The sequence below is a fragment of the Haemorhous mexicanus genome, chromosome 4, assembly GCF_027477595.1.
Source record: "Haemorhous mexicanus isolate bHaeMex1 chromosome 4, bHaeMex1.pri, whole genome shotgun sequence".
Classification (NCBI taxonomy): Eukaryota; Metazoa; Chordata; class Aves; order Passeriformes; family Fringillidae; genus Haemorhous; species Haemorhous mexicanus.
This window is the reverse complement of record NC_082344.1, coordinates 60,381,133-60,842,985: the sequence shown is the minus strand read 5'-3', so window position 1 is coordinate 60,842,985 and position 461,853 is coordinate 60,381,133. Positions and strand designations below refer to the sequence as shown.

At 36.7% G+C, this 461,853-nt stretch overlaps 2 protein-coding genes across 10 annotated transcripts; one reads left to right on the top strand and one right to left on the bottom strand.

The window, feature by feature from the left end:
* Positions 1–15,671: 15,671 nt before the first annotated feature.
* On the top strand, positions 15,672–27,058 carry PACRGL (parkin coregulated like). 4 transcript variants are annotated; one of them, XM_059845084.1, is made up of 9 exons: positions 15,825–15,965; positions 16,109–16,303; positions 18,076–18,206; positions 19,773–19,840; positions 20,920–21,010; positions 22,233–22,367; positions 24,077–24,184; positions 25,160–25,240; positions 26,610–27,058. In XM_059845084.1, the coding sequence occupies exons 3-9, from the start codon at positions 18,093–18,095 to the stop codon at positions 26,664–26,666; spliced, it is 654 nt and encodes a 217-aa protein (XP_059701067.1). In that variant the 5' UTR covers positions 15,825–15,965; positions 16,109–16,303; positions 18,076–18,092; the 3' UTR covers positions 26,667–27,058. The 4 variants fall into 4 exon arrangements, with proteins under 4 accessions (XP_059701070.1, XP_059701069.1, XP_059701067.1 ...); XM_059845083.1 differs by having other exon boundaries at positions 18,076–18,212; XM_059845087.1 differs by lacking the exon at positions 16,109–16,303 and having other exon boundaries at positions 15,672–15,965.
* Positions 27,059–29,498: 2,440 nt separating this feature from the next.
* On the bottom strand, positions 29,499–418,721 carry KCNIP4 (potassium voltage-gated channel interacting protein 4). Of its 6 annotated transcripts, none has more exons than XR_009486281.1 (10): positions 418,633–418,667; positions 74,665–74,766; positions 69,786–69,910; positions 50,117–50,186; positions 45,735–45,805; positions 38,577–38,684; positions 37,157–37,261; positions 36,523–36,585; positions 34,935–35,091; positions 29,499–29,663 (listed from the first exon to the last, which is right to left on the bottom strand). XR_009486281.1 is itself a non-coding variant. In XM_059845081.1 (9 exons), the coding sequence occupies exons 1-9, from the start codon at positions 315,678–315,680 to the stop codon at positions 29,616–29,618; spliced, it is 780 nt and encodes a 259-aa protein (XP_059701064.1). In that variant the 5' UTR covers positions 315,681–315,915; the 3' UTR covers positions 29,499–29,615. The 6 variants fall into 6 exon arrangements, 2 of the variants coding, with proteins under 2 accessions (XP_059701064.1, XP_059701065.1); XR_009486280.1 differs by lacking the exon at positions 418,633–418,667 and adding an exon at positions 315,593–315,917; XR_009486283.1 differs by lacking the exon at positions 74,665–74,766 and having other exon boundaries at positions 418,633–418,721.
* Between the last annotated feature and the right edge of the window lie 43,132 nt (positions 418,722–461,853).

Genomic DNA, 461,853 nt, shown 5'->3' with positions numbered 1-461,853 from the left:
CTTTTGGATCTTTGTGACTGTTCAAATCCCAAAAGGAAAGCACCCCACTGTATCCTGGATCCAGCAAGAAAAAGATACTGCAGTGGTAAATGTAAAATTAAGCTTCACAAATATCCTTCCCTTTTCTGGTAAATTTCCATTTAGACTTAAATGAGGGATTTATACAGAAGGAGATTGAGGAAAATATTTCCTCCTTAGTACCAAGAGCTGAATGCACTCATCTTTGTTCAGAAGACAAGAAGTACATCTATCAAAGAGCACTTTATCCATGCTATCCACAAACTTGTTCATTCACTTTTAATTCCGCTTAAAAGGAAGAAGACAAATATCAGCAGGGATCTGTTTAACTAAAGGAAGTGTGACATTCAGAAAAATCAATAGGGATTTGCAAAGAGAGCGTGGCTTAAACTTAGCAGTGAAAAGAATGTGAGTTACAGAAGCTCTAAGAGTTCCCATTTCCCACCTGCTTCTAAGTCTAATAAGTCTAAAATCAAGATATGTCTTCAGGGAATAAGGTGATATTTGTGGAGAATATCCTACATGACATGGATTCTTTCAAAAATGCTTCTTCACTGGGCCATATTTTTGTTCAGAAATCATGCTGGCTCTTGGTATTTCTACCTGTTACCACTGCACCTGTGCCAGGTGACACTCTTATCTGGGCCAGGCCATCTTTGCTTTCAGCATCAGCAGGCAGAAGTGAAACAAACCAGTCCCACAAGAAACAGCTGTGCAAAATATGCCTTAAGCAAAATCTGAATGAGCAGATGCTTTGCTCCTCTGGACCAGTGTGGGTAACACTGTCTCACTTAAGGGAAAAGCTCAAATGAAGAACTGATTGAAGTTGTTTTTGTATTCCAGTATTTGGCCAGAAGGAATGGTATATTTATCTTGACACACCTTCATTCCCATATAACTTGAAAATAAAAGTATAAACACTCACAAATCTTTAAAAACATAATACTGAAGGTATCTTTAATTCTTGATTAAAAAAAGTATTTTATGAATATAAACAAGATCACAGAAGTGTGGCCCTACACAAATCTAAACCCTCAATTCTTTCTGTTATCAAAATTTTACTCCTGAGCTAAGAGGATTTCAATCTGTATCATTTTACAATGCATTCAACATTTAAAATATCTTTTTTATTTAAAGGTATTCTAAGCAAGAGATCAGTGCTTATGTTACAATGGGTCATGTTTCCTATTATTATCAGTAGTGATCAGTTTCAAAGGACAGATGGACAGTTGAGGCTCAGTAACATTGCCATGAAACCTATCCACACCTTGTGTAAGGTCAATCATGCACAAACCCATTTAACCAACTTTTAAAATACACATGAATCCTTTAATTCATTCTAGATCAAAATGCTGTTTTTCATCCACTTGAGGCATGAAAATGTATATAATGGATTCAGAAAAATTCCACATAATTATCCTGGCTGGATGTGAAATTTCCTTCAATCTTTGATCTATAATGTAGTAATGTGTCAGCTCGACCAGAGTAGTTTTATGTGCAGGAAATAAGACAAGCTGAGTAGCTTCATGGTTAATTGATTAAAAGGTTCTAAAGAAGGTGCAAGATCAAAGAGCAACTTAATGGTTTTATGTTACTCTAGAGAACTGTTGGTCCACTTGTCTGACAAGACTGACCTTGGGAAATGAAGTAACAGGCAATTAAAAAAAATTGCAAAACTAAAACACAGATCATATTTATCTAGTTCAGCATCCTTATTTCTATTAGCAAGTATTAGGGGGAACACCCCAGTGCTCTTAAGACAGCTTCATTTTGTTAGCCATTTCTGCTGTGTGGTCTAATTATTGAGTACACAACAACAACAACAAAATGACACAAAATAAAACAAACTAAAAAACCAGAACAAACCCTCAGAAAGTCAGAATCATGGAATGCCATGACATTGATTAAAAGTCTATGAAGACAAACAAATATCAAACTACAGCTGAAGGACAACTCCATGTAGAGTCCTTGGTGTGTGGAATCACTGAGCTTCTAGGCACGGGGAGCTGATGACACCTCATAGCTTTCAAGATTGGCTCATCTTGAGAAGTACATTAGGGAATAGGAGCTGCTCTGAAGTAATATAATTGCTTAAAATAAAGGAGATTTTAAAAGAAATAAATAATGCATTGACTCTTACAGAAGAATTTAAGAGGGCCATTCTCTAGATGACACTTAAACCACTAGACTTTCTGGTTAGGCTGTCATCACTGGGCCATTCAAAACTCTCATGAGCACAGTTTGGTTTATGTCTCCTGAATACAAGTATTATAATTACATTGAGGTAAAAGAGAAATACTGAAAATATCAGGGAAATGATGGCAAGAACTGCACATAAAAAGATTTCCACCAGCACCATAACCAGAATCTGAATTTTTCTGAGTTCTGATACAGTGTGGTATTTTCTAGCCACAACCAGATAATATTTTGCTTTAATTGAACAATTAGGACAATCAGTTAAGACACCAACACTTATAAAACTGGAGTTAGGCTCAATCTGGCATTCTATTCTATTTCAGTCTGCAGTGCTTGGGCTTCTGGAAAACAGCAGTGCTTGCAAGACAGATGCAGCCTCCCTTTCATGCAGAGATGGCTTCATAAGTCAAATGCACAGTTACACTAAAAAAAAACCTCATCACATTGTTCTCTTCTTCTGTATTAATCTTGCTCTCCTCAAAACCAAGATACTCTTACATGTTTTCCCATGCATTTTTTAATATTTCTATGGATAATTTTGTCCCTCCCCAGCAAATTCTCACCTCAGTACGGCGAAGCAGGGCCCCATCCTCAAGCAGCACTACCACTGTTTCCATCTTAGCAAAACAAAGAGAACGTGTTCTCCAGGTATTTCTCTTTCCTTCAATATCATCAGGAGACATTGGCCATGTCGCTAGAGGTATCATAAGATGCCCACCACTAGGAGCAAAATTATGAAGTCATCATTGAATCTGAAAACAACTTCCCTTGAAGGAAAACTATTCTGTTAAGAGACACCTAGGAAAGTACTTGGATAATCTGAACTATTGGAAAGAGAGAGAGAGTCACAGGAAATGCCACGAGACACAGCATCTTGGGGAGACTGTTCTCATCTGTGGATTATAAATTAATTAACACATCTGACCAATGCGTTAATGACACCGTTCTATGCTCTGCCGTTCTATGCTCTGCTCTATGTTCTGTAAATGTCTTCCATTTACAGAACACGACTTTCAGGTCAAGGATGTAGAAGTTCCCTGTTGTTCTATTTACTTAAAACAAACAAACAAACCCCTACTACTGCTCCTGCTGGCCTGCTTCAGTTCACAGAGAAGAATATCCCACTTGAGCTGACCAGCTGACAGCTCTGCTAAATTCCTGATAAGCTGCTGGTCCTGGGTCACCACTGATGGGAACGTCAGAGCCGTGTAATGGGATTAGCTTTCCCACACCATTCCCAGAGAGCCCATTGTTGAAAGAGGAATAGTTTTATTGGTGGCAATAAGTCGAACACAAACCCTTGGCAAGTCAAAATAAGAAAAAATAAACAAACAAATGCAGTTTTGGCCGAATCAGGGATTTGCCCTATTTGAAATTTCTTTTTAAGCTGATGAAGAAGTTGGCTGATCTGGAATGGGCCACTACATTCACAATAGAGCTAAAGAGTAACACATTAAAGACTCTTGTTTTGATAAATGATCTTTCATTACCTAAAAGGGCTTTCTTTCTCAAAGATCCTAAATAAAAAATCCTAACCCAGAAACACATCCTTGGGATGAGAGGGAAAAATACTAGCTGCTAAACCTTCTGTGGAGGAGTCTTGAATTAGTCATTTTGTAGCTTTGCAAGTACAAAATGCAGGGGATTTTGGTGATTTAAGGACATAATAATTTTCAATGCACAAATTCCCTTTATTGGAGTATAAATGGTGCCTTGAGGGCACATAACAGCATTGAATTGGGCCTGGCAGAATCAGTTTTATTGTATTCTACTGTGCAGAAACAATTCTTTCAGTAAAATTGTCACATGGCATTTTTCAGCCTGCTCAAGTTCTGTCTTGTTATTGTAAATTACTTTGTATTTGAGAGGTATATCCAAACATCTGTACTTAATACTGTCTTGAACCTTTTATTTTATAATCTAAAACTCCTCTTTTTGTTTTGCTCCAGCCACTTTTGTGGCTCGTATTTCCAGCGTAAGCACTTTTCAGAACTCTTGTCTAAATCCCAATTTCATTTCCCAAAATGATTAACCATACTCCAAAGACACTTATGGGAAATGCTACTTCCTGATTTGTTTGTCTAAGTCTTCTGTGGACCTCACGTGTTTCCAGTGTCTTGTTACCAACAGATTGTAACTGAAGATTTGACTGTCACCTCTGCTTTTTTGGTGCTTCTATTTGTCACAGTGAAGCTGTTGCCACATTCATGGTTAAAATGCCTGTACATGTGCATTTGGACCTTACACCTCTTCAGCATGATGAACCTCCCACAGCTGTGTTAGTGATTATAGTATGGTAAAAACACATTTTGTTTATGCACCAACCAAGAACCTGGGTAAATAGGGCATCATGTGGAGTCTTAAAACTTCCCAAACTGAGAGGCTGGGTGAACATTGCTGGAGCAGAGGTATCACTGTAGGGATTAGCAAAAAGGTTATACTGTGAAGACATACCACTCAGCTGGAATTAATTTGGGAAAGCCTCATACAATATAGTGTGATTTTATGTCCGAAATACCTCAGGATCTTGCAAAAATAAGAATTTTCTCTTATTAAAATAACCATTGAACTTTCAGATTGCAGAGGATTTCTTGTACCTACAGCCCACACACCAGGAACTGAAGAAATGTGGTGCTGAGCTGCAGTTAATAAGCCCAGTCAGACCTTGATGAGAGCTAATGAACTCCTACAGCTTCTTGCTGACTATGTGGCACCATGCAGCTTTCTTGCCATCCTTTTTTTAATCATTTCAGGTCCAGGGGTGCAGTGTTGGGTAGCTGCTGGCATGAGTCCACAGGCCTTATTAACACCAGAGCTCCTGCTCAGGGCAGAGCAGGCACACAGTGCCTCTGGACCCATGTTGGCTCTAGAAGCACTATGACATTTGTAGCTGCTCTATACCCAATTTCACAGGCTCCCAAGCACAGCTGATGCTCAAAACCCATCTCCCAGGGTTTGCTCTACTAAGTGGTCAGGAAGCAGCTGTAAGACTGAAAAGGTCATAATTGTCTCATTCTTAAGATCACCAAAGGACTTTGCCCACTATGACAAACTGTATAAAGAAGCAACTGCTCATCTGTGACAACCAAAACACACCCCATTCTGAATATGTCTCAGTGAACTCCTGGATTTTTGGGCATTAAGTTGAGCTACATGACTGGAACTTGGGATGAAATAAAGGTGGTACTATTGTCTGATTAACTCAAAATAGGAGCAGGCAAACAAGCTGGGAGAGCACTGATAATGAACATAAAGAATCCACAAAGAAAGCCAACTCGGCAACTGTGCTAAAATCAGCTCTGATTGAGTCCAGCAGGGAGAGGACACGGCCCACTGACTCAAAATAAGAGGAAGATTGAGCATGGGACTAATTAGCATTGGAAACAAGGGAAACATTTAACCAGTAGAATAAGAGAACTGTGTACCCAATGAGAATTAATTCCTTTGTTTGCTAAAATTTATAGGTGGGGAGAAGTTTAGAGTGACCTCATCCCCACCACTAAGAACAGAAGACCAATGAGACGCTGTCTGGATCCACAGGTGGTGATATCTTACTACCTAATCCCCCTACTTTTTTCTATTTCCTTGTATCTCTCTCCACCTCATATTTACTTAACTAAAATCCATACCATTGACTTCAGCCTATGGTGCAGTCTGCACCTTAATTTGGGTAGAGGCATCTCTCTAATAATCATAATAATCAGATCTCAACAGCAGCACTCCAGAAAATTGTATTTGTACCTGTAAAACTGAAGGAACTAGTAATAGAAGCAGATTTTAAAAAGCACACACATCAAAACTAGAATATGTCGATATGTTTGGGTCTAACTGTCAGATTCAGATAAAGATATTTTTCTTAGCAAAAAAATATCTGGTGCTTGCTTGTCGAAGCAGTGGACTAATCTTTTTTTTTTCATTTTCCTTGTGACAAGGTCCAGGGTCTGAGAGTGCTAAGAAAATAAATATTACTGGCTGACATGTTGTTGTAAGTAAAAGACTAGTAAAACAACAAAAACTAAAGAGTAGGTTTAAATGGTCATTGCCTCTTCAATTTAAGTACAAACTATTAAATAAATTCCTAACTACTACTATCACTATCTAAAGCCAAAACATTGAAACAATTGAGTAAAAAATCACACTTTAGTGAAGAAGGTTGGTATAAAATATTATTATTTGTGTCAAAGAAATACTGTAAATTCTGAATTCTCTCATGCAGCACCCATTGCCCCTGATGGATAATTAGTATTCAGCAAAAACCACAGGGCATTAAAATATTCATTCAAACTAGAACGTACTTAACCAGAATAAACAAAACAAACCAACCAACCAACCAAAAAACCTCCAGTTGGTGACCTAATCTTCTCCCACAACTTTTCTCCACTGCTTGGGGAATGCCCATAATATCTGTCCTAACAGATACAGTCCTTTTGGGACTGTGCAAGGACACCAGTGTATTTACCCAATTTGTCCCTCACTGATTGCTTTGCTTTCCAAAATTATACCACCACTGTTTTCTCAAGTCATCTTTAGAACACTGTACTAGATTGCAAGATTGAATTCCACACTAGAAGTGCTCATGGGATCCTTTTAGAACTGCATTCATGGTATATATGCTAAATAAATAGATGGATGGACAGAAAGGAATAATACTGCATGACTGAGTCTCATTGCTCTCAAGAATATGTTATACCAATAAATTCAGTGGGGCACTGCACTTCCTAGATTGGGCTGGTAATGGACATGGTGACATTTCAGTTTTGTGGATGGAATTCTACACAACAAGTGGCTGATGGGAGCATTTGTGAGCCTAGGGCAGCAAACAGACTGAAATGGCCTGAAAACAGACTATAGTCCTGAAACTCGCACCTATTTTCAGAGTAGGAAAAGAAGTGAATAAATAAAGGAAATAGTAATGAAGGAGGATAACAGGAGTGGGGTCTTCCCACGGTGGGGTCTTCCATGTGGAGTAAAATTTCCATGCATAGTGTGAATCAGCTGACAGCTATAAACCAGTCTCTGGCCCACTGCAGACTGAAGTGCTTTGCATTACAGTTTAGAAAAACTGCCACAATTTAAACTAACAACAGTTTTACAGAATGTCTAGAAAAGTTAAAACCTAAATAAGTTTGGGGCTTTAGGAACAAAGAGATGGTATTCAGATTCTGAGAAGTGACATTGTATTTTTCTTTATCCGGTCAAAAAAAGCTAAAATATGTGGGATGACATAAACTTCTGCTGCTCATGATGCAACCTTGAAAAATCCTGAGCAGAAGAGCTATTTGACAAGAAATAAAATTAGTTCATAGCAAATACTCAACCATCATTAAAAAGGTGAGCTGCAAGACTCCTTGTCAGGCAGCTGTGAATACTAATAGTCTCCTGAGGTTCAGCAGGAGAACTCCCCATGACAGAAATCCATTGAAAACTTCTGAATATGCTGCAGTCATCCCTGGCTCAGGATGTTACTGAATGGCAAAAGGTTGAAAGCTGGGAGAATACCCCTGAGAAGTGTTATGTACAGCTTTCTCATATTGTGTAGTCTTCCCTGAACACCCTCTTCAGCTCTCTCACACTAAACACTCAAAGGACAGACAATATGATGCATTAATCTTTGATTTGCCCAGTGTTCCATTCAACAAAAGTTAGAATGTGCAATAGTTTTGAAATTATATTTTCTGTGAGACAGCAAGTTCACAGTATTTAAATACACAGCTCTTTTGTGAACAGAATTAACTTTCAGACTTGAAGCTGATAGGAGATGTACTGGCCATTGTCCATGCCTTGTCTCGTGGCAAATAACTGAGCTGGCAGGCTCTTGGGAAGTTTCCTTTTTTGCCTCCCATTAAGTGTATCTGTTAGTGTTTATTCTACAGAATCTACCAAGTTTCCAGGCTCTCACATTCTTAGCCTTTCTTACAGCACCACTACTCCTTTGAACCTACTCTTGAGATTAGTTTTATGCCCACAAGGGCATCAGCTTGAGATTCTCCAGTCAACCCACACAGGGGGCACTACCTATGCTGGCATCCAGCAACAGCAGGGCAGCCTGTGCTGAACAGTGCAGTGAGGTACTCATCCCCCACATTTTCCCTTCCCATCCTTTCCTTTCTCTTCCTCAAAAATACACCTGCTCATATTCTGCTGTTTCAAATACAGACTGCAGAAGTGTACTAAATTGAGCAGAAGCTTCTCTCCCTTTCCCCTTATCCCCTCCTCTCCCTTTTCCTCTAATTAATTATGTATTTTCTCTAGCCTCTAGTTTCTCTTACCCAGCCTCTTCTCATATCAAAATGTAGAACAATGGAAAACCAAAATAATGTCTGAATTACAGGAACTACAAACCATGAACAGATGAAGTTGAAAACATTGCTGTGCTCTGCTTGCATGCCACCTCCAATAACCTCATTTTTAGTTCTCTCTCCAACCTTCTACATTAACTGCATTCTTTCTCACTGCAACTCCAGTGTGCTGTCCCCACTGTCCCCTCTCCTCCCCCTACCTCTTAACTCCTTTTCTTTTTTTTCTTTTACAAAGATGTTTCAATTCATCCTCCTCCAAAATCCAGTGGCACAGCAAGAGACAGCAGGGCAGCCTTCTTCCCCCACTTGCTACTCCTGTGTGGGCAGGGCTAGAGGGGATGTTACTGAACCACTTTCTGAAAGGAGAAACTATGAAAACTGTTCACCACTACCTTCAATTCTTTCCTTATTATTCAGTCATGAGTGTTGCCACAGCTCCCCACCATCTCTACAGGCAGTACTTCTAGGCTGTCACTACTGACACACCGACCTGAATTGAGTCTTATGAACCTTAAGCCTGTCTTTCAAACCTCCTCTATGTCTTAAGCAAAGATGTTTTTCCTACCATGCCTGGACTTGTTATTTCAAGTGCCAGCTGTGCTTGCTGTGTGGGAGAGATGAAATGCTTTTGTGATGCAGTGCTCCCAAGCTGTGTGTGCCTCGGAGCCTGATGCCCTCTCTGCAGCTCACTGCTATGTCTGCTCCAGCAAAGGCAGCCTCATGGACTCTGGCAAAAGCTGAAAGGTCTGTAAATGTTGTGAAAGACCACATTGCACCTAGCCACAGTTTCTACAGAGATACATTTGCTAAGCCAGCACAGTTAGACCTCTTCCCCAGTAGGTTCTCTGCAGAGCAAGTAGTACCAAGTACATAGGTTTAGTCCTGCTGTTGGGAAAACAAACAAAAAAAAAAAAAAAAAAAAAGAAGAAAGTAAATAGAAGACAATTAAGGGTAGAAATACTCTTGTGATGTCTTGTAAAATTGCTGAGGACTTCTTTGTATTTATTATTATTTACATTATTCTGTCAAGGGCTATAAATTTCAGGAAACTTGCTAAACTTGCTCATAGCTAATACTTTATATACTGCTACTGATCTGTGCCCTAGAGTGGGATAAAACTGGTAAAAAAAAAAAATCCCTATCAAAGAACACATTTTCTCTGACAAGTGAACTATAAAATACATTTTCATTTAACAAACTCCTCTATTTTTCCATCTTTGATTTTGAACTAAAGGAAAACTATGATTTTTCCCTTGTTTGCACCTCTGAATGGAGGCTGCATAATGCAGAGCAGCCGCTATCTGAGAGATAGCACAGAACTGGGAAGGAAAGAGAGGGAATCATTGCCACCAAGTGGGAAAACACAACATTGCAGCGTGTGCCTCAACTGGTTTGGGGTTTTTTTCTCTATTCAACTCTGATGAGAAAAACATGTCAATCAGCCCTCACTGCATCACCCTGAAAATTAGGTGCAAGTTTTAAACTTTGCTTAATTATTTCCCTCAGCAGAATTTAAAGTATATTTATCCTGCCTTAGAAATTTAGTAGGAAGTGGTTTTTTTTCAAATAATTGTAGAAAGTAATCTAGTGACTACAGTTAAAGCTCATTCATGTCTATCTTGCATTTAAATAACATTATTCAATGAGAAAGTTTTTTATTTTTCTTAAAATCAAATTCCAAGCTCACAAAAATCAGCAGGAAGAGAATAATGGCATGCTCTCAGGGCAAAGAGAAAGGTCACACTACTAATCTCTTTTTTATTTGCATGGGGTGGCATGTATCATATCAGATAAAAGTACCTGCAATATAAAATAGTGGTGAACATTTCCCAATGCTTCCCAATGTTGTGATAAAGTAGTCATCTTTTAATACCCAGTCCATTTTTTGAAGGTAGATTCTGATTTATAATGAGAACCTGTTTTTTTCTAGATCTTTTATTTTTCTGTGATGTTGGTTACTAAGTAGTACCCAACTTCTGGATTACTGTGCTCACAGATAGATTCTTTCATTCTGTTCCTACTTACAAATACTTCCACAGTTTAGTGAAGAAAATAGTTAATAAAAATTTGTAGTCTGGGAAAATTTAGAATATCATTGCTATGCCCTAAAGCAATAGAGAATAATACTTGGATATATCATGATGTGTTTGTCAGGGTTGAGAGGCAGCAGAGTCTGGGTTCAAGTCTGTACAAATCAGGCAAAAGAAGACTTTCCAAAACCCAGTGACCCTTCTACCACCACTTTCAAAACCTTTTGTTAGCTTTGAAAACTTGGACAATTGTGAAATTCAGAGAAGAATTCAAAAATATATATCCAGCTCCCCCTCTTCTTTCCCCAGTTGTTTGTCAACCACTTTTCTCTGAAACGGCACCTTTTTCTAAATATTTTCCATGAGTTAGTGGTGGTCACCATCAGTTAATCTTTGGTACTTTTTTTGAGTCTTTTTCTTAGCTGTTTAACCATTGAAATGCTCTGATTAAGACTCCTGAGAAAAATTAGGAATGAAGATTCCAGTGAACAGCAGGGAGGCAGGAAATCAAGTATCATAAAACTCAAATTTAGAGACTCAAAGAAATGGAGGTTCCTAATTCTTTATTTTTTGACTATACTTGTGGGAATGGATCTCTCCTGTAGAAAAGCAAGGTACTTTTACAGAAGTAGCTGTGATTTTGCCAGCATCTGGGTGATGGAATGGAATAAACTGTCCTTCCTGAGCAATTGGCATCACCAGAAAAAGCAAATTCAAACTGCCATTATTGATGGTGATATGAAAAATAAGAAGATTCGCGAAAACCCAAATCCTGACATTTAATGATGTTTAATATAATTTTAATGCTAATTTCTTATTTTAATGTAGTACAGTTCACTGAAGAATGAGTATAATCGGTCTACTTTGGCTCCTGGTAGTACTATGAGGAGACAGGAACGTGGTTCTGTGTGGCCATGGGTAAAAGATGAATGCAAGTATAACTGAATAATTGCAGAGCAGCTTTAAACACTTCAACACATAAAGAAAAGTGGAACAATGATGAGTCAGCATCTTTATATCTATATGGACATAAATTTCTGTGACTCACTTAATGTTCATGGAAAAACCTGAGTTTCCTAATAATTTCAGATCAGCAGGATATCCTTGAGAGCAATCAAAAAACCTGGGGTGGAATTTTATTGCAGTTGTCCATGCAACTACTTGATTGTGCTCAGGCTTGCACCCTCATTCACAAATCATACCAAAGCAGCATGTCTGCACACTGTACTCTGTGATACCCACTAGGAATCTCATTAGGTTTGTAAACTTGGGGGTCATACCTGCATGAATTTTTGTTACTCTGAAACATCAAAACCTGACCTGTGGGTCAGTCTGTCTCTCGGAACCTTGCCTCTGAGTTTTATGCAGGACTGTGATCTGCTGATCCAACATCCTTACAGCATCTTAGCACTTAATAACAGGCAATCAAATAACTTCTGGTGTATTACAGAAAAAGAGTAAGCAATCCAGTAGAATCAATGGGCTGTTATCCAGAATTGCTCAGCTGAAGTGAGCTGTTTCACACCAATTTTCACTGAAGATAAAAGGGCAGATTCACAGGTCCATCAACTTGACAGGCACTGAACTAATCATCTGAGGCAATGCTTCTCAATGGAGGTGCCTGGAGCACTCAATCTTTGCAGACAAACCTGAAAACTACAATTAGGTGTCTACAGTCTGTTCTATAGCTCACATTTATTGCCAAACACTGTAAAGTAACTCCTCTTTTATAGAGGACTATTTATAAAGGGGCAGAGTGGTTAAGTCAGGATGAAGGCTTTGTGGAATGATATTTGAAGACTATCTAAGTAACACACTCCTAGAATTCACTTTAAACTTGCCCTTTTTGAGAGACCAGAGAGAATTTCTAAATTTTCTGGGGAAATGAAAGGAATTACCACATACATTGAGGAAACATGTTTTGTTCTTTCACTGCTCTTATTCGGTTGCAAGTTGTTGGCTCACAGCTGTGGTTAAAATTGCACTTGGTTTATTAACTTCTAAATCAATCTCAAATGAAAATATATGTTTGTGTGTTATAACATGAATATTTAGGACTATAGTAAGATGTAAAATGAGTCAATTTTAAGTCTGTTGTTAATCTCTTTCTTGTATTTAGAAAAATATAACAAACAAATCAGCATAAACCACTTATTGTTTAACAGAAAAGCTGCTACAAATAGAGAGGGAAACGTTGACAATGCACATTAATTAAATTATGACAAAAAATAAAGTATCAACTCCTTTTCTTCCACATTCAAAAGCCTGCACTTGTCAAGAAATAGTCTGCCCACAATTTCTCAACTGGCTCTGGCAACATGCCAAGTGTAAACCATGCCAAATGAATTAGCTTAACAAAGGTGTAAATATGCTCAGGCAAAAAGATCTAACACGTGACTGGTTTATGTGATGTTCTTTCAATTAGCCATATTCCAATAAGCTTCACTTTTAACTTCATAAGCCTCAGAATTCATTTGGCATTGGTGAATTCTCCTCCCCCTCAGTAATTAACTATTTAGCTGTGACTAATAAAAAAAAAAGTCAAATTGAATATTGGTTTTATCAGAAGTTATAGGTAATTAATTAATCAGTGGTTCTATTTAAACTGGTTGAGTATTATTATGAAAATTAAGTAATCACTGCTGAGTTAGCTTTCACTTTCATGTTCTATATGCTCAACTGAACACACTCACAAACATTAAAGTTTCTTTTCATTTTAAATACTCTTTGGTAATTATTCATATTTTTGTCTTTAGTTATTTTCAAGCACTTAGGAAGGTTTATGGCAGTTAAATTTAAAAAACCTTAAAATGCATAAAGAAGAAACTCATAAGAACTGGAGCTGTTGCTAAACAAATATACAGTAATAAATAGTGGGTCATTATACCCTGTTTAGCATTACAAACTGGTATCATCATGATGAAGAAAAATGCTAAAATTTGTCATGTTTTGTTGATCCATACTCTGATCATACAGTATTTTACCTCCCAAATTGTCCATACACCAAGTATGTTTAAAATGTCACAGACTATTTCCTATTACAACTATCAAAAACAGTAAGACGCAGTATGAAAAGCATTTCATTTTAAATAAATATGTTTTATTAAAAGTATTTTGACCCATATCCCCCATGTCTATAGTAAATGAGAAAATCCAAGGCCAGGTATAATAATGAAGAAGCTACTTAAGGAGCAGGGGATCTGCAAATGGATAGGACAAGTGTAATAAACACCATTTTAAGATCATACTGTAGGAATCAGAAGGGACTGAATGGGTGTTTAACCTTAGGACTTCTCTTTTCCTAACTCTTAAAATATCATGCCAGTTAGAAAAAAATGTATAAGGATACAGTTTCATCCTATTCTACCCCAGGAATTTAGGATCATTTTGGCATGTGTTTCTGCCACGTGGGAGGATCAAGGCCACCCAGAACACGAGCACTCAGGTGGCTGAGCCTTGCACACACCCAGCACCCCAAGAGCAGGACTCCCTGTGGTACCACACTCTGCAGGACGCTGACACTCTCTTATTTTGCATTTTTCAGGAAAATGATTGGACTCTGAAGTAGGCCCTGCTCTTGCACAGAGCCTGGAGTGTTCCCTGTCCTTTTCCAACCCGGTTGTTTCTGTGCTGCCGTGAGTTCAGTGGGAGCTGTGACTCCACAGAGCTGATCACTGGGGTTTTGCTTCGTGCTGCACAGCAGTTCAGACCTCCCACCGACTTAGGAACCGTACTACTACTTTCTTCCATAGCTGTGCTCTGGTCTGTACTCACAAAACAGCCATTACAGGTACATGGATAAAATGATACTAAAACACTGAACTAAAAATAAACCTTGATCAAAAAAAGTGGATTTTTTTTTCCTCATCCTGAAATGATCATGCTGGTTTGCCTTTTTTAGTGTGATTTTCAAAGATTTCCTGGTCTGCTTTACAATATTGGATTTCTTCTGAGATCATTTATCAGTCCATGAATTTTTTGGATAAAAAGACATCAATTTTTGTATTACCTTCAGTATTGTGGAACAGTAAAATAATTCTTTTAAAGTACTATAATGTCTCTTGAGTTTATTTAAAAATACTAAAAAAAAAAAAAAAATCTTCCCTTCTCCAATATTATTTATAGATATTTTCTTTCTGTATTTCCAGATAGTATCTTGCACTAATGCATTTCAATGACACTCAATTATGCCGCCCTGTTTTAACCCTGCAGATGTCCTCACTTTTGACTCACCATTATTGGCAGATAAAAAGTATTTATGTTGGATAAAAGCAATTATGAATACCTTCATTGCCCAAAATCTAACGCCAATGGCATTTTTCAAATATTCCACGACTACTTTTCATTACTGTCAATTTTTTTCCCTGTGGAAAATTATAAGAATAGTCTCACTTATGCACATTCAGTTCTGCAGAAGAAATGACAGAAGTGAGAAAGAATGTAAGGTGGAAAGCTTCCATCCCGACCAGTTTAAGCAAACCAAGGAAACATTTTCCTTGAAGATTTATTTTTGTGTGCATTAATGAACATACACATTTCTTGAAGAAAGCAAGAAAGCACTCTCGTGGTCAAGTGAAAAAGTAGCCTTTTACCCAAAAGCTTATTTACCACACTCAGATGTGATATCACATCTGAGCATCAAAAAGTGGCTGTATTTCCAGAGGAACTTTCAGTATTGTATCAGGGGATCATATACCTGGGAATGTATTTAAAAAATGGAAAAAGCCGACTGGCGGTGTCACCTGAAAATTCACCGTTCTTATGAAAACAAAACAAAACAAAACAAAACAAAACAACAACAAAAAACCCAAACAAAATCGATCTTTCAATCTCCTTGTCGCTCCGTCTGCAGCAAGCACGGAGCAAGTTTGGGCTGCCGGCGGCCCGTAGTTCCCCTGGCAACCGGCAGGAAGCGTCGGCGGCGCCGGGGGCCCGCGGGGACCGGGGACTGCGCTGCCCGGAGCCCGGCGTGCCCGGAGCCCGGCGTGCCCGGAGCCCGGCGTGCCCGGAGCCCGGCGTGCCCCGATCCGAGAGCCCGGCGTTCCCGGAGCCCAGAGCCCGGCGTTCCCGGAGCCCAGAGCCCGGCGTGCCCCCATCCGAGAGCCCGGCGTGCCCCCATCCGAGAGCCCGGCGTGCCCCGAGCCGAGAGCCCGGCGTGTCCCGAGCCCGGCGTGCCCGGAGCCGAGAGCCCGGCGTGCCCAGGCAGCGGGAGCCGGGGGCGGGACAGGGGCCCAGGGCGGCGGGGCGGCCCCTCGTGCTCCCGCGGGGTCCCTGGGTGTCCCACGGCGCTGGGGAGGGCCGGGCCGCGGGCTGCGTGGGAGCTCGCCGGAGCTTCTCTGCCTGAGCCTCTCGGCGGTGACGGCGCTCGAAGCCCCTCATGTGTTTCTGCCTCTGCACTGCGGGAGATTTGGCACTCGGCAGGGTAAGGGAGCAACCTCGCCTTTCAGATCCTGCTGACTTCCATTCTGCTTGCCTTAAGTGACTTCTAGATCCCGAGCTCCAGGCTGCGCTTTTCCTCCTTTGAAAGATGTTTCTTAAAAGTGCTTCTCCTCTTTCTGTTTAAAGTGTCGCTCCTTGATTTGAAATCTGTCATCTGCCAGTAGATGGGTCACTTCTATATCAAACCTCGCTTGTTTGATTCACGGCTGTGCTTCACCTGTCTGATCTCTCTACAAAACCGTGTGACCCTTCCAGCTCCTCACTGCGCGAGAGCATTCATCTCTGAGAAGTGAGACCTCCTCCTGAAAAGTACTTTTTCTGGTCAGTGCTATCTAATGTAGCCTAGCATGTATTTTCGTTGCTTGGAAAACAGAAAAAATTAAAAACATCTCAATTACTTCTAAATACTTTTCTGAGAAAAATATTTATATAGGTATTAGCAAGCTGACCGTATTATTTGTACATTTCAAAGTCTGACACGGATAGCACTATTTTGTTACACATGCTGTTACTGTCAAGGACTTATCTGGTGCTTTCATAGTGTGAAACAATTTTGATTTTTAATTTTCTGACAGATAAAAATCTGTCTTCTAACCCTAATGTGATTGGAATTTTATGATAATAAACAAACTTACAAAATCAGTAGATTTATTTCTATATTAATGTTTTCCATTTGACTTCCATTTTACAAACAGAATAGTTTGTAACAACATTTTACTGAATGTTGTTTCACAGCATTCAGTAAAATTGAGAATTCAAACTTCATTGAATTCTTTCCACAAGTCATAAAAACAGTGTATCTACACATGTGCTGGGACCTTATCACTTACCAGAAACAGAAGCAATCTTAAAGGTTTCATAATGATGACAAAGGTACCTTACTGGAAATCCTGCTCAGAGGGAAGAATTAGAATAGCCAAGCTAAACAAGGAGTGCACATGCAAGAGTCTAGTAGAGATTAAGGCAGGTGGCTGATAGAGCAGAGGGTGAGAGTAGCATGGCAGTTCTGTCTCCGATTCATCCTGATCTCAGTATTTGGCATTTAATCATATTTTTAACAAAAACAGGTGTTACCAAGGGTGATGGCTGGACAGCAAGCACACTGCTCATCCCTGAGGCAATGTTTGTTTCTGTGTGTGGCTTCCTATTTTTTTGTATCTCTATATGGTGCAATTACTTTTTCACAATAGAAATCTAATGTCTTATCTACTAAATTGTTTTTTTCCATACAGAATACACCACACCAAAAATTACTGAACATTATAATATTCAAACCCAGAGTTTTGACTATTTATATATTTATTAATATTTGAGATCTTGTAATCCCAGGAATAATTTATACTATTCATCATAATATCAGACTTGGTATGGTAAATGAGTAGAGAACTATTATTTTTATTAGAGACACTTGAACCCAATTACACATCACATTTGTAGTGATGTGTAGCTGGTGCATCGACTTACAAAAGATAAGTGTACTTAAATCAGTACTAAATGATGTAGACAAAGTTATTTTTGCAGTGTTTTTTAAAAAGTAGTTTCATTCTTCTTAGTGGAATTGGAATTCATTTTCTGTGTTCTTTTTTTTTTTTGTTTTTGCTGCCTTACATTTCTGTTCTCATTTCTTATTGATTGTGGTTTGGGTGTTGTGTCCTGAATGTACTTGCTTCATTCCTTCATCCTGGACCTTCCTCAAATTGTTGCTTTCTTCTGATGAAATTTGAAGATGGGATGAAATCAGAAGATGGGCTCTGGGCTTTTCTGCTGAGGCCTGTACTGCTGCTCATATTTTTGTAGGCTACCCTGAAAGCAGACTGTATCTAATTCACTTATGCTGCAGGTCTCAAAGAACACAAGTAAAGACGAGCAGGTTAGGAAATGTGTGCATTTGAAATATGGAGCTACAGGACTATTACAATTGTCCCATGCACTGTGTCCAATATGTAAGAATGAGCATCTATTTCCTAGTGCACTAATTCAGATTTACTTGGTTGGTTGTTCATGTCAGTCTTTGGGCCTGGGGATTCTAACCCTTCGTATTCTATCATATAGGAATGAAAATTATTTCATATTTTTAATTTTTTTTTTTGTAGGAAGCAATGTTCTAAGAATGTCATCAGGCATCCAAATAAAAACAAAGTCTGCAGCCCAGAAAAGCAAGACATGTTCTCCAGAATCACAGCCAAAGCCTAGTGCCAAGCTGAATCCTAAAACTATTGATCCAGTATGTGTAGGTGGTGGTGGTTTTGTTTGGTTAAAATCCATCCGAAGTTTGAAGAGTCCTCCTTACTTTATGAAATTACATGCAGGTCATGCTTTTTCTGGTCCTATTTTTTAAACTGAAATTAAACTTTTATTAAACTTTTTATTAATCATATATACCTTATCTTCTAAGCTCAAATGCCTGAAGGTATAACATTGTTTATTACATTACTATAAAAATGTATTTTGGTACAGTTGTGGCTTGCATGTTAACTGTTATTTTTTATGTACTATTGCCCTAAAAAGAGATTTGGAGCTAAACATTAAAAAGGGTTGGTTTTTTCTTACTTCTAAGCTTTGGCACCTGCTGCTTTAGAGAAACTTATTTCAGTTATGCAATAAAACCAAGAATCAGGTGGCATATTGAAGATATTCAAGGCCTCATAAAATCTGGCAAATTAATTACTGGTGAGCATTATTTGAAACTCACAGTTACTGTGACTATGTAATCCTTCAGGAAAAATTTGTGTTCTTGGGAGAGCAGTAATGAAAAGAGTTGTTTATTTCCTGGAAGTCCCGTGCCTGGAAAACTAGCACTGAATGCATGAATTATAGTTCACCACTGGGCCATATCATTTAGCAATTAGTAATGTCACAGGCTTTTTGGAAAGTGAATGAAATGCAGAGGTACTTTACTGATAAACAGAGGCTGAATACTTTAATGTGGGCATCTTTTTTACTTGAAATCTCTTTGCAGGTAGCCCAATGACCAAAATTAAGCCATGAACACAATTCTACTAATCTTAATGTAGGTTTAAACACTCAAAAGATAAAAGTTGAGATTTCACGGTATTTCCTTCTGAATGTTTTGTGATAAGGTGTATTATCTGGGAAGCAGCATTAAATGACCATGCTAATAAATAATATGATAGTTCATATGCATAAGAAGCACATATATTATAAAAACCAAATTTGTGCAGCTTTTCCTGGCTTGAAGGTCCTAGTTTCCTTCTCCAGTGTGTCCTTCCTAGATTCTCACCCACTATGAACCTTCCTGTGCATTTGCAATGCTCTCCCACCATCTTTCCCAATATTTGCTGTTTCTCCCACATCTTGCCACCATATACTTTTGTCTATACTCAGATCAAGATGGAATTGCAGTAAAACTGCCTTCTGCATGTTACCAATATAACAACAAGAGCTTCAGGGAAGTGGGAGCTCCTTGCTCTACCTAGGAAAGAACCTGTAAAATTTTAATATTACCATTTGCAAAAAAAAAAAAAAAAAAAAAAAAAAAAATTAAGTGATTCCATCAGGAGACCACTGATTGAACATTTTTATTCATTTTAACAATTCCCCAGACTGATAAGTCTTAAAAGCAGTTTTCAGATAAATTTATCACTTACATGTTTTCCATTCCATAGCTGTACTTCTTTTTTTGATTTGGTTTAGAATCATAGGATGAAGTCCATTTTTTGGTAAACTTCAGTTTTAACATATTCATAATATATGAATAAAACTTTACCATTTACCAGCTATAAAACTTTACCATTATGAATAAATAATGCTTTTTTTTCTGTTCTCACAGTTTCGTGCTTATTCTCAACCATCATCTGCATTTGCTGCTACATATGCTAGAGGTGGCATTCCCTGCAGGTGTGTTGGGTTTGGTTTTTATTTTTACTGAATATATTATGAAATACATCTCTTCATGTTTCATCTTTTAGTTAGGTTGTTTAATTCCATTCAGTTCTGGAAAAAATTCCAATATTTAACTCTTTACAGATCAGAAAGCAACTTCCCATGCCTGTGGAATTGTCTTCTTTTGGTTCTTTTTTTATGCTGTGTAAATATCAAAGCCACATTTTTAAAGAATAGTTAGGTATGTGCACATTTGGTTTCCTAAGCGTCTTTCACAAACTATATTTTCAGGTAATTTAATTTACTTATCCCTACTAACAAAGAAAATAAATTTAGTGCCATTTTAATAAGTAGACCTTGCACAGCCTTAGTAGTATGACAACATGTTATTGAATTTCCTATTCTGTAGTTTTCAGGCACATGAAATATTAACAAAACTACTCACAAGCAAGTTTAAGGTATTTTAAGTTACTTGGTTATATATTTGTCTAGACAATAAATGTTCTGGTGTCACATGGATGCAGAATTACAAAAATATAAGCCATCATTAATAGGATGTATATGTATATAATTGTATAAAATAATCATTAATATATAGCATTAATAAATTTATTTGTTTCCTAGTAAATAGTGAATTCCAGTATGATCTTCCTTCAGTTTCAACTGCTTTGCCTTACCCATTGCTATTTGAGGAAAATGTTTCTTCATATACTTCTCAAAATAAGTAACTTTGGAAAATGAGTATCTTCTGTGTTGGCATGAGAGGCTTCTATAATTTTTATAACTTCTATTCTCTGATTTCTATGTGATTAGGAGCAGAAATTTGAAAACTGCCATATTTTGGGAATGTAGTATAATTGCACTGTTAACTATTATACATATACAGAGGTTGGAATCCATGATCCCAGAGATCTTTACCAACTTAGTTGATTCTGTGGTCCTATAATTTCACTAAGGAGAGCATTATGTATTGAGATTGTGTATGTAATGTAGGAATACAACAAACTAACTGGTGATACAATTAAAGCAAATAGTGTTAGCAATAAATTATGTATTATATATGTTATTTTGTTAAAACTTTCTTCTTTATATAGGTTAGTGCATGGATCAGTAAAGCACAAACTGCAGTGGGAATGCCCTCCTGAAACTGTTCCCTTTGATCCTCTTCTTTTAACATTGGCAGAGGTAAACTCAATTTCTTGCAATGTTAAGCAAGTACCATTTCCTACCTGCAAATGTCATTTTCTAACAATCTAAGTTAGCTAGTTTAAGCTCCACTTCTAGAGAAATAGAACAAAACCCCACTTGTGAAAATATTGTATGAATGAAAATGGTCACGAACATTGCTATTTGTAGTTCTTTAGTTGGAGCTTTCTGGGAGAGCTAGGTAGAGCTGTTTACTCTTCAAGATGCTGATCAAATGCAAGACCACATCCCAGATGCCCAACTGTTGAATGAAATTTGTGGTTTTGCAGATTCTTTTGTAAACTAGATTGTTTTGCTTATTTTTGTGTATAACACCTACCTTATGAAGTAAGAATGCTCTCCTCAATAGATTGAATTAGTACAGTGGAAATAGGGTCCTGTAAATAAGTGGAGGAGAAGTACTATACATTATGTTGAGGCTTCTGTTTTCTCAGAACATCTGTGACATTTCTCACCCAATATGTTCCAGGTGTCTAAATGCTGAATCCAATGTTGCAGGTAGAATAAAGTGCATATACTGAGGTGGCTTACATTATTTTTTCTTTTTTCCTTTTTTTTCCCCCCTGTTTTTTCCTTTTTATTTTCTTTGTTTCTTTTTCCTTTTGTTTCTTCTTTTTTTTATTCTTTTTTTAAATACTAAACAAAAATGTCAATTCCTGAAGTAACATAACATTTCTTTTATGTTAAGAAAAAAGGCTTCAGACACATGGCTTTAAATCTTTGAGTTTTGCCAGTCAGACCTCCACTAGATGTGCATCTTTGTGCTATCTACAAATTTTTAGTGTTGCATAGAGAGATATGTGGTGTGGGGTGTCTTTCCTTCCATAATTCACCTTCTATTCTTTTTTCCTTTCAGGGTACAAAACCCATAGAGAGATATAGCCTGTTCTAGTTCATGTTGTCATTGAAAAAATACCTTGGGTTGTTAGATTAAAGGTAGTGAGGTACAAATATTGATTGAATTGGCAGTATTCATAATAGGAGTTTTAATATTCAATATTCTAAAAGAAAAATGAATTAGAATATTCTGTGAGCAGAGTTGTACCCAGTGGCTCCACATGGTGGAGTTAGTGTACTTTATGTTTTGAACTGATCTGACAAAATCTAAACATGGTCTTGCTGCTGTGTGGAACTTTTAAAACGTGTTTTTGTTTAAAAGAAGGCTCAGTATTAAGAAAACCATGTTTTATATTTGCAACAGGGATTAAGAGAGACAAAACATCCCTATACTTTTGTTTCCAAGGAGGGTTTTAAAGAATTACTTCTGGTTGAAGGTGCTGCTGAAAAAGTTATTCCCTTGTTGCCTCGTCTAGTTCCAGTCTTAAAGGCTGCATTGGTATGTCTTACTCTTCATGCAGAGATTTTAATGGGTTTTAATTTTTTTATCCTGCTGCTGGTGGGAACTACATGGGTAATATTACTCTAATAAATCTATTGCATGGGCTTTTGGTTTGGGGGGTAGGAATAATTTCTCTTTCTGTAGTTAACCTTGCCTTGGTTTATTAGCTATATGTCTGTAAATATAAATTAAGATGGAAAACTCATTGTATAACAATATGACAGTATCTATGGGAAAATTTTATGAAACTTTTCTCTTAAAGGTTTTAATATAAGCAGAAATAAATACATATATTTGTGGGCATTTTTTTATGTCCACACAATAGCACACAAAAAATAGAAATGATGTGAAGTAAAATGGATATTCAGGAATAAACACTCCTCTATTACATGTAACAATTCAAAACATGCTACAAAGGTAAAGCAGAATCACAAACTAAGAGACCCACAAGGATCATTGTGTCCAACTCCCAGCCCTGCACAGCGCCATCTCCAGAATATGTCAATGAGGAAAAAGGAAGAATACATTTATAGTGTTTGAGGTCATATTCTTAATTTTAAAAAAATGCTTTTAACTCTTTTACACCATCGGAAAATAAAGATAACCTTGGCTTTGAAGGTTATCTCTTTTGGATCTCTTTCATGTCTTTGAAAGCCCTTTTCTGGTTCATTAAGTAGCTGTCCCTTAATCTAGCTGTGTTTCAGTTCTGATTAACAGAGATGGCTTGAAGTTTGAAAATTAATTGTGATCTCAAATCAGAGATGTAACAGAAGTACGGAATTGTGTGTTATCACTATTTTTGGTTTAGCTTAAAGGCAAAATTACAATAATAATGCTTGTCTCTTCCTCCAATTAATATTACTCTTCTGATAATTGTTATTGTTGCACTGCTTTGGTATTATGCCTTGTTAAATCTTCTACTAGACAAGCAGTCCATGATTTCTAGTTAAAAAGAAAATTTTCAGGACCCAGATGCTGAAGAAGAAAAGTAGTTGTTTAAATCAACTTATAATTTAGCATGAGACCAAAATAAGTTGTTATGAGTCTATTTCTCTGCTAAAGGAAAAGCAGCATAATGAAACCATTAGAGAAGTCAGGTACAGAAGAAACTTCCCATGGGAGAAATAAAGAAGTAGATAAGAGCCTGATAACTGCTGGCAGGTCTAGTTGGCAGGGGACTAAGTTAATTGAAGCAGAAAGTCATTGGTTCCTCTGTTTCTCCAACAAAGGAAGTTATTGTTATGAATTACATAGAAATTACCCAGAATTCATTACATTTTTAACTAAAATGGTGTCTCTCAATTTCAACATACCAGCATTTGAAAGGTTATTTCTAATATGCTGTGAAATACTGAAATTATCAATGTAGCAAGCTTTTCTGCGTGCCACTTTTTTTTTTTCAACAGTAATAGATTATTAATTTTGTTGTCTCAGAAGAAATGCAAGAGTTTTGTGGAAATTTTATGGATGCTTTTGTTTTCCACTTTAAAAATATGCCTTGCCTTTAAATTTGGCCTCTAGAGACTAATATTAGTCATTGTACTTCTCTTTCTAAACTTGCATCATTATAGCAATTAGCAGTTGCACAGTAGTTTTAGTGTTTAAAACTACTCCTTACAATCATAATGCAGAGATTGCAGTTTAGAAAAACTTACTTTGTCTGAATCTTACTCTCAGGATTTTCTTTCTTTCTTCTCCTTCTGAAGGCCCATGCAGATGATGAAGTATTTGGAAGGGGATTGGATGCTTTAGTGCAATTGAGTGCTGTTGTTGGCCCATCTCTTAATGATCATCTTAAGCTTCTACTCACAAATGTAAGTTTTTAATGCTGTAATAAAAAGCATTTGTATTTTCATGGCATTCTTATTGAGATGTTACTATACTATCTGCACAGACACAGTGGAGGACTCAGCAGTTCCATGAAAAGCCTTATTTCAAACAGTCCCCAGTGTGAGTCCTTTGTTCTTTTAGAATATGGTGACTTACAAAGTTTTGGCAAGGTCCGAAAACTTTTGTTAATGTAAACTGGAGAATAATGGAAATCTTCTCTCTACAATTTATGAAAACATGCAGATGCTTTGTTTTGGAGGAAAATTTCTTGCAAAATGAGTTTGTAATTTTGAGTCTGAATATCTTAGCAAAACCATAAACATTTTAATACATTAACAGAAGCAAATATCCCCATTCCTTTCAGATGGGAATTCTGCACAAGGAAGTTGTCATTAAATAAGCTTTGAGTGGGATTATGAGAAGTGTTTCTATAACAACTTATTCTGGGGACATCCTTCCTCTGTCAGACAGCCTTTTCATGGTTTCTTTTAACCTGCTTGCAAAGTGCACTTTTACAGCAAAATAAAAAGACTTTTAGACAATCAGTACAGAAGAGAAATTACAGCAGGTTTTTTTGAAGTATTTCTTCTACCAGAAATCTTTTTCAATGCACATGATAAAAAAGTTAACTTTTCATGTGGACAGTTCTTTCAGAATTACTTTTTTTAAGGTGGATATTTCTTTCAAATTTGTTTGGTAAAAGAAAAAGAAATATTTTTGTGGGTTAACAGATCAGTTTTCTTTGAATTCAAGTTTCTCTTTAGTTAACTTTTTATTCCATTTGCTTTTATTGAGTTCCATACTTTGACATCAGTTACAAGTTATAAAGTAATATTTCTTTGTGGCTTTAATTTTGCAAAGATAAGATGGAATAAAGTAACAAAATAGGTTATTATTGCCTCTTTGCATATATTTTACTATATTGTGCAACAAACCTTTTTGTTTTACTTTTCCAATAGCTTTTAAAGAGATTAATGGACAAGAAGTATAGAGAAGAAGTTACTGTTGCTTTACAAAAGTTGGAGCACTGTGGTGGAAAGGTGAGTTGATCAGATATATTCAGTAATCAACACTTTTTAATAGAATTTTGTCAGAACAGTTTTCATCTCTGGTTTTGTTGCCATTTTCTTTCTTCAGTATGGCTGGGATACATGCTTGGTGTTCCATTTTCTGGGACTAAACATGTTTCTCAACAAGATTTACTCCTGCAAAAAGTTTCTTTTTGCTGTTATTGATGACACCTGTCTGTTCACACTAATAGTTTATTGTTTATGCTATTTCCTGAGGGAATATGACACTCACATTCCAGCCCACCCTGGTTAACCCAGAGTTTGGATCTGCAATGGCTATAAATCAAAAAGATGCTTTAAGTAATAGCAGAGGTTTCTTCTGTCGAACATTTTTTTGACAAATGTCATACTGTACATTGTGCACAAAGGAGAAAAGGAGAAAAAAATTTGGAGTACTGACTTAGATGTTCATCTAGAAGAGAAAATATTTGCTTTCTTGACCCTATGAATAGGTGTATGTGTTACATTTAATAGGTATTTGTAAAGAATAGGAATAACCTGAAGGCAGGGACCATACAGGCAGGCCTAGCAGTACTGAGCTTGTGTGCCTTAGCCAGTAGATGCCCGAATAATCAGTAGTTGCCTCTTCATTTTTGTGTGTGCACATGTTCATTTAAGAGCTGTAGCAGTGTTTGTATTACAGACTTGAAAAACATCATGAAAAATGAAGGAGGATGAGAGTTCATTATTTGTATGAAGTGAGACAAGAAAAAGAAAATTACAGCTTGTCCTAATGTTCTGAAAATTTAGGTCTAGATAATATAATTAACCCAGTGAGTCATTAACCTCTAATTCTTCTATCAGTCTCCTGATTTCTTGAAGTCTTACCTGATAGTGAGTAGGTCTTTCTGTATATCTTTTTAAAAGACTGTAATAAGATAAAGCAAAAAAAACTGGAAAAAAACTACTAAGTTTTGGTTACAAGCAATATTATATAATCCAACCAATTAATTTATCAAATTTATTTTCTAAATTAGTCTTAAAGCATATGATTCTTACTTTTGTTAGAAATCCCTTCCAGAACATCATTCTTCTACAAAAAAATCCTTATTATTTCATGTATATATTTGTGCTCCCTTTTAGGTGTGAGTTTTCATGTCCCTTATGTTGAATGTTTACTCCAGCATTAGAAATCACAATGGTGCATTTTCTCAATGCATTATTTTCAGCCCTTTTGACAGTAAATTTCTCAGCAAATACTAACTTTTTATCTTTCTACTGTTTGATAATAGCAAAGATAACTAAGTAAAAGTTGTGAACTATGCAATTTATAGAGACTATATAAGTACTGTCATATGTACTGCTAGTGCCCCTTATTTTGTTTTGTTTTTTTCAACAGGCAACTGTGGCAATCATCAAATCTAAAATTCCAACCTATTGTTCTATCTATTCTTGAACAAGGAAACTGTAGTGATTTATACTGCAAGGTGAAGTTTGAAAAGAAACTGTAAATACCACTGACACTTATTTGGGGTATGATATATTCTGTTAAAATAATAATTATTCCTCAGTATATTCCTAAGTATATATTCCTCAGGAGTCTTATCAGTTTGTGAATATGTAATTATGGAAGACTTTTCTTTGTATATTTGTATATGCATTTGGCTTACAATGACACTGATTAATGTGATATTATTTCAAGAGCAGAATAAATATTGATTCTTATTTAGTTTTTAATTACAATTTCATGTATTATATCTGCAGTGCTTTATATGTTTTGTATATTTGTGTGATGCAAAATAATTTTGTTGTAATTACTTAAATAAAATCTAACTTGGTGCTAAATCACATATGTATAGTTGCTTTTGAAATACATAACTTCTTTTGTGACACAGCACAGATGGACACATTTAGGTTCATCAGGACTAGGATAGACATAGAACTGTGAGCCTTCTCAGACTTCTTCAGAGTCAGCTCTTAAAGGCTGTGAAGCTGAACCCAGTAAACAGGCAGCCTGTGGTCCAAAGCTGAACTTACTCATTGCATTCTCAGCATTTTGTTTTGAGAGCCTGGAGAGGCTCTGGAGAATACAGTGTAGAGGCATCAGGTAGCTCCACAGAGCCACAGCTGAGGTTTTGCTCAGCTAATTAATTCCTGTTAACTATGAGCCTACTGAATGGGTGCTGGCTGGAGGAGGCAACTTTGAAAAACTTACACTGTGATCCCTTTGCATTGAGTTCAGTAACATTACAGATATAATTGGGATTTGCTTGTGAATTCAGGTCCAGACAAGTTAGTAAACTTCTGAACATGGAAGCTATGAAAAATATAAGTTAATGACAAAAAGAAAATTGTATAAGCCAGCTTACCTGGCTGTCAAGCTTTGGAGGGTACAGCATTTGTCCATTAATGTATTTAAATTTTAATGCAAAATAATTCCTAATTGGTTCTTATAATAAATGCTGTTCAGGGACATGTTGTATTTGTGTACACTGTCAGAGAGAGTTTACAAAAGTAACAAAATTTGCACCGAATGTTTTCCCCTGAGGAATATTCAATTCTGGCATTTTTAGTTTTTCGAAAGGATGCTTTTTTTCATAAGAAGATGCTGATGCATAGAGTATTAATAAAAGTCTGTCATGTGAAAGCAATTTCAGAGGTTTTTTTAAAATTACCACAGCCTGACTAAAATTCACTTCAGGACCGATCTCTGCCAAGATCAGAACTGTGCTAAGTCAAGAAAAACGTATTTGTGTTTTTTAAAAAAAGTATTTCTTCAATATGCATTTTTGCCAGCAGGTATTTAACAACTCAAAAAATTGATCATGGTCCTTTTTGTCTTCATGTTTACTTTATTTTATTTCTTTTTTTACAAAATGTGCACATTTAGTTTACACAAACACACTACAGGAGATTTCAGGTGTACATGTATTGTACTACTCTTATCCTACACTGGTGATAGCAGAGCAGCCTTCAACATGCCTCTAACATCCCATCTCTACACCAGAATAGATACCTGATTTTTATTTACAAAATAATTCTTGTAACTTTCTTTCTACTTCATTAATCCCCTTTCACACTTTCTGCAGCAATGTTACAATGAAGGTTGGCCTATCTCTGATAGCATTTCACCTATTTTGAAGTATTGGCGTAGACTCTGTGGACAATATATCTTAAAAATTACATGGATGGAGGGGCAGTGTTATATTTTATATGCATACTTTCCTAGAAGAATCTTTCTAGGTTCAGAATTAAGTAGCTTCAGTCTTAATGAAGAAATGATCTTAAAAACTGTAAAGCATTTTTCACATATGGATGATATATAGCTGAAGTTTTCATTGTTTTCCTGGTTCTGTCTCATAGTTAAAGGTACGACAAAAAGATGAAATAGATGTTAGCCTCTAGCAGTCATTATTAGTGGAGGTTACTATGTAGTGATGTTCATTCTCAGCACTAAAGTTTGATGGCAGTTTTTAAAATTTCATGCCTTTTTCTTCATTAAAGGCAGAAAGACACATACTTAGGAAAGCAGTGTTAGGATCCAGTTAAGGTTTCTTCATGAAGTATTGGAAGTCATAAGATCCTTAATTTTAAGTAAAGAACTTCTCATACACATCCAAGAAGAATTAAAAATACAGTATGTAGGATTTCTGATATTCATGTCATAATAAATTAAGTGCAGACTTAGGTGAGATTGAGAGAAGCTTACTCATATATTTTAGGGAATAAGAATACCCATAAGCAACTTGTTTGGTTTTTTGTTTGTTTGGTTTTTTGTTTTATAATAGTTGTTGCTCTCAAGTTACCTGTTTAGTTATGTTTGGGTTTTGGGTTTTTTTCTGAAGAGAAAAAAAAGTCAAAGTTGGAAGGCAATTACAGCAAGGTGTGCATCACACATTTATTATAGCATTTTAACTCAAAATATTATTCAAAAATAAGGACTACACTATAGAAATATGAGAAGAAAATAAATTGTAATGCCTCTGTATAAATTAGAAGCTAGAGATTTAAGATATACATTTTAATACCTGGAGCTTAGTCCAGTACAAATGAGTAGCAAAACTAAGAATATTTAATCTCTGTGTGATTGTATCTATTTTAACTAGGGGTTGGAATGATAATAAAGGTGCATAATGTCAGTTGTATTTTTTTAGAGTTTGTAGTACGAACCTGATTTTTCAGTACAGTCCTATTAATTAAATAGCCACTGTGGAAGTGCTAGATTGTATAATTTAGAAAGGGTTTTTTGTTGGGAAGGGTTTATAATAAAAAATTTACTTGCATAATACATTTCTCAGTGTAAAGCTGAGTAACTTTATTTATGATAAAGTGGGAAATCCATTTTTTTAGATAATGTTGCAGAATAGTTCATATTTGTCCATTAGTTGTAGACCTAATGTCTTCATTAAATCACATTTTCAAAGAGCTGCATGGATCGCATTATATTCTCATCCTGTAAAAAAAGACAACACATAACCAAAAATCACACACCATTCCAAACGTAGCTGGTGGATATCTATACTGAAATGTGGTAGAATATTTTAGTTAATGGCAACTTTTTTTTTCAGCTTGTCTGGAGAAATGGTTAGCAAAAAAAGATTGTTAATGGGTCCATGCTTAAGTAAGTTTTTCTGGATTTTAATGAAACCAAAACAACTCTGTCAAGAATACCATAGCATATTAAGAAAATTAGATCTGTAACATTTCTGAGGTTATCACTTTATATTCAGGATAACAGAATACACCTAGACAATAAATACTGATGGAATAGTTGTATCAAGTGTGAATCTGTACATGTAATTGTGCATAGTACACAGGATTCTTCTTGCAATCCTAAGGCTTCTGCTTCATAGTCAGGGATGACTAAGAAAAATAGACTGAAGTGTGCACAATTGCTGGGCCAAAATCAGTCAGTTTAACAAGTATCACCACAGCACTCTTCAGCTCTTTTATTCAGATTTTCTGTGTGTTCACATTGAAAGATGGTGACTGCTTCTAAGTGCTACTTCTGCTTTCTGATTGCTTTGCATTAGGTATTTTTTAATAAAATATTCATCTTTCCAGTTCAATATTATACCAACGCATCACTCTGTGCTCCAGATTTTAAGAGTAGGCAACTCTCATTCAGCAATTAGCAGAAAATATTTTTCTTTGTAAGCTTTACCTTTCAGTGTAGAAAAGAAAGAGTTACTTGCAGTAGCCCATATTTGTTGACATTTCTGGATCAAAAGTTGCTAGCACAAAACAATATATATACACACAATATAAGAGTTTATTACATGCCTTTTTAGCATTTGCTGGTCTCCACTGTAATGATCCCTCTCTTTAGTACTTTCTTCAGAGATGATATAGCCATCTTTAATTTTTTTGAATAAAAAGACTGAATTGTAGATTATTTTTGGATGTTTCAGAAAAATCTGCATCAAAAACCCACTTCTTAGAAAGGTTATCTCAATAGTATTCTCCACTACTGATAAGTATGTGAGATTTCTGTACATTAATCTTCCAGTAACACGTGTTCAGTATCAATTTCCAGTTAAATTAGTCACTGTTCAGTGTAGTGGGTGATTTGCTTTGTAGAAAATGACAAGTCTGATAATTAGCTTAATTTATGTTATGATACATGCACAGTGGGGTTTTTTATCTTTGATTCTGTATGCCATGTGAAGTGATGCTGCTGTAAGGAATGATCTGTGTGCTATTTTGTAAAATAAAATAACTTAGTGAAGCAATGATATGTAATTTCAAAAATACACTATATAGGCTAATGCTTGAAAATTTGGTATAGCAAAGCTACTATAACAAATTGCTGAAAGTTAAAATAAATGATCCTTTTCCTCACTGCATTGCTTTGAAACATCAATAAACTAGTGAATATCACTGATGTAAGATTAACAGTTTAACTTAACTCACTTGTCATATAATTAGTACAAATGTTTTTGTATATAAACTAGCATCTACACTCAGTAAATGTGCAAGCAAACAACGTGCTCTGAATCTGCGAATTGTTTTGACACTTCCTAACCATTTTACTGCATATGTATTATCATGAATGAACTGGTAGTTTTCTAAAATCAACTCCATATTTCTGAGGCTGGCTGTTTCTTTACAGAAGTCTTCCAATGCCACTCCCTTAGTCAGTCAAATTAGAAGAGTCTTCACAAGAAAATACAGGCTTGTCATAATATTTAGAACATGATAAGTTTTAGTAGCTTTTTTTGCCATCTTTAAAAAAAATACCAAAAAAACCCAGAAAACCCCAGATGCTTGCATTAGAATTCCTTGGCAAGTGTATCTTTTTTAATTTGCCTCTTTTTTCAGTACATTTTCTATACAAGTTTTCATATTAGACTTGTTAAACAGTTCCTAATTCAAGACAAAGGGATGTGTTAATGCAAATGAAGCATTGTCCATATGAAGCACAAACCTGGATGAATGAACTTTGGCAGACCTGACCTACCTTTAAGCCAGTTTTTCGTGAATTTGAAATGGTTTCTTTGCTGTTTTCAGGATAGCCCAAACCATCAACACTGTGTATGGAAAGGGTTACTCCAGCAGAAAATACCTGTGCCTTTTTGTCATTATCAGAAGGACCTATGTCACTGGCCCTGACAGTCACCCATGCACTGTGCATGCCTTAGTCCTTTGACTGCTCTTTGTGGTGCTGCTGTCAATATAAGGCAATGCCCAAGTCAGACCATTTCCCACCAGCACCAATCAGTGAAAGGAGGCAGGTAAGGAACTGGGAAGTGCTTAGCTCTTGAGGTACCCCCCTCCTGTTTCTCAAGACCTAGATCAGCTCTTTGGTAATTTATATGAAGCCAGACAAACAGCCACCACTTTCTGGGACACAGTCTGGCATATCTAGGACAATATAGTCCATTTCTCCTGCGGGAGCAGAGACTGCTGGAGGCTGGATGGCAGACTGACATTCAAATGCATGTTTGGGGTAGGGAGGGCAGGGAAATGAGGTCATACACATTCCCTGTCTAAGATGGAGGAGGATGAGGGGAAGCACCATTCTACTCAGATCCTCCTACCCAGTGTCCAGAGAAGACAGCGCTCAAAGCCTGAATGCTTTATACTTCCCTGCATAACTGTTTCAACACTTTTTGAATGGACAGGCCATTCTTTGCAATGGGACTGTGAATTAAGAGCCTTGAACCACCTGTATACCTCAGGCTGTACAGTGCCACTGCACTGATAGTTGTGCCAAACAAGAGCTCAGCACAACAGCACAAATTTTTAGAAAGGCACATATATGCAAAATTAGTGTTTAAGAACACACCAGAGTCTGTTGATGCTACAAAAAAAAAATATCTCAGGAACATACCCCAGGAACCTGAAGTAGAACCTCTGTTCAAAGATGTTTTGTTGTGTTCCTTCTTGCTTGTAAATTAAGCATGCTACATTTCCTTTATTTATTGCAAAACAGGAGTAAAAGGGATATACTTCTGCAAATCACTAAGTTGGCTTCCAACTCAAAGTAGAGGAATGCCAGTTCTCAGAGACTGGCAAATCTTGCCTGAGATAATCTTCAAAAAAGAGGCTCCTGCAGCCTTTTCCTGACAGAACACACTTCAGGTCTATTTAAATATTCAGACATTACCTTTTTTGATCTCATACCTATCAGAATGTTAACAAAAGGTTTTCCTGCAGGTCTGGTTTTAAAAGCAGCAGTCATGTTCCTTTGTAAAATACGTCACCCTGAAAAGAGTGAAGCCACATTAACTCCTGAACTGAGTTTCTTGAAGGACTTTGATTGAAACCCAGTCACTAGTGGGGTTCTGCAGGGCTCATGTTCAACCAATTCTCTTCATTAATGACCTAGATGAAGGACTCAAAGGAATACTAAGTAAATTTATGGGCAGCACTAAACTAGGAAGAACTCTCAATTCACTCAAGGTCTGGGAGGCCCTGCAGAGAGATCAGGAAAAAACAGAGAGGTGTGTGAATGACACCGTTTTAGGCTTTGCCTTTTTTTCTATGTTCTCTGTATTTTTCACATATATATTTGTAGCTCTGTAGTCTATTGTATTAGTCTAGTGACTAGTTTTCCCAGTACTTTTCTGTGGCCTTTCCCTAAGCAGAAAGACCTAACAAATTCCAGAGCTCCATGCTCTGAGGGATACAAGGCCCCTGTCCTATCGTGGTTCGTCCTGGGAACCAAGGCTGAGAACAACTTTGTGAGATCCATTCTCATGGATAAAGCACAGCCAGTGCTGAACGGGGCTCCAGAGAAGGAGCTTGATCTGGGGGGGAATTGCATCACCACTTTCCTCCTAATTGGTGACTTTTTACCAATTATGCTAATTTCCTAAAACCTATAAAAACTTCCTCACGCCTGGGGGAAAATTGGGCTTTGTGGACATCTTTCCATAACTGCTCTTGAAGGCCTTAAAATAAAGATCCCCTTTTATATTACCTCTTTACTAAAATTATCTTGAGTTTCATTTCCAGGTTGGGCAAAAGGTGACACAATCACCAACCATATGAAGTTTAACAAGGGCCAGTCCGGCACTGTGCACCTGGGATGGAGCAATCCTGCTTGTGTGTACAGACTGGGGAACATGCAGCTTGAGACCTGCACTGTGGAAAGGGACCTGGGCATGCTGCTCAATGGAAAGTTGGACAGGAGTCAGCAGTGCCCTGGCAGCCAGGAGGACCAGCTCTGTCTGGGGGCATCAGGCACAGCATGGTCAGCAGAGCAAGGGAGGGGATTGTCCTGCTCTGCTCTGGGCTGGAGCAGCTTCACCTTGAAAATTGCAGTTTTGGGTGCCAAAATATAAAAAAGACATAAAGCTATTAGAGAACATTCAAAGGAGCCCATGAGGATGGTGAAGGCTCTGGAGGAGAAGACCTATGAAGAGCAGGTCACTTGGTCTGTTCAGCTGTCAGAAAAGAAGATTGAGGAGAGACCTCATTGCAGTTACAACTTCCTCGTGAGGGGAAGAGGAGTGGGAGACACTGATCTCTGCTCTGGGGTGGCCACTGATGGCACCTGAGGGAATGGCCTGAAGTTTATCAGGGAAGTTTAGGTTGGATATAAGGAAAAGGTTCTTCACCCAGAGGGTGGCTGAGCACTGGAACAGGGTCCCCAGGGCAGTGGTCACAGCACCAAGCCTGACAGAGTTCCAGAAGCATTTGGAAAATGCTCTCAGGCACATGGTGTGATTCTTGGGATATCCTCCACAGGGCCAGGAATTGGACTTTATTCTGTTGGGTCTCTTCCAATTCAGTATGTTCTATGATTCTTTGAATCCTAACCCCAAACCTCATTTCTAAAACCAAATCTTGATATAAACATGAATTACACATTTTGAAGCACAGAAGTCTTAAAAGAAGAACAGTCTTATGTGGCAGAGAGAAAAAAAATTAGGTAGCAAGATACATTTTGTGTCAAAAAAACATAGCCACCATTGAAATTAAAAGCAAGGGAAGGCGAGATAAGTAGCATGTTGACAATTGTAGCATTCTGTAGCATTCATGTGTCTCCATCACGTCCCAGTTCAGAGAGCATCTCTCTCACGTGTGTTCTGAATATTTAGAACAGGTAAATAAATCTTCTAACAGACTTGAGAGACTGAATTGCACTGGATAAGGAGAACAGGCAATTCCTTACTAAAGGTATTAATTTTCTTTGTGAATGAATCATTCAGCCCATCACCATGATTGCTGTCATATGCAGATTAATGTGTCATTTAACTTCCAGAATGCTACAGACCTCAGCTGGGAAAAGAATCTCATCTCTGTTTCTGATGATCACACAGTGTTGGCAGAGGAAATGACTTTTGCTGGTATTGAACAGGACTGACAAGCTGGAACCACGGTCAGTGCCACAGAGCACTGCTGACAGATGAGACACTGCCCCGTACCCGTTGCTAAGGATACACAGAACAGCCACAGTTAGCAGAGCTCTTGGCTGGCTTTTTTCCCCCCAAAATCAGTGGATTAAAATCAAACAAAATATCACTTACTAGGTAGCTGCACTCAAAAAACAACTCCAATGAATAGCAACAGATGCATAGAAAAATAGACTGCTTCTAGAGCATCTTTGAGCATCTAGAGATTTCCCTATTCCAAATAGTTAAAAAACTAAAAAATGCACTAAAAGCATTTATCTTGATAGTCTTGTAATTGTCTGTCTCTTTATTACTCTATTCTTGATATAGAAGATAAGAATCAATAAGCAGGGGTTATATTGCTGGTCTCTATCAGCTTTGTATTAATCAGTCTGCTGGGCAAGGCATCAGTAGACCACTACTATGACTTCTTAAATTTGTCACAAACAAATAGTATCAGGCTTATTGGCCACATCAATTTACATAATGTAATCAGGCCTATCATATTCACTATGTCTAATGTGATGCTTTACTTTACACAACAACCTTGATCTTGGGGTGTCCCATGTAGAGCCAGGAACTGGACTTGATTGTCCTGGTGGGTGGCCTCCAACTGAGCATATTCTATAATTCTATGAACCTCTTATCACGCCAGAATATAATGATTCTTATTTTGTACTCTATCATGTTTCTTTTTCTTGCAATTTTAAACTGAAAAATTAACAGGATTTCCTTAAATTTATGAAAATTCAACTTATCTTTCTTCATATCTTCTACTGGTCTGAGAACAAGCTGGTTTCTGAAGAGCAAAGGAGTGAAAACAGTCTGTAACTCCTGCTTCAGAAGTTCTCCATCCTGGCTCTAGGGGCCAGGAGCTGCTGGAAGAATTTTTTTCTTGCTGACAAGAAATTGACAGCCACTTGGGTAGCATAAAGGCTTGTGGCTGATAATCACAATCAGTTCACACCTTTGCCTTGAGAAAACGTGTCTGGTGTTAACTCTTGTCATCCAACACTTTGCAAGCCCCTTGCACTCTTTTTATAAGGCTTCACTGCTTATAAGCACATCACAACTCACTGAGAAACTCACCCATGGACAGTAAATTTTCAGGCAATATTATGTTTGCCATGATTATATGCCAGTTGTGACAGAACTGTGTGGCCCAGCTGAATGTAAAGAAACTTTTTTCCACCAAATGTAAACAATACACTGTTAAAGAGGGAAAGGATATTGGCACAGCTGTCTAATAAGCACTGAGAGCTTGTGTAAACCAGCTCTTCTGCAGATTCAGGCCACAAATTTATTTACATTGTTCAGTGTTTCTGTGTAATGGTGTATGTAGATTCTCTACCTTGGGAAAATGCTGTCTTAGTATTAATATCACCCTCACTGACGCTCCAGAAATCTGTAAAGATGTATGATAGAAATAACCAACAGATACACATTCAGTACTTAACACGGAATACTTACTTTCTGGCAGCTCTCAATGAATTCATCTATGGTAACTACTCCATCTTTGTTCTTGTCCATTTTCTGTATTAAAAAATAAAGGAAAAAGAAAAAAAGTATGGGAGCTGGGTTTGTATGGCTAAGCTTTGATAGCAGGAAAGCTACAGGGTTGACTTCTGTGAAAAGCTGCCAGAAACTTCCCCCATGTGCAGCAGAGCTAATGCCAGCCAGCTCCAGGACCTGCTGCTGGCCAAGGCTGAGCAATCAGAAATTCAGGCCTTTGTTAGATTTTCTCTCCCCTGTTCATTTGAGGGGCAGAGTGAGAGAGAAGCTTTGGTGGATGCCTGGCATCCAGACAGGGTCAACCCCCCACAGTATGTTTCTCCTCCCGAATTCCTGTGTGAAACAAGTCCTTTTCATTGCTCATTTCATTTATATGTCAGCCTAAGAACAACCAGTCCAAAAGTCATAGTAAGTGGACTATGCTTAAAGAACTTTTGTTGAAAAAACAGGGTATGGTGAGTAGGTCTGGGAAACTTGAAATGGAACCACAGAGAATAGAAAGGATTACAGAATTGGAAGGATATGTTATAACAATGAAAATCTTTATCTGCTCACAGAGCAGTCTTTTCAGCTTCTATGTTATGTGACCTACCTGGAAAAATGTTTCCACATGTTGTCTCGGTGCGTCTTCTTTGAGAACAGGGTAGGTGCATTTCCCCATCATATCGTATATTGCTTTCATGATATCAAGCATTTCCTGAAGAGGAAAAAATTGTTTCTGCACTGTAATGTGATTTTTTCCCCACCAGCTCAGAAAAACTTGCACCATTTGGTGAATCCCCAGCTGAGCATCCCAGGGTGGGGAGTGCAAGGACCTGCTGACAGTGTGGGCACCCATCACCCCAAGGGGCTCCTGCACTGCCCCTTCCCTGGCCTCTTTTCCAGATGATTGTCTAGTTCTTGGACACAGCAGTGCTGCTCTTTGACTTCTGGAATGTCCACTGCTTTAACTCAGAACATAATTTTTTAGGATTTGCATTTTAGAATAAAATTTTGGAATTCGCCTAGGTATTTTTTGGGTTTCTTTTTTTATGACTGAACAGATTCAAGAAGAAACTACTTAATTCTTAGAAATTCTAGCATCTGATTTCAGCTTTCATAAATGTATGATTTTAATTTCAAATGATGTATTATATGTGCAAGTTCATGGATTGTGGGAAGAATCTCCCAATATCTGATGAATAAAAATAAAAGGGAAAATAAGTTCTGTAACAGCAAGTGAATGGCCAAAGCACATCACCTTCTTAGAACTTATTTTCCATAAAGAAAATAAAAACAGCCATGAACACACCTACACTTATGCAGAGTCCTCCTTTTATATCATAATCTTCGAATTCTGAGTGGCTTGTGAAAATTTTAATAATTATAAAAACAAGTCATCTGTAGTATGCTAAGAAATGATTCTATACATTATTCTTTTGTAATGAACCTGAAGTGTTTTCTAAAAGTGTAAAATTATGAGTGTAATTTATATATTTGCATAAACCCCACTTAAAAAAAACCCCTCCCTATATTTTGATGAAACACTCATTTAGTCCCACTTATTTTAAGTATGTGTTTGAATCCTTGCAGAATAAAAGATGTAGGAATCTTTCTTTATAAATCATTTCACGTAGTAAGAATTATTAGAAGTAGACTAATAAAATAAGTAACAATTATTGCCACATACTTAATTCATTTTTGTCCAAATATCCTATCAAGCTGTTCTAGGAACTGTATGGGCAAATACACAAGCATAAGTTGAAGCCAACTATTTCTGTTCCTCTTATGCTCAATAACATAATTTCTGAAGAATTCTGAACTTCTGCAAATTCTATAAAGATTTTTCCTTTTCAATGTTCATATAGGCTTTTAAAATGAGACAATTACTTTAATTTTTAGTGTGTCTAACTTCAAAATATCTGATAACTTGTTAACCCATTCAATTTGAGAATAATGAAACCATTATTCTCTGAACGCAAGACTTAGCTAACAACATTTACTTTCAGTGATTATTAAGAAGTAAATCTTACCTCTTTAGTTATATATCCATCCTTATTTATATCATACAAGTTGAAAGCCCAGTTCAGTTTCTCCTGTACTGTCCCTCTGAGTAAAATTGAGAGACCCATAACAAAATCCTAAATAGACAAAAGGTCTTGGTCAGTTTGGAAATGAGCAGTTTTCCTCAAAAACTCAGAAATCCAGAATAATGCATTCGTCAGAAGTTTGAAAAGATGTGTTGTTTCAAATTTCTTTGTTTCACTGTGAGTGCTAATGATTTCTGGATTAACAATCCAGGCACTATTTCCTGCACTCATAATTAATAAGTAAATTGAGTTATTTTCTATAAAGTAAATATAATTTTCTGTTAGTGGTTGTATCCTCTGAAAAGCCTATGTATCACATAAGCAGTTCCCGTTGAAGTGAATACCAGGAAAAAGCCATCCCCATGGTTTAATGGTCCAAGGAAAGCTTAAATGGTAGTTAGATTAATCTAAGCACAGGAGACCAATTTGGGGAGAACTATGTACTAAGGAACGTTAAATTCTTGTTAAATCTCTACCTTGTTAAAGTGGAATATGTAGTTCCCAGATCTCTTAGATCAATCTGTTGCAGCCAATATTTCAAACTTCAGGTACAACACTGCATACCCCAATTCTTATTAATTTTATTGGAAGTATGATAGGGAAAAATAAATATATTACATGTCCATGTGCCATTTTAATGCTTTTGTGACCCACCAATGCTCTATTGCTGCAAAGCTATTCCACAGAAATTAATCAGAAGGCTTTTGAGATTATTTATGTGTAGTATTTGGTTATAGATTTTTTTTTCATATTAAAAACTCTTTTGACAGCACAAACCTCATTTACATTTAGTCAGCATTGTCCAGATTGGAGAAAATATCAACTCCCATCACCTCTCTTCTGTATTTCTCAGCATGTTAATTTAATTTTGTAAACAACAGCTTTTTTTTTCCTTAACCATCTCCTCCAACTCTTTTCATTTGATAAGCACATGAACCCATAAATTTGTGAAACTGCCTTCATAATACATTGAGCAGAATATGGCAAGTGTGTACATTTAAATGTGCCTTTCTACATTGCTTGCAATGACATAGGGGAAGTGTTAGAGTAACATTAAAGTAGAGACAATAAAAGCCAAAATATTTCTTATTTGCACCAGCAAGGCTTTGCATTTTGTCTAATGCAGGAACAAGGACTACACTGAGGTTAGACATAAATTTAAAAGGCCTGGTGTAACACAAAGTCAAAAAAACATACCTGATACACTGAAGTGTACACAGGTATCATGGACTCAGGGGGTCTAGTAGGCACAGACAACTCTTCTGACAGCTTCAGTCTTTTTAGCAATTCAATTGGCATGCTCTGGGTTTTCTCAGTCTGTCAAAAATTTCTGTCTTATTGGTATATATGCCCTTTGGACTAAATGGGTACATGAATCTTGAAAGAATTTTGGTCATCTTGCCTACATCTCAATGACTAATTGAGGGTCACAGGGTTAAATCTCCAAACAGTTCTTTAACAATGTACTATTAAACATTAAATTGTTCAAGAATTTCAGAACAGATTTTATTACATTACAGCATTAGCAATTAACCTTTTTATTTTAGTACCTTTTTAAAAAGTAGCCTTTTCAATTTAGATGTCTCCAAATCTTTTCTGCACGGTTTTACATTCTTGATGTAGCTTGTCCTTAAGTCCTCTGTGAAGGTCCTCAGTTGCATTATTTTCTTAGATTATATGTAAGAATTGTGAATTTATTTTTATTGTGGCACAACAACATTTTAAAAATCTATTTTATCTAAAATAAATCCATTTTTGTTTTCTTGTTCAATTCTCTTTGTTCCTTTCTGTGATGTACCACCTGTGTTAGCTGGCTTCCTGGAATCATTTCTACCCCCATTTCCAAGGCTACCCTTCTAATGTTGGTTTAAAGAAAAAACCCTTGACTTTATATTGTTTTTCATGGGATTGGATGGTTAAAAAGCAGAGACAACTCAAAAACATTCCAGGTATGTGCTCTAAACATTGCAGCAGTGAGTCATCTCCTTCCATATTGCATGTTTTGGGATCACACATAGTTCAAGCACATTGCCTTTGTCTGAGTGGCGTGCAGGAGTAACCTCAGGAACAATAGACAGGATTTTTCATAATAAGAAGTTGTGATGAGCTGGATAAGGACCAGCTAGGATGGGATCTCTTTTCTACATACTTACTTTCAAGCAACTGAAGAACACAGTAATAGACTCATACAGAAATGGAGTATCTGATTCAGTGGATATAGGCCAAATCCACAGAGTATTTTGGGCTAGAGCCTTGAAAGGCAAAACGCTCTGCACGGTGGAAGGCAATGTGTGTGTCAGGAGCAGTGCAGCCATTCTGGCTGTTAAGCTAATAATCCAATGCAGGAAGCCACAGTAAAGCAGCAGTGCAGAGGGAAGCAGCTGAACTCAGGGAGCAGCTGCCCACCTTTATGCATGTAACCAGCAGCTCAGTAATGCACGAATCACACAAACCATTTAGCAAAGAGCATGAGCACAAGTCCCTATTACAGTACAAGAGCACCCAGATGCTGTTTCCCCTCCTGGTTTAGACATCTAATTTCCAGGGAGAGAGGAATTCTACTTGTAGAATCTGTTTATTTTTTAAGAAAATTTCACCATACTCAGATACATATATGCTGTGAGAATGCTGTCACTGCCCACTGAGAGGGACAGTCCTGCTCAGCTGAGCACCTAATGGGGAGAGGTGCATCTGATCCAGAGTGACAAAGGAGAAGTCTGAGCTGAGACAACTCTAGGTTGGGTCTTTCTTCAATCTGTGACCGTGAAGTTAGAAACACAAAAGTCTCTGCCTTGGTACTTGCCTTTACTCCTTTCCACAGCTTCCAGTTTGTAACTTGCCAGCTTCCTGCAGAGCATGCTAATGCCTGTTAAAACCTCCTTCTGTGCCTAATTTTGATTCTTCAAGAAAGGGGGATGTCTCACTGAAGGGGTGCAAAATGCAGCATCATTGCACCTGTACCAGAGCCTCTGTGTACTCAGAGCCTGCTGACATTTCTGTTCTGTACAACAGCTGTAGAGAATGTCTGGTTGTGATCTGGAATGAACTTGTATTTGTGGGGGTTTTTTCAGCAGTGATTAATTATCTCCTAGCAAGGTTGTTGATGACTTTCTGATTGCTTTATCTCTCAGCAAATCTTTGGGGATAATTAGTTCATTAATAAATTAATTAACAAGCTTATTAGTGTGCTGTCTCAAATCTATAGGAAAGCTTAAAATTATTCACCTGGTCCTGTGTTCCTTTATGTCTTTTTCAGAAGTAGGTAGGCAGGAACCTTAATCCATTTTTAAATTTAGATTTTAGGATTTTGAAAAGGAATCAAGTGATGGCACAGAAGTGGTGGAGGATTGGTGTATGTAAAACAAAGGTCTCAGAGAAGTAACTGCTCCTCAAAGGAAACTTATTTCTTTGTAGCTGCTTTAAATCAGATGGTGTTAAAATGCTTATGAGATCACCACTTTCTAAAAAAAAATGAGCTCATTTCCTACATGACATGGACAAACATTTTTGTGTTGAACCCACAAAGCAAGAATCATGCTTGTGAACCTCATGAAATTCAACAGGGCCAAGTTGAAAGTCCTGCACCTGGATCAGGGCAATCCCAAGCCGAAATAAAGGCTGGGCAGAAAATGGATTTAGAGCAGCCCTGAGGAAAAGGACTTGGGAATTTTGGTTGATGACAAACTCAACATGAACCAGCAATGTGTGCTTGCAGCCCAGAAAGCCAACCATGACCTGGGCTGCATCAAAATAAACGGACCAGAAGGTCAAGGAAGGTGATTCTGCCCCTCTTTGCCCTCATTAAACCCCACCTGGAATACTGCATCCAGCTCAGGGCCTGAATGACACAGACCTGCTGGAACAAGTCCAGAGGACCTCTGCTATGAAGACAGGCTGAGAGTTGGGCTTGTTCAGCCTGGAGAAGAGAAGGCTCCAGGGACACCTTAAAGCACCTCCCATTTCCTAAGGAGAGCCTACAGGAGAGCTGGGGAGGGACTCTGCACAGGGACGTGTAGGAACAGGACAAGGGGGAATGACTTTAAACTGACAGAGTAAGTTTAAATTAGCTATTAGGAAGCAACTCTTCACTGAGAGGATGGTGAGGCACTGGAACAGGTTTCCCAGAGAAACTGTGAATGCCCTATTCCTGGAAGGGTTTAAGATCATGCTGGATGGGGCTTCAAGCAACCTGATCTAGTGGGAGGTGTCCTTGCCCATGGCAGGGGGCTGGGAACGAGATGATCTTCAAGGTCCCTTCCAATCCAAGGCATTCTATGATTCTATGACTTAGTTAATCCCTGCCTTCATAATACTGCCTTGGACACCACTTTTATGATCAGTGAAATATGAAGTTGTGTTTGATCTTAAGAACTGTACTCCTCTATGGAAATGAGTTAGCATGCTTGCTAATTTATTAACCAATATAAGTTTGGTTTTGATTAAATATGACAGAAGTCTTTGAACATCTCCATTGTGTTTGGGCAGAGCATTGTGCTTTAAAGCACTGAGAATTTGTGGGATTATTGAATGACTTTCAGCAAGGTCACATTTAGAACAACCTCAATCTGCATCTACAACAAATGAAGGATACTGATTAGGATATTTGTATGTGGGTGCAATGAGCTTTACTTTGACAATGTGTCTAAAGTTAATTAGCCTCCATTTTTCTGACTGTGTAAATAGCTTTGAGGCCAGATCTTTATTTTGGCTCAATGACAATATACATGCAGCAAATGAAAACCTTGCTTTTATATCTGTCTCTGTCTAATGGAAAAAAGAACTTCACTAACAGGCCCAAAGAGGTCTCCAGTAGTTGGGTCACTGGGTCTTCAGAAACTCCGTCATATTAAAACAAAATTAGTTCACAAAACAAATGAAATGAACTAGTCTCAAAATCAATACAATCATGGGATAAGGAGAGATAGGTTCAAGCACCTAATTTTATAAATTTGGTTTTTATGCTACATAAATGCTTCACGTAGAGATTCTGGCTCATTACCAAAGAGCCAACAGATTTAGAGATGACAAAACTCTAAGGACTCTAAGGACACAGCAATCTCACCAAGAAATGTCAATTGAGGTGTGCATTTAAGCGGTGCTCAGATCCAACTTTTCATTGTTGATGGTTGAAAATTTGAGGAAAAAAGGGCAAAAAGCTAAAGCAAATTCTCTTTTTTACCTAAAACTCCAGTTCCTACGCTTCATGGGAAATTGAGAGTGCAACACATAAAAAAAAAAAGTCATTCTTATCAACAAAAGAATTTTGCTGCCATTTCAGATTTTGATAATCTTCTTTTATACAGAAGATAGCCAGAGTATTTTCATCATAGGTAATTATAGTAAATTGTATTTACTCCTACACTTTGATATAGAAAGTACTTTGGAAAGAATGATTATTTTTTCTCCAAACTTCTAAACTATTCCTCTACCTTTTGAGCTGTTTACTTTTGTTGTTTTTCTAATGGAAATTAGAAAACTAGAATAAAGACTGGAATAGAAAGAAAATGGCACAGCTGCACCTAGGATTAAAAGGTGCAGGACAAAAATGAGATGATTGTATTTTGCACATTTCACAATATCTTCTTCTACATTTTGCAGCTATTTTCATGTGATTAGGAAAAAAACCCATACATTTTTAACCTCAGGAGGATGCTTTTAGAATGGCCATCATGCAGTTTGAAAGTATTATGTTGCTACAAGGACACAGAAGCAAGAGTCTTTTGACAGCAGTAGAGTTATGCTGGACTCAAAATTAGTGCAGATAATATGAAAGTCTGGATCACTTGTGTCTGCCTCGATATTGAACAAAAGTTCAGGACCCCTGCTTCTATTTTCCTGATTTTTTTATTCCAAAGCCCTTTTTTCATGCAAAACCCAGAACTCTGAGATAATCAAAGTGCTCCAAATCCAGTGCATTTCTTACGACTTTCTGCCGGAAATACAAGTGTCAACAAATTGACCAGAAAAGGCATAAAAATTTCTTTCATTCCCATTCTTTTTCATGATAATTGCAGAAATAATTTTCAACTACTCATTCTAAAAATAATTTTTCTCAATGGGTCTGCTGTTGCTGTAACTGAAAGAGGGGAAGAATAAGTCAGATATACAAAAGAAATTCTTTACTGTGAGGGTGGTGAGGCACTGGCACAGGTGGCCCAGAGAAGTTGTGGATCCCCCATCCCTGGAAATGCTCAGGGCCAGGTTGGATGAGAAAGCTTGGTCTACTGGGTCCATGGCAAGGGGTTTAGAACTGGGTGATCTTTAAGATCCTTTACAATGCAAACAATTCTATGATTCTGTAATTAGATCAGAAGAATCCTTGCATATTACAAGAAGACATGTATGTACAGAAGGCATGAATTAATCCTCCATTCCTGCTCCTAGTGAGTGCATTTATCACAATCCAATCAAAAGTTATATGGAAATAACTTGTTCATTATAATCAAAACCAAAGAAAACATGACAAAACAAACATATCATTTTTCAAATGAATTGACTTTTTTTTTTTTAAATTCTACAGCTTAAAATATTATTTCCTTTGCAGTATTTTGTACACCCTGTTCTCATCTACAGTGTTGCAGTAAGGTCTCTTTTTTCCATATTATATAGTGTGGATGACATCAGCCTTACCAGGGAAAGGCAGAACTGGGAAAAAAAGATTGGGCAGCTAAATGGAGAAAGAATGAATTTTCAACTCTTGTGCTTTTAAAACATTTGCTTTAAAGCCTTTTTCTAGAACTTTCTGGAAACTAAGTATGAAAAATCCGATTTTGGCTGAGTCATCCCCATAACATTAGTTGTAGCTCAGAGATCTCCTCTTCAGAGGCAGACAGGGAGAACTATTTCAGGTAACTTGTGTATAAATTGGGTTACCTTTTAAATTGACAGATTTCTAAAAATATTATGTAGTAGCACAGTCTAGTTACCATTATGGAATATACAACTGCAAAGTAATGACTTTTTTTATTACATTGGAAAAACTTGAAACTTGAGTCACATCAGCTAAATTTTCCCTAATGTGAGCTAGCCACCAAAGTGGACTTCATTACAAGGAATAGCAAAGTATTCAATTTTATAGAAATAAGCAATGGCATCACTTACCTCAAAACTTACAGATCCGTTGTGATCAGTGTCAAATGCATTAAACAGAAAATGTGCATATGTTGTGGAATCTAAAATTTAAAGCAGAAAAAAGATTCACAGTAAGTACATCTTATTTACTAAAATTTAATTTAATTCTATTAAAACTATTTGATACCAAGATATATTTTGATACCAAAATTTCATAGCCAGAGTAGCTTTCCAGTGAAATTTAAATTTCCTTTTTGGCAGGAGAGGAGGACCTATAAGTGCAAAGAAACCAAAAAAAAAAAATTCTGTCTGGAATACCTCTATTCATTTTTATTCTTGTGTTTGCTAATCACTGATATCTGAGCAAATAGCAAAGATGACATACTATTGTTCTCTGGAACAGTCAATTTTAACAGGAACACTGACTGTGACAGGGATCACATGCCTACAATGAAGACTGTGTTCATTTTCTCCCTTTAAATGAGGGAAGCAGACACCACCCTCACTGCACACCATTGTGTGCTGGTTTTGCTCTGCACAGAGATCTGTTCCCCAGGTTGAAGCTGATCTTGTCAGAAAGCTGCTGCTGCTGCTGTTGTTGGGTCTGATGCCCACCCACAGGTGAGAGGAAAGCCTCTCCTGAGAAGCAGATTCTTAAAGCTGGCTTGCTGCTGAATTCCCATGATCGTGGCATTAGGGCTTGGAAAAATTGGCTGTGACTCACTAAATGGTCAGTAAGACTCTGAAAGATGACCTTAAACAAATCATCCCTTCACTATTTGCATACTTACTAAACCTCCTCCCCAGTGCATATTGACTCATTTCAGAAATGCAAGACAGCATGAATATAAATCTGTCAAGACTGTAACTTTTGTAAATATCCATCCTTTTATTTCCACTGAATGCCTTCCAAAAGGCACAACTTGCTCCAGGAGTAATATATTGTGGGGAAAGCACTTACCCAGAGACAGCCCTCTGGATGTGAGGTAGAAGCTGCTGGGGTTAAGGGAAGTCAGCTGTCCTCAGTGGTTTTCTTTCCCTCAAAATCATGCAAATTAATGAAGGACGAGGGTTTATTTACTTTTAATATTCATTTTTCCCTTTCTACCTCATATGTTTACAATAATTTTTGGCTAATTAACATTAACCTCACAAATTATTAATAAAGGGCAAAGTGTTATGAAATCAGCATCCCCTTTGCAGAACAAACTTCCTCTCATGGAAAAACCTGATCAATGCTGAAATACCATTTTCTGATTTATTGGCATTTACCCACTTTACCTTTTATATCAATCCTGCAAAACTTTATTTTTCACAGCCCAAAATACTGTTTTGTATTAAACTGAGCAAAAGTCTGGTGACACTCAGCTGAAATGCCACCTTGACTCCAAGGAACCAGATATACCAAAACTGAAAGCTTTGTGCTTCACAGATTCACACCTGAAGAAAATTCTCTGGTCTTACTTCCATATGTTTCTTTTGTATGATGTGAGATAATCATAACAAGAAAAAACTGCGATCTTTAAAACCTGTCTGTTAACACATTTTCAGAGAATTAAATCCCCACCACCACTATTTGAGAGAGTCATTCATTCTTCCATGTGCCCAGTAACCACTGTAATTACTTAGGCACAGCTTGGCAGACACATTCACACTTCAGCTGAAAAATGTAAATTTGCTGACTACAGTTTATATTTAGCATTTTAATAGTCATATTTTCTATAATCTACTGAGACTTCTGTTGTGCAACAGAATATACTGTGTAAATCATCTTCAGGGAAAAAAATGTGTTTTAGAGGTATAATTACTGTAAAAGGAATTTTAAATACCTTCCTATTCTCTTGACACCTATTTCTTAAAAACATCTGAAATATTCCTGGTTATTTTCTGTATATGTACAGAAAACAGAAAGGGATTGTAATTTTGTTGCCCATGCATGATACAATATACTACCTTTTTTTGTATGATGGTATATGAAAAAAAAATCCTAGCTGAAAAATATTTTTTCTGGTAACCCCTCTGAAAAAAAAATAAATCAAAAACCTTTTTCAGAGTTACTTGCTCAAGCAATTCTGGTCTGAAATTTTGCCTTCAAAACCACAGCAGGATGAGGCATGCCAGTATTTTAATTAGAGCTACTTAGTCTAATTTCCCCTTCCCCTCTAAATCTTGAATATTATTCATTTTAGACAAAATCTTAACTTTTAAATGAAATACAATTTCTTTCCAAGGATCTGATATCATAACTAGTAGGTTAATTTGCTATTTTAACAGGTTGAGATAGGAACAGCTCTTAAATTAGAATTCCCTTGAAAAACACCATCAAAGCATTTTAAACATCAGAGGCAAAACCCAGTAATCATTACACATGGAAGAGTAGGACTTATCAAACTGCAAGCATGATCTAATTTGTTCAGAAGTGATAAAAGAGGGTAATAATTATTCAGTGTGTGGATTCTTATCCATGATCCAGTAGGGCTGAAAAAAATCCCAACTTTCATTTCAGGTGATCCACTGCAAAAATGCAGGGGGTATATTCATTCACCTGTATGGCAGTGAATCTAAAAAGAATTTCCTGGAGTGCCCTTTCTGGCATGGAAACCTTTTTACAAAGCTACTTTTGCCTTTTAAAACACATTGCTTTTGCTGCAATCCAGTGTCATTTTCTTTCCTTTGTTACTCTTGTGGCACCTTGCCTGATTTGTAATTCTCCTGTACCTGTCCTGTCCTGGACAGTCTTGGAAGTTGCTTGAGGAAGTGACTTGCTGGATAATATTGAAAAATTTCTTTGGTTGCCCTGAAGCTTAAAATCCTTTAGACATAATTTTGTTTGTTCAGATATGAATTATGTATTGAATATATGAATTGCCATAATGATACATCATGTTGTACCTGGTTTTTCATCACACAGACAACTGGAACACAGACCTACTTGTTTTAATTTGGGGAAAACTTTCAAGATTCTTCTTTCCTTTTTAATACTGGTATATACATAAAATCATTATTTTAAGAACAACTGAAATTTAAAGGCCTCAGCTGGACACATTATTTTGACAAGGCCTTAAAGATTTAAGAACTCAGTCTGGTTTCTTAACTAGACATCCCAGTGCAGTTTTCACCTCCTCCTCCAAAGGATGCCACTTCCCTAACGGCCAGAGGAGGATCAGCATTAACACCAGGAAAAGGGGAAGAAATAAGACATTTTGTATATATCCATTTTAAGTACATGAATAATTTTTCTTCTCTGCAACAACTAGATCTGGACTAATAAAGATTAGTCTTTTAAGAGTACATTTACTCTCACAATATCTTTTGACTTCACTTTTAGAACAGGTGTGCTTTCTCTTTGCCCGTAAAAAATTCCGGGTGTAACAACAGGAAATATGATAGATTGTTTCTATTAAGTGTAGTAAAGGTGTACTAAATCACAGAGAATTGTGATTTAGTAAAGGGCAACTATAAAATATAATGTTTCAAACTGTAATTGTTAGCTTGGTCTAAAAGTTTACAAAGAGAAACAATCAGTAGGCAGGTCAACCCTTCTAGCCTTTTGTTCATTTCTATTGAGTGTGCCTACTTCCTAATGATTTCAGAGATGGCAAGCTGCACTGAATACTGCTCTTTACCTTCTAGGTCTTTATTCAAAATAAAACCCATGGGAAGATATTTTGTTCCTTCCAATTAATATAGGGTTTTAAATAAAAAATGAAAAGAAGGAGTTCTGAACAGTCCCAGAGAAATACACAAATCTCAAGAGCTCTGGGAGAAGCAAGAGGTGGGACTGAAGGGTTGTAGGAGAATATGAAGAGGGGTAACTGAATAGCAAATGCAATAGGAAGAAAAGAGAGGAAAAAAATTCAAATTGAAAGAAATCTGAGGTTCAAGGAAAAAAACAACAAACTGTTAAACATTTTTGTGTTACCTTCATTACACACAAGATAATGGAAATAAAAAATAACAAAACTCATGGAAATCAGTTAATTGAAATCAAGGTTATCATTTAAGAAAAGAAATCCCATAGATTTAAAGGGGGGGGGGGGGGTTCTGCTGTTGATTAGAGGGCATCTGCAGTGCCTCCTACAATTCCTTCTACTTTGGAAGGGTTTTTTTGAGTAAAAGAGAATGGGCAAGAATTTCTAGAAAGCTTAAGAAAAATAACCTACTCAGAGAAACTTGCTTTAATGGTACCCATCACAGGTAGTAACTACATAACAGAAGACTGACTTCATGTAGATACCATTGCATTTTATTCAGAAATACAGATTTACAAATGTGTCCAGCTATCAAGGAAGTACCCCTTGAGTTCAGACAGAGCTTGAGGGAACATTTTGTTAATTTGAACAAGAGGCTCTTGTCAGACTTAGGAACTAGCAGACATACTGCAGTACTAATTGTGTCTGCCAAGTACTTACCTCCCTGTGGAAAGAACTGAGAGTAAATCTCTTTGAAGGTTTCTTCATTGACAACACCACTGGGGCATTCCTGGAAAAAAGGAAATGACAAGAAATGAAGACCATCCAATCTGGTCCACTCAGCACATGTGTTCAGGAGACCATCCACAGCATGTGTGTGACTGACACATTAAAATGTGTGACTTTGCACTTTCATCCAATTATTAATGCACGTTATCACACTGAAGTATCTTCCTAAAGAATTCCCATGAGACAAAAACTCCTTCTATGCCATGGATCTCAATTTCATTTGAGATCTAAGTGACACACGTGGGCAGCAGCCACGGTGCTGCTGTGAGTGGAGCTGTTGTTGGAGCTGTTGTGTCACCTGTGGGCTGTGAGCAGTCACTCCCTCAGCTGCAATCAGCATTTGCATGGATGGAAATCAAGCAGGAATGTAAACACGTTGGTATAACTGATAGAACGTGCAGTCACATTCTACTGGAAGAGTTCTATTCCATGAATTCAAAAGACCCTGCCACTGAAGGTCTTGTTCAAGCCTTGCAGATCCTTTTGCCTCTTTACACCTTTCTCATAAATTGAAATATGTAACACAGAATATGTAGGAAGTTTCTGAATAGAGTGACTATAAAGAAAATAAAAGGAAGTGAAGGAGAAGAATAAAGAGGGCTAAATCAATGATTTATGCAAGGAGGTGGGTAAAGCAGAAGGAATACTGTAATTGTTTACTGTGACAAGCATAAATATCCAAGACCAGTGAGCTGATTTCTAGTCCTGATTTTGCCAGACTGAGCAGAAGACTTGGGCAATGTACTTAATTCTTTTTAAGCCTTAACTCCTTCTTTAATGCAAAAAGGGGGTAAAAAGCCAGGTATGCTCTTTAAAAGAAAAGGACTTTTAGAAACAAAGGAAAAAAATTAAGTTTTAAGGTTCATACATTTATTTTTGACCATTAGCATGCTATGTGGACTGAGGACTCAAACATATGGGCTCCTAGTCCTAAACTCAGGAAAATTAATAGCTGGAAATGGAGATCAAGAGTAGTGTAACATCTTTTACCAGTGTAATAACAACTTTTCCTGTGAGAAAAAATATTACAATTAGATCAAATAAAAACCACTGAGATATTCATAATTCTGTAACCTTCTGTTAAGAAACAAATAGCGTAATCTCTAACTGAGAGAAAAATGCATGGTCTGAGAAATGCATGTCAGGTCTAGGATTATCATGCTTTTATGTCAATTATCCTTAGCTAAATCAGCTTTTCATCATAACTAAGCACATGCAAACATACAGCAAGAAAGAATTGTGTTTAATCAAAAAAACAGAAACAAACATCAGTGTCAGAGATACACATACAGAATTATTTGTCCCTGCTGATGCAGGCACTGATGTCCCTGATGCAGGCAGAGCTAGAGCTCAGGTTTAAATAAGATTAAATAAGTACTGACTGCTGAGCCACACTGCCTTTGGAACCAAAGCCTTTGGGGAATGGGAGGGAGAGTGAAATGAACCTCCACCCTTCATCAGGTAAGGCAATCCATAATCGAGGAGGCATCTCCCTGTCTGTCATGTCTTTGGGTATGAGGGCACTCTAACACCTCTCTCTCTTAGCAGCTATCCAAAAAGACTGTAGTCAGCTAGGCCACTGTCTTTATGGTTTCTAGCAGGTTTACAAGTAACAAGCAATAGGACAAGAGGAAATGGCCTCAAGATCCCCCGGGGGAAGTTCAGATTGGATATAAGGGAAAATTTCTTCACTGAAAGGGTTATCAAGCATTGGAACAGGCTGCACAGGGAAGTGCTTGAGTCACCATCCCTGAAGATATTTAAAAGCACGTAGGTGTGGCACTTGGGGACATGGTTGAGTTGTGGGTTGGGCAGTGCTGGGTTAATGGTTGGACTCGATGACCTCAGACATCTTTTCAACTTTGATGATTCTATGATGTTATGTTTCTAGTATGCTGTTTGTCTTTGGGAAGCCTTCTGGAGCTGTATAAGAGCATGTAAAGGAGCAGTATTTTTACTTGGATTCAAAGCACAATAAAGAAAACATCAGCGAATTCTTCAGATACTCATAGAAATAATATTATAGCTATTCAATGTAGAAAATGTAACAAAAGTATTTTACAACCTCCTCTTCCAAGCATATAATGGTACATGATCTATGTCATTCCCACACCTGCAGGAGGAAGAATAAACAGCCTTTACCCTGAGATGGGTGTGAGCATGAAAAAACAATGCAGCATTTTGAAATTTAGAAAAAGAAGCAGTGGCTTCTTTCTTCTCTACAGGTAAATTTTTTCAGACAAGAAAAAAAAGAGCTGGGCCCATTTTAAAGGAATTAAAGAGAAAACCTGTATTTTTGAATTTTTACAGGTCAGATGTTGCCTTTTTCTTTTTCCTCAGAAGATTAAAAACTAATGGATAAAAATAAATAATGGATAAAAAGCACATTTAAGGTCATTTAACTCTATGGCTTATAAAAATGTAAAACATTTTTTTCCTTTTTCTTTGGCAGACAAAGACATTTAAACGATTCTAATTTTGCAAAGAATGCACTCCCCTTTTTTAAAGGAAATGCCAACAACTCCAACACTGTGAGTCCTTAGTCTGAAGCTCTGAAGACTGATAGTCCCATTTTCTGAGTGCATTTAAATTTTATGATGTTAGAGGAGAATTAAGAATACTTTGAAAAAATCGTTAAAATTTATTATTTTTTAGTTCAATATAAGCTGACAGCCTTTGTTATTAGAGAAATGCATGATCTACATACCTCTTTTAAAGGCAGTCCTTCTTTTCTGCTGCTTAATAAGCTCTGGTTTCACCACACTGTTTGAAAGAATCATTGCTTGAAAAGGCAACCTACTTTCAGGTTCAGAGAATTCTATACTTCAGAGAATTACATTTCAGCAGAGCCCAGGAATGACATTTTGAGTTTCTCTAGCTTGTCCCTCTGTAGTTTCCTCTCTACTTTGCCACAGCATTGCCAGAAACATTTTACCTTTTCCATCCTTGAAGGTCTGGAGAAATGGTGTCTTAAGGGACATTCATTAAAAATCTGAGATGCTGGCCAATTACATTTACCAGAAATATCAGCTCAAACTTTTCTTTCTTTAACACACATCTTTCCTCTGAGACTCTACATGACAGGGAACACTTCTGATCTTGAATAATTTCATTCTAAAAATATATGTGGCCAACATGATTTACCTCCATGACTGTTCTTTTCTTGACTCACAAATCTGGCTTTATTGTGTTTATCAGGAGATTTGTGCAGTTCAGGGAAAGAGATTAAATATTGTAATTGTTAAGTATGCCCCAAGGTTTTATGTCAAGCTATTGCTGACTTCTTCCACAGTACAAACTATAATTAAAAAAAATCTATCTAACCTTTGGTTAAACTCTTATAAAAGAGAGGGAAATAATTAAACAGTTGCAAATAAAAATGTGAGGCTTATTCAAAAAATTTCCTAGATTCTTTCCTTCCTTGATCTGAATATAATTTATTTTGTTACAGCAAATTTCTGTTTGACAATCTTTTAAAATTGCACTTATGTATTAGATTTTCCTTCTGAAGAATAAAAAGAAGGGAATGTTCAACTTCAACTGAATCCGGTTCTCTCTCTTTTAAAGAGAAAATAATATAAACTGACAAACAGACAGAGAATAATAAATATGATTCTGCCTTTTGATGATCTCTCTTGCTTGCAGTTTTGCTGCTGGGAAATTACACCTCCAGCACATAGTCTTATGAACCACTCCAAACCCTGTAAATTATATAGCCTCATGCTGTATAAGACAACTCTCCTTCAGTATTTCTTAAAATACTGCAGTAGGTGATTCTTCTTTACTACCTAATCAAGATCCTTTTCTTGTAGAAAAGAGAATGAAGGAGAAACAAACTCAAAGCTCTTTTGTCTGCATAACAATTTGGAATGATGGATAAACCTGGAGTTTGGCAACTTTGAATATCTTTCAGTTATAGAATTTTGCATAACAAATTTCCCATCCCATGCTGCATCTGGTGTTTCAGTTTTCATACTGCTTCATTTTAGATACATGTTCATGTCAATTGATTTAAATATTTTCTCCTTTTGCATGTACCTATATGCTCTATGTGCATATGCCTTCTAGGAATATGCCTTCTGCCTCCTTCTCATTCATGCTGTTGAATCTGATCAGATACCTCCCCCTAAAAAATGAAATTACTTCATTGATTTGATTTAATGAGTTTCTATAATCCAATACATTCACTCATGAGTATTGTAGCCATGTTACTTGGGAATACTTTTAGGATTAAAGATGTATTTACTAAATACCAACAGGGCTAAACTGAAATTTTGATCCAACTTAGAGCTGCATGCCAAGAATAAATAAATTTGTAATCTATTGTAAATTAAAAACCAAATAAATTTGTAATTTTGTAACTAATTTTCTGGTAATAAATATAAATAAACTTGCCCATGCTATATTCATCAGGAATAGATTTCATAGCCTATTTATTTGAAGTGAGAGCAAGTGTGATAAATTTTCTGTCTTGAAAGTACTCTTAGAATACAGGGTTCACTTTTGGTACTGGATTATTTCATAAAAAACACAGAACACATATCAGAAATTATCTTTGTGAAAAGGGACTGTGTGGCATTTCTGGAGTGTTGATCACACTACTGGCCAACATAGAAGAAACACCAAGAGCAGGGTAAAAATCCTGCAGCAGCTAATAAAAGTGAACTTACTCCAGCAGGACTTCAAAGTAGGTGATGTAAACAAAATGAGGTGTCTGGGGGAGAGAAGGTTTTGAAGTTGTTAAAAAGAAAACAAGTGTAGTATAAAAAATATCTCAAAAGATATCTTAAAAGAGATGCCATGCACTAGCCTGTGAAGCAGTCTCAGAAACCTAACTCAGAGAAAAACCTCTCTCTTGAAATATTTGCAGTGTGGCTGAACAAAGCACTAGAAATTAAGACTGGAAAAAATCTGGGACTAGTCAGACAGTTCAAAAGACTTTTTCTCATTAATATAGATTTTAAGAAATCACAGAAAACCATATTTACATTCCTGTTCTTTTTTCTTTTCTATTTCTTTAAATACTTCTAGAAGAAAAAATAAGAGAAGATTATGTGGGGAGAAGAGAGCTGCTGTTTTCCTGCCCTAGATGTCCCCAAGAGAGCAACAAATTCACAGAGGTGGAAATACAAGCTAAGTATTGTCCATTAGGTTTGGGTAAAATTTAAAGGTGAACTAAAAGGAAAACCCCCGTGCCTCTGTATTCTATTGTAGACAGTAATATCTCTGATCAGCTTCTTTGAACTGGTGCCTTCTGGACCACTGCATTGTCAGTATTTGGGCTCCTGCATTTAAAAACCTCTCTTTGAAACTACCTGAAATACAGAAACACTTAGTTTCCTTTGTATAGATTTATCATTCAGCATGTCAGCACATCAAATGGGAGCTTTGAGGATGTTTTTAGGAAACCAGTACACATATGAGATAATTGCAGTGACTACAGAAGAGATACCTGCCTTGGCTCTTTTGAGCAGGCAGTTACATTGTTCACCCAGCTCTGTGTTCTCCTTGAGCTTTGCTGTTTGCCTGCTGTAAAAGCCAGTTTGTCAAAGCACTGGGAGGATGATCGGCAGGACAGTGCCTCAAACTACTCACAAAGGATGACAATTTGTTTTATTCTATCTTTACACCTTTCATTTTGGGGTCTGCCCAGGCCTATGCTATAATGGAACAAGTCCAGACCTTCCCTGCCTTTCTCCTGACAGGCTGCTGAAGGAGCTGCTGCTCATTACTAAGAAACATGCAGAGACAAGAAGAGCAGAGACTGCCATGGAAGGGATGGGTAAAGGACAACGTTGAGCACATGTGCATTGGGTGCCCAGTCAAGAGTACTGGCTCAAAGCCTTTCCTACTTCATAGGAGAGTGGAATCCCAGTATATTAACATGTGTAAGATACATGAAGATACTCAGAGGGGAGAAATTGTAAAAGCTCAAAATAAAAGGTGGTATGAAGGTTTTAAAGTTTTATTTATTACACTACTGGAAATTAGTTCTTATGGAAAATTTAAGGCCAGAATAATTATGTTTTTCATCTGTGAATATTGTCACTAATATGTATAAAAATATATGTTATAGATATGAATATATTTATAATTATCTATTTCTAGCTGGATGGATTTTCACTCATTCTCTCTAATGAATAACCTATGTTATTGAAAATCATCTCAATTATATTGAAACTCAATTATATTGAAAATCACTGGTGCTTCTAATTTTAATTTTCACTTCTATATTTTGCATTATCAGGAAAAGGAGAAGTAACAAATTAACCTCCTGTCTTCTGAAATGGAATTAGTTCTTGGTTTTTCTTTTATTTTAAATTTGATTTCTCATGCTAGTTTTCTCAGAAGTGGGCTATAAAAAATCACTTTCACAACACCTCTTCTTTATTGAAAAAAATATTTGGTTTGCATTTTTAGAAATACTTCCATGCCATCATATAGAAAGATGTTGTAACAAAAATAGTGATGAATGATGAAATATGTGTAACCAAAATTATATCTTGGATCAGATTTATTTACTTCAGGAGGGCCCAAATATCTCCCTAAGGCAGTTTGCTATTTTCATTTATTGCAGAATCAATCCTTATAGATCAGAATACAAAAGAACATACTCTAGTCTTGCATCCTTGAATATAGTTGTGAGCCCAGAGAGCTAATAGCGATGGTGGTAAAGAAATATTTTCTCCAGTCTTTACAGAAGCTGTATGGGATGAAAGAGATACAGAGTATTGGTTAGGGAAATGGTTAGGAATATTTAGGGACAGTTACCTCAGAAGTCTTTTGTCCCTACTCTTAAATGGCCCTATGAATTTGCCTATTTGGTTACCAGTGTAAAGGTTAAGCTATTTTATAAGACTCAAAAGAAAGGAGACCCAAACAGAGAGCACTAATTACTGGGTCTAATGGGACAACTTTCCTTTTGATCTTTCCTCTTTAACTTAAAGTACAATAGGATTATTTCAGCTGAAGACTCACAGAGGGAACACCTCAGGTTGTTGCATGTTCATTTCTGTCACAGGAGCTGTATATTCATAGCTCAGTGGCAACAGTCTACATTTCTAGGAATGTTGTGGCAGTTTTGATTTGACACATCTCCATTGACATCCATTGGTGAAATACATGTAAAAACTCTTTTCCAGCTTTGTCTCATCAGGTAAAACACAGAACTTGCTTCTACTTAGCCACCTGGAGAAGAGATACAATAATGTTTCCCTGTGGCACAGCAAAGATGTACCACATTTAAGCCTCCCACTGGAGGATACTCTAATGAGCAAAAGCTTCTTTCCACCCCCTACTTGCTATGGCAGTTTCAGAGGAAAACAAGCAGAAATAAAGGAGCTGGCTCACATCCAGCATGTGTGGCTTCACACAGTAAATAACAATCAACACTTTGGCTGCTTCCACAACTCAGCAGGCGAAGTGCCAGCAAATGCTTTTAATCAGAGCCATTCTTTGTTTAGCAATGCCCACTAACTAGTGAAATTTTTAGATTCTTATTATTAGCACTGGCAGTAAAACAACAGTAAACAACACAGCTGAAGATTTGAACTTAAAAGCTCACCCGAAAGCCTGAAACACCAAACTTCATGGATGACTCTCAGGCATCTGAGTGGTGCTTAGAGTTTCTGACCTTACTTGTCACTGCAGGATGGCATTTTACAACTGACTTTACAAATAAGGAGGAAATATAATTAAACTAAGTGCAGCAGAACCCATACTTCAGCAGGGCAGCTGGTTGTAAACAATTTGGCAAACACAAGGTGTTCACCCTTTTGGGAAAAGGTGTATTTAGGTGAGCACTGCTTCAGTGACTTGCCTTTCACACATTCCCGAGTGAGTTCTTTTAATCAAGTCCTTTCAAATCAGCTGAAATCCTAGGTGAGAGGAGAAGGAATCACTCCATATTAGCAAGTGCTGGTCCCTTGGGTGTATTTCATTAGACCCACTCAAGTGATTCTTTTGAGCAGAATGGAGAACATTACCAGTCCCTAAAAGCAATATTTTAAGGTAGGTCAATTCCATTCTTTAAAACCATGAAGGCATTTATTTTGTTTTTCCTCCATGAGGGTGCTTTTGTTTATCCTAGAAGCTGCTTGTATCCTTGAAGAGTGGAAAAGTCACTGAGGAAGAAACTGTACTAACAACCTCCTGCTAAATGTTAGTGGACTTGCACCACAGCCATATCAGAAAATGGAAAAGCCTGGATATAGCTCAAGGCATTTATGAAGAAGAAACAGCATGTCAGGGTGAAAAAAATATTCTATATCCTGTCTTAAATTCTTGTCAGTCAACTGGACCTTGATACTGACATTAAACCAAATTTTCATTTTAGTAATGAAGTAACACTCAGTTTGGCATTCCTGAGACACATGACTGAATGAAAGATAGGTTGAAAGTGTGTCCTAAGTCAGGCTGTTCCAGTATTTTTCAGAGCAGTTGTTCTTTGTTTCTTTCAAAGATGTGCAATGGTAAAATCAGACAGGTCAATATTTGGTTAGGGCTAAATACAATGAAAATACCAAGGAATTTCAGCGCCTACAGCTTGCAGAAATGGCAAAGAACATAAAATTCAATGGGGACTGGTGTAGACACTGAAAATCAAACACTGTGCTCATTATTTATATTTTATATGGTAATACATTTACCCTTTAACAAAGGTTTTTGCTTTCTCCACTACTAACAACACTTTGTCTCAGGAGAGGGGCCCCAGCAGTGCAAACAGAAGAACAAATGTGCTTACCTGCATAAATATTTATAAAACTGAGCCTGACATTAGCATAAGTTGAAGCTGATTCACCAAGTACAGTGGGGAAAATCAGACACAATTGAGGCAATGATGTGAATTGAGGCTGCTGTGGGTGAGAGAGGGAGATGTGGTCTGTGGGACGAAATGCCTCTTCCCTGTCCACACAGTGAGGGCAATATGCCTCATCCTAGAGGAACTCTGGCACTCAGTGTCTGAGACAGGGTCCCCTCCCCAAGTACCAAAACCTCCCTGTCATTTCTGTGCTCACCCAGTCCACCAGCACAGCACACTGACACTTTTATGCTGCTGCCCAAAGGTCTCCCAGAGTGCAGGTCCTTGACAAGGGGAAGACACTTGACCACAAGAGCTCTATTGCTCATGGTGATCATGGAAGGACCAGAGTGGGCTTTGTGGCCACACATCTAAATCCTTTTGAGAAGAAGGGGTAACAGTTCCATAAGATGAGGGAGGATGTACCATTACTGCTTATAAAGGAGATATTATTCCTATAATTCAAAGACATGAGAAAAGCATCAGAATGGAATTTGAGGTTTAGCAAGCCATACAAACTGATAATTCTTTTAGCACAGCAAAATATCTAAATAAGCTATATGAATTTCCTTTAGACTGTTCTGGAGCTTTCCTTTTCCTCATATGTAGATACTCAATACATTGCTTTTGGCAGCATATCTAAAATTTATAGCATAAATCAAATCATTGGAACTGAATACTCAAATAAACCTGTACAAATGGTGATTGATATTTGCTGGCATATTTTCATGAAAACATGAACAGCACAGAGAAATAAAAAAGGAGAAGACATTTCTCAGTTTAAACAGGTAACAAGAATAAAAATAGTTAACTAGAGAATCAGATACATCTAAAAAAGTCATCTGTCAATCAGTTTAGGCCTAAAAAACAGATTTTGTTTCTCATAGTTGTATCATTCCTTATGGAGATACATTGAGGCTGAAATTGCTGGACATAAAAACTTCTTGCACAGTCTGCTAAGTTCATGGCACATTAAATTTGTCTTTGTTCCATAACCACTGATTTTGAGAACAAAAGTGATTTTGAGAACAAAATAAGAAATTAAGACTGTTATAAATGATGCTCCATTAGGGGTGGTACAATCTTTTTCAGTGAAGTAGACTGTTGACTTGGTAGCCTGTGCATCTAAATACAGTGCTTAATGCTGACATTTTAAATCATCAGAACAATCCTAATCATGTTGTTGTTCTGGTATTTGTTACAGTTTGTAGGTAGTATTTCAGATACAAATATTGCTATATTCAGTCACTGAGAGTTTACTTTGAAAAGTTGTTCTTGGAACCCCTTTTTTGTGAGGCTACTGTGAAGCTGATCACAGTGTCAGAGATGCATAAATGGAGTGAGTAAATAATTGTTAGACATACATAAAGTGCACTTAAATTGCTTCCTAGATCAGTGTTTTTTCAGGCATGAGTTTACTGTGATTTCTACAGATATGGAGCCTGGCCATTGAGGGGTAAAGTATCTCCCTCAAATACACTGCCCACACATCTCGCTCTTAACACCAAGGAATTCAGTGCTCATTTTTCTCTCCTCTAGGGATGAACTTTGCTATCTCCAGCCTCTGGGAAAGTTCAGTTTCCCACAGCCACCAGCCCCCCCACTGGCACTCCCCACTTTGTTCCCAAGTCGTGTTGGAGGAGGCTTTGATCAATGGCTGAGAAGCAATCTCTCCGATAGCCAGGGACCCTCTGAAAGGTTTTGGCTGTCAGACCAGAGCCATTAAATTAGGCAGCTGTCAATGTGGAGCCCACGCAGGCCCTGAAGCACTGCTATAATGGTCTCAGGCAACCCAGAAGGCTTTTTAGTGTGATAGTAAAGGCTTTTAAAGGTGTGTGGCAGTTAATAAGCCAGTCAGAGAGCCAAAAGGTTGGAGTCTTTAGACTTCTAGTTTCATGCTGTGTTTACTGAGTCATGCTGTCTTCTGAGTTATTGGCTCCCATTTCTTCTCTGACACTCACCGTATCTAAGATCTTTTAAGAATATTTCACAATGGAATTCGTTGGGTTGAATAAATTCCATTACTTGAAAGCTAATATGAGAATCATTCACATAACTGAAATGCAACTGCACACATGTCCAGCTGATCTAAAGAATACGGGCTCTGTCTGACACTCTCACTCAAAGGTAAATGCAGGTTGACCCAAGACTTGTAATAAACTTCCCTGACACTGAAAGACTTGACCTTGAGGTCACTTGTGATTTGCTATTTTATTTGAAGATTTACCAGTGTTTGTGTTTAGCACAGATGTTGATCTAAAGATATTTGTAAACAGAAATTAATTCTGTTGAAATAAAGGAAGGACTTTCATCTGTTTCATTTACTTCTGACAAAACCTGTATGTTGCTAATTTTGTTCACATCGATCAGAAATTTAAAGTAGAAAAAAATATAAAGATCCATAATCATTTGGAAATTCCTGGGATCCATGACAGATACCTGAATCCAGCACAAACAAGATTTATCTTTTTTATGGATCTATCAAGTCCATAGGACCCAAAAGGCTGAACTGCACCATCAGAAGTTTCACCAGAAGGTATATTTATTCCTTCTCCCCTCATTTTTCAGGCTTAGGATCCCCACCTGAAAACACATGTCCACATGCTACATCTGAATTGGAGGGGAACAGAGAGATAACTTAGTACAAGATTAAATAAAGAATTATAACATTTTGTACACAAATTCTTTGAAAGTAAGGAAATTGTAGCAAGAAAGCCAGGTAGAGGGATTTTTGAATCCCTCTACTCTCTACCTCTGCTGTCTCAACTAAAAAATATTCTCACAGAACAATTTTATGTTAAGCTGTGTGTTATAAAGTCCAATGTTTATGGCAGTTACAGTTAATATGCATAGCAGCTCATGAACAGAAGGAGATGGGCAGAGAAAGGAGAGTAAGAGGTGTCTCCTTACTAAATTTTTAAATTACAACATCATCAGAGCTGCATTGCACCAAAAGTTACTTTTCTAATGTAAGTGATTACCCAGAAACCAAAATCCAACCACTGCACATAACTCAAATACCAGGCTCTGTAGTGCTCAGCCCAGATGCTGCAAAAAAAGTGACTGCAGTGAGCTGTAGCCAAAGATGACATTTGGCCGCTCATATTCCAGTACATAAACATTTATATTCCAAAGTGGTGCACAGAAAAGCTCATGTGGTAGAAAACAGCTCTTCCAGCAGATGAGTTACACTGAGCATCTGGCTGGTAAGGCAGAAGGTCTGCGCTGTGCTTCAAGTGTCAGCCTGGCACTTGTGAGCCCCAGGGAGAGCACACCAGAGCACAGGACAGGGTATTGCCAGTTCCAAATAGGAGGGGCTCACAAGCATACAGAACAATAAAATTCCACTAAAATCTAATGTGGGCTTTTTTTTTTTTCGTCTTTTTTTTTTTTTTTAATTTTTTATTAAAGCAGAACTTTAGAGGCATTTGGTGCTCTGGACTCCTAGTAATATTGGGTATTTATGTCACAGGCTTTTTGTACGTTTCTTAATTAGAGATTTGGCACCTACCTTTTTTAGAGATAATTCATGAACAAGCAGCCACTATTATGAAGACAGTCCTTAGTAAGTTAGATGACATTTTTTCCCTAGTGAGCACAACATGAAGTGTCTCGTGCAAGCCATGAGATGAATAGAAGTGTAGGGACTGAGGTCATTATTAACCCCCAGAAAGAAGATTTCAATCTCTGCTAGTAACTGTGAGACTAATTGAAACAAATATCTCTGCTGAACACACTAAGATCTGTAAATTTGACCTATACCCTAGGTCTGTCAAACTGTACTTCCAAATTATTTTACTAGAAAACTTTTTGAAATGTGTCAAGTCTCTTTACTAACACTCAAAGGAAATATATAATGAATGTAAGAATTATTTATTGCTCAGATTGTTAAACGATTTTCACATAGCCTTGTTTGAAATATGGAAGAGTTCCTTCTAAGCCCCTAACAAATGAATGCCAAATGAATGAATAATAACAAAATGCTTCCTTGGCAAGGGCTGGTTATTTTAAAGTTATTCTTCAGTCATCTAAAGTTGATAAAACAATTGATTTGAGGCACAACTGGAAAACAAGAACTTAACTTTAAAAAAGGGAGATTTGAGCTATGTGCATTATACATGTCTACTGAAGCCTTAGAGAGAAACTGAAGATTTACAGAAATCTGTCTGTTGACAGCACACAAGGTATCTAGCTTCTAGGTTTACCTGCTTGATCTTCATTATGCTGGTATTTATTGTTTCGTTTAATAAGACAAACAAGTCACAGGAGTTTTCTAATGTAGGGGAATGTTAATTTTCAGTTTGAATTATTACTATCTGATTTTCTTGTAAGATTTAGAACTTCCATTTACTTTTTTTCCATTTTATTGGCATTTCTATGCTCAAAGTTCAGCAGGTTCATATGGCACAACCTGTTCAGCTGTCATCACTATGTCTGTCTGAAAAGACAAATTGTTGATATTTCTTTGTATGTACAACCCCTGCATGTCCACAACGCTGGTGTTCAAACACTGCTTTGTGCAGAGGGGTCAGCACCTCTGCAAAAGCTTTCAGCACAATGGGAATGTCTCATGCACTGATGCCCAGTACAGCATCCCCTGTTTGATATTCAGTCACAGAGGGATATAGCTGAAATGGTTTTAGTATTGATTCATGTTAGCCAAGGAAACCAGGTAGAAACCTTTAACTGATTTATATTTTTCTTCTGGGCTCTCTTCTGCTGGGTCTGAAATTCTGCATCTGGAAAGATCTTGCTAAGACTGCATGATGTCAAGCCCTAAGACGTGTACAGACAGTCGTCAAGTCTCAAAGAAAAGCAACTGCACCCACTGCTGGTCAAATTAAAAATCTTCCTTGCTGTCCTAGGGCCCCACATGGGAAGTTGAAAAGCATATTTAAGCTCTAAGCTACTTCACCTGCAAGAATAAACTTTGGAGGACTGATGTCAGGGGCAAAATATTATTGCATTAGTTCTATTTCCACTGATGTTCAGCTTTCTGTTCTGGTCTGTATTAATCTTGAATCTGCATTTACTCATTGCAATACAAACACACAGGTTCAGTACAGAACTGGATGTGATCACAACAAACTGAAGATCAATCTGAACTGAACTGAACAATCCTATTATCTCTGTGAGACAGAGAAAGCTGATCCAAGCTAAAATATTACTTCTTGTAGCATGAAAGCCTCTGTTGCATAATATACAATGTTCCAGAGGTCTAAACTAAGAGGATTATGTTGTCATTGTCCCTTGTCATGCTTTAGAACAGGTGGAAAAGGTTAAGTAAGAAAGCAAGGAAAATGGAATGGAGGTTCAAAATCTCTGTTTTGGATCATCACAAAAATATTTTAACTCTTTGCAATGCCCATTTTTTCATCTCTTTAATAGTCAAATGTCTATATCCCCTGTAGTACAAAATTTCAATTTGTACTAAATAATTTGTAATCAAGACATTGATTATCTTAGAAACTACATTTGAAAGACAGAAGTGAAATACAGAACTGTACATCTCTACTAGCCATAGGTCAGAGGCTGTGCAAATAGCACAGCCAAAAAGGTAAAAGCCATCCATGTGTAGGACACTGAGATACATTTCTCATACCTTCTTTCATACCAAGTAGGTTCCAATTGCAGTGAAAAAAACCAAATAGTGCATATAGTGTTCCTAGAATATCATGCATACAAATATTTAAGAAAAGTTTAATAATTCTGAAAACTTTAACTTTGTCATTCAAAATTACATTGAGGTGTTTCAGCTTTTGCACAAGTTTGTGCATATCCTGCAAAATGCACATTATACACCCAACTTTCATCTTCATTGCTAAGCAAAAAATTACGGGAGTAGAAAAATGTTTTATACGGTGAAAATTATTTGTATTCCATGTACTAATTCAATTCTGCTCTTCTAAATCTCAATTACTTCCCAAAAATTTATAATTTTTCTTTTGTTTTCAATACTGTAATTAAATGGGAAAATGTTCAAACACAAAACTCAAATGCTTCAGAAAATCAGTAAGTGAGCTTTATCACCTCTGAAACTAGCTTCCATTAAACTTTCTGTGAGACTCACAAATGCAACACACAGAGATACAATGTTTCTACCAAATCATAACTGAAATTTAAAAATCTCTGAATAAATGATCATATTTCAACTTATGCACATAGATGGGTGCTGTGGAGAGGGAACCATCTTTGATATGTAACATTGACAGATTTATTATCATTCTTTGTCTAATTTGCAAAAGATAAAAAAAAGTGTATTAGAAATTCCCAATAAATGTCAAAGGTGTGGAGCTGCCTATTTAAAGCTCCAGTATGTGTCCACTGACATTTTTATGCATTTATGACTTCAATCTACATTTTCTCTGACATACTGCCAGGTAAAATTAAGGTTCATGAAAAATCCTTCCAGTTTTTCTGGAAAAGTCCAGGAGCTTCACAACACAAAGCTCTACAAAAATTTTTACAAGAATGACTAAGCAAAATGAAAATATTATTAACATTTAAATTTAGCACAGGAGCATCTTTTGTGCAGCAAAAGCATTATCTAGGTATTTTTTAAATGGATGCTTTTAAAACTGGGAGACATCTATCAATGGACAGAAGAGAAAGAAAGACCACATGTTGAGTCCATGCTTGATAGTCTGTACAAGTTATTGTGAAGTACCACTTGTACTAGGACTGCCACAGAGCTGTTGGTTGGAAAGGTTAATGACTGCAGCAATCACAATTTCAATTTACAAGAAATGGGATGACAGGAAGCCAAATACAAATTGGAAATGTCCCACTGTGGTGGCAGCTGAGCAACAATTCATCAACAGCAGCACAGAAATATTGCAAAGCCAGAGTGCTGGGGACAACCTTTTCAGCCTGAGAAGGGCTTAGGCCTTATATTAAGCTCATTTTTCAAGGATAGTATAGAAGCTTAAAAATGGCTAAATTACCTAATATAGACATAAGTTCTCCCTTGATAATTTTTCATATAGTAGTTGTGTCATCTGAAGGTGCTTATCCCACCTCCTTATGTTTTCTTTAGAGTTTATACCTTTTCATTTTAAATGTTGACTTTGAGTTCTACCAAAACAGCCATTGTCCCACAGGCATTTCAATCATCTTTGAGCATTTCCTGTGAATATACTCTAGCTCTTGCTTACACAGAACATCAGCTCTACTACAATGTGATCTGAGACTTTCTAAAGCTTTCAGGTGTTTACATACACACAAAGATGCTCTGTGAGACCCTCTGCTCCTTCTGCCTGGATTTTGCATGTAATTTGTGTTCAGTGGAAAATCAAATTGATGATAATAAATCAAACTTTGTAATCATCAGCACTACAGAAATACAGGTGTATTTTACTGCTCTCTTATCTGAAGTCAGCCAGAACTACTTGTAAGCAATTTGAAGTCAGCAATAACAAATAACTAGAGGTAAGCTGTAAAAAGTTCTGTTCATTCCTTTCTTGGAAGACACATCCTAAAACTCAAAAGGATTCAGGGAAATAAGCAGGCTAGAGTGAGATTCTATAGACAAAAGCTTTTCAATTAGTACTAATGTGCTGTAGGATGCTGCTAATTTCATCTAACAGGACCACAACATCAGCAGAACTACTGTAACTTAAGTTCATGCTTCAATTTATCTTGCTTCATATACTTGGATTATTGAAGAGATAGTAAGACAGGCAAATATCAGGTGAAAAGCATAAAGCACAGAGGTAGGATCTGCACAAGATTTTGATGACATGATGTTAAATATGTGTGCCTGTGTCTTTCATTATTAAATCTTTTCAATAACTTCCTTCTTAGTGGAACGATTCAACAGAATATCACAGACTCAGAGAATGGCTGGGGTTGGCAGGGATCTCTGGAGATATCTGGTTGCACACTCCTGCACATGTCCTGAGGAGGATCCCCAGGACCATGTCCAGAGAAGTAACTTTTGGATATCTTCAAGCAGGAAGATGACACAAACCCAGTGTGCGATCTGGGCTGGTGGTCAGTCACCCTCACAGTGAAAAAGTGTTTCCTGATGTACAGAGGGAACATCCTGTGTTTCACTTTGTGCCTGCTGCCTCTGGTCCTGGCACTGGGCACTACTGAAAAGAGCCTGGCTCCATCTTTACACCCTCCCTTCAGATATTTATACATGCTGATAAAATCCCTGCTGAGCTTTCTCTTCTCCAGTTTGCTGGACTCTCTCCAGTATGCCCATACTTTTGTTTTACTGGAGGGCCCAGAACTGGCCACAGCACTTCAGATGTGGCCTCACCAGTGCTGAGTGAAGGGCTAATGTGGCCTCCCAGGCCTCCCTTGACCTGCTGGAAGTGCCTTACCTAAAGCAGAACTGCCTTTTCTGCATAGACAGACACATTTGCTGGCTCATGCCGCACAAAGCAAAGTGAGTGTCCAGCTGGGTGGCACTCAGGAGAAGCTGGTACACACAGCAGATGTGTGAAGCACACAGGCTTATGTGTGCTTGGAAATATTGGCAGGGTAGCACTAAGCTGGATGACAATGTGAGAAGGCAGGGGGCCTGTGGCAGGCAGAAGAGGATGATGGAGCACTGCAAGGGGGGGATGGTCCAGGCACAGAGCATGGGATACATTGCAATGCCATTGTGGATCAAAGCCACTCAAGATATATTCAGTAAAAGGTAGATAGATATGTGAGAGGAAAGGTGAACTAATCAGCATAGACAAGATGCTCAGAGAGCTGAGGCAGACTTGTCCTACCAGTTCTCTGAAGTGATTAGAGAACTGTGATCTAGCACCATATGTTGCAGTAGAAACTGTTAATATGAGAAATAAAAAAAACTCCAACTCAACAAAAAGCTTGAAATCATCCATTTCTGAAATCTAATGCTTGGGCTAAAGAATACTACTTTAAACTGATTTTTCTTTATAACAGTCACTATCCCTGGGCATGATTTACAGCATTTTAGATAATAATTGATAACTTTGCAATGATATTATACACAAAACCACTGAAGTTCATGTTCATTAACTCTATCATCTAGTCAAAGATATATTATACATGCATGTCTTGAATTATCATGTACTGATAAGGAAATGAAAAATATGGATAAAAATGTATTACCGTGTCTTACCATCAACATTCCTTTGATGTAAGTAGAACTTACATCTTGGAACAGAAAAGCACATGAAGAGCTGGAATTCCTCTTTTCAGAAAATGCTAGAAAAAGTATCAATTAAAATACTTCCATATAACCTATTCTCTCATTCTCCACACTTCATTTTATGCAAAGAAATATCAAGGTTCTTAGTTTCTGAAACTCTAGAAATAATTATTCTTGAGAAACAGACAGAAGGCTTATTTTATCCACTATATTTTGTACCTTTTTGCCTTAGATAATTAGGGACATTAGATCATGATTTGCAATGCCTGGAGAATATTGTCATTAGCAGGGGAATGTTCTCTGGAACCCTGAGGAAATGAAAAGCTTTTAAGAGCAATCACTGTTAATCACTAACATGCCAACATTATATACTTTCTGGAACTGAGATTGATATAGGCAGGACACATTAAGTGACTCTGTCTTGCTTGCATTTTAAGCTTTTGGTAAAAATACGTGTTTAAAACAACCCTTTGCATGTCTTGCTTTCTTTACAGAATGCAGGAGAGCTAAGAACTGCAAGATTTACATTTCTTGTACAACCTATTGAAGATATCCTCTCTGATTCCATAATGGAGCTTCATTGTGTTTTTATTAACTCATCTGAGTAGTAAATGCCACAAACAAGAAGGGGGAAAGAAAAGCTAAACTACAGGGTGATAAATGCAATTAAATTAATCTTTAGCTTCAGATTAGCAGGAGACATCTGCACAGTTGCTATACTTACAGCTGAAATTATAGATTAAAATTAAACATTGATGATTAAAAACTTGCTATCATTAATTTTTTAATATAATATTTCTTTAATATTTTCTACCCAATGTTAACTGCATCCAGCATTCCACATATTTTCCAAAGAGATAAAGGATAGTAAAATAAATAGAGAAAAAGTATATTTTTAAGAAAACAGAGTTCAGCACTACTTACTAACATCTTTTGAGTTTTATTTCTTTGCTGTACTAACCATGCATGCCTCACAAGTCAAAGCCAAGCCCAGCACTACAGGGCAGCTGTACACACTGGAAAATGAGTCAGACTACACCCATGTACTGGGGTCCTCAGTTGAGATCCCTGCCAAATAAAACACTGGACCTGCCCCTACATCACACATTTTCAGAAAAAAAAAAATAAAATCGCAATTACTGCTAGGAAAGGGAAGTGTATACATCTGTAGAACTAGTGAGAACTGATGAAGTTATCTACAACTGTTCACCAGATAAAAAAGTCATCTATTGCAGTTGAAATCAATTACTTCTTGTGACAGCTCCTATGATACAAAAATCAAAATCTTTCTTCTTACTGACCAAATTTTTCAGGACTCTTCCATTATTGCATCCTTAGACAAACAACCTCAATGCAATTTTCAAGCTGCCTTTGAACAAATTCCTACTATATAAATAATACTTATTCTATTAAGAATAACTTACTTCTCCTGCTAAGTTATAATTATTCTCTCCTTGATGCTTTCTATTTTGTCTGCATCTTTTGTTCATTAAATAGTTTAATGACTTTAGACCAATTGTTTCACAGTGATTGTTTCCTCATCTGATCAGATATGAAGTATTTAGCTATTGAATCTCATGAGCTGCATTGCTAGTCACTCTTTCACAGCTGAGACTGCAGTGGCACGTCCCATAAACAGATTGCAAATTCAAAAAGGAAGTGCTTACATTCTTGAAACCTCTATATAAGATCTGAAGTTCCTTCTTTGTGAATTTACTCTGTGCTTCCAGCAGTTCAAGAGCTTCAGGTCTATGTCGTACTGTGGCCATTTCCATTTCATCTTCTACAGTGTCTGCAGAATACAAGAGACAGAGAAGGAAAGCTCAACAAGAAATACAGGAAATAAAAATATTTAACCCTTTCAAAAAGACAGAGAAGAAAAAAGGAAAGAGTGAAAGGGAAGGGAGGGAAAGGAAGAGGGAACAGGGGAAGGAAGTGGCGGAAGTGGTGGAAATGGTGGAAGTGGCGGAAGTGGCGGAAGTGGTGGAAGGAAGGAAGGAAGGAAGGAAGGAAGGAAGGAAGGAAGGAAGGAAGGAAGGAAGGAAGGAAGGAAGGAAGGAAGGAAGGACATTCTCTTAAAGACTTGTTTTTGCAGCTTTAATGACAAATGATGAGTCCATTTTGAACTCATAGGAAAAGGGTGTCTCTCATCTGCTTCTGTGGCTGCAAAGAATAGTGAATAGCAGTGATGATCCAGTAGCTGCATATTATCTCATGAGTAATAATACCAACAAACTGGAAAGCCAACATCCTGCAAGAGCATGCATGATACATTCAGTATGACTTTTTTGTTTGTACAACTCTTTGACCAAAGGAAACAATTTTATAAAACTTTAGCTACTCCAGAAAACTATAAATTTCCATTCAGTTAGATAATGGATGTGAATTGACTGTATCAGGCTGGGATTTTTATTGTGAAGTTGTCTTCTGGAAAGCATGTGAAATTGATGTTGCACATCCAGCAGTAGATCTTACTTTGAGTATCATACAACTGACCTTTTAGGAGAAATATTATTGAGGGTGAGCAGTCTAAGTGGGGAACATGAAAGTTTTAGTGACCTCTCCTTTAGATAAGTAAAAAATGTAGATATACTCATTCAAGGTTTACAGCTGAGAGTAGACTTAATGGGAATTAGCAATGCATTTTTTCCTAGGTAGAGTTTTAAATGTGAAAGTTGAATGAAACAGATAAAGGAACTTACAGTAGAGTGACAGTTACTTGTGATCAAATATATAACTGTGTGTGTCCATTTCTAAGTACTGACAGCCTTAAACATAACTTATCTAGTACTCTAGATTAATTTAATGAAACCACTGGCTTATTTCAGTGTAAGAGTTATAGGAACTATAGCAATATAACAATACAAATGCCCAAATGTCACTTCTACAATGTTGAAGATACATATTTTATTTCATTAGAATCTGGGACTCTTTATTCTTAGAAAAAAGTTTTATTTGGTTCAATATTCATAAACACACAGTATTAGAATACTCAATTAAAGTAGTATTATGCCTACAGTTTCATATATTTTTGTTCTGCTATAATGCAGAAATAATAGCTTTCAGCTGCTTGGGAGAAATTTGGCATCAGAAGATACAGTTCAGCTAAACAAAAAATAAAAAACCTTTAAAGAGATATTTAATAATATATAAACTATTTGGAAAAATCTTCACAAAATTTAGGGCTTTGTTCTTTCTCTTGTGAAAAATATGGTGCTGTTAGCACTCTTCTCACAAGGATCATCTCAGTGTGATCCAGATGACTTTATTTTTTTTTTTATAATCACAACTCGACACTAGGTACTTAGACTAAATTGGCAAAAAAATCAACTCGAGAATAAATATTGCTGAAAGCTCACTTGTATTTTATACTGGAATTGTTACATGGGATTTAAATGAGTTTTGTTTTTAGACAGAAAAAGACTTAACTTGAAATGAGTTCTCTAAGCACCCATTTGTAAAACATCTGGCTACCTAGAGAGACATCTACAAGCTTTTGTGGAAGCTAAATGAATACACATAATAAATGTGAGGCTAGAGATAAAGGCCAGACAATGTGCTGAACACAGAATTTGGTATATCCTTAGTAGTAAATATTTTTATTGCCTTTAAATGATTCAGTGAGCATGTAGAAGACTGTAATAGGCTGATGATGTAAATGAAAAGGTTTAGTATACCATTCTTTACACTTGACTTCTCTAGTGTCTTATAGATAGAAATAATAAAAATGCAAGATCATCATAAATTTCCTTAAAATCAGCCAACTGTGATGACTAAAATGTGTTAGCATTCATGAGTCATTTGCAGGTTTTTAATTTTTTTCTTCACAGTTCTAGATATCAGGCTGGAAAAGAAAAATCTATACTTTAAAATATGCAGGAAAGTGTGTGAAAATCTATTTTTACTATTTCTATTTTTATCTATTTCTAAACAAATAATGATTTCTATGGCATTAACTATTTCAGTTCTTTGTTTTATTCAGCCTTGATCAGTTAGGAATACTTTTTTTTTCACAGAAATGAAATTTTGTGTCAGCTGAAAACCAGAAACAAGTTCACAATCCCTCATTAATGTACTAAACAAAATATTCTTACTGATTTAATTAATTAGTAGATTTCTTTAGCTAAATAGTAAAGACATTTTTTAATGTAAATGTCATAGGAGATATGTTTTGAACCTTTCATTATTCATTAAAGAACAAGATGGTAAAAACATAGCAAAAAGCAAATGTACTCTTCTGTATATATCTGTAAAAAATTGTGCACAAACTCCACACTATAGCCTCCCTCACTATTTAATAACTATTTAGCATGCTTTTATTTTTCAAAACCACTGAGTGTAGTCCTACCCAGTGTACTAGCCCACGCACATATCTAGGGAATGATAGTTTTAAGTTTAGACTTACTAGACTAGAGCACACAAAGTGTTGTTTTACATGCTTTTTTCAATAGGAATGCTGAAATATGTTCAATACAAATGCTGAAACAAGATTTTACATTTTTGGATAACCTTTGTAAGCACATATTGATAGAAGGGCAGAAATGCAAATTCAGGCCATATTCAATATATATTCAGGCTATATTCAGTGTATATTTCAATAAATTACTTGTTAAAAAATATGTCCTTGATAATTTCTAAGGAGCTCACACCATGTGATTGTTATTGCAAATGGTGCTGTTTTCATTCCTAGGATACTATAATGTTGCTTCTTTCATGCTAGCAGAAATGAAATAGCACATTATGTCAAAATGGAATAATAATGGTGTATATCTACAATGATAGTCTTATTCAAGATTTTCACTTGATATAAGATTCTTACCTAATGTAGCACTTAATTATTGAGGAGATTACAGAGAAAATTATTGAATGCACCTTTTTTACCACTTGGTTTTCAAATAGGAAATATTTAATACTCGTTTTAGTTCAACATCTCTCCTGGTTTATAGAATACTTTCAGTAAGGAAAATACAAGTTTGACATGGTCAAGGTTTCTGAGACTGACTCTAAATATATTTGGTTACTTGTGCAGATGAAGAGCTTACATAGAAATGTGCAAGGAACGAGGATGTGTCACTCTCCCAGCAACTTCAAACAAACACATCAAACTTTCTATTAATTGTGTTCTATTTCCTTATCTATTCCATTCCTCATCCCTGGAAATGTTCAGGTTGGATGGGACTTTGAGCAACCTGGTCTTGTGCAGGAGGACTAGACTAGATGATTTTAAAGGTCTCTCTTCCAACTCAAGCAAACCTGTGATTCTCTGATTCCTTTTATTGTCTAGGGCTATATTGTTCAGGTCGTGCAGCTGAAAGTAACTTATCCAGAAAGAGTTATTAACAAGTGCCCCAACAGTAACTGCAGTTTTTAAGATACCTTATTTTCAATTGAAACATATCAGCTGAAGACACCATGAAATAAATAATTCAGTGTATATCTGGAAATTTAGCCCTTTTTATCTCAAATACTTAAGAGGAAAGCAAGCACCAGAGTTTTCTCTACAGAGGAGCATATGAAAGGCAGTGAAGGGGGATAGCATAAAGAAACCCTAGATCTATACCTGTGAAGTCTTGACATTAGTAGGGGCCTGTATTTCTAGTCGAGTTGCCTTTGGTTGTCCTAGATTCACTAGACATAGGGAACTGCTCTTGCAGGCCTTTTTCACCTGAGATTGATTGATATGCTGAGAAGAGTATACAGGAAACACATGGGCAATTCAGCTTCTGGCTTTAGGTGCTCATATTAGTGCCTAGAATTCAGTCAAATTAACCTAGATTGAACTGAATCCAGAGAGATATTTTAAAATCTGCTATAGGAATGAATTTATATAGGAAGACATTGTAGTGTTATTACTATAATTAATCTCTATCTAGGAATATATATATATCTATGTATTGATCTCTCTCTCACTCCTGCTGGCCCTCTGTATTTATCTATTACCTACTCTGGAGAGATTTTATCAAGACCTTCAGTATAATAATATCAGTGTGCTTTTCCTGTATATCCACATTCACATTCTTTTCAATCTCACTCTTTCTTTTTCTCTCAGACACCAACTTAATTTCCCATTCCCTAAACAGTTTGAAGTTCCATATTTAAAACCTGCAGGGCCAATCCTTTCCTCCCAGACCAGGTGTGATGGTAACCCCCTGTGTATTGGATAGCAAGCACACACAGTCACGTGCATAAAAATGCCAAAAAGTTACCAGTTTTTGAATACATGGAGAGCAGGTATTAAATTTAACCTTGGAATCACTTGTCAACTAACTTGCAGATCATAAGTGCAAAGTGATAATCTTTGGTTATCCCCTCTGCTGCAATTTCCAAGCTCCTGTGTGGCAGACTGTGGCACTGGTCTCTTGCCATCCTACTCTGCATAGACAAATCTGTGCATCACTAGATTTTAAACCTCAGCAAACCATATGATTACTTCAGCAGATATCTCGCCTCTCAAATGAGCAGTTAATGAAAGTATACCTTTTGATGCATGCAAACCTAAAAATAAAAAAATAAAATAAAATGAAAAAAATGAAAAATAAAACTTGCTTTGAGTAACAGGAGATGTCGTTTTGGCAGCCGAGCAGGGCAAGAGCTTCATAAGTCGCTCTTTAATGCTGCGTTTGGTACTGTTCTGAGCGTAGAGGAAACCTAAAAAATATATTATCAGGACTGTTAACAGAGGCTTGAGAACAATTTCTGTACATGCTGCAGAGTTCATCAATAGAGCAGAATCCTGATGGGAAAAGGCCAAACAGATTGCAGCCACCATGAATCGCAAAGGGCAACCAGAATTTTTGAACAGGACAACAAAATTGTTTTGTCTTTGTATCTTTCCTGCATCTCTCCAATACAGGGGATTTGTTTGTCTGTGTGCATCTCTTGTAATAGTCTTATGACCCACCTTGAATCATCTAACAGAGAAGTGTCAGATTATTAATTTGAAACAACAGAAGGTAAAATAAGATATGTAAAAATTTTAAGGGTAAAATATTTTAAAGAATTTTAAGTCTATTTGATTTTGAATTTCAAGACGGAAAACAGAACCAAACCAAAATGAAATCTCAAAGATATCTTTTGTTGTCCTTTCTGGCAGACTTCTAATTCCATGGCTGAGCTTTCCCATATAATGAATTTGGCAATTGTGACAACCAATCTGGTACTTTTGCCTTTTCTGAGTAGTAAAATACCAACCATGATGTGTAGTCAGTTTCCCTTTAGTATTTGGCACTCTACATATATAAAATATAACTATTATTTATACTCTCATTTTAAAGACTAATTTGGCTGAATAGCTAATGTTCATGTGCAATAAAGCAGCTGAACAGCATCACCCTTATTTACTGTGATGGAAACTGTTGGAGTATCTCCCTGTGAGGCCAAACCAACCATCTTATAAAAAATGGGTGACATGAGCAAGCATTGCCTGGGTGGATATTTGCTGCAAATGGCAGACTTAACACCTGTAAAACAGCTCAGTACCTGATTTATGTTCCTGAGAGAGGCAGAGCTTGGCTGGCACATTATGCAGCTCCTGCACTTTTCATCTCAACTTCCTGCATGGAAACACAAACACTGCTCTATGATGGCTCTTGCCACAACAGCTAGAGTGCAAAACAGATGGGGCAAGAGATGAAAAACACAACTGGGCACAGGCACCAGCATAATCTTTGGTTATCCCCTCTGCTGCAATTGCACTGAATCCTGGTGTTAGCGACATGATGTAGAACTGTTCCCATGCCATCTTAAGTATGTGCTTGTATTTGGGAACAGCAAGCAAGAAGCTTTAGGGATATTAAACTTTGTAAATAAAAGGGAAAAACTATCAGTTTGTATATGAGTAAAACATTGAAGGAAATTAAAAAGAAATGAGAAAAACCAGGGATGACTCAGCCACAGCCTGAAAAAACCAACCAACTTTCAGCAGACAAATTCTGCCTCTGAGAGAGCAGCAGCTCTGGTGAATACACAGAACAATCCAGTTTCAGCACAAGGTCAGAAAGACCTAAATGACTATCTCAGGAAATGTCTCAACCTTTTAATACAAATAATAAGAATGAATACACTTTTGTCCTGTAGCACCTAACCATCAGCTCAGCTCAGAAATATAGTGCAGATAAATGCATAAAATAAAATGCAGTCTGGGATCTGATGGGATCTCAAACTTCCTACTTTTAGTTTGAGCACCAAGCCTGAGCCTTTAAATGGGTAGCTTGCTGTCTCAGCTGGCAGTGTCTGCTGTATCACACTATTCCTGTACTGTATCTACCTGAGCTTGAAAGAAATCTTTTCATCTGAAAGATTTTTTTCTTAGGAATTTTTCTAGTATAGACACGATGCAGAAATATCTACAGCTATCTTATTTGTTTGAGTAAAGATATACAAAATTTACTATACACATATAATTGCATAGGTTCACACCTATGTAATTACTGATGATGTACACAATGCTTTAAAAAACATAAAGGGTGGTATTATTTCTAAATGGTTTGAAGCTAAAAGCCTTGAGTATATAGACAGTTTTGCTACTTTTAAACACAAAAAAGCTCATGGAATTCAATGCAAGCCATATGGGCTTTGCAGTAATATGATTAAGGTCAAAACCAAAATAATATATATAGGAGAAAGTAATTTCAGAGGAGTGAGTAACTGAGGAGAACAGTATAGCTCTGTACTCACTTCTGGCAGCTAATTTAAAATTTGACACTATGGTCAGGGCAGAGGTGAGGGGATTAGTTTATCTTCTCACAGTATGAGAAAACAGCATGGAAGCTTTTCATTCCCAGTGGCTGCAGTTAGTTTATTCTGCAGCTACTGCTGTTATGATCTCCTGATCAGTACTGCAACTTTCAATGCTATTTTTCATGAGCTAAAATAAAAAAATACTTAATACAGAGGAAACATGCTGCACACTGAGCCTATGCTGTGTCAAAACACTAAAGGTGATCATGAAGGTGAAATATTTTAATAATTTCTGTGAATTCTGTATCTATTTGCAGTTTGGAACAGGTTAAAGAAAAATCTTAACCTCTAATATGAACATTAAGAAGCTGGTTAATCTAATAGATTAAAATTATTTACACTGTAGGAAACACTTATTACCAGTCCTTAAAATGACTGGTCATGAAAAGAAGAGCTACGAAGCATCAACACACTGATAATGATGGACTGATGCTATTTCCTTCAAACATCTAGAATAGAATAATAGCAATTCTTAGCCTGAAAACAGATATGCAGGAGAAACTGAACTTTGCAGATTATTTTTGGGTTTTGTTGTTTGTTTTTTTGGGGTTTTTTTCTCTCAATATTACGTTGACTAGAAATGTCATATCTCCAATCCCTAACCCAGTAAGGCACAAACTCCTCTGGGCTAGATGTGAAGGTTCTTCAAATTAAGGTTAGTTCACTGGTGCTGCTTGCTCGTGGATTTAATAATCTGCTTCCCTGCAATGAAAATTAAACTGTGAGACACATTTTTTCCCCAGAATTCACTGTGGGAGTGCCCTAGAACTCATCTCTGTATGACACTATGTGGAATTGTGGGCAATTGTTCCCAGAGGCACTCATGTTTTATCAACAGTTCTGTAACTGGAGCACAGCTCACATATTCTCACATCTTGGAAGCCCTGTACAGCTACCTGTGCACAGACATGGGACACACAGCACCCTGTGGGAGTGCCTGCTATTTAGCATGATTTATATCTGTAATTGCAACTGTTAAATTCACCGATGACTTAAACCTCCTGTGCAGAGATACTTAAACTAGAGAACTGTAAGATACTTAAACTAGAGAACTGTAACTTATCAATCAAGGTTTAATATCAAGAGTGCAACATGTGCTATGGCCAGTGCAATCTTCTTCCAAACTGCTGCTTTTAAAAATTGTACTTGACCAAAAGCATCCAGGTTGTTGTCATGTGTCTGTCCTAGTCACTTTTTTATCACAGTGTTGTTACTGCTGGTTATCAAAAAATATAAAAATATATAAATTTTTAAAAGCTAAAAACTATAAGTGATTAATAAATGACTGTATATTTCTAATCATACACATCTACACTTAGACTATCTTAACTCAGTGTATTTACTTTTTCAGATGTATGATCTCATCTTTAGAAAGACAGTACATATTACATATATCCCTGTTGTTACAGAGACAGGTCAGACTACCCCAGGAAACAGCATCCAGAAAGGAGTTTTCAGAGGCAAAATATCTCCCTTTCTAAGCGTGGTTGGTGCCTTTGAAAATTCTTTGTAGTCAGCATGAAAGCAAGGGTAGGTAGGCTACTTTTTGCAGCAGTGGCAGATAAATCAGAATGTCTATTTTAAACACCCACTAAGTGCACAAGATAGACCTTGCTGTTCCTGCCCTTGCCCCCAAAGGCATGCTCACCTTTCCAGCTTTCATCAAATACTCTCTATTCAAAGAAGTACCCACCTGCCTCATTGCTGCCGTCTTATAATGGGATTTAGGTGATAAATATACACAATATGAGTCTCTAAAGGTTTTTGGGGCTGGTAATCATCCTTTTCAGGAGCATGTTTCAAGTTCAAAAACTAGAAACAATTCTTCCAAAAATTTTCTCCTTGACTGTTAGTGAAGGACAAAAATCACATGTATACGACCTCTTTTTTCCCCCCCGCTCTTCTTTCTCTTCATGCTGTTTTATTTCTGTTAACTTTTTTTCCTTCTCAAAGTCACTCTCCTATATCTGGCAAAGTCAGCAGGTTAGCTCACCCTGTTTAAATCTAACTCTACTTTTTAGTCAGTAGCATTTACAATCCATGGGCCACCTCCAATGCCTCAACAGAAGAGCTAAGGTCCCAGCAGAGCAGGAGTTTGGATTTTGTTCACCTACAGGATTATATCCCTTCCCACAAAAAATGGGGAAAAAATCTGTTTTATATTAGTTCGGTATGTGATATTTTTGGAAGAGATTTAGCATAAGACCTGAAATCTAGGCTGGACAGATCATTTATTTAAATACAAAATTTTGAGACAAAAGTGACAAGGACTCTGAAAACTGGAAGGGAAATGCGTTAAGTGGTTTCTTGACATGATGATTTACGCTTAATTTCAGCTGTATGATGGAATTTCTCTCAGGGCCTTAAGGGCTGGCACCCTCACAAAACTGTTAATGGTTCGTCACAGATGGAGTGGCAGGGGAGACAAAATGAAGTGCAGGTTTCATATTCACAGTTCAGGACTTGTGGAAGAGAGACAAATCAGGGTACACGTGCCTTTTGTGTAGTGAGCTTGGGAATAGAATGAAATTATGTACAACATAAATATTTATAAGTCTCAGCCTCAGTTCTTTGGTAGCACCTGCCAAGGAGCTGTGTGAGTTGTCAGTAGGCTACGTGGTAGATCATCAGCAGTCTTTGTCAAGCCAGAAAAACATTCCTGACAATCTCATTTGTCTGTACACATGCATTTTATTGATTCTCTACTGACTCTAGCTTCCCATTTTCCATTGCAATATATACCTTATCAACTTCATTGACTACTAAAACCCTATAGATCACATCAGATCACCCATGAAGCTACTGAGTTAAAAAATGAATGGCAGCATTTTAGGGAATATCTTAGAACTCTAATTTAAAAGTCCGATTGCTCTCCTTCACTTTAAATTCTCTTGTACATACTGTTATAAATCAGTCTTCCAATGGCAGATGCAGATTAGAAACTGATAGTTACACTTCTTTACCAATACACTAGAGATCAGAGCCAGTTGGGAAGGCTGGAGGCAACAGGATTTGATTGAAAATGAAGGGCAAAGAGCCAGTGATCTTGTCAAAACCAGTAACTACACTTTGGCATTTGTAGGATTATCAAAGGAAAAAGGATGAAAGAAGAGAGGATTAAGTAGTATCACTGGAGAGAAGAAATAGAGTAGATAAGCATCAAAGTATAAAAGTGATAAAGCAGAGAAATGACCATACTTTTCTCTTGACAGTCTTCATTAAATTTCCCAACTACAGCTTTATCACTCCATCAATGCCTTTCCATTATATATATGCAGTTTTTCAATCTGAAAAACTGCTTATGTTATAAGCAGTTTCTATACAAATGCTCAATGTAAACACTACCTGAAACTGTTATAAACATCTCCAGGTGAAAATTGCAGAGAGTTTCTTCAGTGCAATACTTGAAAATGTACAAGTATGTCAAGATGACTTAATTCATTTAATACCACTTAACACATCGGCACACACACTAAGTGTGTGTAAAACTAAGCTGGTCCCCTATGACAAGAAAGATACCAGATCACTATTTTTCCCTAGAAAAATCACACTTGAAGTGGATGATGAGAGCATATGAAAAAATTCACAATAACTCAGATTTACTGCTGCCCTGAACTGTACAGTTTCCTTCCTTTTCCCCTCTCCCTTTTGTTGTTTATTAGAAGTTTTTATGTATCTTTAATGCATACAAATGTCCAGAAAACAATTTACATCAGCAGAAAGTTACTTATCTTGTGGAGATCTAGAGAAAAGACATTAGATTAGGAAGAGGTTTTTAAGACAGATGAGGGATCATTCTCTCTCTTCACAAGCAATTTGGTGCCACAGAAATAGCAAGTGATGCTGAGAAATGGCAAGTGATGCTGATGCACTGCAGATGGCTTCTGGATACAAAGAGTGAAGAAGGTGGAAACTTGAGTAACAGTGAAATGGGCCCTAGCACTGGGCAGACACTTCTGGACACCTCTATGGTGGTGTCCCTGGTCAGTGGAGAGCATGAAGGGCTGGCACCAGATGACACAGTAGGGGCAGTGAAAGGCCCCCCCCAAGCATTTAGCAGGTCACAAACAGCAGCACAGACCCATAAAGAAAAGCTGTTAAAGAGACTGAATTTCTACTAATTACTAGATTGGGTTTATCTGGTTTAGTGGAGATTCATTGAGTTTTGCAATGGAGGAAAACTGATGCTTCAACTGAAATGATGGATCTATTCTAACTTGGAGGCTAAAAACCAATGGCACAGTGCCTGTGCTGTAAAATATGAAAGCAAAAAAGGAAAAATACCATTGTAAGAAGACTAGAGAAAGCAAGTGAAAACAAAAAAAAATTAGTCTACCAAAAGTGAATGACTGAAATCAAATGGGTGATATGAGATGAGCTGGAATGAAAGAGAGAAAAAGTAAAGAAAGGAGAAAAAGAAAAAAGAGCAAAAATGCTGAAGAGGAGATAATAATTTGAATGAAAAAGTAAAGAAATTTTAATGAAAAAGAAAGGGACCTCTCAAATATTCATTACCTCTAAATTTAGCTTTTTATCTAAACTGTGTCAATGCCATATGTGAACATGTTCAGTGCTGGACTCAGACACTCACATTTGCCAAAGGGACAGCAGCTGGAGTCAGAGCAGGGACATAGGTGTCCCTGGTATGTGGGAGTCAGAGCAGGGACATAGGTGTCCCTGGTCTGTGGTGTCACTCTGGCTGGGGCCAGGGGGTCTCTGTGCCACTCACTGCAGTGGGTGGCAGTCCCAGCTACCCTGCTGGGTGTGTCCTGAGGAACACCTACAGCAGGCTCCAGGGTGAGTGAGAGGCTCAGTGCCAGTGGCTGCTGCAGATCCCAGGTGTCTGGTACCACCTGCAGGGGGGAGAAGCATCTGTGTCTCCTCCACATCACATGTGTGGTGTGTTTTGTAACATCCCTTAACAAGCACACCAGTATTTTGTGAAGTCTTTTCATACTCATTAGGAAAGTTAAAGACCAAAGAGAGATACTTTTAATGAATAACCTGAGGAGGATACCTTCATAGTGTTCACACTATTATCTAATTAAGATGAGTGGAAATAATTAACTTGCAGTGCTCCAGGCAGTCATTGTAATGTGCTTTTTGAATGTTTTATAGGAATTTAGAGAGAACTACCACAAAATGGTGAAATTAAACCAGCCCATGCTTTTCAGTTCTGCTGAACTAGTAAGTGAGTCAGCTATCACCCAGGTCAGTCAGGAATAGGTAATTTCTAAGCCTGCTCTCAAAGTCAACAGCAAATTTTCCACAGAATTCTGCAGGATTTCTCTGGAGGTTAAATTTTATATTTCATGCTTAAATTGCTAATATTTTTCTGCAATTGTTTGTGGTTTGGGTAAAGCTGATTTTGGTTGGACATCACACTGTCTTTGCACAGAAGACACCACACCTTTCTGGCATACTAAGAGTTTCCAGTTGCTAAGCTGCTAGTCTTAAGGTAAAATGCTCCACTTTCCACTGATAATCTGTATCCTGCTTTCAAAAAATTACCTTTTTTTAATAAGACAAAAGAAGAGCAGAAAAAAATAATGAAGATGTTACTTTTCACTTTTGCAAAAAATCTAAAGAAAACAAAAATTGTGCCATTATTAAATGCTTCATTAAAAAAACTATAAAGAAGAAATAGAAGAAATTGTTATAACTCCTTCCACTTCAGCAACGAGCCTTAAAACCAAGCGTTACATTATGTTTACATTTACATTTCCTTTGTACAGAGGTTATTTACTATAAATTATTTGATGTAGTTAGATCCAGTACACCCTACTAACAAAAAAGTAAGAGCAGTGTTTATTTCAAATTTTTTCTTGTTTCCTTAAGAGTGATACAGCTACTTTTGTAGTTTTTACAACTGTGTGCACAGCTCCATCTTGAAAACCACTTCTAGGCACACAAGAGGTGACAGTCTAAGTTGGTTAGAGTGTGGTGCTAATAACACCAAGGTGGTGGGTTCTTTGAATCTGTAATTAAAAACACCAGGCATGTGAGCATGATGGATTTTAGTATGACAGGTTTGCAATCAGACTGGCTAGAAGTGAAAAAATATATTCTTGTCAATCCCATCCCATAAGGACCATCGTGTAATTTGCTACAAAATGCAGAACTTCTAGTCGATCTTCTCATCCATCTTGACAACAGTTGCATTTAGAGACTATAATTAATTTCAGATAGGTTGAAGAATTGATGGTCTGGGTAGCAGTGATCATATACTGTAACTTTTTCACTAGAGTTCTAAAAGTATTAATTAAAGGAGTCTTTTTGAAGCAACAAAATCTTTAAGTGATTAATATAAGAATGTAACTGACAACAATTCCATGTGCAGTTTAAAGTTTCATAAGAATCAGGAGTCATGTATTTGCTGAAATATTACACTATGATGCATTTGCACCACTTTGATATAATGTTTAAATAAGTTTTAAAAAAACATAATTTTTTCCTCTTAGGAAAAATAAGTCTTTGACTTGATGGCAGACTCAAATGAACCCCTGGCTGAGGGTCCCTCTCTTCCTTTACAGTGTTTCCCATGACAGCATCTGACTGCTCAAGAACACCCCTTTCCTTTGCAAAACTGCTCAGTGATGTATTTGGGTGGGATTGAGAACAAATGCTTAACCTGGGCAAGTGTGAGCCTACCTTGCTGTCAAGTTCACATAACACTGATGTAATCCTGTTTTCTATGTCACATAGCTGAAGAGAAGGTGCAGTGTTATTGAAAGAAGAGAAAAAATGTTTTCCTGCTACTCCTTGCAAAAGAAAAAATGTTGGGGTATTCCAAGATACTTTCTGAGATTAGAAATTGCATTTATTGCCCTCTTTATTCAAGAATGTTTTGAAAGGTATCTATTCTATTTCAGCCAAAGGATACCATGTGTAGCAAAATCATGAAAAATTAACTAGCAACAGCCTGAAAAATGTTAGGTGATTACACACTGTCATAACAATGAGATTTATCTAACATGTGAAATATACCAAAAATAATACAATGTTTTCAAGACTGGTTAATTCACAGAGAATTGAAGAAAAGGCCTTTGGATTTCACCAGCCAAAAATCCTAATAAAATTAGTTCCTTGAACAAGGAAATGTGAAAACTGTCTTAAAAAGGGACTTTGAAACCTTTGCAAAAAACATTAGGAAAAAAGTTTCAACTGAAACTTTCCATCCTAAATGCTTTGCTAACCATGGCAAAGGACATATAGAAAGACTAATGCTGAAAGATAAAATAAACATCCCTTACCAAACAAGAGTTAAAACTTTTAGGTTTTGGACAGCTCTTTAAAGATGCTCTTCTCTAGGAATGAACAATCACATGCACAGTCACACACACAAACACTGACTGCAGCATCCTAATGCTAATAGCAAGTCTTCCCTGTGGCAATTCAGGACACAAGATAAAAGAAATAAAGTGCTGTAACAAGTGGAGGAAATTTGGTTACTTCCTCCTGACTTTGTAACTATTAAAACATGCAGTTTCGGGTGGTTGAAATGTTTTTAAGTTGGTAGTGCTCAATCTCTTCTCTTTTGCCTCCAGCTTCAATTTCTCCATATAAACTTCATATTTTAGTTCTCATTCATCGTGTATTAATTACATTCCTAGTTCTGGTATCTCCTGCACTCTGTTCAAAATCTGCTACTAAGATAAAATTCCTGCCTTGACACAAACATTTCATTCTGACATGGAGTTAGTGCTTGCTGCTCTGTGACATGGATAGACATCTCTTCTAAACTTGTCTCTCCCCACTGCTCCTCCAGCAGTAATACTCCTTTCTCATCTTGAGAAAACTCTCCACACTTTAAATATATGTAACTCATTTAGAGTAGTTACCTTAATATAAGGTTGATGTCTTTGTTCTCTTAGTGATCTCAGCTTTTCATCATCCAATTCTCCGAATTTCTAGCTGAGACTTCTAGAATTCTCCAAATTTCTAGCTGACTTTTAGAATTTCTGTTTATATCACAAGGAAATGAAAACTGGACCATGTTCGTCTTTTTTCCCATCCCTTTAAACTCTTCTATTTGTGCACTGAGCTACAACTAGATCAAATTTTCAGAGAAAATTAAAGAACTGTGAATGACATGAATAAGGGCACTTAGGGAATGCACTGCTTTGTATTTTACTTGTATTATATTTCTGCTTTTATCAGTGACTCCTTATCTATCTACTCATCACTTAGGTCCTACTATGTGTGGGAAGACAAGAACATTAATTTATATTCCCACAAGACTTACTCTTGTAAATCCAAGCTGACTCTGATCCTTAGGCAATAATGTCATACAGGATGATTATAAATTACAGTATTTTTCAAAAGCCTGAAAAAGTCACTAGAAAGAACAAAAGCTGTGGCAGCTGCTGAACAGGAAGATGTGCTTGATTTTATCTTCAGGCAAAGAGCCTTTGCAGTGCTCTATCATGAGCTGCATGAAGCAAATTCTTACACTGAGACTGACAGAACTTTCGACTGTGCAGGAAGAACAAGTGCTGGGACCCCCGCTCTCATGGACCTAATTCCTGTGCTTTGAGTCAGTTATTTCCAAGCAAGTTGTACTTTGATGATCCTTGTGGGTCCCTTCTAATCAGGATATTTTATGATTCAGCTTGTTGAAGAGGATCCTGTATCTCATTTTTCTCTTGCTTACTTGGTGTCAAACAGAAAGAAATATATGTAACTTTTGAATGTGAGAGGTCCTGGTGTAAGTCAGCTGTGATTTATGTACTATACATAAAATCCCTTTTTCATTTCTTATTCCTAAATGCTTTTATAATTAGTGTTCAAAATTTTCAGCTAAACCAGTGTAAACCATGTATGACAACATGTGTCCACTTGTGGTTAAAGAAGTGACCAAAGGAACATCAATTGATGAGTCAATAAATTTGGAAGAAAGAGTAAGCAGGAAGTCCACTGAGTGCTGCAATGCTCCCATACAGGAAACAAGGAGAGGCAAACTTCCAGTAGAGAAACCACCTGCCACAAAGGTTCTATCATGAATTAAAATAACCCTTGCAAAGTCCCTTTAGAGCAAGAGTCATTGATTTGGGAGTTCTGCCAGGGCAAATCTGTTCAGTTCAGAGACTCCCCAGAGATCCTGACAAACCACACTCTTGCTATGCTAGAATAAATTGCCCTACTGGATACTGGTTTTTATCAGACCTAAAAGCACACAAATCCACTTGCTATCCTTTTTACAGAAGGCTCTGATAGGTGGCTGGGGTTTTTTTTTAATTTTCTTTTCCAAACCACTTCCAATCTTGACTGCAGTTAAATAAAATATTTTGGACATTTTTATTATTATAGTTTGGCAATTGTCCTCAAGCTGCTCTCTTGTCTTCCGATAGCCCATCCACACATGGATATTGGCCATCTTGGGAATCTGGAAACTGTTGCCAGGAATAAACCAAAATTTCTTTTTAGTTTCTCAAGACCTCTTCAAATTATTTCTTTCCCAGAGGAACACAAAGAAGCTTTGTTTTAAAGCAATAATTTCAGATTATTTCTTCAGAATCTTTACAACTTCAGAATCTTTGCAATCTTTATCACTTGAGATCAATTGCCACAGTGAACTCTTTAAAGTGTGAATATGGAGACTTCCCAATACGTCTCAGACAATGTACATAAGGCAAAAACAAAAAAGGAGAGAAACAACAACATTCATTATGGATTCTTAGATATGCATGCATAAACCCAGACAGCACAGTTGTCTAATGTCAGTGGCTAGAGACAGGAGCCGTGCTAAAATGATATCTGCAAATCTAATGGTATTTGTTGCTCAATTTAAAATCAGGTGATCAGACGGAGATATAACCATATTCATATATGTATATATATATATATATGTTTATATAAATTCTCAGAAAAAATGTCATAATGAGAAAAATCTGGAATGACTACATGTATTTTATTAATTTTTAAGTAATACACTAATTAAGACATGACCAAATAAATATAAAAAGTAGATATGCAAATCTGTAGCAATTTATTAAAAATAACAAAATAGAAAGAATAATCTTACAGCCCTTGGCATACAATTTTCCAGTTATGTTTGAATAAAGCTCTCAATTTTTCTGGTCTAAGATAATTCCAGCAGAAGAAGTACTCAATTTCTCATTATGTCCCTTAGATTTTCATGCAGTAAACAGTAGGTTAGTTCTGAGAAGGTTCCCCAGTGCCTAACAGAGAGGTGGTGAAAACGTATGGAAGAAATGAGCAGCAGTGAGCTGTTCAATTTTCCGTTCTTTCTGCTTGTGGAATTTACCTTTCAGGAATATCTGAATACAGAAAATAGTTCATTGTGGGTCTTGTTTTACACATAATGTGGTGTGATTTCAACTCAGTGGAAAAGTCCTGAATTCAGTTGAACAGAATCCGCATTCAAAAAGATTAATACATTATTAGAAGCCAATTTCTTTGGTGTTCTGTACTGCCTGTCAGTCATCAAACCATGGTTTGTTACTGTAGAGCGTGCAATACATTAATTCCTGTGTCAAAGTTCTGTAGCTAGAAAAGCCCATAAGCACTGAACAGTCCAAACACAAATCAGTAACAGAGAGTGTCTCAAGGTGTTCTACTTTGTGATCCAATGCAGAAGCTGATAAATTGATAGATTTTGTTGATCTAGTTAAATGAAGTAAAATAGAGGAGAGATGGATTTCAGAAATGAGCTAAAATCAGAAGAAATGGCTTGGCAAATGAAGCTATGAATAGAGTAGGTTGCTTGTAAAAATTTACAGAGACAGCTTTGGAAGAGAAACACTAGAACTACTATGAATTATTAAGGACTGGGAAGCAGAATTAAAACAATAACAGAGTGGAGAAACATTTGCATAGAAAATATCTTTCTATTTCTAGTCTTGAACGCATATTGACAAAATTACATGTTTGAATTTTTAATACAGAGTATTACCTCCACTTACAGGAAAACCAACAATTCTCACTTTATCTACTAGGAATTAAGAATTGGGAAAGCAATTTGGTGAAAGAAGCAGTAGGAAGGGATGAACCCTTCTTAAAACCTTCTCAAAAGCCCATGTACATCCAATTAATGTAATTTTATTTACAGACACTAAGAATTTAAAAAAGAAATCCATAACTAATCAGAATTCCTTCCCACCAATTTAGAATAATATCTGGCTAGAAATCAAATTCCCAATTATGGCATTTTTGCAAAAGTTTCTGTCTCTTTTAACAGGCTTCAAGAGAACCGCTTCTCTAGTCTGGATTTATCTGCTTTTAAAGAAAAGAACCCACCTGAGTATTTCTTTTTAAAAGAAAAAAAAGTTATATTAGGTATTAAAATAATTATAACAGGCCCAAAAATAAAGCTTTTATTTTCTAAAAAATGCCTAATTCAGCAGTTTTCAAAGGTCTGCTAGGAGATACAGAACAAAATGTTTTTGTTTGCCTATAGAATTAGAACACTGGGGGCACAGAAAAAAAAAACCAGATTTATTTTAAAAGGAACAGTAATAATTTCAGATATTATTTCTTATATAAGTATTTAATGATAATTTTTGTGACTTACACGCATATTTTCTTATTAAGAAATCAAATGTCTCTACTAGTTTTGGCATCCTCAGAAGTTAGGAAAAAAAAACCCAATAAAAGCAGTAATAAAAACCACAGAATAAACAGACTGAAAGAGAAAAAAAATATCTTGAGCAAAACAAGCTGATCTTTTTATACATAAGTGGAATTTTTAAATTGATGCTGTTAAACATAGGCTGTTGCACTGGGAATGTTTGCATGAAAGTCTTATCCTGTGAACAGGACAGGAATCTCTCAGAATGGGCCTGTTTGGGTGACCTGTGCCACAAGGAGATTTATTAGCCAGCTCAGAAAAGCAGAGCAGCGTTCTCACTCTTCATTTTCTTTCAGATCACTTAGGCTTGGGGAAATTGTCACTTTGCACAGTCAAACTGATTTGAGTGGCTGCACTCCACTAGACAGTGACACAGAGGCTTGTACCATTCTGTCTGCAATTACCTACAAAGAAAATATGTGCTCTGAAACTTCAGGAAATTGCTGCGGTTCAGGGAGAGGGCCAGCAGGAAGACTTTTCTTTGAGATCTCCTAATAAAAACACTTGGACTGACTGAGAAAAAAGGATACCTAATGAACCATCAGCAATACTTTTGGTGACTCTTTGGAATAAATGATTAATAATGGGTATATTAGTGCCAGCTAATTAAGCTTTAAAAAAAAAAAATCTGTAGGTGTTTGGTATTGCTTTTGTTTTAGCGATGCAACAATATTTTTCAAAGTGTCGTTTCTATTTATAATTAATCATTTTTAGAAGATCCTTAGACTCTTTAATACTGTTTTTGGAATCTATGGAACTTTTATTATTGCTATCTAAAAAAAAAAATAAATTTAAAAAAAAGAAGGAACAGGACAAAGAATATTGAGAAAGCGACCTGATGACCCATTGTTCAGTATCTCAGAATCAATAAGCAATTTACTACAGCACTCTGTTACAGTATAGCTTAATGTGTTCTTGAGATCAAACCTGGCTATTTTTCAGGGTGCAATACACTGCAAATTAGCATCTGCCATTTTCTTTCTCTCCTTGAGTAGCCAGTGACACAACCATTATGGCAGTTAATTCAGAAATGAAACCTCATTACTCAAAACATGTACATATCTTTAGACATGTGAACAAAATACTACTGAAACTGTTTTTATTAGTGTGGTTTGTTTTTGAGACTGAACTAATAGATGTGAGAGGACAATAACCACCCCAGAGTGAGAAATGTCTGTAAGAAAGCAGTGGATAATCTCTCCTACTGACAAAGCTGTAGCTGGAAGCGATTGAGCCTTTAGGGTCCTGCTAATATTGGGGTTGTTACGGGTTCTTTTGTCAACCAGGACCACTGCCTGATAAACTCAAAATAGATATGTGCTAATTTCTTTACTAAAAGAGTTGTCAAATATTACAACAGGCTGCCCAGGGAAGTGGTGGAGTCACCAACCCTTGAGGGATTTAGGATATGTAAATGTGGCTCTTAGGGACACAGTTTAGTGCTGGACTTGGCAGTGATGGTTGGACTCAACGTTCTTGGAGGAGTCCTATGATTTGATTAGCAGATAGAAAATACTTGCACTGAAGTAAACAAGTGTTTATATTCATATGCAGGAAAGTCATTCTAATGTCTCCTCAGTTCTGAGTCAACAATTTTATGAAACCACCCTGTTCAGAAGAATTTTTAGCTTTTAATTATGACTGCTGGGCAGCTGTATCAAAGGAAAAAAGCTATTTTAAAATGAAACCATTTTTAATGGTGTATTTCCAAATTGGAATGCAATTTTTCTATGTGTGATTTTTTGATATATATATTCTTTAAAATATTTTTTTAAAGATTCACCTGGTGAATTAATTAAAGCAGACTTTGTAAAAGCATTATTTATTGTAGTTGCTAAACATTCCTTATACAAATTTGTGTAACTAAAATGTATAATTTGGCATTTGCTATTTTCATCTCATCCCCTCAGACAATGATGCTACTAAACAAGATGTTACATCAGTTACATCACTTGCATCAAAGCATTTCCTAAAATGTTTTTAGGATATAATATACACTAAGGGAATTCATAACAATAGCAAAATTGTTATTTTATTCCCTCAAATTAGTAGTTCATAGCTTTTAGACTGTGAGCTTTTTCAGAGTGGCAAGAACTTTATCATTTCACTTATATGCTGCAGGGCTCATTACAGCTGAATAAATGAAATTCTTAGAACTGCTTAATTAAAATTGCCTTCACTGCACAGTGTGTCTAAAAGGGCTCAACTGCATTCTTTAAGAGGTGGTTCCAACTGAAAATACTGTATTTCAAAATAATGTCATTAATTATTTCAAAATAATAAGTCAAGAAAAAGTTAGGCACAAGCTTATCTTAGAGACGGAGATTCCACCTCTTGGAAGGCACATTTAACTCTTGTACAACAGAAGCCCAAGCCTAATACAATCTTCTAAAAAATTGTTAGGATTTGTTGAAATCTCTCATAGTGTGAAGTCTGTAGCAATGTTCTGACATTAATGAAGAACCATTCAAGAATAAATCAAAACCTGCAAGTAGCACACATGGCTCCTTCCCTTAGGATGTTGTCTCAAAAACAAAAGCAGTAATCCCAGGAGCATAAAGCCAACAGCAGCAACAGCAGAAAATGAATGAATGAATGAATGAATGAATGAATGAATGAATGAATGAATGAATGAATGAATGAATGAATGAAAGAATTTGGCAGTTGCTTCCACTATGAAAGAGGCACATCAAAGTATTACTCCAGCTAAAAGTTACTCTTTAGCATGATGGTCCTTCAGAGCACATTCACACTCTTCACAAACATAGCACAAGGTCCTTCACCAGGTTGTGGTGATTCTGCTCAATCAAAAGAGCTAGACCATCCTAGGACACTTCAGGATAAATTTGTTTGAAAAGTTTTGACAGAAGTGGACACAGGAAAAAAAGAAAGTAAGGGAGCAGCAGTCCTGTTCCTTCATGGAAATAGTTTGGATAAAAAAAAAATTAGTTCTGATTTAAACCTTATGAGGATAATCATTGTTCTGTACATAAGGACTATTTAACTGAAGAATGTTTTGACTGATTTAATGAAACTATCAACCTAATGATGTTTAAAAATCTCAAAGATGATGTGTATATATGATGAAAGAAATGCTGAATAGTACCCAGATCACTCATGATAAACTCAGTGAAAATTATGTCAAGAATGGGGAGAATGGGATCATACTTTCTTCTTGAAGAAGTAAACAAATACTTGAATTTTATAAATTTAATCTCATACAAGGCAGAAATATTGTCTTGCTGGGTTGGGGGCAGAATGCCCATTGCCTTTTAAGATTAAGGTCTAGGTTGGTAATGAGATCTCACCTTCCTTTTGACCTTAAAAGTGGAAAGACATCAGGAAATATATTCTGGAAATTTAGGCCAGTTAGCCGTGTTATTCTCTAGCCTCTTCCTTGAAGATGAACTCAACTGAGCATTACAATTTATCTATCCATATCTCTTCAGAAAGATATTGAAATCTGGTGCAACAGATTCTGGTTTTATTGAAATGTTCTTTACTATATTTACTCTTAGTCCCTTTCAGATAGCAAATCCAGAGGAATATTTGTTGAGGTATGTGGAAAGCTATCCTGGTCCTCTTTTATTGCTGGATATTTGGAATACACACTGTGTTTTGAGAACAGAGACATTTCCAGTCTAAATCTCCCTCATGAAAGCTGCAGTCCAATAATCAAAACCACCTGCAGCTGTGGTTTTTTCAGTAACACCACTGTGCATAAAGAAACACAGCAAGAAAATGTTTTACACTTTTTCCCCTTTGTTGCAACCAAAAGAAAGTGAAAGAACTAACATGCCATAGGCACATATTAGAAGTACTGGACTACTTAAAATTGAAAGGCCCATGTAATCCTGGAAGATCCTCCATGCTTACCTAAAACAGCTTCTTTTCACAGTCAGAATACCAAATTAGTCTAAATGATTTCATTAAAAATGTCAAAATGGGACTCTGATACACTTTGAACCTTCCACAGAAAAATTCTGCCTTTCAAATTGCTCCTGGGTGTTTTCCATTACATTTCTTTCTGTACTCCAATAAGAATCACACTAATGATCTGAAATGAAAATTCACCCCAGGGAACATCTGATTAAAATGTCAAATATTGAGGAACAATGATTCATCAGCAATCATAAATTTATAATACTGATGGCAGATGAAATTGTATCATTTTCCAGCAAGCAATATAGTCTCCAAGAACAGGTGGATTTGAAGCCATTCCTAAGATTGAATTATGTAGACAGAAGCTATATGGAAGAGCATGTGGAAGTGACCTTTGTTCTGATTGACTAGCACATCCTGTTACACATAAAAGTTCATGGAGAATGAGTCATCTTCACCGACTTAGCAGATTAGCATCATCTGGGTATCACTGTTACATATCCTTGTCTGTGTAACAGAAATGACTGAAATCACTCTTAACAATTAGAAGTTGCATAAAAAATGTGCAGGCACTGGGCAGATATGAACTACTGCAGTTACAATGGAGTTACCAAGGCTGTGCTAGTTTGGATTTGGTTGCTAAAATGCAGTTACATTAGAGAATTGAAACTACATTATATCATGCTTGAGCAGTGGATAGAAAAGGAAGCAAAAGAGCATTCCAAGATGCTAAAAATATGATAAATCATTTGCATTTTTGTGCAAATAATAAAGCAGGCATTTGTTTTAGCACTTCTGCTGAAAAATGTCAATGAAGAAAAACTGAAAAACAAAAAAAGGAGCCAAATATTCATTATGTGTCATTAATATTGTAAATACTTCCAAGCTGAGTTTATTGATGATACCCAAAAAATTTTAACTTTCTATATGGCATAAATGACTGATCTTGGTATGATTCAAAGGCTTTTCTGGCCAAAATCTACTTGTGAAAATCACATCCTAACACCTGCAAGATACATGAAATAACCTCACAGATCGTAAGATCAAAATAACTGTTCTAAGGAAAGCTTTGGGAAGAACTGTGAGCACACTGGAGACAGGATTAGAATTCAAAGAGATTTTGACAGGCCAGGGAAAAAAAAAGTTCAGCTGAGACAAGAGCAAAGTGCTCCCTGAAGTAAGAATGACTTGGCAAAATTAGTAAAACTTCAAGTATGGCTTTAGAGCAGTGTCAGGGAACAGTTTTTCAAGGACACAGACCTGTAGAAGTGAGTTCACAATGAGCATCAGGAGTGAAATGGCCTCTGATAGAAGGACCTTGGAAAAGCAGGGGTTTTCCTTTCCTCTAAGGAGGATAAGACTGAAGGGAAACTATATAACAATCTTCACTCTGTGCAAAGTTGTCACAAAACCCAGAAGCATATTCTAATGCCTGTTGGGTCACAACAGCATAATCAGTAATCAGGGTTGGGATTTTTTAAAAAATCATTCTATTATAAGCAATCTGATTTCTTAGGCATATTGTGGACTCCACATTGCTTTAGTTGTTTCAAAACATTTGTCAGAAATGGCTAAAGCTTTAGACTAGGCAACAGAATAAATGACCACCTGACAGCATCACCATCTTTGTTTCTATGATAAGTGACAATTCCCTATGGAGAGCAAATGACCCACAAAAATCATAAATCCCTTTCCTACTCTAACTACAGCCTATCAAGGAGCTTTAGTTGGCTCAAGCGTGGCTTTTGTTATATCTTTGAGGCAGGACTTGAGCCTCTATCAGAGCCTGTGTTAGCATAGCTGCTGAATAAGGATGACCACTAACACACCATTAACCCTGGTTCAGAAGAGGCTGGTAGAGTGCTGTGATTGACCTGCCAGCAAAACATATTCACAAGGTCCTGAGGATGGGCTCTTTCCATCTTCTCCACCCTCACATACCTGGATAATGGATGGTTCTGGCTGTTTAGTATTCCAGTAAGACTGTAATTAGTAAATATTTATCAAGAATGCGCACTAAGGAATGTAATGGCATCTAGCATAAGTTTAAAGAAGATACCAAGGTTTCTAATTTTACAAAACCACACAACTATGAATCATGTCAATCTTCACCTACATCAGGTAATTTATTATTTGAGCCAAATCCAACTAACACTCGCTTAAAGATCCTGTTACTAAAAGCTGTCTGAAATCAAAACATTTCTGGTTTTCCTTCCCATTTTGGGTGTCTTCTTAATCAGCATCAGGGAAAAAGTGTTAACTACCCAAATGAAGACAAAAGGATGCATTTTGGTAACTACATTTTAAAAGTCTGTACACTATTTTCTTCAGTATGTATTTCTGTGCCTCTGGGAAGAATAGCCACTCAGGAATCAGAACTGCCTGCAAGTCTAATGAGGCAGAAGGTCTGTGGCAAGATCAAGTGTCCAGTTTCAATTATTAAAACAACATTCCTTCTGGCTTGTAGCAACATTAGTGCTGCCTCCTCCAGGGTAAAGGATGGAAAAAGCAGCTATTTACTGGTGTTTGAGCTCTGTAATGTTTCTCTTTGGTACTTAAAAAATCTAATTTCCTGTGAATGGGTCTTATGTTATCATCCAACACATCCTTTTTGTTTTGGCTCCTCACTAATATTGCCTGTAACAGCTTGGACTGATGGCTGTGGTCCTTCCCAAGTACAGAGGCTTGGACCCAAATCAAAACACACACAGGTCAAACAGCATGATTTAGGGCAGAGCCAGCAACACAGCCACTTTCTCTTTTCAGTTCTCAGGCTTTAATAACAGATCTTCTTTATCTGATTTTAGGGCACTAGGAGTGTAACTCCACTGCTGTCACCAGACTATATCATCAGAATTCAAAAGCAGTGAAAGCTGAATGAAAGCATCTGTCAACTGAACTTTAAAATCACCCAGTTGCTTGATTGTTTGGACACATTCATTGGGAGGAATACACCAGAAATTTTGTGTTTATAATAGGCAGAGATACTATTTTTTCACGTGTCCTCCTATGCCTTTCTTACAACTCACAACCAGCATTTTGATACTCAGATCTGTGCTCAGAAAAATATGAAAACCATGAGCTAAACTATGAAGAGTTTAAGTACAAAATGCATGCAAGCCCAGTCAATTCTGCTTGGTTCTGAACAATGAGCCAAGATACACACAAAGTTTATTACATGAAAAATATATTCAAAAAATGTTTGGTACCATTAGTTTTCGTTTTAAAGTCAACAAAACAAAACACTGCTTTCAGAGGAAGTGGTATCTATTCTACATTAAAACAAGTCTGAACCCTAAATTTATTTGGCAGTAGAGACTGTCCCCTATAATGTCTAGATGAGAATAGGTGGAAGAAGGTAAGGCATCTGAGATAGCACTATCAGAAGTCACATGCCAAGATAAACATCTTCTTGTTGGGATAAACACTGTTTCTGTTAATAAGCTCTTCCTAGTCACTGTATGTCTCATACAAAGCCCCAAAGTAATAAATTTCAATCAATATGTCTCTGAAACTTCAAGCTTTTCTCAGCTCTGAGATAATTACAACTCTCTGCTCCTTTAGAAAGAACATTTCTTGAGAAAAAACAATTTCACTCAGAATGTGGCCCTTGTGATCTAAGAAATCCTAAATCAACCAGGCAGCAAATATGTGAGGGAAAAAAAGCAAAACAAAATATTGCAAAAAAGCTGCCATGGGAGCTTTATGATTTACACTAAAGCTTTGCTATCAAAATCACTCCTAGTGTGTAACACAAAATGGATATCCAAAGATGATGAGGCATTCAGATTTGAAACCCACTTAAACAATTCAGCTCTATGCCTCTGCTTTTCTGCATAAAAAGCAAACTCCTATACTCATCAACAACCAAAGCTTAAAATACACAGGGATTGAACAATATTCAGGCAGAGGTTACATAATTATCCTTCTCATTTTACACTTTTGAGAACTAAGCAACACAAGTTATGAATCATGACTTTAAAGAGAAACTTAATTGAATGGAAGAAACCTGTGTACTGCACAAGGTTCTTACAATATAATCTCCACCAACTCTCCCAGCTGTACATAGGTAACAAACACACTGATCAGGCATAGTTAGGTGAATTGAAATTTGGGTGGTAGCCCATGTATTTGCTTCAAATACTCAATTAATTGCACGTTGGATAGAAAATAGGAGTAAGTTAAGTGGTAATGAGAAGGCTACAGGTGCATGGATTTGATCAGCTAACAGATCTAAGAAGTTTTAGCATAAAAACACCTGTGGCAACTTATTTAATGGCTGTTGCCATGGAGACACAAAAAAGAAATGGGAACAACTTTGGGGTATGAAAAAGATGAAAGCAGTACATGTGACTGCCACTCTGCAGTTATCATCTTGGTGGTTGAAAGCCAAGTTTACAACAATAACAACAAGTCAGAATGTTTCTGAGATCTGTGAGTGGAAGCAACCCTTTCTCTGTTCTAACAGTTCTCTTCTTGTCAGGCAGGAAAGACAAACAGATGTTTTACTGGAGCCTATGAAGGTCCTTCAAGAAAAGAACAGCTCAGTATGTGAAGAAGGGAGTATATGTTGCTTTCCTTTTGTTGTTTTTATTAGCAGCATTAAGGCATTTAACCAGGAAAATAATACTTTATGGTATACTTGCAAAACTTGCAGTCATTCAACATTTAGGTTAACCAACTATTTGAGTTTCTGAAACTTCCTGCTCACCCAGACAGCATCAGTTTAACAGAAAGCCTTATCAAGGATGTTTATATTTATGTCTCTCCTTACTTCTGCATCACAATTCTTTCTAGCAATTGTTTTAACTCCTTTAATGGGCAAATTTTTCTTCACAACTCTTCATATGAGTATTGAGACAATACCTTGTAGCAAATATTAACACCAAAATAACAGGGCTTTTATAAAATATTTTGATGCAATAAACAGTAGCAGTCTAAATAATCTAACAACAGGAAAGGTGAGCTGGACAATGGATGCACTTATTTTGAAGTGACAGAGAAAGTAAAAATCTGGATGATCTTTCACTTGATCATGAAATGGCCACCAACAACTAATCTGAAAAGTGACCATGCCAGAAGAATGCTTTAGAGAAAGTTTAAAACTCTGAGTTTTTGGTATCAAGCAGAAACACTCAATGATAGAATGCAAAATTCTGCTCAGTCATGTTTGTCAAAGATGAACGGAGGATGGAATAGTGGAAAACAAAAATACCCAGGATGACCTGAATTTGTTTAGCTCAGTTAAGGCAATACCAAAAAAGAATTTGTCTCTTGTCAGCAAATATATCAAAAATGCAAACTTGAGAACTGGAAATAATGCTCAGTGAGCCAAAAATATTAGAACAAATGTATATGAAATGACTGCATAACACTCTGAAGCTGGATACTAACAAAATTTTTATGTACCATGAAACCTGGACTCCTTCAACTGCCCTAGTAAGATCAAGAATATATCTAGTTTCAAGGTAAATATTTGGTAACACAGCACAAAATGTTATATGATTCAGTGACTGAGAATTTACCCGGGTTTTTATTTCCACTTGTGCTTGGTTTAACTGGCAAGCTGTGACAGCAGTGGGGTGGCTGCAGCACCCTATGCCTGAGCGGGAGGATATTTCCTGAAGGAAGTTTCAGCCTGTGGAGAGACCAAGCTGGAGGTGCAGATCATGGGAAGGAGACCCAGAAAAAGTGTGAGGAGGATGGAGCTAGAAATGGAAACTGTTATGGACTGACTGCAGCCCTTCATTCCCCTTCTCCCCGTGCTGCTGCCATGAAAGAGGAGGTAATAACAAAGCCAGCATCCTGCCTTGATGTCCTCCTATGAGCTTTTCCATCACATTTTCCCCTCATCCTGTTAAACAGATACTGCTAATTTATTACTGATCATTGGATTTCACTAGTAATTTCCAGCTACACATTCTTTTATATAACAAAGTAACTAATTAGTTACTGATCAGTAACAGCTCTACAACTGTTTTTCTTTGGCTACTTGCCCCATCACAGACTGCTGTGGAAGTCTAAAATATCATTAGTTGTGTAACTGCAGAACACCAGCAGTTTAGACTGAGTTGTCCGGAGATGTATGGAAGATTAGAGAAATAAAGGAAAGGGAAACACTGCTCATAAGTCAGACAGCCTGAAATAAGATGAGAGTGATGTGAATGAGGTCATCTTCCCTTGGTATGCTCTATTTCACGTTTAAGAAAGAGAAAAGCAACCCTTTATCTCATCTTGCTGTTACGGGAGGAACCATGACATTTGACACGCTGGGCCAGAAACACCAAAGTATCAGTTAGGAAATCAGAATGCAAACTGCAGTATGGTCTGAGCTGGAAAAACCATGCTGTAGCACTGCAGCAAAACAGAGCTTCTAAAAATCTCTGGTAAGTTCTTGTAGAATGTATAAGGAAACCCTACTTAGGGAATCCAGGAGATTTAGTCTTGCAGTTATAGAAAATAATCACTAGTTCTGCAGGAAAATATGCAAAGATGAGTACCATAATTTATAAGTCAAGGATTTGTATCTCTTTCCTAAAGTTTTCCCTCTGGAAAGGAACCAACAAATAATCCTCCTGAATCTCTTCTAAATTCCTCCATTGATTTTTTTAGTACAAGTTCTATCAGGATTATATTTAGGAGAGGATAAAAGCAGCTAGCCAGAATCAAATCCTATCATAACTGCTTGAGGATTCATTGGAGTAGCCTGAATGCTGTTTTCTCCTAACATCCCAGGAGACTACATTGTGAACACTAAGTTCCTTTAAAAACTGTTGATATTATAAACACATTCTGAAATACCAGCTAAATAAGACTATTTCATCTTCCTCTTTCATTTGGTTGACTTTTATAGCCAGCAATCATCACAGTTTTGGTAAATCTCCTTTTGCTGATAACTCCTTAAGCTGTTATTTTGGGTTTACTTACCAAAACAACATTGTTAAAATGTAAATCTGGTTTTCAGTCTCCAAATGCTGTCTCAGGATACAATGTTTGCCAGACAGTGAGCATTAGTAGTGAGAGGTAAGATCTCCCACAGCCTAGTTTCCCCAGGCCTTATGACCAATGCAAATTCTCCCAAAAGCCTCTATTGCTAAACCCATCATTTTCCAGGGCACTAATTTGACCAACATTTTGATTTACAATTAACCTCCTCTGGATTAAACAACAGTTGTAGCATGTAATATGTGCCACATGTAAAAATCTCCAATACACTTTATCCTGTCTCTACATATCTCATCAAATATTTAAAAAAAAAGGTGAAAAATTATTTTTTCAACAATAAATTTTTCCTTTCTACTTGAATCAGAGCTGTGTGAGTAATACATGGTTCTTCCTTATCTCTCTGATATTAATTTTTACGTCTCAACAAAATCTGTCTCATCTACTCTCCCGCTACAAAACACTGGATCTGAAAGCATCTTTTACAACTTTCATGTATGTACATCAGATATCTTTCTCAGATTACATGTGGTAACATTCAAAACTCTTCAAAAATACATTAATAAGTTGAATCAAAGCCTATCCATCCTTTGTTGGCTTTTCCCCCAATATGGAGGCAGAAAGTGGAGTACAAATGGAGTTTTCAGTCTGACACAGTTACAAGCACAGAGTTCAAATTCTCAAAGTGAGTTTGGAAATTATACATAGTTATATTCCCTAAATCACCATGGTAATTATTGTGACCCAGAACAAGGACCTTCATTTTAAAGTAATTTTAATTATGAACATTGGTGAATTGCAGAGGTTTGGGAGAGAAACTGGGGCAAAGCTTTGCCATCTCCCTGGTGCAATGCGGGTGCTCCAGAAGAATTCTGTGAGAATGTGTCAGGACAGGAGTCCTTCTTATGTCTTGGTCCCTTGGGGTATATTGTCTAGTTAGCACCTTGCAGCATTCACAAATCCTTTAGCACCTTTCAGTGAACTTCACTAAAGCACAGTGGTGGATTATGGTTTGGCCAAAATCATGGTTTGGCAAAATAATCTATTGGTTGTAAAAATGCCTAACGAAGAGCTGGTTGGGTTTAAATACTAACACAAAGTGATACCATCTCTGTGGGTATGTAGAGTCCTGAGGTAATACCAGAAAAAATAAGTAGCAAACAACAAAAGTTGACCTTTTTTTTTTTTTGTAACTATTTTAACTTATATTTAATTTTACATATCTGTTGTTTTTTTTCCACTGCCTGTGTTTGAAAGTTGTTCATCTACTGCAGCTTCATTTCAGCCAAAAATGTGAACATAATGCTGAGGTTTTAGCTTTTAAATTGTTAGCTGAACTGGTCTAAGAGGAACTCTCTGGCTGTCTCGTTAGATGTAAACTGGACTTTGAGGATGTAGGTTTCCTGTTATAATTGCAAATTTGTTTATCTAAGCAGCTTTTCCTTTTAGTTAGGGAACATAACTCAAATACCTTTTAGCAAAAAGCAAATGTCATAGACCTGTTAAAAATATCATAAAGACTGTGTCCCTTACATATATCCTGTCTTAACTAATATTAAGATTATTTTTCCACAATTAGACTGAGCAGTTTAGTTTAGTGGTCTTGTTATTAATGAACTCTTCAGTAAAAGAAGTCCTTGAGAATTACAGTTCAGTTTGCACATTTTTGGGGGGAGTATAGCATCCCATCCTATTTCTTGTTTTAGGGGTAATACAAAACATGTCTATCTGCCAATGAGGGATTCACTCCTATCTTTCCTCTTTAGCAGAGCATTTCTGTTCAAATCCTTACAGAATTAAAAGAAAAAACCAGATAACCATCTCATATTTCCATGAACATATAATGAGTAAAACATGCACAGGGGCATTTACCAAAGAAGTGGTGATACACAGTTACACATCACTCCTATGTCCAGAACCTCAGCCTCACAGAGTAGGCATAGGATACTGCTTAATTACACAGCTCAACAGCCCAACCTCTCTCCACTCTGCCTTTTTTATTCCAGCTTGACATGGGTTTTCTCCCAGTTTTTATTGTACCATCTACTTGGAAATTTCAGAGATTCAGTGTGTCTCCTGCCCTGACTGAAAATCTTCTGTCTCAATAAGCCATACACTCAGAGTAACTCTGCTTTTTACCAGTCAGATATAAATGGAGCACAATAGAAACTACAAGGAATCTGCTCTGCTCTGGCATCAGGATATAAGCCATGAAGCCACATAAAACAGACACAATGAAAAATCTCCTTCTAGCTTGTGTGAAGATAAGCATAACAGACATACCGGAAATTACAGTAATACAGAATATTCCTGATTGTATCTTTCACCAGCAGAAACGAGTATCCCAAACACTGGGAAATGAAGGATAAATTTCTTACATCATCACTGACTTTGACAGTGATCTTGGTGAACCATGGCTCCTTGAGTTTTATAACAGATCTACACATGCATAATAAACCACACTCTGTTTGTCTGGTCTGTCTATTGTTTTAAAGCAAAGAATACAGAGGTGAACATATTGGAAAATCAAATCACTAGTCACCTGCCAGTCAGTAAAAACCAGTAATAAAAAAGAAGTCAGTAATAAAAAGAAGTCAGTAATAAAGCCAGAGAGGATCTTGGAAGAAAAGACAGTAGGAGTGGTAAAAATAATGTTAAGAAAAAAATCTGTAACTACATTTTACTGAGGAATGCAGTAAACTTGACAAATATTTTTTAAAGTCTAAAATGGCTCAAAAAAATCACACATACAACGTAGTAAAGAAGTCAAGAGAAACAATATTTACAATTTTCTTATTGGCATGAGGGTACAGTATTGTCACGAGAAATCTGTCTCATTTTAGTCCTACCATGCCCTGGAACACAGTTTACATCTGCAGTAATTTAAGGGCATTAGAATTTATGTGAGCCCTTTGTGTCTTTTCTCTTCTACTAGAAAAAAAATCCCCTGTAAAAAAACTCCAAAAATCCCACCACCAACAACAAAAAACCCAGAATGTTGCTGATCTGAGAGCAGACAGCAATGTTGGCATAAGATGAAGAAGGGAAATTGGAAATGACAGTTTTCATTAGACCAAGTCAGAAAAAAATTAAATTGCTCATGTTATAAAAATGAAATGACAGAGGTAATTTAAAGCAAGAGCAGAAATTTGTAAAAAATTAGAGTAGAGCTGCAGAAAGTTATTCAGTGGCCACAGATAAAGTCCTTATTAACACAGCAATGGGTGAGAAGGCTGTGAACCTACAACAATCTCCTCCACAGAGATCCAAGAAAGGACCAGTAACATGGACCACCATTTCCAGTGATGAATTTCAAAACATGACAACTTCAAGTTTAAAAGAGACGACCTAAAGGAATTTTTAGATGGAAAGTGAGAGCTGGTGTTTATGGTAGAATAGGGTGGGAATTTCTCTACTAGAAATGGAGAAACACAAAAGGTTTAACTCCAATTTAAGTCCTAGAGGCTCAGAGAGGGAGAAAGTTATTGATCTCAAATTACAGAACAGGGGGAGAAGGGAAGTTTTACATCTTTTTTTTGTACAATGGATTGTATGGATAAATGAACCAATAAACAATAAAATCATCCCAACAAGTAAAGTGTCAAAACCCATGCAAGTAGAGATGATAAAGTTCATAAGACTGAATTTCACATATACTTGTATCAAGAGGTTCTGAACCCAATAGGTATTAAGATTAATACACTATTCTATACAGATTGTTATGGAAACTGTTTCCAAGGGAACCAGGTAAAATATTGAAATTACTTTACATTATCAGTTATTTCACTTTGAAATAGAGCATGAGATGTAATTGTTACTCCAAAAAGTCTAAAAAGTAGATGTAACCTGCAAATCCTTTGGGTGAACAAGCTGAAATTTTATAAAAATATATTACTTTCTACGATATCTCTGATAGCCAGCTGAAGAGAGAGTATTGCAAAAACCCAAAGCTACTAATTAAATACTGACACCAAAGCACATTTTATGTTTTAAGAAGTGCATATTGCCATGTAGAATAGGACCTGTGTAAAGGATAGGAGATGCATTGTAGTATATTTTTGATAATCTGCTTGTTGGAGTAATGGGATACAATTTTAGCATGGCACACTGAAAGAAGCCACCTTCAGGATAACCAGTGGATAAATTAGATTGTCTGTGATTTGTTTGGGATGGAATCTAAGGAAATGAAGCAGTTCAGAGAAGGAGGTTTTTTTCCCTACAAAAAACTCAAGTGCATCCAAAACTGTGGCATTACTCAAGTGTATGCCAGGCAGTCTGGCACTTCTATCAGAGCTTTGTGGAGTTCTGCTTCCACTGCAGAAGGGTTATTTCACTATGTGGAACTCAAGCCCCTTTATGGGAACGAGAAACCCTTTCAGGGTTTTGATGTAATCTTCAGAATTTCTAAATCTGAGAAAGTATCTTGTGATTCCCACATCGGTATTTTTTTCTAAGACACCATTTTAACAGAAGCAGGTGACAAGATAGCAACTTAAAAGTACAAAGTCTTGGGGGATGTCTAATTATAGCAAGTTTATATTCTATTTAGGTGGGGGTTTTGCATTTATCTACAATTCAGCCTTAAAATAATGTTTCATTTATGTGCTCCTGCTTCATAATTCCCAGTTAATTTGGATTATTACATTTTAATAATGAAATTAAGGGGGTTTTTATCTGTGATCAGTAATATTAATATTATAAGAAGTTAATAGGATAATACTACAGAGAACTATGAGGGTGGGTGTTTTACAACTTGCGGAATTAAAGGAAAAATTGTTGGAAAGATAAGTCTTCAAGTTGCCTATAGCAATTCTGATGAAATTAAATTGGGGAAAAATGAAAAGAGTGGCAAGCTAGAAGTAATTTCCTTGAAGAATTTGTTGTCAAAGATGCCAAAACTGCTTAAGGTTCTGCCAAATATAAGATTACCCACACTGAATTTCAAAAATTGCCCTCAGCTGCTGAGAAGCAAGAAATGATATGCACAGGCTCCTTCTCAGTCCCACCAGATGGAACTCTGTTTAATTAAGTTTTGAGGAAAAAAAAGGGGTTTTGGTTTGCCAAGAATATGAAATGGAGTAAGGCCTTATCCAGATTAAGGGTCCCTTTGGCACAGACTGATATGACATTGTCATGAACCCTGGAGGCTGCCAAAGTGTAGTGACAATACCACAATACCAGAGTGGTGTTTTTGAATGATCAGAATGACAAGTATCTATTATTTTCAGTGAACCTTCGTTAAACTTGAATATATATATGTAGTACACATTGTTTTATTCTTTCCAGTATTTATGAAATCATTGCAATAAGCCTTTAAGTACAAGAAGTAATTTTTGGGATGAGAGATTTCTATGAACATTCCACAAGTGAAAAGGAAAATTTAGATTCAGAAAAAAAATATAGTAGAAGAGAAATTTCAGAAGAGATGACAAAGTAGCACCTCAAAAAGACCTACTAATTGCTCATGCCTGCTCCAGAGGTGATAATACTTCTTTTTAAGCACTCCTTAGGCTGTCAGAGTGACTCACAAGAAAGCCAGGAACCATTCTGAAGGCATTCCTTACTTTTCTCCCTAGCCCCAGAGCAGAATACAGCTGTACAGAACTCAAATACTTTATTATGTTCTCCAACAGGAAGAATCCCCTCAGTTAGACAGCATTTTTGTACCAACAAGAGCACAAGAGTAACCCACAACAACTCCATTACCTAATTTGATTTTTACTATGGAAGAGCCACTCTGACTCTGCATATTAATAGAGAACATTTTTAACATGGTTTGTTGGAGATCCATAAATTTCCACAGCAACCCAGCCATTACCTCATCTCTAGCACAGCCATGTGCTCAGAGTTCTGCAGGATTTATTTATGTTTTTCAACTCAGAAATAGCAAGGATGGATTTGCAGAGCTTTTTGTGTCCATGAAACAACAGCAGTATCCATGTATCATCCTGGTAATTGTCAGAAAAGTTATTTTATAATGATGACTAATGCACATTTCTGGGTACACTGGAAGCAACATCAGACTGGGTTTAAATGAGAGGTTTCTTATAATCAATGTAACTTGTAAACTTCCCTTGCAGAACTTGCAAACATCCCTTACCTTTTGTGCCATAATACAGTGACACCACATGCTACTGAGGAGAAGTCTCTGAGTTGATTTTCTCTCATGCTTATTCATACCTGTCTTCACTACTGATAATTTTCTAGGTAAACCCAAGAGAACACCATAAATTAGATTGAATGGCTAATCATGTATTTGACCCCACCAAGTAATAATTGCTCTGATTCTATTCTACCTTTCATTTTTTTCTAAGTTTAAACAAAGTTTAGTCAACTGATTTTTAGGTGTTGAGACTTTAATGGAAATAATTGTCTATTAATTTACACACTCCTAGGTGTTTTCCTAGAAAGAAGAAATGTGCCTAGCACCCTGCAGCATGAAATTCTTTGTAAATTGTATCTTTAGAAATGTAACGGTCAAGAAGCTTCAAGTGAGGAAATTGTAAACCCCCAAAAAGTGTCTAAGTCACAGCTGAGGCACATTATTACCAACACTTGTGCCATGGGAAAACCTTTGTAATCAGTTTTTAGGACAGACAGTGTTACAATCTCATTTGGCAGTAAAAGTTGAAGCAAAATATTTTTATAAAGACTGGTCAGAAAAGCATATGTAATTTCCTGTTTGCTTTACTCTGGCCCCAGCTGAAAATGTCAGTCTGACATCCAGCCTTTTTCCTAGAACAAGGGTTTTTAAGCATACAGGAAGAAGAATACTGGACAATTATACAATATATCTCTCAACTTCAGTCTCTAACACTTTCTCAATCTCTAACACCAGTCATTGCAGGTATAACAGATCTGTGCAGATCAGACAAATTTCACAAAGCCAGGAGTTGGACATGAATCCTAGTCTTGGCTTATTCTTTTCTACACTGATACCTGTAATGTATGGAAACACATTTAGAAATACAAAAAGTGCCATCTTTAGTGAATCAGGCAACTTGTGGGGAGAAAAGTTAGAATTTACTGACTTTGAAAAGCTGGATAATGATGAACATCTGCTTGCTTACCAAAAGGGATCTAAATACAAGAGAATTATGATGGCTTCACATTCTAAAGCTTGATAAAGCTTCTTTTAGTAAGTTAGGTTGGAACCTTTGGCTACAAGAAAATTCCAAAGTTTAGTTGACCCTGAGTGAGGGTAACTGAGTTCTCTCTCAAATAGATGAGCTTTCTCTTGCTCACTGACAAATATTACTGATAAAAATCTTCTTTTTAGAAAAGAACTGAAAGCCTGGCAGTCAAGATAACTTCTACCTTGGCAGCTGTAGCTAGAGTAACCTCCAGGTCTGAAAAATGCAGGCTGCTTCAGAAGAATCATTCAATATCCTTTTCCTCTCAGCAATTTTGTATAGCTTTTTTGCCATTTATCTTGGAAACAATAGGAACTTATTGCAAGGGAAAAGTTTGTTTCTTACTAAATCAATCAATTTTGTCTGGCCTTTATCAAAGAAGAACTTCTAAAATATATTGCTTTTCAATTTTTCACTGTTACAAATGTTTGTATAAAAAATATATCATGTTTCAATTATCTCTGTTATTTATGGAGATAGTCAAAGTCGCACCACATATAATTACCACAATATTGTAAATTTCCTTTAATATTTTCTTCAATGAACAACACCTATAAATAAATTGGAAAATTTATCTACGTCTGTATAATTACCAGTAAATCCATCAGTATTTAAAAGGTGAATATTTGTGCCTTGGTAAGAAACTTTAATTATTCACTGTTTAAATGAACAAAAAATCCAACATTACCTTACCACAGAAGACTGTGAAGTTTTGTAATAAGAAATAAAGTATTAAATAAATGAAAGGCACTACAGCTCAGTCAACTCGTAGATAACCTTGAGAAACACATTTCTATGTGCTTTCAATGCAGCAGACAATCATCATTTTGAGATATTAATTTTCTTTGGGCAGTAGGTAACAGTCCAAGTACTACATAAGTCTCCAGACCATTCCTCTCCTGGGAATGGGGACATCACTTCTTTACTGTGGCAGAGAGGATCCCAAAACCAATTGCCTTTGCTGAGATATTCTCTGCTAGCATGGGATCAAGGAAAGCTTAAAGATTGCAGAACAAGCCTAGAGGTGATTTTACTACAAATGAATAGCCCAGAAAAGTAGATTTCTTCACAACTATGATAACAGTCAGCCACTGTGATGCAGCAGTTTGCCTACGGGATTTGCTTAAACCAAAGATGTCTTTCAATTACCACACAGGTGCCAGTAAAAAAACCCAGCAAGCAAACAAAACCAGGCAAACCAAAATGAGAAACATAATCAAAACAAAATGGCAATAATTATTTTGTGTATCATTTTCATAATGCAATGTTTTGAATGGATAAATTTGTGCATCATCTGAAAAGGGGACTGAAAGTCCTTTGACATTTGATTTTTTTTCTCCTAGCCAAAAAGTTCTATATTATTATTAATAGGTCTTATTAAACTAACAGTAGCAAGCAGACAATTTCACTCTGCAAAGAACAGAGAGGTAGAAGCTGACCTTTCTACTCTTTGAAAAACAGTAATTTATTCATATTGTCTGAAGATCACTGTTTTGCTGATAGCAATAGCGAGGGCACGTTCTGCATTTCTTATGTATTCTAAACACCTGACAGCTTTAACAATGAAGAATATAATCAAGGGTTCCTCATGAAGAAATGGAAATTGGCAGAAAATGCAGGACAAGCTCCGAGTAGCTATACATTATAAATGTACTCTGTGAACTATCACAACTGTGTGCTCTTCTCAAAAATAGCTTTCACATGAAACAGGTATTCAGAAAAATAACCAGCATATGGTTCACTGCTTTCATTTGAATGTGACAGGTAAAATGCCTCAGCGTGTATCAACCTAATTTAAAATATCGTTGAAGAAGGAATAATAAGAGAGAGGTTTTTTAGCCTGAAGTTCATTTCGATTACACTGAAAATATTATTCATAGTCTCTGCTGTCTGAAATTTGCTTTGCTGATGATGTGTACATAGCACTGAGTGTATTTTAAATACACACAGGGAAAGGGGAGGGAAGAGGTTGTCTGTCTCCAGAGCAACATTCCCTGCTAACACGCCAGGCACAGTTGTAGCCACAGCTCCCAGGGCAGTGGTCTGGTAGACTGTCTGTCCCATGGAGCCAGTGTTAGACTAAAGGTGAAAGTGAGGTCAGACAGAGCTTTAAATGAGGACAGGGCTGGCTGCTGTGTCCATCCAGCCTGTGAACACAGCTATCAGAAGACAAGCAGCACCACTGCAGTACCCAATTTAGAGAAAACAGGAAGATCAAATCCAATAAATATTGGCAGAAATTGTACCTTTTTCATTTGCTTTGACAGTTACCATTATTTTTCAATTAATTACACCAGTTTAGTTGTGGAGATAAATAATTAGCCACAGTTTCTTTCCTTCCTTTTTAATTAGAGTCCCTACAGGTGTTTCAAGAATTTGTGGACAAATACTGTCTTGATGGCCAACATTTACAATACTTAGATCATTCTTGCTCTAGGCAGGTTTTTGTTATTCATTATTACAATGTACAACCACAAAATAAATCACCATTAAAGAGCTCTGTAGGCAACCTTCAGGTCATTTTGACTCAACTTCATTTTAAATAGATTTTTGAAATATAGTCTTAAACTATGGGACTGTCATGTGATAATTTTGACATGCATTTGACAAACAGTCCTGCTTTCCTTCTTTAAGCCTATTACACCTCCACTACATATCACAAATTCACACCTTCATAATCCAGTACCTTATCCTATATCATAATAATTCTGAAGGAGAATCACTTTAGCTAATCCCAGCCCAGTCCTTCTCATGAATCTGTCCCATTTAGCAATGGTTCTAAATCACAAAAGTTTGAATTCACTTTTGCTATTTAATTTTGAATGTCCTACTAGTTCTAGGAGGGTAAGGGAAAAAATTAAAATATGTAGCATCAACAAATGGTATTTTATTCATTGATTGAAATAAAATACTATCTGCTAACATACCATCAAAATGCATTTTTTAAAGTGTATTTTATCTCTCACTTTAATATAGCAACTTGGCTGTAACGTGTTGGTTTATGCAGAAGACAAGAAATAAGGTAACACTGAGCTACCCAGAGGTTGCTCCCATCCTCCTCTCACTCCAACTGACGAACATAGCATTTCTGAGGACTGCAGGATGACAGATGTGGTGATAGAAGTGAAAATATCTGAGCTTTCAATTCTAATTTAAAACAACACTTTCAGAGATGCTTTCTATCCTGTTGAATGACAAATAGCTGACTGGTGCCAAACACACCAACTGACAGACTCTAAGTGAAACACAGTTATTGACCACTTAGGGCTGGCTGATCTTCCACAAAACAAGCCGAATCAGCTGAAAATATGATCACCTACCAGCCTTTTTGGTGGTGGGGAACTAAGGGTGTGCAATGTGTGTGTGCAGGAAAATTTGCAATTAAAATAAAAAATTATCTGCAGACAAAAATAGCTTTTAAAAAAATCCCAACATCTACTGCAAGAACATAATCATAGTACTTTGGAAAGCAAATATGTAGTGTATTCGCCTTCTTCACTACACGCAGAGCATGACCACCTTAATTTGTTAAATTTATCATTTTACATGATTAATTTCATACACCTAATGGACATTTGCACATTTAAAGATATGATAATTCAAAGGAGATTATTGATTTCCCCAAAGCATACCCAGTGTGGAGCCCATTTTAATTATCATGAAACCACCATAGATACAAATAACTCAGGTTGCCCTCTGTTGTCATTGCAAAGCAATGTTTTGGAAACAGGCTATTTACTACCTGGAACAGAAGATATGCCAGAGGAAGCATACACATATCTGCCAGTACGAAAAACCAGAGTGCAATTCATGTCTTTATAGAAGGACAGGAAGTTCAGATGTCCAACCATTATCTACTTTTAGGCCTTCAAAACCCCTCTGTGTCTTAATATATGTACTAGCTAAGTAAAATTATATTTAAAGAGCTTTCTGCCCTACTACTATATTAAGGCAGACAGACATGGGTGAAAATTTCAAAGGGGATAGGTGTCACATGAATGTTTCCCGTTAGAATGTGTCCACTACTGAGTTTTTCTCGATCCCAGATTTAAGAGAGCTTGGCACTTTTTTCTGCTTTTAAACCTTAAATGCACTCTTGAAAAGCACAAACTACATAGGATGACGAGAGGATAAATTTATATTAAAGGAATACATTTTGGATAAGAATATAGAGATTTACTTCTTTTTTTTTTTTTTTGCAAGCATTGGGAATGAACAACATGGTTCAAGTGTAAAATATTTATCAAATAGTAAAATGGTTATTTTAAAAGATAATCAGAAAGCATTAAGTCAGGTGAAGGCTTAATATATTGTGTCAGCTCACATTCCTATCAGCCCGTGAAATTCTGAGTTTTAGTTCTGTGAAGTTTGGGTTTTCAGTTTCTCTACATAACAATAAAAGAAAAAAAAAAAAACAAAACCTCAGTTCTAACTTGTTAACTTTCTTCTCCTTTCTCCTTTGCTTAATGAACCAAGAAGACCTTTAGCACAAATCCTCTATACAATTTTTCAGGAACTAAGGCTTCAGTTTAAAGAAATGTTTTGCAAAAACACCAGAACTGAAAAGAAAGCAACAGAAAATATGAATATTACTTTTCTTTAAAAATATACAGCTAGAGATAACATAGGGTTCCAACAATTTTTAAAATTACACTCTCTTAACCATTCTCAAATACATTGCAAAGCAAGAATTTATGAACTCAATTATCATGGGATTAAAGTAATAAAACTATTATTAAGTTAATTTTTCCTCAGAACTGTACAACTGTGTAGTACAGTAGTAACACACTGTGAATCACTTGGTGTTAAATAATGCTTCTTACTTCCTGCAGGGCAAGACTAGTCTTTATTGAAACATGAATGAGGGAGATTGTTCATAAACCAAGTCTATAAAAACTGTTCTCTCAGTGTGAAGTAATTTAATGTACTTTCCAAGCAGCTTCCTGGATATCTGAGTCTGCTACCCTTCACATCAAACCACATGATTTAGACATGTCTGGATTCATCTCCATGAAGAGATTGATCATACAACTTAAAAAACATGAAAACACATCAAAAAGCAAAGGATTTTATGTTGAGGATAAATAGCATGCGAAGAATCACTAGTGCTTAAACTACATTTTCAAATGAAGGGGTCTAAACTGGGTCACAAAGATCAATATCTAGGAACTGAATTGATGTGGCCTAATTTGCTGAAAAGCCTCCTCTGAGATCTGCCCCAAAACTCATAGTTCAAGTCTTCTAAAATACAGAGCATTTTCATTTGTAGTCCTGCATTTCCAGGCTTCTTTGCTGGAAACCAGTTGGTTTTCAAGTGTCCATTTATCATCCAATGCAGTGAATAACTACACTTCCCTGGATAAATGGCAAGCAGAGAAAATCCTAAGCAGCTTAATTTTTTGGGGTTGTATCTGCCCTCCCCCACCTCCACATTGTTTGCTCTTGTTTTGATCCACTCTTAAAAGGCTGCTAACATCATCAGGTCCTTAACAAACCGTGCTGTGATTAACACATTAACCTATTACGGTTCTAAGCCCTCCTTAAAAATGTGCATCCATTGCAATGCTTCTGGGCATGGCTGACCTATCTATACTGCACAAACTCTCATGCTTAGTCATGCTGGTGCATGCAAATGTTATCTCATTTGCCACCTCCTCAACACTCCAGAAGACTGGAGAACCCACTCCGTTCTGCTTCCTGTTCACGTGGGCGTTGCACTGAATCTCCTCTCTCTCCCTCCCGTCAGAGATCCCGGATTAGGATGCCATGCAGAGTGCAGAAAGTATGAGCTGCCATAAATATTCACCTGCTGCTACTTGTTCCTTCTCAGCAGCAGAGAACTCAAGATTGCTGCTCCCTGTGTTGCCAGCCTTTTCTCTGGCCACTTCTGCAGTGGTACAAAGAGAAATAACCCTGAACTGTAAAGCCTTTAGGCAGAAAATCTTATTTTTAAAATAATAACCAAGAGAATTGTTGCAACTACTGTATCTTGTTATACAAATAACACAAAATTGCACCATTTAATAAAATTCATAAGAGCAAGAATTTGCTTCTCAGAATTTTACTTAATTATAATTCTTCAGATACTTCTATTCAAGCGTTTGTCTATGAGATACAAGTTTAACCTGGCATGGACAAAAGAGATCTGAATAAAAGTTTTTAATGACATTATTTTCAGCAATTTTGTCTCTATTCAGGAAAAAGCTAGAAGCACAAATTAATGGTAATATATGGGTACACAATGAAGCATCCATTTATTGGTAATACACAGAAGTTCTCTGCTTCTATAAAAACAGCCTACACTTTTGTGTTGGTTGCTATATTTGGAATGCTGTTTTGTACTCAGTATTCTGAGAGAGTGAAGTGATGTGCATATGTAAATCTCTAATATATACTAGAAGCTCTGTATTTGCTACAAAGCATGTGACTTCTTTGACTGAGAAAAACAAGTAGAAAAGTTACAGTTTTCTGATCTCCCCAAGGATCAGGGGCTGAATCCAATCCCAAAATGATTTTTGCAAGTTAACAGATTTGGCTCCATTTAGTGACTTCAATAATGAGGACAAAAGGCTGCCCAGAGGGATAAAGAATTGAAGCAATGTAAGGCATAAACTTATTATTGAAACATAACAGACAAAAATTTATTGGCAGAGTATCATTATTGAAATATAAGAAAAACCCTATATACAACATTAAACTAAGAAAACATCTTTCAAATTATTTATAATTTATTTTACAATTTTAAATTCAAATTAATTCTATTTCTTATGCATGGGAAAATTGAATCCATACGAAATGCCACACTTTAATAATAAAAAAAAATCTCATGCTGAAAATAAAAATGTGTTTTTATTACAAATTTGTTGTATTAAAAAACTGTTGTAAGAGACTGAGAAATAAGCCCTGAATTTGAAATATTTCAAACAACCACCTAAGGTATTTTGTTAAATTTTCAGCCTGTGAAATATGGCAAATTCATCTACCTGCACTTAGTACACCATAAATTTAAACTTAAAATGATTTCCCAGACATATTTCATTGAATATATGTAAAAGTGCATTCTATGCTCTATGTATCTCATAAAGGAGTGCATATTTCTCTATATATATAAACATCTGAATTAAACAAATTCATTATTTATAATAAAAAAAGAAGAAACATGAAGGTTTGTATTAAGAAGAATAGGCAATATGAAGCATTTGTAACTGCAGATCATGTATATGAGTACAACATGAGGTACTCACTATGCTACAGTCAAAATCTTACTGTAATTTATTCTAAAACAGCTTTTTATTGGAATATTAGATTTCATATTCTTTCTCTACAAGAAAATACATGCTATTACTACTAAAAACAAGAAGTCTTGGATACTAATGCAAACACCTTTCTATCTAGATTCAGAGTGATTTTTTGGTTTAAAATGTCTCAACAATTTGAAGCTATTATCACTCACCATGTTCAAGTTTCAAACCTAGGTTTTGACAATGAGATTAAGAGAAATCTCTTGATGTCTGTCTCTCATTACTCATCATATGGCCTCACCACTTCAGCACTGGATGCTACTTTTTCAAACTACTCATTCTCACAAGAAAGCATGAGTTAACCAGTATAATTTTTACCATTTTCTAGATTTTATAAAGGTTAAAAAGGAAAGAAATCTCAGTGAGAGTTCCTGAATGCCAACCCAGATGTCTATTTATTTGTGGTTCTTTTAATTATACAATTGAAGTTGCTGACAATTGATACCTGTCTGAAACTTACAAACAATCCAAACTACAGAAGAAATATAGGCCAATGCTGATTGCAGATTAGCTAACAGTCTGAGGATATTAATCACAAGTATTCTTATAAAAAGGAACCAGCAGTAAGTATGTCAATATAAAGAATACCACTGCTCTACCACTTGTAGAAAGTGACACCTTTCCCCCGGAGTGTTATTTCACATCAAGTGGCATGTTCTTCTGTTACTGTCTCAAAGGAAGAAATTCAGATAATTTCTTCATAAATATAACTTTGCAAGACAAATGTTAACATAGACATTTTGCCTTAGCTCAAATTTCATCATGACATGTAAAACCCAGAACACTGACTTTTACTGAGAAACAAAGAAACCTAAAATATTCACAGTACAAGAAGGATACAGATCAAACTGCTAGAACACAGGTTAAACATTTTGGTTGCATTTTTCAGACATATCTAGGCTGAAACCAGCCCCTCTGTTGCTACAACTGTCTGAAGAATCTCAGCTTAGTAAGGAGCTCCCATTAGGTCACTCAGAAATACAGAATTTGGTTTTGAGCAGGGAATGCTACATTTCCTCTCCTTGCTCAGGAGTACATGCTCAATGTAATGGGACTGACATACGACACATAGAAATCAAATTCTCTGAAATTCAGGACCCTAATTATTTTCCTAACTTTTCTATTTTATTAAAAAAAAAAAGAGAGGCCCTCCTTACCTTGCTACTTACTCATTTGGTGGTTGAGCACTAAGCAAAATAGACTCTTCTTGCCTTTTCTTCTCAACTACATTTTCTCAAAATTCTCTAATTCCACTCTGCTGGTCCAGCAGTTTTAGCTGCAAGGAACAAGCCTCCTTTGGGAGCATCACAAAACAGTCATCAAACTGTTGCACTCTGTTTTGGTTTGACTCATTTCAGTGATCAATATCCTTCCTTCTAATTTATGAAAGCTCTGTTGTCTAAACAAGGATTTTTTCCATTATGATGTCACTTATGTTTTTCTTGAGTGATGAGTGAAAGACTGAAAATGTTCTCAAAATAAGGGCAGATATGTATCAGAAACAGTCAAGGTCTCTTCATCTCTATATATATTCAAAAATCAGTCAAATGCACACATGGAATCTATACATCTACTTTAAAACAATTATAAAATAATCAATCTAAACTGTATCCTACCATTTTAACATGAAAATATGTATTATTTAGCACCAGCATAACTTACAGACATTGGTCAGTAATGGCTTTTTTAAAAAAGAAACATTAAATTGACCAATTTGTACCTATGTCAGACCTTCCATGTTATAATTGTTTTCTTGAGATATCTTCTCTGTTAAAAGTTACTTCTTCTCTGTTAAAAGTTACTCAGTATAAAATGTGGTACACAAAGTTTTTAGTTTTGATTATTCCTCTTTCTTAATGAAATATACACAAATGCACACACACATGCAATCAAACTATTATTGGCCTATTTCTAAAAGCTCACCAACTAGACTTTGGAAGGGCATATTTCACTTCTATGAACAGAATGGTCTCATTTGTGCTTCTTCACCCTGCTCTAGTAACATGAAGCAGATATACAGATGAGACTGCAAAATGAGCTTTATGGCTGCTTTTGCAGTTTTCCCCCAAGGTAATTCTGTAAGTACTTTTATTAAGAGTTAAAATGCATACTAGACAATAAAATTGAAGTGTAATATCTCCAAATTATGCATTATTTTTGCACTACCTAGAACAGATTAAGTTGCTTTGTAAATTTCAATGTTTCAAATAGGTCTACACCTAATCAGATACATAAATCCCTACAAAATCACTGACTATATCACATATCTCACTATTATAAAAGGTCAAAGAATTTTGATCAAAAAATGCATCAAGAGTGGAAAAAACAATTTAAGATTCAAAAGACCAAAGATGACTGCATTATTTCTAAACAGTACATTATTATGGATTTTTTTTATACAGTCATTCCATCATTGTGTATATTGAATCTTGTTCAGTAGAATTTTAGGCAATGATTATTCACATCTGCAAATATTCCAACAGCAAGGCCTTCTAGATTCTCAGCACTAAAGTACATTAGAGAGCAGATTCTCAGCACTAAAGTACATTAGAGAGCAGATTCTCAGCACTAAAGTACATTTTCTCTCCACACCTATACTCAGCTGAACAAGTGTAGTCATTTTTCAGAAGCGTATTTTGTCATATCAAATTTTTATCATCTTAAAATGAATTATTTTATCCAGAGCTACATTTTAAAAGCAGCCTGGCCATGGAGCAGTGGCAGAGTGCACAGGGAAAATGCTTAATCCAGGCATTTTGTAGGCAGCTCCTGGTATCCATACTTGGAGATGAGAGGTGGTTAGATGCAGACTTTGCTGCAGGTATTAAATATATGTCACCCACCTTTACTTTGGGTGACTGTATTTATATTTTGGGAGAAAATACCTCCATTCCTTTCAAAATACATGGTTTTTGATCAGAAACAGCCAAGACATATCTGGATAAACAACTTCCTTCAGATGAATACTCAGAATTACAGAAGCTTCAAATGAGGCTCAAAAGCAACTCTACCTTTGTAAAGATGAACACAAGGGGAAATTTCTCTACCTGCACATAGTCAATCTAAAATGATTATTAGTATGACTACTTTCTTGAAAAGAAATTCAAGACTACAAAGCAGAGGATCTAATGAGGGGAAGGGTTCTCCTAGAACAGTGTGGCCACAAGGAGCCCTACCCCAGTTAGAAAGCAAATATCCTGTATGATCCTGAACCAGAGAGGGTCTGTGAACTCCCACATGAAGAGACAGGACATATGTTATCCTTACAGAAATATTCCTGGCAATACTTCTAACAGCTCTTAAATATGTCTCACCATTTTTCACACAGCATCTAGATTTTTTAATTCAGACAGATTTGGGTCTAAAGTGACCTATTCTACAGTGATTTAGTTGATCTGGATGTTAAAATTCCCAGAAGACATCCATAGAAAGCAGTTGATGAAAAGATCTTCATAAACCAAGAAGCCCTTCCTCAAAACTTTTACATAAATTGTCCCACTTTATTCCTATTTTGATAAAAGCTTGATTTCTCTAATTTTGACATGAAAGAATGATTTTTGCTGTTTTTTACCAAGCACATTACTTTACACTTTGATGAGATTTGCTCACCATGTCATTATGTCCAGGTAGAAAAACCACCGAAATAAAAGGAAGGCAAAACAAAGTCAAAAATTCACTTTCAATATAATAATGTTAAGGTTAATCAAGACATTGCTTTCCACACATAACCATTCTCCCAAGCCTGGAGAGTTCTAATTTTTGAGGATATGTGGAGAGTAAATAGAGCATCATCTACTACCCTGAGGCTGGGTATTAGGATGGTCACAAGTTTCAGTAAGTTTCACAGCCTGTCTTGCATCCAACATAAGCATAGAGAAATGTACCTATATAAATCAGCATATTGAAATTCACACCTCAGTTTTTACATCTATTTGGATCAAGGATGGATTTAAAGCAGCAACTGAATGCAGTTTCACATCTGGTCTTCTCAAATAACTCTTCTCTGCTGTGCAATCTATCAATACTTTATAAACTGCCTCTCCTTTAGACACCTTGCATCCAGAATGTCTGTCAAGGTTTACAAGGAGGGTTGGGTTACTCAGAATAAAGTAGTTCTGTCAATTCTGCACTGTCTGGAGATGAAAAAAAGACAAGTAGGAGGTGCTTGTTTCACCACATGCTAACTGAACATCTTTCTGAGAACAGGTGTTATAAGCAGCTGCTGAGAAAAGGCAATGGGACAGGTACTGCTGCACAGTGTATTTCTGCCTTTCTTTTTATTGTGGAATTACACTACATTGCACCCCTGAGAGATGTTATACAGGAGAGGGAGCAGAATAGGAGACTGTTGGAAGCTGGATTTGTAACACAGCTCTAAGTGGATGGAGATGACATTCAAATTAGGATCATTCATGTCAGCCACATGCAGAGGAGAAAACTCCCTTGATTTTTGGTGTTCTTTTCCTTAGAAAATATGATGCAAAAAAGAATTTCTCAGCAGCATGTCTTTCCCCATACCATAAAGGTGAGAGTATTACTGCACTTGAGAAAATATTTAAAACCTTACTGGTTTTGCTGAGCTGTAAGGGTGACTAACAGCATGTTAACACAGATGGTTCAGACAGACCAAGCATCTTCTCTGTGCTTTTAAGTATCTGAACTATGAAAGAGGCCACATTTTAGCAGTTTGTGTGACAGAACAGATAAATTCACTAACATGACTTTTGGACTGGAGGTGACTTCTGTCCATCCAGATTAGATTAGATAGAAAAAAAGGATGCTTCTGTACCTGCATAGAGCAGATATATCCTAAGGCAGAAAACTACCTCTATTAAAAACTACCTCTATTTACCCTCTGAACCAATTTCCACTTTTTAGCTAAAGCAACAAAGTACTTACAAAGCTGACTTTGCAGCCAAATCTGTTCATTGATAACAGCAAGTGAACTGGTCTTTTCTTTGCATCACAGCAGTAAAAACTAAGGATCAAATATTCTTACCCACCCTTGATAACCTATTGAGTTTAAAGACATTTAGACACCAGTGAGTCCTACTAACCAAAAGATATGCAGTTCATAGGATATTCACAGGCCAAACATGACATTTATATCTGAAATAAGCATTTGAAAGGTAACAACAAGCTCTGGAGACTGTTAGAGATTAGTGTAAGGAATAAGAAAGGAATAAGGGAGTCTAAAAAGATTGCAACCATGGCTGATTCTATTCAGATGTAAAAGTAAAACATTTCTGTAAGAGATGTTATTACAAGATACAATCAGTGCATGATGCAGGAAAAGGACTAGAGTTTGTCCTTTCAAAGACTCTGAGTTATGCAGTTCCCTGATTTTTAAAAAGTTGCTCATACATGTTTAGATAATCTCTCTGCATAGCTACTTCTTCACAGCTGTTCTGGACACAGAAATGCAAAGTGAATCCTTCATTTTGCCTTCTCTCACCTCCAGCTTTCTGGTGGAAGAATTCCCTCTAAGCCTGGCCCTGTTCTAATCCATTGCTTCAGTTTGATCTCCCTCCTCTCCTCCCCCTCCAGCTTGAGTAACAAAACAAAAGCTTTGGAGTGAAGCTGCCCAGCAAAAAAAGTTCCAGGCAAAGAAGTTGGAGGGAAGATAATGGTCAGTGTCAAACCACTCTCAAAGTAATGGAAGGAGAGGGGAAGGGGAGTTTCAATCTCTCCTAGCAAAAGTTGTATTGATTCAATTCTGTCTTCTTAACTGAAATAGCTGACTGCCTCCAGTGAAGCCAGCTTTATCTTCATTCTGCCCTGTTTTCTACTTGCTGGAAAGTAGAGAATGGATGAATCAGAATAACACAGTCCCTAGTATGGGACACAGGATAAAATCAGGTTTCTCTCTGCCCTGCCAGTTGTTGAACACTGTAATGATATAGGTTAGGCTCGATGGTGTCAAAGGTCTTTTCCAACCTGGGTAATCCTGTGACTCAGTTTATTCAGTAAAACTAAGCAGATTGACTGAGTTCTCCTGTTTTCTCATGGAGATGAGGGCAAGTCAGGCTCTTCTTCACCATAACTGCACTACAATCAGTGGACTTGCAGCAAGTTAGGAACTAAGGATTTGTCCTTTATCTGTCTTCTCTGCCCTATAATAGCAAACATCAGGCATGCTGTCATTTCTTTCAGTGATATTTGCAGCATAAGTCAATGCATCAGGAATGTTAAGACAAGCATGTTAATGAATCAGAAAGCCTAATTATGGGAATAGATTTGTTTCAGCATATGACCCATGACCTGCCTGCACGTGGTAGATGGGGAGGACTCTGCTTATTTTGGTTTCCAGACCAATGCTGGCAGCTTAAATGTGCTCCTCCTTGGATATGAACAGAAAACCTTTCCTTGCATTCAGTGGGTGAACAATAAATCACTAGTTCTGAATACACTATAAAAAATGTTCCTTAACCATTTAGGGCAGAATTGTTGTTTAATGTAGTGGTGCTACCCAAACATGGAAAAGTTTATCAGCACATTATCAGCCTCAGGGGAACTGGAAATCCCTCAAGTCACCAGAGTTACTCACACTGCAATTATAAATAAATCAACCTTACAAAGTTTAATCTTTTTACGTTAAGGGATTGGTTTATGCTGCTGGGTACTTTTGAGTGAAATTATTATCATGTGAGGAAATGCCATGACACTAATGGGTGCATTAGAACAACAAGGTGTGCTTCAACTGATAAATCATCTTGAAATTATTATTACTATTATTAAAATCAGTGTAATTTGTACTAGGAGGATTTTTTAAAAGTGGCTTAATAGAGCTGAAATCACATAAAATCTTTTCCCACAAAATTAATGGCAATACCAGTGAGAAATCAGGAAAAGGCTCTAACTCTACATATGCTAAAAAAAGAGCAATATTGCATCTCAATCTTTTTTCTCTATTAGTTACCATATGGAATAAAGCTGAAGGTAATCCATAACCATGATGATTTTTTACGTGTTACAAATGTTACACATCCAGAGTATTAAAAAATCCAAAAGTAAGCACTGCTATGAGGAGTAAATTACCATTTGTTTAGAACTGAAAAATTCCATAATCAATACATTATATAGTAACAAAAGAAATACATATTCTCACCACATACAGTTTGAAGATGATTTATTTCAGTAGTTCAGTAACTATGTAAGTGCTTAAGATTTCAAATTTTATCAGCACTCTGAACAATTTTATGAGGTGATTATGTGAATCTGCATCCATCAAAGATCCTATTTTATGATGAAAATTAATGTTTCAGAGAACTGGAGTGCTCCCCTTGGCTGTGTGATTCTGACTGAACCCTTTTTTACCCAGCAAAAAGGGTTGGTTTAGACTGACATGAGCAAACATAATGACAAAAGCAAGTATTTTTTGAGCAAGGGTTTCAGTGACATTTTGTGAAAAACTTGAAAAGCTGACAGCAAAAAAATCTCAGTTATAACTGACCTGAAATAGCTTATTTCTATAAAATGTGAAAAAACCCTCATTTTTTATAGAAATAAAAGTCCTAATAAATTAATGTGAAGCCCTCTGGGAGTAGATGAAATGATATGACCCATAAAATAGAGAGCAGAAAAGATTCTGAGCAAGCAACAGGAATTTTAAAACATATATTAATGATATATATTTTAAATACACACATTTAATGTTGGCATCTATGCCTTATTTTTAAAGATGTACAGCAGGGTTGATCCTAAAGCTCATCCTGTAATAGCAGTGTATTCCATTTATCTGTGAAACAGACTTTTAAAACACAGATACTTATACAGAAGAAAACTCTAACTGCATCATAAATCAGAAGAGCAAAGCATTTTTTAAACATGAACTGAACTAAAATCTATCAAGTTCAGTAGCACTGAACAGCTTTCAAAGAAAACTGACAGGTGCTTTGTTCACTATTTTAGTCTTTTTTTTAATGAACACCCTCTCACAGTTGTAAATTCATTTCAAAACAAAAATCTTATGCTGGATCTACTTCTGTTTTCAATAAAAAAGCAAAAGCAACAGAAGCAATCCAGGGTTTTTAGTCTGTTACTTTCACTTTTTTCATTTCACAGTTTTTATAGCTGATGCTCTCTATTTTAGCAGATCAGACACCAAACCTACAAACAGCACAGACTGTGAGTGACCACTTTACCTTCTGAAAAATCAATCAGTCCCAGCAAATGAAGCAGCTTCAGAGATGCAAATATAATCACAACAATACCCACTGTTTGTAGTCCCTCCGACTCCCACTCGAGAGTCAACATTCTTCCAACAGGCAAATCATTCCAGTCTTCACACCGGTTTGCAATCAGAGGGAAATCAGAGGATTTTACCAAGAGTTTGCTTTGGAGAAATTTGCAGTGGTGTAAAGCACCACTATACCAAGCAGTGGCAGTTCAGCAGCCACTCCAGCTGAGATAAAATATCAGATACAGCCCTGCATCTCATGCTTCTCTGAGCATTTGATTTCATCAGTAGCGAGTCCTCCTAGAAGGCTGAGGTGGACCACGAACCTCTGGGTATGACATTGTATCCGTGGAGCAGCGTTACTGAGAGCTGCTGGAGGAACATCTGTGTCGAGCAGGAGACTTGGCTGAGTCAGTGCCAAGAAGAAAAGCTCTCTGCAAACTTGCAGGAGGGAGCACGCTGCTATCAGCGCTCAGTGCTCCAGCGCTCCCAGACCCAGGTGCTGCAGTTCTGCCCAGCTCCTCAGCCCTTCCCCAGCTCCTCTCAGCACCATTTTTGTTAAGTTTGAGAAATGACAGTTTGCTAAAGACAGACATCTGTTTTCACGTGCTAAATGCTGCATGTCAGAAAACCGCCCTCTGCATTAGAGAGAACAATAATCAGAGAAATTCTGCCCCTTCCTCTTCTTAAGCATCACCAGAGTCTAATTAAATCTTCACTGAAAGTGAGAATAGAAATTAAAGAAATACACATCAGCATGATCAGTGCTGCCAGCTAGCAAAATGCAGTGCTGTCAAGGAGACATGCACTGCCCAAACTCCTGATCCACAGCTAGGAGGAATGTATTCTTTATTGATTAAGAAACAAACAGTGCTTTTCTGCCTCAGGACATGAACCTAAAAGTGCTGAACCCCAAATACTGATATACATTAATGGGTATTCAGCATTTTCCTGGGAAGTTCTTACCCAGGCTACACACCAGGGGAAAAGACCACAGCTGATTTATTAGATAGGTTGTATAAAACTGATTGTCCTGTGTTTATTAATGTGATTACCAAGAGGATACCCAGTGTGAAGAATATGCTCTAAAGAATATCTATACAGCACATGCATACCCAAGGTTATGCCTAAATGCTTACCTTTGTGCACATCCTTAAAATTTAAATAAATCCTGTCCATTGCTATACAAAGCACAACAATAAGGTGAAGGGAAGCCTCAGAACAAAAAAAAAAATTTAGATATTTTTATTAACTATGTTCTAGCACTAAAAAAAATTACATAAATTATGTCCAGTATCAGCTACTCAGGTTGCTAACCTCTTTTGACTAGAAATTTTTTTTTCTAACTATCAAGGAGTTCAGGTATTTCTATTTTTGTTCAAAAAGTCATTATGATTTAAAATTAGCAAGTTGTAACATTAACAATCTATTGCTTATGGGCAACCACGTAGAGAAAAAAAATATAATCTACAGTTTATTATCAGCTTTTCTTGGTTTTCTTTGAAGGCTGTACACGTTGCAGGACCATATCAACAGAACTCTAGAAGCTATATATTTTTATTCATGCAAAAATGCATGTGTGTGACTCAGTTAATTCTGTGCTATATCTAGTGAATATATAAGCAAGAACATGTTTTGATTTTACATTTCTGGGTATTTAATACTAGAATGTTGTGAGTTCTGTAATATTTATATATGCTCTCAGTCTGAGTGTCAGTTCACTTTCCCATTAACCTGTAAAGCTAAAGCAGGGTATTAAGAGGAAAGCACAGTAAAAATAAATCAGACCAAACACACTATCCCACATTTGCACCTTCCAAATACGTCATTACTTTTTAACCTCATATTCCATATTAATGAGTCAAGAAATTTTGCTGTTAAGTTCTTCTCCTCTTAAAAGAAAAGTAACATTTTGTTTCCTCTTTACAACTTCTAGGTACTCCATATAATCTTCTCCTTTTAAGGCTCTGACATGTTAATCTTGACCTCATTCTCATCTCTGGCTTCTATTTTTTCTTTGAGGTTATCCTTATTTAGGCTTTTATTTTTCTCAAATTTGTGTTCTTTTTCATCAATGACAAAGCATGAACAAATGTTTACAATATTGCAGAAACGATAATCCTATTATAATGCTACACTCACACTACAGCAGTGAGAAGCCTTATTTATCTCTAATAAATGGAATTATCAGGGAAATTCTTAAAATAGAGACATGTATCAGTCCACATTCTCCTTCCATGGAGTAGGTTCAGGCTACCTTGTGTTCTTGAGCTGCCCATTTCGGGAGCAGAGGCCCTCCTACTCCACCAGTGAAGGAGCCAACCCACTTACAAGTGAAAGCCATCCAGCAAGAAGTGGTCCCAGACACAGCCAAGGTTTTGTTTTCTGCTTTTGTACAAGAAGAAAGGCCTGGACCTCTTAAAAAAAAATGAAAGGGAGAAAAATTATGAATTTGATGAGTTTTAGAGGCCTATTCTACCTGCACAGAAAATGAGTTACAGAAGAATATTTAAATTAAAAAAAAAAATAATCTGAGAACACCCATTTGAATTAATGTAACTGATTAGTGACTTCAGAAAATTCCTCCTCAAAAAAAGAAATTGACTTTTCCTGTTGTTTCTCTTGATAGTTCTCTAAGTTAGGGGAACCATACACTGAATTTGTGAGTCTCCAAGCCTTAACCCTAGTAAGTAAAGCAGCAAGGATAAGAAACAATGTGGAAAGGAGAAAGAAGTGATACATGAAATCTTTCCTGCCATATGCCATGCAACAGATTAAAACATCAATATTACTTAGAGATGCGAATTCTTCTGGAAGAAGTTCAATTAAAAAAATTCTATGCCCCAAAAAATTTGAGATTTTAATCAACTTTGAATATATACATTCTGTTATACATACAAAAACTCTCTGCATGCTTATTCAATCCAAACTCCATTGCAATTTCTCTCACACACTTATTTTTTTCAATAATTTGAAAACAAGTATTTGTCTGACACATTCTTATGTGGAGCCTGTATTGACTGTACAAACAAATTTTAAGAGTTGTTGAAAGAAAAATATTTTTTCCATTATGTATCCCTCCTGGATACAAAAGGAAACACCATTTTTTACATAAAATTGAAAAAAAAAAAATGAAACCAGGGGATGACATAATATCTAAGCACTGCTCTGGCTTGTTCTCTTTCCTTAAATCCAGCTTTCATTTTTGACTTTACAAGGCATTCTGCTCAAATAAATTTGAGCATTTATTGCTCAAATGTATTGAGCAATACATTTAAGTTTGCAGAAACTTCCTCGTGATTCTTCACCAGGTTGCACAGAGGGAAAAATAAAAGTACTAGAATTTGTTATGAAGCTATCCCATCTAAACATTGCATCTTCCACTGCCCTTAAATTCTTCTCCATTAGGATTTGAAGCAGACAAGGAAGGAGATGCAGTGGGGTAGCCCTGTATGTTAGGGAGAGCCTTGATTATCTAGAGTTTAATGATGGTGACATAGGGTGGAGTGTTTATGGGTGAGAATCAGGGGAAAGGCCAGGAGGGCAGATACCATGGTGGGGGTCTGCTAGAGACCACCTTATCAGGATAGAGGCACACAAAATGATCTGTAGGCAGCTGGGAGAAGTATCATGATCACTGGCCCTTGTTCTCATGGAGGACCTTAACTTGCCAAATGTCTCCTGGAAATACAACACAGCAGGGAGCAGACAGTCTAGAAGGTGTGTGGCAGATAACTTCCTGACACAGCTGGTGAGGAAGCTGATGAGGGGAGATGTCCCCTGGACCTGCTGAGTAATGGGGTTCTTGCAGGCCATCTCAGGGATGGCACTTGTGAAAGAGAAATTCTCATAAAACAATTTCAAAAAATTGTGAAATTGTGAAATTCTCAGGAAACTCTGGAAGGACCTCAGCAGAAAGGCCATCTTGGACTTCTGGACAGACACTGGCTTGATAAGGTTGAGAAAATCCTGTTGGAGGCAGTCCTAAAGGGCAAAGGGGTCCAGGGAGGCTGGAAGTGCCCTGAGGAAGCAATATTACAGTCACAGGAGTAGGCTACTCCCTATGTGCTAAAAGATGAGCCAGGGGGGAAGACAACTGGCCTGGTTGAGCAGAGAGCTTTGGCTGGAACTCAGGACCTCTGCATAAAAACAAATACAAATTTTTGTCTCCTAAGTAAATATGCAAGAGGAACCTGTGCTAAAGTGCTGCAGGAGACACACATTACTTGGAAGCACAGATCCCAAGTGAGTTTTGTACTGGACAGAGTAGATATATCTATGCTAGTGGCATCTACAAGAGTGATACAATTCTGGAGTCCCAACCTTTTTCCACAAGCAATCCCAACTAATTACTGGCACTCTAATAATTTTAAATAGAATCCTTAATGTGTGGAATGCAAATAATATAAAAAGGACACCTTAAATAAGACAGTGTATTATGCACTAAAAACATTTTGTAACTGATTGCCATATGCTTTGGAATATCATCAATTTTCCCTAAGAAGAAAAAAACACGAAGAAATATTATTTATAAAGCTAAGATATTGGAAATTAAATTTCATTCATTTCAAAGTTGACTAAGAACAGAGAAAAGCTGCCATTTAAAAACAAACAATTCCATCTGATTGAACACATCAAAAGAAGTAGCACATGCTTAAGAATAACAACAGGATGCTAAGAATTGAACAACCAAAGAAAAAACAATTTTTAATTCTAGAAATACTTAATTAATACCTAAAAAGGAATTCAAGTACTAGCATTAAGGATATAAAATTTTCCTACAACTTAATATGGTTAACTTGTCCTTTCAAAATTATTTGGTATTATCACACTTCTTTTATACTAATCCCAGTCAGTACCTGATTTTGGATTATATCTGTCACTGTAATTAGCACAGTAAAATGTATTTTCTTTTAATTCCCTTAATTATCTTCCATAATTATCTTTAAAAACGTTTAATGTTTACAAGAAATTTTTACTGGAAATTATAAACTCATTTTTAACATTTGTTTTGACTCTTACAGAGAACCTACCTGATCCCTAATACATTGAAGTGTTTAATGTCTTTTCACTAGATTTTCTTTTTAACACCTGCTTATAAACAATATCAGTCTTTTCAGACATTTCTCTTTATACTGAAAATGATTTTCATTTCTGTGCAGACATTCTGGATTTGCAGTTGTCTAACGTACAGTGGGGCTGCCCAAAATTGAACCATTTTCAAGGCAAGGATGTATTACTATTCACTAATTGACTTGAATTTTACTGCCTTCCTAGGTGTTAAAATCTGCACAGTGTTACAATTAATGTGTGTGTGTGTGTGTGTGTGTTAATTGGCTGGGAGTAATAGTTCATTAGACTCTATTTGATATTTTCCCCCAATGTATCTGAAAAGGGAAACTGCAGGTGAGCTGGAAATAGAAACAAAATTTGGAAGTATTAATTAGCTGCCCTTCTTTCTGTACTCTCTTCTTCCAGAGGGACACGTTAGACAGCCAGAAGAGAATGAAATGGTCAAACAAACACAGAAAGGGCACCTACAAACAGGTCAGATAAACGGCATATCTTCAGCTTCTTGTTCATGCCAAATCCAAGCTTATTAGGAAAGTTATCTGGTGGATAATGAACTTAATCCTCCTATTATTTAACCAGTGAGAAAGTCACTCACAGGTAATAAACTGCAGTTTTCTACACAGAAAAGTTTCTGTCTTCGATCTGCAGAAGAAAAATATGTCTACTAGAAAGCATTTCAAGAACCAAGAGAAGAAATTAATTTACACATATCTTTTCAAAAATTAGTCTCAGGTAAAATAATTTTGAGTGTAACACCTCCTTTGTAGGCTGCTAAAGCTAATTATGTAACTTTGATAAAATGTTTAGAGAAATGAATCTAATGTATGGAATCACATTGTTCATCTCACCAGCACTGCAGCTGCTCAAGAGCCCAACATTGCACTAGCAGATTGCCTATCCAGGCAGAATTGCAGAAAAACATTTGCTAGCTAGAATAACAAGGTAGAGTCTAATTATGAAAGATTAAATTTTTCAGGCTTCATATATCATCTTTAATATTTACAATAAGTGCCCTAGATCTTTAATGATTGTAAGTGAATACAGGCTAAGAAAGGAAAAATTCAACATCTGTATAGGCAAGATAAATTTCACTGATTTGTAATCAAGGAAGAAAACATGATATCCAAGCTTCTAAAGATTTGGTCTCATACTTAGTAAATTACACTAATATAATATTGCAGTTACAGCTGTATAACAGTTCTAGGCTATGGCATGGGATTTCATTTCTTTTTTCCTCTCTTCATTTTCACCTTATGACTCTCACTTGCTTCTAAGCTTTTGTGCTTGCTTTGATCTATATCAAAGGACTGCTGCCATTACTGATCTGAAAACAGGAGCTGAAAGGAATCCCATAAGAAAACCATTGCCAAGTCCCTTCATAACATAGCTCAGGTGGATTTATTTGTCAAAAAATCTAATTGATACAGCATGTTATACAAATATGTATAAAATACTTAGTGTACAAGTGGTTTGTAAATTAAATGGAATGTCCAAGGGAGCAACAGTAGCATTTTAATTTATTAAGCTTTAGCAAAGGATTACAGAGCAGCTATATGCTTCCCAAATGAGGTTAAATTACATTTAGTAATAGTCAGTAATCAAATTCTGGTTTGTTTTATTGTAAAGCCCACTGGCTTGTTTGACAAATGAAATTACCTCTAAATTATGCAACTGTGTCTTCAGCCTACAAACCTGGGGGTGTTCTTTTTATATTAAATCATAATTGCTGCAGCAGGAATGGCCACTACCAAATTTCTAAGCACAAATGTACATCTACACGGGAGAAGTGCAGAATAATGGAACTAAGGGCCAATCACACCCAACTACTTTGTTAGCTATAGAAACCCACCTTCCTCTAAGGTATGCTTTTCCTGCTTACAAGAAAACACAGGTTTTTTTGCCTGTACAACCCTTGTCTTCTTCAGTCTTTTCACATTTGGAACAAATATGGTAATGTCTGACTTGCCGAGTTTCTTCTTTCACTAGTATTTTTGTAATTATACATTGAAGCAAGAGGATGCCACTATCAATGACTTTATTCATGGAAATTAAAAAATACTGGGAGGCCAACAGATTAAGCTGGTAGAAATGATGGAACAGAATAGCAGCATTCACAGCTCCATATTCAGTCATTTTATGTTAGCCAAATTATGACTATATCCACTCATGTGGATACATACATCCATCTAGGAAGCCCATACATCTAGGAAGCCATGTATTTATGGGTTGTGGAGCTAGATGACCTCAGATGAATTCCCAAGGAAAGGGAAGGTGTTTTCTGTGGTGATGGATGAGAAAATAAATGAACCATGTATGCCAGTAATAAAATCTGATATTCTAGTAACAAATGAATATTCATCACCAAACCTCCAAACCAGCTATCAATTTAAACTTGGCAATCTATACCTAGGTTTCAAAACAGATGTTTCTGGCTCTCTATGGTTTAATGAATGGTTAGCAACTAAACCAAAGGGGAAAAAAATACTAAAAAGGGAATGAAATACTAACCACAATCATAAGAACATTACTATTGTTCAGCTCTTTTTTTGTATTGCATCTTTCTCTGATATAAAATAACCCATGCACAATAAATGTTCTATTTCTCTCCTTGGCTTTTCCAAAGGTGAAGCACTGTATTTCACCATAGCAACCAGAAAGTATTATAAATTAAGGCTGAAGAGGCTGACATATTTCCACATTTGATGTACTTGTTAAAAAAATGAATGTATTTGTCTTGTAAAGATGAGCTATTACATGGTTGCAGCACATTAAAGAAATGTCTGTAATCCTGATTTAGTCCCTTGGCTCTATATAATTAGACTTGTACTGCAGATGGAATATGCATAGGTTTGACTACCACTCTGCAACATGTGGTCGCCATTCCAAATTATGCAATATTCAGAATTAGTCCGTATCACCTGGTGAGAGACTGGAAGGTTAGTGGTTAATGACTCAAAACTATTGACCTTTTGCAAAAAGTGCAGAGAGCTGTGGCAATCCTATGCAAAGTAACCACCATGTGCAGAGGGGGTGCACACCCACCACGGGAGGATGACCATGACAAACTGACTTTTGTTAGCAACAGCTGGGTTTTGAGCCACGCATGGGAAGAGGTCAATGAGAAGATCGTGCGAGGAGAGTTAGAGCTTTTTATCATGATGGTGTCCTCCCTTTCACAAATGACTCAGAAGTGAAAAATTCTTTCCAGGGATGTACCAGGCCATTAACACTTAGACCTGAGGGTATTCATCCCTTCTGATGGGGCATAGCTGGCTCAGCCAGATGTGGGAGCTGTCCTGTCTAAGAAGGTGTCATAAACCATCAGTGACACCCAAAGTGCCCCCTGATCCACTGTGTTACATCACTGTCCTAGGGTGATGCTTGTATTCTCAATTGTGTGTTCTGTTTATGCTGAGTATTATGTTCTGTGCCTTCAAGACTGGCTCTGAAGAGCAAAGTTTTGTTATGTTTTGTTATCAGCCTGCTCACTCCCCAACAGTCGGCGGGACACAGAGACGGGGCAGTGCATAGTGTGGCTTTTGCTTTGCTCTTGCTCCTGCTTTTGCTTCTGCTCATTAGTTAGTTTAGCTAGGCAGTCTGAATTTTCCCAGGACTGTTTTTCTTTCCCTCTCGTGGATCCACTCGAGCCTGCTCCAGACTGGGACCAGGGAAACACCGAGAGTTTGCACCTTGTGGCTGCAGCAGCTGCCCCAGAGCCGGAGGGACTGATAACAGAGGGAGCAGCCCCAAGAGAGACTTTCTGCATTTTTCATCTTTTTCAGAGCAGTGAAAGAGTGGTGTCATCCAGTATTGTTCATTTTGTGTGCTGCGGGGTGATGTGCCTGTTAAATAAACAAGTTCTTTCCACTTCTCTCCGAGGAATCCTTCCCAAACCGGTTGGGGGGAGGGGCCCCTTTTGGAGGTTTTCTCCCAAATTTGCCCTAAACCAGGACAATCACACAGTGCAAAACACTCCCACCTGACCCTGAGTGTACATTAACCCACAGAAATTTGTGTTTTGCAGGCTTCCCCCATCCCCAATGGATCAAGACTTGGACTATCACTTCAACCAACAGACATTAAAATTGCAACAATAAAATCTCAGTCATGGATCCAGGTGTGGTAATATCTGTCTATTCTTATTCTTTCTTTTCACTTCTACATTTTCTTAAATTTTATTTTTAAAATTTTATATTACTATTATTATTATAACCAAAAAGGCTACATAGCTCCTTTCCATTGCAGCCAAATTGTTCTAAAAGAAACCCTACATACATTTATTTATAAATACATATATATTTATATTCAGTTTTGTTTTACTCTAATAAATCCCAAGAGATCTATTAACAAGACCATGGGTCATCCTTGGCTTCTGTGGTGGGTTGCAACACAGACACTGAAGACTTTTTCTTTTCTTTAGTGTAGGGCCTGAAATTCACCTACACATAGGTGACTTCTGATAAACAGGTTTACTCCTATAAATGGTAGTAGGAGAAAGAAAAATAAATGGATGACAATACAGGGATATACATGCATAAAATCTCCACATTGAAAAGTAAAGGAGCTTTTCTTTTCTTTTTTATTCCCTCTTTTTAAACTTTCTGATCTTTTTCTTTTCATTCAGAGCTTTCACTCTGACAATCTCAGAGGCTTCTCAAGCCTTTTAATTTTGCCATTAAAAGTATAAGTAAGGCAAAGTACTAACAGCTCAGGAAATTTAAAGCTTTTGTGAACTGGACTCCCATTATTCCACAAAAGAGTGAGTAAAAAAAATACTTTTGGGGAAGGGGCTGAAAGAAATGGCATAACTTGATGTTTTTCAGCACATAACACAGTGGCTCACAGCCCTCTTCCCATGCAAGAACCTACAATGGTTTGAGGATCCATAGAATGCAAGGGAATTTTTCTGCCACAGCAATTTTGCTGTTCTGGCAAACTGGAAAGCAGCTTTAGGATAAAACCAAACCCTGAAAGGAACAATGAGCTCACAATGACTTATCACTTCAGTAAGTTAAAGGAAGGTTGCAGATATTCCCCAAGGAAGCAATATAATGCCCAACCAAGCACAGCATCATGAGGCTCCTGTAGAAGCTGAAATGAGGGAAGCACAAAATACAGAAACACACAATCTTGAAACCTACAGAAACCTTCAACAAAACCTCAGATACCACTTTTGATTGTTTTATGCTGCTGCAGGGATCAAATTTTTCTTTAGTAGCTTTGCAGGGTTTACCACACCTTCTATACAATCCATGCTTATAGCTTAGATAGGCAGATATTTCCAATGAGAAATTAATTTCACATGCTTCTTGACATGCACAGGGCGAAACCCAAATCCCATAAACGAGATGCCTTCATGTCTTCCTTCTGATAAACAAAAATGATTTGGAACTGGCTGGATTTCTAATCCATTCTCTGCCATTTTTAGGATGAAGAATATTTTTACTGTCATTAATACTTCAGGAATCATCCCCCCCCCACCCCCAATAATCATCAGCGCACCAGGCTACGAATTTTAATTCCCTTAATCTCCTCAGAAGCAATTTCTGTGGCTTCCAAACACATTGCTCTTTCCTGAACTCATTCTAATTAGGCAAAACAGTTATATAGAAAAAATGTAGTAACTAGGTTTTAGGTATTCAGTTAGTGATGAACAACATTCTATAACGACAGGCCAACCATAGCCTTAGCATTACATTAACAACCTCTTCTCACAAAAATAATAGGAATTATTTAAAAACATTATGTCTTGTTTATCCCTCAAAAGCAAATAAACTTGAGCATCCCTTTACTTTCAGAAGATGGAATTTCATTTGAGGTACCCCTAGAAGTGTGGCCAGACCTCAGCCCATTCCCTCACTGCAACTGGTGCTTGTTTTGGGTAATGTGCATTTTCAAACTTGTTCTTTGCTAATAGGACAGTGACACATGCTGTCTTTCACTGGAGCACACTGAGAATAATTAGGCTGCTCTGAGGCTGCTGAACAGGTCTGACAGTTTGCTGCCCTGGCCCTACCTAGCATGCTGTCACTTCTGTGCTTGCTTTGGTGTTTATCTGATACTGTGTGAGCTTTCAAGGATAATCTTAAATGAGACAAAATACAAATCGACAGAAAAACCCCAAACAAACAAAAATCGGAGCTTTTGTTCCAAATTACCTTGCAAGCAGAGCTCATTTCACTTTTGAGGACTGATCTCATGGTTGTAGCAATGCTAGAACCAAGACTGGCAATGCTGTGCAGGCTCAGGACAAAAGCCAGACTATAATGGTGAAAGACCAAGCAAGTAAGGAAAAGAATCCTGGGCAGGTTTTAACTGACATAATCAGCACAAAGGTATTGCCAGCAGTAATCAAAACTTGCTGTCACACCAGACGTGTGCAAAGAGGTGCAGCAGCCAAGCAGCAGCAGCAGCATTTCTTCTGTGTGGCACTCAGCCCCTGAGCTCACATGCAGTAGCAAAACAACACAGCTCAGTCCAACTCTGCATGTTCAACATGGTTGTGATTAATTCTGATTTACAATTCTTCACACAAGTATACAGAATATGCTCACAGAACTAGTACCTCTGAAAGCTACTCCTTAGATTTTCTGATCTGGATCCCAGCTGAAAGGATAAATTAATGTTATATTATATGATGTTCAGCCAACTGGTAAATTCCCTAGGTGAATTCAAGTCTAGTAAATTTTTCCTTTCTTGTGAATTACACCATCTAACGCACCAAAAGAGATACATGAGGTATCTGCTCTGAGGCACAAACTAACAGAATGCACTGGCTGTCTGGCTCCCTCACTGCCAGAAGATTGTTTTCTTTCACTTTTAATTGTTTGGGGGAAAGGGAATGCAACTGCAATAAAGGTTAAGCAACACTTGCTGCCTTATTTGTTGAACTCAGTTTCTCTTTTAGCAGAGTGAGGGAATTACTGATCCCCAAAGAAGTTTCTCAGTGGTATTAAGTTAAGAACTATGAATCTTTTTATTGTAGGTGGAGAAGAAAAGTTAAAATAGTTAAACAATTTGAATAAATACAGTAATTTCTCCCAAATTCCCCTCTACAATAGACTGAATTGGAAGACATTATCTATGGATAAGTAAGTTTAAGAAAACATATTTCCCAAGATTTTTCTCAAAAAAAATTTCTTAATAATTCAAGATACTGTCTATTTTTCCCCAAGGTACTATTTAAACAGAGCATCTCTGAAGGAAGTAAGGAATAAAAGAATGGGATGGCAAAAAACTAAGGTAGTTTTATATTCTCCAGGGACATAAAGCAGCAAAAGGCCACTTGAAAAAAAGCAAAACACAGAAGTAAAGGAACAGTTACAACAACTTCAGCCTCTCTGCAACTGTCAATCTCCAGTGAAAACAAAATTAACATACCCTAGGCTTAAAGGAATGGTGTTCATCTCACTTCTGCATCTCTAAACTTCCTGATGGTTAAATCAGTATATTTCAGAACATGCCTTGTGCTGACAAGCAGTAAGAGTGAGTAGAAATTCTCAGACAAAATTTGACGGGACAGCAAATTTTATCCCACTTATGGAAAAGAGTCATAGACAGGCTCAAGAGTATTAGATCCAGCTGCCAGACCCCAGCTTCATCCCTGTCCCCAGCCCTAATGATTTGTTCAATGATCTCTGCAGTACAGCTTTCCTGAAGCAAAGGAAGAAAAGGCAGTACCACCACACATGAATGTCTAATGCTCTAGGTCTACCTGTAGCATTTTACAGCAAGAGCTGTTTTGCAAAGAATAAATACATTTAAATGAGACACGTGGTCCCAGGCACAGTTGCACATTTCTCTATGCACATTTGTCAAATGATTCCCCCAGACAGGAATTTAAGCTGCCAGTGCTCAAGGCCAGGTTGCTGGGGAGTGAGAACTGCTTGAGAAGCTGTGACTACTCATGAGGATGATTAAGACCTGGAAGAAATCACAGTCTTTCTCTCAGCAGTTGCATTTACATAGACACAGGTGCTCAGGCTCCCATTCAAGGCTACATTGTAAGTTAAAAAAAAAAAAAACACATCTTCTGCAAAAAAAAAGTTTACACATGGAGTGCAAGAAAATATCTTCTACTTCATAATAACCTTTAATATAGTAACAAATAGGTCATGAATGTTTGAGAAGGGAGATCTAAGCCCTATTAACCAACAACTGTGCTTCTAAGGTGGACACAAAATACTTGCACACAACCAGCAGTATGTTTGTACATACCACAACAGACAGAAGCTAATAAATACACTTTTCATTTTTGGAATGCTGGTCTACTGCAGAATAAATACCAAAGAAGATTTATATTGCTATTTCACTGCAATATCTTGGGAACTTAGGGCTATAAAATATTACACCACTTTCATCAGTCTGCCATCTTTTATCTATTGTTTTCTTTTCCTTCAGAGCTAAGAACAGCCGTTTCCACACAGCTGTAATGATTTTAGCTGTGCATCCAGGACTCTATAAAAGTTACTCTCTACATCTGTTAAATCTCTTTATATTGCCCCCCAAGTTGCAAATGAATAGCAAATACCAATGATTCTAAATTTAATGGCACAGATATCTTCATTGTGTTTGGTGTTTCTTCCTTCTACCACCACTCTTTCTTTTATCTATTTGCAGATCACAATACCCCCAATTAAAGCCTTTTAATGTTAATAGTTAAAACAGTTTGGTTTCCAATTCTGTGCATTTGTGCACATATCAAACACCACTGCTAACACATCAATGGTTCTGCTTGTGCTTTTTTAATTCTGCTGTTCAGTTCTGCTGGTTACCAAAATAAGAATGATTATGCTTTTACAATGTGGCACTGCAGGAAAGTAACAGAAAAACAGCTTAAAGTAGTTTAGCTGAAAAACCACCATAGGACTAGCTCAAACCAAGGAAGATCATGCAACTTTGTAATATTTGGTGATCCTACTTTTATTTTTAAAAAACATTGATTGTGCTCACCCTCTGGAATTTCTAAGTATAACTGAAGCATATCCTACCCTTTTCAACAGTCTCTTCCTCATTTGTCAGTAGCTGCAGTGATGGACACTTGATGAAACTCTTTAAGTAAAAAAACCTTCAATTAAAATAGAAGACCCTTCTTCTTAGTTACCAAAATTACTAAGATTTTTCTCTTGATAATTAGCTTGCAAATCCCCCAAATGTGATACTTAGTTTACTTAAAATAGGTGTGTACATATTGGAGCATATATAAATCCAGCATTGAGTCAGCAATGTTTAGTAGCACTGCAGTAAACTCTAAACTCACTAGCACTGCAGTAGCACTGCATTATCCTCTTCCAGGGATGTGCTACTGCTATTCTTCTTCTGAATAAATTCTGACTCCAGAATGTACCACTGGCCAGTGTGGAGTATTGACCTCCTATAAAGGGGGTTATAAAATTATAGGGGACCTCCTATAAAGTAGTTTTTTCCTTAAGGTATCTTTGCAACAAAAAAGAATCAATCTGGTTAAAAAGACAGACAAAATCCTGTTAGTTTCTCAGCCATGCTTTTTCTGTCACTGCCTTAGTTGGTGCTCATAGCTTTGCACAGTGAAGACTCCAGCAGAGAGTCTAAAATTTTCACTTCAAATAGAACTAGCAGAAGAAAGTAAGGTTTTCTCTTTACTGGAAAGGTGGAACAGCTTTATTGAAGTAAAAAAAAAAAAAAAAAGATGCTAAGAGGCATGCTTAGTTTGTTTCAGACTAATAAAGCAAAGTAAGCAAAACTCAGGTGTGGTTTTACATCTTATTCTGTACATGTTCATCTCTGCTAAGATAGCTGCAGTGCAATTGTGGCACAGTATTATGCCATTGTGTCAAGGCATTATGTCCTTTCCAGTTCATATGTTCTGCTAGGTAAGTACTGCCATTGCAAAGAAGTTTTGTTTGGTACCTTATTAGCCACCTGCTACTAAGGAAACTAGTTCTATATGTAGCAAGGTGTTGTTGCTGAATACCAGTTCTGAGAATGGTACTTCTGCTACTAAGCACAAAGATAACAGACAGGAAAAAGAATAACTGTTTTTTGTTTTATTCTTGCATACATAGCATCCTTTGATGCTATGCTGTTTCAAGCATTAAATACAAATTAGGAAATACCAGCTTGTGTTGCTAATACATGAGCAGAGTGAAACAGGCAGTCAGTAATAGCTGGCTGAAGACCGTTGGAAAATACAAAAAGTAAAAAAAGAAAAATAAAAGCTCTTCTCCTAGAGATATGTCACTTTCCCCAGGGCATTCACTATTCCACTGGGGGTGGGAACTGCTTTTCTCCCTTAACAGAAGCAGTGGGAAATGAGTGGTATCTGGACTTGGGCAATTTCACCCTCCCATCAAGTGCAATTATGGTGGGCCACTGATTTCTTACTGGCCCTCCCAGAATTAAAAAAAATTAAAAAGAAAGCTTAAATTTACCAGGCTGATATTAATATTTGTTGATATTGATATACTCTCTGCCTTTTACTTCAACTAAGTAGAGTTTGATCCAACTTTATATTAATGTAAGGCCTCCAACTTCCAGCCAAGAACCTTCTTGCAGAGGTCTGGGCACAGCTGCTGATATACACAAAAGCACATTCAAAAGACAATTGTCTAATCAGCTAGAATTTTTAGTCATTAATATCCAATCTCCTAGCACATTTAGTATGCATCCTGGCATGTTTTATTAGGCCATTATTTCTTTTTCTAGTATGGTTATTTAAGTGCAGAATGCAGCATGGTCAATATAGTAGGAAAGATTATTTTGTGTAATGGCTTAGTGGCTTTCTTTTATACACCCTTTCATCCATTCCAGCAAGTATATTGCCAAACTGCCTTAAACTTTATGAGGCATTTAACTAAACAAATGCAGAACAGAAACTTGATCATGGTGTTGTGAAGAGAAATCCTGCCCTGACCACTCACTTCACAAATACTGAACCAGCCTGGAACTGTGCAAAGCTTGGAATACTCTTTTCCATTTCTCTATATTCTTATTATTCATATAATTAAAGTGCAGCAAGCCCAGGTGTTTCAGCAGCAGCATATCCATTCTTAAACAAATGCAGTCTTTTCTGCTGCTGCATTATACAAACAATTTTCATAAATATTCATACATTTTTAAATAGCTTTATTTCACTGTCCTATGCAGTAGGTAAAAAATTAGCTTAAGAAAAATAAATATATTTTAAATTATGCATTACTTCTATATATCCCCACTGCATCTTTATATCAAAACCAATTGCCAATTAATGAAATATCTCTGAGGAAATGTAAAATATTTGATCAATTAAAAAATCACAGTTATTAATAAATTTTATTTGAAAGGTTTTTTCAGCTGTTTAGCTGCATTTTATAATTCCTTTCTTACAAGAGTTGATTGGTATCTTGCATGTGAACATTCATAACCCTTTTCTATTCCTCTGTCAGACACACCCTGCCTGTGTGGATCATCCTTGTTCTGCTGAGTTTCATGCTGGGTAATAGAGGCAGAGAAGCAGGATCATTGCTATTGGTGCTCTCTTGAAAGCAGGTATGGTATGTTTGACTAGAAAAATCAAAGTTCTCAAGAAATGCTTTTTGCTCAGAGCCCATTCCAGTGTTCTCATCATGACCATATCATTTTGAACCTCATGACTTCTCAATTGCCTCAAAATTGGCGACAGCACTAAGATATGTTTAGGATGATAAATGAGACATGATAGAAAAGACCAAAAAGTTATTCTCATTTAAAGTGTAAAAAGTGTGAGCAATCCAACTCTGAGGGCATTTATTTCCCTATTTCATTTTTCTGAATACCTCAAACAAAATCTTCAAAGTATATGATTTCCTGCATATCAGTAGGCATCAGAAAAAACATTGCTAGTGTTTCAACTGAATTAATGTTTTCACCTACAGCAGTTAAAGATTGTGCCATCAACAGATAGCTTAACAAAACACATGCTTATATGGGCTGTATGAATTAGTTTTTTATTATTAATGAAAGCTTGGTGTCTAATTAATTTAATTATTATGAATTTTTAATCAGTCTGTATCTCCAGATATCAACAAACCTGAAATAAATTGTAACCATAATAACATCTAAATTAATTAATGTGGCATTGATGATTTAAATGACAATGCTGAAATGTTTTAGCTGTCTCTTAAAAGATCTTTTGCTTGTTACTGTCAATTACTTATTAATATTCTAAAAAAAAATAAACTATATTATTATTCATGAACTGCATAATTTATGAGTCCTATTTCCTAATGAAACTTTATGTTCACCCTGAACTTTTGCTATGCCAACTATGGTATGCATCTTAAATTCAGGTTTTCATATGAGATAAGAATAGTTTCTTCCCAGTAAATTGCATAATTTATATACTTTTAAAAGAGAGTTATAAATAGAAATTACCTGACTGACCAGAGAACATCTATAATAGATGTGTTGATATTTTAGCAAGAAATACAAGATTTACAATACACAAACAGAATTGGTAGAGGGGACTGTCAGCTCTGTAAAGACATGGAAACTATTTTTTACCCACTGGAACAAGAGAAGGACATGTGCATGTATTTCTATTCTGGGTTATGATTTCCTTCAGTAATCAATGCAATTACAATGTTTTCTAATGGTGTATCTTTGGTTAATATTACTCAAAAGTGTAGTGACTTAAAACAGCAATTCTTATTTAGACAAAAAGGTGAACTTTCTTCAAAGAAAACATTACTGAAATGCTTAGACTAAAGATTTTCTTGCAATCCAGTGGCACTCTCTCAATGTAGTCTGAGAGGAGATGAATTAAATTTTATATGAGCAATTTGCTGAGGGAAGGTGAAAAGAAAATTTGCTGTTGAAAAGGGCTGCAGGTAGAATACCATAGCTTGTGAATAGTGATCTGTAGCACTGGTTGGTGTGGGAACTGTGAAGAAGTTTCTCAGAGGAAAAAGCATTATATGGTTTACTAGATTATATGGTTTACTAGAACTTCAATAAGTAAAAGAAAGAAACTTAAAAATGTCATGATTAATGATACTGAAAGCTGAAGATAAATCTGAATGTATTAGTACCTTTGAATTTTATTGCCTATGTAAACTAACTTGCCTCAAAGGAAAAGCATAGCATATCAGCCTGACACAAGAGTAGGAGTGATTTTAAGAAATTGCAATGATGTGTTGTTATCACAACTGACTTGATAGTGTGAGGAAAGAAAGGAGACAGCTTTAGTGGCTGCAATAGGATCTTCTAACTGATGTGAAACACACACCTAACCTTCAGCATGACAAGGTGTTAATGAAGACCACAAATCTCTCTTGATCTTTATGGCATACCAAGAGACTCACAAATCCATGTCAAAACCCTAGACTGTCTCATCAGTGAAGCCCAATGATAAGCCAGGTACCAGAGTATACTTCATAACTGTCCTTCTGATACTTACTGTGATAAAAAGAGCCAGTCAGGATCCAATTAACCCTATTTATTGGTACAATAATCATAAAGAGTAAATCTGGGGACTTTCTGGCAGGAAGAAGCCATGCACTGTGTAAGAGCTATACAGACTCAAGCAAAAATTGAAGAATCCTTGTTTCCATTACTTCAAATAATTGGCAGGTACTTTGAGTGGCTCCAATAATGCATAAGGCACCAGGAGTCTCTTTGTCTTCACAGAGGATGAAAACAGTCAGTCAATAAAACTTCCTTTAACTGGGTATCACAGTAGTCAAACAGTCCAGCTGAAAATCAGGATAATACACTATGTACATTGCTTTTATTTCTACATTGTTTTTCTTTCACCATGATATGGAGGGAAAATCTTGCAGAAAACCGAGCCAAAATATCTAACGATCAAAATGTACAATTCATTTAGTGAAAGTACATTATACTCCTATGCATTCAGGACTCATTCATAAATAAAATATTGCAGTTTGAGTTACTTTAATGGAGTGCATCATGACTTAATTTTTTCAAGGCAAGGGCCATGTTTGCTGCATATCTAGCCATTGAACCTTACTGCTGGATTACGAACTAAAAGAACTTTTAAAACCTGACATCTGTGCTTTCACCTTACCAAGTTCCTCCGTTAACCTGTTTTCCTTGCTGAAACTTAGCAGCTCCCTGGGAAGGTGCCACTGCAGGAGCCACAGCAGGACAGGAGCATCACCACCTGAGGCCACTCCTGTCAGCCACTGAGGCCTTTTGCACAGTTATGGGTGTGAAACCAGCATCTTGCAGAGTTCTGTCACATGCTGCAGCACACCTACAGATTCGCAATTTATTAAAATTAAATAGTCCAAACACATTAAATAAAATAGGGTGGTAATTAATCCCAAGTGCACTTTTAAGGCTTTGATGGCCTCACCTGGGATGTCCTACCCAATTCCATGGGTATAGGAGATCCAGTTCAGCTCAAGCTTGGGCATCTTGCCTGAAGTGCATCATGCACCCATATCTGTCCTCATTTCCTTCTACCTGTAGAAGTGTCCATGTCTCTCTCTCTCTCCTCTCTTCCTGACTGGACTTTCTGGATTGACCTCCTAAACCTGACTCATTACATGACCTTCTATGGATGGTTGACACTGACTTTTCCATCAGCACACCTGCCCTGTTCAGCCCCTGTTGGAACATGATCCCTTCCATTCCACAGGCTGGGAAGAGCATCACCTCCTGGCTTACCTCCTTTATGAAAGCAGCCCACCCCTTTCAATCCCTGATGCTTGTTTGAACTGCCTTTTCATGCTGCCAAAACTGCTTCCTCCCACCCCACTTATTTTTAGGGGGAAAAAATAGAAAGAAAAAAGTGAGCACTCTCTGGCAAGCCCATCAGCTCACATCTGCAAAACCAGAGAATGATGAAGAACAAAAAATTTAAGTCCATTAATGGAAAGTAGTTAAGAAGCAACCCTTCCTAGAGTCACAGACCAGCTTTATTTTTCTGTAAGAAGTATGAGATATGAGCTTAATGCCCTGAATACATGAAGAAAAATGGAGGCTTAAAAGCACACAGTTTCTTGCTGTTACAATACAGAGGTGAGATTTTGGAGCATTAATCCTACATCAAATCTCTTTGTAACGGTATTTAGGACCATAAAAATTTACACTTGTAAATTCATTAACACCCTCAGGAGATCCTAGCACACTTTGAAGAAAGTAAATTTCCCAAGGAAACCCCAAAACACTTCATTATGAATAGATGCCTGTGAGATAACACCATTCTTTCCCCTCTGCAGTTCATTGGTATTCTCTACCACCCACAGACCACTCTTTCTGCTCTCTTGATCAAGCAAAGCTGCTTCTGCCTATTCCTGCTGTCAAAAACAGCTCTTCAATGTGCACTCAGTCAAACCAAAGCACACTAACAGCTTCATGCACTCAGCTTGCAGGAATGCATGCTGACATGCTTCAAAACACATCCTCCGTTGCCCAAGAGAAGGAAGGGTTATTAAATACAGTTTCTGAACAGTCTCTGTCCACACCAGCCCTTAGGCTATGAAAGCTTTCCCAATGCCAAGGGTGGTATGAAGACGTGGGGCTGTTATGAGCAGCTCTGATCTACCAGAAGAAACCCCAGCAGAGAGAGCACAGGTGACACTAAGGGGTGCTGGTAATGGTTGGATGTTGGAGGTCAGCTTCTGCTACAGAATTAAGGGCAGCATCCAGTTCCATTGATCTCAAAAAGTGCTGGTTGCTAAATTAACTGCCAAACTTGGCAAGAGCAAGGATGTTTTGCTATTTTCCTACAACCACACATAAAATCCTCTTTTAAATGAATACAAGAGAATTAATTAATGATGGAATTCATTTCACACAGCAAAAAGCAGAATCCTCTCTCACATTTACAGTATGAACATAAATAAGTTTAAACAGAACTTTCAAAATTCATTCTTATGAAACAAGACATTAGAAATTATGTAGGCTCTTGTGAAGAATGGAGATATGTTTCTGTTTTGTACTGGCAAAATGAGTCTAGATTCTATCAGAAGTTTACATGTTATGAAAATATTAAGAAACAAATACACCAGTTCCTCACCAGAGCTGTGAAACAGGACAGGTTTCAGGAGACTCTTGACTCTCCTTGTCATCAGCCTCCAGGCAGGACACAACCCATTTTATCCACTACGCCTAGTGATCCAAATAGGCTTTTTGTTTATCCAGCTCATTGTCCAGCAAACAATGATTTCCTTGATAGAATATTTAAGAGCTGGTGAATTCTTATGCCTGGCTGAATAGTTAGAAGTTTATGTGCAACTCAGAGTGCCATAGAGATGCATTTCTGCCTGAAGAGCTGTAGGATCAAGGGTTAATCTGAAGAACTTGACCAAGTACTTCAGTAGAAAGTATGGCCTTCTAAAGTTTCCAAGACCCATTCCTAAGATATGTTTTTCTGCAATCTACATAAGAAGAAAGGTCCTAGTCCAAGGTGCACTTTTTGTTAGGAAAAAAACATCTAATTTTAAAAGAAATTCACAATTACTCTTTTTTTTTTTTAATTACAGCTCTCTTTTTGACATGTTTTACAATGGTCTTTAGACATCAGCTAGATTACAGGAGTATAAAACAGTAGTGGGACCTAATGTTTCATTATACTTAAAGTACTTCTAAGGCTCAAGAGGTTCAAGATACACAAACAGAATAATTTCCATTTCACAGAGTTGCTCAATGAAGTAATTTGCTGCTGAGTAAATGAAGTATGTGACTGAAACCCCCAAATATTAAAAAGAATCATGATCAAAACAGACCAAAATCAAAAGCACATATTGAGACAAGATATTTATATATTTGGAAATGCTACAAAAGATGCTAGCTAATTACATTTAATCCAAAATTTTAAAGTGAATTACAAAAGCAAAGAAGTTTTTATCAATTCATGTAAAGATGACACAAATTTCGACTCCCAAAAATCAACTGTAGTTGATGAAAAACAATTTAATTTATGTTAGAAAATTAAAAAAGTATAGCAAAGAATATATTTTTCATTTGTCAAAAAATATTACCTAAAAAAAAAAAATTCTATTGTTCTAACTGGTTTTGAACTTTGTTTACCATCCAATGTGGAAAAAAATTTCTCCTATTCACTTTCATGAGAGTTTCTGTTTGTGCCTCATAATCCCTTCTTGTCACTGCTCTAGTTTAAGAAAAAGAAAATTTAAAAATGAGTTTATATTTTCTTTGTTATTTTCCCAAACTTAAGTCCTTTCTCTGAAGTACCAAAAGAGTCTATGCCTACCAATTTTTAACACATCAGTCTTCTTTTCTCTGACAGCATTTTTTCCTGTCTTCTTTTGCTTTTAGTTTATTGACTCTCCTCAGAATCTCATGACCAATATGTTGAAGACTGGTGGTCACAGACTGGTAGCTCTCTATTCCACTTTTTTTCCTGCAAACTTCCACATTATTTCCATAAAGCCTGCTTAACACTGCAGTGCTTATCTATTAACAGCAGGATGTGAGATGTTAGATGCACATTTCTAACAAGTGATGCAGAAGAACCTGGTTTTCCTATTGCTAAGCAAAAAGAGTACAGAGTCTGGTAACTTTATGTTACATTCCTCCAAGAACACCTTCAGAGAAATAGCCAAGCTGACTTTTGGACTGCACAAAGGGTTCCAACAAGACTGTCCATTCAGGGAAAAAATACACTCCAAATATTTTAGTTATGTTGTTCTGCTCTTTTAATTCTTAAGCCACTGCTAATGTTACATGAATAAGAAAAATGGGCACAGATTCTGTAACACTGATTAACTGAATAAATAAAGCCAGCTCCTTTTATCGATTATGTAGATTCATTGATTTTTCAGGGTGATAGTCAAGACAAGATTGTGGCTCAGTCTTTTCCTCATTTTTATCTTTCCAGTGAACATAAAGCAAAACAGAGCATGGAGTACAGACTCCAGTAAAAAATTAGGATTTGCTTTTCCAAGTGGCTCAACTGGTCATAGTTTTAGAAACTATAAACACCACCACAAAGGAATCAAATCTACAGATCCCCAAAGGCCATTTACATGTGAGCATTACTCATATAATGGGACATTTAAAGAGAGTGTAGGCTGGCTTTTCTCCCTTAAGACTGCAAGATGTAAGATGCAAGACTGCAATTAAGACTAAAAAGAGAAACAAACCCAAAGCTATTTTACCATTTAAACATTACAAAATCTTAATGCAAGTGATCGAAATTATGAGCTAAGAATAAAATGGCAAAGGTCATAAGACAAATACAAATATATAAAAATTCATATCACCTTGCATTAGCTGAAGGGTTTTAAATAGCAGTATCAAGTAACTGCATTCCCCCCTTCTTTGTCTTCTTATATAGCCATTAAAAATAGCCTTTATTCTTACTCCAAAAATTATCCAAAGAACAAAAGAATAGCAATATTTTGCAATCATTGTTTCAGAACATATTCTACTATGCTTTCAGTCACATCCACAGAAGCTATAGCATGTGTTTATTATTTGCATAATACCGTCCCTAACATTACTACAGGGAAAAAAAAAAAAGAGTTTCCCTGTAATGGCAGGAAACATTCACCATTTACAAACTTGAAAGAGAAAAGCGGGAAAACTTGGTTTGAATTGACCGAAACCCCACAACACATTGAAAAAAATAATTCAAATACAATCTTAGCTTTTCAACATCCAAAAATTCTCCAATCTCTTTATCAATTTGTTTTAGCTTAAGCTAAGTTTCCCCTTTAGTGTTCTGTTGGATCAGGAAGAGACATGCCTATAGACTGAAAGCTGTTACCCAGTTTTATATAACTTTGAACTTGAGGCTTGAAAACTATATGAACAGTGATTTATTTTTGCAAACTTATATCTCTTAAGCATCAGATTTCTTTTTTCTTTTGGGACAGATAAAATTTATTAAATCATCATGCCCAGCATGAATTTTTATTAAAATTAGGAATTTGATTGAATACCACTCTTCAAGTATCATTGCTTTATTGGATCAGTGTTCAGAGAAAACATGTTTAGAGCCATAATAACAGCCTTGATAGTCCCACACTGTTATATGTGAGCTGCAGGAGCAGCAGTGAAGGTGTTGAATATGATCTAGTTACAGATTTTTAATCTGCAAATATCACCATCAAACTGTTTAAACTCCTTCCAACAGCCTCAGGGAAGCAGCATGTGGCAGCACTAGAATGATGGCTGCCAACTTTTCCTGTGGTGTAATTCTTTCTTTCCATCACTGTCAGATCAACATTTTTCCCAGTTAACAGTATGACTTTAACAAAACAACAAAAAAAAAAAACCCAAAAAAAAACCACCAAAAAACAACAACAAAAAAAATCAGCTGTCTGAGCCAGAATTTCTTTGACTTTTTTTTTCATTATTACATTTTTACATAGGCAAACAACTAATATCCTATTTGCTTCAGAAAACCAGAGAAAAGAGAAGGACATACCTGATATAGGTGAGTTATAAAACTAAATGGGAAACTTCCAAATATTTGGCAAAGCATTTTTTCTAAGAGAAAAGTGTTAAAAAAAAGGAAGAGATGATCAGAATAGGATTCTCCATCAGGGATGATTGCTCATGGAGTAAAATACAGTTTTTATACTGTTAAATCCCCCAGCATCAAAAGATTAAAACCTAGTTACAAAATTATTGACTTCAACTTTCAGAGAAACGTAGCACCAAAGTAAGCACTGTTCACTGTCACTACATGCTCAACAATCCTTTAATGAATTGAAAAAACTCCTCCTTTAAAATCTGGGATTTATTTTTTTCCTGCCTTTTTTAGAAAACTGTCTTCAAACTTCACTTCCCAGCATAAGCCCTCATAGAGAGTTTAACCTATTATTTGTACCAACTTACCTTAGACACAATTTTTTTTTTCCTCTCTTGGTCACATCTCACTCCTGCTTTCCATTCTGCTGTGCTAGCTTCTGGAAGAGAGTTCTCCATTTCCCCTGCTGTCCAAGTACATTCATTACACTTCTGCCACTTGGAATTCGCCTTTCAACCTCTATCCCCATAAGCACCATGTCATAAATCAAAATGAGCTGACACAGGCTCTGATCCTTGTATGACACAGGCCACATGCCCAACAGCCACAGCCTCAGATATAACAGGTCAGGAGTTATGCCCACAAGTCTTACAAATTCAGCAGGAACACCAATCCTTCAAAATCTCTCTCATCCTTTACCTCAGCCACTCTGTAGTAGCAGCTACACCGGTCATGCCAGCATACACTTCAGTCAAGTTCACCTCAGTCTGAGTATTAAATGTAAAGCTAAAATAAAACCCCAAAACAAACCACAAAAAACCTAAAAAAAACCCCAACCAAAAAAAAAAAAAAAAAAAAAAAACAAACCAACCAACCTGCAATTGAAGTACCTAATAGTGCTTGTCAACTTGTAAAAAATAACCCAATCTCACAGAGATTGTAGTATTACATTTTTGGAAACTAGGATGGTCACTATCTCTTTTCTGCCTCTATTGCTGCAGTTTATTGGTCACTTGAAGGGGAGAGACCTGCTTTCAAACCCACTCAGGGTTTTAGGCAAAGCAAGGATCACCTTCAAGGCACCTACCATACTGACATGCAAATTTTTAGGATGCCTGCTTGCTGTTCATCTTCCTTTCTGCACTGAAGGCACCCAAAACCAACAAAAACAAGGTACACAATGCCCCTCAGAAATTATTAGGCCAGGAAAAAAAAAAAAGTGTGAGCATAAATTCATAGGCACTAAGTTTTGTAAATATTATAGGTTTTTCTAGACTGGATGTGAAACTGCCTTCCACCTGGGCTGTGAACAGTGCTGATTTCAAGGAAAACACACCCATAGAACACACCCCTTACCCCTACACCCTCCTTCCCCAAGCAAACAGAAAAGAGAATTACCCAACACATTTTGGAGATTCTTAGGGAAAAGTAAAATGATTTTGAGAGGTCTGTCACACAAATGCAGAGTCTGACAAAGACCAAAGGAAGCTGTTTAGAACTAAAATGTTTTTGCCTTTTAAATCCAATATTCCCGAGGTTTTGAGCATGACTGTAATAGGCAGGATACATCTGCTCACTATCATCTGTAGTATTTCCTATTCATGGCAAGAACAGATGGACCCTCAGTAATCCTCAGAAGATCTTATTGATCTATGTTTTGGAATAACATCAACACCAAAATACACAGTATTTCATTGATGGAAAAAACCTCAGTTACTGACAAAAACAAAAGACCAAGACACAGAAGACAGTTTTAAAAGAACTTCTTATTTTTATGCAGTTATTTATCCCACTAGAGTGGGATAAATAACTGCATAAAAAAGAACTTTTAATAAAGAAATTTTAATAAAGAACTTTTAGGCTTTATTTTTAGTTTTTTTTTTTTTTTAACAGGTATTTGAGTTTGAAGTTTTGTTTCTTGGATAGTTTATGTTACAACTGTATAATAGCAAGGCAGGACACTAACCATATTTAGAGCATATTACTATTTTTAAATAGTAATGGTTAACCAAAGCAGAGAATAATCTCCTTTGCTTGGAATTTGTAGGTTTATGCCCTTCACTTTCTGTGACTTACTGACATCAGCAAATACTTTTTTTCCAAGCTGCTTAGATGTAAGGTACAACACAGTTATCACTAGAGCAGTTCAGGGAATGAAGTGCAATCCAACCCACCTGAACTCTTCTGCCTCCTTTCTGCCCTTTTTTTTTTTTTTTTAGAAGTCACTTTTCCCCAGCACAGTACTTTTATTTCCCACAAATTAATGAGCTATGTGAAGGAGAAACCACTTCTGCCCTCAAGTCCTGGATATGGGAGCACCAGGTTGCCAATTTACCATCTGTCCAATGCAAATTCTATATTTTCCAAGTAAGAGAAACACACAGCCTGTGTTTAGACATAGACCCAAGCTAAATAAATTAGTATTCTGCCAATGCATACCAGAAAACCTCCAAGCAGAGCCTGCTGACTGTCTCATAACATATTCCTAAGAGCCTTGCTACAGTCAATAAAAGGCACATGAAGAACAATGACTGTGTTAAGAGAGGAATATGTTCCCACTGAGAGAAATTTATAAATTACAGTCAGTAAAACTTCAACACAGCATTTCTGGTAACCTTTAAAGATAATCTAGGGTATCACTTTCCTAAAGAGTCACAAGTCAGAATGTAAGCAATTATCCTAGATTTAGTATTTTAGCAAACCCTGCTTCGAGTTTTCCACTCTGTGAACGTATATAGGATAAACAGCATATATTCTAAAACGCATAATTGGAAGAAAAGTTGTAATTTCTGGCTGTTGTTCTGTAACTGCTCCTGTTGCAGCAGATGAAATAGCAGATATAGGTTGCCTATGGAAAACAGCTTACCAAAGTATCAAGGTCCTTAACAAAGTTCAAGCTAAGTAGAGTCTTGAAAGTACCAACCACTAGACAGAGAAACATAAAAAAGAAACCTTTACTTTAAATAATAGAGTACATATTTTATGGTTCTGCAATCAGGAGTTTATGGATAGGTCATTTACTTAGAATATAAACTTGGATGCCACATCACATGAATACACCAGAAAGTCCAAGATGATTCCTTAGGGCTGAAAATTTTGAAAATCCAAAGCCAGAGTGAAATAGCTGCTCATCTCTTTTTAGTGAAAGCACTGATAGAAAGTTATCTATTTGCCCAAGGTTTTTCCAGTCCTTTACTTAATTCCTAATCCAAGACTGAAAGAGCTAAAACTTACAGTGTCTAACTCTATCAGTCTATCCTAGATAAGTTAGAACCCTTTCTTTAAAGCTGAGCAAGATTTGCTACCCAAAGTGTTGCATCCCCTTTCAATAAAACCTCTCCATTCTGTTCACAATCAATCATGATTGCACATAAATCTTCATTCCCAGAACTTCCCAAGTCAAGTCACCCTTCACTCCTTTATTTTGCTCATGTCTTTTTTTGGGTTTTGGGAAAACTGATTTAGTTTAGTTTAGTTTAGTTCTTGCTGTTTAACAGCAAGAAGCTGTTAAAGGCATAGGGATCGCTGGCTGCAACTCAGCTACTACTTTCCATTTTATCACACAGTAATTAAAATGGATTTTGCAATTTTCAGAGTTCCCTGTGTGTTTGAATGCACAAAAATCTTTTTAGTGCTAACCTTCAGGTAATGCTAAGTAATTTTTATTAACTCATAAACAGTGATAATTCCTTGGAAGACTAAAGTCCTATTGAGACTTTTCTTTGAGTCTTAAGTTACTTCAAAAATGAAAACAAGCTTAGAGAAAAAGGTGCTACCTAAGAATTTAAGAAAATATTAAGCTCTAAAATTTAGATGCAAATTGTGTTTCAAAATGCTTTGTGCTTACTTCATGGGATGATCTGGCTTGCTTCATCTTTGAGGATGTGAACAAACACCACCACCAAATCAGCTATAAATGTGCAATCCAGAATAATGAACAATTTTAGAAAGATTCTTTCTGTACTCTGCGATAAGCTTTTTAGATACTACAGTAGCTGTTAAAATTTAAGAACCTGGCCTTTCAAGTAAACAATACTTGCAGGAATTGTACACAGACTTTCCAACTAGTGTATTAATCTAAGTAGCAACTAAGAGCCACAGTTAACAACAGCTACCATTCACAGAAGCATGACAAATATAATCCCATAAAAATTTATTTAAAAACCAAGAAGTATGCTTTGCTTTGCCACTGCCTTTATTGCTATAAGAAAACATATGTTGACAATTATTACTCTCCAAAGGCTTTTCAACAATCTTTATGAAGCTAGCTGATCTAAGTCAAATTATCAGTTAACAAATCCATTTATTAAAAGAAGAAAAAAAAAAAGAGAGAGAAAAAGCAAAAATCATGATGTAAATCAGAATTAATGAGTTTGGAGGTTTATTTGTTGCTTCATTTTAAATCCAGTCCAGGATCGACTAAATGAACAAGTATCTCTTTGTCCTCATTGACTCAGATTTTGAGTCAAAACATCTATCTCTGCTCTGGCCCACCATAGCAAGGTCTGAGGAAAGAAGCCCAGGATGTTTCTTCTCCTCTTTATCTTTTTACCTGACAAACAGGTGCCATTTCAATCTAATTAATGAGGAGTTCTTAAAAATAGGTACTCTGGAATATGCAAGGACCCAGGGCTCTTCCTTCAATTTCAGTGACATGTTCACTAGACCAGCACCATGTCTTTGTTCATCTTTCTTCTTCTGGTCTAGCAAGTCTGACAATTTGGGTTGCACCAACCAACCACTTTACTGTCAGCCCTCCAGTTTAAGCATCTGTGGGATGCAGGAGATTCCATGGCATACACAGTACAACTGGGCAGATGTACCCATAGCCTGACACAGAAAGAATTCCAGGTCTCAATTTGAACTGCCTCTCATCTCCAACTGACACCATAAAGCATCTAATACGTAGCATTAGAGAGCTGAAAATGAGATCCATGAACATTCTGCATGTCATTAAAAAAATACAAAAAACCCCAAAAAATACAAAAAACCCAAAATACACGTGTATGTGTGTTTGTGTTTCTGTGTGTGTGCACCTATCCCCATGCATCCAGTCTCCTGGTCTAAGGTGACATGTAAAGCCCATATGCAAGGTTTAAAAGCTGAATTTTGCACAGACTAACCTGTACATGCCCAGGTCTCTTTTTGGATTAGAGTTATCACTGATCTTGTTATTTTTTTTTCCCTCTGCAGTTTCAGTTAAGTTAGACAACCATGTAAATACCACATTGCTAACTACAATTTCACAAAATAAAAAGGCAAACCAAAATACATAAAAGGAATTTATTGTCATTAGCAAGCTCATTGACATCTCTTGTAAGAGAGTATGAAACAAAAGAAAATATTAAATATATCTTACTTGAGCAACAAAGCCCCAACAAGAATTTAACCTTGTTTCTGCCAATATTAATTGCACTTCTTTCACACGTTGGCACTTGTTTAAAAACTGTGACTCTCAGGTATGTCAGCAGTGAAGTCTGGTATGTTTTAGAGCTATTAAGAATTTCCAGACATCTCATGGTTAGTATAAGAAAGCACATAATAATTACAGCAATTTCCAATAGAAAAAGAGAGACTTCTCTCTCACAGAAATTCTACCATACAGTACAGATTGGCACACTACCGCAGTCTGAAACTTCATTTCTATAAGGTATTTGGAGTTTCAATTTCTTTTTCTCCAGATACCGCCAGCATTAGGGAGTTGTTCTGCAGAAGTGCTGATAAAAAAGCACTTTTTTTTTTTCCTAGGCCTTCATTTACATATGTGCAGTGTGCAGAACACCTTGTATTCCTCCTTAGTATTAGTCATAAGTCAGGTGAGCACACAAAAATTCCGAGCATGCAAACAACAACAAACTCATTCCAGCTATCCAGAGAGAACAGTACAAGCTTAAAGACTCAACTTTTTAAAACAACTTAAAATACACAAATATAAAATTCACATTGCAATTTCCTCACTTTCAGCACCACTTAGAACATTGGCTTTGTTCAACAGGCATGCAACTGATACTTTTTTTAACTTTAAAAAAATGCTTTAGCAAAAAAAGATAAAAACCCAGAGAAATTATTTTACTTTAAAATTATCTTCAGTGGAACATCTGCCTGATTTAAAAGAAATAATCCTCAAATGATTAGCTTAATATTTGGAAAACACTACTGAAACTGAGTGTAGGCATTCAGCTTAGAAGAACTGAATGAAGCCAGTTGCAGCAGTTGTTTGATTCCCCTCTACTCACAGAGAGACATGTTTTTGTTCTTGGTTTTTGTTTGTAATCCCAGAAAATAAAAATAATTCTGGATGGCAAGCCAGAATTAGCTTTAGCTCCTTTTTTTTCAACCATGTGTAAGGTATTTGTATTGTTCCACACTGTTTTTGCTTCATCCTTCAAATAAAAAAATTACATGTTGGAACCCTCCTGCCTCCCACTTTCCATGAGAATACTCCTCCTCTTTCCAGTTGGCTGCAGCATTCCTTGCAGTAGCCAGCATGCTCTACAGATAGCTATAAATTTTAACTGGAAATACTTAGTCCCAAGCAAACTCATATCAATGACTTCTGCATAATTAGACTTCTTCAGGCACACATCCAAATAAGCAAATGGGAATAAATCAAATAATTCCATTTTCCCCAAACTGAAAGACAATCAAGTTTTCATAAACTGAAGTTATTAATTCCTTAATGCAATAATATAAAACTTAATTTTAGTCATCCGTGATTGTTTCAAGTATATATTATCTCTTTACTACTACAGATTGAATGAGATTCATTTAATCTTCATTGTTACAATCCTAAGTCATTAACCTAAACTAGGAAGGTGTGAAATTAATGTTGCAACAGCCTCAAATTTCAGTATGCTGAGGGACGTCTTTAAAAGCAGCAGAGCATAGGTTAATTGCTTCAAGAGAGTTGAAAAACATATTTTGCCAGATTATTCAACAATCTTTTTATTTTAAAAAATAGTGTCATTTAATCCAGTTATTCAACTTTTGCCAACAATTTCACAGTTTAGCATAAAATTTGCAATTTAATTAAATGCTAATAAAATACATCACTCGTATCACCTGCAGACTAGGATGTGGGTGGCTCAATTACTTCAGTATTTACAGCTCACTGAGTTGTGAAGGGCAAATGGAAACTTTTTCACATTACTAAACGGCACTATTTGAGAACTAGCACTGGAGGAAGATATGAATGCTCCAAAATTGGAATAATAAACACAGAGGCAGAATGAATATATCAGTGCTCTCTTATGATAAAGGGAAACAAAAAAAAACCAACAACTCCTCTCTCATTAATCATTAGGACATATTTTAAATTGAGAAAGTGAGCATTTTAAGAAAAAGGAAACCTGATGTTTGTTGTGCTATTAATCAGTCTATGTCTGTACAGATCTTAATCTCCTATTTCTTTCAATTTTTACACATTTTTGTAAGGCAAACTGTAGGTGGCCTGTTAGAATTATTAATGGCTTTCCCTGCCCAGGTTTATTACTATCTTTTGGTTTTTGTCATTAAAATATACAATAGCTCATCAGTAGCCTGATGAAGTTCACAGGTATCCTTGGCATTTTTCCTCCAAGGTCTGAGAAAGTATGAGAAATACCTGCTCTATCCCAAAACATCTTCAATGCCCACTAAGTTAAGTAAAAAATCAGGAAGGCTGCAGTCCAAGGTCCATGCTTTAGCCATAAAATCTTCCTTCTCTTGTACTGATGACATCATATTTTAGAGCTTCTGTAGCTACAGATACCAGTATCTGCATTTAATGGTACTAATTTGGGATATTATTTCATTCAGCCTAAGTCCATCATGCACATCCTGGGCATTACTTTTCTTTATTCACTATCTCAAAAGACAACTTGTATTCTTAAACAGCTGTAACTTCAGAAAACTGAGCTGAAGCACTGCTGTTCTCCAGCTGCAGGACCAGACATTGGCCATTGGCATGGTAAGCACATCATGGCACAACCCCACAGGAAGGGCTTGAGGCTGCTGTCAAGCCATTCTCACTGTCCTAGGGCCCCTGTGAGGGGGCTCAAGCATTGCTGAATGAGTCAGAGACCTCAAGGTGATGCAACTGCACATAGTTTGCATCATATCTGCTCTTGGTTGCTATTCAAGTAGCCAACAGTGTGAAGCAAATATGTTTTAGAGAGTTATTTCTGCTTCCATAGCACACAGGACTGCTCTAACAGACCAGGTTAGTCCTCTGTACAGTGTCTAGAGGAGGGGAGGTTTCTGGCATGTTCAGAGAAGTCAGGCTGTCGCAGGTCAATGGGCACATGAGCTGTAGGTCAGTTGTGACAGGAATAGTAGAAAATGCTGCAGCAGACTGATGTGTCTACATGGGGCAGAGCAGCAGTTGTAGAGGAAGTTCAAAATAAAGAAATCATTAACCAGAAAGACAGCAATAACATTTTAGGTATTTACATTCTTCCAAGGTGTTAAGACACATAATGCTTGTACGGTAAATAAAAAGAAAAGTAGAGAAGAAAAATTAACAAGCAAAACCCCACTGATCTGTTTAAAAAAAAAAAAAAAAATCTTTATTTTTATGTAAGCATGTGTAAGGTATTATTTGTGCGTCTACATCTAGCCTGGGAAAAATACTTCACCAAAGTCAAAGCAACTTTGCCCCAGTTCTTTGTACTAATGACCAGTGTACTTTAGATTATCTGAAGAGCAGCTGTTGGCAAGACTTTAGAAGAGATCTAAGCCTTTATGTAGAGCTGCAAGAAAAATCCTTAAAGATCACCTTATTTGTATCGACCTTAGGATCTACATAAAACCTATGAAATGCTTTCTGTTGTTGACTCATTGTGCAAGTGCTGCACCTAGCTGAAGCAGTAGTGTGTAATGCACAGTTAAAGCTGTCCTCCCTACAAGGCTACCATTTCAGCTGTTATCTTCACTCAGTTTGGAAGCCCATATTGACCAATACTCATTGTACTTTCTCTTTTCTCTGCTGTACTTTCTATACATTCCCTACTTGAACAAGTCCCTCAGCCCCTCTTTGGAAACAGGCTCATTCTCAAGGCCCGTATCTATGGTAGTATCTAAAAAAAAAATCAGTAAATCAGAATTGCACAGGCTTGATAATGTTACAAGGAAACCCTGGGAGATAAAGCCAGAATTTTTTTCATTCTTCATGTGACAAGAGACTAAAATGGCAAGATGATAAAAAAATGACTGCTTAACAATAGGTTATGGACAAACATCACTTTGCACAATCTACTGCTCCTCCGAGTGATTTGGGTGCTATTAGAACTCTTCAGGCTAGTTTGATTTTTCAGTACCTGATGGCACATAAAGGGCACAAATTGAACCTTCATCCCAGAGAAAGAAACCAGTCCAGTAGTCAGACGATTAGAAGAAGAGACTAAGGATATGGCAACTGGGAACTTTAAAGGAGACAAAGGTAAGCAAATAGTTTATGTATGTTCACAGAGAAGAGTACTTTAGTAAACAAATTAGGCATTCAAAAATGGGTAGAATTATGATCAGTAAATGGAGACTAGAAAAGGGCATTGTAGACGTAGCATTGAGAAAAAAAACATAAAAACAAGAGCTGTATAAATATACCAGAGAGATTAAAACAGTGAGACAGCATACAACAAAAGAGAGAATAAGTATAGATTTTTATTTTGTATTTTTACCTAGTCTGGCTAGTAATATTCAGTTGTTTTTTTATTCCTACCCTTTCCCCCTGTTTTGTAATCAAACAAGACAAGAGCATGAACAAAATGTGATGCTCTTACATACTTCTATTTTTGTGGAATGAGAAACGTGTATTTTCTTCACAGGTTTTTCATATTACTTTTTCCAACTGGGAAATAAGAGCTACAAGGATCAGATATATTTTTAATAGACAATATGGCTTCACATGGAAAATGGAAGAATCAGAAAAAAAAAATCATTATTTAAAGTTGAAGTATAGTGTCCCATTCCCTCTGTCTTCCTTTTCACAGCATTTTCAGCTTCCATGTTAAAATGTGTTTGAAGGCTCTACATTGTCAGACTGCAAAGGTTTTATCACCATACATGCACACAGTCTATGACATCCCATGACAGAGATGTTTATCCTAGCATGCTACATGAGAATGCAATGCACAGAATGGATGACAGAGGAGAAAGCCAAACGGGCTGGAGGATGATGATTTCCACTCAGGAGCAAATTCCAGTATGTAAGCACATCAACATGTAACAACTGCAACAGCAGGAACAAAGGATTGTGATAAACAAGTTGATTTTTTCCTTCTGTCACTACCACTCTGATTCAGACAGTTTTTGAATAAATACTTATAAAATAAATTATTTCTAAGGTTTTATTCTGATTGAATTATTCCAAAAATCTTAGAACATCAATTTTGCATGAGCTTGACAGTAACTCATAAGATATTAATATGTATGTTTTCATTAGTTAATTGAGCTTACCATAAGGGAGAAAATATTAAAATTTAATAGAAACTACAGTATGGGAAAGTTGAGGCAGAGCAGAAAGTGTTACAGCTATGTAATCAAACCCTTTTAGAAAGACTATGCTTTTATCTGAAAAAAAGTATCACTCACATGCTTAAAAAAATTAAGACAAGGAGAAATCTTTTACCTTGAGGAGTTCTTATGGCAGTAGAGTCAGTAAATCTGAAGACAAAGCATGCAAAACTTGCAAGGGCAATTTTATGGACTGAGCTATGCAGCAGCAAGACATAATAATCTCTGAATAAGGTCAAACCAGGATATTTCTGCCACGTAAAACTTATGCCCTGCTAATCTCTTGAATATTTCAAATAAGTCAATAAAACAGTGGTATGGGGACAAAAAGGAGCAATTAAAATTAAATCTCAGCCTTAGGAAGTCTTTACTATTTCACAAGAATTAGATGAATATCAACTGTTTAAATAATGGAGAAGAATTAGTTATCAATTCCAATATTTTTACCTATAACACTGCAGAAGTCATGATCGGTAGTATATCTAAGGTTATTATATCCAGAGGTTAAAATGTCCTATTTAGAAGTCAAAAAAGGCTAAAGTGAGCATCAGTTTGTTTTGTTTTCCCTTGGTAAAATCTCTAGGCGAGAAACCTTTGGGGCCAATAAGAACTTTTTTGAATATATTTAAAATTTTTGATGTTAGTGACTTATCTTGCAATTACCAGTAAGGATTTTCTGAAAACTAATAAGCAATCAAATATCAGCATTAAAAAAAGCTATTATAACATTGGTATTAACTAACCAAAATTGAATAATTAAGGTCACAATAGAAGATCGACTTGATAAATCAATGTATTAAAAAATTGTTTAACTACATCCCAAATCAACATTCTACATCAGTCTTGGGGTCAAGAGAAGAACAACTTATATAATGTTAATAAGGATTAAAAAACTGAAGCATTGTTTTCTTTTAATCTAAAATCCCAGACAGTATTCTAGCCAGAGCAGTAATCCTGACCTAAAGGACACAAACTGCCTTTCTATTTCTTTTGCTCAAGTGTGGTTTCCCAGAGCAAGCAGTGTCATCAATTAAGCTGGTCTTAAAGCACCCAAAATAGCTGTTCCAGCTCAGCACTTCAGAACTTTCTCCTCACATTTCTGCTCAGGAATGAATATTCTCTTGCTTCCCTTTGTACACTGCAACGCTAAACACGTACAAAGGACTCACCTGGGGTGACAAATAAACTACTTTTGAATTATAACATGCCAGATTTCAGGAATTTTCCTTTAACTTTTATGGTGATTAATGTCTTTTAAGTGTCAGTTGTGAGGTTTCTGGGAGATCTTCAAGCTGTTACATAAACTATGGACCTATATTTCCATAGTTGGTTGTAATATCAAAGACATCAAAGGAACCTGATACCCCTGACAGACCCCTGTCCTGACACATATGAGTTACATGAGTTTGAAGTAACCTCAAGGGTTAACTAGACACCATCACTATTTACTTCTTCTCAGTAGCTTTATCAATGTTACAATAAATACAATGTTGTATGGAGTATGTATGTACCCAGTGCCTCAGTTTTGCACAGAATTAAAAATAACCATCTACAGAAATAGCTGTAGGATCTTACCTACATGAAAGTATTTTACAAAACAAAAGGCATTGTTATGGGTAAAAATCCAATTTTCCCTGGGGTCATGGTTTCTTCATTCCTGCTAAAAGCAGTATCTCAATAAGCAGATTGCATTGTCAGATGCTATTTCCTCTGTTTCACATCCTCAGCTTTTGCAATGGGGATCATGAACATTTGTGGCAGTAGGAGGTGGCCCAAAGGCTTACAGAACACATCACCAACATTACATATATATATATATATATATATATATATATATATATACACATATACACACACACACATATATATATATATATGTAGATAGATAGATCTATAGATAGGTAGATATATGTTTAGACAAGAAGAGGAAGGGTGCAGGAGGATTCCTGGTCCAAAGAGCTTGCAATTTAGATGTTATACTTGACCAACCTAAAGGCTTTTGCTCCTGCAGCCCTGCACAGAGCTGCTAACCCAGCCACAGCAGGGCTGCTCTGCTACAGCACCAGGCACAGTTCACTTCTCAAGCAAAGCAGCACAACTCATTCCATGGTAATGACTTTTTCCAGCACAGCTGTGCAGGCCAAACTCACCTACCTTTAACTTTGCTGCACATTACCCTGGAAAATTCAGTCATGGTGAGAAATGTATGCAGATTTAAAAAATTGTAGGAAACAAAAAGAAGCACTGACAGGATTATACAAGTAGATTAATGTGGTAGAAGTCACGTGCCACTTGCCAGCTGGTTACTCAAATATGATGTGGCCACAACACAAAAAATGAGTCTTCCCTAAGGGGAGCTCTGAAGATGTTTCGCAGAGTATCTTCAAAGCAGGAGTTAGAATATTCAGTAAAATAAGAAATACATAAGAAATCAGTTCCTAGAGTCCTTTTCTGCAATTACCAAAGAGAGTTGCAGTTCATACAGTTGTTTTAGCTATGGTGACCATGCACAGTCTGTAATGCTTCAGCAAAAACCATTCTAGACATTTTCCCAGAAATAAATTAAACTCTTTCAGATCTAAAAAGCACCCAGGCTATGGAAAAAGTTTGGAGATGCTAAAGGGTGGTATCTTTTCCTTAAATATTTGCTGGTTTTAAAAAAAATAAAAAAAAACAAACAGTGAGAACAAAGACTTCTAGGCACAACTTTAAAAGCATAGTATCTTTGGCAGTTTGTAACCCCCTTGTGAGCAAGCTTAATTTTCCAATGTAAGTATTATACATCCTCAAAGGAGTAATATGTGCCTAAACCTTAAATTTCATCATGTTAATAACAATACTTGTCAGAGCCATGTACCATTTATATATAGAATTCAACACAAAGTGACACTGGGCTTATTCTCCTGGTGGTTATCGATGGAATGTTTTGTTAGAATGTACTGATTAGCACAAGTTTGAAGTGCAGTGCTTTCTGGAAAACAGGCTGAACTAAAGATTCACTGGCAGTCATATTTCAGGTTTTTTCTAAATTTAAAAATAAATAAAACAACATAAAACCAGGAAAAAACAGTGCCAAGTTTCACATGGAGCTTTGACAAGTCAAACATCTGCAATTTTAGTTTAAGATGCCTCTTATATATTTCAGGTATAAACAACTCATTTTCAGTATGCATGATTAACACTCAAGGCTGTGAAATGAAAAACTGGACAAACTGGCAAAAAGTTCAAAAAAACAGAGCAAGCTGTACTTCTTCATGCATTATACAGTTATGTTGTAGAATTCCTTGTCAAAAAACAGTTGTAAAAATTAAAAAGTTATAAGACAGAGATGGAAAAAAAAAAACCCCAAAACCAACCCTCTAGGCACATTAAATGTAAAAATTAAAAAGTTATAAGACAGAGATGGAAAAAAAAAAACCCCAAAACCAACCCTCTAGGCACATTAAATGCAGAGAGGTGGTATTTTTTGACTTTTGAATTCCAAAGATATCCAGTATTCCAGTGCCAAACTGGAATATATAAGTGCCAGAAAGATAATTTTTGTGTTCTTTTACACACCCTCCTTACACACTGCCAAGGCCACTCAAGAGACTGGATTCAAAGTGACAGGAATCTTTGACATTAACTCTAATAATACCCCCTATATTCCAGAATGAAAGCTAAAACCAGGACTAAAAGATACATTAAATTATTGTTTTCTATTCATTGTGTGTTCACAATAGGGTGGTAAATGTTAAAGCTACTTACAAGCTTAATTTCAAGATGCAGAAAAGATAGATTCAGGTAACTGAGAAAACCAGGATCCCCTTGTGGAAAAGAGAGATAATACTTGGAGTCAGATCATATCTGTACCCTCAGTCTGACCTTTTCAGCTTAAGCTTTTCATCAAATTTTCATATTTTTAGATGATCTCTTTACCAGCTCCAAATTTCCTACAGAGAACAGTGGGAAAACAGCCAGCTTTTACTTGGTTTATGACTTCACCTTTCTAATCTGATCTTTTCCCTTGGTATTGTCTTTTGAAAAAGTATTCTGAAGGGTTAAGCAATTCTTAAATACAAAAGCATCTCTCCTTCTATTCAAGAATAGATGTGACAAGTCAAAAATAAGATAGAGTGAAAATACACTTGTGATCTATAGGATAATATCAAGATTGCCTAGCTTAGTTGTCATGACAAATTTGATGTGTAAATTCAAGACACTAATTAGAGTCTCTGCACTGCCAAAGAGCTGATTAAGTGGTTCACTGCTGCAAAAAAGCTATTGCCATTCCTCCCCCTCTTCTCCTGTGTGACCCTACCTGCTCTCTGTTATTAGCTCTGGTACTCGCCTGATTGTAGAGTTAACTTATTTAACCATCAACACAACGGGGATGGGGAGGAGGAGAGAAAGAAAAATCACTTCATTGTGCTATTGTCAAGGGCCTGGCTAAAACAGGCAAGAGCCTCATCTCTGCTAGAGTAAGAAAAAGTTGATTATAAAAAACCCTTACATTTTTGAATACACATTTAAGAAGACTCCACTGAAGAGTCTAGTGGACATATTTTAGAGACATTTCATCAGAAGACTCATTAGAGAGGGTGAGTTCAGATCAGAGGACTCAAACAAGCACATGACTGACAAAGAGAGGAGTTTTAGCATGTGCACTGAAATGAGTCAGTAGTCACTGAGAATAACTAAAAAGTCCCCTAAAAACAAGTGCAATAAATCCTACTAATAAAAGTATGCTATGATACACTGAAACATATTCTCACTTAAATTGCTTGCAAATACATATAAAAAAAGACTATTAAAATAAATGAAAATAAAACTAACCATTACTTTATTAATCCTGTGGATTTATTACTCTTAGTTGGATGATTTTCCCCTCATAATATTTTTACTATTGTCAATGTAATGTTTATTCTATTTTCTAATCTATTTTTACAAAAATCCATAAAATGAACTGTTTAGTAGTGTCTTAGAAAGTTACATATTTTTGGAAAAAAAAAATTCTTCAAAATCTGCTACTTCTGAAACCCTATTGTTTCACCAAAAGATCTTCTCCAAAGAAGTTTTATACTTTACACTTACAGGACAAAATATTAAAAATTCTTCAAAGGCATACACATTTAAGGGAAAATAGATAAGAAAATAAAAGGCCAAGTAGCAGAACTGCAGAGAAGGTTCCAAAAAGCAGACTGAACTATGCACTGCACAAACTGACCCCACTCTGTCAACTGTGACGAGCTGTGGGAGAATCCCCTACTGGATTACTCTGACAAGCTTTAGTCAAATAAAGACAGAGATAAAATTAGGCCAAGCTGAGACTATGACAAGAAAATTAGTAAGCTCAGAAAGTATGATTTGTGATGAAGGCTGGGCTTAAGGAGAGAAAAAGGGAGAAGATATATGGGAACAGTATTCAAGCTGATTTCCACATCTAAGGGACTATGAGAATTAATTGGTTTACTTTTCAGAAAAGGAAACCTGGTTCAGGTACTGGGAATCCATCTACAGTTGTGAGCTACTAAATTAATCCAGAGTACGGAAAACACATAAACCAGGGAAAGTGCTGAAGTGTGAGCAAGCAAAGTTCTGAAAAATAGGTATTATTCTTGATACTCCTCTGCAAAAGTACTGTCCACCAGGCTTGAAACTAAACAGCAATCCTGTCTGCTTTTCTTGACACTGACTCCAGCCACAGACTTCTGATGTTCTAAACCAAAACTGTCATAATAATCTAGAGTTACTTCAAGAAAGTCAAAAGAATTGAAGAAGGGTGGGGAAATCAAAGCCTCTTCATAAAGAAAAACATTCATTATGAAAAGAAGAGTATGAAATATGTATTGTTCTCTACATTAAAAAATGTGCATTTCTAGCTGAGTATTAGAAGACAAATTTAAGATTCCTCTAGTCTTACATGTGTCTCACTTCATGCCCAGTACATTGGAGAGAAATATATTGTATCATATTTCAATTTCCAATGCATCTTTGTTTTCTTCAAAAGAGAATCAATAAGTTATAGCCACTTTTATTAAATATTTACCATGCTGCTCTTCACAGGGACTGTTATTATCCTCTTTTCAATTTCAGTGGCCAAACAAACTTCAAGTTAAATTTGACTGATGAAAAAAATCCACAAAACTTTACAGGCATTTTTTCATAACATGTTCTATGGTCATCTTGAGAAAAACTTTCAGCTAAGAACTCCAAATTGAAAATGAAGGAACAAGTTTTAATAATGGATGATAAGCATCAGCCTGCTGTTTACAGAGATAAACACATTTTCACCCTGGAAGAAAACAAGGAGTCATGAAATAAGCCAGTTCTTCCATCATAGCCACAGGCTGTGAACTTGGGAATAAGGAATTTATGCAGGAAAAATCTTTAGGTTAACTAGTGGGAAAAAAAAAAATCCGAGCAGCAATAGATTCCCAAGTCTATTGAAAACTTGCCCTGATTCTATAGAATCACAGAATGCCTCAGATTGGAAGCAACCTTAAAGATCATCCATTTCCCTTCCCCCTGCCATGGATATGGACACCTTCCACAAGTCCAGGTTGCTCAAAGCAATCCAAAGCGGCCTTAAACACTTCTAGGGTTGGGGCACCTACAACTTCTCTGGGCAGCCTGTTCCAGCACCTCACCACCAACAGAGTGAAGAATTTCTTCCATGTACCCAGTATAAATCTGCTCTTTTTCAGCCATTATCTCTTTTTCTATAACCACTCACCCTTGAAAAAAAAATCTCTCCAGCTTTCAACTCAATAAAGTCTTTAAAGGACTCTACTTGTTTAATCCTAAACCAGTTTATGATACCTCACTGAAAGGTAATATAAAGAAATTTTAAGATCTCTGCAACAGTAACAACCACTTCTCTTTCCTTTTATTTCTGCATTGTCAAATTTTAAAAGGCTATATTGCTTCTGTAGACATTCTTTCATGAATGATGCACATTTGTGTAGCTGACCAAAAAAAAGTCAAAACTAAAGAGCAAGATCATTTTTACTTTCTGTGGTTATCTTAGTTTTCTTTGTCTTCTGTGGGTATCCAAGAGGATTAAGGGGATTTGTTCAGAAGAAAGAGAGCTGTAGCTCTGGTACCAATTCAGTCAGGGGAAGACAGGGAGCCCAGAGCAAAGTGCACCTTGCTCTCAGAAAGGTCCCCAAGTAGGCACGTGGTCACACAACTTCTGAGACCCCAGCTGTGCATGTCTATGCTTTATGTAACAGAACTCCTGTCTGATTTTTCTTAAGGGTAATGCACAGTTACAAAACCAGCATTAGGTTGTGACACTGCTAAGTATCTACTTCACTGAGTATTAAGGGGGTTTTATTCCCTTTCTAAGTGATTTACAGAGAAATCATTAATTGTGAAGGACAGTGAGTGTTTCACACCTGAGCCCATGATTACAGGGCCACAGTGCCTGGCACTGACACACATGATGAGAATGTTTAACTACTGATATTTTACTAACTTTAAAATAGTTTAAACATTTTTCTAAGGTGATCCAAAGCCTTGGCAAATAGTTCTGGGAATACAACAACAATGACCCCCACAAGAGCATGACATCTCACAGTTAAATGACAAAGAAGAAAGGCAAATAAACTGCACTGCTTCCATTTGATCTTGAATGGGAGACTACTGATCATCCTTTTAAAGGATCAGACCAATTTTTGGGTTGCAATATATTATTCTCTGTGTATCTGAAATGTTAAAGAATTCTTTAAAAAACAAGGTCTAATCCTGGAGTAATTTTTCCAAAGAGAAAAATAAGCATATTTTATGCTTTTCTTACAAAAAGGAAGAGCGTCACTTGCTCAAAATAGACAATGAATTAGTAAAAATTAATATCCCAGCCTAAGTTGTCAAATCCTATATGATTTTGCATATTTCATAACATGCTATAATTCTTTCTTTTTGCTATGAATGGTGCACATCTTGGAGGTTTTCAGACAGCTAGATGCATCTTGCCACTAGGCAAGATGTTTGTATGGAATTCTAAAACTCTGCATTGGTTGAGCAGCACAGCAACATCCCTGATGTTCAAACTGCAAATAGTCTGTTTTTCTTTTTTTCATTAAATCTGAGCTAGAAGTCTTTTCTTTGTTCTTCAAAAACCATACTTTTTTTACTAGGGGAAAAAGAAAGAAGCCCCAGCTTTTCATACATAATTAAACAGTCAAAATCAGAAATTCTGAGGCTGCCCCTTTCTGTTAGACGGTGTCCATCTCAGAAGCACTGCCAACTCTTTTCTACACTCTTGACAGTCAACCTTGCACACCTTCTTGGCAAGAACAGGGGAAATACGTACACTTCCTTCTAGCCCTTTGATCTGATAATTCTAGCAAAAGAAATTTTAACTCTTCATTGCACACTAGGTACAAGCTATCTAGAAACTTGTTCATTGTGTAAATCCAGTTTAGTGCACAAGATTGAAACAATTTTAACATAAAACGTGTCATGGTTGCAACATGAGAAATTCTTATTATGCTGTATATAATGACTTCTCCCAGCTGACTACTCACATATGGAACACTTATGGAACTGATAATGTAATTAAATGTATTCAAAATGCTTCTAGAACAATGTTACTTAATCTAAGCATGCTTTTTACTTGGCAATCACAATATAATAAAAGTATACACACTCCCAGATAAGATCTTAGCTAAAACTGGCAACTTAAGAAGACATAATCTGTTTATAGCTTAAGTTTATAAACTAACAAAAACAATATAAACAATGTAAACATACATGTCTGCAGAACATTTGCTGTACTCCAATCAAATCCTTTTAAAGCAGATTTAAATTTAATTAGGGCAGCCTGAGCATGTAAACAAATATTCTGATATTTTAACATGTTGAAGCAGCACATATAAATTGGTATATGCCATTACAGAGATTCAAGATTTCACCTTCTGAACTAGAAAAAAGCAGACAAACTACAAAAATCAGGTAAAGAAGCAAATTTTTGGAGTATTTCTAGTTCACAAACACAGAGCTGCAGCACAGTAATTTATTCTTCTTCCCTCCCACAACTCCATCATTAATGCTCTCTACAGCCTTGCTTCTGAATTGCCAGCTTCACTTCATTTTCACCAAATGATTTCTCTGCCACAACAACTCAAATTATTTCCCTATATTAAACTTCTGAGAATACTTCTTTTGAAGCCAGAGTACTGAAACCCACATTTCTTTTGTATTCAGAATCTGCTGCATTTTGAGACCAGGGGAAGGTTTTTAAACCTGAGTTGCCCTGGTATCCACCAAGACAACTCACATAAAGCCAGAGAATCACACTGAACATTCAGACAGGTTCACTAAGCTGAGGCAAAGCTTAGCTGAACAGTCCAGCACCAAGCACTGAAGAGAAAATGTTTCAACTCCAACCCTTCTTCAGGGCTCAAGCGTTAGCAAGATTCCATACAGATGGCTGCAGCCTGAATAGCTGCACAATACAATATATGTTTACATAAACTGCTCTATTAAAAGGTAATACAGAGATTATTTCTTCTATTTTCCAGGGGAGATTTAGCCCATCCCCCCCTCACCCAACACATACTAATAAGGACCTAGATTTGAGAGCTGTAGTGTCTCATCTTTTCTTCTGCAGCAAAAATTCAAGCCTATTTTAATCATTTTCCAAAAACATGACTGTTGGAACTCAGGACATCCCTCTGGGAGTTTGGAGTTGCCGGGACCCCTGCCAGGGGGCTCAGAGACCCTGGCACACAGCCCAGAACACCAGTGGGTTCGATTAGGAACTGTAGCAAAATGCCACCTTTACATGAAGAGATAAAAGCCACAGCAGCTTAAATAGTGTAATAATGAAGTAATCACAGGGGGCAAATGTAGGTTTTGGGATTTTTAGTATAGGGGTTTTTGGGGACAAGATGGAGGGATTTGGGCGTGTCTGGCCTTTCTTCTTCTTCTCTACCTCCATCTTCACTGGTGATGGTTGGCACTTTTAGATTGGTTTAGAGTAGAAGCTCACTGTCTAGCACAGGTGATAGGTATTGGAAAATAATTGTAAATATTGTACACGTAGTTTTTAGTATATAAAGATAACACCACCCTGGGGGCAGGCAGAGTGCCTCTGACTGTCCTGCTGAGCAGACCTCAGCTGGGCAGGAGGAACATTTTATAGATAAGATACAATAAACAATCTTGAAACCGAAAACTGAAGAGCTCCAACTCATGCTTTGAACACACGGGCTGAAGCAGAGACTTCCTAACACAAGGAAGTCGGGGTCACAAACCCTGCGGGCACCCGACACATGACAGCTTCTGGCAGCACTCAGCCAACCCCTGCTCCAGCCACAGCCTGAAAAATGCACCAGTTCCCCTCACCTCTGACACTGAAGGACTCTCTCCTGTCTCTGTACAGCACAGTGCCTGGCTGAAGGCAGTCAGTCCCTTCAGACAGCTGGGATTCCCAAAGACACCAGAGCAAACCCTTGAGCCACAACCCCCTGCCCAGGTGCAGCCCAGACTAAGCCATGAACTAGGAAGCAGGTGCTCCCAGTTGTCCTCTGACACTCCTGTTGACTCCAGCATTGTCTGCTTCATACAGCACGAAGGAAAAGGTTTTTTCAGAGCAATGTTTGCATTTTTCCCCCCTAAATTATCACTGATAAAATAAGTCATCAGATTGTAAGAGTAACAGAGAAAGTAAGTTTTTTTTTTCTTTCTTTCATTGCAAGGAAGTTTCTGGCAACATTGAGATTCCTCAATTTCATTAGAATTTCTTACAGCATTTTTATTCCAAAAAAAAATCAATATTGGTGTAATGGATTCCCACTGATGTCTATGACTGAAAAAAAAAAACAGGCCCAAGAATATTCCTATATGCCTATACCACAAGTGTTCAAAAGCTTTTCAAAGCCTTCTCTGAACTTTCCTGTATTGTTTCTTGCCATATCCTACCTGTAATATATAAATTGCTTTGAAAAGTATTATTGGTAGTGTTGGGTTTTTTCCCCACAGTTCTCTCATTGGAACTGGCACTTATTATTCTGTTGGGTTTTCTTAACACAGGATACAATACATTCAATCATTTTTAAATTAAACTTAGAATTCCCATTCAGTTTTCCTAGAAAGGAATGAATTCTTGACTTAAAAATTTAAATCTGGGAAAATCTCCCGTTTTCAAAACTAAATACAGTAAACAGTGACTTTCTTCACATCATCCTTTATCCTGAAACCTTCCCCATGCTGCTAATAACCTTCAATGACTTTTTCTTTTCCTGCTACCATCTCATAGTTTGACTATTTTCACCAAGTATCTTCTTGTAACATTCTAACAAAGCCATATGAAAATGATGCCTGTACTCTGGGGAACAAGTAAGTTCAAATTCTCATTATCCTCCCTTCAACCAATATTTACCAGATGAAGAAGAAAGAAATTCTAAAATTAAATCCTACTACAATTTAGTTTCAATCACATTTCATTTGTAGAATTAAACATTTTTAAAGAAACATAGATTTGCCTCTGCTTAAATTTGACCTTCAAGTGCAAGATTTAATAGGCTAAAGATCAAAGTACATCATGGTAGTTTGCTCATTCTTTTGCATTATGAAGAGTTGCAAGGAGAAACTAAAACATGATATAAAAACAAATGGCAAAATCAATTTGTGAAGGCAGATTAAGAAAAAGTATAAGCCTAAGAAAGAGCAAGTTATAAACTATTCAAAAGGAACATAATTATAGTATTATTTTTATATATTTCTCAACAGATACACGTGAAATGTAATCTAAAAGAACAGTATTTATTTGTGGAGAGTACAAAAATTCCCCACAATTTATTTACAATATCATAGCAATATTTATTTTAAAAATATACAACTCATAAGAAACACACAATCCCCTAATAATTACAGCTAAAATAATTGCATCCATTACAATTAATAAAGATATTAATTATAATAAGCAATGTGTTTCAGAAAGCAGATGCATAGAATTACCAAAGGTTATCCTCACAGTTCTCTTTCTAGTAATACATTTGAAAAAAAGTAGTAGCTAATATTAAAAACATCTGTAAAGCACTGTTCATGTAAACACATGGACAATGGAGATCCTGATGTGAAGTTACTTTAAATAGAACAGATGCAAACAAATCACCAATATCTTTAAAAATATCCTACTAAAAAGCGACATGTTGATCCTTGACCCAAAACAATATAATTCCTGACTTCCAGGGTTCCAGGGCAGTTTTCACAGATTTCATTTATCAGAATCTAGATTTAGCCACAACATTTTTAAATCAAGCTGAAATGTGTATTCAGACCAGGCCAAAAAAAAAAAAAAAAAAAAAAAAAAAGTATGAAAATCTGATTTAAGAACTCTGTGAGACGTTTCAATTACTTCAGAGCATCTGCACAAAGAGCAGGCACACACCACCTCACTGCAGGCTGACACTCCATTTCTGGCTAAACCTCAGAGGTGTCTAGCCAGGTGAAAAAGCAGAGAAAAAGGAAAAGACAGGGTGGTCTGGGGCAGTCAGGACCTGGGAACTGGGTGTGGAGAGAGTTTATTTTAGGTGCTATATTAGTTATTGCTTCATTCATACTAAAAAAGCCACATCCAGGGCTGTGGCAGTCTCTGCTTATAGCCACTGGCACCTCTCTCCCTATCACCTCCCTACCAGGATCATTTGGTCAAAATAATAACCAACAAAAATAATTTTAACAATTGTTCTGTCTGAAACGTAGAGGAGGTTTTCACAGCTGCCTGAAGCAAACAGCAGTGAGGTCCCCAAGGCAATAATCAGCTGGGGGATGTAGAGGGTAGCAAGATCTGCACACAGAGCCTATCCAAGGCAGACACAGGAGAAGTCAGCCCCAGTGCTCTGGTATCCTGGTAAGGCAGAAATTGAAATGATACAGGCAACAGCCCTATTTATTCAAATAATGCCTGGAAAACTTGGAAATTGAGAAATAAGTTAAAAAATGTGGTTTCATGTTTAATCATCCCCTCATCTGTGTTGTTGTTTGTATCACACTGGGAGTGTGCATAAAAATTTGCAGAATCTTGCACTAGTGGCAGACTGTAGCAAATGTGGGCATTTTAACTTCTTCTTCTTTTTTTAAGATAATTTTATTTTTACACTCTGTATGAATTTGAAATAAAATGTTAATCAGAGCTTGAAGAGACAAGAAAGTCATTTCAAAACCGTACAGACAGTTAAGTTTATAAAAGATGCTGAAGAATATTCTTTTCCCTGTTAGCTATCTTTGTGGTGAGGACTATCTGCTCCCATTCCCTTGTTCACTCTCTGGTGATCCACCATACTGTCCCCTTATCCAATCTTTAACATGCTTCTTCATTTTATTTTTCCTTCATTAAATCCTATATGACAAAGTCTTTCTGCACAGAACCTTGCCTAGAAATACAATTAGTTATAGGAAATCCACTGTCAGAATGAACATCACATTTACACACACCTATTTTTTATTATTAGCCTCCATTTTTAATGTCTCCTTTTTTATGGTTGTCCTTGCTACATGTAAAGGCAGTGATCTCCCCTTGTCTGGGACTGCAGCTCCTTCTATCAGTGTATTCTCCCTAGCAAAGCAAGAATGTATTATTGGTTCAATACAAATACTGCTGTGACAATAATTATGACAATGACAGGAATATCCTTTTATTTAATATGTTAAGATGAATGGACAGCTGATTAATGAAACAGTTTTTTTTTTAGTAACACTCCAAATAATAGAAATAAATAAATTGCAATAATTTTAATTTAATCAAAATTAAACCTCTTCCACCCCTAATTTACATGCATTGCAGTAAAACAATATGTTTAAATAATACTACATAGGTTGCAGTATCATGCATTCATGTGATGAAGTGTCAGAATTAAATCTCCCATAGAATTCTAAAGCAAGTGCTTTGGGCATAGGAGTGCTGATAAAAACTTTAATTACAAGATTTCATTATTTTCTTTCATGACCTTTTTCATTACATTTACAGAAAGGATGGTACTCATTAAATGCAGAGCTATATAATATTTTCTTTCCCCATGTTTATCCAGCCTATGGTCTCACAACTAATTTGCTGCATGCTCTTTAAGGCCTGCTCTGAAGGAGGAGAGCAATGCTTCCCTCATTAGTTTGTGTAGAGTTCATCATGATAGGACCTCAGTGTTTCATAAACACCACCAAACTTACTTTTATAAAATCTCTATGACAAAATTGCTCCTATTTTGCAATAGAAACACTGAAGCAAAGGGAACTTCATACAGGCTAACCATCCAAAAAGGGAGAGCTAGTGCCACTCACACTGGATTATGGCTCTCTAGCATCGTCATCTAAACTCAAGCAGCATTTCTAACCTAGACCTCAGAGTTTCCTGCACACCAGTATTGAGGCAGTAACAGAGAGCTGATTCAGTCTAGGCAGGGGAGTGCTGCTGCCACCCAAGCTCCTCTGAAACTTGTGAGTGAGCAAGAAGCATCCTGAACTCCCTCACCCAGAGTGGCCTCAGCTTGGGGCAGCAGGGGTGGATCTGGACGGCAGAACACTTGGTGCCAAGGGTAGTTGCTCCTAGGCACCACTTCATTCATGTGTTTGACAGGATTCTTACTCTGAACTACATGCAGCATTTCCCAGAACTGAATATTCATTCGTGTCAGGAGCACGTATTTTACTTACACACCCCTGAGAGCAGTACAGCTGTGAAAGTAAAACTGCTCCATGGGGTAGCAGGAATACAAGGTTCACTCCTGAACCACAGTCCTGCTTGGAGCTAAAATGCTAATGCATACACAACATATAGACAACACTGGGACAACCAACATAAATCCCAATTTCTTTCCAAAAGTGACACCAGTGGCATTGTTAATACTCTTTCCTACTTTGCAAAGTAGTCCCATTACAAGATGAGACTCTCTTCTTCTTTTTTTTTTCTTTTTTTTTTTTTTTTTTTTCATTTTCAGGGTAAAGCAAAAAAGCTTGAGAAAAAGGGGCTCCTTTAATCTGTTCTGGAGTACTGCTACACAATCAAATGTAGAAGAGCTACAGAACCAGAACAGGAAATATAAATCTCTAACAGCATTGTTAGAATGCTCTAGCAGAGGAAAAAGAGGTTCTCATCCTTCCTATGCAGTGCCTGTAAAATTGCACAAGTATCTTTGTGAACAGACAGCAAAAGAAAACTGAAATAAATAGTCAGAATTCTTCACCCTATCTTATCATTCTTTTTTTAATGAATTTTTAATATATATGTCACAAGAATGGTGAAACCCTTCCTGTAAGTCAGTGGAAAATAAATTCCTACTGACAATTATGAGGCCAAAATTTAACTGTAAGATTAAAATACAGACAATGCCCAACACAATCAGGGAAACTCCAGAGCAAATCTTCATTCAGATCAATGTGAGAACAATCACCTGTTAAGAAGTAGAATGACTTACACAGTTCAAGCAATAAATCTTTGTAACTTTCATACAGACAAGAAATTAAACAGAAAGTATTTTAAATTAAGAGGCTCTATAAAATAATTAAATTAAATGAGGGCATTTTTTTTCTATTGTTGCTTTAATTTCAACAGATGTTTTCCCATAAATCAGGAAAATCATACATAATATTATCTATCACTCATGCCAGTATTATGATTTTGCAAGGGCTGGCTCAATCCCTTATAAAGTATATCACTGCTGCTCTCTGCTGGTCAAAAAACCTATTCCTTTATTTAAAACCTCGTAGAAGAAATTCAGTGAATTTCATAGGAAACATAACACATGAATAGGAAGAACTTTCATGGCATTTAAATAACCATCTTGGTTATCACAATGATTTGTTTTCATTGTTTGTATTCCTGAGGCCACCAAAATTGGTAATAAACTCCACCTTCAAAGTGATTTTTGCTTTTGCTGCTGAAAGGTGATGAATGGAAAAGCACAGAGTTTTTCAGGTGCAAGATGAGAAGAGAGCAAAGGAAACATTTAAGACCACCAGAAGATTATGTCTATTTAACAAAATATATTACCCAGCATGTAACACACAAGCAAATGTCTTATCAAAACCCACCTGAATTCTTTGCTTCAGCAAAAGTGGGAAAGGATATTATCAATAAAAAAACCAAACAAATGTAAGTTTCCTACAGCTTCTATTTTCAAGCATCATTAAGACCTTACTGGGCTGCTTAATTTCTATTTGAATTATGATATAAATAGAAGTCTCCCTTTTGGAGATCTGAGCCAGGCAGTCCTTAATTAAGTGGTCCCACTGGGTAACTATAGCTTAATATGAATTGAGGTTTCAAAAGCTGCTCCAAAATAAACAACACCAATTTAACATATTGTGAAAATAATTTTCTCTTTTCATAAAGATGTATTACATGGTAGGCTACATTAATTTCAAAATTTTCTCAGCTATGAGATTAAAATTATACCAAATCAGTAGACGAAAAAGAATCTTTCCCCAAATCATATCAAATAATACCTAGCAGGAAACACAACCCAGTTTGTTCAGTTTATCAAACAATTTATTTAGCAAAGTACAGCAATATGAATAATTTATTTGCTCTGATTGAAAACTCATGTTTTTCTCAGTGAATTAATCCAGCATTTTTACATAGAGACATTTAGCCATAATCTGGGATCACAAAAATTGAATCAGCTTGGAGCATAGAATATTAGAAGAAAATTCTAGCTAAAAAACTTATTTCCAAACAGCTTAGAGAGCTTTACTTGAGGTCAATGCACTTCATTTTGTGACAACATAAATAAGATGGAGAAAAAAAATTAATTTCTGTTTCTCCTTTCTAAAACTATAATTAAGTAGCTTACAAAACCTACTGAAGCAACAGTCCAATACATTGCTGAAGAAATAAATATCAGGGCTTTTTCGTACAAATATATGTGCATAATATAAAAACCTATTTATTCCAGAAACATTAACAGCAGACAGCAAAGAAATCAAGATTTATTAATGATGTCTCTAAAAACAATCTGGGACCCATGACTAAAGAAATGGAATCTCTCTTTGTAGCCTCACAGCTGAAACCAACCAGAGATGGTAATTCAGCTACCTCAACCCATGCACACAGATACCTTCACATCCAACTAATAAACAAGTGATAGTTTATTACCAAGCCTTACTCCTCATGACATCTACCTTCTACCTCTCACCTCAAGCTGATAAACCCTTATGTCTCACTGAAGTCTGAGCTCAGTGTGAAGCAGAAAGATGAACGAATTGCACCGTGCTCTGAGTTAGACTCAGTAGTTTTAAATGACTACTCCAGGAGACATAATGAAAGAACTCAAATGCTTTTGCCATTATCACTTTCTGTAATGATTTACTTTGTGCCTGATTAGCTCCATCCTATTAAGAGGCATGGTAACCATTTCAAATTTATGTGTGGAGAGAATGAGAGTATGCTGAGATGAGAAATGCAACTAAAGGGAATTGAAAGAAGAGAGAAAGCTTGCTGTCGTGCTGTTAAGTGTTATTTATCATATGTTCTCAGGGTGTGTTTGGGATAAAAATACAAAGCTCTCAGTGGAAATTCCATTCCTCCAAACATTATAAACAAAAGCTTAAAACTTCCAGGGTGCCTGGGGTGAAACAGTGATAAGCTGAAGCTTCAGTAGGGATCTCAGATACCTTTGATATCCTCTCTGCTCCAACACACTTAGGACATTGCCTAGAGTGAGAACAAAGGGACAGTGAGTGAGGATGGGCTCTCCTTGCTCATTTCTAGGAGAAAAGCACATGCCCAGGAAAACACACTCTGTTACTCTGCACAAAGGGGCACCCTGGCATTTCCTATGCCCCCACACCCACTGGTGATGTAAGGCTCATGTGAGGTTTTGCACAAGTTTTGAAGGGCTTAGCAGATCACAGTGAGAGACTGAACTTGGGGTCAGCTTATGAAAGGTACACTCAGCACTGGCCATGAAGGAATCCACTGCTGGCAGCCAAGGGATCTGTGCAGATTGCTTCAGGACCAAGCACAAACATGTCAAGGCTCCCAACAACACTGATCTCACCAGTGACCCTCAGGCAGGAAGGCAGTTTCCTTGGGGGAAATCGTCGAGGATGCAAAAAGTAATCAAATGGCTTGGATGCATGGCAATCCTGTGACTATGATAGGTAGCATGGATGTGAATTGTCTCTTACAACCTGCAAAATAGGAACACAAACCATTCCATATCACTTGACCTCATTGCTCAGGCAATCAAGAAGCATAGCCTGAAATTTCTGAACTGTTTTACTGTATACTGCTATTATTGTCAAGATGTGCTACCCTGGCTAAGTTAAAAGACTTACAATTTAATAAGTTAAATGTCAAGTGTTCTACTTCAAGAAACCAAAGAAAAGAACGTAGCAATGTTTGCAACGCACGAGACGTATAATACTGTGGTAGACAAAAGTATCTTGTCTCTCAACATAAGTTCCCACAGGGTAATGCTCACTTTATCTTATGTGCTGGCACTGCAAGGAAAAAAAAACATTAGATGCCATTTTGTTCACATCTGCAATTGTTTCTGACTTATCTGCAACATAACAAACAGAACTGTACAACTACTGCAGGTTTGGGCTGAAAAGCCTGAAGTGCTCTAATACACACTAACTCTCAGCACATTCTCTTTAACAGGTGTTACCAAAAGTGAAGAAAAAACATGCTGCAAATTTTCTCTCCACTTCAGCCCTCACTACAATGCAGAAATTAAGTTTTATTTGACATTTTCCATCTTTTAACACTTTCTGAATGTAAGAGTTTCAAAAATTTTAGCTTAGAAAGATACTGAGCTAAAAATGGGAGCTTTTCTCTAATGTATCTCTGAGGACAAACCAGCTGGGTTATTCACTTAATATCCCAATAAACACAGACTTCTAACATTGCAGCTAAGAAAAACCATTAGGATGTGGTGGCTTTTATCCCACTGCATCATTTTAAGCCAAGAAAGGAAATTACACATCATACCTTCCTTTAAGGTAAAAAACCTTTGAAAGTGGCCTATAACTCCAATTCTTCATTCTGGTGGTGATAAATGAACCACCAGAGAAGCCCTGCAGACTGTGGGGGAGGAAGGTGAATTCTTGCTTCTTACAAGGCAGAGAAAAACTATCTTCCCTTTGACTGAAACAGCACAAGAAACAAGAAACTGACTGAGAAATTTAAGAGTAGTTGGTAAGAACATGACAGCCACTTGGGCTACCTTGATATGAAAGTTGGCTGAGTCTCACCAACAAAAGCAGTCCTGGATCTGCTGCTCAGAAACTAAGTTAATGAGAATATTTTGCAACAGCTATCAGAATATATTAGTGTAAAAGTCATGTAGACTTGGGTTATCCTAAGGTTAGTAACTAGAAAGTAAGTAACTTCAATTATATGCATTAATTCCAATACACAAACAGATCTTTAAAAAATTTGCCATTGAGCAGACTATGTACTTATTTCTTCATGATGTTTTCACAGTGCGATTTTTAGGATTCAGTGATGTTATTTTCCCTTATCTGTTCTCTGAGGTTCCTCAGCATATCACAGAAAGTAAGGAGGGGTTTTTGGTATTGTTTCTTGCTAGTGTTACACGTACCTGTTTCCTTCCTCAGTTTTAGCCTCTTCTTGTAAAATTAAAGCAAAAATATCACAGAGAAAAGAAAAACAGAAAACCAAAGAATTAAGGAGATATGTGGCATAAGTAACTCCTGCAGAGTTATGGCACTACTGGCAAAGGTTGTGGGTTGTTGCAGCTCAGCTGTGCTAGGATGAAGCTGTGCATTCACACAACGTTATGTGATGTAGACCCCAGCTGCTGTTAATGGAAGAGCTAAAGCTGCCTTATCCTTCTCTGGCTCAATAAATCAGGGCCTGAGTTAGACTAAGAAAAAAGCTATTTTTGAGGCAGCAGGCATAGTTACACAGCAAAGTTGCCAAGTCTTCAAGTCTAAAAGGAATAAACAGTGAGAAACTCTTCCCCGAGAACATTTGTTTTAACTCTTTTTATCTGATTGTGTAGCAATTCAGCACTTCTAATACATTTAGTCCTGTCCTTTACCATCTCAGCACTCATTTCATGGCATAGTCTCAAAAACTGAGGAGGCTGTGTTTTAAAACATACTGACTTCTGCTGGGCCAGATCCTCTGTATTCTGTTTAAAAAATAATTTTGTATTAAAACATATATAATCACTTCTGCAACATTCTCAAGCACTCCAAGAATCCAAAATCAAAATAAAACCTCATGCTCCATACATATATAGAGGCTTGCTTTTATATTAGTGTGAGTATCTATTATTTTGGATTGAGCAATGTTTTCAGCATTGATTACTTTTTTCTCATTTTAACTTTTCAATAAATAACTTTAGTAGTTTCCCTGAGCCTGGGAGCTTCAACAATGAAAAAATTTAAAAGCCATGAAAAATGAGAAATACTAAAATTGTTACCACAGAAACAGAGTCCTGGGTATATTTCAGAGGAGAGAGAAAAGTTACACAATTTCCACAGACATCAGCATACACTGAGCAAACATTAAGTGTTCAGCTTTCCTTTCTACCCAGTTCTTGGCTTCTGTGACAATATAAAGATGACAGCATTTCTACTTAGGGAACATGTGCCCATTTGGAGTTAGACTGACAATGCTGCCTGCTTTCACATGGGCAACTGCAAATATTTTATGTATTCAAGTGCTTCTAAAATATAAGATTTCAACTAACCCACTTCATTTTCAAGGCCTTTCTGTCTTATATTGCTATTAGCATGATAAGCATGTGCCTTTTGAGAGACATTTAGCAATCAAGCACTGGAGACCAAGAGCTTGTTCTTGCTGTACGTGTCTGCCCCAGCCTTTAAGAAAGACTCTCCTATCCTTCAGAGCCTGCACTGCCTGTACCCATGCTGGCTCCCAGCCTCCCTCACACCCGGGCTACATGACAGCCCAAGACCAGCTAGACCTCACTCAACCTTCCCTCTTAAACCTAGAAGCAGGGAATCATCCCTTTAAGTGGAAAAAATTACCTTGGTTTTATGTAAAACCTCTGTATTGCATTCACCTGAGAAAAGCAAGAGCTGGATCCACCTGCTCAGCTGTAAAACAATTAAAGAGTGCTGCAGTTCTTTCCCTCAAACTGCAAAAAGAGCTCATTTTCATTCAAATCTCTACAGTGGTATTTTAATTATTCCTAACTTACTGCGAAGGTCAGTAGAAAATGTTGTACTGTAACAAAATATAAAATCTTTTAAAATGAGCACCTACTGAACTACATACTTTAGGGTGTATCACTTTCTGTAATATTTCTTGGCTCCATATGTTTAGCTTAGGGCAATATGTACATTTTCTTATAGTTCAGCTTCCTGTCTGCAAGATGGCAAACAGTAACTCATTTATTCTGTTAAAGCTCCAAGCCACAGCTCTGCCAAGACCAATAAGGAGCACATTTACACTTAGCATGTTTTTCTGTGTTATCTATAAATGTTTTCTATATAGCAGCCTTTGCAGTGCCATAAATAAGTGATTCTGTATTAAAAATGTATTCTGCCAGATCTTGAAAGTTTTCTTCTAATTAGAAGAATAACGAGTCTAAGAAAATACTAATGCTTCTGACTTTGAATGCATGGCTGTACAGAGAAAATAGGTCCAAGACTTGCTAGCTAATTTGTTTTCCTAAAGGAAAAGAATTAAAATTGCAACGTGAAAAAAATTGCCATGGTTACAAAGCCCTCACCCTACTGAAAAGGGATATGAATTAATATGTAGCCTAAAGACTAAACTTTTTACTGCCTTAATTGCACAGAAATGAGTAAGATTCACTTTAAAATGTGCCTTAGGGTTCCTGTAAGTCATGGTCTTACAAAATCAACCCTAATCACAAAACCAGAACATTTTACTCTCCATCAAAATACCAAAGCTTTATGGAAAGACAAAATAATTTGTTATCATTCAAGGCTTTCAAATCCAAGTCAACTTCAGGAAGTAAATACACAACAGAAAAATTAAACTACCAAGGCACTGGAGAGCTTCTAAAGAGTAATGTTCCAGAGAAATTACTCTTCAAGCTTTTTCGTTTCTGAGGAAAACCTGCACTCATTCAAAGCCATTGACTTCAAGGTTCACTTTAAGTGATTTGTGTCCTTGTCTTGTAATCAGGGATGAGCTGTGTGTATTTTCCTGAGATAAAATATTTCTTAGAACTGTTACAAAAGTGATACCTCCTTCAGATTACCTGAATGAATACTCAACATATTAACTATTCTGCTGCTCAGCAGTGAGCTGAATATCAAAAGGACATTCCCCAGAGAGAACAGGTGCAATTTGGAAATGTGTATCTTCTGGTAGATTAGAAAACATGTTGTCTGCAGCAGAGATAAATAAAATATTTTTCTTTAAAATCTCTATTAAGAATAAATTTTGTATTCAATTACATGAAAAATTTTTATCTTTTGGAGATATTGTCCTATTATTTCATTTGGCAACATTAGGCAGGTGCACATAGTGAAAGCTAAAAATCAGACAGGAGGTGAACTGTTTTTGATAAAGTGTAGGTAAGTTTTAAAATCTGTAGCTTAATGGCTTTTAGCAAGGGAGAAACTTGTTTATATTCTTTTTCACCCAAACTAATTATATGAAAATCAAAAGTACAATTAAAGTATTATTTTTTTTTATCAAATTCAGCTTAATTTGAAATTCTTTATACAAGATCTGTGAATGAAAAAAAGATTTTGGAAAGACAAGGCTGGGGTTTTCTTACCAGAAATCCCTCCCTAGGTAGAAAAAAAATTAAAAATTAAATATAGGCATATAAGAAAATTATTGTCTATGAATGTAAAAAAATATAGTCATTCATTCTTCAAAGATTACCAGTGTAAGTCATCCATGCATCCATTCCTATCTTCATAATTAAGTAGACCTGGAAGCAAAGCTGCTCTAAGGAGACAATATAAAACAAGTGGAAATACTTACTATAGGAAGAAATTTATGATACAATGTGCTCATATGGAAGTAGAACATCTATAAGTTACTTGCTCTGCAGCTCAATTTTAGGGGTTTATGTAACTGTAACTTCAAATCAACTCTACCTGGCTTTGAAACACAAAGGAACAAATGTTTGGGTGTTGATATTTTGGTTTTTTTTCTTAATTAAAATTTATTTCCTCATTCAACACCCTCCATCCCCCAGGTTCACAGGGATCATGGACAAATGTATAACATGAAGAGCAGGGGCTGTTAAAGGTGGAGGTGATCAGGATTAGTGCTAAGGGTGACTGACAGAAGCATTCTACACCCATGTAAAACACAGTGAAGTCAGACTCATGGGCTGATGGGACCTATTCCTCCTTTAAATACCTTCTTCTTCTTTTCAGATGTCATTCAAGGAATGGCAGGTCACTGATAATTAAGCCGGTATTTGATTTAAAACACTGAAGTGTGTGAACACCAGAAAGAGTTCTTGTTATTGGAAAGGTTCCAGTTAATTGCCACAGATGACTTGTGCTTCACAAGAAACATCTGATGCTGGCACAAGAATGGGAATGGTCTGGTGCTGCAGGAATGTGAAAGGTTATGGAAAGTGCTCATAGCTACCTCTTAATTCTCCTTTCTAACACAGTTCTCTGAGAAGAAAAACAGCTTAATAGACCAAATTAGCAAGTTCTTCATTATTTTTACTCCAGTGATTTCTATTTAATGTCCCTACATACTATGAGATGAAAAAGATTTTTTAATACATTTCATAATTAAAGATTGTAGACAATAAATGCTACAGTTTTTGTAGCACTTATTATTGTGTGGAATTGTGGTTAATGAAAGTGCCAAATATGCTCAAAGATCCATGTAAATGTAGCTGAAAGATAATCTGATGGGTCAAACAGACTTTCATTTAATGAATTATAAAATCAATTTCGATTTTGGTAATTTCTCACTCTATTTCTTTAAAAACCCCATTTAAGTAGTGCGATGCACTGTCTGAGGGCAAGATACAGTAACTGATCCTTCTCTTAACCTATAATACCATTTTAGCTCAAATATTAGGTCCAAGAAAGTTGTTGACAGCTTGAAGAGAGATTGGTAGACAGCAAGAAGAAGTATGGCTAGAAGAAGATTTAAGGACTGTGAAGTTTGGCTTAGCAGGAAACACTAAAGTACTGGATAACCTAGAAAAGATATTGGAAGGACACTGGGTTGGTATTAAAAAAATTGCCATTGGGTGTGTATGGAAAAAAAACTGGCATATAAACCAAGGGCACTCTTTAAATCCAAAATCATAAGAAAAGAAACAGTTGCATGAGAGCTGTATGTGTAAAAGCTCAGTTTTCATAATACAGACTTTTTCTAAAGTCAAACATAGTGAGTCACTAGTACTGCTGAATCTTTACACAACCATTTCCCTGGAAAGAGGCAAGAGCATTGTCTTATCCTTCCCTTTATTCTCTTATTCACCTGGTTTGTTTGCACAGTATTTAGCACTACAATTGCAACTAGGGCCACAGTTATATTAAACTAGTTATTAAAGAAACTCTGCTATTTTTTAGATAGAGATGAAACTGTACCTGAATTTTCAAATATTGTCAACGGAAGTCTGCAAAAGATGGATGCAAGTGAAAAATTTGTATGACCCTACTTGTCTTAAAAAATTGCTCTGGCTGTCACTGTTATGGATCTTTAAATTAACAAAGATGTTTATTCTAGAATGATACCCTCGTGCAACCCAATTCTTTTATAAATCTATTTACTAACAGCTTACTATCGGATAGTATTGTCATACTTTTTTCTCCCCTCTCTTGTGTTCTTGTCTATCCTTTTTCTTTTTCTTTTTTTTTTGTAATGTGTAGCAAAGCTGGACTCATAAACCAAAAAAGATTGCTGTGAAATTCCAAAACAATATAATATGAAGGATCTAATGACCTTGTCAGCAGCATGATTTGAATGACATTTTCTCTAAGTAATATTTATATGCAGCTGGAGAGAGACTACTAAAGAAGTCACAGAAGCCATCACAATTCATGCAGATGATTATATCTTGACAGGTGTAATCATTCAGTGTTGCTTGCTCTCTTCTCAGGCTAAGCTAATCACCACTGCAGTTTCCCTGCCACCAGAATGCAGGCAAACATCCCTGCATACACTGTCCTGTGCATTGCAGGTGTGGGTATAACACCTTGCTCAAAAGTATACTGGGTATTCTTAATGCTCTGAAAAGTAATAAAGAGTTCATGAAACCTAGGGGAGGAAAATGTTTAAATAGCTTCATGCTCTTCTCCACAGTTTGGATTGAGGTTGGCTTTGATAGTGGACATGTCAAATAGAGAAGAAAAGTTCCTTATGTAATAACACCTTCCAGTGATTTTATTGGTAACACAAGATAACTCTCCAAAACATCAGTTTGTGAAATTTCATCAGTAAGAGCTTCAGTCAATGAAAACAATAATGAAATTTCAGTAAGCAACTCAGTAAGCAGCAGTGCAATCTGAGCTTTATATTTACATTTTTACTAATATCAATGAAATTTCATTGTTCCAAAGCATATTACTGCAGCTCAGAGTGTGCCATTGAATAGCTGCATTACATCTAGTTGGAGTGGTTACAAAAAACTGTCCATATCAATGTGTGATGTTCAGCTTAGTAAATATATAGCAGTGTGATTTCACACAGCAGGTGCAGCTTTGTAAACACATAGTAAAGTCAGCCTTGAAAATAGATCCGTTTTCCTACACAATACAGACACATCCAGAAGCCTGTTTTAACACAGGGATTAAAGTACTTTTAAAATGGTTGGAAAATGAATTATGTTCTAGGAAGTATATCTAATTAAAGACAAAGATGCAGGAATTTCCTAGTTTTCAAAATTACCTCTCTTCAGGATGTCTTTCTCATGCCTTCATTATTTTTCCTTAACAACAGGAGCCTGGAAGACGTAAGAGAGACCCTTAATGCTGCAGATTTAACTTCGTGAAACCTGATCCACTTGTGACTCCTCTTATTTTGTCCTGCATAAATTGTCAGTTCTCAGCAACTGCATCTCTGGGGCCAGTAGCTCATACACACTGAAAATGTTTCAAAACCAGAAAGACAACAGATGCCAGATAATGGCAGAGTGGGGATGAAATAGTAGGGGATTTAGTAGTCAACCCCTATCAAAACTATTCAAGCAACCCCTGAGATCATACCTGTTTCAGCTTCAGTTTTCATACAGGTTATAACATCTCTAAATTAAAGAATAGAGTGCAAGTGAATTAGTGTGATTTGTCAAAAAGCATAAGTTGCTAAAACAAAACCTTTTGAATTTAAAATCCTTCTGAGTTTTGTAACTCAAAGGTAGCATAATTATTGTAGCATAAATTAATGCAAAAAGCTATGGTAAAACACAGCTAATTGATGACTTCTTGCCAAGGAAGAGTTGCAACAAATATAAGTATATTGAAAACATGACCTGTAAGTCAATGTTGTACAGCAGAACAGTTGCAAAATTCTGGTATTCATGGGAACTTGCCTTTTCTGCAGACCAGAGCTAAGTACAAAATACTTGGGGGTGATACACAAAAATATATGCTATGATTTGTAACTACGTCAGAATTTTAAAATCTTCATATTAGAAATGTATTTAAGTATTGATTATTCCTCATGATGATGAATGGAAATTTACTGATAACATAAGAGTGGCTTTCTAAAGATTAAGATTATTAAAGAACTTGATTAAAAATATTTTACTTCTCTGTGCTTTCTGTGTTCAGATCAAAGTAATTAATGCTGCTTCCACTTTAAAAGAATGTTGTAAAGAACAGTTAATGTCCATAACCAAAATCGACAAAATCTTTGTAATTTCTAAACATAAAATTGGTCCTCGTGGTAATAACAAAGATGAAAACTTGAGTTATTCAATACCTTTTTTGTCTTGGTCTTTCCTGATCCCATCTGTACAATGGCCTTATGGTCCCTGGGGCAGTGCCAAGGTGAAGTTTGCAGCTCATGGCAGAAGATGTGTAGTCCAGAGGGAAGCTAAGGACCACTGAATGTAACCTCCATTGCATCACTCCATGGAACTGGGCGGGAAGTTTCCTAAGCTAAGCTAAGGAGAAGCTGAAAGCACTGCTTTTATTCAGCCTGGAGCAGAAAAGGCAAAGGAGAGTGTAACTGATGCCTTCCACTGCCCACTGGTGACAAGATGAAGGCAGGCTCTTCCTGGAAGCATGCCAAGAAGGGATGAGAGCTAACAAACAAGGAGGAACAAGGAAAATTCTGATTACATGTCAATGTCAAAATTGTCCACTATGAGGCTGCTCTGATACTGAGACAGGCAGCCCAGAGTGGTTGGGACATGCTCAGACCTTAACTGAACAGGGCCCCAGCCAACTTTGTTTTAGGAAATTGGTCCAATTTTGAGCAGCAGGTTGGACAAGATAATCTCCAGAGGTTCTTTCCAACCAAAGACGTTCTATGGTTCTCTGATTTTATGAAATGCAAGCTTAGCTACAGCCCCATTTTTTAAAACAAAAGGTTATATTAAAAAAAAAAAGTTTTTTTTTCATGATGTATTGGTTTCAGCTGAATAACTGTTGTATTTTGGGTGTAAAAAATTCAAGTGCAAATTTTCAGTTTGTGAAGCTTCCAGTTCATCTGGGAGAGAGCTCCTGTTCTAAAGCTGTAAGTCAGGAAGTTCTGCTCCTGAAGTGTTGCTCATGTGGTCAACTATTCCAATATTAAAAGAAACATGATCCCTTTCAGTCCATGTTTTTATTATTCACACTGCCTTTACCCAGAGAGTACATACATAAATAAAGAGGAGAAGCCAAGGTCTGGTAGGGGCAAGCAAAAGATCTGATTAAAACAAGAAACAGTCAATAAATTGAAAAAAATCTTAAAGAACAAACTGTCACAATGTGCTTGTTCATAGTAGGAAGTGGAAATTAACATCTGCTTAACTGTAAAGCATCTCTAAATAAAGCTTTTGGATAGCTCAGTTGGCAGCTTATGTGAGCCCTGACATCTTAAGCACCAAGACATGGTGCAGCAGTGTAAATGGTCTGACTGGGTGTGTAATTATCTCAGATGGATACAATAATGCTGCAATTCCATTAGTTTGGAGACCTCAAAGTCACTCATTTTTACATCTATTGAACGGATCATACCAGTTTGGCATCTCTGTGCTTCAGTATGGACAACTCTAATTTTCTTTGCTCTGAAACCTGTAGTAAAACAAACCTAATAGCTATGGTGATGTTCAGATTAGTGATATAAAGAAGGCAGAAGGGCCTGGACTGTACTTCTATCTAAAAAGCAAACCACCAAATCAAGTATCTTTTGATATTTGACTTTGGCTTTGACTAAGGACCAAAGGGAAAGCTTTTAGTGACTAGTAATGAATCCATTTTAGGGGCATAAAGTTAACTCTGTAGCTTTATGGTAAAGCCATTTCTGGTTACTTTTCACATTCCCCCACAACACAAAATACATTGAATTTCTCCTATTTGCCATTTGCATGGCTTCCTTTTACAGAGCTGTATATATCTGAGTTTCTCAGGGTACTGTCTTTTTTCTCTGGAAACAATTTCTATCTGTCTACATATTAAGGATAATGTCCCCATGTTCTAGAAAGACTGGTAATGAAGCTGGAGCATGCAAAGTCACTCTGACCATTGAGTATTGCTGGGCACATCACACTCCTGCATGCAGTCACTGCATGGGCTTGTGTCAGCTTGGATGAGCACCCACTCAGTTCAGTGTTTTGTAAAAATGTGGATGACAGAACATGCCCTTCAGTTCTTTCTGTAAGAGGTCAGAAAGAAATACAGACACTGCAGCTTCACTCAGTGAGGAGTTTCCTACTTAGCTTTGTATGGGGTGCTCTGTTCAGGTCATATGACTGCCAAGAGGTGGAAACACTTCAAACTGATCAACCAATGCAATAATGAAAAGCATGAAAAACATGGTAGAACCTAAAGAAACAGTTAGTAGCAACAAAATTATTTGAAATGGTCTTAAAAGAAAGCTGAACACACCCAGGATGCTATTAGCAAATGAAGTCCAGATCTCTTAGGTCAAATAACTAAACCAAAGCTTAAGTACAAAAGAAGTTCTGTGAAAGAGGAGATAGACCAAGAGTGTCTAACAGAATTTAAAAATCTCTGGCTCTCTAAACCATGAGAAATTCCATAAGCAACTGAATAATTTTCACAGGAACATTAAAATCTAATTTCCATTGATATTGTACAACCAAGTCACAAAGCAATCACTAATCAATACTCTTAAAACTGCACTTCATTTTCTGCTTTAAAGCACTAACAATTAAACAGATGTATGAAAAGGGAATAAATGTTCAGAAAGTTTAAGCTTCTTGGAGCTTCACCAGCAAAGCAGAAGTACCAGAATACCACAAAATCCCATAAGGATTTGCAATTATTATATGCTGGATATTATGGTGCCACATTTGAGTATTGTGAGGTGTTTACAATTTAGAAGGGTCTCAAAGCCCTCAGATGTTCACTGGTGACTACATACACTTCAGTACAGAGTACACATGTAGCTTTGAATTCTCAGTAGATGAATGGGAGAGATGTATCTAAACTCCACCAGATCTGAATTAATTCAACAGTAAGGGCAAAGAAGGACAAATGAATGTTAATTTGTAACTAATGCCCAGGAAACTAAAAATAAAACAAAGCAGAGATCAAGGTCAGAATAAATGGAGCAACATCCTTGATTTAAACTCTATTGAAAGTCCCCCAGCCACAAACAATTTTGATTGATTAACAATATCTAATCTACTGGAGGTCAGCCACTTAGTTAGTTAATTTTATTTATACATATTTGCCACTAGGATAAAGTGTTTGTGACATCTAACATGCTTTAAGCAAAAGTCTGTCTTTGCCAACTCTAAGGCAATCTTGACAACTGAAAGACCAAATGTAACAAACAATTATGGGTGGAGGGGCTGTATGAAATTAAAAACTTCCTGCAATAAGAGCAGTTATTCTAAAGGCTACAGGTGGATACCAATAAAGTGAATGTAGAGAGCTTAGACCAAGACCAAAGGAACATCCAGCTACATACAACAAGCAGAGTCTAAAAGTTTGAACACTTACTTCATGGAACTAAAGAAAATGTTTGGTGCAAAAATACTTGATGCAAACACATAAGTAATTTTGAAGTTTGGAGAATAAAACAAAAGAAGTAGTGAGGAGAAAGAGCAACACTGAATGAATACAGGAAAAGGTGCGACAAGTAAAGCAGGCAGCTGCAATATGAGTAAATGTAACAAAATAGAGAGATGACTTTGAGAGAACAAAGAAGAAAAATTTGATGTTATCTGAAAAAGTCAAGTAAACTTCTTTTCAAAAGAGTAGAAATAGTAACTTCCTTAGAGTCAATAGAGGAAAGGCAGTTTTCCATAGAGATGTCACGGCTACAATTTCAAGCATGAAGCAAGAAATGAGGAAACAAGTCCCACCGTTCTATTTTCAGTTGCATCCCAGAACATAGACACATTCAAGGAACAATTCCCATACTAATGCCTTCAGGGAAAGCAAGTTGTACAAATTGTTCAAATGAAGCAGTAGGAAGTCAAGAGTTTCAATGTACAACTCGATGCTTCACATCAACATACACGTGAGAGGATGACACTTGACATGGCATTTAAAGAGAACAAAACCTGGCTGCATTAAGCCAATCTGTCTTGCCAAGACTACATCTTTATATAAATCTAGTCAATTGATATTGACTGACTCATCAGAAAAGTAAGTCACACACTTCCCAGGTACGTGACTTTCCACTGGCTGTGGGAGAGAAAGGTGAGTCTCCCCTGAGCACTGGTACATCTGTTTCTCCAATTTAATGACCAGTGTCTCTACAGATGCTCACAGACCTGTTTAAGGAAAGTCACTGATAAGAAAATGACTCAGTCTTGCACTCCTTACCCAGACTGAACAAATCCAGGGTATTCAACAAACTAAAAAATGGCCAAAAATTAGTCAAGGAAGGAAATTATTTTCCTAACTCAAAAACTTTTGGAAGTTTTGCTATTTATGCTTAAACATGTAAAACACTAGACTTATGGGCCCTAACTCTTGGTAATATCTTCTCCTCCCTCCAAATTAATAGAATTATAAGTCTATAATCTATCTTTTTCAATATGCCTAAATGACACACTGAAAAACTACACTGACCTCACAATTACCCATAAAGATTTATGATTTTGTTTTCATTTCAAAGAACATTAATCTACTTCAGTTATAGGATATCCAGATTATCTGGAATTAAGTTTAGCTTTTAAATGTCACATGGACTTCTGCCATACATTTTAGTATTTGGCTCTTGAGCTTTACTTCCTGTGCACTGCGAGGAACACACTGTATAAACACTAACTGCTGAGTGGTTTTTTGTTTGTTTTTTAAATACAGTAGCATATTGAAACCTAGAGTCAAAATCAGAGATAAAATGCAAGTCATGAATGCATGCGTATTTTCTCTTCTTCCTGACAGCCAATAACCATACTTCTAAAACCTCTTTTAAGTCAGCAGTCAGATGTTCATAAAAGACTTTGCACTTTGCTTTTTTCTTGTTCTACTCATGAGCTTCTCCAGCTGCTACCCACACTGCACATCTGGCCACTGGCCTCAGTGCATGTGCCAGATCAACAGCTGTGAAGGCAATATTATTTATAAACATATAAAAATATTTATTTAGTTCCATGGATTTTCTGTAAAGAGATTTGCTGGCTAATAGATCTGGCTAATTAAGCACTGTCAAATATGCCATGGCTCAAGGACACAGTTGTAAAAACTTCGTAGCCTAGAACCATCTATTAATTTATTCCAATGTGCATTAGGTCAGTAATATTTGGTTAACATAACTCAAAATAAACCACTGAATTACTCAAAAAAGAGGAAAACAGATGGTTAACAATGAATTGCTGGTCACCAAATCCAACAGCTTGACAGATGACATATTGCATGTATCCTGCCAATTCGGGAATATTGCCTGGACTGGTGCTAAAACTGTTCAAGAATTTGGATATTTTATTCATTTTGCTTTGCTTTCTACTTTCTTTTCACTTGGAGCTGACTTAAATTCTTGACATAGACCAAAGAGAAACTCAAACAAAAAAGATACACAGCATCTCACTAGTGCAAGATCATTATACAGTCAACAGTACTCTATCATTTACAAGAAATTGAAGAATCCCAAAGTTCTTTCAAGGAAAATGCATGAGGAAAAATTCATGGTCAAAGACCCAGCCTGAATTTAAGGGGTAGATGAGATCAGAGTTACAAGTGAGTTAAGATACAGATTTCTGAAAATCAAAATAATTTTCTCCTCTTTTTTTCTTTATGATAGCTATTTTAGAATTTAGTTATTGATGTTAAAGAGAAGCAAGAAGCATTATTTCAATCTAATCTCCTTGAAACTTTTCTCTTGCACAGGTCTCAATTTGTTATTCAACCTAGAAATTTCAGACTGCATTTCAGACAAATTGGTGGAGTTAGTGTATCAGTCTGTTGGCCAGAAGGGAAATTGGGTGAGATCCAGATTCAGTTTACACAGGATCAAAAAAGAACTCCTATTCCTCCACCCAATTTGTAAAAAGCAATCAGTTTGTCCAGCACAGCATTGTATATTTGGTTACATCTTCCCAAGCCATCTAACATACTAGATACTTCATTAATTCTGTTATGAGAAAAGGTAATAGAATAGAAAAATACAAACCCAGCAAACCAATGCTCTCTATAAACACCAAAATCTCTATCTTGCACAACTAAAACTATTGTTCCAGTTCAGCTTCCTAGCAACTCAACTCTAGAATTTTAATCCTACCATAAGGTCGACTATCTGTGAATCATAAAACACCCCTTTTTATGTGCCATGTGATACTCAGGTTCAGTTTATTTGACCTGAGTAACAGATAATTAACATTTGGCACAAATGCTTGAATAAGACTCACAACCATCCAAAGTTGGATGTGCAGAGCTAAATGTGCACTCCTGCCATCAGATTCTAGATACTACCAACCAAATGCTGTGGTTTATCTATGATACATTGGTGTGGATTTGGTATTGTTTCTGTAAAGCAAGTTCAACATTGAAATAAGAGGGGCTAGCATAGAATAATGGAAACTCGTGTATCAGAAATGGGTACACCATAGAAAAAACACACCAAATTAAACCTAAATAAGTCATGTGGAATGTACCTTATCTATTGCTGACTTTAAAGAGAGGAAAACACATGCATGCATAATTTCATACACTTTCCAATAAGGAGGGAAAACGTAATAAAATATAGTTTTTAATAAACTGAATTCTAAACTTTTTATTTGGATAAATATGATGTTCTTTTATAGCCTTAGTTATTGACCTACACAGGAATCTGAATAGCTTATGTTTTCCCTTCAAGACCTTACAGCATTTTGCTTTGTTTTGTATTATACCCATTATGAAATATTACATAAAATCTGACTTTGGCACCAATTTAAAATCTTCAATTCTATACTTAAATCTTCAAAATTAAAAAGAAAAAAGCTAACAACAAATAGCTACTCATTTGTTACCGCATTTTATTCCAGATCCATATTTGGAAAACCAAACACGAATTTTATAAATAATAAAATCTTTAAAAAATAAAACTGACCTTAGGAAAACCTTTCCCCCAAAAATAATCAAAATGAGGAAAAATTCAGGAAAACATAAAAAACATTAAAAAGTTTCAACTTTTGGTAATATTTGGTGTTCTTGAAACATTCTTGAAAACAACAGGGTTGCATTTCTTGGGACCATCTAGATGCATTTAGATCTCCTGGCTAAACTATCTAAAAATAGCAAAGCAGATAGCCTGTCAGCAAGGCATTATTCTTGTTCAATTCCGTCTAATATTTATAGCTTTTGAATTAGGAAGGGCACAACAGGTATTGTGTTCCTACAGTCACCTTTTCTTTTGTCCCTTTTCCTTGTGTGTGTTGTCAGTCCTTTCTGAAACAGCAACTCCCTTCAAATAAAAGAAACACTTTCTATTTCTTTGCATGTTTCCAATTTTCAGTAACAATTTCCTTCAGCTTTATCCAAACCCGTATGAAAGATACACTGAGTTAAGTCTTAAGCTGCACTTTCTTAATTATTGAGTTAAATATTCCACATAAAAGACCCATGGAGAACTGCATAACAGCAATTAATGATAGAGACTTTTCTTTATATGGCTCAGTGGCCCCCGAGACTTAGTATTTCTTCTAGACTCAGTAGAATAGTTTCTGCTGCAGACTATGGCTCTAAAATAGTAACTACATTATTTCTGGAATAAAAAGTAAAACGTCAAACTGCCATGAACTGTAATCATATTTTTCTATGTCTTTTACCAAAATGTACTTCATTCAGCATATGCAAACACAACAACAGTAGATACACGGCTTAAAATTCAGGAGTCAACGTCTGAAGAACTCAATTTGACAAATACTTTATTGAACAGCTTTAGCAGCCAGTAATGTGTCCCTCCTACCTAATACCTACAAAATGGCTATTACATTAGGAACATCACTTGTTTCCTCAATTGTTGACTCATAGGAAAAAGGTAATTCTGAAGGACCTCTTGCATCTTAACCAGAATTTTTTTCTTTAATTTGCAATGAAAAATATATTTGTCTAAAAATCAGCATTGAACATATGAGATCAGCAAACAAAGGAAAATATTATCCATAACATTTAGAAATCTTTCTGTGCTGAAGAAAAGGCAACCTACTGGATAAAGAAATAGCAGGTATGCATTTAAACTGTGGGACTGTTCCTGCAGTTCTTTTATATGATCATGTCTATTCTGTCTAACTTTATTCAGTTCAGACAAGACAAGTACAAACACTTGTGCTTACCAAAATATGATTTTTCCTAGTATGCATTTTGCCACCCAGTATATCATACTGTCATGTTAAAACACATGTTTTTCTCCCTTCAGATGCAATCTTAAATTGGTTATTTTGCTTTTAGTTTTAAACTTCGAGTGGGAAATTAATCCCAGGACATACTGAGTATCAGGCTAAATTTACCAAAGGGTTTTACCTTTGCTTTTACTTAGAAAACATGCATTTAGTCACAGAAAATTAAAGATAGTGAAATGTCTGATTTCTACCTCCTCCATACTGTCCACAGCTACAGAAAGTCATTCCCAGTTGATAAGAACAAATACTGAAAGAATTCCCAACTTCAGAACAGTGCTATCAATGGTATTGGGAACACAGTGACATTTTCTGCAACCTAGAATAGATATACTTAAGAAAGAAGAAAAACTTCTGTGCTTCTTTTAACTGTGTAAAAGTCCAAAATATACATTTTTATCTAAGGATGTTAATAAATGTATTATTTAGAACTAAAAATTGTGCTGCACTTTAGAAACTGCTTTTGGAAGGGGCATGATATATGCAACTAAAAAAACTGTCTAGAAAGACAGAGATGTCTTTTCAGTTTAAAAGGCCATGAAAATAAGGGACAGGCTACAACTTGTTTTGTAGTACAACCTTGCTGAATCTTCATAAAGCTGAATACATGAGAAAAATGCTAATTTCCAGTTAGACTGAACTGCTGAAAAAATTATCTGTGCTTTAAGGTAGAAAACAGCCCAAAATCAGATCATGCAAACAAGAAATATAATGGTTGTGCCAAGAGAAGACAGACGAAAATTAGCTATTAAAAACCAAATGTGATTGTTGGGCAACAGAGGAAGATTGACATATGCAGTCCAGCAATTGCACTTCCATTTCTGTAATGGATAATTACATGTTAGGCTCTAAAGGAGTTTCCTTTAAAAAGCAATCTCTTTATTATCCATTATGTATGCCTTCTAAGGCATACAAAGAAAAAATTCTCCTTTTTTTTTTTTTGCAAAGGCTCAGCAATTACCTCTATATAGATATCCTGGAATTAAAATACTGCTCAACACAGTGGAGCCCTTACCAGTTTTTATTTCAGTCCGTCAAAATTTACTACAACATTTATGAAAACTGCATTACTTTAAATAACAGTCATATGTGTTGAGATTTTACCTGGAATGCTAAAGGCTGTAAACAAACTATTAACTCTAAAGATACAATCATTTCCACCAAATTTTTGGTAGCCTTTTTGCATTTTCATATACATTTCTTCTTCCTGAAGTAGAACTGCCAGGAACAGAACTTCAGTGGACATGTATTTGCTTGTCAGAAAGAGCACTTAGAGTACACGAAATTCTAGGGGAAGTCCTGGCTTAACTTCTGTTGATGGTAGCATATCAGAGCTGCTGGATATCTTCTGCTCCTGGGACCACCCTCATCTACAGTCTTTCCAGGATAAAGACTGGCTCTATTAACTTGTTTAATTCAAAGGCCTGCCTTTTAACACCCTTAAAGAAAATAGCTAAGGGGCGGCAATCAGATTTAAACCTTAAAAAGGAGGAAGTTTTCCAAAGAGTTTCCATGTGTATGCCTGTTATATGCAAAAAGCACAGCCCATCCTGGTATCATGCACAAGTTGTTGGGAAACCACAATGTCAGAATTTGCTGATAGAAATTCTTTTGGGGACAAACTTACCATTATTTACTTCTGCCATAAATAAAGTGCTTCCTATGAGAAATAATTGACTATTGCAGCTGCCGTAGTCCCACTGTCCCAGGTGATCTACTAAAGACTCCAAAAAGCCAACATGTGAACTGCATACATTTCTACACTAGAAAAGCACAGGCAGTTATAAATTCCTCTCCAATTCTGCTTTGGAGAACAGTTCCAAGCTATCCAACAAAAAATAATTAATCCCAGTGTAAATACTGACAACTAAAAACAATGCTGCTGCTGTTATAAAATACTGTCCAAATTTATAACTGGTGAAGGTCTAATCCAGAGAGGAAAGTAAAAGATGCTTGCTGGCCAGGTGTAGTCAGCCAGAGCTGACTCTGTACTGCAGTGCTGCTGGACAGCAGCAGGAATTGGTGAGGAATGGAAAGCAGAGACCTCATGGCCTGAATTACCTTGGCAGTTTCATCTCCACATCTGGTTTGCGACATCAGCACCATGCTTTCCTGGTATTACCTCACTGCTGCTTTGTACTGAGGGAAAAGGACATACAGCACATTTCAAACAGCACATGATTACAAATAGTTACAATAAATCAGAATCAGAGAAGTTAGAAAATATCCTATGCTGAACTAGTAACTCAAAAAGGATAAATCGAAGATTGCATATTCAAGCAAAGCACAGTCTGAATTCAGATGGCACCTCAGTAAAAAAGGCATTATAACATAAAACTGAATAGTAGCAGATTATAGCAAGAAGGATTATATCCCTTTAGTTCACAATGTAGTGGGAACTAGTATGATATGACCTAGTATGATATTAGAAAATCTATACTGTCTATAGCATGTTTCTTATGCCAGACAAATGGAAGGCAGCAAATGTAGCAAGAAATTCCTAAGACAAGCCTGGAGAATTAGTAAGACTAGCATATCTGAGCGCTGTACACCATTGCCAGAGACAGGCTCCCAGCCAAGAGGATTCTTCACAGTGACACAAATACTAGTTTTGAATATAACTCTTTTTCTCATTGAAAGCCCAATTGAGTTCAAATTCTCTCCTTCCTAATACTTGCTTGGCGTGGCTTGAAAGTTATGCTTTTTTCCAGCTGAGTCTGATAAGCAGACTGTGAAAAGGAAACCTGTTCTGCCTATGCACTCCATCACCAGCATGTGTTCTACAGACAGTAGCTCCCAGATGACAAACTGTGGCCTACAGTCCTGTTACTAAGCACTTTTGCAAAATTCTTGGCAATCACTGCCCAAAATAAATGTCAGAGGTAAACACAAGTTTAAACAGCCATGAAAACATAAAAGACCATTACTTCTCTAAGGTGTTCAGTGATCATATTCATGAGACTGTGGCTGAAAATCCACAGCATTTGAGGTCGTCTCAGAATAAAACTAATTAAACCCTGGATTAGAAAAGGATTTGTGCTTGAACCACATCCGCTGTTGCAAAAGGCTGTAGCCAATGTGAATTGAATTGAGGACTGTTGGATTTGAAAACTGGTAAGTCATGTTCCACAAGTGTTGTTTAAACTGGGCAGCCAGTACAGATGTGATGTTAGGTAAAGTCCATCAAGATTTATATTACAGAGCTAGGATTTCAAAGGAAAGCATGGGAAGGACATCAACACCCACAGATCTAAACAAAAAACCTGTATAAATCAGCAGATAATAAAACACAAAGGAGGCTCAGAGGAGACTGGCATTTACAAAGGCATATCTCCTCTCCAAGTTAGTTGCTCTGAGCAGTAAGTACACAAAGCTATTACACAAAATGTAACTGTTTGGGATGGATTATGGATGTCATTATCCATATTCTTAAAGTCTTTGCCACACTAAAGAGACAGCCATAGGATAATGGATAAATACTGGACATTAATTTAGTAAGTTGTGTCCCTAAAGCCATCTGCTTGTTATACCTTGGGAGATCTCTAGCTGAATCTCAATTACAACTTCATATGTTTGAGGAATAAAAACGCTTCACTTGCTTACTTGTACCTTTCACTTGCTGCAAAACAACCTTCCATCCTCTTTAAAGAAATTGTCAGGACACAAATTCACTGTAGGTATAGAGCATAACCTTGGGATAAGCTGCAGTACAAGGCCATAAGAAAGAATTTCTTCACTGAAAGGATTGTCAAGGATTGGAACAGGATGCCCAGGGAAGTGGTGGAGTCATCATCCCTGGAATTGTTCAAAAAACTACTGGCTGAGGCATTTAGTAGTATGGTTTAGTTGATATGGTGGTATTCAGCCAAAGATTGGACTCAACAATCTTGGAGGTCTTCTCCAACCTTAATGATTCTATGACTTTATAAAACCAGCTAAACCATTACCATCCTGCTATCCCTCAATGTTTTAGGATCTTTCAGCATCTGAAAGCTGTCCCAAGAAAGATGGCATCTAGTAGTTGGAAAGTTCATGAAGTGATCTTAGTAGTAATATTACAGTAATACTAACACAGAGAATTGCTTTTGCCTTTCACCAGGAAACTGTTACTGGCTTCCATCTGAGTCACACTACCAGGACACTGGTGAAGGATGCTTGGAGATATGGAACACTCAAATGATCAGACACATCATAAAATGGAGGTATTTCCTAAACTTATTTTACAACATATGTTGTAAGTTAGAAAATAAGTTAATATAATAAAACAAATTAATTCTTCACGAAATGAACAATCAATTAATAAAAATAAATAGTGTAAATAAAATATTAGTCCTCTTTAGGGTCAAGATGGATGCTGTTTGACACCTGAGAGTGTGTGCTGTAAATGTCTGCTTCCTCTTGAAGTGTAATCCTTCTTGGTTCCTACTGGGAATATTACCTACTTCCTGCTTAGGGAATCTTCCCCAGAGAGAACTAGCACAGTGTGGAGAAATACCAAAGTATACACTTTCATTTCTGTGGCATATTGCACACACTTTCCTTAACCTCAAAGCAAGATGTCACAGGACTGAAAAAGAGATATACTGCTTCCATGAGCACAAGGACTCAAGAACAGTGATCTGCCCTGAAAAGTATGGCATCACAAAACACAGCTGCAGACGAGATTGATTCACTACCTGTTGAATTGTGCCATTCACTAGGATGGCTCCTCACAGCCATGTCTGCTGCTGAAAAATATATGAGTCTAAAGCAGGTCAGGTGGTGGACTCAGAGAGAGGTAATCATTCCCTTCAGTGATTATTTGAGAAAAGGCCTGGAACTGACAAACTATCTGATGGATGAGGGGGGATGCTTTTCACCTTTTATCTTCCCAGCAAGGGCACTGCTCAAGGACTTGAATTACTTGCCAATTACAGCTCACTTTGAAGAAACAGGCTGAGGTCAAGACTCTAAACAGCTTCAACTGGGCTCAAATAACCATGCACTTGGTTACGGAGACCATCATATTTTAAACAATGGAAAACACTTATTACCAAGATAACTAAAGAGTTTCATTATTGTTCTTCAATTATAATAGCAAATCTCTCAATTCACAAGAAAAAAAAAAGAGATTTGCTTTAATCCAAATAGTGATACTAACAGTGTTGAATATGGTACTTGAAACTCCAATCCTACACCTTCTTATTCTATGCAACCACATAACAAAGAGATGTCTGAAAGTGTTAGTGAATATAGAAAATATACCAACATTGAATTTGGTACTTTACCACATCAATAAATACTCACTACAGAGATTAAGAAAAATAAAAATTCGTGAATGAAAAGTTCCACTTTTCATTTTTCCTGACTGCAAAATCTCTCTTTACAAACTAAGAGTTGTGATACTGCAGGTTTATAACCAGAAGGAAAATACCCAGATTACTGGATCTTTAAGAACAAAGAAAAAAACCAAACCAAAACAAAAAACAACTCCCCCCCCAAAAAAAAACAAAACAAAAAGATAAAAATGGGAGGAAGTGGGATCTTCCAAAGATGAAAAAACGGCATACATCTTTATATTCACCTATATTCATAAAGGCAAGCAACTACAGATAATTGTTTTCTAAATGTTAGTTGGATAACTCCAAACCAAATGGAACAGTTCTGAAGCAGCCCTCTTAATCCAACAGGATTTTTTTTTTTTTAATGGTAGGCAAATTTAAGATTGATAAAACCAAAAGAGATGGTTCACTTGTATTAATCCATATCAGACCTCACAGCAGAAGGTCACATCTTTAGTATGGCTATTTCAAATGTAAAAAAAATAAAAAACAAAGGTTTTCTAATGTGCTCTTAGAAAAAAATATTAGGAAAAAAAAAAAAACCAAAACAAAATCAAAAAAAAACCCAAAAGAAACTCACCAGAAAACATCAAAATCAAAACAAAAAAGTGCAAATAATTTCACCCATATCTTTACTTCTGTGTAGAATCATTGATGTGAATATCTCTATTTCACAAAAAGTATAAGATGAGCTAATTATTGCTCAGCTGTATTAAGGGTAAGATATCAAATATGGGCAAGGCAGGGATATTGTCTTACTTCTGATATGTCAGAGATCAATTTTGAGTCCTCTGCCCAGTCTGAATATCAATTCCCCAAGAAAATTATAAAAAATCTAAAAGACTTAGAAAGAGCCACAAAACTTATTCTAAATCTAGAAAACGAATGGTACAAGTGCTAAAGTAGCTTTTCTTAGTTTCTGAAATAAAAAAGTGAAGTTCCTAAACCCAGCTTAAGTTAATCTATGAAGGATATTGTGATTAATCTTGAGCTTGGGTTTTTACTATGATATTTACCTTTTAAATAGGAATGCTTTGAGTCTAACAATGTTTGGCTTAGTCCAAAAACTCTAGCACTCAGAAAGTGAGCTTATTATAATAATCCTGTAAGATAAGGTTAAGGAAGCAAAGAGAAACATTTGTAGCATTTAAAGTATAACTTTTAACAAATTATGACCATTTTTGCAATGATGACTCAAAGGCAAGCCACATTCTCACTGAATGGGTCAGAAATTGAGCTGATTAAGAATACTTTCCTGTCTTAATGACTTCTTCATTATTGCTGAACTATTAAATCAATTTTTATAGTGAGCAAGTGAACTACATTTTGTCATATCTCAATTGTCAACTCGCAGAACAACAATTTCAGCATCCCATTCTGCCTTCCATTACACCCTATTACTCCTGAGAATAATTACTCTTGTTCTGGTAACCTGATTCATCTCAGACTACTTATCTAGCCATAAAATTGGCCAGAATGTGAACTCTGAGCTCTTTGCTGAGTAAGGGGCAAACTAATGCAATTTAGATTGAGGTTGAATAAATATACCTAATGAACATAGTAACTTTTGTCTGAATGTATTACAAAATTAGAAAAATCTAACTGTGCATAATTCCTTTTACCATCAGCTGCAGGTTACAAGTGAAGTAAGGCAGACCTCTAATGGACCTCTTATCCCAGGGATCTTATCAGGTGTTCAGTGGCAAACTTGGTATTTTAAGGTAAGGTAATCTCATGGTCTTGCAAACATAAATTTAAATCTCAGACTTCAAAGGAGGTAACTCAGATGGCATATTAATATAATTTCAAAATTTAACACTTATATCCTCAGGCTAAATAAAATTTGATTCACCATGGAAAAAAAAAGTTCTTTCTAATGAAAAAATAGTCAAGGACTTTACTGAGATGATAGATTACTTTCCAAGAGGACAGATTACATTCTCCTATAGTGAAGAATATGGTCTTATTCTCCAAGGGGTATAATACTCACTGCACTTGAATATTATGAATTATCTGCAGAAATTTTGCCTTTCCAGAAATATCAGGTACACTAAACAAGATAAATCTCTGTCTGCTTTTTAGGTGCATCTGTTAAGAATGTCACCATCAGAGAAACTTATGCAGGCAGCATCTTGGTTCTGTTCTTATTCAAAGTTCTTCAGACACAGACAAGAAGTGGCTGTATATAGATTACTTTTTCCCACCAGCAGAAACTGTCTTTTCTGGTTATCTAGAGACAGCCCATCACTTTGTAGAGACACTGCTAGAAGAAAATGCTGAGTATGAGCTTCTAGTACCAAAAGAATAGATCAAATTGTGGATGTACAAAAGTCTGATCTGATGTACCTACAGCAGCTGGTAAGCGTTACTGGCAAAATATTGTAATGCCTATGACCAATAAAGGAATTGTCCTCAATGTTCCCAGCAACTCACTTCTCTGGGAACTCTTTTTGTTTTCTCTTTCAGATGTTTGGTTTATTTTCTGTATTAGAATTTGGTTTTAGTAATGAGGGTTAAACTAATAATCACATTTCTTCTGTGTGAAATTAGATTGTATTCCCTACAATAACTGATATAACCATTGATAAATAAATATCTGATTAATAAACATGTATTTATCTGATCCCCTATCTTTTTTCTTTCATTATCTCAAATCATCAGCAATAAGAAAATAGCTCTTGTAGTGCACTTTGGATGATTGAAATTTTGTCTGTTTACAGAAGAACATTTTTTGACTATTGATCCAATGAAGAAAACGTGCTTAGAGAACCACATACCTCTAGAGATACCTCTGGGAAAAATGACTGCAGAAAGGAAAAAACAGAGTGGTTGTGTCAGATTAAATCATCTGCCTCATTAGATCTAGGCAGCATTCAGTCTGGCTGAACTGAACTTTTTATCAGGTGCTGAACAATTAATCACCAGAGAAATAGGTCAGATAACTAAAGGAAGAACTCTCCTATAAAAAATAGTAAACAAAATAACAATGGCTAAAACACAAGGACTTCTCTAAACCTTAAGAAGATGTACAATTATTTGTATGCAAAAAAGACCAACATTCTAAAGCTGAGGAATATTTTGAGTGAAAACTACTGAAGGAAAAACCAGCCAAAAACACATAATAAAAATTAGGAATTCTGTAGGAAGATACATTAGATGATCAAATGTTGCAACCCTGTGATAAAGAGAGAAGCTTTAGTTAAAAACTCACTTTTCCTCTGTGGTAAAGTATCTACATTACTTATAAATGTGAGAGTAAGAGTGAACATATTGAAAAAACGGAAATAACCAAATGAATTTACGCATTTAAAACTCCCATAGGAAACTAATACTTTTTTAAAATGTTAATTATAAAATACTAAGTTTGCAAAAAAGCATTGCATTGATAACTCAGAGTGTAGGACTCCATCCATCTATTTCCTTGGCATCCTTTCAGTTACATTATTTATCTGCTTCGGTCTCTGTAGATGTATAGCACTAGACACACACATTATTACTGAGTGACAGCCAGTTTTGAGCATAAACACTCTTCAGCAGACACTGACCTGGGAACACCAGGTTTTTCAGCAACAATGGACCAGAAGCCTTCAGAGGATGACTCAGAGATGACAGACTGCTTGAAGGAGGCTTTGAACAGCTGAAGGCACCTATTACAAATTCTCATGGCTAGCAAGTTGCTTTTCTTAATTGACTATTTCTTGTTTTCCTAAGATTGTATACATAAATTGCAGCTTCTAGTATGAAAAATGGGAAGAGCTTTTCTCTTATTCATTCTGCCCAGCACTGGCTCGCTGACCAGTCATGCAGGATGCACAACCTGGTCAGATGCTCACATGCACATAATTCCAAGCAAACTACAGTACATGCTGCTGTCTACAAATGACTTGCTAGTGCTGTCTGAGCTACACATTTAATCAAGAAAAAATTCACTGGAGTTCTGTTTTAAAGATTTCTATCTACTGCTCACTTATCCCCATATGAGGAGTTGTTCCAACAACTGTTTTGATTCAATTTATCCTGCAATTTATGAAGACTTAACTGAACAGATTACTTCTAAGAAATTCCTGAAATTATTAATATTATAATTTCATAAAATATTTTTGTCTTTTGCCCACTGTCAGTTCTGCCTAATCATTTCACATTGGTCCATGTTTGCTTCCATACTTCACAATTCTGTGCATAACTCTCTTAGACATCTAGACCAATTTAAGAAAGAAAAATGGCATAAAAGGCCCTATGTTTATTACACGCTATTTGTTGGATGAAATGCTAGTCATTATGAATCTTCTGAAATGAATATCAAGGAAAATCTTGACAGAGCACTGCAACAAGCTGCTCAGAGAGTTCATGAAGTCTCCTTCCCTGGAAGTGGTCAAAGCCTGCCTAGATGTGACCCCATGCAACTTGCTCCATGGGGCTTGGACTAGATGATCTCCAGAGGCCCCTTCCGACCCAACCATTCTGTGATTCTGAGGTGTTACTCCTTTTCCATCCATGAAGAACACTGTGAGGAAGGACATCACCGTGGAAATGCTCACATTACCAGCAGATCATAGCCTAGATGGCAAAACCACTCCAGAGGCTGCTGTAGTTTCAGAGCAACCACAAGTAACTCCCACTTCATTTCCATATACAGTCCTTGTCAAAAATTGCCATAAATATCACAAGCAACAACCTATGTGTCTGTGGTTTTGCTCTTTTTTCCAGCTGATGAATGGGAAGTTGTTAATAGCCAAGATTACCAAAATGGGATTAGAAGCTGCTTTGATATTTCAGAGAAATCAAGTGTTTCAGTAATTTAGCTCTATTTCTGTTGCAGCAATTTTAGCTGCAAAGTTCTACTGATGCCACTCTCAGGACTCCTAAACAAGGATTTTAGATAGATACCAATAACAGAGATATGGAACCCACATTTTACTGTAATATATATGGCTACTTCCATGCCATTCTTTTTTATTGGATGTTTTACCTGCAGTTAGACATTTCCTAAAAAGCAAGGTATTTCTATTTAAATATTTTTGATCAGTCATCTAATTCTGATTTCTTCTCTGAACCTTATTCCTAATGGTGTAGGTTTCAATGCACACCTTGATAAAAAGGGGTCTATTTTTCTGTTTATTTAATTAATAAGTGATTTAGCTTTTGAAAAGCAATCCAGGTTTTCCGCAAAACTTTAGGACAAAGCCATTTTAATTTAGGAATGGGCTGACTTCATGATGCCTCAACCTCTCTGTCCCTAACACTTTACCCAGACAAAATAACATAGAAGGAAGATACATAGAAAACCTCTTCCATTTCTTCTTCAAGTTCACATGATCCTTATACATGAAGATCACAAAGTACCTCTGAGAAAAGTACTAAGAGTATATTGAAATCCCATAAATCAATATCCTGACTATGGCATAATCTCAAGATGGTAACCTCTTGTACATATAGCTACTCAGTTCTTGTATCTCACTTTACTTATGAACAACTATAGGAAAAACTTGCCTTACAAGAAGAAAAAATTTTAAATAGATACTAAGGAATATCTATGAAAAAAGTTTCCTGATTTAGTATAAACAAATTACTCTTTACACCTAATAAATTACTGTTTAAAAAAAACCAGTAAAGTTTATCAAGAAGGACATAACCTAATTCATGAAGAGTTAATCATTTAGCCTAGGGACAAAGCCTGTGCAATCCACAGCCCATGAAAGTGAATAAATGTATTCTGCTACTCCTCACTTCAGGAGCTGTCATACAATATTCAAAACAACTATTTGAAAATACTTCTATAACAACAGTAAAACCACTCAGCAGTTAAAGGCAACTGGGCAAAACCACAGAAAGCATACTGCAATCTAAGTGAGTGAAATGCATCATAAAATAACATTTAACTGAGAGATAAAGTCTCTGGAACTCACAACCTACTAAAGTGTATAAATCCTTTCTGCTACTTATCACTTTTAGAGCTGCCATACAATATTAAAAACACTTGAAAATACTTCTACAACAGCAGAATCACTCAGCAGTTGAAGGCAATTGGACAAAACCACAGAAAGCACACTGTTATCTGAGTGAGTGCAGCAGAAACATAAGGGAGTATATAAAATATTTACTCTGAAAATACCTCATTATTTTCAAAAAGACGAAAACCATTGCATACTATTATGATGATAAACATAATTTGCATTGAAGAGTCTGAAGGAAGCAGACGATTTCTTACACTAGATATTATGACACTAAATAGAGTGTCTTGATTTACATCACTGCACCTGATCCTTCTAAATTCACAAATTTCACAAAGTTCAGAATCATGACAATCCAGTGTAATGCAAGTTATCTTCAGGCTTTTGTTACCAAGATAGGGCCACAATAGGACTCTGAAACCTCAGTCTCTACCAAAGCTTCAGAATGAGTTTTAGCATCCTGTATTGGGTTCACTGTGTTAGAGATTATTACTGACTCTGAACTCCAGGTATATATAGGATGTGTTTTATATACTGCAAACTATTAAACTGTGGGGGGGAAAAAAAAAAAAAGGTTTTGTTGGGACATATTAACCTCTGTGAAAAAGAAGGGATATAACATACCCCATCTCATAAAACTATAAAAATGTCCTTATAAAACGAAACATTTTCAGAAAGCTGAGACCAACTTCCTCACTGATTTCCAGAAAAGCACATGGATAGTCTGACTATACTTGGTTTTTTAGCATTCTATTTAAAAACTTCTCTAACATTTAAACAATTTTTCAGTGCATATACTTTCCCTTCAAGAGTGGAAATTAATAGCCTTGATACTTATTAACATATTGATAAGTTTTTCAATTCTCTAGTAAAAGTGTAAAAATCTTTATTTTTTCCTATTTTAATCAGTTCAAATCTTTAAATCTCAAGTTTAAGTAAAACTGGGCAAGAAATCAGCACTGCTCCTGAACTAAGAGGAAAAAAAATTCTTCAGTCTGTGAAATTTAGCTAACGCTCACTAACACACACCATTCTTTATATCTGTTACTGGATTCTCATGTAACATGCCTTCTATGTCATTCACAGAAGTAAAACAGCACAGAGGAATGGGGTATATATGTCTTCCAGTGGTTTCCTCTAGCTGGCATGCTGGAAACCTGTCCTGCACTAGGTAGGAAGAAACTTTCAGGCTCTGTTCACACACAGACTCCCAGACTTCTGGCCATTGAGGCAGGCAAAACAGAAATTTTGCTTACAGAAATAATACAACCACCTTTAGACACCTTCACTACATTTTGAATTGCCTTTCCATTATCAGTTTCTCCAGCCACAGCCACAAGTAGAAACAACAATCAAATTATGTTTTTTACAAGGGAACCCAAACAGATGTGACAATCAGTCTTGACAGAGCCCACCCAAGCATGCCAAACAGCCTAAAATGTAAATATAGATCTCTTCCCCCCCCCTCCCCTTCCCCCCCCCCCACAGTCTTTGCAGCCTCTAATGCTGGAAATAACTTTTATCATAACATTTATCATGTTAATTGGTGTTTCTATTTAAAACTTACCACAGAACATAAAGAAAACCAAAAATTCATACATTTAAGGGAATCTCTATGCTGTTATTTAAACGGGATATAATGTACTCAAACACAAACATAAAATCCTTATAAAAATGCACTTGATCTCTGCAGGGCTTTAAGATTCTATAACAAGATTCTAGCAAGTCCATGCAAGACAGCAACACAGACAGAGAACCAGCTGTAACTTCCTTATTAAAAATCACTTGAAAGGAAGACTGTGTTTCTTGAAAGGGTTACATAAACAGGACTACTTTAGACGTTTTCATGGGGGAAAATTTTGCTTAACCATAATTTTTGTTATGAAACCATAATTAGTCAACAAAGTTTTCTTTTTCACAGGTGTAAGTATGTACACTGTATTCAAATGCCAGCCTACAGGAAGATTTGAGAATACAATATTCTTTCAGTAGTTGAGAAACAGACCACTTCAGACTGTAAACTAATAAAACACTAGGATGCAATGATTGTCATTACATTATCGGCCCTGCTGCAAGCAGTGGTTTTCTAGTCAAACTCTTCACATGGTATGAAGAGCTCTTAGAAATAAGGTAAAAATAATAAAAAAATAATAAATATTCCACTATTCCACATGTAAATAGCACATGTAAAATAGTCCTCTTGGTTTTACCTTTTACTCTTTTACAAAGAAACAATATTGCTAATAGAGGAGGGGATCTGTCTAAGAAAAACAAAGCATCAAACAATAACATTTGCACATGATTGCCCTTAGTGAATGTTCAAGTTGCTTAGTTTGAATGTGAAGATTGTAGTTCTTCCTCAAGCACAGTTTAAAATGTTAACAGTAAATTAAACATTCAACAGGTTTTTAAATACTATAAAAGATGTATCTTGATCTTATAACAATTCTAGTAGACAATGCATTAGAAAACAATTTTGAGTACAAGACAGTTTGAAGGCAATATGATTGCCTGTAATCATACTAAAATCTGCTTTACCCTCCCCTCTACTTTAAATGCACAGATTTAAAACAGGAGTAAGAGATTCAGACTTTAACCTCTAAGTTTATCCTGGCAGTTTCCCGGGCACCAGTTTATTTCTCCTACAAAATTAAACCACCACAACCAACATCCACAACAGACAGCCACTGCTGTGCACGTCGCTCTCGGGGTGATTCGGGTAGTGCCTTACATCAGTTCACAGGTGCTCCTGCCTCGCTGCAAGAGAATAACCAGAACAGAAAAATGACGAGCCACCGAAAAGCACTCCCTTACCTTCTAAACCTGCTTCAATCAGCCCAAACTGTTCCAACACTTTTACAAAAAGCACAATCACGATCAACACCGCTATCATTTCAAGCCCTTCCAAGTTCATGGTGAGTTAGGTCATGGTCTGACCACCGCCACCGAGGAAAGTGTTCTTCTGCCTGGCTTTCTTTGCAAAGCCATTAAACTAGGCGCGGAAGGCTCCTGCGAGGCAAGGGGGCGAGTGGGAGGGGAGCGCCTGGGAGCACATCCCGGCTACCCCAGCGGAGGCCAGGAGAGGCGGGCGGCTCAGCTCCGGCCTGCCGGCACGGCCCGGCTCGGCACGGCCATGCGGGCAGCGGGAGCCGGCCGGCGGGACACACCCCGGGATCGCCGGGAAGGAGCCCGGGGAGAGGCCGGCGCTGCCGGCGGCTCGTCCCGGCGGGGGGAGCCGCTCCCGGGCTGGCGGCGGAGCCAGCGGCGGGCGCGGAGACGTTGCCGCGGCAACGCGGGGAGCGGGGCGCGCCGGGCACGGGCACGGGCACGGGCACGGACACGGACACGGACACGGACACGGACACGGACACGGACACGGGCACAGCCCCGGACACCGGCACGGGCACAGCCCCGGACACTGACACGGGCACAGCCCCGGGATCAGCCCTGGGCACGGGCACAGCCCCGCGGAGCTGCCCCGGCGCTGGAGCGGGCTCGGGGTGACACCGCTGTCCCTGGAAGGGGCGGGACAGGCAGCCGGGGCACGAGTCCCATCGCCGCTGCCAGCTGTGGCTGGCTCCAGCCGGAGGATGTGTCGGTGGAGCACTTGCCAAGTTCTCCGTTAGTTCCTCCGGCTAAAATAGCTCCGTCGGTACGATGACATTCTACCTGTTGCATGTGGCAAGTAGTACACAACATTATATATGTAACAGCTAGCTAGGAATCCTTTTTTTGTTGGTTTGTTGGGAGGAGTTGTAATTAAAGTTAAAGAAAAAAGAAAAAAAGCTGTCTCAGATTCTTTAAGGCTTATTCTGTGGACTGATTTGGAAATCAAAAATTGAAAAGACAAATAAAGAATCATAGTCTGAACCATAGAATGGTTTGGTTTGGAAGGGACTTTAAAGATCATCTAGTTCCTGTGTCCTCACCAAGTAAGGGAACACCTACCACCAGACCAGATTGTTCAAAGCCCCATCCAATCTGGCTGTGAACATTTCCAGGGATGGGGCAAGAAAAAGGAGAAGCAAGCTCTTTTTTTTTTTAATTGTTTCTCACTTCAGCAATATTTTCTAAACAAAGTCCTTTCCATGGTAAACATTCCCAGTGAAATACAGGAATGCTGACCACAGGACTGAACTGGTACCTTATACTGCTAGCAGCCACTGGCCTATCTGCTACAGTCTGGCATTGTCACATGCAGTGTATTCATAGTTGAGGATTTACTCTTTAAATCGCTTAAAAATTTTGCGTCTAAGAAGAAATTTACAATAGCAAAACAGCACCTCTATTGCAGAAAAAAATGAGCAGGGGAACAATTGCAACTAATTTAATCCTGTCTGGTAGAGCACTGTCCCCCTCATGGTTGAAATCAATTACTGCCAAGGGCTCAGTATTCTTTCTTTCCTTAGATAAGATTAAAAAAAATTCATTGTGTTATGTGAGAACCGGCAGAAACTTCTAAGTCCCCCAGGTATACTTGCATTATAATGGGTGTTGTCATTACTGAAAACAGTGGAATGAACTGAGAGTAATGGCACTAGCAGATAGATTATAAGTGCCTTTTTTTTGTACAGTGGCTAGATAAAGCCTTACAGCAAATGTTCACGTGGCACTATTCTAAGATTTTTACTCAGGATTGGGCTCCCTTAAGCTGGTTAAGCTTTCAGAAAATCTATGTTTCAACACTCCATCCTAAATATTTCAGTTCGGCAGGCAGATTTTCATTGGGAATCTTTGGTTTTACTTGCTGCAAACTTTCTCCTTATGTTCTTTTTTTTTTTTCTCTCATTCAATCTTTGTTCCAAACAAGGATAATTGTCTTCTCCCTCTAAGCCATTTTATCAATGGCTGTAAGGAAAGTAGGTCCAGCTTTCCTTCAATGTGGAACTAAAATAGACTAATTTATCAGCATCAGGAACACAACATCTGCAATCTTGTATGCCTTTACCCAAAAGGTGGATACAACTTGTGTTTGGATGCAACTTCATCACCTGAAAGGATCACTCCTTTTAATTAATAGCTTTTGGTAATATTGATTTGCTGAAAATTCAAAAATGAAAACACTTTTTAAAGGACTTTTTTAAAGGCACTTTTGTGACAGTTCCACTTACTCAGGGCTGAAAGCAAAAAAGTGGAAAGCAGAGCTTGTGGTGGCAGTGCTGCAAAACTGGCAGCTGCCATTGCCCTGCAAACTGGATTGCCATGGCTGGCAGTGACTAAACAAACACACATGTCAGGGATCTGCCTCCTCGGGTGTCAGCAAACTGAAGAGTATTTCCCAGAGGTGTAGATGTACTGAACCTATGGCCAGTTGTGACTCTGCTTCCAAGAAACAGAAGAGAAATGCAGAAGAAATTAAGAATTAGTATGATGGCTATAGTTTTACAGGTAGATGCCAAAGCACAGTAAGAATGATAATCTCCAGGGAAGGCAATGTTGTTGCAAGAAAGCTGTGACTAAACTTCTATTTCTCAAGTTCTGTGAACCAGCCATGATAATTCTTTTTTTTCCTCCTTTTTGATATGACTGTAGGTAATCTAATGTGCAGTTTAATACACCTTCACTCATTAGGCCATTGCTTTTGAGAAAAACAAAAGGTTTTTACAAAAACTTACAATATTTCTCCTGTAGGAATACAAAACAGCACAGATCTTTCTCTCATCTTCACCTTCTTACCTGCTTGAAAATGGACCTGACTCAGTGATAGGTAGGGTTACAAACTGCTTCACACTATTTGTCTCTCCAAGTACCTCACCAAAACCAGTGATGTGGTGTATTGCTTTATTTTTTGTCTTCATGAAGACCAAAAAAAAAAGTGATCTTCATTTACCTATACAGTTCTATCTAAACATGACAGGAAGAATGAAGCTAACAATTGAAAGTGTTGACATTTTTTTTTTCTCTTGCCTAACTACAAAAGCTTAAATGTATTGTAGAATTAGGCTTTTAAAAAGTGTTCTAGTAGGAATGCAGGAAATAGGAATGGGAGGAAAGATATTAAGTCATAAATTACATGCTGTATAGGTTTTTTAGACACAAGAGCATGAAGGCCTGTTTTTCTTATGTGTAACTGCAAATTAAAGGTTTCAGTCTTAACGTATTATAAATGCTGTCTCCTTTTCATCAAAGCATTTTGCAGCATTATATTTTACTGTGAAAGTAAATATATTAAATTGAAGTAATTGTTATATTTTCAGCTAGGAACATATCTAAATGGTCACTTCTCATCTTGTGATGGAGCTGTAAACCATAACACAATGACTCCATTTATTTTACCATGACTAAGATCCTCCATACCATTAATCTTAACTGCTATTGCTTAATGCTATATATCATGAAATGTTAATGCTAAAAAATTACCCAATCCATTTAGACTGAAAATGATGAGTTGGTCTACAGATGGAGTCCCAGTAATGGTTATATTTCTTACACTTCATTTTCTTACACTCTTATGCTCATTTGGATGCTGCTAAGCCACTCCCAGATTTTCATCATGGTTTCCTGGAGGACAATCACTAACCTCTGATATTCCTTACCACATCTCAAAATACTTTATGGGAATCTGGCCTGCAGAAATCAGTCTCTTGGATTTTGTTTAATACACAAAAGATTAGTGATCAGAGCTAAACTTGATGGCCTTGGATAAAGCAGTGGGGGCTGCACATGTGTAATACCAGATTTGTGGGGGAAAGTTAATGATAGAGTTGATTGGCAGAGCTGGGTGCAGAAGTCAATGCACTGCAAGAGAAAAATGAAATGGAATGCCAGTGTGTCTCCCATGCCACATATGAAGTCTGAGAACATAACCTGTTATAGAGGACACAATTTCTTGATTTTGACTAGGAAAAACTTAAATAATACTTTTTTTTAATGGTAAAAATCACGATGTCAAGAGAGAGCAACCTAATGATTCCTTTATAAGCAATATCCCTCCAACTTATTATAAAGATTCTTAATATTTTGCCTACTTTTAATAAGAATAGCTTTGAAAAAATATTCTAACATCCAACAGAATCATTAAAATATGTATTCCATGTAGATATTTAAAAGATCATAGTTTTTTAATCCTAAAATGGGAAAACCCACTCTTTTTTTCCAAAGAAGAAAATGGGCCAGAGAATCTTAATGTATCATGAATTCAAATATTTTATTATCTTAGCAGCTAGCTGTTATTACACTATAATTGTCCTTTTTCTCACTCTTAACATTTACTACTAGCAATATAAATTAAGAGAATGAACTAAGACATTATTTTTTTAAATGACATAAATAAAACCTAGTAAATCTTCCAGCTCATCAAATCATTGAGAAAACCAGAAATAAGGTACAAACGTGTCTCTTTTAATTTAACACTTTTTCTTAGTAATTATTTAATGAATCTGAAAAAAAGTGACAAAATGCTATGATGTATTCAGCCACTCTAAATGCTAACTCTGATAAGGGTTAGCATTGCAACTTTCCCTATAGGCATTAAGCCAGCATGACTTCCATAGTTTTCCCAGATTAATCACAGGTAAAAAAAGATTACAACGTTCTGACATCACAGTGCCTTATTTCTACCTTTTCACAACTTTTATCTAAGTTTGCATCCTTAACTGCCCAATGTTTTTCAGCTGTCACAATACAAGGAGCTGCCACAGTTGAGTCTTGATGATGCTAATATCATGTCAGAAGATTTCTTCCCTGTCCCACACAGGAAGCCACAGTTACTGATCTGCTCCTAAAGCAGCATTTCAGACCCATGGCAGCAGGCAGCAATAATTCCAGGGGCTGGCATGGAGGTTGTATGTCATGCACATTGTCTCCCATGGTGTGAGCAGGGCAGGGCATGACGTAGTCATGAAGCAGAAGTTCTGTCTCTTCACACTGAGTGCATAGTTAGATGGCAATACATAAATCCTGTGCTTTTCCAGAACTGATTGAAATAGAAAGAACTATGCACAGCAATTACTCATAAGCAGGCTTTTCAAAGACTAACAGAAAACATCTTTACATGATGTAGTTCCAGCTGAAAAGTACAAGATCTGGATAATATCATAACATCACTCCAGTTTTGGGTTGCTATAAATGTCAGAAGCAGCACAAAATCTGTCAATATATCACTTATTCCTTATAACCTTCTGAATATTATGTGAGTATTCTGGAGCCCTTAATATGGAATTATGTTTCAAATTTATCCTTTTCCATGCAGTGAAAATATGGCTCCCTGAATCTGGTAGTGTATATTTCTGGAAACTATAACACTTACTGTGACCATGAACAATGTCATTAGAAGACAGAAATTTTCTCATCACATACCATTCTGATAACTCCATCTTTGCTACAGGGGTTTAAACTGCATTAAAAAAAAAAACCCTTCAGAAATTTTCAATGCCATAAAAATGTCAGATAACCGTATTTTAAAGCTGTCTATGGAAACTGAAGATGAAAAATACTTGGCTGTTGTAGTTCCACAGCTTCAGTTCAACTGTTTCTTGTGATTTGTTTGCGCTGCTACTTTATTAACAAGGAATTTTTTCAAGTGTTTGCACTTGAGGGAACATACTGATCATTTTCCAAACTACAGAAAAATTCCTAGACTTTCAAAGTCACATAGAATGACAGGAGAGTTACCAATTGTCATTTGTAAAACTCTTATGCATCTTCAACAACAGAGAACTAATGTGGGCAGCTTAACTTTGATTTTTGAGATAGAGCATGTCAAGTGATGGTGATTTGATTTCTCCGAATAACACAGTGCCACAAGGAGCTCAGTGCCACTCACAGCTGTGGGATGCCTGCACAGGTGGTAGCAGGCCTCCAGCAGCTTATTTCACCATGGGTCATCAGGCCTTTTGGTACACATGACCCACACCTGCAGTGCACTTCAGAGAGGGTGTTATTCTGCCAGGCATAACCATGTGAGTTAACACTCATGACACGAGTGGTTTCATTGGAACCTTCCTAGACATGTCAGTCCTGCAGTCTTGTAACCTGGAATGAGTAAGAACTCATTCCTCCCTTTCTACTTAAAAGTCTAGTCTATATTTAATGCCTTCAGAGCAACAGCTCTAAGATTCAGTGTTTCTTCCCTGCCCAGCAACTAAATCTTTAATGCAGGCTTCATGGGTTTGCTCCTCAGCTATTGTGACCTCCTCTTTTCTGTCTTTGTCCAGTGCTGTCTTGCTCCTCTTTATCCACTTAGGATACTGCCACAAAATTCGTCTTTCTTGCTTACCACTCCAACAATTTCAGACTTCCCTTTGCATTTCTAGTGGATCCACTTCATCACATGCAAAATATCTGCTGTCACCTTCAAGGCCAGTCTTAAAATACCACTGCCATACTCCTCAGTGTTGACTTCTAGAGAATATTGAACTGTTAATACACCCAAGTAGTCATTTTAGCCTTTCTTATTCATAAATTAGAACTTATTCATAAGAAATGTTTCTGGATTTAATACAGCCTCTCAATATTCTGAAATATTATTATAACTGCATGTGGATGCTGACATTTTTGAAGCCACAGCTATAGAAAGGGGGTGAGAAATTCATGAGAAAATGTAGTAAAATTTTCATCCAGATAGCAAAGGGAGAAGACACATCTTAAATAATTAGAAATATCATTAATAATTAGAAAAAAATTCTGTGGTTTACTAACTCTTTTGCTTCAGATAATTGGAAAACTGTCAGGCTTTCTGCAGACGTTAGCTGTGAACATTGCATTAAATTGACTTTATCACAAATATGATTAGGAAATTTATCTGTAGACTTAAAATAAAGAGACTGACAGAAGAGTTCCTCCAGTTCAGCTGATGCAGCATGTGGATGTTCTCCAGACTTTTCCTCCTAATCCCTTGCTGGTTCATTAGCAGCTCACGGCAGTCAACAAGAGACTTATGCCAATCAACAGAAAAAGTCCCAGGAAAGCCTAGCTCATATGCCCATGGAAAACAACTTGAGAGTCTGGAGAAAGACAGCATTTTTCATAGTTCTGCTTTTAAAAACCCAGAGAACCACAAAGCAAGACAGAACCAACAAGCTAGGGAAATCTGAAGCCGATGTCTATAGAACCCTTCAGCCTAACTTATAACTTAAACCCTAGAGTGCTGTTAGTCCAAAGAGCAACCTCCTACTTTGCCCAGAAGTTTTTATTGAGACAAATCACAGAACAAAAGAGTGGCAAGTTCTTTTTGTTTGTTTGTTTTTCAGACTGGTTATACAAAGCCAACCATCATATATTAAATAAATAAGGCAAGCTGACAGACACTCAGTTTCCAATTCTGCCCTATTGCCCACTTGGAACACTATGAAGGAGCCCAACAAGTTTCTTCCTAACAATTTGAGAGTCTTTAGATTTATTTCCTGCAGATCTCTACCATGTATAAATCTGATACAGAGAACTCCATGTGCCTAAGCAAAGCTTGTTTTAGGTTCAGTCTGAATTTTGCTAGGAATGTTGGCCTGGGAGGAGGGTGATGCTAAGCCATCTTATTACAGGGACTCGTGAAGGGTGCATTAGGGTGCCTGAAGAACCATGGGGGATTGCACCATTTTTCCCATGGTCAATCAAACACTTAAAAATAACTATACCAACCATATATTTAATAATATTCTTTATCTCATTGATAGTCCATGACTATTAATGATTGTTTTAAACCACCTGATAGGGATAGATGGATGGCCTTTTTGTGTGAACAGCTACACAGAAACACACACTTGGGTGAGCAATCTCAGCAGACAGTCCAAACTACATCAGTTGCCTGTGTGATCTTTACAGCATACATTTGAAGAACATTAGTGAAACAATCCAAAAAGACCTAAAGCACTGACATTTTTTAATTAAATGAACAGAAAATTTCTGTGCATTGAGCACCAGAACTTAAATATTGCTAAACTCAGCAGAAATATTCTTAAATTAATAGGCAGGGAATTCTTCTTGTTATCTAATTTTTTTATCCCTTGCCTGTCTTTATGGAATATAAATGCCTGTATCACTACTTCCTTCCCCATTATTGCACTATTTGGTTTCCAGGGAATATTTTTCTTTATAAAGTGGGCATTTGCATATAAAAATATGTATTATTACAGCTGCATAATTCTGTTGATTCTTTAGTCCTCTGTGCTGTTTGAAAGCTACTTTTATTTAAATTCATATTTTCTGCACTGGAAAGATTAGGTCTTGATTCAAGCCTTCTCCACTTCAGTCTGTAAGGGGAATGTGTTTATGTGTGAGCCAGTAACCTTCCAAAATGGTCTGAAAATTTCTGGAGCAAAGACAGACCCCGTGGAGACACAAAAACCAAAAAGGACACTGAAATCTATTTACAAATTAATTTTTAAATGCATCAAGAGACTGTTGCTCTTTCATTATAATCTCTTACAAGAGTTTCTATAAAAGGCCAGGTAATATTTCCTTTGGTTTTATATTCACTAGCAATATATAATGAAGAGAGCTTTGAATGTTCCAGGGAGTTCAGCAATGTAAAAGAACATGAAATATAACATGTAACCTATCTCATTTGTCAAAACAAACAAAAACCAAGTAGGACACATGCAAAGCTTCACTACAGTTAGGTATTTATTTCTTTTGCTTTCTCTGAGTACCTCATTGGTTATTTGATAAATGGTGAATCCTCACTGAGTAAAAGAGCCCACATTTTCTCCTCATCTCTTGAAAACATAAAAGGGTTTGCTCAAGTAGCAAGGTTGAGCACCTTAAGGTCAGGCATCAGAGGATGCATGAGGTGTATGATGGCCCAGTAAAAATCTTTCATGCAGCTGTATATCAGTTTACATGACAGAGAAAAGATTCATTTCCACAGGCTGTCAGGTGATTAAAATATTCTGCAGAGTAAAACAAACAAACAAAATTGGATGCTTCTCTTCACATGGAAGATTTAAAAATGTAGTTGACGCAAGTAGACTGTGTCTGTGTTCTCTGTCTAGAAAAGTTCTAATGCTAAAACTTTGCTAGATAGGTTAAAACCAAAACCATTTTAAGACTTCTAAACAAATATTTTGAGATCACCTGCAAAACCAGTAAAGTCTAAAACTAAACGGCAGTAAAGGAAGAGCATTATGGAAGAAGGAAAAGAGATTCTGAAACACTTTCTTTTCCTCAAGCTGGGAACCAGACAAAATTGAAATGGCATCCTAAGATTGCAACATAGAAATTCATTGTAGAATGTAAATTACATTTACCCATGCATATCAGAGCTTCTCATATCAGAGGACAGGAGAACTGTGAAATTAAATATATACATACAACATGGTAGCGGCTGGAGGTATACATGTCTTATATTCCCTTTGCATTATCTGTATGCTCCTCCTTTGTAACTTCAGGTTGGGTTTTCTTCCCTCTGAGAAGTATCCCTCTGATCTATTTGCAGTCTTTTGCATCAGAAAAGAAAACCCGAGCTCTGTATTTAAAGCAAACAGCAGGGTCTGGCAAAGGAAACCCTTGGGAGCAAAGGTACTTGTCAGTAGAGAACTTTTCCAACAGAAATGCAATGCAGCAACACTGATGGTTGGAGGCAGAGTCCACAACTTCTTTTCAGTCTTGCTGCATATGAGGAAGGCAGACCATAGAAAGATGGCAAGATGAGTTTGTTTCTGTTCCCCAGAATCCACCTGCTCCACAATGCAGGCTACAGGACTTCCTGAGGGAAAGTAGGGACCCCACAGTATCCAACTGTATATATTCCACCTCCCGGGAATAGAACCAGGCTCAGGATTTTTCCCACGGTTTTACCTCTAGCAATGTTAAAAATCTAAAGCCATGATTTTTTGGTGCCTGTTTTGAAATCTACCTGACATGGCTTGTGTACGTACTGTATTTAATTGCTGGAAGAGTTTGAGGTCTTTAGTATTAGAGCAGTATTTTCATCTCATTGCTTGCAGAACTATTCATTTAAGTATAATTTATCTTAATGTTCTCTGGCTTTTTGTATCCTTGCACTATTTCCTGCTGCCATTTCCACTCACTAACAGTGTGTGTAATTCCATAGGTTTCTCTTTTGAACAAAGTTCTCACTGCTGTCCTTTGTCCCCAGCACTAGCAATTTGAAACATGAACATCAAATTAGGAGAAAAATGAGAAATTTTGCTTCTTCCAGGTTCTATTCTGCACTGTTACTACACTGAGACTACTCTGCAGTTGAGCCACAGATCACCATATTTTGACAATCCAGTTTTGTGTCAAATGAGTTTTCTCAGGCAAGTTCTTTATCCATGTCACCATGTATTCATTTAAATCACCTCTTCCCATCTCATATCTCATTGTGAAAGTGAAATATCCGTGTAATCTTTTCTATATTGCCAAACCAGAAATACTGGTACAGTAAAACAAAGCACCCTCTTTGAATTTATCAAAATACAGAAACATACATTTACTCCTCAGTGAAATGCCTGTGATGCTCTACCCAATGAGTATTGGGATCCTATTCTACTGTCTATGCTCCACTATAGTTGCATGTATCATCCTCAATACATGACCTGTGACACCCTAACAAACATCTTTGCTTTGCCTTTCCACCATGACCTATTTTAAGAGTTCTGTCATTTCTACATAGGGATGAACAATATGGTGGTTTTGACTACAGGAAAAACTGAACTTCCAGCACAAGTTTTTTGCACATATCTGCATATCCTTCCAGACTGTATCCTTCCTAGGTGGCCTTACAAGATGCTAGTTAAGACTAGAAATTGCAGGATAAAACACTTCTAACAAGAGAGATCAGGAGGTAGCTTTTTTGCTTCATAATAGATTTAACCCACCTGCCAACCTCTGTAAACATAACAGAGTAAGTTGTCTGATAAATAGAGGGAAAATACCAAAGAACTATTTGATGAAATATTCAGAAAGAACCCAGAATTACTCTTAAAACTATGGTATAGTCCCTAAAACTGCTAAGCCATGGATCACAGGTACAAAACTCTGTGGAGTCGTGGAGTGTGAGCTAAGTATTTATGCATCTGTTCTAACAATATTGTTTGTGATGTCAGACTAATGCTGATCCTTCTCCTCAATGAGATATTAATGTACTTAATAATTGCTTAATATTAGTGGCTTTCAAAAGTCATCACTATTAGGCATTTCACAGCTTCTCATTTAAAAAAAAATTAAATAGACAGTAAAGGAACAAAACTTTTGTCATATTAAGACCCAATAATTGACAAAGTATGAAAGCTTGAGATAGGCCTACAATTAAAGATGTGCATGCAGGGAAGGTGTCATGGGTAACCCAAAATGCCATTTGCATTCCACATCTGTGTGTGCTCAAAATTGTTACAGTCTCTTTAGGACACTGGTGAAGGGAGAGGGGTGGTACTGCAGGCTAAGTTTTGAAGGTCACTTGGGCAGGCAGCTCGTGCCCATCTGTCATGAGCTTTTTATGTTGCTGGGCTCTTGGTCTTTGCTTAGGCAGAGCTCTCTGGCCGTATTGTTTGGCTCTTGTGTTCTTGCTGTAGGGCCAAGGCAGTGCTTTTCCTTTTAGGGTTCTCTTTTTTTTAGTTTCATCTCACTTGGAGAGACTGCGGTTCCCACGTTAGAGCTGCTTGCAGCCCCACTCCAAATTGCCATCAGCCCCCACTCCAGGAGAGAAGACTGGAATTCCCCAGCCCAGCCACCTTGCCTTGCCTGCTCCTGATGCCTCCTGCCACAAGGACAGCGAATCCCTTCTGAGGGCTTCTAGTCCTTGACCTGCAGAACACCAGTCAGAGCTCCAGCTGGGAAAATGGCAGAGCAGGGGGAAGGACTGACACCTTCTCTGCCTTTGTCCTTGGCCCACATCCTTGGCTGAGGAGCGCCATCCTGGAGGGGAATGTGCCTGGTGGTTTTGGGTCTCTGTTCTGGGGAGTCTGCCAGATTCAGCAGTTTTGTATCTGGTGGTTATCTCTTGACTGTTACTGTTCCTTATAATAGTAAACTGTTATTTTTTCACTGACATCTACTTGGTTTTTTTTCCTTTTTGTTGTAAAGGAATTGGTTGAACATATAAAGAGAGGCAACTCAGACCAGAGTTCTCCTTTAAACTGCCTTAAACTAAGACAGAAGATTATCAGACTTTTCTTGGCTTGGTGTTTTTTGTTCATATGGGGACAATTTTCAATGATCCAGAATAAATTCTGAGACATTTAGAAAAACTTCATGGTTTGCAGAATTGTTCCTCATTCTGATTTTGACAACTTTCACATTGGTGAAACTTGTTCTGTGCATGAAGCTTTGAATCTGTCCTATTCCCAAATGACTGCTTCACATTGTTGCAAAAGTAGTGGAAGTGTTGAGCTAAAGACTTAATATAATAGTCATCTGAAACCAGAGCCATGTTTTAGCAATCAGTATCAGAGGTGCTGCTGGGAGTTAAATTCATACAGAATTCAAATTCTACAATCAGGATCACTGCAGCTGAATGAACCCATAGAAAACATGGCCTATACAGGACAGCAATAACACCCCCCTATATTTACTTTTGATATAGAAGACTTAAAATATAGCAAAAAAAATGTTCTGTGGGAAGCAAAAACTAAAAAAAATTTCAAAGATTTTTTTTTGTCAAAGAATGGAGACCCAGTTGTACAATTTTAAGGGATCTTAGAATTCCACCTTGTCCAATCTCTTGCGTTGAAATTTAGTGAATTTTTTTATTTAAAAAAAATTTTAATTACAGCACACACCCCTGAACTCTAACAATTTATCACTCTCTAGAAGTTGAACTCAACCCCAAGCCAGTGTTTTCCCCATCATCTTTCTTTTATTTGATCCAAATTAATTCTTGTCTATTCTTACTTCTCTGTAAACCAATTCTTCATGGAAGAAGATCTGGGGTAAAAAATTTAAACTGAAGTGACTAGAATTCTTTGAAGCATCACTTAATTTTCATCTTTTCATATTATCCTACATATGATGCTCTGGTACATTTATATTTTTTTAACTAGAAAACTGATCATCTGAGATGTTCTTGCTATTTTTAAACAGTTTTTTTAAAATGGAAAACAAAACAAACAAAAAAGTGTTTGGGAAATGCATATTCCTAACATAAAAATATAGAATTTCAGAACCATCCAGAATAATTTCAAAATTATTCCACAGCTGTGGGAAACTTACTTTCATTCACACTGACTACTTTGCTTTTATAATGTACTCCTTCTTTATTTCAGTTAAGAGCTTCCCTAGGCATTGACTGTGTTTTTATACACATTCAGAATGTCATCCCAGGTGTATGATATCCTAACTGATAAATGTTAATAAAATAAAACAAAATACCTAAACTTTAAATGAAGCATGACTGAACTGAAAAATCTGGTGTGCATATGATTTCTGTTCATTCAGGAAACCATTGAGTGCCATTTTTTGTATAAACTCATTTGGCTCCTCAAATTCAGATCAGCTTCAGCCAGAAATATCACCCAAGGTGTGCAGTGTTTAGTGGAGATCAGGGTATATCCCAGACTCACATGAATGCACACTATGGTCATGTCCACCAAAAAAAAAAAAAAATTTTAAAAAAGTAGTGTCTGGAGACTCACAGTCTGTTTGCCCATTGGACTGGGAAAGAAGGTCCTGCCAGAAACCTTGCAAATACCGCAGAATGATTTTGTTTTTCAAGCACTGCACTTACTGAAAGATAAATTAAATTAGATGTAGCCATAGAGTTCCTGACTTGCTAAAACAAATATATTTTTTAATAAATATACATTTATATTGTTAACTCAAAACAAGCCAATGCTTGCTGTATGAAACAAATATAGCACTGATATGCCAGTTTTGGCTGGACAGTCAATTTATTCTGTAATAAATGTTTATGACAAGATCAATTTCAGGGAATTTTGATCAGAAATAAATATTTCTGACCTGATGAACTCTTTTGGAGAAATTCTTCTTTCCAGCAGAAAAACTGCTTTGTACAGAGGGAGCTGATGCCAAATATTGGACATATAAATTATTCTGTTCTTGAATGTGTTGATACTTTGGCACAGATGAGCCCTAAATAACTGTCTCATTGCATGTTAATGGTTCATGTGGCTGGCTTTCAATTCTGTGTAATTTGCTAAACACTAGAGAGCTTTATTACAAGGTTCAGGATAAATTAAATGAAAATCAAATACAAATGAAGCATGGGTCATCCATGAGCAGAATTCAATGACATTGGAAAGCAGGATAGCATCTGTTACAGGATCCAAAAAGACAGATGGATTTCCAGTGCATCTGGTTGTAGAAAATAAAATGGTTTGGCTGAGTTTTGGCTGTGTTTCATTTGAAAATAAGAAAGATGTCCTAATAAATTGGGCTAAGACTCATCTGGACACATTTTTGCTTCTGCCTTAGTGTAGAGACAATCCCCTCTGGAGTAGGTGAAAGACTGAGAAAGCATGAGATTTCACAGAGATGAGAGGAATAATCTGTGAGATAGTGTCTATCTTCTCCTAATTGAAGGAACTCAGCTAAAACCAAGCAAACAACCAAAGAAGCAAAACCCCCATGCAATCTGTAACACAATCAGTGAGAAACAAGACCTACATAAGCCAGTGGTCCCACAGGTACTGGACCTAATTTGCTATTGATTTGTAATATACAGTCTCTTACAAAAGTACAAAATGGGTGTAAAATGGTACCAGCATGAAATGCTACATGGCATTTATTTTGTACTGGAGTACTAAAAAGCATGCCGGCACACTTGAATTTAGTATTTAACATGAGTGTGCCAGCATTAGAAAGATGACCAGGGTCAGCTGGAGACTGCAAAGCAAGACTTGTTTTTTTTTTTTGTTTTCAAATTGATGCCTACAATTTTAGCCTCAAGATTTATGTTCAAGACTGCTGACTGAAAATGAAAGGGTAAATACAGAATGAGATATTCTGTACTTTTTCACTCCAGTTGTGCCATGTCCTTGCAGCCTGTTGCCTGTGCTTTTGGAGAGTATATGGCAACATGGAAATTTTCTCTGTGGAGCACTTGTATTGCTGGAGCCAGAACATGGGGAACTGCTCAGTCTTGTTACAATTACTACAAATTCCTGTGCAACTAGTTGTGAACTGATGCAAGGGACAGCTGGGTATTAAGCTGTCTCTACTTACTAACTAGTTTAAAATTCATGTTTTAACTTACACAGGGAACAGCTATACTTTTAACCTACTTTCACTGCTTGTGTGATGAGGGGAGAGAGAGGATTCCCAGCTGCTAGAATCTGTATGGGGCAGCACAGACCACAGTGGCAAGTCTGCTTGCCATAATTTTTTTTTCTGTAAAAAAATCTAACCAAGGAACTTTCTTTAAAGGAAAAGCTTTCTGGAAAGTCTGGAAAAGCTTTAAAGGAAAAGTCATTCTGAAAACAGACAGCTTGTATTCTGAATAACTAGTTAAATTAAAAGTTTATCTTACTAAAGTATGACTCAGTTCTTAAAAAAAAAATCACAAACATCACACCCCTCCATCTCCCCACCCTCCCCAAAAAACAACTTTTATTGAAATCCAATGCCTTATTTAGGCTGGGCTGTTTGATGTGCCAGATAATATCAAATAAAGGACACTCACAACAAAATTCAGCTCAATATTTTTATGTGCTTTAACACAGACTGATGGAGAGCCTTAGACTGTCATTACCTTTTTAAAAATAGAAGGTACATGAATAGGCATGCACCTCAGGTTTTTTAGAGAAATGAGTCACAGCTTTTCAATTATGTTTCTTTTCTTGCATCCTTTATTTTCAATTTAAGAAAAATACCTTATTTGTAAATCCTATTGCATCCATTTCAAAATCCTGGGAACACAGGTAATCTCACCTCACGTGATTGGGATAACAGCAATAACAGCACTGTGAAAAGCAATAGGCCTCTTTGTTACTGTGGTCTATTGAAGCAGATAATGAGATCTGGTAAGGTACCTTGAGAGGAATATTGACAAGTAGTACTTTACTCTAAATATTCTTGTCTATGAGTCAGATCCTATGCAAAGAAAAATTTCTACTATGAATTCAGCTTCACCAATGCATTAGTGTGTTCTGGGAAGTGCTGCATTTCTGTGTATATGGGCTCTTCCCAACCAATAGTACACAGAATTTGACGTCCTCTCCAAAAGCTCAAAGTGCTTGTCAAAAACGTTTTGCAGGAATCTTTGTTGCTGACACTTAGACAGGGAAACAAACTGAGAAGTAAAGAGCTGCTTTTCATAACACAGTGGAAGAGCCAAAAGTGTAATCTGCATATCCTGTTGTCCATCCTGGTATTCAGTCTGTCTGCTGTAATAAAGCTTAGAGTACCTACAACACTCTAATTTTGTTGTTGCAATTTCTGTAATTGCTTTAAGTATGCTATCCTGCTGTGAAAGATTGAAAAAAGAAAGGCAGAGTACAGCTCTGGCTGTGAAAAACACTAATTTAGGAAAGGGAGAAGAAGACATTTACTTTATACAGTAACATCTGACTATTAGGTCAAGATTAAAGAGTCTCCAAAATTCTTTGAAATTTTCTTCTTAAAGGTAAAGATTTTCTTCATAAGAAGTCTCAGCTATAATGGTTTAAAAATTGCTGAAGCTCACAAACCCTTTGAAATCCAAAGTGTGCAAAACATTCTGGATGAAATAGCATAGATGCTACCTATGCTACATAGAGGCTTCTGGAAATCCTGCAGCTAAAAATAATCAGGAATGCTAGAACTTAGCTTAGCAGTACCTTAGCTCCAATCTTTTCCCAAAGTAATATCAAATCTTGATCTAAGCAATGTGAGGAACAAGTGGAAGACACACCAGAACCAAGGAGCTGAATTCAGTGCCTGATTGGTATTAACCATTTTCCTCATTTAGCACTGTATTAGCTGGGCTAGAAAAAGCATTAGAGTTGACAAACTTTAGTTTTTTTATATTCTTGGAATAAGGAACAGATATTTCAACACAATTTCTCACTTGATGTAATATCATAATCCAAACCTCCTTTCCTATTTCTCTACAAATCTTAAATGGGAGAAAGGAAAGCTCGGAAGCACTTAGAAATAACAGGGTGATAAAAGTTCCCGTGGCTTATAGCTATAATGGGTTTTGATTGGAACACCTTCAGGTAATGCATAATGCACACCCTTAAAGTGTATTCAATTAGTGAAAAAAATTCTGGATTCTGACATTCCCTACAGTGGACCCATGATCACATACTCAGTGAGAACAGTGTGCTGGGACGTGCTCTGTGTGGTCTGGTCTGTACTGAGAACCCCTCGGAGTTTGCACAGAGGTGTTTGCAGCCTCTGTTTTGTTCTGTTTGCACAGAACATCACACTCATATGGCAGGGGAGCCTAGTGAGGACCAGCTGCCAAAAAAACTCACCTGAGCGTATCTGGTAGCCATACATTCCGATGCCAGCTTGTATGAAGCTGCATCTTTACATGAGCTGCCTGATGTTTAGGAGATTCCAAGAGAGTGCTGTATACATGCTAAAATTTTCATATTATCCATGGTACTCCATAAACTCTGGGAGCTCAAAAAAAAAAAAAAAATCCCAGATTCCTGAATTTTTTTTCAGGCAAAGACAGATGCCTTAACTCATAAAAACACATTCAACTCAGAGAAAGATAAGACCATTCTACCTAGATGTGGTTGTCATACTTCAGTTAAAATTATGGCTCTGCTTGCCATGAGGAACAGATAAAACCCCTATATATGTAAGCCATGAAAAACAGAATGAATTATCATTTATTAGCTTGAAATCAAAGTGGGATGTGTATTTCTGAGACTGAATCTAAAGAAAAATGAGGTATATTTGCTTTTCCCACCCCAGGCATTTATTTGAAAACCTGTAGTAAATGCATGATAAAACAAATGTGGATTATGGCAGAAGAAAATTCCAAGGCAGAGAGAGACACTGTAATGGATTTATCTTTGTATTATCAGAAAGGTCAAAGGGAATCTAATTGTTTTACCTATCTTCTTTGGGTTCCAGTCAACAGAAAAAAAGAGAAAAGGAATATTCCTTTGGTGCTTAAATACTGAGAAAAGAAGGAAAATTATTTGTCCCAGAAATGAGAAACTGTAAATACTGCCATTTACCTACCTGTTGATATGCCTCTTTAAAAACATCTGAGTTTAATGAAATAAAATAGGGCAGGCTCACCACAGCTTCTCTGTTACTTGTCAGAAAATAGGAAGTTAAAAAACACAAAGCTTCCTATCACTACATCTACTCAGGGCATCAACAATTGGGAAAGCACAGTATTTTAAGTTTTGAAAGCCATTATATTCTCCACACACCGCCTGTGAAGATGAAAGATAAAGTTCAATGTTTGTATATGGAAGAAACTGAGGAGTGGTTTCTGCAGGAAGCTTTGTGGCGCCTGCATTAAACAAGGAGGCTTTTAAATTAAATACTGTATGTAGCTGAAGGAGGAAAATATATTGAAATGATCGAAAAGGAAGGAAAGTTCAGAGTTATGAGGACTGGTTGAACTGAAGGGTGGGTAAGAAATGAGATGCTTGCAGAACGGAAAGAAATGGGTTGAAAAGACAGCTAAGAAATTTCATTTTTCCACCCGCCTTGAATTTTTCACTTCCTTTTTGTTTAATCACTGGGGATATTTTCCTTGTATTCTCACCATGTAAATATATCTACATTTACATAAATGACCATTTATTTACATTTCAAATTTGAATGTCTACTCTTTTTCTTGCCTCAAGACCTTGGCAGTGGTACCTCTATTCTCCCATGGGAATTTATGGAATACACATAGGTCCCTAAATCATGTCTGACAGCTTCAGTTAATGTGGGCAGGTAGATTTTACTCTATGAAATACACTTCATCCATAACAATTAAAGTGTGCTGCACAAGTTATGTGAGCAAGAGATGGGGGGTGTGTAAAGAGTTAAAGCTTCCATGGTAACCTCAGCAGTGAGGATGCAATTGGTTCATTTGGTCCCTTCTGTCACGTCTTGATTCCATGCCAACAAATCATGAACTGTCCATCATTTACACATCTATTTTTAGAGCATCCTCAGCTGCTTCCAATAAAATGATAAATGATGCATGTTTACAGAGGGCTGGTTCTGGTCACAGAAAGGGCTGTTTCCATCTGAAATGCAAGGCTGGAGCTTTGGAGCAGAACAACATGACAAAGGTACTGACCTACAGTAAAATCAGATTAGAGGTTTTGGTAAAACTGCCCTTTGCTTCTCTGAGCAGCAACCTGTTCCTAACCAGAGGCAAACTAAATCTATGCCAACGAGGATCAAATATGCTTTTTGCTAATAAGGGAATTGTTTCAAAAGGCTGGTTTACCTGCAGAGTCACTCTCAAGTAAGAGACATTTAGTACTTACCTCATCTATACTGGAGTAGCTCTTTTGTGCTTTATACAGGAAAGCATGCTAAAAATGTTTAAATATTGATATATGACCACTGCAAACACAGAATCTTTAATAATACATTTCTTTAGGAGACATCTCCATTCAATGCCCAATTAATACAGCCAAACAATGAACAGAAACTGCTTATGTTGTACCAGCAATTCATTGAAGTGTCTGCACTACAACAGCAACAAAAAGGCAGAATATATATAGACAAATGGGGGAGAGACACTTTGTAGAAGAAAAACCATGAAAATAAAGTCCTTGGGTAATCAGAAGTGCATCAGCAGAAGTCATATCATACCATGGCAAGAAAACTCAAGAGAAAAATTTCCTACAGACAATAATACCTTAAAGAAGAAAAGCAATTCCTCAGTGTTGTAAGTTTCCTTGACCTTTACAAAATTTTTCCTCGACCTTTACAAAATTTTTCCTTTTTCTGAATACTCTGCACTCAGTTTTCCTTGCTCCAATAACACTTGCTAGACTTTTAAAGTGTTTCCTAAGATTTCAAGCCAAGTTTCACATACAAATTCAAGTTTCTGTTTTATTTCATAATATATCCTGAAGACACACAGCTACATTATGTATAAGCACAGGGAATTAACTCAATATTTTTCAGGTTACATATACTGATCAGCAACTAATTTTGAACTACTGCATATTGTCATTAACTGTATATAATTTAAAATATAGACTGAAAGGACTTTGTAAAAGAGACTGTAGATTTTGAGAGCTGTAATCAGTCACAAGCTACCAAAATTCACTCTTAAAAGTTTTTTCCACATAAACTCAATTGGCTTTTAGTGTTCAAGCATTTTTAGATGTATACCAATGTACTGCAGGCTAGCAAACTGCAGTTTTCAGATGGTTTTCCTGACAGACAGAATAAATTCTGAAAAATCAGAACAGTAATATTTATTTCAATACCTCTATTTTATTTGCTGATCTGCCTTTTTACATGACAGCAGAGAGCCTTTTCATAATAACAGGTAAATTCTTATTTTAATGAATTTTATTATTTTAGAAGCAAAAAAATGTGCTCATTTTTATTATTTCCTTTTCTATATATTCTTTGTCTGAAAGCAGTCAAAATATTGATAATTGAGGTTTGAAATGATACTTTAAAAATTACCATTAGTTTTTTTCACAAAAGGATGGGTAAAATTACAGTACTGATTTTGTCAGAAGTTCCTAAGAAAACCAGAGAATTGTTGCTTCATCAGTATTTTCTTGTTCTTCTACAAAAGAAGTCTTCCTCAGGTGTGAATGGTACTCATTTTAATATTTAAGAAAAAATCCTTTTTGTTTTGATGCTAGTGGGAAGCACTGGAATTAGACATGATTAAGAATGATTCACTAGCAGCTATCTTACTCAAGACTTGTTGCATGTACTTTGTCATGAAAATCATTCAGAAACTTAAAATTTTTCAAAAATAAATGAAAAAAACCCAACCAAGTCCACAAAGAAAAAATAATATGAAAATACCTTGCCAAAAACCAGCCAAACAAATTGCTAAAATCAACTTATCAGCTTTGTTATGAGGCTAATTATAAATGTGCTCAAATGCAATATTCTCTTAGTTCATACATGAGTAAAATTGCATCAAATTGCTTTTCTCTCAGTCATTCCACATATTGTTTTGGAACCAGTAACCATTTTCAAAGCTCATAAAACTTTTAGGGTTCTTTCAGTCTTGCAAAGCCGTAAGTGCATAGCAAAATAAGCACCCAGCTCATTAGGAAGGTCAGCAAAGAGAGAGGAACTTTCACCATATTCATAAACACCACTTCTACACTTCAAAGAGCCACAACCATTGGGGAAACCACTGCAGTGCCCAGGTAGGCATAAAAGGGCCATCTCCTGGGATATGCCATGGCTTGAGGTGGAACAAAATGCACTCCTGTAACTCCTCCTTAGAGTATGTTGAATTATGCTGAGTGGATGTTTTGATCACATGACATCTTCCTTCAAAGTTTGTACTTAACTGTTCTTTCTGTCACTGCCAAAGCTCTGAAAGGAGGCAAGTGAAGAAAGGGAGAGAGGAAGAAAACAGAGACCTGGTCACAGGCCAGGGAAGAGTCACCTGGGTCTGCTCAGAACTCTCTGCTCCTGCTTGCCCTCCACTCAGGTAGCTCCTTCTCTGGGAGAGGGGAAGGGATTCCTGACCTCTTTCCAGTCCCACATGGATCATCAATGAACACAAAAAAAAAAAGTGAAGGGAAACTACCAGTCAGTCTTTTAAAACCAGGTATTTCATAGATTTATATTTTTCCTACTATTTTCTCCTTATTAATTCAATGCAAATAGTAATAAATAGAATTTGTGATTAAAAATATATTTAAATACATAATCAGTTAGCTGCATGCTGACCATTCTGTCAGCACTGCTTATTTTGTGTGCCACTCCAAAGTATTATTTGAAAATACTGCTGTAGAACTGATGGAGGTGTTAATTTATGTATTATTGACACAGCACATATGTATAATTTACTTCACAGTTATTCTTTGCTCCTCAAAACATCTAGATTTATTAGCAGAATAAGTTTCTGCTCCATGTAAACAAGACTGGTTACATGATGCTTTTATAAAACTATTTTATTGAAAAAGAAACAGATAAATATGACCCTATTGATGCTATTGTTAATAATTTGGAATATTTGCATAAATGTGAGCAAAGATGGATGACTTTAAACAAGTCACTAATTAAGACACTGAAAGGAACAAAGGACTAATAATACCTTCTAACCCAAGATAAGCATATTAGCATACTGTATTTCATATCACTGTGGTAATGTCAGAAAGACAAATCATCCTGGTTATACCTGAAGCAGTACAGTAAATAATGCAATCAGTCACAGCAAGGGACCTTTGCTTGCTGCTGATTTTTTACACAAACTCAGCTTTTTAAATTAGGTTTGTTGCTGAAATATATATGTATGAAAATTAATAAATTTTTTTTTGCAATAATATGCAAGATAGAGGATCTCCCTGCAACTGATTTATTAGCTGCCATTTCTTGAAAGTAGCAAATCCTTATGCACACTTCAATCTAACTCATACTGCTGAAAGAGAATGGCAGATCATTAGTAAAGTCAATTTTTTCAGATTTATTGCCAAAAAAACTGCTTGCTTTTTACATGACAACAAAATCTTTTCCAACTGAACATTTGTGGATTTTTTTTTATTAGCCAAAGGCTAAAAAATCACTCACAAGGAAGTACTAAAATGTCATTTAACTTCAGTTAGTGCTGGTTAGTGCTAATTAATGTGTTGCAGCTATTTTGCATTATGTGCTTTGGGACATGTGCTGTGCAAAGTCCTGAAAACTAGCAGAGGGCACAGGTTATATTTAAATATTTTGATAATTTTTCTTTGGATGTACCTCTAAAAAGCAGTGGTCCCCTTTTCAAAGACTTCTAAAAACTGGGACTCTCTAGTAACTTAACCCTGAACTTATTGAACAATGCTGTCACCACATTTTCCACTCACAATTAATGTCACCTACTGTTTTTAACAACCTACAGTAATCTAGTCCCTTCTGAGCATAGTTATTGTAGTACTTGAAGGATTAATTCATTTTTCTCTCATTAAAACTTAAGCTTTAATGTTATGTCTCCCATACATGGCGGGGGGGGGGGGGGGTGGGGGGGAGGGGGGAATTGTGGGGAAAATGAGAACAAGATTCAAAAATGTCTTCAAGAATGTCTGTTCTTTCTGATCTCTCAGTTTTTCAGTGCCCATTCAGGATACCTTTGTAAGTGCATTGCCATTTTCTCTGTACATCCATACCCTTGTCCTGGAATTTGGCTAGGCACTGGAAATCAGTGCATCTGGTGAAAACAAACTACAGTGCATACATTAATTGCTGATTTCACTGTTTGGAGTAGAAGGTGGGGACATCCATTTCTCAAGCTTTCTAGACTATGCTTTGACCAGGCCCCTGGACCTCTGTATTGACCTCTGTATTCTTTCCTGATTGAGCAGAGACTGTGTCAGCTGTGCAGCAAGGTGGTGTAGTAATAAAAAATTGTTTCTTCTGTAATAATTGCATGTAAATAAAAAAGATGAGTAAGGCTCTTCAGGTAAATTCTCCTTGGAAATCTGGAGAAAACACATGCTTGCAATGTGACAATAAGACAGGAAGCATTCAAGGACACTTTTTATTGTATCTTGGACAATCTTAACACCAAAATTTAAGGCTACTCTGATTTCTTTCTACCTCTTCAAAACATTTTATAGCAAACAAATTTGACCTTTGCTGCATGGTAAAGAAGACAGGTACATATGAGTAACAGCAGAAATTTTGTTCTTTAATTCATTGTACTAATAAATGGGTTTAAAAAGATTTCTGAAATCTTTCTAACCACATATATTTTTTACTGAAATTTTTACAGTAGGTTAAACATTGAAATGTGCCCATGATCAAATACAGACTAAGAAATTATTTATTTATGAAAATGCCTTATTTCAGATGACTTTAATGACTTAATTTTATACTGTATAGAAACAAAATGTTAGTTGGATTTGAAGTCAACGACTGAGAGACAGATTCAAGTTTAAAATTCAGCTGTTCCATTTTATAAGTCTCCTAGCCCCATAACCATAGAGGGGGCAGCACAATCCATCTTATGGGTTTTGGAGGCCAGAGAAAAAGAGCAGTATTTTGTGGGTGCTTGGTGACAAATATTCCCAGAATGATGCCATAAGCTTACAACCTGGATGTGAGTGGAGATTTGCACTGCAGGTTCTGCCTGGAAAGTGCAGAAATAAAACCCTCTACCATTTCTGTTCTCAGTTTACCTGTCCATAGCCATGAAATTTAAAAGCTTAAAAAACCAAACAAAAAACCCAAACCAAACAAACAACCACCAAACCAAAACAAACAAGCAAAAACCCAAATAAACAAAAAAAGAAACACCCCCCCCCAATAAATAAATTCAAAAACTCAGAAGATGTAGAGCAAGCACTACCATCTGGAATCTCCCAAAATGTTCTCTTGCTCCAGAAAGCGAGATATTACCCCAGGTGTTTAAGTGTTCAGTAAACACTGGAAATAGGAGTTTGGGTTAATACATCACTACTTTTCCTTTAACTGAGTCTTGCCAGGAAAAACTGAAATGCCTATGACAGCTCCATAATATTTGACAACAGTGCCTAGCAGTGGCATCTGGCACATTTGCATTGGTTCTGTGAAATGCCAGCACTCACTAAGTATGCATATGAAAAGCAAGAACCAATCTGACTTCAAATCAAAGGAATTTTTGCTAGCTGAGAGACTCACAAAAGAGAGTTATATATGGATCAGCTGAAATACCAGAATTCATAGAGGTTGATCACAACCACACAAACCTCCCTCTCAAGCATTTCTGCTCACTCTCTGCACTTCAGCACAAGAGTGTGCAATTACCCAAGCTGCTGGCACTCCTGGGGCTCTCCATGTGCTTGTTAGCACAAGTATTTGGAAATGCAGGAACCTGAGAGAAAAGCTGATCTTTTCCTCACTCCTAGATCAAAGAATCAAAGAAAATAAGGACTCTGCTCTGCTTCCTGTCACTTTCTCCATACATGTAGTTAGCACCATCTCTGACAGGAAAAAAAAAGAAAATATGCAGGGCTGCATCTCCTGCTGCTCCCTGTTAACCTTCTGAACTGAAGGAAGGAGAGAGAGCCCTCCAGCTCAGCATCCTGTTTCTTCACATCTATGTGGCTTGTGCTGTGCTGGGTAAAAAAAGGGATGATACCCTGTTCTCTTCCATTACTTATTTAACAACTTCCATAGAAACAAACTCAGCAGAGAAAAATGGTCCAGCTTCTATTGAATCTTCCTTCTCAAAAATGTAATTATAAAACTCTTTCTCACATAAAGCAAGTATAGTTCAAAAGACAGCAAAGCTTTGTCTCTCCTCCCCAATACTGAAATCAGTTTATACAAGAAAGAAGCCTGTGCCTGCTGTTTTGGGAGTAGGAAGGAAAAATCTTTTGAGAAAAGTGGTGATAATGAATCCATCGATGCATCAAATCACCTTTCTTCTGCAGCTCTCAATCATTTCTGCCTCTGTTTCATCTCTGGTCTTCCTTCAGTTATTAGCACTCTTGCTTTCCTCCCTCCCAGGCCATAAAACCTCTAGGAAACTGTGAAGCTAAAGGTTTATTGTTTAATAAATACTAACTGACTAACTCTTGGATGGGAACTTGTGATATGAGAACATGGATGCATGGTTTTATTCTCCCTCAGTACTTCTGTTTGGACCCTCTCAGTTAGAGAGAGAGAATTTTTTTTACTGTGCTATGCTGACCAACACTGTGCAGAACAAAGAGCAAAAAGGCTATTGTTGACTAAAGAGTTATAAGACTACCTTCAACCTCTTTTTCTTGCCATATGCATTTCAGCCAACTTAGTCCATAAAACATAGAACACAAGGCAGTTCTTTTTCTTGAAGGATTTGTTAGAATTTCAGCCATGACTTTCTTTTCTCTGAAGTGCTCTTTTCAATCAAAAACTGTTTTACTTTCTTTCTGCAATGGCAAGGACTGCTTAAAATTAGGAAGTTCATAATAAGACGTTTTTAAACAACCTTATAACTACACATCAGGAACCAATGAAAAACTTGGATGGGAAAAATAGTGACAAGTAAACTTACCAAATAACATGTAGCAGTAGAAAACTATTTACCCAATTTGTCATAATTCATAGATTTAAAGAGCAGCCTCGTCAACCTTCTTCTGCAAGAGTAATTTTTCACTAGAGGGTAGAAAATGTTCAAGCAACACCTGAGGTAGTCAAGACAGTGCTGTACCCTTCAGGACCCAATAACCTATTTTGTTTGCTGACTTGTTCAAACTAATTTTAAGAAGTGGCTCTGTATGTTACTAGCTTCTTGTGGATGAACTATTTCTGATTATCTCATAAGTACTTACCATTTAGATTCTGACTGTAGTCTATAACATTTATTAATGGATTAGTAATGTAGGTGAGATGCACTCAGTTATTTTTCCCTTGAAGGCTGAATCTTCAGGTTGACAGCCATGCAAGAATAAAACCTTTCAGAGCCATTCCTATGGGATCACTCAAGGTTAAGCATATGGAATATGCTTAATATGGAATATGAATATGGAATCATATTCAAGGTTTAGCATATACACAGAAATAATACAAAAGCCATCATTTTAAATGAGTTACTAAAATCAAAATACACAGAATAAAATGCTTGTAACTACCATGAGTGATATGGTAAGAAAAGTGTATAAATTTACTGATATTTCCTTTGGGAAAAACCTCTTCTCATTTTGTTTGCACAGGATTCTTAGCCAAGGTCAGTGGAGTTGATGGAGCTACAAGGTCTTTTCAAATACTTAGTGAAAATAATAACTGAATGTAAATCATTAATTGATACTGTACAAGGACTGTACAATTAAAATTATAAATTGATACTGTACAAGGACTCTCAGCAAATTCTAAATTTGCTTCCAATAATATTTCTGAAGATGAAGAGTTCAGAAGCTCTGCCTATACTTCCCATAAAAGATAACTTGTGAAAGTATTACCCTTGCAAAAAATAGTGCAAGATGTATTAGAGGGGTAACTCACAGACAAGAAGAAAGTATAAACATCATGGAATGCTTGCCAAGGTGGTCAAGAATCCTGGAAACTATGCTAAGGTTCATGGAAAATGAGGAAATAACTGGTGACAGCCAACATGGCTTTACTACAGGCAAATGGTGCCTGGCAAATGTGGTGGCCTTCTGTGAAGGGGTTACAGCATTGCCAGATAAGGGAAGAGCAAATGGACTCGTGCAAAGCCAGAGACAGACTTTTTACATGGGCAGATAGAGACAGGACAAGGAATGTCCTTAAACTGAAAGAGAACAGGTTTAGACTTGATATCAAGAAAAAATTCTTCACTGTGAAGGTCCACTGGAAGAGGTGGACCAGAGAAGTTGTGGAAGCTCCATCCCTGGAAGTGTTCTAGGCAAGACTGGACAGGGCTCTGAGTAACCTGGTCTAGTGGAAGGTGTCTCTGCCCATGGCAGGGGGGCTGGAACAAGATGATCTTTAATGTTAATTCCAACCCTAACCATCCTATGATCCTAGGAATGAGAAGTTAACAGTTTATAATATAAAAACAAGTACACATCTCTGTCCATATTAAGTCCAAGAAAAATTAGCTTGAACTGTGTCAGAACAGTGAAGAGGACTTCACTTTTCTTTGAAATCCTGGTATTTTCCATGAAGAAACAGACATTGCAGACTTTCCTTTGTGCAAGGTCAGGAAAGGTTGGCTTGCTTGTTATAGCAAAATGATGGGTAAAGATACTAACTCTGGCAATAGCTGAATGAAGATGATAAATACAGGAGAGAGAGATAAGTTGTTAAACTGAAGGAAGAAATAATGATTAAACTGCTCAAGAATAAGTTTAGGCAGGAAATCAGAAAATTAACTTAGTGATGCTGAAGACTCAGACATACTTCTTTTCTTGGTCTTTTTCTTCCTAATTTTTCCCCCTTCAGTAGATTTGAGTTTAAACTGTCATCTTTCTTGAAAGCTTTCTACCTTTGATAGCTATTAAATTAGGTTTTACCTTTTTGGTTCTGTCCAGGTTAAATACATTTATAGCAGAGCATGACCCAATGAGACAAAGGAACCAATGGCATTTACATTGTTTGGTTTTGTCTTCTACATGATTATCCATCATTTAAATATTGAAAAAAAGAAAAGAGTTTGGAAAAAACCTAAACCTCTGGACAGAAACTACTTGTTCACTCATACTATTAAAACAAAAAAAGATATACAGGGTCTGAAAATCTGGCAGTATATAAACATGCTACTTTGCATTACTATTGAGCAAATTTGATAAATGTAAAAACTAGCTTTTCTTTTCTCAGACAGCAGAAGAGTGAGTACATCTATGGGCAGAAATGGTCATCTGAGGTGATGACAGAAAACATTTAAAAAGTAAAACAGACCTATAACCTCATTCTTCTGTTGAATCTCCCCTCTTGTGAGAAGATCCAAAGCCCCACTTTAAATGAGAAGCTTTTATTACTGTGATTTATAGTAGACTGATGGTAGACTTGGTGGACCTAAGTCTCTACTGAAACACATACACACACGAAACCTTCACAAAAGCAATTTAAAATATTTTGCTGATAACTGTTCTGTGTGCATTTTTAGACTGAGATTTGCCTGCATGGCAGTGCTTTTACAGATCTAGGTCTTGCTGTGAGTTAACTTTTTGATATAGGCATCAAGAAGACATTTCTTTTTCACAATAAAGCTGTGATAATTTTAGGTATTTGCTGTTGACAAGTCAGAATGCTTTTATGTTCAATCCTGAAGACATTGTTTACTTGTGATAAAAATCACAGGGCAAGTCAAATCTTGTTGCTCTCGACTGTGTCACAAATGCATCTCTGATCTGTAATTCTTAAGTCTGTTATTTTCCCTCTAGCTTTACTGTCTTTTACAGTTACTGCTTTTTACAACTAAGGCATCTGCTGGATATCTGGGAGCCTTGAGGGGTGAGCATTAAATCTCAGCAGGTGTTCAAGCAAATTGGATACATGGGTGTTCCACTGAAAGCGGGAATCATCTTTATAAATTTAGGTGTGATGTGCATTATTTGGAGAAGAAGCACCATAATAATGTGTAATTCCTACCTTAGTGATCATAGGGGATGATTTGACCAAAGTAAAAATGAGTGTTTCATGTTTAGCTGGGAGCTTTGGTAGTCTTCTTCCTGCCAGCAAAAATCACAGGGTGTGTGCTAAGGCTATCCACCAGGCAATTTCACTCAAAAGAAAAGAGAAAAATTAAACCTTACCCTGCACAAGGTTCTGCCACTGACACTGCCAGAGCCCACCACCCCTGTTAGCTCCAGGTATTCAAGGTGTGCTAAGTGGCCCAGAAACCAACCTATCCTCAGGTATAGCAACGTTTCAAATCAATATTTTAATGGTTGAAATCTAAAAATCTGCAAGTCTGCACTCTCTGCAGGAGCTTTTAACCCTTTCTGTTATGTGCCAGCACTGAATCCAAGCCTGGTGGTACAAAAGTAGGAGCAAGGACCTGAGGTTTTGCTCCCTGAATTCAAAAGCAACATTTTCTACATGCTAGACGTGTAAGACCTCTTCAGCACCGAGCACAGACCATCAGTTGTGCCCAATAGCATTCATTACAAAAGGCATTTGGTACAAAAAGCCAAAATAAAGACTCCTTTTCCCTTTTTTAAAAGCTACTTTTGAGCTCATAATCTGACTTCTAACAAGAAAAAAAAGACATATGGTGTGCCCCTCCCCTTATTTAAATTCCAACATTAAATTACTCCTTTATTATTGCCTTGAATGGAAATATTTCTGATAGCTCACATGCAGGAGGAAATTCCACATACCAATGAGACAGATTTTCAGGCAATCTAAATAAGGAGTCCAGGAGATTGATTCTTTAAACCAGAGTAAAATTTCCCTTCAATATCCTCAGTCAAAGTGCTATAGTTTAGAACTTGAGTTTATTCCCCCTTTTTTTCAGGCATATTTAGGCAGGTGTGTGAATTGATACACTAATGCAGAAAGAATTTCAGCATATCAAAAGCTTCTAATTGATAGTAAAATGTGAGCTTACATTTCATGCAAAACCTCTGTACTGTATTCATTGTTGAAATAATGGTAATCATTTTCTTTGTGACATTCTCTTGAGGAATTTTAAATAATAATTGCTTAGCCTTCCATAATTGCTTAGTTATTTCAGACCTGCCTAGTAATTTTCCACTGTATTAAAAGGCATTTGTTACCGAGAGTGATGGAAAAAATGTACAAGTCTGCTGGATGAAGCTTTTACTTATTTTCAGTCAACATAATTTCCTTTATTAACACACCTGGTATCTGAACAAAGGCATACTTTTTATATAAATGACTAATATTTTCCTAGGTTCATGTCTGTGGGGTATCTATTCCCTTCAAATTATAGTGAGCAAACAAAATTGGTTATGTGGGAAATACGATGTTTTTAGTTTTTTTGGGGGGGAAAAAAAAGCAAAACCCTACTCACAATAAAGCAATGCTGTTTAAGAGCAAAACTTAATCCAACAAACTGAATTTTGAAGCAACATTTACAAGAACAAAACAGAAATAGAAAAACAATTTTTTTTTAGGACACATATTATATTCTGGTGACTTTGTAAGGTAAGCAATATTATAAGGGCATTTGTCATAGTTTAACCCCAGCCAGCAACTAAGCCTCACACATTCACTCACTGATCCCCTCAGTGAGATCACAGAGAGAATCAGAAATGTAAGAGTGAGAAAACTTGTGGGTGGAGATAAAGGTAGTTAAACATGTAAAGCAAAATCCACGCATGCAAGCAAGGAAAACAAGGAAATGTTTCACCATTCTGCAGGGGAAGGCTGATGGTCAGCCATCTCCAGGAAAGCAGGGCTCCATCACACCAAACAGTGTTTTGGGAAGACAAACACCATCATTTTAAACATCTCCCCCTTCTCCTTCTTCCCCCAGTTGTGTATGCTGAGCATGGTGCCCTGTGGTATGGAATATCCCTTGGGTCAGGCAGTAGGGGTCAGCTGTCCTAGCTGTGTCACCCCACAACTCCTTGTGCACCCACAGCTTCCTCGTGGATGGAGTGCTGTGACGGGTAGAAAAAGCCTTGGCTTTGTGTCAGCACTGCTCAGCAGCAGCTAAAACATCCCTGAGTTAGCTACACTGTTTTCAGCAAAAATCCAAAACATATCCCCATCCCAGCCAAAACCAGCACAGTTATGTCATTTATTTCATTTATCGAACTGATTTTCCAACAGTGCAATGACAGCTAATACCTGTTCAATACTTTCAGTAACCTGCACCCAATATAGGAATTGCAAGGTCAAATGGGAGAGCTCAGGGCAGCAGCTGGGACATAGGACCACAGCAGTGTGTGCTCCAACAAACATAAAGTGGGTCCTTGTACTTTCAGCCATCCATGGCTTCACTGACTCTATGAAATAAACCCTGGGATGTGTTCTGAGGCTTCATAATAGTAGAGGGCTTTTGTACCCTTTGCAATTGGTGACCAGGTTGTAAGGGCTGCTGCCATTTTTACATGGCTCAAAGACATCCTGGTCACCATCCTGCTCCCTCCTGCCCCTAGTAAGAGACCCAGGATGACCCTTACAAGAACACACTGCAGTGGTTCCTGCTTTTCTCACTGCTTCTCATCTGCTTTTGTGCAATGACATATGCTTTGTCTGCAAAGGATTTGGGATCTCCTGTAAGGCACTGATGCCAGACCCCCAAGCAGTGTGTAAAGCTGCCAGACTGCCTGCTGGAAGGTGTGCAGAGCAGGTGGTGGGGCTGTAACCACCTCCTTTAACAAGTCTTTAGATACCACAAGCACAAGCACTAGTCTCACATAGTTTTAGGTAAGAGCACAGTTTGTACCTCTAGCAGCCCAGTTCCAGCTTCAACCTTACACTGATGTCTGCATGTTACTTCAGCCACTTGCCGTGGTCTGGCCCAAAAAACTTTATCTGGAAAAATTCAGGGAGCAGAATGCCATTTAATTACATTTATTGAAAGCTCTAACACTGTCCCTTGACATATTACTTTTTTAGGAATATTAAAGCACAATTTCAAATTACAAACAGTACTAGAAGGAACATTATAAATGTTTTTTTATAATGTTTTTTTAAAATGTTCCAGAAGGAGCATTATAAAAAATTGATTCAAATTAATGTCAGAAAATTCCTTTCCCTTAGTAATGTAACTGAAAAAAATATAATAATTTGATTCCTGAATTTGAATGCAACTTATTTAGGCTCATTTATCATTTTACTCTAAACTTTGGAGCTATAGATAATTTTGCTTTTTTGATATTATTCTAAAACAACAAAAAAGAAGTAAAAAATGCCCTAAATAAACAATGAACAATTTTTTCAGTCAGTATGACCAGGAGAAACTATTTACCATGACATGCATTTGTATGATGGGTGCACTGCACTTCTTGTATTCAACATCTCATTTAAAGTATATGCATTTTAGGAGGATATGAAAACATATCCAGGAAAGGTAGTTCTTACTTCTCAACATTACGGGGTTTTTTTTCATTTTTTCTTCTCCCCTTGTGAGTTCAAATTTTAGAATTACCACGCTTTTTTACTGTGTAGAAGAAAAATCCAAATTCTAGTCTATTCTATTCTAACTATTTATCAGGTCAGTTTCTCTTTCTCTAAAATAATTTTTGTTTTTTCTTGCTTACTGTTTTTTAACACAAATACAAGTTTTCAGAACTCGTAGTGAAAAGCAAGGTCCACTTTACTGTACAGCTGTTCTAAAGACATAGCATCAGACAAGTCATAATACACAAGCAGCATCAGAAGGGAAAGCAGAGATGAATTGTGTCCAAACATTAAAGCGCCAACTAAAGTTGCAAAAAGTTTAAAAATTAAAAAAATAGTTTTAAATTTAAAAAGAAAGTATTTAAAGTGCTAATTTATCACAGGTGTCTCTCAGTCAAATCAGTGATAGTAAATTGAAACTAGTGTGAATTTAAGAATGAAGTCAATGGTTTAAGAAAGGTACAGCCATAAGTTTTAATAAGATACTGAAACTAGAGTGCTGGCAGAGAAGGAAATTAGAAGCAGAGGGAGCACTTCATTGAGCCAACTCAAGTCTGATGGGTTGCTCTCCTATAGAGCAGCATTTTACAGGATTAAGGTCACTAAAGGTCTTTCCTAATAGTAAAATAACACCCTAGAGTACCTTACCTTCTTTGAAATATACTATACATTTGAAATATACTACCTGGTCAACTTTGGCAATCATAAAATGCTATTCATTTATAGGGTGCTGAAACCGGGCAAAGAAGAAATTATGTAATTTTCACAGAGAAAAACCTGGTCTAATGATTTAAGCACTGCTTCTGTCCAGAGGTAAATTTGTGTTTAAATAGTGCTTAACCACAAATACTTACATGACTCAGGCACATTGTTTAGGCTGAACTCAAAATATGAAACTCACAGTTAAGACAGGAGATGCTTGTAAAAGGCAGTTTGATTGCCCAAGCCTGGAAGCACTTTAAACCTGTTGGATTCCCCATCTGGGAGAACAGGAAACCCAGCAAGCTCAGCTGTGGTTTGGAAAAAGCCTCATCCCCTCATTGCTGGAGACAGAATCCAGCACAGTAATCCACTTTCACCTGACTTTCCAAGTACAGGATGGAAGGAGAAGAAAAGGAGCAGGTTTGTTTTGCACAGTAACTCAATATATTAGGCAGCGATCCAGAAAAAGATGGATTATGTCCATTTGGCTGTTTGTAGCTCCTTTATGATGGGACCTTAATTGCCAGGCTAAGAATGGCACTTTGGCAGAGCCTTTCTCACCTGCCTGTTGAATCAGACCCCAGTTTAGGACAGCAAAAGCCAATCCTGTTAAACAGCAGAGAGCATGGTGTCCAAAATAATCTTCCTGCAATAGAGAACCTTGGGGGTCGGGTCTCTCTTCAGAGTATTACTTACACATTTTATTCAACACCTTTTCAGTGAGGCTATAAGTCATTTTGTTTTTCATTCAGCATGACTAGAAGGCAAACAGTGTTATTTGACTGCATTCCAGAAATCCTATTATTGGTAATAGGCAGCAGGAAAATGACTTTGACAGTGGAAAAAAACATCTTCAGGAATGTTCTGTCAATTAGCTTTGCAATCATCATTTCTCAGTCACTTTATAATATCAATCTTTCTACTGAAAGTGGATATTAGTTTATATTTCTTTCCTAATAAAAGTGGTTTTACTTCTAGGAGTTTCTTTGCTGCCCTCTTAAGCCTGTTGCTAGAACAGCAGAGCTGAACAAGAAAATGTTCAGCAACGTGCTTTAAACAATTTCTTTGACTTTATTTAAAAGAACATAAATATATTTTTGATTATATAAAAATAGAATTTATTTAGGTTTTCAAATAATATTGTAAATCAGTATATTATATCAGTATTATTTTGCATTATTATATATTGGTACTATAATCTTTCTAATATTATGTGTTATACAGTACAGTAGTGCTAAAAAATATTATGGAAAAAAAAGAAAAAATTTTGTGGGCTTATTTTTTTATTTTAATGCTCTCTTCATATATGTACAAAGGTTGTATGCAAATTTTAAATTTTGGTCTCCTTTTTAATCTCTTCCACATATTTCTTTCTTAGTATGTCTTCCTAGAGTAAACCAGGTTTAAATAACTGTTTAGACCTTTCTCAGGAAAGACAAAAATTATGGATCTACTGATTTTGCATTTTTTTAAAGCCATGAAAATCTATATACTTGCAAATAGCACAGAGGAAAAGAACACCGTAAATATTAGCAAATAAGGTGTCAAAGCTGGGTTTGTCCTAAAATAGAAAAAAAAAAGTGAATTGATTCATATCTATTGTCTTCTCTATTAATTAGATGTTCTAATTAATTCACTGTAGCCTCAAGCTTTAAAATAACTTTTTATTGAACAAAACGTAAACCCACTTATTTTAACATGCAAATTTCCCTGCCTGCTTTCAAATATACACTTTGGAGGCCAATCCAAAGATCAGTGGGAGAGGGAATAGGAGAAGGAGAGAAAATTCCTATTTTCTTTTTTCTCATACCTCTTCCAGGTAAATACTATCTGCTCTTTTGGCCTATTTTATACTCTCTGTTAAAATAGTTTTTAACTCTAAACTCTTCTAAAAGCAGTCTTCTTTTACAGTTACATTTGTTACTGCTGAGCATATAGGCCAAGGGAGATGCCAAGGCAGATTTGTACAAATTCAAATATCACCTCAAACATGGACAACAAGTAAGTCATTGCAACCCACCTGTCCAAAGGCCTTATTTCTGGCTCCCTGCCTGCTGAGGAAGTTATCACTAGAGAAACAGAAATAGCAGCCACTGAATATCAGAGTAACACAGTCAAGATCATGGAGCAATCCAGGCTGCTAGTACCTCCTTCTGAGTCTCAAACTGAGAAAGAAGCAGTTGATGCAGCAGCATGAAACCCACAGCTTCTTGAATTGCTCCAGGCTGACTCGTGGGACACGCAAGACAATGGAAAGTCTGACCTGTGTTTCCCTCAGAACACAAACAAATGTATTGCAACACAAAACTATTCTAGTTTTTTCATCCCCATTTTCACAGACATCATATCACAGTGTAAGGAATTGCCAACACACACACAAAAACGTTTCACCACTTACAAACCATATTTTTGCCCCTGACATTTGTTTTTATTTAGAAAATAAATGTTATTTAGTTCAAAAATTAAGATAGAAAAATAATACTCTATGCTTAATGAAATCTATATAAGACAATTAAGAACAAATATTGCCCAAATCATCTCACCTGTAAGAATACTGGATACTTCTGAAAGAAGGGCTTTAGGCAGTTGATAACTGTGTGTGCAAATGACTGATAGAATGGTACATGATCACACCAGCCTAAGATTACAAAATCCAGTTTCAAAAACCTAAAGACTAGGTTTGTCTAGTTTTGTCTAGTTTGACCAGTTTTGACTAAACTAAAGTTAGCTGTGCAGTTTTATTGATGGCAGCTTTTGGTCTGGTGGCACAAGATGCTGGGTAAGCATGCTATAAACCTGTAGGATAATTCTGAATTCCACTTCTATGCTTTGCTTGAATGGCTTTGAATCAAGCTAACATTGAATTGAAAGAAATCCACTTTGCATGAGAGAATGTGTCTTTTGAAAAATTAAGCAGTGACACACTAGAAGGTTAGAGAAACCAAGGGAAGAACTGTGTTCATACATCAGAGTGATGGGAAAAGATGGGACTTATTGACACATGCCAGTAGGTCTGTCATCAGGGATAAACAGACTTCAGCTGGCATCAAGAAACAAATGAACTGCCCTAGGAAGAGATGCTGAAGCACACAGGAGCATCAGCTATGGAGGAAAGCCCATTTCCTAGCAGGAATACAAAGTAAGAACTTCCCAAGTGAGTTGCCCTAAATATTACTGTTTTCCTTCTTTATTTCAATGACTGATAAGAGAATAATTTTTATGTCTCATCTTTGTTGACAGAACTCTTCACTGGAAGATGAGTGATCTCTTTCACACTGATAGGAAAAAAAAATAAAGAAAAAAAAAAAGAAAAGGAAAGTCCTTCAAGGAAAAGTTGTGTGGAATCAAAGTGTTTAAGATGACAACAGCAAGAGTAGGTATGATGTGGCCATCCTGCTGGATCTATAAAAATATTTGGAGAACCTAGTTAGAGCTTTCCTGAAGAAGAGAAACTGAAAATGGCAATCTTTAGAGCATTCCTTTAGGGCCATGTAATGGTAGTTGGCTGTCTTTCTCTGCTATACTACTATCTAAACAATGTCTGTTCAAGGCTTTATGCTTTTGCCACTTAGAATGCATCACTAAGAAAGACATGGGATAAAGCCTCTTGAAGTGATTGGTGCAATTATTTAATTTATCACTTACTAATCTTTATGAAATGGTGCAATTTTTGAGGCTTATACTTAAAGCTTTAGATTTTTATGACACTGTAAGAACAAAATTATAAAGATTCAGGAAGTTGTGTTTCAGAGAGAATAGAAGCTGTGCTATAACAACGTAGTTTGTATTATATTAATTTAAACAACATTAAATTTACATTCTTAATTAAAATAGACTAGCTATTAAATAAACTGGAAAATAATAAATATAGATTGATCATAACTTTAATGTCATACAATGGATTAAATCCAGTGTTTTAAAATCAAATTAGAGAGGATTGAAAATTATTTTCACTTTTCCAGGCTTTAATATCACGCATTTAAACATTTTAATTAAAATGCAAATTCATCTACAGAACATATGTAAAGAGAAAAGCTTTGGTGAATATGGAATTTCTGAGAAATCATTAACCAACACCACAGAACATCTTAGAACATTAGATGCCTGCTACTGAATTGGAAATAGGTTCACGGTGATGAAAAGATTATAAATTAAATCAGATGGCTGCACCACCTAGTGTTTTAATTTCCGGAAACCTCATTCAGAAACACTTTCTCACTGAATAATAACTTCCATCATCATCAAAGGACTATTAAATCCTTAGCTCTTCACCAAAGTAGTTTTTCTTGTGTCACATTCTGTCATCTGGTAAACTGTGTAATGCAATTCTGTGGATGTGTCATTAAAATGCTTACATAAATAAATTAATGTCAGAAAAATAAAACAGAACCTCATGAAGATGAAGCAGACGAAGTGATGGACGTGGGGATGCATTGGCTTCAAACAGATGTCATGAACTAAATACTTTGTAGCTTTGAATAAGAGGTCTATAAACAAAATAAAAGCATGGTATTTCTGTAGAGATGTGCAGAAAGGTCAGCACCCATTGCTGCCCACAGCTGCCAGAGCCACTCCAGCTGCGTTCATGCTGCTCAGACCACACTGGTGATACACAGCCAACAAGGCGCTGAGGTCCTCACAGTGATTGCTTCTTTGCCACATTGCTTTGCCTTGTTCTCTAAAAAGGCATCTTAAATGATAATAATTAAATAGAAATGTTCCTGTGCTTTCATCTGTATTTATGAAGACAGCATAAACGGGTGACGTGGCTGTGCTTCGGCAGGTGACATCGAAGCAACACCTCACACTTCTTGGTCACCCATCTGTACCCACCACTACATCTCTCTCGTGTGCAGGGACAACTGCTTGTGACTTGCAGTCAAACAAACTGGGAACTGATCCAGTTTCCAAAATAAACTGCTGTTCTAGGGAAGGTGAAGGCACAGCCCAGGCTGCAAGGCAAGCTGTGTTTCCTAAGGTGCCTGAGCCTGTTTGCATGGCAGGGCACAAGGCCTGCTCCCCAACCAGTCTGTCAAACACCCCTGCTACTCATTTTTACTTGGAAGTCCCATACAATAACAGGTGTAGCCAGACTTTCAGAGTTATCTTCAAAGTGTAAGCAGTTTGCTTTGGAAGTTTATATTAAGGGAATACCAAAGACTGTAATAACATTTCTGTAAATGTGACCACGAGCACAGGCATAAATTCTTAGTGTTAGGATCAAGCTGAGTGTTGAGCACATTTAGTTTCTACTATCAAACTCTGGAGTGCTCATTAATTCACGGCATCATCTGACACTTAGAAGCACAACATAACACATGGTCTGCTGTAGGGAAACACAGCCTTGTGTTACATCCCACAGACAAGATGAGCAATTAAAGTGTAAATGCCAAGATTGCCTGGGTTGTTTTGGCTTGTTTTTTTTTTTCTCATGAATGAGCATGCCAATCTCAATCACCCTACAAGTTTTATTTAGAAAGTTAAGATCAGCATAAGATGTGAGCAGTACTTTTCCAGACATAAAAGTGGCAGATGAAATATATCTCAACAGAGCAGTTCTAGTTTTCATGGCCCACTCTGTCTTTGCTGACAAGGGCAGTCTTTGTGACAATAAACAAGAGCAACATTTGTGACAATATTAGCTATATTACTGCTGTAAGATTTCAAAGGGTTTTCTTAAGTCATATTTTATAGAGCTATTACCTAATAAAACATTTGATACACTACTGACATCAGCTGGATGCACAGAGACTTTACACTTACAATCTATTGTAAAGTAAAAATAATTCTTTAATTCATTAGTCTAGGACATTTTACCCACTATAATCTAACACAGCTGTCACCCCCACACAAATTTGGACTATCATAAAGCAACCAATCACAACCTCTTCCCTCCTAAAGCTGTTCTGTTGTTAGCATCCTTTGATTCCCTACTTTCCTGTCCTGGGTCACTTCTCAGCCTCCCCTCCTCCCTGTCCATTGTCCTGGCACCAGACTTCCTGTAGGTGGATGGCTCAGGGATGATCCAGCTGGAAAACAATTTTCCCCCTCCTTATTTCCCAGAAGCATTTGTTTCCTGACCTAGACCACCTCGTGGGCTGCATGGCCACTGCTTTGCATGTGGTCGTGCCATGGAGTACAAGCACAGAAAAGTTGCAGGCTCGAAATGGGATAGAAACTGAAAAGCTTAGTCTGAATATCCCATAATTTTTCTGACTTTCCCTCCTTCAGATCTACAGCAACCTAGGCTGCTGAGTACATATTCCATCCCATCTGCTGTACAGCAACACTGGCTGCCATGACTGCCTTATGAAGTGGAACAGAGGAGTCAGACAAGAAAAAAATGGCTGTGAAAAAGACCTATAAGAAGCTCTGGTGTTTTTCATGGATAAAATAAAAGTAACCACAACTGGATTTTAAAAAATACTCAAAAAAGAATTTTAGGAAAGATTTTTCTCTGCCACAAACATGGGCCACAAGACTACTATTTTTAAGTCTAAAATTTTCTAGAGACTATAAAAAAAGATAAAAAGTTAAAAAATAGTACAATTATTAAAAATGGATATTTCCTTTATCTTCCCCGAAATTAAGCCCTATTTGTACAGAAAAGATTTGATGATGATGATGATGATTATCTTAAAAAGAGAAGTGAGGTTGGAAACCATCACCTTGCTACTTTGTACCAACCACATTGAATGAAAAAGTAAAAAGGAAAGAAAATCTTAGAAGTCTTAATTCATCTGAAATATTCAGTGAAATACTTAGGATTTTCTGTCAGACACTGAGCACTGACAATTATTTTCCTGACTACTTGTTTTTTTTGTTAATTCTTGCACATTTGTTATAAAGCAATTGTATATATAAATAGAATCAAGTACTTGATACCAACAATTGACCTAGACGTGTAAAAATTCTCAGCTAAAGGTGCTCAAGTGGGCTCATTTGGAATATAAAAAAGCAGGTGGAAATGTAACCTTTGAGGAATTTAACCTCCACCAAATGTGAATGAAATTAGGGGTTTTTTAACATTATCAAGTCAATGATATGCCCCACACAATGCACACGTGCATCCAATTAGAGATGTGTAGTGTAAAGATACTAGGCACCTAATTTTTATAGGAAACAAAGTCAACTGGATTTCACATAAAAGCTTGACCAGAGTTGGTGAGCACCATCAGAAAAGGTGTGATCAGAACATGACTACTGAAAATTTTAAAATAATCTACCTCTCTTTTAATTTTTTGAACTTAAAAAATGAAGCCTGTTTAAAAGTTTCTTTCTGAATGTTCTAAGGATTCCAGAATATCTCTTTCCATTTGCACACAGTCTCTGCAAACTTTGCTAAATTATTTTACCACACAAATTTGCTATTTCTCTTTAAACTGACAAGCAGATGATGTAAAACATATGATGTTCCATATGGCTTGAAAGTTTGTAAAAAAAATCCTGTTTCTAAAATCACCATATTTCAATGTCTTTAGAGCTGTGAAAGGCTTTTCTGTCTTCCTGTTTTCTATACCATTATTACTATCCTGAAGCAGTGTTTATCACTGGAGGAGACCACCTGCTTCTCAGAACTGTATGCTATTCTTCCACGTTTCCCTCCATGCATCACCTGCCAATGAATCACCAAGGAAACTCATTACCAAAAGCACAAACTCCACAGCTGACTGCCAGCAGATAGTGTTATTTGCTGGATCACTCAAGCATGTTATTTCTTCAAATCCTGCACTTCTGTCATGTTGAATGGCTCTGCTACGCTGCTTCTCATTCTCGTTCATTATTTAATTTTAATCTCATCTGACTTACTGGTGTCAGTACAATGTCTGAGCTGCTATCAGAAAGTCTGTGTGAGGCTATTTTTACTGCTATGAAAAGAAAAAACACGGTTCTTATTCTTTTCATTTGTCTTTTCTACTGAAGCATTTGCTATTTTATTAGCTCAGCTTAGTCATATCATGTTCTGGATGAATAAAGAGGAAAGTGAGCCCTTCTTTCCCACAGTTCAGTGCTTACCTGCAGTTCATGTCAGGCTGTGATTTTCCTATTTTCGCACTGTCAGTCTCCATGAAAGTTCACGGACTACTTTACATAAAATGCAAAGATCATGACTCATCTAGATCTCATTCTAAGGCTCAAGCTGTGACCTGAATGCCTGCCAATATCAGGTAAATAGTTTCAGTGACAGCTTGAATACTTCCAGAATACAATCTTTCAATGTTTGGGTCAAATTCTGCCTTTATTTTTGTCATAATTTCAGCTGGGATAAAGCTAATTTTCTTTTATCTGGTGCTTTGCTGTGTTTTGGACTGAGTATGAGAATAATGTTAGTAACACACTTGATGTTTTAGTTATTGCTACGTTGAGCTTACTCTAAATCAAAGACTTATCAGTGTCTCCTGCTCTTCCAGCTAGCACGTGAAGGCACATGAGGGATCATGGCCAGGAGAGCTGACCCAAACTGGCCAGAGAGATAATTCCATTCCAAAGAACACCATGCTCAGTATTGAAACTGGGGGGAGTTAAGCTGGAAGGGAGCCTGATCACTGCTGGGGGAGAGGCATCAATCAGTGAGTTGTGAGCAATAGTATTGTGCATCACTTCTATCTCTCTCATTATCTTTACAATTATTATTAATATTATTAATTGTTGTTATGATTATCTTAATTAACATTTTATTTTGTTTCTATTATGCAACTGCTCTCAATTCATCCCATAAGTTTCATTTTTCTCCCTGGTTCTCCTTTACACAGGGGAAGGCTGAGAGGGAGGAAGTGAGCAGCAGCGTGGTACTTCGTTGCCAGCTGGGGTTAAACCATGACACTCACCTACTCTCGAAAAATTCCAGTTTTCAGTCCTTGTGTTTTGGACATTCACTTGTGGGGATTTTCCCAGGGACTCTACAGGTTGGGTGTCCTGGCCAGCTTATCTGTACTGTCTTATTGTGGTTTATTTCTCTATATCAAACTTGAGGAATGAGGAGCACCTCATTTACCCACAGATTTAAGGCAAAGGCTTCTTCTCCTTACAAGTGCTCTGCCCATTAGCCAGTGCTCCTTTACTCACCAGAGTTCACAGTTCATCAGTTCAAAGCTATTTCAACCAGATATTTTAAACCCCTGAATGTCACTGCTCCATAATTTTACTGTGCACAGAATCTTCCACAGACAGCCTGGTGACCTTTCATTCTGGTGTTGCTCTGAATGGCTCTATGAACTCCTTTCCTACTTAAATGGATCTTTCATATTAGTGCAATAACTTAATTCTGGTTAAAGTCCCAAGATTCCAAAATATATATTAAAGACATTTTCTTTTTTTTTATTACAGCTACTTTTCTCTTAGTCCAAAACCAACCACAACTTTTTATTTGAAAACCACAGACTTAGATATCAATGGTACTTTTTATTTCTCGGGTTTTGCCTTTCTCTATTTCTATATTTATGTAGGGCATTTTACTACATCTTTGCTTAATGATGCCAACTTTATCTTTTTTGCAGTGCAGTTGTAGATACTAAAGGAAACAATTTAAATGTGGATAAAATTGGAGTAAAAAGTGAAGGTAAAATGGCTGAGCTATATTTTAACTCTGAGATATTCAGTGACCTAAAAAGCATGGCAGAGTTATAGAGGTAAAAATCTAGTTAATCTATTGATAAATGAAAAATGTGGATAATAATTATCAATCACCATAGATTTTTAATAGTTTTGAAGAAGTGAAGGGTGGATTTAGATTATGGTAGCATTAGAAATAACACTGTTCTTATTTGGAGTGTGCATTTATGCTGACTGATATGTGACAAGATACAGAGATTCTGATGAAAGTCATATCACCATCTTATAATTTCAAACTATAATCACTTTTATTCAGAGACTGTTCTTGGTGAATACCTAAATTTGGCATAAAACGAAGCAACTGTTTGTTTTTTTTCCTATTATCCATTAAAAAAAGAGCTAGTTGAAAGTATATTTAAATTTATGGAAAATCAGCCTTCTCTATAAATATGCATAAGGCTTAAGCCCTTTTTCAGTAGAAGATTTGATACAAAATTTATTGCTTCCAGTTAAAAAAAAAGAGAAAATACTTGTTTTCACTCTTTGGTTGGGCACTGAGTTTAAGAGGTTGAAAAAACTGTTACCTAGGACTAAGGTGCTAAGGATTACTTTGGACAGAACAGTTGTTAAAAGATATAATGCAGCCTTCTTACACCAAATGACAAAATTTCTACTGATTTCTCTGTAGGCACTGAGGTCATAAAATACCCTTTCATTTCTGTAGGTCTGTTTATGTAGATAAATTTTGACTCATCTGTCTGGCTAACAAAATATAATAATGACAAATGAACAGTGTGGCAGTGTCACTGTTGAAGGCCAGATCTGCAGCATTTATTTTGAAAGGAACATCTCCAAGGACTGCAAGTTTAAAATTGCATTTGAGAGCAGTGAGAATTGACACAAATTCAGGAAATAGACTGAAGAACCTGGCATGAAGTGCTTGTTTGGAACAAAGAGGAAAGCTTTGATTCTGAGGCTGAGAATACTGTATGAGAGCCTTGAAGTTAGAGGAGTTTGGGAAAAACGTTGAATAATTTTGAAGTATTATTAGTCACTTCAAAGACTGTGGGTGCTGAGCTAAAGGAGCATTATACTTTAATCTTTGAAATCTTTTTTTTCCCCTAGTTAAAAAAGGATCCTTATATTTATCTCTTTACTCAGTATTCTACTTTTTTCCTCTTACATGTTACAATGGGTTTTCACTGACTTAAGTAAGAATGTATTTTAAGACAATTAGACTGATGTAAAATATGGTATAATGTTGGCAATCTCTTGACATTTGTCAAAACTGCTTTACTTGTTAATCCATGTATTGAAAAAAAAAGTAGAAATCTGCCAGATTGAATTGACACTCTCATCTGTAAATTAGATTATATGCTCCTCATCACTCTTGGATTTTATCATAACAGATTTAATTTAATTTCAGATTTCTCAGGTAGCACAAGGGTGATGGAGAAAACATACCAGTCTAAATCCAATTTGGCTAAATAGACATAATATAATCACAAACCCAAGTCTGATCAAGGTCAGTCTGGTACTGCTGAGAAGCACAGGAGGGCTGATATTGCCAAAATGAAGCCATGCCTGCCAGCAACTGAGCTCAGATGCCATTAAAGACTTAACAGTACAACATCAAAAATTCTTTGAAAATTATGTTTACTGGTGTTAGTTACATGCAAAAGTTTGATTTTTAATACAAAGATTGTATTGTTATGAATTTTAGTGCAGGGAAAAGGTCCTTTCTCATCCTTTCCCTCCATCCTTTTGCATTCAGCCGTGAATTTACAAGATGTGGTATTTACAGAGAACTGAATGTCAGCTATTTTAGGATTCATTCCTTCAAGCCCATACCACTATTTAGTGAAAATGTTTTCCTGTACTTCACTTATTCAAGCCACAGTTTCTTATTATTGAGAAACCTGTCTTAGATTCCTATTAATTTTGAGGTGTTCTACGTCACTGTCTCAGATTCATGCTGACAAATCATTAGTAAAACACATTTCTGAAACATCAAGCTCTAAAAGGCAGCAATGTTGCTTAAACAGGAAAAGAGAATATTCTGATAGTTTGTCTTTCATTTAACCTAAATTTTCTAGAAGTGTATGATACTGAAATCTGCTTTATCATAGCACAACCTTTTCATCTGCAAAGAAATTCCCCAAATGCTTTGGGAGTTTTTGATCCACTTGGCTGCACAGCAGCAAAGATTATAAATGTAAAAACAACTGTTAGAACCAAAAAAAAAAAACAGGCTAAAATGACTAAAAAGAAGAGAAATCATTAAAATCTCTATTTTGAAAAAAAAACACACAAAGAGTAGGGGGAAGACAATATCTGCACTAAGATATCAGTAGAAGCCACCATAGGTACCTGAGAATCCTCTTTAACAGAAAGAATACTATTGAATGTGACCTTAATGCAGCTGTGTTCGTACATCTTCTGAAAACTTGAGGTTTCATAGATTATCTACTCTTTAAAACATGTCTCTGGGAAAGCTGTGTCCTTTGAAGTAAAGTCCTAGTAGAAAACTGAATTTTTCCTGTTACCTACAGTAATTATTTTCTCATTCTGTGATAGCTGCTGAGTTTCTATAAATCACCAAAACAGCAATAACTCTCCTCACTAGTGTTCTTCCTGAATTATCCCCTCTCTGGCCACATGCATATAGGCACATGTACATAAACTTCAGCCTATATATTGATGAGACATACTTGAAAACATTTCAGTATCTGACCTGCAAAACACACTCTGGAATGCCTTCATTTTTAAATATTCCTTTCTTCTTTGCTTTAACTTGTGCTTTTTAAATGAAAGTTTTCCCATCTTGCTGTGATATAACAGGAGTATTTACTGCTGTAGGCATGATGAATAGTCCAACCCAAACTGCTGGTCATGAAGCACAGAGTGTGACAAGGACATCTGATTGCCTGGAACCAGAGCCCTGGCAGCCGTGACTGTGTCTGTAATTCCCTGCTGCAGTGCCCTTGCTGAAGTCAGTTTTGCTGCTACTTCCTATTAGTTATGACTTTATAAACAGCAAAGTCAAAATTGAGGATATCTCCTTGCTGAATAAGAAGCCTGAAACCCATAATCACAGCTTCCTAAAGCTACAAGCAAAATCTAAGCAGCATCATGGAGTCAACTTCCCTTATCCTGGACCTAAGTGGAGAGGCGCAAAATTATTGTGAATTATTTACATAATACTCTGGAGTATTTCGCTCTTATGTCTAAGTAGCTGGAATTTCAATATCCTCTGCAGATACCTATTTTGTTTCCTTATCCTCAAAAAAATCTTACAATAAAACCAAAACAATAATTTGATTAAATACATAATTATATGTCACAAAGAATTTTGAAGTCTAACTCAATACACATAGCACATATGTATGCATATGTAGAAGTTATAATATATGTTAATATAATATTATAAAATGTTATAACTTACAGGTGTAACTTAAAATACTCTGCAAACTTGCAGACAATGCTTATATGCTTCCACACCTGACATGAAAACAGGTTGATACCTCTACTGCATCTCCCTTATTTAATAAACCAGAAAAACTCCTAATTGTAACACTTCAGCTGCTGTCCAACAACTCTATTTCTTGATATTCATTTGCTGCATTAGGGATCATCTATCACGCAGTGTATAGAAAATTAAATGGGATTACAAAAAAAAACCCCAAAGAAGATAACTCATGTTGCCACCTAACTTCTATGAGCACACATCTCTTTACAATTTTAGTATGCTGGGCTCTTCAGATTTTCTAGCTCAATACCCATAGTCAGAAATATGAGACATGTTTCAGTGGGAGAGCTTGAATATGACACAACAAAACATCCTCAGCATCTGAATTAATTGCTTCATGCAATTAATTACCTGCAAATTTCTTCCAATATGAGTTCAAGTATTCTGAAAATATAAATAGAAAAAGCTGTTTATATTGTAGTACCTGGATAAAGTATACCATATGCTAAAATTAAGTAAAGAGGAATAGATCATGAGGTAGCATTGGATAGAAAAATGGAAAATCCATTCCTCCTCCTGCTAAAAGTTTGTGGGGAAAAAAAAGTTTTCAGAAATTAGTATTTTCAAAACTTTTCTTTTTTTTCTGAATTTCATATTAGCTCACAACATGGGAATACTCTACGGATACTCTAATCCTTCTCCTTTGATACTTCTTAAAAAGAAAATCCAGCAATTGTCAAATTCCTTTGCCAATAGTTTCTGTGAAGCTGAGAGTTCATAACTCTCAGGAAAACTAACAGAGCTCCATCCATTCTAAGAAATTAACCCACTGAAATATTTACAACTTGATCAATTATTTAATAAAAGAAGTCAGCAAATATAAAATCCACGTTCCAATCACCCTAGAAACAAATATCCATTGTCCAGCTAGCTGAATTTGTGCTAGTTATCAGTGATGCAGTATGCTATTTTTCAGGTGAGTGCGAGAATTATGACAGAAGAATTAAGTAAAAAATGTTGGAAAATTTCCTCCTTAGGACCTTGCTTTCAAACACAGTAATTCATGGCAAGGTCTAAGCATTCCTAGCTTTCATCTTTAACAGTACTGCTCTAAAATACATAATTATTAAAATTACTTTGCAGGAAAAAAAAATAACCCTCAAATCATAGATCACAGGGAGGAAATTCTTGATGATTTTTAATTGTCTTAGAACTTTATAGAAAAATAATTTTTTTGAAACAAAATTAATTGTACTTTAGAAGTCTGAAGCTGTGTCATTACCTTGCACCTCATGATTTTAAAGCTCTTGGTTTAGAGACAGATTATACATTCAACATGCTTGCTCCACAGAACTGATATACAACTAAACTTTGTATAGCGCTTTTTGTATGCTAAAAAAAATTTTAGTGTGAGACTGGCCAGGCATTGAAATGATATGAAATGCAAATAGAGGCAGGGAGAAACAGCTGTTTTCCCAATATAGCAAATTCTTTTGGGAAATTTGTGCAGAAGGAAGCAATAAATGCATCAGCAAGCACTGACACACTGATAATTACTGCAAAGCAAAAGAACATCTGCATGCAAGAAGGAATAAAAACAACACTACAGCTAATGAAAAGAAAAATTAAAAGCAACACTTTGATGAGGAATGGAAGAAAAAAATAAATTCTTCGTTTCCTGAAAAGATCCCATATTAGACATGAATTTTATCCTGACACATTTTTGTGTCTTGATAGCTTGTGCCTTTTTCAACTGAAATAGTTTATGCTTCATTGAGTAACAGAAGCTTCCCTACTCCTATAAAAAAACCAAAAAAACCCCAAAACCAACCAAACAACCAACCAAAAAAACCCCAAAAAATAAAAACCAAAAAACCCCCCAAACCCTCCCACAAAAACAACACCCCAAAAACCAATCAGAGCCTGTGACATGCAGAGGAGTTATTTACTACCCAGCATCATTTCCTGGGCAAGTCAAATTCACCTACATTTAATTTAAATCAAATGATCATTGTAGATTCATCCTAAGACAGAATGTGAAAATGTTATGCAAAAAAGCAAATTAGGAAGTACTAATATGCCATATTATCTATCTGGATAATTCTCTAAAAGTTCACAGTAGAATGTAAAACAGCAAATTAAGATCCATGTTGGAAGGTTTGAAAACCAGCTGGCTTATGAAGTTTTTCTCAGAAAAGTAATTAAACTTTTCAGTTGTAGGTTGGTTAGGGAAAAAAATGCCCAGCTAACTTCTCTAACATCTTTCTGTTTTGTCCTTCCCAAAGAAAATGGAGCCAAAGGACATGAAATGGATTATTCTGGATGTGAGCGTCTGTTGTAGCAACTTTTCATTTTTCATTATTTCTGGCTGCCATTAGCCACCTGACCACCCCAAAAGAGCTCTTCTTAGTTTTTCTAAGCTATTTCTGCCAATATATTGTGGAGTTGATTTGTTGGGATTTGTTTGCTTAAAGTCCATAAGGAGCAATTAAGTACTTTTCGAGGGGGTTTCAAAATTGTCAGTATTTTCCATATTTTATGTCATTGTGAACTGCACAGGACTGGATTGTAAACTCATTCTATGTCTACTTTGGACTTCTTAGGATTTTATTCTCTGCATAAGTTTTTTTTTCCCACTTTTATGGGAAAAAAATGGTTATAAAATGCAAAAGTTATACTGGAGCTATAGGTAGTGTTTATGATCAAGAGAAATTTAAACATTTCTATTAGGAATTTGTGAAGAGCAGAAATAAGTCATGCAAAAAGAACAGAAAGAGAAGAAACCAAGTTCACAGCTATAACATAAAGTCTATATTCTGAAATATGATTCAGTGTGAATGGTGATGATAGTATCAAGTTAACCAATGAATGAAATGCTAATACTTTATAAAGGTTTTTTGCTTTAATCAGTGGGTATTTTTCTTTCCATGAGAAAAAGGATTATGCATATTTTTTATTTTAGATTGCCCTTGGAATTCTACATTTTTTTAGATAATTTGCATCTCTTTTATACAGACAACACTGTCAGTCTGGAATTTTAATTTCCATGAGCCAGAGATAGGATAAAGATATCACCTCCAGAGCCCTGAAAATCAAGGGAAAAAATGTGAGATTTTCTGCAAGCCAGCTGACTACTTTTCTTGTCTCTTTGCCTGTTTATTATGGTAGTTCAGTAATTCCAAAGACTGAACCCTGGTCTTAGCCACCAGGCACTGCTGTAAGAAGTATGACTGGCACTCTTGCAAACATCAACTAGATTCTTTTAAGCTCTAACAGCTCAGCTATATACTCCAGGTTCAGTGAGTGCATACCTGGGGATTATGCTGATCTTCACCTCAGGACCCACAGGCTGTCTGCTATGAACTCAAGGAATGATCAAGCTGTTATATTGATGGGGAATGCAGCAGGAAGGAATGCACACGTTTTATAAAACACTCAAATCCATGTTAAGAACCTTGTCACAAATTTGCATAAGTCCCCAATGCAACTTTAAGATGAAGTTCTACTTATGTTAAATTCCTCAGAAAACATTTATCTGCTGTTGAACTTTCATGCACTCTCACATCCTTCCCACAGCTCTGTACTACTGTCCCAAAACTGCACCAAGACTGAGTTTTAAAGAGCATTAAAGTGTGCATTTTAGTATAGCATGAATTTAGTCACTTGTCTTAAATGTCATTTAAATTGTTTCTTTAATCACATTTTCTTAATGTACTCAGCACACCTTAATTTCAAGAAAGTGGAATGAGAAATTAAGCACAGTATTGATCACGTTGATTAATACAGGAGATGATGAATACCTTCCCTGCTACTTCAAATTCAGTTCAGATATACTTCAGATGCAAATATTCTCAGTCAGGCTCTTCTCTCCATGCACCTCGTTGATTTGTTAATTTCTCTCTAGTCATCACCTCCTGTGCTTCCAAAAAACACTAGGTAATGGCAGTCTTCAGGTCAAAAAAAAAGGAACACAGCAATGGAAGACAGCAATGAATGTGCCAACGTGATTTCTCCATATTAGAGGTAAATGGAGTCTTCTCCATGAAAAAACAAACACCAAATTCCTGCAATATTCTCCTCATGCTGCTATGTGTCTTGCAAATGAACTTCCAATTATTCAAGCAAAATCTGAGTAAAACACAATTGACACCTTTGGCAATTCATTTGGTGAGGGAGTGGGATAAACCAAGGATAATTGAAAAAAAAAAATCTGAACTAAGCCAAATGTACAGCTGTAATATGCAACAGGTAACCTGCATTGAATACTCTAGTTACACAGCCTACCCTAAACACCAAGAGCTTTAGGAAATGCAAAATAAATCTGTTTTCAAAATAGTTCTCAAGCAAACTTCATCAATGTGTGTGGATTGAAGGACACAGCTTCTGCCATGCTTCTTTTATTTCTTATTTGTCCAATGTTGATTAAAGGGTGGCAGGGATGCTCTATAATTACACATTCATAAACTGCTAATGAGGCCTCAGAGTGGAATTACTTGTAAGAGCTGAGTTTTTCTCTCCACTTCTTCCACCTGGTGGAAGAACAGTGAAGCAGAACACTGTCATTGTTTTAGTACTGGAGATTAATCCCAGACTGACTGACTATAATGCTTTATAAGGCTTTAGAAATTACCTTGTACTTTCACATTACAGGATGTACATGATTATTTCTGGAATTAGTTACTAAGGCAATTAAAACAATGATTAAATATGACATGCTCTAATGAAAAGGTTATAATTTGTCCAGCTATAGAGTTTTAATTTTATGATTTAATATTTCAGTAATGCCAGCTAATAATTGAGCAATTCACTTTTCTCACCTTACACGGTATTTCAAGAAAGAATTCATGCAAAGATTCCTTTGTCCCAGAAAATCCCATCAGATTTCTAGGGTTTTTTTCCCATATAAAATCTGTCTGATTTCCAACATTACCCCTGTCTTTGCAGGTAGGACAATGTGTTTCTATATACCTTACAAGTATGAACCAGTCACGAGACACAGAACCAGAAAAATTCATCAAAGCAGCAGCTGATTAACTGACAAATACCTTCTGTTGCAAACCTCTTTGCATAAAACATCTAATCTTAAGGGAAGCATGTGGAAAGTGCACTTATTGCATCCTAGTGTCTCTCACATGCTCACAGTGAACAAAGAATAATGTTATTTTTACCTTTTCTAACAACAGAGAAGTGAGTCGAATCCCTTTGGTAGCTAATTTAACACCACTTCAACTTTTTGCTTTTTGCTTTTTAATGAGCATGCACACTGAGATATACAAATTACAGCTCCAAATGTTTCCCTTAGCTTTTGCCTTCAAAAATCTGCATTTAAAAAAATCTTCTCATGAACTCTTTCTCTATCTTAATATTATCCCTTAATATTACACTAGATATCAAGTTTTATGTTTAGTAATATAGTGAACAATTTTTCTTTATAAAACAATTTTCTTAGGTTTATTTCCTTAAGGAGATAATTAAACTTATTCTACTTTTAGGCATAGACACCAAGGAACTTTGTGAAAATTCTTGTTAAAAAAAAAGGAAAGAAAAGAAAATTAGGTCAGATGGATATTTTTACAAATGTCGTTTTAATTAGCTACAAGATTTTTTAATTTAAGTGGCCAAATCTGGTTCCAACATTTCCAATCTCAGAAATAAAATACATTATTATTTAAGTGTATAAACCTCCAGTTATTTAATTGTATGTTTATCCCTTTCTAAACCAAGGTGTTTACAATGTGCCTAGATTTACCAGGTTTGAGAATCCAGACATTTATCTCATCATTTGTAATCCAAAACCACACCATGGTTCTGTATTATTCTTCTGTGTTTTCGTGTATTTAATGCTTCTATTAAGAACTCCTAGGACAGTGTAGATTCCAATGTCTTGAAAATGTTATGAATTAATACAACTCAACTGTGTCATCTTCAGCTTCACCTGTTTACTGTATCTCAGCCTATGATTAATGGAGCCAATCCTTGCTGGAAGCCTGAAAGCTATTTTTTATTAATTTCCACTTTCATGTCATGCACTGAGGAACATCATATTGCCTGAAGTGCACTCCTCCTCTCCTCTTTTGCTAAGCCAGGAAGTTCAATTTAAAAAATGACTATAAAAGTAACTAGAAGACAGAAAATAGTATCTGTAGAAAGTGAGAAATAACAACATGTAAAATGAAAGATGTGATAAGGGCAACAAAAAAAAATGTATTAAGAACAATATTTTTTTCCTAAGTTTAAAGTCTAATATTTATTCATGGCAGGAGCTGCTGCACTGCCTACGGCCCTCTCACATAACTTTACTCCATCAACTTTCCATGTAAAATGAAAATAGCATTTCTAAATTGAGGAAATAGAGAACATCCTAGGCTCCACTGGTAGGATGATTTAGTGGTTACATCCCAGCTACAAAGTGCAGGTGTGCTAGTGGCAGAACACTGCCATGGAGAAGGTGGTGGCAGTGGGTGACCTGAGCAGGGTGCAGGGCTGTTCCATCCCACACACTCCTCCAGCTGAGCACATCCAGGAGCCTGCAGGCAGCTCCCACCTGGCACCAGGAATTACACCACCTGCCTGTGCCTCTGCTTACCTTGGTGTGAAGCAGAATGTTCTCATGGGAACATCTGCTGCCAGTAGAGATGGGGCATGGAATTGCTCCCTCCTAGAAAAATTCCATCCGTGAGCTTAAGGCACAAATGATGTGTTGAATTTTGTCCATCAGTCCATCTGTAAAGTGCTGCAGGAGTATCTACACTATGCTCCTTTCCCTTCCAGTGTTAGCACTAAAAAATGGCATTTTCATTCAATACTTTATGAGTTTTGAGTGCCTTTTGTAGTGAAATCTGTTTCAAGCACGAGCCTGGTGCATTATACCAGGCCAGAATTCTGGGCATTGAATTAAAGTTTTGAAAATGAAATGACAGTCTAGAAAATAAAACAAGAAACAAAACAAATTGCAAAAAAATAAAACCAAAAAAAACCCCAAAAAGCCCCTCAATCCATGGTGAATTCATGCCTTTCAGACATGCTTTACATTGCTCGTAGAGAAGTATCTTGGCTCATTGAAAGCAGAAATCAATCCAGACTGGAAAAACAAAATAAATAGAAACATGAATTCAAGAGTCATATTGGAAAACTTATTTTGATTCTATTTTTTTTTTAGCTTATTTTTAGCTTGTTAATTTCTGCAATGATAGTGGGTTTTGATACAGCTTCTTTTTTGAAATTGATTTTTTTGGACCTGTCATTTTTAAATAGGGGGAAACCTCTTGTTGATTTCTATCAGTCCTTTATTAAAATAATATTTTTAATGTTATTACCATTGTGTTCCTGCCTTAGAATATGCAACTAAAGTCAAAGCTGAACCTGAAACTTGATTGTTAACTAACCCAGCATGGTATATTTATTTTACAATTCTTTGGCTGTCTTTTTTGAGAGGCGGGCTGTATGCTAGGAGAGACAGGAACTCAGCTGATGTGTTATTTGTAACCACAGTTAAAACAGAATAAATATTTTTTTCCACAGTGTGGCAGCAAAGCCTTTTAAGAGGAAGAACTGACTTGTCTCAAGAAGATCTTGCTAAGTCAGTTGAAAATTCTGAACGGCTGAAATCAGAGTTCACAGATTCCTTCTCCCCAGTAAACAGGATTCTGTTTGGATGACTAATTCTCTGCTCTAGAATTCCAAATCACAGCAGAGTCTTTTTTTTTTTTTTTTTTTTACTTCACCACAGTTACTTCTTTTTAAAATTCCTTTTTTCCATATTAAAAGTCTTGAAATACAAAACAGTTCACCAAAATGTTGAATGATGCTTTGCTGTGTAATAAAACCATTCTGCAGACCCACAGGCAAAAATGTGAAAGAAATTTTCTGCTGTTATGCTTGGTAGGAAGACCTTAAGAATGCGCAGGCAGGCAGTAAGTGTTCTGAGTTCAGCAAATTAATCAGATACAGAAGTGGCACAGAACACTCAAAGGCAAATTATGTTGATTTTTTACTTCCCAGCGCCTTGCATCTGTGGCTGTATGTGAGCAAATAATCAAGACAGAAAGCAAATACAATGAAATCTAATTCCTGAAGAATTATATGTGACAAAACCATTCACAGCCCACTCTGCAATCCTCCACATTCAGAATCACTCCTCAAGGAAAATCATGACCACACTTCTGTTGTCTATGGCTAAACCCTCCTGACTGCAGCAAAGATCCACTCCCACTTTTCCTACCATTTCAAATAAATTAAGGAACCAAGCACTTTTCATGCCTTCCATTCTCAACCCCTCCTTACTGGGTACTCCTTTCCTTCTAGCCATGTTCAGGTTGTCCAGTTTTGAACACAGCCAGTCTCTTCTCCTCATCATTTGACTCTGTACTTTCTCCAAACACTACTTATTCTCTTATGCTTGAAGTCAAAGCTGAAATTCTTTCTTACAGTTTCTTAAAGGCTTAAGAGAAAGTTATTGCTATTTTGGAAAAGGCAAGACCTACTTTTTCTACGGAAATTATTCGTTTAAATACATCTCAAAGGATTAATCAAGAAAAAGACTTTTCTAGTCATGAAAATAATCAAAGATTTAATTAGGGCTACACCAACTAAGCAAAGCTAAGCAGTTCATTTTTGGTTGATTTATTTTCTGCAATAGACAATGGAAAAATAATTACATTTTAGGAAATTATGTCTAATGTGAAGATGTCTGAAAACATAGAAGTGTTTGCATTATAATCATTGAATTAGACCTACTCATGTAGATTATCCTATGTGACAGGATCTGGATCATTGAGACATCTGGCTAAACCTATGTCTATAGTGTAACTCAATAATGAAATTACTGGAGGATGTCTCAAACATTTGTGTACCAATATAAACACACATGTATGTACTTTCATCATGCATCTGTTGTGAGAACCTAAATCCTACTATGCTAAATTTGGATATATAGAATATCAGACAAGCCTGAAATGGATAAGAAGTATCCCATTAGAGAGGTTCATTTCTCCTATGGGACTTGCTGATTCATGATTTAAATATACAGTGATAAATTACTTCTGTGAAAGAGTCTAATGGTGTGTATCATAAAGAAGAAGCTATTAAATTCTAATATTTAAATCTGTGGGAGGAAATAAATATTTGGCTACATCAAAACAGTCTTGAGAAAATGTGAAGAGTTTTATCTAATTAAAAAATAGCAATTTATTTCATATTTTATTATCAGCAATGTCTGTACACAGAGAATGACTCACAATATCAATCTTTAAAAATTATTTTATTGTTATCATCATATACTGGTAAATCAGTATTGACTTCCTGGCTTGTCATCCTGATTTATCTTTGATAATTGAAGAGTTATTTTATCAGTATAAATCAAATTTATCTATGCTTTGCTATGGATGACTTTAAGGTCATTTGCTATGAAACTACTGGTACAAGGTAACCCATATTCACCTCTTAACTTCAATCTACTGTAAAATATTTCAAATTAATTTCAGAAATGCTTAATGAAAGTGATTAAAGGAATAGAGCTGCCCATGTGCTGCCTGCAGCTATGACATGACCTATGGATTTTTAAAGCAAGGTACTATCTATATTCAAAAGTCCATAATTGATGTCAGAATTCATGGTCATGTAGCATAATTTGAAATAGACATTTTTAGCTAACAATCTTTTAGGTTTATTGTAAGTTAAATGCTGTACTCTGTTAAATTTCTGAATTGAACAGGAATTATGAAGAATATATAGCAAGTGTCATACAAGGATACCACTGATGGCTCCTACTGCTTACAGAAGAGGGTGGTAACAATACAGACAAACATACAGGTAAACCTGCTACATAGGTACCTATATTTTACAAACAGAAGCTGGACTGATTGATTGATTTATTGATTGATTGGTTGACTGACTATTTCCTGAGTCCACTAAATGCTGCTTCATTTTGCTGAAATAAGGGAGACCGTAATCTTTCATTAACTCCTGAAAGTACTAGGAATGATCCTAAAAATATATCAAAGAAAATTTATGAGAGAAAATGTAATATGGCCATGCCAAAATTCTATATGCAGTAGACCATTTCACTGCAAAAATAATTTGCAGACATTAAAAAAAATCCAACCCTAAAATCACTGCTTCAGTAATTACCTAGCTTGGTCACAAAGCTGATTATCAAGTACTCAACATATATGGGCTACTGAAGTGGAAACTGCTTGAACTTAATGAGCAGTCAGAATAGGCCAGAGTCAAAATTGGATTTCTGTTTGGCTTAGAACCATGTAGCAGCATCTTTTCTTGCTACTGCTTTTAGTTTCCACTCTGCAGGAAGGCAAACTGAAGCTGGCCTTGAGATAAGTGAGGCAAGTACAACAGCAATGCAAGCTCATTAGGAAAATGAACTAATTGATGTCACAGAGCTCCATGCTCCTGCATCTGGTTTAAGTGTGGCCAGCTATTTTTACTCTGTAACAGAGTCACCAAGATGAACATTCATATCCCTGCATTGTTTTTAACCACATTGTCCCTTTTATGCTTCCAGTGAGTAACCTGTCCATCACAAGCAACCACAGGCTCTGGTGAGCTCTTCCTTGTCACACAGGGAAACATCACCACAGTGTTCCCTTAACAAAACATCTTCAATATCCTCAACAATCAATTTAGAAATACACACAAATATAAGAATCAGATTTTGGTGTTTAGGTGAGGCCTAAATTTTTGCTTTCCTTCCCATACACTAAAAGTTTTGTGATTACTTAGGTTCAGGGTAGGGAAGTTCAATGAAAAATAATTACTTCTGTTTAAAATTTATAGATTAATTTTACTTAATTAAAAATTGCTTTAGCTTGCATAAGAAAGAATTAAAGTCTACCTAGAGAGATAGAATTTAACAGAATTTTAGGATCTTGAAAGTTATTATAATAATTCTAGAAAGGAAAAAAAGTTCCACAAAGGGGATGTGATGTCTCAATGAAGTTCAAAATATTTGTGTGTATGTATATATATGTATATATATGCATATGTATAACTTATCTGTTTGCACACAAACACAGAACATAATTTTCTTTTATTGTCTGATGCTGCAGCACAAACAAGTATTTTAAAAAACTACCCAGCTATGATTTATAGATCTATTATAATTTTCTAACCAGAGTTTCACAACATACAAAATAAATTATGGAATTGCATAAAGTTTAAAAGTAAGAAAAATATTTTGAGAGAGAGTATTAGAGGCAATTTTAAACACAAAGCTATAGTTCATGAGCTATTACTGACCTGTTAATCTAGGAACATTACTAGACATATATATGTGCACTCTCTCTATATGTAATATTTATGCACTCCCCATACATGCACCCTCTATAGGTGTGCATTGTATTTGTATATCTTTCTGTTATATGGGTTTAGGGAATACTGTGAAACCATAGTTTTGGTCTCATATGTAATATCACTACTAGTTTGTTCCTAACTGCACACTTAGACCATCTTCACAGAAGAAATGAGGACATGTTATTTTAACCATATTTAGTTAGTCGTCCCTGCCTTGTTTTCTATATACCCCCGAGGGATATGATGGATCCAAACCCATCATCCCACGGGGCCTTTCCTGATGGCTCTCATAACTCTGATGGTCAAGTGGATCCCAGACACTGTTGAAAATGCCTTTTATATTAATCTCATGGAGGAAATGATGACTTGGCCTGTCAATACAGTGTTTGGAGGTTGAAAATCAGATTAGCTATAAGAAGAACAAATGTGCATGAGTCAAAAATGTACTTAAGAAAAACCCTGTAAAATTAATGCCTTTACTCCTGAAAAAAATCCTGAAATTCATATACATCTGTAATTACAAAGATGCTACTTTGTAGAAAACTAGAACATAACCTTCAAACAATCATTTCATTCATGGCAGCATCTTATCCCTGCATGGTTAAACACACCAGTTTCTTACAGATGTTTAAACTACTTCACAGTTATTGAGGAGATAAGAGCACCCAAATGGGATATATCTTACTGATTTTATTGTATTTTATCTCTTAGAAAAATCTAATAAGACATTCATTTATGTATTTTTGTAAGAGGAAGTGAACAGTGAATACTTCAAAGAGTAAAGTTCTGTGTTCATCCTCAATTAATAGAACAGTGAAGTTCATAAAAGCCAGGAATATGCATGGTTTTGTGGACTTGGAGAGGGGAAAGGTGCTGCTAGTACACTGGAAAGCAAAGGAATGAGCATGCCAAACATTAATTAGTACCTTCATGCTCAAAGAGGAAATAAGCCATAAAACAAATTAAGTAGCTTGCTACAGCTGTGCCAAGACTTTTGAAGAATTCACAGTACCTTTGATATTTGAAAAACACATCCAGTTTTGGCAGAAGATTACTTGGGGCTGCAATGGTGCCTCCAGCTGAGGTTAAGGATGCTTATCCCTAGGAAAGCAAGCTCCACGTGACCTGGATGAACCATGCAGGGCAAACACTTCAATTTCTCCATGTCACATTAGAGATTTCCAGGGGTTCATTATAAAGCAGGTATCCATCTCAACAGTGGCACACCAACACCCACTGGCTGATCACCAGCTCCCCTGCAGCCCCCCTGCCAAGACCAAAGTGTCTGCTTTGATCCCATGGCAGATGTGCTTCCAGTCACATGAAGACCACTCCCACAGGAAAAAGGGGAAGCTGGGAAGGACCTGCAGGTCGCTGGAGTGACTCATCCAGCTTTATCCCTTGTCCCTTCTCCAGCACTGAGCAAACCTGACATGGACAACCCATCTGCCCCCTCTGAAGTAACAGCCAAGCTTTTTTCATGCTGTGTTAGGAAAGAATACCAGAGAGGACATATATTGATAAAGTATTTGCAGCTCCAATAACACAAGTATGTCATCAGAAGTGGAATATTCACTTATTCCAAATTTATTCTAGTTTAAGAGACTTCAACTCCCAAATACCTGTATCATCTTATGAATACAAATGCATATTAGTGAAAATAGCTAAAACTTCCTTCTCAGAAAACCATGATTTCTTCTGCAGAAATTCATAGTTAATCCATATTTATTTCATCCTTCTCACTTTCTGACATTCAGAGGAGACCATGTGCCACAGGCTCATGACAGCACAGACCCAGTCACACCACCTTCATTTGAGGCAAGGAGTGCAGGGTACTCCATTGCTTTAAAGCATTTTTAGTCTAGAGCTGATCACAGTGCTGTCAAAAAAGTGCTTTATTTATAGCAGGCTGCTGATTCTGTCTGAAATTATTCCTATCACACAAATTACGCTCTGTGACTGGCTTTGTTTTGGGAAAATACGTCTGCATAATTGATAGTGGAATGCAGGAAGGTGCTAACAACTATCAATTTCTGGTGTCAAAAAGCAGCTGAGGCTGAAACATGCTGCTTAATGTACTGGCAAGATTATCTGATAGATACAAATAATTTTCAAAAATCCTAACATGTATCAAATAAAGAATATAGTTAGAAATATGATTCCATATTATTAATGGTAGAAGAAATTAAAATTATTTGTATCTTTGATCCAATGAATGTTTAAATAGGGATATTTCAAACTCAATCTTTCACACATTGAATATTTCTTTAATATTAGGGGCCTCAATAGTAGGGGCCCCATCTTTTTCTGCAAAGAGACAGGAAACTTCCTTTTGGAATTATTAAAAGCTCTTTGAATGCAGCTAAAATTTACAAGCCTGACAGTCTGATGAATCTTGTGACTGTGTTGCATTACCACATGACTAAAGATCCTTGGTTGTTTGATAAAAAATTAATTGCTTTTTCTACCAAGCAGAAGAAAAAAACCTGGCCAAAAAAAAAAAAAAAAAAGATAAATGAGTAATTGTAATGTCTCCATATTTTCAGGTGGATTTTTATTCTGCAGCAATTAGCACCCTCTAATACCTAAGGTACAAACAGTATTATCTGTGGATTTTAAATTCAAAAACTAATCTACATTACTGACTGTAAATTAAATCATATAACGGAAAGGCATATAAAAAAGGCCCCTAATTTCATCATTTCAACAATTAAAAAAATTTTTTTACAGTTAATACCAGACAGTAATTTTCTGACAATTTTTACTGAGAAAATTACTGTTCTTTTCACAATTACAATAATTTTAGTGTCAATGTTGTACATGCAGTTCCTACACTGCAGATAGGCTTGCCAGTATGGCCACATACTGCTCAAAACATTCTGATTAGGAACTGTTTTTATATGTGTACTTTCATTGTTTTGAAATAAAATTCTGTTTATTGAGCTTAAGAAACTTCTGTGTTTGTGACTGACACCACATGTAGATCTTTCTGTGATTTTGTAGGAATATCCAACTCTCACTCACTGTTTAATCTTGCCATCTATGGTAGAAGAGCTTCTCTGGCAGAGGCCTCTGGCCTTGCTTCTCCAGTTTATTCAGGGTTTTATTCTGCTAGGAGATGAAAAAGGGCTTCCAATTTATCTGTCCTTTCATGTAGAATTGCAGCTACTTCTTTTCACCTGCCAGGTAGAGTCTTTTATTTACACTGAGTGTTCTTACATTGTTCATGAGTAAAAAAATCTTATGTATTAGAATTAGGTGTGCTTCAAGGGGAAAAGACAATGTTCTAGTGGACAATAAATGGATCAGCAGCCCAGAAATATATGGGAGCTAGCCAATTTTTAATTGGCTGCGAGAACACAAGTGGGAGTAATGTGAGAGTTAATTACAGTCCCATTGGAAAAAAAAGAGAACAAAAAATAAGAGAAAAGGGTAGAATTAAACAGAGGGAAAATGAAATCAAGAAAGTGTTTGAAATGTGGAACTTACTGTCCAGGTTGTTTTTTTGATAAGTATTAGACATATATTTTTCAGTATGGGATAGAAGTTCATGGTATTAATGTCATACTATTCCATATAATCACTAGGAAAGAACAAAACAGCTGAGAAAACATTTGTAGATTCTTTATACCTTTAGAAGGAGTCTATAAATACTGCAGAGAGCTGAATGAAAGCAACCAACCATTTTACAACCTAGAAACATTGCTGCCACCTTAACAGAACATTGAAATAACTCTGGGAAGGTCAAGTGTCTCCACGTTACAGACACAGAAGAGTAGAAGAAAGAGAGCAACAACAGAGGGAAGAAAAAACCAACCAGTGAACAAACTATTTGGCCTTGTAGAGACCCAAAAATTTTAAACAAGGATGTAAAAACTGAGAAATTTCTGAGTCCACAAGGTGAAATTTAGTTGGGAAGGCAGCTGAAGAACTGTGCCTGATGCATTGAGTTCTGATAGCTTTCTTCAGACAAAAAACTTAATTGAGTACACTTCAAGTTCTCTTTATGAGAGTGTTCTACTCAGTTTTCAGACTGAAAATTTGCAGGAAACTAAGTTTTTTGATGGATGAAAGGGTACAAAGACCTACAAAAATTACTTTTTGATCAGGAAAGTTGAAAGGCACAAGTAGAGACTGTGATTGGAAGACCAGGGCTCTTGAGCTGCAGCTGAATGCACACCAATATTATATTATGTCCAGAAGTTAAAGGTACTTTGTAAAAAGCTCCCTGTGCATGGCATGGCCAAGTAACAGCTAGGCTGACACTGTAAGCAACAGCAATGGCAGAACAAAGATCCTAATGTAGCCAAGTCAGATCCCTGACATCTGTTCCTGATGGCATTGCAGGGAAGTCCTAATGGCTGAAAAAGTCACTTAAGACTCTGCAAGAATGCAACTATTGGTCAAATGTCACAGTGACTATGGTTCTTCAGGCCTGCAGAAAGAATAGCATGACAGCCTGGTGAACATGAGCTGGAAGAAAGCAAAAAGAACGAGATATTATTTCACAAGTGAAGACATAACCGGTATGGCAGAGCTTTGAGAGGCAAATCACAGGACTGGATTATTGGTGTGGAACAGTCCCTTGTTCAGCAAGCTCTTTCAATGGAAAATAAAGACAAATGTTGTCCTTAGTTTCAAGAACACATATAAATGCTATAAAATAGAGAAAATTAAAAAATGAGTTTGTTGAAACTATTGGGGAGTGGATACAAACTAAAAAAAGGAAAAGAGCAAATGTGCTAAACTGAGCCAGAGACTGAGGATTACATCTCTTTCTTCTGGCAGAAAGTGCTGGTTTTTGTGAATATGAAACCTGAAAATCCTACAAAGGAGATATGATGGGACTTTAGATACCTAGATACCACATGTTAAAGCTAAGATTTGTCTGAATATCACACTGGAAGCTAATTGTAATTTCAGAGTGTATAAGTTACTATGGAGAGGTTATTTTAGTTTTGGTGATGTCTAAAAGGAAAGAATGGATTTACAACATCTTCTGGGGAATGCAGTCAAACTGATTTTTTTAGGGAAATGGTAGGCAACAGCTACAGAAATAAACCAGAAACATCCTCCAATCACACCATCACCATCAAACTCAACAGATTTCAGCAAATTCTGGGGAGTAGCTAAAGGTCATTGAGAAAGAGGCTTGAAGTTAAACATGTGCAAGTATGCTGGCAGTTTATGCAGGAAAGTTACATGAAATGCACAAATTGTACCAAAGAAGATCAATGGACTTGGAAACCTTCAACAATTGGCTGTCAAAAAGTAACCCTACAAAAAAAACCCCAAAACTAACAAAGGTCATATAACAAAGGAAGAATATAGAGAAAAAGCATACAAAACAGAATAGATATATAAATTGAGTTTCAAATTGCAAGAGACAAAATGAACAAAAAGAATTTTTAAATACCCAATAAATAAATAAATAATTAAATAAATAAATAACTAATTAAAAAGCAGATCAGTGGTAGCAGAAAGGGAGAGAAAATAATGCAGAGAAAGGTAAAATGTAATTATCTAATATTCCCTTCACACCAGCCTTCAAAAAATGGTAAATCTTGACAAGCCATTCAAAACTGCTTAATAGAAAGAAACTGGATTGCAAACTGAAGTATATAAAGAATATGTTATGAATATTTAGGTAAGATGGATGTATTCAAATTGTCTGGTCTCAATTAAATTCACTGTAGAGAAACTAGATAGTGATTTCTAAATGACTAAAAATTATCTTTATGAGCTTCTGGAGAACAGGGGAGGTCCCAGATGACTAGAGAAGGGCAAATATAGCATTTGTCTCTTGACAAAAAAAGGAGTGCTTATGGAATGAGAGAACAATCAGCCTAAGTTTGATTAATGGAAAAATTCTGCAACTACTCAACTACACTAGAAATATCCACATAATTTTCAGAATAGATCCCTCTTATTGCAGACTATATTCCTAAAGAGAAAAACAAAGCCATACAAACTAAAAATACCAGAACTTGTTTGTTTGTCAAACTGGTACAAAAAAAAATGTTACAGGGTAGATGGCCTGTGCATAGAGAAGGTGTGGCAGGTCACAAAACACAAAAGTAAAATATGTGCTTCTGTCACTTATGTACCAGGAGAGATAAACAGGCTTGTTATTCTTCCACTGAAAATACATTCATGAGAATATGGTAATAATCTATGGGAAGTCACTTCTAAAACTGACCAGAGAAATGCTGTAATTGCTAAGGAGAAACAGAAGTTAGAGAATAAAAGGGTTTTTTTTCCCCAATAATAAACAAAGCTTTATACATTGATTTAAAGTCACAAAATGATTGCAAACTCTCTGAAGGACACCAAGGGCCTTGGATGTACTCACACAATTTTAATGCTTGGACAGAAACCTTTGGAAATTATCTAGTCCAGTCTCCTACTGGAAAAAGAACCAGTGTCAAAGATTAATCCATCTTCAAAGTTAAGTCAGGCCACTCAGGGCTTGTCCAGACAAGTTCTGAAAATCTCTCAGGATGAAGATTTCAATTGCTCTGGGAAACTTATTCCAGAATTTGATCACCCCCAGGGCTGAGAAGTTTTCTTGTGATGACACAGAATTTTCCTTGCTGAAGCTTTGGAAGATGCACAAGTTGTGCTCCATCTCTCTCTAACCAGCCCCTAAGTTGTAAAAGTTCCCCTTCAGCTTTCTCTTCATCAGGCAAAAAAAGGCCTCTCAGCTCTCTCAGCTGCAATCCAGCCCCTTAGACACATGGTTTTTCTCAGCTGAACTTATTCAAGTTTTCCAACCTCTCTACTGTACTGCAAAAGCTGGGCACAGCCATGGGCACCACTCATCCTCTGTTCTCACAGAGCAGGGGGAGCTCTGCCACAGGACAAAGAGCCTGAACACATGAAAAGCTAAGTTTTTCTCACGTTATTAAACCTGACTGCAGGTGCTCTTAAGATGAACTTGTTCCCAACCCCATATTCACTCACAGGCTACAAGGTGGGAAATCACTTCCAGTTCCCCTGAGGGGACCAACAGCACAAATATTCATAAATTCAGCAAATGCATTTTTGAGTGGTGAAGGAAATCACTATGAGTTTTAATCACCTTATTGTCCCTTGTGTTTCTCTAGACAAGCACAGGAGAAGCTGTCTCAGATAAACTGCTGATTCCAATTTTTTTCTTCTTTCTCATGTTCAGAAAAATAAAAATATCACACAATAAAAAGAGCATCTCTCTTGTACTGCCTCAGACAAAGCAGTGCAGCAAACATCTAGTAAATTCCCAGGTCAGCACAAAGAAGTCAAGCAAGACAAGTTCTGCTTGCAAAGTGTCCCACAGCAGGTCTGCTGAGTGGCAATGAGCCTTCCTTCAGCTGCCAAAGGACTGAATTGACAGCGACCTTTATACATATATGGTTGAAGTATTAAAGCTCACGGTGCATGACTAAAGGAAAACCAACTAGTCCCTATTTTTAGATTCTGTCTCAGAGGTTCTGCCTATGTTCTTCCATCCACATTTTAAACTATTTTGGTTCTAAAATGCATGATTGTTGGCAGAGAAACAAGCCAAGGTGAAAACATCACTAAATATTAGCCAATGCATCTTCATAAGTCATGACCCATGTAAGCACTCTTCATACTGCATAAACCATGGAAACAAATTGTTTGCAGTTCCTTTGTAAAAGCCAAGGAAAGACATCTAGAAAAGCCGTAAGGATTTGGAGCCTTCATGGTCTGAAAACCCCACACTCCAAGACAAAATCAAAGCAGTCAGCTTTGTCCCTTCTCCAAAAATTTTCAAGCTAGACAATTCAACCCAATGATATTTTATAGAGGAACAGAAAATTATTTAAATTCTTTTATTAAATTCTATTTAATTCTAGCACAGACTGCAGAAGCTGTAACCAGGTTTCTATCCAGATTCTAAGATGCATATTCCTCCTCTACCCATGACTTAGAGCCAGCACAGTCCAAGTCCATAACTTAAGAGCTTTTGCACAGGGGCAGGGCAAATACACCTCCAACTTAGTATCCTGTAGATCCTTGGAGAAGACTAAAAAAGTGGTATTTCCTTTAAGATATCCTTGATGTCTTCATCCAGGGCTTTCTGAAGTACAGGTAAATTTCCCATATAGTTGCATTTTTGGATTTATCTTTCATGAATTTGTAAAAGAGCTTTTTTGAATCCTTCTAAGCTTTGGCCAAAATCAGTATCATTTGCAAGCTGACTATATGCACTGTCATAGGTACACCCCTGGCACGTTCTGAATCTGCCACAGGATAATTTCACTCCTCATACCTTAATAATGAGAAACACTGAACCTCTTTATGTCCCTTCATGCCACTCACTTTTATAACCTCCTATCTCATCTCCTGCCTTTCCCCTCATTAGTCATTTTTTTCAAGGCTGAAGAGTCCTGATCTACTTAGACATGTCCTTGTACTAAACCCCTTCCGTACCTTTGATCATTCATGCTGTTTTTTTCTGTACCTTTTCTAGCTTTGTTTTGTCCTTTTTTGAGACACTGGAACAGCATACAGGAATCAAGATAAAGGCAATAGTTTCATACAGAGATATAATGATATTTGCTTTTGTTCTCTTTTCCTTTCCTAATAATTCCTAATGTCATATTTGCTGTTTTGATAGCTACTCAGCACAGAAGTGACATTTTCAGAGCACACCCTATTATAATTCACATCTCTCTTTCTCGAGCTATAAAAGCAGGAACATGGCACACCAGTGCAGATATAATGGGAGGACTGTGTTTTACATGTACATTACTTTACATTTATGACTACTGACACCTTATAACCCATTCATTCAACACTTTTCTGCAAGTCTTCAGTGTTGCCCTTCTGCCCTAAAGGAAACTTCTCCATTGCCCACTCCCCTCTTTTTCTGGGATTGTGATAGCAGCAATGAGGATGAGATTTAGATTTAAGGAGGTCACTGGAAAAAAACCCAGTAGTTACAATCCCTACACATAAAGCTTGGAAACCACTCTAGTTTTTTGGGTAATATGAGCTATTTTTCCACCATTTGCAATTGTGAATCAAAGTATAAAAAGTACTTTTTGGGGTTTTTTAATTAAAGGCAGAAAGAAATATCTGATAAGAAAGATAAACAGGCCAATGAAGACCTCCATAAGTATAACTACCTCAGTGATGTTTCACAGGCTTTTCCTATATGTCAGCTATATGTGAACTGTTCTATACATCTGTAGAATACTTTAATCAATGCCTATGTCTTACTGGTAGAAAAGTGCTTTAAAGATCATGTGATCCACTGATTTAACTTGTATGAGGAAGGCCCCTCTGCCTGCTGCTCCTGTTAGCCCAAACATGCACCTCTCCCTCTAACAGCTTCTCCTGATCACCATGCTTTGAACTGTGATTTGCTTTGATAATCTTTCCCATTTAGTTAATTCCAGCACTTTTGACAATGCTGCCATTTCAGTTCTGCGAGTATTGCGTGCAATGTAAGAAATCCAACAGATTCTCATTTCACAGGAGGCATGAAGATGGTTTTACTGTTCCTCTAGAAAGGACTACCCTGCAGGTCTTTTCAGCCTCTGCTCTCCCATGCTTAATGACATTGCCTAGGTTTAAGGAGTTATATCAATACCATTTTTTTTCATCCTACTGTAAGCACAAAACTTTCTGATGATATAGCCTCTTTGAAAACAAAACAAACAAAAAACCCAGGTCTACTTTTCCTGTAGATCCTCTGTAAGGCTTTCTGTTGCTTATACGCAGGGAAAAATCCTTTCAGCATTTTTTCTTATGCCTTTATCAAGTGATTTTTTCATTATTTGATTGGAATACCCTAATATTTTTACAGTTAGGCAAAGTGTGTACATTTTTCTAGTTTCCTTTCTTGGAACTTCTGAATACTGATTTCCCAGTTAATAATACATTAGACCCTTCAATTTAATGACACCTTTTATTTCCTCCATGAAATCTGTTTTGATATTGCAGTGTGAATTTTCACAGAAAATCTAATTTGATGTTTCAAAATTAAAATTATCCCCATTACATCCGAATGTACTATAAACTTCCAAATGGTCTTTCAATTTCCTTTATTTGAACTCCTCATTTGAACAGATGATTTTTTCAAGTTAGGCAGTAATACAATGAATTCTGCTGTTCTTATCAGAATATTGCATCTAATTACATTACAGTGACCTAAAGACTTGGACAGTAGCTTTTTGACAGTAACATTTTCAACTGGATTCTTTCCACTCTTACAAACCAACCCAAAAATTTCTTCATTTCTTCTCTCTCCCTGAGCAGCTGTTGAATTCAACAGTCGCTTGTGGATTTAAAAAATTTACATTTGAAATCTCATTGAATCTATCTGCAAAATGGATAATAACATTTTTCTGTTATAATTGTATTTATAAGTGGCATGTTTTAGGATATACTTTTCTGAATAAGTTTCTAAGATTCAAATAATAAATTATTACATTTATAGCTAAGTATTAAGAAATTCAAGAAATTACTATTTAAAAATTGTTCTTCAATATGTCTCATATTCTTTAAAAATGGATAGAAGAGTAATAAGGCATAATGAAATAGTAGCAATATTTTTTTTCTTTAAATATTTTTTCCTTTAAATATTTTTTTCTTTCAAAACACCTCTTAAAACTCTGTCAGTACAGTTCAATGTTTTCTTTTTTTTTGTCTTTTCTTCCTTTGTCCCAGTCTGTTTATGCCTTTTTCAGCCACCATTCCACTTTTAATTGTTTTAGTTTGAAGTTTGATTTTCACATTCCCATTAATTAAACCAGGAGTAATGCAAGACAACACAGAGGAAGGCCAAAGCACTAAGCAGCCTTTATCCACTGGCAGCTTGTACCAGTAGGGGCAGTGGTACTGACAGAAAAAAAGAAATTCTATATTTTTTAGTATTCTATAAAAATACTTAGTTTGAAATACACACTCTTTGACAAACATTCTGATCTGTTTAACAATGTTTTTTAAGAGACTGCCACTTTCCTGTAAAAAAAAAAAAAAAAACCACCTAGAGGACAAAACCACATTTTTTAAGGAACGAGGAGAACTTGTCTCCTCTTTTCTTTCTCCTTCATTAGTGAAAGAGTCATGATTTTATCCAAGTAGGTCATTATATGACACATTGAGAGTCATGGCATGAAAAATGTCTGTACAAAATCATCACAGACCTGATTCCTATTTGTTGCTTTTAGGACACACAGAAAGGGAATGTTTGAAAGAGTTTAAAGGTAGTAACTTAAGGCATTTTCCATTAAATGCTCCATGAAATAAACTCCTTGGTTAACAAGGAAAGTATTAAGTATTGAAAGTTATGTAAACATTGTTAAAACGTGGCAAATCAGCATACAATTTTGCTTTAAGTATGATTTGCATGCTTCAAAAACAAAAATCTCAAAAAAAGGTTTCAGAATGATAAAGATACTGACTCCTAGCTGTAATTTTCTCATATTAACCTTTACAATTATGTTTCAGCACTTTTATATAGGGTGGTGAATGAAGGCAGTTTTACCCATTGCTGGGACTGAGTAATGTATGTAGGGAAGGGAGAAGTAGAGGTTCAGATCTCCATTCTCCCAAGATTTCAGCCCATGCCATTTTAAGACAAGTCATTTCCACCTCCTGTTACACAAGGGTTAAAAAACTGTTTGGCAGTGTTCAGCAGTTAAACCTCTTTTGCACAGTAAAGTAGTGAATGCACATCCCTCATTCTGGGATATGGTTCAGGGACTTTTGGAAAAAAGATGCCAACAGCAGCTCCTCACTCTTGTAAAGGCTTGTGAATTTAAGCCAGGTTTTTTTTTCTGAATGTATAAAAAAGAAGCCCTGCTATTCAAACACGCATACTCATTCACTGAAAAGGCTAAAGCCTTTTCTAAATCTGCTGGATTTGATTCAGGTGCTGGTCAAATTAAAAACATACATTAAAAAACTACTTCTCTCCCAAAATATGTTCATCACAGCAATGAAGACTGGAGATGCTGCTGTAAATGACATGACAGATTTATATAATCTTAGAAGCCTAACCTGTCAGTGCTCACCTGGTATATCCATGACTGATGCTTTGAAAGAACAAAGCACTGTGCTTCCCTAAACTCCACAAAGCCATGGACACACTTGTCTGTGTGATCCCACAGGTAAAGAAGATAAGAAGGTAAGAAGGTAAAAATAATCAAGTATCATTTTAGTCTAACAAAAATGTTAAAATATCCATTTGAATAAAATATTTATAATACATTGAACTTTAGCTCACAAAGGGTAATAAATCTCAATTTTTTTCGCTTCAGAGAACCCTTATGTGTAATGAAAATGTATACTTCTGTCTCATCTCTCAACATGTCTCTGGAGTTATTGAAAATGTAAAATAGTCTAACCTCACTCTAAATAAATAAATAGATCATATGACTTAAATGCTCACCAGGGATGAATAACAACATTACTGAAGAGTCAACTAGACACCATAAAGAGATAAAGTTGCAAACAGGACTTACTCTTTACCCTTAATAATGCCTGAAAAAAGAGGAAATATTTATGAAGACATCTGCTCTTCAGCACTTTTCCTTGCAAAAAGTACTTTTACTAAACCAAAAAACCTAAACCAAAATACAGTATATTTTTTAATGAGTGAGGTTTTTAAACTATAGAATCACAGAATGGATTGTGTTGGACAGGACCTTTACAGGTCATCTAGTCCAAGCCCCCTGCAATGAGCAGGGCCACCTTCAAGCAGATCAGATTGTTCAGAGCCCTGTCTAACCTGACCTTGGATGTTTCCAGGGATGGGACATCTACCACTTCACTGGGTAACCTGTGCCAGTGCCTCATGTGCTCAACACAAAAAATTCCTTCCAAGTATCTTGTGTCTGTCTTCTTTCAGGTCAAAATTACTGTGACTTGTCCTGTTGCTACAGGCCCTATTATATTTGCACTTATATATCTATATATGGACACACACATACAGATGATTTCAAATTTGAACAGTCATTTATCTTTTAAAAGGCAAATGAGCTTGAGAAATTAAAAAAAAAAAAAAAAAGAGCCCAAAACCTAGAAAACAAAGTTTAAACACAATTGTCCCAATAGATACAGGAATAAATACAAAATAAAACTTAAGGCAAATAATGTCTACAGTTTCAATTTACAGCAGAAATAGAAGAAGGATAGAGAAGTGCAAGCGGCTTGATCAAAGGTAAGGAATAGATTTCTGCACAAATTGTGACAAAAAATAAAATTAGAGAATAGTAGCTCAGTAGCATTCCAGCTGTAATACTAGAGGAAATATAATAATGAAACTAGCAGGTGAAGAAAGAACTATCTTCTTCATACACTACACAGTTAAGATGCAATGTTTTTAATATATAGAATGCTGCAGATTCCAAAAATATTTATCCTAAAAAAACCCACTTTTAAAAATTAATGTATTAAAAATATATAAAAAAATAATAAATGCAATGTCATTATCTTCTGTTTGGGAAATCCTTGAATTGTAAATTGCTAGCAATCAGAGAACATTCCTAGGACATCTCAATATATGCTTTTCTTATTTATTACCTTCTCTAAATGTGTTGACCTTTGACAAACCTATATAGAAGTTAAACGAACTTCACTCTGACCTACAAGAGATTTTTATGTTTTGTATTGCCATTTATATCCCCATAAACCCTCATGAACTCTTCAAAGAGTACAGGAATTTTCATTGCAGATAAAATTAGCAAATAAAGCTTTACTGCCTAACAAAATTAACTTCTTGACAGGAAAAGTTTGGAACCAACTACAATGAACTTTAGGGCAAACTTAAGCATGTCTATCACATTTTGCAACCTGCAGTATGCCAATATCATGCAATACTAACACGTGCTACAATTTAATCTCTCTATACCTTATCTGTATTATTCATGATAAACAGTTCCCGTTTCTATGCACAATATTGATATTCTGCTAGCATGACACAGGCTGACAAGAAAGTGGAAAAAAATGGGTAAGAGGGCCTTACGATGTCTGGAGGCATTTTTCTATCAGCAACCAAGCAGGCAGCAGAAATAAAGAATCCTCTCGCCTTCCTAGAGCTGCTGAAATGAGCTGTTTATTTGACTAGCAAGTCATGGTGTAGACTGTGAAGCACAACAAACAAACAAGTTTAACACAGCCTCCCAGACAAGTAGGTCACCTCCTTTTCAAGGAAGCAATGTAAACAAAACCAGAAGCATCCTAAGACACAGACAGACATCTTTGCAACCTGGGTAAGATTAGATGCTGAAAGACTGTGGATAACTCAGCCTCTTTTCATCAGATATTGACAATACCTTGTATAGTTTACAATTGGATTGATTTTGCTTGCTTGTAAAGAAAGTTTATGCATCGTATAGTATTGAATACTAAATTGTGGTGTGATAATCAACCTTATTTATTTATTTTCTGATTGCAAAGAATGTATTTGTTTAACACTTCTTGCTTATGCTGCAGCTCAGCTATGCCAACATGGCAAGAAACTGTTCCTTCATCACTGCCTCAGCGAGTTTATTCTCAAGCATCACTCCCCTGGAGAATGGAGAATTTTTTAGGAGAAACTCACTAGACAAAGTAGTCCCTGTCATAGTATTACAGTTTTATAATTGCATATTCCTTAACAAATTCCACTCAAATAATTTGCTAAATATGATTTTAATGTATTGTTTACAAAAGACAAGCACTGTGCACTGTAACCTGATGTTTCCTGAATTTAGGTTTTAACCTGCACTGTGTGCATCCCCTCCCTGATCATAGTTGAATCTTTTTTTTGTGACTTTCCCTCTACAATGAGAAGTAGGCAAACTTTTCATGGGTTTTAATCTTAAAAAATCTACGTCAGCTTATTGTTACTCATAAACTTAATGTTAGATTTGTAGAGTTACCAGTACCAAGCTACTGTCACAATTAATCAACTGAGTAACAAATTGATGTAATAATAGTGCAAAAAACTGTTTGAGGAATCAGAACTCTCAGTCAGGAATCCTGTAATTATGTCTCAGTTGGGTTTTGCCCAACAGAAAACACAGGAACATGAAGGCTGAAATAATAAATCCATTATTAACATTACTAACATACTGAGCATAAAAAGGAACAGTTATTTCATTCACAGTGATTTATTTACATCCACTCAGAAGTGATTCAGGGGTCAGCTATCAGAAGATATCAGCACAGTGATTACCAGTGGTAAAACCACAAATTCAATGTTAGAAATTGTTAGGAAAGGACGTGAAGCAGAAGGGCATCACTGTGCTTTTATATACTGCACCCAACTCCTACTGTACAATACTGTGCACAGTGATGGCTCTTCAGACTTCAAACAGAAAGCAAAGAGAAACTTTAAGAGGAGAGGACAGCAAGGATGGTCATGCATACAGAGTGATTTCTGGAAAAGACATACCCATGGGGAAATGGACCAAACCATAGTACATCCCATGAAAATATGAAGTAACAATTTTAAAACAAAGGGGTGAGACTTTTTCTCCTATCTACCATATAATTAACTGTGGCATTCATTGCCATAGGATGATGTGAGGTCAAAAGTCTACACAGGACCAAGGGAAAAAAAAAATCATTAAAATAAAAGTGTTATGGCAAAAGAATGGAATAGTTATTGTGACTATTGTTATTAACTGAAAAGTTCTTGAAAGTCTCCTTGCTGGAGCCTAAAAAGCCATGACAAGGAAAGATCACATAAATTTACCCTCAATTTCTCCTATGCTTTTCATGACTAGTCAGCATATGAATTTCACTGAATACATACAACCATTGTTACGTTTTCTTTTCATTATTTTGTCATAAATATACTTTAAAGTATTTCTGCCCTTCTCATTGCTATATAATGATATTTATTCTGAAGGTTTGGCAGAGGTCTTTAGTATATTCTCTTCTTAGTTAGACAGATTTTCTTTTCCCTGATCTAAAAAGCAAGAATCTCTGAAAAGCACTGTAGCAAAAATCAGTATTTCTGAAATCCTGTTCTGACCTTCACCCCACTCACACTGCATGTCCTCCTTTTCTACTTAGCACTTTTTTCTTACAATTCTTCTTTTCTTACAATTCATGCAAAAAAATTAAGTGACAGCTATCCTCCATTAGAAGATTAACTCTGTTTAAAAATTATTGCTTGTTAAGAAGTACTATGTCACACTAGAATTAGATGCTTGAATTAACATTGCAAAATTTAGAAACATGATTACTGTAATATTATCATTTAATGATTTTCATTTTACAGCTAACTTTTTTATAAGAAAGCCATTTCTCCATCTTGTGCTCACAGCATGCCTACTTACTTAGAACTATACATCTAACTATTGTGGAACAAAAATAGCATAAAAAAGCTGCTCAGAAATAGAAATTACCATATTCATAACTTTCTAGATAAACTTTTCAGAACACAGTAGAAGACAGAATTTGAACCAGAAAAAGTTATTGTCAAGTTTCCTGATTAAACAGACAACTCCATAAAATAGCTGAATATGTTAAAAAATAGAAAGAAACATTTATTTAAATGCAATGACATAAAATTAAAGATTCAATAGGTCTAAAGTGCACTACAACAATCTAGTTAATTAAAGCCAATAAGCTAGTTCAATAAGCCATAAAAAAGAAATATGTATATTAGAGAAGCAAAGTAGACAAGGAAAAGCTATTTTCCAAGGACATAAACCTAACTGTTAAAAGATAATTTAGAAACAAGTGTGTTGAAGTAGTAAGGTGTAAAGGAAGCAGCTGAGCAATACAGGCTATTTGGCTTTTTGAAGCACCACCTTACTGCCCTCCTTCATGTTTCTCTTTGAATGTGTCTTTATTCTGAGGGCAAAAGAAAAAAACACGTTGCAGAGCTACTTCAAAAAAGGCTAGTTTATATTTCACACTATGTTATGGCTTAAACATCTATTTAGAGTTTGAGCTACTCCATTTCTGCACAATGAGGTAGTTTGCAAGAACATCTTTCAGCATTCTGTTCCCATTTTCTAACCCTGTCTGGTCAGAATCTTCCAGAAAACAGGTAGAGGAAGAAAATTCATTCTTTTTAGGTCTGAAATATTTTTAATAATGAAAAATACCAAAGAATAAAATCACAAAATACACCTTTTGATAGGGATTACAGCAGAGACTTTTAAAACCTTCTTCAACATTACCCTTATTTTAACAGCCTAAATTTCACCATTTAAATCTGAAGCTTGTTTTACCTAATCACAGGTGAGAAATATATTAAAGAGAAAATCTTTTCTCCTTGGGACTATAAGCACTCTTAGATACTTGAAACAAAACAACCTTGGTAACAAAAGAAGGGTTCTACACCACAGCAGTTATTATGGCACAGGTTCTCATCTGTGGATACAAGAACCTCATTTCTTCACAACATCTGATTTTGGATGCATTTACCCCTGCCAAGCTGGAAACTGATTTTTCTTAATATCTTAAAAATGAAAGCATTTCAGCATTAACTTTGTTTTTGTAAGTTCATTAAGTGTATTGAATGTTATAATTTTGATTGAGTAATGTTTGCAGTCCAACACCTGGAAGAGAGGGTATTTAGATGTTTAAGATGGAACAGTACTTTTGAACAATGACAGTTAGGCCTCTTCTCAGTATTTAATGGACCATGACTGACTTTTTGGCAAGGAAAGAAAAAAGAATATGATCATCCAATTAGACTAAGATCAATTGAAACAGGATCAGGTAGACAGATGACTATGACAGGTAGACTAGACTATTTCAGGAGAGCCCGTGTCTACCCTTAAATCCTTTAGAAGCAGCCTGATGTATGTGGGAAGCAGATAGTAATTTTGTTTAAGGGCAGACAGTCATTTTTTCATGACAAAAGTCTCACTGAACATTGCTTTACTTATTCATTCTACACTAGCCTTGTTCTTTTTGCCATTGAGATAAACACAGAATGAAAAGAGAACTGCAATGTATCAGTGTCTCAATTTTTGTATTTTATAAAAAGTGAAACTGATAAACCACCTCTTAAAAGGATGCCAGTCATCTTAGAGAATTATTCAATTCACTGAACATTGTTCTTAGTTTAAAAACAAAAGCTGATATTCTCTTGAGCTGAATTCATGTACTATCTGTACAGTATCTTTTCAATTGACTCTTTATCTAGCACATTGTACTCTCACTGTACTTGCAGATCTACAATATTCACTCCTATGAAATGAATCACTTCATAAATACCTTTTAAAAAGTCCGGATTCTACATGAAAACTGAAGCTCTTAAAAATTGTGAAAATGTTGAATTTTGCAGAATCTTCAAAATCTACATCCAAATTATTGTCTAAACCAACATAGCTCCTCAGATGCTTTTCAGAATGCATTATTACACATTTTTGAGATGTTTCACTTTCACTGCAATGATGCGCTCTACTGGGCATGTGGTCTCTCAAGAATTCACAAGAGTTGAATGCCAACTATAGATGCTTTCTTGCAGTGTCACAGTTAAGCCTAGAACTTAAAATACCTTAATTGCCTTCCTGTCACTATTTTCCTTGGCAAACTCAGTAATTAGTGAATCATACCTAAAACTAAAGACAAAGTAAACATCAGAATGTCTAAAATCAGAATAATATAAGGGATTTTTGCAACACAGCACTGACACACTGAAAAGATGCTGACAGAATCTAAATCTCTCTCCTTCAGGAATTTGCAGCCATCTGTCCAAAATATCTAATTCCTTCCTGTGGAGCCACTTTCACAACTGCCTAGCATCCTAAGGTAGAAAAGTGCTCAGATCTTCCCACTAAATCCTTGCTGTTCCCCTGGGGGAAAGCTATCAAGCAGTAGGGCATATAACATCAAAGACGTTCTCAGCTGACCGTGCTGGGATCCTCTGACTGATGGAGATTTGCCAGCCTTAGGCAGGGAGACCATGACCACTACCACAGGAGAGAGTGTTTCACAGAAACACAGGCACAGCACCTACTGGGGTATGTATAGAGTACCCTAATGGGCTATTCATTTTCTCTTCTCCTCAGCTGGCTCCAGAACACCATAGTCACCCAAGGAACTGTCCTCAAACCTTTATACATCCTTAAAAAGATGGCAACCAACAAGAGGAAAACCCATTTCTTCTATCCAGGCATTTACTCTGAATTGTGTTTCCTATTCAGAAGTGATCTTAGACATCTCTAAATGAACATGCTGGCATTAAAAAGCAATATAACATGCTTAGAGTAGAAAATGTCCATGCATTAGATAATTCTGTGTACCTTGCATGAAATAATACTTTCAGGTCTTGCATTTCCCTGGTTAAAGCCTGGGGAGGGGAGTGCAGGGAACAACCCCTAGTAAAATAAGATGATGTTTACATTCCTCAGAAAGTGAACCTGTCCTCTAATCAGGAGGGTCCAGACTATCTGCCAGTCTAGAGCAGGTAGAGGGGTTTTCAGGTGAAAAACAAAGCGAGCCTGTAACAGCTGAAATTGGTGAGCAGTTACAAAGTACTCAACTAATGGCAAAATTAAACTTCATGCTAGGTCTGAAATAGAATTTCACCTTGTCTTGAGGGGAGCAGCAAGTCAGACAAACAAGAGTAACAAATACCTTGCTAACTTCAACCACAGTGCAATTTAAGCACAATTGTTCTGCTATAATCATTTATAACTGTGTTGCCTACTCATATTTTACTGTCACCTGAAATAGCTCTCCGTGGGTTTAACAAACCTGACATGTCTCTAAGTTGGATTCTGTGTCACCTTTACAAATACTCCATTCCCAGTACATGCTGTGCAGTGGCTGAAATGTTGTTAGAGGGAGGTTTCATGTGAACTGCAGGCCAGGCAGAGAGTTCCACAGCAGGTGCAGGTCAGGTCAGAGCATTCATGTTATTTTTTGGGGTACTGCTAGGTGCTAAGATTCCCAGGTATGCACACAAACACCAAGACTCTAAAGAAAATGTCAGCAGTGAATTAGAATAGAATAAGAATAAGAATAGATCAAGAATAAAAATTATAGAGTTGCTGTGAAACATTTTCTTAGATCATTATGCTATGAATACTGGTAAAGAACATACTTAACAACTGAAATGCAATATCAGACAAATATTTACATGACCAGAATGTGAAAGACAGATAAAACTTTGCAGAACCTTTGCATTGTTCTAAGCTGTTAGGATACTCTTCTTGGCCTACTGAATTAGAGAGTAAAGAACAGGCTAAGTACAGTTCAAACTTCCTCATTATCCAACACGTAATTAGCAATGATGACCTGTTTGCATGGTGAGATGATGGAAGTCTCTTTGTTTATCATAGAAAGTGAAATTTATCACTAAAATTCTGAAGAAATATATTTAAGTAGAAATATATTTCTAGCTAGAAAATAGGACTTAATAAAATGCTACATGCATTCACTAATTTATCCTACTTCATTAATTACAGCTCCATTTAAAAGAGCTGTATACAACTCCATTCAAAAAAGCTCTTATACATATCTCTACACCTTAAAAATAGCCACCCATATAGTATTATACATTTTGAAATACTATATAGACACTTTATACTGGTTCCCTTCAGAAAAGCCACAAAGAATGAGAAGGGCTTTTCTTTCTGGTGTTTTGACTACATTTCAACATTTTCAGACTTAAATATGGTAAACAAAAAGCCATGTGCAGAACTAGAAGAGCTATGGTGGTAATTTTTTTGATTGCATAAAGTTTAATTTTGTATTATGAATGTTACCATAATTCAAACTCTACTGACCTAAAAAAAAAAAAAAGTATTTTCTATAGATGAGATTGAGTAGGCTTTTCCTAATAAATATTACAATGTAATGCACAAATAATTAATAATAAAAATAACAATTAATACCATAGCAGGTAAACAATAATGGGAAAGCCTTGTACTTTGAAGCTAGTTTTTTAAAGTTTTTTCAATTCACTGTGTCACAGTGCCTACACATCCTTCTTGGGCTACATCCATGCAAAAAACCATGGCCTCTGGTGGGTGAATGTCATTCTCCAGAGGAAACCACAGAATGAGCTGAGTTGGAAGGGACCCACAAGGATCACTGAGTGCAGCTCCTGGCCTTGCACAGGACCATCCCCAAGAGTCACACCATGTGCCCAGGAGTGTTGTCCAAACACATCTTGAACTCTGTCAGGCTTGGTGCTGTAATATATAAATGCTGGGAGCCACCTGACAATCGTTTCAATGATAGCATTAAAAAGCTGTGAAAGATGCTACAAAGACCTTCTAAAATACAACCACCACAAAACACAATCTATTTTCACTGAAAGTCCACTAACAACAAACAGAGTGCCTGAGGTGGCGCATACTCCTCCTTACTGCACAAAATTGTGGGAACAGTGAACCCTGGTGTCTATATTGATATTTATAAATCTAGGGGAGCAAACAACCTTTAGCTAAGATAATGTCAGCAAGGACATGTGATGATTTATTATGTCAGACAGACACAAGAGACTCACTGCTAAAAGCAAGAGCCTCAGTGGAAAGACACTTAACAGCTGCAATTTCTTGAGTAAAAATCCAATAAAAGAAGTGACACTTTCATTGGTATCTCACAACTTCCAGATTCAAAAGGAGTAATTTAGTTTAAGCAGCAGGTGATGCAAATAATCTTTGTAGTAACTCAGTTGCAAGCCTGGCAAGCTACACAGCATTTCAGCATAAAAGGATGCATATATATATTCTTTATATTATTCTTGCCAATATCCTTTTTGGTATTCCAAGGTCTTAATTTTAGCTTGTAATCTGAAAGCAAAAGTTGCTCAGTCTTCTGAAAATCAAAGCTGAGTTTTTCTTCGTCCTATCAGTGATATCTTCAAAATATTACAGACATAATTGTCCCTAATTGAATTAATGCATTTTCTTTGAATAATTATTTTCTTTCCATATAACTTAAATGACAATTAGGTTCCATTAATCATTAATACCCAAAATGAGCTCAATTTACCAGTGGCATAAAACTGCTGTGATTTTAGATAGCTGAAAGACCATCCTAACGTTGGTATCAGTCCAGTTACTAAAGAGTAGAAAAATCAAAACCACCCTCTTTCTTTGGACACTGCACCTATCAGGCAACCAAGCATTAAAAAAGGTGTGACACAATTAATACTACTTCTTGGTGTATATGGGATTGAAATAATGCCATTTTCATTCCAGTTTTCAAATCTGTGTCCTCAAACCTGTAGGATATCAATCAGCAATTGGTGTGGATTTGTACCTGCCTTGTGCACACTGTTTTGTATGTTTCTTTCTGGCACTGATCTTCAGCACCAGGTGATAAAGTCACTTAAATGAGATCTTTTGGTGCTCCAATGATAACCAATTTAGAGGATCTCTGAAGTCCTAGTGTAACCAGGAGAACTTAATCCATTTCATTGTACCTACAGAAATGAAATAATTCTGCCTCTGGCTCCTTTTTGCAGCCTACAACATTATTTGGGCAATCACAGGGTATCAATGCTACCATACTGCTTTCATATAAACATTTCAGGCTTGATCTAATAGCACTGTATCCAGGGGAGCTGCAGAAAATCTTGAATGCAAAATGAAGAGCGTATTTAAACTATATAAATACCTGCTTGAAAAAGAAATAGTGCAAGAAAATATTCATACTGCAGTTGCTAACACCTGTTTCTTTTTTTGCATTGTAGATGAGATCCAACATTAGCCTGTGCTGTGCAAATCCTGGTACCATTTAATATGTTTGAAAGTGAAAATAAAACAGTGCTATCTTAAAACCACACTTAGGATCTTTCTAAAAATAGGAAAGTGCTGGAGGTCACTGTGTAGTGGTGGGAATACACAGTAGAAGAGCATAAGTAATTCAAAAGGCTACTTGGAGTCTGGTTTTAACATTAAGTTTGTTTTAAATCAGTGTTTTTCTTCCACTTCTTTGCATGCATTCCTTAAACTGTGTAAAAGATATTTGAGAAACTGAGTCTGATAAATGTCATAACATTTGAGAAGAAAATTTATTACTACATTTAAATAATTTTTAGGAAGCAAAACTTCAAGATCTGTAAGAAAATGGAGTGATGAAGGAGATACAGTGTACATAGCAGTAGACTATTTGAAAATTAATTACAGAGGTTTCTTTCTTCTCTTTCTATACATACACTTCAATATAGTAATGGAGCTCCCTGAGGAGTGAAAAATAAGGCAGGATTAATTGTGTCTGGACAACTTCTGCTCAATGTATGTGCAAGGTCAGACCTTAACCCATGGCTTGGTGGGTGGGTTCCTGTCTTTACCACTGATTTACAATTAAGACCTTAATTAAATTTTATTCTCTCTCTTCAGTAACTTATTATCTAATCCACTTTGTTTGAATTGATTTTGTAAGTTTCAAATCTCACTGTGAATCACAAAATATTTGGTGTATTGGAAAATAAATTCAAGGAACACTGAAATAATTGAAAACTGGAGAGCAGGCTGCTGGGTAAATACAACCCAAAGCAGAGTTATACTCATGATACAGGCTTCTGCTCCTCAGAGGATGCTCCTTCTTCAAATGCAAAATATTTGATATCCCTGAAGGACATTACTCTCCTGTTTACTGCTGTCTGTTTTTTTAGAACCAATGTGCCTCTGGGGAAGCCATTCACTTGCATCTGCATTTGGGGTGGTTTGCTGTTATGTTAAGCAGCTGGCTTAGAAAAGCAGATAAAGATTGCAGTGACATAAGAAAATATGTCCTGGGCAAATAACATCCTCCAAAGAGAAGCCAAAAATGTGATCTGATTGCAAGGTTGTATCACAATTGCTGTAGTTCATAGTTTCTTACAACAGTATTGTTGTAAGAAGAAATTGAGTAATTTCACTATTTTTCCTCTTTTTTTCCTTTTCCTTAAAGAAGCTTATTACTTTCTCATGGAAGAACATTTCCTCTAATTGATACTTTCAAACCATTCAGATCCTAATATGCAGTTAGAAACAAAAATTGGGGGGATGTTGCAAGGAGATTGCACAGAAATAAGTCTTAGGGGAAAACAAACCCCCACAAAATGTAATTACCTCTTGTGGCAGTTAAACTCCAACACCTATGAAGTATGAAAGGTCCTCACAGCCCAGCCACTATCAGTGAGATGCCAGGGTTTTAAAGTGTCACCAGTAGGACAAATAGGAGAGCCTAGGTCCTGTGAAACACACCCAATAGCCAAAGGTATGTAATTGGGAAATACAATTTCATATTAAGATGGCATCACTGTGAATGGGGAGTTTAAACAACTAAACTACTTTCCCTCCTTTTTGGGGGAAATACTGGAGCCCTCCTACCCTCCTTACCCCCTGTGAGTGACTGATGATTACACTCTCTTAACAAGCTATTTAGAGTCCCCACATTTCAACCCTGCCTTCTCCTTCAGGAAATTCAGCCAATTCCACTGACTACAGTGCCCAAACCTGCACATTTCACTTGCTATAATAGCAATTAATCAATTCCAGAATACTGCTAGACTCACTTTCACATTTAAACAGCTTCATAAACAAATTCTAGTGTCAAGATTACACTGCATTTTCTCTACTTATTATCATTTGCCTTGTAAAATAATTACTCATTTTTATGTGATAAATTTAATTGTGTCCTCAGAACGGTCCTCTAGGTTATGAGTAATGCTAAGTCATTCCTCACTAGATGCAGTATTTCTTGCAATCATTTAATTTTAGATGTTCTGCTTTCATTGGCATTGTTATTTCTCATGTTAGACAAACTGTGTTAATCTGATGGCTGTGTTTTAGTAAGCATCTTCTGAAATTGAGAGAATGTATTCTATAGTCCAAAAGCTAAACCCCAAAAGGAAAAATAATCCAATGACACAAAGACAGAATTTGAGGAATCCAAACATTCACTAGCCATGTAAATTTCTCTACCAATACAAATTCCAACAGAATGAATAAATAAAATTAAATCAGCATTATCCAACAAAATGTACTGTTACTATCACTGTTCCTGAAGATACTAGTGTGAAATATTCTAAATCCATATCCATGCTTTGTGTTTTGGTACCTGCACACCACCATCTAGTTAACTTATTAAAAAATTAGTTAACTTATGTTAACCGAATGTGCTAACATCCAAACCAAAATTACTTTGACAACCTGTAGATTTACTGTGGGTGCATTCCTAGGGCTGCAACACACTGAAAGTATCAAGTTCAAAGCAGTTAACACAGTATTTGAAAATATATCCTTCAAGGGAATTCACTATCCTTTCTTAGCTATGACAGAAGGGAAATGCATTTTTTTCATCACATATTTTATATGAGATGTCTCCCACATGATTCCTATTGTCAGAAAGAATCATTCCTTAGAAAGCAGGGCAATATATACTTTGACATCTTCTATACCAAAAGAACAGCTTAGTTTACCACAGTGAAAGGGCTAAACCAGATAAATTGAAAGTGAAAGGCTAGGACAATTATGCAAAAAATGTAATAAGAAAACAAACTGACAGAAGAACTATTCCTAAATCTTGGCTGTAGACAGTTTTGTTACCATAATTCTGGATGGGATCAAGACTCTGCCATGAAGGGAACAATGAACAAGGGTCGCTTGTTTGTGGTGTAGCTCCAGAACACCATTTTCTATCTACCTACATTCAAAAGGTACATGTCAGCAAGGAAGCCATTCCTGAACTGAGATTCATAGACTTGTGAAATTCTAATAGCTTGAAAATGTGCCCCAGCAGATACTGCTGTGTGATGAAACAGTTTATCAGTAGGAGACACTATTTTTATCTCTAATCAAGCAGGTATAAGTGTGTGTAATCTAGTCTTTCAGCTCTCCCATCCCCCGCAAAAAAAAATAAAAAAAAAGCTCATCCAGAGCACATTACCATAATTGCAAATGTCTTTCTCAACTTTGCAGGGGGGAAAAAAAGGGAGTTTTTCAATGCATTCTACATCTAACTCCAAGTCTTAAATGGAAAACTTCATATTTTTATGCTTTCAAAAAAATAAAAATGGATTAATCTCAACAGGCAGCTGTCTCCCATGGATTATTAGGTCTCTCAAGAAAGCTTATATAACCCACATAGGTCTTATGATTATCTTGAAAACCCAAGGAAACATATTATTATCCTCTTAAAAGTAAAGGGCCATATTTGCAACACGGGTTTGAAGATAAAAGTTATTCCAAGTTTTTCCTATTTCAACATTGCTTTTTTACTTCAAAAATTCTTTTAACTCCAGTATGTGCAGAAAGTTATTAACGGGGGTGCAGAAAGCACATCCTGTAGTACCAGATAGAAGAGGCTGCTGTAACTGAGCTGGAACTTTTGTTATGGAAAGTCTTTACATAAAAATGAAAACCTGAAAATTTCAGCTGATGAGTCCCAGGTGAATGACCAAACTTATCTGGTAACCTGTGCTAATTAAAATAGACAGAACAGTTCCAATGGGAAAGAGCATTCTTTATGATAAAGGATCTAGTCCCTAAAGTGTGGATTTTGGGTACACTCATACAACAGAAAAAAAGGGTGCAAGTTAGAGAACTTTATTTATCTGCAAAGTCAGACTGGATCCCCCTTTCTACATTGTTTGCCTTTCCCACTTTTATTTCTTTCTGTTTTGTGGGTTTTTTTTTTTCTTGTATTTTTTTTTCCTTACCAGGACATCCTTTCTGCATCTGGTGTTATTTTGTTACTCTTGCTTTATCTCTCTTTTTCCACCCCTAGATTCTTCAGCCTTGGAAAGCTCCCTAGCCCTCTCAGCCTCTTCTTCTTCTTTCATTGCTAAAAAAATCAGCTCATTTAAATCACACATAACATGTTATTCAGATGCTGGGAAGTGTATGGGGAACTAAGCTACATGTGAAGATGGAAGGCCTTTTAAAGATCCTCAGGAAATGACAAGACCAGGAGAAACCAGGGAAATTTGAGTTCCCTTTGTCAGTATCCTTTGAGAAACTGTCTTGTGTCCTGCCAGATCTTCACAAATGCAGTCATGCTGAAATGACTAACAACAGCAAAAAGAACATTTCTTCTGACTTAGACTGATTACTAGATGGAAAAGGAAGAAAAATATCTTCCAGCCAAGATGGTAAACAAATGCTGTTTCAGCTAAGTAAGGAAAAAAAAGAAACACCAAGAGCAAAGCAGAAAATCAAGTGGAAAGCAGAGAGCAGAGTGTCCTATATTGACACCAGGATAGAGCCATGACAGCATAATTTCCACTCCAGAGAGGCAGAGGGAGGTCACTGGATCCTCCTCGGTGCAGAAGGGCAGGGGGGCTGATTCCTACCCAGAAAGCTGAATTTCTCTTTTTAACATGCCAGCTGTTAATGACCTGTAGGTCTTGAAACCTACTTTCTATCTGATTGTGTGTGTGTACAGAACAGTGATGTGTGTGCATCAAAACTTTCTGTCCAAATACTGCTCAAATTCATACTGGAATGAAACAGCCTAAAGCAATCAAGCAGCCTACATTGTTGAATATTTCAAGTGTTAACCAGACAGATAAGCTCTTCATCCTATAAGCTCTTAGATATCTCCAGCCTCCTAGACAGCAGGTGGAAATTTGGCCCCTTGTGCAAGTCACACAAGATCAATGGAGTGATTAAGGATGACATGGTTCTGAAATCCTGAAGAAAATACTATGCCTGTAATTAAAAGACATGCAATGTGACCCCTTTGTGCAACTCACCTCTCTCCTCAGAGGTTTGGCCACAGTGAAGTCAGTGCAATTGCCCATTCTGTGGACCACAGCCTTTAATATTACTCAAAAGAATGCATTAAAAGATGTATGAAATCTTAAATGTTTTGAAAAGCGACTGAAATTATCAGAGGACTTAAAATCATAATTATTAATACTATTTATTATCTTTGACTTGCTAGACTTGGATAATCCTCAGTGACACTTGCAATTTCCATAAGCAAACAAACAAAAATCCTTCTAGTTTGAAAAATAAGTCAATTTGTGTGAAACTAATGTACATTTCCCAATCAAAATTGGCTCAAGGCAGTTCTGCAGTTTTCTTTTTTGCAGGCATTCATCTACCAGATGCTGTCATTTTAACTTCTGTGAAGTGATTTTATCCTAACTTGGGTATTGCACATTGCCTCTATCCCTTTTAACTGAGCTTTCTGGGAGTTCTAGTGAAGAGAAGTCGGTATTGCTGCCAAACCAACTGTTAAATGCAAGAAAATAACTGATCATCTCTACACTGGATATATTCTATGACAGCATCTGTCAGCAAATTAGCAGCAAATTGTACAGATGCTAAATGTTCAATTTATAAATGTTGCATATGTCTTTACAGCTACAGAGACACACACATTTCCTAGTGCACCGTGATTGAGATTCAGAAACAATACTAATAAAGAATAAGTAAGATGGATTTTTTTACATTAAGTCAGAAAACAATAACCTGCTTTCTGAAAACAGACTGCAGAGTAATTAATAGACCTGATCTTACACTTTATGATAGAATTCACCTTGGATGAATTGGCTTCCCATATAGGACTATGAAGTCATGTTACAAGATATTAATATAAAAAAAAATAAAATGGGTTTCTAAATTTTTCTAAGTCATGTTTTCTGCTCCAAGGAACACAGTAGTCTTACCTCAAAGGCTCCATGGAGGAGATGAATTCTGTTGGTCTTTATCTGCTAGCCAACTAAATATCAGAAAGGCTGAAATATTGCAACAGCTGACCCTCAGAGTTCCTTTCCCTTATCAAATAAAACAAATTTCCCAGGGGAGAAAGTGAGAAAGATAATTCACATTTTTCTAGGAAGAGGGTAAAAGAGAAAATGTAACCCAAACACGCAAATCCTACCCCAAAACTTTCTTGGGTTAATAGAAGTTATTGTTTTTGCAATGTATGCTCTTCCAGAACTCATCCTTCAATATCAGCAGACTAAAGGGAGAGCATTTATAAGAATTATATTGCCAGAAGTTAGAAGCTCAAGCCATAATCAATTCAAAGAAAAAAAGAAAACATGAAGGCACAGATCAGTATTTTTCTATACTTTTCAATGTTACATTACTTTTCAAGAAAAATCTGCTGAAATTCTTTTACCACTTTCCATAAGAATAAGGAAAAAAATATTGCCTGAGATTTTTGTTAGCTTGTGCATGCATACCCATGTGAATGCGCATTTTGGTGTCACATGCTATGAGAGCAAAAAGCCTGCTGTGACACATCTGCTGGAATGCTTATGAACCATGTAACTCCAACCACAAAAGCACGAGCTGACCACAAACTGAATTTGCCATCCACATACTCCAAGTTGCTCACCCTCCCTTTTCAAGCAGAGAAAAGTAAAGTTGCCTAAAGAATGACTGTGCGTAAAGATGCACAGTTGTTTCTAGTTTTCTTAGGTGGCAGCCATACCTGCAAGGAATTGAAAAACTTAAAAGGCCAGAATTACCCCCTCTCTTATACTACTATATCTAATGCACGTAAACTTGAAACCCACAGCCTAGTTCAAGAGCAGAACAACATTTAAAATAATTCACTCCAAAAGAAATTGCTGGACAATATAGATATAAAGATACTACCTGATATTTACATCCTATTTTTTATTTAATTTCTTTAAGGATAAACAAGTGAAAACAGATACTCAGCTATGCTGTGCCATACACTAACAGAGGGTAGTACAAGGTCTGAGAAAATACAAAGTTGGACTGCTACTCTTCATTTCACCAGCTGAAAGAGTAAAACTAGAATCCTCTAAGGGGAAGAAAAAAAAAATAAAAAAGGGGAAAAAATTATTACAAAAATATCCTATGTAGAAGGTACAGCTATACAGAAATAATCTAAATACAGATAAACTAGGCCTGACTGAATTACACCAATTTCTGTAAAACCACTCTGCAGGGTTTTCTGCACATCTATTATTTTAATAGTATGGGTTTTTTTCCTAAAAGGATATCTTTGGGTTGCTCTGACAGGTTTATCTTCATGATATATGATCCCCCTGCCCTATTTTGCATAGTACAAATGAGACTATAGAGGAAAATTTAAATGAGCAAAACCAGCTTTAACCCATATTACTGCCATTCATTCACTGGTATATGTGGCACATATTTTAAGATAAAGACTCTGCAGAGAAAAACATGGGCACAGAAAAAGTAAACTTAATTTGCCATTAAAGATTAATTAAGAGAAAACCTGATGAGGGTGAAAATTAAAAATTATATTTATATAACTGCAGTTAGGAACAGCAAACTATCTTCTGTGCATCCCTCATCAAAGCAGGAGAGTGATTAGGGGCTGGAAGACTCTGCAAGCAAAATAGCAGACTTCTTTCAAGAAGCTTCTTCCCCCAGCACCTGAGAAGCACAGGTTTTTAATCCAATTGAACTCATCACTGAGAAGATTGACTAATAGCAGCAAGCATCTCTGTGGAGGCTGGGTGTCTCTGAACCTGCTCTTATCTACAGTCTCCAGGAGAACTCAGCCAGATTCTGGGCTGGAAACCAGAGCCAAGCACACATGGCCTAAGATCCCCTCTGGAAAGTTATTGCAGAGATTCACATCCATCATAACTGTTTCCTTTGCTGAGGGGGAAAAAGAAACAGCAGTACATGGAGAATGCCCTAGAGTATCCAAAAATTTATTCAAAGTTATAAGTGCTGGAAAAAAGACAATATTGAGCAGTTCTTGACTTTAAAATCTAAATGTTTCTAAACTATTCAGGAACTGGGATGTGCAGATAAACTAATTTTTTAACCATTATGGATCTGAGAACTCCCCAGGAAAACTGGCTATTGCTTGCAACTTCTCCTGGTATTTACAGAAGTTTTCCTGCTCACATCATGAAATTAGCTGTTTTCCTACCTCAACAAGGTTGTATAAGTATTTACTATGAAGGCTTAAATCTTATAACTTTTTTTAATAACGAATATTTAATATGGGAAGCATACAGAAACAAATTTTTTCCAATTTTCCTATGAAAATGCAAGCCAATATTTTTTATTAAGGAGAAATGAAGAAAGATCATAGAATCATAGAATGTTTTGGGTTGGAAGATAGCAATCCCCAGGGCCACCTTCCACTATAATGATTTTACTTGTTAATTACTAGTATATAAAACAACTACTGAGCAATGAGAACATGGGGAGAAACCTGAAAAAAGAGCATTGGAAGCTGCAGACACAAAACAAAACACTTGAGAATCTGTTCCTAAGTGGTTTTTACATTCTCTGTAATCAGCAATGGATCTTACAGTAAATGATCTGCTGCAGCTGACCAAGGCATTCTTTATAAAAAAAATGCAATGCAGAAATTTGCCCTTTTTTCTGTCCTACTTACTATTCTATTCTAGCCTGCAAAGTAAGCATTCAACCACAGGGTTACAATTTGCTTCACAAATGCATTAGTGGTTAGTTCTTGCTTCCCCATTCAATGCAGCAAGCCTCTGCATACACTTTGTGACTTAATTCTTGAATGGCCCTTTCTTTGCATAAGATTTGATTTATATATCTTCAGGGCAGGAACAAAATTTTCTGTTTTCTTGAATCTTAATAAATCCTTGCTCTCCTGGATCTTCTTTCAATGCAGTCTAATGAAATTCATAGGATATCTCTTCATTCCTAGCTAGAACAGTTTTTTTCTTGGAATTTTCTTTTTGCTTAAATAACAGTACTACAGGCCTATTGTATTTAGAGATCCTCCCAGGGATCTACTCAATCATCCACATGTTTGGGCTTTTTTTCTATTGCACCTTATTAGCCTCATTCTTTATCATGTTTCTGAGAACCTGTTGTTCTTTCTTTTTTCTCCAAAGCAAGACACAGATTCTTCTTTAACAGTTCCCTGACATTTTTCAGTCAACATGAAGAAGCACCTGTACTCCTTGACTTATAATTGCTATTCTTTCACTTTACATATAAATAGTATTAAAAGAATTACTATTTACTTACAAGCCTTGAGCTTCAGGACACTCTTTACATTTTTTCTTCACTCAGATTTTTACTTCAGTCTTTTTTTATTATGTTTCATTCATCATCTTTGTTAGACTTACAATAGATCATAAGGGAAACCTTGTAACTTACTTGCATTGATCTTGTATTTGAAGGTTGTGGTTGAAATAATTTGTGATGCATTTTGAATTGTATAGTCAAATTGAAGGCTATCATCTAGACTCAAAAGTCTATTTCTAAAAGACAGCAACTTTTTCTTTCCATAAAATGTGGAAGAAATCCTTTTTTCTGGCTAAGAGCTAAATTCTTTCAGACATTTTCCTGCAACCCTTGCTCTCTCTTTACATCTCAAATGAGAAATGAGGATATGTCACTGGGATAATTTTATGGGGCAAAAAAAGGGGAATAAAGATGTACATTCTGCTATCAAAAATCATTACTATTTTAAGGCCCTTCTTAAAGACATTTTATTTCTTTCAGCTGAGACTGTCCTCCTTCCTGTTTCCTCAGAAATGTTGAACTACTTGTTAAAGGATACCATGGTGTCTTTAAGAAGGGGCTTGAAGTAGTTATGACAATTTTTGACAATAAAATGTACCTCTTTATTCCCCTTTCTTTCCCCATAAAAGCATTCCAGTGACATATCCTTATTTCTCATATGAGATGGAGAGAGAGAATTGTATTTTTTTCTGTACTAGCTAAACATGAAGTTACGCTTGAACTGAGCATCACCAGCTGTCTCAAATCTTTCCCCTGTGCTTGTTTCAACATGACTGTGTTTTGATGGCTCAGACAGAACAAAGGAATCCCATGCCTATCCATCCCAAAACACACTGTGTGCTAGTATCAAGCATGGGCTTTAAAACAGCAATGGTCAAACCCTGAGTTATTCTTAAACTACACTGTACAACCAGAACCAATGTCTTCACTTCTGGATGCATTCAAGTTCCCTTGCAGCACTGTTGATTAATGCATATATCAGTTCAGAAGGCTAAGCAGGCAAATGACATAAATCCAAATAGCATAAGGGAAGCAAAGATTTATGGAAGAGGAAGTATATATGTGAAAAATAAATAGAAAAAAAACACTGAAAAAGCAACAGTAGCCTCAAAGTGAATATGTTAACTCAAGTTATCCTTAAAATGACACAGAACAGATGCACATTTCACCTTATAGAAATGGCCACAACATCTACTCAATTAACTGAATGGCTCAAATGGTCCTCTCATTAACCATGACATCCTCTGTGGATTTGATGGAATGTGGAAGACACCTTGGCAAATTAATTTTCTAAAACAATAAGCTTCAGTTAAAGCAAGAAGCTTTAAAACTACTTGAAGTTCTAATTTAGCAGAGATTGTGAAACAGTGGCAAAATATCTTCCTAATGAAATGTTAATCAAATACTGGAGCAGTAATTAAATAATAACACCATTAGTCAGCAATAACCATGAGCAGGTCATAAAATTTTGGCACCTTTTCTCTGGATTTTCACCACGTTGCCTTATTAAAAAACTGCTTGGAAATATTTTGGTTTCAGTTTTAATTTTTTCCCTTAAATCCCAGTCTTACATGATTGCTGAGTCCCATATTCAATTTTATATTACAATAATTGTCTTGATATGATGTTAGAGGGTTCTCTAGTATTGTAAAAAAGGTATTTTTCCTGATAAAAATTATTGTACTAATAGTGGGGATTTCACAATAGAAAGGAGACTGGCAGTTGTCAACCCAGCAGAATCAGAGTTTTCCAGTTGCTGAACCAAGCTACAGACACCAATTTCTTGACACAGGCAGAAATAACTCTCTTGTGTTTTATCACATTCAGGAAACAACCTGACACCTTCCCTGAGATGCTATTAAATGTAATAGGGTTTCTTTATTCCTAGGAGTCTGTAGAAACACCCAGTCTATAAAGCCATAAGTGTGCTTTGTTTTCCAAACAAGGGGAATGCAGTATTCATGCTCTAAAATTTTCAAACAGAAGCATGAGGCAAAAAGAAATTCCTGATTCCAGTGGCACTAGGAGCAAGATTCTTTTATTATATTCTTCCTTCACACCTTCCATGTCCATTTGCACCCACAGTTTGCATGAAAAGACAGCCATGGCCAAAGCACTTTTATCAACCTTTCTGCTTTAAAAGCTGCTAAAAGTTCTAATGTATTCTCACTATCTAGCTTTTCACCAACAAAGCAAGTTTCTTTACCCAAAATTCATAGGAGTAACAGGCCTCAATTAAAAACTAGCAGAAGATCCCAGGCCTGTTAACTTTCAAAGTATTCACAAAAAGACCTGTTGTTTATGTCAGGCTTTTCAGAAATGTAAGAATGGCTTATTAATTAAGACACAGAAATAAAATAAAATAAAATAAATAAAAAAATAAATAAAATAAAATAAAATAAAATAAAATGGGCAATCAAACTCAGAAATTTGACATAATCATGTGGATCACGTGAAAGCATCTTTTACAGAACTTCCAATTACCCAGTGTAGGTTAAGTAAAAGGCAGAATGGAGGAGGCTACTGTAAGTCTGCTTGGCTCAGAAGGCTTTCTAAATAGCATTTATTATTAAAAATGAAACTAATGAAGAAAACAAAAGCAATTCTCATAAATGAAATAATGAAATGTCATTTCTGTGGAGCCAGAAAAGAGAGCTACAGAGTGTTGTCAAACTTCACTTTTTTTTTCCTAGAAACATCCAGGGGGAACAAAGAAGCATACTGCCATCAGCTGACTCCAAAACGAGGTGGCTTCCCATAGCATCAACCTAGCTCAGCCAGAGAGGGCTATAACCCTTTTCCAACTATAAGAACTAAACAAGAGCAAGAATAAATAACCAGCTTGTCTACCTGTGCCTCTTCTAAGTCCACAGAGTCAACTTCATAAATTTGTGCAGTCAATTAAATTCTGACAACAGATCAGACTGAGATTTTAGATAAAACAAAGACCAAAAGACCTCAAATAAACTTTTGTCGAGAAAAAAGTATACCTTTAGTTCACAATCTGTCAAGAGTGAAAGTGCTCTTTGTCCTGAATATGAAAACACAGAAAACGAGTCCTGGAGCATAAAGACATGCTTATCTTTAAGTCAAAAAGCCTGTAGCCAAAACTCAACATCAATAGAAAAAAAAATTAAGTTAGCAATTTCAGCAATCCTCTACAATAAAACACTACAATTTGAGGTAAATAATGCTTCATATATACAATCTTTCATCACTTATGGAGTCACAGAAATATTGGAAAAAACCTCCAAGATCATCAAGTCCAACCTTTATGTCCAAATTGCTTCTTTTAGAAGGATTATTTTGCAAGCATTTTACAAAAGGGTCACTGCATGATTGTTATTCCAGTCTGGACTATTAATCAGTGTTGCTTGTCATAACAACCTGAAAGCAAATGTGATATTTAAGTGGTCAGAGTTTACAAGCTTAAAGGAGCAAGAGGAAAGCAGTGAAGGGTCAGGAAATTAAACTCATGATTTGCAGGCACTAGCCTGCAATGACTAGGTGAATTTAATGTATGACTAATTGCAAACTGGAAAGACAAAACCATTGCTGTATTAAAAAGCAAAGTAAACTTTTTACTCCATCAAGTAACTGCTTGCATTGCAGGGGCAAGAGAATGAAAAGGTAAGTAATGTGAAGAGCTTTTCAGGTAAAAGAGCTCTTGAATGAAGACGGCAGAGAGCTGCTGAACTTCACCCAGAGGCAAAGGCCAGAATAGTGAAGGACTGAATCCTTCATCTCTATTTAAACATAAAAACAAACATGCTAGATGGAAACTGAACAGTCTCTTTAAGAAAAGATACTTCTGGGGTGAAAGCAGATTAACATCTTTCTACAGTATCTCAGCAGAGTCCTTCAAGGACATTCTGCAAATATGCTGCTTGGAAACCTTTGAAACCCTTCTTTAAGAATTGTTTGTTGGATAAACTTTGAAACTTTTCTCAAAAATTTGTTTAGTGAATCTTTTTTTAGAATTCTTAGTTCAGTTCTTTTTCTTAACTGAGTAGAAACCAGGGGCTGTAGGTCTTCTTTTGAGGGTATAGATATCACTATACAGGACCTATGGAAATTAAATGTATACTACAAAACCATTGGAATAGAGTACAGGGAAATCTGCATCCAATTTCTCTCCTTGCACTGACTTAGAGCAGTATTACAAAAGAGCATTGCATATATATATATATATATATATAGGAATAAAACCTTAATGAAGTGTTTGTAATATTAATGAGATAATTAAAGAAATCCCATGCCTGAGGTTTCCTATCAGCAAATACACAACTATTTCCATGGCCTATAGCATGCTGGAGACATTTCTAAAGCCATATTTTAACTATGTTTAAAATACATTCTTTGTTTTTTTCCTAGTATGAACTTCACTAAAGTCCTAGAATTTTCACCCAAAACAGATTTACCTAATAAATACAGAAATAAGTTAGCATAAAAATGAACTTTTAATTCAGCAAGTTGAAGAAAAAAAAGAAAAAAAATATTGATAACATTTCCTATCATTGAAGCCCTTTTTTTCTACAACATAAAGAAACTGAGTTTCCAGGAGAAAACCCTTACTATACATCATAGGAGATATCAAACAAAAACCCAGTCAGCAGTTTTGACAGCTTACATACTTTGTGTATCAGTAATTGACATCCATTTGGGGATCTATTCTTTGGGTTTTGAAAATAATTCTCTTCCCTGCTGTCTGCTAATTATGTGTTTGAGAGCAGGAACAGACTGTTATTTTAACATCAAGCAGGAACAAACTGTTATTTTAGCATCACTCCGTACCTTGACAGAAGGGGAAAAAAAAAAAAAAAGCAGAAACCAGATCCAAAATCACACATTCTTAAGAAGACCAAGAAATAAACAAAGAGGGGAATATAAAAGGGTCTTCATGGGAAATTTCCCAGAAATTTTTTCCCATTGCAGTTCAGCACAGCATTTCTATAGAAATGGAAACATCAGAACGCAGATCTGGAGTTCAGGGCCAGGCACTTCAACTTTTCCACTCTATCTACAGTAACAAAGGACTTTGCCTTCTGGAATTCCAGCCTGCACTACAACAGCTCAGCAGCACGAAGGACAGCTGTGACCAACTGGAAACCAAAGGGTCATTCATGGGCATCAGCGTGAGAGGTGGATGCCCTCTTGTCAGCAGCACTCTAAAATAAAAACAAGCAAACAAACAAAAATGCAAACAAATAAAAAAACAAAACCAAAAATCCACAACACCAAAACCAACCCTTAGTGTACTGAAATTTCTATAGCTGTCTTCTTAAAATCTTAAGGGATAGGCAGAATGCTTCACACTTATTATTTTCTTGAAAATTATTTTTCAAATTTTGATGCATAATGAAATTGCTTAAAATACAACTTTAAAAGAAAAATACTAAGCAGACTAAAAATTATCTATTAAAATCAATGACCTAAATGCAACGGGTGCTTAAAAAAAAATCACGACTTCTAGAACACATCTTTTTTTATAAATTGGACAGAGTGAAACAAATTAAATTTTATAAACTTCCATCTGGGATTCAGGATGTTTGATTGCATTTTTACGACCAACTGAAATGAAAATGAGTAGTTTAGTTTGGCAGTTGATAGAGTTCTGTGCCTGGAAATTTATCATAGTTTGCCATGTAATTTAAGCACTCAATTTCCAACAGCTACTGCTCTCAGTCTGGGGAGGCAGCAAGGAAAAAAAATCTACAACAAATTACACATGATGAATTTTTAGTAGCCCCAGTAGGGGGGTTTTTGTGTCACTAGGAGACAGGATACTGTGCAACAGACTGCCTGAGAGAAGAGGTTAACAAATTGGGCTGTAAAAAGAATCTATGTGGAAGGTGACCTTCTGAGAAAGGTATTCCAGCCTCTGGCTGGGATGAGGAAAGGGTATGACTGCTGTAGAATTATATTAAAGCAGCTTATCACTCACTTCTGAAAGAGAGTTGTCCTGGCAACTTTGCTGTGTATTGAGTCGTGTGCTACTGCACTTATGCATTTGTATGCCTTTGACGTATTTTCTTGATTGGACTTTTCAGGAATCCAGTGCTGGAATGCTAAATCTTTAATCCTACATCATAAGGCAGATACCAAGCTACTTAATTGTACCAGAATGACTTCTGCCCCAGGACTGGAAAGGATCAAAGCACAGGCAGCAGTTTTATCCAGTTTTCTTGGACTTCAGCAGAATGTAGGCAGCAAGGTCCCATGGTACTTACCCATGAGCTGAACCAGCTTGTCCTTGTAAGGGAATTGGTGGTGAAACAAAAGTCTCAAATCTGTTTCACTTTCTATCTAGTCAACCAAGTGCTGTTTTAGAATGACAGATTTTAATGATTGGCAATAGCATCCATGGAAGAATTTTGTCAAAGGCGTTACTGAGTCTCACAAAGCACTGGAGCAAGAGAGTCATTCCTCTTGTTCTGTTTAGAAGAAATTCACAGTGGCTTACATAGATACACTCTGCACTGGTAATGTGGTTTAATATCTTGTTATTCTAGTGGAAAGCAAAGAAAAAAGGTCAAAAAAATGCCAAGAGTTTTAAATTAATTTAAACAAATGAGTGGCACGCAGTTGCCACTGGTTGTAAGGAGATCACTGATCCTCTAAGGCAGGTCTCAGGCATCAGTTCCCTTTCAGGATGTGTATGACCACTTGATTTGGATGCACTACTTTTAGGAGTCTGCCAGTCTTTATTGATACATTAAAAAAAAAAAAAAAAAGGTCAAAGGCAGGAAATGCAGTAGTTACAGGCAGTGACATCACAACAGAGGAAAGTTACAGTGAAGGAGTCCCTAGAAGGCAAATGCTGAAGCTCATTCATAAGTGTCCTTCATTTTCACTTCAGCATATTCATAAGTGTCCAGAAACACAGGATGAATAATGAAGCTAGAAAAATCTGCAGATGATATTCAGTGACAGGTTAGTGGAAGAACTGCAGAAGGACCACATGGAACTGAGTGATCAGGGATGAAGTGAACAAAGAGAGCAGGCAGATGAAACAAAGCAGCCAACTTAAAAATATGAGGCAGGTAGGAAAACCAACTTTACTTCACACCATAGTGTGATGAATCAAGACAGACTACAAGTACTGAAAAATGGAAACATACTCTTGTAATTCATAGGTCTAAGAAAAAATTAGCTTAGCAGCAGGTCCATAAAAAAGCAAACAAAATGTTTTGAATTATTACAGAAATATGAAAAAGAATATTAAAGCAACCATACAGAACTGTTATAGTAGGGGGACTGTACATTTTTGAGTACTGCAAGACCTGAATTTCCTAGACTATAAAGGACTTCACAGAAAGTACAAAAGCAAAGCTACATATATATAGGTGTCACTGTGAAGAAAAATATTTATTTTCAAGATTATTATTTAAAAAATTATTAAAAAAAATAATTTGAAATTTCGTATATAGTATCAGTTTTGCGAGTACAAACCTATCCTGTAAGAAGACAAAATAAGTGATGTTTAAATGCATAGAGATAATTTGGAAAAATCTAAGCTGAGCCCTACTCATCTCCTAAGTACTAACCTTCAGCATTGCTTCCTATGCCATAATCAATCTGCAGGGAGCTGTGAGTGCAGTGAGGATCCTCCACACTGCTTCAGCCTGTAAGTGGGCAGAAACATGGAGCAGGGGATGTCCACTAGCCATCACCTTCCCAGTGCCCTCCAGACACAATTATATGTGTTTAAAGGTTTCTTCCTTCAAATTCTGCTCCTCCATGGCCCAGCTGTCTAAAGCTCCAGCATTGTACATTCCCCTTCACAGCTCCCAGATCCACAGGCACACCATGATGTTTACTTCATTTTTTCAATTCACTGTGGTGCAACCATTTCTGCCTCTCACCCTTTGCCCTGTCAGATTTTAAAGCCAATGCATCTCCAGGTAAGATGTAGATGTAGTAACAGTCCTGAGTCTATTTAAGTGTGGAATGCTTCATCCTCAGGTATACACTTTGGTGGTATGTCTTAAGTAGTAGTGGTGCAATACAGACCTGGTATTTGATGCAGATTAACTAAATCTGGAAAAAAAAAAGTAGTAGTACAAAATATAAACTAAAATGTTGTATAAAATATAAACTAAGTGTTGTACAAACTAACAAAAATATAAACTAAATATACAAAATACAAACTAAATACAAACTAAAAATTATGTACAAAATATAAACTAAAATGTTGTACAAAATATAAACTAAAATGTTTGGAAAGAACAGTATTGTAAAAATTTGTGATTGCTGTTCATTCAGTCATACATACAATGCCACAGTATATGTTTCTCTTACAAGTAAGCCATAATAGAAAGAAAATATCAAACCTAAATTTTCTGACTTTGATCAGCAGCAATACAGCTAAAAGTAAACAGTCAACATAAAATCACTAAAAAGCGTAAACACTTTATTTTCTATCATTACATGGCTCTCTCATGGAACTCTAGCTGGTAAGATAGGAGATAAGAGTACTACTACTAATTTTGTACACAAAACAAACTGCCCATTTAGACTGTTAAGGTGGATCACAGAATGGATCAGGTTGGGAGGGAGCACAGTGGTCCAACCTCCCTGCACAAGCAGGGCCATCCCAGAGCACATGGCACAGGGCTGTGTCAAGGCAGCTCCTGAGTATCTCCAGGGAGGGAGACTGCACAACCTCTCTGGGCAACCTGTTCCATGTGCAGTCACAAACACAGTAAGTCCTTCCTCATATTCAGACGGAATTTCCTGGGCATCAACTTCTGCCCATTGCCTCTTGTCCTATTTCTTGGCACCACTGAGCAGAGCCTGGCTCCATGCTCCTGACACCCTCCCTTACAGACACTGATGAGGTCCCCTCTCAATTGTCATTCTGGAGGCTGCACAGCTCCCCCAGTCATTCCTCATAAGAGAGATGCTCCACTCCCTTAATCATCCTTGTCACTCTCAGCCAGATCCACTCCAGGATATTTACAGGAATTCTATTGCTTTTTGAAGGGTAGTTTCCTCCTCAATGAAAAAGAATACCTTTTTACTCTATGGTACAACTTGATTGATGAAAACATCTCAGCAGACTACTCATGGAAGGACTGGCCTTAGTCCTACACTGTCTCAACAGGATGACATTTCAATTACTGTCACAGTACGATACTATACAGACAACAGGTAGGTAATTTAATAGATCAGTCCAGAACTTCCTGTAAGCAATACATACAATCCAATTAGTTTCTCACAATAGACTACAGCAGTTATTTGAGGAGCTTCAAGCACTTCATCTGGTAGGTCTTCACAGGGCAGGAATGCCCTGCTGTTTCTATTCCCATCTGTCACTCAGCATTAAAGTTTCAGAGCACTGTGAACACGAACACAGGGGATGTTGTAGCACTTAAATTCACCTGAGTGTGGCAAGAGAAAGAGTGCCTGAATAGCAATGAAACTTCCAAAACCAGTAGTCAGGGTAACAGATACATCAAACTGAAAGTGAGTAGTGACTGACAGCCACCATCACCTCTGTCTTCCCCAACATGCATTTTTGTTACTATTGTAACTCACTGGACTCAGAAGTCAGTCCAATTTTGAAGGAATGGGTATTTCTACAATGTAAAAATTTTGCCTTCAAAAATTTTGTCTTCAATGTTCAGAGTGCTGAGAGTGAAGACACGACACCATGCTGTCCACTAAACATTTCTCTCAGACCAAACTCTTCATTGGTACAGGTTTGCCTGCAGCTTTACACCAAGGATGAATCTGATACACAATAACATAGAGGTATCAGAGGCTGTGCAAAAATGTACATTTTTATTTACTAGTGTCACTTGTGCTCTTCCTTCTCTACCATCCTCTCTCCTTACTCTCAGTCTTAATTCTCCTTACAGTCTTATTTTATGTTTTCTGTTCTCTTGACATTAAGTTGAAAATAATTTTCTTCATTTGGTTACATTTTTAAAAGTTATTAGCTGATTGAATAAATTAAAAATTTTCTTGTCTTCAGTAAAAAGCCCTTATGCCTTTCCAGGAATCCTGAGGAGCTGTACACATAAGCTACACGGGGAAGTTAATTATTAATTATCAGTAAGGTGGAATAGTTAAGATTAATTCAGTCACTGGTGAGACCCACTCATTCAGAATTAAAATAGAATTTGGTTTCATTTCCTTGAGAAATGAATTATGCTAAATTAAAATGAGGTCACTTCAGTTCTGAATTTTCTGCAATGAAACAGTTTTACTTAATTTCAATTAAATCTTCACATGAAGACAATTCCTTACATTTCTCTTATGCTTTAACTCCTTTTCTGAAGCAGTAATGGAAGCAGCTTACAAAACTTGTGTTAGGCTGCAGTACAGCAACTCAAAAGCAGCTTATCATTGTTGCTTAATATTTGTTTGTCTGGGAACAAACATATGATAATTTGGGGAAACTGACTAAATATATATAATCATTAGCCTCACATTGACTGTAATGAAGCAATTTCAGATGCATTTTCTACAGAAGGCTCTGCAGATTTTACTGTTGTGGATTCCATAGGCATCACTGATAGTGAATTAGATGGTAAGAGAACTGACTGTACCTGAGAGATGCTGATATGAGTGCATTTAAAACTTGAAAGTGAAAACTTTGTAGACAAGAGGGATTTATTTAAAACTGGGTGTACTTATAAATTTTAAATATATATTTTTATAAAGGTAAAAATCATAATTTGTACATAATCCAAGATAATCTAAATATTCGACAACAGTTGATTGTCCTATGTGTACGCACCCATACTATGTGTACTCTAATTAATTAGAAATTAACCTAATTTTTTTGGCCCCAAGCTGGATGCATCTCTATGTGTCAGCAACCCATCTGACCAACAACTCTCAGTTTTTAAATGCTGCAAAAACCAGAGCCCCCAAATCACATCATGCCTTTGTCCCAAAGAAAATCATCTGAGGGGAAAACCTGACCTGGGATTTTAAAAGAAATTCTTCAACTAATGTAATGAAATGTAGTGATTAGAATAAAGAATCTAAGGACAAACTTTTGAGAAGTAAATTACTTAAGAGCCTAATTCCTATTTTTAGAGTTGACTAAGGAATCTATTTTCTGCTGACCTTTACAAGTGTTACTATAAATCAAATATAAATGATTAACTGTCACTTTTCCCCCTGAAATTAAATGAAGTTTACAATAGCTGCCACAGAAAGGTCTGAACTGCACAAATTCTAAATGTTGTTTGATTTTATTCACATGCCTCATAAAGGGTATTTAAAAATTACAAATCTGCTGACAAAAACCAGACTAACAGACACAAAATCTAGTACCTCTTTTCATATTTATTCAATTTCTTAAACTAATGGAGTATGGCTGTTGATGAAAACAGACTTATTTCCTCTCCATCTCAAACACTTTTATATTATATTTTAAATTAATCACACTGCCTAGATGGGGACTCCATAAAAAGCTCAAGATGGTAAATCAAATTGCTATCAGTTTTAAAAGCTAAAGAGCCTATTTCACACACACACATACCCCATGTATTGTATATGCTTACTTTATGTATTCTGAAGAAACAGTAATGAAAAACTTAATTTATAAAACTATGGGATCTATATTATGTGAAATAGAACTTCAAATGCAGAATCAAAACAAGTTAGAGTTCAATACTGCAGGAACCTAATAATAATCAATATATGTTGTATGTTCAAAATGTTCAATATTAGCGGAAACCCTCAGTAGCAGAACCCCTAGACTACCTGCTGTAGCTTTACAAAGGAAGTTTACAAAATAAAATATTTTTTAATTTTTTGAAGCATTTCATGGGACTGAACCCTCTAGGTCCAAGTGTATACATATTTGCACCATGATAAGGATTTCAGTTAAAAATACAAAGACATACATTTGCACTTAAAAAATAGAATATAAAGGTAAAAATTCTAGTTAATATTTCAAAAAATAATTGATCCAATTTTGGCAGCTTTTTGCAGTGGAGACTTCAGGAGTTTAATTTCAGACAGTTTTTAATTTGTTTGTTGTATTGTAAATTACTTCAAAAGTCAGTATTTCAGATTTGGAAATGAAAGAGGTATTGGAGTGAATTGCATTGTCTTCTATGACAGGCTGTCATCATGAAGAGACAGGAGGCAAGTGAAGAGTTCACATGAGTCATTATCCAAACCAATTCAAAGACACAGAAAAATTTATAAGTGGAATTCAAATGAACTGGGTTATACACAGAAAATATAAATGTTACAAATTAACTGGGTCTGAAAACACAGTAAAGCAAGTAAAGACCATCACACCACAGCAGGAAAGAGAACAGCGGTGGTGTGACAACCAGGGTCACTGTTATTGCCCATAAACAGGTGACTGCCACTGGAATGGGACATAAGGTTGGCATTCACCGGCCACAAAGCACCATTAAGTTTTATCAGTTCTGCTGTTTCTGTTTGGCTGTATCAGAGCCAGTCACACAGAATTACCAGCTAAAGACTGAAGTGCTCTTAGCAGGTAGTTCAGTGCCCACGTATTTCCAAGCCAACATATCACTCTATTTTCCAGCTTGGCCATTAACTTTATATCCAAACACGGTGTTGAACTGGCCATTGTCTATTTCTAATGTCATTACAGAATTCAAATATTAAACAAATGAAGAAAATATTTTCTGCTACCACAGGCTTGGATTTAAGATAGCCCTAGCAGACTGTTATGTATGAACATGTGGTTATCCCAGTTTGGAAGACAGGGACATCCATGAAACTAAAACACACTGTTACAGCAGTCACAAAATGTACATTCATATCTCATCCTATTTGGGTGAATGAGATTGTCATGGTTTCTCATTTTTATTCCCAGCTTGCATCTTTCCCTTAACTGCCACAAATAAAGCCATGAAGCAGGTCCATAAATACTGGGGTTTTAAAACCTCCATTAGAATGATCAGCAATTGACACTGCTACTGATAGGATGCACCCATCTTCCCCAGCTAGACCTGCTTTAGATGATACTCATTTTTATTCACATCATTAGAGTTTCTAATCCCTTTTCAGGGTATTTAATACTACAGGAGAAAAAAAAAAGTATATCCACATACGCTTTCCTATGGACTACTTCATAGAACTTATCCTAAGGCTACTCCACATGTGAAGCCTAACACAAGATATTGAAAAAAACCTCGAAGTAATTCTCATTAGTAATCTGTAAAAACATTGTCTGAAAAACTATTTCAGTTGACTTAACCCTGAGTTTATAACTCCATTTAAGCTATCTGCTTTAAACTTCAGGCAGTTGCAGGAAGGTGCTCAGGTGAAATACCTTAGCTGAGAACAAAAAAAAGGCAGGATTACTGAGCTGCTGAACTGTGGTACTACACCATTGAAACAGTGAAAACATCCTAACCCCACAGAAGTTGATTTTTACTTTTGTGACTGGGTTTTTGTTTGTTTGTTTTTAAATATCAAGACTGATGAAACTGGCGTAAAGTAGAATTTATCAAAGGCTTCATGTTTTTCTTAAGCAAAAAAACCCCTAACCAATTAGTAAATGCAGGTTGTACCTTCTGATGGCATGTTCTTTGATAAAACAGATTACCAAAGATAGTCTCTATCCTTCATTTTGCCTTGTTTTTGCACAGGAAAGTTTTCTGGCCTACTGCCAAGAGGAATATATCATCTGAGCATAGGTGTGGGAGGCCTCACAACTGTTCTCCTCTGCCTGTCCTATTTAATGTGCCAATCACTGCCAAAAGTCCAAGACTGTTCAGGACAGCAGCTTATTCTGAACTCTTTCAAGGGCTGCTCCTTGGTAAATCCAGGAATCACCTTTTTTGAATGCAGCTTAGCAACATAAGAACAGAGGAGCTACTGTATTGGTTTAGACTAAGGATCCATCTAGCTCAATATCCTGTCTTCACCAACAGCTATTAGTGTGTGCCCAGTGAAAACAAGAAACAGGAAAAGCACTTAGAACATCTTTCCCTAACACCTTCATAGCCATGGACTACTTTCATCTCAGGGAAATTCTTACATGTTTAATCTAGACAGTGTCTCCCAACAGGTTTGTTTTCCAACTCTTTACCCAGCTGGTCCCTCTGGACTCATGCAGAACTTTCTGCACTAACAGCACCCTTTAGTAAGGAGTTTCACAGGTTTTTCACTCCCTGTTTTTCCAGGGTTTCATTCCTAGCCAGCAGTAAGCTCACTGCCTATCCATTCAGACAGAAAGCTCGTTTTGTCCAGCATGTACCACCTCATTTTACCTTACATTGAAATTCATTTGTCCTTTTAGTGTCTTTGAGAATCATTGTACAATGTCTGTCTGCAGTAGAAAGTCTCTATAAAAGGAACAAAAACAGAACAACCAAAAAACCAGTCTGTGCATTCCAAAATTGTGTTTATTTTAGTTTGCACCCCAATTTTGAATCTAAATATATCCTTCTCCTTGCTGCCTCTATACTCCAAGCTACCCTGTGCAATGGTTAAATGAAAAGTACACACAGAGTGGAGAAGTGTATTATATTGTACAAGGCTGAGACAGTCCTAATGCTGCCATTTCCCAACACTTTGTCTGCAGGATTTGGTAACTTCTAAAAAGTTCCTTTAAGAGTATTTTTAAGCAAGTTATCCAGTGCCATGCCTTACATACAGCTGAATTTTTAATACTATATTTATAAATTACATCAGTAGTTTGGGCTCTTACAAGAACAGCACAGAAAGTAGGACTTCCAAAGGGAAGGTTGTTAATGATGACTACAAGAAGCTTTCCAATGTGTCATTTGCAAGAGAAGATGAACTGTATCTTTCATTTTAATTAAGATTCAGACTTGGAATGAGAGAGTAAAATCTCAATTTTTTCAACAGAAATGGTATGCAGCATGCTAACTTTGTCCTTTTCCAATTAACACACCATAAGAAGCCTTAAGACTTCAGTGAGGACTCTTCTGGAATGATCTGGAAAAAAAAATCTTTTTTAAATAGGTTATATGATAATGTCTGAAAAACATGGGACATTTGAGTCAAATATTTAAAAATATTCAGGAGAATATGTTTAAAGATAAGGGTATTGCCTTTAGATGCCCCACTTCAAGGTACCCACTACTGCTTCATGCATCTGTGAAGTTCAGTCTATCTCAAATATGCAGGATTATAGAACTTGAAGCTGAAACATTTTGCACAACACTGAATTGCAAATCAGGAAGAGCAAGGGCAGTCCATGTAGACTCATTTCTGATGAGGGAAAAATTTATAATTTTTGAGTGCTTAATTTATTTTAACACACTTTGTAACAAATTATACTACTTGAAATCTGAGCAATTTTCTACAGAACTGCTGAAAGTTCACAGTAAATCTGCAGCAAATGAGAGGCATATAGGTAGGATTGATTTTTTGAGGAAACAAACCAAATATTTTTAATTTTTTCCAATTTGAAGCAGAATGCATTTTAAGTACATTAAGGCATTCTCAGCTTTTCCCAGAATATATTTCACATTGCCTGCAACTAAGCTCAATACATCTTGGTCTTTTGTCTCAGAGCACTGTCTGTACTACAGCCTACTCTAAACAAAATGTCTGTTGGAGTGATAATACATAGAGGGAGAGTGTAATACAAAAGTGATTTCAAAAGCCAGGTACCTCAACAATGCAATATATGAAAAATCCTAGAAAAATTACAGGAGGAATTGGGCAAAATTCACCTCATACTTTACAAGAGCTAACAACAACAACAACAACAAAACTGAGGGATTTTTTGGTTGGTTGGTTGGTTGGTTGGTTGGTTGGTTGGTGTTTTTTCAGGTATTTTTCTTTCAAAGTCTGATATTTTATACTGAAACACCTCTGTCAGGTAGTGCATGAAACCTACTCAAAATCCCACTGTATCCAGTGGGATATCCCATTCAGTATCCACCACACCCTTCCACTGAAGGGATTTCTCTCAGAGGGAGATGAACACCAAGACAGCACCTGCAAAAGTTGCCAGTCCTAATCAGAAAATTGAGCAAGGAAAAAGTACAATGCAGAATTTCAAGGGAAATCTGGAATGGTTTCTTTTAAATTAATGAGACTTTTTTTCCCAAACAGGACATGGCAAATATTTCACTCTTGCACATTGGAACTTGTGAAATTATCTATAGAGAGAATACTGCACCTTTGTATAGGAAAATTTTCTGAAACCCCAGAGGTTCAAACTACCTCACAGGCAACAGCCAACAGATTCCAACCTTGAATCTGGAATTCTTTCCTATTAAAAATAAATGAAAAAGTATAATTAGGTTCATGAATAATACTGATTTGGTATTTTAAAAAAAGGTAAAAAGAAATATTTCAGCAATAAAAAAAGGCATTTGGAAACACATTAAACTGTTTTCCCATGGATGTTGACATTTTAGGTTTTCCATAACATCTTCAAGATACAAGGTCCTTTTAAAATAATTTTATGTTATATTCTGTTTGCATAAAAAGGGGGACAGTCTTTTTATCTACTCTCTTTGTCTCATATTTTTTAAGATTATTTTGATATTTTGCATTATTTTTGTCTTTTAATTTATTCTACTTCTCATATTATGCACCATAGAAGTGAAGGGAATCTGGTCACCTGCATTCAAAACAAGGTGATTCCTCTTGGATTTACCAAGGAGCAGCCCATGAAGGAATTCAGAATAAGCCACTGTCCTAAACAGTCTCAGACTTTTGGCAGTGATAGGCACATGAAATAGGACAGTTAGAGGAGTACAGTTGTGAGGCCTCCCACAGCTTCAGAGCTATGCTCAGATGATATATTCTTCTTGGCAGTAGGCCAGAAAATATTTCTGCGCAAAAAAAAAAGGCAAAATGAAGGACTAGAGACTACCTTTGGTAATCTGTTTTATCAAAGAACATGCCACTAGAAAGTACAACCTGCACTCACTAAATGGTTTGCTTTTTTTTAACCTAAGAAAAATATGAAGCCTTTGATAAATACTACTTTACGCCAATTTCATCAACCTTGAGATTCAAAACCAAAGAAACAAATAAAACCTCCAGAAAAATCTAAAGAAGTCAAAAAACCCCACATCAATCCCTCACCTAACCTACAAAAGCCTAGAAGAGTGAGATAACTTCAGTTTGTTGGAAAGAGTAGAGTTTCACAGCTAGGGCTGTTCTCCACTTCATTCCCTGTATACATATATGCTAACTGGGAATTTGAATCTGTCCTGTAAAACCTGGCCTCCTATATGAATAGGTCATATCAGACATTTAATAAAAACATGGCTGAAAGGGATGGAATTGTGAAAATCTACCACTGAATTCAATGATGGTTTTGCTTCTATCATCTCTTTAATCTTTCATAAGTTGTGACAGTTAAGAAAAATTTCATAGCCATTGCTCTGAAATCACTTTTCCTTCATTTTAAAATAATGTGACCTACTTCTTGATCTCAAAATGATTAATTTTGTTATTTATAATATACAAATCCATGTTGCATCCAAAAACCAAAACATTCTCAAGAGCAGTGCCAAGATTTTATCACAGTGTTTCAAAGACCAGGTGCTTGTGAGCCAAGAGGCAGGAGGCAACAAAGCAGGGATTGGTATGATATTTGGTTTGCCATCTTCAATGAGGGAATATGTTTCACTTGTGGAAATACATCAACTTACTATATAAGAGAAATCGTGAGAAATTGAAAACTTTGTTTAAAAGACTATTTCTTTTCACTACATTTTGCTATCAATCATAGTGACTTGCTGTAAAAAAAAAAAAACAAAAACAAACCTGAGAGAGATCTGGATGTATTCATGCAGAGAGCGTCACTTAAAACCCATTGTAAAGATTTATACAGCATTTACCTTCAAGCAAGGGGGTAGTTTCATTAATATTGGTTCCAGCTGAGTGGACTATGAAGTACAAGTCCAAGCTTATGTATTATTATAGACAGCTATAAAAGACCATTTTTATTTCAAACATTTAGATTCACCACAGAACAGGTCTGTAGTGCTATAAATGGTTATGAAACACAAGCTATAGAACCAGTCATCAACAGTGACTCCTTAGCCAGGCCCATAGCCAGTAAACCCAGCTGCCCTCCTATATTACTTTGTTTTGTTTTCTGATCAAGGTAATCACAGCAGCTGCAGCACAGCTTGTACAAATGTGTAGATTAAGTATATTTTCAACATGCCTACCCATACAGGAACAAGGGATGGATTAGACTCAGTGCAAGTACTTTCAAGAATTTGAAGCTCCAAACTATTAAGTATAATTTAAATATTAAGGAACACATGAAAAAGAAACTAGAAGCCAAACCATATCAACATATAAATTAAATTACATTTACCATTGTGCTTCTTAGTAAACATTTACACTTTGAAATTCACTGGCCACTTGGGTGAGGAGATTGCCTGTTTCTAAGAAGTTAAATAAGCACACTTTGTTTCTGATACCTATGCTAAATTTTTGAATGCTCAAGATAGAAACAGCAGTACCTTTAATATACAAAGTATAACTTTCTAACACTTTCAACTAGGCTTTCTAATTCATCTTCATTAATTATCAATAATTATCAACCGAATGAATTATGCACTAGATTTTTCAGGCAGAACAGTAACTGGTTTGCAACAGTTGAGGTTACTGAGTAGGACTGGGCTATGCAAGAGCTTAACAGAGGAGCTCTACCTCCCTTGGCATTTCAGGTATTATCACATTATCCTGATCTCATCTGCCTCATCATCTGAACATGATGAAGTCTATTAACTTAATAGGAATAGTAAGATACCATTACCTGTAGTAAAAACAAACTGCAAATCTCCTCAGAAGTATCTCAGCTCTTCCTAAGAGTGGGGATTTTTTGCTTGCTTGCTTGCCTTTAAGTAAACACATGTGAGGCCACTCCACTTGGCTTTTTATCATAGAATACATGCTGCTTAATCGTAAAAAAAATAACTTATTTTAGTGATAGCATAAAAATCAGTATGCTCAGCAAGTCTTGGAAATGGTTTTGAATTGTGAGCTCAGAAAGGTTGCAGCACAAATGTCAATCTGAAAAATAGAGTAGTGTGTACATCATTCGCTAGATAGGAAAGGAAAAGCTTGGATGACTTTGGGAAAAGAGTATTGCTATGAATTTCTAACACATCTTTCTTCTTGCATCATATATTATTTAATTTCCATAGCAACCCACAGGAGCAAGAAGCCAGTTTTCAGAAAAATTTGAATTGATGCAGTTCACAAAAGAGAAACTATGACAGACGAGGAATGATAGAGAAAATAAAGGCAGGGAAATTCTGTTACTAGACACTCAGAGTTGATAAAAAGCATTGTCAGATTTCCAAAAGTTACAAGCATCCTATGAAGTATGCATTGTCAGTGTTTGTGCTATGACTTTTATAGCATTGTAATCCCAAATCTGATTAATTGCATGCATCAATTCTTCCAATTCTTGCTAAAGAGTCAACTTTGCTCTCAAATCTTTTCATCTGTGCCAAAAAAAAAAACCACAAATAGCCAACACACCACCACCACCACCAAATAAATTAAAATAACCAGCTGAAACTTTCAGATTACTTTAAATAAACGGCTTTTAATTCTCAACAATTGTGGTAGCATAATTGGAAATTATCTGTTGATGCTGGACTTGCATCTCTGCAAGGGAAAAAAAGTAACTGAAGTCTAGAAAGAAGCACAATTATATTTTATAAATACATAATGACATAACGTAAGTTATCATATTTGTCAGCTGTTGAGAACAGCTACAGAAAATGCTGAATTGTGAGAAAAGTATATTTTCCAAAGTGACAAGAAAACTACAGCATCTGTTCTGTCTAGCTTAGAAACCTTCCCTGGTACTGCACACTTTGTCCAAGGTTACAGAAAAAAAATTACTTAAGGAAAGCTGACAACTACTATGTTTCAAATTCCTTAAGGGCAAAGCACAAGTGTTATTCACAATTTCCTACAAGATACCATACCATCCCATTGACAGATTGCAGCTGATTTACATCCTTAGATAAGCAAAACCAAGCCTCTGAGAAAGAGAATGTAGTGTGCTTGTCAAAGAATATCAGTCCAAGAAACACTGAAAATACAAAACATGAAATTCATCCTTTATGACCAATGTGTCTTCTCTGCAGTACTGTTAACACATACAGGTGGACAGGTGGAACCATGTACACTCACATCCCAATTTGGGTTTGTGTGTGTAAAGGCTTAGAGAATGTCAGACTGTCTAAACACTGTAACATCAGATTATGCTCTGTTTTCATTATGCTCAGCCACAAAGTAGTTCACAGATCTTCTTTTATTATTATTTACAGGATGAAAGGAATGATAATATAAAACAATGACAACCCTGTATTATCCTTAGGCAATTCTCTCGTTATCATGCTGAACAGCTCGACTACAGAGAAAAACAGTCATTACCTGTGTGAAGAGAACCTGTGATTAGCCTGAGAAGGTACTGGGCAAATTTCATTATTTCCCGCTTACACCGCTTCCTACAGCCACTCATCTTGGGCAACGGGGTATTCCTCTGAGGAGAGCCTGACGACTTTGCCAATAAAGGGAACAGTTTCTGCCAGCAAACTTCTGGGGCAGTCCAGAGCCTCACACGGCCTCGCCGCCTCCTCACGGCCGAGCACACTCCGCCGATCGACCTCGGGTGGCTGCGCAAGGGAGCCCGCGGCGGCCGGCGCTGCGTGGCGCGGGCGCTGCCACGGCACAGCGCGGCGCGGCGCGGCACGGCACGGCACGGCACGGCACGGCACGGCACGGCACGGCACGGCACGGCACGGCACGGCACGGCTGGGGGTCGGCACGGCGCAGTGCAGGCACTGGCGCGGCCACCGGCGCCCCCGCCGCGGCCGGACCCGCGGCAGGCGCTGGCCGCGGGCGGCTCCGCGGGCGCGCAGCCCGGCGGGCGGGGCGGTGCCGGTGCCCGCCCCACGCAGGCAGCACCGCACAGCCCAGCACGGCACGGCACAGCACAACACAGCACGGCACAGCACGGCACGGCACGGAACGGCACAGCACGGCACGGCACGGAACGGCACAGCACGGCACAGCACGGCACCGCCCCCGGGAGCCGCTCCGCTCTGCGCTCCTGCCGCGAGCAGCGGGCGGGCAGGTGGGGGCCGGCCGGGACAGGGCACCGCTCCGTTCCCCCGTGCTGGGCGGAGGCGAGCCCCGCCGAGGGCAGGGCCCGGCCGAGGGGACGGTCCTGGCCCTGCCTGACCTGCGGGAGTGTAACCGAGGTGTGCGCGGGCGGGGCTCCCCTCACCTGCACTCTGCACGTCAGCCTGGGGCCCGTAGCCTGCTAGAAGGTCACGCAAACGCCAGGGCACTGCGCACCTGTACAGCGGGAAGAAGGAAGCAGAAACCCTGCAGGTACCTCTGTGCGAGGAGCTGCCCCTGCTTTCCAGCGCCCTGACCTGCGAACGCTGGGAAACAGGCTCTGGCACTCTATGCTTAGAATGTCTCCGAGAAAGTCTTGTCAGGAAGCTACCTGTACTCCTTACTATTCCATTATAAATTCATAGTTTTCCAACTTGCTGAGAACTATTTCTTATTAATAAAAATTATCTGCTGTAGTCTACATCCACGACCACAGAACCCAAAGAATATGTTTTCATTTCCCTTGGACTACTTCCCTCATAGAGAACAGCTCTATTGCATTAGAGGGTGATGCAATATGTAATGCCTAATACAGTTAAAAAAAGAAAAAAAGAAAAGACAACCCATTAAGGAAAAGCTTAACAGAAGAAAATCATCAACTGATCTAATTTTATGACAGCACTGACCATAAAACATTTTGGCGAATGCCTTTAAAAAAAATTACAATAAACACAAATGCACATCTTCAAGCTATTGTCTATATTATGCAGTGAGCCGAGATAAATACATTATAGACACAATACATCAAAGCATTATCAAAGTTGCAGTTAGATGACACAGTTTCTGTGTCTGCTATCTGAAACACAAGCATGCTGTCTTATGCTCCCAGTGAAGCTACACAGATAATGGAAAGAACCAAAATGGAATAGTTCACAGAAGCCCCCAGGTTACTCCAACACAGGGATTAGTCTGAGAAGGATGTGGGCAAATTCCAGGATTTCATGTTTGCACTACTTCCTACAGCCACTCATCTTAAGCAGGAACTAATTTCTTGGCACAGTTTTTTCTGAAATAACACAATACAGTTTGACCAAAGAAAACTGTTGAAAAAAAGACCCCCAAACCCAAAAAACCTCCCACAAAAACCTACCTACCAACCAACCAACCAACCAACCAACCAACCAACCAACCAACAAACCAATCAACCAACCAACCAACCAACCAACCAACCAAACCCCCAAATCCAACAGCCCCCAACAAAACCCATCAAATTCTGGGGCACTGGAGATGCCAGTGTGCCTTACAAATTTCTGAAATCCTCTGGTCTCCAAAAGGAAAACTCCTTAAATAGCTGGCATAGGGGAAGAGATACCGAAAGCACAAGTCTCTGTCCATTCTTTAGAAGAGGATTGAAGAGGCCAATGCAAATGGTTCTGAGCTGGAGTCCTTGACCTTTTTAATCCTTAGACATCACCAATTGTTTTATACAATTTTCACTGGCAGTGCTACTTCAAAATAAGGAACTGAAAATAACTGAAGCCTAAACAACTGAAATACTGGTTTTCCAAGCCATAAGCATGGATCACCAACACCATGTGTTGCTCTTCCTCCACCCAAAAAACCCGCCAATAAAGCTGTACCAGTTCTGAAACTGTTTGACACTGTGTCCTAAGCCTATATGTTTTCAATACAGCAATAACAGTAATTGCAACCTAAGGAAGATTTCATGAAAGATTTTTGACTAGTTTCACCAAGATATTTTTTTAACAATCAGTGCAGTATTTTGATAGCATTGGATCTAAATCTATCTCCCAACATTTCTCTGGTCAGCAAGAAAGACTGACTAAGATTAAAGGGGTTTTTTCCCCAAATAAAGAGAGCAGATCAGAGAAAAGGGGGTAGGAAAGTTAGAATAGAAAACTGTAATAAAACCACCATGGTGCTTTTGAAAAATATAGTAAAAAAATATGAAGGACAGTTGGACAATATCAACTTCTATACATTGGTAATATACCTTTTTTATCTTTTTTTAATTGACAGGACACACTAAGGTCCCCAGCCAGAGCAAGTCTCTTTGCACTGAGGTAAAAAAATACTTTTTATATCTACAAGCTAGGTCCATCCCTAATAATTTATAATCCATAATCCTGAACTAAAGCCCTCTGAAAAAAGATCCTCTTATAGTCAGAGGAGTCTGCATCAGTTCCTAGAAATTCTGACTTTGGTACCAGGTACTTAGAAAGAACAGTACTTAAGTAAAATGGAGGAAGAATAAAACACATGCATACATAATGGAAGTTCTTTTCAGACATTAGGGGAAAAAATGGAAGGAAAAAGTAAAAGGAAAAAGTAAACTGGATTTTAAAATAATTTCACCAAGTCCAGCTCATAAGTTCCTAGAAAAACATAAAATACAAAATTACTTTGTTTTGAAGTGCTTGGCAAGAATGAAATGACTGGGAAGGAAACAAATGCAGTTTTTGTAAAAGACTGTCAACAGCGGCAGTCGAGCTTAAAGGCAAAATGGAAACATTTCCCTGAATGTACAAAGCATACTATAGTGCAGTCAGGACAAATTAATTGATTGTAATAAAATATTTTCTTCCTGTGAGGATTTATACACAAAGCTGCAAGACAAATCTTAAAAATCTTTGTCACCATGCCAAGAAAGCAATGCAAAACCAAAAATGTATGAAATTAAATTCTATTCAGTACAAAGATGAAATTCCACATGCATTTTTACAACTTCAATTAGAGTCTCAGCATCACAGGTCTATGCCCCAGGCCCACCTGTTGTCAACTGAAGTGCAACCTAACCATCCTTAGAGGAGGGTGCACACTGATATAGTTTTAGACTACACCAATATTGTAGTTCAGAGATGGTCATTATTGGCAGGTATGTGTCAGTATTGCTTTACTTCTTCCCATGTAGGAATAGTATTTCACTATTAAAAAAAAGCTAAACAAAACCAAAAGAGAAATGCATTCACAGCAACAAATGAAAACACATTTTAAAATAATTAAAGAAAATCAATGATTTTTAGATTGCTTAGGTTGCTGGGATAATGGATGACTCTTCTTTCAAAAAGAAAAAAACAGAAACCCCAAAAGCATTGCATGTCTCAGAACTGACCACTGCAACAGACTGGTATAAAATGGTGAATTAGCTAGCATTATAGTTATGTTTTGAGAGAGAAAAAGTTACTAAATACAGATTTTATTTAATAAAAAAGATAGAAAAAACTTCTATTAAAACATTCCAAAAGAAATTAAATGTGGCTCTTGTTATATTAAGTAACAATGGCAAAGACTCAAATGCCAAAAGCACATATAAGAGTTTAGGGAGAGAAAAATAAAAGCCATCACAAATATTTGATGAGAAGAAACCCACAGAATAAGGATGACAGTGCATGCCAAATATAAATTTGCTAGTCTGGGAATAAAATCTCCAGCAGAAGCTGAAGTGACACACACAGAGCACAAGCTGATTGGCTTCTTGTAGGCAGTTTGCCTCGTAAACCTCTTTCATTTGCACACAATCCTCTGACTTCAAAAAACAAAATTTCCTCCTGGACTAGCCCTTGCTATTGACTAAAAGCAAATTGAAATCTTACAACAAAAATCAACTCAATTAAATGCTTCAACCTCATCAGAAAGGGTAACCACAGGAAGTTATCCAGGAGCATAGAAAACCTATACAGAGTTTCCTCAATGTTGACTCCTGAGGCTTGTAAGAGCTTTTTGTCCTTAATGCAAATACTGAATTCAATAACTGGATTTTTTTTTAATCAAAGGATTATTAACCTTTTTATTTCAAACAACAGTGATATTTACAACATAAGCACATGGCAAGCAATAACAGATGGGCAGAAACAAACAGATGGGAGAGCACAAGGTAACAGCAAGATGTTTACCATAGAACATAATAAACAGCTGCCACAAGTAGATGACCATCATCAGATCTCTCTTCAGTTGCTCCTTGCCTGTCATAAAAGTAAGGGTCCTCTTAAATCACAGTCCCTACTGTATTTATTTTAATAGCTCTTCTGTGGACTTATGCTTCTTGACTTGACAGTATTGTGCACTGAGGTGTCCCAAGTTCGCCATCATTATTCAAGTGGATGCAGCAAGATGAGAGTCATTCATCACAGAAGTCACTGGAAACCACAGAAGTAATTCCAAATTATTCATGATGTCCATGAAAATATCAGCTACCACTTTTAGCCACAGCCAGTGAATAGCAACAAAAATTCTCTTGCACGTCATTTGCTCAAATTTAGTCTTGGATATTAACACAGACCAGAGATGGTTATATGATAGAAGATGAGCTGGGGAAGCAGAGGTGCAGGCATATGTTCCCTTCCTTAATGATTAGCAGCAATATGCTAGCTAAATTTACTTAGAATAAAATGGTTATTGTTCTTTGTTTTCTGTCCCGAATGTTATAGTGACAACAAGGAACATGAAACTGTTTCTTGCTCCATGCATTCCATATTAAAATGCATGTGTACATGGGATGTGGATATGATATAGTTTTGTCTTGTAGCAGCAATAACTTCCACAGAGCCCAGGACAGAGAGTGAGGGGCCTGCTAATGACCCTGGTTATGATTACAGACTTATTTACCTTCTTTATTTTTTTTATACTCTTCATATCAGAATTAAAACCCTCCTATTAGCCCAACTGTTACTTATCCAAACTGTATGCAATGCTTTTAAATGTGGAAGACAAAATATTAAGAAATCTTTATCCTGGCCTATGCTACTGAAAATTAATACAGTCTTCCTGCTTTTGTTTTTAGTCTTTAATTTCTCCTGAAAGCTTGCTAAGAATAATATCTTCAAACAGCTCTGTTGCTGTGTTTAAAATAGGACTACAGAGAAATGACTGCAACTTCACACTGTTTGCATAATATCAACAAATTATACACGTGCTCTATTCTGATAGCTAATACCTGCATAAAATAAATTACTTTCATTGCTGTTATAGTCCCAGACTCTATAGGTTCAAACTGAATTTTCTAATACATTTATTTAACCTAATAAAACATGTTGGCTTCGCCCACCAGAATCTTTGACCAGTATAACAGAAATACTTAAAGCACTTGTCTCTATTATTCCCACCTTCCCTGAGCTAGCTGCTCTCAGAATGCCTATTTTTTCTTACTCAGTGTCCTTGAAGCTTACCCCAAGGATTCATTTTCACACAACACTCTAAGATGATACTGCAGACAGTCAACCAGGAGCTCCGGCTGCCTCAACCTCCCCCATGGTCCACACTTGCCTAATAAAATATTCATCACTCCCAAAAGCTGCAGTGTCAAACATGAGCAACTTCCCAGCCTGACCTCCTATAGCCAGCCCGTGCTTTGTGCTGGAGAATAAACAAGACTGGGATTTACCTGCTGGAACATAAAATGGCATAATGATGTTTTCATGTTGCACATTACCTTCTGTGCCTGCACTGTAAAATTCTCACTGCAGAAGCCAGAGTACTAACTTTTAATGTTCAATATATATTGAATATCTGTATGCAAAGTTGCAGGGCAGTGTTATCAATAAACTAAAGTATTATCTTCCTTATAATACAGATCCTGTTTTGTATGTATGGTCATACATTTCAACTTAAAATATATATTATTTCTGAGTGTTCTCAAATGAAAAAAATTATTGAGGCATACTAATATCAAGTATATGAGGGTGGGGTTTTTTTTTGTGTTTTTTTGGGGTTTTTTTTGGGTTTTTTTGTTTGTTTGTTTTTTGTGGCTTTGGATTCTTATCTTAGTTCCATTTACAGGAAAGTTGGGGGTTGCCTCCAAGAGAAAAGAGAAAAGTTCTTATAACTCATTTAATTGTATCAGACTCTGCACATATTTATATCTATACTTAATGGAAGAGAAATCTGAACAGAAAAAAACAGAAGGAACCATCTTTCCTGTTACAGAAACCACAGCTGTAATAGTCTGTAAGTTCCATAAATCTTTGAGATTTGATATAAGTAAAACATATCCATATCATGTCCATACAAAATAAAAATAGTGTAAAAGTTGTGTTTTGACCCCAAACCTACATTAACCTGTTAAAGAGGGAAGTATCAGAAATTGGCTGCAAACCAGACAATACTGGGTATGCTGCATTCTTAAGACAATAGAATAAGCATTGCACCAAATCAGCCATGAGAATTCTGCAAATACAATAATTACTACAGCTTAGGCCAGTAAGTAAATGTATTCTGAGGAAGCTTGTTTCCATTGCAGAGATGTACTTATGTATGCATATATACTTACCTGAAATATATATATAGTTTAAAAAAGGTAGACTTCATAGCTTCAATAACTACCTGTTGCAACTTATTGCAACTTATATGCCCCTAGGATTTCCCATAAATGGTCAAAACCCAGATTTCTACTTCTAAGTCAAGGGCTTCCCCATAGTTTTCAAGCATTTTCTTTCCCCTTCTATGCCAGTTATGGCTTGATGCTCTAATTAAAATGCTCTAAAATTTAAGATTGAAAAGTACATATCCTTAAGTTTTCACATCCTTAAGATGGCGTGTATTGCAATGTATTTGAGTGAATATACTGCAGCTACTAGCTCAGGGAGGAGAAAGACAGAAGGGAGATACCAAAGTCCAAAGATTTCTTCAAAGCCTACATCTTGGTTGAAGCAATTTTGAAACACTTCTCCTTCATCCAAAATTTGATTATGTTAATTATTAAAGATGAAGTACCAGTGTAGAGAGCAAGTTAAATTACCACACTGCTAGGTCTGTGGTCTGTTTTCCCTCCTTGCAGGGTCCTGCAGATATTGAGAAGAAAAACACGTTATCAGCATTCCTGTGGAATCCTTCAGTAATGCTCTGTAGGGAACATCACCAGTTACCAGTCTACTCCAGATTTTCTAGAAGACTTGTCATTGTAATAAGGACCCCTAGATCTTCTTCCCACATAATACAGCTGATGAGCTGTCACACAAAGTATATAAATTTTACTCTGACATAGAGGAAAACCATTTTAAAACTAATTGATCTGATCATATCTATGGTTTGATAAACCTGAGCTGAACCTTGCTCATGAGTAATAAGAAAGGTTTATATACGCTCAAAACTCTACCACTCTAAACTACAAAATAATTTTTCCACTCTGCACTCTTACTTTCATTACAGGCAAAAAAAAATACATTGGAAAAATCATTTTATTATTATTTCCAGGCAACTGGAAGTTCATCTAGGCTTCATGATACAGATTAAGCCTGAAGAAGCTACCCACTGTGTACTTCAAGCAGGAAATGGTCATCAGGGATACGAATCACAGGGTATTACACCCATTTAGCATTGCAGGACCTGTAAAGGAAACACCTGAGTCTGTGTTAGGGTCCTTAAGTTGCACACTACATACAGTGGTAGATTTTGCAGGCTTTATTCAGTATCTATTTAGTATCCTTTATTTCCCTACCTTCTACCACATATTCTTCTGCAACCGTATGGCCATTTCTCTGACAAGTATGGCCACAACTACCTGTGGCTTCAGGCAAACCTCCCTGATCTGCCCTTTTCATACCACTTTAAATCAGTCCCAAGGAACCAGTGATGAAAAGAGGCAGAGTCAAAGTAAATCTTCAAGATTAAAAGCAGGAAAACAGAGCAACCAGGGAATTCAGTCTCACATGTGACCCTAAGGCATCAGTGAAAGACAATTTTTGGCTCCCAGGTGGGAACACTTAGTGTTAAGGCAGGTAGTTGGGACCATGTGCATGAGACCTCAGGAAACTGCATGTGATCAAATAAAGGCCTTAAGCATAAACACAAACCATTTTTCAGCTCTATAGCCTAAGGAAGTGAAGCAGTGTGATTATGAACTCAGCTACTACAAAGTTACCAGTCAGTGACAATGATAATAACCTGCATATGGTCAAGGTGAGTAAAGAATAACTTCACCAATTGCCTGTAAATAAATATCTGACTCTGAGGCCTAGAACAAGAAGATAAGTAAAAGGCTGGTAATGAGACTCCAAACTCTACAGATCAGTACAAAGGACAGTAATTTTTATATAATACACACAAACATTATATAATCAACACTGATACTCAGGAATATAAAGATACAGAGGAATACCCCTGCTCATATCTCTCACTGTGAGAACAAGTATTACTAGAAGAAGACAACATCTGTACACTAGAAAAGCAATGGTAAACTCTAAACTTTATAGGGTCTTATATGGTATGTATTAATACTACTTCTATTTAAGCCCTGCAGAAATTTCCTTGTTCGTATCATCTGGTCTGTCCCTCAATATAGACTTTGGTCACCAAATAGAAATCATGCTTTATATTACAGAAATTATGACATCAAACTTTTCCCCATCAGAACAGGACAGCTATCTTTACTGTAGGAAGTGTATTAAAAATGGAAGAGATAAGCTCTTCAGTCAGGAAAAAAAAAAGCTATTAAATTTATCTTGTGTCCAAAGAACAAGACTGAAGGGAGGGCGCAAAAATCCCACAAAAACTGCCAGCCATCCCTCACAATATCCAATACACAGCTAACTGGTCAGGTATAAGCATCTTAATTGCAAAGATGCCCTTAGCAATTTTGTTCAAGTATTTATGGTATGTCATACAGTTTTCAATCCTTTCCTTTAGGTAACTCCACTCTCAACCTCAAGTTCCTTTTGATTTACTAATCACATTTTATCCTGCATTATTTTACCTTATCATTATCTAGACTCCTTCATATGATGTCTTCAGAGATAACTTGGATAGATCACATTTTAATACCTCATCTCTTTGGTTTTCCACCCAACGAAAGAACAAATTAAAAGATTAAAATACATGGGTAGTAGACGTTTTAACATGTTTATTTTTCTTGAAGGCAAAACATTATTCTGAAACCAATCATAGGATTTCCTCGCTATTTTAGTAGATATTGCTTTGGCTTCTTTGGAACATTTCATCTTTAAAGGAAAAAAACCACCAGGGGAAAAAGCCATGAGTGGTTTGTGTGACTGCCTTGCAAGGGATCTATAAAAGCAGAATAGTATCAATATGAGGACAGCTTATTTCAAATCATCCTACAGCATCAGTTAAGATTACAATACTGTCTAAGGGAGGATGATATGCAAGCCAGATTTTTCCTGAATGTCTCTAGTCATTAAGCTGCCACCCTATGATATCTCATATCCATATGAGCTGTTGAAATAACTGCAATATTTTTTAAATTATATTTACACTATTAATATTTTAAATAAGTTAAAAATAAGTTAATGGCTTTGTAAACATATGGATCAGGTTAAGCATATTCCCTCTCTTGTCCATAGAAAGATTTCATGCAAAAAACTTTCTCTTACTTTATGAATCTGTTTGCAGTTTACTTTCCTGCCTGTGACTTTTCAACAAAAGTTGGTCTCATGGTCATCATTTAAGAGCAATGCCAACTTCTGAACTTGCTCAGCAGTGTAAAAATGATTCCCCAGAACTTCACCCATTGTGAACTTGTAGTTCACATAGGTCACCAAAATGCACATACTTGCCTATAGACAAAAAGTAAACCAATATTCACTTTAAATCATGCAAGACATTGCTATGACTGAAGTAGGTAAGGTACATGAATGGGGAAAAACAGACAGTTTTTGTATCAGTCCTTAGTTCTTAAAGGTAAACTGGAGTTGGGCTCTTCCTCTGCCTCATCCTGAACCTCCCATCCTGGGTTTTTTTCCAGAATGTGAACTTCCTGAACCACTCTCATCCATTGCAACACAGACCTAGTTTAGTTCTGTGGACATGCCCAGACCTCATTTGCTTCTCCAAAGAGGAGTTAAAAAACCCCTATCTTTCTCAGGCCCTTCACTAGATAATCTAGTGCATAGTTATTACCATCTGATATCAAAAATAAAATAGAAAAAAATCTGGTCTGCCAGGAGCAATTTCTTTTCCAGCAGTGCTTTATTTAAAAATAAGGTGATCAAATTTTAATGATCTTCTTTTGTTAGCTTAAATCAAGTGCAAAATTTCCTCCTGCCACTTCCCTTGGGTTTGAAGGCTACCATTTTAAATGGCACAAAGGTTTTGGTGGTGAAAATTCTGATACTGAGTCTTTATAAAAAAATTATAGAAGTTTTAACAAAAATGTTACAGAAAACAAAAGCATAAACAATTAAATCATTAATGTGAAGACATTTTTCCAGCAAAAAAATTAAGGACCCTTTAGATAGCAATGTTGAACCTTTGGTGTTTTTCTAGTGATTTTATTTTGTTCTATATACAAAACACTTGCTCTAATCTGCACTTAAGACTGGGGAAGAAGGTCAAAGTCAAACACGATTATGACTTCTTGTAAATGTGCAGAATTTGAGAACTCTAATTCTAACAACAAAGACTTCTAACAAAACCCAGGATTACAGGAATAATCCATATTGAAGAACAGATGATTTTTAAAACAGCTGGGGCTGTATGACTGAGGCTGGTAAAAAAATAACCTTGAAATACTTTGCCTAGAAATATACTTATGCAGCCCTGCCTGTCAGAAAGTGCATATCAGGATAATGCTTTAAATTTCAATTAAATTGCAGTGGAGAGCCCCAGCAATAATTAAAAAAAAAAAAAAAAAAAAAAAACAACTCTTTTCTGAATCTCAGAGACAAAACAATAGTCATCCTATAACATTTTGGCCTACCAAAAATTTCTTGGCTCAGACTCCTTGGCAAAACAAATTTTTATTGTCATTGTTGCAACTTAAATGTCCCATCAAACCTGGAAAACAAAAAGGCTTATTTCCTGCATTTATGCATACAATAGACAGATTTTTCCTTCTATTTTGGGGTAAAATAGCTTCCTATAGTTTAAAATTGTAATAACAAGATGCATTAAAAGAATTAGATGCCCCATCATTTTGAAGAGGAGATCAAAAATTATTTTCTGGTTTCTTCTTTGTTCCTTTTTCTTTTTGATAACTCAGTGGGCAAGTTTAGTGGTAGAGTTTAATGGTACAGTGATGTGCCAAAAGCAATAATAATTTTTAAAAAGTTGTAGTAGAGCTGTGTAAAGAAGTGGCTTATAGGATAAAATCCACTTGACAATTTTTAGGGAGCTTTTGTGGTTTGGATATTTTTCTTCTTTACTTGTAGGAGAAGATCCAGTAATATTAGACTGTAGTGAAATCTTACTAACCAGAAATATGATGTGTAAAGTTTCTAAATTTCAGGATTAAGTGTCAGAGATTCATGGTTACACTGAGAACAGAAGTGTCAATGAGAAAAGCATGGCTGGGACAAGCACTTAGCAGAGCTTTAGAAATTTCTCTGGCAAATGTTTTAACTGCCAACACAACACAATTCCACTTCTGGTTGTAAACTATTAGTCTTTACTGTGCTATTAGTTGCCAAAAAGACCATCAGCTCAAACTGAGCTTTTGAAGGTTTGAAGTCCTGTTTGTTTGCAGTTGTAATCTTGACTCACAACCACAAACCACTGCTGCCATGGCCACTGGCTCTGAGTCACAGAACCAAAATGCTTGCTGATGTCTCATGCAGAAACTTCTGGGGAAATAAAACAAACAAAATCTCCAGCCTAAGAGCAACAACAAAAAAACCCCTCTGCTTATGCTGTAACTGGAGAGGAGTATTTCCTCCAAGATACCAACAATTATTGACCATCAGCTTCACAACCATTTGTACATACAAGTAGAAACTGAAGGAGTGAGATGCATAGATAGAAATCCTGGCATTTGAATCCAGAAAAGTTAAATTGGAAATAGAGAGCTGAAAAAGGACTTTCTGGGATATCCACTCTCATTTGTGACTAAGATGACCTGGACCTCTTAATCCAAACAATTTGTGTAGCTTGTTCAAACCAATTTGCTATTAATGTCATCCTTGCTGCTGAATTTAGGTAAAGCACTTCCTAGCTCTCCCTCTCCCAACCCTGCCCATCACTACTTCCAAGTTCAGTCCCAGACCTGTAGTGGAAGGGAGACAGGAGGAAACCATCCTTCTCTGCACTTCTCCCCATTAAGGTTTTGATTTAAATTCTGTGGCCAGAAATGAAAGCAATGAGATCTGCAGCAAACAAAAATAATACTTTATCAATCGTATAGGCCTGTATTTTGCTGTATGAGACAACTGCATCACCTTTTCTTCCCCCTTCCACCTTTTTCAAGAGGGTTTTAACTTAGATAAAACTGCACATTAAGACAACAAAAGACTCTATAAGAGAAGAGATAGTGTTTCCCATTACATAACACTATGGTCACAAGCTACTGCAGCAGAGTATCATAACTGACAGCATATCAGGAGTGACCCCAGAATTACTTCCCAAGCTTGTTAGGTCAGTGATCATGCCAGCTTCAAAAGAAGAGATATGAAGTTCAGGGAAAACATCATTTATTGAAATTATATAAAATTGTTATGCAAAAATTACCGAGAGCTTTTAATTTACCTTTCCAGATAGCAAAGCTGGAGGTGGGGAGAACCAAACAACAAAAAACTCAGCAGGAATTACAAACTGTGACCAATCCAGAAATGAAATTTCAAGTCTTAGGAGACAGCCATAAAGACACAGAAGTGCTCATTTCAACCTAGACTAGTTGTAGCATTTAAAAATCAGGTGCAAAGAAGTGCATTAAACAAGAAAAAAGAGGATTGCTTTGAAAGAAACACTAATCTCAATTCTTATTGTGTTTTATCTTATTCAATCCAGCCTGCGGAGAAAAGACACTCATGCTGTTCAAAGTATTCCTACTTGAAATTCATTTTCCTAACCTGCAATAAATACAATTTTATTTCAGCATGTAGTTTAACAAATCTTATGTGTATTTCCAAAATTGAGGAAAATTTGAAAACTAAGTAAGAATGCTGATGTGTAAGCTTAGTGAAATTACATTTCAGCCTGTGATAAAAGTAAGGAGTAGCCAGAAGATGGCAACTGGAGACACAATGGACACAGACTCCTAAGCCAAGTCTCAGAACACAATGCTAAAAGAAACAGATGATCGAAAGAGAAGACAAGAGATAAATATTCATTCAATAACTAGCCTAATATTTCAGGTCCAAGACTTTTTTCCCAGAGCATTCTAAGTTAGAATCCTATTTGAGATTTCTTTTAATAAATGTGTCATAGTTCACAATTTACATTAGCTCAGCTAGATCATCTATTCCCTCAGGGTCCTATTCCTACTGAGAACAAAAGATGCCTTCAGTAGTCAACCTTGTTCTTTTATGTTTGCGCCTCTCATAGTGCAAATTTTCCCACATTTCAGGAAAAGTATATAATGCCAGAAAATGAAATTATGTCCCAAGAGACATTCTGAGTATTCAACTCAGAAAAAAATATTAGAATAAATTATTTAACAGCTGAAGGGTTCCAAAATTCCAATTTGGTAGAGCCAAAGGGACTTGCTACCTGTCCTTGATTACCTGTCCTGTTCTGTTCCCCAGAGCTGCTACATGGTATGAAAAACCTGTAAGCTGACAACCTACCAAAGTATTCTTTTTTTGGTCACTGTAAGTAAAAACAAGTATCAACAGGTTCTCAGGAAACATCTGACAAAGTACTTCATTCTGATATAACAATCCTCTTTACAAATTCCATATGGTCTTACATTCACATTACATTTTTATTCATCATTCCATCTGAGTCTGATCTTATTTGATCTTACTTTCTACTTCTGTAAGATATCACAACAGAAATTTACTGTGAGTTACTGAAATTTACTGGCAATCTGATCCATGCTATCTACTCACCAGCTTTCCACTTAGCACTAACTTAATCTCCTACTTCAGCATTGCAGACTTCCCTCAGCTTCCCTGAATGCTCTCCAGCATACTGAACCTTGATTTTCAGTTTTCACCATGTAAGCACTTTACTGTCTCTCCACAAGAAATACCCTGAGCTTTTCAGAACAGTTTATTCACAGATAACATGTATCCTGGTGCATTCAATTACTCTTTGATGTATGCATAGAGGTTTTTTGGTAGCAGCCCAAAATGTGTTGGTAATTTGATTATCTACCTTGATCACTTTTATAAAACACAAAAGAATACACATGTTTTGTAGAGTAAAGCAATGCCATGTGCTTAAGAACATGGGCACAATTAACAGATTACTACCCCTGTGAATTCCTATATGTACAAGATCTGTGCAGGCCCCTTCAGCATCTCCATGGAGGAAGCAGAAGGATGTGCCTTCAAATATAAGTTTCATTAGGAATTAGAATGATCAAACCCGCTGTTCAGGTACTGATTAGAGACCTAAAACAAGATTGGAAAGGGAAGCTCACAGGGAAACAGAGTTTCAGTTCCCTCCTACCATCCAGGAATTTATTAGTACAAGGAGAAACAAGTAGCTTAAAACAAATACAACCTTCCACAAACCTTAAAGCACATCAGATCTCAAAGATCAGTTCTTGAATCAGCATAGGTATTTATACATTGTCAGCGCTCTTTGAAGAATCTTTCCCTCTGGGGAATTTTCTGATAGAAATATTAAGTTCAGAGATAATTTTTACCTCCATCCTTGCTTTGACATTTACAACACTTTAGAAATGCATTTCCTCTTCAAGGATATTTTCATCTATTAAAGAATATTTATGAGTGCATCTTCAAAGAAAACCACTGGAATGAGAATTCAAGAAAAAAAAAAAAAAAGAAGATTTGCATTTGCAACTGTTACTACACTAACTCCTAGCAAGACAAAAAGTGACACCTAAAATGTAAACCTAAACACATAGGTTAAAAAGGTGCAAAAATTACATTCTCTCATCGGTTCAGTGCTTCTGCTTCAATGTTTCATACAGAAGTACACCTAGAGAACACATAAAAAGCTTAAGATGGTTCTACAATTTAAATGGCAGGAAAGTAACCTACAAAACAACTAAACTGAAGACAACTGAAGGAGGGTGGCCTGTGGAAACCCAGGGCACCGGGAATATTTCTCTGTCTGCTCTGGGGTGCCCTGACCCCCAGGGGAGCACTGACTTTGACCCTCATTCATAGAGAAAGCTTCCTAGACTTCAAGATAGACCAGAATCCACAAAAGTGTGAAATAGATGATAGAGAGTAGTGTAGGTGTATCACTTCGTGAGAAATTTAGGTTTTGAAATTTTTAATATGTTGTGGATGGAAGCAAGATGGAAGGCACAGAGTGTCCTCTTGGGTTTCTTCTTCATGCTTCTCCTTCCTCCTTCTTCATGGGTTTGGGTGGCATTTTGTAATTGGGCAGAAAAGTCCCCATTGCAGCTCTTTGGGATCAGTTATTGGGTTAAAAGGAAAAATAACCTAGGTGTCAGTTCTTAATTGGATATTTTAGTCTTAAAAGACCTTGTAACAAGAGATTGTGGCCATTTCGTGCCTTCAAATGAAAAGCTGCCGAACTCACAGTTGTGAGACTGTTCTACTGATAAGAAATAATAAACACTTGAGTCCAAACACAAATTGCTGTCTCAAGTGCCTTCAATCCAGACCCAGAGAAACCAACCACTGGGACCCTCACAGTGGCCAGCACGTCAAAGGGGGGGATTCTCCCCCTGTAATTTGCTCTTGGAGTAACAGAGTCCTGGTGCCTCCAACATAAGAAGGGCATGGAAATGTTGGAGCAAGTCCAGAGGAGGACCATGGAGTTGGTAAGAATACTGGAGCACCTCTGCTATGATGACAGGCTGTGAAGGTTTGGGCTGTTCATCTTGGAGAAGACTGTGTGGAGACCTCATACTAACCTTACAGTATCCGAATGGACGTGCAGGGAATCCAGAGAAGGACTTTTCATCAGGAGTTGTAGTGATAGGACAGGGAGTAAGGGGCACAAACTGAAAGAAGGGAAGTTTAGAATTACTGTGAAACACTGGAACAGGTTGCCCAGGGAGGTTGTGGATGCCCCAACTCAGGCATTTTTCAAAGCCAGGTTGGGTAAGGCCTCGAGCAACCTGCTCTGGTGGGAGGTGTCCATGGTGGAGGGGGGACAGGACTAGATGATCTCTAAGCAGATTTTGAGAAGCAAACTACCATGTCATTTCACACACGTCTCAAAACTGATTGGGAAGCTTTATAAATGTGGCCTTTGGATCCAAATTCTTTTGGATCACTAGCATTCATCTCCAGAGTAAAACTGTCCATTAAAAATGCTAAATTCAATAAAGGGTTCATACCCTGGAAGTCAGGACAGCATCTGAAATTTTGTTTTACAGGGGATACACAGCATACAAACTCCCAAGCCTCAGAAGCCAGATGGATCATCTGATGACAGTATCCAAAAATTCTACTTCATTTACTCTGGTTCTTGTTACAAAAATCCCCATTATCACTGATGCACTGGCTCTGGGGCTCCAAGGTGTTTGCTGCATCTCTTTGTCCCAAACAAGAGAACAGCAAGCACTAATGGGATAGGTTTAAGTTTTCAAGAGTAGGGAGATAATTATTTTAAAAACAGAGCCCAATCTTGACATTTTTAGCAGTACCATAGTACACTTCCTTTTTTTCCTTCCAAAAAATAATTGCACAAAGAAACCCTACTTTCCATGCAAGACTGCACTCATTAGAAGTTTGGGCAGGAAAATCAGGCTCCTAAAACCACCATCTGTTTGCAAATGCACAAACCTGCTTCAAAAACATTCAGGAATTTCAGATGTTCAGATTTTTGTTTAAAAACAGAAGGGAAACACAGTAAATGCTGGATTGTACACTTGCAGATATTTATGTAAGGGTTTAAGAATTGCATAAAAACCATTTATTTTGAAAGTTTTAATGAGAAGTTTTGTACAGAGTAACAAAACAAATACATGAATTACTAAAACAGGAGTCACATTTATCTAACTATTCCTAGTAAAGCTTGGAAGCCAATGGGGTCTCAAAAGAGCATTTTTGGCTTACTTACTTAGCTTATGCTTGAAAGATGGCAACATTTGTATCATGAAACTCAGCAGCTTTCTGAACAGTTGGTGCACTGACATTTTAATGCTAACCCCAAGAACACCATTTCCAGCAATGGCATTTCTAGGGAAATTGTTACAACTTCCCACATTCAGAGGCAGGTGCAATCACTTGGTTCCCAAGCAACTTAAAGAATCAACTTATCAACAAAAATAAAACTGAAAAAGTGGTTGATTATAAAAGCTATTGTCACAGACCTCTACTGAATGGTAATTCAGAACAGTCTTTACTACAGCTCAGAAGGTAAAAGTATTTTTAATCAAACAAGACTGTGACATCATCAAATTAAAACAGCATTAAATATCACGTCTTCTTAATTATGACATCCTTTATTTACCAACATCAAAACTATGTTTCCCTCAAAGAAAGGTCATTTCTCACTATCTTTATTTAGATATTTGCTTACTAATATTTGAATTTAAGAAATTGCTGAAATGTCCTCAGTATTTAGAAAATGTATTGAGCTTTCATTTTCATAAACTGCATTTTTTTTAAGTCTTGCAGTCATAAATCTGTAATTGATCCGAGTAGTTTCATACATTAAAAGGCTTTGATTTCTCCTATCTAGCACAATTATTTCCTTTGCAACAATCAGAAACCCATTAAATATTTTGCAAGTATAATGGCTTCTAATTAAAAAAAAAAATCACAGAAATGGAAAAACATACAGGACTCAGACACTAAAGAAAAAGGTACTTGAGGAAACTCATATATTTAATAATTATTTTATTGTATTTTTATTCAGGATGGAGCAGCTTACTCATATCAAAATCGATTTTCCAATAAAGTCAATCCCACTGGAATGGGCCAACTACAATGAGGGTTTCACCCCGTTTATTACTGGGAGAGGTGAAACGGTTTATTGGGGGTTACAGAAGGCAAGAAGCTGAGCAATTTCTGCCAGTTTTGAGTAAAGATCCATCATCCTTATTCATTAAAGTTTCTGTGTATGTTCCAGGGTACTATGTGTTTTTCAATCATAAAAACAGAGGGACAATTAACCAGTCTGAAGAACTTACGTTTGGGAAGAGTCCAAACAAAAAAATAGGACTTAAGAGAAGGCAAATAAGCACATTAGACTGAGTAAATTTGGATGTTTTGTGTGATCAAATGAGGTGTAAAATCCATGTTGTAAAACTGCAAGACTTTTGCTGTCCCAACCAGCCAAGCAGCCAGTATTCCCAAATTGTTTTCATGCCATTGTCTCTAGCAATTATTACAGGTATTTGACCTATGAACTATATTTAACGAACATTATGCTCGCTGTGGCATCACAAGACATTTTATAGAAAGCCAAGTTAAGAAACACTGCAACCACAGAAACACTCCTATATTTTAGAAAGAGGGAACTTCAGATAGAATCATATCTATCTCTCTCTCTCTCTCTCTCTCTCTCTCTCTCTCTCTCTCTCTGTCTCTATATATATATATATATATATATATATATATCTCAATATCAGAGACTGATGAGTAATAAAAATAAACAATTAGTTCTCAGGGTATCACTACTGTCTCAAGTTAAAAAGAGAAAGAAGTTCACATGAAAAGTATTTTTCAGAATTTTTCAGCAAAATAGTTTTATGGCTCTAAAAATTTGTCCATATGAGAGCTTACAAGATTTTACTCAAAGATTTCTCTTTTAGTAAGAAAAACTTCCACAGTTCAAACAATTAGGATGACATATTGGAAGATTCGGCTTCTTGGGTAATACCTGTTCTTTAAATGTTTTTTCTTTTCTTTTGCAAGGCACAGGTATGACTAGATGACTTTAAAGGTTAGATTTTGAATTCTCCTAACTGTACCAGTCAGAGAGAATCAGGAAAAGTAACTTCATCTATAATTTAGTATTTACTCTTCATTTTTATGTGTCTATATTACACAATATTTGCATTTCAAAGGCCAAGTCTCAAATTCCTAGATCATAAAAAATCCAAGTATTGGTAGAGGTGATTTTGGTCCCATACAAGCTTCAGTCAACATACACATGGAAATAAAAGTTATGTAACTGTCATGTAAATAACCTAGAATTAACTTCTCCTATGACACCAAATTTAAGTTGCTTACAAAGTAATTGATTTCCCAATGTATTAAGAAGCTAAATTTCTAATGGTGACCTTAGTTTCTGAGAATACAGTTTGAGAAAAATGAGTTGCCAGCAAAACATTCTATTATTAACAAAACCAGAGTTTGGTTTTACCACCACACAATTTACTTAAAAGAGAATGTATATTTTCATACACAATTTCAGCAAAGACACAGCTTTTAAGAAAATTTGACTTGAGTAATAAGTGTCACTCACTATCAGAGGTAGAGACTGTGATGAGCTCCAGAAAAGGGCACTGCTAAAGGCTTTTATTACTTTTTATGTACCATCACCCAACAGTTGTTACAGAAATTGAATTACCACTTGAAAGGTCATTTATCCAAATTATTCAGTGCTACAAAAGAAATCTAACATGCAAACAATTTAGATAAGGAATCCTACTGATCTAGTACCCCAAGTTGCCAGCAATTTGTCAACTGGATTCAACTTTTATACGTAAGTGTTCATTATCTGTAGAAAAAATAATTCAAACATGTAAATACCAGAGGAAAAAGAAAAAAAAATTGAAAGGTGAATACTATACACTGCACTATACTTTGGTTGCTCCCTCATACTTGGACAAATAATTTTTCCACTTCCAGTATATGTGTTTATATATATATATATATATTTCTCTATATATAGATGTACACAGAGACATAAAAATATTCTTAATAAATATTATTTTAATAACTTGTTATCAAGACCTTGTTATCAAGGCATGTCTGCCCATAGCAAATATATTCTCTGCACATGCACAGAAGTAGTTTAAATTTATCTTTTGAGTTCTCAGAATCTCATCCTTCACCTAATTCCTCACTGAAAAAGCTACAAGTGTGGAACATTCTATAACACACCATCAGTCAGGGACCAAAGTCTACCAATTTTGACCAAGGCAGATGGGCCATCTCCTTGGGTGCTTAACAGGGAAAAGGAACATACAGAAATATTTCATGCCATCACAGGGGAAAACCCCAGGGCAGGGTCAGCAATAATCCCTCACCAGGAAGGGCACAGTGAACACTTTGAGCAGGATGTTAGAGGAGATGACCACCAAAAATCCTTTCCAGCCTAAATATGCGCAGGGTTTGGGATGCTGATGAAGTAACAAGAGGCAACAACATCAGCACAGGGAGATCTAAGTACAGCATGTCATCTCTTGTAATTTTCTTCCTAGCAATTTCTTTTTTGTCATTAATACAAACAATAAATTACAGATCAGTTTCCTGATCTGTAAATGAAAGTGAAGTTCATTGCTCCTAAAGGTCCTCATATGTTCACATTCAAGCACATTCTTTTAAGTGAACGGAAGAAAAGAAAGTCCTAAATCTGAGGAACTGACCATATTTGCCATGACATAATTTACTCTGACACTCTGTTGGTTAAAATAAGCTGAATCACTTTTAAAAATCACTTTTACAGTAAACTAAGTGTAAATTACAGTTTTCCTTTTACAAGATTTTTTTAAAAATAAAATAATTTAAAACAAAAAATGCTAAAGCTAAAAAGTTTAAGTTTTTAATTAGCAAACTCAAGGTAGCCTGGATATGCCACCTGTTTTACTGGAGCAAATGTTGGAAAGAAAGCACTGACTAAAATCCAAATAATTTTAACAAAGCCTACTCTTCACATACAAGTGAAGATACTTATCAGTGGAATGTTTTTTCTGGCATTTCTCAGTATTAAAACACAAATACTAAATTATCAGTGATCCTAAGGTGTCATGAAAAACTGTAGTACAGTGATAATTATTCTCAAAACCAGTCATACTTATTAGTAAATTCTGAAGAGTATATTTCTGGATTTACAAAGAAGCAGTATTTGTTTACATGCCATCACTAGCATATTCTAATTTTGTAACAAATAATTTGTTAAGAGGAATATTGTAATGTCCAAAAGGTACTGGCAAAATATTAGACTAAGAAAAGAGTGCTTTCAAAACCAGGCATTCAGTACTGCAATATGCAATGTTAAATATGTTTGTATATCTTAGCTGAATTTATACCTAAAAGATAAGGGATTCTGCCAAAATCAGGAAACAATCTTGGAGACATTTCTGGATCAAAACCTATTTTTAATTTTACCCCAAAATGCACACATATGCAAAAAAATTGCATTGGTACCTAGAGCAGAGTGCCTGCAATGCATTTGAAGGACACACAGTTTGACAGGAGCTGTGTGCATGCTTGGGTTGAAAGGGCAAATTTGTTCAGCCAGAGAAAACACAGAGGATGAGAGACAGAGGATTTGCACGTAATGATGACATTTGCAAAATGATGGCCAAACAAGTCTCACTGGTGCAAGTTTTTCATGTTTTGTCAGCGAACTGACAAGGCAGCTATGCCACTTTACCCACAGAGCACTCAGCAAACAAGCTGATGGGAAAAAAAAGCTTAGCATTTCCATGGCCACTTCCTTAATAAGTGAGTCAAAGTGTATCTTCTACCAAAATTCATCTTTCTGTGACATAGTTTTAAACTCAGTCTTGTCTCACGGGGGTTTTGTGAGTATTAATAATTCCACAATATGTCTTAGGTCCTTGCAGAAGGACCAGTAGTTTGAAATTTCATGGAGAGTTAGTAATCTTATTTATTAGGAACACAAAACCTATTTAAACAATTTTCTTCATAATATGAGAATAATTTTTTAAAGCTGAATATAAGATCCTTCTCCATTTCAAAATCTGACAATAAGCTATGGTTTTATTATAACAAACTACTAATTTATTTTCCTGTTTTAAATTGGAAGCAAAGATCTCTGAACATCACTTTTTTGTCAATTGCTATGTCTACACTCTCAGCTGTCTCTGCTTTGGCAATGTGACACAAGCATGATTTGCTCTGGTACTAAATACATTATCTTTTTAGTAGCTAAACTTACAATATGGTATTCTAGAGATAAAGATGGCAGAAGAACACAAACTTTTTTGTGCCTTTTTAAAATAAACTACATTTTTAGCTATTTATTCCTATTTTCTAAAAACAGCAAAACATTGATTTACATGTTCATTCATTCTATGAATACTATGAATACTTTAAACTCACTTTTCTTTCCTGTTTTTCCTCTTTTTAGCTACAATATTCTTTAAATTACACCCAAATCACACAGATGATTACACACAAGCATTCCTTAAGGATTTTACTGTGGTTCCAGGTAATCTCAGAATATATCAACATCAAATTTCTTATCCTGCATGTAATAATATCATAAGCATTTCTTTTGGACTGCAGAACTGGTGGCAGCTGCCTGAGCCAGTAAGAAGTCTGCTGGTTCAGGGTATGAGCAGCCCCAGAAGTGTCAGCATCCTGCTAACCTCAACTTCTACCAGAAAACACAGCTTGTGTGTTACTTTCATAGTTTACTATATCACCTTAGTTCTACATAGCACCAGCACAAAAACCCCTCTGCAAAGATCTTGCAGAGCAATGGCCAATGCCCAGAACAGCTCTTAGCAGGAGAAGGAGCCAGAAACCTGTCCCCATCTGGTCTTTAAAAGGGACCATGTTCCTTATAGCAGCATTCCAAAGCCATTTTAGATAAGAGTGATGCTTCCATGGTCTAGAAATACGCTTTTAAAAAATCTGAAAAATCTTGTAGGATTTTCTAGAAGCAGAGATCCAGATGAGAGATTTGCAAATAAATCTATGGAGCATAGTACAATATAAACAAAAATAATCAAATCAGGAACAGAAAGCAGATAAATGCATGTGGCCTGTCAACTTTAAACAGCAGCTTCCCACAAAGCTGTCTGAGAAGTAAACAAAACCTACCAACTGAGCTGAGAAAGAAGGACTAAGCTATCCAACAAAAGACAAGAAACTGAGCACTGTGGAGTCTGTTTACAGGTTTCTGCCACTACAACCCAACAAGACAACAAACCAAAACACACAAGTCATAGATGCACCTCAGAAAACAGCCTATGAAGATATAATTTCTGCAACAGTGGGGTGCATTTTCTCCTCAAACCAAGGATGCATCAGCTGTATATTGCTCAAACAAACCAGACCACAGAGTTAGTAATATCCTAAGAACAAAAATTTCCTTCTACGTCTAAGAGACATGGAATACTGACCTCTACATATCCACATTCACCAGCTTTGCTCATTGTCTTATAAAAGAATGGGGGCTGACACAGGGGAGCAGAAACTGAAATTATCTTGAAGATATCCAAAAGTGCTATTGATTTGCTTTTTTATTCCAGTGCATGCTCAATGAGAAAATTAGATTAAATTAGTCAGCTAAATATATTCTTGGAACTGAGTTGATGGGTTAAGCTATTAAAAAAATAGGAAGGGAAGCAAAACAGAAAAAAATAAGCTGCATTTTATAATATCAGTCTTACCTTGGATAGTTCATGAGATCTAATTTTTACCTTGGAAGCAGTGGAGATTCACTATTTTGCCACGAGGTTCTGTTGGTTTCATCTAATGTTACTGCAATAATAGGTAATTGCCTATTTTGATTAACAAAAACCAAACCAAACCAAACCAAAAATGAACAACAAAAAAAATTATTTGGTATTTTTTGGTATATTTCCTTAAGGCGGTTGACGGGATTATTTCCTGGAGAAGTTTAGAGAAGGGTGTCATTAATTAAGAAGGCCTCTGAAGGTACCTGTGTATAGAACTATTCTCCACTCAATTCATATGCAAATGGACAAATTCATCAAAATACAGAACGCTATAAAGTCACCTACTCATCAATGATGATGGATATCACCAAGTTGAATTACCTAGCTATTATCCTACCCACCACCTCTCTTTCAAATGAAAGAGAGCAACAAGCAGTGAAGTAAACAAAGCCCAACCCTTGCCAATCTGTCCAGAACCGCAGACCCTAGTGCACTTGCAAATCAGATTCTGGAACCCATCTCACTCACCTGAACAGAACTTGGGGGATGACTTCTTCATCAACATTGAATACATCTGAATAGGTTTCATATACCAGCTGACACTTGCAAAAGACATTCTCCTTATCCTTTAATTGAAAAATACTTGGAGGAGTTTTTAGATGGATTTTACATTGAATTCTTTCTGATTATCTGGGATATTAATTAGACTGAAATTTTTTGCATGCATCTAAAATTTATCTTCCATGCTTTTTCAGGTCCCAAAGGATTCAATTAAAGTATGGTTCTAGTATATTAGTAACAACACATGTTTTAAACTGTGAAATGTTTCCAATCAAAAAATGCCAGTACATTCAAACTCAGCCAATTTGTGGAAAAATTGACTCCTTTAGATGGAAATCTGTATTTCCTCAGCTGTCTAGAAGTTCACCCTGCAAACTTCGGCGCTGTTCTAGACCTGTGCTTCCAAGCAGTTTGCATGTTTCCCAGGACCAGCTCAGCATCTCCCATGACCTTGTGGAATGCCAGAATTCACTGCGTCTCCTGTTGAGTCCTCTGGCCACCCAGTGCAGCCAGGGTCCAAGATTCTAGCTTTCACTGACACTCTCCACAGAAAAGCAGAGCAGACCCATTGCACAGCAGGTGTGAACTCCTCCACAGGACTCACAGCTCCAGATCTCACAGCTAAAATGTTTAAGATTCACTGTTGCCACACGGCTGCTTTGGACATCTGTAAATCTGGGTTTGCAGGATATTTCCACAGCAGGAGAAGTGCTGGGAAGCACAAGCTGGCGTACTTTCAAGTGCAACATAATTTCTCAGTACCTTGCCAAGGGTTTTGTCAAGTATAATTTAAAGCCTTACAAATAACCTGCCTTCTAGTACTTCCTTTGGGAAGCAAATCCAGAGCCTATTATATTTCACTGACGACCACCCAGCATGAGGGTAGGATACTCCAACACCACAGGACTCCACTCAGAGAAGGTAAAATCCAAGGACTTTGCTGAAACTTCCCTATGGCAGATACATTATTTCTTCATCTCTCAAAGGAGCTGCAGATTTTATCCATTTGCTCACTCCCTTCACACACAAACACACACACACACACACACGTGCTATTCACAACCCTTTTTTGTGCCTTCACCACTGAGAGCTGTACTACAACTGCTATAGATTGGACAGGGGATCTGTTTCCACGTATGTGTTCCCAGGAAAATAAACCCCAATGATCACCTCATATGCTGAAGATACTTGTATTTTGCAGCTACACATGTGGGGATGTGTGAGAAACCAAATGAGCAGCAGCATCCAAAGCCAAATGAACAGTTTCTCTCTGCTATATCCCACTGGGCAGAAATGCAGTAAAAATGCTTCTGCAGAGATTAAAGAAAGGACAAGCCTTTGTCTGTGCACAGAGTCATAAAACAGGTCCTGTAACTGTGTCACCATAAATGAATTTAATGTTGTTTGGCACAGATTTAGGGATTGTCATACTGAAGATTTACAAGCCATGCCATTAGGAACAGACGCTTAAATTCACAAACAACAGATGAACATTAAACATGTTTATAATACTATATACAATGTCCCCTACATGACAAAGCTGGAGAAGTTGCTGTAACTCACTCCATAGTAGTAGATCCTACAGCATGCATATATATCATATGGATAGACATTATTTTCCCTACTGCTACTATAATGCAACTTTTTTTTTTTTTTTTTTTTTTTTTTTTTTTTTTTTTTTTGGAGAGGGGCATAGACACCCAGGTAAGAAAATCACAGATGCCACCAAAATATAAAAGCATTTCAGTGATACTCTGAACACAGAGAATGTGTATTTTTTCAAGTTCTAACAGAACTTGAAACTCTACAATCTGCATTTCAAAAATTAACAACAGACCTTTTTATTATTAGATAGCAGTAATGAGCCCTTTTTGTTATTTCATGGTTGGATTATTAAACTACATTGGGCTTCTGCCAGATTTTTAGATTCTTACTTGGAGCTGCAAGGAAATACTTAATGACTTCAAAACCAAAACTAAATGAGATACTATCTGAGAAACAGGCAGCTTGTTGAGACAATGGAACTGAATCTCAGAGGACAGTCATGTTTTGTGGTTATTTCTGCAATCTATTATAATAAGCCTTGGGCAATCTATTAGCAAGTTAAAGGATTAATTATTTTCAAAAAAAGTGAAGCATAGTTTATCACCCTGAAACTATGTTTTGAGACATTAACATTTTTCCTTGGATATATAAAGGCGTGGCTTTGAACAAAAACAGCACATAATTTTCAAAAATACCTTTCTGATATGGGAACGACCATTTTAAAGAAACAATATTGAAAACATCTGTTGAAACAAAATGTTTGAAACATTACATGCTGACTGATAAAACACTGAAATACTGGTATGGAAAAACAAAATGACAACTTTTTACATTTATTAGGGCACAGTTTCAGAGGATCCTGTTTACTGGCACAAATAAAGTAATTTTTTGGTGCCTGACTGTCACCATGACCACCACTTAAAAATTCAGTGAATGGTCTTTGCACTTCTGAATGATCTCTGGGACAGCAGCCAAGGCCATTAGATAAAGAGCTAAACTTCTGGATCTGGTCAGCAAAAGCTGGCAATATATTTCAAACAGCAAACAAAACACCACTTAATTGAATGACATTTACTTAAATCTAAATCTTCAGCGGGCAATCACACTTCTTCTTATAAGATAGTGTATAACACAACCAGAAAAGTACCTCAAATTCAGCTCTCAGCCTGGGCTCTTTTCCTTTGGGGCACCCAAGAGGTCCCAGAGCCTGGGAAGGTTGTTCACTTGGGGAGTCCCTCCTGTGATGCACACAGTCTTTGGAGAAGTGATACAGATGTATGTGCATTTCTCTTACACCCCACTGCAATCATTAGACTGCAGAAAGCTTCCACCTCCTTAAAACCTCTGCTGCCTTGACCCACAAGCCTGGGTATGAAAACAACTGTTTGTACACTAGACACCAATAAACAGCATTGAGTGACAGCTGTTGTTTATGCTGCAGAAGCTGGCAGAGCAGAAGGGACTATTCTGGCACTTGAATAACAACTACTTTTTCCAAACTCTGGCATTTGACATTGAGGCACTGTGCTCAGCAATGAAGTCATGATGACACTATGGCACATGAGACTGCAGTGCATTATTACTAGGGTGATTTTCTAATGCAACAATTTAAAATGCATCATTTATACTCAGTTGAGCACACTTGCACTACAATTTGACATGTAAAAATGTAAAATTAGCATCTGGATGCATAAGCAGGGAGGTATGGAGTGCAGAATATTGCAAAATAGTTTCCACTGTATTCATTTTAGAACAGGTCTGGAAATTTAACTTGAATAAGATATTAGCCACAATGAGATATTTTGGCTAAATTATCTGAGGGACCAACTGCACCCTCAGCAAGTTTGCAGATGACACAAGGATGAATGGTGCAGGTGATGCAACAGAATGTCAGGATGCTATCCAAGAGTTTGAGAAGCAGGACCACGGGAACCTCCTGAAGTTCAACAAGTTCAATGTGCTGCACCTGGGTCAGGGCAATCCCAGAGATGAGCACAGACTGTGAGAAGAACCCATTGACAGCAGCCCTGTGGAGGAGGACCTGGGGGTTCTTGTGGATGAAAAGCTGGATCTGAGCCAAAAGTGTGCACTCACAGCCCAAAAGGCCAACCATATCCTAGGGTGAATCCAAAGCAGTGTGGCCAGCAAGCCAAGAGAGGGGATTTTACTCCACCTCCATGAGATACCTGAGGTGCTACATCCAGTTCTAGGGTCCTCAGCACAAGAAAGACCTGGAACTATTGAATCAGTTCCAGAGGAGGCCACAACGATGATCAGAGGGCTTTTAAAACTTTCCTAGGAAAATAGGCTGAGGGTTGGGATTGTTCAGCCTAGAAAAGAAGAAGGTTTGGGGAGATCTCATTGTGGCCTTACAGTATTTGAAGAGGCCATATAAAAAAGTGGGAGAGCAACTTTGTACGTGGGCAGATAGTGACAGGACAAGGGGGAATGGCTCTAAACTAAAAGAGGAGAAATTCAGGTGAGATGTTAGTGAGAAACTCTGTGAAGGTGGTGAGGCACTGGAACAGGTTGCTCCAAAAAGATGTGGAGGGCCCATTCCTGGAAGTGTTTAAGGTCAGGCTGGATAAGGCCCCAAGCAATGGCTGCTAATGGCAGAGGAGTTAAAACTGAATGTTCTTTAAGGTCCCAAACCACTTCCATTCTATGACAAACAATAAACAAAATTTAAAAAAAAAAATTTTTTTTGCAAGACTTACCAATACAAAGCTCTCGGCTAACTCTTCCTCACAGTTCTTTTTTTTTCCCTGAGTGGAATTCTGTGCTCTGTATCTGTCTGCCCATCTCTCTATTATCCTTCTTATATGGGGAAGAAAAGGAAGAGAGATAAAAAGGAAAGCTTCATTATTGAAGTTTAAGAAGGAACTAAGAGGGCAAGAAATCTCCCTAGACAGAATGTTTTGAATAGCTGCTCACTGTCTGAATTCCAGAACTGCCAATACCCTGTAATAAAATGTTATGAATCAAATCCTAAAAAAATAGATTAAAAGAAGTTTCTATATGCTTTCATATTCTTTAATCCTTTAGAATTCATAGGTTGGTTTTAGGTAATTTTTAGCAATTTAAAACAACAAAATAATATATATAAGTACAATACTATTTCTACCAGAATTCCGTGGATTGTTTTAAAACTACAGTCTGGTGTCATTATCTTCTTGTGTTTTACCTATTAAAAGTCAGATATCAGAATATTCTAACTTTAGTCTACCAAAGTGTCCAGTTCATAAAGAACTAAACTGCAATCCGATTCAAAGGACAAAAGGAGTTGATAGCAAGTGTAGGAGATGCGGAGGCAACTCATTTTTTCTGCCTATCCTGTTCTCCTTTAAGCACTTGTTTCCTATTTCCAGTGTTGTGACAGGCAGCAGTTAAAGCACATTTAACAGATAATGAGAGCACTGAGTGGTTTGAATACCAAACCATAAGAAAGTTTATAGAAGTCAATAAAATCTGACAGCTTCTGGCCTGTGCTGCATTTCTCAAGGATGGAGAGGAGAGAGAGAGAAAATGATGCATAGGTCATACAGTCAACAGAAAGACAAGGCAGTTTCTAAGTGGCACTTAAATGGCAACCTTTGGAAACCAGCACAGTTTTCTCAATTTCCTATCAGCTGCTCCTGTGAGTTCCTTAAGTAAGTGTGGCTCTTTAATGCCCAGTCACTCAAACATGCACTTTCTCAGGCTCAAGACAGTTACCTCATGAGTGGCTGACTGTTCTTTCAAAATTCCTTTTTCTATTATCTATTCCTGGTGAATCCAGTTTCCTGAAAGCTGTTTGAATAATATACTCAGCATCCAAACCAACCCATAAACTTATAATGATACCTTGAACAAATACTAAATAAAAGTAATCAAAATCCCAAAAGACATAAACAGAGAAAATGTTCCAAAACAACATGTAAAATCTGTGCAACTTGAATAAGCAGGAAAACTTCTTAAAAAGCCTTAAACTTTACCAAAGGCTAAACAATGTCCACTATTTAAAATTGCTAGCACAGGGCTCTAACATTTTATAGAGTTGTACTTCAGCTACAGCCTGTCCAAGTCTCCAATATTTCTACAATGTGAAGGGAGTTGCTACATGCAAAAATTAAGCATAACCTTCAAACTTTAAAAATAAAGCAGTCCAGTCAAGGAATGGCTAAAATAAATTTTTTCAAATCTGTTTTATAAGTGAACAAATAACCTGCTTTTCTATGTGAATAGAAGTGATAGAATCCAAGAAAACTGGCTTTAATCGGAGCCATCCAATGGGACCCCAGAAATTCCACAATTCTGAGCAGCCAAAAATTAAGCTGGATGTCATCAGACCTAATATTTTCAAAGACTAAAATTGTAAAGTTTGCGAATGCATATTTGTGATGCCAATTAAATGGAACAATTATAAGTATAAATAGCATTAATGAGCAATTTGTATACTGGTTTGTTTTAAATAATTTCAGATGATTTCAGATGATACATTTATACAAGCTTACATTTTGTGTTTAGATGAGTCTGTATCATGGAAGCTTTGAGGTTTGCACATTATGTGCCTGCTAAACACTTTTGAGAAAACCACAGATGCATTTCAGATGGATACTTCATTTTGTAAGGTAAGAAACATAAAAATCATTTGCCTTTGTTTTCTCCTAGCATTGCCACAGAACAGGCTGTCCATAACTAAATCACCTAGGCTTTGTGGTGTGTCAGTATTAGTGCCCCTCTCTGGAAACAGCATGTGTGTCACCCTGCAGTCACAGCAAAACACAGTAAGCAAAGACTATGCTTTGAGAAAGTACCAGTCCTGCACCTACACTTTATAGCAGATATTTTCTTTTTAAACTACTGGTTTTAGATATATGCCTCTTCCCTTCATGTGGTCCCATAAAACTTCCAAGAACTCAGAGGAATGCAGTGTGTGGAAATCTGAGAGATGCACCGTGCTCATTTAGGGACTACCCACAAATGAGCAAATATTCATGGCTCATTTTATGGACAGGCTAAAGTTGGGCTTCAGGAGTAATCTAACTCTTTTAATGGATTTCAAGGGAACTGAAATCATGTGTCAGCTAAGGGTTTACTCAAGGTCAGTGAAAAGCCAGCTAGTATATTTGCATCTTTAACAAAATGCATGTTCTCTTAACAGTCTTTATAATCAAGGAATGAAAATAATTTTCAAGGTTCATGCAATAAAATGTCATTATGAATAACAGTTATGAGCTGGCCTAGTTATTTTGAGAGTGGCAATAAAGACTGTCTTTTTCACATTGCATTTTTTATTTCATTTTTTGGTTGCAGAGGAGTTAAGATTCACATTAAAAAATATAATAAAAAATCCTCATGTGTCCTCTCCTGATTATCACTTGAAAATATGAGGGTGTCCTGAAGATCTTTTCTCTTGAATAACTAAAGTCTTATGATGAAAATAAGTTAATATGTGCAAATTTTTACTCAGAGAAAAATAAAGTCATACAAAAAAGAGATGGGGAGGATATAAACACGCTAGTAGATGCAGCCTCAGCTTGGGGCTGCACTCCCCAGGCACAACAGGCCTGCAGATGTTGACAGCTGCAGGCAAGGTGCCTGGATGAATTAAAAGGATTTTAAAGCCAAATATTTGAACTACAGCCTTTCCAGCAATTTATAGACAGAACTATCTTTATTTAATTGCTCTGTAAAATGATCAAAATTAACACTTTCATGCAGCAGCCAAAGTCAATCATTTGTTCTATGTTTTCCTTCAAGTTTTTCAAGGCAAATAAATCTGGAGAAAGCAAAACACAAAACAGGACAGGGAGTGTCAAGAGCTTGCAGGGTATATGCCAATTCCCAAATATTGCTGCCAACACAGCAGGAAGTGCTAATTGAGGCCAATGTCAGCAGAAATGTAAAATATACAATTTGGGAGCCCACAGTTGCAAGCTACTCTACACGACAGGGTTTTAAGGCCTTGGTGAATATGACCATGCATCTGAGGAGATGCTGGTAAGATCACAACTCTTAACTGCAGCTAAAGCCATGGAAAGCCCAATGCTCTGATGATATTTTGGGGCTGTTATCTCCAGGCCAGAGCAGACCTCCAAAAATACTGAGATACACAACACAGACTGAAAGCCATTGAAGTGTATAGCTGAAATCTTCAACTGGAACCCCTTTCCTGGACCTGAACAAATTCATAAGCAAACAGAAGGTCACTTGCTCTCTTGCAAGTCAGCACATCTATGCTGAAAAAATTAAGAGTTATATAAATTAGAGATACTTGATCAAAGAGTTCCATGTAAGGTTTCAAAAGAGAAATCAGGGCAAATAAAGAGCATTACTTCTTGTGTAGCTTTCCATCATCAGTTATCTGTGCCTAAAGGGTAAGCAGAGCTTTAGTAAATCACCATATTTTTCAATACCCCCTAATGTATTTTTCTTACTTTAATTCCTCTAATGGCTTTTGAATTTATCAGTAAAATTTTTAACAGACATACACTCCTGTATTTAATTAAGCATTGTGTGAAAAACTATTTATGTCTGGCACTTAATACTTTCACTAGTTATTCCCTGACTTGTCTATCCTTGGGAAGCCTTGGACAACCTTCCCTATTTGTTTTCCTTGCTCCATTTACATGACAGTGTCCATTAATTATCTTGATATTTGTTTTCCAAAAGTATTCTAAAGTTTTTAATTTCTCCATCCCATTCCAGACACAAACAAACAAACAAAAAGAACAAACAAACCCCACATTTGTCCTTTCTGAAACAAGAAGACAGAGAATTTATGAAGAGCATCAGTAATATTTTGTTACATATTTCCTTTCCACCCACGTTCCCAAGGGTATGTATGGAAACAGGACTAGGAGTATCTAATTCTGAATACATATATTACTCATTTGCATAATCGACATTTATTAATAGTTATTATTAATATTAATTTTACTCCTCTTTTTAAACATGTTAATTATTAAGACATGCAATTATCTACCAGTATACCCACTGAGTTTTAGATTTAAATATGGTGATTAACTTGGGGAACTTTAACAAAATTGTTACTTTACCATTAAAATTTTCTCTCAACTAATTTATTAATGTGGAAAAAATAAAATCTCTTCCCATCTCTTCCTATTAATTTTTATCCTTTTTTTTTTTTATTATTTAGTCTCTAGGCAGTCTAGAAGTTCACCTCTCCTGTTAACCTATTTATAATATTTAGTCATTAGATCTATCTAAAATTTCTTCAAGTGTTTATTGTACTTCCATTAATTCTAGGAAGTTTACCTGAAAGCCTACCCTAGATTCTACCCTAATTAATGCCCTAGGGTGCAATTTCTTCCAACAAAAGTAACATTTATTCTTTCCTTTTGCAACAGTATTTTATTGTTAAAATCACTTCCCAGTTTTTCTTCTATACATCGGATTTATTAGTCTGTAATTTCTGAAATGTTTTTAAAGACTGTTTTTACTTTCTCTCATTGCTTTGGCACTGGGGTCAGTTTAAGCAAGAAGTTATGTACCATACTGAGCAGTCTGGCAACTTCACAACATTGCAGTTTGGCAAGTTCAGAGACTTGATTGACTCCAGCAGTTTGTTACTATTCATTTTAAAAACTTATTTCATTTTATAGAGGCATGAATTGGAAGAATTAAAAATGTGTAGGAACATCAAGGAGCTGTTTTGTAAGAGGTGACCATTCCAATGGCTACATGGGAGGTAGACTTAAAATATCACTTCTCTGCTTCCTTTGGACAATCATTTCATTCCACATTTCTTCCACGCAAGCAAAATTTCTAGCCATAAAATTATCAGGCTGGTCTGGGGAGTCATTCATTCTCTCTCATTCAAATCATTCCACTTTTCACAGAAAGCATTAGATTGGGGCTGAGTACAAGAGAGATCAGAGTGGATGGAGTATTGGTCTCCAGTATAATGATCTCTGATACCTCATGTACAAAAAGAGAAACCTGATGATGCTTTCTTTAGAAATACTGATTAAACACACCCTGCATTTTTAGTATTTTATATATTTTGATATTTTAAATGTAAGATAAGAAGTTTGATGCTATCAATTCAATGTTCTCAATTTAACATTGGTTTTCCCATTTTTTCTTACATAATCAGATAAAAAAATTACCCTTCTTTTGTGTGCACTGCCATGTTACAAAACTACAACAAATATAAGAATAAAATTAATGTAGCTCTACTCCACAACTTTTCCACATTTTACTTACTATTAGGCTGCAGTCTTTTGAAAGCTTTTGTTTTGCTCCAACACACCTATGAAACTCCTGTGCATTTTTTATACCATACCTACGACCTCAGTTCCACAAAATTTTTTAGTTTTACTGTGCAGTTTTACAAGAGGAAGAGCTATGACTGGGATAAAATGAAGGAGGAGCTACATCCATTTTTCTATACTAAGACCATTATGATGCCTGTCAGTGACTAGGGAGGAATACCACTATGCATAGAGCATTAACACATTAAGGCATTAATGACTCCTTTGAAACTACTTCCATCTGACTTTTGATTTCTACTGAAGAAGCCCATCATGCATATTAACAGGATTACCCAAATTGTTATATCTACAGAGGTGTCATTACTCAGACTCTTGACTACATGAGTACATCATTTAAAAAAACTCCCAAAGTAACAGTTCTGTAGTTGTTCTGGAATAAAAATGTAGCAATGGGCAAAATTTCAGTCTACAAAGGCTCACAGGACCTATTAATGCTCAAAATCCCCTTAAAGTGAAATGAAAGGTAATGATACAGGGATTGAAGGGGTTGGGCCTCAATGTTACTGCTCTCACGGGTAGAGCAAGAACAGAAAACAAGAGCTATGATTGCCTGGGACTGCTCTTGCCACATACCTGTTCCTCCCTATTCCACCTCACCTCAGTCATCCAGCTCCCAAATCAGTCCTGTCAATGTGCCAAACATGCAGCTTTCAAAACTCTCCCCCGATGTAGAAAAAGCCAGTTTTGCAGGAAGTGAGTGCCTCAAGGTCTGTCACCATGATAGGAGGGGAGCCAAAGATAACGTTTTGGGAACTTCTTGGTGCCTGTGAATGTGATTCTGAAGCAGGACACACTTGGGAGAATAGAAAACTTGAGGATGATTTGAGGAGAAGGGAAAGGACAGCACTTCCATTGGGATGGGCTGTACCCTTCCTCCAAGGCTTTTGGGATTGACTGCAGAATACAAGGCTACAGAAGTTTTTATTAAAGTGTACATGCAATAATCTAACAGTAGGACAGTTTCTGCACATACTAAGTCTCTAGTCAATGGATATACTTGGTATGTAAGAAAGAGGTGTGAGTCTGAACTTGAGTAAATACTTGGGAAAACTGTAATAAAAAAAAGCAGAAGGACGTTTTTCCCGCCTCACTTCAAAAGGGTGGGTTTCTCCATTCTGGAAAAATGATGGCTGCTTATGCAAACACACACCACTGCAGGCTTTGTTCTGGAATGGAAGGAAAACAACAAAGGGTACCACTGATCCATGTCATTGCTTGGAGCTTTGCAGTAGAGAAACAAGAAAAACCATAAAAACTCACAAAACAGAGTAACAGTTATCTGCCAAAACATCCCACAGCCACTGAATAAATACAACTTAAAGCCAAGCATCTGATGAGGCATATAATCTGTTCTTGAGGCTATTATTCAGAAAGATCTGCTGCTGTGCATAGTCTAGTATACATGGATTTAAGCAAAAGGCAGCTTTATTTGGTTAATACCTGGCTACTCCAGCAAAGCAGTGGAAAATGTCATGAAAATAACAAAACTCTATATAAAAACCTATATGTGATTCTAAGCAGTTCTTCATGCTGCTGAATTTCAAGAAGCTAGCAATGAAAAAAAACCCACAGAAAGCTTAGGGGAAAAAAAAAAAAAACAACAACAACAACAACCAAAAAAAAAACCCAAAGGGGAAAAAAGTAAAAATAAATTTCATATCAAATACTGAAGCAAACTTAATTGTAGAAAAAATATCCAAATAAAAATAAGTGTGACTTGGGGCTCAAGGGCCTAGCAATCTCATGCAATCCATCATCATTGCTTAGAAGTTATTATTAAAAAATATCTTCATTAATTCATTCATAATTGTCTTTATAAGATTATTCTGTGTTCTGAATATAGATTTTGATTTTCAACTTTTTTTTTTTTTTTTAATTCTACTCACAAAACCTGGAAGGTTAATATGATGAAGTTATCATCATATATTGCCAGAGCCTCATTTTGCTTATCAGAAAATGAACATTAGGCTTTTAATCAATGCAATTTATTTAATACTTCTGCACACACAGAAGTAACAATACAATACAGAAGTAACAATTTACTACTTCTGCACACACAGAAATAAACACAGTGTATTTCTGCAGACTACCATAGTTTGTGCTTACTAGAGTTTTTATGGGTTTAAAAACATGAGAGTCATATATCTATGTACCTGTAAGGGCACATGCTGTTAAGTCCAAAGTGTCCAAGTTTGCTATTAGTTACGGATCCCAGCTCCAGATGGATTTTACTCAACAGAGCCTAAAAAGGCATGATCATGTACAATCCTGTTGGAGATCTTTTCACAACAACAGCTGGTCCTTCAAAGAAAGGTGGCACCCTAAACATTCACTGGCCCATTCCAACAACCTCTCCAGTAAAAAGCAATGTTTAAGTTGTAAGAAATCTCATCTTTCTTTTCAGGAAAAAGTGAGACCTAACAGATATGTATTAAAAGAATTAGTTCCTTGGGGAGCAAAGGAAACAGAACTCCAGAGTACCGAAAGCATCAGAAGTGCCAATATAAGCCTCGTTCATGGTTATCAATGCAGAACTTCTGGGACTTGATAGAAAAACATTTGCTTTCTTCATCCTGAAGGACTCTGAAAAGGCTTCTTCCTCACTTTTATTGATTACCCTCTTCAGGGGATATTCTACCCATCTACCAGGCACATAAGGACCACACCTCAAACTCTGACGGCCTCAAAAAACCTTGCCCCAAGCTGAAAACTGGGGAGAAGGGAAACAGGTCATAAGTTAAAATAAAATTGCAGGAGTGATTTCTCATGGATAGGGTGTCGAGGTGCCAAGCATTTCCAACATTAAGACATTGTCTGGACAAAAATAAGATCACATTTGGGCTCAACAGATAACATAAGAACACAAAACATCTTAACTTAATACCAGCAAACCATATTCTTTCAATAAGCTTGAAGGTCTTGCTTGCTACAAAAAGCAATTAAAACAAACAAAAAAAAAGGTTTTAATTACTTTACGTTCACAATTTCAATTTGCTTTAAAAATCAAACACATCTCTCTTTGGAAAAAAAGGTCACAAGACTGGGTTTTCCTATACATCATAACAGCTCAGAAGCAACAGAAATTAAAAGCATGGTGTGAATATGGTGCTTCATAGGCAAAGGTTAGATTTATTTGAGGATTTCAGCAGCTTGGATGTCACCCGTCACACTTTGGGCAGACAGATTACACAACCAACATTTGTTGTGAAAACTCCTATAATCACTAAGAGGATCAAAAAATGAGAGCAGTAGACCAGACAGTTACCCTTAAGGACACCTTTTCACTTGATACATCAGATGGAATTATAGCAACTCCAATAGGAGAGTTTGCTAAGGGGTGCCACCTAAAGGGCTTTCTTTTATTGTATGCTGACCAAAACCTGTGCTCTGTTTCCAGAACCAAGAACAATGACTTGATAATTTCTTTTGAGAAAGTATGTTCCTGTAAGCAAACCCATTAATTAATAAAATATTTCTGAGAATTAGAAGTTCAGTCATGGAATGCTGTTTTAGTCCTTAACCCTTATCCCTGAACCTATACCTTTCACTGAATTCTTGCAGTCTAACAGACATAGCTCTCTTCCTCTTAGGACCCATAACATTCAGGAGTGAGACCTCCCTGATTTGATTGCTCGTAAGTGGGTTCCAACTTTGACAAAGAATTTGGGGTACTGCCAATACAATTTATTACTAAATCAGTAATCATCATATGTGGCCTGTTTACATTCTTACAGCTTGCCATTTGTAAATTAATTCCTTTCAGTGTGATGAATTAATTTCAGTGTGATGGAGAGAGGCTCTTCTACTATACAGATCCTTCTATCACTTAAGACACACACCTTTCACTATCAGTGCCATAAGGCAGACTGAACACAGGAGATATCAGCAAAGCTGCCCAACTTGGTTCTTGAGGCAGATTTACAAGTGTACCACAGGGCCTTGAGAGGCTTCACAGAGCAGGAGAAAGAGCTCAGGAGACTATAAAATTGTGGCAAACATGGTGGGATGCAGCTGACAGTTATATTTCCATTATTTTGGTTAAAGAAACACAGAAAAATAGAGAAAGGATCCATTTAGATTGACCAAAGGAGAACAAAGGGATTCAAATGTGTAGTCAGCACATGACATTGTTCATAGAGTCACAGAATGGTTTGGGCTGGAAGGGACATTAAAGATCATCTAGTTCCAGCTCCTGTGCCATGGGGAGGAACACCCTCCCACTAGACCAGGTTGGGTCACCCTACAGCCCCATCCAACCTGGCCTTGAACTCTTCCAAAATGGGGCACCCAGAGCTTCTCTGGGCAACCTGCTCCAGTGCCTCACCACTGTCACAATAAAGAATTTACTATGCACATTAAACCTAAAGCTCCACTCTTTCAGCTTGCATCCATTACTTCTTGTCCTATCAGCGCAGCTCCTGATGCAAGTTCCTAATGCTGAGAGAAAAAAAAAACTAGGAGGAAGAATACCTGTAATATCAAGAGATCCAAACAGTAATGCAACATTATTGATACCTGGATCCAAATGACAGTCAAAATGCTTCCTGAAATTAAAAAAAAAAAAAAAAAATCCACTTCTTCCTGCCTTCAGTACAATGTCAAGCCACCAGTGGTGTCTCCAGCAGGCACAAACATGTCTTGTCTTCATCTGCTCCCTGCTGACTGTGTGTACCAGCACACCAGTCTAGTTCCCTCTGAGGGGAAATGCAGTGTGATGTAACTGGTACCATGAGAAGCACCTCCCATGGTGAGACACAAAACCATGTGCACAGTCATGTGCCAAAACACATTTTGCTACATCTTCAAATTGCCACTTTGCAGCACGACAGAAGATAAAGCTCTCTAAGGATGGAGGGTATCCTAATTCATTCAATATACTAACATTAGAGAACAATGTATCATTTAAAAACATTACAATCCTTTCATACTTGTAATTAGTACTAGAAAGTGAGGAGGGCAGATATAAAGACCACATTATACCATTCTGTCTAAACTAGCAACATATAACTGGATTTGAACTGAAAAATTTCATTAGAAGAAGTAATTTCAGACATAATACACAGATTTTATCTTATCCTCTTTTTTAAGTTTTCCAAAACATTATTGCATTTGATAAAACCATCACCTAGAGAATACTGGTCATTTTACAGTTAAAAAATAAAAAATTATTATTCTTCCTCATCAATGTAAAGACTTTTGTTCAGAAAAGGAATTTCAGGTGGATTACAGTGAAAACCTTAAGAGGTGTCCAACCAAGCAGCCACAGGTTTATTCACACTGCTGATAAGTCTAAAATTCAGAGCAAAGGGTCAGAAGAGGAAAGTCACCAGAGGAAACCCTTCCCAAAAATGCAGACAAAAAGTACTCAGTCTAATAACGCAGCAAAACATCTTTTTGACACACAGACAATTTAGAGTCAACAAAATTTATAGTCAACTTCTGAGCGCAATGTAAATTTATGTTCACATTTATCAAAAAATTATGATAAATATCTATTTCCACTTCAAGAAACAAAGTTGCCATTTAATGTGAGGTATAGCACATAACTTTTGTGGGCTCAGTCAGTGCACATGGACAATAATCTGCTCTTCCTTGCTTTTTTATTAGGTAAATTCATATATATGTAACATATCTGAATGTTTACATAACAATATGGAACTTATATTAAAAATCTAACAATAAAAATGAAAGAAAAACAATGTATATGAATTTTTGTAAATCAGTTATGTTCTAAAAACTTAAGTAAGTTTAAAGCAACTAATGATTTCCTATTTTTCTCTAAGAACTTATGAAAAGAGATCAGAGACCACATTTCTTTTTGGTTCACAGCAGCCATCCCAGTATTTAAGATGCTAAAAGAAACAATATCTCACTTTCAGAAACGTACAAAAAGGTAAAATAAAGCATTCAAGTTTTGACAGGCACCATAAAAAAGCAGAAGCCTTTCCAAAAAGACACTATGCCCACTGTTTGGGGAAGAGTGAAACACAATCAGGGTGGACATAAACATTGAAAAGTTGTCAATCAGTGCTACACTTCCAGTGTGACCAGTTCACTAAGGCAGTGCTCCAGAAGGACACTTCTGGACGCTGATAAGTTACACTGAATGTGATTTTTATTAAAAAGTAAAAGTGTTTTTTTAAGCAATGTATCAAATGCATATACATCAAACAAAATATATATATAATCAATTCAGTGCAGAGTAGGTATAAAATGTAGTTAGCAGCATTTAAAAAAAAAACTCTTTTCACCCCATAAAAAATAAACATCACCTTCCTTTAATAATCAACAATCCATCATAAAACCAGGCAATAATAACAAATTGGTGCAATACTTTAAAGAGTGAAATTATTAACTAACTGCTCCTTAACAAGATATCACAAAATATAAAAAATTAAACTGGTAAGGGACTACTGACACGTTTATTAACTTGTTTTCTATCAAAGTTCATCAGCCTTGCCTCTGCATATTCCACACCACCAACGAAAGCACAACAGCTAATAAAAATACCTGAAAGAATTTCTACGGACTGCTGTTACCATTTCCCTGTTACCACTAGGTGGTGATAGCTTGACACAGATCAGCTTTCATTCTGTTAAAATCAGTTTTAACTGCAACCGGACAGTATCATTTCCTATAAAATTTAAAGATCCTCTCTGTGTACTAAAAAGAGGAGCACTTAATCCTTTTACCTTCATAAATTGCTGTAGCAAAGACTTACCTGTTTCAGTCACATCCTTTCACCCTGTTCTTATCTACTAAAACACTTATAGATGCCTTGAAGAAAACTCAGATCATTCACTCAAAACAGCCTTTCACCTTGTTTCTGGCTGAGTCACACAGCTCTTGTATACTCTAAAGCCTTTCTGTAGCAGATGCTTCTAAAAAATTGTGACAGTTCTATCTTTAAATCCTTTTTCCACACCACTACTCATTAAGCTGCTTCCACAAGTCTATTAAGGCCCTCAAAGGTGAGGCTGCCGCTTTTTATTTGCCTCAAACTCTCGTCTAGATTCCTAGGGCAGTTGAAATAGATTGCTTTTAGATAATACCCTTGCCACTGCACTTTTTTCTCAGAAGGTTCAAGTCACAACTTTCCCCTAAGTTCACTCAACCACAAAACCGAATCACAAGTCCCCCTATTCACGAGTAGCTAAGCAAAGGTCAGGAGGAAATCACTTCTGTTGAAAGCCTTGTCCACCCAAGCCCTGTCACCACCCCTGGCTGCAGCTGCAAAACACTGCTTGGTCTGGATGGGGATGGGATGCCTGTGTGTAAGTCATTTGTTAACATAGTATGTTCTCTAGCAAAGTTGTTCCTCTTTAACTCACACCCAGCTGCTGCCCTGTAGCTTAGAGCTCAGTACAAATGAACAGTTTGGAATGAACTAAGTATAATTTATGTCCAGGAAATGAGGACAAAGCATACAACGAGTACATTAGTTAACAGCATGGCTTAAATAGGTTTCAAACTAAAGCTGAGAAACTTGTACTTAAACCATAAGCAGTCCAACATAAAAAATCAATAGGAAATCAGAGTTACAAAGCAGTAAAATACATGGATCATTTCCCAAAGGAGATAGGCTTTCTCACTAGACTGAGATCCCATGCTGCTCCCAAACCTGCATCAGACTGCCATTAAAGAGCACATAAGAGAATGATAAACTCATGAAAATAAAGAAAACAAACCCAAATCCTTAATTAAATAACTTAATTCCTTAAAACCTGCTCTTTCTCAAGTAGCCTATGAAATGATCTGTCAGTTTTTAACACTTTCCTGATGTTCCACCTTGCCCCATAACTCAAGCTGGTGCCTCTTCCATGAGGAAGAATTAATGCCACGCAGGGCAAGAACTGCACAGTACTGGTGTGCCAGAACCTGTAAGGCCTCTCAGATTTTCACCTGGACTCGAAAAATGGTGTAAGCTAGCAGAAGACTGAGATCATGGCCCCTGTTCTGTCCTGTAACAAGGAATTCCATGGATCAGTTATGGATTAAATAAAAACAAAACCAAAATACTACGACAAAATTCAACCCACAAGTCAGTCTTGCACTATTAAAAAAAAAAAAGGCACACAAAGTAAAATCTGGTTTTGTTCAGGGCTTGATCTTTTTCTTTTAAATTCATAGGTTTTCTTCTTGGCCTTGTGCTGATATAAAAACTACTGAAGTTAATAGTGGGAGTGAAGTTAAACACTGTAAAGAATAAGAAATTAGAAACATTCAACGTAAGTCTGCACCATTGAGCACCTGGTAAAGCTTCTAGTATCTGTTAGTAATCTTTAGTTTTAGAAGCACTGCTCAGATTCCATGGGAAGCTTTCCACACAGCTAACCATTTTCACCAGACATGTTTCTGCTGCATTTCTATAGGATCCTCTTTCAGAGACGAAGTTTATGTTGGTATCATCTTTGCTGCCACCTGTCATGCTTCCTTACTTCATTTTGAAAAGTAAAATGGGGACCAAGTCTCATTTCTTCAGGCTGCAAGAACTATCACCTCCTTTTCTGGGTTTGTATGATATAGATTTTTCTTTCACTGAATTAAACTCACAGTAAAGTCACTTAGTGTAAATGAGAAAGTGAAAAGGGCATTTTACAGCATCCCAAACACAAAATAAATGCTGGAATAATATTCTCAAATGTCGTTTCAAAAACAGAACAAAACAAACCACCACCAAACAAACAAACCCATGAGGGAAAATAATAATAACCTCAGGCAATGTCCATAGTGAATTCCAAAATATAAATAGCTCAGTTGAAAGCAGAACAAAAGTTGGGTTGTGTTATCGTGCAGCTGAGCCAAAAATAAAGCTTCTTTGAAAATGCTTTAGAGAATCTCATAATTCTTACAAATCTTAATGCTTTAATCTTTCCCTTTAACCTTTCTCCAGCTAGATAAAAGGAATTAAATAAAGCTTCTGATTCTGAGGAACAGAATGTTTGGTATCTATTGTTGATAAAAAAAAAGACTAATAAGCCTTTGAACGTTGCTTGACCTCTCCCTTTGTATCAACCTAAAGATAGCATTTTTGTAGGTATTACATAATTTCAGTTCTAAAGCACAAAAATTCTCCAACAGACATTTTCCTTTGGTCATTTCTGATGCAAAAGTAATTGATGCAAAAAAGCCAAAGGTATGAAATAAAAGATATATTTGATTATTTTACTATTTACCTTGAATTTCAGGTGCAAAACAAAGCAAATTCAAACTACTGAAGACTTAAGGAAGCCACAACTAAAAAAGACAATACAGCAGGTCATTTCCTTCACTAACTAGGCCTGCTTTTGTCTCTATCCTTTCCAAAACCAGATAGCAGAAGATTTTTAATAATATGATACCAAGATATACAGGATATAAATTATAAAGAATCAAATATCTCCATGTAAGTTTATATTAGTCCATGAAGTGCTCTGAAAAACACAAGCTGATATGATGCCTGACTGATTATTAAATTAGTCACTTCATGAACAATGCAAGGTGGAATTTATTACCAAAAACAAAGAATGCTTTAAAAAGAGCATCTCCTAAACATCTGTGTACTCATTCTTCATCCAGGAAATGCAAAATGACTCAGCTCCAAAAAGCTGATATTCCTGAAGAGAAATATTTCAGAAGAGACAATTCTTACTTCATTTTCAGAGTTGAAAAGACTCTCCTTTGCCAAACAAGAAATAAGTTTTTCCTTGCTCAGAACTATCATGTGCAAGATTTCCATAAAAACTCCATTTTTCATCTTAAAACTGTTGGTAAGAGATAAGCAGATAGTTTCTTGTGGGAGATGATGACACTGGAGACACAGAGGACACCACTCATGACATCACTAAAGCCATGGAGCTTCAATCAAGTGGCATAGAGAGCCTTTGAGATGGTGGGGCCTTCTGTCAAAACTTGAGAGTTCTTTTAGGCCAAAACTGTCCGAGTACTTCTCATTGCTTTTTTAGTTTGCAGAATGAGTTTTTCCTAAGTGAATAACTTTCTGTACACATTGTGCATACTACTACTTGCTGATTTCATGGAATTTTGAATGTGTGCTCTGTGGGGTGCCACTTGAAAAAGAAAAGCAAGGTAAATAAGTTATTAATCATAATTTGCATCCATTTATTTCTTTCCAAATTCGCTGACCAGATGAAAAATGTGCCAGAGCTTTTCTGAAGATGATAAATTAACTACAACTCAATAAAAAAAGGTATGGAAAAAGCAGTGTACATCTAATTCATAAAGGGAGACATTAACATCATGATAGACTTTAGTATGAAGGAGAAGGGTTTTTAATTATCTCTTCTGAGCATGGTTTACCCTGAATAGCTGCAGTTTTGGTACTCCTACCACCTACTCACTACAACTGCTCCAAAACAGCTTCTAAGAACATTTTCCTTTCTTAAAGAAACTAACTCCCACAGCTGGAAAAAAAAATTATCGAGGATATTTTTCACCTTAAAGATATTACTTAGTTCAACTGAAATATTTTGTGGCACTGGATCAACATCAGTAATTTTTCTTACTATACAGGAACCCAAATTATTCTATTTGAAGCTCTTGCCTTTTTAGCTCATATTTTGTAACAAATATAAATTTCCCTAGCTGTTCAAAATGTAAAAAAAAAAAAAAAAAAAAATCATAGAATGTTTCAGGTTGGAAGGGAACTTAAAAAGCCTCTAGTTCCAACCCCTCCACCATCCACTAGACCAGGGTGCTTAGAGCCCCATTCAACCTGGCCTAGAACACTTCCAGGGATGTGGCATCCACAACTTCTCTGGGCAATCTGACCCAGTGCCTCACTACCTTTATACTGAAAAAAATTCTTTCTTCTTTCTCATTTAAAGAGTCTCAGTTTAAAGCTATTCTCCCTTGTCCTATCAATACATGCCCTTGTAAGAAGTTCTCCTCCAGCTTTCTTGAAGCCCCCTTAGGTACTGGAAGGCTGCTTCTTCATGGTCCCAGCTCCCACTGCCTGTCTCCACAGCAGGGGTGCTACAGCCCTCTGATCATCTTTGTGGTTCTCCTCTGGACTCCTTCCAACAGATCCATGTCTTCTTTATGTTGGGGTCTCCCTGAGATGGATGCAGCACTCCAGGTGAGGGTTCATCAGAGGGAAGCAGAGCAGCAGTCACCCCCCTGGACCTTGTGGCCAGGCGTCTTTGGATGCAGCCAGGATGTGGTCAGGCTGCAAGCGCTCATTACTGGGTCATGTTGAATTTCTTGTCAACCAGTGCTCCCAAGTACTTTCCTCAGGGCTGCTCTCAATCCATTCTCCTTGCAGCCTCATCTTTTGCCTCAGATTGCCCTGATCCAGTTGCAGGACAGAATCACAAAATCGCAGAGCAGGTCAGACTGGAAAGGACCACAGTGGCTCATGGGGCCCAATCCCTGTTCAAGCAAGGCCATCCCAGAGCACATGGCACAGGACTGTGTCCAGACACTTCTCGAACACCTCCAGTGAAGGAGACTCCACAACTTCTCTGGGCAGCCTTGCATTTGGCCTTGTTGAACTTCAAGACATTTATATGTCTCATCTCTCAAACCTGTCCTGGTCCCCCAGGATAGCATCCCCTCCCTCCAATGTGACACCCACATCACATGCTTGCTGTCACAGGCAACATCTTTTGGGTACAGGAAGCATTTCTCTCAATCTCAAACCATGCTCTTCCAGTAATTTTGGATCAACCACCAAAACTAATATCTGGCTCTTTTCAGATCTCTACTCACACTAGCAAAGTTGCTACTAATGTCTCAGTAATGGCATTGATATGAAAAGAATGAGATTTCCTTGGACAGCTGTGGTCTCTTTATTTCCACATTTGTAGGGAGATATCCACTTTTAGAGATGACAGGAAAGAAAACAGATTGCTCACACTCACTGAGCAAGTGGCAGCCTGGCAGATCTGCCACAGAGGCCAATCTCAGCAGCCACTGACTGAGACTCTGTGCATACCTCCAGGAGACCCAGCCCACAGGTGAAAGAAACTCAATGCCATTTGTCTCTTTTATGTTTTTCCTGTTTGAAGCAGCCTTCTTTCTCTGCACTCCAGGGGGGAGCTAGATGCATGCAGTTCACTCTGAATAAGCGGTGAGAAGTTCACAGTTCCCAAAAATAGCACTGTGTACAGGCAGTAGCTGTGTCTCAGGAGCGGTGCAGCTCTGCTTACATGGCACAATGCCTGCTAGAGTTAGCACTGCTCAGTTGGCTAATTAGCCAAGTGAAGGTCCTGCATGAGCACTTGCATATTATTTCCCACTGCAGCATTAACTCAGCCTCAATATCTCTGCATAATTTATCACTGTCCACAAGAAGAGCTGGATTCCTGGTATGCCTGTATGGGGATGATGAAGCAGATAACTAACTAATGTCTGTGCATCCACCTCCGTGGTTTGACCCACATTTCGCTCCTAAGCTGATCAAGTGAAAGAAGAAATTCTGTTCTTAGTTTACATATCTCAAGGAAACATACATTCAGGGAATATTTTACCTTAAAAACATCAGAACATATACTTACACATTAAAAAAAGTTTTCTTATTACAGCTCCATAAACTTTAATTGTCCCTTTTCAACATATTTTTATAGTTCTAAACCAACTATTGTATTTTAAACAAGTCATTACAGCAGAAGCTACTAAAAAAATTGAAAGAATATTTGTATTAAAGGTTAAGAAAAAAATAAGTGGAACCTTATTTCCAAAACTTAGGGCTCAGATACTTTTAACTTATGTACTTCACTCAAATATGACTGCTTTATTATATCCTTTTGACAATTAATTTACTGAAATAGTACATTTTAATGATCCTAAAATATTATTTGCGGGAAATATTTCATTATCTTACCAATGTAAGTGGGAATTTTTGTCCCCTGGGAATGACTGCTTTTTATGGAATAATTATAAATAAAGGAATTTATGAATTCATACAGTATTTTGATAATCAATTTTTTACTTGGAAAAATATTTTAAAAATGTCAGCATTTGCTACATTAATGAAAAATAAGAATACAAAACTTCTCACCTGGAACTTGAAAATTTTGATGAAACTTGAAATTAAGATAACTGAAAATAATTAGAAAATGGACCCTGAGGATCCCACAGAGCATTGCTAGGTGTTTAGAAAAGCTGAGAGATTCAATGTCTATGAAATGCAGCAGGTTCATTCCCCACAGCCTTTTCCTTAGTGAGGTACTTTATTTCTGGCATAAAGAGGGGTTTAAATGTTATTTCTCAATTGGCAGGTTTTTTACTTGATTTCCAGAAGTGCATCTTATTACCAAAAGTGAAAGGCAACAAAGAATGGAACTCAAGCTCTGTTGTGGAGCAGGCAGAGGCAAGAACAAAGGCACCTGTACTTCTCTGAGGAAGGTTAAGAATATTTCTATAACTGACATTAAGCAAAAAGAATAAATAATTTCCTGCACAATTCTCCAAATGCCTAATGCAATGAAAGAAAGGCAGCTGACAATCAGACTTCTGTTCTGACAACAGATGCCACATTCTATGGTTAATAGCAAATTATTTTATTAGCTACTGAAACACGCTGATGTATGTCCCTGCTCTGTAAAAATTCAGTATATTTTCAATTTTACTTCTAGTTCAACTTGAGTTAAGGAAGATCAAACCTAAAAATTTCTCAAAACAATTTCCTATGTATCTTGTCCTTAGAAACAGGGCTATGGTATCCTGGTGGTTACTGTAGACAAAAAGTTAACCACGCAGTTTGAGATGTTTTGTGGAAGGTGACTTCTCCAGCAATGGTGTGAAAGTCTATTGTGTGTTCCAGTGTATAAATGGACTTTATGATACTGAAAGAGGGCAAGAAAATTCTTCTTTTTGTGTTAGAACTTTGAGGTGTTGTGAGAAGACCATGTTTTGGCTGTGTCTGCATTCACAGCCATTTGGAGGAATGTTGCAGTTCCTGATCAGTCAGGAACCCAGCAGAGTTTGTCCTGTCCTGGGGCATTGTTTTCTTCCACAGACTTTCCCTTTAAGCTATACCATTTTTCTTCTGGACTGGTGACTGAATGCAGCAATTCGTTACCCACACCAAACAGCTTTGCCAGCTTTGTTTCAACCACAAGATCCAGGATCTGATGTGAAAGAGCAGCAAATATGGTCCATCTCGACTTTAGCATGGCTTTCAACACTGTCTCTCACAACACTGTCACAGGTCAACTCAGGAATTGTGGATGGGGTGAGTGGACAGTGGGATGAATTGAAAACTGTCTGAACAGCAGATCCCAGAGTCATAATCAGTGTCATGGGATTTAGTTGGAGGCCTGTCACAGGTGGTGTCCCCCAAGGTTCAATACTGGGCCCAGTACTGTGTAATTATTCATCAGTTACTTGGATAAAGGTCCAGATGCCTCCTCAGCAAGTTCATGGATGACACAAAGCTGGGAGGACTGGCCAATACCCCTGAGTGCTGTGCATCCCATCAGGAGGACCTGGAGAAGTTGGAGAGATGGGCAGGAAGCAAGCATTTGAAATTCAAGAAAGGCAAATGCAGGATCCTGCACCAGGGGAGGAATAGGTGCAGGCACCAGCACACAAAAACAGCTCTGCAGAGAGGGACCTGAGCCAGCAGTGTCCTTGTGGCCAGGAGGGCCAGTGGTACCCTGGGGTGCATTAGGGAGAGCAGTGACAGCAGGCTGAGGGAGGTGATCCTGCCCCTCTATTCAGCCCTAGTAAAGCTCATCTGGAGTTCTGTGTCCAGTTCTGGGCTCTCAGTACAAGAGAGACATGGAGCTCCTTAAACAGGCCCAAAGGGGGGGTGACAAGGATGATGAAAGGACTGGAACATCTCTGTTACAACGACAGGCTGAGGGAGCTGGACCTGTTCAGCTTTGAGAAAACACAAGTGGGAGGGGAGCTCATCAATGCCAGTCAGTACCTGAAGGGAGGGTGGCAGGAGGATGGAGCCAAGCAACAGGACAAGACTGGTTACTGCCAATACCACTATCATATCTCTTACCAGGTCTATACCAATATAAAAGCTCATGGAATAAAATCTTTATGAGGGATTCAGATCTTTCCATAAATTTATCCATTAAACCCGTCAGGTAGGCTAAATAATATCAAACTTGCTTTGTAATTCTTTCAAACCGCCTTGTTTAATAAATTGTTGTCTACTGTGGCATACAAGATTTTCCAGAACAACCAAAGGTTATACTGATGTCATTGACTGCAAAGTATTAATCCTAGTATTTACCCAATTTGTGGAATACAAATGTATCAATTGTGTATCAATTAAAATTACACTGCTTAGACATTTTATAATGAGAAAGAAAAATCACATGTTCATATACTCAACTTTCTTTGTGCCAACACATTATCTTTGTCTCATTAAAGAGCTTTATGCCATCTGTACCATCTGTGATACCAGCTGGTACATTGGTCCAAAAATATCTCTTCAATTATAGTATAATGATTAGTTTTTATATAGATTCAATTGTAGCTTAACTGAATTATAAAAATAAATTTATATTGGGTTTTTTTCCCATTTCTGTGATTCGATTTTGGTGATAAAAATTCTAAAACTCTGTCTTCTTTTCTCAAGATTTGGAGATTTTATAGTTTGAAGCATATAAAATGAAGTAAAAAACAGTGAAAATGACATTTTAAATTGAATAACTTAGGTACTGATATCATATTCAAAATGAAACACCAAATATTTCTAGCAAAAATGGAGTATTATTTTGTTAATATTCGTTATTTAAGAAGCACAGAATCAAGTAAAAAAATATGTTTTTTTCCCCAAAATGTTCCTTCTAAACAAATAGTATATTCATTAAAAAGTAATTTTACAAAGTTAAAAGTTTGGTGATATTTTGTTCTTCTAAATAACAATTTATCAGAAAAGGGTTATTTATATAAAGCAATTGACTGAAATTCCTTTTACAGTGAGATTTAATGGCAAGATTCTCATTCATTCCAGCAAGCCAAAATTTAGCATCACACAATTAGGGAAAGGTGCACATCCTTCTGTACCCCTCACACCTTGTAAGAGGGATTGATGCTTAGATCAATCACTTTACCCCTGCTTTTAAGCTGTACTACAAGCAAAGATCTGAGTTTTATGTTATGAATAGTTCCCATGCAGAAATGCTGGTACATATATTAATTACATAGGAAGTATACATCAAAAGAACTGTACCGTGATCATAAGTCCTAACAGCATTAGTTCAGCCTTTCTACAGATGCATTGTAGTCCAACCTCTTAATGACATGATGACGTGCTTTAATTTGAACAGGAGCTTCTTTTGATAAGTTAATTTAATTCATGGATATTAGCCATTTACAAATTCAAAACTTTACACGTTCCTCATTTTGTGCCCCAATAACTTACTTATTAAACATTATTGAAAATCTGAACTGAAAACAGACTTCTCTCTGATGTTCCTCATTGCAGTGTCTGAGTGCTTCACAAACATTACTACATTCATATTCAAAATATCCTTGTGAGATGAGAGGTTATTATTATACCTACTTTATGCAGAACAGAGGCACAGTGAGATTAAGATCAAAGGTATCCACTAATTTGGGCACTTGGTAGGAAACTCATGGTAGTTCATTTTCACAATGCCTAATACACAGCCTTTCATATATGTTCAAAGCCCAGTAAAAAAGAGTGTAAGTGTTCAATATTCTGCAAGTCAAACACCAAGGACTCACTCAGAAAACAAGAAATACGTACTGTCAATCAGGGGAGGTTTAGGTTAGACATCAGGATATGAGGGAAAGGCTCTTCACCCAGACGGTGTTTGGGCACTGGAGCAGGCTCCTCAGGGAAGGGGTCACAGCACAAAGCCTGACAGAGTTCAGGTGTTTGAGCAACACTGTTAGGCACACATGGTGTGATTCTTGGGGTGTCCTGCACAGGGCCAGGAGCCGGACTCGATGATCTTGATGGGTCCCTTCCAACTCAGCATATTCTATGATTCTGTGACACAGGGGCTCTGTGGGAGAAAAAATCTGGTTCTTCAGCATAAATTAACCATATGGACCTCTTTTTTTTTTTTTTTTTTTTTGTCCTGTTTTGTTAACTATGTTCTAAATTGCTCACTCGACAATTATGGAGTTGCACTGGTTTTGTACCAAAAGTAGAGGGGTTTTGGTTTCAGACGAATTTACAGCTAAGAAAGAGATAACAGATAGCTGCAGTAAAGTTACTATGTCCCCATATACATCAAAACTAGAAGGAGATGGAGTAACTTCTGTGTTTTCTCACAGCAGAGGATATCGAGATTCAGAAACACAAGAATGAATTCTATGTTACTGTAGGAACATACTGTGATGATTCGCCTACTCCATCTAGGTTTGATTTTCCTCACTGGTCACTTTTCATCTCAGTTTCATCAGAAGTGGTATGAATGAAAAGACTTAGTTTAAGCAGTGAAACTATCACAGCTTGGAAAGGGTAGCCCTTGTCAACTGAATGGTCTTCAGTTAAAAAATATTACCTCTCAACCAGCACAGATAAACACAAACGTACAAAGATAAACCTAGAGAAATGTATAACAGCTCACCTGATAGATACTACAGTCAAAAGCTGTAGTATTTTCATGGCTTTAAATATGTATATACAGTAAGTATAACAAGGAAGTCAGATATAGTGATGCTCATTATATTTGAGGAACTTGGTGATGTGAGCTGGCAGAGGTTTAACCACGATGCATTCTTGCTGGCAGTCCTTGCTGTTACATTCAAGACTACTTGAACCTATGCACATGCTTAGGCCAGCAGGAGGTGATGAAACCCGTTTCACCTTACTATTGCCCTAGACCTTGAGTTCTCTTATTGTCAGAAATAGGTTTTCTCTCCTGCTGAGAATGATAAGTCCAACCCTTTCAAGTATCTTGCTTTTACAAGATAAAAGATAACACAAATTAAATGATGTTTTAGAAAAGGACTTTTAGTATTACAGGTAATAAAATTTTTCAGCTTTTTCATCTATTATAATTTTCCTTTTTCCCACACCATATAACAAAGAAATCAGGCTGGCTTCAAACATAGAGGTTTGTAGAGAACAGTGCAAAAAGCACACAGGTAGCTCAGTATTTCTTGCACCACTTTCTGTGACATTTGCGAAGCCAAGCATGACTTCTGCTTTCCTACACAGTATAGGCTTGCTGTCATTTGGCTGGAGTGATCTGGAAAATTCAGGTGCACTGTTGCCACATATGACTAATACTGTCATTGAGCCCACTAGACATTTAGATGGCTTGGTGAAAAACTTCACCTCCTTACTGACTTTTCATTAGTTTCTCGCACAGAAAGGAGGAGTAAGAAAGTTTAAGAATAGCTGAGACTGCACCTCCCTACCAAGAAGATAATGTTGCTGGGAGGTGCCAGCAGGACATCATTGCTGCAACAATGAAAAGCCCCATATCCTCCCAGTTACCCCTTTTGGGATGAAAGAAGGGCAAATCTATCCTATCAGAACTGCTGTGTGCCAAAACTACCAGGACTGCACTGCAGACTCCCATGGAAACAAGAATTTAAATTAAAAGGGGGGAGGGATAGCAGGAGCAAACACAGCAACATGCAATATTGTCATTTCCTACTGTTTTTCCCTCGTTTCTTCTGCCCTAACTTTTCACTTCTGAGATATGCTGGTTTTCCTTTTATTTTGATCTTTTGCAAAAAGTTATCCAGTCATAATGATTCAGCATGATAAAAACAAAAGAAAACCAAACCAAAAATCCCTGGTTTTGCATACTTCTTTTAAGAAGCTGCTTCTGTCAGCTACCTTGATCTGCCATAGAAGTGCTCTTTCCAACCACAGGATTTTTTCCAGGGACAGACACTTGCAAATGCAGTTCTGCTATACTGCACTAATACCCAGTAAATTCGGTAAACAAAATACCGATCTCACCAACCACCCCAACAAATTCAGTTCTTTATGAGCCATACCATTTATAAAAAGACATTCAGAGCTCTCATTTAATCTGGAATACTATCAGTATATTTAGTCATTTAAATTGCTGGAATAATGCCCAGATGGAAAGTGGCAAGTTATTTAAAAATTTATTCCATTTTCTAAGTATGCCATGAATATGAAAGTCCTTCCACTTAATCTAATATGCTTCTTTGGCCTTTTAGTTTTGGATGGATAAAATGTTTTTAAATAAAAAATCAGCTGTTGGCAGACAGGGTAAAAATTGAAGATACTGTAAATACAGAGACTTAATAGGAATATATATTGGTAGTGAATCTCTACCATTTATTCTATTCCAAACCTTGTAAGATTTGCTAGAACTTGATTTTTAGGTTACAGATTTTTCAATAAATTAGCAGCACTTCTCTTTGTTTTCTTTTAAAAAATGGGACCTTCTACCTTTGTGTAAAAATGAAGGGCAATATGGGGAAACAAAATTAGACATCAGATTCTCCAACTGAGTGGTAAGAACTTCATAGTTTGCTTACATCATCAGAGAATAAAATTTCTCTATTGTGGTGCAATGAATAGTTTTCAAATATCTGCATAATATTCAACCAGTAACTCCAATTTTGCTAGAGAAACAAGAAAAATTAGAGAAAATTATATTTCTGGTATAACTAGCTGATTAAAAAGTACTTAATCAGCTATTCCTTACATTCTTCAGCCCAACTGAAGAAGATTGTGTTTTAATAGTTTAAACTGACTGAACAATAAGTTGATCATTGGTAAGTAGGATTAATGATCCCAAAAAAAAAAAAAAAAATTAAATTTCACTATGCAGAGTCCAGAGTGACATTCCTGGAAAGGTTCCAGCCAGCTTGATGGTTCCTCACACTTTTTATATGAAAAGGAAACACACATTTGCAATGACTAGTCAAAAACTAAATGGTTTATAAAAAGGGTCTGTTCATAGCTCTTAATTAGAGCTAGCTCAAAATCCTGCATTCTTAGGACACCTATCCAAACAGCTTCATGCTAATACTGGTCAGTCGGAAGAGACACAAAGAGCAAAAAATCTCATGAGTTCAAGGCACTACTCTGCAAATGCAGAGTTTTAGGCAGTAATCTGACATGAGTTAAGGCTTCATCTTCCAGCATCCTGTCCCTCCTGATAATGGCAATGCTGGAATTAGAAAGGTGGCAACTGCAGGAGACCATAAAAAACCATTTTGACATGAAGGAAACAAACCTCCGAGAGAAAAGGAGAGGCAGACCTTGTTGTGTAATGTTTACATATCCAGGGAAGCATAAAGCAGAAACCCCATGAAGTGATACACCCACATCTTTCAGAGCCTTATTTCTCAGGGGTTAATTGTGGAGCATGTTTTACCCTTTGAATGTCAAGCCCTCAGGAAAAGTGGTTTCCATGGAATATCATTTTCCTTACATAACAGGCTCATTCACTCTGAGGAGAACTGACTTCATAGTCTGCACTTTGCAAATTGCTATCTTTGCATCATCAAGCAGCTTAAAAAACTTAGTTATGGATAAGACTTACTTTTAGAGGCACTAATACCTGTTTCAAGTGCTCTAAAGATGCTGGTATGAATTCTCCCCAGACTGCATACTGGTGGCTATTGCAAGACTTCGGCCACTTTATTTGAAAGTTTGGAGATGTTTAAAAACTTCTTAAGTACAGAGTAAAGCTGCAAGATTTTTCATAATGACTGTGGTCTCTAACTAATAATTTTAAAACTTTAACAAGAATCAAAAGCTTCATAAGATACATGTCCATGGTGAGTTTCTTATAAGAAATAAAGGAGAATGACCATTAAACTGTCTCAATCCAAAAACGATGTGACATAATTTTATACATACAAAAGTATGTGTCAGAGCCTCACATTTTCATTAGCTACATGCAATGCTCAATTTAACAAGTCTCTACAAAACTACACAGCAAAACCCCTTTGCAAAACATTAATTTGGAATGATTCTAAATTGTGAGAATCGATGTTTTTCCAATTCCCATTTTAATGCTCTGAAAGACAGCAAGAATTCCTAAATAGTACACCTTCCTGTGAATTTGTGACATTAACTATTACTGCTGCCCTGAAGAGAGTATTAGAAGTCTTATTGAGATTAGATCTCTCCATGCTACAAATTTAAAAGAAAATTACGTTCACCAGGGAGAGCCTCTAATTTTATTGCCATGATTTGCCTTTCAGAGTTAGCATTTGGCAAGAAGGGAACAAACTACAAGGTGCCCCTTTTTTCCAGGTAACTTAATACAAACTCCTTTGTCTGAGATTATAATGGGTGAACAGGCTTTAGTGTAAAGCAAAAAAAAAAAAAAAAAAAAAAAAAAAAAAAAAAATTAAAAATAGATTATTACCCCTCCTCTTTTTTTTCTTTTCTTAGCATTTTTAAAACAGCTTCTTCATACTCAGTAAATATATATCTACATCTTTATTCTAAGTGAAGAATTATTTAGCTAAGAATAGAATCCTATATTGATTTCAAGGAAAAAAATTGAAATAAATAAAGAATGTCCACTTAACAAAACTTTTACATTTAAATGGATTATATTCACATTTTCCATCCAGTTCATTGAGTTTAAAAATATGTATATACAATGTGTTCAATATTTGTTCAGAATGTAAAACTTTCATAATGCAAAATGGATCATTTGCACAGAGAGCCAGAAGGTATAAGGCAACATGAAACCTTGACTTACTAGAGACAAAATAAGGAAACAGTGCTAATTCAGACTTCAGTGTCATTAAAAATATATGCAAAGCAATATTGAGCAATGTTCATTAATTGTGAAAAAAATATCATTCAAAGAGACAAAATGAATAAGTTTTTCGCCCTTTACTTTTTCCTGGGTCTATGTCCTGGGTAGCAAATTTACTTCAGAATAACATGTACACCAAGAGCAGCAAGCAACAAATTCTAAAACATTTCAATAAATATTTCAAATAGATGATGTGGGCTAAACATTGCTTGTTTAGCCCACATCATTCTCAAACAAACTAATTTGTGTAGTTTTTACAAAATAAAGATTTCTATATTGCCTAAAACTATTAAAGGTTCCATTTTTAAATGGATTTCTATGTTTGTGTTCAGAGCATAAAATCTCAGCTATGTTAATCTCTTCAGTCATTAATACATGCAGTAACAGACTGCAAAGCCTCCTTTTTCAGCATTCAAGAAATATTGCAAAGGGTTATGATCTAATTATTTACATGCTCAGCACCTAGAATGGAAAGGAGAAGTCTGGCAAGGGACAAAGTCCTCAGTCTCTCCACAATTTCTTTCTCATTCCCTTCCTCAATCCCTACTTCTTTTTCTTCCTTCTTCCTCTCCCACCTCTTTTTTTTTCTCTTAGAGGCTTTCAGACTCAAAATTGCAAAGCCATGTGAACAGCAGTTCTATAGGCACATAGGAAAAATGTTTCCTAGTGCCCATAAAATGTCCTCTCATGTAAATCTGTGATTTCAACAGAAACCAAACAATGCTCAAAGCATCTATGAGAAAGCTGAGGGGGAAAAAAAACCCACAAAAACTACAGGATGTAGACTGAAATGACAGGAAATAAAAATTGACATATCTGACAGGTCATAAAAATTCAATTACTGCACAAGTAATGATCTGAACTGTGTATCAGCCGTGGTTTAGGAGAGGACTGTTGGTTAAGAGCAGCTACTGGGACAAGGGAATGAAATCAGGAGTATATGGTATTCCTGACACTGAAGATTTATTATTTTTGTTTATTTCTGACACTTTTATCTACACCATTTATTTCAAATTTTTCCTGTGGGGAAGGTTAATTGGGACCAGGAAGATTTCAGGAACTATCACTCCATGCACAAGCAAACAAAAAAGATATTTTTGCTACAGTAATCAAGTTAGGAAAAAGAATCCTGTTTCATGAGTCATGATGCTTTCTAATTAAGGCAGTTGAGGGCTTTGATAGTGGAATGCAAATCCTGTATATAATCCTGATCTCATCACTTTCTACCTAACATGCTGTCTCTACCTTATCACTTCACTGCTCAAAAGAAAAGCACACAGCAGGTAATGCTGAGAGACACTGGAAAAATATTTTAGTCCAAAGGATCCTATCCTATATGAAAAAACATTTTTGTTAATTTTTAACAACTAGGGAAAAAGATTTTCATGGTCTTTGAGAGACCCTGAGATGTGACTAGATTTCAAAGCAATAGTCAACTTATTTGCATAGGACAAGCAAAGGCAAATGGGCCAAAGAAGACAAACTATACCCCCTTCACATGAAGTCCATATTTAAAAATCTGGTACTGACAATCTTCAGCAGGAATTTTTTGAGCTATTTAAGGTCTGAGACAGTATGAAGTATCCTAAGCAGAGCAGAATTTTAACTAGCTCTGAAATAACTTGGGCTATTTTTTCCATATATACTTTGTCAAATGTACTGTTTGAGAGGGAAAAACACACACAGTGATTGACAGCTTGGGATTATTCCTAAAGCACTCATTCCTCAACTCATAAATATGTGATATGAGGAAACGCAAACAATGTAAAAACATAAATAAACAGTTGACCATGTATAATATTTTTAGCAGCATGAAATACAGAGTAAGCAGTACAATGCCTCCAAATTTATCTTCATGATAGACAACTTGTTGTCCTCTTGGTGTCTCTCATTTGCATTTTACAAAATCTGCAGCAAATGCATATTCATGGCATAGAATGGTCGTGAAAGACTCCTAACTGCCCTAGGTTAGCTGAGGAGGCTGACAATTTAGTGAGGGGATACTTCAGGGCTGCCCAGTTTTGAAAGTGAGTGTTTTAAATTTGAAGTTTTCAATATGTCCTTTAAACTTGGGCTCAGAGTTTAGTGCAGCATCAAGCTCTCACTGATGCACTCCTGGCACTGCCAGTCTGTTCCTCTGGCCTCAGTTACAAGATACCTGCCCTCTGAAATACCAATGGAATTAGTCAAATTACCAAGCCTTGAGCATTGATTTAAATACTGGGTTTAGTCTGAAAATGTTTCCTATTGACAACCATGTTATTCCATTTACTTTTCTTTGAAATAAAAGAAAGTGCTCTTTTTTTAAATTCTCTTGATCATCCTTTTGAGGATGCACTCGTGCCTTGAATCCATGCTGTTTAAATTCTGCATCAAAAAGAGTTGAGAATAATTATCTTTCTGGTACTTATGAAATAACATTCTTCTTATTCCTAGATTTTGAAACAGGAAGAGCAGGAAGACATCCTCAGTGTGACAATTTTCTAAAATTTTATCATAAGACTGAAGATTTTCCATTTTGAAAAAAAAGTTAAATCATCCCAACATTGCAGTAAATCAAATATTTATTTTCCTGCTCCAAATTCATAAATGGAAATTGTTTCTGAAAGAATAATTAATTCTATGAAGCTAAAACATGTTGACAAACTCAGCTGCAAGGCTACACAAATAAACTAAAATGTGAAAAAAGAATTGTAGAGGGAAATGGTATCTCTTTTAAAAGAAAGATCAAATATCCATTACTGTCCAGCATCTCCAACTGCAAACTGTTACAAGGACAATGAGTTACCAAATAATCTGGTGCTTAGAGCTATCATGCTTTTTTAGAAATACAAACAAAAAATTTCAGTTATTTTAAAATACTAAACTGCAAGCCTCAACTGCCTAATGACTAATTTTATACCACCCTACCAGTGTAAGTTAGCTTAAGATAACCAGTGGGGAATCTGATTTGTGTAAAAGAACATCTAAGTGGGAATAAGCCACCACAATGTCATTTGCAAACCCACTCTCACTCTTCCCACAGAAAACAGCAGGAATTGAGCAAGCAGCTCTGTGGCCATGTGCTCTTAGCTCCTACAGCACTGTCATGAGTACCAGGAATGCTCTATCTTTGCAGTCCAACAGAACCTATTTTGGCCAGTGAGGTCACCTTGGACAACAGCACAGTACTGAAGAAAGTACCTCAGAATGACTGTCTTCTTGATCCTGATAAATATTCAAATCTTCTTGTAAAGATATCCCTATGGGAATACGCTTTCTATCATTTGGTAATACATAAAGCAAAATCATTGGCTTCATTTTGAGCTAACTATGTGTCAGATTCTGATTTTGTCCCTGCCAGAGTAAAACTGAGCCCAATTTTACAGTAATTCATCTGCCTGCTAATTCACTTCACCAAAATAAAATAAATCCTTAATTCTATCATCACCTATTGACTGTCTTAAGACCCTTTTTGGAGGTGTAAATTATCAGCCAGTTTGAAGGTATTGAATAATCAGACCTATAAACTTCAGTGCAATCTGCTTTAGATTCACACATCATTTCTAGAAAGGTGATTGCTTCTGAGAAGCTACTGAGATTGATGATAAATAATCCAGTGGAAAAGCTTCTAAAAATTCACATGAACAGAAGGATGACTGTTCTGAAAGAGTTACAGAAAATCTATTTTTGCTTCATTATAGCGCCAGTAACAATACAAAAAAAAATAAAGTGCAAAAAATTATAGATACAACCTGCTACAATAATAGGAAATCAAACATGTATTTATCAAACCATAGTATGCATGTGAATAAAGCAGCCATTTGTTGAAAAAATGAACTCAAACTTTAAAAAATTATAATAGCTAAATGTTTATGGCTGATAATAGCTAAATGTTTATGCTTAGATTAAAAGGGATATGAAGCACTTATTTACTTGGACAATGCAGAGATCAGTGCAGTTTAAAACCAAAGGCAGGTTTAACCAGAACATTATTTCTGAAAACTGGAACTAAGCTACTAGAGCATAGCCTTTAAAATAAATGTGTAAATAAAGTAACATATCACACACTCAGGTTATGGTGCCTTAGCTCTTCATGATAAAGCAATGTCATGCATTTATTTTCATTCTGTTTAACACAAATTGGATATACTCAGGACCTGGTTTGGGGTTGGTTTGTTTGTTTCTGCCATAGACTGTGTATGAGGGAATGAAAAATGCTGCCAAAATGCAAAAGAATTGTTTCGGGCAATGTTTTTTCTCCTGTTTTTACATAATACTGCAAAGTAAAAAACAATGGTAAAAAGAGGAATCTGGTGAACAAAACTCTTAACTGTTTGTATGTTCCTGAAGGAAATTATGTGAAGCAGATTAACCATCATTTCAGGACAGTTGCTGTTTAATTTATTATTCATAATAGAGTTCAACTTTCAATGGTGAGATATTTCACAGCCAACTTCTAATTTTAAAAAGAAGCATTTCTTTTAGTATTTATTAATAAATACAGTACATAACATCATTATGTAGAAATGTGACAGAATGTTACCTTTCTTCATTTCCTCAAAGACAAAGGGATTGATCATGTAATTTCCATGCAAATATACTCTGACAGCAATGAAAGGAGGTTTTACTCATCAAAACAAAATTTTGGGTTGGGCCCTGATAAATTAATATATCTAATTGCTGGGATTTTACATTTACTCATTTATCTTCTGACTGAAGGATTTTTTTTTCTGCAGACCATGTATTTTTATGTGCTGCAAAATGAATACTCCTGCAGTACAATTATTTTTATCACATTATGATAAAGCACCTCAATCAAAGCTGTACCATTTTTAATCTCCTTGCACAATAGACTCAAGACAGCAGAGACTTTTTGTACCTGTAACTTGACTGATGTTAATTTCAGTAATACCACTGATCAAAAATTCAGAATTCTTGGAAGGACAACAATTTCTCCTACACTAAAATTTTCAATAGAAAAGGTACCTTTAGAGCTCAAACTTTTCCAGGCAAAAATTCGCTTTATCAAGCAGCAATTCCTAAGCATTTTCTTACAGCTTGCAGGCTTCTGAGGATACTGTTGCAAATCTTCATTCTCTTCATGTGTTTTCTTCTCAGGGGCTAGCACTTCCATCCTAAACAAAAACTTAACCTTTAGGTTTCCTGCAGGATATATACACAGCTTAAATCCAAAGACTATGGGTAAGGGAGATGGGGGATAGAAGAGAGGAGATGGACTGGGGATAAAGGGAAAATATTTAGAATTTCATTAACCATTCTCAGCTCATACATTCCTAGTATTAATCAAGTGGAATTTGTGTATTAATATTCCTTTGGTTTTAATTATTTGTCTGGAATATTAATGTATTTGTAAAATATACAGATGGGGTAAAATCAGATTTTATCTATTTTTTTTAAATTCTGATTTTAACTTAAATGATAAAAAACATGTACTATATCTAGATGGCAAATAAATATTTACCTCTTACCTTAGTCAGTTGTTTAGGTAAAGGAAATAATGTAATCCTCTATGCATGAACCTATTTTCCTTCCTATCTTAGCTTGCCTGACATCAGTGTCATAGAGGAGAGCTGCATTCCTTTAGCTGTTACTGAAAGACAGCTGCTCTACCCAGAAAAGATGAATAGTTGGGATTCTGTGCTGCCTTAATGCCACTGTCACTCAAATGCAGAAAAGCAGCTGAGCCACTTAAAGCCAGTTGTACGCTTGGGGACCATTTCTCTACGCTACCTTCTCATTCACAGAGGCAGAGCAATACATTTCCACTTGGCAGTATTCTTCTTTGCAGACTGACACTTTGAAGGAGCCAGAGGCCGTTAGCAGCAGCCAACACTGACTAGGACCTAAGCAAAGCTCTGCTCAGGGGCTGCAAACCGAAGGAAAGGAACCTACCCAGCGTTGCAGGACTTGGGTGCCACTCCAAGGTCACGCAGGAGCCCCCAGCAGCATTCCCGTGCGCTCCTCAGCGCACTCCAGCCGGAGATGCCGAGGAGATGAGCGCTGCCGAGGACAGACCCACCCTGCCAGCCGCAGCAGCCCTGTGCCAAGCAGCCATGGACTGCACCAGGGGAGCCCTCTGATTACAAACAGAAGCTGTGCCCAGCCTGGGGCAGGACACCAAAGTGGCCCCTTTTTCACTCCCTTCTTTTTCCCCCTCACACCGTGCTCTCACACACAGTCTGCATCTAAAAATATTAAACATGATTTTTAAAGGCAATAGGTAGGAAAGAGCCAAAAGAAAAAAAAAAATTGTACACACCAGAGTTGGATAAACAAAGCCGACTTTTCAATTGTAAACCTACTGTTTCCTAAAGAAAGCAAGTATAAAGGAACGCAGCACCTCACTGCCTTCACTTCCATCAGGAGTCCCTACTGATTATGCAAAACAGTCAAAGGATGCAAAGGAACAAGTATCCACTTTCTGCAATTTATCTTTTATACGACACTGGAACTCAAAGTTTTTTTAATCAGTCATCTTCCCTTTGAACTGAATTAATCTTCATGCCAATTACACAGATTTGCAACTTTTATGTTTGTGAAGTTTCCTGTGGACATTTGAACTCTGGCTTAAGTATATTGCTTTGTGCAAAATGCTACACACAAAACCCTATAACTATCTGTAGCAGCTGGAGACATCTCAGATCTATCCACACAGGCAAGGACAATAATTCCACCTTTGGAAACAGCCTATCAATCAGCTGTAAGAAAAAAGCTGCCAGTAAATTCTGTCCATAACAACAGAGAAGCACTTGCCTTAACAACCAATTTTTAGGCTGCCAAAGTAAAGGGAGTCACTTCCACTGAGATTCACATCTAGGGACATATTTCAGGCCCACTGCTATTTAGAACTGAACAGCACTTGGATGTGCACTGTTGGAAGAACACTTGCTGGTATAAGGTCCTTTGAGTCCTTAGCATGACACAGCACTCCAGACATGGCTGTAGTCCCATCACAAACCACTACCAAAGTAAGCTGAATTTCAATATGACAACAGATTTTCTGAAACTTCAGCAGAAAAACTTCTTCCAGTTTAAGCATAGTTTACAGATTTTTTATCTTATATCTTTCAAAAGTGGCATTCTGCTAATAAATATTAATTTTAAATTTGTGTTTACAGTGCTAAGAAATACATTTTCACCACACAATATTCAGTCTGGATTTCCAGATGATTACTGGAACAGACTTTTGATTTGCAAGAACAAAACATGAGTGTTAGTTATTACACAGAAATAACAGTTCTTTTGAAAAGAGAATGCTCTCAACTATTCCTACATCCCATTTTTGAATGAAATTAATGTACTCTAGAAATTGGAGTTCATCCCTTTGAACAATGGAGCTTTTCTTCTGATCAGTGTGTGTGCAAGGCATCTGCAGAAATGGCACCTGTCCATCTCCTCTGGTGGAACACATCATTTGCTTCTCTTCAGTGCAAGGAGAAAACCAATCCTGTGTCCATGAGCACTGGAATGTAGCACCGTGTAGTATAGCTCCAAACAGCTAAAACTTCAAAATGCTGTTAACATAATTCAAGCTCAAGTTTCCTGGATATAACCTTCAGAGAAACTGCATGCTCATGTAAGAGCCAGCTATAAAATCCTTGCAGTCCCAGCTCAAAGGCCAGCTCTCACAACACCATTGCCATACTTCCCAGAGGGCCTCATCTCAGAGATCCAGTAATCCACAGGGAGTGTGAATGGGGAACCAGACACAGGGGACGAGACAAGCCTCTGGGAGAATGATTCCCATGATGGGATAATAAGCAGGAAAGTGTACTGCCTAGACATGGAGCGACTGTTCGCACGCAATGGGAGAGGGTTATTGGATATGCTCCCACATTAGCATTTGAATAAAGTCCTCAGGAGGTACAAGAATACAGAGGAGTTTTGCCAGAGATGGGATGTATAAATGCAGAAATTCGGTAACACTTCTCAAGAGGGAATGGAGAGGTAGAATCCTTGCTGAAATCTTCAGGGTTTGCTTCTATGCAGCTGAAAAACATGTCTTATTTGCCACAGGTATCAAGAGATTTGCTTGAGATAAATCTCTAGAAGGACGTACTTCTTCTCAAACCAGTTCAGAAGATATCAAGATGTTCAGATTGCATTGTATCTGTTTCCTTCCTTCAAATCTTAATCAAGTCCATGGCAATTTTCTTCTATAATAGAAGTATACATGAATCAGAAGTTCTGTGTGGTACTAATCATCATGCTGTAATTTTGTAGTGAGTTTAAAATAAACTTAAACTGTAGAACACTAAATTTCAAGGTACCACTGAATTTTTCAAGCAAATGATGCTGTACTTCATATAATCATAATAATGATTTAGAAAAGGAATTTATATCATGCTTCTGAAGCTGTGCATTTGATTTACCTCCTTCTTCTCTTCAGATTGTGTACTCTGACTTTTGAGGAAAGGAAATGGATTGACAGTGAACTCCATATTTACAAACCCAAGGACTGTAAAAAATATATTACACACAACGTTAGAGAAAAACTGGTCATAAATGTATCAACCCCGGCTGCACAGGATCCTTCCTTTCCCAAAATACAGGTAATCATTTAATAATTTAGGTGAAATGAAAAAGGAATTTAAAGAGCACTCAGAGAATCTGAGCAACTTCAGGATCTGGGAATGGGGAGATCATTTAACTGGGAGTGAGTTGTAAAACAGGTCAGAAGGAAAATAAACAGACCTATGCACTAGTGGGAGTACCAGCAACAAGACAAATGTGGAGCAATCATCTGCAAAAAACCTGAAATACTTTTGGTGTGAGCCCTTAAAAGTTACTGCAGCAGTAACCAAGACCCTGAACTCTTCCTGAGTACATGCAAGTTAGGAAATGCAAACTGTTTACTGCAGCTGTATTGGTGCACAGAGACAGAGACTGCCTAAACAAAGCAGGTTTTCATTATTTCATGTTATTGGATTTTATCTGTAATCAATTACACCCAAAAGTAAAGTTGGGAGTTTTGTATGTTTTTTATTTCCTATTGATGGTTAAATAATTATTTTTATGAGTGATCTAAGTTATACAATCTAAAAACTCCAGAGAGTCACAAGCTGATGAATCATATAAGGTCTGTGTGATGCCACATAGCTACAGATATTTTGAGCAATACTTACTTGAACTACAAGGAAATGTCTTCTAGCTGTGTGTAAGTGGACATAGGTGTAGAAAGGTTGTCTTAATATTGCTTGATCAGATTTGATCCTTGGAAAAATGAAACTGAACTTTATATGGATTCATGGGAAACTGTATAATCCTTCCCTCAATAACGAAATAGCAGCTTGAAAGAGCAGAGGTATCATTATAGTGAGAAACAGCTCAGGAATATTCCAGATGAAACAGTCAAAACTGGCATCTATATGGAATTTGGGAGGAATCTCTACAGAACTGTCCAGTTGCATTAGCTGACTACTCTAGCACAAGTATTTCAAGAACTTTCACTGATGACTGTAAAGAAATTGTTTAACTTCAACAAAGCTAGATTAAACCAGTGATGTCTGCTGAAAACTTTGGGCCACTAGAGATTGCAGCTATAAGTTGTGAAATGAATACTGAAAAATAGGGCAAGCTTACAGAATCCAGTTCTGCATGAATGTGTGGGTGACTGCTGACATATTAAGGAATATTACAATGAGATGCTTCAGAGAAAAAGCAGGGTTTGCTTTGATTTTGTTTTTCTCAGCAGAGGCAAGTTTCAATAGTATTTTATGATACCTGATTTTAGTAGATAAAGGAAAGGATCTGTGAGTGGAAGGGAAAATTTCATTCTCTTTCTGTAGAATGAAAAATCGAACAGAAAAAGCCATCAGCAAAAATATATCAGTTATTTATTTACCCCACGGTATATTGCTCTCTAAGGTTTTGCTGTTGTATTAACTTGAACTTTGTTTACATATTTTTATTCTTTTCATCATTTGTTTGTCTATTTATAGGGAAAAAAAGGCAGTTGGATAAATACCAGGTAACCAAAGCTTCCTGTATGCTTCAATATTGACTAAAATTTGGGGTTCTGCTTTTGCCAAAAGAAAACAGGTAAATTTAAATTTGTCTAGAACACAGGGAAAGGTTGAGCCGTGCTAGTCTCTCTGGAAATTCTGTGGAAAGCACAAGAAAATACTACACAAGTATAGAGGAACCACTCTTGGCTTTTTTTCCTCATCTCATAAAGGTCATCATCATTCATATATAAAATGTCTATAGGTCTTGCGTGTTCATGCACAGTGAATCTCTGTATTGTAAATGAGGAAAAAAAGAAAAGAAATAGGAATAGTGGGGCAGATTGCTCCAGAATTCTTTTGGGTTTTTTAACTCTGAACATTTTTCTGGGACAACATATATTAATAATTGATTTCAGGTTGTATGCAGGACTTCTGGCTTAGAAGGAAAACATCTGTGCTCATTCATGTTATCTCACAGTGTTGTGTGGGTCACAGAACACCTGGTGATACCTAAAACAACCAACTGACTGCATCAAGAACAATGAGCCACATAACCAAGAGCAAACATTTGTGGGTGGGAATTCCAGAGAGCTCCTTCACTGTGCCAGAGGAATTTCATGTCATAAGAAGCCCCCTTGGGTTATAGGTATATAGGGTTGAGCTCTCATTGGATGATTCAGCAGCCAAACTAAACTGAGAGAAAAGGTTTACCTCCTGTCAGATTAAGGGGTTATGAGACATGACAGTGACTGTGATATGAGTAGAAAGGATTTTAATGTTAGTTCATTGTTAATGGTAATTAAAACATTCCTGCTTGCTATTACCAGTTCTCCAGAGTGATTATATCTACTCCCCTTGGTTAAAGTGGCAGGGAGTTTTAGATTTTCAGTGTTAATAAATATTTCTTCAGCAAAGAAAAACATAATCTATTTACTGGTGAAAAATTAAACTTTTATAGCTGCCAAGAAGCTTTCTTGTCAATATGTCAAGGACTGAATTCTTACAAAACTTGTTACAGGTACAGAGTTACATTTCATTTTCCAAAATTACAGGACGAAATTGGATTAATGAGGGGATAAAAAGGATATGCAAGCCCTAAGAAGTTTTTTAGTTACTTCTAAAATTTTTTTTCATAGGTAACTTAGCAAATTTGAACAATCAATGCCATTGCTGGTTGCTGGTTTTTTTAAAATCTATTCAGTAAAATCACATAGCTGAGGAGACTCCCTGGGCTGGGTATTCCAAAGCTGAAAAGGTCCATCCTCTGTCAATGAGAGAGACTTGGGCACAGGGAGGTCAGAGAGACAACCTGAGCAAGGCAAACATGCCAAGACTGATCCATTTTCCTTGTGAGAATGGTCTGTTCTGATAGAGTAGCAATCTACCAGAAAATGCCACCAGTGTCACAGCTCATGAAGAATTAATGAGTCTACTGGACTGTTTAAATTCCTAAACAAAGATTTTTTTATGTCAGAGTCACAGGATGAATATACCCAAGACGCATATGACTCCATACAAATAGATACTTTTTTTTTCTACATCTGTATATCAACATGCTTCAACAAGAAAAACTCCTATTTTAAAAGTCTGAAAATTCAAACAGATGAGAATAAAACTTTATGAGACTTATGAAATAATGACTTCTGTACCAGAAGTAGTATCATCAGAGTATAACTTTGGGAAGGATGGACAAAAAGTAGAGGGAATGAATACAAGTAGATTATTGGATTAATTTCTGTAAACCTATGGAAATGCCAACAAATTCTAAAGATAAAGTTCCACTAGAATTTGTTGGAAATTATTTGCTCTAGGTTTAAATTGTTATTTTTACAGGTGTTAGCAGTAACCATATTTATCACTAGCAGTATTAATCCTATTTTATGCTTTTTAGTAATGATAAAATTGTAAACACTGTGCTGTAATATATAAGGCATATGCTTTGCTTCGTAACAGTAACAGGTACTCATTTTTAAACTGGTCTCAAGCTTATTATATGGACTAGACACACTCCCTTCCTGCAACTGCCTTTACCTGATTTATACTCTACATCTATTGTGCTCAAAAACATTGACATAAATAGCAGAAGGCTCCCAGTTAACTCATAATCACCAGAAGTCCATTTCAGATGATCAAGGTTTTGGAAAATGCTTCATTTTACTTTTGCGCAGGCTCCTAATTAGCCCAATATTTGGCAAAATATCCCTGGAAACAAACTGGAATTTCCTTTCTCTATGCATCTTTATATTTTACATATCATTTATACCTAAAGAAACATGAATCAAACTGTCCATCCTTATTTTGTGCCACAGAGTTTCCAAAGAGCAGCAAGAACAAATTTGTCCAAGACACATAAACAATCATGCTTTTTTCCATAGATCACCCAGCACAGGACAGAGAAATTATGTTCAATTCTCACATATGCATTAAACTAATTTTTTATAATGCCATAGAATTAAGAACATATGCAGTAAACCTCAGGGGGATTATGACCTATTTATGAACATCTAAGTAGTTTTGGAAGCAGTGAAAAACACTTAGTATTAACACAGCACTGGTAACAGAAAGGGCTCATTATCAGCAACTCCTATCCCAGAAAAAGCTGCTTATCAGAGACTGACCTGCAGATGGGGCAGCACTAACAAATGAGCTAACTGAACAACAGCAAAACGTTTCCATGACCCCTTTTTCTTACCTCCTTGTTTATATAAACAATTTATTAGTACAATCTGAAATTATTATTTCTACAGTATGCTTTCCTTAATCTGAGGTATTTTCAGACATATACAGCTTAGAATAAGAAAATTTTATAATAATTCATCTACAAAATTAGTTCCTTACTGCTACAAAGCAATCATCATTGCTGTCTTTTATTCACTGATGAACAGGAACAAAATCTGAATTATTTCAGATGCCGTAATACCTTTTTGATAGGTAGAATCCTTTAAATGGTTAAAGAAGAGAGAGGAAAAGGGGTGCAGCTGAGCACCCCTTTTGGGGTGGCTGAAATGGACTAGCTGAAATGAGAAGCTTCTAAACATTTATTTGACCATGAGAAGTATTTAACCATAATATGATCACTGAAGAAGAAGCTTGAGGAAGTAGAAGAATGCTTCTGCTCAATATGCTTGGGTAGAGAAGCCAAAAAGGCCTGATATTTCATTTTAGTTTTGAATAAAATTGATTATAAACCAGGAGAAGCTTTATGATTTCATATTTCAGTAGAACATAACTCATACATTTCCTCCAAAAAGACAGAGAAGCCTCATTTACCAGGGATATACACATTGCTTGGAGACAGAATCCATGAATCAGTATGAACACATTTGTCACTTGGATCCCTGATGAAGTATCAGCTAAACTTTTAAATGATCTTCCATATTCAGAAAAAACAACACAGACTGGATACAAACCTGCATTTTTAGGCTGACACATAATGTTGCATTAAATAAAATCACGTTGAAAATTATAATCTCATTAACTTCATGCTTGTTACCTTATGCTTAGCAAAATAATGATGAACATCTCAGAGAAAAGGAAACAGAAGGTAAAAGAAGAGGTATTTCCAGACAGAATTGAAAGCTGTGTTTATTTGGATACACGTTAAGACAAAAATTTATGAAGAAGATGACAAAAAAGTACTGGAAATTTCTGAATTTTAATACAGGCTCTTATATGTTCTTACAACATTTTATTCTTATTAAACTGTTTGCAAATCATATATATATATTATCCTATTTACAAACAGCCTCACACATTGAACAGAGGTTGCGAGAATATAAATTCAGAATATAATCAACTGCACTATATTGAACTCACATCATTAACACTTAATTTTGTGATACGCTGAGCATTTCCAGCTCTTACAGTGGACAGGAGAGAGAGTCATGTAGTGTCCAGCTATTTCCAAGATCAGACTCAGGTGATTATCAAACACTGAAAAATTACCAATTGAAACTATTTTATCTTTTTTCCATCTATGATTTCTTCCTTAATGGTCCTGGAGTGGAACCAAAAACAATAGCACATTGAAATCCACACTGTGGTAAGATGAGATGAACTCGGGAAGCAGAAAAAATGCTGGCAAGCAAGGAAGTTATTTATTATTTAAAAATGCAATAGGAGGAGCCTTTTTATGCAATTTTGGGGTGACTACATTCTATATGTGGTATTTAATCACATTACCATTTAATAAGTTCAGTTAGTAAGTGGCATGTTTTTGCTGCCTCATGTCAATATTTTACCTGAATTATTTTATCCGTAAACAGACAGCAAGTTCAAACTATCTCTTCAGAAACGTGCAGTAGCTTTCTCTACATCCAGCAATGTTTAGCCTTCACTACATTAGACAACATGACCGGTGGTCAAAACTAGCTGCAGGTGCCATGGCCACTAGGAAAAGCATTCCAGTTGTTTCTAAGTATCCACAGGCCAAGATGATCAATACTTGAAATTTGGGTTCAAGCTGAACCAGCATCAGGTAGGCTGAGCACCCCCATCAACAACCATTTGGGCCACCCATAGAATTTAAAATGATTACTTCATAAAGATTTGGTGTGTGTTGTCAATGTGCCTGACAGCAATGGGAACTTCTAAATGCCTGGTCTAAAAGGAGAGAACAATAAGGCAGTCAGTTAGAAAAACTTCTAGATATAGTGTCTTTTGTGGCTGCAGTTTCTCAGATAAAATGAACAGAAAACACACCAAATTAAATACCAAACAAATAGAACTACATTAAAAGAGATGGCTTTACTCATTAATTACCACACAGAATACCAGCAGCTAAAGAAAGGCCCTTTAACAGCCAGGTTAAAGCTATTGATTTTCTACAAGAGCCTAATGATCCTTATGCATACTAAATGTGTGGATAAAACTGTGCCATAGGAGCTCCTCAACAATTTATTAATCCCCATCTCCAAAACACACATAAGAACTTTCTTTTTTTTAAGTACAGAAACACTGCCTCACATACTTATGTAAGTGTACACTAATGTACTTATATAAATGCATTTACACACTTGCATAAGACTGTATTTTTGTACTTCTAGCCACTGAACATTTCCTCCAGGGCACAGGGTAACCAAATTGAACATCACAGACTATCTGCAGTTGGCCTCACTTTCCAGAATTCCCATAACTGGAACACCTGAGAGCATTTTCTTCCTCAAAATAATCTTGAAAAATTGAATCAGAACTTTTCATTACAGAAAGAACTTTATCAGCATGGGCCTTAATCTAGTGATACATTTACATAAGATCACATCAGGGAAAAGCTGATTATTGTATAGCTTGGGGGGAAAAAACCAGCTTTTTAAAGTGGTTTAGCAGGCCAGCACTATTTAAAATTGAAAGACTGTCACTTGTGAGTATTCAAGGCATGGTGTTAACTTTGATTATGTACTGTCAACATATGTTAAATGCCTGTCCAGGTAGAGCAGTGACAGTGTATTTAAAGTGTTACGGTGAAATCCTCAAAGGGAAGAGTGATACAGGGTACTCAGAAACTGCAGAAGCAGATTCATCAACAGCATGCCTTATTCTAACAGTTCCAGATGACAGAAAGCACTCTGCAAACTTCCACCACTACCTGTCGGAAAATCAAAGTTGTCACTTCCTAGTGAACTCTCAGGAATCCCCATATTGTGTTGTTACTGCAGAGTAGTACTGCAGGAAAGAAATAGAAAAGCTGTAATTTAATAGTCTCACACTTTTTCCATGCAGCAGATTACATATAAATTGTAAGAAAAATTTGAAAAACAATGAGAAGTCTCATTTTTATCTACATTTGTAAAATGAGAGAAAACTCAGATATTTCTCATAGTTAAGGAACAAGAACTATCATTTCTCATTTTCCACTTTGGGCAGATACATACATAAAACAAACTCACATTTACAAAAAGTGAGTCTGGAGTTAGATTATGCTAAGAAAGGATGAAAAAACCATGAAATGTCATGTATTTCTATACTGCTTATGAAGGCAGCACAGCTGGAGCTGTTCATCTTGGATGAATTATAATAAACTTTATGTTCAGCAACTGCACATTTTGGCAGCTGAGTAGAAAACACTTAGCTTTTGATTAACCCAAGGAGCCTGAGAAGATACCAGGGAGTTATACTAGTAACCTGTCTTAAATATGGGTATTTTTCTGTGTCTTCTCAATCAAGTGACATGAAGATGTCTGACACAGCTACATGCTCTGCTGCCACTAGTGCGATCCACGGCAGGGGGCCTGGAAGCAGATGATCTTCAGGATCCCTTCCAACCCAGGCCATTCAGTTATTCTATGACATCCACCAGCTCTCATGTCCTTCAGCTATGCGTCTGCTCATGAAGTTTTACTGTGTCATAGGTAAGATGTTATTAAACACGAGCGGTAGGGGTCACTCATTAATGAGAACACATCTAGGAATGGAGAAGGGATTGGCTCTTGCTCCAACTTGTCAATTATTTTACCAGCAATTTAAAAGATGCTATTAATTGCTGATATGGGCAAATGCAAAGATTGATGCACAAATAACCAGAAGAACATTTTATTGTTATAGGATGAACTCAGTAATTTTTTTTTTCACTTCAGCAAAATGCAAAACCACACTTCTAGGAGCAAAGAATAAAGAGACTATCTTTGTTCAAACACAAAAACCCCTCAACCCCTCAGATGAGCATTCTGGTTTAGAGTGCAAACTTCCAAAGAAATCAGAAAACAGAGGAGCAACTTCAAAGAATGACTGCAAAGTAAAAGGATTACTATGTCTCTGGGAAGACACTCATCAGTGGCAAAGAAATCTGAATATGGAAAACTTTTGAGGCTGATGAATATGAAGCAATTATGACTGAAAAGTAAAAAACTCAAGCTAGACAAATCTGGAAAATAGGATAAAATTTTAAAGTAATTAAATATGTGTGTGGGATCCCCTTACTGGTTCATTTTGTTAAAAATAATAATCATATTTGAAATACAAATCATGATCCAATTCCTGTGAAATGACCTCTGCCTGAGGAAGGTCAGCTTAGAAGATTACTGTGATCATCTCTGGATTTTAAAAAAAATGCTCTTTTTTGCAGATTAAAGGAAAGAGCACTATGTTGTTCTCTCCTCATTTTACAGGTTGTTTGCAAGGTAACCTTCATTATCAAAAAAAGCTGCAAATATAAGTGTAAAAATAATATTATAGAACACAACTCTATCTAGAAATTCTATCAGATTTTCTGACAAATTCAAGAGGTTACAACAATGCTTCTAACACCACCTAAATTCCAGCAGGTGAGTTCAAGATTGATCAGTTTCTTTAGGATGAAGTAATTTTTCTGCATTTGCCTATGTTATCCTTCAGCATAGAAGACTGTCAGAGCTCCACACATATCTGCATGTAATTAGATGATTATAATTTAGCATTATGTTAAATGCCCAAGTGATTAAAACACATGAATAATTGAAGGGATTCCTAATGGATTAATTACAATAATGTTCTTTAGTATATCCCTATTTCCATAGCTTTAGGCAATATCAAGTGGCCCAAATTAATAAATCATTTCATAGATCACATGATTTTCTAGGACCTACAGTTCAGCCCTTGAAGCTATTGGTTAGGAAGGAAGCCATAAACAGTGCAAACAATAATGAGATTTTTGACCTTGCACTGTCATGTAAATTGATGTGTGCCTGGCATAGGCCAACTTTACATCTCAACTCAAAAGCTTTCAGCTTTGTCATTGTCCCCATCTTGTAATTGGATGTGTTAACTCTAAAAGGGACTAAAATAGAAGAGCAAAAGCAGGGAACAGAGTTAGGAAGAAATGAATATTCTTTTTCAAAAAATATACACATACTGAGTCCCTGTAAAAGAAAAAATATTAAATACTTTACAGGAAATGAAGACTCATACTATCTCCTGACAATTAATGTATAGAGAACTATAATACAGGTTATTCCCCAGTACCCAGCTTTTCAAATTGTAAAAATCAAGTCAAATAAATAAGAAATAGACATTCATACCACTTATTTGACTTTTTTTCTTTCAAGCTTTGCCTCTGATATGCTGATTTTCTTTCTTTCTTTTTCATTATGACTTCTATTTATATTTCATTTATTTCTGAGTGAGTACCCAGGTACGCATTTCTCGTAGTACCAAGTACCTGGGGTCCACCAGCTGAAATAATGTGATTTTCACACTTTGGTAAAGTCACTTCTGTCATATACTGTGTAATGGTCAAGCAAAACAATGCTAATTTATCTATTGCAATGATGACTGAGCAAATTTTAACTGCAGAGTTGGGCAAGCTATACAGAATTGGTTAAGCACCATTATTGTCCCATAGAAGAGATCAGAAAACCAGAGATCAAATTAAGTGACTAACTTAGAAATATTGCCAGACTTAGAGGGACAACAGCAAGCGAAGAAAAATGCTAAATGAGTACATTGGTAATAATAAAAAAGCAGGTCCTACAAGGTGTGCCCCACGCTCCTGACAGGGTCACCACGGTGCGCACGTTCAGGACAGTGAGCACGTCTGAATCTCCAGCAGTCATGCCACACACTGACACCAGCAGGCCATGGGATACTGCTGTATTCTGCAGCACAATGCAGTGATGTCTATCTGTCTGTATGTATCAAACAATAACACAAAAATCATTGCAACATAAAAAGGAAAATGAAACTTAAAGAAGCTCCTGACTGTGATTCTGTAATGAGGGATGGAGACTGAAATGACTACAGGGAGAAGACGGAGAAAGAAAGGGGAAAGGAGAAAAAACATTGCTGCATTAGGATCTTCCACAATATACCCTTCTTTTTAAAATTAAAATTCAATTTGCATTGCAATACCAATGCTGAAAATGAGAGCTACAGTTTCAGGACACATGGCATTATCAAATTTCTTTTTTAATTTCCCCACATAGAAATACTGATAAATGGGAACACTACCAATCCATGTAAGTAATATGACAGTTGTCCCACAATGCCCCAAACTCTTCTTCTGTCATTGCTTATCATCCAAGAAGAGAAATACTAAAGGTTCAGCACATATTTTGAGATATCAACACTTTGCAGAAGGATGAAAGCATGACTTAGCATCCAGATACTTCTCACAGACCTAATTCTGCACCACATTAGTATTGCTAAGTATTCTGTGAAGTTCTAATTACTACAATTTAAGTACTATGGCATTAACTATAATAACTTGATCCTTATCATAAACAAATTCTAATTTAGGTGACTGTTTATGACTTTCCTATATTCCTTTGACAATCCATGAAAACTATATCGTAGCACTTAATGCGGATGTTTTCAAATAACCATTACACATCCAAGGGGAGAGGTTGTTACCTAAAACCTGTGATAATGATTCCAGAAAGCAAGATTTTATGATGTCTGAACTTCCAGCACAGGATGAAAAACATTGTAACTCAGTTCATCTTTATGAGACAGCACATTAATTTTCATCTTACCACACTAATACATACTACTTCCTACTAATTCAAAATGGTCAAATTCATCTAAAAAGGAGAAATACTTGCACTGCTGAATAATCTTCAACCTTGCTAAATTCCTGTCAAAATAACTCATGTTCTCATTTTCATTTTAAGTGATACATTAAAATTTGAGCACACACAGGTTTTTACACCATGACAAATTATTTCTTTCCAGATACTAATTTTGCTCAAACTCTGTATTTAAAGATTGTGTCAGAAGACTTTCAGAGAGTGTTTCCATGTAAAAACTTCTCAGCTGAAAACATCATTACACACCCCAGGTCATCTGCAGGTATTTATAAACTGCTATTCTTCATGGTGGTAGCAAAGTTTTTATGTTGGAAAAAGAAATATTAATAAGATAAAAACCCTGAACATTGCTATGCTAGAGAGAAACAAAGAGCAGAGAAGTCATCTGACTTTTAGCACTCAACTTCCCTCCCTCCTTAAATTGAGCAGGTAAATTCCCTCAATTCAATCTACAGTCCTACAGAGAGATGCTGGAACCAAGGGCAATCCAGAACTGCTGCATGTTCTGCCCCAAACTGTCCTGCTCTGGCTACATTTTCAACCTGATTAAGTGCCTAGAGTTAGGCAGCATGAATGCATTTCCTTATGTCCACTCAATCTCTATCAAGTCCTAACATTCATAGGCACTGTGGGATCATGAAATGCAAAAGAGCCATAAAATTGAAAGTTATATTTCTAGCAGGGCAATGGAAGCCATTAAAAAGCCATTACCTATCAATAGTTGATGTACTCTGGCTACTTACAGTGCCCTACTGTGAGGGTGTTTGTGAGTGGAGGGGTTGGGCAGGATGGGGGAACTCAAACAACACCACCTCGGGGTGGGAAGTACTGACAGTACTAATTCTTTACAGCAACCACAGTACAGTAACCTAACAATGAAATGTATAATCTGACAAAAAGGCAAGGAGAAAGTTCTACACTATTTCACAACCGGTCTGAAGCAGACTGCATATCCATTTCACAGAATGTACATTCCAAATGCTCCTGCCCAGAGGCTGTCATGCCTTACTGTATTATGGAAGTACCTAATGGCTCCAGTATATTAGGTACTATACTAACACATATTAAGAAATATTTCTTTTTCTTATGAACCACAATAAAAATAGGCAAAATGAAGGCCAGGCATAAGGTTGCATTGATTTTCCCCATTTGACAGATGGGGAATGGAAGCCCAGTGAGAGTGAATGATTTGCCTGAGGCAGCATGCAGCAAAGACAGGAATTTGACCTAGACAGCTCAAGTTCCAGACCAGCGCCTTCTCTCATTAATATCGGCTTCTTTATGCATTTTTTTGGCCATAATCTAGGAAAAGAAGGAGCACTGCTCTGGCCAAAACTTAACAGGATCACAGTCGTAAAATGATACTCAGGAGTCAGAAACTTCAAAACTCAGATGATAAATTTTAAGCTGTATTGATTTCAGTTTCTTCCCTCACCTTCCATGTTCTTTAAACCCTCTCCAGTAATTTGATTCAGGAGTGGAAGGAAGTCCTTTGAGAGCATATGAAACAGTATTTCAGTTTAAACACTAATGTGATTTTTCATCAATCAAATACTAAATGCTTGAAGAGAAAATAAACTTGGACTATAAGAAATGTTTCTGATGGCAGTTCAAAAGATGTACATCTGTACAGTTCTGCAAATAGACAATAGATTCACTTTTGTGTCGCAACACTGATTATCTTTTGTGCCTCATACATCCATCTTCTGAACTATGAGAAATAAAACAACAGTAAACATGGATAAAACAAAAGTACTGTCTTAGATAAGACAGCTGCAGACTGCATTTGAACAAGAGATTTCTCTATCATTTGTTGCAAGGCAAAAAATCAAATACACAAACAGTAACGGTCAAATTTCAAAGTTTTTGGAGAATCAGTACTTTATTAAGTTCTAAGCCTATACGATGTAATGAATTATATATTTGTGAGCTTTGTTTAACAGAAAGAAAAAGAAAGAGATTTAAAATAGTAAATTAAAGGTCAATGTGCCAAATATTCAGCTGGAGATAATCACTAGAGCTGGGGGAGTGAGGAAACAAAGCTCCCTAATAAAACAGTAGACTAGATGATGATAGAATGCTATGTAAATACTCCCAAGATATTAAATTTGTGACATGTTCCAAAAATGTGACCTAGAATATTTTTGTTTTAAGAATAGTATTGTTTCTTTGAGTCCTGGGAAATGCAGTCTGAAGTCCTACTTCTGGGATAACTGCAAAATTATATCCTCGTCTGAAAAAAAGCAGTGATGGAAGAAACAGGGAAAATAAGGCAGTAAACAGAGAGGTTACACAATCTCCTAGGCGTCTGTTGATTTCCATAAGCAAGTCCTCAAGATCTGATCCTACTTACTGCAAGTTAATCATCCACACCACTTGGAATATGGAAAAAAAATCCATTACGATTGCAAAAGGAGTCAAGAAACTTTGAAAAGAAAATACTGAATGCACATACAGTACAAATGGAAAGCAAACTTATAAATTTTTAAAAATCGAAAGGAGCCTTATAATAAACCCCCAAATTATGAGGGAAAAGTAATAATCTTCTACCTTCTAATTTTATCACTGCCAGAAGAGGCCTTGTGGCAAAAGGTGTCAATCCCAAAGCCACAGCTTTGCCACTCTGACACCTCTTAAAAAACCTAAAAATTAATTTTGAGGATACTTAAAGCAAGAATCTAGGCACCAAGTGAAAGACTGAATAATGTTGATATAATATTGGTATAATAACTGGCTGCAAGAAATATTTCTCAAAACTTTTGGACAATTTACAGAGCACAATTACCCACGAATAAAATACCTCCTGCCTAAGCAGCTCAAAAATAGGAAAATAATTGTCATCTGAATATTATTCACTGGTTTGCTTGGGCTTTTTTCTTTTAACAATGAATAGATTAAGAACCATGCAGTCTTCCAGGGAAAAGTTAAGGAACTGTCATTGCTTGCACAGATGGTTTATTCCTGGTATACCTGAGTACTCAAAGGCAGAAACAAACCAGGTTCAGATCTAGGCTGCCTATATGGTTGGAGGGGTGTCTATAAGAGCAGCCTGGGTGTAATTGATGCTCCCAGCATACAAACAGTAAGAATACGTGGTTCTGGTTTCCTCAGAGTTGTGAGGCTTCCAGTTGGACACATGAGCAGAGCACTAGAAAGTTCTCTGCTGAAGAGCTGGGTCTCACACACACTGTCATCAAAAACACCATTCAGAATAAAACCTTTGCTGCACAGCAAAAATGTGTAGTGAAACCTAACCTTGACCTATTTTCACTGGGAAACAAATATTCATACCTAAAGGGACTAAAGGGACTTTTTAAAAGAGACTTTTCTAGGCAGGTCTCAGCTTTTTTATCTTAATTGCATTGCAAAGTTTTCTTTTTAATAATAAGAAAAGGTCCCTCTCCATTCTTCGTGACAAAGGTTAAACATTTCTCCCCTACATGAAGACCTTTAAAGTTACATCTCAGTGCAATCAAGATTAAGGGAGTTATAAGTAAAAATTAAACATCTGCAGATAAGCATTACAGTTCATCAGTTGCAGCAGCAGATGTACTTGATTACTGTAATTTGAAAATAGAAAACGTAATGGCAAAGCTTTAGATTAAAGTAATTACACTGCAATAATTATATGGAATTGAGTTTATTATATTAAAAGGTATTCTAACATCTGAGCCATTTAAAATATATGCTGGCTAGTACTGAAGTTGAAATCTCCCTCAGATGCAATACAAAAAGCAGATTAAACTAGCATTCTGAAAGTATATCTGGGAGATACAGTCTGTTTTGCAACCCAGCTAAGTGCAAAGTTATTCTATTGCACTCATATCAGAGAAATTTAAAGTAGATTGTATTAAAGCAATCAAAATATATTTAGGAAACTATCTAATCACATTACAGACTAACATCAAAATATTACAGAATTATTATTTCAATTAATGGAAAAAGGGACCAGGGTTTTTTTCTTATTATTTTAGTTTCCTGCAAGTTTAGTAATGATTATGACAGAAAGACATAATTTTTATCACAACAGCCTTTGGAGGATATTAAATTCAAGTGTTATACTCCTGTTTAGACTTATAATTCTTAGTGTTTATTTAACTCAATCACCAAGTGTTGGTTTTGAGCTCTTTTTGGTTTGGTTTGGTTTTGGAAATATGTAAATTTTACAACAGTATGTAAAGAAGATTTAATCCTCTTCTGAAAAGTGTAAGCTCATCCCAGAAACAGACCCAAATGAATGCTCTCCATCCTCAGCATTTTACAGCTGCTCCTCTGCTCTGAGGCATCATGGCCAACACCTCCACACCTTCACTGTTCAGAGGCTATAATGACTTTAAGTCAATAAAATATCTCTACGTAGAAAAAAACTCGATTCCAAGACTCAGCAAATGCTTAATCCCCACAGATGACAGTCTAGAAGAAACACTTCTAAAAGTGACCTGAGGCAAAGTGAAAGGGAGACTGAACATTTTCATTATTCCTCAACACATCTTTTAAAAATGGCCTAATTTGAAAGTGGATTGACTTTATATACTTGAACACTTGAGGAACTGCAGTTTGATGGTACCTAGAAAACCTGAAAAGATAGGAACCAAGCAGGAGGACACTTTTTGGCTTTGGGTATAATCAGCTCTGAGCACAGAAAATTTCTGAAGCATAATTAGCATTCAGTTAACTTTGTGTGAGCTGCCTGATGTTGGCACATAAAAATCTTTCCTTTTAACTAACTGATAAAGGGAGAGAGGGAGGTTTAATGCAGCAGAACTTTAGAGTAGTTATAAAAAGAAGAAATTAAAGTTCAAAGAAAAATCATTTATATAATCTCCAGCAGTGCACATTATTAAAAGCTATTCATATACTGTGCACTGGATGGCTACTGAATTCTCTTGCTTTATTTGCACTCAAATTACCACAGCAGTAAGCCTCAAAATACAGTAGCAGAAATACAGTAATCTACTGCTTTAAAACAAGCCAGGACATTGATATGGCCAGATGGTAACAGGAAATCTAAGAACCAAGCAACAAAGGAAGCACAGGAGTGTCTTCATGTGTGATCTGACATGGCTCTTCTGGCTCCTCAGAAAGCACCTGTGGCAGTTCTCCCACAGGCTTCAAATAGTTTTAAGAATCAGATCTTTGGTTCTAAGGGAGTTCTGGAAACTGAATGTCTTTGCTTGCTGTTTAGAAAAATTCTATCTTTTGTTTGAATGGCGTAAGACTAGACATGTCTCCCATCTTTTCTAAGAAAATAAGTAGCTTTTGTTCTTCTTCATCTGGATCAAATGTTTTCCTTTCTTTTCCCATATCTGCATGTAAAAGAACAGGGATATTTTATTCTACACACATCACAAAATGAAACAAGTATTTCTGTAGTAAAACCCAGAGAGTTTTAATTTTACTTGCACAGGAAATAGAAAATATCCCATTTCTTTATCCAGGTTTTGATTCAAGTATCAATGTATTCAGCAATATTTTTCCAATTATATTGGGGAAAGAAATCAAATAATGTTGAAAAAATATCCAACATCTGCGTTTTTTCTATGCCTACTTCTTACTATTTAAACAATCCAGAAAAAACAGGATACAGTTCTAAATGCAAGTATTTTATCCATTTCAAAATATTACATTTTGGACTTCAAATCTAATTTGCTGGTCATTTTTGATCAATAAAAAATAGATAAAAATAAAATACAGCAACATTTGTGCAGTAACTTTATACCCATTTATTAGCTTGTTAATCCCCTGGATTATTAGAAAGTCTTTGAAGACTTTAGTATTTGGATAGTTAAATAACCAAAATCTTTGGTTGTTCTAAAAATTGATTCAAAAAAAAAAAAAAAGGCATAAATGCACAAGAATTGCATCTCTTTATGTCAGCAGTTCTGCTAAATTTAACAGTCACAAAATATGCAACAGCAGATTTTTTTATACATCAAAATTATGTACTACCATTTTTAACCAATCCTGAACTTTGTTCATAAAGGCACTTGATATTTAAAATAATAAGCAGGATAAAAATACACAAAAGTATTAAATAAGTTTCCAAGGCCCCCAAATCCACTAAAATCTCCATTTATAGATTTCCAAGCTGTTTGAGAAGGCACTTTCATCTACTGAAAGGAGGGAAATATCAGTAATCACTGATGTTCTTCAAAAGTCAATACTAGAAGACGTCACCAGGTTTATCAGACTTCTAAACAGTAGGCACGTTCAGGAAGTGCCCAGACCATTGCAAAGCCACATAATACTAATAAGAAACCACTTAAAAATGCAATGTAGGGGTCATTTCAGTCTTGTTGTAAGATATCCAGTACCACCCAGTTATCACATGGGTAGGAAATTATAGAAGAAACTTCTGAATTCAGCATTTTTGGTTCCTTGAGGCATCCATCCAGTGAAAGCCAGAACATGTAGGCACTAATGGTTACAATGCATTCACTTTTCCTAAAAATTGCAAGACTATGGTTGATAGTAGTGCTCTCAGTGGTGTGAAAACCGAGCGCTGTAGAACATTCTTGGTCATCTGAGGAGGATCCAAGCTGAGGTACAAATGCTCTGAACAGTCCCCTGCTCAGCTTGGCATGAGGCTGGGTCATGGGAGAGGGGAACAAAAGCAGGTGCCTTCGTGCAGCAGCAGGGGCACAGGAGGGGTGATGGCTCTGCAAGTCACCAGGGCCCTTCAGGGGCTCACAACCCCTGGAACTGGGCTGCACACCTGCCAAAGCTTTTGGTCCAGTGTCATGCAGTTTATAGCTTCTCCCCAAAGGCTCAAACCTAAATTTTCTGTAAATTTTAAACCATCTGTTTGACTGGAAAAAGGCTCTGATGAATTCTGCTGTGAACAGTGATCTTCATAGCAGTATAATTAGCATCACTTCAAAAAAACCCCGACGTTGTCAGGGCTGTTAACACATTGACAGTTCTCCTAAACTGTGGTGTTTGTCAGTGAGCTCTATGAACTGGGCAGAATATTTTTGCTTTGTTGTGTCCAAAAAGCAGGCAAACAAAGGAAAAACATCTGATTATTTTAGCACTCGAGCCAAAACAGTGTATTGCAGTTTAGTCAGAAAATTATATCAATTATGGCCTTCCCTTACTTCTATGAAATTTCAGAATAGTTCTTCCTTCATGTAATGTAAATATTTAATATTCTTCTGTGCCTTTAAAAGAAGCAGGCCAAGCAATGGCAATCATGTAGATGTAGGAGGTTTATATTAGTGGCAATTCACTATCTCCAAAAGTTGTTAAAGAAACCCCAATTCCTTTATGCAGAAGGCTGAACCTGTCATGACTATAAAAATAAAAAACGGGCCCAATAAAATCAAACAATGTGAATAGATGGTTTTCAAATTGTCACAAGAAGCAAAATAAGAAGGTAAGTGAAAGATTTTCCCCCATTAAATTAGAAATAACTAGATGAGACTAGAGTTAGGTAAACTTGTCATAAGACTGTGATTTGACTAGAAAAAAAATGCTAATTTATTTCTAGCTTCTATTATCATTATCCAGTCTGAAAGCGTTTAATATACATGGCAAAGAACATTTCACTGAACACCACATTTGCCAAAACCCCATATATTTGTATGAAGTGCTGCTGCATTGTCTCAATCATAAAAAAACCCATAAAAACTATTTTGTTGCTCTTGTCAGAAATTCATCTTACAAAATAGCTAATAATCTCAGAATTTAGTCTCAATCTTCTTTTTATAGAGGGACAACTCACAGGAGAATTTAGGACCCTGTAGTGCACTTTGAACAGTACAATTGTATTTTAGAACAACTGCTATTCTCTGCAGAACCCTTGAAATTTGATGTCAGCAAAAACCAGCAATTATACTTGAAGATTTCCACAGAGACAAGCAAAGGATTCAGAATACTACTCTCCCTTCCAATGCCTACAAATTTTATTTTCCCTTTTCTTTTTGCGGTTTAAGTAAATTACTGACATTAAGAATAGCAAGAAAAATGTCTCCAAAAATTGAATTAATCATCAAGGGAAGTTAATGCCATTGAACATGAGTCAACCTAACCTAATTCATTAGAGTTTTCTAAATTGCAAATGGCTTTAGCAAGTCTGTGCAAGTCCTCAAGGGTGCAGAATTCCTACAGGAATCCATAAGAATTCTATGAATAGGCAATCTGTAAAGGGAGGACCTAACATCAATATTTGATTGGTTTTGCAAAAGGTTGAATTATAATTTGAATAGAACAGCAAAGCACTGAGGTTATCCCATCAAACATGCTGAACTGCAGTCTTTATTACTTACAGAAACCTCAACTTTGCCAGCCTACATAAAGAAAGGTCTTAGGCTGATTGAACAGAAGCATAAAGCAGCAGCCACCCTGGTTTTAATACCCCATTATGCATGGACTGTGCAGCATCAAACCCATCCTCTTGCTGCATGATTTCTCCTCTCATGTTAAAGGGAGTTACAAGCTGTAAATAAGCAGCTGCATCATACATTTTAAAGACTAAGTCAGAAAGACATCTAGTCATGATAACCACTTAGGATCAAAAAAACAGTGGCAACAATGGGAAGACAGACAAGATCTCTGCCTCTTTTTCTTCCCCCCCATTCATTTTTCTATTTTCTGTTTGAATACAGATCTAATACTACTGCATTATGTAATGTAACTTCAGACATGTTCAAATGTACAGAAAGGAAAAGCATGAAAATTATCCATTGTTTCAGAAGCTTAAAGTATCTAATGTGCTTTAAGCAAGTGTTTATAGCACTCAAAAGATAAAAGAGTTTTTATAAAATAATCACATAAAACCACAAGAAGTGGCTCTTCAGTGAAAACAATTTTAAACGTAAGTGCTTCCCCTATTACTAGTTATGAGAATCCTTTCCTAGATTAATCACATGATAGTATCTAAGCTTTCTATCATCCGCATTAAAGTAATTAGGGGCTCATTAACTTCAACGTTAATAAACAGGATATTAAAAAAAAAAGTATGCTATCGACTTTCAGTATCATCTATGTCCCAACCTGAAAAGCTCAACTTGATTGCAAGACAGAAGACACAATGTAAAAAGAATAAATTACTTCACTAATTCCCCCCTTAAAATCACTGTCAGCGTACTAATTCCAGAGCTTTATAACTGAACCTAAGTGATTTTATTTTCTAAAGGTGGCGCCTAAATACAGCATTTAGCATTAGCTTTAATTAAAGTTTCATTTATCCCTAGGCTGCCCCAAGCTACCATTAACAGTCATCATACTTAGTGAATGCAAGAACAATGGTCTTGAAGGGGTTCTACGTTAACTTGGTAAAAGGTAGCAAACTAATATAACCAGGCTCTTCTGAACACCTTTTTCTTGCAATCTAGAGCATGGATTACCACCTTCAGTAGTGATAATCGTGTCATGGAGCTTGAAGAAGCAGAGCAAGGCTCTCTCCTGATCAAAAATACCTTTAATATCTTTAATTTTCAAGCATAAGTCCAGTTGGATTTTATGACTTACCTCTCCCATGACTGACTCCACATCACCAAATAAAGGTGTTAATAGCAAAGGAGCTGCAAAAGTCCATCTACCAATTTGTGTCAATCATTAGAGTTTTCCAGAAACAAATCATTTTAAACAGCTTGGGTCTCTGCAATTCCACCTACACTGTGCTCTGCACTTACAGCTTTGTGAGTTTGAATATGACACCTGTCCCAGGAAATTGCATTACTCCCTGCAAAATACTAACTCCACTGTCTCCATCCTTGGCTATACATTCCTTGAGACTTCACCAAGCAGCACCACAGAGCTCTCTGCTGCAAAAACAGCACATTCCAAGAATGTGGGGCTTGCCAGCTTGGGGCGAAGCTGTTTTCTGATAGCCTGTTACCTATAGGAGGTTTGGTCAATTGCTTTCCTAGTGTGGAAGGGTATGAACACTCATAATGTAGTTATGCAGTTCTTATGTTCCAAAAAAAAAAAAAAATCTGTGAAGAAGCGGAAGTATTTTGAATATAATTCATATCTAAAATAGAAAATCAAATCAAAACCAAATGGATACTTACTGTGTTCAATTTAGTCCAACATTTTTAGCCAAAAGGTAGTATAAGATTAGCAGATCTACTACAGGTGGGTGGGATGTACTGAAAAGCTCAAGCATAGCAGTTGAAGTATTTCCTGAAACTTTTAATTATTATAAATTTAGTGGTTTGTTTTAGGCACAGCTGTAGCCATGTTTTATTATATGGAAATTCTAATTTTCACTTCTGAAAATTAAGGATTTGTTTTTTATTTTCATTTTGAAAAATGTGGAGGAGTATAACAAGCAAATTATAATAAGTAGATTATTGATTGAACTGTCTTCTCTCTACTAAAATAACTGGTATAATATTGACAAGCTGTAATAGATTATATTTCCAGAACAGAAAGATACCTTGACCAAATGTCCCACTGGAGTCTTTTGTACGAGACACGTAGAATGAAGACATTCATTAAAGTCTGTCTTGCCTCAGAACTGTTACAGAGCTAATGTGCCCATCAGAACTATCTCAGAGTATTAAACTCTTTTTAAACTCCCATGAGATTGTAAAATCTAATGGGTAATTTTCCTATGTGTGCCTTCGACACAAAATATAATCTGATTATCAAAATTTTAAAGTAAAACTATTTGAAAAGTTTTTAAAGATTGGGGCTTTTTCTGTGTTGGGGCTTTTTTTGCTTAATTTCAGCAAAATGTAGCAAATGCTAGTAAAGCAGGGTAAATTGATAGTGTATTTAAAAAATGAACAAGTACTACTTAAGACCATTCTTTTTTAACAAGAAGAGCTCTGGAAAGCACAAACATTTCAGCTCACGCTTTTGCCTAGAACATTTTAATGTGTTTTTCATTAACACAATAATTTTTAGTAAAAAAGTTTAAGAACTAAAGATTCACTTTTCCATCGGCATTTAAAAAAAGAAAAACAAAGAGAAACAAACCCATAATTGTGATACCAGTATCTCACCTGGCATTAAGGACAAAACCTCAGGTTAGGTGAAAATGTATTTTCAAATAATGATAAAGAGTATCTGGTTTATGTTATGATACAACCACCAAACTTCCTTCTTTACAAAACAGGCTAATATTGACCTGAGTTCTGCTGAGGAACTCCCAGTGTTCAACAAGCAAATGCAAAATTCTTTGACCTGACTGGAGAGATCTTCTCTATGTGAGTTAAAGCACAGTCTCACAGCATCTGTTCTGACTGCCTTTCTTAAGTGGGTCATTATGTAATATCTAGATGCTGCTGCTGTGGGCTAAAACACATAAAAAACTTTCAAAATCACCTAAAGTGAAAAATATGAAAGAACTCCAGAACCCCTAACCTAGTTTACATTTTCCCTGAGAAAAAAATGTCATCTTAGTACACATCCAGGACTCGGGTTTGGAAACATTCTGCAAAACCCAGTATCTTGACTTTACCCCACACCAGCATTTTTATTTCTCTGCTCAATTCTTTTACATATACTATAGATGTAAAACACTATCAAGTACCATACACACCAACACAATGAAACAGAAAATTCAATTATTTTTGATTCTTTTCATGCTCTATGTGCATATGCGTACAGATCCAACATTTTCACAGTAATGACTTAAATTTCCAGCTATTAATGCTCTCTGTAGACTCTTCACAAAAACAGATGACCAACAAGGTTGAAGAGACAGATCTAGAGAAATCCTCTAGAGAAACGGCAGAAGGAACAGATTCTGTCTTAAAGCATACAAAACTAACAGGAGTCTTAACAGAAAAGAAAACTATATTGACACAACAGTCCATTCTCCAGAAATTAGTTTCAATAGATCATGTCAATAATATGCAATGCTTGAGTGCTTACATGTTGGAGTACATGTTAAAGAAAACTGGGGGACTGGATGTGTCTATGCAGTGCTCTGAGAACTCAATCACTTAACTTTGAACATCATTCCAACCCATGAACTACTGGTTAAGTGCATCTTACACTGCAGAACCACTTTCAATTTCATATGCAACAACAGTCTTCCCTGTCATTTACTGAAAAATATTCAACCAGTTTTCTCTTCTCTTCAGCGAGAAACATTCCTGAAATAACTTTTATATATAAAACTGTGGATAGAAATGTGAGCAAAGATGAAAAATTCAAAGAAAATCCCATAAGCATCCCAAGAAATATATTTACAGTTATTATACTCTTTAAAAAAAAGTGTTGTACGTTTCAGTCCCAGCATCATATAATAGTTGAGGTGGGAGGTACCTTCAGAGGTGATCTGGTCTCACCTTCCCTATTCAAGCAGGGCTACCTATAGCAGGTTTGGCCAGGACCATCTGAAGATGGCTTTGGAATATCTGCAAGGAGGAAGACTGCACAACCTCCAAGGGTAATTTGTGTCCAGTGCTTGGTCACTCCCCCATTCCTCATGTGCAGAGATTCCCCCTGTGTTTGTGCCCCCTGGCTCTGCTCTTGTCACTGGGCACTGCTGCAAAGAGCTTTGCCCTCTTTGCTCCCTCCCTTCAGTATTGATTGATTAATGACATTTTCCCTGAGCCTTCTTTCCTCCAGGCCAAACAGTCCAAGGCCTTTCCTCATAGGACAGATGCTCCAGTCCATTCATCACCTTGATGAACTTTTGGTAGATTCTCTCCACTCTGCCCATGTGTCCTTTGTACTGGTGAGCCCAGAAAAGGACACAGGACACCCTCCTGGTGTCACCTCACCAGTGCTGAATAGAAACTTTCAGTCACTTTCTAACTTCTAGAAATTGCCAGTAATAATTACTGCTTTTAGCTTCCATTATGGAAAGCCTTTCCATTATAAAATTCTGGGAAAAATAAACCTGTGTGACTTTTTCATAAGTTCACTGAATACAGGAGATAAGTCTGCATGTATCCGAGATTTCAAAACATTTTTTGCAGTAGGCTGAGAAAGTACTCACATGAGCTAAGAATAAATCTGGTAGTTGCATCATCTTTGAAATAATGTGATTTAGAAGCAATTTAGTAACATTTAAAAGAAGTATAATCACTCTGAATATAAATTTGATTCCTTAACATAGAAAGAAATTGTGAGGTGTAGTTATTCAGCACGAAAATTTGACAAACATAAACTCAAGTTAATTTGGCTTTGTGGCTATTTCTATAGCAAACACTCTAATCTAATATTAGATTTCAAAGCCAGGGTGTTCAAGGAAAACCCTAACCAATTCATATATCCAAACTCTAAAAGTACTTGAAAACAGTCTTGAAAAATATTCAACAAGCTGTTCTTGGACCCACTATTCTAAAAGTTCCAACTCCAGTGCCACAACAAACTAATGTCATTTCTGAAAACAGCCAACCTTCATGCAGGGTTATACTCTTTGCAGTACTACTGACTTAATTTTTTTTTCTCAGTTTTTACTGAAATTTTATATTCTCTCTGGACAAGCAACAGCATCCTGAAACACAGAAATTACAGCAAGTTACCAGGGTGTGCTGCATCCACTTGCAGAACTCTCTGCAAACAGCCAATGTAAAATGGTGTATTGACCAAGTCCAGCACTGAAACTCGAGCACACGTATTCTGCTGTTAAACTCTATGATGTTTATTTTTGATACAGTTATACATTTGCCTGCTGAAGAAGGCATCTTGCTGATGGCAGGTCTGTAATATGTTCTGCACATGTGCTGTTCCAGTCACAACTAAACAAGCAGCCTGAATACACACAATAAGAATTAATTGCAAATTGTCTATCAGGCAAGTGATAGCAGAAAGGCTATCAGAAATCATTCTCTATCAGAAAATGAGAAGCAGCTTCTGTATAATGATGATGATGCTTGATGATGGTGATTAGATGTTAAGAAAATCTCTCTCAGAAAATTTGATCCTAAAAAGACACAATTTTGGAGGTATTAATATAGTAAATTCTAAAATAAGTAGGCCTAATCTCAAAAAAAAAAAAAAAAACTAAAATCTTAGCATGATTCTCTAAGTACTGCCTGAGATAGAAAGGATTGTATTTGAATTTGCCAAAGAGATAAAAATGTTCAAACAAGCTCACACAACTTCTGGGCCCCAGAGAATGGGAAAGCTCCTAGAGTGCTGTCTGACATGTGGACCTATCTGCTTTTCCACCCAGATCAGGAACAAGCTTTCACAAGTCACCTAATGGCTCCCACCATGGAAAGCATTCGGAATACACAGATTGTTTTAGGTGAAACTAAGTGGGAAGATGTGTTCTAGAAGCTCACTTAATGCACTACAAATATTAGCAGGCATTTAGTCAATTGAACTAGACTAGAATTAGTCTGCAGTGGAACTCTGTAGGAAGAGAGGGGATGGAGTTGAGCTGCGGGCTGTGGGGTGTGACTGCAGAGACACGCGGTGGCAGAGGGGCCCACGGTGGCACAGGAGCACGTGGCAGCTCAGGGGGGCACCCGGGGGCTTGTGTCCACCTGGCCATGGGTGCAGGAGGTGCCATGTGGCAGAGCCTATGGAGAGGAGCCTGCTGGAAGATGACAGATGGGCAAACAGCTCCTGATCACCCCACAGCAGGACATTCACAATCTGTGCAGCTGATGTGGCAACATGGGACAGGTCACATAGTGAGAATTACCATAGAAGGGAATACTGTGCCTGGAAAAAGTGTATAAAACCAGCTCGTTTCTTTTGAATAAACCATTCAGATTCCCTGCCAGTCTGAGTCTATGTCTTGGTCACTCACAGAACTCTGTAAAAATTCTTACTCATTATTCTTAATCAGCCAGTTTCCCATATGTAGGCATAGCCCAAATGCCTAGACTGACAAAGTAACAGTTTTTCCCACAAGACTTCTCAATTTCATTTCTCTATCACTTATAAATTATTCTTCAAGACTTCAGTAAGTGTCCAGTAATTTAAGATGGTGACAATTCTGATCAAAAAGCACTGTGATCCTATCATCCAAGAATAATGTAGTTCTCTCTCCATCACAGTACTATCAAAGATATGTTATTACTGGCTTAATAGTTTCATAAAAGACTTATGAATAGACTAATAAAAAGTTACCCAGAAACAGACACAACAAATAGAACTCACTACACACTTTATTTCCAGCTAAGGTCAACTGTCTAACAAAATTGTTCTGAAGAAAAAGGGCAGTGCTAGAATGATATACTTGTAGAACACTTAAAATTCAGAGGGAGAATAAATGATGTGAAGACAAAGACACACAATGTATAAAATAGATTTGTTATGATGGATGTTAACAAAGTAACTGTCAATCAAAACACTGTGAAGTTCCCAAAGTATACAGAAAAGAAGATGATGTTATATATTCATATAAAAATCAAGTGTAAGATTTTTCCAACAAAGCCAAAGCAAGGAATGCCGACTGGTATAAAGCCAGAGCACCAGCTCCCTGCCTCCAGAGGACTGCCTGAAAAAAGCCTCTGCCTGGGCTCATTAAAACAGCTTTATCACATCTCACAACTGAAGTCAAACACAGATTAATTTATTAACATCCACAGACCAGCTATCACAGAACTCTCCCGGAGCTACAACCTTAAAGAACCATATCCCTAAACTATCAGACTATAAAAATGAATTTGAGAAAGACAGATAATAAATTCTCTATGGCCATTTGTATGCAAGTGCCATTCTAATGGTGGTTTTAATCAGGCAGTGGACAAAAGCTAAATATTTTTGGAGTATGCACACCAAAAATCATAACTAGAAAAGCTTAAACTGGTATAAAAGTAAAATATATGACATCTTCTTGATTAAAGCCTCCTAGATACATCAGCCTTGAAAAATGAGAGAGGAATGAGCACACCCTGTTTTTTCATTATAATAGCATTTAGTAAAGACACTCATAAAAGCGGAGGCACATCTTATCAAGTGTGAGATAGTACAGCACTGATAAAAATAATCTGAATAAGAAATGCTTGAAACTTCAAAAGCTTCGCTATTGCCTGTGACATTGACTTTTCATGTTAAAAAATTGTTTAAAGTAACTGTCTTCAGTTTTTATTTATGGAAGAGAGAACTACGTTCATGCTACATATCAAATGTTCAAGAGATAAAATATTCTTAGAAAAGATAGAGTTCATAAAAGGGTCACTGACAAAGTTTTCTTTCTGAAGATCCAAATGCAATAAACAGCTGGAAAGCAGTGCAAGTTAAGCTGTTCTTCTTTATTTATTTGGAATATCTGTTCAGATCATAAAAGAGTTCTGGAGGCCCTTGAGAATCCACACATCCTTCCATCAAGCTTTCCATATGATGAGGAAAAGCTGATGGTTGTTATTTCTTGCAAGACAATGATTCCTGCCTCATCCCAAATTCTCGAGAACTGATTCATACAAAGAGTTGTGCACGGCAAGGGCACACCTTACTCCCAACACAAACTGAGAGCAGCTGATCTCATCTCCATGGAAGCAGCAACCTACAGAGCTCTTGCAGGATGACAAAAATTACCATCAATAGGGACAAGCTGAAATCTCTCATTTGTGATAGGCAGAAGAGTTGAAATCTTTAGCCTACCTTTAATTTTCCAATTTCAAGCACTGTTGTCAGTAAGCTTCCAACAAGTTTGAAAGTCAGAAGATAAAAAGCAACATTCAAAAACAGTTATCATTTGTAAAGGATAATTTAGAACCTATCAAGCAAACTTCCAGAGAAACTATCTATCTTGTTGAAACAGAATGGAGAAAAACTATTTAGGTGACAACTGGGAAGTTGTCTGGGAAGTCTGCCACTGCTGACCATGTTAAATCACAGGCTGAGGATAAGTGGAAGGCTGCTGTAAAAGGGACAGCAGTTCAGACTTAAAACTATAAACAAGACAAAAATCTAAGACATACCAAAAAAATTTTTTTGTCCTATTCAGTACTATAAAATCTTGGCTATGTATTTCATCCATTTTGGGTACCAGGCTTTAAATGTAAGAAGATTCACTTTAGGACTAGGAAACAGTTTGTATCAGAAAAGATAAATTCGGGAATAGATTAACCAGCAATGTCATAAAGCACCCAGTAGTAGTGAATTTTAAGTACATTGAGCAAAAAGTCATCTGAATCTGAATATGAATATTTGATCCTACTTTGGGGAATCAGGAGAAACAGGAAGACTTCTCAGCTTCCCTTCCAAAACATTTTTCTGTGCTTCCATGGGTTTTTATTGCTTTTATCTCAAAATTACAAATGAAATCCAATGTAATAAAATTTTTGAGCTGGATTTTGTATCAGGCTTTAGCCTTGAGCAGGCTGTATAGATTACACACAACTGTATGCAGTCAGCCTGGTTAGTCACCCTCATTCAGAGACAAACACAAACATGTAAACTTGACTGAGTATAGGTCTATTTCTTTTGTCCTCAGCCAGAAAAGTCACAACTCTGTCAGCAGCAGGATTTTTTTCTTATAATGAAAGTTTCTCAAATGAAGATATTACTCAAAAATCTCAGCATTCCTTGAGGAAGTTTTGCTGTCCAGAAAGGAAATAATTAACTGACTAATCAACTGACTAATTACCTCTTAAAAGTTGCAGATTTGGTGATTTGGATTAGAAATGCTCTCCAATATTTTGAATAGGTAAACAGGTTCCTTTTGATATCTCTATTTGCTTCTCACATTCTCCTATTCTTTTTCATTATATTAGCATGATAAGATCGTAGCAGCATTACAGGGTGTCCTGTCAATATAGCTGGGTATCCCCTGCGGCCCCAGTTTTGGCTTATGAAATTATGGACTAGGCAGAAAGAGATGAAAGCTTTGTTTTTTCCCTTCTCTGTAATAAGTTTCAGAATCTGAAGAAAAAGTCTGAAGAAAAAGTCAACTGCTCAAACAGTTATGAGTAAATGCCTTTATTAAGTGTAACAGGCTGATCCTCAGTTACGAACACTGCACTGAACTGCAACTGCTGCAAGATCAGGCTTTCAATCGTAATGAAACAGGCACTGATGGACCCAGATCTACATTAATTGTTTAAGTGCTAGTGAATTTAATCAATAAACACCCTTCTTGGAACACAAAACATTCTGTGTTATTGCAACAAGAAACTACCTAATGGACTGTGTGTTCACTATTGCATACTCATTTATTCTAACACTACAGGTGCAGAATGGAAAGTATACCGTACCACCTCCACAGTCAGCATTGTGAGTTTCTGCTTACCAAAGAGAGGCTTGATAATGCCATCAACGTTTTCTTGTTCGTTTTCATGAAGGAATTTGTCACTTAGCTGACAGCATTTCTGTACGTATTCTTAGTGAAAAGGCTTACATGAAAACACATTATTAATGCTCTGGGTTCTTTAAAGGAAAAGAAAAATACACCCAAAAAAAAGCCTACTTTTTTCTAAATTGTTCCCTTGAAAAAGTCCTAACAGATTGTCAGCCTAGCAGTAATTTAAGTGCTGTTGATTAAAGCAACTGCTGATAAAACACTGCTTAATAAGACATTAGACATTTACCCATACCTTTTAGATAGTTTTACTATCTAAACAGGTCAAAATATTCCTACTTTTGCATTTCTAAGTATAAGCAGTCATTTTTGAACTCTGGCAAAGTAAAACAAGCTAAATTAACAGTACAGGTTTGGTTTTTTTAGTGCAACATGGGATTTTAGCTGAACACTTCCCATATTTTCAAGAACAAGAAAACATACTGATTCTCAAGTCTGCGGTAGCTCAAGGACTTCAGATACAAGAAGAGACCTTTATAAGTCTATATTGAAATACAGAATTGCTTTATTCTAGTTTAGTATGAGAAAAGTAGCTGAATGCAAACAGAAGGTGTTACTGACAAAAGTCTTTTTATGAGTCAAAATAATGCCTAAATATTGTTCAACCCTGCAAGTTCAGCAATAAATGAGGTGTATAAGTCTGTCTAATTTTAAGTCCTGCTAGTTAATATTTTTAGTAAAGATTTAAGGTACTGGGAGAAACTTGACAGCAGGTGTGCAATGTAAAGAACTATGTCACTATAGCATCCGTCATGTCTGTTTCCTCCTCACTTAAACCTCCACGTGCTATTTTTCCTCCAGTCTATCAGAATTCTGTTTTATAAAACATGCATTAGGTAGATGCACCACCTACTCTCCTCTCCTTTGACTGACAATCAACCAACCAAGAATGTAACCTAAAAAAGAAATCCCTCTGAGGAAAAAGATTATGCAAAAAAGGTCAGAAAGTGCCCATTTAGGGATTCACATGTGCTTCCAAGTGACAAATAGACAGAAGCAGGAGCCATTGCTTGAGAGAGTTGGAGGTGTCAATCTCCTGCAAAGAGGTTCATAGTCATCATAATGTAAAAGAAGGCAGAAAGGGCAACACCATCACCTTTCTACCAAACCCATCCCGCTCTTTGACTTCCTTTCTCCAATCTGCCAGGCAGAGAAGGCTGGAAGCAACATCTTTGGAGCAAACAATGAAGTGAGTAGATAGATTCTAGACACAGAGGTGCTTCTCTCATTTACCCAGTTCTGGAAGGTAGGCTGGGATGATAATGCACAATGTGGCATATTCAAAAAAAAAAGAAAAAAAAAAAAGAAACTGGGAAACCCCACTTCAACACTACCACAAAGATCAATAAATGATGCAATATATAAAGTAGACCTAATTACTGAAACGATAGCATGAAATTCTCTGTATTTTAATCATACTCTACGTCCTCACAACTTGCATATCTACTTTTTTTATTTTTCTTTTTTTTTTTAGACATCTTGGATTTGGTAGACTGGCAGTGCAGAAATCAGGGCAGCACTTAAGAGTGTGTGTATGTCAATTACAGCACCTTTTTAAAAATAACAATGAATTTTAATGTGTACTTGTTTCAGTTACCAGCAGGTGGATGCTGCCACCACACAAAACCTCAAACAAACAGCCTAGATTTATCTTTCTTTACAGATAGCACTGCAACAGGTGATACTTTACAATAACCTCAAATGTCCATAAATCAACATGGAAAATAATACACAGAATAAAAAGCATGAATCAGAAGATATGCAATTCACTTCCTGAACATTGGAATATAAGTCAACAGCCAGAATGATTAAGGATATCTGGGTGTCCTGGGTTAAAACCAGCTACTGTCAAAACTCAAGACCTATGGTGATCTGAGGAAACACGTATCATATTGCTACCAGCACACAATGAAGCCAAACATGAATCTATGGTTGCATATCCCTGATATACATCTGTTATGTTGCTTCAATGGACTATTCTTTAGGACTTTTCTCCTACTTTTTTTAAGACAGAATTCCTTAAAACAGGATTCAATTGTGTCTCAAACCACGACAAATTGTCTCTGTCTAAAGGTAACAGAACAGCAGATCCCCAAGTCCATTCGCTCAGACACCACTAAAGCCACACACACAAAAGGCATTTCTTGGTCTTTGTCCTCTCCTTTTTTTAACCACTCAGGTAGGGACTGTAATCCCACAGTGCACTTTTCATTCTCCCCACAGCCCAGGGAAAGCACATGCACAGAGAGGGATGCTCCTGCCAGCCATGGTGCTAATTCTGTGTCTCTGTGTGTGTGTGTCTGTGCCTGTGCCTGTGTCTGTGTCTCTGTGTGTGTGTGTGTGCAGGGGCTTTCCCTGACCCCTCTCAGTGCCTGGACAGGGAGGGAGCACCTCCTGCTGCAAAATGCCAAGGAGCACTTGGTGCAACATGCTTTGGCACACTCTAAAACATACAATCTCAAAAAGGGTCAATCTTTCTCAAGTGTTCTTTGAAACTATGAGATGCAACTTTTATGGAAAAAAAAAAAACTGAAACAAACCAAAACAAACCCCTTTATAGTAGTACTGGTGCAGGGATTTTGAAAACGTGATTATAGATTGCTAATTTATGGTGCTTAGCATGAACACAGACATCTCTACATATTATAAAATCCCAAACCTCAATGTTCAGTTGCAATAGGGCTTGTATCTGACAGATGTTATATAGTGTGACTTTCAAAAGACGACAGTTTCAAGTTGTATCATGTACCCATGTTAAATTATTTTTCTAAAAATCAAACTTTTTTTCTCTTTTTCAATTTATTACAAATATTTTGGATAGATCTTTTCTTCGTAAAATGTTTATCTTTTGGCAAAACTTGTTTTTCAATGTGTTTTTATTATAACACACACTGTAATATCACAGAAATGTCTAAGTCAAATAACTACATTTAATTTTAAAAATCCTTATTCATTGCAATTATTCCCACCAGTATCAAAAGGTTTAGGAATAGTCACAAAAATCAAATTACTTACTGGGATAACATGCTTGCTGTTCTGGTTGTTCCCACTGTGAAGAATCAGACCCATCAACACACTTTATGGCTACTGTTTACCTTTTTAATAAATCCTCAATGTTCCTTCTGGATTATTAATAAAAGTTTGATTCAAAAAATAAGATTTTTCCTACTAAAGCCTAATAACTATAGCAGTGTTCATAATACATATATATTTTGGAGATACAGAGAGGTAACTGAAAATTGTGAGAACAAGAAAATATTATCAGTAAAACTGGGGGGGCTTTTTACCTGTCAATAAAATAGCAAACCCTTTCTTACTGACTGCATGATATAGATCAACCACCTTTGAGCCTATGTCTTAGGACATTCAGATTTGGAATATTTCTTTTTATTCTGTCACACTTAGCAACTTTGTGGCATATGGGTATAAAGTGCTATGTAGTGCTAAGCATTTAACTGTGCTTGGGGATTATGCATTATCTGGTGAAAAATACCTGGTAGACAAACAAAGACATTATCTCCTACAATAAAATCCAAACATTTAAATGCATCATTTTACGAATAGGGCAAAACATCTACATTTTAGAATTCTCTATTATCATGCCTTCCACCTGTAGTTCATTTCTCCAGTGGACACATAAGAATCTGTGACTTTCATACCACTGTTTGTGTTACTGCAGTGTAAATTATAAACATAAAACAGGGGATCACAACTATAAAGTGCACCTCTAAAGAAATTTGCTTTATAGGTGAAAAAGAATATAAAAGAGAAACACTATATTTATTTTCAGACCTCTGACAGAGAGCTCCTTTTAATACCATATTAAGTCTCTGCTGGGCTGCCAGAAATAAAACACAGTATGAGCTCAGATATACAGCTTTTATTCTTTGTTTGGGTTTATTCTTAGAGGCGAATGAATTCAATATATTTCGAACCCAACCACATATTTTAAACTGCTGCCAGTTTATTGCTGTCTACAGATCTCCCAAATTCATAGAAATAAATCTAGAGCCCAACTTCCTCTGCTGCTGCATGCATGAAGGTGATAACAGAAACAATCTCTCCTGTAGTGTGTGAGAATGGAAAATGATGAGGAAAAAAAAAAATGAAACCATGATCTATATGATCCTAAGACTCCTGTAACACAATTACGAGGTAATAATTAAGAACATCACAGAATAGCTGGATTCCATGCTTTCCATAGTTCTATAGGCTCCAAAACACATACATTCCATTCAATTTCACTTATTTTCCTCATTCTACCTGGTGTACTCAGTGGGAAATCCAGGCCAAACACTTCTCAGCCATCAAAGCAATAGAAAGCAAAGCCCTTGCCAGAGAAACTAGGATTCTGAAAGGACAACTACAAACAAAAAAACAAATGCCTGTGTTAAACTGTTGTCCAGTTGCTTTTGATGCAGGCACACATTACAGTTCAGGCCAAATATTATGTAGACAAACTATCCATTAACCACCTTCACCTTCACTGCCACACTGTGCTCCAAATAATGAAGGTTTGGTATCTGTACTTCTTAAGTCCTAGAAGTGTATGCTTATAAAGAAGGGAATCCCACTTGGTTCAGACTGTGTCAACTACAACTGAAATCTGGATCCTTGACTTCCAAGACCACAACTGTTTGCAAATGTTTTCTCATCTTAAACAGGACTAATGGTCTCTGCTCAAAGGAGACAATAAACAGCTAGCATCTGTTTGGCAAGGAAGAGTTCAAATACAGTCTATTTTGGTACCTGAAAGAAAGAGAGGACAAGCAGAATTGGGAAGGGGGATGGGGAGATGATAGTAGGACAGCCTGGCAGGAATGCACATATCTATGAAATAGTGAAGCAATCAGGCGTTGTATTTTTAGATACTTTCTTTTTCAAGTGCCAAAGACTCCGAATAAATCACAATGGTAAACTGAGAGACTGAGATGGGATAGATTACAGCTGAATGCCGCACAGATCAAATATTCAGCTCCAACCCAAAGTCCTAAGTGCTTATCTGCAAAAGCTGTAAAAGCTTTCCATGACACACACCATCTACTTCTTTGATGGCTACACTTACTGTTAGGTACCAAATCTGCCTCTATACACTTCAAAATGTCTAAAAACCCCAGGAAAGCATAAGTTCTCTCAGACAGGTATACCTGAAGCTTGTCCAGATGTTCAGTTATTTATATATCAACTCTCACAGCATAGGTGGTAATCTTGACAGACAGAATAATTAAGAAGAAAGCCGTATTTTGTAAAAATTGATATTTACATTATGTAAAATTTATATTGATGGAAAGCCTTTATTTTCAGCATTCATGTCAAATATGACTCTCTGTAGCAGAATTTTGCATATAATTACTTCTTTATACTCACTGAACAGAGGAACTGGAGATGGTGGCAGAACTCAAATTTTATACAGAGTCTTATATACTGCAGTCAGTTCTCTCAAGTGCCAATTGTTTTTTCCACCCTGCAGGAGTAGAGTGTATATTTTACACTGAAAATTTTTGCATCTCCTTGCATGTCCATCACGCATATACGTCCTTTATTAGTTCATGAGTCCATTAAATTTATTCCTTCCCTGATGTATTTGGAGATTTCACAGAAAAAGCATTGCATTTGCAAGCAGCACTTCTAGCACAGTCTAGACAAGATAGTTCAGCACCCTGACCATCTGAATCTGAAAAGTGTCCAATGATGAAGTGTCTGGAGACAACAGATCATTAGTAAAAATAGTGATGCTGACTATTGACTGACATATTCTTCGGATGGAGCTCCCAGCCAAACCAACTGATCACACTGATATGAATATTAGTGCAAATCACTTGGAAAGTCACTGCCTGCTTTTCATTGTGTCAAATGAATCCCAACTGGGATATAAAGAAATTGATCCAATATACACCACTAACACATAACAGATTTTGTAGCTAAACATGTGAGATACAAAATGTTTCCTCCTTTCCCTCCTCCCACCTCTTCTTTTTTTCCTGTAATTGTTTCCCAGTATATTTTTTATCACTTTCTTACTTTTTCTTAGCATCCACTTTCCTAACTTCCTATTTTCAGCTTATTCAATATGTAATTTTTTGTCCTTTTAGCTCTATTTCCTTTGTCTTCTAAGAATGCCCCAAGCAACAAGAACAAGTCATTCATTAAAAGCAAAAGTGAGCACTAGTGCACAACGATGTCTCAGAGGTTTGGCAGAGAATATTTAACTCTAAGTAAACTTAAAGTTGGATAAACACTGCTTAATAATACTATTTGGTCCACTGTGGTACTTCTGCCCACAATGTAGAAATTACAACCCTTTTCATAACATGAATAATTTGCAACTGCCTTGTCTAATAACTGAAACTCTTCAAAACTTGTCATAAATGACACAATGGCTTTCATAAATATTTATGTTTTTTGAATAAGCATGGTCATACTGGTCAGCACAATGCCCATTCTGAATTCATCACACCCTAAAGCAAAGCAACCAGTTGCTGGGATAATGTCTTATTCATATTAGTATTCCCAACAGCTTAAGTTTGTCCTAGATATTGAACCCACAGGACATTTTGTGATTAAACTTATTCTTACACACACAAACTTTTACTGATAATCTCCCTCTGCTCTTCTCATTTTGCTAAGACACTGCATGCCTTTACCCAGCAGCAGATGAGTTTTGACTATCACTAGCACAAATGCAGCTTTCTGATAGATGAAACATTGATAAAGACAATCTCATGAGGCAGAGGAATGAAACAGTTCATCCTTACAATGGCTCAGTATTCTACAGAGGAAACAGTCTCATACTTCAACAACTCTCAGTGGTGCTTCAATTGACATTAATTTGAATGCCCTTGAATCAGAAGAAGCCCTGCAAAGTGCAAAATTAAATGTAAGGAGAAGATCAGCTTAAGGCAGTCACTACCTGTTAAAAGGCACAAAATGTTGCCTTTTTCATTAATAATTCTCATTATTCAAGCTGCCTGTGCATTATTTGGGTTTTATTTCACTTGGAAAAATGAAATTGAGGAATAGTCGCGCTTTTGTTGGTTTCATTTTCTGACTCTCGTGCCCTAACATCAAATCCCAGTAACAACTCCACTGCAGGCATTACCATTTTAAAATGACTAACGTTTGAAGCTATGATTCTATTTGAAGAGAATTAATACGAAAAATCCACCTTCCTTGTTAAAAATGCAACAGACAGGTACATTCAGAAATGCTGATGGAACTGAAAATGAGTTGAACGTTTAAGAGCCTGGAGGGAGACAGCTAGAGAAAAGTGTAAAGGAAAGTTTAGACAAAAAAGGGCCAAAACTGTGGGAAGATGAAAATAAATGGGCTCTCTCACATAAGAAGAAAGCCCAGAGGAGTGAAGCTAGACACTTGTTAGCTTCACATCACATCACACTGGTGATGAGATATCTGTTGAGTAACGTATGTCTTTCTCCAAAAGAAAGGAGGTATTTCCTTTTAGCTCTGTCATTTTTATCTTTCTGTATTCTTTTTCTGGCATAAAAACTTACTTTTGAGAAATGTTTTTCCCACAGTAAGTCATGTTTCAGTCAGATTTTGCTTGCTCTAAAGGAGTGCAAAAGTGTAACTTACTTCTTTTCACCATTACAAGCTTGAAGTGAATTAAAGCTGTCATTAATTTTTAAAAGCTACTACGCATGCATATCAAGAGAACCAAAAGAGAAAACACATCTAATATACAGCTCAACTGAAGGCAATTTCCATAAAAACATCATCTGGGTATTTCCTATTACTTGCATGACATAGATTCAGATATTTCCCCAATTTTTGTATAGACATTTTCCTGCTACTGCGAACTATACCTGTTAAAAAAAAAAAATTAACCTTTAAACTCTCTTCATGCTTCAATACCTACATTAATGATGCATAAACCAAATAATTCCTCAACAACAGCTGTACAAACCCACTATGTCTAAATCATGACCTCAGTTTTGTTTAGACTGAACAGTTCTGCACGGCGGTTGCACAGGTAGCCACGAGCCTGCTCGGTGTTTGTCTCTGATGATGTATGTGTTACGGAAAAACAGTTTGACTTTCAGACCTCTAAGAGGCTAGAGCTGGAAGGCTGAAGTGGTACGTGGAGGGAAAAGCCTAAATTATAACTTGGGGGGATTGGATCTGAAAAGTAGTGAGATACTTCACAACACCACTTTAGTGACCTTGTTCTTTGTTGGATAATTATAATGACTACACATTTTTTCCCAAAACTTTAGTGAAGTGCAAAGATGGATTTACAATTGAGCTGACAGCACAGTCAAATACAAAAGTTCCCTATCCCCAACGCAAATGATCTGGTATCCTACATGAAAGGCTGCACATTCTAAAACATTAAAAAGACTAGGACATTAAGAAAAGAGAAAAAACAGGTACAATCCAGCAGGGAACACATGGCTATGAACCTATTCAAGCAAGCAGAAGATGCATTCTGAAGCATTAGAAATCAAGCAAATGGTGGGATTGCACTGAGTCTTTCAAACAACTTGTTGGTAAGGCTGCTATTCTACACTAGCATCACAGTTCATGAGAAATCTAGCTGCAAAACAAGAAACATCTTTTCTAAGAAAAGAAGTTTTCCCTGTTTTTGACTGCCTGTTTTGCCAAGTTTTTCATTAACTGTCCAACTATCCTCTGCTTGTCCAGCTGGCTTGAGCTGAACATCTTTCTCGGCAACACTTATGCACACTGCACCCAAGAAGCTTAATTTTTAAATACCTGGGAAAAAACTCTTAAGACTCCAGGAGTCAAAATCCCTGCAAAGGATAGCAAGGCATGGTTCTTTCCTCCCTAAAATTCAAGTTATTCTGTAGCCTTTCTCAGGTGAATTTGTAACTGCAATTTGAGGTACAGAGAAAGAAAGGCACTAAAGAAGGCTTACCAGAAGAAGCTGGTCTCCACCAAACAGCTGCCACTTAGGCATCAGAAAGGTGCAATGGAGACCAAAGGAGGGAGGTGTAAGGGGGCCTGACCAAAATTACCTCCTGAGAGTTTGTAACTAGAGAGGATGTGCCCTGGAGGTTCATTTCCAAGTGGTTTCAGCAAAGGCAAAAGTACCAGTTAGGTCAGAGCAGGCAGCTTAGGGCGGGATTCGCGAAGCCCCTAAACGCTTCTCAGCCCGAGATGCCAGGCATTAAGCGTTTGCTGACTGTCCCCATAGACACACACACATTTTCCCACCGGTGCGCTCGCCCCTCGCAATCGGGCAGGCAGCTCCCCCTCCCCGCCCCACGCCAAGTTGCCAGACTTGCTGCCCAAAGGAGAGGGGACGAGAGCCCAGATTAACTCAGAGAAGCAGCCTCGCGTGCCCGCGCTGCCCGGGTCCTACCGCCTGTGGAGCTGGCCTCCTCCAGCTGCGCAGAGATGCTCTCCACTCGCCTCACGTCCATGCCGGGAGGCGGGAGGCGCCCGGAGCCGCGGCGGGAAAGCGCGGCAGCACCGCCGCGCCGGGGCCGCGGGAGCCGCAGCGGGGCCGCGCCGGAGCGGAGCGGGAGCGGGGCCGGGCACGGCGGAGCGGAGCGGGATGGGAGCGGGAGCGGGGCTGGGAGCGGCGGAGCGGAGAGGGAGCGGGAGCGGGAACGGGAGCGCGGCCCCGCCTCGGCGGCGGCGCCTCCCCCGCCACCCGCGCGGCGCGGGGCGGGCTCGGCGCGGGGCTCCGGCGCGCCCGCGGCCGCGACCCCTTCCCTACCGGGACCCGGGGGGCTTGGGCATGCTTCCCTCCCCAGCCGAGCTCCCACGAGGCCGCTGCCGCCGCGGGGCTGAGCCGGCACCTGCGCCCCGGAGCGGCTCGGAGCGGGGCGGCCGTGGGGACTGCCCCGGGCCGGAGTGCGGCAGGGCCGGGCCGCCCCGCCGCGCTCCGCTGCGCGGCCGCACGCAGGTGGTGCCCGCATCACCTGTTAGCTGCCGGCTGCCCCGGACACGGACCGGACTGAGCGCACGGGAGCTCCCATCGCAGCTGCGCTCCTCGAACACCTCTGTCAGGCTAGCACAGGCTGGGAGCACTCCCTAAGCCCCAGCGTGTATTTTGGAAAGGGCATTTTAAGACACCTTCTTAACACCTCTAATTTGTCAAAGTCTACTATGACACATGACATACCATTAGAAAATGCTTCAATGATGATAGTTCTCCCAGTTCAATTTTACACAGTTAATTTTTCAGTCTTTACGATTCCATCTATCCCTGCATGAATAATGACGTGTTTCAGAAATCCCAAATCTCCTTCTCATTGTGTTCAGCCCCAAAATTATAGTAATTCTTTTCGCGGCACATAAGTGTTATAGGCTTAGCTACCCAATACCTTAGTTTTGACATCTTGTTTCATATTATTCCTTGAACCTTGTATTATTAAGAGTCTTAAAGGAGTAATTCCTATGCCGCATTGCCAACCAATGCTTTAGAAAAGGATTTATATCTCCTTTTATTCAATGGGACAAACTTATGTCTGATTCAACCCCCAAATGATGGAATGACTGAAGTCTTGAACGGACAGAGAAACCACAGTGTAGTGTAACGCTTGCCAAGAACAACACAATGTGGAGTAGCTTTTGCCAAGTGTTATTTTTTGACAAAAACACATTCAGTGATGGAGGTTGAGGTAAGAGTGTGGAGAGACAGGATTCAGAGTACTGTATTTGTCATATACCCTCAAAATTCTTCCCTTCTATAAGGGTAATCCTCAAGTAGCCAGGATATGACTCTTCTTATAAAAGAAATTCAAAGTAGTAAGAACAGAGATCAGGATTTTTTCTCATTATCAGGATTTGAGCTTACTTTGAAGCTAAACTTACAGAAAACTCTAATTTATCACAATGCGGAGCAAACCCTTCTCATTACATATACACAGTTTTCACAGTGAAGCAATTAAGATTTACAATAGTCATTTCCCTTTGCTCTACACCAACATTGCATCAGAACTCTGTGAGTTACAAAAACCCTCTAAATATATGGGAGCAGCTGGCCATAACAGATTGAACTAAGGCAGGAATGGTAGTAATACATCAAGAACACCTATACATTCATCTTGTGTCTTAGAATGAATTACAGGTATACAGCACAGCATGAAACAGAAGTGCCAGAAGTGACTACCAGATTTTTACAGATAAGGTGGTGGGTGTCAATTCAGAGATGAATTGTGTCTGAGGCAAAGGAAAAAGGAAGCGACCCAAATAGACTGAACTGTCCCCATAAATCTGCATGTTTCTCTCAGTCTCATCTGCTTTATTTTTATGCTTGCTCTCCTTGTTTTCATCCATTTGCTCTTTGTCTCCTGTTCTTCTTGATGGGCCTGGCTCCAAGTAATTTCCTCTGCATACTCCTTCCTTTTTGTTCTCTTGAGTTTTAATTACTTCTCTTATAAAAACTTCTGTAATTTTGATACTCTATGTAAAACAAAATGTTCATGTCAGAATGGGGCATTTTTCCAAATTTGCTTTAAAGGGCAAATACTTTATTGTTTACCAAACCTAATTAAGTTTCCTCCAATTAGCAGTCAAGCCCATGTATCTGCTCTATATAACATCCAGTAAAAATTGACATCAGCTATGATTTCATCCCTTCTATATAATTACATTTCAACATATAATTGTATTTCTACAAATATAGAGTTTCATTCTAGTTTCTACTTTTCAAAATATATACCGACTTCCTTTCCTCCTCATTTGTTTCAAATATTTCTTTTGGAGATAAATACTAATAATACCTTGAGCATGTATTTAGTGCTACATGTATAGCTGAAGACTTTTTCCAGTGCCTTGTGATAAAATTTTAATTTCTTCTTGAAGTAGTTGATTTAGTTTCTATCTAATTTTTAAATTAGAATCTGGATAAGCATATTCCTGTTTGCCTCAAATGTAAACTAAATGGAAAGACAACATAATTGTGATTTAGTGTGTCCAAATTAAGTTCAGATTTCCACATCTGTTTAAAAGATATAATATGTGAAATTAAGTGTTAAATCATGACGCTAAAATAATGATAGAGGAAGCATTTTCTTCCAAAAGAGAAAATCAAATCATTGGTGAGTAAAAAATAACCAGCAGGATTTCTAGTGGTAATATGTTGTTTTTTTCATCTACCTCTTGGTGTGGACAAGAAAAGGCTCAGACCCAGAAAATATACAGCAATACCTAAATACCCAGTCCTTTTAGACTCTTCTGCTCCCCCACTGGTCTTGGGATATCTGCAAATGATAACACAGTAGTTCAGCTACTCAAATTGTGTCAGCACTAAGAAACTGAATAATATTTCATTAAAAATTAGAATAGAACAAATATAAGGCACAAAATATCCAACATGTCCGTGTTACTTTCCAGGCTTCCAGAGAAGCCATTTGTTTTGGCAGCGCTTCCTCTGCTAGAGAATGGCTCTCCAGGTGGGAGCTTTCTTGATGCCCAGAAGAATTCATCATTAGATTATACTTTGTGACTGCATGTCACTCACAGTGTTTTTCAAAAGGAAAAAAGAAACCCAACAACTAAATCAGTCTGTCACTTACTCCTAGGAAAAATATTCTTCCTTATCTAAAAAGTAATAAAAGTTCATTTTGCTATTTTTTATTCAGAAATGAGAAAGAAACTGTTCTTCACTCTATGATGCATTTTAAGAGTGTTTTTTTTTCCTCAGAAGTGTATTTTATTTAGTTTTGAGTCATTCAGTGTAATAACGTATCCTTAAAAGAATTTGTGTGTATTCTGTATCACAAAAAGTGAACAGTAATTTGGCCGTACTCAAATATTTGTGTCTGTGATAAAGTACTTGGGACAAATGAGAAGTGTCTGAAGCTCTGGGAGTGCTCTGTCCCCCTTTTGAGGGGTGTGCATTGGTGTCAGAGCCAAGCTGCTGTGGCAGGGTTGCAGGCTGGCCTCTGTGCCAGGCAGCTGGCTCTAGACAATGTCCCAGCAGATCCACCACATGGCCCAGCTGAGCCCATCAGCCAACTCAGTGGCACCTCAAGGGAAATATATTTAAGGAAGGGCACAAAATGCTGAGGAAGGGGGAATAAGAGCAGCAGTGCCAAGGTTGGAGGAAAGGGGAGGTGCTCCATGGTGGAGACCTGCCAAAGGAACTGAGGTCCTCCCATGGAGGACCCATGCTGGAGGACATACACCATGACGCAGCATCATACACCATGGCACACCATCATATACCATCATACACCATGACACACCATCATATGCCATCATACACCATGACACACCATCATACACCATGACACACCATCATACACCGTGGCACACCATCATATACCATCATACACCATGACACACCATCATACACCATGACACACCATCATATACCATCATACACCATGACACACCATCATACACCATCATACACCATGGCACACCATCATACACCATGACACACCGTCATATACCATCATACACAATGACACACCAGCATACACCATCTTGCTGCCCATGGATAAACCCAGGCCAGAACAGAAGAAATAAGAAAGAATGAAGGAACAGCTCTTGAAAGGAGAGTGTTCACTACTTGCAGTATGAACAGAGAAGGGAAAGAAGTGACTGGAGTAAACTTGAGCCTAGAAAAGGGGACAAAGTGCTTTCCTTATTAGTTGTTTTTCTTCTTTACTTTCCAATGCCCAAGTCAATAATTGAAGTTTTCAATAAATTGAGCTAAACTCACCAAGTCTGTTTTGGCCAAGATAGTAACTGCTGAATGATTTTCCTCTATTTTGACCCATAAGTTCTTGTGATTTCCTCCCCTGTCCCACTAGGTGTGGGGGTAAGCAAGCAGGTCTGCAGATACTTGGCTCCAGCAGGGGTTGATCCAGCACAGAGTATATATGAGAGAGTTCAAAATACAAAATGAAATAGTAGGTGTAGGAAAGGTGGCACAGAGTACTAACGAACCACGCTTCCCTAAAACACGGGAGCTTCAATAGTCAAGATTTCCTACTAGCACAGTCTAGTTTTAGAGAGATTTCAGAAAGAATAATCTTGGATATTCTTTCTGCCTATGAAACCTTAACAAGGACAGTTATTCAAAGGAACATTGTTCACCATGTATCCTCATCCTAATACAGAAATAAATATCAAGCAACATGAAGGCCAGCCCTTGAACTTGTCAAAAACTGGCTTTTAGTATTGCTAGAACGTGTTACTAAATAAGTAAGAAGAAAAGGTGAGAGCCTCCTTTCCTTGAAACTCAATTTGTTTTTTTATAATAACATTTTGTAGTAAGTTTTGCAAGGATTAGAAGAAATTTGATTTACTGTAAATGAGTAACACATCAGAATCTGTATATGGCAGCAAAAAAAAAAAAGGAAGATAAAATTATAAAAGAAAACTTTATTTATTCAGGTTTTATTATCTCCATATGTCAAACAGTCAAGATAGGGATTGATTTCTTTGTTGGAGCATTTAAAAAATCCTCAGTGGAGTAAGTAGGGGCTGACCCTGCATTCAGTGTTGGTGGGATATAAGTACCTTTTATTCCTTCAGAACTAAGATCCTAAGATCCACCTTTTTTTTTTTTTTCCCCCTCTGTTTTTTTACTGTTGCATCTTTCCTTGCTGGCTTCACTTCAGTGTGATGCAGATGATGGGAGTGGCTTCATTGCTAAATGCCAGTATTTAGACATTTGAGATTTGATTTGTGAGACTGTTGTGGTTATATATCTCATTTCAACTGTGATTCATGGGTTATAATAGCCACACTGCAGATATTTTAGAAGAAAGTAATTACAAACTAAGGCAAGGTTATATTGAAAAAAACCTACATGTAATATTCAACACAACTTTTATGTGCTGCTTGAAGACTTCCTAGACATAATCTGTATCATTTAATCTAAATTGTTGTCTAGTTGTTTGTTGTCATTATTAGACTGTCACCAAAGTTATCTCACTAATAAACCTGAGTCAATATAAGGCTTTATATTTCCATCAACTTTACATTAAAAAATAGCTTTATAGTTTTTAAGAATAGAAGAGTATTAGGAGCAAATTCACCTGCTGCTGAAATGTAGCAAACTTCAGAAGACACAGCTGAAAAACAATGCATTAGACAAGTGTAGGTTGAAGAAAAATATTGGGTAATTACATTGTATCTAATCTGTGTTCTTGTGGGGGAAATCTATAGTGTTTTATATAATACAGATCATAGATAGGCTCTACAATCTAATGTGAAATACCTGCTTAGTGATCTGTCCTAGGCTCCAAAGAGACAGACAAAAGAGAAACCTAAAAAAAAATAGCAGCAAAACTCCCTGAGCTGACCCTGGTGTAGGAGAGTGCCCAGAGAGCCACTTTATGGTAGAATGATTTCTCAACACTTTTTCTGGCAGTTTTACATTCAGCTGTATGTTGGCTTCCTATGGCTTTTCATCCTTCATTCTCATCAGGTAATTCTGCACTCTGCTCCAGTAAATCCTTATCCCCCTCCACTTCTCTGTCTCCCCTCCATTTCCTTTTCCCTTTCCTATTTACCTCACACATCGTTTCTCATGAAAAACTGAGTAACAGCAGAAAGGATAATGGCTTTTATGTTCACCTTGTGAGATCACAGAGCTGTAGTGCTCTGTACAGCCAACGACAGGATCTAACTGAGTACAGTTTTTCATATTTTCCATTTTTAAATCCTCATCCACCAAGTTTCCAGATGACAGGGTTTTAAGAACAAAAGTGCAGGCAATCTTGGCTAACTCAAAAGTCAGTCCATAGAATATCAAACAATAATTACTAATACAGAATTATAAAAATTTCAAAATGTTTTAAAGCATTTTGTTCCTATGATATTTCCTCTAGATTTATGGCACTAGTGATTCATTGATGGATATCTGGAAAGACAGTAATCTCATCTATTGTTAGTGCATCTAAATACAGAGATAAAGGCCAAATTCTCTCTTTAATGGCAATGATATTCTTTTTTGAAAGAGCCCATAATCTATATGGGGAGACCAAAAGAGATCATTCATCTTCATATAAAAAGGTCCAAGAGGGATATGGTTGCTATATAAATACATCAGACAGGTAGAAAAAGAGTGAAAGAATAAAAAAGCTCTTTCAGCTAAATGTCAATGCAGGAGTCAGAGCAAATTGTATAATCTATAAATTTAGGTTGTATATTTAATGAAAGTTGCTAAGCATTAAAGAATTAAAGTACTGGGATGCCCTTCCAAAATAGATGGGAGAAAAGGCAAAATGAATGTTTTAAGGCAAAAGCTTGATAACCCTGATGGGATGCCTGTGATAACAGAGCTCTATGAATATAAATCATATATATATGATTTCCTTTTATTTACAAGTGAAGCTCTTGAATAGAAGACCAAATTCATCATACAGCATGAGTCACAGGAAAAGAGCTACAATGCTTATGCAGAGATTGCATAACACAATATATATAAAAATAAGAGCCTCTACAGTCTACATTTATCCCTGTAGATAATATTATGAAAACTTGCAGGACATGATAGAAGTCTTTCACATTTAAATGGTTGCTCCAAGGAAGACAGTGATCAATTGTTCTCCATGGCTAATGGCAGTGCTGCAAAAGAAAGACACTTAGGTAGGAGGAAAGAAGTAGTCAAAATTTAGGGAAAATTTTCTGACCTCTGAGTAGGCAAATAGAACAGTTTTATGAAGCAGTCAGTGGAATATTTATCATTAAAATGTTTGCTTCATAGATAACTGCTGAAGACAGTCTAAATCTTTTATCCTGTCACAGCACAACATTTCTGTAAATCTTTAGGTATATTCTCTCCATATATATCCTTGTGGCTGTATGATTAAAAGAATAGTATTGATTTAATTGAGAGGGGAATTTGGCCCTACTTTCTCAGCTCTCTCTTCCCATTTCTCTTATAGAACTCATGCTTCTTAATTGTGCAGGTTTTATTCTATGAAACAGAGATGTATTTCCTGATTATTTTCTAAGATGTTTTGTTTCTTAATTTGCATACCTGAGTATTCTGTTGTCATGGAAATCTCTCCTCTGAAGCCCTTGAAGACCAGCTCTCTTGCTTCAAATCTGTTTCAAATTTTCTGCATCAACTAATCTTAATTCTTACTCCAAGTTTTCCACATATTGTCATCACATCTAAATGACACAGTACTACACCTCCTTGGCTCAAAACCTTATCCATAAGAATGGAAGGTTCACTTCAAACAAGTGTACTAGGTCTTGTAAAAAGGCTTTTTTTAATTCATTTTATTTGTTGGCTATTTTTAATTCTTTCACTGAAGCACCATCTGCATTAGTAGATGTTTGTCAGCTCAACAAAGAAAGAAAGAAAGAAATTATTACAAAAGGATATAGCTGTAATGAAATTCAAATGGAATTGTTTGAATAGTCACAGTATAAAATTTTTGTCCACACCTCTCCTTTTACATTGATGGAGGGAGTTTTGCAATCTGTCCTGAAAGCTGAAATACTTGATTAATGACAAAGATTAATCACATCAGTTTTTCTTCCAAGTAAAAACTGGCCTACCAGTCTCTTATTTTCCCTCAGCCAAAATATATTCAGATGCCTTCACTAATCACAGATAAAAATATTGAAAAGATTCAGGAAGGTCAGGTTAGGACATTCATGGTTAATGATGACTTCATTCCAGTGAATATTTCTGAAAACTTGAGAATAGTGTCATTCAAAAAAAATGCTTTATATGCCTATAGGAAATAGGCAGCTGTATGAAGAATCTGGCCACCAAACTAACAAGCTTTAGTTTCTGGAGGGATTTTAGAAGATAATTCATGCCAAGTTCATCATATCATCAATAGGAGTTTTACATCAAAAAGAAATAGTCTCTGAGCTCCAGACAAAGCTCCAGCATAATGTTCAAGAAGCTGCTACAGTCAACCTTAGAGCCAATGACCTAAATCAGCTAAGGACAGATATACATCTTGGGTGAAAGATGCAGAGATGTATCTACCTGGCTGTCCTCTTGTTTCAGCAGTTAGCTAACACAATGTCATCTTGATTTTCAGCCAAATTGCATTTATTTGTGTCACAGTTCCTGCCAAAAAAGAACAATATAATCTTCGTTCATCTGGATTTGAAGATGCAGATATAAAACTGTGTGTTATCTTCATGATGAAGCAGAACCTGTTTGCTTATTTTTTTTCTACAGCCTCCCATATGTGTTGATGAATTAATGACTGGAGTATAAAATAGTGTCACTGATCATATTTGTATTTATTATTAAATCTATAGGGCAGGCTTTGATCTCTTAACTTCTGCAATAAACTTTCCCATCCACCTGATTTGATCCACCAGGCTAGGTTAAAAGCTAGAATTCTCTCTCTTAATTACTTTGTTCCTTTTCTGTAGAATTCTAATTGCTGCAGATGAAGTCAGTGCATTGGTAATAGATACTTAATTTTTTTTTCATCATTTAAAAAACTTCCAATTTGACTCAAGATTGTGAGTCTGTGTGTTCTGAGTTGGAGCCATTATCATGCAGAACCCTAGTAAGTCAGTATAAATTGTTGTAGTTATGAAGTTGTACTTCTTGGTCTTCCCATTTTAAACACTTCACTCCTCCATTACATGTATTTTACAGGCTACCATCAGTTTGCTTACACTAAAGCATCAAATTCTTACCCACATTACCCTCTTTGGCTTTCAGCAATTATATATGCATCACATTTTTCCTTGGTTTGGATCTTAAGACTAAGTTAAATTCTCAAATATGCTATTCCTGCCTCAACGTGTTCATTTATAAATGAATTCTGAATGTCAAATAACTAATAAGAACATTACAAAACTAGTAATAAGTATTGCCATTCTGGACATCCAAAAATATGAGGTTATTACCTCCTTTCTGTCAACAATGTGTGGCAATGTCTGAAACACTGTAAGCCTGAATCTCATTTTTGTTTCCACTTGGACATCCTTTTTGCATAAAGAAATAATGTTTTCATACTTTCATGCTCTTCTCAACAACTGTAACAGATAGTAACCTTCATTTTGAATAAGTAAAAGATAAAATTGATCTGAATATAAAGATGTTGCTGGAATAAAGAGCATCATGACCTCTATGACATAGTTTATGAGAATACTAACTGTGGCACTGCTTTCTTCTTCTGAGATTTGAGAGATGCAGTTCATTAGCATCCATGAATCTTTACATTTCCACAAGATGTGAAAGAAGAGAAGCAATTAGATTGTTTTGCATGTGAATCCTAGCAATTCTACCTACAACATTGAGCTGACTGAATTGCATGTACAAGGTAGAGTTATAGGTGATGCTGAAGAAAATCAATTTATCCTAGAGTTAGCTTGGAAGATCCAGTAAATGTAGGCTTTCCTCACTGCTTCTTGTTTTGGGAGATCTCTACAAAGAAGGTTCATAAGTCCCATTCTCTATCAGTTACTCAACTTGGATCAGCTCCCCCAACTCTAGAGTCACACTCTTTTGGTGTAAGAATCACTTGATCCTAAATTGCCAGCTTTAACACTTAGGCATCCTTTTCTCCTGGAAATACCAGGACTTGATGATCTGGGATTTACACCACTCCATATGAGATCTTTCTTCTTAGTGGTCACACAGAATAATTTTTCTAAACATCTTCATTTTCCTACATGAGAAAATTGGGGTTGGGGAGAAGATTATACAGCAGTGAGATTGTTTTTCTGCAACACAATTCCCATTTAATTATTAAAGAGGCAGATTTGTACAGTAAATGATTCATGGAGTCAGTTGAGTGACTAACTACTTTCAACCTAGGCTAGTTCAGCAAGATAAGGCCATATATTGACTGAAGATATGCAAAGGATCCATACAATAATTCCCAGAGGTGACAGAGACCCTGGTAGGAGCAAGGCATGGAAAACCATAGGAAAATTCAGGAAACTAGAGCTAGGAAAGAACCACAGCAATTTTCCAAGTCCTGAAATCATGTGTAAAGGTCATGTGAGCAATCTAACTAATCAGAATTATTAGGGAAGAATTCTTTCTTTGCTCTTTCAACCAGTAGAACAAAAGCAGACAGCCTTAGCTACTGACAACTTTCCAACATTTTTACACTCTATTACTCCCAGCTTTAAAGGGAAGCCATCATAGAAAGAGAATCCCTACTTTCAGCTTCACTCTGGCTTTGAGGGATGTCAGCAAGGGGCAGACTACAAAGACAGTTCACTTCTAATTCACTTCCCTCCCACTAAGATTAAAGCACTCTGGAAATCCTGCCAGGCTTCATTTTCAGAGGAACCAGCAAGAAGATCTATACATTCAGGGTCAAGAGGGAGTATGGATGACCATATAAGACTTGATCCATGCACCTAGGGCTATCTTAGGTGATAAAGTGGAAATATTAACTGGTTCATTAGCATGAAAGTTAATGCTTGTTAACTTCATAGTATTCTTTTCTCATTTTAGCCTGAAGGCACATGATTAGTCATCACATCTTCCTGTCACATAAAGTACCTCAGTTCTGTCACAGAAGTAACAACCACTCTCTAGAAAAAGCAAGTATTTTTCCATAAGGCAGACTTTGGGACTTCTTCTGAGTACCATCCAACAAAGCCCATTTTAGGAATGATAGTGATATAAAGAACATACTGCCACTCACTTGTTAGGGATGACCTGATCTAAACTACCTACTGTATATCATTTTTTTTTCTTTAAATGGAGAGAGGTTATGACTGAACTGTTGAATCAGAAATTACATTACTGGTTTGTGTTCTTTAAAATTTGTTAGAACATTTCGTCTCCTCAATCCTATTTTAGCAGGAGAAACAGAAGGACAGATTACAGAATAAATAACTTTTTAAATGGCATATGCATAAATTTAATACTGTTAGGGCACAAACTGACAAAAAAAAGGAATCAGAAATGGAGATGGGAAGCTGCTATCATGGCCATGGCAAGTGAGGTCAGGAAAGGGGAACAAATTGATTCCACAAAGTCAAAGGTCTATGCAGCAAATGCTGCCAGGCACTGTGCCAAATTCTAGAAAAGCAAAGATTAGATGGGGAGATCAGGACAAGCACCAGGCAACAGAATTGTGCAAGACATAAATTTAGCTAGTAAACAAGTTTTATAAACAATGGCAACCTGTGTATTAGGCTTGAAAATCTGGCAAGTTGTTAGTAAACTAGCAAGTAGGCTCTTCAGCTGCCAGGATTCATCAAGCTTTCATCCTCCCGTGGTACTGACTAACTGGCAAAGACAAAAAGGCTGTCTGGCCACATGGATCTTGTTGTATTGACAGAGTAGAAGAGTAGAAGAGCAGCCCACAAGCTCATTCTGGCTACACAGCAGCACAGCTTTTAAAGTCACAAAGCTACCCCTAAGTATATTGCTGCTACGGGACCCACCTGGCACCTCAGCTGGGGATGGGGCTGTGTTGCAATCTTCCTGCACAGCATCACACTGTACCACACAGAGCTCAAACTACCATTTCTTGCATTCTCATTGCTAAACCACTAGAAAACAAGTGCTATAATTATCAGAAGAAAAGTAAGAACTCTTGGTTATTTGCAAACTTAACTTAGACACCTAACAAGAGAGATAATATGTTTTGTAATTTATTCCAAAACAATAAACTTATAAGACACATAATTGGAAGACTGTATTTTATAAATTGACATTATCAAGAGTTCCTGATGCTTTATTTTTTAACCTTTGTTGTGTATTACAATATTGTAAAATTCATATATTAGGATTCTATGTTCAAGTTTCACTTTGAAGTAACAGCCTTGGTATTTTTATGGTAGCTGACTGATAGGTATGAAACTGCCAATGACAGTAAGGAATGACAGAATATGCTTGAAGGCTTTTTTTGTTGGTTGGATTTTTTTACTCATATTCAGGGACATATTCTCAGTAGACTTTCACACAGTGATTAAAGCAGAGGAAACACAGAGCATCATCTGCCATAGTACTGTCATTAGACTAAAGTCACCAAACCTGAAAATCACAGGGAAAATGGTCTGGACTAGACAATGGCAAAAATACAATGCTGAAGTGTATTATTTCTTAATATCATTCCCTGAACCTCAAACACTAATAAGGGAGCTAGTGTCAATTCTGAGCTTAATACCTTAGTAGCAAATTATGCATGAACTTTCAGAACCTTCAGGAAACTTCCAGTCCTTCAGATGCCTCCAAACAGTGGATGACATTCATCTGCTAATTAACCTTCATCCAGTGCCTAGCTTTAACCAAATATTTCATAATTCAAGTGTATCTTAGGTGGCAGATGGAGGTTGTATTTCACTAATAAACAAAAAGTGTCAGGTACCTGGATTTGTGACATTAGGAAACAGTCTAAAAAAGTTAGAAGGAGCTCTAGCTCACAGTCATTCCATCTCCAAAAGACTGCAGCATTTCAAAAATGTATGAGACAGACAACAGATCTTAAAAAATAGCATGAAACTTATTATTTGTTGTTTAGCAAGATTGTCAAACATAAAAGCACAGGTGTCAGAATACTGCTTGAGGGGGAAGTTTTGATGCAGCCTCCTGAAGGGAAGACCTAATAGTGTCCATCAATTACTGAGCCAGAGATCCACAATGCACTTTCCAGTCAGTTCAGAGCAGGCAATAGGAACTCTTTGAAAAATTACTTTATGCTAAGAACAAATTCAGTATGTGTTTAAGATATGCCTCTGTGCCACAGAAACATACAGCATAAGTTGAGTCCATGAAAAGAAATCACTATCCAGTAAGAAAAATCTTCATTACCATCATATCTGATTATGTTCTGAGAGTTAAAAAAAAAAAAAAAAACCAGAAAATAAACCATAACTTCAATAGAGAAGGTTTCCTTTTAAACAGCATTTTTCTATGTGACAAATTCTGTTAATAGAGCCAATAAAAATTCAGGTGTTATTGTTTTTATACCATGAAAAATATTCAGTGAAATTTGTTACCTTCAAATTAATCTTACAGGCCTCAAGATTGACTACATTAACTACTACTTTTTCTTTAAAAAGGTGCATGCAGGTGGTTTTTTTTGTTTGTTTATTTTTTGTGGTTTTGTGGGGTTTTTTTGCTTCAAGTTGCATAGAGCTGTCACTGCAAAGGAAGCTAAAAAACCCCTCTGGTTTCAGTACTCAAATCCTGTTTTAGGAGTTTTGCATACTACTTAGAAAATGTAGCATAGATATTAATCTCAATTCAGCTTCAGTCACAGGTAATGTGTTTCCATAACTGCCTGCAATATGCTGATTCAAACTTGGAACATCATTATAATTGTGCATTATCATGTATTTTTGAAGAAATTGAATTCTGGAATAGGTGTAAAAGTTTAACAACCCATGAAGTCACATATACATTAACACATAGCAGAGAATGCAGTAAAATCTTGATTTATGTCAGATGTATCAGTAATAGGCTTTGAAATTACAAGTAATTTTAGGTCTAAATGCATTGGGAAATTACATGCCTGTAACAGTAATACCCAAATCTCCAAAATAATTGTTTTTTTCTTTCTGAATATTACTTTTTACCTGGGTTACTCATTATCAAAATATGTCTTATTAATGCACCAAAAGTAAACAGATACCTTGCTTGTATTTGTATATCTTACAAATTAAGTCCTCTGACTAACAAAATTATAATCTAACAGTGCTACAGTTTCAATCTGGACTCATTTACTAATTTCTGCAGTGAACCCTGACAAGTCTTACCTGCTGTGTTTCCTTATCTGTGAAATGAAGCTAATTCTCTTGCATGCAGAAAAACGCTTCTAAATTCCTATTGGAACATTCCTGCTGGATGTATTTGAATATTTAGAGAGCAACATGACACAAAAAAAAGGGTTGTTAGACTTCTGGAATACAGCAGAGAGGATATGTCACAAAATGACAGCAAGGCAAAGCCAGCTATACTGTTTCCAAATAAATTGCTTTTAACAGTGTTTTGTAATTCAAATCATGCAATAAGAACCAATTATTTGTTTCATATGAGAGCAGAAGTCCTTCTGCTTCGAGTAGATGAATTGGCTTGCCTATATTCTGTAAGTTTGACTCAGTATTGAAAAAAAACCAAAAAACAAAACAGAATGAGGCCATCATTTTTAGTACTTTTAGCACTCTGGTTCAGGCCAAACAAAAAGAAAATGAATGAAATCAATTTGTCATACTGAAAATACATCTTGAATCGGAAAAATGGTCTAACTGCTTATAACCATAGAGAAAATTTTAAGGCATTTATATTAACTTGCACAAGTTAATATTTGAACAAAAAGATAGTGCAAAAATCATCATAATATCTATGTATTCACTTATTCTGTATTTGGAAAAAGAAAAATGAATTTTTGTTCTGTCTCAAGGAAAAATAATTTTCCAGAGGGTCTCTAAGGTGTAAATGAAAAATTCCATTTCCAAGGCACTTTGAACTGTGGTGAGATGGTATGGAAATTCTCAATGGTTGCAGTGGGATTGATTGTTTTCCTGCATATCAATGCACAGGAGTGAGATCAAAAATAAACAGCACAGACTGATGACTCTGCCACAGTATGGAATACTGGTCAATAAAGGAAAATTAGAATAAAAGCAGAGACATCTGTACACACAGGGCAGCAATATCCATGTTCCCTGTCTGTGAATGAGCTATAAGTCTACCTAATTTCAGGTATGAAAAGCTTCTAGAATGTATGCACATTTCAAGTGCAAGTGCAGATAAATCAGTTTCATTTGCAGCTCTGCTCATGAAATAGGTAATTTGGTATTATGTCACTGCTTCCAGGACTTAGGCTATTTTTATTTTGTTTCAATGCAAGAATTACACTCTTCAAAGTTTATAGAATCAAATAATAGTTTGAATTGGAAGGAGCCTTTCAAAGACCATCTAGCCTACTCCCTAACCTGAGCAGGAACATCTTCAATTATACTGGTTTGCACCGAGCTCCATCCAACCTGACCTTGAATGTTTCCAGGAATGGGGAATCAACCACCTCTCTGAACAACTCAATCCTGTGCTTGACCACTCTTACTGTGATAAAACTTCTTTCTTATATCTAATCTCAGTCAACACTCCTTCAGCTTAAAAACTTTATCTCTTTTCATATCACAGCAGGTTCTGCCAAAGAGTTTGTCCCCATCTTTCTTACACCCCTTAAGTACTGAAAGGCAGCAATAAGGTCTTTCCAGAGCCTTCTCTTCTCCTGGGAAAACAACCCCAATCCTCTCAGCTTTTTCTCCATTCCTTCCATTTCTCCCCATCCTTCTAGTCAGCTTGGCAGCCTCCTCTGGAATTTCTCCAGAGTCAGTCCATGTCCTTCCTCTGCTGGGGACCCCAGAGCTGAACACAGCACTCCAGGCAGGGGCTAACCAGAACAGAGCAGAGGAGCAGAATCCTCTCCCTTGCCCTGCTGGCCACACTGCTTTGGATGCAGCCTGGGATAGAGTTGGCTTTGTGGGCTGTGAGTGCACATTGCCAGCTTTTGTCCACCCTTTCATCCACCAGCATCCCCAAGTCCTTCTCTGCAGAGCTGTTCTCAGTCCATTCATCCCATTTCATCCCATCCCCCAGCCTGAAAGCAGGGATTGATCCAACCCAGCATAGCACCTTGACTTATCTTTGTTAAACCTCATGGAGTTCCCATGGGCCCACTTCTCAAGCTTGTCAAGGTCCCTCTAGATCACATTCCATTCTTCAGGTGTGGCAACAGCACCACCCAGCTTGGTGTCATCAGCAAATTTTCAGAGGCCACACTAAATTTCTGTGTCTAAATGTCTATGTCACTGAGGAAGATATAAAACACCCCTGGTCCCAAGGACCCCTGGGAGGACACCACTTGTCATTGATGTCCATTGGGACTCTGAGCCATTGTCTGCTACCCTCTGGATGCAGCTGTCCAAACAACTCTGCATCCACCAAACAAATCCATCTCTCTCCAATACAGAGTGAAGGATGTTGTGGGGGCCCATGTCAAAGGTTTTACAGAAATCCAGATAAATGGCGTCTGTAGCTTTTCCTTTGTCAACTGATGTGATCACTCCATTATAAAATCCTCTCAGGTTGGTTAGGCTGGATTTTTCCTTACACAATAACATTTAATGTTTTCATTTAACATTTAAAATTAAATGAAATTAAGATGTCAAATAAATGTTCTATTTTGTTAGCATATTTGTATAGGCTATTATGCATTAGCCAGTGTATTTTTATTAGATTTATAAGGTATATGCTGCTGAATCTATAGTTCTAAATTGGGTTCAGATGCTGTCAAAGACTGAAGGAATTGATATCTTGAGATATTTTAGGATGCCTGTGTGGGAGGGAAGGTGCCCTGGTGAGACAGTGAACTGCCCCACACCCCAACTGGAGCCCATATCCCAGCCTGGCAGAACTGCCAACCACTGGCACACCAGGAGCACTGCTCCACTCTGCCCTTACCCAGCCCTAGAGGGGCCAAATGACCAGAAGTCCCACCTGGGGGGAGAGCCCAGAGAGGCCATTGAGTATTTAAGGCAGAGGAGGCAGTCAGCACACTTCTTAATCCTATCTTCCTCTGGAATTTCTGTCTGAATATTGCTGGAACCCAGCAGCTGGTAGCTATATGTGTGCTTTTGTGTATCTTTTGTCTTTCTTCTTCTAACTCCTTTCTCTTGGAACATTTTGAGTAACATAACAAAAATATTTGCTAAGTTGAATGGGCTAAATTAATGCTGTGAGAAGTGTTTTATGTTGTTCGGATATTGTACTATATCTTTGGCCAAAGTTCTTTGATTTTTCTAAATTTTACCACTAAACTTTTGTGTTGTTTTGACCTCTTGAGAATATCTGATCGGTGTTTCGTCCGTGCATCCAACACGGAGTACGTGAACCACAGTAAAGTCTTTTTCTTGTGGCCTTACCTTTACGCATTTGATTGGAAATTTTGCTTGAGAGGGGACTGCACAACTGTCTAATTTTCCTCCTACTATGATTTTGTAGAAGTGCCTTGGTCAGTAGCAAACCATTTAAGGGATAATTCATATATTCCAGAGATTGTGACTTTTATGGTCACAGCCCACTTAAGGGAAGCTGTATGAGGAGCAGCTGAGGTCACTTGGTCTGTTCAGCCTGGGGAAGAGGAGACTCAGAGGAGACCTCACTGCAGTTACAGCTTCCTCATGAGGGGAAGAGGAGGAGCAGGAACTGATCTCTGCTCTGTGGGGGCCACTGACAGGACCTGAGGGAATGGCCTGCAGCTGTGCAGGGGAGGTTGATGTTGGATATTAGGAAAAGGTTCTTCACTCACAGGCTGGTCAGGCCCTGGAACAGGGCAGTAGTCACAGCACCAAGCCTGACAGTTTAAGAGGTATTTTTCAATGCTCTCACCCACATGGTGTGATTTTGGGGGATGGTCTTGTGCTGGGCCAGGAGTTGGAATTGATGATCTTTGTGGGTCCTTTTCCAGCTCAGCATCTTCTGAGAGTCTGTGAAAATTGAAGCATTTTTTGTGTGAGTATAATATGGGAAAGTATAACATGGGAAATCTTTAAACGACTACAGTGTAAGTCAATAGTCTTCATATGTTGGCCTTCTGCAGAAGTTGTCTAGGAACTTGCCCAGAATTTTACCTAACATGTCTATTGATATACAAGATGAAATTTGTAGGAAACTTTGAAAATAGAGTAATGAACTTAATTGCCCAAGGCACACGGAAAACTTTTAACAGTAACCTCTACAGCATAATTGATAACTATAGAGAATATAAATTCTTGAACATTCTTCTTTCCTTCTCTCTGACATAATTTGGATTTCTCTGGGTAGCTGACAGTGTTTATGGGATCTCAGAACTCAAATTACTCTTTTCCACTAGAAAAAATCTTGGGGTAAAATTAAAATAATGTTTATTTTACATGACAGTGCAGCAGAGCACAACTGTTAACCAACTGTGCTTTAATGTAGTAGACATGTATAGCAATCAGTGCTTGAAGTTACTATGTTAGTTATTTCTTAGTTTACATCCTTCAGTCAATCACATTCCAGGATTTATGTCTACAATATCTTAAGAATAGAACAAAAAAAATGTTCCAGCTCTTTTATACCTCCCCAGTCCTTATTCCCATTCTGCCCCACTTGTCTCAGTGTTGTCTGTGGAATAAAGGCTCAACGTTTAATAGCCATTGTAGCAGAATTAACAAAAATTGTATGGCCATGTAATGATGGTACTGTTTGGCAGCTCAAATTTATAGTTTTCATGTTAGTATTGTGCTTGAATCTTTTTTTTTTCCTTGTATTTAAGCAAAACCACAGAAACAAAACATTCCCCTGCTATGTATTTTTGAAAGAAAAACAAACCTGAGATGAAGCACATGCACTTCACGGCTGGCTGAGTCACAGAAGGTGAGGCTGCTGTGCTGCTCAGATAAAAAGCCCAGTGTGCATACAGTGCCTTAGCTGCAAGCTGGGAGAGGTGGGGGGACACATCTGGGTGATTGTGTCAGGCAGTTGGAAGGATGAGCCTACAGATGTGCTTCACAAGAAAATAATTACATCTCAGTTTTTGATGGAACATGAGAGAGAGCAGTTTCTAAAAGACTGGATTGAATAGTTAACATAGGGCTATATAAATTGAGGGAAAAAATACCATTTTGTTGTATGTGTTGAAATGCTTCACTGACATGTCCTTTCCAGCATTTGTGATAAAAGATAACTTTTCTATTGCTTCACACTGCATGTAATATTGTTTTCCTGCACCCAATGCACATATTAAAGTCAATGCTCTTATCACTTCCTAATCGCTTACGAGTCATGCACAAGTGGAACTAATATTGAGGAGAGAAAGAAAATGCACTAGTAGAGGGTCTCTACAAGCTGCCCACCAAGATACGAAACTCTCCTAACCTTCTGAAAAAAATCAGTAACTTCAGAAATTAGATCTGTGTAATACTGTTTCTGCTGAATTATGGGAGTGGTAAAAAGTATCACATCTAACAGTTTTGCCAAAGTCCAGGCCATTCTGACCACACTGGGACATTTTTGCTATGAAAATCAGTGTAAATAGGTCATAGTAACAGATATGCTCACATGAGAAAATTCGAGATGAGCATTGTCTGCTTTTTAAGTGCACAAAAAGGTATTATTAACATTTACTCAAATAAGAAATCATTTTCCTTACTAGTTAAAAACAAAACCAAAAGAAATCTAAAAGAATCACAGAAACTGCTGAAATGTTACCAGAAAAGATTCCTGCACTAGTATCCGAAGTGTAGATCTTTCTGCCAGATAAAAGCTTTGTTCAAGGAGGATACGAAGAAATGGATCAAAGTAAAGTTCCCCATATTCACCACTTCCTTGTTCTAGGAAATTTGAATTCCTACTGCAGAAAGTAATAAATTATGTTTTTATGCTTTTTTTGAATATTGAATAATGTCTACACTTAGTGTGTTGAAACAGCATCTAGAAAGAGAGTTAAGAGCACAGTAATTTTGGTACCCATTTTTCATTCTCCTCTTACGTAATCTATGCAATTTGGGTATCAAGAAAAAATTTTCTAATACAATAGTGCTTCTCTACTCTTGTAATGTACTTCTTTACCATAGAAAATTGTCCATTATCTTTAGTAATGAGTTGCATTCTGAAATCTGAAGTTCTTATCTATGTCTAGAAAATTGTTCATTTGAGCACAAATTAACAGACAAAATTTGAAGCAGATGACAAGAAGTATTAAATTAAAATTATGTTAGAAAATGCTGTGAACAGATTTCTTTGAATAACTTAGTACTTTCAGTCTTGGGCACAGTTCTTTTACTTACATTGAAAATATTAATTTTCCCCCTCTGTGTTTATCCAATAAACCAGTGTTCTACTTATTACTATTTCTTGTTTTAAAGTGAACTCATAAAGGCAACTGGAGATTATTAAGGTGAATGACAAAGCAAAAATATGTATTTGTTTGAAGTACTTGGACTTGCAAGTACTTGCAAGTATTGGAAATGCAAATATATTCTATCCCTGTTTTCCTGGTGGTCATTGACTCTACACCTGAGTAGTAAAAATAACTTACAAATGTTTCCACTCTTTAATCTCATGGCTGCTAATATAAATGTGTAAGAAATTCCTAGACCAAGGATTGAAATCCTGGCCTCTGGTTTAGTAGACAAATGTTCCATAGCAGCTGTTTAGACACACCCACTGCTGTGAGCTGCATGCCTCTTGGCTTCTTGCTGCAGTGTGCCTTGACATCAGTGGTAGAAGGGGAGAGCTTCTCATTATATTAGTTGTTTTATTGCTTGAGCATATGTTATGATTTCTTGTGAATCCTCCTAAGCTGTTGGTGTTCTGTGCTGATGATGATCAGAACATTCATAGGAAACACATTGGTTTAAGTCCTCTGGAGAAGGAGGATTCAGTCCTGCTTCTTGATGCTCTGCCAGGTATGCAATTACTGAAAAGGTCACCTTCTCTCCCAGCATTTTAAAATGAAAAGTTAGCACTGCTTAGGTGCTACAAGAGTAGCTGTAGATACATGTGCTCATGAGATAATTGCAGATACCACCCTTGCTTGGCTGAGTTATCTTTACAAGCAACATAGAAATCCAAGGATCAAATTTTACTTTGGGCTCATTTATTTTCAGTTTCTGTAGCTGAACTTGCAAAAAGTTTACAAGATTTATTATCTAAAGACTTTCCATAGCTACAGGAATCAGGTATATTGACATATTTGTAAGAGTCAAGATGCATAATTTCAGAGGGGGTCAACCCATTGAATCAATAGCCAAACAGAGCCACAGCTCTATGCTGGTGAATAGTTCTCCCTGAAATGACTGGGGGTGATCTTTTGTGAGCCTGCAGTTTTCAAACAAAGAGAGCAATGACTTTAATGTATCTCAGTATCATTACACTAATGTGGCATATTTCTTGTCTCTTTTATCCTTATGTTCCTTCTTTCCAGCTCGTTGCATCTTCTTTCCCGCTTGCCATCACTTCAGCTCTGTTCATGTTTCTGCAGTTTCTGCAAAGACAGCACTTCTATGATAAGTTCTGTTGGTTTCAACATAGTTCTCATTCAGAGCAAAATGTTCACTCGTACCACCAAGTCTGTAGTTTGTAGTCTTTTTCTCTCCTTTATGCAGTAAATAAATTCAATAATAGCAGAGTGTTTTGTTCTCAGCTGTGCTTTCTTGGTAATGAATATAGCACCATTAATTAGAGATTAGTTTAGTAAAAACACAAAACAAAGCTAAATTGACATGACAGTTGAAATACTGGATGAGAATGCATTGGTTCTTCCTCTGATGTTTTTTGACATTATTTATTTCTTGTTCCCTATATACTTCCCAGAAAAAAAAAAAATCATAGAATCATGGAATGAGTTGGAATTAATCTTAAATGTCATATAATTCCATCTCCCATGCTGTGGGCAGGGACACCTTCCACTCCACCAGGTTGCTTAGAGCCCTATCCAACCTGGCCTTGAACACTTCCAGGGATCTACAAATTCTCTGGACAACCTGTTCCAGTGTCTCACTGTCCTCAGAGCAAAGAATTTCTTCCTCATATCTAATCTAAAGCTACTGTCTTTCTATTTGAATCCATTCCTCCTGTCCTGTCACTGCATGCCCTTGCATACAGTAATTCTTAAAAGGTTAAGATGATGCTTAGATATGTAAGCAAGATAAATTTCTTTTCTGTTTATTTCGTTATCAAAAGGACCAAATTGGTATTAAACAAGAAAGAAATGCCTATATCCTTCAACTGAAACCACATTGAAATGAATGGAGACAATGCTGGCAGTACTAGCTTTTGGTGGTAAGGTTGAAGTTGTCAGAAACCTCTCAGCATGTGACAATTCTGTGTCCTCTTACATCATGGAAGTAAGTGCTGCAGCAAGACTTGCCTCTGCCAGCTTCCTGTTCCATCAGGCCACCATGAGCTACAGGCTGTTGATATTACTCAGTCCTGCTTTACACTGTATGCCATGCATCCCATCCCTGTCAATAGGGTGAATTAATAATTAATGGAAATTAATAAAAATAATTCTCACCTGAATGTCAGGTGATAAAAATCAGCAAAAGCCCCTTTGGAAACAAGTTTGCTGTGCTAATACTAGTGTAGAATTTGATTGGAAAAGCCTTACTTAATTATACTACTATAAGAGGTATTTAACCAAAAAAAAAAAAAAAAAAAAAAAAGAAGTTGGTTTTTTTTTTTTTTTACTCAGCCTACTTACTGCAGGAAAAGTTGCGTTATTTTCTGGACCAATCAAATTTATTTCTCAAGCAATACTTGGTGCTGAAAGAGAACATGCAAGCAAAACCTTTAAACACTGTCCTAAGCTTAATTGTTTCACTTTCTCCTCCCCAGTTATTACTGTTTACAGGCTCCTTACTGCCTAAAGCAAGGTAACATTAAAAGACATTCACATCTGAAATTTTTAGTTTTAGCTATAAGTTAAACTAGATAGCACAAAGAAATTGGCATCATTTTGACCCAACATATCTGAAGGAAATATAGGTTTACTGCTAGTGAAATAATACACATTCTGTAATTAATATTTATGAATAAATATCACATCTCAGTCATGAGTATTTACTAGATAAATTTATTTTAATAAATATTTCTTTCAATTAAACTTGAGAAAAGAAATAGTTACTTTAAGTGCTCCATGACTAGAAGAGTCTAGACTTCTGAAGTGCTTCTCACATAAGCTGTTAAATATGCAGTTAGTGCTACACAGAGTATGTAGAGTTATTCTGCTATGACATAAGATTTAACTGCATTCTGTATTCTAGCTGGAATTCCCAAAGCCAATAGATAGAAAAGCCTCTTTTTCAAAGTTAGAAAGCCTATAGCTTTTGCTATGCTCTGTTTCAGTTCCCTTCTTTCTCTCTTTTAATTGCTTAAGGAGATTAGCAAAAGTAGCCCAAAAGCCACTCTGCAGCGCTTCAGAATGCTCTCAGTTCTTGGTCATGTCGCCAAATTGACTTTAGCAATAAGTCTGCTTTCTACATGTTCTGATCCTATAGAGCCTCCAAATTTATGATTCAATTTGACTTTATTTGGCTCCTATTCTTAAAGGGATCATAAATTTGCCATTAATCTTTGATTGTATTCCATCTGTTCTCAAGGTGACTTCTGTTGCCTCGTGAGGTACCTACTACTGAGCTACCTGCCAAACAATTTTCCTGCTTCAAGGCTATGTGTTTTGCAGGAATATTTGCATCTGGGCATTTCATTCTTGTTTCAAAAGCTGATTGCCAACAGCACAGGTAATGAATAACATTCAATTCATTTGAGGCATTATATTACTGATTTAGAAAGTGCTTTCAACTTCCATTTTCTTACAGATTGACTTGGCCAGGTATCCAAGATTCCTGTCTCTGAAGAAACTGTACATATTCCCTAGTGTAGTATTTAAATCTTGTTTCTGGTCTCTAGTGTAGAAATTTCCCTGGGTTTGTGTTAGCTACTGCACAGTAACTTCCTCTGTGTGTGCTCATTCATACACAGCAGAAGGCACATTGAGGTGCGGGTGAGACTGTCTTCCTGCAGTTGTAATCCAAATCCTAACCTTGCCAACAGCCTTTTATAGCATTCCACTCAGGGAAGCAGCACAGCACTAACAATGGATGAAAAAAGCACTCACACTGAGGGGTGATTTACTTATGGAGAATGAACTAATACTCAGCAGTTTGTAAACAGATTTTCTAGACCCTTCACATCAGTCTTTAGGCTTCCACATGGGCTTTCATAGCTTGCAGGATAATATTGGTTCACTAAAAACTAAAGATAAATTTCTTACGTGTTGACAGAAGTGTTGTTTGGTTTTTCTAAGTATGAACTTATTTCCATTCAACAATCTGGATCCCAGTCCTAACCCTCACTCTATACCTACTATTTCAGGCAAGGGAGAACACTGAAAACTGAAAGGAAGTTTCTTCTGGACACAGTTTTATAGTCATCACTGAATTTCTCTGAATAGATAAGCCTAGTTTTCTGAAGTTTTACAGAGAAAGAAAGCTTTGACTCCAGCCACAATCTGAGCTCCAGTTTCTAGCTAGGCAAGGTTCTCAGGATTTGTGTATTGAGAAAATAAATTACTCAGACAAACCAGCTCTTGTTCACCATTGACCTCTTTGAGCTTAACAGTTTTAAAATAAAATTTCCACAGGGACCACATTCTATGTAAACAGAACACTTGAGCTATTACTGGGCTCATCCATAGGAAAAGGTCTCTGAACACCTTGAGAACTGAGAATGGGACGTTTTTTATTACCCTCTAACAACTCCCTATTCACATGCCTGGCCTACTTCTATCAAAATAACAGCTCCTAGTCCTCAGGATTTTAAACCCAACTGTAATCCTAAATAATATCTTCCAGATGGGTAGAAAACCATGACTACTAGAAAATAATGGGAAATGTGTCACACCTGCAGGTAGCATCTCCCAAATTTTATCTTCCAGCCCATCTGAATTTATTAAATTCACTTTAGCAGCTACATTAACTCTACAGAAGCAATTCTCTATAACCACATTACAGCCATAACCCTGTTTTTCAAAAAGAGAAAGTTGCCTCCAACTCCTTGGAATCCTGGAATAAATTGTTTGCAATAACTGGGAATAAGCTGTCTTCAAACTCTTCGCTGGCATGTGGCTTTGCAGATCCTTTCTGAAACTTTGTTATACTTCAGCAGATACCCAAAATGTTGTGAAGATCGGGTAGGTAATCTTGTGCCACCTACTGCTTGCCTCTGGCAGTATTGCTGTTTAGCAGCTGACATGTCTCTCTACTGTTAACCACAGACACTCAGAGAAGGATGTTAATCAGAAATGGGTGAAAACTTAGGAAAAATGATTCCCAAAGGCTGAGAGCAGCTGTGTTGTGGATCAGACCTGGTAAGGAGAACATGGCTCAGATACATCCCTGGGCATTGGGCTCTGTCCTGGGGACAGGAGCAGCCAGGCCAGGTCACAGGGCAGTGCGGGGACCTGGCTCTTGGCTGTGGGAGCTGGAGACCAGCCCTGCTGCCAACACCACTGGGGCAGGCACTGACAGACTGGGAGAAGGGTCAAAATGGGGTCCTGGGCACACCCTGGCCAGGGTAGGGGAGACCCAGGGGGGTTCCATGGACAGCCAGGGTGGGCACTGCCCTGAGGGTCTGCACAGAAAACTACCTGAACACCAAGAGGTTGGTTATATCTACTCTTCTATTTGCTGTCAGGCAGCAGGATGCTCATAAGCATCACTGACATCCTCATTACAGAAATTCCTGACTGTAATCATACTGATCTAGTCTACCCAGTGGGTGGTTGGAATACTTTTGCTGACTGCTATGTTTTCCCCCTGTTCCTTCTCTCTTCTATTTCTGCTCTAAATCTATATAAATATAACTTACATAACCTATTGAAATTCAGTTGCCTCTAGGTCAAATTACATCATTTGCTCAAGTGTCTAGTCCAAAGTCCATTTTATTTAGTGTGTAGCTTCCCAAAGATATGGGCTCTCCATAAAGCAGAGCTAATCCAAGATATCACTTGGCCATGCTCTCAAAGGTAACTTCACTTGATGTGGTGCAGGCTTTGATGGCTTTGAGTGTTCAGAACAACAGTTGTAATTCCCTCCAAGAGAGCAGTGCCTCTTAAATGATGTTCAGCACTTCAGCTTGGGCAGTGCTGATCAAAGAGGAGTAATGACTGTATTTGACTATATTTAAATCCAGGATCAGCTGGATGTTCCAATTTAGTTTTTCATCCACTCCTCCACCCAGTCTCCATTTGTTTAACTCAGCATTGAACTCTTGCTGTGACATTATCTTTTTGTACCTGAAAACACTAATTATGCATAAATCCTTCTGGAAAGGTGTATGCAATGTAAAATTTTTGTTACATTAAAACACACAAATTAAAAGGATCACTTGCTGATTAAAAGAGAAGATTCTTTCTGAATAGAATGTAGCTGTAATTACATTTGCCCTTTTTTCTTATATATAGTTACGTTCTATGCAATAGCCACAGATATAGTAGAAGTGGTTTCCTTAGCAACCTTTAGATTCTGAAGAAAAACAGAAATACATTATTTCTAAGTAGAAATAACAGACAAAACCAATTAATTCCAGAATATTAATTTCCATCTATTTTAAAATTATTAGAAAGTATTTGAAAATTAATTGCAGTATACTTTATTATCCTTCAGAGAATTAATCTCTCCAGATTACTTTAGTACATTTTCCAAATTAGTTCAGAAAATTAAATGAAAACAATTTGCATATAGTTGGTAGTAAACAACTTTCTGCTTTACTGCTTTATATCTACTTATTGCAGCATTTTAAATTTCAGTTAATATTTTAAACATAATCAAAACCAAATAATGGTAACCAAATCATTTGTGTATTGCTAAAGCAGCATTTGCCAGTATTTTTCTCATAAGGAACAGAAGCAGACAAAAAGGTGGTTTATAACCTCACTTTGCTCATTCCACTAAATTGAATTTATAAAAATTCAATATAGCACTGCTGATTTCCATCTATGTGAAGATAAACTTTGAAAAGGGAATTGAATGTGTCATTTATAATGAGATTTTCCTGAGTGTGCAAACAAAGAGGATGAAACAGTAACTGTTCTAAACTTTCTCAGTCCATTTTAATCCACTTTTGACTTTGAAGCCAAGAGCAACAGGTTGTTTTAACTCTTTGTTAACTGCACAGTTTAGAAATCTGAGGAGTTTACTGAATGTAGTATGCAGCTTTTCAGTTTTGTATTAGGTAAAGGAAATTACAGTATTCTGATTTGTTAAATAAAGATTTTCCTTTTTCTCCTTTTCCCCTGCCACCCTTTAATCAAAACCTGGTCATTTGCTGCAGGAATTTGCTTCATAATTCATAAAAATAAAATACATAGCTTTGGTTTATGTGACAGCTACAGCTTGATGTTCTGAGTTAAGATGTGGCAGAATGTTTTAGATTACTTTTTGAAGAATTAAATTATTCTCCCCCCTCTCTCCTTCAGATGATTTCATGAATCTGACATTTTTCTGTAAATGAAAAAACAGGCTCATATTATTTAACTACAGCTGATAAATGTTGATTTATCTCTGTGTCAGATATGTGTGGGATGGAAGGAGTGGCCATGAAACTTGCTGCACAGCTGCTACACTCAGTTTTTATTAATTTAATATTACAGACAAGACCATACTTCATCCAATACATAGGATTTCAGGAAATTCATACTGATTGAAGATGAAACAAAGTAGTTACTTTGCCAGACTTGCTTTTTCCTAGAAAAACCTTTCCTCCCTTTACATACTGTTGGGTATGGCCCCTAAGTTCAGCAGCCATCCAAACACTCATTTGTGTAAGAAGCAAGAGGAATTCACATCTGCACTGAAATAATTCTGCAGTGGCCTTCTCTACATGTTGTAAATCCAGCTTGCCCTGCCTGCAATCCAGCTTGAGGACACAGTCACACCTCCTGAGTGAAGGCCAATGGCTAAGACAGCTAAAGGTCCTTTTTGTACAGTCAGTAGCTGGAAAACTTGCATTCAGTTCTTGTGTGGACGATGATATTTTATCAATGGTAATATTAGAAGCACTAAATATTAACAAAGTCATAATTTTTGCAGGTATAGAAGCATTCACTTTTTTCCCAACCTAAATTCTGAACACCTTATGCAGCAAGAAAAAATTTTTAATAAATGTAATTATCAATTTTTTCAGACTTTACAGAAGATGTCATTCTGACAATCACAGAGCAAAGAGTGGGCAAAATGTCATTTATATTAGTACAAAACCTCATAATTTCTAATCTCATGACAAAAAGAAGATGCCAGGAGAAAAAAGACAGAATTTGGTCACTCTTCACAATGGTGCAGCAAAATGTGATGATGTCATATATGCTAACTGGTTTAGCATTGGGAAAATGAGGTTAGTGGCTATTTTTACTGCACCTGGTTACATATATCATTTGATACATGTGTAGTTCACAAAACCTCCTTATTTCTGGCAGTAATAACGGTGTATAACATTCTGAAATATTTTGTGTAAAATCATGCATTGAGCTGTTCCCAGTCATAGGAGAGATATTTCAGTAGATCTCTTCATTTTTCCCAAGGTACCAGGACTCTATGAAAGAATTGATGCAAGAGCTGTAATTAATTTTCCTTTGTTCAAAACTAAATTAAACAGTACTTAATCAGTGGATGCCAGAATGTAGACCCTCAAAGAACTTTGATATGATACAGGTACTTAAAAATTGCAGAGGAGGAGGAAGAAACCTTTCTTTGTAGGATAAAATTAAGTCAAATTAATTGTATGAGGACTGAAGTAAAATTGGCCCAGTTGTTAACTCCTGCCCCCACATACTTGCAAAGAGGTATCAACTCAAGTCTCTGTTTATGCTTTCAATTGCACAGAAATATCTTTGGAATCTCTTCTTTCTTGTGTTTGATATTGCTGACTACAGTTTTTTTCAGAAAAGAAGAAGTGTTATTCAACAAAAAAAAAATTCTTGACCTACTTTCTGCAGAAAATATCAATACTTTGCCTATTTTTAATGAAAAAGTGAAAAGTACCAGATTTTAAAACTATTTGTATAAAATTACAGGCAAATTTTCTAATTTTTCTGTGGTCTGAAAATCTTAAGTAGCAAGAATTAAAGTTCCTGGTGATGTAAAACAAAAGTTCGGTGAAATACTGTTCTGTTCCAAGCCCTTTCATCCACTAAAGTGTGTTATTTTATTTATCCACCTCTGCTCATGTGCCTGGGTTACTGAAAAGGAAAACCAACACAGAAGTGTAAAATGTGAACTTCACATCCCACAGCAGGTATGGCCTCCCAGCCAAACACTCTTCTTCAGAGTCATACCTTAAAATTTTTATTTACTAATATGCCAAATAAGGTTAAGAGGAGCTTGGAACCTGTTTATAAAATAATTGTCACTAAGTACTTCTTAATACCTGAATTTGCAGCTATAGTAAATGAATTTCTCAGGTACTTCTGAAAGACTGGCAGACTCTTCACATGACTCCTGTATCTCCTTTGCATAGTATTTAATAACTGAAAGACATTTCAACCTTCTCACAAGTTCACTATCATTATTTTGCTTAAAGAATGATAATGTTTAGCTCTTTAAAATTTTCTTTATTTTCCCCTAATTTTTGCCATGTCAGAGAGATCATTTCAGAAGTAGATATTTTCTTACTCTAGGATGGGTATAGAGACAAAGAGAGACCAGCTTATGGAAATATAACATCTATTTTTTCCTGAATTTTGGTCATGCATAAATGGGCCCCATTAGGCTGACATGTTGAAATGACTTCCCAGAGTGCAGGGCAGAAGTTAATGATTTGCCTTACATTAACACATTCACAAAGAAAAAATTAAAAGGTATCAGAAATACACAGTGCAAAAAAAAAAGTATTTCTTAATTATTTTTAATCTCCTTGCAGTAATAAAGCCTAAGGGCAATAATGCTATTTATTGTACAAGCCATTAATTCAGCATTGTTTTTCTACAATACTTGGTAAAGTATAAATTTTGGGAAAGATTAATTTTATTGTGCTTCTTCATTTTTTGTGTTAAATACTAGGAAAGTAATAATTCATCAGAAGCTAAAAGGAGATAGAAATAATTTTTGTGAAAGTTAAAAGGACCTGTACAAAGTTTCCTGGAGATTTAGGTAAGATTAAAAAGATTTGCCCTAATACAAGATTCAAGGCAATATTAGGCCATTACCTGAAAGAGTGTGTACTATTCTAATCTCCTTTGTACAGGCAGAGAATGAAGAATATCAACTATCTACAAAGTATTTGGGGCATAAAAATATGAAAGAGGGAGCTAAACTGGAAGTCAGGGATAAAGTTGGCACAGGAACATAAGGGTGTGAATCACACATTAGTAAAACTGATGGTGAAAGAAGAAGGTACCAAAATGACCAAATTTGCTGAAGAAGAAATTAGCTGAAAGAGAAATTTGCTTCTTAATAGGCAAAAATTGTAAGCTTTTTTGAAGATGAACAGAATAATGGAATAAAGTTGCATGTGAAGGCAATTTCTTCCCCTGTTTCTTTTGATCCTATGTACATATAATATGCAACTTCAGTTTAATGATATCCATACACAAAAGCAACATTGTATATCACTGTTCCATGCTTTATTTCCAAATGGATTCAGTTTATTAACTTGCATTTATATTTATATTTATATATTTATAACACATATAACATGACTGACTTGAACAAAACAGATGGAGCATATCAAGTGGTAAATATAGTGAGATGGTGAAAATATTAAACTCAACAGCACCTTGCCATTGGATTCAGGCTGGAGCAAGAACAAGGATCAGACTTCAAAGCATGGCAAGAGTAGAAGAGCTGCACATGACTTTATAATAGTTCTCAACTATTTTAAAAGCCCTATCAAAGTGCAGAAAAACAGCAGTATTGCAGTGCTTTCAAAGGGCTGGGGTTCTGCTGGCAGTTGGCCAGATGCTGTCATGGTGACAGCTGCACTGTGTCACCTTCTCAAGCTCATACCAGTTGTTCCCATCTGGAAGCCTCTCCGTGTCTGTCTAGTTTATTGCTGAGATTTTCTGGGAGGAATCACTGCCATCTTTTTATATGGGTAGGTATTCTGCCTCAGGACTGAAGTTAGCTTTCTTCCCAGCAGTGTTGTGGTGCTGTGATACGGGTCTGTAGCTGAAAGTGTTGAATATGCCCTGGTGACTCGGCTGTTCTTGAGCAGTGCTGGCACAGCCTGGAGGTTTTTTTCTTTTTCTCATTATGCCACTGCTCCCAGCAAGTGAGCTGGGGTTGGGCAAGAACCTGGGGGTGAACACAGTAGAGGCAGCTGAGCTGAATCGAGCAAAGGCATGATATGCCCTGCCATAAAAGCAAAGGAAAGGAGAAGGAAAGGGGAACATTTATGGTTATGGCATTTGTCTTTCTAAGTTATTAGGCATGGTGAGGCCCTGCTTGCCAGGAAGTGTCTGGACATTTGCCTCCCCATGGAAGTAGTGAATAATTTCCTTAGTCTTCTTAGCTTGTGCATGCAGCTTTTGCTTCACTTGTTGAACTTTCACATAAGCCTTCTCTCCCTCCACTGAATTTCTGTCCAAAGGAGAGGGAGTGAGCTTTTAACATTCGCTTTTAACATCCATGTTGTAAGCATTTTCTGGACTAACCTTACTAAATGTTTTTTTAAATCCATTAAAAGTCTTAGCTTCAAGTTTTGCATGAAATATCAATACTATTGATTCATGCATTTTCTCTCCTCAGGGCATGGTTTAATTTCACATCAGTTTGCATAATGAAAAAAATGAGTGAATCTGCCAGAAATGAATGCTATAAAAATCAATTAAAATACCTTATCCGCAACAAGAATAGTCATATCCTTTTACTAATGAAGGAAGATATATTGCAACATAGAAAATCAGGGTTAACCTGATACCTGTGTCCACTAGCTGATTTTGTGCTTCAGTTGGCTAAAATGGTTTATGCAGGTGTATTTGAATTTAATTTGCCCACTATCAGCATTAAATTAATGGGAGATTAAGTAGACAACTCACTTCAGTGGAATGAAAATAGAATTATAAAATTAAATAATAAAAAAAATATTTTTATCCCTTAGTGTTTTGCTAGGTGTTTATTTTTGTTTCATCAGCATAAACCATTTGTACACTACGACTTCAACTCACAGCCAGGAAAATAAAATACATACACACACGCATATATATATATATATATATATATATATATATATACATGTATATGTGCATATATATATATATAAAATACATATAGATACCCCAGAAATCTATTTGAAGAGAAGATACTTTCTTTTCCTCAGAATGAAATCTTGCTCTTGCTCTTGAATAATCCTTGAGAGACTTGCCATTGAATTTGGTAGTGACAGGAGTTTACCCCATGAAATATACATAAAAATGTATTCCTCCTGTAGAATCGAAGAGAGGTTGGCTGGAAGGAGGTTGCAGCCCAAATTTCCACTTGATGTAGTATCACTTGTCTAGTCCAGTATTGAAAGCTTCCAAGGTTGACATTTTTATTGTCTCCATGGGTTACTCAGAGTGCTGTAGCATCTAAGTGAGACTTTTTAAGTCTGACATTCAAGACCTTTAACATTGGAAATATTCATGAAGGACATGAGGTGGTTATCCCTTCTCAAACCCAGATCCTTCTTGTCCTCAGAGATTTAAGTTCTACGTTTTTCAGTTTCAGTCTCTCTGTTTCTTTAACATGTGGATTACTGTTGTGATTGGAACACATTTTGTGATGATGAAGGACAATGTTGGTCTGTAACCAACATTGGAACATGCTGTACCATGTAGCATGGGAGCATTGCCCAGCACCAGGACCCACTGTGTTGCCAAATACCAACGCCACAAATGTAAATTAGGATTTCCCAAGGGTCTAGGAAAAGAATCTAAGTGTTGGTTATTAGGCCTCCACCAACCTCTTTTACCTAGATTATGTGTAGCTGAGACTTGAAATTATATTCTCTTGGCTGGGACCTTGGCAAGATTTTGGTTAAGAATGAGTTTCCCTATGGAGGTTTTCTGTATAATTTCATAAGTTAATTTTTCTCTCATATAATGTGGTGTATCTTAAGTTGTCACTGATTTTTTACCCCTACTTAAACGGTTCTAAGTGAGAAAGGATCCCTAATAATATATATGTTCTGATTGGTTGTCATCTTTTATCTATGTAAGGCAATGAACATTAATTTTTCGGTATAACGTGCTTTTATTAAATCAATAGCCAAAGCTTATGAAAACTTAATTTTACTTGCTTTTAAAAATAAATGTTGAAGCTTTTATTCCCTTCTGCTGTAGTCTTTATGAACACTAATGCTCCAGACCTTTATTCTTTTAAATATAAGATGCTAGTGTATCAAAGTGGAGGCCAATAGTGCACAAGAAGATAAGCTTTTACAGTGGCAATTCCAGAATTCTATTAAGTAAAATTATTAAGGATTTTAAAATAAATGTGCAATTTATCTTTGCTAGGAGGTTTGTGCCAATTTCATTAAGGAAGAAATATACTTGGTAGTCCACCCTTATAGTTGCCATAAAATACTGAATTTTAAGATTTTTTTTAAAACTTTTGAAGATGCAGATCATCTGTCAGAGGTATTTTCAAGATTACAATAACAGATTTGGCATAGTGTATGAAAATCCCAGCAGAACCTGCTGTCAGCTGTTGATTATCCAATCCCAGCAGCCTGTCTGCCTCACATACAGCAGCAGTGAGCTATCACTGACTAGCAAAAGCATCTGCATGCCTTTTGTCCCTTACTATGTCTTTGCACCTTCCATTCACTCCCACTGGTGATCTACAAGACAATCATCCCAAATTGAATGTTTGGCAATAAATCATGAATATGAATGTACTTCCATGGAAGAAAGGGAGTTATGGAATTAAAAGGTAGACTTCTTTATTTTTCTTTTCCCCTTTCTTAACTCTAAGGTATAGCTCCTTAGAGTTTAAATTTGGTATACACTTTTACAAATATTTTTAACTGGACTGTATAACAGTCCATAGGACCCTCCTGTGTTATCCAGTGGTGTCTTGAAGGAAGAAAGTAGTTTTCTGCCAAATGGTTTTGGCTAAGTTTTCCTCTTTGCTAAAAAGGAGCCACTTTGTGCAAATCTGTCCTGGGGGTAATATTCAGAAATATAATTAGTACATTATGCAAACAGCTATAAATTGGAATTATGGCCCTAAATGTTTGGCTATGAAGGCATGCAGATTGAAGCTAGAGGATATCCTGGAATAAAAATAAATAAGGAATGGTAAAATTGTTTTTTATGATGAGAGTGCTGCTTCTTATGTTATGGATATTAATGTGATCCTCCTCCTTTTCTGCATTTATAATTAGATAATAAAAGCTAAATAAAATTGCTCTCTGTATTCTGAATGTTTGGACTCATAACCAGGATTGAAAAATCTGATTTGATTTCTGCATCTCTAAAGTTTGACAGTGAGTTAGAACCTGTAAGTGATTATATCTGCTTCTGTCATTTCTGTGCACAAAGCTGGAATTATTCTGATGATAACCTGAATGTATCTGATATATCCTTGGCAAAGAAGTTTCAATGAGTCCACCAGGATGTTTTTATCAGACAGATAATGATAAACCATTACTCTGTTTTTTAAAAGGGCTTGTTGAACAAGGTGTATTGAGAGATCATTAGGTTTCCCATTTTACAAACAGGACAACCCAAGCTAAGAAGCAGAATATTTACAAAATACCATAGACCATCCATTGCTATTTTTAGACTTTTTTTTCTTAAAGCCAAGATTCCCAGTTCCAGGGTTTTTCAAGCTTTTTATTTAGATTTGCCTTTAAAGTTTCCACTGACAGTAGCACAGACCTGATTTGTAAGTTATGAACCTGTGTTTGACAATTTGTCAGTTTGTCAGCTTGAGACTATTGAAAAGAAGAAGAACTCGGTTGAAAAACATGTGGAAAGAAGTAATCATGAAATAAGTTTCTAAAATGCCAAGGAAATATATTTAGGGTACATGAGTACGCAAGTATAATTGTCATTTTAATATAAAATGGTAAGTTTCCAAACAGCTAGAAACTGCAGATTAATATAGGGAAGCTCAGAGATCAACTGTAAGTTTACACGATTAAAACCAGCAATAAACAAGTGAGATTGGTAAGATGTTTCTGCTAGAAGCTATTGATTCAGCAGACTAAGTGTCTTTTGGAAGCAGTCTAAATTTACAAAAAAAAAAAAAAAAAAAAAAATTGGCTGAGATTTTGCTGATGTATTTGATAACATCTCAGAAAGAAACCTGGAAACCTGGCAGACAAAGGAATTCTTCAGAGTTTGCACTCTCCTTGACAACAGTTGACTCCAAGACAGTTCTCCATGTGGGCAGTAGCAGAGCCAGAGTGCCTCTTTCTTAGAATTACAGCATTTTAGATAGCGCAGAATAAATTTTCCTGGTGCTGTTCTAAGAGTTACATGGTTAGCCAGACATAAAGTTCAGGGATTCAAGTGGAAAAATCCCCTTGCATGTACTGAGTCCAAGCTAATGTGAAGATTAACTGTTGCCTAAATAAATCTGAAAGACAGAAAATAATGTAAAAAAGGTGAAAGCAGTAAATACATTGCTAGGGTTAAGATGAAGCAAAAATCTGAATGTGAACATTCTGGGATTATATTCAGTGTGTTTAATTTTAGGAATAGTTACGATTGTTTTCTTATCAAAAACTCTAGTGAGACTAACAGCATGCTGGAATTAAATTTATCCTGCCTTGGCTGCTAATTTCCATTGAAATGCTTGAGAAACATAATACTAGCTTTAATGACAGATAAAGAGGAGTTATTTGTCTGACCCAAATAGCCTTAATGTATGCAATTTGATTGTTTACAAGTATTTAATCAAATCACACCTTTTTGTTAAGAGATACTCTATTTACATTATAACATAAGTCTTACATCAGAAATGTTTAAGTTTTAAAATGAGGGATTTAACTTATGACAAAAGGAAGAGTGAATGCAGAGGACTACATAGATACCTATAGCAAATCTATACGTCTGAGAGACAGAGACTCAGAAATTCATAGAAAATGCAATTTCTTTTCAGCATACAGAATAAAGAAAACATCAACCAATTCAACTTCCTTAGGGGGCACTCACTTACATGGAGCCAAAACCTCTCTAAAATTTCACCTTCTGCATAGTATATTCAGCAGAAGAACTCAGCAATTCAGTCAAGGTCCACATGCAGTAACCTGCAAGTGTGATTGCCTGCTATCTTTGGAAAAGCCAAGAATCAGAGGGTTTTTTAATGTAGGTTTGTACAGCAAACAAATACGTGAAGCACATATTAAAGAAGTAGGAAGTTTATGTTTCCACCCTCTGCATGAGGAGAATGAAACCCCTGTCTACTGTTTCCTGGAAGAATACCCAGACTTTCAAACCATAGGGTTTTTCTGGGCTTTTTACTGAGATTGTGCCAAAGGCACGAAAACAAAAGACTCCTTAAGCACAGATGAGAACCTTTTTGTACCATTAAGCTGCAGCATTTTTCACCTTGAAGAATAGATCCTCCTGCTCTGGTTTCTGAAGGAAAAGCAGTTTGTGTAATTTAAATCAAGACTCTCTGACCACTAAACTATTAAACAAAGGGCACTTGAGATTAGATGGCAGTTCTGGGTTTTTTGAGGACTTCAGGATTGAATTAAGACCAAGTACCAAATCTTCCTACCTCTGTCTTCTAACAGGTGATAGATACCAGCAGATCATCATCAAATATCTTTGAGGGTTTGTCATAACACAAAGCAGTAAATTACTAATGATTCAGAGATGGTCCTTATATTTTCTCATGCCACAAAAATTTATTAGTGTATTAAAAGACATCTATAGAGCTAGTTTCTTAGCAGGTATATATTAATTTAAACCTGAATTAATGGTTGTCTTATTGCAGACTTTTGGAATGAAAACTGCAGTGATTTCCCCATTTATTAGCAATGGGTGTACCTAATCAAATTGCAATATGATTAATACATATTGAATACAGATGTAAGATGCTTACAAATATTGTCTGTTTTCTGCTTTATTAAAATATGGCATGGTTTTGGCATTACTTCATTTCAATTTTACTGACCAAGGCTTAGGAAATACTCTGCTGGAAATGATGAAACATGGAGGCTTGAGACTTCTTACTGAATTAAATTAAGAGAGTTTCAGTGTCCTGTTCAGTGTCCAGATCCTAAGTTCACTCCAAGACCAACTGTTCTACAATAAAATAACTTATGAACTTCCACTTCTTGCAAATGTCCAAAGTTTCTCTTGGTATTATCTTTCAGTCTCAGAAAGTAAAATATCTTTCATTAATTTTCAATTCTTTCAAACCTCTTTATTAGCATTATAAATAAATAAATACATAAATAAATCATACTTTAAAACAAAGCATTTATTAATGCTTTAAAAGGAAGGAAAAAACAACACAGCACAAAACAGACATAATCCTTCAAGAACAGACAAGTCCTAGCTGCTGAAAACCCAGTTTAAGCAGCAGCTGGTTTTTGGATGTCTGACAGAGTGCAAGTTTTAAGCTAGATACCTAGAGATAGAAAAAGATTAAATTAGATATGCTCTCTTCCAGCAGTTCTGGGATTTAAAGTGTCACTATACTTTGGTTGATTTAGATCCTCAAATTGCTGTCTTTTGGAGATTTTCTTCTCAGAACAGTGTCTAATCCCCACTTCTCCCTAATCCTTCCTACAGCTCCTCTGTATTGTCTAAGAAATTTCCATGTGCTTAGGTCCATGATTTTTATTAAGATCTTTCCAAAGCACAGGGGACCTTTTGAAGGCAAACCCAATTTACAATGTTTGTGTTCAGCTGCATGGAAATTCACCTAAGCCTCCAGTAGGAAAAATTGGAATGAAAGATTCCAGTAGCTTTCATTATTTTCATTAATCTTATTGAAGAAAAGCATGTCAATATGGTTTCTTTACCTCTTAATGTTTTTGACAACTATGAAATACTCTGCAAAAGACTAAATGATGGTCTAGTTGCTACAAATCAGCCACACACCACTGGATAATTTAATTCAGCTGAAAGGTTGTATGTGTGTACTGAGGCTGTTTCTCCTGTGCAGTGATTTTCTCACACCCAAGGTTGACAGTTTTGCAGTAAGAGGGACCCAAAACACAGAATAAATAAACATCTCAGTTGGGACTGTGGGGTTTTGCAGTGTAGGGGCTATTTCTAGTTTGAGCTCTCAAATAGCTTTTCCTTCTTGGCTTATGTCAGTGATGCCAAATGGGTCAGCTGGCTGTTGAGGAGATAAAATTATGACAGACAAACAGATAAAGTTATGACTTTATCATAGTGAAAACTGATTGCAAATTTTAGCTTGATAAAGTAAACATCTCAGACAGAAAGAATCAGCATCTCTTTTCTTTTCTGTTTGGTTCTGTAATGAAAGCTCCAGTTCCCACTAATATAAAACATTGTCTAGGTCAGCAGGATTCCCAGGAGAAGATCTGACAAACAGTTCACTCACTCTGCTATGGGGCAGATTCCCAACATGTGGAATTCTCTGATACATGTGACAAAAGCTGACATTTCTAGTCCTTCTTCATGTAGCTCAGGGCAGAAGAGGCCTTTGAATGGTCCCATCCCTAAACTCCCCAGTTTTCTGTGCCAAGGGAACCTTTTGTGCTGTTGTCTCTGTTTCAAGTGATGGTTTGGGGCTAAGCTGCAGGCAACACTGTACATCCCCCTATGTCCACCTGTTCCCAGAGGATGGTAGGGAAGATGCTCTTCCAGCCACTGCAGTTCTGCTTTGATCTGTTGGCAAGAACACTCATCACCTCACCTTGGCAGCCCAGGGGAGCTCCCTCTCTTGCTTGATCTCCCTCCATGTGTGGATGCAATGATGTTCCTGCTGACATGAGGTGTGTGCCTGAGGTGTCATGACCTGGAGTGACTTACAGACAAGTATGCTCTGAGAGGAACATTTTAGCCTCCTATCCAGGTATATCCTGGCTTCCCCTTCACCAATTAAACACAGGTAAATTTATGATTCTTCACATAATTTCCAAGGACTAAGGAAAGTATGTGATCTTTACTCTTGTCAGATTTTATTAGGGTAGGTGCTCCTGCAAAACATGCCTTTTTTTTCTTTAGAAAGATAATTAAACTAGCAGGGAAAAAATTCTTAATGTGGTAGCTAGTGCAGAAACTGTTCTATCACCCTGCTACTCAGATTTCCCATTTTAAAAATCTTGACGTGTCTGTAAATCAATGAGCTATTTTTGTTTGTTTACCTGATCATAAGCTGGTGAAACTGAATACATTTATAAAGGCCAATATCTCCTGTATTAGGAGCAGCAAGTTCAGTACAAAGCACACCTGAGCCCTCTGAATTTTGTCAGATATTTATGTCATTTCATTATCTAAGTTTTCAGATTATTTCACCTCAGTTTCAGTTTCTTAATGAAAAACAGTCATTTCTCCTGCTGTTTTGATTTAGTATTTTACTGAATTTCATACTTATTTATTTGTAAAATAAAATCTCTGTTTTGTTACATCTCCTCTTAACTCTAAAGAGAATTTTTTCAAAAGGTTATGCCAATATTGCTGTCTATATAACTGAAGAATTTAACAATTGATGGACCTAAACTAGGACATCAAGTCGTTGATTCTTTGTATTTTAAATCCATGAAGACACAGTGCATATTTTAATCAAAACTATGCAGAATTAAACATAGTTTTTTGTAATGATTACTTCACCTTATGTTATTCTTTCCCTTAAATATAAATGTAAGCAAAGTTAAAACAAAAGAAAAATTACTCCTGAGAAATCAGCAAGATTCATATATTCTAAGTTTTTTTTTTCAAGAAATAAATGGATGTTTTGGGACAATTTTATACAGGTAGCCTGGTTCGTTCTGGTGAAGATTTAAGCCTGGGAGAATGACTGGAGCTAGACAACAGCTTCCCCTTGGCACAGCCAAACTATCTGAGTTATTCAAAGGTGCTGGCTTGCCTCAGTTGCTGGCTGCTGGTGGAAGATCTCTTGGATGCAAAGCAGGATGTGTAGTTGGTGCAGAGACAGTTTGGAGTGAAAGCCCTGTCTCAGGGAATTTCAGTGCAGGGTAAAGACACTTTGGAAGAAGAGCTTATTAACTCCTTTGCAAGATCTGGTTTCTAGGATTAGCTTTTTTGTCTTCTTAGTGGCACACCTACACACACTCTCCTCAGACACTGACACACACACCCTGGAGCAGGCATTTGCGTTCCTGCGGCAGAACTTCCTAAAGACCTTGTTGGACTGCAGCACATCTAAGCACAAAGATTTGAATGAGGGCAATTTCTTTTCTTGAAATGGGTTAACTCCCTGCCCAAAGCATTATTTTTGTTATTTCTTTAACAGTCTGGGCTAGCTCCAAGCCCTGTATCCCACAATCTTTGAGGCTTTCTTTATCTTACCTTATTATTTTTCCACAAAAAGGGGAATGTGCCAGCATCCAGCTACAGCATGTTGTAAGCAGTTCTCAATTCCTCCTCCTGCAAGAATCCTGCAGCTGACATCTTCTCTTCATCCTGCTTTGACTTCTATTCCAGCCAGCCCACACTGTACCCAGCATGACATAAGATGTTGCAGCAGTCCTCTTATTTCTCTACTGTAAAAATTCTTCACCTTCTCTGCTTTCTGACAGTTTGCCCTTTGTCTGACTCCTGCCTTCTCATAGTGCAATGTCACAGCCTGCCAAAGATGGTGTGCCAAGAAAGGAGAGCACATCTGCTTCCACATCCTGGCTAGGTCAGCACAAAGAGAATAGATTTAATAAAATTTATTTTTGGAGATTCTACCTTTCCTGATCCAATATAATCAAATCAACTAGTGAAATAATCCCTAAACTGGCTATTTTTTCTTCAGTGCTTGAAACCATAGCACAAGTTAGTTCTCAGTTCTTCCTGATATGGACTAAAAACACACTACCTAAAATAAATCTTAATGCGCTTTGGAATTGAATTAATATTATCTCTAACAGGTTAAAACTTACAGCTGGATTTTGAAGAGCTAGTATGACTTAACAAGCCTATATTCAAGAACAAGACTCAGTATTTGAGTCTTGGGTGAAATAGATTTCACCCAAGCAGTCTTTTATTTCCACCAACAGAGTTAGACCAAGTCCTAATACTCTAGAAAATTCTACCCTTTGCCTTTATACAGTAATAAAGGCTTGATGGTTTTTATATGGAGTTTATATCAGCTGAGTAAGAGGCAGCTGGGGTTTGTCTGGTAATAAGAGTTAGAATTCATAACCACTGGTAGGCAAATGAACACAATAAATTATAAAGCCAAATAAAATTGTCAAGATGCATTTTTGGAAACTCAGTGAGTTTTCAAAAAAGTTTTCTGTACCTTTCACAGTGATTAGATGTGACTGGTACAGAAAAAACAACAGGCAGAAAATAAAGGTACTAATTGTGAGTGCATGGGCAGCTACAGAAATTAGCAATAAATTTGTGTTCACTGAATAGGAAAGGAATACAGACTTTCCTGAGGGGAGAATGAAGTCTCACTGCACACTACAAAACTGCAGGTTAGGGGCAGTGTTCATGAGTTAGAGGAAGAAGTTTGCTGAAGCACCAGTAAAGACAAATCCTGGAAAACCATTGGCAAACTTCCTGTTTGAGCTCTATATTTTAGCTAGTTTTTATTTTGATCATTTATTAGTTTGAGTGATTACATTGAGTTAGAAGGCACACAGCACCACTGTAAATTTACTTCTGAACTTCTGCTCTTACAGATTCTCAACAAGTGTGGTAACCCTACTTCGAGTCTAGCTCACCTGCAAAGGTCCCTAAGAAGAGGTAAGATGGGAATGTTCAAGAAACTGGTGCTGAGGTGCAAGAAAATGTCCATTCAAAGGAAGCATCCTGTGCTACCTGTACTCTGCCTGCATGCCAGGATGGGGTGGTGTCTAGTGAAGTGTATGGCACAGCTTTGCATGCGGCAGTGTCACAGGGTTTAACTTGAGATGATACCATTTTAGAGCACAGAAGTTAATCTGATACACTACAAAGATTTTTGCCATTACTTATTTGTAATTTAAGGACTACTGAAACTTAATTCACCTGATACCCAGAGCCTTGATTGCAATGAGATCAGCAGAATCTCTCAAAATATGGCTCCATGATAGTGAAGAATGATGTAAAATTTCTGAGGAGCTGTTTGCCACTAAGCTCTCACAGAGGGGCTGCATAAACCAGTGACTAACTAATGAGGGTTTTGATGCAGGTCATCTTGTAGAGACTCCAAATTACCTATCAAAAATCTTTAGTTCCACTGACTGAAGCAGTTACTGATTTCTGAACATGTGATTCTCCACCATGTGGCCTTGCTGCATCTATTCCCATCGACTATATGACAAATTCCTCACCAAACAACTTTCAGAGGCAAAAACATTTTAGCAGTGGAGCTACTTACATGGAGTAATGTTGCTTTGGGTATATTTTTGAGGATGAATTTTGAAGTGCATCCATTCCTTTGGATGAAAGATTTCTGCCAGTAAGGTGTAAGGTGGTGTTTAGGTGCCCTCCAAGAAAGCAAGAATATGGATAGTTGAAATGGGTAGGATATACTGTGCATTGAAGAGCAAGTTATATAACAAAATGACCTAGGCCTGAGTAGTTTATTTTAGAGCCCACAGACACATGCTCTTATACTTCATGTGTATTTCTCTGTTGGTTTGTACACAGATGTTATACACATATAGAATCATTTAAATAGCCCTTCATGGCTAATACAGGGATAAGGATCATAGGCAAATTCAAAAAACACAGACCACAGTTTTTCTAGTTATTCCTAGGAATTTAAATATCTTCCTTAAGTTCAGATATTCATTGAGAGAGTTGCTTTTTATTTTCAATGGAAAACTCCTGAAAAAGATTTGGCCCATAGAAGGGTCAAATCATCTTCTGGAGAAACTTGATCCACTTTCCACTGAAGAAGGCTTATTCTGTCAATTATATAAGAAGTCCAGAGCAACTATGCTCCTGTAAACCTCAATTAAATACCTAAAATTTGTCAGAGTAAAATGGCCCCAGGAAAATGGTTCCAAAAACTTCAAATGCACCAGGCTGTGTTGTAATTCAGTGACCAGACTTTCAAATTAGTCAGGAAATGTGATCAAAGCATCACATAAAGG

Bases quoted from the DNA above. Each gene is read 5' to 3' on its own strand.
- KCNIP4 (XM_059845081.1), bottom strand. From the start codon at position 315,680: ATGAGTGGCTGTAGGAAGCGGTGTAAGCGGGAAATAATGAAATTTGCC. The intron at 69,911-74,664 runs GCAAGTTTTATT...TGTATTCTGCAG, and splicing joins GACATCTCCTGTTACTCAAA to ACACTGTAGAAGATGAAATG. The intron at 29,664-36,522 runs GTAAGTATTCCG...CTTTTTTTACAG, and splicing joins TCATTGAGAGCTGCCAGAAA to GATGAGAATATAATGCGATC.
- PACRGL (XM_059845083.1), top strand. From the start codon at position 18,093: ATGTCATCAGGCATCCAAATAAAAACAAAGTCTGCAGCCCAGAAAAGC. The intron at 18,213-19,772 runs GTAGGTGGTGGT...CTGTTCTCACAG, and splicing joins AAACTATTGATCCAGTATGT to TTTCGTGCTTATTCTCAACC. The intron at 21,011-22,232 runs GTAAACTCAATT...TATTTGCAACAG, and splicing joins TTCTTTTAACATTGGCAGAG to GGATTAAGAGAGACAAAACA.